Genomic DNA, 576,716 nt, shown 5'->3' on the forward strand with positions numbered 1-576,716 from the left:
CAAAGAATTAAATATAATTCTTTTTTGTCTTTCTTAATATAATATATTTTATAAGTTATAGAGTAATAATTTAAAATCTACTATCACAAACTATAAACTATATGTTATAGATAAAACCAATGGTTACTATACCGCTAAGAATATAAAAAGAGGCTGTCGACGAGTCAGCCACAGGAGGGGAGGGGATGTACATTACATGCTTGTCTTCAATTGCTTGTTCGTATTGTGTATTGTTTTGTTGTAGATTAATTGTCCTTTTTTATTGTCTATATGTAAATAAAAACTTTTTTAAAAAAATAAAGAAAACCATTATCTTACACTCAATCGTAATATACCAAGATAACCCTTCCCCCCCTCTTGTTTTGCCCCTGGTTTAATTTTCCCCCCTTCCTTACCGCTGTCACCCCCGCAACGTGCCTCCCTCTGTGCTCCCTCCATCAAGGGGGGAGGAGGACAAGAAAAACCCTTGTCCAATTATGAGGCACATTCTCTTGATTGCGTTCCCATCCTACTGATCTCCACTTTCAACCACTTTTATTTTTTATTTTCATTTTTTATAAAGTATCTTTATTGTTTTCCAGAAATAAAAAAGAAAAGAAAAAAGAAAAGAAATGTAAAAGAATAAGGAGTAAAAGCAGTATTTCTCACATGTTTTGTTCTAGTTTAACAGATCTTAATCCATTTCTCTTACCTTTCTGATACATTTCTTTATATTTTGTATATTTACATATAATTATCATAAGTAAATTTTACTAATTAATATAGAAAGAGATACATTGAGAAGAAAAAGAGTAATAAAAGTCCTACTTCCTAAGGTAATTATTATTATTCTTTTTTATACTGATACTTTGTATTGTTACATTTTCAGCCTTTGTTTCGAATCCATTCATGCCATTTTTCCCAAATTCGTTTAGATTTTTTACTTTCAATTTTTTACTTTTTTACTTAATTGAATTTGTCATTTCATCCATCTCAATACATTTATATATTTTATCAATAATTAAGCTCTCTGGTGGAGTTTGTTCATTTTTCCATGTTTGTGCCAATGAGATTCTGACTGCAGTGCTTATATGTGTTATGAGGAAGAGTGTTTGTTTGGTATAAGATCTTTTCCAAATTCCTAAGAGTAAACCTTCTGGTGTGTATTCTATCTTCTCTTTTATAATTTCGGTGAGCCAATTATGAGTTGTTTTCCATATTCTTTGAATTTTGGGGCAAGACCACCACATATGAAAAAAGGAACCTTTTTGTTTTTTACATTTCCAACAGGTGTCTTGTAATGTCGGATATATTTTCGCTAATCTTGATGGTGGCCATCTGTAGAAGAATTTGTAATAATTTTCTTTATATGCAGCTGACAATGTTATTTTAGATATTGTATTCCATTATTTTTCCCAATCTGCTAAATGAATATCATGTTGAACATTTTTAGCCCATGCTACCATAGGATTTTTAATTGTCTGCTTTTTTTTTCATGTTCTAAAAGTAGTTGATAAATTTTAGTAATCTGTTTGTCCTCATACCCTGTCAATATTTTGTCTAGAGGTTTTGTGGTGATTTCAATACGGGGTGTATGTTTATCTTTGTTGTATCTAGATTTTATTTGTGTATAGGTCCACCATTCTATTTTATGATTTTGTAGTTCTAGTTCTTGTCTGGTTTTTAGGTTCCCATTTGGATAAAGAATATCTGCGTATTTTAATGTTTTTGTTGGGTCTATCAAATTTGGGTAGCAGATAGCCTCCATGGTAGATAACCATCTAGGGATTTTAGAATAGAAACATAGAAACATAGAAACATAGAAGACTGACGGCAGAAAAAGACCTCTTGGTCCATCTAGTCTGCCCTTTTACTATTTCCTGTATTTTATCTTAGGATGGATATATGTTTATCCCAGGCATGTTTAAATTCAGTTACTGTGGATTTCCCAACCACGTCTGCTGGAAGTTTGTTCCAAGGATCTACTACTCTTTCAGTAAAATAATATTTTCTCATGTTGCCTTTGATCTTTCCCCCAACTAACTTCAGATTGTGTCCCCTTGTTCTTGTGTTCACTTTCCTGTTAAAAACACTTCCCTCCTGAACCCTATTTAACCCTTTAACATATTTAAATGTTTCGATCATGTCCCCCCTTTTCCTTCTGTCTTCCAGACTATACAGATTGAGTTCATTCAGTCTTTCCTGATACGTTTTATACTTAAGACCTTCCACCATTCTTGTAGCCCGTCTTTGGACCCGTTCAATTTTGTCAATATCTTTTTGTAGGTGAGGTCTCCAGAACTTAACACAGTACTCCAAATGTGGTCTCACCAGCGCTCTATATAAGGGGATCACAATCTCCCTCTTCCTGCTTGTTATACCCCTAGCTATGCAGCCAAGCATCCTACTTGCCTTTCCTACCGCCCGACCACACTGTTCACCCATTTTGAGACTGTCAGAAATCACTACCCCTAAATCCTTCTCTTCTGAAGTTTTTGCTAACACAGAACTGCCAATGCAATACTCAGATTTAGGATTCCTTTTCCCCAAGTGCATTATTTTACATTTGGAAACATTAAACTGCAGTTTCCATTGCTTTGACCATTTATCTAGTAACGCTAAATCATTTACCATATTACAGACCCCTCCAGGAATATCAACCCTATTGCACACTTTAGAGTCATCGGCAAATAGGCAAACCTTCCCTACCAAACCTTCCCCTATGTCACTCACAAACATATTAAAAAGAATAGGACCCAGAACAGACCCTTGTGGCACACCGCTTGTAACCTGACTCTGCTCAGAATACTCGCCATTAACAATAACTCTCTGATGTCTATGCTTCAGCCAGCTTGAAATCCACTGAACTATCCAGGGATTAAGTCCAATCTTCACTAATTTATCTATCAGCTCTTTATGTGGGACCGTATCAAAGGCTTTGCTAAAGTCCAGATAGGCAATATCCACGGCACCACCTTGATCCAACACCTTTGTGACATAGTCAAAGAACTCAATGAGATTAGTCTGACACGATTTGCCTTCAGTAAAGCCATGCTGATTTGGGTCCAATAAGTTATTGTTTTTTAGATGCTGATTTATCCTCTTTTTGAGTAGAGTCTCCATCATTTTAACTACGACTGATGTCAAGCTAACTGGCCTGTAGTTACCAGCTTCTTCTCTACTGCCCTTCTTGTGGATAGGCACAACACTGGCCATTCTCCAATCCTCAGGAACATCTCCTGTTAACAGGGATTTGTTAAACAAATCAGTCAGGGGGGTAGCAATGATAGATCTGAGTTCTTTAAGAACTCTGGGGTGGATGCCATCTGGACCCATTGCCTTATTTATCTTTAATCTTTCAAGTTCTTCTAAGACATCGGCTTCTAAGATCACTGGAGCTGAATCCGTACAGCTGGAAGCAATGCTATATCCCTCTATAGTATTATTATTATTTTGTAAGGTGTCTTTTGAGAAAACTGAACAGAAGTAGCTATTGAAATGGTCAGCGATCTCCTTATTCCCATCAATGTATGTATTATTCCCGGTACTAAGCTTTGTGATGCTGCAGTTTTTCTTCTTCCTATCACTAATATATCTGAAGAAGGTTTTATCCCCCTTCTTTACAGATTTTGCTATTTCTTCCTCTTTTGAGGCTTTAGCAGCATATATTATCTGTTTCGCCTCCTTCTGTCTCATTTTATACACCTCTCTATCAGCTATACTTCCAGACTCTTTATACCTCCTATAGGCAGCCTTTTTTTCATTGACTATAGCCCTTACATCATTGCTAAACCATAAGAATAATATTTCCTTTTAATTTCATTCCAGGTTTTTAATAAAGATTTTCTAATCAAGTGGTTATTGAAAGTGGTTTGTGTTTTCTTTTCCTCTTGCCAAAGGTGGGCGTGCCACCCCATTTATAAGTCATGACCCTCCAGTATCAAAGTTCTTTTATTGGAAAGATTAATCCATTCTTTTATCCACACTAGACTGGCAGCATTGTAATATAATTTTAAATCTGGGAGTCCCATGCCCCCCCCTAGTTTTACTGTCCTGAAGGTATGAACATTTAATTCTAGGTTTTTTATTTTGCCAAATGAATCTTGAAAAGTTTCTATTTATTTCTCTAAAAATTTTTTGATCTAAATTGATAGGGGCAGTTTGAAAAAGATAGAGAAATTTTGGGAGGATGTTCATTTTTATTATCGCAATTTTGCCTAATATTGATATTTGTAAGTCCTTCCACTTTTCCAGATTTATTTTAGTTTCCTGTGCTAATTTCTCATAGTTATCTTTTTTGAGTGATATTATCTTGTTGGATATTATTATTCCCAAATATTAAACCTTTTTTGTAGTTTTGAGGTTTGTGATCTCTTCTAAGTTTTTAATTTGTTTCTTTGTCATGCTTTTTGTCATAAGCATTGTTTTTTGTTTGTTAATTTTTAGTCCTGATAATTCGCCAAATCTTTCTATTTCTTTGAGTAATTCTGGGCCTGATTTTATGGGATCCTCCAAAAAAAACCCCACTATATCATCCGCATATGCTTTTAGTTTATATTCTTCATTTTTATTTTAATTCCTTCTATTTCTTTATTCTTTCGTATTTTATTTAACAATATTTCTTGTGTTAGTATGAATAGAAGGGGTGACATTGGGCAACCCTGACGCACCCCTTTTTCTATGGGAATTAGATTTGTCATGTCACTATTTATTATTGCTCTGGCTGTCTGAATAGTGTATATATTCCGAATGATATTTTCAAATTTATTACCAAATTTTAATTCTCTAATTGATTCTTGTAAGTATTGCCAATTAACATTGTCAAAAGCTTTTTGTGCATCCAGGAAGACAAGGGCTACTTGCCTCCCTGGATGTGCTTCATAGTACTCCAAAATATCAATCACCGTCCTTGTGCAACTTGAAATTTGTCTGGGTGGTAGAAAACCACTTTGATATGTATTAATAATTTTATTTAGAATTCTTTTAGTTCTCTGCTAGTATAGACATGAAGATCTTATAGTCCGCGTTCAACAATGATATTGGTTTGTAATTCTGTATTTTTTCTTTATCTAGTCCTTCTTTCCAAATTATTGTTATATATGATTCTCTCCATGATTCCGGTATTTTTGCCTGATCTAATATTCTATTGTATGTCTCTAATAGAATAGTTTCAAATATTTCTTTGTTCTTTTTGTAAAATTCCCCGGGGAAACCATCCGTGCCTGGGGATTTGTTACTTTTTTGTTTTTTCAGGGCTAATTGTATTTCCTGTATGGTTATTTCATCATTTAACATTTCTTTATCAGTTTCCTCGATTTGCAATATATTATTCTCTGTTATATATTTTATTATTTTTGGTTTTTCTATTAATTCTTGTTTATATAGATGTTTATGGTATTCGTGTATTATTTCTTTTTTCTGTTGTTCTGAGTGTTGAACTATTCCATTTTTGTCTTGTAGTTGGTAGATCAATTTATCACTTTTTTCTTTTTTAATCTTTCGGGAAAGCCATCTACCTGGTTTGTTGGCAATTTCAAAATAAATTTGTTTTGTTTGTTTTATATTTCTAATTAGCTCTTGTTGCTCGATAGCATTTATTTTATATTTGGCTTCCCTTAGTAATTTCAAGGTCTTATTATTTGTTGGGTCTTGTTGGAGATTCTTTTCTAAATTTATGATTTTAGTTTTATAATGATTGTATTCTTCCTTCTCTTCTTTTTGTTTTTTTGCTGTATATGCTATCGTTAATCCTCTGGTGTATGCTTTTAATGTATCCCAGAGTATTTGTGCTGAAGTAGGTTGTTTTTTTATTTTCTATAAGGAATAATTTTATTTCCTTGTTGATCATCTTCATATAATTTTCATCATGGGGCAAATTTGTATTCAGTGACCATCTTCTGTATTCTTTCTTTTCGCCCTGCCATATAATTTTTAGTGGATTGTGGTCTGCCCACATATTTGGCTCTATCTCGACCAATTTTATTTTATTGTGCATTCCTTTGTTTAGCCATGCCATATCTATTCTGGAAAAGGAGTTGTGTGGTGCTGAAAAAAAGGTAAATTGTTTCTCTTTTGGGTGTCTTAATCTCCAGATGTCTATAAGGTCTAACTCTTCTGTCATTTTATTAAATGTGGTGGGTAGGGTGGATCTTTTAAGTTTATTTTTATTTCCTGTCTTATGGTCCATATTTGAGTCCACAATTCCATTGTAGTCTCCAATAATACATATATTTTCTGAGTTGATTTGAAGTAATATTTCATGTATTTTTTAATAGAATTGTTTCAATTTCTCATTTGGGGCGTAAATGTTAACTATTATTAATTTCTCTCCTTTGATTTCAATTTCGGTTATTATATATGTTCCTTTTGGATCTGCTCTTATTTCTTTTGGTTTTAGTTCCTTTTTCACATAGGTGGCCACCCCTCTTTTTTTTTTTTTTCATCTAGTGATGTATGAAGTTCTCCCAGTTTGGGATATTCCAAATACTTTTTATGTGATGTTTTTATGTGTACTTCCTGCAGACATATTATTTGGGCTTTTTGGCTCAGAAGTTTGGAAAAGACCTTTCTTCTTTTGTAACTATTGTTAAGGCCATTAATGTTTATTGAAATAAGCTTGATTTCCGATGCCATTTAATTCAAAGTATTTTTCTCTTTAATGCTGTGTTTTTGTTATTTATTTGTTTGTTTAGATTAGTTTTGTTGGGTTTTTTGTTTATTTATTCCCTGCTGCTGCTGTTTGTGATCTAGTCTTGGTTCCCTCCTCTCTGTCTCTCTCCCCCCCCCCCTTCTCTTCTGAATTTATTTCTCCTTGTCTATATTCAGTTTGTCTACCTGTCTCTGTTTCTTCTTCTTTGCCTGAGTCTAACCTGTCTCCACTTTCTGTTTCTAAGTCCGGCCCAACTATTTGTTCAAACATTTCTTGCGCTCTTTCCAGAGTGTCAACTTTAACTTTTCTAACTTCTAGATTTATCATCATTCCTTCCGGGGTTATCCACCTAAACGTGATTTCCTTTTTATTTAACAATGAGGCAAGAGCCTTATAGTCTCTTCTTCGTTCCCTTATCCTTCTAGGGATTTGCTTTAGGACATTTAATTCTCTGCCTTTGTATGTCAATTTTCTCTCTCTTGATACTGCATATACTCTATCTCTTATATTCTTTCTGACAAATCTTAGATGAATTTCCCTTGGCAATTGGTGTCTACGTGTGTAGTTTGTATAAATTCTGTAAATTTCATCCATCTCGTTTACTACCTCTTCCTTACTAAGTTGTAACATCCCCGCCACAATAGTTGTCATTATTTCCCCTAGATTTTCGTTTTCTATTTCAATTACATTTTGAAACCTCAGATAATATGAGGATCTCTCTAATTCCATTTGGATCAAGGAGTTTTCCAATTCTCTGTGGGAGTCTTTTATTTTTTGGTCAACATATTCTATTTTTTTTCATTTTGTTCTATTTTTCCCCCCACCATTACTATTTTTTGTTCATTTTTTTGTGTTGCCATTTGGGTTGATTCCAGTCTATTTTCCAATCTTAATATATCAGTTTTCAACTCCTTGTGGTTGTTTGTAATAAGTTCTTGCAGTTTCATCATTGTCTCCTGCATTATGTTTAAAGTGCTGTTCATATTCTGCATTAATAGGGTTCCCTCCTTTTCTTTTTCTGCATTTAACATCTCATCTATTTGTCTCTGTGAGGCTGGAGACGCTGTATTCCCTGATGTTGTTGAGGTTGGTTTTTTGCTCCCTCTAGGTTGGTAGTTGGCCATTTCCTTTATGATTTGGTTTTGTTTTTTTAAAATGCTATAGATTCTGTTCCATATAATCATAAGAAATACTTATTAAAGTTAGGTTTGCAATTCATACAATAATATATAAATATTAAAGTACTAATATCAATCAAATACTATAAACAATATGTAACAATGTAAATACAGTTTTTCAATATTATAATTATATTATATTATAATTAATTGTGTCTACCAAAATTGCTATACTTTATAAAGTTGCTATAATATATAAGACTATATAAGAGTAAGTTATTCTAATTATTATGTATATCTTACTTATATCAAAATAAATCTATTAATATCTAATTTTGAGTAAAAGAAATGACAAAGGAGGGGTTCAGTAATAAATTCAAAATGAGAGTAAATCTTAAACACAACTTAATAAAGGTAGGTAAATATATACTATAATAATAACAATGTAAATGTTAATGTATAAACTTATTCTATATAATAAGACAAAGGAAGAAAAAGAGAAGAAATCAAAAGTGAAAAGGAGTAAATTACTTCTTCTTCTTTAGTACCAGTGAAATTTCAAAATTTCAAAGTTCAGAATTTCAATGTTTCAATGTTTCAAATTTTTCAATGTTTCAGGGTCTCTAAGTTTCAGAGTTCAAAGTTCCAAAGTTCCAAATTCCTTTCTCAGGGCAGTAACAAAGTTCCAATTTGTAGATTCTCCTTCTGCTAGTTTTATAGTTTGAAGCATTGCTTAGATGTTTCTTCCGTTAATCTAATGTCTCAGTTTTGGATCTCTTCCGCGGAGTGATCTATGTTAGTATGGTGCCTCTCAACAATTACCGCCACTTAGTTTCCAGTATAATTCTCCTGCAAAGTTCTTTCCTTTTTTAATTGTTTAGGATATTTTCTTCTAATTTCCTAAAGTCCTTACAGTCTCCTCCTAGTTCTTATGCAACACAACAAACTCAAAATCTTAAAGTTTCTTATATCAGCAGTTTAAAGCCTCCAGTTTGCTTTCTGTTCTTGGCCACTTCCGTTCACAGCTGCCTGTCAAACTGCACGGCTAAGATCGGAGAAAAGAGCAAACCCGATCTGATAGTTCAAACAAATCAAGCAGTTCAAATATTTCAGATTGAGATTTATATAGTTTATATAGTACAGTGTGATGATATGAAAAGCCCCTGGGGAGAGTTTTCAGCTCCACTTGGAGATCTGTATTTTTATTCCAGAGAAATCAGAGTTCTGAATACAGTAAAAAGTCAGTGCCTTTTCTCCCCGTCACCATCACCGCTTTTCATAACTTGTAAGGCAATTTTGCACGATCTCCTTATGAAGGTATCTCTTCCTTTTTCCCCCCCAAAGTTTATATTTTACTGTGCTGGAAAATGTTCTATTGAAAAATCACAGTATACAGCATACAATATCAGGTTACCGTGGGGTGGAAAGATCTGTGTGTCTCACTTGCTTCCCTCTGCCATGGCTCCCTGTGATTTCGGGCCCGCCATACTGGTGACAGCTGAGACGAGCGCTTTTGATCCCTGATAGAGAGGGTGTCCTTCGCACTGATTTTAAAATGCCTTCGCCAATCGGTGCCCGGATTGTTCCTCTTTGTCCACGTTGTCCTCCAAACGATCTGTACTTCGAAGGGTCTTAGGAAACAAAAGAAAAAGCCGCCACAGGGGGGAGAAATCCCTCCTGCAGCTGCTTCACCACATGAGACTGTGCAATTCAGTTTCCAAGTGGTCTTTGTCAGCTAGGCGTTTTGTTCTGGAAATGAGGGTCTTGGCTACAGAATATATCTGTGCAGGATGGTGGTGGGATTTTGCGTTCAAGTAGCGGTTGGTGTGTGTCTTCTTCTGGTAGACGGTGTGTCCTAGGGAGCCATTGGGCTTTTTGTAGAGTAGGACATCCAGGAAGGGAAGTTGGTTGTTGGTTTCTATTTCCATGGTGAATTGTATTTTGGGGTGTAGGCTGTTGAGATGTGTGAGGAAGCTGTCCAGTTTTTCTTTCCCATGTGGCCAAATTACAAAGGTATCATCTACATATCTAAGCCAGAGTTTGGGTTTGTGTTCAGATTTATCCAAGGCATTGGTTTCAAAGTATTCCATGTATAAGTTTGCGCTGATGTCTCACAAATGTATTAATTTCCAATGGATTCCAAAGAGAGGCAATCACCAACTTAATCCAAAAAGAGACACCCCCCAAGAACGAAGACACAGAACAGGACAATGGCATCACCCTCCTCCCTTACATCAAAAGCACCACAGATAAAATCAGCAAAATTCTCCACAAACACAACATCAAGACAGCCTTTGGTACAGATAAAAAAATAGCCAACATCCTAAGAAACCCCAAAGACAATATCCAGCTAGAAAACCAGGGAGTTTATCAAATACCATATAAAATCTGCCCAGCCACATATATTGGACAAACTAACAGGAGAGTAAATGCACGTGTTGCAGAACGTAAGAATGCATTAAGAAAAAAAGAAAAAACCTCCTCCCTTTTCCAACACTTCAAAACTACAGGATATGAAATTGATTTTGACAGTACTAAATTAATTTCCAAAACAGAACACTACAGCAAAAGAATAATCATGGAAGCCATCGAGATAGAAAAACATCCCCAAAATATGAACAAGCGGGATGATACCTCCCGCCTACCAGACATCTGAAACCAGCCCTCATTAACAAACGTATCCCAGCCATAGAAACTGAAACCAGACTCAGAACACACATTGCAAAACAACCAAGTAGCCTGCAAGCTCCAACTACTCAGGATATCACCCCTAATCCACAATCATTAACTAATCAGCATACCTCAGTTAAATCAACGACCCCAGGTGTTACCCCACTGACTCACCAGGAAGTTTCTACACAGCAGGCAATTGCTGAGCCATCAAACCACACCCAGCCACCAGTATTTATAGAAGGAAGGCAGCTCAGGTCTCGCTGTGTTCGCCCTAGAACAAGGACAGAAGCACCAGCCTGAAGATGACGAGTGGGACCTCGTCGAAACGTTGCCAGAAATTTCTAAATCCTACACGGGAAGAAACACGAATATACCAAGATCGTCATATATATACGAAAACAAATATATATATATATACAACAAACAAATATATATATACAACAAACAATACAAACATACACATTTAAGTTACAAAGAATAAAAATAAGAAATAAAGAATAGAAAGCGGGCGAGCGCGCGGCAAGTCTGTATAACGGTACTATGTACATTTTCTATTGCCTATTTTAATAATAATTAATAATTGCTGATTGACAAGAAAAAAAACTAATAAACTTAATTGGTATAAGTATCTTAATTTTCCAAATTTCCATTGTACATTATCACCAAGTAATTTTTCTTTATACTTTAATAATTTAGTATGTTGTGACGGTTTGATCTTTTCTCTAGCCAGCAACAGAATAAATCCCAACAGTTATATAATATAGATTCTTGTTTGTTTTGAGTTCTAGGGTTAGTTTGTCCATTTCTGCGCAGTATATAATTTTCTCCAGAATCTTCCCCCTCCTGTGGTGTTCATTTTTCCACATTTGTGCATAAGCTATTCTGGCTGCAGTTGTTATATGGATAACCAAATATAGCTGGTTTTATCCAGATATTGATGAAAAACTCCTAGAAGGAAGTATTCTGGAGTTTTTTCTAGTTTAATACCCAAAATTTCTTCGAGCCAATTTCCTATTTTCCCCCAATATGTTTTGATCTTTTCACACTCCCACCACAAGTGATAATACGTACCATATTCTTTTTTACATTTCCAACAATTAGAGAATTGCTTTTTGTCTATCTTGGCTAATTTGGCAGGTGTCATGTGCCATCTATAAAACATTTTTATCCAGTTTTCTTTGTAAGTTGTGGCTAACGTCAATTTATAGTTCCTGTCCCGGTGTCAACCTTCGCTATGCTGCTGCATTCTTTCGCTTGGTTGTCATAGAGACGGGGAGGGGTAGAGATCAGGGGGGATTGGGAAGTGTGCAGGAGGAGAGTAAGTTTTGATTTCCCAGGTGCCAGGCGGAGACCGTTAGCTGGAAAATTCCTGAAGAGTCCGGGAGGAATAACTTGTGCCACCTGATGCATCTGGACAATGGAGATTGGGCGGATGCCCAACAGGGGGTTGAAAAGGGGGTTGTGATATGTGTGTAACGTGCCATTTTTCTTCAGACTTTGCTTTTCTTTCTATGGTTCAAGTTCTGATTTTGATAAATTCACTTTTGAACTTTATAAAAGGACTCTGAGTTTTATTTGTCTGAATTCTGACTGGCAGCCTTGACATTAAGCAAAGTCTGCCCTAAACAGTCACACCTGGAGAGCATTCTACCAGGAACTGGCGAAAATGTCACGACATGAAAGTGAGGGAGAATCTTCCGAAGATGATATTGCCCTCAAAAGCCCTGCTCCTCCAATCCTGGAAAAAGAAGGAGCGTCAGACCCCAGCGGAGTCGAACCAGCCAGACGGGCCCCACAATGGTCGACCAGGGTAGGCGTAAGTGGTCTCCTTGGAGATATAATGAGGGATTCTGATGCTAATGTGACCCACCGTAAGAAACAAAGCAAAGAGAAGTGGGTGGTTAGCCAGGAGGGAAGCTTGCTGGCAGAATTGATGTCAGGGATTAAGGAAGCCCTGTCGGTGGTGGAAAAGAAAAGCCAGGGATCTCTAAAGGTCATTCTAAGCGAGGAAGAGGGGGAGGAGGACCAGATGCCGGGGCCCTCGAGGCAGGGACAACAGCAGCCAAGAGCAGTCGTCCAAAGCCTTCCCCCCGCAAGAGACCTGAACCCTTTGATCCCAAGACACACTCCACAAAGGGGGGGAGGCCCGCAGAAGTAAGGCCCCAACTGTCCCCCCTTCACCCAGCATTATGATGGAGCGCCGGCAGGATTGAGGTTTTTCCTGGCCCAAGTGAATCAATACATGGAAGATTATGAGGATGAGTTTCCTAATGACCCAGCCCGGGTCAGAGTGGTGACCCGGGCATTGGACGCAAAAGCTGAGGATTGGATGGTGTCATTGCATGAGATGAGACTCCATTCTTAGGGATTTTGATCAGTTTATGACTGCCCTCAGAGTGCACTTTGAAGATCTCCAGGCTGAGAGGAAAGCTAGATCAAAGCTGAAAACCCTGAAACAGGGAGGGAGATCAGTTACTGAATACACCCAGGAGTTCAGGAAACTGATGGCTTATGTTAGCTCATACCCAATGAATATCCTGATGGAATATTTTATGGATGGGTTGAATGATGAGGTCTACCGGCACTGCAGAGCCAGGGCAACCCCTAGAAACCTCAGTAGATGGTTTGAGTTGGCGGTGGAGATAGACCTCCTGAGAAGCCAACGGGAGAAACCCCCCCAGGGGAGAGATGGTCCTGAAGAAGGCACCCCGGCCTTCACCGAGCTGTGGAATGCTTGGCCAAGTCTGTGCCGAGGGTGACACCTACTGGCGGGAAAAAGTCGGAGCAACAGATCAAGAAATCCCCAGAGTTTGGTTGAGTGGGAAAGGAAACTGTAGAGGTCGCCCCCCCAAAAGGGGAGGAGTTGGGATCTCCGGGTTGCCCTAACATCCTGGAAAGCGAGCCGGAAGGTTTCTTGGTAAGTCCCCCCCGGCTGTGTGTACATTCCCCTAACTTTAAGGGACCCAACAGGTGGGACAAGGGGAAGCATATTAGCCCTCTTGGATTTGGGTTGTACCAGGAACCTAATGTCTCCTGAGGTGGCGGAGAGCTTGGGACTCAAACTCAGAAACCTGAGGGACCCCATTTCCTTTACCCAGCTGGATGGATCAATGGCATGTGGGAAGCCAGCCACCTATGAGACAGGAACTCTTATTATGACAATGGGCTCCCACCAAGAGACTATACAATTTATTGTGGGACTTTTGCCTGATAGTGCAGTTATCTTGAGACTGCCCTGGTTACAGAAATGGAACCTGGGGATTAACTGGGGTACCAAGGTTGTCACCATCTCCTACAAAGGAAAGGAGGAACTGGGATTTGTGCTAGCCGAGCTGGGGAGGAAAGCCCCCCCCCGGTGGAGGAAATTACAGGCGAGGAGAAAATCCGCAGGGAATATTGGGATCTTAAAGCAGATTTCAGTGAAAGGGAAGCTGACAAACTGCCACCCTATAGGACCACGGACTGTAGCATTGATATATCGCCTGGGGCGAAACTTCCCAAACCCAGGATGTATTCTTTAACCCCTGGGGAATTGGATGAGTTGTGCAGGTTCATTGACAAAAACCTGGAGAGGGGATTTATACAATCAGCGAGGCCTCAAATGGTGGCCCCCATCATGTTCAGAGAGAAGAAAAATGGCTCTTTGAGGATGGTAGTTTGAATGCAATTTGCATGCATAATGTGTACCCCCTGCCCCCAATGAAGGACATGCTAACCTACTTGGCGAAAGGGAAATTTTTCACCAAATAGGACCTACGTGAGGCATACTATAGGGTGCGCATAAAAAAGGGAGACAAATGGAAAACCGCTTTCTACATTCCTCTGGGATGTTTCTAATTCAGGGTGCTCCCTTTTGGCCTACAGGGGGCACCAGGAGTTTTCATGCAACTAATCAATGAGGTGCTGCATGAACATTTGTTTAAGGGGTGTTTGATCTACTTGGATGACATCTTAATATACTCAGAGTCACTAGAGGAACACGTGGAAACAAGAAAAAAACCCATCAATATTAGTAGTCATTACCAAAATTATGGAGTGTGCGGAGATGTCCAAAATAACAATGGAGATGCAAAACAAAAAAGACTCAGAGTCACCGTTCCCCGTAAGCTGCACGCGTGCGCCCGTGCACGCCCCCAAATACCCCCTGCGCGCCCTTTTCCATGGGCGCATGCTCCCCATCCCCCTGCCAGCCCGCGGGGGGCAGGGGCGGGGAGGTGTGGCAGTAGGAGGAAAGGGAGCTGCACCCACCCCTGCCTCCCCACGGTGCCTCCAGCCAAACGCGCCTCTGGCTTCTTGGGCTTGCCGCCCGATCTGCCCCCTCTCCTCCGCTGCCTCCTGCCTTGGGGCGTGACTTCTCTCTCTCTCTCCCCCCCCTCTTGCGGCGGTGGCGGCTGCAGCTTCTCCTTGAGATGAAAGCGCTGCCAGCCAGGGGGCTGCGAGAGAGGGCTTTCTCCGCGGGCTTTGGGAATGCCCGCTCCGCCCCTCTCGCAGCCCCTTCGCTGGGAGCGCTTTCGTCCCGGACTTCCAGCAAAGCAGTGTTCCCTCTAACATGAGTTGTGCGCTATAGTGCAGGAGATTTGAGATGTCTGCCCACGAGTTTCCAATTCCAGCGCGGAGGTGTGACCTGTGTGCTGGAATTGGCAATTAGAATAAAGTGAGCAGACCTTGATCATTTGTCCCGACTCCAAAATGCGGGGTGACTTTAAAACTGACTGGATTGGATTTCCACCATGGGGAAGGAGCAGGGAAGAAAGAAGGAGAGAAAAGTATGGCTTTTTCTAATTGGATATTGTATTTTTTAAATTCTCATTGAAGGCATTTGTAATTGCTTCTAAATGATGTTGGTTTTGCTTTTGCAAAAAAAAAAAATTAAAAACAGCCTCCTTAGGTGCAAGTCAGCTGAAAGTCCTAGAGCAGTGTTTCCCAACCTTTTTTGAGCCGCGGCACATTATTCACATTTACAAAATCCTGGGGAACGGTGAGTGGGGCGGGGGGGGGGGGCTAAAAAAAGTTTGGACAAAAACCTCCTCTTTTTCTCCCTTTCGCCCTATTTCTCTCTCTCTCCCTCTTTCTTTCCCCTTCTCTCTCCATCCCTCTTTCTTTCTTCCTTCCTCTCTTTTTTGCTCTTTCTCCTTCCTTTCCTCTTTCTCTCTTTCTTGCTTTCTCTCTCTCTCTTTCTCTGTCTCTCTTGCTATCTCTCTTTTATTCTCTCTTTCTCACTCTTGCTTTCTCTCTCTCTTGCTTTCCTTCTCTTTCTCTTTTGCGTTCTTTCTCTCTCTTGCTTTCTTTCTCTCTTTCTTTCTCTCTCTTTCTCTCTCTTTCTCTCTTCCTTGCTTTCTTTCTCTCTTGCTTTCTCTCTTGCTTTCCTTCTCTCTTTCTCTCTTGCTTTCTTTCTCTTTCTCTCTCTCTCTCTTCCTCCCTTTCTCTATTTCTTGCTTTCTTTATCTCTCCCTTGCTTTCTCTCTCTCTCTCTCTTACTTTCCTTCTCTCTTTCTCTCTCTCTTTCTTCCTTTCTTTCTCTTTCTTTCTCTCTCTCTTCCTCTCTTTCTTGCTCTCTCTCTCTCTTGCTTTCGCTCTCTTTCTCTTACTTTCCTTCTCTCTTTTTCTCTCTCTTTTGCTTTCTTTCTTTCTCTCTCTCTTCCTCTCTCTCTCACACACACTTTTTCTCTCTCCCTTGCTTTCTCTCTCTCTCTTGCTTTCCTTCTCTCTCTCTCTCTTACTCTCTCTCCTCCTTTTTCTCTCTCTCTTTCTCTCTCGTGCACCACGCTGGCAACAGAGAGAGAAAGAGAGAGGGAGAGCGGAGAGAGTGGAGGGCGGCTTGCCGGTCTGCGGCCCCCTGGATCAGCATCCCTGCATGGCCCCAGCGCAGACTCCGCCATCGCCTTCACCTCCGCCTAAGAGGCAGCAGCCACATTCACTCCTTCGCCCTCCCAGGTGTCCATGGAGCTCAGCGCCTGGCCACGCGCCGCCTCCGCCTCCCGGTAGCGTGCCAGACATCTACCTGAGGAACAGGTGGTTGGGCGCCACGAAGGGCGGCGCTTGAAGGTCACCATGGCGCCGTTGTTGTCATCACGGCACAAAGCCAGGCAGTCCCGGATCGCTCGCTTCTCCGGCCAGCAAGCCAGCTGCCTAGGAAAGCGGCGCGCTTTTTAAACGTGCGCTTTTCAAATGCGGCGCTTTCCTGGGCAGCCGACTTTGCTGGCCGGAGAAGGGAGCGATTCAGGACTGCGTGGCTTTGCGCCACTTCAAAAATTTCTGCCGGGGGAGGGGGTTCCTAATGGCTGTGCGGGCACACACTGGCCGGCTCCCTCCCACCGGGCCCCAAAAGCTCACTTGCCATCACCGTCAGGGAAGCTCCAGCCGGGCCGGGCTCGCGGCACCCCTGACCATGTCCCACGGCACACTAGTGTGCCGCAGCACACTGGTTGGGAAACACTGTCCTAGAGAGACTGAAGGTAGATAATTCATTAGCTGCAAAGCCAAAGGACACCTGAAATGCCCGAAAACACCGAGGCACTTGGGGCAGTGGCCAGTGGGAGTGGCTGCTGTCTTGGGGGGGGGCGCCCAGCAGAAGCTTTAAGAACATGCTGGAGGGAGCCTGCTGGTGTCAGCTGCAAAGCATAAGGACGCCCGAAACGCCCGAAAAAAGCGAGGTACTTGGGGCGGTGGCCAGTGGGAGTGGCTGCTGTCTTGGGGGGGGGCGCCCAGCAGAAGCTTTAAGAACGTGCTGGAGGGAGCTTGCTGGTGTCAGCTGCAAAGCGGTTCCGGTGGAGCAGCAGGAAGGAAGGAGGAGACTGCTGCTCCGCTGGACTACTGTAATAACATCAATAATATAGGTAGTTTTGAATTAGTTTAAAAGCCAGCGTGTGTGTTCAGTGAGGCGAAAGTTCCTCGTTTCGGTGTCCGGTTCCTGTGCGGTGTCCTTTCTTTGTTTTTTGCTGTGGGAGAGCTGAGAGCTGGGAGCCCCGATCAGCTGGGGCTCGGAAGATGGCAGCCGCTGTAGAACGAGCTAATTGCCCTGCCTCTGAGTTCTTTTCCTGAGTTTCTCTTTCGCTCCGGCAGCATTCCATGCTGAGACTGAGGCTGGGGTGGACGAACGAATGAGTTTTGGGCGAGTTTCTTGAGCGAGCAAGCCAGTGAGCCGAATGAGTTGGACTGCATTGGAGGAGGAAGTTCTTGAGAATAATGCGATCAGCCAGGCAGATCCGGGACACCGAGCAGCTATACGGTGGGTGCACTCGGCGCTGGAGGACCTGGTGGACGGAGGACCGACCATTGCGATAGGAGAGAGGAGGCTGAAAGGAGACCAAGAGAGGAGGACTGGTAGACCGAAGTCTGGTGGTGGGAGAGTCATGCAGAGGCTGTATTCTACGACTTGGGGCCAGGAGATTCAGAGATGCACCCCAATGCCAGCGGAAGCATTGACAGATATCCGGAGCGATTTATGAGAATGGAGAGGGGCCATGAAGATGGGGGAGGCAAAAAGAATGTGATACAGCTGGATGAACAGTATACCCTGGACATGGACACCCCCCTCCCTATTCTGGGGGGGGGAGATATTGAATGATCCTTGACTTTGAATAACCTTTGACTCTGCCCTCTGAGAACTTGGCACTTTGAGAAACTTGGCACTTTTGAGAAACCTGGCACTTTGAGAAACTTGGCACTTTGAGAAACTTGGCACTTTTGAGAACTTTAGCACTTTTATTAGTTGCTGCTGACCGGATTTTCTAAATGAATTGAACTGTTGCACTATTACCTATATTTGTATTTTCTATACTTTTATTTTTTATTCAGTTTTATTGGTGTTTTAATATTAATACTTTTAATTATTAATTATTTATTAATTATATATTAATTAAATTATTGGTTTTTTTTTTTTAAATGATGGATAGTTGGGGTGGGTCTAGGATGTAGGGAGTGAATGAATGGGATGGGTGGGATGGGTGGGGTTATAATGTGAGTGAGATGAATGGGAATGATGTAAATAATATATTTGGCCTACCTGGCGCAGGAGAGGCAGGAGGGGGGAGAGCACCTATCGCTGGGGTGACAGAGGGTCAGGATATTCTGGTGTTGCTGGGGAGAGGCAGATATGGTGGGAGCCACAGAGCTAGCCGTTCCAGGGGAACGAGGGATCGTTGCTTAATAACAATCCCTTGTTCTGGCTCCGTGAACCCAACCCTGGGCACTGGTGATGAGTGTAATTCTGGCCCTGGACTCAGGTTGCTGCTACTCAATGACAGGTCGGTTGTAAATAAAGCTCTCCTCATCCAGGATTTGATCCTGGATGAGGAGGCCGACCTAGCATGTGTAACTGAAACCTGGTTGGGCCCAGAGGGAGGAGTTCCTCTCTCTGAGATCTGCCCAACCGGGTTTCAGATATGGCATCAAACTCGACACCAGAGAAGGGGGGGAGGAGTGGCTATTATAGCCAGGGAGAGTCTTTGCCTGCGTAGACTCATTGCCCCGGAGATTGTGGGTTGCAAGTCCCTCCTGGTGCAGTTGGACTTAGGGGTTCAGGTGGGCTTGTTTCTCACGTACCTGCATCCCAACTGCATGGCACAAGCCCGGCCTCTGCTACTCAAGGAGGTAGCCGGGCTGGCGGTGGGGTTCCCCAGACTTATTGTCTTGGGGGACCTCAACCTGCCGTCGCTCGGCGAATCCTCTGGACTGGCACAGGAGTTCATGGCCACCATGTCAGCCATGGACCTGACCCAAGTAGTACAGGGTCTGACTCACGAGGGTGGGCACACACCCGACATAGTATTCCTCTCTGAGCAACTGAGTAATGGTCTGAGACATCTAGAGCAGTGTTTTTCAACCGGTGTGCCGCGGCACACTAGTGTGCCGTGAGACATGGCCAGGTGTGCCGCGAGGCGGCTCCTGCAAGTGGGAGCTCCAGGACCGAGACTTCCACTTCTGGCTGTCCCCGCCCGCCCGATCCGTCCTTCTCTTCGGCTTTCTTGGGGCGCGGCTCCTCCCACAGCGGTGGCTGCAGCGGCACTGGCGATCCGGCCGCTAGCCGCTCCGAGCGCTGTGGGAACGCCCACCCCTCTCACAGTCCGGTCCCGGGCTGACAGTAAAGGGGCTGCTTCCCATCCTCCTTCTCAGAAGGTTCCCTTCTGAGCAAGCTGGCAGGAGGATGGGAAGCAGCCCCTTTACATTAGCGGTGGCTGCAGCGGCGCTGGTGATCTGGCCGCTAGCCGCTCTGAACGCTGTGGGAACGCCCACCTCTCTCACAGTCCGGTCCCGGGCTGACAGTAAAGGGGCTGCTTCCCATCCTCCTGCCAGCTTGCTCAGAAGGAAACCTTCTGAGAAGGAGGATGGGAAGCAGCCCCTTTACTGTCAGCCCGGGACCGGACTGTGAGAGGGGTGGGCGTTCCGACAGCGCTCGGAGCGGCTAGCGGCTGGATCGCCAGCACCGCTGCAGCCACCGCTGTGGGAGGAGCCTCAGAAAGAAAATAAGAGAGAACGAGAGAGAGAGAGAGAACAAGAGAGAGAGAGAAAGAAAATAAGAGAGAACGAGAGAGCAACAGAGAGAGAGAAAGAACAAGAGAGAGAAAGCATGAGAGAGAGAGAGAAAATAAGAGAGAGAACGAGAGAGAGAAAGAACAAGAGAGAGAAAGCATGAGAGAGAGAACAAGAGAGAGAAAGAAAATAAGAGAGAGAACGAGTGAGAGAGAGAGAAGGAAAGCAAGAGAGAAAAAGATAGCAAGAGAGAGAGAAAGCAAGAGAGACAAGAGAGAGAGGGAAATGAGAACAAAAAGGGGAGAAAAAAGGAGAAATGAGAAAATGATTGAGGCAGAGAATGAGAGGAGAAACAAAAGAGAGAGAGAGAGGTGATTCTTGAAGCATATGGTAAAAAGCACCCAAATAATAAGAAACCCCCCCAGCCCACACCTGTTTTTGAAAAGAATAAAAGAGAAAAAAAACCCAGCCCTCAACTGGTTTTGGAAATGGTTCGAGTGTGTATACACACACACACACACACACACATAAGGGGGGGGAGAGAGACAGGGATGGAAAAAGAGGAGAAGTGAGAGGGAGAAGGAATGAGGGGAAAAGGGAGGAAGAGAGAGAAATGAGAAACATGAGAGAGAAAAGGGGGAAAGACAGGAGAAGTACCCAGAAATGAGACAGTGGTATAAATTTGAGGAGGGATGATTGATGAGTGACTGTATTTATAAGGGGATGTTACATGGGATTGTATATATGAGGGGGTTATTTATGTGTGTGTGTGTGTGTGTATGTATGTATGTATGTATGTATGTATGTTTTTATTTATTTATTTATTAGATTTGTGTCATTTTGGTTGGTGGTGTGCCCCAGGATTTTGTAAATGTAAAAAATGTGCCGCGGCACAAAAAAGGTTGAAAATCACTGATCTAGAGAAGCGATGGAGGAAGAGTAAGTCTGAATCCGATCGAACACTTGTAAGAGGTCATATTAAGACTTACAAAGTGGCGCTCAAGGCGGCAAGATGCGCGTATCATGCCGCCTTGATTGCATCAGTGGAATCCCGCCCAGCCGCTCTGTTTAGGGTGACCTGCTCCCTTCTTAACCAGGGGGGAGTTGGGGAGCCCTTACAGAGTAGTGCCGAGGACTTTAACACATTTTTCGCTGATAAAATTGCTCGGATCCAAGCAGACCTCGACTCCAATTGTAAAACAGAGTTGACTGACAACGAGTCAGTCGAGGTGACTGGGGCTAAACGTCTTTGTCCATCTGTCTGGGGGGAGTTTGACTTGGTGACACCTGATGAAGTGGACAAGGCCATTGGAGCTGTAAGCTCCGCCATCTGTTTACTGGATCCGTGTCCCTCTTGGTTGGTTTCGGCCAGTCGAGAGGTGACACGGAGCTGGGTCCAGGAGATTGTCAACGCCTCCTTGGGGAGGGGGTCCTTTCTGGCTCCTTATAAGGAGGCACTTGTGCGCCCCCTCCTCAAGAAGCCTTCCCTGGACCCAGCCGTGCTAAATAACTACCGTCCAGTCTCCAACCTTCCCTCTATGGGGAAGGTTGTTGAGAAGGTGGTGGTGCTTCAACTCCAGCGGTCCTTGGAAGAAGCCGATTATCTAGGTCCTCAACAGTCTGGATTCAGGCCCGGTTACAGCACGGAAACTGCTTTGGTCGCGTTGATGGATGATCTCTGGCGGGCCCGGGACAGGGGCTTGTCCTCTGTCCTGGTGCTTCTTGACCTCTCAGCGGCTTTCGATACCATCGACCATGGTATCCTTCTGCGCCGGCTGGAGGGGTTGGGAGTGGGAGGTACTGTTCTTCAGTGGTTCTCCTCCTACCTCTCCGGTCGGTCACAGTCGGTGTTAGTGGGGGGTCAGAGGTCGACCTCTAGGTCTCTCCCTTGTGGGGTACCTCAGGGGTTGGTCCTCTCCCCCCTGTTATTTAATATCTACATGAAACCGCTGGGTGAGATCATCCAAGGGCATGGGGTGAGGTATCATCAATATGCCGATGATACCCAGTTATACATCTCCACCCCATGTCCAGTCAACGAAGCAGTTGAAGTGATGTGCCAGTGCCTAGAGGCTGTTGGGGCCTGGATGGGTGTCAACAAACTCAGACTCAACCCAGACAAGACGGAGTGGCTGTGGATCCTGCCTCCCAAGGACAATTCTATCTGTTCGTCCATTACCCTGTGGGGAGAATTATTGACCCCCTCAGGGAGGGTTCGCAACTTGGCCGTCCTCCTTGATCCACAGCTCACATTAGAGAAACACATTTCAGCTGTGGGGAGGGAGGTGTTCGCCCAGTTCGCCTGGTGCACCAGTTGCGACCCTATTTGGACCGGGAGTCACTACTCACAGTCACTCATGCCCTCATCACCTCGAGGCTCGACTACTGTAACGCTCTCTACATGGGGCTACCATTGAAAAGTGTTCGGAAACTTCAGATCGTGCGAGAGCAATCATGGGCTTTCCCAAATATGCCCATGTTACACCAACACTCCGCAGTCTGCATTGGTTACCGATAAGTTTCCGGTCACAATTCAAAGTGTTGGTTATGACCAATAAAGCCCTTGATGGCACCGGGCCAGAATATCTGAGGGACCGCCTTCTGCCGCACGAATCCCAGCGACCAGTTAGGTCCCACAGAGTGGGTCTTCTCTGGGTCCCATCAGCGAAACAATGTCGCTTGGCGGGACCCAGAGGAAGAGCCTTCTCTGTGGCGGCCCCGACCCTCTGAAACCAACTCCCTCCAGAGTTTAGAATTGCCCCCACCCTCCTTGCCTTTCGTAACCTGCTTAAAACCCACCTCTGCCGCCAGACATAGGGGAACTAAGATACACTTTACCCCTAGGCCTTCACAATTTTATGTATGGTATGTTTGTATGTATGATTGGTTTTTATATAATGGGTTTTTAACTGTTTTTTAGTATTGGATTTTGTTGTACTGTTTTACTGCTGTTGTTAGCCGCCCCGAGTCTGCGGAGAGGGGCGGCATACAAATCCAATAAATAATAATAATAATAATAATAATAATAATAATAATAATAATAATTAACAATCAAGGCATGTCAAATTGATCTGTGTTTCCGGAACTAGATACTGGATATTGGATACTAGATGTAGAAGTTGTTTATGGTTATTCCCAGTTTCTGGAAGTATTGTCTACAAGGTGGGAAGATGTTCCTCTAAAGAGATGTCTCTCGTGGCTTGTATAGATATTTTAAAATGTGAAACATTTTCTAACAACCAAGATGGAAGGGACCTTGGAGGTCTTCTAGTCCAACCCCCTGCTTAGGCAGAAAACCCTACAGATAAGTGGGTATCCAACATCTTTAAAACTTCCAGTGTTTGAGCATTCACAACTTCTAGAGGCAAGTAGTTCCATGGATTAATTGTTCTCACATTCACTCCTTGCTTCTAAGTTGCTTCTCTCCTTGATTAGTTTCCACCCACTGCTTCTTGTCCTACAGGTGCTCTGGAGAATAACTTGACTCCCCCTTCTTTGTGGCAGCTTCTTATTTACATTGTAAATAAGCTGTCTCAGACAGTTCTCTTAAAACAGAACTCTTATAAAATTGAACATTAAGTAATATCCTAATATACATTTCGAAACTTTGAACTAGAGGAATCAGCAAATGTATGATAAATTAGTGACTGGACAGATATTTAGCAAGATATTTAATAAATTCCAATGCTGCATTTATAGCCAAAGAAACATGCAAACAATTGTAGCCTTCTCTTAAAATGAAGCCTTCTGTGAATATAATATATACTAGTTGGGAGCAAATATACCTTTGTATTTCCACTCATAAATTGGTTTGATTAACAAAGAAGATGAAAACAAGGTTTTATCATGGTTAACGTGGTTTCTTGATGGTAAAAGATATATTTAGGCAGGGGTCCCCAAACCTTTTATACAGGGGCCAGTTCACTGTTCCTCAGACTGCTGGAGGGCTGGACTATAAAAAAACTATGAACAAATCCCTATGCACACTGCACATACTTTATTTTAAAGTAAAAAACAAAATGGGAGTGTACTATTTAGAGGGGGGAAGAAGTCTGAAATTCATATATGTTTATGTTTTGTTTTTAATTTAATTTTGTTGTTTAATATTAGGATGTATTAATTTGTAAAATTGGATTAGAATTTTAGAACTATATAGAATTACATAGGTAAAATTAATGGAAGATACATAGGATAAATAAGGGGTGGTTTTATGAGTTTGCATTATGAATTTAAAATATACTTGGAAATATAGAGGATTGATGAAAGTTAATAATAGTAAATGCTAAGTGCCTGAAAAGTAATTGAGCTTGGAAATATTGAATGAAATTATAGAAAAGTAAATATGGAAATGTATTAATTGATGCATTGGTGTTTGTTCTGTCTGGGTCACTCCAGAAGCCAATACCAACCCAAAAAGAGAAGCCAGACACACTGGTAAAAGGCAAAGGCAGTTTATATAATTCAAGGAAAACACAGGTAACAGAAAATGTCCTTACAAACAGGAAAAACGCTGGAACTTCAAATATATACACGAAGGGAATAGTCCATGAAGCAATACCAGATTCTTGCTGCCAAGACGAAGCTGTAGATAGCAAACAGACGCCTCCCACGAGTCTTCCAGACTCCGAGGCCACAAGCCAAGATCAGAGACGCTGAGAATCAAAACAGGTCACCGCAACTCCAATTGATAATACTCCACATGGCTTCAAGGCCTTGCCTGCCTTTTAAACCCTGCTGATGAGGACCACACCCAAACCCAGCTGTTTCTAATTCAATGGTGAAAATATTTCTTTAACTGCTCCTTTCGTTGCTCTGAACGTCTCTGTCTCATGTCAATGACAGCTTGTGCGTCATCACCTAATGACTCCAAGCTACTGGCCCGGGAGAGCACCCCCCCCCCCCCCGGGGCTCTCATGCTGTTCTCCTTCATCCCATTCCTGACTCTCCTCTCCCCTGTCCGACTGTTCAGCCCCCTGCTCTGCGCTGTCATCCTCCTCTGGGCATGGAGCCAGCAGAGACACAGCTGGTCCCTGAGCAGCCTCAGGCTGAATCACAACAGTGTTCAGATAGATTTTCATAGTATTACTAGATTACTATAATACTATGATAAATATTTAAGAAATGAAGATTTTAAAGCATGGATTTATTAATAGTTGTGTTTTTAGTTTTGCTGGTTTTTTTAGTTTTAATAGTAATAAATTTTGGTATTGTTTTATTATTAATTTATTTTAATAAAAAAGAAGGGAATTTTTTAAATTTATATATATTATTTATTTATTTATTTTGGACTTCTATGCCGCCCAGTCTCGAAGGGACTGTCGCTCAGACGCTATACTTTTCCGCCCACACCGGAAAAAAAATTAGAGGGAACACTGTTCCAAAGTAAAGGCCGTAAGGCATAATCCCTCCACAGGTAATACAAGAAAGAAGTGCCTGGGGTTTTACGTTATCTTAAGCTTTTTAAAGTTTTGATTTTTTTTAACCCTCACCTCCTAGAATCCTCTTCAGAGATGAGAGTTTATATCCAATCCCGATCTTAAAAAATTTTCAAATTCAGTTTTTTATAGACTTAATTGTAATGCAAAAAGAAAAGTAGTTCCGGACGTATGATCTTTTCCGGCTCCAGGATATGACTTTTCCCTTACAAAATTTTCTTTTTCGCCTTATTATTTTAAAAGTTTATCTTGCTCGTTATTTCCAAACTTATCATATAACAAACTTGTACCTTGGAATCTTCTTTTCTATTTTGTCTTCCCTTTCTGCTTTACTGGCTTATTTTCAGAGTTTTGATTCTTCTTCTTATTATTTTCTTCACTTCCCACTCGTAAGGACGGACTGCAATGGCCAGATCCCCGAAGAGACAAGGATCAGTTCTCCCTTCTCCAAAGCTGCGGGGCGATCCCTTGCCTCTGGAGCTTCGGTGATAGCTCCTCGGGTTCAGGGAAGCCCCCTGTTCTGTGGTCGGGTCATCCGGGCCTGAACTGACCGCAAAAAGTGACCTTTGGAGGGGTAGAAGGAGTCTCGGGGACACAGCCCTGCCCCGGAGCCTCTGCTGCAGTCCCGGACCAAACCGGAAGTCAAGAATATCTGTTTCTTTTGGAATCTCAGTATCTTTCCATTTTTGCGCAAAAGCTATCCTAGCTGCTACTAATATGTGAACCATTAAATAATATATATCTTTTTTGTATTTATTATTTAATATACCTAGTAAAAAAAATTCTGGTGTTTTCTTGATTTCTTGTTGTGTTATTTCTCTCAACCATTTTTCTATTAAGTTCCAATATTCTTTTGCTTTTGGGCACGTCCACCAACTATGGTAGTAGGTACCTATTTCTGTTTTACATTTCCAACAATTAGGCGAGTTAGTTTGAAACATTTTTGAGATTCTACTTGGTGGTAAGTGCCATCTATAAAACATCTTAATCTGATTTTCTTTAAAAGCAGTTGACTTTGTTATTTTCCAGTTATATGTCCATACCTTTTCCAAGGTATTTAAATCTATCTCTTTATTTAAATTTCTACACCAACTGATCATATTGTCCTTTAATATCCATTCTATATTTTTACAATTAATTAAAAATGTGTATGTTTTTCCAATCAGTTTTCTTTTATTTGTTGTTAATAATTTACCTAATATATTGTTATCCTTTCTAAGTATATATGTTGTTTTATCTTTATGAAACCTTGACTGAATTTGTGTATATTGCCACCAGTCTATAACAAAGCCTGCCTCTAACAGGTCCTGATTTGTTTTTAAATTCCACTGATTATCTACTAAGTCTTTATATTTCCAAATCTTGCCTTCTTGTACTAAACTTGGGGGACTTACAGCCTCGATCGGATATATCCATTCGGGCATGACTAAGAAATGATATTTTTTTACGTCGTTCCAAATGTCTATAAGTGCCTTTCTGATAATATGTCTCTTAAAGTAAGAATGCGGTTTATACTTTTCATACCATACAGAGGCATGCCATCCCAGCATTAAGTCGTATCCTTCTAAATTCAATAATCTTCTATTTTGTAGGGTGAGCCATTCTTTAGTCCAAGTCAAAGTTGCAGCTTGGTAATATAACTTCCAATTTGGGCAGGCAAAGCCTCCTCTTTCTTTTATATCCTCTAATGCACATTGCTTTTTTCTAGTTTTTTTGTCTTGCCATATACATTTTTTTGTTATTCTAGTTAATTCTTTTAAAAAATCTTTCCCTTTTTATCGGAATTACTTTGGACAAGATATTCATCTTAATTGTAGAAATCCTGCCTAACAGTGACAATTGTAAGTTATTCTAGATCGCTAAGTCATTTTTGATTTGTTTTAAAAGTTTAGTATAATTATCTTCTTTTAATGTCATAGATTTTGCTGATATCCAGATGCCTAAATACTTTACTTTTTTGGTTATTTTCATGTTTGATTTTATTTCTAGTTGTTTTGTCTGAAAAACTGTCATGTTTTTAGTTAATATTCACGTCTTATTTTTATTAATTTTTAGGCTGGCCATTGTTCCGTATTCTTCTAGTAGGTCTATTAACTTTAAAATGGATTTTATTGGGTCCTTTAATATAAAAACAACGTCGTCCGCAAAGGCCTGTAATTTACAGTAGTACCTCGACATACGCGTTTAATTTGTTCTGGACCTGAGCTCGTAAGTCGATCAACTCGTATTTCGAACAACTTTTCCCCATAGGAATTAATGTAAATAATTCTAATTGGTTCCAGCCCTCAAAAAAGTCCCAAAGTTAGTCTAAATCAGCGTTTCCCAACCGGTGTGCCGCGGCACACTGGTGTGCCGCGAGACATGGTCAGGTGTGCTGTGACGCTCCCCGCCCGATCTGCCCCCTCTCCTCCTCTGCCGCCCCCTGCCTTGGGCCGCGACTTCTCTCGCGGCGGCTGCGGCTTCAGCTCCTCGGGACAAAAGCGCTCCCAGCCAGGGGGCTGCGAGAGGGATGGGGCGGGGAAGGGAAGAGCGGGAGACCCCCAGACAGAACGGCTGAGGGGAAGGAAAGACAGAAGGAGGGAGGGATTGAGAAGCGAAGCCAGGGAGGGCTGAGAGAAAAGGGGAGCGGCGCGCGCGCGAGAGGGGGGGCGGGCATTACTGAAACGAACGGAGAAAGCCCTCTCTCGCAGCGAAAGCGCTCCCAGCCAGGGGGCTGCGAGAGAGGGCTTTCTCCGTTCGTTTCAGTAATGCCCGCCCCCCCTCTCTCGCGCGCGCCGCTCCCCTTTTCTCTCAGCCCTCCCTGGCTTCGCTTCTCAATCCCTCCCTCCTTCTGTCTTTCCTTCCCCTCAGCTGTTCTGTCTGGGGGTCTCCCGCTCTTCCCTTCCCCGCCTCCCAGACTTTGCCTTTGCCACCCCCACCCCTTTTTGGGTTGGCAAGGAGTCCTTTGCCGCATCCCGCAGTTCGCTGCTCTTTCTCTCTCTCTCTTTCCCGTGAGGTGGGGGAAGGAAAAAAAAAGCAAAAAACCCCTCACGCTCGTCCCTTCAGCAGTGAGGGAGGGAAGTCAGAGGGCGAGGGAGCGAGCGAGCGCTGTTGTCCTCGGTGCCCTCTGCAGCGTGCCTTCCTTCTTCTTTGCCGCCGCTGAGGGACGGAGAGAAAGATAAAAAGGAAAGAGGGAGGGAGAGATAGAAAGAAAAGAGATAGAAAGGAAAGAGGGAGGGAGGAAAGAGGGAGGGATAGAAAGGAAAGAGGGAGGGAGAGATAGAAAGGAAAGAGGGAGGCAGACAGAGAGAGAAAGAGAGACATAGCAAGAAAGAGAGAGAAAAAGAAAGAGATAGCAAGAGAGAGAGAAAGAGATAGCAAGAGAGACAGAGAGACAGAGAAAGAGAGAGAAAGGGATAGAGAAAGAGAGAGAAAGAGACAGAGAGAGAGAAAGAAAGAGATAGCAGAGAGAGAGAAAGAGAGAGAGAGAAAGAGATAGAAAGAGAGACAGAGAGAGAGAGAAAGAGAGAGAGAGAGAGAAAGAAAGACATAGCAAGAGAGATAGAAAGAGAGAGAATGAAAGAGATAGCAAGAGAGGCAGAGAGAGTAAGGGAGAGAGAAAGACATAGAGGGAGGGAAGGAGGGAGAGAGAAAGAGCAAAAAAGAGAGAAAGAAAGAAAGAGGGATGGAGAGAGAGAAAGGAAGGAAGGAAGGAAGAGAGAAAGAGGGAGGGAGAAATAGAGTGAAATGGAGGAAGAGATTTTTTTTGTCCAAACTTTTCTTTAGCCCCCCCCCCGCGCGGCCCCCCCGCCCCCCCCCGTTCAGTGTTCCCCAGGATTTTGAAAATATGAATAATGTGCCGTGGCTCAAAAAAGGTTGGGAAACACTGGTCTAAATTATGAAAAAAGACATGTTTTTAATTAAGAAATGTACATGTACATATAAATGAACAATAAAGTTTCTTACACTTAACTTGTAAACTTTCTTAAACTTTAAAATTTACATATGTACACACAGTAGCCTAATCATCTGTTTTTGCCTTTTTGGCTGCACTTTCACTTGGAGCAGCTCTTTTCATAAGAAATTTATCCAATGACATCTGCTTTTGCCTGCTTTTCAAAATGTTGCGAAAGTGAGTCAACGAGTTGTCATTGAAAAGTGCTGCTGAACAACTCGTAGCTACTTTCTCTGGATGATTTTTTTCGATGAAACCAACAACATTCTCCCACTGCGCTAGCATCACTTTTATTTCATTGGTAGGAATGACTTCCTGTGGCTCCTGTACCTCTTCCTCACTACTGCTCATCTCTTGGCTCATCTCCGTCTGTTGCATCTCATGGAGCGCCTTCAGGTCCTCTGTAGAGAGCGGTTCTTCATGCTCCTCGACAAGCTCATTGATGTCACCCTCGTCTACCTCCAGACCCATACACTTACCTAGTGACACAATCTCCTCCAACGCGATGTCAGTCTCGGTGACATCCTCGGTCTCGCCCTCGGGCTCAGCAGAGTCCCTTGGTGCAACAGCAGCAGGCCACAACTTCTTCCACACCGAGTTCAAGTTTTGCCTTGACACTTGTTGCCAAGCAAGGTCAATGATGCTAAGGCAAGAAATGATATTAAAATGATCCTTCCAAAACTCGCGTAGTGTCAAGTTGGTGTTCTCTGTTACGTCGAAACATCGGCGGAACAGATGCTTCGTGTACAGCCTCTTGAAGTTAGCTATGACTTGCTGATCCATTGGTTGCAGGATTGAAGTCGTGTTGGGTGGGAGGAAGAAAACCTTTACAAACTGAAATTCTTGAAGGATGTCCTCTTGAAGAGCGGGCGGGTGGCCTGGAGCATTGTCGAGGAGCAGTAAGGCACGTAGGGGGAGTTTATTACTCAAAAGATATTTCTTCACTGTAGGACAAAAAGCAAGATTTACCCAGTCCATGAAGAACTGCCTCGTTACCCATGCCCTTGCATTGGAGCGCCACATGACATGGAGTTTTTCCTTTAGGATTTTGTGCGTCTTGAATGCACGAGAATTCTCAGAATGGTACACGAGAAGTGGCTTTACTTTACAGTCACCCGACGCGTTTGCACACAATGCAAGGGTTAGACGGTCCTTCATGGGCTTATGTCCTGGCATGCGCTTTTCCTTCGCAGTAATGAAAGTCCTACTGGGCATTTTCTTCCAAAGCAGGCCAGTCTCATCGCAGTTAAATATCTGTTGCGAGACATAGCCTTCTTTTTCAACCAGGATAGCGAAACGCATTATAAACCCGTCCGCTGCCTTGATGTCTGCACTCGCTGCCTCCCCATGCCTAACTACCGAGTGAATGCCACTTCTTTTTCTGAACTTGTCAAACCACCCTTGATTTGCCTTGAACTCGTCTGGATCTCCTGATGAGGATGCTTCATATTTTTTAGGTCGGAGAATATCACACGAGCCTTCTCCTGTTGATCGACTCTGTTATTGTATCTCCTGCCAGCTCCTTTTCTTTTATCCAAATTAACAATAACCTCTCCATCTCTTCATGAACAGACGTCCTAAGTTGGGAAATATTGTCGCACCTTTTGCTGCTTTAACACCTTTAAGGATGTCCTTCTGCTTAAGGATTGTACAAATGGTGGACGTATTGCGTTTGAACATCCTTGCAAGTTCAATAACATGAGTTCCTTTATCATGTAAATTAATTATCTCCTGCTTCGTTTCTATGGATATCGTCCTCTTCTTCACAGCGGCCTTTCCACTAGCGGACACTTTTTTGGAACCCATGATGCACACAAATATACACTCGCTCTAAACACTGACACCACCGAGATGAGACTTTTTTTTCCACGCCGAGATAATCGGAAGCCAACTAGCGGAAGTTCTGCTCATATCCCGAATTTGAGCTCGGGTGTCGAACAGAAATTTCGCTCTCGTTGCGGCTCGTATCTTGGAATACTCGCATGTGGAGCAGCTCGTATCTAGAGGTACTACTGTATATGTTTCTTTCTTGATTTGTAAACCTTTTATGTTTTTATCTTTCCTTACCTTTATCAATAAATCTTCTAATGTTAAAATAAATAATAGTGGAGAAATAGGACAGCCTTGTCTAACACCTTTTTGTATCGCAAATTTTTCTGTTTGATCATTATTAAGAATAATTTTAGCTGTTTGAGTAAAGTGTATTGCATCAATCGTGTGAAAAAATTTAGTTCCAAAATTCATTTTGTTAAGTTGTAGTTTCATAAAGGACCAATCAACATTAATAAATGCTTTTTTGTGCGTCTAAAAATATTAATGCCATTTGTTTTCCTGGATATTGTTCATAATATTCTAATGTATCTATAATTGTCCTCATATTATTTTTAATCTGCCTATCTGGTAGAAATCCATTTTGATCTTCATGTATTATTCCAGTCATAATATTTTTTAATCTGTAAGCATATACTGAAACAAAGATTTTATAATCCACGTTCAATAGTGAAATTGGTCTATAGTTTTGAATTTTTTCCTTTTCAGTGTCAGGTTTGTGTATTAAAGTTATTAGGGCTTCTGACCACGTTTTGCGGATTTTACCATCTAGAATTATATTATTAAATATCTCTAACATGTTTGTTATAAGTATGTTACTATTTAGTTTGTAAAATTCCGCAGGGATAGCATCAGGACCAGTGGCCTTGTTATTTTTTTGACTTTTAAGTGCTTGCTGTAATTCGGTCATAGTGTATGGGGTATTTAATTTCTGTTGTTGATCTTCTGTTAAAATAGGTAAATCTATTGAGCTTAAACAATCAAAGACTTTGTCTTCATTTTTATCTTCTTTTTGGTATAAATTTTTATAAAATTCTAACGCTATGTCCTTCTTTTCCTCGATTCTGTATTTGAGTATACCTTTACTGTCTTCTAATTTTTTTTATTATTCTTGCCTCTTTTTGGTTTCTTAATTTAAATGCTAACCAATGCCCTGGTTTGTTCAAAATATTCCTGTTTGGCCTGTTTAATTTTTTCTGCTAGCTGTTCTTGTTCTATTAAATTTATTTTGTGTTTAACTAACTCCCTTTTCTTTTTATTCACATCTTCGCCTTGGCTACTTTGTGATGCTACTTCTAAGTCTTTTAATTCTGCCTCCAATTTCTGAAGTTGGTATTTTTTCTCTTTATTCTTTTTTGCTGTGTAGGATATTGTTAAGCCGCGTATATATGTTTTAAGTATATCCCATAAATTTTGTGGTGTGGTGTCTATATTATTATTTAAATAAAAAATTTCCAATTCTTTTTCTATCCAGTCTTTATATTGGAGATCTCGCAGAATGTTTCTATTCATTCTCCAATATCTTGGTTTTTTATTTCCCTTCCAAGTAATTGTCAATGGGTTGTAGTCTGCCCAATTATTTGTTTCAATTTCAATGTTTGAAACTTATTCAGAAATCTGAGTTGAAATCCATGCCATATCTATTCTAGTCCAAATTTTGTATGGGTTTGAAAAAAAAGTATATTGTTTATCTGTGGGGTGGCGATCTCGCCATAAATCTTGTAGTGTTAATTCTGAAGTGAGTTTCCAAAAGGTTGTAGGTAGAATTGTTTTCATTTTCTTATCTTTCTTATTACCTGAATAATCCATTTGACTGTTGGCTATCGCATTAAAATCTCCAATTATAATCATGTTGTCAATGGATAACTCTAGTATTTTCTCATGTAATTCTTTATTAAAAAAATTTTGGTTTTCGTTTGGGGCATAGATCGATATAATGACAAGAGGTCCTGTTTCTAAATTTATTTGCAAGATTAAAATTCTACCTTCATTGTCACTATAGAGTTGCTTAACCTCAGTCATTTCATCGATATAAACAGCTATTCCTCTCCTTTTTTTCCAGCTAAACTAGTAAACAAATTACGTAATTTAGAGTTACATAGTAAGTTTCTGCTCGTATTTTTGATATGGACTTCTTGTAAAATTGTAATTTGCGCTCTTAATTTTTGAAGTTTAGAAAATATCTGTTTTCTTTTTCTTGGGTGATTCAATCCATTTACATTTACAGAATTTTTTTTTACATCTGAGTACATTTCTATTTGTAGTATTTTTTGTTTCTCTAGGTTCTTGAAGTCTAGTGCTTAGTACCAATTCTTATTGTGATTGTGGTTGTTTTTTCTTAGCATCTTGAGTCTCTTCCTCCTCCTTGGAGGCCACTCCCCGCTCCTCTCCTCCCGCTCCAATTTCTCTGTATGATACGTCATGTCTATACAGACCGGATTGCTCATAAAAGGTTCAACAGTCTCTAGTTTTATTCTGGATCTTTGCCAATAGAAAGATACACCTTCTGGAATCAGCCAACGGAAAATTATTTTTTCTTTGATTAAAATTATTGTTAAAAAGTAGAATGCCCTCCTGCTTTCTCGTACTCTTCTTGGCACTTGTTTTAGTATTATGACGTCTTTGTCTTTATATTTTAAACTTTCATCTCTTGACCAGTTCAAGATATGATTTCTTACGGTTTTTCTAATAAATTTAATGTGTACCTCTCTTGGTAGGTTATGTTTTCTGGCATAGCTAGTTTGGACTCTGTAAATTTCATCAATCTCCTTGATTACTTCCTGTGGGTCCATCTGTAAGGTCTCACCTACTATTTCTGCCATTTTCGATCCCAAGTTTTCATCCTTTACTTCATGTACATTTTGGAACCTCAACCCATGTGATGCTCGTAATTCTAAGTTGGTAATAGCTTCGTCAAATCCTCTATTTACCACTGTACTGTGGTCCTCAAGTTCATCCATTCTCTTTACAGCTTTGTCTATTTTATCTTCGACCTTTTTCATCCATTGTTCATTTTCCTTTAGTTTGTTGCATCACTTCGATTTTCCCATCCATTGCTTGTACACTTCCCTTCACGTTCCCTATCTCAGCCTTCAAATCACTCATTTCTGCTTTTATGTCTTTGTAATGTTTTTGGGCTTCTTCGCGTGCATCATCTCTGTTGGCATTCATAGAAATTTGGAGCAAGGCCAATGTATCTTGAATAGTCTGCACAGTTGGTTGTACCGGAGTTTTTTCTTTTTTCCATTTCTTTCTCCTTGCTCAACATACTTGTTATTGTTCTTTGTGGTAGAGGAGATGGCGATGGTGAAGGGGAGCTTTGTGTTGTAGCAGTTGGAGTTGTAGATTGTTTTTTTGAAGTTTTTATAATGGTGGACATCTTGGGTGCTTTTCTAGATCTTCTAAAACCTATAAATTTTAATTGTTTCCAAAATGGCATCAATTTAATAAACTTACAATTTCTAATAACACAAGGAAGAGAAAAGGGAAGAAAAAAAGGAAGAAGAGGTAAAAAAAAAAGCCTTAAAAAAGGAAAAAGAGGAAAAGATTTTAAAAATAATATTATTATTTTAAAGATGGGGAGGGGCAGATATGGCGGGAACCATGGAGCTAGCCATTCCAGGGGAAGGAGGGATCGCTGTTTAATAACGATCCCTTGTTCCAGCTCTGTGAGCTCAACCCAGAATACTGGTGATGGGTATAATTCTGGCCCTGGGCTCAAGCTGCTGCTACTCAATGCCAGGTCGGTGGTAAATAAAGCTCTCCTCATCTGGGACTTGATCCTGCATGAGGAGACCGACCTGGCATGTGTAACTGAAACCTGGCTGGGCCCGGAGGGAGGAGTTCCTCTCTCTTAAATTTGCCCAGCTGGGTTTCAGATATGGCATCAGACTCGACCCCAGGGAAGGGGGGGAGGAGTGGCTATTATAGCCAGGGAGAGCCTTGGCCTACATAGACTCGTTGCCCCAGAGATTGCGGGTTGCGAGTCCCTCCTGGTGAAGTTGGACTTAGGGGTTCAGGTGGGCTTGTTTCTCACGTACCTGCCTCCCAGCTGTGTGTCACAAGCCCTTCCTGTGCTACTCGAGGAGGTAGCCGGGTTGGCGGTGGGGTTCCCCAGACTTATTGCCTTGGGGGACTTTAACCTGCCGTCACTCGGTGAACCCTCTGAAGCACAGGAGTTCTTGGCCACCATGACAGCCATGGACCTGACCCAAGTAGTACAGGGTCAGACTCATGAGGGGTGCATGCACCCGACATGCTATTCCTCTCTGAGCAACTGAGTAATGGTCTGAGATTAAAGGGCTTAGAAGTGTTGCCTTTGTCATGGTCGGACCATTTTCTGCTGCGGCTTGATTTCCTGGCTTCAATCCTTCCCCGCAGGGAGGCGGAACCAATTAGGCTGCAGCGGAGGCCCTTGACTGAATTGCACCATTGCGACCTCTCCGCGGCACTAGAACCCATAAAGCTCCATGGTTCAACGAGGAGTTCCAGGAGTTGAAATGCCAGAAGAGACGTCTAGAGAAGCGATGGAGGAAGAGCAAGTCCGACTCCGATCGAACACTTGTAAGAGCTCATATTAAGACTTACAAAGTGGCGCTCAAGGCGGCAAGATCCACGTATCATGCTGCCTTGATTGCATCAGCGGAATCCCGCCCAGCCGCTCTGTTTAGGGTGACCCACTCCCTTCTTAACCAGGGGGGAGTTGGGGAGCCCTTACAGAGTAGTGCCGAGGATTTTAACACATTTTTCGCTGATAAAATCGCTCGGATTCGAGCGGACCTCGACTCCAATTGAAAAACAGAGTCGACTGACAACGAGTCAGTCGAGGTGACTGGGGCCCGTACTTGTCCACCTGTCTGGGAAGAGTTTGATCTGGTGACACCTGATGAAGTGGGCAAGGCCATTGGAGTTGTGAGTTCTGCCACCTGTTTGCTGGATCCATGTCCCTCCTGGCTGGTTTCGGCCAATAGGGAGGTGACGTGGAGCTGGGTCCAGGGGATTGTCAATGCTTCTTTGGAGAGGGGGTCCTTTCTGGATCCCTACAAGGAGGCACTTGTGCACCCGCTCCTCAAGAAGCCTTCCATGGACCCAGCCATTCTCAACAACTATTGCCCAGTCTCCAATCTTCCCTTTATGGGGAAGGTTGTGGAGAAAGTGGTGGCGCTCCAGTGGTCCTTGGAAGAAGCTGATTATCTAGGCCCTCAGCAGTCAGGATTCAGGCCCAGCTACAGGAAGGAAACTGCTTTGGTCGCGCTGATGGATGATCACTGGTGGGCCCGGGACAGGGGTTTTTCCTCTGTCCTGGTGCTTCTTGACCTCTCAGCGGCTTTCGATACCATTGACCATGGTATCCTTCTGCGCCGACTGGAGGGGCTGGGAGTGAGAGGTACTGTTCTTCAGTGGTTCTCCTTCTACCTCTCCGGTCAGTCGCAGTCGGTGTTAGTGGGGGGTCAGAGGTCGACCTCTAGGTTGCTCCCTTGTGGGGTACCTCAGGGGTCGGTCCTCTCCCCCCTGCTATTTAATATCTACATGAAACCACTGGGTGAGATCATCCAAGGGCATGGGGTGAGGTATCATCAGTATGCAGATGATACCCAGCTCTACATCCCCACCCCTTGTCCAGTCAGCGAAGGAGTGGAAGTGATGTGCCAGTGCCTGGAGGCTGTTGGGGTCTGGATGGGTGTCAACAGACTCAAACTGAACTCTGATAAGACGGAGTGGCTGTGGGTTTTGCCTCCCAAGGACAATTCCATCTGTCCGTCCATCACCCTGGGGGGGAATCATTGACCCCCTCAGAGAGGGTCCGCAACTGGGCATCCTCCTCAATCCACAGCTCACATTAGAGAAACATCTTTCAGCTGTGGCGGGGGGGGGGGCGTTTGCCCAGGTTTGCCTAGTGTACCAGTTGCGGCCCTATTTTGACCAGGAGTCACTGCTCACAGTCACTCATGCCGTCATCACCTCGAAGTTCGACTACTGTAATGCTCTCTACATAGGGCTACCTTTGAAAAGTGTTTGGAAACTTCAGATCGTGCAGAATGCAGCTGCGAGAGCAATCATGGGCTTTCCCAAATATGCCCATGTTACACCAACACTCCGCAGTCTGCATTGGTTGCCAATCAGTTTCCGGTCACAATTCAAAGTGTTGGTTATGACCTACAAAGCCCTTCATGGCACCGGACCAGATTATCTCAGGGACCGCCTTCTGCTGCACGAATCCCAGCGACCAGTTAGGTCCCACAGAGTGGGCCTTCTCTGGGTCCCATCAACTAAAGAGTGTCATTTGGTGGGACCCAGGGGAAGAGCCTTCTCTGTGGCGGCCCCGGCCCTCTGGAACCAATTCCCCCCAGAGATTAGAATTGCCCCCACCCTCCTTGCCTTTTGTAAGCTTCTTAAAACCCACCTCTGCCGCCAGGCATGGGGGATCTGAGATATTCTTTCCCCCTAGGCATTTACAATTTTATGCGTGGTATGTTTGGTTTTATAATAAGGGTTTTTTAGTTGTTTTAGTATTGGATTGTTACATGCTGTTTTTATTATTGTTGTTAGCTGCCCCAAGGCTGCGGAGAGGGGCGGCATACAGATCCAACAAATAAACAAACAAACAAACAAATAAATAAATGAATAAATAAATTAATTAATGAAAATTAAAAGGAGTTGAAAAAGATACAGCCAATAATTAATAAAGGCGAGAAAAGACAAAAATTGAAAAGAAAAAAAAAAAAAAAAAAGAAAGGATATGTCAACAATACTTGGGTAACTTTTATATATAAAAGGGTGCGTCCAACACTATGCAAACTTAATTTTCAATTGAAAAATATAGAAATATAATATCAAATACAGTACCAAATCGCTAAATCATTAAGTCAATTACTGTAATATAATTATTATTGTTAAACAGTCATTTAGAATTCATTAAAATAGGAATATTAAAAATAGGAAATGAAATGAAAAGGAGAATCAGAAGAAAAATACAATTATTTATAAATCTGCTTTGGCACCAAGTCTATTTATGCGCTAAAACTTTAGAAGAAGCGGCTTCCGGTTTGGTGGAGATCGCGGCAGGACGTGTCTGGCAGGGCTCTGCCAGGCGAATCCTTTCTACCCCCTCCGAAGGTCGCATTTGCGATCGGATCGGGCCCGGATGGCACGATCCATGAACAGGGGACTCTCCTCTGCCCGAGGACCCATCGCCAGGACTCCGGAGGCAGCGGTTCGTCCCGCAGCTTCGGAGACGGGAGAACCGCTCCTCTTTGATTAAGAGGACCGGCCAGCGCTTTCTCCCCTCACTCAGTGGGAAGAATAAAAATTAAAGAAGCGAAAGTACAAATATTTACATCTACATTGGAAAAGAATATAGCAGACAAAGGACCTAAGGTAAAAACCTCTATTCTGTTTCGTGTTTAAAGCCAGAAGATCGTAAAAGTTCCAAGTAAAAGTTTTTTTTCTCTAGGGCGAAAGTGAAAGTTTTCTCTTGTTTAAACCCATCCGCAAATAACAGCCGGATCTAATTCTTTTTTTCACTTTTACTTTTCCATCTTGAACGCGAACTTTGGAACCTATAAAATAATTTACTGACTTTATGGTTTAACAAAATAGTTTAAATTTGACATGACTATTTAGAAAACTTTAACTGCTAAAGGAAATTCCTAGTGATGATCAGAATTTGTTGTTGATAGATTTTTAAAATCATAATGTTCTGGACTTAACTTCTGAAGCGGAGGAATACAGTCTTGCTGCCTTTTTTTTTTCTGCTGCTCCTTTTTACAATATGAAATAACTTAATAATTATGAACTAAATGGAATCTAGAAGAGATTGAAATCACTTCTTTTTTGGATTACTTATTGTTGGATTAACCTATTTGGAATACTTGCTGAGCCTTTTGGATTATTTGCTGACACCTTTTGGATTATCTGCTGAGAATTCTTTGGTTTAACATCTGCCTGCTGCACCGAAATTAACTTGACTCCATCTTGGGATCTGTTTCTTTGTTCTTTGTTCCTGTCTTGAACTTGGAAAATAAACTGACTTCATTTTGAACACAAGCAAGCTTTGGATTTGTTTTACTCTTTGAATTTTGAATTGACATCAAATATAAATTTATCCTTTGAGATTTGGATTTTCATCTTCACTTCCTAGCAAAACTACAGGATTTATAAGAAGAATTTAAGTATACAATACTGTTATTGTGTCTTTGAATAATTATCTGCTTTTTTTCCCCTGATTTCTCTTTGACTTTCTTCCCTATTCTTGGATATCTTTATTACTAGAAGAAGCTTGGTTTGAACTATATGCATTGTTAAAAAACCTTGGGTTCTTGCTCTATTCTAAATAGTTGAATTAAAATACCACCCCCCTTCCTTTTCTTTTTGAACAACTCTTTTTACTTCATTTTTTTTCCTTTCTCTTTTTTCTTCCCTCCTCCTAAAGTTTCCTCTCCAATTTTTTTTCTTTTGTTTTCTATATATAGTTGATATTCCTTCCCTTTTTTTTTTTTTTACTTTTTGTCTTCCTTTTACTTGAAAAGGCACCTGTTCTTCTGTTCTGTGGCACTAAATAACAATATTTCTTTTTCCTTTTCTTTCTTCTTCTTTCTTTTTTTTTGAATTCTGTTATTAATTGAACTGTTATTGAATTGGTATAGCCATATTATAAGGAAAACAAAATATATTGAACAGATTTGGAATTTATAGTAATTTCTTTTCCTTTTCACTACATATAAAATTGAAACCAACCTTAAAATTTGAAATAGTGGATTCTAACTTGATAATGTCCCACACCTCAACCCTTGTTAAAACAACAAAAAAACAAACTACACCAACTACTTTATCTCCACAAGTCTCACCGCATTCTTCTCCTTCGCATCAAGTGTTAACTATGTCTACCAAAGACAAAGACAAAGACAAAACAATGCAGTCCAATCTTGCAACTATACATGAGACTTTGAATACTTTGAAGGACTTCATGGTCAAATCACAAGAAGACGCTACTCAACAAAGAGAGGCCATAAAGGAGGAGGCAACACAACAAAGAGAAGCCATAAAGGAGGAGGCAACACAACAAAGAGAAGCCATAAAAGCTGACTTGGCAGAATTTAAAGTGGAGATGGCCCAAATGAAAGCTGATATGGGGGAGATGAAAGACCAGATAAAGCAGATTCAACAAACACTTCAAGAAAGTGACGACCGAGTTAAAAAAGTTGAAGAACAATCTGATAAAAATGAGAAAAGAATGGAGTATCTTGAAGGGAGAGCCGATGAGAGATATAGAAGATATGATGAATCTATTATCCAGCTGGAGATGCAACGAGCTTCGTACGGACTTCGATTTCAGAATATAAAAGAGGAAAAAGATGAAGACTTAAAAGTGACTATGGCGGAAATTATTGGAGGTATACTTCAAGAGGACCCCATAGCTTTACAGAGAGAAATCGATGAAGTTTACAGAATCTCGAATAGCTATATCCGTCGGCACAATCTTCCAAGAGAGATACATATTAAATTTACAAGAAAGGCGTTGCGAGATGAGATACTTCACTATTCAAGAAACTCCCCGCCCCAACGTCAGGGAGTAGAAATAAAGATACTAAAGCAAGTTCCAAGAAGTGTCAGAGAAAACAGAAGAGATTATCACTTTCTAACTAAAATTTTGATCAAAGAAAACATTACTTACCGTTGGCTTATTCCACAAGGACTTTCTCTGACATGGCGTTCTACAAGGTACAAACTGGAAAACGTAGAACAAGCCATGTACTTTCTTGAACAGAGCGGTTTGGGCCACTCCGACTACGCAAGTAAGCAACAAGTGGTCCAACTACAACTAGTTCAACAGCAACCAGGGGAAAAATTACCAACCCAGCAAGAAGAAAACTTGGGGGCAACTGCCCAAGTAATAGAGCAGGACCAAGGTGCTAGAAGAGTTCAACCTCAGCGAGAAACCAAAAAACCCATTAAATGACAACGAATAAAGACTTAAAAATCTTTTCTGTAAACGTTAATGGACTTAACGAACCAAGAAAAAGGAAGCAAATTTTTTCTAAAATTAGAAACCAAAATGTTCAGATTGCAATACTACAAGAAGTTCATATTAAAAAAGATAACCAAAAATTATTGTTGAATCCCAAAATTGGAAAAATGTATGCTGCATTAGCAGACCAAAAAAAAAGAGGTGTAGTGATGTATGTCAAGAATTCTATAAATTCCAAACAAATATATAAGGATAAAGAGGGTAGGATATTGATTGTACAAGTAGATATTGAACCTAGACCTCTAGTGGTTGTTTCTATCTATGCTCCCAATGAAGACCAATTGACATTTTACAAAAATTTACACCAAACAATAATAGATTTAGCTATTGATAATTTATTGATAATAGGTGATTTCAATGCTATCGCGAATAGACAATTAGACCACTCAGGAGGGGGAGACAATAAAAAAAGGGGAAAAGGTAAAAAAGCAAGAAGAAATTTGTTACCTAGTACTTTTCAAAAAATGAAAGCGGAATTATTACTAAGCGACATTTGGAGGGAAAGACACCCTCATAAAAGGCAATTTACCTTTTACTCCAATCCTCACAAAATTTGGACGAGAATTGACATGCTATGGGCACCAAAAATGGTGGCAGAACAAATAAGAGAGGTCGACATAGACGTTAATACATGGGCTGATCATAACCCAATAGTGGTCTATATGACGATGAACAACAAACAGAATAACTGGCGGATGAATAGGTATATATTAAATGATAAGAAATATAAGGATTGGATTGAAAAGGAATTAAAAATATTTTTTGAAATTAATAAAACATCAGACACTACTCCACAGAACTTATGGGATACAGTTAAAGCGTATATAAGAGGTTTAACAATATCCTATACAGCAAAACACAATAAGGAAAAGAAATTAGAGTACCTACAATTAACAAATGAACTAAAACAATTAGAATCCTTATCGCAGCAACATATTAAGAACAGAGATCTAAAGACAGAAATAAATGTAATTAAACATAAAATTAGAGTTATAGAACAAAACCAACTAACTGAAAAGATCAAAAGAGCAAAGCAACATTATTTTGAACATGCAAATAAACCTGGCAGATGGCTAGCGTATAAACTTAGAAAACAGAGTCAATCAAAATTAATCCAAAAATTAGAGGATAAAGATGGTAAAATAAAATATGACACAGAAGGTAAGGCAGACATTGTGTATAATTTTTATAAAGAATTATATGCTAAAGATCATGTTATCGAAGATGAAGTTTTTAACTATTTAGAGGCTTCAAATTTACCACAAATAACAGAAGATCAACAGGCCACCATGGACGGACCAATAACAATGGAGGAACTCTTAATAACAATTAAAAAACAGAAAAGCAATAAGGCTACAGGCCCAGATGCCATACCTGCAGAATGGTACAAGATAGACAACGAAACAATAAGAAACCATATGTTAGAAACTTTTAATCTATGTAGACTTGAGGGAAAAATTCCCAAATCTTGGTCAGAATCACTGACAACCTTAATACATAAACAGGGTACAGAACCAGAAAAAATTAAAAATTATAGGCCTATATCACTATTAAATGTAGATTATAAGATCTTTATTGCCATTTATGCAGAGAGACTTAAAAGAGTTATAAATGGAATAATACACCAAGACCAAAATGGGTTTCTTCCAGGGAGACAAATTAAAAATAATATTAGAACTGTAATAAATATACTAGAGTACTATGAACAACACTCAGAAAAGACGGCATCTTTAATGTTTTTGGACGCTCAAAAAGCCTTTGACAACGTTAATTGGATATTTATAAAAATGCAATTAAATAAAATGAGATTTGGCCCAAAATTTGTTAACCTAATAGATACCATATATTCAAAACAAACAACGAATATAATATTGAATAACAGTCAATTACCAATACTTGATATAAATAAGGGAGTTCGCCAAGGATGTCCTATATCACCATTGTTATTTATTATGACCCTTGAAACCTTATTAATTAAAATAAGAGCGGACCCCAAAATAAAAGGTTTAACCGTAGGAGATGAAATCTACAAACTCCAGGCCTTTGCAGATGATCTAATGTTTATAATTGAAGAGCCGATTACAACAGTTCCTACCTTACTACAAACCATTGAACAATATGGAAACGTAGCAGGTCTAAAGATAAACAAAAACAAAACACATTACTTGACTAAAAATATTAATAAAACACTAGAAACTAAATTAGAAAGTATTTCTGGAATAAAGATCGTAAAAAAGGTAAAATATTTAGGAATAAATTTAACAGCGAAAACAATAACATTAAAAAATGATAATTATATGAAATTACTAGCAGAAATTAAAAATGACTTAGCAATGTGGAATAATTTGAAAATATCTTTCTTAGGAAGAATTGCAACAATCAAGATGAACATTTTACCCAAGGTCTTATTTCTTTTTCAGACAATACCAATAAACCCAGGGGGTATTTTTTTAAAAACTTTAACAAACTTAGTCAAAAAATTTATATGGCAAGGTAAAAAAGCAAGGATAAAAATGAATTGTTTAGAAGATATTAAAGAAAGAGGTGGATTTGGCCTTCCAAATTGGAAACTATATTATCAGGCCGCCGCATTAACATGGCTTAGAGATTGGATAATTTTAGATAACAAAAGAACACTTGACCTAGAAGGACATGATTTAATACTTGGATGGCACGCATTTTTATGGTATGATAAGGACAAAAACCATTCATATTTTAAAAGGCATACGTTGAGGAAATACTTATTAGAAGTATGGAAAGACATAAAGAAAAATCATTTTTTAAGTATCCCAGACTGGCTAGCTCCTTTAGAAGCAATAATACATCCAAAGTCTATAAAGGATAAGAAAATAACCTATAGATATAAAGAACTATTAAATGATCAGATGAAGCTTAAATCTAGAATTGAATTACAAGAAGAAGGGATAATAATAGATTGGTGGCACTACGCCCAGATCCGATCTAGATATCAGAAGGATAAAACTCTTTACATTTTTAATAAAAGTAAGAATCCTTTAACTACTTTAATTACCACTAATTCAACAAAAATGATAGGGAAAATATATAAACTACTTATCGCTCACAAAAATATAGAGTTGACTTTAAAAGATACTATGATAAGATGGTGTAGAAATATTGGCAAGGAAATAGATATAGACACATGGGAGAAAGTATGGATTAATAATTGGAAAATGACTAAATCAGTTTCCCTAAAAGAAAATCAAATCAAAATGTTTTATAGATGGCATCTCCCACCAAATAGGATAGCAAAAATGTTTCCCAAAACATCCCCAATATGCTGGAAATGTAAGAAGGATATAGGAACTTATTATCATCAATGGTGGACATGTGGTAAAGCAAAAATATATTGGAAAATGATTGAAAAAATATTAAAAGAAATAATAAAGCAAGATATAGATAATACCCCGGAATTTTACTTACTAGGTGTTACAAATCAGACCTATAAGAAAGAAATCTTTTATTTAATTATACACATATTAACTGCGGCTAGAATAATATATGCGCAAAATTGGAAAGGGGAGGAAATCCCCAAGGAAGAAGAGGTCATAGCTAAAATATTAGATTGCGCGGAAATGGATATGATGACAAGAAGATTAAGCGATCAAGAGGATACTAAATTTTATGAAACATGGAACAATGTCTATAAATGGATAGATAAGAAAAATAAGATATATCTTTAGTTGTTTTTTTTTTTTGTATTAGTTTTTACCTAGGTGATAATAATATTAATATTAGTTTAAAAGGACTTTTTGACGATTATGATATAGTAGTGTATGTATGTATAAGTATAAGCAACATACCAAGATGTATAATAGTTGAATTTAGCTCTATTGTTTGGATTGAAAGTTTGATACTATTTTACTATAGTAATTAAGATTATATTAAAGGTATTTTTTGGTAATTATGTTATACTAACCCTACTTAACACTCACATCAAGATCTGTAAAACTTTAACTCAAATTTATTAACTTTTTTTACTATAATAGTTAACATATATTTAATTATGTATTCTTTTTCTATATTTGAATGTATACTTTCATAAGAAGCGGGGGAAATATACCCCCACTTTATGTTTATTGTTTGTATGTATTTGTCTGTTTTTATGAAAAAAAATAATAAAAAAAATTGGAAAAAAAAAAAACTTTAGAAGAAGCCTAAAAAAGGAGAGAAAGGAGCACAACAAAGGAAAAACAAACTGAGAATATATTTAGAGCAATTTCTATATATCTTTAAACCTTGAACAATCCTGGAACATTAAAAAATATTTAATATCAAACTGTGTGTAAAAAGGGGATACAGAAGTGCAAGGAGCCACCAAACAAAGGTGAGGAAGAAAAAGAATTTCGTAATTCATTTATAGTAAGTAAAGTTAAGAAGAACTACGGTAATTATATAAAAAGAAAAAAATTAAAAAGGGGAGAAAAAGGAGAAAAGGTACTTAAACTGTTTCAAATAATATCCAGATCATTTTTCAGTTATTCTTCTCGTGTTTGGGGTGATGCAGTTCAATCTTATATTTCTTTTTTTCCCCTTGATTAAATCAAAATCCAAATTAAAAGTAAGTTAAAAATGAATCAGTGTTCAATGTTCAAATTTCATTTAGTATTTATAGGTACAGTATTTAAGTCACTAAAAAGTCCTTATTATTCCCCAAAAAAAGAGAAAGGGGAAAAAAAGCAGGTTTTAATCCAATAAGTCCAATGTAGAATCCATATAGTTCAAATAGTACTTCAGGCTAAAAAAACAAATATATCTTCATTGACAATGTTTTTTCCAAAAAAGGCAAAAAGAAATCAGAAACTAATAAACTATAATCTAAGCAGAATATGGTATTACAAAAAAAAAGTAGAAGTGGAAAATTCAACACGTCCGGATCGAATCAACGTCTTTGTTCTTGTAAAATATTAACTCTCCATCTTGTATTTTATTTTATTTTTTTAACTGCATTCCATGCTGCAAATATATCACGTGCAATCTACTCCCAAGGCAAATTGAAGAAAAAAGGATACCAGATATTTTAAATTTGAAATTCAATTTAAACAGTTCTTATCCCCTCGGTTTCAATGTGCTGAATAACCTTCCGGGAATAAAGTTTAAAAAAAAATTGGACTGATATTCCGTTTGCTGTCTTTAAAATTATGTGAGCTGAGGCCGTTTCCGCTTGCCAAAGTCCACTCACATTGGCAGGAATTCTTTTTTTTTTTTCTAATTCTTCTTTACCTTATTTTAACTTATTAGTTCTACGTATAAGTTTGTTTGTTGGGGTAATGATCACTTTACCTTCACTCTTCGTTCTTCTCAGTTTTCTTTATTTCTGAACGCTCTTTAGGACTTATCCAGTTTTTTAAATTTGTTCTTCCTCTATGTGGAGGTGCCGCTATGGCCAAGGGCGGGTGGAATCCGGTCCCCGGATCTTTGCACCTGACACTGGGGGGCAACCCTGCACCTGGGGGCAGCGGCAAAAACACTCTCCGATGCACGGAGACCCCCTGTTCTTGATCGGACTCTCCGGGTACGATCATACCGCTGAATCGCGACCACCAGGGCAAAAAATGGAGGTCTGAGGACGGAGCTCCATCTCCAGCCACCCGACTTGGCTCGGAGCCACCGGAAGTTCTCTTTTCTTTGACATATCTTGTTTTGATCTGGAGGTATTCCTGCCATTCTGATTTTATGCCTTCATTCTCTAATTCTATTCTCGTTTTTATATTTCCATTTTCTTTTACCATATCTTTGTATCTTATTATTTTACCCATTTTACCTAAGTTTGGGTGTACAAAGTAGTGCGAACCAAATTGGAATCCCCTTATAAGTCTGTTTTCTACTTTTTAACCAAATATTTAGGAGTGAATTTCTAATCAGATGATTTGTAAAATATTTGTGTATTTGGGGTCTTTTGTCCCACAAATATGAATGCCATCCTGACTGGAGATCGTGGCCTTTTAAATCAAGCAATCTAGTGTTGTCTAATTGTATCCATTCCTTAACCGTAGCTAAGACTGATGCATTATAATACTCCTTCCAGTTAGGTAGGCCCAATCCGCCATCTTCTTTGGTTTCTTGCAAATATTTTAGCCAAATTCTGGGTCTCTTGTTTTGCCATACGAATTTGTTAACAAGTCTATTGAAATTTGTAAAATAATCTTGATTTAATTTAATGGGCATTGTTTGAAATAGAAAGAGAATTTTAGGAAGAATGTTCATTTTAATCGTAGCAATCCTTTCCATAAAGGAGAGTTGTAGCTTCCCCCATTTCTATAAGTCTTTTTTAATTTTTTCATTTACCATATATACTCAAGTATAAGTCGCTCCGACTATAAGTCGAGGGCCTCGCCTACTTTTGCCACAAAAACTGGGAAAATTTATTGACTCCATTATAAGTCGAGGGTGGAAATTGAAGTGGCTACTGGTAACTTATAAAAATGGAAACCAATAAAATTACATCAATTGAGGAATCAGTAGATTAAATGTTTTAGAATATTTATTTCAAAGTAAACCAGTAAACTAGCTCTGTAAGTTTAAAAGAGGGTAAACAGGTATATGTCCCCCCAAGGCAGGTATAGGCCAAAAAAATGCAAGTACTGTACTTACCTCAATCCCCCACTGCTCCTTCTGGTTTGGATTAGGGTTAGGATACTTGGCCTCTCCTTGCCTCAAAGAGATACAATTTCCCTCTCTATTTACTATTACTGAACATCCAAAATATACTATTTAATTCTATGTATATATGCCACATGTATACATACATATTACACACAGGCACACAAAATTATACCATACATTGTTTACTATATAAACTGTATATGTATATTTACAGAGGGGGGGGGGCGCTCTTGTAAAATTATGGTTATATACGGTATATTCAACCTCACTTACTGTAATAGGAAAAACAAACCCAGAGTCTACTTTCTGCCACACATTTAACCATAACTAGAACATTACACATGCCTTCAGATGTACCAGTACTTCCCTAGTTTGCACATCACTGTTAGAGCTAGGAAATGTCATGGATTGAGTAAAATAGAGCCAGGGTGGCGCAGCAGGTAGAGTGCTGTACTGCAGGCCACTGAAGCTGACTGTAGATCTGAAGGTCAGCGGTTCAAATCTCATCACCGGCTCAAGGCTGACTCAGCCTTCCATCCTTCTGAGGTGGGTAAAATGAGGACCCGGATTGTGGGGGCAATATGCTGTCTCTGTTAAAAAGTGCTATTGCTAGCATGTTGTAAGCCGCCCTGAATCTAAGGAAAAGGGCGGCATAAAAATCGAATAAATAAAATAATAAATAATAAATAAATAAAATGTGGTGATTCTCAGTGAACAACGCTTTTGTTTAACAACCACAATTTTGGGCTCAATTGTGGTCATAGTTCTTCCTTTCTTTCTCTCCTTCCTTCTTCCCTCCCCCTTTCTTTTTCTGTCTGCCTATTTTCCTTCCTTTTTCTTTCCTTCTTCCATCCCTTCCCTCCCTCCTTTCCTTTTTTGTCTGTTTTCCTTCCTACCTACCATCTTTCTTTGTCTCTCTTCCTTCCTACCATCTTTTTTTCTTTCTGTCTTCTTTCTTTCCTAACTCCTTCCCTCCCTCCCTCCTTCCTTGCCGCCCAACTCCAACAGGACTCTGGGTGGCTCACAACAATCACAACAACTAAAAAGCAATATAAAATGTAACAACAATACAACAGCATATAGCATAAAATGCATAAATAACCCTTAAAATGCCTTGACACTGGCAAGTGTATAAGTCAGGGACTTTAAGACAGAGGTGGGGGTACCCCTGCTCAGGTGCAGAGCACAAAGCAGGGCTAAGTCTCCAAATGAAAGACGCAGAGAACTACCGTAATTTTCCTGGAAGGCTTGAGCGCCGGTGCTTTTCCTTCTAGGAAAACAACTCAGCCTCGCATCTCCCTTCCCCCTCCCCACCATGGAAATACCCATTGACAGGACGCCTGCTGGTGTCTCTTTTGGCTGCATCCACGGTTTGTCCCCCCAAGGCAGGTATAGGCCAAAAAAATGCAAGTACTGTACTTACCTCAATCCCCCACTGCTCCTTCTGGTTTGGATTAGGGTTAGGATACTTGGCCTCTCCTTGCCTCAAAGAGATACAATTTCCCTCTCTATTTACTCTTACTGAACATCCAAAATATACTATTTAATTCTATGTATATATGCCACATGTATACATACATATTACACACAGGCACACAAAATTATACCATACATTGTTTACTATATAAACTGTATATGTATATTTACAGAGGGGGGGGGGCGCTCTTGTAAAATTATGGTTATATACGGTATATTCAACCTCACTTACTGTAATAGGAAAAACAAACCCAGAGTCTACTTTCTGCCACACATTTAACCATAACTAGAACATTACACATGCCTTCAGATGTACCAGTACTTCCCTAGTTTGCACATCACTGTTAGAGCTAGGAAATGTCATGGATTGAGTAAAATAGAGCCAGGGTGGCGCAGCAGGTAGAGTGCTGTACTGCAGGCCACTGAAGCTGACTGTAGATCTGAAGGTCAGCGGTTCAAATCTCATCACCGGCTCAAGGCTGACTCAGCCTTCCATCCTTCTGAGGTGGGTAAAATGAGGACCCGGATTGTGGGGGCAATATGCTGTCTCTGTTAAAAAGTGCTATTGCTAGCATGTTGTAAGCCGCCCTGAATCTAAGGAAAAGGGCGGCATAAAAATCGAATAAATAAAATAATAAATAATAAATAAATAAAATGTGGTGATTCTCAGTGAACAACGCTTTTGTTTAACAACCACAATTTTGGGCTCAATTGTGGTCATAGTTCTTCCTTTCTTTCTCTCCTTCCTTCTTCCCTCCCCCTTTCTTTTTCTGTCTGCCTATTTTCCTTCCTTTTTCTTTCCTTCTTCCATCCCTTCCCTCCCTCCTTTCCTTTTTTGTCTGTTTTCCTTCCTACCTACCATCTTTCTTTGTCTCTCTTCCTTCCTACCATCTTTTTTTCTTTCTGTCTTCTTTCTTTCCTAACTCCTTCCCTCCCTCCCTCCTTCCTTGCCGCCCAACTCCAACAGGACTCTGGGTGGCTCACAACAATCACAACAACTAAAAAGCAATATAAAATGTAACAACAATACAACAGCATATAGCATAAAATGCATAAATAACCCTTAAAATGCCTTGACACTGGCAAGTGTATAAGTCAGGGACTTTAAGACAGAGGTGGGGGTACCCCTGCTCAGGTGCAGAGCACAAAGCAGGGCTAAGTCTCCAAATGAAAGACGCAGAGAACTACCGTAATTTTCCTGGAAGGCTTGAGCGCCGGTGCTTTTCCTTCTAGGAAAACAACTCAGCCTCGCATCTCCCTTCCCCCTCCCCACCATGGAAATACCCATTGACAGGACGCCTGCTGGTGTCTCTTTTGGCTGCATCCACGGTTTACGTCACGCTCCCTTTAGCCTTCTGGGAGCCGTAGTGTCTCTTCGGGCAGAGCAGCTGAGCCTGCCTCCTCGAAAAGACTACAACTCCCAAGAGGCACTGGGAAGGAAGTGTGGGCGAAGGGGGCGGGCGCCCGCGGAGTTGGTTGTGGGAATAGTAGTATGAAAAGGCAGCCGAGTCAGCAAAATAAAGGCGAGTGAGTGAGGGAAGGGAATGTCGGGAGGGAATGGCTCGCTGCTTTTCCACCCAGCCAGCCCCTTCCCACTGAGGGTGCGGAACAAGACGAGGCTTTTTTCCCCTCTTGCGCGGCGTTCGAGTGGTTGGCTGGGGGGAAAAGCCAGTGAGGTGGGGGGAGGGGTGGCGAGAATACAGAAGCAAGAATCCACTCCCCACACCTCACCAGCTTTCCCCCCCCTCTTGTGCTGCATTCGAGTGGTTGGCTGGCTCCTTTGCTTGCGCGCAAGAGGGGGGGAAAGCTGGTGAGGTGGGGGGGAGGGGTGGCGAGAATACAGAAGCAAGAAGCCACTCCCCACACCTCACCGGCTTTTCCCCCCTCTTGTGCGGCGTTCAAATGGTTGGCTGGCTCCTTTGCTTGCGCGCAAGAGGGGGGGGGGAAACGGTGAGGTGGGGGGGAGGGGGGGGAGAATACAGAAGCAAGAATCCACCCCCCACACCTCACTGGCTTTCCCCCCCTCTTGCGCTGCGTTCGAATGGTTGGCTGGCTCCTTTGCTTGCGCGCAAGAGTGGGGGAAAGCCGGTGAGGTGAGGGGGTGGCGAGAATACAGAAGCAAGCTACCTTGCTTCCCTCACCCGCCCAAGCCAGCAATGCCTGCCAGGCTCCCACAGGCGCCCTCTTGTGGTGACTTGTCAGTCACCTGAGTATAACCCGAGGTCGGGTTTTTCAGCCCATTTTTTGGGCTGAAAAACTCGACTTATACTCGAGTATATACGGTAATTTGTCATGATTGTCCTCTTTTAAATTTATGGATTTGGCTGTTAAATTAATCCCCAGATATTTTATCCTCTTTATTATTTGAATGTTTAATTTTTTAGTTAATCTTTCATTTTGTTCCTCGTTCATGTTTTGACTATCATTTTGGTTTTATGTTTATTAATTTTTAATCCTGCCACCTTTCCAAATTCCTCTAAAGTAACTAATAGTTTTAGGCCTGATTCTAGAGGTTCTTCAAGAATAAAAACAAGGTCATCGGCGAAGGCCTGTAGTTTATATGTTTCCTTTTTACTTTTCAGCCCCTTTATCTCTTTATTATTTCTTACTATTCTAGTAAGAATTTCTAAGGTCAGAATAAAAAGAAGGGGTGAGAGTGGGCAGGCTTGTTCCCTTTTTAATTTTAGATGTTACATCTCCATTTATTATAATATATGCAAATTGTTCAGTATAAATAGCTCTAATTGCTCTCAAAAAATTCTGTCCAAAATCCATAAAATCTAATTGTTTTAACATGAAGTCCCATATAACATTGTCGGATGCCTTTTGGGCATCTATGAAAATTTAAGCAGTTTGTTTTTCACTGTGACATTCATAATATTCTAAGGCATCGATTATAATTCTTAAATTGTATCTTAACTGTCTTCTAGGTAAGAACCCATTTTGGTCGGTATGTATAAATTTGTTTAGAATTGCCCCCACCCTCCTTGCCTTTCATAAACTCCTTAAAACCCACCTCTGCCGTCAAGCATGGGGAAACTGAAATAACTATATTATTTATGTATGGTGTGTTGTGTGCATGTTTTTAAATTATGGGTTTTTAGTTTAAATTATTAGATTTGTATTACATTGTTTTGCCACTATTGTTGTGAGCTGCCCCCGAGTCTACGGAGAGGGGCGGCATACAAATTTAATTAATAATAATAATAATAATAATAATAATAATAATAATAATAATAAATCTTATCCATTAAGTTACCATATACAATTTATTCAGTTTGGTAAATTTAAATTTTCTATAGTTTGTTTTTGTATCATTTGTACCACCAATTATATACTTTCTCCCAAGTTTTATAAAACTCTGTTTCCATTTGATTGTTTAACCGTCTCATCATCATATCTAATTCTGCACATTCCATAATTTTCTTAAAGATTTCTTCGTCTTTTGGGGTTTCCTTTTCTTTCCATTTTTGTGCAAAGGTAATTCTTGCCGCTACTAATATATGGATTATCAAATAATATATTTCTTTTTTGTATTTAATATCAGTAATACCTAATAAGAAGAATTCTGGGGTCTTCTTAATCTCCTTATTTGTGATTTCCTTTAACCATTTTTCTACCTTATTCCAATAGATCTTAACTTTTGGGCAAGTCCACCATGCATGAAAATATGTACCAATTTCTTTACATTTCCAGCAAATAGGAGAAGCATTTGGAAACATCTTTGAAATCCTATACAGTGGAAAGTGCCATCTATAAAACATCTTGATTTGATTTTCCTTGAAAGAGATTGATTTAGTTATTTTCCAATTACATACCCATACCTTTTCCCATGTGTCTAAATTTATTTCTTTTCCAAACTTTTTACACCAACTAATCATATTATCTTTCAATATCCAATTTATCGTTTTATAATTTATTAAATATTTATATAACTTCCCAATCAATTTCCCTTGGTTTTGAATTAGCAATTTCCCACGTATATTATTATCTTTCTTAAAGATGAACATTCTCACATCTTTTTGGTATCTAGAATTAATCTGAGCGTACTGCCACCAATTTATATCCACCCCTATCTCCTGCAATTCTTGTTTTGTTTTCAATTTTAGTTGATTATCAAGTAGATCTCTGTATTTCCATGTTTACATTCTTTTAACAAATTAAGGTGAGAGATAGCTTCTATTGATGAAATCCATTCTGGCATTTCTAAAAAGTGGTTTTTCCTTATCTCATTCCAAACGTCTATTAGTGCCTTCCTAATTATGTTACTTTTAAAATATGAGTGAGTTTTGGACTTTTCATACCATATGAAAGCATGCCAGCCTAGCATTAAATCATGGCCCTCTATGTTTAGTAGTCTTCTTTTTTCCAGGGTTAACCATTCTTTTATCCACGTTAATACAGTCGCTTGATAATATAATTTCCAATTAGGGAGGGCAAGCCCTCCTCTCTCTTTCCGGTCGTCTAATGAACTTTGTTTTATTCTTGGTTTCTTACCTGCCATATAAATTTTTTTGTGATTCTGTTTAGTTCTTTGAAAAAATTTGGTCCAGGGTTAATTGGGATAACTTGAAATAGAAATAATACTTTGGGAAGAGTATTCATTTTAATTGTGGAAATTCTTCCAACTAAAGATAACTGTAAATTATTCCATGTTTTCAGATCTTTTTTAATTTGTCCAAGGAGTTTTATATAATTATCATTTTTTAAAGACATAACTTTGGAAGTAATCTAAATACCTAAGTATTTAACATTTTTTGTTATTTTCATATTTGTTAATTTTTCAATATGTTTTATCTGTAGGTCTGTCATGTTTTTTGTAAGTATTTGTGTCTTTTCCTTATTAATTTTCAAACCTGCTACTTTCCTGTACTCTTCTATTAAGTCTATTAATTTTGATGTTGATGTCAAAGGATCTATTATGAAAACTACGTCATTGGCGAAAGCTTGAACTTATGTTTCTTTTTTAATTTTCAAACATTTTATTTCATTTTCTGTTCTTATTTTTATTAATAAAGTTTCTAATGTTAAAATAAATAATAGTGGTGATATAAGGCAGCCTTGTTTAACTCCTCTTTGTATTTCTAATCTTCCTGTTTGTTCTTTGTTTATTATAATTTTTGCTGATTGATTAGAATAAATCGCGTCTAGAAAATTTGGTTCCCACATTTATCTTATTTAATTGTATTTTCATGAAGGTCCAATCAACATTATCAAATGCTTTTGAAAAGGGAGCTGTAAATAAAATAGATGTAGTTGTTGATGATAAGGGGCAAACTAATAATGAAAATAATGTTCTTTGGGTAATGTGCACGAATGCTCGAAGCTTGAGCAACAAGCTCTGTGAGTTAATGGCCATAATATCTAGAGATAATTTGGATCTGGTTGCCATAATTGAGACATGGTTTAAGGATTCTAATGAATGGGAAATATCCATGCCAGGATATACACTGTATAGGAAGGATAGAATAGAGAGAAGGGGAGGAGGAGTAGCCATTTATGTTAAAGAAAGTCTAAAAACAACACTAATTCAAAATACATGTAAAGATCTGGAGACTCTCTGGATTTGCATGCAAAATAAAGACGGTTCTATCATTAGAATTGGGGTGATCTATAGGCCTCCAGGGCAATCTGAGGAATATGACAACAAGATGGTGGATGAAATTACCCAAATGGCAGTAAAGGGAGATATTGTGGTTATGGGTGATTTCAACATGCCTGATGTTGACTGGAATATCCCCAGTGCCCTTACATAAAAAAGTAAGAACATAGTAGAGGCCTTTACAGGAGCAGCTCTGGCATAGCTAGTTAAGTAGAGGGGAGAATATTCTAGATTTAGTTTTTACGAATGGGAATTGGGTTTCAGAGGTCAAGGTGGGAGAAAATTTAGGTTGCAGTGACCATCTATGTTTGTGGTTTGATGTAAAAACTGATTGTGAGCAATCCTATACTGCAACCAAAATATTGGATTTCAGAAAAACAAATTTTAATGCAATGGGGGAATATTTAAATAATGAATTAAAGGGGAGGGATAAAATGGCAGGAGCGAGCACCCAGTGGACTGTATTAAAAAAGGCCATCTTAAAAGCCACAGGACTGTATGTAAGGCAAATAACTAAAGGTAAAAGGAAGAAGAACCCGCTATGGTTTAGCAATGATGTAAGGGCTATAGTCAATGAAAAAAAGGCTACCTATAGGAGGTATAAAGAGTCTGGAAGTATAGCTGATAGGGAGGTGTATAAAATGAGACAGAAGGAGGTGAAACAGATAATATATGCTGCTAAAGCCTCAAAAGAAGAAGAAATTGCAAAATCTGTAAAGAAGGGGGATAAAACCTTCTTCAGATATATTAGTGATAGGAAGAAGAAAAACTGCAGCATCACAAAGCTTAGTAACGGGAATAATACATGCATTGATGGGAATAAGGAGATCGCTGACCATTTCAATAGCTACTTCTGTTCAGTTTTCTCAAAAGACCTTACAAAATAATACTATAGAGGGATATAGCATTGCTTCCAGCTGTACGGATTCAGCTCCAGTGATCTTAGAAACCGATGTCTTAGAAGAACTTGAACGATTAAAGATAAATAAGGCAATGGGTCCAGATGGCATCCACCCCAGAGTTCTTAAAGAACTCAGATCTGTCATTGCTACCCCCCCTGACTGATTTGTTTAACCAATCCCTGTTAACAGGAGATGTTCCTGAGGATTGGAGAATGGCCAGTGTTGTGCCTATCCACAAGAAGGGCAGTAGAGAAGAAGCTGGTAACTACAGGCCAGTTAGCTTGACATCAGTTATAGTTAAAATGATAGAGACTCTACTCAAAAAGAGGATAAATCAGCACCTAAAAAACAATAACTTATTGGACCCAAATCAGCATGGCTTTACTGAAGGCAAATCATGTCAGACTAATCTCATTTGACTATATCACAAAGGTGTTGGATCAAGGTGGTGCCGTGGATATTGCCTATCCGGACTTCAGCAAAGCCTTTGATACGGTTCCACATAAAGAGCTGATAGATAAATTAGTGAAGATTGGACTTAATCCCTGGATAGTTCAGTGGATTTCAAGCTGGCTGAAGTGTAGACATCAGAGAGTTATTGTTAATGGTGAGTATTCTGAACAGAGACAGGTTACAAGCGGTGTGCCACAAGGGTCTGTTCTGGGTCCTATTCTTTTTAATATGTTTGTGAGTGACATAGGGGAAGGTTTGGTAGGGAAGGTTTGCCTATTTGCTGATGACTCTAAAGTGTGCAATAGGGTTGATATTCCTGGAGGGGTCTGTAATATGGTAAATGATTTAGCTTTACTAGATAAATGGTCAAAGCAATGGAAACTGCAGTTTAATGTTTCCAAATGTAAAATAATGCACTTGGGGAAAAGGAATCCTCAATCTGAGTATTGCATTGGCAGTCTTACGTCCTGGACTTTATCTTCCATTGCTTTCATTCTTTTTTCATTTTCTTGTAAATTCTGTTGTGTAGCTTTCATATTTCCATCCATCTCCTTCATGCTCCCTTTTACTTCTCCGGTTTCAGTTTTGAGATTCCCAATCTCCGTCTTAAGATCAGCTTTCAGATCTCCCATCTCATTTTTCATTTCTTCTTTCATTCCTTCTAAATATTTTTTCACTTCCTCTTTATTTGTATCCATTTGAGTTTGTGTTTTCTGCATGAAGTCTTGAATAATAGCTAAAGTATCTTGAATAGTCTGAAAATTTGATTCTATCGGAGTTTTCTCCTTTTCTTTTTCTTTAGCTAGCATTGTTGTTATTGATCTTTGTTGTAACGGAGATGATGTGGGGGATACCTTTGGAGTAAGAGTTGGAGTTGGAGTGGATGTTTGTTTTCGAGTTGTTGTTGTAACAAAAGTCATGCTTTGGGCCCTAAAAGAACCTTTCATGTCTCAGAGATTTACAATCTATTATGCAATACCTTGAATTACTTTCTTATTTCAATTAATAATAAGATTTATATTCTTAAAAGCAACTAAAAGATTAAAATTATCAAGCTAAGTAATTATGTAATAAAAAGGCACAACAATCAAACAGGCAAAACAATCGAGCAAGGAATACCAATATTAATAGACAATAAAAAAAGTGAAAGGGAAAAGAAATAAAAAAGGAAAGAGATTAATTAAAAAAAGCTATAGCAATGATTTTTAAAATACACTTTGAAGTAAATATCAAGCAATGCACAACCATAAAATTATTATATATGTAAAAAAAGAAAGAAAAGAGAAAAGGGAGAGTGAATATAGAATATAATCTAGGATGTGTTATAAATTTGGGGGGTGTACCAAATCAAGAGGGAGGAAAATAATATTCTAGCACATTTTTAATATAAAAGAGAAAGAGAAAGGAAATAGAAAAGCCAAGGTAGTATATAACAAAAGAAGAAGAGAAAATTTAAAAAAACTATATGAAATATAAAATATTTAAATATGTAAATATAAAGAGGAAAGTTATAGCAAGAACAAAGAAAGATGTAGATATGCAAATATAAAAATGTAAAAATATAGTTGTAAAATTATAATACCGTATATACTCGAGTATAAGTCGGGTTTTTTTAGCCCAAAAATGGGCTGAAAAACCCGACCTCGACTTATAATCGGGTGACTGACATGTCACCACAAGAGGGCGCAAGCGGCTGAGGGAAAGACAGCCGTCTGCCTTTGCTTCAGCTAGAAAGAAGCGGCAACTGCCCGGTCAAGAAGCAAGAATCCACCTAGCCAAACGGCTTTTTTCTTGTTTAGCGCGGCGTTCAAGTGGTTGGCAGGTTCCTTTGCTTGCACGCAAGAGCCAACCACTCGAACGCCACGCTAAACAAGAAAAAAGCCGTTTGGCTAGGGGGTAGATTCTTGCTTCTTAACCGGGCAGTTGCCCCCTCTCCCAGAACTTCTTTGGAGCTGAAGCAAAGGCAGACGGCTGTCTTTCCCTAAGCCGCTTCCTGGAGACCGCTAAAGATATCGCTCTGGGAGAGGGGGCAACTGCCCGGTTAAGAAGCAAGAATTTCCCCCCCCCAGCCAAACGGCTTTTTTCTTGTTTAGCGCGGCGTTCGAGTGGTTGGCTCTTGCGTGCAAGCAAAGGAACCTGCCAACCACTCGAACGCCACGCTAAACAAGAAAAAAGCCGTTTCGCTGGGGGGGGGAAATTCTTGTTTCTTAAACCGGGAGCAGTTGCCCCCTCTCCCAAAGCGATGTCCCAAAGCGGTCTCCGGGAAGCGACCGAGGGAAAGGCAATCGTCTGCCTTTCCTTCAGCTCAAAAGAGAAGGCAAATGCCCTGCCTTCCCCCAGCCGGTTAACCGAGCGCTTCAAGTTAACCGGCTGGGGGAAGGCGGGGCATTTGCCTCCTCTTTCGGGCTGAAGGAAAGGCAGACGATTGCCTTTCCCTCGGTCGCTTCCCGGAGACCGCTTTGGGACATCGCTTTGGGAGAGGCGGCAACTCCTCCCAGTTAAGAAGCAAGAATTTCCCCCCCCCCCCAGCCAAACGGCTTTTTTCTTGTTTAGCGCTGCGTTCGAGTGGTTGGCTCTTGCGTGCAAGCAAAGGAACCTGCCAACCACTCGAACGCCACGCTAAACAAGAAAAAAGCCGTTTCGCTGGGGGGGGGGATTCTTGCTTCTTAAACCGGGAGCAGTTGCCGCCTCTCCCAAAGCGATGTCCCAAAGCGGTCTCCGGGAAGCGACCGAGGGAAAGGCAATCGTCTGCCTTTCCTTCAGCCCGAAAGAGGAGGCAAATGCCCCGCCTTCCCCCAGCCGGTTAACTTGAAGCGCTCGGTTAACCGGCTGGGGGAAGGCAGGGCATTTGCCTTCTCTTTTGAGCTGAAGGAAAGGCAGACGATTGCCTTTCCCTCGGTCGCTTCCCGGAGACCGCTTTGGAACGTTGCTTTGCTTGCGCCTGCCTCTCCTACAGCGGAGAGAGGCGGCAAATGGCCAGCCCTTCCCCCACCCGCTTAGCTGAGCCCTTCGGGAAGGTGCCGCCTGTCTTCGCTGTAGGAAAGGCAGGCACATCCGAAGCGCGTGGGGAAGTGGCTGTGGGAGGCAACGACATTCCTAAGCCGGTGAGGTGTGGGGGGGGGTGGCGAGAAGATAGAAGCAAGAATCCCCCCCCCAGCTTTTCCCCCCTCTCCCCGCAAGAAAAGGAGCCAGCCAAACACTCCAATGCCGCGCTAGAGGGGGGAAAAGCGGATGAGGTGTGTGTGGGGGGGTGGATTCTTGCTTGTCTTCTCAACACCCCCTCACCCCACCTCTCGGGAAGAGAGCAAAAGGAAAGGACGCGGTTTTCTTCTGCCGGGTCGAGGACAAAGCGGGTGTTGAGGGCGGCGGCCGAGCAACATTTCAGCGGGGAGAAAACCCCAAGCTGAGAGTGCCTTTTAAAATCACTCTCCTCTCAGCCTCGGCAAGCTGCCGAGAAGTGGGGTTTTCGGAGTGGGGAGGCAAAAACGCTCAGAATGTCACCAACGAGGCATTTCTCCAAGGGGCGGGGGTCCCTAAACTTTCCTTTAACCCCAGCGGACACAAAGATGGGAATGCGTGGTCCTTGCCAGCCACCCATCTGCGGGGGCTGCCCCGCGCCAAGGCAGAATTAAATTCAACAACCAAAATATTATATTTTTAAAAAACATACTTTTTTGACAGTTTGTTTGCCTTTTAAGACATCTCTCTGGCTGTGCCTAATGTCAACAATAAAATTTTTTGCCAGGTGAATTTTTTTTTGCCAGATTAGCTATGGATCTCACTGAAGAAATTTTAAAGAATACTCAAAATGATTCTTCATTTGCTTTGTAACCTTAAATAAAAAAACAATACAGTATTGACTCTGTAATTTACCCGGGGAGGGGACAGGAGGGGGGCGCAGACAGACAGGAAAGGAAGACAGACAGACAGACAGACAGACAGACAGAGACCTATGACCACAATTGAGCTCAAAATTTGTTGTTAAGCAAAAGCATTGTTAAGTGAAAATCACCACATTTTACTCAATCCATGACATTTCCTAGCTCTAACAGTGATGTGCAAGCTAGGGAAGTACCGGTACATCTGAAGACATGTGTAATGTTCTAGTTATGGTTAACTGTGTGGCAGAAAGTGGACTCTGGGTTTGTTTTCCTATTACAGTGAGGTTGAATGTACCATATATAATTTTACAAGAGCTCTCTCTCTTTCTCTCTCTGTATATACACATACAGTTTATATAGTAGATAATGTACAGTATATTTTTGTGTGCCTGTGTGTAATATTTATTTACACATATGGCATATATACATAGAATTAAGTATATTTTGGATGTTCAGTAATTGTAAATATAGAGGGAAATTGTATCTCTTTGAGGCAAGGAGAGGTCAAGTATCCTAACCCTAACCCAAACCAGCAGGAGCAGGGGATTAAGGTATGGTAAGTACCTAGGTACTTGCAATTTTTTTGCCTATACCTGCCTTGGGGGATATATACCTGTTTACCCTCTTTTAAACTTACAGAGCTAGTTTACTGGCTTTCTTTGAAATAAATATTCTAAAATATTTAATCTACTGATGCCTCAATTGATGTAATTTTATTGGTTTCCATTTTTATAAGTTACCAGTAGCCGCTGCAATTTCCACCCTCGACTTATACAGGGGTTTATAAATTTTCCCAGTTTTTGTGGCAAAAGTAGGCGCCTCGACTTATAGTCGGAGCGACTTATACTCGAGTATATACGGTATATGAAATAGGGAAAAATAGATAAATGTTTAAAGGTAAAAAGGATTTTCAAAATTATTTCAGAATTCAAGCTTTCTTAAAACAGTCTTGGGTCTTTGAAAATATGATATGATATGTCACATGACGATGCCATGATATGACACCCATGCTCTAGACCCTTTACTTTCTCTTCCAGTACAGATAGTCCTTGACTAATGACCACAATTGACCCCCAAATTTATGTTGTTAAGTGAGACATTTGTTAAGTGAGTTTTGTCCCATTTTACGACCTTTCTAGCAACACTGTGGTTGTTAAGTTAGTAACACAATTGTTATGTTAGTAACACAGTTGTTAAGTGTGTCCGGCTTCCCCATTGGTTTTGCTTGTCAAAAATTTGCAAAAGCTGTTCACGTGACCCCAGGACACTGCAACCATCATAAATATGAATGCCAAGATCCAAATTTTGATCACATGACTATAGGGATACTGCAATGGCCATAAGTGTTAAAAATGTTCATGTCACTTTTTTCAATCCTGTTGTAATTTTGAATTGTTACTTAATGAACTGTTGTAAATCGAGGACTACTTGTAATTCATTTAGTTTACATTGGTACATGTGTAATTTGGGTCTTGTATAGATACAAGTACTGTATATACATAGAACGTAAGCTTCAAATAATAGTGTAGTTTCTTTTTTTATGACTGTGTTTCTTTTTGCTAGTTCATTTAAGGATTAAAAATTTTAAAGGTTGTAAATATTCAAACTGTAAAAGATTTAACCACAGATTTAGAAGAAAATCTAATTTAAAAATTTTAAATTCTAAAAGTTCATTTAAAAATATAGCAATATGTAAAAGTGTGCAATTTGTTATGCACTTCTTTTTGCAGGAAATCTCTGACTGCTTTCTCGGATACAAATTAGTGGAGCACTTTCTGAGACAAGTTTCATTTTTTGTTCCAGCATGCAGGACAGAAGTTGTGAGCAGCCTATCCCTCTCTCTGTAATTATGAAAGAGTCTCATCCTTTTGAGAAAAGCACTTATGTTGGAAACTATGAAAACAATTTTGAGGATTCATCATGTTATGAACTCTTTTATGATTCCCTGTCAGATATACAAGATGGGGACTTTTCGCATGAACTATCTGACTTTCTCAGTGAAGATGAAATAAACAAAAGCCTTGAAGTGGCTCATCAATCCATTAATTCTGTTGAAGAAGAAGTTAAGCAAGAGTACTCTTACTTTAACACTTCTCCAAACTCACCAAAAAATACCTCTTCTGGGAAAACCAAAGCACATGGCAGTTATCCTTCCAAGAGAAATTGTGCAACCAGCTCCTCCTCTTTGTGGCCTTCATCTCAAACTCCCACCGAGCAGCAGGATCAGAATGTATATCCTCAAGGTAAACAAGCTGGTAAACAAGCAAGTGCTTTTCCCCTGCTGCATGCAAAACCCAGCTTTATCCGAACTCTCAAAAATGCTGAAAAGTGTCGTTTAAATGACCAAAAGGTGAGCCCTAAATCTAAATCAGTTTTGACAAGCAATGTCAAGAATAAGCTATGTGGTAAAGCTGCCACTTTGATTGAAGAACTGTCTGCTATTTTTCATGAAGCAGCCAAGATGAGAGTTGAGAGTCCAAATGGAAATTCTTCATCTCCAGATAGTGGATATCTTTCTCCTAAGAGCAAGCACGTTTTGTCAAATTCTTTAAATAATTCAGTACTTGAAACAAATTTAGAAATCACACCAAAAAATGAGATTCCAGAAGTCACTCAGGTTAAAGAATGTGTGCTCCAAAGGAAAGAAAACTCTCAGATTAGTGAGACTGTCTCTCAAAATGAAATTGCAAACGAAAGTCAGAATCAATTATCTCCTCCTCGATTTATCCAGAAACTAAGAAGCCAAGAAATTCTTGAAGGAAGCAAAGTTGTACTTCAGTGCAGGGTTGTTGGAAACCCAGTACCTCAGATCAGGTAAGTTTTGAGAGTTCATCTTTGAGTAAGTATTCATTGATATACTTTTTGTATGATATTCCACTTCCTTTCACTTGACATTTTCCATCTGGCACATTTATCAGTGGATTGGTAAGAAGAAAAACACACACATTCAACAATTTTATATTCCATTCTGTCAGTTAGCTTAGAAAGGAAACTTGCAAAATTCAGTTTTACCTGGTGGGAGAAAAGAAAACATATCCACCTGTGTTGTTATTATTATTATTTTGAAAGTGTTTTCCTAGTGAACTAATTAAAAAAACCAACATTTCAACAACCCATGATAGAAAAACAGACAACTTAGTAATTCAGGATGAAATGGCTGTGGAATATTGTGACTAATGCCTGGAGGAGATGGGATGGTAATCACCCAGTAGCCAGTTACAGCAGATTCATGTACATATTAATGAAATGTTGAGTAGGCAGACCATGAGGTACTGTTTATTTTAGCAGAGCAAAAAAAACTACCTCAGATATGAAGCAAGAAATTTGGGTGCCAGTTTGAGATTGCCATTGTTATTCCAGTTCTCATGAAATGATGGAGAGACTGTGCTGGTAATGAGGCAAGCAGGATGGCAGATGAGTTTACCTGAACCTTAATGCAATTACAGTATACTGTTGTTGAAAGAAATCAGGCTCTCTTACCCAGCTGGGAGAGTTAAAGCGGTGTCTCAATTAAATGAAGCTGCAAAGCCAGCTACTGGAAAGGAGGTCTTTATTTGGGGTTCAGAAATGATACAGACAGCAATGTCCTTACTTGGACTGCTGACAAAGTAGAGTGCAGGGATTTTTATATAATTCTAGAGCTTTGAAATATTTTGGGTTGTAAAATGTTTCTTGAATGTGTATGTGAAGATGTGTCAGATTGTCACTATCTCTTATATTGTGGCTAAGGTATTATGTCCTGTCTTTGAAGGCAGATGGGAATATAAATTTAAAAGGGTCTTTTATCTTTCTGTTTTAATTTGCTTTGTTAAACACTGTGGCTATCAGAAGTCGGTTTGTGGATTTCGATAGTCAGTTTCCTGAATGAAAACAAAGTACTGTATTAATTGCCGCCTGAGTTCACTAGAGATATGAATAATGCCTGAGGCTGTTTAAAACTTTTGCTGATAGAGGGGGGGCAGACATAAATTGTTTCTTATTTTAAGAAAGTTTTCCTCTTTGATAAAGACATTTTTTGAAAAATTATCTTTGATAAAGATGATTTTATGAAGGGTAAATTCTTTGGGGAGGGAATGCCTTCTTACACACTGCATTTACCAGACAGAAAGAAAATCCAGACTACCATATTTTAAGATCAGTCCTAGGCCCAGTACTCTTTAATATATTTATCAACAGCCTAGATGAGGGAATATAGGGGGAATTAACTAAATTTGTAGATGACATCAAGCTGGCAGGAGTGGCCAATACCCCAGACAATAGGCTCAGGATACAGAAAGATCTAGACAGACATGTACAGTGGGCCGAAACAAACAAAATGAAGTTCAATGTAGAGAAAAGTAAAATCCTGCACCTAAGTTAAAAAAAAACCCAAAACATACATACAAACTGGGCAAAACTACACTCACCATAAGTGACTGTGAAACGGATCTTGGAGTCTTGGTGGATAACCAACTAAACATGAGCCAGCAATGTGCAGCAGCGGCTAAAAAAGCCAACACAATCCTAAGCTGCATGAACAGGGGGATTTATTTATTTATTTATTTGATTTGTATGCCGCCCCTCTCCGCAGACTCGGGGTGGCTAACAACAGTGGTAAAACAACATGAACAATCCAATTAATAAAAACAACTAAAAAACCCTTATTATAAAAAACCAAACATACACACAAACATACCATGCATAACTTTTAATGGCTTAGGGGGAAAGAGTAACTTAACTCCCCCATGCCTGGCGACAAAGGTGGGTCTTAAGTAGTTTGCGAAAGACAAGGAGGGTGGGGGCCGTTCTAATCTCTGGGGGGAGTTGGTTCTAGGGATGCACTCCAAGTCTAGAGAAGTAATAATACCACTCTATAATGCCCTGGTCAGACCGCACCTGGAGTATTGCATCCCGTTCTGGTCACCACACTTCAAAAGAGACATAGAGACTCTGGAAAGGGTGCAGAAAAGAGCAACCAAAATTATAAGGGGACTAGAAACCAGGCCATATGAAGAGAGGTTCCTGGAACTGGGCATGGTATTACCGGACTACGGTAATAACATCAAAAATAAGGGGCTATTTTTAGTTAAATTCTGAAAGTCAGCATATAGTCCAGCGAGGTGAGAAACCCCCCCCCCCACCGTGAAAGACCTCGGTGCCCTGTCTTTCTGCAGTGGTTTTTGTATTTTTTGCCGCGGAAGAGTCGGGAACCCCGATCAGCTGGGGCTGGGAAAATGGCGACCGCTCTAATGACTGAGACCGAGATTGAACTAATTTAAACTGTTTGAGCAGAAGAAGACAGTTGTACTCAGCCAAACAGTGGTGGGGACGCCCAGCATCGGAAGGACTGCAAAACAGAGAACATGATGGGGAACTGGATTGGCCATTGCTGAGAGAGTAGAGGAGTGAAGGTCACTACGGAGGAGGAAGAGGGCTGGAGACTGCCCAGAGGCTGTCGAGGAGGCTTGTCGAGGGGAGCGCAGCGAGACTGGCACTTTCTGGAGACTGCTGAGGGGAAGGTGCCGAGGTGCAGAGGCTTCAAAGTGTTGGGAGCAAGAGACGTCGCCCGGTATAAAAGATAGACACTGGAGGTACTGGAGGGCGACTGGGGTGATTGATGGAGGCCCGGGACATTGTAGAGACGGAAGAAGTACACAGATAAAATTCGGGGATGCTGGCCGGTGGCAGCGGTTGGCATCAAAGAGACTGCTCTACTTAGAGACTCAGACATTTATTTTAGACCTTTTTAGAACACAGCCAGCTTAGGATCTGGCGCCATCTGCTGCCGACTGTTCAGAACTGCTGAATGCTTTTAAGAACTGCCGACTGACCGACTTTCCCCTTTATTGTATGTTTGTATATGTTTTTATGTTTTTTATTCTTTTTTAACTATTTTAGGGGTTAACCCATATTTTATGTGTGAATGGGATTTTTAATTGCTTCTAGTTAACTTACATTTTAAATTAATTATTAGGGTTACCCAACAATGGATGTCTATACCCATTGGAATGAATAGAATAGTATGAATGAATGGGAGGGGGGTGGCAGATAGAATGGGGTGGGTGGGTGGGATTATAATATGTATGAAATAAGTGAATATGATATGAATGAAATGTCTGGCACACCTGATGCTGGAAGGGCAGGAGGGGAGGGGACACTTATCTCTGGGGTGGCAGAGGGTCAAAATATCCCGGTTTTGCTGGGGAGAGGCAGATATGGTGGGGGCCATGGAGCTAGCCGTTCCAGGGGAAGGAGGGATTGCTGCTTAGTAGCGATCCCTTCTTCCGGCTCCATGAGCTCAACTCAAGGCACTGGGGATGAGTGTAATTCTGTCCCTGGGCTCAGGCTGCTGATACTCAATGCCAGGTCGGTGGTAAATAAAGCTCTCCTCATCCGGGACTTGATCCTGGAGGACCTGGCTTGTGTGACCGAAACATGGCTGGGCCCGGAGGGCGGAGTTCCTCTCTCTGAAATTTGCCCAGCCGGGTTTCGGATATGGCATCAGCCCCGACCCCAGGGAAGGGGGGGAGGAGTGGCTATTATAGCCAGGGAGAATCTTTGCCTGCATAGACTCGTTGCTCCAGAGATTGCGGGTTGCAAGTCCCTCCTGGTGAAGTTGGACTTAGGGGTTCAGGTGGGCTTGTTACTCACGTACCTGCCTCCCAGCTGCATGTCAACAGCCCTGCCTGTGCTGCTCGAGGAGGTAGCCGGGCTGGCGGAGGGGTTCCCCAGACTTATTGTCCTGGGGGACCTTAACCTACCATCGCTCGGTGAAACCTCTGGACTAGCACAGGAGTTCATGGCCACCATGACAGCCATGGATCTGACTCAAGTAATACAGGGTCCAACTCATGAGGGGGGGCACGCCCCCGACATGGTACTCCTCTCTGAGCAATTGAGTAATGATCTGTGACTAAGGGGCTTAGAAGTTTTGCCTTTGTCATGGTCAGATCATTTTCTACTGCGGCTTAATTTCCTGGCTCCAATCCTTCCCCGCAGGGAGGCGCAACCAATTAAGAGGTTATTCCAGATACACTCGTCCACAGTTCGGCAGGGTCAACCTCTTGCTGAGGCCTGGAAAAAGGCTGCAGCGGAGGCTCTTGACTGGATTGCGCTGTTGCGACCTCTCCGCGGCACTAGACCCCTTCGAGCTCCATGGTTCAACAAGGAGCTCCGGGAGTTGAAACGCCAGAAGAGACGTCTAGAGAAGTGATGGAGAAGAGTAAATCTGAATCCAATTGAACACTTGTAAGAGCTCATATTAAGACTTACAAAGTGGCGCTCAAGTCGGCAAGATGCGCGTACCAGCAGGGAGGTGACACGGAGCTGAGTCCAGGAGATTGTCAATACTTCCTTGGGGAGGGGGTCCTTCCCGGCTCCCTACAAGGAGGCACTTGTGCGCCCCCTCCTCAAGAAGCCTTCTCTGGACCCAGCCATACTTAATAACTATCGTCCAGTCTCCAACCTTCCCTTTATGGGGAAGGTTGTTGAGAAGGTGGTGGTGCTCCAGCTCCAGCGGTCCTTGGAAGAAGCCGATTATCTAGGTCCTCAGCAGTCGGGTTTCATGCCCGGTTACAGCAGGGAAACTGCTTTGGTTGTGTTGATGGATGATCTCTGATGGGCCCGGGACAGGGGCTTGTCCTCTGTCCTGGTGCTTCTTGACCTCTCAGCAGCTTTCGATACCATCGACCATGGTATCCTTCTGCACCGGCTGGAGGGGTTGGGAGTGGGAGGCACTGTTCTTCAGTGGTTCTCCTCCTACCTCTCCGGTCGGTCGCAGTTGGTGTTAGTGGGGGGGTCAGAGATTGACCCTGAGGTCTCTCCCTTGTGGGGTGCCTCAGAGGTCGGTCCTCTCCCCTCTGCTATTTAATATCTACATGAAACCACTGGGTGAGATCATCCAAGGGCATGGGGTGAGGGATCATCAGTACGCTGATGATACCCAGCTTTACATCTCCATCCCATGGCCAGTCAACGAAGCAGTGGATGTGATGTGCCGCTGTCTGGAGGCTGTTGGGGCCTGGATGGGTGTCAACAGACTCAAGCTCAACCCAGATAAGACGGAGTGGCTGTGGGTTTTGCCTCCCAAGGACAATTCCATCTGTCCGTCCATCACCCTGGGGGGGGAATTTTTGACTCCCTCAGAGAGGGTCCGCAACTTGGGCATCCTCCTCGATCCACAGCTCACATTAGAGAAACACCTTTCAGCTGTGGCGAGGGGGGCGTTTGCCCAGGTTTGCCTGGTGCACCAGCTGCGGCCGTATTTGGACTGGGAGTCACTGCTCACAGTCACTCATGCCCTCATCACCTCGAGGTTCGACTACTGTAATGCTCTCTACATGGGGCTACCTTTGAAGAGTATTCGGAAACTTCAGATAATGCAGAATGCAGCTGCCAGAGCAATCATGGGCTTCCCCAAATATGCCCATGTTACTCGAACACTCCGCAGTCTGCATTGGTTACCGATCAGTTTCCGGTCACAATTCAAAGTGTTGGTTATGACCTATAAAGCCCTGCATGGCACCGGACCAAGTTATCTGCGAGACCGCCTTCTGCCGCAGGAATCCCAGCGACCGGTTAGGTCCCACAGAGTTGGTCTTTTCCGGGTCCCGTTGACTAAACAATGCCATCTGGCGGAACCCAGGGGAAGAGCCTTCTCTGTGGCGGCTCCGACCCTCTGGAATCAGCTCCCCCCGGAGATTAGAACTGCCCCCATCCTCCTTGCCTTTCGTAAACTCCTCAAAACCCATCTCTGTCGTCAAGCTTGGGGGAACTGAGGCACTTTCCCCTTGCCTATGTAATCTCTGTGCATAATATGACTGTATGTATGTTTTATATACTGGAGTTTCTTTTTAGATTTTTATATGTATAATTGTTATTTTAGATTCTAATTATTAGATTTGTCATTATGTATTGTTTTTATCGCTGTTGTGAGCCGCCCCGAGTCTGCGGAGTGGGGCGGCATACAAATCTAATAAATAATAATAAATAATAATGGATAGTCTAGCAAAAAGAAGGGCCAGGGGGGGACATGATAACTGTATACAGGTACTTAAAGGGTTGCCATGGAGAGGAGGGGGGTCACACTATTTTCCAGGGCACCAGAGGGCCGGACGAGGAACAATGGTTGGAAGCTGACAAAGGAGAGATTCAACCTGGAGATAAGGAAGAACCTCCTGATGGTCAGAGCAATCAGCCAGTGGAACGACCTGCCAGTGGAGGTTTTGAATGCACCAACTCTGGAAGTTTTCAAGAGGAGACTGGACTGCCATCTGGCTAGGATTATGTGTGTGAGAGTGAGTGATAGGGACAGTATCTCATATATTCTGAATATTTCTGAAACACTGGGGCAAAATAAATAATTGGTTTGTCACCCATTATCATTTCTAGCTAATCTTTTTTACCATTTCAAGTCTTTATTGTTGTTTGGTTTTAATTAAGTTTAAGCTAGAAGTTCTGATTCAAGAAGCATTGCTTCTAACTTAGAATTTATCATGTTGCCTATTTTTCTTTTTTCATCTTTATCATGATTGGACTGAGAGGCTGAAAATAGTGGATACATTTTTAGAATACTAAATATGTTATTTACCATATCTAGTGAAAACTGTGCAGTGCAAATAATCAATCTTCGGCTTTTTACCAACCTAGAAAGCAGGCCGTATAACATTATTTAATTCAATAAATTTATGGAGATGGGAATAGACTAATAATGCTGTATTGAATTTTCATACTTATTCATAGATAAACGAAATATAATGCTAACTTTTTTGGTGTGTGTGGATAATACAGAAAACCTTACAGGAAATGAGAAAATGTCAAGATGGCAGCTATAGGTGCATGATTGAAGACCTGCCCCTTTTAACATGGGGAAAGTAGATGCCCTGGAATCATAAACAGGGACACCTGGGTAGAGTTCATAGAATACCCAAAATTAAACTGTGATTTGCTGGTCTGTAGTTCAGTATATTATGTAAATATAGTCATTGTTTTCTATCTAGATCAGAGGTGTCTAGTCTTGGCATCTTTTTTCTGGCCAGAGAATTCTGGAAGTTGGCGTTCACAAGTCTTAAAGTTGTCAAGATTTGATATCCCTGATCTAGACTCTCTCTGGGTCTTTCCATGTTGCTTTCCATTTAGAATCCCTTCATCTCAATCCTGAGAAATATTATCACTCCGCTCGCACATGTGCGTATGTCCACTCATGCAATTTTTCTCCCTCGCATGCTCAGCAATCAGTCATAAACACAGCTGAGGAGTATATAAGCTATGCTTCGGGTGAAGGAATAAAGGTAAGTATAAACTCGGGGGCAAGCGGAAGCTCTTTTCAAGTAGCAGCAGAGGAAAAAACTTCCAAGCAGGAAAAAATTAGGGGACAAAAAAAAAGATGGCAGCACCCACAGATTGGCACTGATTGAACTGCATCCATGACACCATCCTTACACCACCAGCGTGTTGCTACTGATTTGGGCAATCTGGTCCAAACTGGGAAGAACCCACACTTGGATTTGTAAGATAACTTTTTCTGTATTCTGATCAGGAAATAAAAATAGGGAGCCCGTGCAATATATTTTAGAATATATACAGCATCATATTTTTTTTTGCATCTACTGTACGGTAAAGACATACAAAGATGCAATTTATTACTAGTTTCTCATATGGCCAAAAGGAGGTGCTGTGTGATCAGAATAACATTAGCAAGGGTAAATGTTCTCACTTGAGCAGATCAGGGCATGCGGCCCGCCCGCTGTCTGTGGCTGGCCCGCGGGGTGGAATTGGAAGGCATCGCCACCTGCAAAAACCAAGCAAAATCCAAACACTGTGCGCCATTTCCAAACGCCACATGGTGGAGTCAGACGGCCTCGCCACCTGCGAAAATCCAGGCAATATCCAAACACTGCGCGCCGTTTCCAAACACTGTGCGGTAGAGTCGGACGGCCTCACCACGTGCGAGAGGGAAAAGGCGGTCGTGTCATGCCTGCCTGTTGCTCAGCTGACTGCCTACACCAGAGCTCTCGCCCCACCCTCTCCACCTTTCACGTAAGTTGACTTAACCTTCTTTGGGCATTCGCAACAGAGAGAGAGAGAAAGAAAGAAAAAGGAAAGAGAGGGAGAGGGAGAGAAAGAGAACAAGATATTATATAATGCAAAGAACAATAGTGCAGGCAAATTACATCAGGGAGTGGGGGTGTACCAGGGCAGGAGAGAGGAAGAAAGGGATTTAGCAATTCATTCTACTCTTCAAAGTGAATCAAATAGAAAAAGATACAATAACAGAAACCAAATATACTTAAGCTATATTTTTTGTCCAATCCTTGTTATGTTTGAAAATTCCGGTTCAGTCCTTTTTCTTTGTTTTCAAATAAGTCAAGAATTAAATAGTTTTGTAAAATCCAATTTAAGTTCCACTAAAAAGAAGAGAATCTTTTAATCAATGTAGAGACACAGTCCATTATAATCCAAATTGAAGTATAATCTAGTCCAATCCAGTCCAAATTTTATAAAATTAGTCCAATAGTCATATATTCGTATAATCCAAGATAATTCAGATGTAATTTTATTTCGCTTCAATTTAATCACTGCAGTCTGATTTTCGCTGGTTGCTCCAAAACATAAGTCCAATCACAATGTCAAATTAGAATCACAAAGCTTAATTCATAAAACCAATTTTCAAAATCAAATCTTTGGTTCTACTGTATTTTTCTAGCCCTTCATCTTCATTAAGCTTCTGCCTTGCAAAGTTTCTTTCAGGCTGTTACTTTAAATCCGTCTGCCATGTATATTCCAAAAAAAAACCCCCAGTCACGTTAAATTTTCTTTCTTTTTCCTTTTATAATTTATAGATTTATGGGAAAAAACTGAGTCCCTTCCTCTTCTTTGAAGTGCTGCTATCTTCTGCTGTCCTCTGGGTTTTCAAATTGCATTATCCAATATATTTTCAAACAGTTCAGTCAGTTCCATCTTGAATAGTTTCTTCCTTCCAGGCCATACTGACAACCTCCTTTTTCATAGTATGTATGTATGTAAAAGCCAAGCAGATAATATATGCTTCCAGACAATGTCAACATATTTACACAGGGTTTATACCTTCTTTATTATCTTCATTATATCTTGCCTGCAATTGTATATACATATACCAATCAAGGTTTATATCTTGTTTTTCTAATTCTGTCATTGTTTTCAACCTTTTTGACTGTCCTATTAAATCTTTATATCTTGAAATTTTATTCCACTGTACTCTGCTGGGTGTATCTGAGCTTCTAAAGGTGCAGTCCAATAAGATATTCTAGAGTAATGCTTGTTTTTAATTTCCCCCCAAGTTTCAATTAAAGAATTTCTAATGCTATGTCTTTGAAAGTATAGTCCGTTTTCCATACCATACAAATGAGTGCCATCCTATCTGTAAATTGTACCCTTCTAAAGTCAAAAGTTTTTTGTTTCTAAGCATTATCCATTCTTTAATCCACCTCATTGCCGCCGCTTGATAATACAAATGCCAGTTTGGAAATCCAAATCCTCCTCTTATTCGTATATCTTGTAGTCATTTTAAACTAATCCTTGGTCTTTTTCCTTGCCAAATAAATTTAGTTGTTATCTAATTCATATAATTAAAAAAGGTTTTATTCACTATAATTGGTATGTTTGAAAATAAGAAAAGCAATCATCTTAATTAGTGCAATCCTGCCCATGAATGACAACTACAAGTTTTTCCATGGTATAAATCTTGAAAAAAACTAAACTAGATGAAATTTTATTTGGCTCAGGTGAGCATATGATAAAAAAGTTTTATGGTTATTTTTTGTCTATTGATTTAGAATTTGAACAAGTTAAAGATACAATGATACAACTGGGGCTTCCGGTCTGGACCGGGACCGCTGCGGAGGCTCTGGGGCAGGGCTCTGTCCCCGAGACTCCTTTCACCCCTCCAGAGGTCATGGATTGCGGTTGGATCGGGTCCAGACGGCCCGATCCTAGAACAGGGGGCTTCCCTCTGTCCGAGGAGCTATCGCTGAAGCTCCGGAGGCAGCGGTCTGCCCTGCAGCTCTGGAAAAAGGGAGAACCGATCCTCGGCACCCAGAGGATATGGCCATTGCGATCCCCCCACACCAGTGGGAAGCGAGAAAGTGAAAGAAGAAAGTCGAGATTTCCGAAATTTAAAAGAGCGAAAAAGAATACCAAAAGAAAAGAAGAATCAAGGTAAAAATTTCATTGTTCCATGTTAAATATAGAAGATTGAAGTATAGTGAAAGTTACAAGTGAAAGTTTTCTTAACAAGGCGAAAGAGAAAGTTGTTAGAAAAATTCATATCCAGGAGCCAAACAACGGCCGGATCTATTTTCTCTCTTTTGTTTCTCGAGTTGAATCTGAACTTGAACTTTTAAATTTGGAAGAAACTTGACTATAAAATATAATCTGACATGAAAATATGAAGAGTTATAATTTGGCAAAGTTGAAATAAAGATTGGAATTCCGAAATCTTCAGAATAACATCGAATCCTGGGCACTACTTTTGATAGCGGAGGGATTATGTTTCTTTTGTTCTAACTTCTAATTTTAAAATGAAATAAACCTGCAATTTGCAATCAATTAAACAACTTAATAAATCGATGATTTGGTGACTGATGGACTAAAAAATTAAGAAGATTTCTACAGTTTGAGTGATCGTGTTTGGAATTGTTGTTATTGGATTATTGGCTGTCTCTTTGGACTTACAGTAAAAGAAGAGATCGTCTGCTTTCCTTGGACTGCTTTCGTAGGATTTATTTTAAAATTTGGAACTGATCTAAACTAAATAAATTTGGATTCGGAAAAATACCAAACTTTGGATTTTGGCATTGTGACTGAATAAAATTCAACAAGACTTGGATTTTCTTGCCATTATTTGGCATTTCGAGACTTTGGGAATTATTATAAAAGACTTTGGAAAATTAAATAGAACTTCAATCAACAAGGAAATTTACGTTTAAAAGAAGATTATAAGTATATTATTGTTGTATTTCTCGATATCTTTTTCTCTATTTCCTTGTTTTTCTTTTTCTTTATATTACTTCTGCTTTCTTTTCCTTGCTTTCCTTGTTTTATAGATATTAGTATTAATTTTAGAAAAGAAAAAATAGAAATACTTTGAAATAAATGAATTGCTAAATACTCCTTGGTTCCCTCTCTCTCCCTGTGGTGGTGTTCCTTTCTCTTCCTTCCATTTTATTTTATTTTTCTCTCCCCTTCTTCTTTTCTTCTTACTTCCTTATTTCTGCTTCTTTTCCCCTTTTTTGCTGCTTTTCTCCTCTTTTACTTTTCCTTTCTTTTCTCTCTTTTATTTTTAAGACTAGCAGATTTGTTAACTGAAATTGGTTTGTTATAATAACACATTACACATTATTGCTTTTTGAAATTGAAAGGATTTTTTTTTCTTAATTGAAAGAAACTTTAAAGGCTAATTTCTTTTTAAAAATTATCAAAATTCACATTTTTAAACATTGATAAGGTATACAATAAGGATAGACATATATAGATTTTAAAGTATTAAGATTACTGACACTTCTGCTGTGTTTGTTGTGTTTTTGTATTGTGACATTCAAATAACTAGCAAAGTTTAACTTAATAAGTTTGGAGTTTGCTGGAGTTTTCTTCCCCTCCTTTAAATCTTACAAATAAGAAATATTATAGAAAATTTTTGCAAAGCCAAGGATGTCTAGTATGTCTACATATACTAAGACTATTAAAAAACAAACATTAACGTCAGCTTCATCTCCCCAAGTGTCACCTCATCCATCTCCTGTACACCAAAGTACTACTGCAACCATGCTAGCTAAAGAGAAGGAGAAAGAGAAAGCACAACAGCCTACCTTTGTAACGATACAAGAGACATTAAACGCAATGAAAGAATTTATGCTTAAATCACAAGAAGATGCTAATCAACAACGAGAAGCCTTAAAAGCAGAAATGGGTGAATTAAAAGCGGATACAGGAGAGATGAAGGAGCAGATGAAGGAAATTCAACAAACTTTGAAAGAAAATGAAGATAGGGTGAAGGCGGTGGAAGAGAAAACTGAAAAAATGGAAAAGAGAATGGACTATTTTGAAGGCAGATCTGACGCACGTTATCGAAAATATTTATTTATTATTATTTGGATTTGTATGCCGCCCCTCTCCGAAGACTCGGGGCGGCTCACAACAAGTGTAAAACAAATCATAAATAATTCAATTAATTAAAATATTTAAAGATTAAAAAAACCCCATATACTAACAGATACACACACAGGCATACCATGTATAAATTAAATGTGCCCAGGGGGAGATGTTTAGTTCCCCCATGCCTGATGGCAAAGGTGGGTTTTGAGGAGTTTACGGAAGGCAGGAAGAGTAGGGGCAGTTCTGATCTCCGGAGGGAGTTGGTTCCAGAGAGTCGGTGCCGCCACAGAGAAGGCTCTACCCCTGGGGCCCGCCAACCGACATTGTTTAGTTGACGGGACCCGGAGGAGGCCCACTCTGTGGGACCTAATCGGTCGCTGGGATTCGTGCGGCAGAAGGCGGTCTCGGAGATATTCTGGTCCGATGCCATGAAAATATGATGAATCAATCACACATCTGGAAGTGTAACGAGCATCTTATGGTCTAAGATTTCAGAACCTAATAGAAGAAAAAGATGAAGATTTACAAGCAAGAATGGCAGAAATTATTGGAGGAATTCTCCAGATGGATCCCACAGAATTAACAAAAGAAATTGATGAAGTTTTCAGAGTACAAACTAGCTACGTTCGTCGGCACAACCTACCAAGAGAAGTCCATATCAAATTTGTTAGAAGAACCATAAGAGATGACATTTTGAAATGGACAAGAAATGAAAAATTACAAGACAAAGGAAAAGAATCACAAATCTGAAACAAGTTCCAAGAAGTGTAAGAGAAAGCAGAAAAGACTATCACTTTTTGACTAAAATTTTGATTAAAGAAAACATAACTTTCCGTTGGGTTATTCCAGAAGGACTATCACTTTATTGGCAAACTAAAAGATATAAAATAGAAAACCTGGATGAAGCAAAAGACTTTAATGAAACTAGTGGAATACGCCAACTGGAGCAACCAATGAAAGAACTGCCAGAAAGAAGGGAGGAGGACATGGGGAGCGCCGCACAGGGAGGTGAGGAGGACCTAGGTGCAAGAAGAAAACAACCTCAGCGCGAAAGTAAAGATACCAAAAAATACTACAAATGACTATGTTAAAAGATTTGAAAATCTTTTCTGTAAATGTGAATGGTTTAAATGAACCGAGAAAAAGAAAACAAATATTTACAAAAATTAAAAATCAAAAAGCTCAAATAGTAATATTACAAGACGTTCATATAGAAAAGACAAATCAAAAATTATTATTAAATCCAAAAATTGGAAATATATATGCTGCATTGGCAGACCAAAGAAAAAGAGGGATTGCGATGTATGTTGAGAACTCCACAAATTCCAAACAATTATACGCAGACAAAGAAGATAGAATATTAATTGTGCAGATTAACATAGAGCCGAAACCTCTTGTCATTGTTTCTATTTATGCCCCAAATGAAAATCAAACGACATTTTATAAACAATTGCATCAGAAAATAAATGAACTAAATATTGAAAACATGATTATAATTGGCGACTTCAATGCAATTTCAAATAGATTATTAGATCATTCAGGCGGGGAAAAACAGTAAGAAAAAGAAAAATATACTACCCACTACTTTTCAAAAGATGAAAATAGAACTATTATTAAATGATATTTGGAGGGAAAGACATCCCCAAACAAGACAGTATACTTTTTATTCAAACCCCCACAAAATTTGGACAAGAATAGACATGGTGTGGGCCTCAAAAATAACTGCAGAACAAATAAAAGAGGTTGAAATAGATGTTAATACTTGAGTCGATCATAATCCGGTAGTAGTTTATATGAAAAGTAATAAGAAACACTTAAATTGGCAGATGAATAGAAACATTTTAAAGGAAAAAAATATAAGGAATGGATAGAGAAGGAATTAAAGATTTTTTTTGAAATAAATAAAAATTTAGATACTACCCCACAAAACTTATGGGATACTGCCAAGGCATACATCAGAGGATTAACGATTGCCTATACAGCAAAGGTAAACAAAGAAAAAAAATACAATATGAACAATTAATTAATGAATTAAAACAAGTAGAATCTTTATCGCAACAAAATGCTAAGAACAGGGAGCTAAAGGGAAAGATAGAAGTAATTAAACATAGAATTAAACTTATAGAGCAAAACCAAATAGCAGAAAAGATAAAAAGAGCTAAACAACATTATTTGAACATGCCAATAAGCCAGGAAAATGGCTTGCGTATAAACTAAGGAAACATAGACAGTCAAAAATAATTAAAAAGTTAGAGGATGAAGATGGAATAATAAAATACAATATAGAGGAAAAAGCAAAAATAGTACAAAATTTTTTCAAAGAGTTATACAAAAAAGAAGATATCAGTGAAGATGAAGTTTTTAATTATTTAGAATCTACAAAGATACCGCAATTAACGGAAGAACAACAGGAAAGTCTAGATAGTTCAATAACAATTGAGGAACTTGTTACAACTATTAAAAAGCAAAAAAACAATAAAGCCACTGGACCTGACGCCATACCGGCAGAATAATACAAAATAGTGAAGTAATAACAATTAATATGTAGGAAATTTTTAATGAAAGTAGATTGGATGGTAAAATCCAAAAATCATGGTCAGAATCCTTAATAACTTTAATTCATAAACCAGGAACAGCAAAATAAAATATTAAAAATTATAGACCTATATCATTATTAAACGTTGATTATAAAATATTCACCACAATATATGCTGATAGATTAAAAAGGATTTTAAATGAAAAAAATCCATCATGACCAAAACGGTTTCTTACCAGGTAGACAGATTAAAAAGAATCTTAGAATGATTATCAACACATTAGAATATTATGAACAACATTCTGAAAAAACAGTATCATTAATGTTCCTTGATGCCAAAAAAGCTTTTGACAATGTTAATTGGACTTTCATAAAAATGCAACTAAACAAAATGAGATTTGGTACTAAAATTGTAAATTTAATAGACGCTATTTATTCAAAACAAACAACAAAAATTATATTAAATAATGAGCAACTGGAAACATTTGAAATAAGTAAAGGAGTTCGAAAAGGATGTCCGATATCACCTTTATTATTTATTTTATCTTTAGAAGTTTTATTGATAAAAGTAAGAGCAGATCCAAAAATAAAGGGCTTGACCATTGGAAAAGAAATATATAAAGTTCAAGCATTTGCGGATGATTTGACTTTTATAATAGAAGATCCGATAACAGCAGTCCCAATACTGATACAGACAATAGAACAATATGGAAAAGTTGCAGGGTTAAAAATAAATAAGAGTAAAACACAATTTATAGTGAAAAACATGAATAAAATTCAAGAAAGAAAACTTGAACATATCACAGATATGAAAATAGTTAAGAAAGTTAAATATTTGGGAATATGGATAACATCAAAAACAATATCATTAAAAAATGATAATTATATGAAATTAATTGCAGAAATTAAAAAAAGATTTAGAAATATGGAACAATCTAAAAATAACCTTTTTGGGGAGAATTGCCACAATTAAGATGAATATCTTACCTAAGATCTTGTTTTTATTTCAGGTCATTCCAATAAATCCTGGGGGAATTTTTTTCAAAAACTTAACAATGATAGTTAAAAAATTTTTTAAGTATTTGTTGGAAGTCTGGAAAGACATAAAAAAGAATCATTTTTTGACTATTCCCGAATGGATCTCCCCCCTAGAAGCACATCCAAATTCAATAAGGGAAATGAAAACAATAAGATATAAGGAATTACTGGATGATCAAATGAAATTAAAGTCAAGAAATAAATTACAAGAAGAAGGGATTACAATTGACTGGTGGCAATATGCTCAGATACAATCTAGATTTCAGAGAGATAGTATGACATACATTTTTAATAAGAATAAAAATTTCTTAGGTAACTTATTAATTACTAACCAGACAAAATCAATAGGGAAAGTTTATAAATACTTGATTGCCCACAAAAATATAGATTTGACCTTAAAGGATAATATGATAAGTTGGTGTAAAAATACTGGTAAAGAAATTGATATAGATACATAGGAAAAAGTTTGGATCTCAAATTGGAAAATGACAAAATCAGTTTCCCTAAAAGAAAATCAAATTAAAATGTTCTATGGGTGGCACCTTCCACCAAATAGGATAGCAAAAATGTTCCCAAAAATGTCTCCATTATGTTGGAAGTGTAAGAAGGAAATAGGGTCCTATTACCCTCAATGGTGGACTTGTAGCAAAGTTAAGCTTTATTGGAAAATGATAGAAATAATAATAAAAGAAATAGTAAAACAGGAGATAGAAATAACCCCGGAATTCTATTTACTGGGTATAACCAATCAGAAATATAAGAAAGAAATTTTACATTTAGTTATTCATATTTTGACCGCGGCCAGGATAATATATGCGCAAAATTGGAAAGGGGAAAATATCCCCAAAGAAGAGGAAGTTATTAAAAAAATATTAGATTGCGCTGAAATGGATATGATGACAAGACGGTTAAAAGATCAAGAAGAAAAAGAATTTTATGAGATATGGAACAAAGTGTATATATGGATAAATAAGAAGAAATATTAAAAGTAAAAATAAATAAATAAATAAGAGAATTGTATTAGTAGAGATATGATTTAAGTGCTATGTTAGAATTAGTAGGGATAAGATTTAAGAGTTATGCTAGAATTAGTTCATGTATGAAGATTTATTATAAAAAGTTAAATAAATTTCTTCTTTTCATTTAAAGTAATAAGTTGATTTTAAGCATTTTTTTAATGTATTCTTTTTTCTGTATTGAAATTTTACTTCTAGAATAAGCGGGGAAGATACAACCCCATTTCTATGTTAAATGTATGTTTGTCAGTTTTGTCTATTTTAAGAAAATTAATAAAATTTATTGGGAAAAAAAAAGATACAATGATAAACTGGATGAAGAATATAGGATATTCAATAGATATAGATAAATGGCAACAAATTTGGGAAAGAAATTATAAAATGTCAATGTCAACAGCATATAAAGAGAATATGAATAAGATGTTTTATAGATGGTATATGACACCAGAAAGATTAGCCAAAATGTTTAAGAATAGATCAATGAAATGTTGGAAATGTAATCAGTTATCAGGCTCTTTTTATCATATGTGGTGGACATGCACAGAAGCTAAGAAATTCTGGAAAGAAATTCAGCATTGGATACAGAAGATTTTGAAAAGGACTATTGAATTTAAACCAGAAATATTCTTATTAGATATTTTACCAGAAAATTTTAATAAAGAAGAAATATATTTGATTATACATATTTTAGCAGCAGCTAGAATAGCATATGCACAAAATTGGAAGCTGAATAAAATTTCAGACGAAAGAGAAATATTACGTAAGATTTTAGATTGTGCTGAAATGAATAGGCTTACTTTAAAACTTAGAGATAAAGAGGAGTGTGATTACTATAAGATCTGGGGAAAGTTTTATGAATGGTTGTAAACTAAAAATAATTGAGAAGTATTTTCTTTTAATTACTTTTGGAGAAATACATGATGATATAATTTTAATCTATTAAAGACCCAGATGACAAAATAAGGATTTATTTATTTATTTATTAGATTTGTATGCCGCCCCTCTCCAAAGACATGGGGTGGCTCACAACACAACATTGGTGGCAGCATTGGATAAGGAGTTAATCCAGAGATGAAAGGATCAAATTAGATATTGAGTTAAGATGTTAAGATGTTTATGTTTTTTTATAAATAGAAAAAGGGAATATAAGGGATTAGATTTCATAATATTGTTATCTGTGGATGATATATATCTCATGTGTAGTTAATTTTAATTAACTTAGCAAAGAAGAGGATAAAAAGAGCATTTTCTTTTTCTCTTAATGTTTAATGAATCAAAGAAATATCATTAATTATTATTTTAAGCATTGATTCTGTGTTTTTTATTGCTCACATTGTTTTATTGTATGTTGGAAGAAAAGAAAAAGAAAGAAAGAAAAAATTTATACCCCCTCAAAAAACAAAAACATATTTACAGAGATTAGCTGCTATGTTTCCTCCAACCACAAGATGGCGGTAAATAACAGGTTTGTTCAAATCTTCCAGTATTTATAGAATTCCTCTTCCTCTTTATTGTGTGTAAATGGGAGAAAAAAAGAAAAAAAATAGCCTTCACAGCGACAATTTAGGGAGTCCCAAAAGACAAGTTTAAAAATAGTTAATCCAATCTTGGGCAATTGCTACCTTCAAAAGCCTTCACATTTCACCTCATTGCAAGGACAGCTGCTTCCTTCCATTTCCAGCTGTTTTAGCTCCGCTGAAATCAAATTGAGGGGGGGGAAATCCAAAATCACTTTTGGCCACTTTAACTCACCAGCACCAGCTTTAAATCTCTTCTTCCTCTATAAGTACTCCTCCAGCTTTTTCCAGATGTTACCAATCATCTTTCCATCCCAGTGTTGTGTTGTCTCCACATCTTTCCATCCCAGTGTTGTATCGGTTCAGGCATGGCTGCCTGGCTGGCTTCACACCATAGTCAGTGCGAGACTGAGCTGGTTCATTTGGTGGGGCATGCCAACCCCTATCTGACCCCTGGTAGTGTCCCATGTGTCATCTTCCCTTCAGGAAGGATCCGGTCTGGTCCAAAAGGGCCAGAACCACTGTTCCCTCTAACCTGTGCTATGAGCTATAGCGCAGGTGATTTGAGATTTCAGCGCAGAAGATTCCCATTCTAGCACGGAGATCTCAAATCTCTGCCCCCCACTTCCCCAGCAGACTCTACCACTGGGAAAAACTTGTTAGCCGCGAAGAAGGAAGCTCAGCTTCCGGTCTCGCAACTTTTTGCTGAGGGCACAAAGAGCAAAAAGTTGCGAGACCGGAAGCTGAGCTTCTTTCTTCACGGCTTACAAGTATTTTATGGCCACCAGCGATGTCTGGGTCCGGCCGACACATGGGTCCTCCTTGTGCAAGCTTCCTGTCCAGGTTTCTCTCATCCCTTGGTCCTCCTCCTTCCCCTTGTCTCCTCGCTTTGGCGTCGGCGGCCCTATTGTCTGAGGCTGCCCTGGCTCTAATACCCACCCACGCAGCATCGGAGGAGGCTGAAGCACGGGGTGGAGTAGGCGGCAGCTGCTGCTCCGGGCCTGTCCACGAGCTTCGCCTCCTCCCCAGCTGCTGCGCTGGGACTGCCCCTTGGAGCCAGAGGACGACGGGCCTGGCCTCGATCTACTTGGCCCCGATGCAGCCAAAGCACGGCTCCTCCGGCTCCGTCCACGAGCTTAGCTTCCTCCCCTGCCGCTGCACTGGGAGCTGCCCTCATTTCTATGAGGTATTGGAGCTGGCGGCGAGGGGCCCGGCCTTGGCCTACTCGGCCCTGACCTTTGCCTTCTCCCCAGCCGCCACACTTGGGGCTGCCTGCCGCTGCCGGGTCCCCTCCGCCACCCAATCCTGGTACAAGACAAGTATGAGATGGCGGCAGACTGCATCAAGAGCATGGACCTGGCCACCGTTAAACAGATAGCAAGAGGGGAGAAGAGGAGGGGAGAGAGAAAGAGGGGGGAGAGAGAAAGAGGGGGCAAGAGGGGGGAGAGAGAAAGGGAGCAAGAGGGGGGAGAGAGAAAGAGAGAGAGAGAGAAAGAGAGAGAGAAAAAAGCAAGAGAGAGAAAAAGCGTGAGAGAGAAAGCAAGAGAGAGAAGAGAGAAAGCAAGAGAGAGAAGAGAGAAAGCAAGAGAGAGAGAGAGAGAGAAATGAGAGCAAAAAGGGAAGAAAAACGGAGAAATGAGAAAATGGTTGAGGCAGAGAATGAGAGGAAAGAGAGATAAACAAAAGAGAGAGAGAAGTGACTCTTGATTTAAAGCATATGGTAAAAAGCACCCAAATAATAACAGAGGGGGGAAAAACCCAGCCCTCACCTGTTTTTGGAAATGGTTCAAGAGTTCACATACACACACACACACACATAGAGAGACACACACACAAGGGGGGAAGAGACAGGAATGGAAAAAGAGAGAAGTGAGAGAGGGAAGGAATGAGAGAAAAAGTGACTCTTGATTTAAAGCATATGGTAAAAAGCACCCAAATAATAACAGAGGAAAACCCCCCAGCCCTCACCTGTTTTTGGAAATGGTTCAAGAGTTCACAGACAGAGAGAGAGACACACACACACACACACAAGGGGGGAAGAGACAGGGATGGAAAAAGAGAGAAGTGAGAGAGGGAAGGAATGAGAGAAAAAGGGAGGAAGAGGGAGAAATGAGAAGCAAATGAGAGAGAAAAGGGGGAGAGACAGGAGAGGTACCCAGAAATGAGAACAGTGGTAGAAATTTGAGGAGGGATGATTGATTATTAAATATGGATTGACTGTGGAATATTGGTAAAATATATATTTAGGTGGTGTTTAATATTAGGATGTATAAATTGGATTAGAATTTTAGAACTATATAGAATTACATAGGTAAAATTAATGGAAGATACATAGGATAAATAAGGGGTTTATGATATGTACTGTGTGATTTTATGAGTTTGCATTATGAATTTAAAATATACTTGGAAATGTAGAAGATTGATGAAAGTTAATAATAGTAAATGCTAAGTGCCTGAAAATTAATTAAGCTTGGAAATATTGAATGAAATTATAGAAAAGTATAATTTATGGAAATATATTAATCGATGCATTGGTGTTCAGATCGATTTTCATAGTATTACTAGATTACTATAATACTATGATAAATATTTAAGAAATGAAGGTTTTAAAGCATGGATTTATTAATAGTTGTGTTTTTGGTTTTGCTGGTTGTTTTAGTTTTAATAGTAATAGATTTTGGTTTTGTTTTAATTTCTTTTAATAAAAAATAAGGGAATTTTTTCCTTATTTATTTATTTATTTATTTATTTATTTATTTATGCATGCATGCATGCATGCATGCATGCATACATACATACTTCTATGCTGCCCAGTCCCAAAGAGACTGCCGCTAAGACACTATACTTTTCCGCCCACACCCAAAAAAAATTAGAGGGAACATTGGCCAGAACCCCCGGGCAGTGGGGATTCGGAGCCTTTCCAAGGGAGAGGAAAGGCTCCCCGCAGCTAAACCTGCTCAAGAGTGTAGGAAGATTAATGTATGAGTAGAACACATAATAGGTTTTTCAAGTTCATGTAGGAAGAAATGCTTAGGAAAACATTACTTAAATAATTGCTATCACATAGTGGGGATCGTAAGAATACAGAATTTCAGTAGATGACATTCTTCTATTCCAGGGGTATGATATTCATGTCATCCCCGTGGTGTCATGTGACATACTGGGACTCCCCCCACTTTGCTGTACTGGGCATGGGTGCAGCCAGCACGTGACACATCTGACTCACAGACCTGGAGTTTGACAGCCCTGCTCTACTCAGATCTGAAAGTAACTCTTGAATAGTATTGCATTTGGTTTTGGCTTTTGCATAGATTTAAAAGCAGATTTACAATTTTATGAGGTAGAAAATATACCCCTAAACTAAGCACTGGTGAATAAAATTACTTATCGTTCACAACTTTGTTGAATATGGACACTTTATATGGCATCAACCCTGGCTGGGTGGTGTTAGACAATGCTAATAAGTGATTATGGAGAAATAAGCCTAAATGCAGATTGCAAGCAATGTTAAGAATGGAAAAAAATATCACCAGGCCTGAGGATCTGAGGAAACTAGAAATCTGTTTTAATGACTCCACTATTAGAGTGGATATATTCATTCTCTCTTTGTCTGGGGTTTGCATATATTTTGCAATCTGCATTTAGGCCATTTTCCCTAGTCACTTATTAGTATCATCTAATACCACCCAGCCAGAGCTGATAGCATATAAATTTTGCCCTGCCCTCATTCCTGTTATATTGATAAACAACTCAGTACAACCAGTGGTATCCATGCATGCTTGGGAGCTGGAGGTAGGTGACTGGTGGCCAAGTTCCATGAGTAAAACCCATCTGATCAGAACCAGCCTTATGCAGCCATTTGTTCAAATGTCATATTTTGAACTACCTGCCTTTAAAACAAATTAAAGAAGGCCAGTTTTCTTCGCTGAGGGAACTGAAGAAGTTAAAAAGACCTAGGCTGATGTGTATTCATTTAATACAGTTGCAAGAAATCTCAAGTGACGGAAAAGGTAATAATAGGGAGAATATCACCGTCAGATGACAAAGGAAACGTTCGAACTTTACGTGGGGCGGGTAGACGCCTAGGTCAGGATAAACCCTGCTAATTAAGTATTAATTGACTCCGAACACTCCCTTTTCCCAACTTCCCCTGTAAAACAATCGTCCAATTTGAATATAGCGGGTTTGGGCTTCTACTCCCGTGGCGGGTGGAATGGAGTTAGCAAATCTCCCCCCCTCCCGGTAAGCATCTGTGGCATTTCCCACTCCCCCCACCCCTGTCTTCCCTGAAAGTTCCCAAAGAAGCACCCGAGGAAACAAACAAAGCATGCTCCTCTGCACCACCGCCAAGGAGAGGACGGGGCAAAGGGAGGCAGAGCGTGCGGGTGGTTTACTCCGGTGTGGGGGTTTTTGGACCTCCTCCACATTCCGCCTACGCACACCCTCGCTTTCCCACCCTCAGCTCCTGCCTGCTCTATGAGTGCACACACGCAAACGCCCGCTGCTCCGTGAGAGCAATAACGGGAGCGATAAGCTGACCGTCCACCACTTTCCTCGCTGCAAGCAGCCTTTGTTCTCGGGCCGGATTCCTTGCCGGCGAGTGGTTGCTTCGTTTGCAGCTGCTCCATGGAAGTAGCGTCTTTGCTGTTGGGGTTCCCTGCTTCCCCAGTCTGCAAAGTAGGCTGAATTTAGAGGAACGCGAATAGCCGAGAGCGAGCGAACTGTAGGTAGATAGCCGCCGAAGAAAGAGGCCCGAGGGGGCATTTTCTCATCACAACGTAAGTCCCACCAGTTATACTGTATATCAGTCTGAGCGAAGTGATACAGAGGTAGAGAACTCACGCGACGCATTTACTCGGCATTTACTTAAAGGGACAGCAGACTTGCACTACCAAGAAAGAAAAGTCTAGCTGTGTTGAGCTATGTTTAAAATTTCTACTTATTTTAATGATAGTTTCACCTCTGCTTGATTTTTTTCCCCTTGAAATTGCTAAGTCTTAACAATCTGTCTTATAAAATGTAGAGGCAAAATGAGTGTGTGTGTGTGTGAAGGAGAAACTAAATCTGCTAACTATATCTTTATGATTTGAACTGGTGTCATTTAAATGGTCTTCCAGTCAATGAAACTATTGTTCATACATTGCTTTTAATTATGCAGGGAAACATGTGTTTAAAGAAACATATGAAAGGAGCATTAGAAGCTGCCTTTAGCAACAAAGTTGGCTGTCTTGGGTTAATAAAGCTACATCTATGAAATAATTTTCCTTAAGACAGTTTTCTTCAATGTTTTCTTAATAAATGAAGTATTTTCTGATTTTGTATTAAGGCACATGCTGAATAATAATTATTCCATGTCTAATTAGCTGTTTGCTAATGAACATTATAAATTTTCTTCAGATGTGCCTAAGCTTAAAGTTTCATTTAGTTTTTTTCTACAATGCTTACTTTGTGTCATCTTTGTACTTAGAAAATCTGTCATTGTGCATGCTGTTTATTCTATTTATAAAAGAGAATTTGCTTAGATGGAACTGAAGACTAGGACCAAAGATTCTTCAGAGCTAAAATTGGAATGGTGCTTTGTGGAGTTGTGCTCCTCCTCCTAGTATAATGTTCAACATTATTTTAGGGTATTTTCATATCCAGAGCTGTAGCTTTGCTGCTAGAAATATACTTCTGCTCTTCAGGTTATAATCTAATCTAAACAATTGTTTATGATTACAGAATATCTTTTCTAGGTTGTATAAATGCTTAATTTCAATTAAAGACAACATAAATGTACTTAGAATTCCAGAAGAGGCTTAATTAGAAAGGAGCAATAACCTTGGCACCATGCAGCATCTCTCATGAATTGATTCCTTGCAAACTGTCAAATATACAGTGGTCCCTTGACTTTCGCAGGAGATAGGAAAGTCAAATTTCCGCGAAGTAGAGATGCTCCCTTCCTTCCTTCCTTTCTTCCTTCCTTCCTTCCTCCCCTTTCCTCCTCAATTTCTGGTTTTACTTACCCCCAGAACCCGCAAGGGCAACAGGGTGGCAAACTGGGGGCTTTGCTGCGCTTGCTGCCGGCATCTCTGATGGTGGCGGCGGCAGCACCGGTGCTCAGGGTCAGGGCAGGGGAAGGGGAAGCTCAAGGCAAGAGGGATCCAGGCCAAGACTTGAAGCCAGGATTCCAGGCCGGTCAGCTGGGAGGTCCGATGCTACCACTCAGGGAGATGATGTAGGTGGATGGGGGAAGAAGAGGCGGCAGCGGCGGCAAGTGGCAGTAAGGCTCGGCTTCAAGTGGAGCGTATCAACGCTCTGAGAATTAAAGGGGATCGGGAGGCTGGGGCAGAAGCGGAGCTTTTATTTAAAGAAGCAGGATGGCTAGGGTGTGGTGGGAGGAAAGTTAAAACGCACAGCATTGTACATTGGGTGGCCACAGGAAAACCTGTTTTGTTTAAAAAAAAACCCATGGAGTATTTTTTTAATTAATATTTTTTGAAAACTGGTGGTATAGCATTTCCGCAAAAGTCAGACCTGCGAAAGTCAAGGGACTACTGTATATCTGATATTGAATCATTGGACAATGTGTAACAAATTGAAAATGAACCAATGTGCAAAATTCAGCCCAGTTCAACCAGACCTAAGTTATAGGAAAAATGTCATAAAACTAAAATCTAAAATGGAACCATTTACAGAGATGAGACTTCATGCAAGTGCCTTCTTGTCTATGGAAGTCATGGGATGTCTTGGACCCCTGAACACAGTGTTTGTGAACCTATGGCATGGGTGTCACGGGTGGTACGTGGAGCCATACTTGCTGGTACGCAAACCGCTGCCCTAGCTCAGCTCCAACATGCATGTGTATCCAAGCCAGCTGATTTTTGGCTCACACAGAGGCTCTGAGAGGGTGTTTTCGACTTCCAGAGAGCCTCCGGGGTAAGCCTTTGGAACCTGGGGAGGACGAAACACGAGTCTACTGGGCCCACTAGAAGTTGGGAAACAGGCCTTTTCTGGTCTCCAGAGGGTGTCTAGGGGGGTGGGGGAAGCTGTTTTTGCCCTCCTCAGGCATTAAATTATGGGTGTGGGCACTTGGGTATATGCATTAGTGAGTGTGCAAACTCTTTTGGCACCTGAGGAAAAAAAGATTCACCATCACTGCCTTAACACATATCAGCTGTCCTTGTGACTTCCTGAAATCAAACAAGGTAAAGATATATTAAATGATTTAAAAATGTACTTTTTAGAAAGGAGCAATATGACACATTACCTAAATAACCTTGGCACCATGCAATATCTCTCATATGCTGTAGTAAAAGAAACCAAACATGTCTTTTCATGTCTCGAAAAGTTCATGAGACGAGGGGTTCGTATCACGAGGTACTACTGTATTTATATACTTTCCCAATCCATTTTCCTTGATTTTTAGTTAATAATTTCCCTAGGATATTATTATCTTTCTTAAATATATATGTTATTTCATCTTTTTGAAATCTGGATTTAATCTGCATGTATTGCCACCAATCTATTTCTATACCTACATCCTGTAATTCTTGTCTCGTTTTCAATTTCAATTGATTATTTAATACATCTCTGTACTTCCATGTTTTACCTTCTTGTATTAAGTTAGGGGGACATATAGCTTCAATTGGAGAGATCCATTCTGACATTAATAGAAAGTGGTTTTTTAAAATATCATTCCATACATCCAATAAAGTCTTTCTAATTGTATGTCTCTTGAAATATGAATGAGTTTTATACTTATCATACCATACAAAAGCATGCCAGCCTAACATTAGGTCGTGGCCTTCTAGATTTAATAATCTTCTATTTTCCAAAGTTAACCATTCTTTGATCCAAGATAGAGCTGCTGCATGATAATATAATTTCCAATTTGGGAGTGCTAGGCCGCCCCTCTCCTTCATATCTTCTAGTGCACTTTGTTTTATTCTTGGTTTTTTCCCTTGCCATATGAATTTTTTTGTGATCTTTGTTAATTCTCTAAAAAAAATTCCTCCCGGATTAATTGGAATCACTTGAAATAAGAACAATACTTTAGGAAGAATATTCATTTTAATTGTGGAAATTCTTCCAAGTAATGATCATTGTAAATTTCTAAATCTTTTTTGATTTGACCTAAAAGTTTTATATAATTATCATTTTATTAATGACATAGCTTTGGCTGAAATCCAAATATCCAGATATTTTACTTTCTTTGTTCATTTGTCAACTTTTCTAATTGTTTTATCTGTTTTTTGTTAATAATTGTGTCCTCTTATTAATTTTCAAACCTGCAACTCTCCCATATTCTTCTATTAAATCTATTGATTTTAATATCAACGTCAAGGGATCTTCTATAATGAAGACCATGTCGTCAGCAAATGCCTAGGCTTTATAAGATTCTTTTTTAATCTCTAATCCTTTAATGTCATTGTTACTTCTTATTTTTATTAATATTGTTTCTTCCAAGTAATGATAATTACTTGGAAGTAATTACTTGGATACTTCCCAGCAGCCTCCCGAACCCCGAACCCGGAAGTTCGGCAAAAGTTCGGGGTTCGGGAGGCTGCTGGGAAGCCCCCCAGCCCGGCTGTCACCTATTAAAACAGCTGGCCGGCTTCCCAGCAGCCTCCCGAAGCCGAACGCCAAACCCGAACTTCCGCGTTCAGCGTTCGGAGGCTGCTGGGAAGCCCCGCCGCCCGGCTGTCACCTTTTAAAACAGCCGGGGGGCTTCCCAGCAGTCTCCCGAACGCCGAACCCGGAAGTTCGGGTTTGGCGTTCGTAACACGAAAAAAGTTCGTAAGAAGAGGCAATTTTTTTCTGAACCCCGGGTTCGTATCTCGAGTTGTTCGTAAGACGAGGGGTTAGTATCTTGAGGTACCACTGTATTCCTGTTTAGCTCTTTTTATTTTTTCAGCTACTTGTTCTTGTTCTATCAAACTTATTTTATGTTTTAACAAATCCATCTTTCTTTTAACTTTATTATCATAGTCATTATGTTGTAGTTCCAATTCTAATTATTTCAATTCTTTCTCTAATTGTTGATATTGTTTCTTTTTCTCTTTATTTTTTTTGCCATAAAGGAAATTGCCAGGCCCCGAATATACACCTTAGTTGTTTTGTGGTTGGTTCTGGCCCAGCTCCTGCCCCAGGCAATGGGGAGGTGGATGCAGGGGAAACTTCAACGTGTCACAGGCCTGTGTTATTGCCGACAGAATCAGTTCAGAGTTTAGTTTCCTTGGACGAAGAAGAAGGTGGCAGTGACTCGGCAGAGGAGGGCTTGGCACACAGCCCAGGCAGTCAATCTCCCTTATCTTCCTTTGATTCAGATGATGATGTTTTGGACCCACGCAAGCGCAGAATTATGCATAGAAGAGACCAAATAAGAACATATTACAGGAAATAAGTGAGGCTACCTGTGTTTGGGTGGGGCTCCAGTAATTAGGGCTGCTGCTATAAAGAGAAGCATGTGGGTTTGGCCGTTGTGGAAGAATATCTGATTGGAGTTCATCAGGAATCTTGTGTTGCTGGACTTTGTTGCTTTTTCACGCCTTTGAAACCAAAGCAGAGCAACGTGTGTGTGTCTCACTTCATTGGAAGAAGAAGGGGTGTGAAGTTTCTTCACAGCTGCTAGCTAAGTACTTAATGACTTTCTTAAGGGAAATTGTACAGACTACCCGGTTGTTTTGGGAAGAGTGCTCTTTGCAATACAAAACGAGTGCTTTGTTTATTTAGAATTTTGTGATAAAGAACATTGTTTTGAATTTTCAAATGTGTGTGTGTCTGAAATTTGTACCCTTGAATTTTCGGGAGGCTCCTATCAGAGAGCCCGGCAGAACAAGTTGTATCCCAAAAATTTTGTGGTGTTGTTTCTGTGTTTTTGTTTATACTAAAGAAAATTTCTAATTCTCTTTCAATCCATTCTATGTATTGGGGATCTCGTAAAATGTTTCTATTCATTCGCCAATTATTAGATTTTTTCTTTCCTTTCCAAACAATTACTAATGGATTATGATCTGCCCAACGGTTTGATTCTATTTCAATGTCTGTAATAAATTCAAAGGTATGTGCTGAAGCCCAAGCCATATCTATCCCAGTCCAAATTTTATGAGGATTTGAATAAAAAGTATATTGTTTATTTCGTGGGTGACATTCACACCAAATATCTTTCAAAATTAATTCTGAACTCATTTCCCAAAAAGTTGTTGGCAAAATTGTTTTCTTTTTCTTATCTTTTTTTTTTACCTGAATAGTCCATTTGACTGTTAGAGATTGCGTTAAAATCATCCACTATTATCATGTTTTCAATTGATAATTCCATTATTTTATCATGTAATTCCTTGTAAAATTGTTTTTGGCTATTGTTTGGTGCATATATAAATACAATGAGAGGTTTTGGTTCTAATTTTAATTGTACAATTAAAATTCTATCCTCTTGATCACTATATAATTGTTTTGTGTCTATTGTATCATCAATATACCTCTTTTGTTTTGATCAGCTAGGCTTGTATAGATATTTCCTAATTTGGGGTTACATAATAATTTTCTATTTGATTTTTTAATATGCACTTCTTGTAAGATAATTATTCTCCAATGCACTTGCAAGGAGAGTCCAAGATGGGTTATTCTTCAGTCTGATTGGTAGGGACTGAGTTTAATTTGAATATTAGGTAGGCACCGCCCCCCCTTAGCCCTCCAGTCTAAAAAACTCAGTCGCAGTAAAGGGACTCTGAGTTTGTTCTCTTCCTTTAAAGCTTTGTTTTATTGTATTTTTCTCTGGTTGTAATGATCTGTTTTTTCTCCTTTTTCCCTAGGTACAGCTGGAGGGCAATTTCCTCTGGCAGCACAGGGTTCAAACTTCCAGCGGGTTTAACCCTGTTGGCTGCAGCTCCTCCTAATCAGAACCCACCTGCAGGGCTGTCATTGTGGGTTCTGGAGAGAGCTCCTGGGTAGCCTGCCTCCGCGGTAGCACCCGGCTGGAGAAGAGGTGGTTGACGCCTTGGGGGGGTCCACCCCCCCATGGCGGATGTACCAAAGGGCCGAGGCACCAAGGGATCGCAAGAGGCCCGAAAGCAGGGGCGCCAGCCAGCGCGACTCCCCCCCGGAACGGCAGCGACTTGCCGAGCAATGACATTACCTCAGATTCGCCCGGCACGGCAAAAGGGAGTGGCCATTTTTAAAAGGAAAAAAAAAGGCGAATTCGGAGGGTGGGAATGTAAAGAAGAGTTCCCGCCTGTTTCCATGGCAACGAATCAGCCAGGAACGCACAGGGCACAGAATCAGCCAGGAACGCTGCTACGCGCCCCAAACCAGGGGAGGTTGCCAGGGCAACCGGCCGGTGGCCATTTTTATGACACCAGCTCCCAGGGCTGCAGCGAAGTTCTAATCTGCCCTGGAGACACGCAGGCGCAGAAAGGACTTAGCTAAACCGTTGGGCTGTATTGCCTCAGCCATAGTGATCGGTGAGCAGCAGATCTGTTTGAGGACTTCTGATTGTGAGTTATTGAGGTCTTATTATGGCAGAACCTGCAGCTCAGGTGGGGGAAGAGGCCACTGTCACTGGGCCTAGTACCCCCAAGGAGAAGACCCAGAGGGCAAAGACTTCTCAGGGGGCCTCGCTCAGGGAGGCTGAGAAGCTAATTAAGGCTCTTGAGAAGCAGTTAGAAGCCTTTCAAAAGCTGATGGGGCCAACTTCTCTTTCAAATCAGCCCCTAGGACCCAACCCTCCATTAGCCTCCCCCATGTTCACCTCAGGGGTAGTAGGCTCGGCCACAGTGGATTGGTCCCCGGAGAGGATTGCACAGCCAATGCCATCACCTAGGCCTGTTCTAGCAGGACCCCCTCCGTTGAGGTTTAAAGACAGCTCCAGCTACTCATTCCTTGACAGGGTCTATGGATGAGGAGGGCTCTTCCAGAGGCAATTTCAGTGATGCGGAGGAGGACTTGTCAGGTGACGACCAGCCGCCGGATCAGCCTATTTTTACTGGTCTTTTTAAGACCTCCCTCTTCAAGGTCCTACTTAATAAGGCCAAACTGACCATAGACCAGGTGGGAGAAGGAGGACAGGCGGAGGCCTCGGCATCAGCCCCTCCTGTGGGAGGCCTGTTTGTTTTTCCCAAACAAGAGACGGTAAATATTCCATCGTCCCAGTTGTTCCTGGAAACGATCCAGCGCCCGTGGGAGAACCCTGCAGTGGTCTAAGACCCTTCTAATCTCGACCGCAGGTTCTATACCTTTGATCAACAGATGGAGGACTTGCTAGAATTCCCATCTGTTGACAAGCCCGTGACAAGCTTGGTTTCAAATGCCCTAGTCCCGTCCGAATCTCAGGAAGGACTGAGGGCTGAGGACAAGAGGACAGAAAATATGGTTCGCAAGACCCACCAGATGGTGGCCTGGGCCCTACGGGACCCCTCTGCGACCTCGTTTTTTAACAGAGCCACAATCCTCTGGATTCAAGAGATCCAATCGAGAGTCAATCCTGAGGATGGACAGCTTCGCCAGGACCTCAATAAACTACTGGCGGCCACAGAGTTCTCAGCGGACGCCACGGTAAATGCTGCCAAGTTTGCATCGAGAGCACTGGCCTCCTTGGTGGCCTCCCACAGACTTATTTGGCTCCACAATTGGCAAGCGGATGCCAAATCTAAATGGTCTCTTGCCTCTTCCCCATTCAAAGGCAAGAAACTATTTGGAGAGGTCCTAGATGATGTCCTGATTGAAAACAAGGATAAGAAAAAAGTAATGCCTAGATCAAAGACGCCAGCCCTTTCGTGCAGAGCCCTCCTCGACCAACACCCAGACGTTGAGGCCATACTTCCAGGGCTCATTTAACCAGGGGTCCTTCAGGTCAGACAGGTCTTCCCAGGCTGACCGCAATAAGTCGTATCACAGCCGCCGCCCCTTCAGAGGAGCCAACAGAGGGTTCAGGAAGACCAAGTGACTCTCTAGCAGACTTCCCCTTGGGTGGCAGGCTGATGCACTTCGCTGGCCTCTGGGAAACCACGTCCTCAGACACTTGGGCGGCAGCCACGGTGACCCAGGGGCTGAGGATCGAATTCTTTCGCCCTCCACCTCAACGTTTTCTGCCATGCCGCATTCCATCGGATCTTCAAAAGAGAAGGCTCCTATACCGAGAGTCTCACTAATTGGAGATTGGGGGCATAGAGCAGGTTCCCCTAGAGCAGTGATGGCGAACCTATGACACGTGTGTCAGCACTGACACGCGTAGCCATTTTCGGTGACTCGCAGCCGCCGGAGAAACAGGGAGCTAGAACACCGCCTCCCAGCTGGGCGCGCCTGCACAGAGCGCAGGCACGCCCACACGCTGCCTTTGGCAGCACAAGCATGCCTGTCCGGCCAGGGGAAGAATCGCCCTGGCCGGACGTCAGTTTCAGCTGGGGGGGGGGCGCCGCCTCCCAGCTGATTGGCGTGGCGCCAAGCGTCGGAGCCCACCACGAACGGTGGTTGGCTCGCAGGGGCCGCTGGGAGCGAGGGGAGGGGTTGCAGGCCTATTTCAGGGTCTGCACCCCTCGCCCTCGCCCCTCTGCTCCCTGCTCGCCTTCCAGAACGGTGTTATAAAGGGAGAGAGGAAGAAAGAGAGGGAGGGGAAGAGGGGAAGGAAGGAAAAGAGAGAGAGAAAGAGAAAAAAGTGGAAGGAAGAGAAAGGAAGGGAGAGAGAGAGAAAGAGAAAAAAGTGGAAGGAAGAGAGAAGGAAAGAAAGGAAGGGAGCGAGAGAGAGAGAGAGAAGATAGGAAGAGAGAGAGAAATGATAGAATAAAGGGGAGAAAAAAAGAGAAATGAGAAAATGATTGAGGCAGAGAATGACAGAAAAGAGAGAGAAAGAGAGAGAGAAGTGACTCTTGATTTAAAGCATATGGTAAAAGCACTTAAATAATAACAGAGAAAAAAAACCCCAACCCTCACCTGTTTTTATTAATAGTTATGTTTTTGAATTTGCTGGTTGTTTTAGTTTTAATAGTAATAAGAGTTTGGTTTTGTTTTATTATTAATTTCTTTTAATAAAAAAGGGATTTATTATTTATTTATATATTTTTTTTTATTTGTTTGTTTATCTACCTATCTACAAAATACCAACCTTCAATTGAAGATTTAGCCAATGAAATTCAGCAACAAAAAAGTCACTAAATCAGTGACGGCGAACCTGTGGCAGTCCAGCTGGACTGCCACAGGTTCGCCATCACTGGAAGAATTCCCCCTCTCCCTCACTTATCTTAGTTCATGGCACCACACACAAGTTAAATAACAGCAAGACCAACAAAAGAAACCAACTGACAGATTAACAAAGAAGTCACTAAGTAGGTAAGTTAAATAATTATGCATATTTGTTATTTAAACTATAAATATCACAAAATTATGTTTTTTTCTCAAGGTGACACACCACCCGAGTTATGCTCAGTTTTTTGGCAAATTTTGACACACCAAGCTCAAAAGGTTGCCCATCACTGCCCTAGAGCAACAAGGCAGATGCTTCTATTCAGTGATTTTTCTCGTCCCGAAGTCTTCGGGAGGAGTTCGACTAATCCTGAATTTACATCAATTGAACCTCTACGTCAAGTACAGGAGGTTCAAAATGCATTTGCTCAAATCCATCCTTGCATCCATAAGACACAGGGATTTTCTGACCTCCATAGATCTAAAGGAGGCCTATCTCCATGTCCCCATTTTTCCACCACACAGACAGTTCCTAAGATTCAGTCTGGATGGGGCCCATTTCCAGTACAGAGCGATGTCTTTCGGTCTCTCTTCGGCTCCAAGGACGTTCATGAAGCTACTGGACGTCCTCACAGCCAGCCTCAGACATCAGTTGGTACGCCTCATGGCGTACCTGGACGACATCGTCATTCTGTCAAAGACAAGGGACCAGGCATACAGAGACTTGCAGCTGACAATTCAGACTCTTCAGGATCATGGCTTTACAGTCAATAGGGACAAAAGCCACCTAACACCCACGACATGTCTTTCGCACCTGGGTACAACCATAGATTCTGGCTTGGGCTTGGGCTTTCTATCTATCCCAGGAGAGGCAGTCTTCCATCAGAAAGCTTTTACGCGACCTAGGCTATCAGCAGTAGCCCAGACTCTCCTTTCTGTCGAAGGTTCTGGGAACTCTGGTCTCATGCAGCGACATCATTCCATGGGCGAGATATCACTTACGCCCGCTTCAATGGTTCCTGTTGGCCTTTCAGAGGAAAAAGTCCAGCCATTCTCACAGGAGAGTGCTCCTCAACACCAAGATATGCAGCTCACTGCAATGGTGGGTGTCCCCTGCGTTGGGAAAGGGTTCCTTATTCCTGGAAAGGAACTCACTCACGGTGACAACAGACACCAGCTTGACTGGGTGGGGAGCACATCTCTCCTCACAGATGGCACAGGGCATATGGGAACCCCGGGATTTACAAGATTGCAATATCAATTTCTTGGAACTGAAGGTGGTCTCATTAGCCCTCCGCAGCTTTGCCCACTTAGTGAGAGGGAAACATGTCCTAATCCTGACCGACAATGTCTCTATGCGTTCCCATATCAACAGGCAAGGGGGAACACGGTCACGGAGACTAATGAAAGAGTCGGAGTCCTTACTCAGGTGGGCGGAGTCCAATCTAGCCTCCCTGTCAGCAGAACACATCTCGGGAGTGGACAACGTTTGCGTGGACTGGCTGAGTCGGGAGACTCTTGACCCTGGGGAATGGCGCCTGGAACCCAGGATTTTCCAGGAAATCATCCGGCGGTTCGGGAACCCAGTTGTGGACTTGTTCGCAACCTGTCACAACACTCAGCTTCTTCGTTTCATCTCTCGCTTTCCCTCCCCAGGAGCAGAGGGAGTGAACGCGCTTCGTCTTCGGTGGCCACAAGGTCTACTGTACGCATTTCCACCAGTCTCCATCATCCCCAAGGTGATTCGGAAGATCCTGAGAGAGGGAGCAGAGGTGCTGCTGCTGGCTCCCTACTGGCCACATTGCATCTGGTTTGCAGATCTGAAGGAGCTCTCGATTTCGCCCTGCTGGAGGATCCCAGACCATCGGGTCTCCCTCAGCCAGGGGACAATGTATCACCCGGAGCTACAGTGGTGGCAACTGACCGTGTGGCACTTGAGCGGGAGCATCTGAAAAGCCAGCTCTTGCCGGACACGGTCATTGACACTATACAAGCTGCTCGCAGACCTTCCACCAGACAGGTCTACCAGGCTACTTGGGCTGCCTTCTGTAGTTTCTGTGGACAGCGGGAGGTAGATCCTCAGAGGGCCTCACCTCTCACTGTTCTGACATTTCTGCAGGAGGGCCTAGAAAAAGGGCCTCGCCCCCAATACACTGCGTCGTCATGTTGCCGCCTTATCTACCATCATAGTAAAGGACAGCTACTGCCCCCTTACCAGACATCCATGGATCAGGGACTTCCTGAAAGGGGCTGCCAACATCAGACCACCGACGGTTCACCGTTTTCCTTCCTGGGACTTGTCATTGGTGCTACACGCCTTGACAGGTCCTCCCTTTGAACATATACATCAAGTTCCCGTAAGGTTAATGACTCTCAAGACTGCTTTCCTGGTTGCTATTGCCTCAGCAAGAAGGGTCTCCAAGATATCGGCCTTGTCAACAAGACAGGACCTCTGTCGTTTTCATCCAGATAGAGTAGTCTTGAGACTAGATCCAGCTTTCATTCCTAAGGTAAACTCTACCTTTCACAGAGCCCAGGAGATTGTGTTACCAGACTTCTGTGCTCATGGGACTCATCCCTCTGAATTGAGGTGGCATAAACTGGACGTGAGATGAGCCTTAAAGATCTATATCCGTATGACTCAGACATTCAGAGCTTCGGAGGCCTTGTTTGTGTCCTTTTCAACTAAGGCCATGGGCACCAAGGTTTCCTCTCAGACAATCAGCCGCTGGTTGCGGGAATGCATATCAGAGGCATACAGGGCAAAGGGCTCCCCTATTCCATAGGGGATAACCGGACATTCAACTCGCAGTGCGGCCACGTCAACGGCCTGGAGAACACAGGCTTCTTTGGAGGACATTTGTAGAGCAGCCACTTGGGCAGCTCCATCCACTTTTATCAAACACTATCGGATTGACTCCTTTGCTTCTGCGGAAGCAGCGATTGGGAGGAGGGTATTGCAAGGGGTGTGCTCTTTCTCAGCGCCCCTGGTCCAGCCTTCTCGCTCCCTTTGACTATAACTTGGGTATATCCCATCTTGGACTCTCCTTGCAAGTGCATTGGAGAAGGACCGTTGAACTTACCTGAACGGTCTTCTTGATGCACTGCAAGGAGAGTCCAAACCCTCCCGGCTCTGGGACCAGGGCCACTGTTTTGGTTTGGGGTCATAGTTTCCTTTAGCATGGTTGCATTGCATGTTTCAATAAATTGTGTTTAGCTTTACTGCTCCTTCGTTTTATTTTAGACTGGAGGGCTAAGGGGGATGGTGCCTACCTAATATTCAAATTAAACTCAGTCCCTACCAATCAGACTGAAGAATAACCCATCTTGAACTCTCCTTGCAGTACATCGAGAAGACCGTTCAGGTAAGTTCAATGGTCCTTTGCGCTCTTTGTTTTTTAAGTTTAGCAAATATTTGATTTCTTTTTCTTGGGTTGTTTAGTCCATTTACGTTGACCGAAAAGATTTTTATGTCAGACGACATATCTATTTGTAGTATTTCTTGGTATCTTTGGGTTCTCGTAATCAACTGCTTAGTACCAATTCTTGTTGTATTTGTGGTTGTTTTCTTCTAGCACCTTGTGTTTCCTCCCTCTCTTTGGAGGTAGCCTCCTGCTCCTCTTCTCTGTCATTTATTTCTTTGCGTGGTTGTTCGGACCTATTCAGGCCACTTTCTTCAAAGAAAACCCTAGCTTTGTCTACATTCTCCATCTTTATTCTGGCACCTTGCCAATATCAGGGATAAGCCATCGGAAGGTTATATTTTCTTTAATTAATATTCTAGTGAGAAAATAATATTCCCTCCTGCTTTCCCTAACTCTTTTTGGAACTTGTTTTAATATTATCATTTCTTTTCCTTTGTAGGTTAAATTTTGATTTCTTGACCATTTTAAGATGTCATCTCTAATAGTCTTTCTGATAAACTTAATATGAACCTCTCTTGATAGGTTATGTTTTCTAGCAAAACTGGTTTGTACTCTGTAAATTTCATCAATTTCTTTTATCAGTTCTTGAAGATCTATCTGTAAGATCTCTCCAATTATCTCTGCCATTTTTAAACCTAAATCTTCATCCTTTTCTTCAATCACGTTTTGAAATCTCAGTCCGTATGAAGCACGTTGTAATTTTAAATGGGTTATTGCTTCATCAAATCCTCTATTGATTATACTACTATGTTCTTCAAATTCTTCAATTTTCTGCTCTGCTTTCTCCATCTTATCTTCCACTATTTTAATCCTTTGTTCATTGTCTTTTAAGGTTTGTTGTACAACTTCAATTTTTCCATCCATTACTTACATGCTTTCTTTAATTTCTCCCATTTCGAGTTTCAAATCTCCCATTTCTGCTTTTATATCTTCATGGTGTTTTCTTGCTTCTTCTCTATTAGTTTCCATAGAGGTCTGGGTTTTCTGCATAAAATCTTGAATAACAGCTAAGGAATCTTGTATGGTCTGGAGTGTTGGTTGTATCGGAATTGTTATTGTTCTTTGTTGTAATGGAGATGGCGATGGGGATCCTTGTGGAGTTGAGGATGGAGTTTGTTCTGCTGGCGTGTCCCAATTACAGGGTAATTGGTCCAAAAAGACACACCCCATACGATAGAAGGAAAACCAAAAGTCTTTATCAACAGAAAAGCAGAAAAAACTCCCTTTTTAAATGTCAAAGGGATTTTCTGGAACACACAAAGCACAGGTTAAATGCAATCCAATTTCTCACCCAGGAATTGGGAAATTGAGTCCAATTCCAAAGTCCAGAAAGTCCACACACAGTCTTGAACAGGGAAACCGCAAAACCACAATCTTGAAGAAACTATGAATCAGATAAACTTCCATGAGGCTAAATCAGCACGCTGCTCTTTTTATCTGTAGCACTAATTACAGCAGCCCCACCCAACCACAGGTGGCCTCACTGATCTCCTGTAATAATCCTTCAGTTGTTGTCTCTTATGCATCACTCTACACATGCGTGGGTCTGTCATACGTTCTTGTTCAGAATCCAGGGATGATAAGGATGATTGATCTCCTCCTGGACTGACTGCTAAACTCCCCTCTTCCCTGCTACTCCCGCTTCCTTCGTCAGAGGAGCCTTCGTCGGGAGATTCTATCGGGAGCAAAACAGGCCTGTGGCATGTGGATGTTTCTCCCACCTCCACCTCCACATTCCTTGGGATAGGAGCTGGGCCAGAGCCAACCACAACAGAGTTGAAATCTGTTTTTTTGAGGTTTTTATTATAGTAGTCATACTTGACATCCTAAAAGAATTTCTCAAACCTCTAAAATTAAAAATTAGTAACTCAAAAATATAATAGATATCTTATCAGCTATTTTACTTAGTACTAAGAAAATTGATTATTATAGCTACTATTATTAAACTGAATGCAATAATATGATGAGTATAATACAGATAGTTAAGTAAAATATAAATGGAATAAAATACAATTCTAATTACTTTAACAAATTCTTAAAAATAAAAGAAGATGGAAAATATTTAAAAAGAAAGAACAACAGTTCATTTATCGATATAGTAAAATTGAATATGTAAAGTATAAAATATTAAAATATTATTCAGTTATATAAGCTATTATTCAAGTTATTATTATATAAACTAATTTTTCAAACCTTTTTTTCCAATTAAATTAAATTAAATTAAAAACAATTTAAGAATAATAGTAAATATTTCAGAATATTATGAACAGCACCCAGAAAAACAAATGTCACTTATATTCTTAGATGCGAAAAAAGCATTTGACAATGTAGATTGGAATTTCATGAAAATACAATTAAATAAGATGGAGGTCGGAACAAAGTTTTTTAATATAATAGATGCCATATATTCTGAACAATCAGCCAATATCATAATAAACAGTGAACAGACTGAAAAAGTAGTAATACAGCGAGGAGTAAGACAAGGTTGTCCAATATCACCATTATTATTTATCTTAACACTGGAAGCATTGTTGATAAAAATAAGAGCAGATAAGGAAATAAAAGGACTGAAGATTTAAAAAGAAATTTACAAAACACAAGCATTCGCTGACGACGTGGTCTTTATTTTAGAAGACCCAACAGAATCTATTTTAAAATTAATAGATCTAATCGAAGAATATGGGAATGTCGCAGGATTGAAAATAAATAAAGAAAAGACATAGATATTAACAAAAAATATGATAGAGACACAGAAAAAATATCTAGAAGATTTATCAAATATGAAAATTACAAAAAAGTTAAAATATTTAGGGATATGGATGACTTCCAAAGCCATATCCCTAAAAAAGGATAACTACTTAAAATTATTAGGTCAAATTAAAAAAGATTTAGATGTATGGGGCAATTTGCAATTATCATTGTTAGGAAGAATTTCTACAATTAAAATAAATATTCTCCCCAAAATTTTGTTCCTTTTTCAAGTTATTCCAATAAACCCAGGATCGAAATTTTTCGCAGAATTAAATAAAACATTAAAAAAAATTTATATGGCAAGGTAAAAAACCAAGAATAAAACAAAATTCATTAGAAGATCGTAAAGAAAGAGGAGGCCTCGGCCTTTCAAACTGGAAATTATATTATCACGCCACCGCACTAACATGGATAAAATAGTGGTTGACCTTAGAAAATCAAAGGTCATGATCTGATGGTGGGTTGGCATGCTTTTATATGGTATGAAAAGCTAAAAACACATTCATATTTTAAAACTAATGTTATTAGAAAAGCACTGATTGATGTATGGAATGAAATTTTAAAAAATCATTTCTTAGTAATACCAGAATGGGTTTCACCTATTGAAGCCATCACGCATCCGAATCTTATAAAAAAAGGTAAGATTTGGAAATATAGAGATCTATTGGATAACCAATTAAAACTAAGAACAAAACAAGAGTTACAAGAATTAGGTATTGACTTAGATTGGTGGCAATATACACAGATTAGTTCTAGATATCAAATGGACGTAAAAACTTATATTTTTAGAAAATAAAATAATGTATTAAGTAAATTACTACTTCAAAATCAAGTAAAGTTAATTGGAAATGTATATAAATATTTAATAAATCATAGAACGATAGGTTGGATATTGAAAGGCAACATGATTAGTTGGTGCAAAAATTTTGGCAAAGAGATAAATTTAGAAACATGGGAAAAGATATGGGTGTATAACTGGAAAATAACAAAATCAATTCCCTTTAAAGAAAATCAAATTAAGATGTTTTATAGATGGCACCTCCCACCATATAGAATTTCCAAAATGTTTCCGACAGTGTCACCTGTCTGTTGGAAATGTAAAAAAGAAACTGGCACATGCTACCCTAGATGGTGAACATGTCCTGAGGCTAAAAAATTTTGGAACAAAGTTGAGAAATGGATAAATGAAATAACAAAGGAGAAGATTAAAAAAATCTCCTGAATTCTTTTTATTGGGTATTTCAAATACAAAGTACAAAAAAGAAATTTACTATTTAATAATACGTATATTGGTTGCGGCACGAATTACATTTGCGCAGAAATGGAAAGGAAAGGAAATACCAAAGGATGTAGAGGTATTCAAAAAGATTATAGAATGTGCAGAACTAGACATGATGACAAAATGTTTGAACAATCAAGCTGAAACAGAATTTTATAAAGTATGGGATAAAGTATACGAATGGTGGAATTTTAAAAATAGTGTTAAAAATTAAATAAGTAAGAATTTATAACTATTTGAAGATATATAAGATAGAGTGAAATAATTTTAAAACAATATAAACATAGAATTTTTCTTTTTTGTTTTCTTTATAGTATGATAAAGTTAGAAGTGTTATTTTTTCTTACATTTTTATATTTTATCTTTTTTGAATAAGTACATGATATTTTATAGATAAAGAAACTTAATTAACACAATTAACATAAAGAATATAGAGTTAAATTTAACAAGAATGTAATGTACACGTGTGACATTTCTGTATTGATCTGATAATAGTTAGGGTTTTTTATTTCTGTATTAGTTAGACTTCTACGACAAGAGGAGCAATGATAGCTCCTTAAATGTTTAATGTTGCTTGTCTTTGTTTGTCTTTTTTGAAAAATAATTAAAAAAAAATTTTTTTTAAAAAAAGGAAAATGTTTAAAAAGAAAGAACAACAGTTCATTTATCGATATAGGTAAAATTGAATATGTAAAGTATAAAATATTAAAATATTATTCGGTTATATAAGCTATTATTCAAGCTATTATTATATAAACTAATTTTTCAAACTTTTTTTTCCCAATTACTGAAAATTAATCTATTCAAGTATACAAGAAAGGAAAAAGAGTGGAAAAATACTAAACAATGGAAATCAAAAAGAGGAAAAAAATAAATAAAACTTAATTATGAAGCTTATATATCAATTTATACAATTAATTGGTTGTTGCAACTTAATCTGTTTAAAACCACTCTAAATAAAAATCTAGAATTTATCAATGTATTTGTTATTTAATCAATTAATCTAAAAAGGAAAAGTATATATATGATGATATAGTAATATGATATAATATGTTCTAATATAAGACAACAATACCCCAAACAACTAGGTTAATAGGAATTGGGGGTATACCAAACCAAAAGAGAGGGAGTAAAAAAAAAATAGCACTTCATTTTGTACTTCAACAACCTACCAAAGAAAAAGTTTTTAAAAACCCATTAACTATAATAGGGAAAAATCACAATGATTATTCTTATACTATATTTCTTGTGGAGTCTTTATCAAGAATTTGTAATTTAATCTTTTTCAATTTTTCTTTTTTTTCCTTATTCCCTTTGTCCTTAATCCTTAATCCTTCTTTAGTCCTTAGATCTTACAATGTCAATGTCAATTCAGTCCTTCTTTTCTTTTTCTTTTGTATAGTCCTTAAGTTTCAAATTTATTCCAGTAGATAGACAAAGAGATAGACAGTCTCACACTGATGAAAGCAAAGATCTTCAATTGCAATTTATAGTCCAGTAGTAAAGTAGTAAAATAGTAAAGTTCTGTCCCAATTTTATGCTAATAATTCAATAGTCCAATATATTCCAAATATGATGCAATCCCTCTAAAATTAATCCTCGGTCTTCATGGTTATTCCAAATCAAAAATCCAATTGCAATGTCCAATTTATTTCACCATAAAATCAAAATATTCTGGATACAAATCAATCTCTCTCAATTTAATCCACCGCAGTATAGTCTTCACTTTTTACTCTAAATTCTATTGTGATCTCAATTCTAATTCATCATATGCTCAGTTCTTATAATCAAATCTATTGTTCCACACTTATTATTTATCCCCCCCCCTTTTTTTCTTTATATTTCACATTATAACTTCTTACACACTGTCTCTTTAAGACCACAAAAGTTTAACTGTGTAATGTCCCGGGAGAAAAGAAAACAACCAATCCAATTTAAGTTCATAAAACTAAGTTTTAGTTCATAAAAATTCATATGAATTCAAATCCTAATCCCCTATGTCCTAAATAGGATATATTCTTAGTTCTTTCCAGGGTTAGGATTATCAAAAAAAAGAGAAAAAATTAATGAAATTTGTACAATTCCTTTTTTCTTGTAGTGTGATCATGAGGAATCAAGTTCCGGTTAGTAATTTTCCACTCGTGCCGGCTCTAAAGTCTAATAACTTCTCTATGTTCGCCTTATTTTCAATGACTTTCCTTAAACAATTAGTCTTGTGGGGTCTGGAATCTTTACTTTTCCTCTTATTCTTTTAACTTGTCTGTTCTCTGTAGATCTTCTTCGATTGACTTCTTTTTGAAATGTTTTTCCATCCTTCTATGTGTGCGCGCTGCTATGGCCGGGAATCTGCCATGGCTGAGTCCCGGTTCTTCTTTGCAGGAGCTGCGGAGTGATCCTTCCCCATCAGGGCTGTGGCAAACAGCTCCTCGGGATCCAGGAGACCCCCTGTTCCAGGATCAGACCCTCTGAGTCTGTCCCCTCCCTCCCTCCGCAGCGTTGCCGCAACCCGGAAGGCTGGAAAACCTTTTTAATAGAATTTTTCTCTCTCTCTCTGAATATACATTGAACTGTTGGAGAAATTTCCCTTATATCAGAGTATATTAACATTTCATTTCACACTTTATCAATAATATGCCTTATCCATCTGGGAACAGATACCCTAACCCCTTGTTAAGTAGAGTTCAATTGTATAAATGATAAGCTTAATTATATACTAGTAAAAATTAAGTTAATCTATCTCATGTTAAAAGTATACTGTGCGTGTATTTACTAATATTTACTAATATCAAGTAAAGTTCATTTATTCATTTATCTTGAGAGAACATTAGCAATCTGGCTGTAAGATTGAGACTTTTTTGGTTTTTGGTCCAAGTTGTGATTTTACAGGCTAAACCTGCCTTTCATAATGCTGGGAATGAAAAGAAGTGTAATCCACCACTCTTTCACTAATCCACTGCCTTTCATAATGCTGTGAATGAAAAGAAGTGTTAATCCACCACTCTAAGAGGGCATTGATTTGGGAAAGTCTGGGCAAAATTACAGTATATGCCACCTAGCAAATTTTGTTTTCTCATTTGACTTGGAAGTGAGATAGTGCAGTTCACTATCCATTAAACAAAAAGAGCTTGCAAAATTAGGTAGGTATGCTGCAGAAATATTTTTGATTTGTAACTGAATGAATTCTAAAACTCCAATGATTGTGGGTAAATCAATTGTACTTTGTCATCTCTGATCCAAACAAACAGACATGTGCTTGAGTTATGATCACAATTGAGCCCAAAATTTATGCTGCTAAATGAAACTTTTGTTAAGTGAGTATTCCCAATTACAGTGGTACCTCGGTTCTCGAATGCCTTGGTTGTTGTACATTTCGGATACCGAACAAAATTTTCAGCAAAAATTCCCTTCGGTATCCGAACAAAAATTCGGATACCGAACAGCCAAAGAAAATTTTGTTAATTATCCGAAATGTTACCGCTCCAAGCTGCAGGAAGGGTGGGGGCGTCTGCAATCCCGGCAGCTTCGGGGGCTACTTTCCTCAATGCTTCATCTTATTACCTGTAGGCAGCTACACCAACTTTCTCCTTCCCGGTGGCGGCAACAGCGGCGGCTTCCCTTCGAGGAGCAACAGCGCCAGGAACATCATGTGATGAAGGGAAGCCGCTGGAGCCATCTCAGCAGTTGCCGCCGCTCCAGCAGCTTCTCTTCATTACGTGACATTCCCGGCGCTGCTGCTCCTCGAAGGGAAGCCGTCGCCATTGCCGCCGCCGGGAAGGAGAAAGTTGGTGCAGCTGCCTACAGGTAATAAGACGAAGCACTGAGGAAAGGAGCCCCCCAAAGCTGCCGGGATTGCAGCTGCCCTCACCCTTCCTGCAGCTTGGAGCGCTTATAGAGCTCCTCAGATCTTTTATCCCATAGGAAATAAAGAAAATAGATTTAATTGGTTCCCAGTGAGTCAACAGGGGCTGGGAACCAATTAAATCCATTTCCATTATTTCCTATGGGATAAATTAATTCGGTACTCGACCAAATCGGTTCTCGACCACACTTCTGGAACGAATTGTGGTCGAGAACCGAGGTACCACTATATATGACGTGTCACAGTTGTGTTTGTTAAGTTAATAACATGGTGGTTGAGTGAATCTGACTTTCCCATTGACTTGACTTGTCAGACGGTTACAGAATTGCTTGCATGACCTTGGAACACTGCAATCATCATAATTATGAACCAGTTGCCAAGTGTCTAAATTTTGATCATGTGACCATGGGAATTTATTTATTTTATTTTATTTATTTATTAAATTTGTATACCGCCCCTCTCCGTAGACTCGGGGCAGTTCATAACAGTAATAGAAAAAACAATGCACAATACAAATCTAATAATTAAAACTAAAAACCCATAATTTAAAAAAAAACATGCACACAACATGCCATACATAAACAATATAGGTCTGGGGGAGATGTTTCAATTCCCCCATGCCTGACGGCAGAGGTGGGTTTTAAGGAGTTTACGAAAGGCAAAGAGGGTGGGGGCAGTTCTAATCTCATGGGGGAGCTGGTTCCAGAGGGTCAGGGCCGCCACAGAGAAGGCTCTTCCCCTGTGACCCGCCAAATGACATTGTTTAGTCAACGGGACCTGGAGAAGGCCAACTCTGTGGGAGCTAATTGGTTGCTGGGATTCGTGCAGTAGAAGGCGGTCCCGGAGATATTCTGGTCCGATGCCATGAAGGGCTTTATAGGTCATAACCAACACTTTGAATTGTGACCGGAAATTGATTGGCAACCAATGCAGACTGCGGTGTGTTGGTGTAACATGGGCATACCTTGGGGAGCCCATGATTGCTCTCGCAGCTGCATTCTGCACAATCTGAAGTTTCCGAATACTTTTCAAAGGTAGCACCATGTAGAGAGCATTACAGTAGTCGAATCTTGAGGTGATGAGGGCATGAGTGACTGTGAGCACTGAGTCCCGATCTAGATAGGGCCGCAACTGGTGCACCAGGCGAACCCGGGCAAACGGCCCCCTCGCCACAGCTGAAAGATGGTTCTCTAATGTGAGCTGTGGATCGAGGAGGACGCCCAAGTTGCATACCCTCTATGAGGGGGTCAATAATCCCCCCCCAGGGTTATGGATGGACAGATGGAATTGTCCTTGGGAGGCAGAACCCACAGCCACTCCGTCTTATCCGGGTTGAGTTTGAGTCTGTTGACATTCATCCAGACCCCAACACTTCCACTGCTTCGTTGACTGGACATGGGGTGGAGATGTACAACTGGGTATCATCTGCGTACTGATGATACCTCACCCCATGCCTCTGGATGATCTCACCCAGCGGTTTCATGTAGATATTGAATAGCAGGGGGGAGAGGATCGACCCCTGAGGCACCACACAAGGGGTGACCTCTGACCCCCCACTAACACCGACTGCGACCGACCGGAGTAGTATGAGCAGAACCACTGAAGAACAGTGCCTCCCACTCCCAACCCCTCCAGCCAGCACAGAAGGATACCATGGTCGATGGTATCGAAAGCCGCTGAGAGGTCAAGAAGCACCAGGACAGAGGATAAACCCCTGTCCCGGGCCCTGCTGCAATGATTGTAAGTATGAAAAACTGTCAAGTCACTTTTTTCAGTGCTGTTGTAACTTTGAATAATCCCTAAATGAACTGTTGTAAGTAGAGGACTACTTGTTATTGTCAAGGAAGTTCATTGTCTAAATCAGGGGTGTCAAACTCAAGACCCATGGGCCAGATCTCGTGGGGTACTTAGATCTGACCCATGGGGCTGCTCTAGAAACAATGAAGGACCAGTCCACGATGCCTCTGTCAGTGAAAACAGAGCTCTATTTTCACTGGCAGAGGGTTGCAGCAGGCTGCTGCAGCCAAAAACGGAGGTTGTGAGGGTAGTTCGTGGCCCTCCGAGCTCTGTTTTTGCTGACAGAATGTTACAGGAGGTCATCACAACTAAAAACTGAGCTCGGGAGCCCGTTTTCACTGGAGCTCTTGGGCTTCCACAGGTGACCCTGACAAGAGTGACATCAAACTGGCCATGGCCACGTCTACCCCTGCCACCCCAGGTCAAACAGAACTATGATGCAGCCCTCAGTGAAATCGAGTTTGACACCTTTGGTCTAAATTATTTCATATTTGAAAGTATGTATACATGTTACATATGCAGGACATAATTTGAAGAGCACAACTTTTTGAAAATGCATCTATGTAATGACTTTATCTCTTTTTTTAAAATGGAGAAATCACTAGGGCCCATGTTCTTAACCAATTGGCTGTTTTATATATAACTGGGTTTAGGAATATAAAACTATTTTTGGTTAATGACATCATTCAGTATATTTGCCAAATAATTGTGGTATTTCAGTTTTAAAAATTTGTTCTGTCTGAGCGGTATTGAACAGCTGTGGTTTGTGTATCTTGTGATGATTTTACAACAGTTCAGATTCTTTCCACTCTGGAGTGAGTGAACAATGATGTCATTTCTGTCTTCAAAATTTTAACCTTTAAGGTATTCTTAACCCTGGGGAAGGGGAAGTTTCCCCAAAAGTCCATTCAAGCATGAAACTGTTGATTTAAGCACATTCCAGTGTTTAAAAAACTTAGCCACCAAAGGTCTTTTTGTGGTCAAACTAGCTAGAAACGATATTTTGAGGAATAGGGAAGAGACATGTTACAGAATATTATTTTTTCTGTTAATTTATTTTCCTTATTGAGACCACATGTTTCTGATATGGTGTATTTTAATACATACTATATTTGGCTAGAAAGCTTAAAATGCATTGTTTTTAATTCCTTAGATAGGTTTTTTTTAGAAGGTATGGGTCAGTTTTTGTACATTATAATAGTCCTTTTGAATTAACAATGATTTCTTACAATGGGCATGTATATGAACCAGAAGAGCTAATGACTTATATTGGTCTTTGTCCTAATCAGGCAACTTGAGATTTAGGGTACAGTATTCATATACACACATGCATGTTGGAATTGTGGCTGCTTAAGGGAAAGAGAACAATAATCTCTTTCTCACAAAAAATGATTAGCCTTTGCCAGGAGCAATATATGTACTGAATTGTGTTTTTTTTTAAAGAGAGTTGAACTATCATTCTTTATTGTAACTGATCTTTCTTTTGGACTTGGATTTTCATTTCTTTGCATATGTGTGTACAGTAGAAAACAGGAGAATGAAATATCACATTGCTGATGTCAATGCAAAAACATTTTGTATTCTTTCCCACTATATGATATTGAAAAGCAGAACATGTATAAGACTTCTGGAAAGAAATGGTGAACTGTAAATAACTCTGCTGAAAGTATGTAGGCTAGTCCTTTCTGACAGAGGATTTGAGATTGCCTCCTTTAGATGGTTACTCTTCCCAAGGAAAGCACAAAATTAGAGTTTGGGAGATAGCTATTTTGCTCAAATCAAGTTTTGCACCTTTACATTAGCTTGCCATGTTTACTTTTATAATTACTTTCAGAAATTGTTAATTGCTTTTTAGCTATTAGAAATCTTTGGATGGACAAGCTAAAAATGCTTTTTCAGGAGGTAGCAATGGGTTAGTGCGCATCTCTGCCCACTCCTTTTAAAATTTGTAGTCACCCCTCTCTTGACTATCCCCCAGTTCTGACTCAGTCTTAGCACAAGAAAGACATGTTTAAGAGAAGGTCTTCAGAGCAAAAAGGCATAGTTAAATTCTTTTGATTCTCAACAGTTTTTTCAACAGCGGCGAGGCTTACAATGCAGCAATCAGCTATTTGATATGAGAGTGGCACATATTTAGCTACAAATCCGCTGCTTTTTAGTGAGTGAGCAACACAGCGCAATTTTTGGGTGAGCATCACACCGCTCAAGCAATCAGCTGGGAGATGAGAGAATGGAGCAACTTCCATCAGCTGTGTTTTGGCAAACAGAATGGCTTTCCAGTGAGTGATACTGCCGCTGTAGAGATCAGCTGTTTTTGAGGAAAGGAGCCAGCCCAATGACTCAGCTGGCTACACCATTTGATTGGCATAACTGCTGCAATGAAGAATAGAATTTGTTATTGACCAAGTGTGATTGGACAAACAAGGAATTTGTCTTTGGTGCATATGCTGTCAGGGTACATAAAAAGAAAATATATATTTGTCAAGAATCATGAGGTAAAACACTTAATGAATCATATATATATATGCTTTGTATTCAGGTGCCTGGTCGTGCAGGTGGTGCTGAGATTATTAACACCTCTCCCTCGCTTCAGGGACTTGTGGCAGAATGTGCAAATGACCTTTGTCTTGTCATCTGTAAACTGTTTGAAAAAATGCCACGCTGGTGAGATTCTTTGTGGCACATGTGGTGCGCTCGGTCGCTGACCACAGTGGGCAGTAGTACCAGCAGACTGATCGCTGAGGGTTTGCACCCTTCTCCCTCTTCTGCTAGCTGCTTGGGGCTGTGGGACCACCACAGCTTCTTCCTCCTCTGAACTCTGCTGGCCTTCGGTCCACGTGGGATCTAGCACCTCGTCATCACCCCTGGCATCTTCTTCCACCCACTCCTCCCCACTAGCCTCCCTCTCAGCCTCAACATTGTGGTAAGCTGCAGGAGCGGGGATTAGGGTCTCACCTTTCTCTATCGTGGGCTTCCCCGATGATGCCCTGGACACCTCCTCATTCTCCAGCAGAAGCTCTTCGGCATCCGGAAGCCCAAGAACTGCAACTGAGGATGGAACAGGTGAACGGCCCATGGCATCCCAGTTAGAAGTGTCATTGAAGCACATTAAAGATTCCACTGATTATGGCTGAGACGGCCTTGCTACTTTGAAGGGTGGTGATAAGGAGGGCTCCGAACTCGCGGCTGAGGCGGAGTGGGTGGAAGGCAATCCCATGGAACTTCTAGCACTGTATGCCATATTATCTACAACTGCCTCGACTTCTTCTTGCCTCACCACTCTGGAAGCAGTTTTGGGGCCTGCCAATATAGGCCCCAAACCCAGGCGCCTGCTTGCACCACAGGAAGGCATATGAGGTGCAGATGTTACACGCCCTCTCTCTGCCCCTGCAGCACCATCTCCATCACCACTACCATCAGCAGCACAATGGCCATGCCCCTTTTTTGTGGCTTTCTTCATAGTTAAAGCCCTGTAGTGACACTGGCCCAATAAATTTTGGAACAGAAGAAGGTGTGGCGTTCAGGTGGACCTAGACTTCAAAAATTAAATGCCCTGTAAAAATTAAATGCTCAGACAGCACTAGTGGCCTTGTATTAGACAGAAAAAGTGAAATCACAGATAAAGGAAGTGGCCCTGTGTTTGAACCAAAATTAAATTGCCAGAGAGCAGTAGCAGCCAGCTAAAAATGACCCACCAGTTTTAATCTCTGGAATTAAATTAAATGCCCAGACAGCACTAGTGGCCTTGTATTAGACAGAAAAGGTGAAATCACAGATAAAGGAAGTGGCCCTCTATTTGACAGAAAATGTAAGTGCCCAGACAGCACTAGTGGCACTGTATTTCACAGAAAACGTAAATGCACAGATAAAGGTAGTGAAATATATCCGCCACATGCCAGAACTATGCAAGTTTGGTTCCCTTTTGCAGGGGAGATGCAGGGAGACAGCCCCCATCAAAATTTTTCCTTCTTTTTGTCTTGGATGCCTAGGTGATCTGCCCTTAGGAAGACAATGGCACAGTTGGGATATGTCCCCTTTCAGTGGCAGCCACCCCCAGATGCAGGGAGACAGCCCCCCCAAAAAATTTTTTTCCCTCTTTTTGTCTTGGATGCCTAGGTAATCTGTCCTTAGGAAGACAATGGCACAGTTGAGATATGTCCCCATTCAATGGCAGTCACCACCAGATGCAGCCTAGGTGATCTGCCCTTAGAAATCTCCCCAATCTATCTTTCCCTGTCAGCAGCAGCAGCACTATCCCTAGCTATTCCGATGCTCGTTTAATGGTGCTGGAGCACGTGGTCCTGCCTTTTATACAAGTAGGATTAGGTGTCCCGCCGAGCCAATCACAGCCATGCGTCTGGCTGGTGAATCACTGGCAAGTAGGACGCATGGCCAATCACAGCTGGTCCTTGCGCTTCCTGCCTGCATACAGCATGGCTTTGGCTTACAACGAGGCTGTTGATTGGCGTATCGTGGTGTTCGTTCAAATGTCGAACCTGAACACAGACTTTTGAAAAAGTTTGGGTTCGGGTTCAGTATGCTGAACACCGCAAAGCTCTGAATGGACTCGAACTATGCAAGTTCGGTTCGCCCAACACTATTAATGATTGTCATAGGGTTCAAATAAGCAATTGCGAAACAATCAATATTAATATAAATTGTAAGGATGTTACAGCCATAGAGTTATAAGTGGGAGGAGATGGGTGATAGGAAAGAGAAAAACTAGTAGTAATAGCTAGTAGATGGCATGCAGAGATGGCTAGTAGATGGCACATCTACTGGCATGTGAGCTGTTGCCCTAGCTCAGCTCTAATGTGCATGTGTGCACTGGCCAGCTGATTTTTGGCTCTCACAGAGGCTCTGAGAGGGCATTTTTTGCTTCCAGAGAACCTCCAGGAGGTTGGGAGAGGGTGTTTTTACCCTCCCCTGGCTCCAGGGAAGCCTTTGGAGCCTGGAGAGGGCAAAACACGAGCCTACTGGGCCCACCAGAAGTTGAGAAATAGTCAATTTCTGTCCTCCAGAGGACCTCTGGGGGCAAGGGAAGCTGTTTTTACCCTCCCCAGGCATTGAATTATAGGTGTGGACACTCACGCATGCGCGATAGCGCAGCACATGCTCTTTGGCACCTGAGGAAAAAAGGTTTGCCATCACTGACCTAGGGGTTCTACAGTCTCTGGTGGTCCCCCAGGCTCTCCAGGTTCTAACTCTCAGACTTAGTTTGCAAAAAAAATGGCCTAGGATACTTAGACGGTCCCGACTCATCCTCCTCAAAGTCCATGACCAGCTGAGCCAGCCGTGGGCCACTGACAACAATTACTATCTAATCATGGTACAAATATGCTTTGGCAATATCTTTGTTCTGCCATGTCATGTGGAAGGAGATTCCCAACTTCTATCTTTCCACATTGTTTCCTGATTGTTTGTGTCCCTGTCAGTTCTTGCTGCTAAACACCAGGTCTGCCTACAACAAATCTCATCTATGATCTAAAGTAGATGAGAGAGCAGACCTGATTTGTCTTACTGAGATCTGGATTGGAGGGTTATCTCCTCTCAGGAGTGAGTTCATGAGGGTTTGGATGGGTTTAGATTATTAGAGTTGGAAGAAACCTTGTAGGTTATTGTCCAACCCTCCTCAAGCGGGAGTCCCTACACCATTTTAGACAAATGGCTATCCAGTCTCCTCTTGAAAGTCTCAAGTATTGGCAAGCTGTTCCATTGGTTGATTGCTTTCACTGTCAGAAGGTTTCTCCTTATTTCCAGGTTGAATCTCTCCTGGTCAGTTTTCATTCATTATTCCTTGTCTGGTGTTGTGGAAAACAGTCTGACCCCCTCCTCTGTGTGGCAGATGCTTCAAGTACTAGAACACTGCTATCATGTCTCCCTGGTCCTTTTCTTCACCAGACTGGCCATGCCCAGTAACTGCAACTGTTCTTCATATTCACTCCAAGATTCACTCCAAGACCAGGGAGGTATTAATACCACACCTGGAATACTGCATTCAGTTCTAGTCACCACACTTCAAAAGAGACATAGAAATGCCCTGTAAATCGCAGCATAGCAAAAACACAGAAGTCCTCGAAACCCCACATCCGGACCTCTGTGGTTTTTTTATGCTGCGATTTCGCTGAGGGTCTCCTCGCTGGGAAACCCTACCTCCGGACTTCCGTTGCCAGCGAAGCGCCCATTTTTGCGCTGCTGGGATTCCCCTGCAGCATCGCAAAAACATGGAAGTCCGGAGGTGGTGTTTTCCATGGAGGGGAGCCTCAGGAGAATCCCAGTAGCACAAAAACGGGCGCTTCGCTGGCAACAGAAGTCCGGAGGCGGGGAATCCCAGTGGCGGTGGCTTGGGTTTGTAAGGTGAAAATAGTTTGGAAGAAGAGGCAAAAAAATCTCAAACCCCGGGTTTGTATCTCGAAAAGTTTGTATGATGAGGGGTTTGTAAGATGAGGTATCACTGTATCTTCCATTAATTTTACCTATGTAATTCTATATAGTTCTAAAATTCTAATCCAATTTTTTAAATTAATACATCCTAATATTAAACAACACCTAAATATATCTTTTACCAGTATTCCATAGTCAATCCATATCAATCATCCCTCCTCAAATTTCTACCACTGTTCTCATTTCTGGGTCTCTCTCCTATCTCTCCCCCTTTTCTGTCTCGTTTGTTTCTCATTTCTCCCTCTTCCTTTTTCTCCCATTCCTTCCCTTCTCATTTCTCCTCTTTTTCCATCCCAGCCTCCTCTCTCCTCTGTGTGTGTGTGTGTTTGTGTGTGAACTCTTGAATCATTTCAAAAAACAGGTGAGGGCTGGGGGGGTTTTCCCTCTGTTATTATTTAAGTGCTTTTTACCATATGCTTTAAATCAAGAGTCACTTCTCTCTCCGTTTCTCTCTTTCCTGTCACTCTCTGCCTCAATCATTTTCTCATTTCTTTCTCCCCTTTTTTCTATCATTTCTCTCTCTCTTCCTTCCTCTCTTCTCTCTCTCTCTCTTTCTTGCTCTCACTCTCTCTCTCTTCCTCCCTCTCTTCTCTCTCTTGCTATCTCTCTTTCTCTCTCCTCTATTGTTCTCTCTTTTTCTCACTTTCTCTCTCCCTCTCTCTCCTTTCTATCTTGCTGTCTGTTGCTCTCTCTTTCTCTCTCTTGTTCTCTCTGTTGCTTTTTCTCTCTCTCACTCTTTCTCTCTTGTTTTCTTTCTCTCACGCTTTCTCTCTCTTGTTCTCTCTCTCTTGCTATCTCTTTCTCTCCCCCCTCCTTCTTTCTCACTTTCTCTCTCTCTCTCTCCCTCTTGCTCTCTCTCTCTTTTTCTCCCTTTCTCTCTCCCTCTCTCCTTTCTATCTCACTCTATCTGTTGCTCTCTTGTTCTCTTTCTCTCTCTTGTTTTCTTTCTCTCTTGCTTTCTTGTTTTCTTTCTCACTCACTCTTTCTCTCTTGTTTTCTTTCTCTCTCTCTCTTGCTTTCTTTCTCTCTTGTTCTCTCTCTTGCTATCTCTCTTTCTCTCTCTCTCTTTCTCCCCCCTCTTTCTCTCTCTCTTTCTCACTTTCTATCTCGCTCTGTCTGTTGCTCTCTCTCTCTCTTGTTCTCTCTCTTCCTTTCTTTGCGGAGGCTGGCGAAGGTTTTTCTTAGTTTGAATGTTCCAGGCGGGCTGGCAGGGGGATGGGAAGCGCATGTGCATGTGCGCCCAACATTCAAAATCACCTTTGCTGGCCTCCGCTGTGAGCAGAACGCCTGCCCCGCCACTCATGCAGCCCCTTCGTTGACAGCTGGGATGAAAGTGCTCTTGGCGAAGGGACTGTGAGAGGGGTGGGGCGGGCATTCCCAAAGCGCTTGGAGCGGCTAGCGGCCGGATCGGAGGACGAGAAGCTGCAGCTGCCAGCGCCGCTGCAGCCACCACTGCGGGAGGAACCGCACCCCAAGAAAACGGAGAGAGGGGCAGATCGGGCGGGTGGGGGGCAGCAGTGAGAAGTCAGGGATGTGAGGGGGCTGGAGGAACTGGGAGGGTGGGGGCAGGGACGGCCAACATTTAAAGTAATCTTCACTGGCCTCCGCATTTTTGTCGCTTCCCGCCCCAACTCCAACGCCTGGCTCCTTGTGCGGCCTTGGAAAAGGGTGCATGGGGGTAATTTTGGGGTGTGCAGCCACGTGGTCGCGCACTTTAGAGTGAACATAGGTCAACATTAAAGAAAAAAAGTGCAACACAACAATTGGTGTGTACTACAGACCACCAAACCAAAAGAAACAATGGACAGCCTTTTAATCAACCAACTGACACACATATGCAAGAAAAACAACACAGTAATAATGGGAGACTTTAATTACCCGGACATTAATTGGAAAAATAATTCCGCACCAAGCGAAAAATCATACAAATTTCTGACATGCCTTGCAGACAACTTCATAGTCCAAAAAGTAGAGGAGGGAACTAGAGGGGTAGCCACACTGGACCTAATTCTCACAAATGGAAAAAAAGTGATAGGGATCGAAACAGATGGAATGCTGGGTGAAAGCAACCACGACATCCTCAAGTTCAATATAATAGCAACACAAACAATTGGACCCACAACACAAAATCCCAGATTTTTAAAAAAGCAGACTTCAGTAAAATCAGATATTTGCTGTTTTTCCTAACTATGCCATTGTGCTTCAGCCTCTTTCTAGCATTCTTAGAAAACACATTCCTACTTTCATTTTTTAAAAATCCCTCATTTTATCATAACTGCTCTTAACAATAGAAAATATCCAAATTTACGTCTCTTTAAAAGCCCAGGAAGGAAAGAAAAAAAATAAAGAAAGAATAAAAGAGAAAAGGAAAAGGAAGAGCAGAAAAGAATAAGAAAAGAAAAAACACTATTCATATAGTATCTTAATCTATACATAGGAGGAAGGGTTATTATTAGAAATTTTAAAATACATTTCCTACTCAATTCATTTCACTTCTTTCATTATATCAGTATGTCATTTCTACTTTAACAAATCAAAATAAATATAAAACATTATTACTCCATTATTTTATGCAAAAAGTATCCTCCATTTAAAAAAAAATTCTTCCCTAATCTAGATATTTTCCACTGCCTTTCTTACTGTGATAATCTTCCCTAATCTATAAATCCCGCTGCCAATCCCAGCATAATAATCTTCCCTAATCTATGTGTCACTGTCATATCAGTGCAATAATCTTCCCTATTCTTATTGTTTTAACGGCTAAATGCAATGTCATAATCTTCCCTAATCTATATATTTCCCTAATCTATATATTATCCCTAATTCTAAATGTCTTCCACTATCAAACTCAGTGATAATCTTCCCTAATCTATTGGTTTTAACTCGTTGTTGTTTCATCTGTCTTTCCTATATAATACCTAACATAATTAGTGCTAATTATTATCCCATATTAATCCTACTGTTATTGTAACTCTCCTCCCTTATCTTTTCCCATTCCTTCCACTTTATTTATCACCATAAATCAAATAAGCAATTTATAATTCAATGAATGAGACACCTGAGGGATCCAGATGGCTTCCAGAGGGCGCTTGGGGTTATTCCGGATGCACTCGTCCACAGTTCGGCGGAGTCTCTTGCTGAGGCCTGGAACAAGGCTGCAGCAGAGGCTCTTGACTGGATCGCGCCGTTGTGACCTCTCTGTGGCACTAGACCCTGTAGAGCTCCATGGTTCAACAAGGAGCTCCGGGAGTTGAAACGCCAGAGAGACGTCTAGAGAAGCGATGGAGAAAGAGTAAGTCTGAATCCAATCAAACACTTGTCAGAGCTTATATTAAGACTTACAAAGTGGCGCTCAATGCGGCAAGATGTGCGTATTATGCCGCCTTGATTGCATCAGCGGAATCCCGCCTGGCCGCTCTGTTTAGGGTGAACTGCTCCCTTCTTAATCAGGGGGGAGCTGGGGAGCCCTTACAAAGTAGTGCCGAGGATTTTAACATGTTTTTCGCTGATAAAATCGCTCAGATCCGGGCGGACTTTGACTCCGATTGGATAACAGAGTCGACTGACAACGAGTCAGTCGAGGTGACTGGGGCCCGTACTTGTCCACCTGTCTGGGAAGAGTTTGATCTGGTGACACCTGATGAAGTGGACAAGGCCATTGGAGCTGTGAGCTCCGCCACCTGCTTACTGGATCCGTGTCCCTCCTGGCTGGTTTCAGCCAGCAGGGAGGTGACACGGAGCTGGGTCCAGGAGATTGTCAACGTTTCTTTGGGGAGGGGTCCTTTCGGCTCCCTACAAGGAGGCACTTGTGCGCCCCCTCCTCAAGAAGCCTTCCATGGACCCAGCCATTCTTAACAACTATCAGCCAGTCTCCAACCTTCCCTTTATGAGGAAGGTTGTTGAGAAGGTGGTGGCACTCCAACTCCAGCGGTCCTTGGAAGAAGCCGATTATCTAGGCCCTCAGTAGTGAGGATTCAGGCCCGGCTTTAGCACGGAAACTGCTTTGGTCGCGTTGATGGATGATCTCTGGTGGGCCCAGGACAGGGATTTATCCTCTGTCCTGGTGCTTCTTGACCTCTCAGCGGCTTTCAATACCATCAACCATGGTATCCTTCTGCGCCAGCTGGAGGGGTTGGGAGTGGGAGGCACTGTTCTTCAGTGGTTCTCCTCCTACCTCTCCGGTCGGTCACAGTTGGTGTTAGTGAGGGGTCAGAGGCCGACCTCAAGGTTACTCCCTTGTGGGGTGCCTCAGGGGTCGGTCCTCTCCCCCCTGCTATTTAATATCTACACGAAACTGCTGGGTGAGATCATCCAGGGACATGGGGTGAGGTATCATCAGTATGCTGATGATACCCAGCTGTACATCTCCACCCCATGTCCAGTCAGCGAAGCAGTGGAAGTGATATGCCGGTGCCTGGAGGCTGTTGTGGTCTGGATGGGTGTCAACAGACTCAAACTCAACCCGGATAAGACGGAGTGGCTGTGTGTTCTGCCTCCCAGGGACAATTCCGTCTGTCCGTCCATAATCCTGGGGGGGGGGGTTATTGACCCCCTCAGAGAGGCTTCGCAACTTGGGAGTCCTCCTCGATCCACAGCTCACATTAGAGAACCATCTTTCAGCTGTGCCCAGGTTCGCCTGGTGCACCAGTTGCGGCCCTATCTGGACCGGGACGCACTGCTCACAGTCACTCATGGTTCGACTTGAGGTTCGACTACTGTAATGCTCTCTACATGGGGCTACCTTTGAAAAGTGTTCGGAAACTTCAGATCGTGCAGAATGCAGCAGCGAGAGCAATCATGGGCTTCCCTAGGTATGCCCATGTTACACCAACACTCCGCAGTCTGCATTGGTTGCCGATCAGTTTTCGGTCACAATTCAAAGTGTTGGTTATGACCTATAAAGTCCTTCATGGCATCGGGCCAGAATATCTCCGGGACCGCCTTCTGCTGCACGAATCCCAGCGACCGATTAGGTCCCACAGAGTTGGCCTTCTCTCGGTCCCGTCAACTAAACAATGCCGTTTGGCGGAACCCAGGGGAAGAGCCTTCTCTGTGGTGGCCCTGACCCTCTGGAACCAGCTCCCCCCAGAGATTAGAACTGCCCCCACCCTCCTCGCCTTTCGTAAACTCCTTAAAACCCACCTTTGCCGTCAGGCATGGGGGAATTGAAACATCTCCCCTGGGCCTATACAGTTTATGTATGGTATGTTTGTGTGTATGTTTGCTTTTAATAATGGGGTTTTTAGTGTTTCTCTTAAATTATTAGATTTGTTACATATTGTTTATTATTGCTGTGAGCCACCCTGAGTCTACGGAGAAGGGCGGCATACAAATCAAATCAAATCAAATCAATCAATCAATCAATAAGAGAAAGAAAAGCAAAGAATAAAATAGAAAAAAAGGTCATCCAAAGATAATCACAATCATCATAATCATTACTAAATATCTCATCTATATTATGCGCAATAATCAAAGCTATTTTCAATTTTTATATTTCTATATTTATAAGCCATTACATTTTCTCCTCTTATATAATTCTTCCATTTTACACTTTATATCACTTGTTTAGCTATTTGTATATATGTATAAGATCCCATAAGATTAAAATATTTTAAAAATCCAATTCATTAAGTATACTCAATTCTTTTTGTAATTTATAACTTTGTAAGAACAGAAAAGAGAAAAAAGGTGCTAATATCTTCTAGTAACTTTTAAATATTCTTACACATATTTTAATTTTAATTTTCTTAAAAACATTTAATTCTTAAAAGTATTTAATTTCAATTTATATTATTCAATGTAATTTCAGTCAAATAAATCAATCAATCCAATTAGATCAAATCTATTCAAATCAGTTTAATTCAATTCAAGTAATTTCATCTTAAACATTATCTTCCTTCCTTGGGTTTAGCTGGTCAGTCTTCCCACGGCAAGAATACTGTCTTTGAACCTATGACAAATGTAATTTCAGTCAAATCAATCAGTCCAATTAAATGGAATCAATTCAAATCAGTTAATTCAGTTCAAATAATTTCATCTTGAACATTGATTTCCTTAATGCATTGGCTGGACATTCTTCTGTAGCATACTGTATTTAAAACCAGTAGCAAACTGCTATATTTCCTCCGGCCACGTGATGTTGGTAGGTGATCAATTCTCCAAGTCTTTATGTAGTTTTTCTCTGAATAGCTCTAAATGACTCTTTTACTGTAGCTTCCTATTTCTTACTTCCTGTCGTACAATATTCTTTGTTTATAGAGGAAAGGAAAGATAAGGATTCCAAAACAAAAGTTAAAAATTTCAAATTCCAAAAGGCGAATTTCAAAGAGATCCAATTAGGTAGTTGAAAATAATCCAAATGATGGGCAATTTCGCTATTTGAAAAGCTTTCGCTGAAATGCCACCTTGCACAGTTAGTTGCCTTCTTCAATTTCAGGCCATTTTAACCTCGTCCAGCAACCAAGCGAGAAACAAAGGTCTAAAATTCCATTCAGGCACTCTCCACTTACCATCATAGACAGAAAAACTCTGGTCCCTCTCTGCAAGTAAGTCTTTCAATTCTCTTTCCAGATGGAATCATTCGGCTATCCTCCCGGCAATGGGTAGTCTCTGCAGCTGTGTCGGAACAGGCATGGCTGCCTATCTGGCTTCACCACAGCTGGTGTGAGACAAGCCAGTTCGCCCAGCGGGGCATACCGGCCCCTGCCAGGCCCCTGGCAGCGTCCCAAGTGTCACTCTCCCTGCAGGAGAGATCCGGTCTGGTCCAAAAGGACTAGAACCCTTGGGCAATGGGACTTGGGGACATTTCCCAGGAGAGAGGGAAATATCCCGGTGCTACAGTCACAAGACCCCGCCCCCCTCCAGCTTCAGCACATTGTTTTATCCCCTGGTTAGGGCTTTAAAAAAAAAGAGAGAGAGAGAGTAACAATGAAAGAGCTTGCAAGCCAGTAAGAGCTGGGAATATCATTAGCACATGGAAAGAAACATTTGGAGCAAGTAGAGCAATGAAAGAAAACCTGCAAAGACTTGGGGTTTAGAAAACATTCTTTGCAGAGAGTAACAACAAAAGTCCACTCTGCAAGGGAGGAATCCAGAGCGCTCTCCACTTGGGCAGTGTGGCTGGCTCTTTTTTCGGGTGGTGGTGGTGGGTCCCTGAATGCCAGTAGGGAACCGGGGGAGGCTCCTTTCCTTCCCCTTTGTTCACAGGGATCGAGCCGCCAAGCTCTGGTCCTCAGCAAAGCACAGGTGATGGCAATTTAGGGGGAGGTCAGTCAGTGTTCCCTCTAATTTTTTTTTGGGGGGGGGGCGGAAAAGTATAGTGTCTGAGCGGCAGTCCCTTCGGGACTGGGCAGCACAGAAATAATAAATAAATAAACAAACAAACAAACAAACAAATAACCCACCCTGTTTTGCCTCAGAGAATTTCAAAATAAAATACTGTACTGTGTGTCTATAACAGTGAGCTCATAATAGGGCAACTCTATCAATATCAAAATGCCACTTAAATAGTTGAGCTAGTTTCAAACTAGATTTTGATTTTCTTTCTCTCTTCCTTACTCCCATTCTTTTTCTTACTCTTTTTCTTCCTCTCTTTTTTCTATCTGTTTCTCTCTCTTCCTCTCTTCCTCTCTCTCTCCTTCCCTCTCACTCTTTCCCTCTCGGCTTCTGGGCAGGTTTGGAAAACTCTGAGTTGATGATGATTTTTAAGTGAGCGATTGCTCACTGCTCAGCTTAGAGGGAACTATGAGGTCAGTCTATCAACTAAAGAAAAGCAAAACTGGAGCGCTGCGGGCTCTGAGGATGGCGGAGGGCGCGTTTCTTCCATCTGGTTTGTTGCGGCATGATTGTTTAGTTTCTGCAGTGCTGAAAACTCTACAAGGAGATTTAGTTACCAGCTCTCCCAGCCTCCTCATTTTCTCTCCCCCCCACATTTCTTTACGGCTCTCTCTCCCACAAGGAACGGCGAGGGATAGCTGGCTCTCCTACCCTCCTCTTGGCTCTACTCTGTACATTTTCCCAGTAGTAGATCCAAGGGCTGGCGTGGAAAAATCAGTGACCCTTCCATGGGACCGTCCTCACAATGAAAACAGCCTTCCCCGCAGTTTATGCAAGCACTGGCCGGGAAGAAACAGCGACCCCCACCTGCTTCTTAACTGATTGAACGAGGAAAAAGTGGGCCAGAAGGGCCAGCATGAAGGCTGTTTTCATTGCAAGAGGACGGTCCCGTGTAGTGTCGGTGGTCAAAAAGGGATCCAACCAATCCAGATGGTGAAACTGAACAGATTGCAGAGTTTATATTTTAGTCAGGTGCACCTCAATTACCTACAAGACCCACGTCTTTCTAAGCAACTCAAAAACTAAACATATTCTCCACTAAGACATTTTGGCAGGTTGTTTGTCAACTAAATTAAAAGCCAGTCCATGGCAGCTGATCTCTTCCTAAAGCAGGTACTTTAATTTCTCCTCAAAGTTTCTCCTTCCCCATTGTTGATGGGGCCTTGGGACTGCCGGTGCAAGCAAAAGGAGGCAAGGTATCCCGGCGGGGGCGGCAAGCAAATGGGAAATCCTGACGGTGGCAATCACAAGGCAGGGAAATCACTGCGGCAGTAAAGGAGCGCACGCGCAATAAGAGAGGACACGTACCCAGGCTCAGGTTCATAAGATGAAAATGGTTCTTAAGACAAGGCAAACAAATCTTAAACCCCAGGTTCGTATCATGAAAAGTTCGTATGAAGAGGCATTTGTAAGACAAGGTATCACTGTATACGGTATCTAAGGGAGAATCACAATGAACAGTCCAAACTTGCAAAGATGAAGTCAGGAAAGCTAAGACTCAGAATGAAGTAAGACGTGCAACAAATGTCAAATATAATTTTTTAAAAAAGTTTCAACATACACAAAACAAGAAAAGCGTCAAGGAAGCAATTGGTTCACTATTGTGAGAAGATTGAAAGGAAATAATGGGCAGTAGAGAGAAAACAGAGCTGCTTAATTCATTCTTTGCATCTTCACACAAAAAGATAATACAGGTAATCCTTGACTTATGACGATAATGGAGCCGAAAATTTCTGTTGTGTTGTTAACTGAGATTTGTTCCATTTTACAATATTTTTTGCCAAAGTTGTTAAGTGAATCAATGCAATTGATAAGTTAGTAACTGATTGTTAAATTAATGTTTTCTCCATTGACTTTGTTTGTCAGGTCACAAAAGGTGATCACATGAGCCTGAGATGCAATATATAAATATGAACCAATTACCAAGCATCTAAATTTTGATCACTGATAATGGAGATGCTGCAAAGGTTGTACTTGTGAAAAACGGTTAACCACTACCATCAAAACGATGCTATAAGGTACTGCACACCAGAACAACTAGACATAAAGTCAGTTTTCCCCCAAATGTCATCACTCTGCTAAACAACTAATTCCCACAACATTGTCAAATTATTTACTAAAACTGAATTACTATTCTTCCTCTCATTGTTCCTAGTACCTATTTCTTCTCACTTAATGACTAGAACTATGTGGCTTGCATCTTTACAATTTATATTATTTGTTTCCTAGTACAATTTGATTGCTTAACCTATGACTATCACTAAGTGTTGCATTTTATGATTCTTGATTAATGTACAGTGGTCCCTCGACTTGCGCGTTCTCGATTAGCGCGAAACGCTGCAACGCGGTTTTTCAAAAAATATTATTTAAAAAAATAAAATATTAAAAAATAATTTTTTTTTAATTCTGTTCCCTGAATGGAGACCGCCGGCCGCTCAATCGGGCCGGCAGGGAACAGAATGGAGCCTTCCGCGGCGGGGCTGGTAAGGGGGGGAGCCGAGGGGGGAGCCGAGCCCAGCCCCGTGGCATTCGCTTTCCTCCCGCCGGCAGCCGACTGATCGTGGGCTCCTTCGCAACCTCGGAGAGCTTCCTGGGTTTCGTGAGCTTTCATGCCCCGGAAGCTCTCCGAGGTTGCGAAGGAGCCCACAATCAGTCTCGGCTGCGGGTGGGAGGAAGGCGAATCCCCCGTGGGCTCCGTTACATCTTCCGCTGCCAGCCAGGCCATGCTGGCGGCAGCGGAACAATCGCTGGCTGTCAACTTTTCTTTTTAAAACTGGGCAGGAGCTGACTTGCCTCCCCAGTGCTAAAAAGAAAAGTTGACAGCCAGCGCTACGACTGACGGAATGCTGAGCCTCCCGGTGGAAGGCTGCCGCTTGGCCGGGGAGGCTCGGCCGAAAGGGGCTGGAGTGGCAGAGCCGAGCACGCCTTCCGCCCGGGAAGTCCTGCCCCTTCATCCCCACCCCTCGCCCCTGTGGTCGGCGGGGATGAAAGGGCAGGACTCCCTGGGTGGAAGGCGTGCTCGGCTCTGCTGCTCCAGCCCCTTTCGGCCGAGCCTCCCCGGCCAAGCAGCCAGGGAAGTCGAGCCAGGCGTGGCGGCGGCAGCGCTGCTTCTCCGGTTGCCCGGTCCTCTCCTGCCTCCTGCGCCGATGTTCCCCGCTGCGACGGAAGGCAGTCGCTTGGCTAGGGAGGCTCGGCCGAAAGGGGCTGGAGCGGCAGAGCCGAGCACGCCTTCCACCCAGGGAGTCCTGCCCTTTCATCCCCGCCGACCACAGGGGCGAGGGGTGGGGATGAAGGGGCAGGACTTCCCGGGCGGAAGGCGTGCTCGGCTCTGCCGCTCCAGCCCCTTTCGGCCGAGCCTCCCTAGCCAAGCGACTGCCTTCCGTCGCAGCGGGGAACATCGGCGCAGGAGGCAGGAGAGGACCGGGCGACCGGAGAAGCAGCGCTGCCGCCGCCACGCCTGGCTCGACTTCCCTGGCTGCTTGGCCGGGGAGGCTCGGCCGAAAGGGGCTGGAGCGGCAGAGCCGAGCATGCCTTCCGCCCGGGAAGTCCTGCCCCTTCATCCCCACCCCTCGCCCCTGTGGCCGGCTCATCCAGGGGGGCGTGTGTGGACTGGCAAGCGGCAAGCGGGAAGACCAAGGGAAGGTTCCTTCAGCCGCCCAACACCTGATCCGCTCCGCAGCGCGGCAGCAGCGAGGAGCCGAAGATGGGGTTTCCCCTTTGCCTTTACCCCATCTTCGGTTCCTCGCTGCTTCCGCGCTGCGGAGCAGATCAGCTGTTGGGCGGCTGAAGGAATCTTCCCTTGGTCTTCCCCGCCGCCCACACGCAAACTCCACCATCTGCGCATGTGCGGCCATGAAAAAAATGGCGCACATGCGCAGATGGTGGTTTTACTTCCGCATCCAATATAACGCGGAAATCGGTTAGCGCGGGAGGTCTTGGAACGTAACCCCCGCGCTAACCGAGAGATCACTGTATTTCATTTTTCTTTATGTACACTGTGAGCATTTGCACCAAAGACAAATTCCTTGTGTGTCCAATCACACTTGATCAATTAAGAATTATCTTCTTTTCTCTGCCATGCCATGCCATGCCATGCCATATTTGCAGATGACACCAAACTGGCAGGAATAGTCAACACCCCAGAATATAAGCTCAAGAACCAGCTGGATCTCAACAGATTTAAGCATTGGTCCCAATAAAATGAATTCAATATAGAGAAAAGTAAAGTTTATTTTACTGTCATGTTTAGGAATGTTTCTCTTGCAAGTTGATATAGTTGGGCAGAAATAGCTTTCTTTTAATGCTGTTCTGTTGGGGTCTAAGTGACCTGGAAACGATGTTTGAGAACATGTAAAAAATTTTCCTTGGATATCTGAAACTTGAAATTTCATGAGTTCGCATCATTTTAGGGGTTCTTTCTATGATAATTGTTTTTTTGGGTGGCTGTTGGGGGGCTTAGTTTTTGCTGGGCAAAAAAACTCACACTTGTTCTGTTCCCAGGTCAATATGACCCAGACCGAAAATGATTTATTTTAGATACTTAAATTTGGTCTTTTTGAAAACATTTTTCACTGGGAAACTAGTTTGAAATTTCTGCACACAATGAAATGAAAATTGAAATGAAAAAAAATAATGCTTATATTTTTTATTTTGCTCATAAAATCCACCCCCTCCTGTTCTGCCAGACTCTCTGGTTGGAGCCTCCCAAAAATTCAAAGGTACAAATTTCAGACACACACACATTTGAAAATTCAAAACAACGTTCTTTATCACAAAATTGAAAATAAACTAAGCACTTTTTTTGTATTGCAAAGAGCACTTGTTCCAAAACAACCTAGTAGTTTGTACCAGTCCCTTATCAGTTCGTAAGTACTTAGCTTGCAGCTGTGAAAAAAGTCACAGCCCTTCTTCTTCCACAAAGTGAAACACACTTTGCTCTGCTTTGGTTTCAAAGTGGTGAAAAGTCAACAAACAAAGGCCAGAGTCAGTAGGACATTCATGAAACACAATAATTCTCCACAAGGGCCAAACCCACATGCTGCTATTTATAGCAGCAGCACTAATTACAGCAGCCCCACCCAACCACAGGTGGCCTCATTTTCTCTTGTAATAATCCTTTAGTTGTTGCTTCCTATGCATCACTCTACGCATGCGTGGATGTGTCATGAATTCTTGTTCAGAATCCAGAGATGATACAGATGATTGATCGCCTCCTGGGCTGTCTGCCAAACTCTCCTCCTCCCTATCACTTGTTGTGGTTCAGCCTGGGACCCCTCCGGGAATGGCTGATTTGCTGTCGGTGTCCGGCTCAGAGGCTGAGGACCAGGAGGGGCAGACTGATGAAGAAGCTGAATCCCAGGCTGAAGAGGAAGGACAGCCAGAGTTCCACCAGGGGGAGCTCTCCCCAGCAAGCAGCCTGGATTCCCTGGGGGAAGATGCTAGTGACTTCATAGATATGCGACAGAGGAGAGCTAACGAGAGAAGAACGCAATTGGCCAGATATTTCCAGCATTAGGGGTCGCAGCTGGGTTTGGGTGTGGTGCTTGGGAAAGGATAAAAGGCGGCCCCACCCTTCCTGGCTTGTGGAGTTTTATCTTGGAGATTCGTGAGACCTGTTTGTGAACTTTGGTGGCTACAATCCTGGTTTGTGCCTTGGACTCTTGAAACCTTGGGGGGGTGTGCCAGCAAGAAGCTTTTGGAATTGACTGGACATCAGGACCCTGTTGTAAAGTATTGTAACCTGTCTGCTGTGAAGACAGGTTTTCCTTTGTGCTTATTTTTTCCTGCTATAAATTACTTTTGGATTTTACCAGAGTGTCTGGCTATTTTTCAGTGGGTGTGGAGGTCTGGGAAAACCCAGACAGAACATCACTCAGGCCTCCTTTGTCAGAGGAGACTTCGTTGGCAGATTCCACTGGGAGCAAAACACACCTGCAGCATGTGGATGTCTCCCCCACATCCACCTGCACATTCCTTGGGCAGGAGCTGGGCCAGAGCTAACCACAACTCACCCCCCGTTTTTGTGATTTTTTTTTTCAATTTATAAATAGTTTAGTCTGGAAACAATTTTACTATATTGGTTGTTTGATTACTAGTTTGAACATCCCTGATCATTACAAAAATGGGAACGAATTGAAAAAAATGGTGCTTATTTCCCCCCCCCCCCTCAGAAATAAGGCCTCCCCCCCACCAGGCTGTGTGGAATCATTTTCACTTTACATTTTTTTTAGCCTGCCAGTTGCAACTTTTTAAAAAACCTTTTGCATTGAATTACTATTTTGAACATTTCTGAACATAATGATATGAAAATTGAACTAAAAATTGAGGAATAAAGGAAGAGAAGGTAACCGGAGAGGAGAGGGAGGAAAATGACGCGAAAGACACTTGAGTTGATCTCTGTAAACATCAACGGATTGAATTCTCCGATAAAAAGAAAACAGATAATGACAAAATTATTAAAACAAAATTCAGATATATCATGTCTTCAGGAAGTACATATTAGGAAGCAAGATTGTAAACTTTTAGAAAATAAAAAATTAGGTAAATTATTTACAGCCCTATCAGACTCAAAAAAGAGAGGGATCGCTTTGTACATTAAGGACATTTACCAACCGGAAAAAACTTATTCAGATGAAGATGGCAGAATTCTAATTGTAAAAATTAAAATAGGTCATAGAGAAATAGCGATAGTGGCGATTTATGCCACAAACACAAAACAGAAACAATTCTATCAAAAATTAGCTGAACAACTAGCACAGGTACAAAAAGGGGACATCTGTATTATTGGAGACTATAATGCAGTGAGCGACCCCAAAAAAGATTTTAAATCTGCAAAGAAAAAACTAAAAGACAGGAAAACACTACCACCAGAATTCCAAGAAATAGCAAGGGAATATAGACTGGCAGATATCTGGAGAGAAAGACACCCATCCGCACGGGAATACACCTTCTACTCATCACCGCAAAAGTCATGGTCACGAATTGATATGATTTGGACAGACCAAAATTTTGGGAAGTTAATCTATGAAATTGAAATAGGTCCAAATATTTGGGCAGACCACCAACCAATATTGATGAAAATTAAAATACCGACCGCAGGTCAACACCGGTGGTCCATAAACCAACTGTTATTTCAAGATCAGGATTATACTAAACATATCAAACAAGAATTAAAATTATTTTTAAGAGATAATTGGAATAATGATACCACTATTCAGAATATTTGGGACACAACAAAAGCATTTATGAGAGGCATAACAATAGCCTATTTAGCAAAAAAAAAGAAACAGAAAGACAGGAAATTAAACGAACTCAAGACCAAATTAAAACACGCAGAATTAGAAGCCCAAAAAGATCTCCAAAACGGAAAAATAAGAGAAGAGATAGATGCAATAAAACACAATATCAATTTAATAATACAAGATGAAATTGTCACAAAACTAAGGAAGGCCAATCAATATCAATTTGAAAATGCGAATAAAATAGGCAGATGGCTTGCTTATAAATTAAAAAAGCAAGAAGAAGAACGATATATACAAGCGTTAGAAGATAAAAATGGGGAACTACAACATACACTGGGGGAAAAAAAGAATATAGTAACTGAATATTATGCTCATTTATACCAAAAGGAAGAAACAAACCAATCCCAATTAAATAAATATCTTGAGGAAGCGGAAATACAAAAGATATCAGAATCAGATGAAACCATACTAAACAAAGAAATAACTAAACTAGAAGTGGAATACGCAATAACCAAACAAAAGAACAGCAAAACCCCAGGTACAGACGGGATACCGGCCGAATTCTATAAAGAACTAAAAGACTATCTATTAGAAATCCTAGTAATAATATTTAATGAAGTATTGGAAAAAGGCTTGCTACCAACATCCTGGACACAAGCCTTGATAAGTCTAATCCCGAAAGACCCGGAAAAAAAAAACATATACAAAACTATCGGCCCATATCCCTCCTCAATGTCGATTATAAAATATTCATGACAATAATAGCGGAAAGATTTAAACCAATTTTAAACAAAACAATAAAGGAAGATCAAAATGGCTTTCTCCCAGGCAGATACATAAGGAACAATACAAGAATAATTCTTAACACCCTAGAATACTATGAGACACACTCCGAAAAGCAATTAGCATTAATATTCTTGGACGCCCAAAAAGCTTTCGACAATTTAAGGTGGGAGTTTATTCTTGAACTAATTAAAAAAATGCAATTCGGCCCAAAAATGATAAACATGATTCAAACTATATACAATATGCAATCGGCTCAAATTATATTTAATGGGGAACTAACAAGATCTTTTCAAATTGCAAAAGGTGTTAGACAAGGATGTCCTTTATCTCCACTTCTATACATCTTGGCAGTAGAAACACTTCTTAATCAAATAAGATCCAACAAGGAAATTATAGGTCTTAGAACAAAAAAACACGAATTTAAAGTTCAGGCTTATGCAGATGACCTAGCATTCATTTTGGAGGATCCAATAGAAACAGGGGAGCACCTGCTGAGAGAGATACAACGGTATGGAGAAGTGGCCGGTTTAAAAATCAATAAACAAAAAACTAAAATTATAACTAAAAATATGTACACTAAACAAGAACATGAATTAGAGACATTATTAGGAATCCAAACTGTCAAAAAAGTTAAATACCTGGGCATAACACTAACAAACAGATGTGGTACAATACAAAAAGATAATTACGATCTCCTCATTAAAAAAACAGAACAACAGTTAATTAGGTGGAATAAAATTCATATCTCACTATCAGGGAGGATAGCTACAATTAAAATGTCTATATTACCGAAATTCTTATATTTATTCCAGACGATCCCAATAAAACTAAACCAAAAAATTTTCAGCAAAATAAATACAACCATTTCAAAATTTATCTGGGCGGGGAAAAAACCAAGGGTGAGATTTAAAGCCTTACAAGACAGAGTAACACAAGGTGGATTTGGACTACCAAACTTCCAAGCCTATTACGAAGCATCAGTCCTTTTATGGGTTAAAGAGTGGATAACCCTCCAAAATCAAAGACTTTTGGCCTTGGAGGGTCATAACATCCTCCAAGGATGGCATAGTTTCCTATGGAGCGAAAAAGGGAAAACGCCAGTATACTTCAGATGTCATATGATCAGGGACTCCTTAATAAATGTGTGGTTAAAAACTAAAAAAGAACATTACCACAAAATCCCAAAATGGTACTCCAGTCTTGAAGCGCTCAGACACCCAAACTTATTTCAATCAATAAAAATATTGAACTACAACCACATATTAGATGAGAAAGGAGATATAAAATCCAGACAGCAACTAAGAAATCAAAATATCGATATTGACTGGTGGTCCTACGCTCAAATTTTGACGAAATGGAATAGAGACAAAAAAAAAGAAGGGATCCAAGAAAAAGAAAGTATAATCGATAAAATATTATTAGGATATCCGAAAAAATTTATAACCAAAATGTATAATTATATAATGGGGTACTCTATGGAAACTGAATTAGTAAAAGAAAATATGATTACCTGGGCAAAAAACATAGGGCATCCCATTTACATTGAACAATGGGAACAAATGTGGAGAAACCTGAAAATTACTAAATCAGTTCCATACAAAGAGAACCTACAAAAAATGTTTTATAGATGGCATCTATCACCAACGAGACTGGCCAAGATCTATCCTACCATAAAACCAAATTGTTGGAGGTGCAATAGCAAAATTGGAACATTTTTTCACTTATGGTGGACCTGCCCCCTCATCAAAAAACTATGGAAAAAAATCCAAACATGGATTCAACAAATCACAACAGTCTCCTTAAAACTCACACCAGAAATATTCCTCTTGAGCATAACTGATTTGAAAAACAAGAAAGAAGACACGTACCTAATACATCATATAATCACAGCTACCAGAATAACAATAGCACAAAACTGGAAAAGAGATACTATACCAACTGAAAGAGAAATCATCAAAAAAATCTATGACTGTGCAGAAATGGATAGGCTTACTCAAAAACTCAAAAATAAAGAAGACTCTAAATTCTACAAAAACTGGGAAAAATTTTACAATTGGGTAAAAAGTAAGAAAAGAAATAAATGAAGAAAGGGGAAAAATATAACGAAATATTACAAAACATAGATATATTAAAATACTAAAATATTAAAATATTAGTGGAAAGCGTAGAAATGACTGTAGAAAAACTCTAGAATTCTGAAGGATGATATCGGACTACTAAGAATATCTTGATCAATCCAGCACGATTTCTTCTCAAATGTAAATATATATTGATATAAATACTACATTAACGAAACCGCGGATTCCATATGCCGCCCAAATAAACAATTTAGACCTTTTAGAACTATTACAGTTCAATGGGGGGGAGGGGTGGGGAGAAAGATCTAAAAGACCCAAAAGATAACGAACTATAGAGATGTACTTTATTAACCACAATAGGTTATGATATGTATTGGTTTAGTAAAATAACTGAATGGAGTAATCATGGCATAACAGCAAGTATATGTCAGGTTATCATAATGCTGTTAATCGATGTATCTTTCTCCCTTTGTACATAATCTCTTTTGTAAATCAATAAAAAATTATTTTTCAAAAAAAAGAAAAAAAAGAAAATTGAACTAAAAATTGATGTTTATCCTTTTATTTTGCTCATAAAAGTGTCCCCCCCCCGCTGTGTGCAGTTTTTTCAATTTGTATGTATTTCAGGCTCCAAATTCAAAATATTATTAAAACTATTTTGCATTGGATTACTAGTTTGAACATTTCTAAACATAATTATATGAAAATTGAACTGAAAAAAGTGATGCTTATTTGTTTATTTTGCTGAGAAATAGGGCCTCCCCCCCCCACGGCTGTGTGCAATCAATTTCACTTTACATTTGTTTTAGGCTCCAAATCCAAAATATTTTTAATACCCTAGGCATTAATTTACTAAATTGAACATTGCTGACCATCAGAAAAATATTCCATAAGGTTTCTAATTGCTGCTTATATTTTTATTTCACTCAGAAAGCCCAAACCATATTTTGCCTGTGTGCAATCATTGCCACTTTACATTTTTTTTAGCCTGCCAGTTCCAACTTTTTTGAAAGCTTTTTTTGCTGGGATACTAATTTGAACATTTCTGAACATGATGCTATGAAAATTGAACTGAAAGAAATTGATGCTTGTTTGTTTATTTTGCTCAGAAAATCCCCCCCCCCATGATTTGAAGCCTTTTTTTTCAGTTTATATTTTTTTTAGGCTCCAAATCTCAAAAAGATTTTCCCCCTTTGGTATTGATATAATAAATTGAACATTCCTGATCATAAGAAAAATAATTATAATCCAAGGTGGTTCAAAGAATCTGGAATGCAAACCAAATTCCAAATTTTAGTCTATGTCCAATTCATTATATCCAATTTATCGTTGAAATCCACGTAAAGCAATTATAGTCCAATAGTTTATAATTCAATTGTAATCCACATCAAAATTTAATTTCTTGTATCAATTGTAATTCATGATGGTTCCTTTCACACGATGCAAAGAATTCGAATGTTCAACTTTCCTTGAAGAAATGTATTCCTGTTATTTACCGGGGGGGGGGGGGAAATACATCCCAATTTTTGATAAAAACAAAGTTAATCCATCCAGGTCTCACTTTCGTTATCTGTTTATATCTTTTATTTTGCAATTTTTATTCTTTCTTTTCGTATTTTTATTTCCAAAACACTTTCGAAAAACAAAACAATCCTTCTGCAGCTGATGTAAGAAAAAGAGTTCCAAAGACTGCAGCCAATTTAGATTTTTCCTTTCGTCTTCAAAATTTTAAATTTTATTAACTTTCATCTCCTAGAATCCTCTTCAGAGATGGGAATTTATTATCATGCCGTTATATTTTACGATCTTTAATTCTATTCTTTTAATTCTTTTAATTTTAGACGTTATACTTGATGAGAGAGAAAAAAGATCCGGCTGCAAGTTCTTTTTGATCCAAGGATATGGTTTTTTCCCTTATAGCTTTCTTGTTCGCCTTCTATTTTTAAAAGTTAATACTACTAATCGTTTTCAAACTGTCAAAATAGACTGTACCTTATTTTCTTCTTTCTTTGCTTCTTGTGTTCTTTTTCTGCTTTGCTACATTGAATTTAGACTTCTTCTTCTGATCTTCCTCATGTCCACATGTGTGGTCGAGCTGCTTTGGCTGAGACCTCGAAGCCTCAAGACTCGATTCTCCTGTCCCCAAAACTGCGGGGCAAACCCTTCCTTTTGGAGCTTCGCCGTTAGCTCCTCGGGATCAGGGAAGCCCCCTGTTCTACGATCGGACCATCCGGGTCTGATCTAACTGCCAGATGCGACCTTTGGAAGGGAAAAGGGAATTTCAGGGACAGAGCCCTGTCCCGGAGCTCCTGCTGCAGCTCCGATTCAGACTGGAAGTCCTTCAGGAATATCCTTTTGAAAAGCAAGTACATGATAGCCAGACAACTACTTTTATGAAAGAAATCCATTTGACTGAAAACTAGTACTGTATGTAATTTTGAATTCACAAGCATAATTGTGAGCAAAATTCAGAGAGGGGTGGCATACAAATCTAATAAATAATGATGATGATGATGATGATGATAACAATAATAATTATTATTATTATTAAGTAAAAAGTTGTGCACAGGCTGGTGGGCTTTTCAGAGCAAAATAAACAAATAAGCATCAATGTTTTCAGTTCAATTTTCATTTGGTTGTGATCAGGAATGTTCCTTTTAGTATATCAATGCCAAAGTTATTGAAAATATTTGGAATTAGGAGCCTAAAAAACATAAAGTGAAATACTTGAAAAAAATGGGGGGGGGCATCCCTTTTATGAGCAAAATAAACAAATAAGCACCACTTTTTTCATTTCAATTTTCATTTCATTATGTTCAGAAATGTTCAAACTAGTAATCCCACACCAGATTTAGTAAAATTGTATGCAGTTTGCAGGCTAAACTATCTATAAATTGAAAAGAATTTCACAAAAATGGGGGGGGCCTTTTGTGAGCAAAATAAAAATATAAGCATTACTTTTTTTCATTTCAATTTTCCTTTCATTGTGTTCAGAAAAGTTCAAATTAGTATCCCAGTGAAAAAAGTATTCAAAAAGACCAAATTTAAGTCCCTAAAATAAACAATTTTTGGTCCGGGTCATATTGACCCAGGAACAGTACAAGTGTGAGTTTTTGCAACCAGAACCACAGGGTTAAGTAAATACCATTGAAAATTGGACAAGTTTCTGCTGGGCTTATGTAATCCTAAATTTCAGGAATAACCCTGGTGGGAAGGAAATAATTCCTGGTATTTGTTGATAAATAATTATTGGAATGTTTGCTGTCCTATATTGCGCTGACAAATATTTTGTTTTGGTTTCTGGAAATGACTCTATTGCAATAATAAATGAGTCACTAAATAAGAAACCTCCTTCTGCTACTCTATACTTCCTAACAAAGTACTCCACCCAATAGAATCTGGTCCTTTTTTATTTTTTATTTTGTCCAATACACAATGAGGGTTTTAGTGGGTATATATCTATATACACATAGTAAAATACATGATGAAGGTTGTAGAGGAGATACTCATAGTAAAATATATCTAAGAAATAATAGAAAAGAAGATATAGTAATAGAACATATCAATGAAAGAATAGAAGAAGAGATATAAGAATAGAAGAAAGGTATAGGAGATATAGGAGAGCAATAGGACAGGGGACGGAAGGCACTTGTACTCGCCCCTTACTGACCTCTTAGGAATCTGGATAGGTCAACCGTAGATAATCTAAGGGTAAAGTGTTGGGGATTTGGGGATGACACTATGGAGTCCGGTAATGAGTTCCACGCTTCAACAACTCGGTTACTGAAGTCATATTTTTTACAGTCAAGTTTGGAGCGGTTAATATTAAGTTTAAATCTTGTGTTGTTGTGGTTGAAACTGAAGTAGTCACCGACAGGCAGGACGTTGCAGCATATGATCTTGTGGGCAATACTTAGATCATGTTTAAGGCGTCTTAGTTCTAAACTTTCTAGGCCCAGGATTGAAAATCTAGTCTCATAGGGTATTCTATTTCGAGTGGAGGAGTGAAGGGCTCTTCTGGTGAAGTATCTTTGGACATTTTCAAGGGTGTTAATGTCTGAGATGCAATATGGGTTCCAAACAGATGAGCTGTATTCGAGGATGGGTCTGGAAAAAGTTTTGTAAGCTCTGGTAAGTAGTGTGAGATTGCCAGAGCAGAAGCTACGTAGGATTAGGTTTACAACTCTTGAAGCCTTCTTGGCTATATTGTTGCAGTGGGCTTTGGGACTTAAATCTTTTGTTATTAGTATACCAAGGTCTTTAACCGAGTGGGGATTATCTGTGATAATTTGATTATTCAGTTCGTATTTGGAGTTCAGATTCTTCTTCCCAATGTGTAGTACAGAGCATTTGCTAGTTGAGATTTGGAGTTGCCATGTGTTGGACCACTCAGAAACAGTGTCAAGGTCTTTTTGGAGAGTAGTTGTGTTATCGGTGGTGTTGAAGAGTTTTACATTGTCGGCGAAGAGAACACAGTTGCTTGTGATGTAATCGCAAAGGTCATTGATGTAGAGAATGAAGAGCATTGGTCCCAGTACACTACCTTGGGGAACACCACTTTTAACTGGGATGGGGGTGGATATGGTGCTTCCTATTTTGACCACTTGTTGTCTGTTTGACAGGAATGCTGTAATCCAGCTATGGAGGGATCCTGAGGTGCCATAGGATTTGAGTTTTAGGAGTAGTTTGTCGTGGGCCACTGAATTAAAGGCTTTGCAGAAGTTAATATAAATTGCATCTGTAGATTTCCCTTGATCTAGATGAATTGTCCATATATTTTTGCAGTGGAGGAGCTGCAAGTTGCAGGATAGTTTTTTCTGAAACCAAATTGTTTTTTAGAGAGCAAATTATTAGTTTCTAGATGGAGAGTAATTGATTTGTTTATAATTGATTCCATGACTTTGCATGGGATGCAGCATAGTGAAATTGGTCTGTAGTTATCTACAAGAGAGGGGTCTCCTTTTTTGAAGATGGGGATGACCATTGCTTTCGACCATAGCTTAGGAAGTGTGCTGGTTCTGAAGGATTTTTCGAAAATTATGCTTAGTGGTTCAGCTATGGCAGAAGAGAGCTTTTTTAGGAAGTAAGCACATAGACCATCTGGTCCGACTGATAGAGAAGGTTTAAGGTCATGTAATGCTTTTTCAACTCGGTCTTCAGTGAAGTCTACTTGGGTTAAGTCGTTGGGGGATGAGCCATTGCTGTTAACAAAGACAGAGCCACAGAAAGAGTTGAGGAGGTTGGCTTTGGATGAATCATCATGATATTCTTTGTTGTTGGGTCCTTTGAGAGATGGGATAGGTCTAGAGTCTTTGAGTTTATTGTTGACAAAGTTGTAGAAAGCTCTATTAGATTTGGTGCGTAGGAGGTTTTCCTCTTGTTTGCTGTAGTAGGAGGTTTTCTGTTTTTATTTGATTGCAAATGCTTTTACATCGGCTTTTGACGTTGGAAACTTGTCCTTTTTTGTTTTTCCTCCAGAGGTTTTTTTCTTGTTTGTAATTTTCTTATTGAGATGGGGAGGTTATTTTTTTTGTTTATGGTACATGTTAGAGGTATATGAAGTCTGATGATAATTTTCATTTCGAGTAGGAATGTGTTGTAGAGGTCATCAGTAGTGTAGCATTCAGAGAATAGAGTTTTCCAGTTTAATGTTGAGAGGTGGGCTTCAATGAGTTCGTAGTTCGCTTTTTTGAAATTGAATTTTGGTGTTATATTATTTTGGTGGTTCATAGTGTGGCTTAAGTTAAGACTGAAGTTTATCATGCTGTGGTCGCTGTTGAAAAATGGTTCTGTTATTTGTAAGCCATATATTGTACTTTTGCTGTTGCAGAAGATGAGATCCAGACAGTTATCAAGTCTGGTATTGTTAGTTACTAGTTGGTCAAGTCCCAGATAGGTGACGGTATTATATATAGTAGAATGGATGGGTTCCGTGCTGCATTCATTTAAGGACCAGTTAATGTGTGGTAGGTTGAGGTCTCCGATGAAGATAATGGGGTATGGGCAATTGGTTGCCCATGTTAGTAATTTGTTAGGATGTTCGATGTCGTAGTCTGGGGCTCTGTAGCAGAGTAAGAAGCGAATTGTGGTATTTAGGGATAAATCACACACAATAGTTTCAGGTACCAATAAATCCTGTGCAACTTTGAGGATTTTTAGGTTCAGCGATTTTTTGTACAATATAGCTACTCCGCCTCCTCTGCGGGATTCGCGGTCTGAGTGGAAAACATGGTAGTTTTTTGATGTGATAATGGAGTCTGAGTAGGAAGCATTTAGCCATGTTTCGCATATAAAAATTATATCAAAGTTGGAGGTGTCAGGTAGAAGGAGGAATTCAGATATCTTGTTGACTAAACTTCTAGCATTTAATAGTTTACATTTGAGATTGGTCTTGTGTTGGGGATTGGTTTTGGGGTGATTAGAGGAAGTAAGGGGTATGCTTTCCTATTCTTGGTTTGAGGTAGTAGGGTTGTCCATTTGTTGTTGTGGGATGGTGGTCTGGCAGGTGTCAGTTTGATGTTGTGAGATGGTAGGTTGAAAGTTAGACCGGAAGATGTGGGGAGAATTATGGGCTTTGGGTTTGATGCTTTCTGTGCGGTAATCTATGTAAAAGTTTGTTTCACCAAGTTCATAGCGTCTCTTGAGTTCTGCCCGTAGTTCGCAAGAGTGAATACGTTGGAGGAGAGAAAGATCTGGTCTGGATCTGAGTTTGTTGAAGGACTTGTTATTTCTGGCAATGTGGTTGATGGTCTTGATGAATTGCTGTTTTATTTGTTCATTTTTGCATACTACTTTGCAGAAGCGGGGAGCTATTGAGCCATCGTTATACTTGTGCTCAGGTCCAATTCTGGTAACTTCCAAAATGTCTTCTTGGGCGATTGTTTGTGCATGTGAGTGATGGAGGTGGATGATATTTCTTATTCTTGTTATATCTGATTCATGACTTTCATCAAGACCAAAGAGGATAGCATTCTGGCATTTTTGTTCATGTTCCATGACATCCTTGACTAGGGTAGAGATATCAGTGGTAGAATTAGTGGGTTTTTGAAGTATTGGAAGTGGTTGAGGTTGAGGTTGGGGTGGTGGAGTGGTGAGTGGTATTTTGTCGGGTGGATTCAGTATTTGGATATTTTTCTCCGTGGATGAGAGTCTTGATTCAATACTTTCTGTGAATTCTTGTTGGGTTTTGATGGCTTCTTTTAAGGTGTTAATCTCATCAGACAAACTGCTAAGTATATTTAGCTTGGGGGTGCAGGATGAGCACATATAAAGAAATGAAGAGTTTGCTTTTAGAAAGGTGGCAATATGTTTAGAAATATTGAGGCAGCTTTTGTGAGCAGACTGATTGCAAGTCTGGCATTTTATGAAACCATCATGATCATTGATAATGTCATTGCATTTAAAGCATTGATAGCTGTGATTATCAATTGTTGCTTGTTGTTCTTTTTGTTCTTGATGTATATTCTTTTTGATTGGCATTTCTGCTTTGATTTCAGCTGTTCTGTACCAGCGTCTGTCTCCCAGGATGTGGGCGGGGGGGGGGTGTTAGTGCTTCAGGAAAGTCTTTCGGTTACCCTGCCTGAGTTTCTGGCTTCCTGCTTAGTGGGCCTCTTTATGACTTTATAGTGTGTTGAGGGAGAGGCAATTAGGGTTGTAGAGGTATACTTAACAACTTCACTTCAGAACAATGGCTTTCAAATGTACAGTAAACCCCGCTCTTCCTTCACAACCAGCACCTGGTAGTTTAAGCTTGCCTTATTAGCCCAAATGGTGTTTGCGGAGGTGATTTAGAAGATTTTTCAGTCTCCCTTTAAATGGAGCGTTTACAGGTCCTTTTGTTGTTAACAGGACTCCTGGCGCTTGTTCAAACTAAGGGTTATTCACCTCGCTCCCTTGGCTTACAAGCTTCAGATGGCTCCAAGTCTTGGTTGATAGCTCGGCTGGTGGCAGGGTAAGCTGGGTTCTGCAGGGGGGTTCGGGCTAATGGGAAGAAGTTTGATGGTGCTAGGGTGCTGGAGGTCCTGGGGTGCGCTGGGCAGATTGAGGCTTTGTGGTGTTCAATGGGCAGTAGGGATCAATCACTTACGGTTTGATGTCTTGCCTTTGTCTTGCCTTGTTTCCTCGAGGAACTTTCTCTTTTCTGCTCTACTTTGCTCTCCCAGAAATGCTGATCGAAAATGTTTTTAAAATATTTATATTCAATAAAATTACTTTAAAAAAAAGAAAGAAAGAAAAGGAAGGCGAGGAGCTGGGTCTGCTCTGTAATCTTCCCTCAAGTGTAATCTTCCTTCCTTTATTGCAGGGGGAATTGTCCCGGGTGAGTTCCAATTCTTTTTACTGCTACTCTGTGGGTGTGGCTTATTTTGTGGGCATGGCTTGATGGTCATGTAACAGTGGGAGTGGTTTGGCAATCGTGACTGGGTGGGAGTGGCTTTGCAGTGTGACTAGGTGGGCATGGGCAACTTGATGTCACTCATGTCAAGGGTTAAGATTAGGATGCCTGGCCTCTCCTTGCCTCAATGAGATACATTTTCCCTGTCTATTTACTATTACTGAACATCCAAAATATAATATTTAATCCTATGTATATTTGCCATAGATATACATACATATTACACATAGGCACACAAAAAGATACATTATCTACTATGTATACTGTGTGTGTATGTATACACACACACACACACACACACATACACACACAGCTCTTCTAAAATTACACATTCAACCTCACTTACTGCATTTCGAAAAACACACCCAGAGTTTACTTTCTGCCACACATTAATCATAACTTCTGTACATTAGAACATTTCACATGCCTTCAGATGTTCTTCCCTAGCTTGCATATGACTGTTAGAGCCAGGAACTCTCTTGAATTGAGTAAAATGTGGTGAAAATCACTGAACAAGCCTCTTGCTTAGCAACAAAAATTTTGGGATCAATTGTGGTCATAAGTGAGCGACTGTCTCTGCCTTCGTCTGCATGGTAACCATGCCCTAGTAAACTCCTCCTTTCTGGCAATTTTCGTCTCTATTAGAGGCACCAAAATACAGTGATACCTTGTATTACGAACTTAATTGGTTCCAGGACGAGGTTCGTAAGGTGAAAAGTTCGTAAGACGAAACAATGTTTCCCATAGGAATCAGTGGAAAAGCGATTAATGCGTGCAAGCCCAAAATTCAGCCCTTTTGCCAGCCGAAGCACCCGTTTTCACGCTGGATGGATTCCCCTGAGGCTCCCCTCCATGGGAAACCCCACCTCCGGACTTCCGCGGGGAGCCTCAGGGGAATCCCACTAGCGCGAAAACAGGCACTTCGGCTGGCAACAAAAGTCCAGAGGCGGGGCATCCCAGTGGCAGGTTTGTAAAGTTTGGAAGAAGAGGCAAAAAAATCTTAAACCCCGGGTTCGTATCTCGAAAAGTTCGTATGACGAGGGATTCGTAAAATGAGGTATCACTCTAATCCAGGCATTGTAAGATTTCCTGCTGCAGCATGAGGTTCTACTAGATGACCTTTGAGATGTCTTCTAGACCTAAATTGCTGTGTTGTTTCAGAGTGTCTTCTGAGACCATGTGTGGTGGCTGGGTTTGTGGTGCTTCCTTCCTATTCTTTCCCCTCTCTTTCTCTCTCTTTCTCTTCCTCTGCTATAAGGAGTATGCCAGCAAAGTCTTAGATACCTTAACAATTGAATATTTAATATCATGGAGGTAATAAAAATGATGCAGGAGGCACATTAAATCATTAGTGGGAGGGGGTTGTTGTTCATTTAGGTTAGGAATCAGCAATCATAAACACTCAAAGAGCCATTTGGACCTATTTTCTTGTTTGACAAATAAACATAAATATAATAAATAAATAAATAAATAAATAAATTACTATTGTTTGTTTGTTTGTTTATTTATTTATTTATTTATTTATTGTTAGAGTTGAAATGGACCATGTAGGTCATCAAGTCTAACCCCCTGCCTGAGCAGGAATCCTAAAGCACCCCAGCCAAGTGGCAGTCTAATCTCCTCTTGAAAGTATCCAGAGTTGGGGAGTTCACAACCTCTGCAGGCAGGTTGTTTTGCAGGCAGGTTGTTCCAATGGTTGATCGCTCTCACCATCAGGAAGTTTTTCATTAGTTCTAGGTTGAATCTCTCCTTGGTCAGCTTCCAGCCGTTGTTCCTCGTCCAGCCCTCTGCTGCTCTGGAGAATAGAGTGACCCCCTTCTCTCTGTGGCAACCCCTCACATACCTGTATACAGCTATCATGTCCCCTCTGGCCCTCCTTTTCTCTAGGCTATCCATGCCCAGTTCCCACAATCTCTCTTCGTAAGTCTTGGTTTTGAGTCCCAAAATCATTTTGGTTGCTCTTTTCTGCACCTTCTCCAGAGTTTCAATGTCTCTTTTGAAGTGTGGTGACCAGAACTGGATCCAGTACTCCAGATGTGGTCTGACCAGGGCATAGTAGAGTGGTATTAATACTTCCCTGGTCTTGGAATGTATCCCTCTGTTGATGCAGCTTAGGATGGTGTTGGCTTTTTTGGCCGCTGCTGCACATTGCTGGCTCATGTTTAGTTGATTATCCACCAAGACTCCAAGATCTCTTTCGCAGTTACTGCTGCTAAGTGGGGTTTCTCCCAGGCTCTATGTGTGTCTAGTTTTTTTTTTACCAAGGTGAAGGACTTTGCTCTTGTCGACGTTGAACATCATGTTGTTAGTGTGGGCCCATAATGTTAATCTGTCTAGATCTTCCTGTATTTTGAGCCTGTCCTCTAGGGTGTTGGCTACCCCTGCCAGCTTGGTGTCGTCTGCAAATTTGATTAGTTCCCCTTCTACTCCCACGTTCAGGTCATTGGTGAAAATATTGAAGAGTACAGGGCCCAGGACAGAACCCTGTGGTACCCCCCTGCCTACCTTCTTCCATTTCAGATCACAGAGAAGGAGAGAGGAAGGTAGTGCTTTTTACATTTCTATTGTTTGAATTCAAGGAGGAGGGGCTGTAAGAGACAATTTTATTGGCAGTTTGTGTTCAATCAGATTAGGCTGGGGCAGGATTAGACTGGGAAGGATAAAAGGCAGGAAAAAGCCATTTTAAGTTGCACTTTCAGATCACAGAGAAGGAGAGAGGAAGGTAGTGCTTTTTACATTTCTATAGTTTGAATTCAAGGAGGAGGGGCTGTAAGAGACATATAACTATAAATCAAAATCAGCAAAGTTTGGTAGCAATAGGGGTTGTGGATTTTCTTGCTAAGTACAGTGATCCCTCGAGTTTCGCGATCTCGATCTTCGCGAAATGCTATATCGCGATTTTTCAGCAATTGATACCATCTCGATATTCGCGAAACGCTATATCGCGATTTTTCAAAAAAAAAAATAATTAAAAATACGTGCGTGGTTTTTCCCGCCCGATGACGTCACGCGTCATCACCAAACTGACGTGTAGCACTGCTGGTTGGCCGAAATCTCGGCCAATCAGCTTTGCCATTACAATAAGTTTGCCCGGCAATGGTGATACAGCAAAATTTCAGCCAATCAGCGTTGTCATTGCTGATGGACAGAAATCTCGGCCAATCAGTGTTGTTTGCTCAGCGTGGTTTGCTTTGAAACTTTTGCAACTTTTTGAGCGTTTGTAGGAGCTGTTGGTCGGAGCGGTTTCATCTGTTTCTTGGATCTGTTCTTTGGAGCTGTGTCTTGCATCTGTGTCTTGGAGTTGTTGTGTCTTGGATCTGTGTCTTGGATCTGTGGATCTGTCTTGGATCTGTGTCTTGGATCTGTTTCTTGGAGCTGTTTGTGAAGACTTCGTGGAAGATGGCACCTAAACGTTGCACCCGGAGTGGAGCCGGCGATGCTAAAAAGACCCGGAAGATGCTGACAATCAAGGAGAAGATTGAACTTTTGGACATGCTGAAAGCGGGACGTTCTAATGTAGAGGTTGGTCGGCATTATGGGATCAACGAATCGACTGTGCGATACATTAGGAAAGATGAGAAGAAGATAAGGCAAACTTCTCTGATATCATTCAACAAGGCTGCAAAAAGAATGGTGACGCCTAGAAACAAACGCCTTATGAAGATGGAAGCTGCTTTGTCTGTGTGGGTACAAGACTGCTGAAAAAAGAGCATTGCTTTGGATACGAACACTATACGAACCAAGGCGCAGCAATTGTACAACCGTCTTGCAGACACAGAAGGAGGCGATGCAGATGAGGGAAACCCAGGTAAGGGCTGGGGTTTTTTATTCTGTCATTACATACTGTATTTAAGTGTTTTTTAAGGAAGGAGGGAGGAAGGGAGAGAAGGGAAGGATGGAAGGAGGGAGGGATGGATGGAAGGAGGGAGGGATGGATGGAAGGAGGGAGGGATGGAAGGACTGTATGCTTTCATTCAAGTCACTTCTCTCTCCCTTTCCTGTCATTCTCTGTAGATGAAGGTGTTGTTGACTCTGATGACCCCCAGCCATCAACATCTTCTGCTTCTTCAGCCCCAGCCACATTCACAGCAAGCAAAGGGTGGTTTGACAAATTTCAACGGCGCTATGGCCTGAAGAGTGTGTCATTGCATGGAGAAGCTGCCTCAGCAGATACAGGTGCAGCCGAAAACTTTGTCCAGGGCACGTTTAAAGACCTAATTGCAGAAGGGGGCTACCTTCCAGAACAGGTGTTCAACATGGACGAAACAGGCCTGTTCTGGAAGAGGATGCCTTCAAGGACTTTCTTGATGCAAGATGAAGCCAAAGCCCCTGGCTTTAAGGCCATGAAAGATCGGGTGACTTTGGTCATGTGTGGGAATGCAGCAGGCTTTTTGCTGAAGCCAGGGCTAATCTATAAGTCACGAAATCCAAGAGCCCTCAAGAACAGAAATAAGAATGCATTGCCAGTGTACTGGATGCATAATCCTAAAGCATGGATTACAAAACCCCTCACGCGGGACTGGTTTCATCAGTGCTTCATCCCACAGGTGCAGGTGTATTTGGCTGGCAAAGGACTCAATTTCAAAGTGCTTCTCCTAATGGACAATGCTGGAGGTCATGATGACCTGGCACATGAACATGATGGGGTGCAAGTTGAATTCTTGCCACCAAACACCACATCACTTATCCAGCCGATGGATCAAGGTGTTATCCGCGCATTTAAGGCACTGTACACGCGCAATTCTCTTGGAAGCATCGTGGAAGCAATGGATGGTGATGAAAACTTCACATTGAAGGCCTACTGGCGTCAGTACACAATTGCATCTTGTCTGAAGAACATTCAGAGTGCCTTAATGGATATGAAGTCACAGACAATGAATGCCTGCTGGAGGAAATTGTGGCCAGAAGTGGTGCATGATCACAGGGGATTTGCTCCCGAAGAAATTCAAGATGCTGCAGTCCAGAACTCTGTGAAGCTGGCACAGGCACTGGGTGGAGAAGGCTTCGTTGACATGACACCAGAGGAAGTCAATGGTTTGCTTGATGAGCATGGCCTACCGCTGACAGACAGAGATCTGGAGGAGCTGACCAGGTCAGCGAGTGAAGAAGAGGAGGAAGAGGGAGCTGAAGAATCTGAGGAAGAAGAAGATGTTGGCCTAACGATTGAGCGGCTTGCAGAAATGAACAGAGCTGCTGCAAATCTCCAACGCATGGCGGAACTTTGGGATCCCAACATGACTCACTCTATACACTTTAAGGCCTCCCTTGACAACACCATTGCACCATACAGAGCCATGTTAGCCAAGCAAAAGAAAATGCGCCAACAACTGCCCATAACTATGTTTGTCATGAAAACCACAAGGTCTGTCACACCATCACCTGCAGCGTCCATTGTAGACATGGTGATAGAAGAAGATCCCGATTTATCCTAGTTATGCTAACCCCCCCCCAAAATGTAAAAATGTAAATAAATATTTTTATTATTTCTATCAGGATGACTAAGTGTTATTCAATGTGTACAGTACAGGTTACAGGTACAGGTAGAGGTACAGTACAGTACATTAAGGGGATGGGAAATGATAATTTGTGGGTTGAAAGTGTTGGGACTGAGTGGCATAGAGAAGAATGAATGAATGACTGAGTGAATGAAATTCAAACAGGTGAGGGCTGGGGGGGTTTATTCTGTCATTGTTTAAGTGCTTTTTACGAAAGGAAGGAGGGAGGGATGGAAGGAGGGAGGGATGGAGGGAGGGATGGAAGGAGGGAGGGATGGAAGGAGGACATGAGGGCCAAAAAACCTGGTTCAAATTGGACTTGGAAATCAGAAGTGGTAAGTGTTCTCACTGAGAGCTAGCAACTTGAGAGCACCAAAAAACCAGGTTCAAATTGGAGTGGGAAATCATAAAGTGTAGTGTTCTCACTGAGAGCTAGCAACTTGGGAGGGCCAAAAAACCAGGTTCAAATTGGACTTGGAAATCAGAAGTGGCAAGTGTCCTCACTGAGAGCTAGCAACTTGGGAGGGCCAAAAAACCAGGTTCAAATTGGACTTGGAAATCATAAAGTGTAGTGTTCTCACTGAGAGCTAGCAACTTGGGAGGGCCAAAAAACCAAGTTCAAATTGGACTTGGAAATCAGAAGTGGCAAGTGTCCTCACTGAGAGCTAGCAACTTGGGAGGGCCAAAAAACCAGGTTCAAATTGGACTTGGAAATCAGAAGTGGTAAGTGTTCTCACTGAGAGCTAGCAACTTGAGAGCACAAAAAAACCAGGTTAAAATTGGACTTGGAAATCATAAAGTGTAGTGTTCTCACTGAGAGCTAGCAACTTGGGAGGGCCAAAAAACCAGGTTCAAATTGGATTGGGAAATCAGAAGTGGCAAGTGTCCTCACTGAGAGCTAGCAACTTGGGAGGGCCAAAAAACCAGGTTCAAATTGGAGTGGGAAATCATAAAGTGTAGTGTTCTCACTGAGAGCTAGCAACTTGGGAGGGCCAGAAAACCAGGTTCAAATTGGAGTGGGAAATCATAAAGTGTAGTGTTCTCACTGAGAGCTAGCAACTTGGGAGGGCCAAAAAACCAGGTTCAAATTGGACTTGGAAACCAGAAGTGGCAAGTGTCCTCACTGAGAGCTAGCAACTTGAGAGCACAAAAAACCCAGGTTAAAATTGGACTTGGAAATCATAAAGTGTAGTGTTCTCACTGAGAGCTAGCAACTTGGGAGGGCCAAAAAACCAGGTTCAAATTGGAGTGGGAAATCATAAAGTGTAGTGTTCTCACTGAGAGCTAGCAACTTGGGAGGGCCAAAAAAACCAGGTTCAAATTGGACTTGGAAATCAGAAGTGGCAAGTGTCCTCACTGAGAGCTAGCAACTTGAGAGCACAAAAAACCCAGGTTAAAATTGGACTTGGAAATCATAAAGTGTAGTGTTCTCACTGAGAGCTAGCAACTTGGGAGGGCCAAAAAACCAGGTTCAAATTGGAGTGGGAAATCATAAAGTGTAGTGTTCTCACTGAGAGCTAGCAACTTGGGAGGGCCAAAAAACCAGGTTCAAATTGGACTTGGAAATCAGAAGTGGCAAGTGTCCTCACTGAGAGCTAGCAACTTGGGAGGGCCAAAAAACCAGGTTCAAATTGGACTTGGAAATCAGAAGTGGTAAGTGTTCTCACTGAGAGCTAGCAACTTGAGAGCACAAAAAAACAGGTTAAAATTGGACTTGGAAATCATAAAGTGTAGTGTTCTCACTGAGAGCTAGCAACTTGGGAGGGCCAAAAAACCAGGTTCAAATTGGACTGGGAAATCAGAAGTGGCAAGTGTCCTCACTGAGAGCTAGCAACTTGGGAGGGCCAAAAAACCAGGTTCAAATTGGACTTGGAAATCAGAAGTGGTAAGTGTTCTCACTGAGAGCTAGCAACTTGAGAGGACAAAAAAACCAGGTTAAAATTGGACTTGGAAATCATAAAGTGTAGTGTTCTCACTGAGAGCTAGCAACTTGGGACGGCCAAAAAACCAGGTTCAAATTGGAGTGGGAAATCATAAAGTGTAGTGTTCTCACTGAGAGCTAGCAACTTGGGAGGGCCAAAAAACCAGGTTCAAATTGGACTTGGAAATCAGAAGTGGCAAGTGTCCTCACTGAGAGCTAGCAACTTGGGAGGGCCAAAAAACTAGGTTCAAATTGGACTTGGAAATCAGAAGTGGCAAGTGTCCTCACTGAGAGCTAGCAACTTGGGAGGGTCAAAAAACCAGGTTCAAATTGGACTTGGAAATCAGAAGTGGCAAGTGTCCTCATTGAGAGCTAGCAACTTGGGAGGGCCAAAAAACCAGGTTCAAATTGGACTTGGAAATCAGAAGTTGTAAGTGTTCTCACTGAGAGCTAGCAACTTGAGAGCACAAAAAAACAGGTTAAAATTGGACTTGGAAATCATAAAGTGTAGTGTTCTCACTGAGAGCTAGCAACTTGGGAGGGCCAAAAAACCAGGTTCAAATTGGAGTGGGAAATCATAAAGTGTAGTGTTCTCACTGAGAGCTAGCAACTTGGGAGGGCCAAAAAAACCAGGTTCAAATTGGACTTGGAAATCAGAAGTGGCAAGTGTCCTCACTGAGAGCTAGCAACTTGAGAGCACAAAAAACCCAGGTTAAAATTGGACTTGGAAATCATAAAGTGTAGTGTTCTCACTGAGAGCTAGCAACTTGGGAGGGCCAAAAAACCAGGTTCAAATTGGAGTGGGAAATCATAAAGTGTAGTGTTCTCACTGAGAGCTAGCAACTTGGGAGGGCCAAAAAACCAGGTTCAAATTGGACTTGGAAATCAGAAGTGGCAAGTGTCCTCACTGAGAGCTAGCAACTTGGGAGGGCCAAAAAACCAGGTTCAAATTGGACTTGGAAATCAGAAGTGGTAAGTGTTCTCACTGAGAGCTAGCAACTTGAGAGCACAAAAAAACAGGTTAAAATTGGACTTGGAAATCATAAAGTGTAGTGTTCTCACTGAGAGCTAGCAACTTGGGAGGGCCAAAAAACCAGGTTCAAATTGGACTGGGAAATCAGAAGTGGCAAGTGTCCTCACTGAGAGCTAGCAACTTGGGAGGGCCAAAAAACCAGGTTCAAATTGGACTTGGAAATCAGAAGTGGTAAGTGTTCTCACTGAGAGCTAGCAACTTGAGAGGACAAAAAAACCAGGTTAAAATTGGACTTGGAAATCATAAAGTGTAGTGTTCTCACTGAGAGCTAGCAACTTGGGACGGCCAAAAAACCAGGTTCAAATTGGAGTGGGAAATCATAAAGTGTAGTGTTCTCACTGAGAGCTAGCAACTTGGGAGGGCCAAAAAACCAGGTTCAAATTGGACTTGGAAATCAGAAGTGGCAAGTGTCCTCACTGAGAGCTAGCAACTTGGGAGGGCCAAAAAACTAGGTTCAAATTGGACTTGGAAATCAGAAGTGGCAAGTGTCCTCACTGAGAGCTAGCAACTTGGGAGGGTCAAAAAACCAGGTTCAAATTGGACTTGGAAATCAGAAGTGGCAAGTGTCCTCATTGAGAGCTAGCAACTTGGGAGGGCCAAAAAACCAGGTTCAAATTGGACTTGGAAATCAGAAGTTGTAAGTGTTCTCACTGAGAGCTAGCAACTTGAGAGCACAAAAAAACAGGTTAAAATTGGACTTGGAAATCATAAAGTGTAGTGTTCTCACTGAGAGCTAGCAACTTGGGAGGGCCAAAAAACCAGGTTCAAATTGGAGTGGGAAATCATAAATTGTAGTGTTCTCACTGGGAGCTAGCAACTTGGGAGGGCCAAAAAACCAGGTTCAAATTGGACTTGGAAATCAGAAGTGGTAAGTGTTCTCACTGAGAGCTAGCAACTTGAGAGCACAAAAATCCAGGTTAAAATTGGACTTGGAAATCATAAAGTGTAGTGTTCTCACTGAGAGCTAGCAACTTGGGAGGGCCAAAAAACCAGGTTCAAATTGGACTGGGAAATCAGAAGTGGCAAGTGTCCTCACTGAGAGCTAGCAACTTGGGAGGGCCAAAAAACCAGGTTCAAATTGGACTTGGAAATCAGAAGTGGTAAGTGTTCTCACTGAGAGCTAGCAACTTGAGAGCACAAAAAACCAGGTTAAAATTGGACTTGGAAATCATAAAGTGTAGTGTTCTCACTGAGAGCTAGCAACTTGGGAGGGCCAAAAAACCAGGTTCAAATTGGAGTGGGAAATCATAAAGTGTAGTGTTCTCACTGAGAGCTAGCAACTTGGGAGGGCCAAAAAACCAGGTTCAAATTGGACTTGGAAATCAGAAGTGGCAAGTGTCCTCACTGAGAGCTAGCAACTTGGGAGGGCCAAAAAACCAGGTTCAAATTGGACTTGGAAATCAGAAGTGGTAAGTGTTCTCACTGAGAGCTAGCAACTTGAGAGCACAAAAAAACAGGTTAAAATTGGACTTGGAAATCATAAAGTGTAGTGTTCTCACTGAGAGCTAGCAACTTGGGAGGGCCAAAAAACCAGGTTCAAATTGGACTGGGAAATCAGAAGTGGCAAGTGTCCTCACTGAGAGCTAGCAACTTGGGAGGGCCAAAAAACCAGGTTCAAATTGGACTTGGAAATCAGAAGTGGTAAGTGTTCTCACTGAGAGCTAGCAACTTGAGAGGACAAAAAAACCAGGTTAAAATTGGACTTGGAAATCATAAAGTGTAGTGTTCTCACTGAGAGCTAGCAACTTGGGACGGCCAAAAAACCAGGTTCAAATTGGAGTGGGAAATCATAAAGTGTAGTGTTCTCACTGAGAGCTAGCAACTTGGGAGGGCCAAAAAACCAGGTTCAAATTGGACTTGGAAATCAGAAGTGGCAAGTGTCCTCACTGAGAGCTAGCAACTTGGGAGGGCCAAAAAACTAGGTTCAAATTGGACTTGGAAATCAGAAGTGGCAAGTGTCCTCACTGAGAGCTAGCAACTTGGGAGGGTCAAAAAACCAGGTTCAAATTGGACTTGGAAATCAGAAGTGGCAAGTGTCCTCATTGAGAGCTAGCAACTTGGGAGGGCCAAAAAACCAGGTTCAAATTGGACTTGGAAATCAGAAGTTGTAAGTGTTCTCACTGAGAGCTAGCAACTTGAGAGCACAAAAAAACAGGTTAAAATTGGACTTGGAAATCATAAAGTGTAGTGTTCTCACTGAGAGCTAGCAACTTGGGAGGGCCAAAAAACCAGGTTCAAATTGGAGTGGGAAATCATAAAGTGTAGTGTTCTCACTGGGAGCTAGCAACTTGGGAGGGCCAAAAAACCAGGTTCAAATTGGACTTGGAAATCAGAAGTGGTAAGTGTTCTCACTGAGAGCTAGCAACTTGAGAGCACAAAAATCCAGGTTAAAATTGGACTTGGAAATCATAAAGTGTAGTGTTCTCACTGAGAGCTAGCAACTTGGGAGGGCCAAAAAACCAGGTTCAAATTGGACTGGGAAATCAGAAGTGGCAAGTGTCCTCACTGAGAGCTAGCAACTTGGGAGGGCCAAAAAACCAGGTTCAAATTGGACTTGGAAATCAGAAGTGGTAAGTGTTCTCACTGAGAGCTAGCAACTTGAGAGCACAAAAAACCAGGTTAAAATTGGACTTGGAAATCATAAAGTGTAGTGTTCTCACTGAGAGCTAGCAACTTGGGAGGGCCAAAAAACCAGGTTCAAATTGGAGTGGGAAATCATAAAGTGTAGTGTTCTCACTGAGAGCTAGCAACTTGGGAGGGCCAAAAAACCAGGTTCAAATTGGACTTGGAAATCAAAAGTGGTAAGTGTTCTCACTGAGAGCTAGCAACTTGAGAGCACAAAAAACCCAGGTTAAAATTGGACTTGGAAATCATAAAGTGTAGTGTTCTCACTGAGAGCTAGCAACTTGGGAGGGCCAAAAAACCAGGTTCAAATTGGACTGGGAAATCAGAAGTGGCAAGTGTCCTCACTGAGAGCTAGCAACTTGGGAGGGCCAAAAAACCAGGTTCAAATTGGAGTTGGAAATCAGAAGTGGTAAGTGTTCTCACTGAGAGCTAGCAACTTGAGAGGGCCAAAAAACCAGGTTCAAATTGGACTTGGAAATCAGAAGTGGCAAGTGTCCTCACTGAGAGCTAGCAACTTGGGAGGGCCAAAAAACCAGGTTCAAATTGGAGTGGGAAATCATAAAGTGTAGTGTTCTCACTGAGAGCTAGCAACTTGGGAGGGCCAAAAAACCAGGTTCAAATTGGACTTGGAAATCAGAAGTGGCAAGTGTCCTCACTGAGAGCTAGCAACTTGGGAGGGCCAAAAAACCAGGTTCAAATTGGACTTGGAAATCAGAAGTGGTAAGTGTTCTCACTGAGACCTAGCAACTTGAGAGCACAAAAAAACCAGGTTAAAATTGGACTTGGAAATCATAAAGTGTAGTGTTCTCACTGAGAGCTAGCAACTTGGGAGGGCCAAAAAACCAGGTTCAAATTGGAGTGGGAAATCATAAAGTGTAGTGTCCTCACTGAGAGCTAGCAACTTGGGAGGGCCAAAAAACCAGGTTCAAATTGGACTTGGAAATCAGAAGTGGCAAGTGTCCTCACTGAGAGCTAGCAACTTGGGAGGGCCAAAAAACTAGGTTCAAATTGGACTTGGAAATCAGAAGTGGCAAGTGTCCTCACTGAGAGCTAGCAACTTGGGAGGGTCAAAAAACCAGGTTCAAATTGGACTTGGAAATCAGAAGTGGCAAGTGTCCTCATTGAGAGCTAGCAACTTGGGAGGGCCAAAAAACCAGGTTCAAATTGGACTTGGAAATCAGAAGTTGTAAGTGTTCTCACTGAGAGCTAGCAACTTGAGAGCACAAAAAAACAGGTTAAAATTGGACTTGGAAATCATAAAGTGTAGTGTTCTCACTGAGAGCTAGCAACTTGGGAGGGCCAAAAAACCAGGTTCAAATTGGAGTGGGAAATCATAAATTGTAGTGTTCTCACTGGGAGCTAGCAACTTGGGAGGGCCAAAAAACCAGGTTCAAATTGGACTTGGAAATCAGAAGTGGTAAGTGTTCTCACTGAGAGCTAGCAACTTGAGAGCACAAAAATCCAGGTTAAAATTGGACTTGGAAATCATAAAGTGTAGTGTTCTCACTGAGAGCTAGCAACTTGGGAGGGCCAAAAAACCAGGTTCAAATTGGACTGGGAAATCAGAAGTGGCAAGTGTCCTCACTGAGAGCTAGCAACTTGGGAGGGCCAAAAAACCAGGTTCAAATTGGACTTGGAAATCAGAAGTGGTAAGTGTTCTCACTGAGAGCTAGCAACTTGAGAGCACAAAAAACCAGGTTAAAATTGGACTTGGAAATCATAAAGTGTAGTGTTCTCACTGAGAGCTAGCAACTTGGGAGGGCCAAAAAACCAGGTTCAAATTGGAGTGGGAAATCATAAAGTGTAGTGTTCTCACTGAGAGCTAGCAACTTGGGAGGGCCAAAAAACCAGGTTCAAATTGGACTTGGAAATCAGAAGTGGCAAGTGTCCTCACTGAGAGCTAGCAACTTGGGAGGGCCAAAAAACCAGGTTCAAATTGGACTTGGAAATCAGAAGTGGTAAGTGTTCTCACTGAGAGCTAGCAACTTGAGAGCACAAAAAAACAGGTTAAAATTGGACTTGGAAATCATAAAGTGTAGTGTTCTCACTGAGAGCTAGCAACTTGGGAGGGCCAAAAAACCAGGTTCAAATTGGACTGGGAAATCAGAAGTGGCAAGTGTCCTCACTGAGAGCTAGCAACTTGGGAGGGCCAAAAAACCAGGTTCAAATTGGACTTGGAAATCAGAAGTGGTAAGTGTTCTCACTGAGAGCTAGCAACTTGAGAGGACAAAAAAACCAGGTTAAAATTGGACTTGGAAATCATAAAGTGTAGTGTTCTCACTGAGAGCTAGCAACTTGGGACGGCCAAAAAACCAGGTTCAAATTGGAGTGGGAAATCATAAAGTGTAGTGTTCTCACTGAGAGCTAGCAACTTGGGAGGGCCAAAAAACCAGGTTCAAATTGGACTTGGAAATCAGAAGTGGCAAGTGTCCTCACTGAGAGCTAGCAACTTGGGAGGGCCAAAAAACTAGGTTCAAATTGGACTTGGAAATCAGAAGTGGCAAGTGTCCTCACTGAGAGCTAGCAACTTGGGAGGGTCAAAAAACCAGGTTCAAATTGGACTTGGAAATCAGAAGTGGCAAGTGTCCTCATTGAGAGCTAGCAACTTGGGAGGGCCAAAAAACCAGGTTCAAATTGGACTTGGAAATCAGAAGTTGTAAGTGTTCTCACTGAGAGCTAGCAACTTGAGAGCACAAAAAAACAGGTTAAAATTGGACTTGGAAATCATAAAGTGTAGTGTTCTCACTGAGAGCTAGCAACTTGGGAGGGCCAAAAAACCAGGTTCAAATTGGAGTGGGAAATCATAAAGTGTAGTGTTCTCACTGGGAGCTAGCAACTTGGGAGGGCCAAAAAACCAGGTTCAAATTGGACTTGGAAATCAGAAGTGGTAAGTGTTCTCACTGAGAGCTAGCAACTTGAGAGCACAAAAATCCAGGTTAAAATTGGACTTGGAAATCATAAAGTGTAGTGTTCTCACTGAGAGCTAGCAACTTGGGAGGGCCAAAAAACCAGGTTCAAATTGGACTGGGAAATCAGAAGTGGCAAGTGTCCTCACTGAGAGCTAGCAACTTGGGAGGGCCAAAAAACCAGGTTCAAATTGGACTTGGAAATCAGAAGTGGTAAGTGTTCTCACTGAGAGCTAGCAACTTGAGAGCACAAAAAACCAGGTTAAAATTGGACTTGGAAATCATAAAGTGTAGTGTTCTCACTGAGAGCTAGCAACTTGGGAGGGCCAAAAAACCAGGTTCAAATTGGAGTGGGAAATCATAAAGTGTAGTGTTCTCACTGAGAGCTAGCAACTTGGGAGGGCCAAAAAACCAGGTTCAAATTGGACTTGGAAATCAAAAGTGGTAAGTGTTCTCACTGAGAGCTAGCAACTTGAGAGCACAAAAAACCCAGGTTAAAATTGGACTTGGAAATCATAAAGTGTAGTGTTCTCACTGAGAGCTAGCAACTTGGGAGGGCCAAAAAACCAGGTTCAAATTGGACTGGGAAATCAGAAGTGGCAAGTGTCCTCACTGAGAGCTAGCAACTTGGGAGGGCCAAAAAACCAGGTTCAAATTGGAGTTGGAAATCAGAAGTGGTAAGTGTTCTCACTGAGAGCTAGCAACTTGAGAGGGCCAAAAAACCAGGTTCAAATTGGACTTGGAAATCAGAAGTGGCAAGTGTCCTCACTGAGAGCTAGCAACTTGGGAGGGCCAAAAAACCAGGTTCAAATTGGAGTGGGAAATCATAAAGTGTAGTGTTCTCACTGAGAGCTAGCAACTTGGGAGGGCCAAAAAACCAGGTTCAAATTGGACTTGGAAATCAGAAGTGGCAAGTGTCCTCACTGAGAGCTAGCAACTTGGGAGGGCCAAAAAACCAGGTTCAAATTGGACTTGGAAATCAGAAGTGGTAAGTGTTCTCACTGAGACCTAGCAACTTGAGAGCACAAAAAAACCAGGTTAAAATTGGACTTGGAAATCATAAAGTGTAGTGTTCTCACTGAGAGCTAGCAACTTGGGAGGGCCAAAAAACCAGGTTCAAATTGGAGTGGGAAATCATAAAGTGTAGTGTCCTCACTGAGAGCTAGCAACTTGGGAGGGCCAAAAAACCAGGTTCAAATTGGACTTGGAAATCAGAAGTGGCAAGTGTCCTCACTGAGAGCTAGCAACTTGGGAGGGCCAAAAACCAGGTTCAAATTGGACTTGGAAATCAGAAGTGGCAAGTGTCCTCACTGAGAGCTAGCAACTTGGGAGGGCCAAAAAACCAGGTTCAAATTGGACTTGGAAATCAGAACTGGTAAGTGTTCTCACTGAGACCTAGCAACTTGAGAGCACAAAAAAACCAGGTTAAAATTGGACTTGGAAATCATAAAGTGTAGTGTTCTCACTGAGAGCTAGCAACTTGGGAGGGCCAAAAAACCAGGTTCAAATTGGAGTGGGAAATCATAAAGTGTAGTGTCCTCACTGAGAGCTAGCAACTTGGGAGGGCCAAAAAACCAGGTTCAAATTGGACTTGGAAATCAGAAGTGGCAAGTGTCCTCACTGAGAGCTAGCAACTTGGGAGGGCCAAAAAACCAGGTTCAAATTGGACTTGGAAATCAGAAGTGGCAAGTGTCCTCACTGAGAGCTAGCAACTTGGGAGGGCCAAAAAACCAGGTTCAAATTGGACTTGGAAATCAGAAGTGGCAAGTGTCCTCACTGAGAGCTAGCAACTTGGGAGGGCCAAAAAACCAGGTTCAAATTGGACTTGGAAATCAGAAGTGGCAAGTGTCCTCACTGAGAGCTAGCAACTTGGGAGGGCCAAAAAACCAGGTTCAAATTGGACTGGGAAATCAGAAGTGGCAAGTGTCCTCACTGAGAGCTAGCAACTTGGGAGGGCCAAAAAACCAGGTTCAAATTGGACTTGGAAATCAGAAGTGGTAAGTGTTCTCACTGAGAGCTAGCAACTTGAGAGCACAAAATAACCAGGTTAAAATTGGACTTTGAAATCATAAAGTGTAGTGTTCTCACTGAGAGCTAGCAACTTGGGAGGGCCAAAAAACCAGGTTCAAATTGGAGTGGGAAATCATAAAGTGTAGTGTTCTCACTGAGAGCTAGCAACTTGGGAGGGCCAAAAAACCAGGTTCAAATTGGACTTGGAAATCAGAAGTGGCAAGTGTCCTCACTGAGAGCTAGCAACTTGGGAGGGCCAAAAAACCAGGTTCAAATTTGTTCTGTCTGGGTTCCCCCAGACCTCAACACCAACTGGAAAAAACATCCAGACACTCTGGTAAAAGCAAAAGTACTTTATAGCTGCAAAAAATAAACACAGAGGAAAACCTGTTCTTCCCAACAGACAGGCTATAATACTTTACAGCAGAGTCCTGATGTCCAGACAATACAGCAAACTTCTTGCTGGCACACCCACCCCAAGGTTTCAGTAGTCAAAGGCACAAACCAGGATTCCAAGACGCCAAAGTTCACAGCCAGGTCCCAAGACTCTCAAAGATAAAACTCCACAAGCCAGGAAGGGTGGGTCTGCCTTTTAGCCTTTCCAAAGAGCACCACACCCAAACCCAGCTGTTGCCTCTTTAATGCTGAAAGTACCTAGCCAATTGGTCCCTTCACTGTGTAGCTCTTCTCTGTCGCAGATGAATTATGGCTTGTGCATTTTCCTCTAAGGAATCCAGGCTGCTTGCTGGGGAGAGCTCCCTCTGGGGGGACTCTGGCTGTCCTCCCTCTTCTTCAGCCTGGGATTCCTCCTCCTCGTCTGCCTGCACCTCCTGTTCCTCATCCTCTCCCTCTGAGCTGGAAACCGACAGAAGATCAGCCGTTCCGTGAGGGGCCTCAGACGGAACCACAACAAAATTGGACTTGGAAATCAGAAGTGGCAAGTGTCCTCACTGAGAGCTAGCAACTTGGGAGGGCCAAAAAACCAGGTTCAAATTGGACATGGAAATCAGAAGTGGCAAGTGTCCTCAGGGAGAGCTAGCAACTTGGGAGGGCCAAAAAACCAAGTTCAAATTGGACTTGGAAATCAGAAGTGGTAAGTGTCCTCACTGAGAGCTAGCAACTTGAGAGCACAAAAAAACCAGGTTAAAATTGGACTTGGAAATCATAAAGTGTAGTGTTCTCACTGAGAGCTAACAACTTGGGAGGGCCAAAAAACCAGGTTCAAATTGGACTTGGAAATCAGAAGTGGCAAGTGTCCTCACTGAGAGCTAGCAACTTGGGAGGGCCAAAAAACCAGGTTCAAATTGGAGTGGGAAATCATAAAGTGTAGTGTTCTCACTGAGAGCTAGCAACTTGGGAGGGCCAAAAAACCAGGTTCAAATTGGACTTGGAAATCAGAAGTGGCAAGTGTCCTCACTGAGAGCTAGCAACTTGGGAGGGCCAAAAAACCAGGTTCAAATTGGACTGGGAAATCAGAAGTGGCAAGTGTCCTCACAGAGAGCTAGCAACTTGGGAGGGCCAAAAAACCAGGTTCAAATTGGACTTGGAAATCAGAAGTGGTAAGTGTTCTCACTGAGAGCTAGCAACTTGAGAGCACAAAAAAACCAGGTTAAAATTGGACTTGGAAATCATAAAGTGTAGTGTTCTCACTGAGAGCTAGCAACTTGGGAGGGCCAAAAAACCAGGTTCAAATTGGAGTGGGAAATCATAAAGTGTAGTGTTCTCACTGAGAGCTAGCAACTTGGGAGGGCCAAAAAACCAGGTTCAAATTGGACTTGGAAATCAGAAGTGGCAAGTGTCCTCACTGAGAGCTAGCAACTTGGGAGGGCCAAAAAACCAGGTTCAAATTGGACTTGGAAATCAGAAGTGGCAAGTGTCCTCACTGAGAGCTAGCAACTTGGGAGGGCCAAAAAACCAGGTTCAAATTGGACTTGGAAATCAGAAGTGGTAAGTGTTCTCACTGAGAGCTAGCAACTTGAGAGCACAAAAAAACCAGGTTAAAATTGGACTTGGAAATCATAAAGTGTAGTGTTCTCACTGAGAGCTAGCAACTTGGGAGGGCCAAAAAACCAGGTTCAAATTGGACTTGGAAATCAGAAGTGGCAAGTGTCCTCACTGAGAGCTAGCAACTTGGGAGGGCCAAAAAACCAGGTTCAAATTGGACTTGGAAATCAGAAGTGGCAAGTGTCCTCACTGAGAGCTAGCAACTTGGGAGGGCCAAAAAACCAGGTTCAAATTGGACTTGGAAATCAGAAGTGGTAAGTGTTCTCACTGAGAGCTAGCAACTTGAGAGCACAAAAAAACCAGGTTAAAATTGGACTTGGAAATCATAAAGTGTAGTGTTCTCACTGAGAGCTAGCAACTTGGGAGGGCCAAAAAACCAGGTTCAAATTGGACTTGGTCAGAAGTGGCAAGTGTCCTCACTGAGAGCTAGCAACTTGGGAGGGCCAAAAAACCAGGTTGAAATTGGACTGGGGGGGGGTGGCCGGCATGAAAAATAACCATTGCCAGCCTCCGAACTGCCGTCGCCCCACCATCTGCGCATGCGCGGCCTTTAAAAAAAAAAAGATTGCGCATGTGCAGATGGTGTTTTTACTTCCGCGCCGCTACTTCGTGAAAAATCGATTATCGCGAGGGGTCCTGGAACGGAACCCTCGCGATAATCGAGGGACCACTGTACTTGTATTTCAATACATTGTTAAGATGACTGGCTTGGTGCAGTGTAACAGTTGTTTGGCTGTTGTCTTCGGTAGTACCTTGTGGAACTTGGGGTACTGCCCTCTTTGCATAAGGACGTCTAGGTTAGATGGCGAGATCTCTGGATTGCAGTCCTTAGTTTGTAGCTTGCAGTCTGAAGATTGTCCCAGCCACGTGCTGTAATGCAGCCATGTGCGCAGCCTCCACTTCCACAGCGCCCCCCCGAGGAGGAGGGCTGTGTGGACAACTGTTGGTTCAGGAAGATTGCGTGCAGTTGAGCAAAGACATAGCAATTTTGGTCTCTCTGTATCGAATTCCTATAATGTTCTTGCGGATTTAAATAGTAAGGATGTTGGAGATATTAGCAAGGTCCCTCAGGCAGAGAATGAGGGGATGTTCAAAGGGGAAGTTGTTCTTAGTGAGGTACATAGTGTCACCAAACCATCAAGTGCAGTTAGTAGAAATAAAAAGAGGACACATTTTCTTGTGGGTGATTCGACTGTTAGAGGTGTTGATTTGGGACAGAGTAAGGATGTGGTGAAGGAGATGAGGTGTCTCCCAGGGGCCACTGCCAGCAGGGACAGGAGGCGGATTACAAACATTGTCAAGGCTGTGAGTAAAGGTAATAACGTTGATGTGGTGGTGCATCTTGGCACAAATGATTTGTCCCAGAGAAATGTTAATGTAGTAAAAAGAGATTTTCAATGTCTAAGTGTGGAGCTGGGTAAAATAACTGATTCAGTGACTTTCTCAGAGGTTTTACCAGTTTGTGGCCAAGAGGATAAAACAACGTGTATCAGAGAGTTTAATGTATGGTTAAGGCAGTGGTGTAAAGCTGAAGGTTTTGGCTATGTAAGTCATGATGTCAGTAGGTGGTCTAATAGGGAGTTGTTTAAGAGGGATGGTTTGCATCCATCATACAGAGGTACCAAGGTGCTCGGTGAGGAATTCAGAACTTTCTTGGACAGGCATTTAAACTAGGTAAAGGGGACAGAGATGTAACTGATGTGGGTGATTTCTGTCCCTGACCAATGAGGATAAATCAGTTTTTGGAAGCTTATGAAAAGGGAGCTGCAAATAAAATAGATGTAGTTGTGGATGATAAGGGGCAAACTAATAATGAAAATAATGTTGTTCGGGTAATGTGCATAAATGCTCGAAGCTTGAGCAACAAGCTCTGTGAGTTAATGGCCATAATATCTAGAGATAATTTGGATCTGGTTGCCATAACTGAGACATGGTTTAAGGATTCTAATGAATGGGAAATATCCATACCAGGATATACACTGTATAGGAAGGATAGAATAGAGAGAAGGGGAGAGGGAGTAGCCATTTATGTTAAAGAAAGTCTAAAAACAACACTAATTCAAAATACATGTAAAGATCTGGAGACTCTCTGGATTTGCATGCAAAATAAAGAAGGTTCTGTCATTAGAATTGGGGTGATCTATAGGCCTCCAGGGCAATCTGAAGAATATGACAACAAGATGGTGGATGAAATTACCCAAATGGCACTAAAGGGAGATATTGTGGTTATGAGTGATTTCAACATGCCTGATGTTGACTGGAATATCCCCAGTGCCCTTACATGCAAAAGTAAGAATATAGTAGAGGCCTTTACAGGAGCAGCTCTGGCACAGCTGGTTAAGACACCAACTAGAGGGGAGAATATTCTAGATTTAGTTTTTACGAATGGGAATTGGGTTTCAGAGGTCAAGGTGGGAGAAAATTTAGGTTGCAGTGACCATCTATGTTTGTGGTTTGATGTAAAAACTCATTGTGAGCAATCCTATAATGCAACCAAAGTATTGGATTTCAGAAAAACAAATTTGAATGCAATGGGGGAATATTTAGATAATGAATTAAAGGGGAGGGATAAAATGGCAGGAGCGAGAACCCAGTGGACTGTATTAAAAAAGGCCATCTTAAAAGCCACTGGACTGTATGTAAGACAAATAACTAAAGGTAAAAGGAAGAAGAAACCGCTATGGTTTAGCAATGATGTAAGGGCTATAGTCAATAAAAAAAGGCTGCCTATAGGAGGTATAAAGAGTCTGGAAGTATAGCTGATAGGGAGGTGTATAAAATGAGACAGAAGGAGGCAAAACAGATAATATATGCTGCTAAAGCCTCAAAAGAGGAAGAAATTGCCAAATCTGTAAAGAAGGGGGATAAAACCTTCTTCAGATATATTAGTGATAAGAAGAAGAAAAACTGTGGCATCACAAAGCTTAGTACCGGGAATAATACATGCATTAATGGGAATAAGGAGATCGCTGACCATTTTAATAGCTACTTCTGTTCAGTTTTCTCAAAAGACACCTTACAAAATAATACTATAGAGGGATATAGCATTGCTTCCAGCTGTACGGATTCAGCTCCAGTGATCTTAGAAGCCGATGTCTTAGAAGAAGTTGAACGATTAAAGATAAATAAGGCGATGGGTCCAGATGGCATCCACCCCAGAGTTCTTAAAGAACTCAGATCTGTCATTGCTACCCCCCTGACTGATTTGTTTAACCAATCCTTGTTAACAGGAGAAGTTCCTGAGGATTGGAGAATGGCCAGTGTTGTGCCTATCCACAAGAAGGGCAGTAGAGAAGAAGCTGGTAACTACAGGCCAGTTAGCTTGACATCAGTGGTGGTTAAAATGATGGAGACTCTACTCAAAAAGAGGATAAATCAGCACCTAAAAAACAATAACTTATTAGACCCAAATCAGCATGGCTTTACTGAAGGCAAATCATGTCAGACTAATCTCATTGATTTCTTTGACTATGTCACAAAGGTGTTGGATGAAGGTGGTGCCGTGGATATTGCCTACCTGGACTTCAGCAAAGCCTTTGATACGGTTCCACATAAAGAGCTGATAGATAAATTAGTGAAGATTGGACTTAATCCCTGGATAGTTCAACGGATTTGCAGCTGGCTGAAGTGTAGACATCAGAGAGTTATTGTTAACGGCGAGTATTCTGAGCAGAGTCAGGTTACAAGCGGTGTGCCACAAGGGTCTGTTCTGGGTCCTATTCTTTTTAATATGTTTGTGAGTGACATAGGGGAAGGTTTGGTAGGGAAGGTTTGCCTATTTGCCGATGACTCTAAAGTGTGCAATAGGGTTGATATTCCTGGAGGCGTCTGTAATATGGTAAATGATTTAGCTTTACTAGATAAATGGTCAAAGCAATGGAAACTGCAGTTTAATGTTTCCAAATGTAAAATAATGCACTTGGGGAAAAGGAATCATCAATCTGAGTATTGTATTGGCAGTTCTGTGTTAGCAAATACTACAGAAGAAAAGGATTTAGGGGTAGTGATTTCTGACAGTCTCAAAATGGGTGAACAGTGCAGTCAGGCGGTAGGGAAAGCAAGTAGGATGCTTGGCTGCATAGCTAGAGGTATAACAAGCAGGAAGAGGGAGATTATGATCCCGCTATATAGAATGCTGGTGAGACCACATTTGGAATACTGTGTTCAGTTCTGGAGACCTCACCTACAAAAAGATATTGACAAAATTGAACGGGTCCAAAGACGGGCTACAAGAATGGTGGAAGGTCTTAAGCATAAAACGTATCAGGAAAGACTTAATGAACTCAATCTGTATAGTCTGGAGGACAGAAGAAAAAGGGGGCACATGATCGAAACATTTAAATATATTAAAGGGTTAAATAAGGTCCAGGAGGGAAGTGTTTTTAAAAGGAAAGTGAACACAAGAACAAGGGGACACAATCTGAAGTTAGTTGGGGGAAAGATCAAAAGCAACATGAGAAAATATTATTTTACTGAAAGAGTAGTAGATCCTTGGAACAAACTTCCAGCAGACGTGGTAGATAAATCCACAGTAACTGAATTTAAACATGCCTGGGATAAACATATATCCATCCTAAGATAAAATACAGAAAATAGTATAAGGGCAGACTAGATGGACCAGGAGGTCTTTTTCTGCCGTCAGACTTCTATGTTTCTATGTGGATTTGGAACCGTTGAGGACAACTCGTTGTATACTGTTTATCCATCTGCATGTGTTGTAACCTACCCTTTCCCCCCCTAATTTGTGGATTAGGAGATTGTGGTCAACTTTATCAAAAGCTTTGCTGAAGTCCAAGTATATGAGGTCTACTGCATTGTGTTGGTCCACTGATTTGGTTATGGTGTTGAAAAATGATATGAGGTTGGTTTGGCATGATTTGTTTCTGACAAACCCACGCTAGCTGTTGGATATAATGTTGTTTGTTTCTAGGAAGTGGCAAAGTTGTTTTTTAATTATTTTCTCCAGTATTTCTTCAGGTATAGAAGTCAGGCTGCTTGGTCTGTAGTTGCCTGGATCAGTCTTTTTACCTTTTTTGTGGATGGGGACTATGTCAGCTCATTTCCAGTCTTCCGGAAGGTCTCCAGTGGTCCAGGATTTTTGATAGATGAGGAGAAGTGGTTCCGCGATGGTGTCTGCCAGTTCTTTTAGAACTCTGGGGTGAAGTCCGTCTGGCCCTGGTGATTTGTACTCGTTGAGCTCCCACAAGTAGTCCCTTATTGTGTTTTTGTCTATGTTGAGTTCAGTTCTTGGGCTATTTGTTGCAGAATTGCAGGTTGGTTGGTAGGTGGTGTCATTTTGTGTGAACACTGATGCAAAGTAGGTGTTGATCAGCTGTGGTTTGTCTCTGTTTTCTGTGATTTCACTGTTAGTCTTCTTATCGTTCCTATCACCCGTCTCCTCCCACTTATAACTGCAGGACTGTTTGTTTGTTCATTCATTCATTCATTCATTTAAGTTGAAAGGGACCTTGCAGGTCATCAAGTCCAAAATCCTGCTTAGAGTGTATCCTCCTGTTGATACAGTTTAGGATTGTGTTGGCCTTTTTAGCCACTGCTGCACATTGCTGGCTCATATTTAGTTGATTATCCACCAAGACTCCGAGATCCCCTTCACAGTCACTACCGCTAAGTAGGGTTCCTCCAAGACTGTAGGCATGCCTAGGATTTTTTTTAACCTGGGTGAAGGACTTTACTGTTCTCGACGTTGAACATCATTTTGTTAGTTTGGGCCCACAGCATTAATCTATCTAGGTCTTTCTGTATTTTGAGCCTATCCTCTAGGGTGGTGGCTATCCCCACCAGTTTGGTGTCGTCTGCAAATTTTTTATCCATCTGCACTGCAGTCTACCCCGTTTTTTTCTAATTTGTGAATTAGGAGATTGTGATCTACTTTATCAAAAGCTTTGCTGAAGTCCACGTATATGAGGTCAACTACATTGCGTTGGTCTATTGATTTGGTTATGCTGTTGAAAAATGATATGAGATTGGTTTGGCATAATTTGTTTCTGACAAACCCATGTTGGCTGTTGGATATAATATTGTTTGTTTCTAGGTAGTGGCAAAGTCAGACTGATTGGTCTGTAGTTACCGGAGTCAGTCTTTTTACCTTTTTTGTGGATGGGGACTACATCAGCTCATTTCCAGTCTTCCAGTAGATCTCCTGTGGTCCAGGACTTTTGGTAGATGAGGAGAAGTGGTTTCGCGATGGTGTCTGCCAGTTCTTTTCGGACTCTGGGGTGTAGTCCATCTTGTCCTGGCAATTTATACTCGTTGAGCTCCCACAAGTGGTCCCTTATTGTGTTTTTATTTGAGTTCGGTTCCGGGGCTGTTTATTGCAGTTGAGTTGCAGGTTGGTTGGTTGGTGGTTCCTTTTTGTGTGAAGACTGATGCAAAATAGGCATTGAGCAGTTGTGCTTTATCTCTGTTGTTTGTGATTTCTTTACCATCTTCATTTTTTAGTGTAGTGACTGTTTCCTTGATTTTCTTCATGTTGTTTGTGTGCTGGAAGAAGCTTTTTTTGTTGTCATTGACTTTCATTGCTAGGTATTGTTGAGGCCTTCTTAGCAATGTTGTTGCAGTGGGCTTTGGCACTTATTTACTCATTCATTCATTCATTCATTCATTCATTCATTCATTTATTAGATTTGTATGCCGCCCCTCTCCGTAGACTCAGGGCGACTAAGAACAATAATGAAATAACATGTAACAAATCTAATATTTAAAATAATTTTTAAAACCCTTATTTTTTAAAAAAAATCAAACATACACACAAGCATATCATGCATAAATTGTATAGGCCTAGGGGGAAGGGAATATCTCATTTCCCCCATGACTGACGACAAAGGTGGGTTTTAAGGAGCTTACGAAAGGCGAGGAGGGTGGGGGCAATTCTGATCTCTGGGGGGAATTGGTTCCAGAGGGTCGGGGCTGCCACAGAAAAGGCTCCTCCCCTGAGTCCCTCCAAACAACATTGTTTAGTCAACGGGACCTGGAGAAAGCCAACTCTGTGGGACCTAACTGGTCGCTGGGATTCGTGCAGCAGAAGGTGGTCCCTGAGAAAATCTGGTCCGGTGCCATGAAGGGCTTTATAGGTCATAACCAACACTTTGAATTGTGACCGGAAACTGATCGGCAACCAATGCAGACTGTGGAGTGTTGGTGTAACATGGTTGGAGCCCATGATTGCTCTCGCAGCTGCATTCTGCACGATCTGAAGTTTCCGAACACTTTTCAAAGGTAGCCCCATGTAGAGAGCATTACAGTAGTCGAGCCTCGAGGTGATGAGGGCATGAATGATTGTGAGTAGTGACTCCTGGTCTAAATAGGGCCGCAACTGGTGCACCAGGTGAACCTGGGCAAACGCCCCCCTCGCCACAGCTGAAAGATGTTTCTCTAAATGTTAGCTGTGGATCGAGGAGGACGCCCAAGTTGCGAACCCTTTCTGAGGGGGTCAGTGATTCTCCCCCCAGGGAGAGGTCCGACCCCTGAGGTACCCCACAAGGGAGCAACCTAGAGGTCGACCTCTGGCCTCCCACTAACACCGACTGCGACCGACCGGAGAGGTAGGAGGAGAACCACTGAAGAACAGTGCCTCCCACTTCCAACCCCTCCAGCTGGCTCAGAAGGATACCATGGTCGATGGTATCGAAAGCTGCTGAGAGGTCAAGGAGCACCAGGACAGAGGATAAACCCCTGTCCCGGGTCCGCCAGAGATCATCCATCAGCGCGACCAAAGCAGTTTCCGTGCTGTAGTCGGGTCTGAAACCAGACTGCTGAGGGCCTAGATAATCGGCTTCTTCCAAGGACTGCTGGAGCTGGAGCGCCACCACCTTCTCAACAACCTTCCCCATAAAGGGGAAGCCTTTGGGAGAGCGATTTTTGGAGAGATTTGGGGCAAGATACGAAGCTTTTGGGGGAGCGATATTTGGAGAGGTTTCGGGAAAGATACGAAACTTTTGGGGGAGCGCTTTTTGGAGAGGTTTGGAGAAAGATACAAAGCTTTTGGGGGAGCGCTATTTGGAGAGATTTGGGGCAAGAATAGAAGCTTTTGCGGAACAATATTTGGAGAGATTTGGGGCAAGATAAAAAGCTTTTGGGGGAGCGATATTTGGAGAGGTTTGGGGAAAGAAATGAAGCTTTTGGGGGAGCGATTTTTGGAGAGATTTGGGGCAAGATACAAAGCTTTTGGGGGAGCAATTTGGGAGAGATTTGGGGTGGTGTTAGCCTTCGTTAGGACCTCCATTTCTCACTTCTCCTCACTGTCTGTCTCCACTCCGTTAGCCTTCACTTTGTCTGCTTGCCGCTTTTTTTAAGCCTTAAAGTGGGTTTGCACGCATTATTTGCTTTTGCATTGATTCCTATGGGGAAAAATGTTTCGTCTTACGAACCTTTCACCTTACGAACCTCATTTCAGAACCAATTAAGTTCGTAAGACAAGGTATTACTGTATTTGCAGTCTCTGAACGCTCTTCAAAGATAGCTCCATATAGAGAGCATTGTAGTAGTCGAATCTCAAGGTGATAAGGGCATGAGTGACTGTGAGAAGTGACTCCCTGTCCAAATAGGGCCACAATTGATGAATAAAGCGCACCCGCGCGAAGGCCTCCCCTAGCCACAGCCAAGAGATGGTCTTTTAAATTCAGCTGTACATATGTAGTTTTTCAGTAATATCAATGGTAATCACTTGGTATGGATAAGCTTTATTCAGAGGTGGGTTCCTCCGGGTTTGGACTGGCTCACCCAAATCAGTAACAGCCCGCTGGTGATGTCATAATGATGTCACAGAAACGATTTGGTCGGTGCCAGTCTGTGGGCTCAGCCATCTTTCTTTTGAGCTTAGCAGAATACCTGCTGAGCCCTGGTAAGTTTGTGGGGTTAGTTTCTTGTTTAGCTACTAATCCGGTGTGCAATATAATCCTAAAAGAAGTAGGAAAAAAATCCAAAAAGTAAAGTTTGGTAGTGACAGGGGGTTGTTGATTTTCTTGGTAAGTACTTGTTTTTCAATAAATTGTTAAAATGTCTGGCTTGGTGCAATGTAACACTTGTTTGGCTGTTGTGTTCCGTAGTACCTTGTGGAACCTGGGGTGCTGCCCTCTTTGCATAAGGACATCTAGTTTACATGGTGTGATCTCTAGGTTGCAGTCCTTAGTTTGTACAGTCAAAAGTGGAAAGATTGTCCCAGCCACATGCTGTAATGCAGCCATGTGTGCAACCTCCACTTCCTCAGCACCTACCAAGGAGAAGGACTGTGTGGACAACTGTTGGTTCAGGAAAATTACGTGCAGTGGAGCAAAGGTGCAATGTTCTTGCAGATTTAAATGATAAAGTTGTTACGGATATTAGTGAGGCCCCTCAGGCAGAGGATGAGGGGATGTTCCAAGGGGTAGTTTTTGTAAGTGTGATGGCAAATGGCAGTAAAGGGAGATATTGTGGTTATGGGTGATTTCAACATGCCTGACATTGACTGGAATGTGCCACATTTCTGGAGTGGCCAATGTCCAAGTGGATTGGCTCAACCAAGCATAGGGAAATTAGGCGGAGTGGCACCTTCATCTGTCACTGTTCAAGGAACTGACAGAACACTTCGGTCTTCCACTTGGGAAAACAGGCAACTCCCTCAATTCTTTGCCAGATTTGTGACATCAAGGACCAAGGGAACAGATCTTCTATACTGCCTTTGGCCCCCAGGGCTCCTGTATACCTTTCCGCCTCTTCCACACACCCCAAAGGTCATCAGAAAGTAGCTGGAGGAAGGGGCATAACTTCTCTTGCTAGTCCCCCATTGGCCCAGGAGACCTTGGTTCATGGAACTGATCGATTGTTTGGTGACCCATCCTGCAGACTCCCTCAACACAGGGTATCCCTCAGCCAGGAGGTGTCAATGTTCCCTCTATTTTTTGGGGGCTGTGTGCAGAAAAGTATAGTGATTGAGCGACACATTTTCATACCTGAGCACCTGAATTTTTTTCACAGATCTTTCCCAAGACAACACCGAAATAGGTTTTCATTGTGATGATCCTCCTGATGATTACAATGATCATGATAAGGATCATGCATAAGTGCACTGTGTGCCTATCGTCCTGTCTGTCCCTGTCCTGATGTTTCTCTATTATTAGTACCAACATCATGTATATAAACATTGTTATATCTTTGTATAGCACCAATGCGTACTTGACAAATAAATAAATAAAATTTAATTTTGGATGAAATGACAACATGATGGGATTTGACACAAAAGCCTTTTCTATCATCATACCTACCCTTTGGAACATCATTTCCCCAGTTGATTACCATTTGAAAGCTGTTCATTTTAAAATTGTTTTATAAGTATATGTCTAATTGTGATAGTGATGATTTTGGTACTCTTTTTTTTAGCAAAAGGTTTTTTTAATTTTTCTCCCCCTTCACAAAACAAATTACATGTATATACCTTCCAGTGTTTCAAAAAACATATATATAGATACACATTATTATCTATTATTCAGGAATCCCCATCTTTATCTATTCTTTTCATAACCTACCCCAATCTGCTCCTTTTATTCTTTCTCAGACTTCCCTCCTTCTTTCTTCATCTCCTTTCTTCATCTCCTTTCTAATTCCTCTTCGACCCCCTTTAACCTTTCCAGAATGTCTCCCATCTTATATTTACCAACTAGTGTTACATAATCAGATTTAAGGAATTTAACTCCCCCCCTCAAAGAGAATTCTTGTTGTTTATAACATTTCAGTCATAAAACTTAAAATAAATCTATTATACTAGGTATATAATGTTCTTTTACCGTCAGTAAAAGAAATATATAGTTTTTTCTTCTGGGTTCACTATCAAATTAATCCAGCAATAACTCCTACAGTTAATCACCATAGTTTATCATTCCAAAATAGTTGTTTATTTCTCATACCTTTTCCTTTCAGACCTGCTGTTTCCACCCCCCACCCCCAGATCATTTCCTCAATGTCTATTTTTCTGATTCCTTCATTTATCATAACCAAAAATCTCTACTCAGCCTTCAGACATATAATCAAGCATATTATATTGTATTAATTTTCATTATAAATATCAGATTTTCTTAATAATCAGGAGTTTATGTATTATCCAAAAACAATTAATTAGTTCAAACTTTCATATAATAAATCTTTAAATTTTCCATTTAAACATTATCTCATAGATTAAAATCATCATTCCAAATCAATTGATTAATTCAGACTTTCATATGGTAAATCTTCACATTTTCCATTTAAACATCATTTCATAAATTAGGATCATTACTAATTCAATAAATATCAAATCAGGAATTCATCCTTAATCATGTAATCTTTCCTCTATAAAATAATATTCACCTTGTACCAGAAAGAACCAATCTCTCTCTCAAAAAAATACCCATATTAATTAAGTAAATCAGATCATTAGCATCAAAATTCATACTATTATCATTTTGTCATAACCATTGTATCATTATTAAATCTATTAAACAGCATATAGAATATATTTGCTTATTTCAAACAGAACTTTTCCTTTTAATCAAATCTCTCTTATAGAGCTAACTGGTAAAATACAATTACTTATTTAGAAGAGGCAGAAGAAAGAGCATTCAATAGGAAAGTCTCTTATTGGAGTGACTACATGTTTTCTCCAGGATGACGTTCTCAACCTATTCCTTTAGATTTTCAAACAACTTACCTTCCATTGCTGCAACTGAGTCCATCCATTTGGCCGCTAATCATCCTGTTTTTCCTTCTTTTTTCCCTCATACTGTGTCAAAAATATTTAATTTGAGCCTGTCTAAGTAATGTCTAGCTGCAGGGAGTAAAATTATACAGTAGATGATAAAGAACTCTGCTTCTGGGTTGAAAGTGAAACTGAAAGTAACTAGTCTAAGGCAGGGTGTCTCCAACCTTGGCAACAGAATTCTGGGAGTTGAAGTCCACAAGTCTTAAATTTGCTAAGGTTGGAGACTCCTGATCTGAGTTTCTTTTCACTTTAATAATGAATCGGAACTCTTCATTCAAACATCCCCTTCTCTGGCAGACTGCCAATCTGGGGCCACTTCCTCTCTCATAACCCTCCAATGGAAGCGCTCAGGATAGATTAGATTAGATTAGATTTATTGGATTTATATGCCGCCCCTCTCCGAAAACTCGGGGCGGCTCACAGCAAGACAAAAACAATACATAATGACAATCCAATACCCACCAATCCAATGACAATTTTAAGCTAAAATTCATAAAAAAACAACCCCAGAATATTAAAACAAATAAACAAAACACGCATACAATCAATCTAATACCAAAACAACATGGGCAAGGGGGAGATGTTTCAGTTCCCCCATGCCTGACGGCAGAGGTGGGTTTTAAGAAGTTTGCAAAAGGCAAGGAGGGTGGGGGCAATCCTAATCTCAGGGGGGAGCTGGTTCCAGAGGGTCGGAGCCGCCACAGAGAAAGCTCTTCCCCTGGGTCCCGCCAGACGACATTGTTTAGTCGACGGGACCCGGAGAAGGCCAACTCTGTGGGACCGAACCGGTCGCTGGGATTTGTGCGGCAGAAGGCGGTCCCGAAGGTATTCTGGTCCGGTGCCATGAAGGGCTTTATAGGTCATAACCAACACTTTGAATTGTGACCGGAAACTGATTGGCAACCAATGCAGACTGCGGAGTGTTGGAGTGATATGGGCATACTTAGAGAAGCCCATAATTGCTCTCGCAGCTGCATTCTGCACGATCTGAAGTTTCCGAACACTTTTCAAAGGTAGCCCCATGTAGAGAGCGTTACAGTAGTCGAACCTCGAGGTGATGAGAGCATGAGTGACTGTGAGCAATGACTCCCGGTCCAAGTAGGGCCGCAACTGGCGCACCAGGCGAACCTGGGCAAACGCCCCCCTCGCCACAGCTGAAAGGTGTGTTAAGTGACAGAGTGGGCTGACCAATGGAGTACCAAAGTGATCCTATGGACGGAGCTTCCATGGCCCTCTGAATTAATGGGATAAAGAGTCTCAATATTAGAGGCGGGGTTTGTGCTAGGGAAAAAAGAGGTGAGTGCGTAGTAGCAGCAGCAGCAATCTGGAAGCGAATAAAGGGTAAAAGGCACTTGGACCCCTGGAGTTCTTTGCCCAGTGGGAGGGTGGGTAATGTGAGTTCAGGCTCACCAGTCTCTGTAAGGAGCCAGAGGGGAATCTCCTCCGCAGAGCCTTGGGCTGCTGCAGCTTCTATGTCGGGTGTCTGCACTGAAGTTGAAAATGCTGCGCAGCCGATAATTATTGTGTGTGATAGCGCGCGGGCGTGCACCTTAGCAGGAACAGTGGGAGGTGTTGGTTCACCCAGACCCCCAATGGTTCCAACTAACTGCCTGGTGCTTGAGTGGAACCTTCTGAGGGAAGACAATTTTCAAACAGAGTCATCAAGACAATACAAGCATCACGCAGGACTTCAACAATCACATCTACAATGCCACATGGAAAGACCTCTGTGAGTGGTATATAAAAAGGGCCTTGCCCTCCATGGATGTTTTCATTGCCCAAGTACTGGAGTTTCTACAAGAGAGTCTAGATAAAGCTTTATCACCAAACATAATCAGGAGATAGCTTACTGCTCTTTTGTTTATTTGACTTGTGAGACGTTGGCGTCCCTTTCACACCACCCAGTGATTCAACAGTTTCTCAAGGGGAACTTCTAACATCTGATCCCTTGTGGTGCAGATTCCCCACCTGGGACTTAACCAAAGTTCTCAACACCCTGACTAGGGACCCTTGGAATCTCTGAGGGAAGTGAGTCTTGGTTTTCTCACTTATAAAGACTCCTTTCTAATAGCCATAATGTTGGCCATGCAAATTGGCAGCATTTTCCAAACGACCGGACCTTTTTTGTGTTTCATTCTAACAGAGTGGTTTTGAGACTGGATCCTACTTTCATTCTAAAAGTTAACAGTTGGTTCCACAGAGTGCAGGAACTAGTCCTGCTTAATTTTTGTCCTGAGCCTTCTCATCGCTTGGAACATCAGTGGCATACTCTGGATGTGCATAGAGCTCTCCACATCTATGTTTGCACAACTTCTTCCATTAGACAATCGGAATCCTTATTTATCTCCCTCCAGCCAGTGACATTGGGTTCCAGAGTCACTTTATCTTACTATAGGCTGGTGGTTCAGAGCATGTATAGCCACAGCTTATGAGACTCAGGTATTACCTTGTCCAAGGAATATTACTGCTCACTCCACTAGAAGTAACCTAGGTGGCATGGGCTACTCAGGCTTCTATTGAAGAGGTCTGCTGTGCAGCCACTTGGTCCTTTCCATCTCCATTTATCCGCCACTATAAACTGGATTCTTATAGCTCTGCTGAGGTGACATTTGGCAGAAGTGTGCTTCAATGGGTCATCTTTGAACAGGGGAATTCAGACCAAAATGTGTCCTCCCAATAGGACTTCCTGCTTTGGTCTTACTTCATACACTCCTTCTCGTTCACATGGAAACAGCATACAGCCCCACCCGGAATATCATAACGTCCTAGGTCCACAAGGATTCTATATTTTTACATAGTGCAACACATCAGCCTGCATCACCTCATTCATCAAAAAAGCTGGAGGAGCAAGAGGAGGAAGTGTAGCATTTACTTTAGCAGATTCAGTCCAGTAGGATTACAGACATTCCTGGATGATGTCTTCATGTGAACTAGAAGGAGCAAACCAGTACCCCCTTTCCTACAAAATCAAAATTTGCAAGCCACTCAGAATTCATATTTCTGCCTGCCAGCACATCATGGGCAGTAGCCATAGGAGATTGCAAGCCAAAAGGGGGAAAGCGAAAGGTGAACAGTGGTGGCATGCAAACTTCTTGAACTTCTGATAGGCCCATTTTTCACCCTCCTTGAACCTGTGAGCATGCCCTGCACTTACCTGCATCCAAATTAGGCCACTTGGGGACAATGTTCCCTCTAATTTTTTTTCGGTGTGGGCGGAAAAGTATAGTGTCTGAGTGACAGTCCCTTTGGAACTGGGTGGCATAGAAGTATAAATAAATAAATGAATGAATGAATGAATGAATAAATACATAAATAAATAAGAAAAAAATTCCCTTTTTTATTAAAAGAAATTAATAATAAAACAAAACCAAAATCTATTACTATTATTTCTATCTTCTCTTTTTCCATCCCTGTCTCCTCCCCCCCGTGTGTGTGTGTGTGAACTCTTGAACCATTTCCAATAACAGGTGAGCTATTGGAAATGGTTCAAGAGTTCATACACACACACACAAACAAACGGCTGGGGTTTTTTTCTCTGTTATTATTTGGGTGCTTTTTACCATATGCTTTAAATCAAGAGTCATTTCTCTCTCTTTCTCTCTCCCCGTCTTGCTCTCTCTCTTTTTTTCTCACTTTCTCTCTCCCTCTCTTTCTCTCTCTCTCTTTCTCTCTCTCTCTTTCTCTCATTTTCTTTCTCTCTATTGCTTTCTTTCTTTCTCTCTTTCTATCTCTCTTGCTTTTTTTCTCTTCTCTCTCTTGCTATCTCTCCCCCCCTTTCTCTCTCTCTTTCTCACTTACTTTCTCTCTCTCCCTCTCTCTCTCTGTCAGCGAGGGGGCTGCGAGAGCGCTTTCTCCGAGCGCTTCAGGAACGCCTGCCCTGCCTCTACTGCAGCCTTCTTGCTGGAAGTCTGGGACAAAAGCGCTCCCAGCGAAGGGGCTGCGAGAGGGGTGGGGCGGGCATTCCCAAAGCGGATGGAGAAAGCCATCTCGTGCAGCCCCCTGGCTGGGAGCACTTTTGTCCCGAGAAGCCGAAGCTGCAGCCGCGAGAGAAGTCGCGCCCCAAGGCAGGAGGCGGCGGAGGAGGAGAGGGGGTTGATCGGGTGGGCGGGGGGCAGGGCCGAGAGGCCAGGGGTGCGAGAGGGCTGGTGGCACCGTGGGGAGGCAGGGGCGGCCACGGCTCCCTTTCCTCCTACTGCCGGCACCTCCCTGCCCCCGCACACACCCCCGCGGGCTGGCAGGGGGATGGGGAGCGCGGCCCGAGGAAAAGGGTGTGTGTGTGGGTATTTTGGGGCGTGCATGCGCGCATGCGCGCAGCTTACAAGAAACACTGCTTGGGGACTTGGGAGGGGTGGGTGGGCTGGGCCAGTCAGGAGTGGGATTTGAGGGTTCTGCAAACTACACAGAATCTAAACTAGAGGTTCTCCCAAACCTCTGCAAACCCCCAGCAGGCTACCCCTGCTTGGTCCCCATGGTAGACTGCTGTCTCCTGGTTGATCATTAAATCAGAGCTTGATTGATGTCAGGGTTGCTTCTGTTTAATAATTCCTTGGACAAAAAATTCTTAGCTTCATTGATTAGAGAAAAGTACTTTTACTAGTAGTATTACAAGTACTATTCTAATAATACCATTACAAACTGAATGCAAACCAAATGGTTTCAAGAGAGCTCTGAGGCCTAGAGAGGGATCAGCACAGATACAGATACAGTATACAGCGCAGCCGCCTTGTAGCTAGGCAACTGGAAGTCACTGCATACCAGAGCAAACTGATATGGCCTTGAAAGTAATCGCAGTTGCAAAGCTGCAGTGTAAATTAACATTGGCTGGGTGGGGGGCGCCCATGGATAGGCTGGACCTCGGGGTACCACCCTGAGCAGGCATTAAACTGGAGACAGGGAAGGGTCTGTCCGTTACCTAGTTGCCTGCCCTCTGCCATTTCTCATCGTGTGTGTGTGTGTGTGTGTGTTTGTGTGGATTTGTGTGTGACAGAGAAAAAGACACTGGGAGAGGAAAATCCTTCAAACAGTGTTATCTGCAATTCTTGCTACTCCCTCCCTTCTCTCCCCTTCCTTCTGTCTGTCTTATTTTCTCTCTCTCTCTCTCTCTCTCTCTCTCTCTCTCTCACACACACACACACACACACACACACACACACACACACACACACACGATTGCTTGAAAGGGACAGGCTGAGCTTTGCTTCTACTGTAAGCATGTGCTTCCCACAATCTTCCAGAATTGTCTGCCCTTTTAGCAGCAGCAAGGTAGTGGTGGGGGCAGGGAGCTGATTCTGACTGGCTGCATGGCTTTCTGCCTCATTGTAGCAGCAGCCTGAGCAACACTTGAGCTCCAGGCCTGGTCATTGCTTGCTCCAGAACGTCAAGGTAAGCTGCAGAAGAGGGGGCCCTTCAGCTGCAAGATTGCCTTGTGCATTGGCAGAGCTCGGGCTAGCAAGAGTGCACTGGAAAAATCTCCAGGCACCCCAAGAGACAGAGGTTCTGGCCCTCACTGGATCTGCTGGGGTTAAGGGGCTGGGCAGCTATGAAGTGACTGCGGAAGGGAAGGGCTGCATCCTGTGGTGGCCATATTCACCCAAAAAAATCAGGCTAGAACTTATTTTCGGAGTAGGTCGTATATTTGGGGAAACATGAACTGTTTCATTGAATGCATGTAGGCTACTAAAGCAGCAAACAATGTGTCTTAAAGATGTTTTGAATGTCCATTCATTCCCAGACCAGTGGCAAATTATTATGGGAACCAATGTTCCCTCTAATTTTTTTCAGTGTAGGCAGAAAAGTATAGTGTCTGAGCGGCAGTCCCTTCAGGACTGGGTGGCATAGAAGTCCAAAATAAATAAATAAATAAATAATATATATAAATAAATAAAAATTCCCTTCTTTTTTATTAAAAGAAATTAATAATAAAACAAAACCAAAATCTATTACTATTAAAACTAAAAAAACCAGCAAAACTAAAAACACAACTATTAATAAATCCATGCTTTAAAATCTTCATTTCTTAAATATTTATCATAGTATTATAGTAATCTAGTAATACTATGAAAATCTAACTGAACACCAATGCATCAAAAAGAGTCAGACTGCATACCTTCCTCTCAAATGTTCCGTGACAACATTAAAAGGCCATGGAATCACCCAGCAGCAGCTCTAGGCCCAATGGCCTCAGAGCGCAAATTCTATGCCTTCGATCCAGAAATGGAAAACTTACTGCAATTTCCTTCCATTGATGCCCCTGTCGCAGGCTTAGTGTCCAATGCGCTAGTACCATCGGAGATGGCAGGTGGCTTAAAACCAGATGACCGGAGAGCTGAGGGACTAATTAAAAAATCACACCAAATGGCGGCCTGGGCACTCAAGGCATTGACGGCCGCGTCATTTTTCAACAGAGCCTCAATCTTGTGGCTTCAAGAGATGCTCACAAAGCTAGGACCGGAGGATGGTCGGCTGAGGCAAGATATCAACAAACTATTAGCAGCAGCAGAATTCTTGGCTGATGCTACCTTATCTTCAGTGAGATTTTCCTTGCGGGCCTTGGAAGCGAACCTATCATCCCGTCGACTGCTTTGGCTCCGCACTTGGCAAGCAGATGCCAAATCCAAATCACGTCTAGCTTCAGCACCCTTTGATGGGGGGAAATTGTTTGGAGAGTCCCTTGACAAAGTCCTTATAGAGGACAAGGATAAAAAGAAGATTTTACCCAGAACCTATAGACGCCAGAACAGACGTCCCACCCCTTATTTCAGATGTTAGCCCTTTCGGGCAGAGACTTCCATGGCTACATCCGCAGTCAACGGGTCATAGGGTCTTTCACACAACCTGCCTATAGAACAGACAGGAACAACTACAGAGACAGAAATAGACAATTTCAGCAACCCAGGAAGCCCTTTAGAGGCTCCAACAGGGGTGGTTACCGTAGAAGTAAGTGACTCCAAAGACTCTTTTCCCATAGGAGGCCGGCTACAACATTTCACTGACTCCTGGGAGAATATCTCTACAGACACCTGGGCGTTAAATACACTTGCCCAAGGACTTACCATAGAATTCCTACAGCGGCCTCCAAACTGATTCCTCCAATGTCCAGTGATTCTCATCCAGCACAAAAGGGACCTTTTGCACCAGGAAATCTGCCATCTCCTCAAAATAGGTGCAATCGAGAAGGTTCCCCCACACCAAGAGGGTCAAGGATACTACTCAATAGTATTCATAGTACCCAAGGCTTCAGGCGGTTGCCGACTCATACTCAACCTAAAACAGTTGAACATATTCGTGAGATACCGCAGATTCAAAATGCATTCATTAAAGACAATCCTTGCAGCAATACGTCAAAACGATTGGCTGACATCGATAGATCTAAAAGAGGCGTACCTGCACATACCGGTACATCCGGAATACAGAAAGTTCCTTTGATTCTGCTTCGAGAATCACCATTTTCAGTACAAAGCCATGCCATTCGGCCTAACATCAGCCCCACGAACGTTCACAAAGATACTGGACATTTTAACAGCAGAACTCAGAACCCGACCTCTGCAAATCATGGCTTACCTGGACGATATCATAATATTGTCCAGCAGTCCCAGCAGAGCACGAGAGGACCTCAGGGAGACCATCAGAACACTAGAGAATCATGATTTCTTAGTCAACTACCAGAAAAGCCACTTGACCCCAACCAGACAATTGTCTCATTTAGGGACCAACATAGACACCACAACAGGCAGGGTCTACCTGTCTCCCGAGCGCCAGAACAAGATCAGAGACATGGTAGCAGAGCTACAAGGAAGGAAAACAGTTCCACTAGCCTTTCTGTCTCAACTGCTGGGATTATTCATCTCGTGCATAGACATTGTGCCTTGGACCAGACTACATGCCAGATCACTGCAGTGGTTTCTCCTCCCCTTCCAGAGGAACCGGACCAGTCACTCTTCCATAAAGGTAACAATTTCAACAAAAGTGCAGAGATCCCTTCCATGGTGGAGATCTCCAGCTCTCCAATAAGGGTCCCTCTTTCTTCCGCATCAGGAGGTGACGATAACAACAGATGTGAGCCTATCAGGCTGGGGTGCCCACTCCATCTCAGGGGTGGCCCAAGGGCTGTGAAACACAGAGGATCTCACAGACCCAAACATCAACCTCCTAGAACTTAAAGCGGTTCACTTAGCACTTCGACACTTTGCACTGCGAGTCAGACACCAACATGTGTTGATCCTGACGGACAATGTGGCTACACAGGCACATATCAATCACCAAGGGGGCACGAGGTCAGATCGCCTGATGCGAGAGGCACACTCCCTATTCAGGTGGGCAGAATAACACCTGGCATCCCTGAGAGCCGAACACATCTCTGGCATCTCGAATGTAAAAGCAGACTGGCTGAGCCGGACGACCATCGACCCAGCAGAATGGAGTCTGGAACCATCACTTTTTCAGGAAATAACTCACAGATATGGGACACCGGAGGTGGATCTATTCGCCACCCACCTCAACAATCAGCTCCCGAGATTCTTCTCCCGCTTCCCAACACCGGGAGCGGAACAAATCAATGCCCTGCTCTGTTCTTGGCTGGAAGGCCTCCTATACGCCTTCCCACCAGTATGCCTGATGCCGAGAGTGATAAACAAGCTCCTACGGGAAGAAGCAGAAATCCTCTTAATCGCACCATACTGGCCCAGATGCCCGTGGTTTGCGGATTTGAAGGAGTTGTCGATCTCCCCTCCTTGGCGCATACCGAATCACAGGATAGTACTAACACAGGGATCGGTGATGCACCCAGAACCACACTGGTGGAAACTTGCCGTGTGGCACTTGAGGGGGACAGATTAAGGAGACTTCAAGTGCCAGAAAATGTCATTAATACTATCCAGGCATCACGCCGTCCATCAACCACTCGGATTTACCAGGCCACGTGGACAGCATACTGCACCTTCTGCAGGAAACAGAACCTGGACCCACAGTCCCCATCTGTGATTCAACTTCTGGCTTTTCTGCAGACTGGTCTAGACAGAGGATTAACACCAAATACCCTACGCAGACAAGTAGCAGCCATAGCTACCATTCTCAAAACAGAATTTGCACAACCAATTTCACAACATCCATGGGTACGTGATTTCATTAGAGGAGCAGCAAACATTTGACCCCCACCGGTCCATAATTTCCCAACTTGGGACCTACCACTAGTACTGCAAGCCCTCACCAAACTTCCCTTTGAACCAATACGGGACATTCCATTATGACTGTTATCCATTAAGACAGCTTTTTTGACAGCTATTACATCAGCAAGAAGGGTCTCAGAACTGTCAGCACTCTCAGTCAGACAGGACTTACGTATCTTCCACCCAGACAGGGTGGTCCTACGATTAGACCCCTCCTTCCTGCCGAAGGTAAACACAATTTTTCATCGAGCACAAGAGATTATTCTGCCAGACTTCTGCACCCATGGGTCACACCCTCTGGAACTTAAATGGTATAAAATTGATGTAAGACGCGCATTGAAAATTTACATCAGACGCACAAGTACATTTCGAAAGACGGAATCCCTATTCGTGTCCTACTTTCCTGCCTCCATGGGGTCAAGGGTCTCATCTAAGACTATTAGTCGCTGGATACGTTCCTGCATAACCACAGCGTACAAGCTAGGCCCCACTCCAATACCAAAGGGCATTACGGCACATTCCACGCAAAGTGCGGCCACATCAGCGGCATGGGCAACTCAAGCACCCATTGAGGACATTTGCCGGGCAACAACCTGGGCTGCCCCCAACACATTTATCAAGCATTACCGCCTAGATACATATGCTTCAGCTGAAGCAGCGTTCGGACGTAGAGTGTTGCAAAGTATGTGCAATGCCCCTGCGCACCTGGTCCAGCCTCTTCCCGCCCTAGATAATTAAGCTTGGGTATATCCCACCTTGGACTCTCCGCAGCAGTGCAGTGGAGAAGAACCGTTGCACTTACCTGAACGGTCTTCTCGATGCACTGTAAGGAGAGTCCAAACCCAACCCAGCTAATTGGCCCAGGAGCACAGGTCTTAGAGCTACAGTTGATTTAAATTCTCATTTGTTCTCACTTAACAATAGTTAATAAAAGTTCTTGGTTGATTAACACTATGACTTCGTTTTTATTGAAGACTGACCCAGTAAGGGCAGTAAGGGGGCGGGACCTGTTATTTATGCTAATATTTAACTCAGTCCCTTCCAATAAGGCTGAAGTATAACCCACCTTGGACTCTCCTTGCAGTGCATCAAGAAGACCGTTCAGGTAAGTGCAACGGTTCTTTACCATCAAGAAACCACGTTAACCATGATAAAACCTTGTTTTTATCTTTGTTAATCAAACTAATTTATCAGTGGAAATACAAAGGTATATTTGCTCCCAACTAGTATATTATGTTCACAGAAGGCTTCATTTTAAGAGAAGGCTACAATTGTTTGCATGTTTTTTTGACTATAAATGCCAACCAGCAGTGGAATTTATTAAATATCCTGCTAAATATCTGTCCAGTCACTAAAGTATCATACATTTGCTGATTCCTCTAGTTCAAAGTTTTGAAATGTATATTAGGATATTACTTAATGTTCAATTTTATAGGAGTTCTGTTTTAAGAGAACTGTCTGAGACAGCTTATTTACAATGTAAATAAGAGGCTGCCACAAAGAAGGGGGAGTCAAGTTATTCTCCAGAGCACCTGTAGGACAAGAAGCTGGGTGGAAACTAATCAAGGAGAGAAGCAACTTAGAAGCAAGGAGTGAATGTGAGAACAATTAATCCATGGTACTACTTGCCTCTAGAAGTTGTGAATGCTCAAACACTGGAAGTTTTAAAGAATATGTTGGATACTCACTTGTCTGTAGGATTTTCTGCCTAAGCAGGGGGTTGGACTAGAAGACCTCCAAGGTCCTTCCATCTTGGTTGCTAGAAAATGTTTCACATTTTAAAATATCTGTACAAGCCACAAGAGACATCTCTTTAGAGGAACATCTTCCCACCTTGTAGACAATACTTCCAGAAACTGGGAATAATCATAAACAACTTCTACATCTAGTATCCAATATCCAGTATCTAGTTCAGGAAACACAGATCAATTTGACATGCCTTGATTGTTAATGAATTATCTACCTTCAGTCTCTCTAGGACTTTCAGCTGACTTGCACCTAAGGAGGTTGTTTTGAATTTATTTTTTTTGCAAAAGCAAAACCAACATCATTTAGAAGCAATTACAAATGCCTTCAATGAGAATAAAAAAAATACAATATCCAATTAGAAAAAGCCATACTTTTCTCTCTTTCTTTCTTCCACGCTCCTTCCCCATGGTGGAAATCCAATCCAGTCAGTTTTAAAATCATGCCGCATTTTGGAGTTGGAGGGAGGGGGGAAATTAGCCGACTGGGCTTTTTTCTCTTTCTCTTGTGGGTATAAATCCAATCCAGTCAGTTTTAAAGTCATGCCGCATTTTGGAGTCGGGACAAATGATCAAGGTCTGGTCACCTTATTCTAATTGCCAATTCCAGCGCATAGGTCAGACCTCCGTGCTGGAATTGGAAACTCGTGGGCAGACATCTCAAATCTCCTGCTCTATAACGCACAACTCACATTAGAGGGAGCACTGATGGGAACTATTCTGGAAATCATCTGGAGAACCCCTACATTCCCATTTCTGGATTAGAAAGGCTTCCTTCATGTTACTTTATCTGTTGTGGCCTGCCAGCAGCCCATGTAGCTGGTAGCTGATACCAACAGCAAAGAGGTTGATGTAGTGATACCCCAGTGGCCTGTGCAGCTGGCATCCGAGTCAGACAGGGAGGAGGCTGGGGAAGATATGTGCCAGAGGTGGAGATTCATCCAGGGCCTTCAGAACTTCCAGAAGCTCCCATCAGTGACGAGGAAGAAGAGGAGGAGCCTATTCTCAATGCATGGCCATGCAGAGCTGCCAGTAGGCAGGAATGGTTCCTTAGGAGGAAGTTTCCTCGGGAGTAAGGCTTGGGACTAATTGGCCACTCCCCTAGCCTATTTAAGGGATGAGGAGAAAGAAGCTAATTTGCAGAAACAACTTCGTTCATATCCCTTCATTACTTGACTTCAGAAATGTCTGTGAGCGGCTCTTGTTCTCTCTCTCTTGGCAATTTTCCTGCACATTGTTTCTGGGCATTTTGCTAACCACCATAAGATTGCTGTTATCTACAAGACTGTTTACTCAGAATTGAGTTATTATTTCATGGACTTGTGCTGGCTGTTAATGAAGTTGAATTTACAGTCAGTGTTCAGAAAAGACTGCTTTAAACTGTATTTATGTTTGCTAACCACTAAGAAAGCTCATTAGTAGTCTTTAATTAGTAAACTAAGGTTTGTAAAGACTTTGTGTGTGCTGTGTTCTTTGTGTCCATAGCTGGGACAGAACATTGTCAAAATGAAGCTAATGAACAATTCTTACAAACACGCTAAGTATTATTTCTGCCAACCCGCAAGTAATGCTCTAAATGCATATAAATATCTATTCCAAGGCATACCCATATTTCTCCAGAACTCCACAGACTGCATTGGCTGTCGATTGGTTTCCGGTGCAATTCTAAGTATTGGTTATGACCTATAAAGCCCTACATGGCATCGGACCAGATAACCTCTGGGACCGCCTTCTGCCGCATGAGTCCCAGTGACCAGTTAGGTCCCACAGAGTCGGCCTTCTCCAGGTCCCATCAACTAAACAATGTCATTTGGCAGGACTTAGGGGAAGAGCCTTCTCTATGGGGTCCCCGGCCCTCTGGAATCAGCTCCCCCCAGAGATTTGCACTGCCCCCATCCTCCTCATCTTCCATAAAAGTTTAAAGACCTATCTGTGCCACCAGATTTTGGGCCATTAGACCCTAGTCCCTTGGCCGATGAGTGTAGTATGTCTTGTTGAGTGAATGGGAATTAATGATTTTAAGTGTTATTGGAGTTTTAAAAGTTTTTTAGTTATATTTTTTTGATTTTTTAGATATGTATATTGTATTTTGTTTTGATATGCTGGGTCTGGCCAGAGTCCTTGGAGAGGGACGCCATACAAATCCAATTAATAATAATAATAATAATAATAATAATAATAATAATAATAATAACAACAACAACAACAACAACAACAGCAACAACAACCCCACTGATGGGTATGCCTTGTGGTAGTGAGGCTTGTGTGCTTCAATGAAGCTAAGAGCTGTGCTGGTGGTAGTGTAAACTACTGGTAGGTCTAACCTTGCCGGAGTGGTCAAAGCAGAGGAGCCAGACTAAACGTACCTATCCCATTTAAACTAATGGAGAGATAAAACAAAAAGAGGTCCATACTGGCTCAGTCGTCGCCCAGGATAAAAAAGACTGCGGTGGCTGCTGAGGAACCTTGGCGGCCATTGACAAATAAGCTACAGGAACAAAACAAACAAAGCTTACAAATCAAAAAGCGGCAGAAATTCTTAATGGCAGGGAATCTCACTAGAACTGAAAATCAAAAGCTTGAGATCAGATGTAAGTAACTTGAAGAACATTAAGGAGCAGAAACTGAACAATCAGAAGATTACTGGCTTAATACAAGAAAAATCAAGGAAGCTCTGGAAATTGTAAAGCAGCAGATAACAGTGACAGCCAGGAAAATTGAGCGATATGAAGCTAGGATCACCCACAGGCAGAATCAAACATTTCAATCCAATCAGAGACAGTTCTACCAGAACCTGCATCAGCAAACAGATAAGAAAATTGAAAAACCAGAGGTGAAAATAACAACAAAGTTCTGGAAAGGTCTCTGGGAGTTTGAAAAGGACTATAACAAAACTGCTGGATGGATAAAGGAGTTTGAGAAAAAATTCTCAAAGAGCAATATGCAGCAACTAGAAATAACATCTGAAATGATTGCAAAAAGAGTGAAGAAAGTAAAGAACTGGACATCCCCTGGCACTGATCAGCTGCATGGTTTCTGGCTGAAATACCTGACCAGCCTGCATGCAAAAATGGCCGAATTGTTCAACAAAATGCTGCAGACAGTGAATAGCTTACAACTGGCAGAACATATTTAATATTGAAAGACGCAGCAAAAGGAGCCATACCAGGAAACTATAGGCCAATAACATGTCTGCCGACCATGCTCAAGCTGCTGACAGGTATCATAGCTATCATACCTGGAAGAAAATGACATCATGCCAGTGGAGCAAAAGGGCAATAAAAGACGAAGCAGAGGTACGAAAGACCAGCTACGATTTTGGAGAACTGTAAGAACAGGAAAACAAACCTTTACATGACCTGGATTGACTACAAGAAAGCCTTTGACTAACTGCCACACAGCTGGATCATAAAATGCCTGGAAGTCATTGGAGTCAATGGAAACATCAGGAAATTCATAGAAAAGGCGATGAAATGTTGGAAGACTGAGCTTTTTGTTGGGAATGAAAGCTATGGATTGATCAATATCAGAAGGGGCATCTTCCAAGGGGACTCTCTGTCCCTATTGCTATTCATCATTGCTATAAACCCACTGTCACTCATCCTACAGAAAGAAAACCTAGGCTACCAAACTGCTAGGAATTCACTAAAAATTTCACACCTGCTGTAGATGGATGACCCGAAGTTGTATGGAAAATCAGAAACTGAGATGCAGTCACTAACCAACACTGTTTGAATCTTCAGCAATGACATCAGCATGGAGTTTGGCTTGGATAAGTGTGTGACAGTGGCACTTAAAAATGGGAAAATCACTTAAAGTGAGGGCATTGAAATGCCAAATGGTCAAACCATCAAGTGCCACCAGCCAGAAGCCTACAGATACTTGGGCATCTTGCAACTGTATAATATAAAGCATGGTCATGTGAAAATTGTGATCAGTAAAGGGTACATCCAGAGGACCAGAAAAATTCTGAGGAGCAAACTGAATGGTGGCAACACTATCAAGGCTATAAATACTTGAGCCATACCTGTCATTAGGTAACAGCTGGCATAGTGAACTGGACTCAAGCAGAGCTGGACAACTTGGACAGGAAAACCAGAAAATTAATGACAATCCATAATGTACTACACCCCCGCAGTGACATTGACAAGCTATATTTACCAAGGAAAATAGGCGGCAGAGGACTTTTGCAAGTGAGGCAGACAGTAGAAGAAGAGAAGCATGCATTATTTGATTGTGAAGGAGAGCAAAGAGTCAGCATTAAAAATAATAATAATAATTTATTAGATTTGTATGCCGCCCCTCTCCGAAGCATTGATAGTGTTCTGCCGGCATGTCTCAACCGCCTGTAATTACAGGGTAATTAGTCCAGGAAGACACACACCACACGATAAAAGGAAAACCCAAATGTTTTTATAAACAGAAAAATAGAAACAGCTCCCTTTTTAAATGTCAAAGGGATTTTCTGGTACACACAAGGCACAGTCCAAATGCAGTCCAATTGCTCACCCAATAACTGGGAAATTGAGTCCAATTCTAAAGTCCAGAGCGTCCACACACACAATCCTGAACAGCAAAAACCACGATCTTGACGAAACAATGAATCAGATAAACTGCCATGAGGCTAAAACACCAGGCTGCACTTTTATCTGTAGCACTAATTACAGCAGCCCCACCCAACCACAAGTGGCCTCATTTTCTCTTGTAATAATCCTTCAGTTGTTGTCTCCTATGCATCACTCTACACATGCGTGGATGTCTCATTAATTCTTGTTCAGAATCCAGGGATGATACAGATGACTGATCTCCTCCTGGGCTGTCTGCCAAACTCCCCTCTTCCCTGTCACTCACGCTTCCTTGGTAAGGGGAGACTTCGTCGGCAGATTCTCCTGGGAGCAAAACAGGCCTGCGGCATGTGGATGCCTCCCCCACCTCCACCTCCACATTCCTTGGGGCAGGAGCTGGGCCAGAGCTAACCACAACAGATAGAGGTCAACAATAGGAAGCTTCTCAAGGTAAAGCAAACTAAGGACCAGTACAGAAAAACTGTAACTCAATGTCGTATGGACAGATGGCGGAACAAAGCATTGCATGGCCAGTTCTTGGAGAAGATTGAAGGCAAAGTGGATAAAGAAAAAACCTGGTCATGGCTTACAAGAGGAACACTCAAAAAGGAGACGGAAGGACTAATTCTGGCTGCACAAGAACAGGCCATTAGAACGAATGCTATCAAAGCCAGAATTGAAAAATCAACAGATGATCCAAAATGCAGACTCTGTAAAGAAATAGATGAAACAATCGATCACATACTTAGCTGCTGCAAAAAGATCACACAGACTGACTACAAGCATAGATACGATGCTGTGACACAGATGATCCACTGGAACTTCTGCCAGAACTACCATCTACCAGTGGCAAAGAACTGGTGGGATCATAAGCCTGAAAAAGTGATCGAAAATGAGCAAGCAAAACTACTGTGGGACTTCCGACTTCAGACTGACCAAATTCTGAAGCATAACATGCCAGACATCCTGATTGTGGAGAAAAAGTATGGATCATCGACATCGCAATCCTAGGAGACAGCAGAATTGAGGAGGAGCAACTAGAGAAATTAGTGAAATATGAAGATCTAAAAATCGACTCTGGCATAGGCCAGTGAAAGTGGTCCTTGACATGTTAGGCTCAGTGCCAAGGGATCTCAGCGGACATTTGAAAACCATTGGAATTGACAAAATCTCCACCTGTCAATTGCAAAAGGCCGCTTTACTGGGATTGGCACACATAATTCACCACTACATCATGCAGCGCCCGACTGATGATGAAATATGAAATCCAGCATAGAGATCTCGTTTGCTGTGTTGTACTGACAATAATAATAATAACAATAACAATAATAATAACAACAACAACATTCCCAGAGAAGTCTGCAAAATTATTCTAACTTTGTAACAATTCAAATGCCAGTATCTAATGGTTAAACAGTTGGTTCTCATGTAAAGGTCTGTTGCTGTTTTGTATTGTTTTTATTATCAATATTGGTAATGACTCTTTTCTTTGTCTCTCACTGTCCAATTGAATGTTGTTCAAAGGTGGTTCTGTGAAGGTAAAGAACTACAAAATTCTCCTGATATTCTGATCTGTTCTGAAAGTGGAGGACTCCAGACATTAATTATAGCAGAAGCTTTTGAGGACGACACAGGGCGCTACAGTTGCCTGGCCTTCAATTCTCTTGGCTCTTCTTCTTCTTCAGCAGAATTATTTGTTGAAGGTAAGAAGACATGACAATAAAAATGTCACGCATTGGGTTCTGTTTTTACTACCGTATTTACTACCGTATTTAAAAGCATCTCTAACTTTCATAAGTCTATGAGTCTGCAGTCTGAATCTGCATGTCTAAAATGTCAATGTCTGCAATGATTAAAAAGCCTATATGTAGCAGTTCTTCTATTTTTAATTATACCTTTTCAACATTAGACTTTGGAAAATTCTTTTTTAAAAAAACTGAAATGTTATAAAACAGGACATACCTTTTTTTCCTCACAGAATGGTGCAAAATGCTAATTTTTTTGTGTATCTTAATATTAAAAACTGAATTAAATAAATTACAATAATTGGATCGGAGAAGATTGGTGAGCATCAAAGTGCCATGGAAATTTCAGCAATACTGAAATCATGGAGATTGTCTTAAATCAGGGATGTCAAATTCAAGCCACTCCGAGTCCTCGGAGAGGGGCGGCATACAAATCTAATAAATAATAATAATAATAATAATAAGAAGAAGAAGAAGAAGAAGAAGGCACGTGGGGAGGATTCAGTCCATGAGGTGTTTACATCTGGCCCAGAGGACAGGTATGGAAATAGCCAAAGACCAGCTCATGGTGCCTTTGGCAGTCAAAACAGGGCACAGCCCACCCCCCGCGTTTTGGCTGGCAAAGTGCTGTAGGAGGCCGTCCAGGCCGAAAATGGGGCAGGGGGTCCCTCTCATATCCCATTTTGGCCAGCAGGGTGCTGTAGGAGGCATTTGCCCCATCAACCCATGGTGGAGAACTACAATGCTGATCCAGCCCTCAAAGAAATTCAGTTTGACACCCCTGTCTTAAATATTTTGTTAATAAACTTGCGACTGTGTTAAACCTGATGTTATCACTAATAATTCTGTTTCCTACTTTTGTGCAGGTGCCAGTTCCTCTGATTCTGATAGTGTACATTTCAAAACAAAATCTGGAGCCATGCCCCAGTAAGTTTACAGAACAAAACCAACAATGTTTAATGTTTCTATAGCCTGCAAAGATAATTGCTAAGCTGTTCTACTGTACTTCACATCTTCCTCCTATAATCACTTTATGCAGGGAAATAATTAACTACTGTTAATCAACATTTAAGTGCTGTTGATGTGATGGATTGAATCTTGATTGTAGGATGACTATGCTAATATTGCTAATCATTTCATATTCCTAAAATGAATTCCAAGCATATCAGTAAAAATATCTGTTGTAATGTAAGAGTTCCAAAAATACAAATAATTTGATGAGGAAATATTGGCGTTAAGAGTTTCATTGCTGCATTGGAAACATAATAAGCTGCAGTTTTCTACTTATTGAAGACACAGACAATGGAAAATGTAGCTAATTAGTTATAGGTCCCTAATCAGAATGTCTTACAGTAAGTAATTCAGCTTATTTAAATAGCTTGGTATACAAATGTTATCACTTTTATCCACAAGAACAGTTTGAATACTACTTCTGGCATAGAAATAGGATACTGCGATGATGAGAATGTCTTCTTTAATTTGGAATTTTGACTGCAAATTTGCTAAGGAAAATATTTATATCCACAGCAATGTTCCCTCTAATTATTTTTTGGTGTGGGTGGAAAAGTATAGTGTCTGAGCGGCAGTCCCTTTGGGACTGGGCGGCATAGAAGACTAAATAAACAAACAAACAAACAAACAAATAAAAATAAATTTTTCATGCCTGATTTTTTTTTCACAGATGTCACCCAAGACCACCTATTGCGTAATTATTTGTGGCTGGGTGCTGGGACAGAATAAAGTCCCTTCCCACTATGTTATTCTGTTATTTTATATTTCAATTAATATCATTATCCCCTTATAAATCCAAATAGGCCATCATGCCTACTCTTCCTTCTTATACATTCTTCTTAAAAGAAACAAAAGACCCTTATACACCTTTTCCCTGATTCAGAAAAAAAAATCCCCTTCTTTTTTATTAAAAGAAATCAATAATACACAAAGCCAAAATCTTTTACTATTAAAACTAAAACAACCAGCAAAACCAAAAACACAACTGTTAATAAATCCGTGCTTTAAAATCTTTATTTCTTAAATATTTATCATAGTATTATGGTAATCTAATAGTACTATGAAAATCTATCTGGACACCAATGCATCAATTAATATATTTCCATATTTACTTTTCTATAATTTCATTCAATATCTCCAAGCTCAATTAATTTTCAGGCACTTCATTTACTATTATTAATTTTCATCAATCTTCTACATTTCCAAGTATATTTTAAATTCATAATGCAAAGTCATAAAATCATACAGTACATATCATAAACCCCTTATTTATCCTATGTATCTTCCATTAATTTTACCTATGTAATTCTATATAGTTCTAAACTTCTAATCAAATTTTATGAATTAATACATCCTAATATTAAACAACATCTAAATATATCTTATACCATCATTCCATAATCAATCCATATTTAATAATCAATCATCCCTCCTCAAATTCCCACCACTGTTTCATTTCTGAGTCCCTCTCCTGTCTCTCCCCCTTTTCTTTCTCATTTGTTTCTCATTTCTCCTTCTTCCTCCCTTTTTCTCTCATTCCTTCCCCCTCTCACTTCTCTCTTTTTCCATCCCTCTTCTCCTCCCCCCCGTGTGTGTGTGTATACACACTCTTGAACCATTTCCAAAAACAGGTGAGGGCTGGGGTTTTTTCTCTCTTATTCTTTGGGTGCTTTTTATCACATGCTTTAAATCAAGAGTCACTTCTCTCTCTCTTTAGTTTCTCTTTCCTTTCATTTTCTGCCTCAATCATTTTCTAATTTCTCTTTTTCTCTCCCCTTTTTGCTCTCATTTCTCTCTCACTTCCTCTCCTTTTCTCTATCTCTCTCTTTCTTTCTCTCCCTTTCTCATTCTTTCTCTCTCCCTCTTTCTTTCTCTCTCGCTCTCTGTCTCTTGCTTTGTCTGTTGCTCTCTCTCGCTCTTGCTTTCTCTCTCTCTCTCTTGTTCTCTCTTTCTCTCTCTTCCTTTCTTCTCTCCCTTCCTCCTCCTTTCTCTCCTTTTCTTTCTCTCTCTTGCTTTCTCTCTCTCTCTGACTCTTTCTCTTGCTTTCTTTCTCTTGCTTTCTTTCTCTCTCTCCTCTCTTTCTCTCTCTTTCTTTCTTACTTTCTCTCTCTTGCTATCTCTCTCTTTCTCTCTTACTTTCTCTCTGTTTATTGTACACCATGCTGGCAACTGGCATTGGGCAGTAGCCATGGGTCAGCGGCAGGATGGGAGCTCCAGGGCGGAGTCACGGATGGCGGCGGCTGGATGTGAGAGAGAAAGAAAGAGAGAGGGAGAGAGAAAGGAGAGAGCAAGAGGGGGGAGAGAGAAAGAGAGAGAAAAAGTGAGAGAGAAAGCGTGAGAAAGAGAGCAAGGGGGGAGAGAGAGAGATCGGAAAGAGAGAGAGCAGAGGGCGGCTTGCCAGTATGTGGCGCCATGGGGGAGTGGCAAAGCATGGCCCCAGCGCCGGACTCTGCCGTCACCTCTGTCCCTGGCCGGTTCCTCAGCTAAGAGGCAGTGGCCGCATCCACCCCTTCACCCTCCCTGGCATCGCCAGCCATGAGCGTGGCTCTCCAAGATCTCAGTGGCAACGTGAGTTAAGCAGCGGTGGCCGCTTTCGGCCCAGGGCGGGCTTGTGGGGGGCGGTTGGCCAAAGTGCAGCACAGTGCAACCGAGGCCGGGCAAAGAAATCACCCGATCCAAAGGCTGGAGGGGGATGCTTTATTTGGGGGGAGAAGGAACGCCACGGGCCCACGGCTGCAACTTTTATCCCTTGCGCACTCTTGCTTTCTCGTATACCACGGTGGCAACTGGTCATGTTGCTGGATGCTGTACATGCTGGCGCTGCACTGGGCATGGGCACAGGGCTGGCAGTGGCCCATTGACTGGGCTGGGACGGAGGTGCCAGCCACGCGCCCTTGCCCAGTGCAGCGCCATCATGTACGGCGTCCAGCAACATGACCAGCCGCCGCTGCCAGCGCCCTCCCTCTCCTACTTTGACCCCCACTTGGCACCGCGGCCTTCGCTGCCCACCCTGCTGCCCCACGCCCACCTTTGCTGCCCAGCCCCACTGCCCCTGCAGACCCACCTCAGGCCTGAGCCCTTCCTGTGCCTGAGAGCTGCAAAGCTCACCTGTTGCACCCAGGGAAGCTCCAGCCGGGCGGGGCGCTGCAGCTGTGGGAGATGCCACCTCAGGGCTGAAGCTCAGCGCCTCCATGGAAGGGCTGTGTGCGTATTTGCTCCAAACTTTGCCGGAAAAACTTGGAAGGCGCGAAGAAGGAAGCTCAGCTTCCGGTCTCGCAACTTTTTGCTCTTTGTGCCCTCAGCAAAAAGTTGTGAGACTGGAAGCTCAGCTTCCTTCTTCGTGCCTTCCAAATTTTTCCGGCCACGGGACCGGGGAAAAAAAGATTTGAGACCTCTGCGCCAGAATTGAAAATTTGTGCGCCGAGCTCTCAAATCTCCTGTGCTATAGCGCATAGCGCAGGTTAGAGGGAACAGTGATCCTCAGTCTTTGTATGATTGTTAGAACAAAACTGTAACTTATCAACCCAAATGTGGAATTCTGTTTAAAAACAAATTAACAAAAAGGTTAAAAAAAATAGAAATCAGCTTGACAGGAAAAAAACCCACTTGCTTTATTTTAAGATATGTATAATTACAGCTTGGAGCAATTATTAATATTAAAATGTTAGCTGATTAAAGAATGTGGATTCAAAGTATATGTTTCCCCCCCTTAAATTGCTAAGAGCAAGAATAGAATAAACTATTGAGGTTGGGTGTGTGCTCAGATAAAACAAGTTTTTAGAACTCGAAGGATGTTCCCCAAAGTTTCCTGATGTCGGTATGACTTAATTATACTTATGTAATTTCCTATTCCCTATCACTTAACTACCAATGAAATAACAGGGTGAAAAGTTAGTGTGGAACTTAGCAATTGAACTAATCATGAGAAAATGCTCTACAGTGTTCTATTTCATTAAATGGGAAGCATTTAATTAGTACACTAAATGACTTTCTGCATTTTGATTTGTTCATATATCCAGAGCTCAGAAGAAAAGCACTTCTGTTTCATTGACAATTGGATTGTCAGCTCCAAAGTCTGGAATTACCACGGCAGTAATACAGCCTATCTCTGTGCCTAATGAGCAGGTATATATTATGTGCTACTTTAGAACATTAAATGTTTATTACATTAATTAATATTTATTATTATTATTTAGCATATGAGAACATGACAGAAGAGAAGTAAACATATACACAATCCACATAATTATAAACATAACATCTATGGCAGTGTGGCAGTGATCTCATAACCGGATGTCCATCTATCCAGGCGATCAGCTCTGTCATTACTTCATGCAGATCTTCTATGGAACTGAAGATTCACCTTATTTTTTGGACTATAAGACCTGGAATGGGCCAAACACCACCACCCCCAAAAAAGTGGATGGAAATATCTGTGTGTCTTACAGGCAGAATTTTGCTAAAGCCCAGCCCACCCACCAGCCCCCCACCCTTCAGCCTTCTGCTTCCCAGAAATTTGGCTCCTTGCAGCAAACAGCAGACAACCTGATCAGCTTCAGCATAGCCTGATTTAGCACAAGCAGCTAATTGGCGATTGAATCTACTGCCTGGAATACCACTGATCAGCTACTTTAGATGCAGGGATCACTGTTGTCACCACCCATCACCACTGCCACCTATCACCGCCTCCAGCTTCCGCATTTTCAGTCTCCATGCATCCCATATTTGGTCTTCACATACCCCATTTTTGGCTTCTGTGTGTTTTGCTTTTGGTCCGTTCCAGGTGACAGCTGAAATGGGGCATGCAGAGGCCGAAAATGGGACATACAATGCCCAAAAAACGGGTGCATGGAAATGGCAATAGGTGACAATGGCAATAGGCGACAGTGATCCCCGCAGCCTGGAGCAGCTGATCAGTGATATTCCGGGGGGCAGATCCAAATACAAATCAGCTACTTGTGCTAAATCAGGCTGTGCTGAAGCCGACCAGGCTGTTGGCTATTTGCTGCAAGGATGCAAATTGCTGGGAGACTGAAAAATATGGTAATTAAATTATTATTAAATTAATAATAACATGTAGATATATCCTGCAACTACAAGACCTTTCCTTCTTTTCTGCCTTGGATTCTTCTATTCTTGGTGCATTTATTTTATGAAGAGTCCTTGCTCACCTTTCTATACAAAGTTCAGGTATGATAGCATTACGGTATTAATAAATATTAAGGGATATGGCGGGGGCCACAGAGTTAGCCGTTCCAGGGGAACGAGGGATCGTTGCTTAATAACAATCCCTTGTTCTGGCTCTGTGAGCTCAACCTTGGGTACTGGTGGTGAGTGTAATTCTGGCCCTGGGCTCAGGTTGCTGCTGCTTAATGCCAGGTCGGTGGTAAATAAAGCTCTCCTCATCCGGGACTTAATCCTGGATAGGGAGGCCGACCTGGCATGTATTACTGAAACCTGGCTGGGCCCAGAGGGAGGAGTTCCTCTCTCTGAAATTTGCCCAGCTGGGTTTCAGATATGGCATCAACCTCGACCCCAGGGAAGGGGGGGAGGAGTGGCTATTATAGCCAGGGAGAGCCTTTGCCTATGTAGACTCATTGCTCCAGAGATTGCGGGTTGCGAGTCTCTCTTGATGAAGTCGGACTTAGGGGTTCAGGTGGGCTTGTTTCTCACGTACCTGCCTCCCAGCTGCGTGTCTAAAGCCCTGCCTGTGCTGCTCGAGGAGGTAGCCGGGTTGGCGGTGAAGTTCCCCAGACTTATTGTCTTGGGGGACTTCAACCTGCCGTCACTCGGCGAATCCTCTGGACTGGCACAGGAGTTCATGGCCACCATGACAGCCATGGACCTGACTCAAGTAATACAGGGTCCAACGCACGAGGGAGGGCACGCACCCGACATGGTATTCCTCTCTGAGCAATTGAGTAATGGTCTGAGACTAAGGGGCTTAGAAGTATTGCCTTTGTCATGGTCAGACCATTTCCTACTACGGCTTGACTTCCTGGCTCCAATCCTTCCCCGCAGGGAGGCGGAACCAATTAAGATGTTACGCCCCAGACGCCTGATGGACCCAGAGGGCTTTCAGATGGCGCTTGGGGTTATTCCAGATGCACTCGTCCACAGTTCGGCGGAGTCTCTTGCAGAAGCCTGGAACAAGGCTGCAGCGGAGGCTCTTGATCGGATTGCGCCTTTGCGACCTCTCCGCGGCGCTAGACCCCGTAGAGCTCCATGGTTCAACGAGGAGCTCCGGGAGTTGAAACGCCAGAAGAGACGTCTAGAGAAGCGATGGAGGAAGAGTAAGTCTGAATCTGATCGAACACTTGTAAGAGCTTTTATTAAGACTTACAAAGTGGCACTCAAGGCGGCAAGATGCGCGTATCATGCCGCCTTGATTGCATCAGCGGAATCTCGCCCGGCCGCTCTGTTTAGGGTGACCCGCTCCCTTCTTAATCAGAGGGGAGTTGGGGAGCCCTTACAGAGTAGTGCTGAGGATTTTAACAAGTTTTTCGCTGATAAAATCGCTTAGATCCGGGCGGACCTAGACTCCAATTGGAAAACAGAGTCGGCTGACAACGAGTCAGTTGAGGTGACTGGGGCTCGTACTTGTCCATCTGTCTGGGAAGAGTTTGAGCTGGTGACACCTGATGAAGTGGACAAGGCCATTGGAGCTGTGAGTTCCGCCACCTGTTTATTGGATCCGTGTCCCTCCTGGCTGGTTTCGGCCAGCAGAGAGGTGACACGGAGCTGGGTCCAGGAGATTATCAACGCTTCCTTGGGGAGGGGATCCTTTCCATCATCCTATAAAGAGGCGCTCGTGCGCCCCCTCCTCAAGAAGCCTTACCTGGACCCAGCCGTACTTAACAACTACCGGCCAGTCTCCAACCTTCCCTTTATGGGGAAGGTTGTCGAGAAAGTGGTGGCACTCCAGCTCCAGCAATTCTTGGAAGAAGCCAATTATCTAGGTCCCCAGCAGTCGGGTTTCAGGCCCGGTTACAGCATGGAAACTGCTTTGGTCGCGTTGATGGATGATCTCTGGCGGGCCCGGGACAGGGGGTTATCCTCTGTCCTGGTGCTTCTTGACCTCTCAGCGGCTTTCGATACCATCGACCATGGTATCCTTCTGCACTGGCTGGAGGGGTTGGGGGTGGGGGGCACTGTTCTTCAGTGGTTCTCCTCCTACCTCTCCGGTCGGTCGCAGTCGGTGTTAGTGGGGGGTCAGAGGTCGACTCCGAGGTCTCTCCCTTGTGGGGTGCCTCAGGGGTCGGTCCTCTCCCCCCTGCTATTTAATATCTACATGAAACCGCTGGGTGAGATCATCCAAGGGCATGGGGTGAGGTATCATCAGTACGCTGATGATACCCAGCTTTACATCTCCACCCCATGTCCAGTCAATGAAGCAGTGGAAGTGATGTGCCAGTGCCTGGAGGCTGTTGGGGCCTGGATGGGTGTCAACAGACTCAAACTCAACCCGGATAAGATGGAGTGGCTGTGGGTTTTGCCTCCCAAGGACAATTCCATCTGTCCTTCCATTACCCTGGGGGGGGGAATTATTGACCCCCTCGGAGAGGGTCCACAACTTGGGCGTCCTCCTCGGTCCACAGCTCACATTAGAGAACCATCTTTCAGCTGTGGTGAGGGGGGCGTTTGCCCAGGTTCGCCTGGTGCACCAGTTGCGGCCCTATCAGGATCGGGACTCGCTACTCACAGTCACTCATGCCCTCATCACCTCGAGGTTCGACTACTGTAATGCTCTCTACATGGGGCTACCTTTGAAAAGTGTTCGGAAACTTCAGATCGTGCAGAATGCAGCTGCGAGAGCAGTCATGGGCCTACCTAGGTATGCCCATGTTTTACCAACACTCTGCAGTCTGCATTGGCTGCCGATCAACTTCCGGTCACAATTCAAAGTGTTGGTTATGACCTTTAAAGCCCTTCATGGCACTGGACCAGAATATCTCCGAGACCGCCTGCTGCCGCACGAATCCCAGCGACCAATTAGATCCCACAGAGTTGGCCTTCTCCGGGTCCCGTCAACTAAACAATGTCGGTTGGCGGGCCCCAGGGGAAGAGCCTTCTCTGTGGCGGCCCCGACCCTCTGGAACCAACTCCCCCCGGAGATTAGAACTGCCCCTACTCTCCTTGCCTTTCGCAAGCTCCTTAAGACCCATCTGTGTTGCCAGGCATGGGGGAACTGAGACATCTCCCCCGGGCATATACAATTTATGAATGGTATGTGTGTATGTATGTGTGTTTAGAAATGGGGTTTTAAATGTTTTAGTAGAAATTTAGATTTGTTATAAATTGTCTTTTTGCACTTTGTTGTGAGCCGCCCCGAGTCTGCGGAGAGGGGCGGCATACAAATCTAAATAAACAAACAAACAAACAACACTACAGGTAGTCTTCAATTTATAGCACTTCATTCGGTGACTGTTTGAATTACAACACTGAAAAAGTGACCATTTTTCACACCTGCAACTATTGCAACATCCCCATGGTGACATGACCAAATCCAGAGGTTTGGCAGATGACTCATATTTATGGATATTTTTCATGTGATAATCTTTTAGGGCCTTCTGCCATGCAAAGTCAATTGGGAAGAGAGATTTACTTAACAACCATATTGATAATTTAATAACTGCAGTGATTCACAATCTACAAACATCAACTCCAACAACTACAGTAATACCTCGTCTTACGAACTTAATTAGTTCCGGGACGAGTTTCGTAAGGTGAAAAGTTCGTAAGACGAAACAATGTTTCCCATAGGAATCAATGGAACAGCGAATAATGTGTTCAAGCCCAAAACTCACCCCTTTTGCCCATTACTGCCGGCATTTGGATCCTTGTTCAGGAGTGGGGTGCGGCGGGGGGGTGGATCAGATATTCCCAGCGCTGCTGCTGCTTCTCAAAGGGAAACCGCCGCCACTATCCCCTTGTCCTAGCGTGAGGGATGGAATCTGCCGGGATATGGCAGCCTCTCCCTTTGGGAGGGCAGGGCTGGAGCAGAGGGGCTGACTCGGCGAAAGCGCTCCCAGCGAAGGGGCTGTGAGAGGGTTTTCTCCGAGCACTTCGGGAACACCTGCCCCGCCCTCTCGCATCTTCTTCACTGGGAGCACTTTCATCCAGGGCTATCAGCGAAGGGGCTGCAGGAAAGGCGGGGCAGGCGTTCCCGAAGCATTTGAAGAAGGCGCTCCCAGCGAAGCTGCGCTCTGGATTCCCAAGACCGCAGTCCGAAATCCCTTCTGCCTTGGTGGTTTTTTTGCCTGACGCCGCGAGATTCCCCCAGCGGCAAGCAAGGCTCAATGTCCTGACTCCCGAGGAGCTCATTTGGCCACCTTTCCACTCCTGAAACCGCCTTGCAAAGAAAGGAGGCAACGACATCCCTGGCATTTCCCCGATTCTCCCAGTAATCTGTGTTTGAGGCGGTCTTGAGATTGAAGGCAGGTTGGGGGGTTTTGCGTTGGGAAGGTGGAAAAAAAATGCAGAGGTTTAAAACCACCGGCTCTCTTGTCTTTGCTGAAGAGAACAGGGCTCAGGACTCTACTCTCACGTCGGTTTGCTTTGGAATGGGTCGTTTTTTTGTCTCTGGGGTTTTTTTGCCTCTGCAGTTATCCAAAAAAAGCCGGGAGGCTGGAAAAAAGAGACACCAAGGACCCTGCACCCCGTCTGCCTGCCTGCGTTTCCCCGATTCTCCTGGCTTATTTTGGATAATGAGGGGAACACGTCAATCACAAATTGCTTTCCCCCTTTCGTACACACACACAAGGTGAAGCTGTTGGGTTTTTATTTATTTATTTTTAAATTTTCTTTTCCATAAATCTTCACAATCCTCTATTAGACACCTGTCAATGCAATCCTATAGTGGGAAGAGGCTCCACAGGCAGGCAGGCACAGCTCTTGGTCTTTCCCTCTACTTCTCATGAAGCTAATAACTAAACTACCCAGCGTTTCTTTCAGCCAGGCAGAAATAAGATTGCTCCCCTCCTTCAGCTAAACCAACACACACAGAGAGAAAGCGCCGAAAAAAGCCCCATTCTTTCTCCAAGTAGCAAAGCTGGGAGCTTGGCGGGCAGATGGGGGGGGGGGGTGGATGGTTCTCCTTGCCAGCTTCTCCAGCACATCCATCTCAGGTTCTCCCTCCGGGCGCACACATGCCTTGAACCTTTCCTCTCCGGGCCCACTTGAGATCCTGGGGGGGGGCCTCCCCACCAACCTTAAGTCCAAACAACTCCTTCCAGCCTCTCTCCTTTTTTCCCCACTGCCTCTCAGTCCAACTCGGGCTGCTCTTCGGCTCCTTTAGTGCAGCTCAGTTCTCTCACCCCCCCACCTCCTCTTCCAGCAGAGGAGAAAAGTGGCGGCAGCCCAAGTCACGGGCGGAGTAAATGCGTTATCATGGCAACTGGCAGAGCCAGCTCCCTCAGCTTTGACACTCTGTGTGGGTGAGAGAACTGAGCTGGCTCCTTTAGGGCAACTCAGTTCTCTCACACACAAACCGCCTCCCCTTCCAGCAGAGGAGAAAAGTGGCGGCGGCCCAAGCCACGGGCGGAGTGAATGTGTTGTCATAGCAACTGGCAGAGGCAGGCGGGCAGGCCAGCCTCAGCCCCCTCAGCTTTTGCACTGTGTGTGGGTGAGAGAACTGAGCTGACTCCTTTTGGAAAGCTCAGTTCTCTCACCCACACACAGTGCAAAAGCCACCACTGCTTTTCTCCTCTGCTGCAAGAGGAGGCGGTGTGTGTGAGAGAGAACTGAGCTGCCCTAAAGGAGCCAGCTCAGTTCTCTCACCCACACACAGTGCAAAAGCTGAGGGGCCTGGGGCTGGCCTGCCCGCCTGCCTCTGCCAATTGCATTCACTCCGCCCGTGGCTTGGGCCGCTGCCGCTTTTCTCCTCAGCTGGAAGGGAAGGCAGGGGGGTGAGAGAACTGAGCTGCCCTAAAGGAGCCGAACAGCAGCCCGAGTTGGACTGGGAGGCAGGTAGGGAAAAAAGGAGGGAGGCTGGAAGGAGTTGTTTGGACTTAAGGCTGGCGGGGAGGGCCCCCCCCGGGATCCCAAGTGGGCCCGGAGAGGGGCGCGAAACCACCTTCGGCATGATGGAGACCGGTTCTCTAGCTACAGCAGCCTCTATGACACTTCCTCGCTTCTGCAGTTCTGCAATGGCAAGGGGAGGAAAAATCCAAGGCATGCGTGCGCCCGGAGGGAGAACCCGAGAGCTATGCCGCTCCTCTCTGAAGACTCAGGGCATTTACACCATATTTTAATATTAATTTTAATATGTTTGTACTACAGTGGAACCTTGGTTAATGAATGCTTTGGATAGCGAACATTTCTGATAACAACCAAAAAATTTTGTTAAAACTTTGCACCGGATACCGAACTAAAATTTGGATACCAAACAGAAATTTTTGGTTTTACTCAAAATGTTACAGCCATTGTCCCTCACTCCCCCCTTATTTCTTTACCTCTTACCTCTGCCTTCATCTCCTTGCCAGGAGAGCAGCAAAGCATCGCTTTGGCTATGACGAGGCAGGCTCTGAGTTTGCTGGTCTGGGCGGCGGGTTCTCTTTGAGGACAGTGGCGGGTAGCTCCAGTGGCTTCTTTTCAAAGACAGCTGCGGCAGGGGCCTGCAAATGGACGTGATGTTCCCGGCACTACTGCTCCTTGAAAGGAAGCTGCTGGAGCTGCCTCAGCACTTGCCGTTGCCGCCACCACCAGCTGGTCCTGGCCGTGGCGGCGGCAACTTCTGAGGTGGCTCCGGCAGCTTCCTTTCGAGGAGCAGCAGCACTGGGAACATCATGTCCATGACCAGGCCCAAGTTCCCACTGCAGGCGCAGTGGCTGTCGTTGGCCGCAAAGAGAAGCCCCCCTGGGACCAGCAAACTCAGTGCCCGCCTGCCGAGGAGACGAAGGCAGAGAGACAAGAGGTAAAGAGGTGAGGGGGGGAGTGAGGGAGTGAGGGACAATGGATGTTGGAGGGGAGAAAAAAAACCTTTATCACGGGTGGTCCTGGAACAGAACACCCGCGATAAACGAGGGATCAATTTTCCCCCATAAGAAATAAAGGCTGGGAACCAATTAAATCTATTTCCTTTATTTCTTATGGGGAAAATTGTTTCGGATATCGAACATTTCAGCTAATGACCAACATTCCAGAACGGATTGTGGTCGTTAGCCAAAGTTCCACTGCATATTCAAGGCAAAAATAGAGAAAATGGGAATAGAAATATACCTTATATTATTGTTTAAATGGCAGTCTACATTATTAATAATGCAGATATGCTTTAACAATATTTGCATATGATATTTTTACAGGTTCAAAGTCCTACTTTACATCTCTGCAAATTATACGGATCAAAACCTAGCCATGCTACACCTATTTTTACAAAGGTCTGTTTTCTCAACCAATATTCTAGCCTGAAATCATGTAATTATAGAAAATTTAAAGCCTATAAGAGTGTTAACAAATAGTGATTTTTTGTGTGTGCCTATTTCCCCAATAGGGTACTAAGTGCATACTTAGTAATTATGGGGATTGGCAGATGGCACTTCTGATTTAGAAGGGTGATTTATACTTTGGAAAGAAATATTGGGATTTTTTTTCTGTAATCTTATCTTCTACTTGCACTTTATAAGTTGGAATAGGCTGATCTTGGACTGCATGCAGCTTTCTAGCATCTCAATCTTTGGAAACTGAATATGGTAAAATTTGATACATTTTGATACATGGTACATTGTTTGTTTGTTTTTCTACATAATTAAGAGCTGGAACAAAAGTGGAAGATAAAATGCCCTAAACCGCACCTTTAAATATTCCACAAATCTTGAAAAAAATCCCTAAATTAGGCTGCAAAATGATTTCTGGACCTTAAAAGATTGAGGTGAAAATGTGAAGGTCCATAACCACTTCTTGCCACCGTAAGATACCCCCTTTTTAACTAATTTTAACACATTTTAATCTTCCTTGACTCCTTCTAAATTTTTAATTTTTACATGCAGTTTTATTAACATTTTATTGTATAATTCCTCTCTGAGACAGGTAGGTGATTCAAAAATGTAAAAAATAAAATTTCCAAATTAGCATTTTTGCATGTTTTTTGAAAATATTGATAGTGCATAAGTACTTATACATAAAATAATTGCTACCAGTGGAAAAGGTGCTGTACAGATAATTTGGGGTTTTTTGGGGGGTGTTGCTTGATAAAGTCAAAGGTGAAAAATTGATATAAAACACATGCGGGTTCGGGTGATGGCTAATCTTTTCATCACCGAGTGGTGGAAGTGTACATGCATGTATAAAAGTGTGCATGCATATGCACACACCCATAATGTAATGTGCATGTTGTTAATACATGGTACTCACCTGTTTTGGGGTTGCCACGTATTAAACTACAAATGGTAGTTTATACTGTGATGTTGTAATATGTCTTTAAGAGCTTTGGCTGGTTTGCCCATAAGAGGGTGCCAGCACCTTTCCCTGTGGGGGGAGTTTACTTTGATATATTCTTAGCTGTGTGTGGCTTGTTCTCTTTTGCTACTTTGTGTTGTATATATGTAAATAATACTTTGTTAAATACTAAGTCTCTGTCTTTTATTGGTTGGATCACACAACTACACCACTGTAATAACTCTGCTGTGTGTATGTCAACGGTTTCGCATAAGGCTGCACCGAGACATACTAACATTGGTTATGGGCCACTGGTGGCAGAGTGGACTGTAGTTTGTTAATGTGTGGTTTAATTTAGCCAGCATTGTATTACAGTTAGTATTTGTTGTAACAGTATTATTAAGATGGCAACGTTCCAGTCCAGTAAGGCTTTCTCCATTGCTCAGTTGGATGGAAGCAACTAAAACACATGGTCTATTAAATGTGGTATGTTGTTGAAATGTGAGGGACTGTGGGACATTGTTGCTAACCCCCCCAACTTGACTGCCTTGGATCCTGATGTGGAGGAGGATGCCAAGAAGAAAAGAGACTTTGACCAGGACAATGATAAGGCTTGTAGCTTTATTGGCCTTACACTTGCTGACCAGCAACTAACTCACATTTGTGGTGAGAGTACGGCTGCGAAGTGTTGGGCCTTTTTCCGGAGGATATATGTGCGGGACAGTGTTGGAGCACATATACAGTTAACAAGGAAACTTTTTCGTACCCGCTTAGCCCGGAATGGAGACATGCTAGCTCATTTGACTGTGATGAAAGAGATTTTGGCAGAGCTGCATGAAAAAGAGCTTATTTTCTCAGAGATTCATCAAGTGTACATTATCTTATCTTCGCTTGATGACAGTTACGACGCCTATGTATCATCGTTAGGTTGACCAAAGATGAACTTTCTTTGACTGAGGTTACTGGGCGTCTGCTGGAGGAAGCAAATATGCGGAGTGACCATTTGATGTTAAGAGAAGAAAAGCCTCAGCAAGAAAAGAACTGTGAGAAAATGTTACAATTGCAAAAAGCAAGGACATTTGGCAAAATTTTGTGGACAGGAAGAAGTGCCTAGTGATATTTTTGTTGCTACCAGGAATGTAAAACAAACCAGGAATGTAAAATGTCGTTTGTGGGTTGTTGATAGTGGGTCAACACATTGTTTAATTAATGATAAGAAATGTTGGGAAAGCTAAATGCCAGTAAGGAAAATATCTGTTTAGCTAAAGGCTGGAAAATTAATGCTGCTGGGGAGGGGAACACACACTGTTTGTTTCTTAAAGAGACAATGTTCTCATTATATATTCCTCAGGCGAAGTATAACCTACTATCTGTCAATGTATTAACTAAGATGGGTTATACAGTATTGTTTAAGAATGACCATTGCATTATTGAGAAAGAGGGGTGTAAAATTGTTGCAGAGCTTAAAGATGGTTTATATGTAATTAATGTAGAGAAAACAAGCAAAAACAAATGCCATGTTTAGCAATGTAAAACCTCATAATAATTGTATTCATCTCATGCATAGAAGAATGGGGCATTTGAATTTTCAATTGGTGAAAAAATCAATTTGGGTTGTTAATGGCATAAACCTTAAGCCATGTTCTAGATTTGTAGATTGCAACATTTGCCATGAAGAGAAAAGCAAGGTTACCCCTGTAAACTGTTATGAACGTTTTAAAACTAAGGATATGTTGGAGCTAGTGTGATAGGTCCAATGAGGAAAATTAGCTATGATGGTTCACGATATATTCTGAGCATTGTAGATCATTTCTCAAGGTTTGGCTTTATTTAGACGAAGGCAGATACTTATAGGTTGTTTTGTAACTGGCTAAGATTTGTAGAGAGAAAAATGAATAGGAAGGTTGTTAGCGTGGTTACTGACAATGGTACAGAATTTACAAACAAGTGGTTTGTTGACTTGTTAAATAATTGTTGTATAGAGCATAGGCTGTCTGCGCCTTATAGGCCACAGCATAATGCATTTGTTAAGAGAAGAGACCAAACGCTACAAGCAATGATGAGAACAATGATAAGAGATTCTGGATTGTTGGGTCAGTTGTGGTCTGAGGCATTGCTATGTGTGAATGTGATCTTAAATAATGTTGTTCACTCAGCTACTGGAGAGATATCGTTCATGAGATGGTACGGTAGGAAGCCTGACTTGAGTTACCTTCATGTGTTTGGAGCACCAGCATGGGTGCACATTCCATCGCAGGTTAGGAGAAAAGGTCAACATAGAGCAAGGTTGTTGTATTTTGTTGGATATCACAATAACCACGGATCTTTTAAATTTTGGGATAAGAACACCGGTGCATGTTTCTGGCCAAGTGCCAAGTTTCTGGAAAACACTGGATGGAATAGGGTAGAACATCCTAAAGGGACAAGTAAGGAAGTTATGATTCAAATTCCATTATTTAAGGAGAAGAAGGATAGCTGCCAGAGACTGCATAGCAGTGTGAGAAATGAGTCAGAAGAGTCAGTTGATGAGGAGTTGTTGGATGAGGAAACTCCAGGTACTAGTGAGAGTGTTCCAGTAGTGGATGTAAAGAGTAAAGTGAAGGAAGAGCCAATGCCAAGCAGTAGCCATGTAGTTGTTCCCAGGAGAGGTTCTAGAATTAGGTGGGAACCTGATAGATATCAAGCTAATGTAGCTTGTAAAGCAGTTGTGGAACCATCACATTATGGCAAAATTAAGATGTATCCAGATAGAGAAAAGAAGCATTGGCATGATTCTATGCGAAAAGAATTGGCTGCAATGAAAGAGTTGGGTGTTTATGAGGAAGTTCAGTTGCCTCCTGGAGAGCATTTAGTGGGATCTTGCTGGGTCTATAAGATTAAGACCAGATCTGATGGTGCTATTAAGTAAAAGGCTAGATTGGTAGCAAGGGTTTCTCCCATACGGAGGGTGACTATGATGAGGTATTTGCTCCAAGTTTGAGAGCTGCAACTCTGAGGACAGCATTGGTTTGTGCTGCAAAGCACAAGTGCTGTGTGCACCACATTGATGTGGAAACTGTGTATTTGCATGCACCATTGCAAATAGAATAGTTATGAGGATTCCACCTGGTGTTACGCACGACAAAGGTAAATGTTGGAAGCTTAAGAAAAGCTTGTACAGATTGAAGCAATCTGGATTCGAGTGGAATTCAATGATTGTCAAAGAGTTAGAGAACATGGCATACAAATCTAATAAATACAAATACAAATTTTATGCAAGTAAGGCTGATCCCTGTAGGTTCATCAGAGAGAGGAAAGATTCCAAGGAAGTATTGTTGTTTTTTACAGATGACATAGCAATTATTGCTCGGTCTGTAGAGTCTGTGAATAAGATAGTGAAAGACTTAGAGAAGTACTTTAGGATACGGAATCTGGGTGAGATTAGCCAATATTTGGGCATTGATATTGTGAAAACTAAGAAAGGCTTTAGATTGTCACAGGCTGGAAAGATTAACAGTCTGTTAAAGAAGTAAAGCATGGACAGTTGCAAGATTGCTAGAACTCCGATGGAGAGTTGCTTCGTGCATAGCAATAAGGATGGAAAGGCTGTTTATAAGGGACTGTATTGTTCACTTATAGGAAGCTTGTCGTATTTGGGGAATTGGTCACGACTGGATATAGCGTATAGCGTGAATCATTTGGCACGGTACCATAGAGAGCCGACTGGATATCATTGGAAGGCAACAAAGAGGAATTTACGGTATTTGAAGGGTACCATGGAACCTGATGATAGTTTGACGGCATACGCAGATGCCAGTTTCACCTCTGATAATGTGACCAGGAAGTCTACGATTGGTTTAGCTATTCTTTTTGGTGGAGCCTTGGTAGGATGGAAATCAATGAGACAGCAACACCTTAGTCTGTCTACGATGGAGGCCGAATTTGCTAGTCTGTCGCAGTTATGTACAGATTTAGTGGTATATTGGCAGTTGCTTCTAGACTTAGTTATAGAGTGCCATAAGCCTATTATGGTACATGAAGACAATCAATCAGCTTTAAGTATGGCAAAAGGGAAAGCTGTCAAGACAAGATCAAAACACACAGACTTAAAGTACCTGAATGTAAGAGAGTGTGTTTAAGATGGGATGATCAAGATTCCAAGGAAGTATTGTTGTTTTTTACAGATGACATAGCAATTATTGCTCGGTCTGTAGAGTCTGTGAATAAGATAGTGAAAGACTTAGAGAAGTACTTTAGGATACGGAATCTGGGTGAGATTAGCCAATATTTGGGCATTGATATTGTGAAAACTAAGAAAGGCTTTAGATTGTCACAGGCTGGAAAGATTAACAGTCTGTTAAAGAAATAAAGCATGGACAGTTGCAAGATTGCTAGAACTCCGATGGAGAGTTGCTTCATGCATAGCAATAAGGATGGAAAGGCTGTTTATAAGGGACTGTATCGTTCACTTATAGGAAGCTTGTCGTATTTGGGGAATTGGTCACGACTGGATATAGCGTATAGCGTGAATCATTTGGCACGGTACCATAGAGAGCCGACTGGATATCATTGGAAGGCGACAAAGAGGATTTTACGGTATTTGAAGGGTACCATGGAACCTGATGATAGTTTGACGGCATACGCAGATGCCAGTTTCACCTCTGATAATGTGACCAGGAAGTCTACGATTGGTTTAGCTATTCTTTTTGGTGGAGCCTTGGTAGGATGGAAATCAATGAGACAGCAACACCTTAGTCTGTCTACGATGGAGGCCGAATTTGCTAGTCTGTCGCAGTTATGTACAGATTTAGTGGTATATTGGCAGTTGCTTCTAGACTTAGTTATAGAGTGCCATAAGCCTATTATGGTACATGAAGACAATCAATCAGCTTTAAGTATGGCAAAAGGGAAAGCTATCAAGACAAGATCAAAACACACAGACTTAAAGTACCTGAATGTAAGAGAGTGTGTTTAAGATGGGATGATCAAGCTTGAGTACTGCGAGAGTACAGATAACATAGCTGACAATTTCACCAAAGCACAAGGAGCTAAACTACATGTCGAGAATTGTACCAGGTACAACCTGGTAAATGTAAAACTGTATTAAATGTACATTACATTGTCAACCCCAAGGGCAGAGATTGTTAGTACATGGTACTCACCTGTTTTGGGGTTGCCATGTATTAAACTACAAATGGTAGCTTTCCCTGTGGGGGGAGTTTACTGTGATGTTGTAATATGTCTTTAAGAGCTTTGGCTGGTTTGGCCATAAGAGGGTGCCAGCACCTTTCCCTGTGGGGGGAGTTTACTTTGATATATTCTTAGCTGTGTGTGGCTGTGTGAGGCTTGTTCTCTTTTGCTACTTTGTGTTGTATATATGTAAATAATACTTTGTTAAATACTAAGTCTGTGTCTTTTACTGACTGGATCACACAACTACACCCACTGTAATAACTCTGCTGTGTGTATGTCGACGGTTTCACACAAGGCTGCACCGAGACATACTAACATATGTGACCTCCCCACCCCCCAGGTCATGTGCATATGACTCCTGTGTGCACCCCACACATGTGCACGCAATCCCGATGGATGCATGCACGATCACCACATGAGCCACACACCCATTGTGCATGCACACAAGATCCCCCATGTGCACCCCACCCCACCACATGTACAGCAGAGACCCAAAAACCAGCTGGCTGGTGGGAAGCATATAAACATGTGTGGTGAAGCTGAACTGGGGCAACAGCTAGCTTACTCACAGAGAGAGTTCTGTGTGCCACTTGTGACACACATGCCATAAATTAACCATCATGAGTCATGGGCAGGGTAACCAAGTTGGCTCTTCTGTGACTTGTGAAATTCAATTCTCAGAATTCCTGAGCCAATCATGTTAGCTCAAGAATTCTGGAAGTCCACATGCCATAGAAGTGCTAACTTTGCCTTCCTCTGATCTAGGGCAACCTGTATCTCTTTCCTTGCATCTTGTCTTGAACAAATTTCCCAGCCAGTTGAAGTTCATACATCTTAAAGTTGCTGAGGTTGAGAAACCTTGATCTCGGGCTTTGAAAAGAGGAATACTTTTTCTAAACAAAGTGTCAATTCTGGTATTTGCATAAACCTTATGATGATCAAGTTATGTTGTGATCAGATGCTTACAACTGGGGAAATTTCATCCACCTATCAACTTGCCTGTCTGCCTACCTCTATCTATTTATCTATCTATCTATCTATCTATCTATCTATCTATCTATCTATCTATCTATCTATCTATCTATCTATTCTATCTATTCTATCTATTCTATCTAATCTATCTATACCAGGACTGTTAAACTCCTGGCTTGCGAGTCAGATGTATCACACATTAACCAATCCCAATATGTCAGAGACATGTCAGGGCATGTAAACCATTGCCCCAGTTAAGCTTCACTGTGCATGCGTATGTGCCTCCTGCCGGCCAGCTGGTTTTCAGGTTGTGCATGCATGTGTGGAGTGCACATGGGGTCGTGCACGCATGTAATGGGGTGGGGGGAGGTCATATGCACATTGCATTATGGATGTGTGCACACATACTTCCGCTTTTGCACATGTGCGCACACTTAGGTCCTCAGCGACAAAAAAGTTAGCAATCACTGACCTAGATTTAAGACAATATTTCAGCAGTCCCCAACAGTTTGGGCACCAGAGACCAAATCTCTGGAGTGAGATTTTATCATGGACTGGAGGGGTGTGGTTTTGTGTACTGCCTGTATTCTTCAGGTGGAACTTCACTTTTTTGCATGGTATGGTTTCTGGTATGGTGTGCTAGTCCACAGACTGGGGGTTTGGGACATCTGGTCTAATTTACTTGGAAATAAACCCTGCACTATTCAAATAAATAATTGAAAAAATAATGTAATAAATAATAAACAAGTAAAAGATTTCAGTAGCTGCTGTTAATTGCCCATGTTGGTGTTATAGCTTTCCAGTGTTAATGTCACTTTTCCTGATAGTCATATTTGTCTGTATTTTCATTAACTTATTTGTATATCAAACTTTCAGGAACTTCAAAATTCAACAACAAATGAAGGACAAGTAACTGTACTTGAGTGTAGAGTAAGAGGAGCACCTCCCTTACATGTTCTCTGGTTTCGTCAAGGAGTTGAAATTCATGATTCTCCAGACTTCCGAATTCTTCAGAAAAGTAAGTGCCCATTATTTTCCCATTGAAGTACACATGCAGTAAAAAATATACAAATGTGAAATTATTATTGTTTTTAACTTTATTCTGAATATGAAGTTCTGATTCTATAAAGCTTGTTATCTTTTGCATAATAACATTTCTAATGCATTTTATTCTTCCTGCTTCTCTTCCCTATCCTGTGCTTTGCATGATGTCATAAACAGAACCACGTTCTACAGCAGAATCTGGTAAGCAACACATTTTAAAAAGTATTGATTTCTTGTTTTGTAGTTAAAATATTTTGTACTGGGCTAGTAATGGGCAACTTTTTTGGAGGCAGTATTTTCTTCATATGATCTGACAAATATTAATTTTTTTGGAGGGATGAGAGTTGGCACAACCCTGGAGCTCACTGTTACAAAATAATAACTTTACAGGAATTACAGAAAACTAAAATATATATTACAGCAATATTCAATTTTTAATATTGAATCCTTGAAGAGGGGCAGCATTAATTAATAAATATTGCAGTTCATGGGGTTTGTTAAATTGTCTGTTCCAATCCCCAAGGTGGGTCTAGAACAACTCGCTGTGGCCAACTTGCCGCTGCCAATTTGCCACAACCAACTTCCCATGGCCAGTTTGCTGCAAAACAACTTGTCACAGCCAATTCATGATTTGACAACTCATAACTGGGCAACAGTTACATTAGTATCAAAGAAATGATGGAATAAAATCATTAAAGAAAAGATGCAAAAGGAGGGGAAAAATGAAATGTGAATGTCAAAAATTGAATTTCTGACCTGTCCTATGGCGAATTGGTTGTGGTGAGTTGGCCATCGCCAGATAGTGGTTTTGAGTTGGCAGCGGTGAGTTGCCAACATAACTGACTGTATGTTTTAAAAACCTTAAGTAATAAATAGGAAACGACAATTATTATTTACTGTATTTTTCAGAGTATAAGACATACTTTTTTCCTCCCTAAAAGAGGCTGATAATTTGGGTGCATCTTATACTCTGAATGTAGCTTTTTTTCAGCCCTAACTAGCTGCTAATGATCTTCCCAGCTCTTACCTTGCAGGCTCTTTCATTGTTTCTCTCTGTGAAGAATTATTTTCCAAGCCCTAAGTCTTTGCAGAGTTTTTTCATTACTCTAACTTGCTCTAAGTAAGTTTCTTTCCAGCCCTAACTAGGTGCTAACGGTGTTCTTACAGCTTGCAAGCTCTTTCATTGTTTCTCTCTGCTAAGAATGTTTTCCAAGTCCTATCTTTGCTATTTTTTTCATTGCTCTAACTTGCTCCAAATGTTTCTTTCCAGCCCTAACCAGGTGCTAATGTTGTTCCCAGCTCTTTCACTGTTACTCTCTGTGAATAATGTTCTTCTTGCTCCAAATGTTTATTTCCAGCCTAACCAGGTGCTAACAATGTTTTCAGCTCTTATGGGCTTGTAAAGTCTTTCATTGTTATTCTCTGCAAATAATGTTTTCCAGGTCTAAGTCTTTGCAGGTTTTTTTCATGGCTCTACTTGCTTAGAAGTTTTATTTCCAGCCCTAACCAGGTTCTAACAATGTTTCCAGCTCTTACTGGCTTGCAAACTTTTTCATTGTTACTCTCTCCAAATAAGGTTTTTTTAAAGCCCTAACCAGAGGAAAAAATAATGTGCTGAAACTGACCAGATTAAGGATGCTAGCTAGATGAATATCTGGTAAACAGATTCTTTTCCCTATTTTTCTCCCCCAAAACTAAGGTGCATCTTATACTCCGGTGCATCTTATACTCCAAAAAATACGGTATACCTCTCTGATACATGACATTTGTAATTTATCTCCCCAAAATCTCAGTTGACTAAATGCTAATCTATATGAAATTAAAAGCAGAAGGTTGGGGGTAGGGAAGAAACTTTGGAGATTCAGGCAATTGAAAATCTATGAAATGGATCTCTCACCTCCTTTCTTTGTCTAGACCGAAATCAATCTGTAACACAAATCTCTTCAGTTTCAAAAATTAATAGTCACATTACTTAAGGCAGTGGTTCTCAACCTGGGGGTCAGGACCCCTTTGGGGGTCGATAGACCGTTTCACAGGGGTCGCCTAAGACCATGGGAAAAGACAAATTTTTCATGGTGTTAGGAACTAAAGCTTCTATTCTGGCACCTTGGAATACAGTATATGTTTACAATCTGACCAATCAGGTGTTTACAGTGGGGGTATCCCTCTGACCTTTCTGCCAATCAGCTTAAAGATCTGTGGGGAGAATTGGTGCTAGACTTATGGTTGGGGGTTACCACAACATGAGGAACAGTATTAAGGGGTCATGGCATTAGAAAGGTTGAGAACCACTGACTTAAGGCCAACAATACAGTTTGTCAAATGACCTGTTCAGTATTATGTTATTTTGACATTTTGACTTTATGTTGATTGACTCCTTCAAAGTAAAGTTCTTTTAAGGAATAGAATAGAATAAAATAGAATAGAATAGAATTTTCTTGGTCAAGTGTGATTGGACACACAAGGAATTTGTCTTTGGTGCATATGCTATCAATATACATAAAAAGACAAGATATATTCATCAAAAATCATAAGTTACCACACTTAATGATTGTCATAGATAAAAATAGGCAATCAGGAAACAATGTCAATATAAATCATAACGATACAAGAAACAAATTACGGTCCTGCAGTCATAAGTGGGAGGAGATGGGTGATAGGAATGATGAGAGGACTAATAGTAATATAGCCTTAGTGAATAGCTTGACAGTGGTGAGGGGATTATTTGTTTAGTTCTTGTATCTGTTGTCGTGGTGTGCAGTGCTCTATAGCGGCATTTCAAGGGTAGGAGTTGAAACAATTTATATCCAGGATGTGAGGGGTCAGTAAATATTTTCCCGGCCCTCTTTTTGATTCCTGCGTTATAGAGGTCCTCAATGGGAGGCAGATTGGCAGTAATTGTTTTTTCTGCACTTCAGATTATCTCTGAAGTCTGTGTCTGCATTGTTGGGTTTCAGAACCAAACCAGACAGTAATAGAGGTGCAGATGACAGATGAAGGAAAAAAAGAGACCTATAGAATCATTTGCCAGCTGCTGATGCTTTCACCATTACTCAGCTGTCTGGAAGCACCACAAACAATATTGAATTTCTTTAACACAACTGTATTTTGATATGTTAAAAAAATGATATTGCTTTATTTTTTTGGTCAATGATCAGGGACTTGTTAAATATGACAAGTTTTCAGAATACAGTGATACCTCGTCTTAGGAACGCCTCTTCATATGAACTTTTCGTGATATGAACCCGGAGTTTAAGACTTGTTTGCCTCGTCTTAAGGACCATTTTCACCTTATAAACCCGAGCCCGAGTGTGTGGGCTCTCTTACTGTGCCTGCACTCTCTTACTGCCGCAGGGATTTCCCATTTGCTTGCCACCCCTGCCAGGATTCCGTGCCTCCTTTTGCTTGCACCTGAAGTCCTGAGGCAGGGAATCCTGGCCCTGGCAAGGACCCGCACTTTGGCCTCAGCCCTGGGTCGCAGAATCGGAGAGATGCCGGAGGAGAGGAGAGCAGCAATGATGGTCCCCCTTCCCACTCTTCAAGAAAGGACAAAAAGACCCTGGAAATATTACCCTGGGAGCCAATAATAGCCAGATAAATGTCCGAGGAGATGTACTAAAGCAGGATATCTGTAACCAATGAGAAAACAACGCCGGGACTGCTAAATAGTCAGCACAACTCTCACGAAAGTTATCCCCATGAAGCAAATCTCATCTTGACAGTGTAAATTCTGCACACTGCGAATACAAGTTACGCACCAACAAAGGTGGAAGGAGGAAAAGCTAAAGGGGGGGTCCCTTCTTCTGGGAGGTTTGTTCGGCTGAGCTCCATCGAGAGGAGTGCTGCTCACTTCTAGTAGCTTTGGGCTATTGTGAAATCGCCCACAAGCGCTCCAAGGGCTGCTCCCTGCAGGGAGGGAGAGCTTTGCCCTCCGCTCTCCTGAAGGCGTTTGCTCTGTTCTGTGGCTTCTTCGCAGGCGCCGAAAGCTTAGGCTGACAGGTAGCTGCCGGGAAACCCCTGGGCTCCACTGAAGCCCCTGCTTCTTCCGGGAAGGCTCTGTGTTGCTCAGGACACCGTGGTGGCAACACGCTTTCTCTTCCAGGCGCCCAAATGCCTTGTCGCGCAGAAGCAAAAGAAGGCAGGGACCTTTTCCCCTCAGACGCAGCTCTTCTTCGGACCCTCAGGCCATGGTCGCCAGGCAAGTGGAGAAGCCTCCCCAAGCGCTGTTCTCTTGCTTTGGGTCTCTCAGCTAACAGTAAGGGCCGGGGAGGAAGGCAGCCTATTGGGCGTCCCTTGGCGGAGCACTGGCTTCCTTCACTGGCGCTGGGAAAAGTCTGAACTGCCTTGCTCCTGGCTTTGTGCAGGTCTCCGGGAAGGGCCATTTTACCCTTCCGCTCCTGGCTTGGTTCAGCCGCAGCTGCCCTCGCCAGTGGGCTGGCAGCATCTCCAGCCACTTAGCTCCTCTCGATGGAGCTCAGCCAAACAAAACCTCTCAGAAGAAAGGACCCGCCCTTTAGCTTTTCCTCCTTCCACCATCATTGGCGCGTAACTTGTGTTTGCGGCGTGAAGAATTGACACTGTCAAGATGAGATTTGCTTCATGGGGATAACTTTCATGAGAGTGGTGCTGACTATTTAGCAGTCCCAGCGTTGTTTTCTCATTGGTTACAGATATCCTGCTTTAGTACATCTCCTCAGAGATTTCTCCGGCTATTATTGGCTTCCCGGGTAATAATTCCAGGGTCGTTTTGTCCTTTCTTGAAGAGTGGGAAGGGGGACCATCATTGCTGTTCTCCCTTCCTCCAGCATCGCTCCAATTCTGTAGTTCCTCAAAGAAGTTCTGACTCTTTTTAAAAAAATATTCTGAGAATTATTTCCTCAGGGCCTGGGTACTGAAAGCATTCAAATTAGATTGAAGATCCCTTAGCATGTTTTTACTGACCTGCACCCTCCCGCTGCCACTTTTTTCTAGTCCTCTGCGGGTGGGAGAGCTTCTCCTGAACCTGGAACACGCTTGTTCCACCGCGTGGCTCGGCCGTGCAGCTGCCTCCTCCTTCTCCCTCCCTCCTGTTTTGGCTGGGATTGAGTTCTTAGCCCCTTGCTGGGATTTTCCTCTGTCTGGCTCTCTTTATTTTAAAAGAAAAACACGGGAGAGACAAGCCACCACCAGGATCCACAACCCTGAGCAGGCGAGGCTGTAAGACCCCCCACAGCTAGCTTCCAAAGGATCTCTTTTGTGGGATTCGATCAGGAATTCAAAGCCAAGCTGGATCGACCCCTCAAGGCTGGACTCACCCTTCTTCCTTCGGAAGGTGTCTGAGTCCAAGAGCCGGACGAAGTAAGTGTGGCCCCGAGAACTTTTCCTGCTGCAGAAAGAAGCTGAAGGGTGCTCTTCCTCTTTGCAGCCATGGGAAGCAGCCTGACTGCGGGGTCGTCTGCTTTTTTTTCCTCCTCTGCAGCTTTGGGCTGTGCAGTTGCATGCTCGTCCGGCAGCTGGCTCTTTTTCTTTTGCCGCAGCCGCTGCTGCTTGGAGGTCGCGCCTTGTTCCACAGCCAGCCCGGTTCCGAAGCACTCTACTCGGCTGTCCTTTGAAGGTGAGGGGCACGTCCCGAGTTCAAGACCAGGTATCCTTGTCCTCCCGAGGCACAGCTGGAGAAGGGTCGTCTCTCTCACTCACTCGCTTGCTCTCCTGCTGGCTACAAGGACAGGAAGATCAAGTGGAGGCTAACGGAATGGGGACATGGGCAGCGAGGGGATCCCGTCCTGGCAGCGGCAGCTCCCAGGTAGCCTCGGTGCCGGTCTTGGAGCAGGCGGGATGAACGCCTTTGGCAAGGGGGGGTGAATGGCGGGCGGGCGGGAAGGTGGTGGCTCTGGGCTCTCCTGTCCATCCAGAATCCGAAAGATTCACCCTTCCCCAGACCTGGCTTTTGCTCCTCGCGGGCTTCTGGTAGGAGGGGGTGGCGGGCGATGGATGATCGGGTCTCCCACAGACACATTTTGCCACCGCTTCCTTGGCTTGCCTTTGTCCCCACTCTGTCCGCCTCCATTTCGTCCGCCCCACCGCTTTTTTAAAAAAAGCTTTAATGTTTTGTATTTTCCTAATGGGCTTGCACGCATTATTTGCTTTTACATTGATTCCTATGGGAAACATTGTTTCATCTTATGAATTTTTCTACTTACGAACCTCATCACGGAATGAATTAAGTTCGTAAGATGAGGTATCACTGTACTTTATTTCATTGGATTTATATTTTGAACAAAGAAACCCTCTCCAACTTTTTATCAAACTATGACTCTTTCTGTTTCCATGCAATTTAGAAAAGACCTCTTAGCAAACAAAATCTATATATTAATTGCAAAAGATGTTTAACCAGCTCTCACTATAATTTTTATTGCCATATTAATATGACATTATTTATTGAGAATTCTGTAGTTGGTCATCAATATATTTTGGGGAAATAGTTGGAGAAAACTAGAGAAAGTCTTTCCAGTCTAAACAGCAAGTCAAGTTCCTACTATGTTGGCCAGCATTCCATATTGCAGGAGGGAGACATACTTACAGTGGAAGTCATTAAACTGAAGGATACTTATGGGGTAGATAACAACAAAAAAGGGGGAAACTGCAGAATAGGATAATACAATTGATTAGCAGTCTTGTAGGATTCGTAAAAAAGAAATGTTCTATTTCTGTATCTGGTTGAAAAATGAACTAAATCCTGATCCTAATAGATGACCATTTCAGGTTCATTTCATATATTGTACAGTGTTCCTTGGTCAAAATTTCTCCTTGGCTGTGGAGGCTACATTGCCAACAATAGTGTGTAGATGTTAATCAAAACAGTTTCATTCATTTTCTAATTAAGAATAATTCATGAAATTACTGTCCATCGTACAAATAAGTATACACATTTTGTTATGTTTATACCATGTTCAAAACTTGACACTTTTAAAACAGCCTGTGGATATTTTGAAATAAAAGTATTATAGTAACCTTGATTCCTTTGCTGCAGCATTTTCCATTGTGATATAAAAGCATATCTATGACTTATGTGAGTTAAATCTAGATCTAATTTTAAAAAGCTATCAGGTCAGGAAAGGAGGCTTACACTGCTAAAATTGTAATGCCATAATATAGAGTGTTTGGTATTTGTTTAGTATGTTGCATATATTGAGACAATTTGATTTGCTCAATGAATCAGGCTTAATAAAAATATGTGGCAACGTAGTAAAACTTAATAAATAGCTAATTGAAATGTGATAAATACAAATAATTTGCTGCTGATGTGTTCAGACAAAGTGGGAATTTTCACTTACTGTTTAATTCAGATTTTCTGCAGTTACAATAGAGTTAAAGGAGCTGTATTGTTTAGGTATGCATTAATCATACCAATTCTATGAGGGTTGCCCAGAAAGTAATGCACCACATTTTTTTTCTCAGGCTACAGTAATGGTATGAATGTGAAACTTTAGATATACATTATTTGAATTGTCAGGAGTGCGTGTGTAAATTTTGCATTTCTTCAGATAGAGAGTGTAGCTGCAGCAGTGTTTCAAAATAGCGTCTGTAAGGGATGTATGTTACAAGCAGCGTGTCAGGCCCAAAGTCATTATGTGAAGTCCAAGGTGGGCCTGACACAGCTTGAGAGTGAGAGTGAGAGAGAGATGCGACCACACATTCTTTTCTCCAGATGCCATAATAACAAACACAGGAAGGAATCAGGAATCCTGCATAGGATTGGCCCTCATGACTGCACTTGTGGGTGTGGGTATGTGACATGGGGTTTTGACCTGGATGTAATCTAAGGGACTCAGAGTTGGAATGATTCCAGTCGAATGCAGACATGGCCATTAATAAATCCTACCCGGTGAGAAGCACAGGCGTGGAATTGTTTTATTTCTCAGAATGCCGTTTTGGTTCGCTAACATCAATTCCAACTCTCCCCCATTCCGAAGAATGGAACAGAGGGAGTTAAACAAGAATCTGAATGTGGAAGGGATTTGAATATCCTACACACACACACCCTCTCTGCAGTAGGAACCAGACGGACAGTGATCTACATTGCAAGGTAAAGAGGGGAGGAGCAGGCTTGGAGCTGTATGAACAAGCCAGAAACAATCTATCTTCCTGAGTGGGGGTGGCTGAGATACCCATGGGTTTCTGAAGATCCCTGTGGCCCCCTGAAGTTGCCTCTCGACATGGCAAAAATAAATAATGTAGACTTCCCTCCCACCCCCCTCGCTGACTCCCTAAGTGAATTTCCAGATAAAGCCAAGCCACACGCATATCAAAGACATTCCTTTGTCAGGGAATTTCAAAACCTGCTCGCCCCCCCTTCTGCTCCTCTGATGGCAAATGGCAGAATGCTTCCTAAAGTGCATAAGGAGAGGGCTTATGAGCCAATTAGTGCATTCAGATATGGCATCAGCCTCGACCCCAGGGAATGGGGGGCGGAGTGGCTATTATAGCCAGGGAGAGCCTTGGCCTGCATAGACTCATTGCTCCAGAGATTGCAGGTTGCAAGTCCCTCCTTGTGAAGTTGGACTTAGGGGTTCAGGTGGGCCTGTTTCTCACGTACCTACCTCCCAGCTGCGTGTCACAGGCCCTGCCTGTGCTACTCGAGGAGGTAGCCGGGTTGGCGGTGGAGTTCCCCAGACTTATTGTTTTGGGGGACTTCAACCTGCCGTCACTCGGCGAAACCTCTGGACTGGCACAGGAGTTGATGGCCACCATGACAGCCATGGACCTGACCCAAGCAATACAGGGTCCGACTCACAAGGGAGGGCACGCACCTGACATGGTATTCCTCTCTGAGCAATTAAGTAATGGTCTGAGACTAAGGGGCTTAGAAGTATTGCCTTTGTCATGGTCGGACCATTTTCTACTGCGGCTTGACTTCCTGGCTCCAATCCTTCCCCGCAGGGAGGCAGAACCGATTAGGTTGTTCCGCCCCAGACGCCTGATGGATCCAGAAGGTTTTCAGAAGGTGCTTGGGGTTATTCCAGATACACTCGTCCACAGCTCGGGGGAGTCTCTGGCTGAGGCCTGGAACAAGGCTGCAGCAGAGGCTCTGGACCAGATTGCGCCATTGTGACCTCTCCATGGCACTAGACCCCTTAGAGCTCCATGGTTCAACGAGGAGCTCCAGGAGTTGAAACGCCAGAAGAGACGTCTAGAGAAGCGATGGAGGAAAAGTAAGTCCGCTCAAGGCGGCAAGATGTGCGTATCATGCCGCCTTGATTGCATCAGCGGAATCCTGCCCAGCCACTCTGTTTAGGGTGACCCGCTCCCTTCTTAACCATGGGGGAGTTGGGGAGCCCTTGCAGAGTAGTGCCGAGGATTTTAACACGTTTTTCGCTGATAAAATAGCTCGGATCTGGGCGAACCTCCACTCCAATTGGATAACAGAGTCGACTGACAACGAGTCAGTCGAAGTGACTGGGGCACATACTTGTCCAAATATCTGGGAAGAGTTTGATCTGGTGACACCTGATGAAGTGGACAAGGCCATTGTAGCTGTGAGTTCTGCCACCTGCTTACTGGATCCGTGTCCCTCCTGGCTGGTTTTGGCCAGCAGGGAGGTGACGCGGAGCTGGGTCCAGGAGATTGTCAACGCCTCCTTGGGGAGGGGGCCCTTTCTGGCTCCTTATAAGGAGGCACTTGTGCACCCCCTCCTCAGGAAGCCTTCCCTGGACCCAGCCGTGCTTAATAACTACCGTCCAGTCTCCAACCTTCCCTTTATGGGGAAGGTTGTCAAGAAGGTGGTGGTGCTCCAACTCCAGCGGTCCTTGGAAGAAGCCGATTATCTAGGTCCCCAGCAGTCTGGATTCAGGCCCAGCTACAGCACAGAAACTGCTTTGGTCGCATTGATGGATGATCTCTTGCGCGCCCGGGACAGGGGCTTGTCCTCTGTCCTGGTGCTTCTTGACCTCTCAGCGGCTTTCGATACCATCGACCATGGTATCCTTCTGCGCCGGCTGGAAGGGTTGGGAGTGGGAGGCACTGTTCTCCAGTGGTTCTCCTCCTACCTATCCGGTCGATCGCAGTTGGTGTTAGTGGGGGGGGGGGTCAGAGGTCGACCTTGAGGTTACTCCCTTGTGGGATGCCTCAGGGGTCGGTCCTCTCCCCCCTGCTGTTCAATATCTACATGAAACCGCTGGGTGAGATCATCCAGGGGCATGGGGTGAGGTATCATCAGTATGCGGATGATACCCAGTTATACATCTCCACTCCATGTCCAGTCAACTGTTCTGTCTGGGTCCCCCCAGACGCCAACACCAACCAAAAAGAGTATCCAGACACACTGGTAAAAAGCAAAGGCAGTTTATATAATTCAAAGCAAACACAGGTAACAAAAACTGTTCTTACAGACAGGAACACTATGAAGCTTCACAGAGGTTTCACGAAGGCCAGGCAATAAAACAGGATTCTTGCTGGCAAAAACAATGCTGGAGATAATAAAACCCACGCCTCCCCCAAGTCTTCCAGACTTCTAGGCCACAAGCCAAGATCAGAGACGCCGAGAATCGAAGCAAGGTCACAGGACTCCTAGTTGATAACTCTCCACAAGACTGTAAGGGCGGGCCTGCCTTTTCAACCCTGCTGAGGAGGACCACACCCAAACCCAGCTGTTGCCAATTCAGGGATGGAAATACCTTTCTTTTCTTTTTTTAAAAAATATTTTTTATTATTTTCAAAAGAAAACGAACAAAGACATACAACATTGAACATTTAAGGAGCTACCATTGCTCCGCTTATCATAGAAGTCTAACTAATACAGAATATAAAAAACCCTAACTATTACCAGAACTAAGCAGAAAAGCCACACTTGAAGATTACATTACCATTAAATTTAATTATAAATTTTTAAAATTAAGATTATTGATTAAGTTTCTTTATGTTTTTTAAAAATAATAATAATAATAATAATAATATACTTATATGTATATATATATATATCAAAAAGCAATAAACAAATTATTAGTAATACAAGAAGGAGATAATATAAACACTTCTAAGTTAGTTATAATATAAACTATATAATTCTATCTTATGGTTTTTAAATAGTCATTTATTCTTATATATTTAATTTTTAATACTGTTTTTAACATTCCACCAATCATATACTTTATCCCAAATTTTATAAATTCTGTTTCGGTTTGATTGTTCAAACGTTTAGTCATCATGTCTAGTTCTGCACACTCTATAATTTTTTTGAACACCTCAGTGTCTTTCGGTATCGTCTTTTCTTTCCATTCTGTGCGAATGTTATTCGTGCCGCCGTCAATATATGTATTATTAAATAGTAAATTTCTTTTTTATACTTTATATTTGAAATACCCAATAGAAAAAATTCAGGAGATTTTTTAATCTTCTCCTTTGTTATTTCATTTATCCAATTCTCTACTTTATTCCAAAATATTTTTGTCTCCGGACAGGTCCACCATGCATGGTAATATGTGCCAACTTCTTTTTTGCATTTCCAACAAATGGGCGATACCGAAGGAAACATTTTAGAGATTCTGTATGGTGGAAGGTGCCATCTATAAAACATCTTAATTTGATTTTCTTTGAAAGAGATTGATTTTGTTATTTTCCAATTATACATCCATATCTTTTCCCAAGTATCTAAATCAATCTCTTTGCCAAAACTTTTGCACCAACTAATCATATTATCTTTCAATATCCAACCTATCGTTCTATGATTTAGTAAATATTTATAAACATTTCCAATTGTCTTTGTTTGGTTTTGGAATAATAATTTGCCCAGTACATTATTTTCTTTTTTAAAAATATAAGTCTTTACGTCTATTTGATATCTAGAACTAATCTGCATATAATGCCACCAATCTAAATCTATACCTAACTCATATAACTCTTGTTTTGTTCTTAATTTTAATTGATTATTTAACAAGTCACTATATTTCCAAATCTTACCTTTTCCTTTAAGATAGGTCTCCTAAGTATTTTCTCTGTATTTCAGTCATATTTTTTGTTAATATCTGTGTCTTTTCCTTATTTATTTTCAATCCTGCAACTTTACCATATTCTTCAATCACATTTATTAGATTTAAAATAGATTCTATTGGGTCATCCAAAATAAACACTACGTCATCAGCAAATGCTTGTGTTTTATAGATTTCTTTTCTAATTTTCAATCCTTTTATTTTCTTATCTGCTCTTATTTTTATCAACAATGCTTCTAAAGTTAAAATAAATAACAATGGTGATATTGGACAACCTTGGACAATATTGGACAACTACTTTTTCTGTTTGTTCACTATTTATTATAATTTTAGCAGTTTGTTCAGAATATATAGCGTCTATTATATTAAAAAACTTTGTTCCTACTTCCATCTTATTTAATTGTATTTTCATAAAATTCCAATCCACGTTGTCAAATGCTTTTTGGGCATCTAGGAATACAAGTGCCATTTGCTTTTCAGGGTGCTGCTCATAGTATTCCAAAGTATTAACTATTGTTCTTAAATTATTTTTAATTTGTCTTCCTGGTAAAAATCCATTTTGATCACTATGTATCATATTATTTATAGTACTTTTAAGTCTATTGGCAAATATTGATATAAAGATTTTGTAGTCGACGTTCAACAATGAGATAGGTCTGTAATTTTCAATTTTTTCTTTCTTGGTATCAGCCTTATGTATTAAGGTTATTAAAGTTTCTGAAAAGGTTTTTGGTAATTTACCTGTTGTCAATATTTGATTATATATCTCAAGCATGTTGAAAAAGAATATTTCTAGTTCTAGTTTATAAAATTCAGCTGGTATTGCGTCCGGACCAGTCGCTTTATTATTTTTTTGATTCTTTATAGATTGTTTTAATTCTATATCTGTAACAGGTCTATTTAATCTTTGCTGTTGAGCTTCCGTTAAAACTGGACCTTAGATCCAGGGGTGGACTTGGACTTCCAGATTTTTATATGTATTATCAAGCTACCATTTTAACCATGATTAAAAATTGGATTACGCTCCAAAACACAAGACTCTTAACTCTGGAAGAATTCGATCTTCTTGCTGGGTGGCACACTTTCTTGACAGCAGACTACCACAAAATACCCAAATACTTCAAAAATCATTACTTACGCAAAACACTAATAACAATCTGGTTTACTATAAAAAAAAATTATTACACCTCAATACCAAAATGGATATCCCCCAATGAAATACTAACCTTTCCCAATCTTTTCTCGTACTCTAAAATTCTGAGATACCAACAACTACTCGACGAATCAGATGCTCTTATTCCTAAACAACAATTGAACAATCAAGGAATTAATATAGACTGGTTAACATATTTACATAGAAACATAGAAACATAGAAACATAGAAGACTGACGGCAGAAAAAGACCTCTTGGTCCATCTAGTCTGCCCTTTCACTATTTCCTGTATTTTATCTTAGGATGGATATATGTTTATCCCAGGCATGTTTAAATTCAGTTACTGTGGATTTCCCAACCACGTCTGCTGGAAGTTTGTTCCAAGGATCTACTACTCTTTCAGTAAAATAATATTTTCTCATGTTGCCTTTGATCTTTCCCCCAACTAACTTCAGATTGTGTCCCCTTGTTCTTGTGTTCACTTTCCTGTTAAAAACACTTCCCTCCTGAACCCTATTTAACCCTTTAACATATTTAAATGTTTCGATCATGTCCCCCCTTTTCCTTCTGTCTTCCAGACTATACAGATTGAGTTCATTCAGTCTTTCCTGATACGTTTTATACTTAAGACCTTCCACCATTCTTGTAGCCCGTCTTTGGACCCGTTCAATTTTGTCAATATCTTTTTGTAGGTGAGGTCTCCAGAACTGAACACAGTACTCCAAATGTGGTCTCACCAGCGCTCTATATAAGGAGATCACAATCTCCCTCTTCCTGCTTGTTATACCCCTAGCTATGCAGCCAAGCATCCTACTTGCCTTTCCTACCGCCCGACCACACTGTTCACCCATTTTGAGACTGTCAGAAATCACTACCCCTAAATCCTTCTCTTCTGAAGTTTTTGCTAACACAGAACTGCCAATGCAATACTCAGATTTAGGATTTCTTTTCCCCAAGTGCATTATTTTACATTTGGAAACATTAAACTGCAGTTTCCATTGCTTTGACCATTTATCTAGTAACGCTAAATCATTTACCATATTACAGACCCCTCCAGGAATATCAACCCTATTGCACACTTTAGAGTCATCGGCAAATAGGCAAACCTTCCCTACCAAACCTTCCCCTATGTCACTCACAAACATATTAAAAAGAATAGGACCCAGAACAGACCCTTGTGGCACACCGCTTGTAACCTGACTCTGCTCAGAATACTCGCCATTAACAATAACTCTCTGATGTCTATGCTTCAGCCAGCTTGAAATCCACTGAACTATCCAGGGATTAAGTCCAATCTTCACTAATTTATCTATCAGCTCTTTATGTGGAACCGTATCAAAGGCTTTGCTGAAGTCCAGATAGGCAATATCCACGGCACCACCTTGATCCAACACCTTTGTGACATAGTCAAAGAACTCAATGAGATTAGTCTGACACGATTTGCCTTCAGTAAAGCCATGCTGATTTGGGTCCAATAAGTTATTGTTTTTTAGATGCTGATTTATCCTCTTTTTGAGTAGAGTCTCCATCATTTTAACTACAACTGATGTCAAGCTAACTGGCCTGTAGTTACCAGCTTCTTCTCTACTGCCCTTCTTGTGGATAGGCACAACACTGGCCATTCTCCAATCCTCAGGAACATCTCCTGTTAACAGGGATTTGTTAAACAAATCAGTCAGGGGGGTAGCAATGACAGATCTGAGTTCTTTAAGAACTCTGGGGTGGATGCCATCTGGACCCATTGCCTTATTTATCTTTAATCTTTCAAGTTCTTCTAAGACATCGGCTTCTAAGATCACTGGAGCTGAATCCGTACAGCTGGAAGCAATGCTATATCCCTCTATAGTATTATTATTATTTTGTAAGGTGTCTTTTGAGAAAACTGAACAGAAGTAGCTATTGAAATGGTCAGCGATCTCCTTATTCCCATCAATGTATGTATTATTCCCGGTACTAAGCTTTGTGATGCTGCAGTTTTTCTTCTTCCTATCACTAATATATCTGAAGAAGGTTTTATCCCCCTTCTTTACAGATTTTGCTATTTCTTCCTCTTTTGAGGCTTTAGCAGCATATATTATCTGTTTCGCCTCCTTCTGTCTCATTTTATACACCTCTCTATCAGCTATACTTCCAGACTCTTTATACCTCCTATAGGCAGCCTTTTTTTCATTGACTATAGCCCTTACATCATTGCTAAACCATAGCGGTTTCTTCTTCCTTTTACCTTTAGTTACTTGCTTTACATAAAGTCTTGTGGCTTTTAAGATGGCCTTTTTTAATACAGTCCACTGGGTGCTTGCTCCTGCCATTTTATCCCTCCCCTTTAATTCATTATTTAAATATCCCCCCATTGCATTAAAATTTGTTTTTCTGAAATCCAATACTTTGGTTGCAGTATAGGATTGCTCACCATCAGTTTTTACATCAAACCACAAACATAGATGGTCACTGCAACCTAAATTTTCTCCCACCTTGACCTCTGAAACCCGATTCCCATTGGTAAAAACTAAATCTAGAATATTCTCCCCTCTAGTTGGTGTCTTAACTAGCTGTGCCATAGCTGCTCCTGTAAAGGCCTCTACTATATTCTTACTTTTGCATGTAAGGGCACTGGGGATATTCCAGTCAACATCAGGCATGTTGAAATCACCCATAACCACAATATCTCCCTTTACTGCCATTAGGGTAATCTCATCCACCATCTTGTTGTCATGTTCCTCAGATTGCCCTGGAGGCCTATAGATCACCCCAATTCTAATGACAGAACCGTCTTTATTTTGCATGCAAATCCAGAGGGTCTCCAGATCTTTACATGTATTTTGAATTAGTATTGTTTTTAGACTTTCTTTAACATAAATGGCTACTCCACCTCCCCTTCTCTCTATTCTATCCTTCCTATATAGTGTATATCCTGGTATGGATATTTCCCATTCATTAGAATCCCTAAACCATGTCTCAGTTATGGCAACCAGATCCAAATTATCTCTAGATATTATGGCCATTAACTCACAGAGCTTGTTGCTCAAGCTTCGAGCATTTGTGTACATTACCCGAAGAACATTATTTTCATTATTAGTTTGCCCCTTATCATCAGCAACTACATCTATTTTATTTACAGCTCCCTTTTCATAAGCTTCCAGAAACTGATTTATCCTCATTGCTCGGGGACAGAAATCCTCCACATCTGGTACATCTCTGTCCCCTTTACCTAGTTTAAATGCCTGTCCAAAAAAGTTCTGAATTCCTCACCGAGCACCTGGGCACCTCTGTATGATGGATGCAAACCATCCCTCTTAAACAACTCCCTATTAGACCACCTATTGACATCATGACTTACATAACCAAAACCTTCAGCTTTACACCACTGCCTTAACCACACATTAAACTCTCTGATACAACTTGTTTTACCCTCCTGGCCACAAACCGGTAACACCTCTGAGAAAGTCACTGAATCAGTTATTAAATTAAAATACGAACAACATAAAACTGGAAGTTCTATTTTTTCCAGATATTTAAAAATTAAATCCTCACTTATCTCTTCTTTCTTATATAATTGTTTATAGAATTCCGATGCTATTTCCTTTTTATCTTCTATTCTATGTTTTATTGTACCTTTTGAATCTGTCAGATTTTTTATAATTTTATTTTCTCTCTCTTTCTTAGTTTGTATGCCAGCCATCTTCCAGGTTTATTCGCATGTTCAAAATAATCTTGTTTTGCTCTCTTTATCTTTTCTGCAATTAATTCTTGTTCTATTAATCTCAATTTATGTCTTATTAATTCTCTCTGATTTTTTAATTTGTCGTCCTTATCCTCTTTTTGCATTAAAATTTCTAATTTTCTTAATTCTTCTACTAATGTTCCTTGGTATTCTTTCTTTTCTTTATTTTTTTTTGCTATGAATGATATCTTTGGTTGTATCCCATAAATTTTGAGGGGTGGTATCTCTATTTTTATTTATTTTTAAAAAAATCTCTAATTCCTTCTCTATCCATTTCTTATATTCAGGGTCTTTTATTATAGTTCTATTCATTGACCAATTCTTTATTATCCTTTTACCTTTCCAATATATGGATAGAGGGTTATGGTCCGCCCAAGTGTTTGTCTCTATTTCTATTTCACTTATTTGTTCCATTATGTGAATAGGGGCCCAAGCCATATCAATTCTAGACCATGTCTTATGTGGGTTGGAATAAAAAGTATACTGTTTATCTTTTAAATGCTGTTCTCGCCATACGTCTTTTAATGCTAATTCTGAACTCATTTTCCAGAATGACGCCGGTAATATTACCTTTTTTTTCTTTTCTTTTCTTTTCCCATTATAATCCATTTGGTCATCTGAGATTGCATTAAAGTCTCCTATTATTATCATATTTTCAATTGATAACTCATTAATTTTTTCATGTAGGTCTTTATAGAATTGTTTTTGATTATCATTTGGTGCATAAATTGAGACAATTGTTAAAGGTTTTATTTCTAAATCTAATTGTACTATCAAAATCCTTCCATCCCCATCATTGTATATTTCTTTGGATTCAATTAAATCATCAATATACATTGCTACACCTCTTTTCTTTTGATTGGCCAGACTTGTATATAATTTTCCCAATTTTGAGTTTTTAAGGAGACTTCTTTTTGATTTTTTGATATGGACTTCTTGCAGGATGTTTATCTGGGCTTTTTGTTTCGTAAGTTTAGTTAATACTTGGTTTCTCTTCCTTGGGTTATTCAATCCATTTACATTGACTGAAAATATTTTCAGATCATGTGTCATCTTTATTTATAGTACCTTTTGGGTTCTTTTGGTTCTTGGAGTCGGGTATCCAAAATTAAGTCCTGTGAGATCTATAGTTGTTTCTGCCTCACCACCAACGCTTCTTCCCCTCCACCACCTGTGGCCCCCATCATTTCGTCGCCAGGCTTTGGTTGAATCTGAATTTGTGCGGTACTGTCCAGTCCACTGCGTGCTAGAAAAGATCGTGCTTGTTCTACGCTTTCTATTTTCACTCTCGTTGATTGCCATGTTAGGGTCAAACCTTCTGGTATCAGCCATCTGAAAGCAATGCTCTTTCTGATTAAAATACTTGTGAGAAAATAATATTGTCTTCTAGCCTCTCGAACTCTCCTCGGAACTTGTTTCAGAATCGCAATTTCTTTTCCATTACGTTGGAAAGACTCATTTTTTGTGTATCTCAGTATCGCATCTTTGACAATTCTTCTTGTGAACTTAATGTGGACTTCTCTAGGTAAATTGTGGCGCCTAACATATCCAGTCTGAACTCGGTAGACTTCATCGATCTCTTTTACCAGTTCTGTTGGGTCTAACTGCAAAATAGCTCCCATAACTTCTGCCATTTTTGCAGGCAAGTCTTCGTCTTTTTCTTTCTTTTTTTTTTTAAATATTTTTATTAATTTTTCTTAAAATAAACAGACACACATACAAACATTAAACATAAAGTGGGGGTGCATTTCCTCCGCTTCTCTTGAAAGTATAGATTCAAATACAGAAAAAGAATACATAATTGAATATATATTGAATATTAAAAAGTCTAGTAAATTTGGGTTAGAATTTACATAAACTACTATACCCTAATCATCAAAGGATACATTTAAACTAATATTAACATTGTTATCACCCAGGTAAAAACAAATACAAAAGATTAACTAAAAATAAATTTGTGTATCTTATTTTTTCTTGTCTATCCATTTATAAACATTGTTCCATGTTTCATAGAATTTAGTATCTTCTTGATCATTTAATCGTCTTGTCATCATATCAATTTCAGCGCAATCTAATATTTTGACTATAACTTCTTCTTCCTTGGGGATTTCTTCCCCCTTCCAATTTTGCGCGTATATTATTCTAGCCGCAGTTAGTATGTGTATAATTAAATAAAGAATTTCTTTCTTATAAGTCTGATTGGTGATTCCTAATAGGTAAAATTCCGGGGTGTTTTCTATATCCTGCTTTACTATTTCTTTTATTATTTTCTCTATCATCTTCCAGTATATTTTAGCTTTACCACATGTCCACCATTGATGGTAGTAGGTTCCTATTTCATTCTTACATTTCCAACATAGTGGGGATGTTTTGGGAAACATTTTTGCTATCCTATTTGGTGGGAGATGCCACCTGTAGAACATTTTAATTTGATTTTCTTTTAATGAGACTGATTTAGTCATTTTCCAGTTATTAGTCCAAACTTTCTCCCATGTGTCTATGTCTATTTCCTTGCCAATATTTCTGCACCATCTTATCATAGTATCTTTTAAGGTCAACTCTATATTTTTGTGAGCAATGAGGAATTTATATATTTTACCTATCATTTTTGTTGGATTGGTAGTGATTAAATTACTTAGCAAATTTTTACTTTTATTAAAAATATAAAGAGTTTTATCCTTCTGATATCTAGATCGAATCTGGGCGTAATGCCACCAGTCTATTGTTATCCCTTCTTCTTGTAATTTAATCCTAGATTTTAACTTCATCTGGTCATTTAGTAATTCTTTGTATCTAAAAAATATTTTCTTGTCTTTTATAGACTTCGGATGTGTTATTGCTTCTAGGGGGGCAAGCCATTCTGGGATATTTAGAAAGTGATTTTTCCTTATGTCTTTCCAAACCTCTAATAGATACTTCCTTAATGTGTGTCTTTTAAAATATGAGTGGTTTTTTTCCTTGTCATACCATATAAATGCGTGCCATCCAAGCATAAGATCATGTCCTTCTAGATTTAATATTCTTTTATTCTCTAGAGTTATCCAATCTCTAATCCATGTTAATGTGGCAGCCTGATAGTATAATTTCCAATTTGGAAGGCCAAATCCTCCTCTTTCTTTAATATCTTCTAGACAATTTATTTTTATCCTTGCTTTTTTCCCTTGCCATATAAATTTTTTAACTAGATTTGTCAAAGTTTAAAAAAAGATTCCCCCTGGATTTATTGGAATTACCTGGAAGAGAAATAAGACCTTGGGTAAAATATTCATCTTAATTGTTGCAACTCTTCCTAGAAATGATATTTTCAGGTTATTCCACATTGCTAAATCTTTTTTAATTTCTGTTAGTAATTTTGTATAGTTATCATTTTTTAATGTTATTGTTTTCGCTGTTAGACTTATTCCTAGGTATTTTACTTTTTTAACAATCTTTATTCCGGAGATGCTTTCTAATTTGGTTTCTTGTGTTTTGCTCATATTTTTAGTTAGAAAATGTGTTTTACTTTTGTTTATCTTTAAACCTGCTACCTTTCCATATTGTTCAATGGCTTGCAGTAATGTGGGGACTGTTGTTATCGGTTCTTCAATTATAAACGTTAAGTCATCTGCAAAGGCTTGAACTTTATAAGTTTCATCTCCTACAGTTAGACCTTTTATTTTAGGATCTGTTCTTATTTTAATTAATAGAGTTTCAAGAATCATAATGAATAGCAATGGTGATATAGGGCAACCTTGACGAACTCCCCTATTTATCTCAAGTATTGGTAGTTGGTTATTGTTCAATATTATATTAGTTGTTTGTTTTGAATAGATAGTATCTATTAAATTAACAAATTTTGGGCCAAATCTCATTTTATTTAATTGCATTTTTATAAATATCCAATTGACGTTATCAAAGGCCTTTTGGGCATCTAAGAACATTAAGGATGCTGTCTTACCTGGATATTGTTCATAGTACTCTAGCGTGTTTATAACTGTTCTGAGGTTATTTTTAATTTGTCTCCCTGGTAGAAACCCATTTTGATCTTGGTGTATTATTCCATTTATGACTCTTTTAAGTCTGTCTGCATAAATAGCAATAAATATCTTGTAATCTACATTTAATAATGATATAGGCCTGTAATTTTTAATTTTTTCTGGCTCTGTGCCCGGTTTGTGTATTAAAGTTGTTAGTGATTCTGACCAAGATTTAGGAATTTTACCCTCGAGTCTACATTGATTGAAGATTTCTAACATGTTATTTCTTATTGTTTCATTTTCTATTTTATACCATTCTGCCGGTATGGCGTCTGGGCCCATGGCCTTATTATTTTTCTGTTTTTTGATTATTATTAGGAGTTCTTCCATTGTTATTGGTCCATCCATAGTGGCCTGTTCGTCCTCTGTTATTTGTGGTAATTTTGAAGATTGTAGATAGTTAAAAACTTCATCTTCACTAATATTATCTTTTGCATATAGATCTTTATAAAAATTATACACAATGGCTGCCTTTCCTTCTGTATCATATTTTATTATACCATCTTTGTCTTCTAGTTTTTTAATTAGTTTTGATTGCCTCTGTTTTCTAAGTTTATATGCTAGCCATCTGCCTGGTTTATTTGCATGTTCAAAATAGTGTTGCTTTGCTCTTTTAATTTTTTCAGTTATCTGATTTTGTTCTATGATTCTAATTTTATGTTTAATTACATTTATTTCTGTTTTTAAATCTCTATTCTTGATATGCTGCTGCGATAAAAATTCTAGTTGTTTTAATTCATTTATTAATTGTACATACTTTAATTTGTTTTCCTTGTTATATTTTGCTGTGTAGGATATTGTTAATCCTCTTATATAGGCTTTAACTGTATCCCATAAATTTTGTGGAGTGGTGTCTGAGTTTTTATTAATTTCAAAAAATATTTTTAATTCTTTTTCGATCCAATCCTTATATTTCTTATCATTTAAAATGTTTCTATTCATCCGCCAGTTGTTCTGTTTATTATTCATTCTCATAAAAACTACTATTGGATTGTGATCAACCCATGTATTGACATCTATCTCGACCTCTTTTATTTGTTCTGCAACCATTTTTGGTGCCCATACCATGTCTATTCTTGTCCAAATTTTGTGGGGGTTGGAGTAGAAGGTATATTGTCTCTTGTGAGGGTATCTTTCCCTCCAGATATCATTTAATAATAGTTCCGCTTTCATTTTTTGAAAAGTACTAGGTAGTAGATTCCTTCTTGTTTTTTTACTTTTTTTCCTTTTATTATTACCTCCCCCCCCCTGAATGGTCTAGTTGTCTATTCGCGATAGCATTAAAATCACCAATTATTAATACATTTTCAATAGCTAGTTCTATTATTGTTTGGTGTAGATTTTTGTAAAATGTCATTTGATCTTCATTAGGGGCATAGATAGAAACAATAACTAGAGGTCTGGGTTCAATATCAACTTGTACAATCAATATTCTACCCTCATTATCCTTAAATATTTGTTTGGAATTTATAGAATTCTCAACATACATCACTACTCTTTTTTTTTTGATCTGCTAATGCAGCATACATTTTTCCAATTTTGGGATTCAACAGTAATTTTTGGTTGTTTTTTTAATATGCACTTCTTGTAATATTGCAATTTGAGCATTTTGATTTCTGATTTTAGAAAAGATTTGTTTCCTTTTCCTTGGTTCATTAAGTCCATTAACATTTACAGAAAAGATTTTTAAGTCTTTACTTATTGTCATTTAGTAGGTTTTTTGGTTTCTCGCTGAGGTTGAACTCTTCTGGCACCTTGGTCCTGCTCAATTATCTGAGCAGTAGCCCCCAGGTCTTCTTCTTGTTGGATTGCTGGTTTTTCCCCTGGTTGCTGTTGTACTGGTTGTTGTTGGACCGCTTGTTGTTTAGCTGTATGGTCCAGATGGCTGATACCACTGTTTTCAAAGAAGTACATGGCTTGATCTATATTTTCCAGTTTGTATCTTGTAGAACGCCAAGTCAGAGATAGGCCTTGTGGGATGAGCCAACGGAAAGTTATATTTTCTTTAATCAGAATTCTGGTTAGGAAGTGATAGTCTCTTCTGCTTTCTCTGACACTTCTTGGAACTTGTTTTAATATTTTTATTTCAATTCCTTGATGTTGGAGTTTGGAGTTTCTTGACCAGTGGAGTATGTCATCTCGCAAAGCTTTTCTTGTGAACTTGATGTGTATCTCTCTCGGAAGATTGTGGCGACGAATGTAGCTATTCGAAGTTCTGTAAACTTCATCGATTTCTTTCAGTAGTGCTGTGGGATCCTCTTGGAGTATTCCTCCAATAGTTTCAGCCATAGTCATTTTTAAATCTTCATCTTTTTCCTCTTTTATATTCTGAAATCGTAGCCCATACGAAGCACGTTGCATCTCCAACTGAGTGATTGATTCATCATATCTTCTATATCTTGCATCAGCTCTACCTTCAAGGTAGTCCATTCTTTTTTCGGTTTTATCAGACTTCTCTTCAACTTTTTTAACTCGGTCATCACTTTCTTGTAGTGTTTGTTGCATCTGGTCTTTCATCTCTCCCATGTCAACTTTCAATTCAGCCATCTCCGTTTTAAATTCTGCCAACTCTGATTTTATAGCTTCTCTTTGTTGTGTTGCGTCCTCTTTTATAGCCTCTCGTTGTTGGGTTGCATCTTCTTGAGATTTAAACATAAAGTCTTTCAATGTATTTAAAGTTTCTTGTATTGTTGCAAAGTTGGACTGCATTGTTTTGTCTTTGTCTTTCTCCTTGGTAGACATAGTTAACACCTGGTGCGACGGGGAAGGAAGCGGTGACCCTTGTGGGGAAGGAATTGCTGCTGTAGTTTGTTTTTTAACCATTTTAACAAAGGTTGAGGTACTTGACATTATCAAATTTGAATCCACTATTTAAAATTTAAAATTACTTTCAATTTATATGTAGTAAAAGGAAAAGAATTCCTATAAATTCCAAACCTGTTCAATTTACCTTGTTAACAATTTTCCCTTTAAATATAGCTATATATATCAATCCAATTACTAACAAAATTCAAAATATATTGTTATTTTTAAAACTTTAGATAGGCAATACCAAAAAAACCAGGTGTAAAACTTTTAAAAATAAGAAAGAAATAAGAGCTAGAAAGAAGTAGTCTGAAAAGAGGACAGAATAAATGAAAAAAGAATAAAAGGTAGAAGGGAACATAGAAAGAGAAAATTATGGGAGAGAAAAAGGAGGGGGAGAGAGGGAAGAAAAGAAAATTAGGAAAAAGAGTGGAGGAAATTATTCTAGGGGAGAGAAAAAGGAAGGAGGTGGTATTTTAATTCCACTGAAAAAGAGCAGGAAACCAAGGTTTATTAACAACGCATATGTTTCAAATCAATTTTCTTTTAAGAATAACAGTGCACAAAAGAAAAAATAGAAAGGAATCTAAAAGAGACCAGGGAGGAAAATAGTTATTCTAAAAGACAAAATATCAGTATTATATACTTATGGTCTTCTTATAAGTCAAATACTTGTGGGGGCAAGTAAGGGTTGTAAATCCAAGTGTCAAGGGATAAAGTTGTATTTAGTTCCAATTTCAAATTCAAAGGCAAAGTCAAGTTAAAGGTTTTCGTTTGCTTAGAATAAAGTAAGTTTATTTTCCAAGTTCAAGACAGAAGTAAAGAGGCAAATCCTAAGATGGAGTCAGGTTAAGTTTCGTACAGCAAGGCAGATGTTGGGAAATTCTCAGCAAATAATCCAAAAACGATTAGCAAGTAATCCAAATACGTTAATCCAGAAGTAAATAATCCAAAAGAAAGGCTGAATAGACTCTTTGTGATTTAATATTTCAGTTCCTTTTATTTTCCATTTATTTTCTAATTATTGCGTTATTTCGTTATTGTATTAAAAAAAATCAGCAAGGTGAGAAGAAAGGCAGCAAGGCTGTGTTCCTCCGCTGTCAAAGTTTAAGCCCGGAACACTATGATTTTAACGATCTAAAAAATACGAATTCCAATCATCATTGCAGATTTCCTTTAGCAATTTAGATTTTCTATAAAGTCATATCAAATTTAAATTATTTTATTAATCCATAGAGTAAGGAAAATATTTTTTAAGTTTCAAAGTTCAAGTTCAAGATGGAAAAAACGAAAGTGAAAAGTCTTCGTCTTTTTCTTCTTCGATGTTTTGAAACCTCAAGCCATGTTGTGCGGAGTAGAGTTCTAGATTGGTTATTGCTATATCAAAGTCTCTGCGGGCTGCGTAGTTACGGTCTTCGTATTCTTCTACTCTCTGTCCCACATCTTGGATTTTTCCTTCTGTCACTTGTATTCTCTTTTCGCTGTCTTGTAGTTTTTGTTGAATAACTTTTATATTTCCGTCCATTTCGACAACATTCCCTTTTACTTCAATTAATTCAGTTCGGAGTTCTGCAATTTCTTTTTTAATTTCGTCTTTCATCTCCTTCATCTCTTGCCTCAATTCTTGTAGGTAGGTTTTCATTTCTTCTTTGTTTGTGTCACTTTGAGTTTTTGCCTGGGTTTGTAATGCCTTGATGTCTGCTAGTGCTTCTTGGATGGTCTGAAGACCAGGGTCCATCGTAGGCTTGTCTTTTTCTTTCTCTTTAGCCAACATTGTGGGTATGGTCCTTTGTTGTAACGGTGATGAGGTTGGGGAGGTCCTGGGTGTAGAAGTTGGGGCAGGAGTAGTTGGTTGTTTTCGCGTTGTTATTGTAGTCACTGAGGTCACACTCTGTGCCCTGTGGGAACCTTTCATAATCCAAAATTTACTGTTATTTATTTTATGTTAAAAAATATTTTAATCTAAATCTTATGTATTCTTAATAGAAAAATGGAGCAGAAAAAGGAAAAGAGAAAGATTGAATATATTAATTCAATTCAATTGATGCTATAATTAATTGTTGAGTTTAATTAAAAGGAAAATAGAAAAGAAAAAGAAAGTAAAAGGGTAAAGGTAGAAAGAAAAATATTTCAGTGAGTTCCTAAATTCCTTAAAAGGGGATCAGGTGGGGGAAAGGAAGAAACCAATATTCTAGCACATAGCTATTTAATAATGAAAAAAAGAAAAAATATAAAAGAGAAAAAAGGGAGAGAGAGAAGGAAGAAAAGAAAAAAGGAAAGAAGTAAAAAGAAAGAAAGATACAAAGGGTTTCTTCAAAGAAAGGCAAATAGAAAGAAAAAACAACAACTAGAGAGAATTTCTTTTAAGAGGACAGAAAAGAGAGAGGGGAAGAAAATATTTTATATATTTAAAAAATATAGAAAAATATATTTAAAATTATTTCTAATATTCAAAAAATATACTTATATGTGTAAGAATGAAAAAATAAAAATTAATCCAAAGGTAGTGGTAATGAACAGACTTTTTGTTAGAAAAGAGAAATATATCAAAAGTTCTAAAGAAAAAGGGGTCCAAAAATTTCTAATGAGTCCCAATAAAGTGAGCCTAACTTATGCTCTAATAAAATTGTCCAGAAAAAAAAAGGAGAAAAAAGAAAAATGAATCCAAAACCAATGTCCAGAGTAATTTCCAAATTCAAATACTAGTAAGATAGTCCAAGTTTCTATATTATATATTTTTAAAAAAGGAAAGAACAACGAGGAATAAAAAAATAAAAATACGAAAAATATCCTCACGCCTCTAAAATCACACAAAAAAATAGTCCCAGCAAGTCCAAGGGAAAGATTAATAAAGGAATAAAAATAATGTCAAAAATTTTTAAAATAGAAAAATAAGATGGATAGTCCAAAATTCATTTCAAATATTTATAACTTCAGTAAAATTCCATTGAAATAGCGTAAATTGGATTAGTTCAGTTCATTGGTTCTACAGTATTCAATTGATTAATATATTTTACTTCATTCACTCCATGATTTCCAAGTCAAACTTTAGTTTTGTAGAAAAAAAAGAAAAAATTTATGTATCAAAATTGTAACAAGAAAAAATAAAAGAAGAAAAGGGAAAGTAGACACACCACACTATAATCTTAAAGTAGCAAAAAAAGAAAGAAAGTTATACTCAATTATAACAAAGGCAAGTAGTTCCGGCTAATCTTCTCCTCCGCGGATGGATATCACTTACAGTTTTTTTTCTTTTGTTGTATTCGCCTTAGAATTTAAAATCTTCTTTTTCCCAAACTTGTAAAGATACCAAAGGAATTCCGTGTGGTGCTGTGAATCTCCTTTATCTGCTGATCAGTTATTTGTAGACTACTTCTTCTATTTTTTGACCTTCCGCTTTCGGCGATCGCTATGGCTGTGTCCAGGCAGCCGCCTGGGCACAGCTCTCCATGTCTGCAGCTGCGGGGTTATCCCTAACCCCTGTGACCGCGGCGATCCGTCCCAGGGTGTCCAGGAGACCCCCTGTCCTGAGCCGACCCCTCCGGAGTCGGCACAACGCGAAACCGCGTCCTGCAAGCTGGAAAGGAGGACTGCGGGGCCAGAGCTCAGCCTCCGCTCCTCCGGCGCGATCGGGCTCCACCCGGAAGTCCTGGAAATACCTTTCTAATTGGCCCCGTCTTTGAGCTGCATGTCGCTGCCTCATGTCTATTATAGCCTGTGCGTCTTCATCCAATGAATCCAGGCTACTAGCTGGGGAGAGGCCCCCCCGGGGGTCTCAGGCTGCTCTCCCTCCTCCTCTTCCTGATGTTCCTCTCCCCCGTCTGCCTGGTCCTCCCCCTCCTGTTCATTGTCCTCCTCCTCTGGGCATGGATCCGGCAGAAATCCAGCCGGTCCCTGGGGAGCCTCAGGCTGAATCACAACAGTCAACAAAGCAGTGGAAGTGATGTGCCAGTGCCTGGAAGCTGTTGGGGTCTGGATGGGTGTCAACAGACTCAAACTCAACCCGGATAAGACGGAGTGGCTTTGGGTTCTGCCTCCCAAGGACAATTCCATCTGTCCGTCCATAATCCTGGGGGTGGGGAATTACTGACCCCCTCAGAGAGGGTCCGCAACTTGGGCATCCTCCTCGATCCACAGCTCACATTAGAGAAACATCTTTCAGCTGTGGCGAGGGGGGCATTTGCCCAGGTTCTCCTGGTGTACCAATTATGGCCCTATCTGGACCGGGACTCACTGCTCACAGTCACTCATGCCCTCATCACCTCGAGGTTCGACTACTGTAATGCTCTCTACATGGGGCTACCTTTGAAAAGTGTTCGGAAACTTCAGATCATGCAGAATGCAGCTGTGAGAGCAATCATGGGCTTCCCAAGAAATGCCCATGTTACACCAACACTCCGCAGTCTGCATTGGTTGCTGATCAATTTCCGGTCACAATTCAAAGTGTTGGTTATGACCTATAAAGCCCTTCATGGCATCAGACCAGAATATCTCCAGGACCGCCTTCTGCCGCACGAATCCCAGCGACCGGTTAGGTCCCACAGAGTTGGCCTTCTCCGGGTCCCGTCGACTAAGCAATGTCATTTGGCGGGACCCAGGAGAACAGCCTTCTCTGTGGCGGCTCTGACCCTCTGGAACCAGCTCCCCCCAGATATCAGAGTTGCCCCCACCCTTCTTGCCTTTTGCAAGCTCCTTAAAACCCACCTCTGTTGTCAGGCATGGGGGAATTGAATTTATACATGGTATGCTTGTATGTATGAGTGGTTCTTTAAATTGGGGTTTTTTAGATTATTTTTAATATTAGATTTGTTTACATTGTCTTTTTATATTGTTGTTAGCCGCCCCGAGTCTTCGGAGAGGGGCGGCATACAAATCTAATAAATAAATAAATAAATAAATAAATAAATAAATAAATAAATAAGTAAGTAAGTAAGTAAGTAAGTAAATAAGTAAATAAGTAAATAAGTAAATAAGTAAATAAGTAAATAAGTAAATAAGTAAATAAGTAAATCAAGTCATTTAAAAAGTGAGAACAGAATTTTCCAATTAAAACAGGCTGGCAAGCCTGTGAAGAATTTTATAGAAGAATTTCAAATGATTTCCTATAGCCTGGAAAGGTGGCCAGAGGACTGTTTGGTCCATATTTTCAAAAGTGTCCTTGATCGAAAGTTAAGAGCTGCGTGTGAACTGCAGGTGGGGGAGACCTGGACCATTCAAGACAGCAGTCACTTTGGGTGATGTAATTCTTGCTGAGAAGGGACCTCCCCCGCCCCATGCAACAAAGGATTTTTCAAGAGGCTGCCTTTTCCCTTGTCAGCTGGGCTCCCCTTGATCAGGGGTTATGAGGGGAATAAATTGCTACGGATGTGACCAGATTGGCCATAAGGGGACAAACCGTTTGACGCCCCTCTCTCCCACAAAACCCAAGCCATGCCTGGTAGCAGAAAGAGTATCTGAAGAAGGCCCTCTGCAGAGTCTCTGGGCCTTTCAAACTACAGAGCTATGCCCTCCTGAGGATTTTGCTAAAGGTAAAAACCCTATTCCTTCAGGAACTGGGCCCAATTGGAATGAGAAGCCCAGTAGAGAGGACAACCCAATGGTGAGTGAGCCCATCCAACCATTCATCATTAAAGCAAGGGTTAAAGCAATGACCACAGGGGAAGAGGAAGAAATACGGGCTCTGATAGATACAGACCATGCCTTTAGTGAAACCCATCCGGTTCCAGCAAGTGGATGGCTCTCTAGTGGGTGGAGTTCCTGCTATGCTCCTGACTGAGTTAGTGGAGCTGCGGATAGGCCGGCACCGTGAACACTTGAGATTCATAGTCGCCCCCAAGATGTCAGAACCAATTATATTGGGCCTGACCTGGATGGACAAATGGACTCCCACCTTTCAGTGGGAGGGTGGGCATCATAAGCTTTTCATCCCTTTAGGTTCTAACCCTTTTCTAAATATTGACAGAGGAAAACCTCCTCCCCGGGAGGAGCCAGATGGGTCCTTAGCAGCAGTCGCAATGAAGGGAAGAACACTTTCAGATCTCCTGAAGGTGCCCTTGGAATACAGGGACTTGGGAAGAGTTTTCAGTGAGGAAGATTGCAATGAACTGCCCCCTCACCAACCTACAGACTGTGCAAAAAATTTGAACTAGGGGCAACTCTCCCCAAACCTAGGATGTATGCAATGTCACAGAAAGAATTGGGAGAGCTGAGAAACTACATAGACACCAATTTAAAGAGGGGATTCATCCAGCCCGCAAATTCCAGGACAGCAGCCCCCATTCTCTTTAAAGAGAAGAAGGATGGAGGGGTTCACTTAGTCGTTGACTTCAGGAAAATTAATGTGGTATGTGTGCAGAACACTTATCCCCTCCCCCTCATGAAGGACTTACTAAATCATCTAGCCAAGGGGAAATACTTTACCAAGTTGGACTTAAGGGAGGCTTATTACCGCATGAGAATAAAGGAAGGGGATGAGTGGAAAACTGCTTTCAACTGCCCAATTTCGGGTGATGCCATTTGGCCTGAAAGGGGCCCCTGCCGTGTTCATGCAGTACATAAATTAAGTTCTACATGCCCACCTCTACAACGGGGTTCTTGTGTACTTAGATGACATCCTTATCTACAGCCAGAACCTCCCTGACCACATCAAGTTGGTGAGGCAAGTTTTGAAGAAGCTTTTGTCTGCTAAACTCTATGTGAAACTTTCCAAGTGCGGATTTCACCAGATGTCAGTAGACTATTTGGGATATCGCATATCTAGCTAAGGCATAGAGATGCACCCAACCAGGGTGAAGGCAGTGCTTGATTCGCAAGCTCCCCGCACACGCCGCAAGCAATTACAGAGTTTCTTAGAATTTGCAAATTTCTACCGGCAATTCATTCCAGCTTTCACAGAAGTTGCCTTGCCCTTAACCGAGTTACTAAAGACTGGGTCAGCCCCTACTAAGCCCAGACCCTCTCAGCCAATCAGGTGGACGATAGAATGCCGAAAGGCATTTGAAAGGCTCAAAAGACTTTTTGTAAAGGAGCCCATCCTGCAACATCCTGACCCCGAGCAGAAGTTTGTGATCCAGTCCAATGCCAGTGATGTGGCGATAGCTGCGGTGTTATTAAAAGGCAATGGAAGGGGACAGTTGCTGCCTTGTGCATACCTTTCCAATAAGCTGACCCCCACTGAGAGTAGGTGGGCTATTTGGGAGAAAGAAGCATTTGCTGTACGTGTAGCGCTGGGGACATGGAGGCATTTTCTGGAAGGCCATTCCTTTCAAAGTGTGGACTGACCATAAGAACCTGGAAGCATTAAAGATGCCTCGGAGGCTTTCCCCTAAGCAAGTATGATGGGCCCAATATTTCAGATGGTTCAATTTTACACTGAAACATATCCCAGCTGGGAAGAACCTCATTGTCATGAAAGCCACAATACAATAGCAAGAGAGAGGAAGAAGTACATCCAATCATCCCATGTATTTTCCCCCCTCCTGAAAGTAAGAAGAAAGCTGCACTTGTCCTCACCCAAGACCAGACCAGGACACAGGTTCCACAAGGGAAGGGGGAATGGGAAAACAAATTGAAGTCAGCATTGCCCACTGACCCGTGGTTCAATGAACATAAGGAAATCCTAACACTGAGGGAAGGGTTGGCTTGGAAGGGAACCAAGCTGTATGTGCCTGCCAGCCTGCAACTAACGGAGTCATGACTCCACACTAGGGGGCCACTTTGGGTTCCTGAAAACATTGCATCTGGCACGGAGACAGTTCTGGTGGCCCACAATGAGAGGGGAAGTTGAAGCTAAATTATTCTTAAAACACATTTACAGATTGCATGGAGTCCCCCACAGAATCATATCAGATCGAGGGGTCCAATTCACAGCCAGATTCTTGAGAGAATTCGTCCGCACCATTGGATCCACCCAAGGACTCAGTTCTGCATTTCACCCTTCCACAAATGGAGCAGTAGAAAGAGCTAACGCCCTAGTGGAACAGTGCTTTAGATGTTATGTGAGTTACCAGCAGAACAATTGGGCTGAATTGCTGCCTTTTGCAGAAGTAGCGTACAATAATTCTATACACAGCAGTACAGGACTAACCCCTTTCCAGGTTACCAGTGGTCAAGATTTTGTTCCCATGCCGGAACTACCTACAGGGCCTCCCTCGTCTATCACGTTGGTGGAGTGGATGGAGAAGCTGAAGAGAGGATGGGAGAATACCAAGAAGGCGCTGATGGAGGCAGCGCAAGCCTACAAGAAACAAGCAGATAAGCACTGATCTCCCCAAACCACTTTTCGAGTGGGAGATAAAGTTTTCCTGTCTACCAAATACATTCGGTTAAGGCTGCCTAGCAAAAAGCTAGGCCCAAAATTCCTAGGCCCTTTCCCAACAGTGAAAGTAATCAACCCGGTCGCTTGCACTGCCTAGAATCCTAGGGAGGATCTACCCTGTATTTCACTGCAGCCTGCTTAAGCTGGTGATCCGGTCCAACATAAGGTCACACGCACAGCCGCCCTCTTCTCCTGTAGTGATTCGGGGGGAACCCTACTATGAAGTGAAAAACAATTTGGACTCCTGCATTTTCTGGGGAAATTTGCATTACCTAAATTCATTGGAAGGGGTACCCTCTGTCGGAGGCTACTTGGGTAAAGAATCAGGATGTCAGTGCTGATAGGTTAGTCAATCAGTTCCATGAGAATTATCCGAACAAGCCAAAGGGTTCCGGAGAAGGAAGATAGGATGGTTTGGAACAGTACTAACCTCTATACTTATTCATCGTTCCAGGAGACGGGTTTTGCAGGATGGGAGGCCATCTGTCAGGCCCAAAGTCATTATGTGAAGTCCAAGGTGGGCCTGACACAGCTTGGGAATGAGAGAGAGAGAGAGAGATGCCACCACACATTCTTTTCTCCAGATGCCATAGTAACAAACACAGGAAGGAATCAGGAATCCTGCATAGGATTGGCCCTCATGACTGCACTTGTGGGTGTGGGGATGTGACATGGTGTTTTGACCTGGATGTAATCTAAGGGACTCAGAGTTGGAATGATTCCAGTTGAATGCAGACATGGCCGTTAATAAATCCTACCCGGTGAGAAGCACAGGCGTGGAATTGTTTTATTTCTCGGAATGCCGTTTTGGTTTGCTAGCACAGTGTGTCATTGAATTTCTCACTGCAGAGAAAGAACTTGTTGAGAACATTCACAAACGTTTGTGTACAGTTTATGGAGAATCTTCAGTCAACAGAAGTACAGTTAGTTGCTGGGCACAGAGATTGAGGCCATTACAGTGCACAAATGGCTTCGTGACCAAAACAAGGAGTGGTACTGACAGGGCAAACACGCTCTTGTGTCTCGCTGGAGAAAGGCCATAGAACGGGATGTAGAGTATGTGAAAAAAATAGGGAGTGTAGAAGAAACATCATTCTTTCTTGTGTGTAAGTTTCATTGTGTTCAATAAATAGTTGCATTACTTTCTGTGGTGCATTACTTTGTCAGCAAAGATCACAAAAAGTAAGAGAATTGTTCCGTGTTTTTTAAAAAGTTTTTTATTTATAAAACACATAAAAAAAAGAGACTTCCGGTTTTGGTGTCACACTGACACCAGGCAGCCTTCGGTTTCTCCGGGGTTGTCCTGGCTTTTCGTGTGTTTCTTGGTGGCTTAACGGCAATCACCAACCCGGAGAGACAGTGATTTAATAGAGGAATTCCCAGTGCACCTGAGGGAGGTCGGCGGACCCACCGGGAAGCGGGGAAACCCTTTTTGCCAGCGCACAAAGAACCAATCTGCAGATCGGCCTGAAGCTGTGACGCTCCAACTCCATTAAGGAAGCTGTGAGAAGACGGGGGTGAAAAGCCTTTGGAGTGAAAAAAGTGAAGGATTTCTGTTTGATCGATCATTGTTTGTGGATAATAGCAGATGAAAGACCCCCTGTTGTGTGCTTTGCATTGATTAAAGAAGAGTGCCAAAACCTCAGAAAAGCAGCTGCGATTTTGTTTAACTGGCTGATGGCGGGAGAGAACAAACAAGATTAGGCAAATCGAGTGGATGTGTGAGTGAAAACTATATACCTTCTGGACTTTTCCTCTGGACTGCATTTGTGATTAATGCAGTGATAGATTGGAAACAACATGTGATATACAACAGTTGGGGAGAGAAGGTTTTTGGATGTCTTGATGGTAAAACTTCCTTTTTGGACATATTTGAATGGATTAGAATGAATCGAGTCGGTGACAAGCTACAAAATTGGAGGTCTTTATATGCTCCTTATTTTTTTTACCTTCCCTTTCACCTCCTCCGCTTTGTTTACTCCCTTTTCTCTACCTCGTTTTTGACTTTGTATTGACTTTGCATTGTTGCTCCAGTTGTTAAAAAACAAAAAACTACGAACTCTGAACTTTGATTTCCTATTGAACCTACAACATTGTTCCCTTACTGAGAGAGACTGAACTGTGACTCAGCACTATTGCATAAGCCCAAGGAGAAAGAAAAAGAAAAAGGAAGAAAACATCTTCCCGATAATATCTGCTTCTTACTGTTTTTCTTCCCACTCCTGAATAATCCTGTCCCTTGCTGCTCTCTCTTTCAATCATTTTTTAATACTTCATATGCGATTTGCTGCAACATTGAGAATAACCTTTTAATTGGTTTTTGATAATATTCTATACTGATATACTGCCATTATACTGTTATACTGCCATTGATTACTGTTATACTGCCATTGATAATATTCTATACTGTCATTACTATTAGAGATTTATTGAACCTATGAATTAATTGAACTACTGAGCTAGATTTACTTACTGATTTATATCTAAACTAATAATTTATTTATTGACCTATATATATATATGCTCATGTGTTGATTTATCTATTAATACAAATACTAAAACTTGCTAATCAATTGTAATTAATTATTATAAATTAATTGAAAATTACCTTTTACTACTTATTAACTACTTAATTATTCTGTCCTTAATTTACTCCAACTTACTTGAATACTTGAATACTCATATTTAGAACCTTGAAGACATTAATAATACTTATGAGATATTGATATAGAATTGTATATTGACAATTTTGACTCCTAAGACTTGGACTGTAGAGTTTATTATTGTCACGGTTTGAGTGATTAATGTCCGTTTGAACATTAACCCACCGCGGAGGTGATGGACTGAGAGCCCAATCATTTGTTTTCAAAGCAATATTTCTTTTATTATAAAAGTACAAAAATAAACATGTCCTGGTGGACAAAATAACTAACACGTCTTCACATGATGGAGGTTAGAATAGGAATGGAGAATGAAACAACAGAACATGAAGGAGAAGGCTATGAGGTATGATGATGTGGCAGGATATTACATCGTAATAGGAGGATCTTAATAAAACACACACAGTTAACTATTTAATTACTGAATGTCTCTGGGGCTGTCAATATTCAGCGTGACAATTATAAGTTATCTTACTAAGATTAATATAAATCAACATCTTTGATCCTTTTCAGTACAAGCTAAAACTAATATCTCCGTATCTTTTACTATACTCTATTTTATTTTCTTATATTCATAATACAAAACTTCTAGCTAGTTACTTTTACCTTTCATCACTTTAATCATTTTAATGCAATTACTTTGAACTACGACAGATGTTCAAATTTGAGATCCCCATAACTAATTATACACGACTAAACTGGAAATTATTTGTAAAATATTCAAAATGTCATCTACTAATACAAATAAAATTACTAAAGCTTGGAGGAAGGCAACACCTCAACCCTGAACCCCAGTCATCCAGCGTAACTCAAAAAACCCTTCTAATGACAAAACATCAGTTGTACAATCAGACCAAGTTGCACCTATCACCTTAACCTCTTTACAAGAGATAATGATTAAAATGCAGCAATCAATAGATCAGAATTATGAAGTAATAATGGGAAACATGGGTGCGATGAAGGAAGATATCAAGGAAGATATTAAGAAAATTGACGACCGTGTTGGGCATCAATGAGAAAATAGAAATAATGCATGGAACCCTCACACAGAATGATGAAAAAATTAAAAAAATTGAGGAACTAAATGATAGAATGGAAACCAGACTGCAATACACAGAAAGTAGAACAGAATATATTAATAAAAATCTGGAAGAGGCCATAATAAACCTCGAATTTGAAAAATCAGCATTCTTCTTGAGGTTCCAGAATATTACTGAATCAAACGAAGATGACCTGCCCCAGATTATGTCGGAAATTCTCACATCCATTACTAACAAAACCTCAGAGGAAATGTATTAGCAAATAGATGAAACTTACAGATTATCCACAAGCTATGAAAAAGAAATTGCTTATCCAGGGAAGTACATATCATAAAGCGTATTATAAGAGATGAAATTTATAATATGTCAAAGGAAAACTCTGTATCACCTTACCAGAGCTGGAAAGAACCTCATTGGAAATCGACTAGCCCAACTTATCAGGAGGGCTTTAAACTAGAACTGAGAGGGGTGGGTGACCAAAGTAAGAGACTGAATAATGAACAAAACAAGAAAGGGGTACAAGTTCAGCCCACAAATAAACCAGAGGATAAAAAATGTCCACCCAGAATCAGACACAAACACCTAAAATGCCTGTACACTAATGCACAAAGCCTGGGGAAAAAACAAGACGAACTAGAATTACGAATACATGAGGGCCAATACGATCTAATTGGTATTACAGAAACATGGCGGGATGAATCACACGACTGGAACACACAGATAAAGGGCTACAATCTCTTCAAGAAAAACAGGTCAAACAAGAAAGGAGGTGGAGTTGCACTATACATAAAAGATCACTACACCGCCACTGAGGTATATCAATCCAAAGAAGATAACCCCCTAGAAATCATATGGGTTAACATAAAAGAAAAAAAGGGCAATGTTACAATTGGAGTATACTACAGGCCACCAAACCAAACAGATACAATGGATAACCTCTTTACAACCCAACTATCAGCAATATGCAACAAGCACAGTACAACAATGGGGGACTTTAACTACCCCGACATTAACTGGAAAACGAACTCAGCACCAAGTGGAAAATCTGACAGATTTCTCACCAGCCTCGCCAACAACTTTCTAACTCAAAAAGTGGAAACAGCAACCAGAGGGATTGCCATACTAGACCTAATTCTAACAAACAGGGAAGAAATGATAGAGGGAATAGAAGGAGAAGGGACGCTAGGTGAGAGTGACCGCATCATCCTAAAATTCAACATTGTGCAATCACTAACTACAATACCCAACTCCATTACAGTCCCAGACTTCAGAAAAGTGGACTTTAACAAGCTCAGAGTGAACCTGAAAAATAAACCCTGGAAAGAACTTCTAAAGAGTAAATCCACACAGGAAGCCTGGGAAGCCCTAAAAAAACCTATCATTGAGGCCCAAAACAATTCAATCCCCATGAAAAAGAAAAGCAGAAAAACTAAAATGAAACCAGCATGGCTAAACAAGGACCTCATAGACAACGTAAAAGAAAAAAAAGGCCAAATACAATAAATGGAAAGAAGGACTCATAACCAAGGTGGAATATCAGCAAACAGCCAGAACCTGCAAACAAAAAATAAGAACAGCAAAAGCTCAACACGAACAATACCTCGCAATGAAAGTTAATGACAACAAAAAAAGTTTCTTCCATCACATAAACAACAAGAAGAAAATCAAGGAAACAGTCACTATACTAAAAAATAAAGGTGGTAATGAAATCACAGACAACAGAGATAAAGCACAGCTGCTCAATGCCTACTTTACATCAGTCTTCACACATAAAGGAACCAACCAACCAAGCTACAACTTAACTGCAATAAACAGCCCCGGAATCAAACTCAATGCAGATAAAGCTACTATCAGGGACTACTTGTGGGAGCTCAATGAGTACAAATCACCGGGACCTGACGGACTTTACCCCAGAGTCCTAAAAGAACTGGCAGACACCATAGCAGAACCTCTTCTCCTCATCTAACAAAAATCTTGGGCCACTGGAGACCTACCAGATGACTGGAAATGAGCTGATGTAGTTCCCATCCACAAAAAAGGTAAAAAGACGGATCCAGACAACTACAGACCTATTAGTCTAACTTCAATACCTGGAAAAATACTGGAGAAAATAATAAAAAAAACAGCTTTGCCACTACCTGGAAACAAACAGGATAATATCCAACAGCCAACACGGGTTTGTCAGAAATAAATCATGCCAAACCAATCTCATATCCTTTTTCAACACCATAATCAAATCAGTAGACCAGCGCAACATAGTGGACCTCAAAGCTTTCGATAAAGTTGACCACAATCCCCTAATCAACAAATTAGAAAAAAGCGGGGTAGATTACAACACATGCAGATGGATTAACAGTTGGCTGACCGACCGCACCCAACGAGTTGTCCTCAACGGTTCCAAATCCACATGGAAGAAAGTAGGCAGTGGGGTACCACAAGGTTCTGTCCTGGGCCCTGTGCTCTTCAACATTTTCATCAATGACCTGGACAAGGGAATAGAAGGGCAACTAATCAAATTCGCAGACGACACCAAGCTGGCGGGGGTAGCCAACACCCTTGAAGACAGGCTCAAATTACAGAAAGTCCTGGACAGACTAACACAGTGGGCCTACACCAACAAAATGATGTTCAACATCGACAAGAGCAAAGTCCTTCACCTAGGTAAAAAAAAAACTGGAGACACACACAGTCTGGGAGAAACCCCTCTCAGCAGTAGCGATGGCGAAAGAGATCTCGGAGTCTTAGTGGATAATCAACTAAACATGAGCCAACAATGTGCAGCAGCAGCCAAATAAGCCAATACAATCCTAAGCTGCATCAATGGGAATACACTCCAAGACCAGGGAAGTCTTAATACCACTCTACTACGCCCTGGTCCGACCACACCTGGAGTACTGTGTTCAGTTCTGGTCACCACACTTCAAAAGAGACATTGAAACACTGGAGAAAGTGCAAAAAGGAGCAACCAAGATGATTAAGGGATTGGAAACCAAGACTTACAAAGAGAGACTGAGGGAACTGGGCATGGATAGCCTAGAGGAAAGGAGGGCCAGAGCGGACATGATAGCAGTCTACAAGTATACGAGGGGATGTCACAGAGAAGAGGGGATCACTTTATTCTCCAGGGCACTGGAGGGCCGGACGAGGAATAACGGCTGGAACCTGACCAAGGAGAGATTCAACATGGAGATAAGGAGGAACCTTCCCTTCCAACTCGATAGATAGATAGATAGATAGATAGATAGATAGATAGATAGGAAAAGAGATAATAGTTTATCAAGTTTATTTATTATTTATTTATTAGTTGGACTTGTATGCCGCCCCTCTCCGAAGACGAGTTCCCAGACGAGTTCGAGAAATGCGGAAGCCTTATCAAACCCTAGCTACTAAACTTAACAGAAACAAGATACCGTTTAGATGGCTGACACCTGAGGGCATGCTTATCTCCCTGATCGATAAAAAATACAAAATAACTTTGATAGATGATGCAAGGGTCTTCTATGACCAAGTCATCAAAAAGGTGGATGAGAAATGTATTAGGGAACAAGAATAAAAAGATAAACCTAGTCTGGATGAACTTAGCTCTGAAGACATTCTCTCAGACAAGGAAACTGGATTTAAATCAATGGAAGAATATGGCAGAGATGGTCCAACAACAAGTTCTAAAGCGGAGACAAGAAAGGAGAAAAGAAAAGAACCAGCAAATTAACCTACAACATAAAAAAACCCTTACCTAACAATGAAATAAGATTATTTTCCATTAATATCAATGGCCTCAATTCTCCTATTAAAAGGGGGGGGGGATTCATAAAATCCAACAACAAAATGCAGATATACTATGTCTCCAAGAGTATGTAAGAAAACAAGATCAATTAATTTTGAACCATCCCAGGCTTGGAGAAATCTTCTCATCCCTTGCTCAAGTTAAGAAGAGAGGAGTAGTGCTATACAGGGAAGGTTCCTTCGGCCGCCCACCAGCTGATCTGCTCGGCAGCGCAGTAGCAGCGAGGAGCCGAAGATGGGGTTTCCCCTTTGTGTGGGCAACGGGGAAACCCCATCTTCGGCTCCTCACTGCTACTGTGCTGCTGAGCAGATCAGCTGGTGGGCGGCCGAAGGAACCTTCCCTGGGTCTTCAACTCCCAGAGCGGTGGACAAGCGGCAGCCGGACAAGCGGACAAGCGGCCGGACAAGCGGACAAGCGGCAGACAAGCGGCGGGCGGAAAAGCAGCGGCCGGACAAGCGGCGGACAAGCTGGAAAAAGGGGCGCGCATGCGCAGATGGTGTTTTTACTTCCGCACCACTACATCGCGAAAAATCGATTATCGCGAGGGGTCTTGGAACGGAACCCTCGCGATAATCGGGGGATCACTGTACATTAAATCCAAATTCCTCCCCAAATTAATCTATACAGATGGACAGATATTAATAGTACAAATTACATCAGGACCAAAGAAAATACACATAATTGCAATTTATGCTCTCATAATAAATCAATCTATTTTCTACGCAAAACTACATCTAAAAATTACCGAACTAAACTTGACAAATATAATAATAGTTGGCGACTTCAATGCAACCTTAGTTAGGAAAAAGGATCATAAAAACACTAAACAAATGAAAAAGAGAAAACAACTACCAACAACCTTTGAAAAACTCGCAACTGAATTAAAAAACATATGGCATTACTTCAATCCAAACAATAGACAATATGCTTTCTTCTCCTTTCCCCATAAGTCATGGTCCCGCATTGATATGGCCTGGGCTGATTTAGAATTTATCAATGAAGTAACAGACATACAAATACTTCCGAATTCCTGGACAGACCATAACCCCATATTGTTGAAATGGAGAGATTCAACCAATAATTATGCAAGGCGATGGACTATGAACCAAACAATACTTAAAGAAGAAAATTTTCAAAAAACTTTAAAACAAGAGATGTGAATTTCTCCAAATCAACAATGATGGTAATACCTCTATACAAAATTTATGGGACACAATGAAAGCATATGTGCTTTTTACCAAAGTAAAAAGAAAAAACAGAAACAAAACAGCCTATGTACACTAAAAATAAAATTTCAGAACCTTGAAAAAACCTTACAAACCAAACCAAACAACACTGAAATTTTAGGAGAACTGAACATTGCAAAACATTACATAAACTTACAAACCCAAGAAGAACTTTCACACAAACTAAGGATTGCCAAACAAAAGCATTTTGAATTTGCAAACAAACCCGGGCGATGGTTAGCCGCAAAACTCGCTAATCAAAAAGCAGACAAAACCATAGAGGCAATATATGACCACACAGGTATTTTAAAACCAACAATTAGTGATAAAAAACAAATAATTAAATCCTTCTTTGAGGAATTGTATAAAAAAGATGACGTAAATAAACAATGAATAAAGAAACTATTCTAGAGTTTAAAAGATACAAAAATAAATAAGGAAGATCAGGATATACTAAATGACAAAATAACATCAATAGAATTAATTAATGCAATTATGAAACAAAAAAACAAAAAAAACGGGCACAGATGGTATACCCGCTGAATTCTACAAACAATTTCAAGAAATATTGGAACCTATAATGTTACCTCTCTTTAATGAAAATTTTGAAGGTTCAAAACTTCCTTCCTCTTGGAATGAGGCCTATATAACATTAATACCTAAAGACACCTAAACTAGAGCCTACATTCAAAATTATCGCCCAATATCCCTTCTTACTTCAGACTACAAAATCTTTGCATCAATCATAGCTGAAAGATTTAAAAAATACTTACTGTTAGAATACATACAGACCAAAATGGCTTCTTTGCAGCAAGAAATATAGCAACAAATACAAGGATTATTTTGGACTCTCTAGAATATTATAATAAAAACATAGACAAACCAGTAGCATTCCTATTCGTAGACTTACAGAAAGCATTTGATAGTTTATACTGACAATTCTTCACAACCCAAATGGCATAAATGCAACTTGGTATTAAATTTACAGAACTCATTAAAACTATTTATTCAATACAAACCGCCAAGATACTGATAAACAATGATATGACAGAAACAATAAATATAAAAAAGGAGTAAGGCAGGGCTGCCCCTTAGCCCCCCTGATTTTTATTTTCGCACTAGAAGTTCTACTTAATAAAATAAGGCACAACAAGGAAATCCAAGGACTAAAAATTAAAAGTGAACACTATAAACTTCAAGCATTTGCTGATGACATGGTGTTCATTGTACAAGACCCCTTAGAATCTGCACCTATTCTGATTAATGAAATAAATAAATTTGGAGAGATTGCCGGACTAAAAATCAACAGGGAAAAAACTAAGATGATACCAAAAAAATGACACAGCAGCAGATATCGAAACTAGAGGAATCTATTAAAATCAAAACCGCCAAGAAATTTAAATACCTAGGACTATGGATCACCGCTAACTGTAGCACTATTAAGAAAGACAACTATGACAAATTAATTAACGAAATGGACAAAGATTTTTCCAGATGGTCAAAGCTCCCACTTTCTATAATGGGGAAAATTGCTGTAATTAAAAGTAATATACTTCCCAGATTTCTATACCTTTTTCAAACTGCACCCATTAAATTAAACAGGACCTTTTTCAATAACCTTCACCAAAAAAATTCGCAAATTTATATGGACAAAAAAAAAAGGCCAGAATAAAACTCAAAAACCTACAAAACCATAGATCAAGAGGTGGATTCGGGTTACCTAACATGGAATTATATTACTATGCCTCAATTGAAAATTTACTGAAAGAATAGATAACATTAAAACATTCTAGAATATTAACACTTGAAGGTTACGACCTTCAATCAGGATGGCACACCTTTTTGATGGCAGACATAGGTAAAATACCAACATATTTTAGGTCACATTATATACGAAAAACTTTAATTAACACCTGGCACTTTATTTAAAAAAACCATTATCTCTGTATCCCGAAATGGATATCCCCAACAGAAACAATTATATACCCAAACACATTAACCCTTGACAAAATCATAACATATGATCAACTGTTAAATGAAAATAATGATCTAATTACTAACCAAAAATTTGTGGAAAAAGCTATTAAAGTGGATTGGCTACAGTACCTAAAAATTAAATCAAAATATAATGAAGATAAGAACAAATTCAGCTTCCAAAAAAACAGCCTCCTTGACAAGATCATTTTTAGCCCACAAAAAAACCCCAAATATCAAACATATATAATCTCCTCCTTCAACACGATATGGTAGAAGAAATAGTTAAAGGACCCATGATAGCTTGGTCATAAAACTTTGGATATACAGTTAACTTAAATGAATGGGGAAAAATTTGGACTGTCAACTACAAACTAATGATGGCAACTACATATAAGGAAAATCATTACAAAATGTTTTGCAGATGGCACCTGCCACCGGCTAGACTTGCAAAAATATATCCAAATTTATCACCTCTATGTTGGAAGTGCAGGGAAAAACCAGGCACATATTACCACATCTGGTGGACATGTGAAACCACTCAAAAATATTGCCATAAAATTAAAATTAAAACTATACTAGATCAGATCACCTCCCAGATCATCCGAGTAAAACCCAAACTATTTTTATTAGGAATCATAAGACAAAATATTAATAAAGAAAACAGATATATTATATTTCACATTATTATAGCTGCGAGGATTCTATATGCACAATACTGGAAACAGGAAAAAAACCCAACCGTTTTATCTCTTTTGATTAAAATAATGGAATGTGCAGAAATGTCCAATGGGACTGCAAAATAGGGATGAGACAGATTTCTACAAGGCCTGGGACAAATGGTACCACTAGTTAAAAAAAAGAAATTACTAAAAAATTATTCACCAAGAAAAATATCCAACAAAAACAACTTGTAAAATCAGCAATCCACGACACGAATCATAACATCAAATTGATACGACAAACTGTAAACATCGATCAACACAAATTTTGAGCTATGAATGAACAAACCCTTAAATCACTGATATGTATTGGCACTAGCAACTACGTCAAACACATATGGAGAAAACTTTAGGGAAATCTACACCACCTATATGTTTAAACCACAGGCCGCAAAGCATTGAAGCCCAAGCTCTAACGCTGGCCCTCTACACTCCTCTTCTTACTACTCTTTTTTGCTCTAATTTTCTATCCTTCCTCCTCTCGTATCTCTTCCCCTTCTTCCCCAATCCCTGTCCCCTTCTTCTTCCCTCCTTCCCCACCTATGCATACTAGATAAGTAAATTATAATTGCTAGAATGTACATTATATATATTCCCTTTGCTTTTCTGTACACTGTTTTTAATGTATATATTCAATAAACATATTATTTTAAAAGCACATTAAAAAGGACAACACATACATAACACTCAAAGACAAGTATATGATGGATCTTCTAGTATGTACACTCAAATACCCTTAATTATTACATCAATATTCACCTTAAAACTCCAGTACCCCCAAATTTTATATATATACATACATTTTACATCTCTACCAGGTTCCCTTGATTCAAAATCCTGGTTCTCCTTTTCTTCCTACCAATGATATTATTTGTTCCAGTTTTTATATTTTTTCTTCCATAAAAAGGCATGCCAGCTAGCTTATAAGTCATGTCCTTCTAATTTTAGTAATTTTCATTTTTCATTTGTCATTTACCCATATTAGTTTGGTGGCCTGCTCATATTTTTCCCAATTTGGAAGTCCAGATCCCCTTTTTTTCTTTGAATCTTGCATCAGTTTTAATTTAATCCTTGCTTTTCTTTTTTGCCAAACAAATTTACATGTGATCTTATTTAAATTTTGAAAACAAAATTCCAATTTAATCAATATACACTGCAACAAAAAAAGTATTTTTGGTAGAATGTTCATTTTTATTAGTGCTGTTCTACCCAAAAAGGAAAGTTGGAGATTTGTCTATCTATCTCAATCTAGCTTTATTTGATCTATCATAATTATCTATTTTCAATGTGGTATACCCTGATGTAATTTGCATTTCCAAATATCTTATCTTTTTTATAACTTGAATATCCAATTTCCCTACTAATTCCTATTCTTATCCTTTAGTCAGGTTTTTAACTATCATTTTGTTTTTTTCCCCTATTAATTTTGAAGCTGGTCAATTCTCCATTTTCCATCAACCAGTACATCCATCAAAGTAATTGTAGCAGTTCTTCAATTATAAATGCTAGGTCATCCGCAAATGGTTGCAGTTTAAATATCTTTTTTTTTACTCCAAGGCCTTTAATAAGTCCATCTGACCTAATGTTACTTATTAAAACTTCCAATGATAATACGAATAATAAAAAGATAATGGGCAGCCTTGTTGTGTGCCTTTTTTAATTTGGAAGCTATCAGTTGTTTCCCCGTTAATTTCCTTGGCCTTCTGTCTTAAATATATCATTTTAAACATTCTTATGAAATTCTCCCCGTATATAAGAGTGAATGGACAAAGAACGCAGAGTATTAAAATATTAAACAGCACCAAGCAGGGATGTCCTTTATCTCCAAAACTATTTGTAATAGCAATAGAGATCTTAGCTAATAAGATAAGACAAGATAAAACCTGGGCAGGATATAGAATAGGGGAATTAGAAATGAAAATAAATTTATTTGCAGATGATGCAATTATATTGACCCAGACCCCGATGGAGATGATTAAAGGTATAACAAATACTTTACAAGAGTTTAAACAGGAATCGGGACTGTCCGTTAATATGAAAAAATCAGAGATTATGTCTTTAAATATAGGTCCGAGAGAGCAGATAGAAATTAGGAAAGAATCAAGGTTGAAATTAGGACTAAAAAAATTAAATATTTGGGAATTTGGTTATTGAAAAACTCAGCGAAAATTGAGGAGGTGAATTATAGATTAATATGGAGGAAAATGTTGAAACAGATGAGGAGCTGGAAAGAGAAAAAGTTAAGGAGACTCTAAAATAAGAGCTGTAAAAATGATGATAGCTTCCAAAATGATGTACCTATTTCAGGTGCTGTGGGGGGGCGCTATCAGCATTTAAGTTTAAAGAGTGGGACAAAAAACTTAATTATTGGGTTGAAGAAGATAAGAGACCAAGAATAAGGAAAAAGTGGTTAATTGCGAACGAAAAAGAGGGGAAATAGGGAGTTCCTTGTTTGGAGCTGTATAGGGAAGCTTTTCAAATGGAAAGGTTAATGGAGTTGCAATTATGTGAAAACAAATGGGTGAAGTTGGAAAAACAGATAAACGGGATGAAGAATAGAGAATTAATTTTTACAAAGTGGAACAGGAGCGACAGGTAAATTAATAGGTCCCATGAAAGGGACTATGGAAATTTGGAAAAAATGGCAAGGGAAAATAGGATTATATAAATCTAAACTGTCATCGCTTTATGTAATAAATAGAGATAATGAAACAAATTTAAATAGGGTTATAGGAGAGTTGAAGGGAAGAGGGATAATTAAGATAGAAAAGTTATATGAGAAGGATGGCAGGCCAAGTAGAAACCGTATAGAATGGTGGTTAGGTAAGGGAAGATGGCTACAAATAAATGCAATGTGTAAATATCTTAATGAAAGGGAGAATAAAGAAGTACTATTGAGGAAGGAGACAGGGTTAGAGAAAATAATAAGAGAAAAAAGTGAGGGTATAAAGGCGCAAGCAACCAATATATATAAGTTGCTAGTGCAGTCAGACGGGGACACGATTGAAGGACTGACTAAATGGTGGCAAAATGAGATACAAGTAGAGGTACAAGAAATGGAAAATATAGTAGAAAATATAAGGAAAATTAAAAATACAAGAATTAGGGAAATGAGAAGGAAAATATTACATAAGTGGTATTATACTTCCGTTCAACTCGCACACTTTCAGCAGAATGTCAGTGGTATTTGGGTGTCAAGATAAAGGAGTGTTTATGCATATGTTTTGGGAATGCCCGATAGTGCAGGAATTTTGGCAAAAAGTGCAAGAGGATATTAATAAATGCTAAACATACAATGGACAATCACTAAGAAATGGCAGTACTAGTTAAAACCAATGCGATGGGAGAATTTAGAGAAATAAAACAAGCAGCAATAGAAAGCGCTCAGGCGGTAATAGTTTTGGGTTGGAAGGATGCAACAAAATGGACAATGCAAAATTGGTATAGGAACATGGTGGACCATATTCAATTTGAAATTATGGATAAAAGGATACATTTGGATAATGAAACTGAATTGAGACAACTGATGGGACGGTGGGACAAGGTAAGACGATATATGATGAGTAGAATCCGAGACCAAGCTACAAGAAATAAATTGGAATCACTCTATAATATGTAAATATATATATTGCTCTTGGGTCAAAGTGGATTATATAAGAAACACCCCCGATTGGTGGTGGGGTATGTGTGTGTGTCGGGGTGGTGGGCACATTTCACTATGTACTGTTTTATGTTGTGTGTATATTAAACTTGTTAAAAATTAACAAGTACCTGTAGACTGCTGTCATGTCCCCCCTAGCCCTTCTTTTCTCTAGGCTATCCATGTCCAGCTCCAGCAATCTCTCTTCATAAGTCTTGGTTTCTAGTCCCCTAATCATTTTGGTTGCTCTTTTTTGCACCTTCTCCAGAGTTTCTATGTCTCTTTTGAAGTGCAGTGACCAGAACTGAATGCACTACTCCAGATGTGATCTGACCAGGGTGTTATAGAGTGGTATTAATACCTCTCTGGTCTCAGAGTGTATCCCCCTGTTGATACAGTTTAGGATTGTGTTGGCCTTGACTTCCAGTTGTGATGTTGCGCTGGTGTCACGCTTCTCTTGGCAGTTCCGAGGAAACTTTGGCTTTTGAAAGTTTTCGGCCGCCTATGAGGGCGATCGTGGAACCGTAGAGCCTACGATCCAATAGGAGAATCTCCAGAGTACCTGGGGGTGGCTGATGGCGGGGAAATCCCCTTTGCCGACTTTCAAAGAGATCATCTTGCTAGACCGTTCCTGACTCTTTTATGGAAGCCGCGAGGATGACTGAAGCATTGGTGGACTAGAAAGTAAGAGCAAGACTGTGAGTGTTTGGTATTTGGAATGGACAGGAAAGTAGCCCTTTTGTAGACCTGAAATTAAACGGCGGCGACTTCAAGCTTCCTACTGGCGTGGCGGCAGTAGCCACTGAGATGGAAAGAAACTGGATTCTCTACAAAAGGTGAAAGACACCCGGAATGTGTAGAAGGAAAGTGTAAGGTGTTGCTTTGTTAAATCTGCTATGTCGTTTTGAATGACCAAGAAGTGAATTGAGTCGGAGGTGCCTGAGATTATCAACCGGAATAAATTTTATTTCCCCTCTGTTTCCCTTCCCTCGATCTTCACATTGCCTACTGTTTTTCTTTTTTTCTTTCACTTTGCTCTTTCTTTGACGGTGTGATTTTTTTTCCCCTGGACCTGTGGATTTTTTTTCTGAACCTGTGGATACTCCCTTTTTTTTCTTTTTGCTACTGTTGTCCTGTTGGTTCTTTGCAATTGCCATGTTCCCTATTCCTCCTTCCTACATTAACTATGGATTTAACTCATACACAGCCATATTATAAACTTGGAATAATCATTAACCTACTGGTCGACTGATTGATTGACTGAATGAATTGAATTAATTTCCTTCTTTATATTTGACACATTGAATCTGACCTCGGACTTTGGACTCCATATTCTTCTTTCATAAAAGACTAAAGAAAGGACAATATACAATATACATATACAAGTACATCGAAGAGATTGCAGCGGAAAATCTAACATAAACATTTGCTCTTTTATTCCTGATTATTACATAAAGGACTTAGACATTTATAATTTTGATATGGTATCTCTCTATACTGTGACCTTTTTCTATACTTAATTTTAATTTAAACTAAAAGATCAATTTATTACATCTGTTTGACACTATATATAACATTTGCATGTTATTTAATTGTTGATTGGTTTCTTCTTCATAATTCTAATTAATACAAATTAAGACTAAGTGACATTCTTAACTATTATTGCTATTAATTGGGGGATAAAAACAATGCTAGTATGATACTGTGGACACACAGTTGGTATATAAAAGATTGATTAAGTATATATACATATATTTTTTCTATATAATTTTTTAATTTACTCATTTACTTTTTTCTCCTTTCTCTTTCTTTCTCCCCTTTGTTTAGAAACATTATTAGATTTGAATTATTAATTTATCATTAGATTGAATTAATTACTTTTATTACTGATTGTTTAATACATTGATTTTCTACTATTGACAGGATTGACAGAATTGATTATAGAATTATAGATTATAATATATAGATTGAACATAGACTTAATATTGCTTGTATATATTTTCCCTCTTGAATACATCCCCTATTAATTCATTACTACAGTTCTACTATTTCGGACAACTAACATACTCTTTAAGATAACCTAACCTATTATTACCATTCTATCTGTTACGTTTATTCAAACATTTCTATTAACTTAAAAAATGAATTTTATTTCAAGACCACTTGTGGAAAACATTTAAAATGTCCTCAACAAACCAGACAACACTAACGAAAACCTGGAAAAAGAATGTCACACAACTGACTACATCGTCTTCCCAATGCTCATCGGAAACTAATCCCATTGATAAAACAACAACGGCTTATTCCTCACAACCACCCCAGACCATCACATTGGCCTCATTATTCGACATGATGCTAAAAATGCAGGAATCCATTGACCGCAACTATGAAGCCATGTCCGGAAATATGGGAGAGGACATCAGAAAAATACAGGACCACGTTGGCAACCTGGATGACCCAATGGAAAAATTAGACGATAAAATGGAAAACGTCCAGGGAATTTTGATGAATAATGATCAAAAAATTAAAAAAATAGAAGAGACCAACGAACGAATGGAGACACGACTGCAATTTACCAAAGCCAGAACAGAATATATCAATAAAAATCTTGAAGAAGCGGTGATGAACTTGGAATTGGAGAAATCGGCTTTCTTCCTCCGATTTCAAAACATAATGGAATCAGATGATCAAGACCTCCCTCAAACTATGGCTGAAATTCTGGGGAAAATGACAGGAAAAACAAAGCAAGAAATGATAGATCAAATGGATGAAATCTACCGAATCTCAACTTCATTTGCACGATGCTACAGACTGCCAAGAGAAGTACACATTAGATTTACTAAAAGAAACACCCGAGATGAAATATATCGAGTATCGAAAGAAAATGTAATTTCCCATAGGGGAAAAGAGATCATAGTACTTAGGCAGATCCCTAGATGTGCAAGAGAAAAACGCAAACCATAGCAATCTTTGGCAAACAAACTAAATAAAAACAAAGTTATATTTAAATGGTTGGTGCCCGAAGGAATGTTGGTGACCCTATTTGACAAAAAATATAAAATTAACACCCCAGAAGATGCAAAAGAGTTCTATGAAGAACTCCTAAAACCCCTGGAAGACAGATTTACAAAAGAAAAAGACAGTAAAGATAAAATGAGCACAGAAGAGCTAAGCTCAGAGGACAATCTCCCACATAAAGAAGGCGATTTGAGACAAGCCCCTGAAGGTGATTTGCAACAAACACAAGACAAATACCAAAGACGGGCCGATTACAAGAGCAAAGGCTGAAGCAAGAAAATAAAACTACAACAATTCATCTATTTCAACACAAGAAAATGACATTACAATATTCTCAACCAATATAAATGGATTAAATTCAGACAGGAAAAGGGAAAAAAATGTCATAAACTTTTAAACCACAATTTTCATATAACATGTCTACAGGAGACACAAATTACCAAAAAAGATACCATGGTGCTAGTTCTTCCAAGCGAACTCTTTACCACCTCAGCACTAGTTAAAAGAAGAGGGATAGCTATGTATATTAAAGCCCAGTACACACCAAAACTCATTTACGAGGACTCAGATGGTCAAATATTAATGGTACAGATAACTATTTGGAAAGAACAATTAACAATAATAGGAATTTATGCACCCTCTATTAAACAATCTATATTCTTTACAAAACTACATGAAAAAGTATTGGAAATGAATCTATCTAACTTTATTATTATAGGCAATTTTAATGCCGTACAAGACAAAAGAAAAGACTACAAGAGCAATAAACACCACTTAAGAAAAAAATCTCCCAACTACATTTGATGATTTAGCATATGAATTTGCACTTAAAGACATATGGAGAACACACCATCCAGAGAAGACACAATACACCTTTTTTTCACATCCACACAAATCCTGGTCCCGTATTGATATGGCTTGGTTTAATTCCTACATTATAAATCAATCCTATACTTCTAATTCTTAAAAATTTTAATACCACAATATGGCAAAAATGGACTATGAACCAATCCATCATAAATGAAAAACAATTTAAAACCCGCATAGAATATGAATTACCAATTTTTTTCAAGATCAACGGTAAAGGAGATACATCCCTACAGATTGTTTGGGATACAATGAAAGCCTACATTTATGGAATACAGTGTTCCCTCGATTTCCGCGGAGGTTGCGTTCCGAGATCGCCCGCGAAAGTCGAATTTCCGCGAAGTAGAGATGTGGAAGTAAATACACCATTTTTGGCTATGGACAGTATCACAAGCCATCTCTTAACACTTTAAACCCCTAAATTACCATTTCCCATTCCCTTAACAACCATTTACTCACCATTATTACTGGTACTCACCATTGAATATTTAAAAACATAATTATTTATTAACAATAATTATTTTTTTTGTTATTTATTTGCAAAAATTATTAGTTTGCCGATGACATATGACGTCATCGGGTGGGAAAAACCATGGTATGGAAAAAAAACTGCAAAGTATTTTTTAATTAATATTTTTTGAAAAACTGTGGTATAGGCTATTCGCGAAGTTTGAACCCGCGAAAATCGAGGGAACACTGTATACATTTCCTATTCAGCAAATGCTAGAAAACAAAAAAAAGAGAAACTTAATTAACACAAAACTTCAGATTGCAGAAATGACTCTCCAACAATATCCAGATGACACAACGACTCTAATTGAAACTAAATCTATAAGACACGAAATAAATCTAGAAACTCAACATCAACTTACTGTTAAAATTAAAACACTAAAACAGATAAATTTCAAATCAGCAAACAAACCGGGCCATTGGCTTGCTTTCAAACTGACGCAACAAAAGGCTGAAAAAACTATAGAATCTCTTTATGACAATTTAGGCACATTAAAATCAAACACAGAAGAAAAAAAAAGATAATAAAACAATTCTATCAGGAACTATATGAAACAGACACAATAGACAATTGTGCAATTAGGGAATACTTACTCCAAAATGAAACCTTAGTGATAATGGATGAAGAAAATATCAAACTAAACAAGAGTATTACTCCAACAGAAATTAAATTTGCTATTAGAAAACAACATAATAACAAAACTCTGGGACCCGACGGTATTCCCACAGAATTTTATAAATACCATCAGGATCTGTTAGAACCTATCATGTTAGATATTTATAATGAAGCCCTAACACAAGGCAAACTCCCCAAAACTTAGTCTGAAGCCTACATAACTATTATTCCGAAAGAAAATAAAGACAAAAAATACCTTGAAAATTACAGACCTATCTCTCTATTAAACACTGATTATAAAATATTTTCTACAATAACTGCAGAACGTCTCAAAAAGATTTTGAATAACATTATCAATTCAGACCAAAATGGATTGCTACCAGCAAGAACTATCAGTAATAACACAAGGACCATACTTAATACTCTTGATTACTACGATAAAAACTCTGATAAACCAATGGCCCTTATATTCATAGATCTAAGAAAGGCTTTAGACTCTCTATACTGGGAATATTTCATAGCATAAATAGAACACATGAAATTTGGAGATAATTTTCTTAACTTAATTAAATCTATCTATTCACAACAGTCAGCCAAAATGCTCTTCAATAAATGCATTACTGAAAAAATAGTAATAATGAGAGGTGTCCGCCAGGGCTGCTCCCTAGCACCCCTAATTTTTATACTTGCAATAGAAATGCTATTAAAGAATATAAGAAACAATCCACAAATTCACGGAATCAAAATAAAAAAGGAACATTTTAAATTACAAGCCTTCGCAGATGATATTGTATTCATAATTCAAGACCCACTCGAATCAGCTCATATTTTACTGGAAGAACTTCATAAATTCGGAGAAATAACCAGTCTTAAAATCAATGTAGACAAAACTAAAATTATAACTAAAAACATGACAAAAGAACAAAATTCCCTATTAGAACAAATCCTTAATATAAAAATAGTCAACAAAATTAAATATCTAGGTATCTGGATTTCAGCAAATTGTAGTAGCTTAAAAAAAGACAACTTTGATAAACTTACACAAGATATACAAAAAGACTTAGTGAGATGGACAAAGCTACCTTTGATAGGGAAGATTGCCGCAATCAAATCAAACATCCTCCCTAGATACCTATATCTATTCCAGGTAGCCCCAATCAAACTAAACAAATTATTTTTGAACATTTGCATAAGATAATTCAAAATTTTATTTGGTCAAAAAAAAAGGCAAGAATAAAATTAAAAAATTTACAGGATCATCAGTCTAGAGGAGGCTTTGGCCTCCCTAACTTTCATCCTGGCTAAAATAAAAGACTGGATAACCCTCCAAAACACACGATTACTTACTTTAGAGGGATTTGACTTGTAGTCGGGGTGGCACTCATTTTTAACAATGGAACTGAGCAAAATTCCAAACTATTTTAAAAATCACTACATAAGAAACGCTTTAATATCAACATGGCACCAGATTAAAAAAAAATACTATCTAGCAATTCCGAAATGGATATCTCCTAACAAATCCCTCACCTACCCGACCATCTTTTCTTCATCGAAAATCATAACTTACTCAAAACTACTTGACCTTAATGACAATATCCTTACAAAGCAACAACTAGAAGAAAATGGAATAACCTTAGATTGGTTTACTTACATGCAGATAAACACCAAATGTAAACAACATAAGAACACTCTTGGCTTTCAAAATACTAATCCCCTTGATGTAATTTTATTTGGATCTAATTTAAAAATGATTTCAAAAATATATAGCTACTTACTAAGACAAAAAACTATAGAGGAACAAGTTAAGGGATGTATGATTGCATGGGTACAAAATTTTGGATATATAATAAATCTCTCGGAATGGGAAAAAATATGCACAATTAATTATAAAGCGACGCTCGTGACATCTTATAAAGAAAATGTATTCAAAATGATTTATAGGTGGCATCTTCCACCGGCTAGACTTTCAAAGATGTACCCTAATATATCTCCTTTCTGTTGGAAATTTAAAAAAAAAACAAGGAACCTACTATCATTTATGGTGGACATGTATATATGCTAAGAAAAATTGGGCAGATGTTAAAAAAATTATAGACCAAGCCATATCGATAAAGATTATACTTAAACCTGAATTATTCTTGTTAGGCATCTTCCGACAGAAAGTCACAAAAGAAGATAAATATCTTATTATACAAATATTGACTGCTGCTAGAATAACTTATACCCAACAGTGGAAACAGGAAAACATCCTGACTACTCTAAATATCATCACCAAAATTATGGAATGTGCTGAATTATCTAAACTGATGATGGAGATACAAAATAAAAATGACTCAGAGTTTTACAAGGCTTGGGAGAAGTGGTATCGATGGTTATCCAACACTAACAATAATAAAAAAGAAAGCAACTGCTAAATCATCTAAACACAAGTTTCCATTTCACACTAGAACATATGATAATCAAAAATTAAAATAAAAAAAATTAATTAAAAAAACAAAAACAAAAACTAATACCATTCACAATTCAAAATACTAAAGACATTAGTCGCATATACTGTCTGAATTCAATTCGTTTGATATTCACTCATAAATACTAACAATTTAATTTTCATTCATCTTTAACATATACACCTACCATACATCACAAACTAATAAGTTGTCAAATTACTAACGCCTGCTATATTGCAGGTATTCCCTCCCCTTCACCTTTCCACATATCTTCCAATACTTACACTATTTTATAATATAATAAAATTAACTAGCCCACTTTTGAATCCGCATACGTAATCGATATGAATCTGTATAACCTAAACCTCGAACAGAAATGTTATTCTATTATTCTATTTAAAAGAATTGATATATAATAAGTTATATATGTTATTTACGCTATTCAGATATGTGTTTATGTCTCTCTCTCTCTTCCTCTGTATCCCTTTTTTTATGTCCCTTTTTAATAAATTAATAAATTATTTTTTTTAAAAAGGATTGTGTTGGCCTTTTTAGCCGCTGCTGCACATTGCTGGCTCATATTTAGTTGATTATCCACCAAGACTCCGAGAGTCACAATCACTATTGCTAAGTAGGGTTCCTCCCAGTCTATATGCGTGTCTAGGTTTTTTTTATCTAGGTGAAGGACTTTACTCTTCTCGATGTTGAATATCATTTTGTTAGTTTGGGCCCACAGCGTTAATCTATCTAGGTCTTTTTGTATTTTGAGCCTATCCTGTAGGGCAGTGGTCCCCAACGTTTTTTCCACCAGGGACCAGTTTCAGCAAGACAATTTTTCTATGGCCCGGTGGGGGCGGAAAGGGGTGTGGTTGGGGGCGGGATTAAGCATGGGGGTGCTGGTCCTCCCCGCCCCTCTTTCCCGCCATTGCACTGTGGCCGGCAGAACCTGCCTCCCAAGCCCTCTTGCCCAGCGGGAGGCTAAGCGCTGGAGAGAGGGGGTCAGGCTGGCCCTCCTGCCTCCCCCCAGCCAAAAACGCAAAAGCGCCCCGCGGCAGAAGCCAAAAGAGGCTTGAGCCTCTCGGTCCTTCCCGCCCCTCTGTCCCGTCCATCGTCCTGTGGCCAGCAGAACCTGCCTCCCAAGGCCTCTTGCCCGGCGGGAGGCGAAGCGCTGGAGGGAGGGGGTGGCGGCATGAGGGCCGGCAGCTGCTGACTCCACGGACCGGTGCAACATGCCCCGCGGCCCGTTACTGGTCCGCGGCCCGGTGGTTGGGGACCCCTGCTCTAGGGATTTGGCTATCCCCGCCACCTTGGTGTTGTCTGCAAATTTGATTAGTTCCCCCTCTATTCCCTCATCTAGGTCATTGATGAAAATGTTGAAGAGCACAGGGCCCAGGACAGAACCCTGTGGTACCTCACTGCCTACCTTCTTTCATGTGGATTTGGAGCCATTGAGGACAACTCATTGGGTGTAGCTGGTCAACCAACTGTTTATCCATCTGCATATGTTGTAGTCTACCCCATTTTTTTCTAATTTGTGGATTAGGAGATTGTGATCTATTTTATCAAAAGCTTTGCTGAAGTTCAAGTATATGAGGTCAACTATATTGCATTGGTCTACTGATTTGGTTATTGTTGTGGTTGGCTCTGGCCCAGCTCCTGCCCCAGGGAATGGGGAGGTGGATGAAGGGGAAAATTCAACATGTCACAGGCCTGTGTTATTGCTGACAGAATCAGTTCAGAGTTTAGTTTCCTCGGATGAAAAAGAAGGTGGGAGTGACTCGGCAGAGGAGGGCTTGGCACACAGCCCAGGCAGTCAATCTCCCTTATCTTCCCTTGATTCAGATGATGACATTTTAGATCCACGCAAGCGCAGAATTATGCGTAGAAGAGACCAAGTAAGAACATATTACAGGAAATAAGTAAGGCCACCTGTGTTTGGGTGGGGCTCCAGTAATTAGGGCTGCTGCTATAAATAGCAGCATGTGGGTTTGGCCATTGTGGAAGAATATCTGATCGGAGTTCGTCAGGAATCCTGTGTTTTCTGGACTTTGTTGCTTTTTCATGCCTTGGAAAACAAAGCAGAGCAATGTGTGTGTGTGTGTCTCACTTCGTTGGAAGAAGAAGGGGTGTGAAGTTTCTTCACAGCTGCTAGCTAAGTACTTAATGACTGCTTAAGGGAAATTGTACAGACTACCCGGTTGTTTTGGGAAGAGTGCTCTTCGCAATACAAAAAGAGTGCTTAGTTTATTTTGAATTTTGTGATAAAGAACATTGTTTTGAATTTTCAAATGTGTGTGTTTGTGAAATTTGTACCCTTGAATTTTTGGGAGGCTCCTATCAAAGAGCCCGGCAGAACAGTTATGGTGTTGAAAAATGATCTGAGATTGATTTGGCATGATTTGTTTCTGACAAGCCCATGTTAACTGTTGGATATAATATTGTTTGTTTCTAGGTAGTGGCAAAGTTGTTTTTTGATTATTTTCTCCAGTATTTTCCCAGGTGTAGAAGTCAGACTGATTGGTCTGTAGTTACCTGGGTTAGTCTTTTTACCTTTTTTGTGGATGGGGACTACATCAGCTCGTTTCCAGTCTTCTGATAGATCTCCTGTGGTCCAGGATTTTTGGTAGATGAGGAGAAATGGTTCTGCAATGGTGTCTGCCAGTTCTTTTAGGACTCTGGGGTGTAGTCCATCTGGTCCTGGCAATTTGTACTTGTTGGGCTCCCACAAGTGGTCCCTTATTGTGTTTTTATTTATGTTGAGCTCAGTTCTGGGGCTGTTGAGTTGCAGGTTGGTTGGTGGTTCCTTTTTGTGTGAAGACTGATGCAAAATAGGCGTTGAGCAGCTGTGCTTTATCTCTGTTGTTTGTGATTTCTTTACCATCTTCATTTTTTTAGTGTAGTGACTGTTTCCTTGATTTTCTTCTTGTTGTTTATGTGATGGAAGAAGTTTTTTTTGTTGTCATTGACTTTCATTGCTAGGTATTGTTCATATTGGGCCTTTGCTGTTCTTATTTTTTGTTTGCAGATTCTTGCTGTTTGTTGAAATTCCGCCTTGGTTATGTGTCTTTCTTTCCATTTTTTCTATTTGACTTTTTCTACTTTTAGGTTGTCTGCGAGGTCTTTGTTTAGCCATGCTGGTTTCTTTTCAGTTTTCCTGTTTTTCTTTTTCATAGGGATTGTATTGTGTTGGGCATCTATGATTGTGTTTTTGAGGGCCTCCCACGCTTCCTGTGTGGATTTACCCTTTTAGAACTTCCTTCCAGAGGATATTTTCCAGGTTGTCTCTGAGCTTGTTGAAGTCCGCTTTTCTGAAGTCTAGGACTGTAGTGGTGTTGGGTTCAGCAGTTAGTGATTGTTTTATATTGAATTTTAAGATGACATGGTCACTCTTACACAATGTCCCTTCTACTTCGATTCCCTCTATCATTTCTTCCCTATTTGTTAGTATTAGGTATAGTATTGCAGTCCCTCTGGTTCCTGGTTCCACTTTTTGGGCTAGAAAGTTATCTGCGAGACTGGTGAGAAATCTATTAGACTTTCTGCTTGGTGCTGAGTTGGTAGTTAAAGTCCCCCATTATTGTTGTGTTGTGCTTATTGCATATTTCTGTTAGTTGGCTTGTAAAGAGGTTGTCCATTGTATCAGTTTGGTTTGATGGCCTGTACTATACTCCTATTGTAGTGTTGCACTTTTTTTCTTTTATGTTAACCCATATGCTTTCTAGGGGGTTATCTTCTTTGATTGGATGTTGCTCTGTGACAGTGTAGTGGTCTTTTATGTATAGTGAGACTCCACCTCCTTTCTTGTTTGACCTATTTTTCTTGAAGAGATTGTAACACTTTATTTGCATATTCCAGTCGTGTGTTTCATCCCACCAGGTTTCTGTTATTCCAATTGGATTGCATTCACCCCCATGCATTAGTAATTCCAGTTCATCCTGTTTGTTCCCCAGGCTTTGTGCGTTTGTGTACAGGCAGTTTAGTTGTTTGTGTCTGATTCTGGGTGGACATTTTTTGTCCTCTGATTGATTTGTAGGCTTGACTTGTTCCCCTTCCTTATTTTATTCGTTGTTCAGTCTCTTAGTTTGGTCACCCGCCCCTCTTGGATCTAGTTTAAAGCCCTCCTGATAAGATGGGCTAGTCGATTTCCTAGGAGAGGTTCTTCCCAGCTCTGGTGAGGTGTAGCCCGTCTCTTGCTACAAGCCCTTCTTAGAGATATTGTAGGCTGTGGTCGAGGAAAACAAAGTTCTTTTGGCAACACCATCTCCTTAGCTAGTAGTTTATTTGTGGAATTTTGTGTTCTCTGGCCGGATGTCATCCTCTTGTGGGTAGAATGGAAGAAAAAACAACAACATTTGCACCTATCTTTTTGACTGTGTTGCCCAAGTGGTCATAGTCTTTCATTATTTGATTCATGCCTTTCCCTGTGTCATTTGTTCCTCCATGGATCACCAGTAGGGGGTAGTAGTCAGTGGGCTTTAATATTTTGGTAAGGTTTTGCATTATGTCAGAGATTTTGGCTCCAGGGAGGCAGCACACCTCTCTGGTTTGATTGTCCAGTCTGCAGATGGTAGGTTCAGTCCCCCTGAGAATTGAGTCACCAATCACCAGCACTCTCCTTTTACTTTTGATTGGGTTGGTGTGGGGGGTCTTTTTCTTTGTTGCGGTGGTGTCAGTTGGCGCTATTTTATTGTGCTTTCTTTCTGGTGATTCTTTGTCAATTATCGGTGTGTTCTCTTCTGTTAGGAGTCCTAAGTATTTGTTGCTTGTAGACAGTGGGTTGAAATTGGTAGCGATTTTGTATTTGGTTTGTATTTCCTTCTTTGGGTGACATGTGTCCAGCCGTTTTCATCCTCTGAGGGATTGATTCTGTTTTGCTCCTCTGAGGTGTTGGTACTGCTAGGAGTTTTTTGGTCTTTCCCTCCTTTCTCCTTCTCTTCTTATTCAAACTCACAGCCCACTGACAGTTGCTCTTTCCCCACCCTCTGTAAATTCAAATTAATTGGAGGATTGCAATTTCCCTCCTTTCTCCTCCTCTTATTCAAACTCTTCTCTTCTTATTCAAATGTTATTAAACACTTTTTGGGAGTCTAAAAATATTAATGCCATTTGTTTTTCATTATAGACCTTGTAATCCTCTAGAGCAGGGGTGGGCAATTAATTTTGCCAGGGGGCCACATGAAAAGCTGGGATGGTTTTAGAGGGCTGGACTAATATAATTAACTCAGTTCTACCCAATACTGTATATTATTGGGTAGAACTGAGTTAAGTATATTATAATTATAAATTATAATTATATATTATATTATATATTATATACAGTGATAACTCATCTTACGAACCCCTCTTCATACGAACTATTTGTGATCCGAACCCGGTGTTTAAGATTTTTTTGCCTCTTCTTCTGAACTATTTTCACCTTATGAACCCGAGCCACCTCCGCTGGGATGTCCTGAAGCGCTGGGATTTCCCTGGGAATCCCCGCCTCCAAACTTCCGTTGCCAGTGAAAGCGCCCGTTCTTGTATTGCTGGGATTTCCCTGAGGCTCCCCTTGCTGGAATTCCGTTCATTTTTGCCAGTGCTCCTTTGAATCCTCCTCAAACTTTGCGCCCCAGACCTTTGTGGAGTGTGTGAGTGCACAGGGCAGGGAGATACAACCACCCCTTCAGTCTTCCTGAGGCGGCTTCTCAAAGAGCCTTCCTCGCCTCCCGCCCACCGCCCGCTTGAAGCTGCCGGTCGGGATCCTGAATAACCGTCCGGCAGAACCTGCCTCCTGAGTCCTCTTGCCTGGTGGGAGGTGAAGTGCTGGGGGGGGGAAGTCAGGCTCTGGGTCTGGAGTCGCCCATCCTGTCCTCCCAAACCGATTCACCCACTTGATTCAACCTCCTTAATTTCTTATTTTTCCTCAGAACCGAAAGGGTTGGGAGCCAGCAGGAGGGCTGGGGGGGAGGCAGGAGGGCTGGTCTGACACCCCCCACTGCAGCGCTTTACCTCCTGCCGGGCAGGAGCGTTCGAGAGGCAGTTCTGCAGGCCACAGGCGAGAGGCGGGGAGGATCGGGAGGCCTAAGCCTCCTGTGGTGGCGGCTGCAGCGGCAATGCTTTGGGGTTTTGGCTGGGGGGAGGCAGGAGGGCGAGCCTGACACCCCCCCTCCACTTTTCGCCTCCCGCTGTGCAGATGGATGAGGAAGGGGAGGCATCTGGACCAGGTGCTTCGGCTGGCAGTTGGGAGGTGGGGAATCCCGGCGGGCGCAGAAACGAATGGAAAATCCCATCGGGGCAGTCACAAAGCAGGGGAATCCCTCCATCAGTAAGAGCACATGCGCAGTAAGAGAGCCCACGAACCCGGGCTGAGGTTCGTGAAACGGAAAGGGGTTTTAGGATGAGGCAAAGAAATCTTAAACCCTGGGTTCGTATCTCGAAAAGTTCGTATGACGAGGGATTTGTAAGACAAGGTATCACTGTACCTTGAAAGGGCCATAACGGCTTGGGGGGGCTGCATTTTGCATTTTGTTCCTTCTGGCATAGTTCATGTGTATGCAATAAATCTGATCTATTTCATTAGCCATTTCGTCTTCTCCGGTTCCCAGAGCGCCCGCTAACATTTCAGCTCTCATATCTGGAAGACCTTCTCCCTTTTTCCCTCTTAACATTTTGAAAACTCAAGAAAAAAGTAGCCTTTTCTAATTCAAAATAGTTATTGTCCCTTCAAGATCCCTATTGGCCTATGTCAATATTTCATTTATCTCATCAACTCTTTAACACAGACTTTTTGCTTGATCTTCATAATCCATTGCTGGAATAGTTCAAGTTTCCCATCCATATCCTGAAATCTTTCTTTAAGCTACCCAGTATCATTTTGAACTTCCCCAATTTCCCTACTTATGTCTTTATAGTTTTTGTGCATTATTTCCTGAATAACCTGTAATATTGCTTGTAAGTCTCTGAAAGAGCCCAACCTTTCTCTCTGGGTTACCTCTTCCAAAGGCCTTTGTCTTGTAGAGCCGGGGTTTAATGTTAAAGTTTGTGTCTGTTTTCCCCCCCACCTTTGTTAAATTAGGAATGCTTGCCATTTTTCTAATTTCCCACCGCCTATTTACAAAATTCTGATTTCTCTCCAGTATAACTGAATGAGTTGCAAACTAAATATTAATTTGTTCACTATCTTATACAAGTATCCCTAAATATTTATAAAAATATTTATAAAAATATACAGTCAAATGATGTTATGATAATATCTAAAAAAATAGTCCAAAAATGTAGAATGGAAGAGTACTTGTTTAAATATACACTAAATATCAATTATTAGAAGGGAAGTATTGTAAGTAAATAGGTTGTACTTTAATATTAGGTTCACTCTTTAGAGAATCAAAGGATCCAACAATTGTCCAAAGGCTATATTTGTTTTCACTTTACCGTATGCTCTGTTAAACTTTAATTTATCAGTATTTTTTTTCATCTGAACCTTTTAGTCTAAAAAAGATTATTAGAATGTCCAAGATGCCTTTTAAGCTGCAAATTCAAACTTCAGTTTCAAAGATCTAATTAATAGTTATATCCTTTTCTTTCATTCTTTTGATCACAATGTCTCTCAGATCTTCTTTGCATTCATTCAGCTTACCGCTATTAATCAGATGTCTGTGCTCAAGATACCTACTTTCTCCACTTAATTAACACTTTCCCTTCCTGACCTTCTGCTCCATTAGCAGTCAATGTGCCAGCAGTTCTCTTAGAAGTGATCTAAAATAGGGAGAAAGAAAAGGAACAACAAACCTCACAGACTTTTTTTTTTGCTTTGCACCGTTCTTTCTAATATTGAAGGCTTTGTAGTACCAATGCTTTCTTTCTCTGCCACAACTTTTACTTCCTTTTGGGCCACTTTCCTTCCCTTCTCAGAAACCTCCGGTTCGATCTTCCATCAGATTCACTCTCCCAGGATCACCAAGATTGATCTTGACTAGATTTGATCCGTCTCTATACCACTATTTCCCCACTTTGTTTCTGCCAGCTGTCAGCTGTCATTTCCTCTCGGTCACCATTATGCACCATTGCCTTTTCCCGATCAACTTCTCCAAAGTTTTCCTGAGTTTGCTGACCTCGACCACTGCTGCAGATCGCTCCTCTGGACGCTTCTTTTCTCCTGGTCCCCCTCCAAGGGACCCATGGACCCCTAGGAGTCTGTCAAGTAGTGGAATATGAGGAAAGAACAGAATTCCAAAATGGAGATTCATTTTTGTATCTCCGTTCTTCTCGGTAGCTTGCCCTGCCCCTCCTAAAATTGTGCCGTGTTTAGTAGATTTGGTTAATATGTATTTTATTATTATTTATTAAGTTTGTACAGCCACCTGCAATATACAATGGCTCAGCGGTTAAAGATACGGAGTTTGTCAACTAGAAAGTTAGGTTACCATCTTGATTCAGCAATTAACAATTGAAAGTATGGTCTTTTTAAAGGATATTAATTTATTTTTATATTGTCTTTTCATTGTTGTTAATTTGGAGTGTGGAGGCATATAAATTTTACAAATAAATAAATAAAGTTGATAGCATAACAGGGTGAATTCTTCTCCATGCCCCTAGCTCCTCCCTACCTAGCAGTTTGAAAGCATGCACATGGGAGTATATAAGTGGATACTACTTCTGTGGGAAACTAACAGTGTTCTATATACCCTGGCATATAATCAGGCTGGCCATATGATCATATAAATGTCTGCAGACAATGTTGATTTTGTCAGCTAAGAAATGGAGGTGAGCATTGTCCCCTATAGTGAGACATGATTGGACAAGCACACCAGAAACATGGATGAGAAACAGGCAATGGCACATGTGCCAGGTGCCATGGCTCTATGTGTCACTTGGGGCATTCAGGCCATAAGTTCACCATCACAGGTGTAGGATCTGCTTCTTCCGTGGAGGATTCAATTAGATGACCTAAAAGGTCTTTTCCAACTTGGCAAATAATTTTTTTTCACTCCAATCACAAATAAGTAAGTAAATAAGAAGTGAATTTTTTTTTTCAGAAAGGAAAGAAAAGAAAATAGAAAAAAGAGGAAGAGAAAAGAAAAAAGAAAAGAAGAAAGAAAAGAAAAAAACCTTTTCCCTTTTCTTTCATATATCCCTTTTCACTATAAACCCAATTAAGTAATATCCCATTTATCACTGTAAGCCATGTGGAATCATCATGCCCTACTCTAATAATATCACTGCAAACCCAGTGGAATCATCGTGTCCTATTATAAAAAAGTCACTGTAAGCCCAGTGGAATCATCATGCCCTACTGTAATTATATCACTGTAAACCCAGTGGAATCATTGTGCCCTAGTTTAAAAAACCACTGTAAATCCAGTGGAATCAGCATACCCTATTCTAGGGGTCCCCAAACTACGGCCCATGGGCCACATGCAGCCCGCTGAGTCCATTTATCCAGCCCGCGGGTGAGTGACACAAGAACACAAAAAACCCCCAACCCCCCGCACAGTCTTTTCCAAAGCCACACTGGGGAGCTGGGTGTTGGAGTTGGGGCGGGGAGTGGCAAGGAAAGTGTGGGGAAGTCTTGAACCAGCGAAGGTTTGTGCGCGCCTGTGCGTGCAAGTTCCCCGTTCCACTGCCAGCCCGCCATGCGCCTGGGGGAGAGGCTGAGCACTCCGCCACGAACTTCAAAGAGGCTTGGCACCGGCCTATCCGCGGCTGGCAGTGCCGGGGTGGCAGCGGCTCCCTCTCCTTCCCCACTGCCTGTGTCTATCGCCAGCGCCTACCGCCAAAGCGGGGATTGCACCTGGAGGAGCCGGTGAGTCTCTATGCCCGCTCGCTGAGGCACCTCCGCATCCAAAGCCGGAGCAACAATGGTGAGAACATCCCCCTCGATCTCATCTCACCCAAGGAAAAGGAAAGCCTGCCAAAAGCTGAGCCGAGCACAACACATACACATATCGCCACACACCCACCTCCTCCTTCTCCTCTTTGAGTTTCCGGCTCCCATTTTCTGAATGGGGATTGAATGGGAGTCCGGGGTCGGAGGGTGGAGGCTTGTTGGGGGAGTCCTCCTTAGGGAGAGAAGAGGAAGGCTGAAAAAGGGAAAAAAGAGAGAGAGAGAAGTGGAGAGAAAGAAAGAAAAGGGAAAGAGAAAGGAAAAAGAGGGAGGGAAAGAGAAGTGGAAAGGAAGGAGGAAGGGAAGGAAGGAAGGGGGAGAAAGAGAGGGAGAGAGAAAGGGAGGGAGGAAGAGAGATAACAGAGAGAGAGAGTGAGAATGAGAGAGAGAAAGAGAAAGAAAGCAAGAGAGAGAGAGAGCAAGAGAGAGAAAGAAAGCAAGAGAGAGAAAGAAAGCAAGAGAGGGAGAGAGAGAGAGAGAAAGAGAGTGAAAGAAAGCAAGAGAGAGGGAGAAAAGGAAAGGAAGGAAGGAGGGAGGGAAGGAAGGAAGGAAAAATGGAGGAAAAAGAAGGAAGGAAAGAAGGAAGGAATAAGAAATGGAGGGAACAAGGAAGGAAGGAAGGAAGAATGAAATGAATGGAGGGACGAAGGAAGGAAGGACTTTTTGGGGTGTGTGTAATTTTATTTAAATTTTTATCTCAACATACATTCAAGTAACACAATGTACCATCTAATTTTCCATGAATAAAATGCGGTATTTTGTTAGTAACTAATATCAATCATCAAAAAAGTTGCAAAAAAAATTCCCCCCCTAATGTTGTCATCCAGGTACATACTTTTCTTTTAATTAAATTCTCTCCTTAATGTTCCTTCAAAAAGTACAACACTAATTGTATTTCTAACTTATTAACCATTATGCCAAAGTGCTTCCTTCTTTTTTTATACATTTTAAATAAACCAATAAAACCTTGTATAGCCAATCAGATGTTAACAAAAGAAAATTAAAAACAAAACATAAACATATATGAGTTTTAGACTTCTTTCCCCCTCTAAATAGTACATTCCCATTTTGTTTTTTACTTTAAAATAAGGTATGTGCAGTGTGCATAGGGATTTGTTTATAGTTTTTTTTAATAGTCCGGCCATCCAATAGTCTAAGGGACAGGGAACTGCCCCCCTGTGTAAAAGGTTTGGGGACCCCTGTCCTATTCTATAAAAATCTGTAAACCCAATGTGATCATCAATAAAGCCTACTCCATTTTGTGAGACAATAAAGCCAATAAAAACCTCGTACCCTAATATAATATAGATCACTGTAACCCCAGTAGAGATGTTGTGCCCTCTCTCTTTGTATCAGTTTAGTTTATAACCTTTTATAAATATATAAAAAGTTATAAATATAAATTATAGTCCACTTATCTTGCTTAAATTCTATAATTCTATAACTTTTAAAATCAATATTTCAAACAGCAATATTTTGAACATGCTAATAAGCCAGGAAGCTGGCTCGCATATAAATTAAGAAAACATAGACAATCAGATAGTAGACAATAATGATATGTAGACAATAATGTAGTAGACAATAAAGATAGTAGTCAATAATGATATGATAAAATTTATAACTGATGAAAAATTAAAAATAGTATAGGATTTTTACAAAGAGCTATATAAAAAAGAGGTAACAAAAGAAGATGAGATTTTTAAATATTTAGACCCCTTAGAGTTACCTCAATTATCAGAAGAACAACAGACAAGTTTAAATAGCCAACTTACAATGACTGAACTACAGATAACATTAAAAAAAATAAAAAAATAACCAAGCCACTGGGCCAGATGCAATATCGGCAGAATGGTATAAAATAGAAAGTAATGTTGTAATGACGAACATGTTAGAAACTTTTAATTGGATCATAATGGATGGTAAAATTCCCAAATCTTGGTCAGAGGCTTTAATAACATTAATACACAAAACAGGTTCAGACAAAGATAAGATACAAAACTATAGACCTATATCTTTATTAAATGTCGATTATAAAATCTTTACCTCTATTTATGCATCAAGACTTTAAAAGATTTTGGATGAGAAGATACATGAAGATCAGAATGGGTTTCTACCAGGCAGACAAATAAAAAATAATTTAAGAACCATTATTAACACTTTAGAATTTTATGAACAATACCCAGGAAGACAAATGTCACTAATGTTCCTAGATGCAAAAAAAGCTTTCAACAATGTAGATTGGACATTTATTAAAATGCAATTAAATAAAATGAGATTTGGAATAAAATTTGTTAATGTAATAAACGCAATATATTCAAATCAAACAGCAAAAATTATACTAAATAATGAACAACTTGAAAAGTTTGAAATTTTTAAAGGTGTGAGGCAGGGTTGCCCTCTCTCACCCTTACTGTTTATATTAATTTTGGAAGTTTTATTGATAAAGATAAGAGCAAATAATAAAATCAAAGGATTAACTAAAGGAAAAGAAACTTATAAAGTGCAAGGTTTGCAGATGACTTGACTTTTATAATTGAAAATCCTATAACATCAATACCTAATTTAATTGAAATGATAGTAGAATACGGTAAAGTAGCAGGTTTAAAAATAAATAGAAACAAGACACAATTAGTATTCAATAATATGACAGAAACACAGAAAAGACAACTAGAATACATTACAGGTATGAAGATAGTTAAGAAAGTGAAGTATTTAGGAATCTGGATTACATCCAAAACTATATCTTTAAAAAACGATAACCATATCAACTTATCGGTGAAATTAAAAAAGACTTAGAAATTTGGAATAACTTGAAATTATCTTTCATAGGGAGAATTTCAAAAATTAAGATGAATATATTACCTAAGGTATTGTTTTTATTTCAGGTGTTACCTATAAACCCAGGAGGGAAATTCTTTAAGGAATTAACAATAGTTAGGAAATTCCTATGGCAAGGAAAGAAGGCGAGAATAAAATTAAGTGCATTAGAAGATACAAAAGAAAGAGGAGGATTTGCATTACCTAATTGGAAGCTATACTACTGGGCTGCAGCTTTATCCTGAATTAAAGATAGGATAACATTAGAAAATAGAAGAACACTAAACTTGGAAGGTTATGATCTCATGCTCGGCTGGCATGCCTTTATTTAATATGAGAAGGACAAAACACATTCATATTTTAAAAAAACATATAATAAGAAAACATCTATTAGAAGTTTGGAAAGACATAAAGAAAGACCACTTTTTAACTATTCCAGATTGGATCTCTCCATTAGAAGCAATTTGCCACCCTAACTTAATGCAGGAAAGGAAGTTACCAAAATACAAAGAATTAATAGATGACTAAATGAAATTAAAAACAAGACAAAAACTACAGGAAGAGGGAATAACAATATCCAGATACAATCTAGATATCAAAAATATATTAAAATACATTTATTTAGGAAGAGCAAAAAATTCTTAGGAAATCTGTTAATTACAAATCAGAGTAAATTAATAGGGAAAGCATATAAATACATGATAGGATATAAAAATATAGACCAGACTTTGAAAGACAATATGATAAGTTGGTGTAAAAACCTAGGAAAAGAAATCGATTTAGAAACTTGGGAAAAAGTTTGGATATCCAACTGGAAAATGACAAAATCTGTTTCATTAAAAGAAAATCGAATTAAGATGTTCTATAGGTGGCACTTGCCGCCAAACAGAATTGCCAAGATGTTTCCTAATATGTCCCCAAACTGTTGGAAATGTAAGCGTGAAATAGGCTCCTATTACCACCAGTGGTGGACTTGCCATAAAACTAAATTATATTGGAATATAATAGAAAAGTGGATAAAAGAAATTACTTCACAGGATATAAAGAAAACTCCAGAATTTTTTTAATTAGGTATAATGAAACAAAAATATAAAAAGGATATTTTCTTCTTAATTACTCATATTCTGACAGTGGCTAGGATAGTATACATACAAAATTGGAAGGGAGAAGACATCCCCAAGGAAGATGACGTAATAAGGAAAATTATAGAATGTGCTGAAATGGACATGATGACAAGGCGGTTAAATAATCAAGAAAAATCAGATGTTTACAATATTTGGAATAAAGTTTATGTATGGTTAAACAAAAAAAAAGATCTGAAACTATGTAAATGTATTAAAATTGTTTATTTTTCTATAATTATAAGTATTAATGGTTAAATTACATAAAAACAAAAATTCTTTTCATTTAAATTACTAAGTTGATTTTACAAATTATTAGTATATTCTTTTTCTGTATTAGAAAGACTTCTACAATAAGTGGGGTAATTGTAGCCCCAAATATATGCTGAATATGTGTATGTCCCGTTTGCCCGTTTTATGAAAAAATTAATAAAGATACTTTAAAAAATAAAATAAAATAAATATTTCACACTATTATTAATAACTTTTCTTTAAAAAGTAAAAAGCATCCAATATAATCATCCTTGTATTCTATTTTCTTAATTCTATTACTCCAATATAACATAATTCATCCATATATATAATTCTCATAATCTTTGCTTATTTTATAGTTAAACCTTCATACGTATAAAATTCCTTCTCAAGATTTTTCCACCTCTCTCCTTCTAATATTAAAAATAGTAAGAATATTAATCATTCAAAATAAACATAACCATTTTCTATTTTCGTTATTATCCATTTTTCATTATTTACCCCAAGAATAATTTTAAAAGATCATAACATATCTCAATAAAGCATTGTTACACATACAACTCAATTATTACTCTTTCATCTTGCTCATTAATTCCCTTCCATATTTCCAACTCAAATCCCCCAATCTATATTCAATCTCTTTCCCAATATAATTTCCCTATAATAAATTCCAATTAAATTTAAAATTCATCATTTAATTCCCATAGATCCAGTCCATCGTTTAAAAAAAGTTTATAATAATCTCAATCTTCTTACTGTTGCCATCCATATCTTCCTGTTTGCATATTCCATATTTCCATATTCCAAAGACTCTTTCTGGTAGTAACATCCAATATATTATAGTCCTCAGTCTTTTCACATATTTAATTTGTTCTAATGTTCTTTTGCCAGATCTGTAGCCATATTTCCACCAGCCAGTTCACATGTCTCTTCTCACAAAAGTTCTTATTGCAAAGGTTGATAACTTTCTTTCTTCTCAAGAATAAACACATAAAAAACACATTCCATCCTCATGACCAAAATAGATAAAGTCCACCGCCAAGGCCAGCATCTGGTGAACACATGAAACAAGCTTTAGTCTCTTTCATTATTCTATTGTTTTTTAGTTCCATATTTTATCCTCTTCATTACACCCAAAAAAGCAACAAGGGAAAAAAAATAATACTTTAATAATCCAAATTTAAAGTCCTTAAATGTCCTTTCTTTTAAAATCCAATCTTGGGCAATTTGCTGCAGCCTGAAGCCTTTTGCTATTCGCCTCACCGCTGAATAGTCACTTCCTCTCCAATTCCTGGCATTTTTAGTTTCATTGTGGAAAAAAAATCAGAAAAATAGAGTTCCAAGTCACTTTTCGGCTGAAATCACTCACCAGCACACCGCTTTATTTTCCTTCACCAAGCCATTGCTTAAATTATCCTCTTCCCAGGTGTTACCGCTCATCTTTCAATCCCTGCTTTGCGTGTTGTCTCCGTGGCTACTGTCGGCATAGGCATGGCAGCCTAGCCAACTTGACCCCACTGCCGGTGCGAGACTGGGCCGGTACGTCTGGTGGGGTATGCCAACCCCAAACCAGACCCCTGGCAGGGTCGCCTGCATCACCTCTCCCTCAGGGAGGATCTGGTCTGGTTCAAAAAAACCAGAACCCCCAGATGGTGGGGATTTGGAGCCTCTCCCAACGACATGGGGGAACTCCCTGCTGCTGCGGCCATTTGACCCCGCCCCTCCTCTGTCTCTTCCAACTTGAATTACACAGTTTTGTAATAATTCAAGCAATACTTAGCATGTTATTTCATGCACACTCACATTCTGCAATCATTTTATGAAATCAATGTGGTTAACCTATGCATTTACATTAAGCAAATAGGTAAATTAATTTAAATATAATTTTAGTTGCAAACCTGTATCATCTCAGCTTAGAAAGCCTTCCTTGGAACTGATATGAATTCATTGATTGTTGTGCATATGTAGGCTTTGTTTCTACAGAGAGTCACTAAATATTGAAATCATTGTCACTTGAGTAATGTTGGCAGGAATCTTGATATTGATCTAATTTTTTATCTGTTTGTTCCTCTTTTAATTCCACTGCTTGTAATTTTTATTGAGTTTTTTTGTATTGCTTCTTGGATCATGCCTACTCTATTGTCTAGGTCAGTGATGATGAACCTTTTTTTCCTCAGGTGCCAAAAGAGTTTGGGCACGCACTATCGTGCATGCGCAAGTGCCCGTACCCATAATTCAATGTCTTGGGAGGGCGAAAACAGTTTTCCCCGCCCCTTGGAGGCTGGAAACAACCTGTTTCCCAATTTCTGGTAGGTTCATGTTTTGCCCTCCCCAGGCTCCAAAGGCTTCTCTGGAGCCAGGGATGATAAACCCCTCCCCCCAGAGCCTCTGTGGAAGCCAAAAATCAGCTGGCCGGCACACACATGCACATTGGAGCTAAGCTAGGGCAACAGCTCGCATCCCAGCAGATATGGCTCTACATGCCATTTGTGGCATCTGTGCCATAGGTTCACCATCACTGGTCACAGCATTCCTCCTTCATGGCTGTGCATTTGCTGTTGCTGCCTTAATGACCTGCCCCCTTCATAGCACAGTGAAATTTAATGCACTTTACAATGGGGGAGACTGGTCCTCTCTTCCTCCTGGAGTCCATGTTGTAAAGCCACAATGCAACCCTGTGTTGGCGTGGGCTCACTCCTGCCTCCCAGTTGCATTTTCTGCACAGCTGCCTGTGTTGAGATGCCTCGCCTTCCCACCAGTCATCTGGGCTTTGGTTCTCAGCCGACCAGCTGGACATGGGCGCACTGTTCCTGAGATGTCAGATTCCCAGCACCCAGTACCAGTTCGGAGGAGTGAGACAGGGAAAGAGAGGGGGGGAAAGGGAGAGAGAAACAGAGAGATGAAGGGAGTGAAAGAGAGAGAAAGAAGAGAGACAGAGACAGAGAGAAAGGGAAGGAGGGAGGGAAAGACAGAAACAAAGGTACAGGGAGGGAAATTGAGAAGGAGGAAAAGAGAAAGAAACAAAAGCAGAGAGAGGAAGGGAGAAAGAAAGAGAGGGAGGGAAACAGAGAAAGAGGGAAGAGAGAAGGAAAGGGGGAAAAGAAAAGAGGGAGGGAAAGAGAGAGAGAGAAACAGACAGGGGGGAAAGGGCGGAGGGAAAAAGGGTGGGAAAGGGAAAGAGAGGAAGAAATCGGGAGGGAAAGAGAGGGAGAGAAAGATAAATGATATTACAAAAGTTTTTTTTATTGTTGCCAAACATAATATTTCAAAAGCAGAAAAAATAATGGGCATAAAAGTGTTTTTCTTAAAACAATTAGCTGAAGTTTGCCTTGTTTATCATTATTTAGGTAGTACAACCTCAATATTCAGGTTAAATTGCTGTGTTGGCACTTTGCGATAAATAAGTGGGTTGCAGTTTGAGCACTTGTCTCTAAAAGGTTCACCATCACTGTCCTGGAGCCAAGATTGAGGCTAAATATCATGAATTCTAAAGCTAATTATGTGAAGCCTAATGCAAAATTATTTCTCTTTTGATTGCCTTTTAGAGGAGATATGTACTTTAGTGATTGCAGAGACGTTTCTGGAAGATGCAGGGATCTTTGCATGCACAGCAAACAATGATTATGGATCAGTCACAAGCACTGTCAAACTGACTGTGCTGTCAGGTATTCAGCAGTTTTTTGGTGGGATGTGTTGTCTACAATATAAGTGAAACAGTGTGGTATTTGGGCCCAGCTGCACCAGATACATTTAGAATACATTGTATGTTATATTTCCAGGTATTTTACTGATGACATATTGCTTTACACCAGGGTAAAAAGAATGTATAAAGTTGACATACCTAAGAGTACAGTGAAGGGCCGCCTATCACTGGCACTCCCGGAATGTTCCTGGTGCGAGTGCATGCGGGTATGCTCCCGGCACAAGATTCGGCTTCCTGTGCATGCACAGAAGTCGAATCACATGCGAGGATGCTCGTGCACGTGAGATTTCAACTATTTCCAGCTTTTTTTGCCTCCACATATGTGCAGAAGCAAAAAAAAGGCCAAAAACCAGCAAAAAATTGGCTGCTGCTGCTTGGAAGGGGAGACAGAGGAGCAGAAGAGCCCCTCTATTGAGCGAGATCTTCCCTCCTCCTCCCCTCCAGGTCCCCACCTGCACAGGTAAGAGAACTCCGGCCACCCCTCCCACCCCATTCTGAAATATTCCCCTCCACATCCCCGCTGCTCACAAGAGAGACCTTCATCCACCCCCACCTCCACCCCCATTCTGAAAGGTTCCGCTCCATGTCCTCTGGTCTCTAAACCTTTTCCCCCTACCTTTAGGAAGAGGCCACTGCTGCTTGCTTGCTCCTTCGCCGTCTTCTTTCTGCCTCACCGGTACAGGGAGCAGGCCGGGTGGCTGGAGTTCAGCACTGCTGCTGCTGCTGTGGCTCTAGGCTCACAGGCGTGTGGTGAGATTTGGTTGCTTTGCATGCACAGCAACCGAAATCTTGCACAAGCATTCTCATGTGAGTGAGATTTTGTCAGAAAATTGCCGGAATCTCGCCGGTAACTGGTTGTGTGCATGCATGGCTGCCAGTCAGCTGGAGCTGCGCGTACAGCTCCATTTTCACTACCAGAACGGCAAACACCCCCCCCTCACATTCTGGGGGCTGCCTACCTGTGTAAGAGTATTCTACACAGTCCCGTTAAACAAGGTTCCCCAATCTTGACAAATTTAAGATGCGTGGCTGGGGAATTCTGGGAACTGATTTCTGGGAGTTGAAGTCCACATCTTAAAAGTTGCCAAAATTGGAAACCCTTGCTCTAAATCTTACTCACTAATTTGATTTCTATTCCATCTATCTCGCCTAGAAGTGGCATTAGTAAATACAGTAAAATAAACTCTTGACAGTGAATCCAACTACCAGAAATACAGCTGCTAATTATAAAGGATAGATTTGGCCTCTGTTTCAATTGGACTACAAACTACAAAAATAAAACTCTGCAAGAATTGTATTGATGTTGTAAAAACCTAAGTTATGCATTAGAGTATAAACCGTGGAAGGAACTTCTAAAGAGTAAATCCACACAGGATGTCTGGGAAGCCCTAAAAAACACTATCATTGAGGCCCAAAACAATTAAATCCCCACGAAAAAGAAAAGCAGAAAAACTAAAATGAAACCAGCATGGCTAAACAAGGACCTCACAGACAACGTAAAAGAAAAAAAAAAGCCAAATACAACAAATGGAAAGAAGGACTCATAACCAAGATGGAATATCAGCAAACAGCCAGAACCTACAAGCAAAACATAAGAACAGCAAAAGCTTAACACGAACAGCACCTCGCAACGAAAATTAACGACAACAAAAAAAGCTTCTTCCACCACATAAACAAGAAAAAATTCAAGGAAACAGTCACCATACTAAAAAACAAAGATGGTAACGAAATCACCGACAACAGAGACAAAGCACAGCTGCTCAATACCTACTTTACATCAGTCTTCACACATAAAGGAACCAACCAACCTACAACCAACCAACCTACAACCTAACTGCAAATAACAGTCCCGGAACTGAACTCAACATAGACAAAGCTACCATTAGGGACTACTTGAGGGAGATTAACGAGTACAAATCACCGGGACCTGACGGACTCCACCCAAGAGTCCTAAAAGAACTGGCAGACACCATAGCGGAACCTCTTCTCCTCATCTACTAAAAATCTTGGGCCACTGGAGACCTACCAGAAGACTGGAAACGAGCGGACGTAGTTCCCATCCACAAAAAAGGGGAAAAGACAGATCCAAGCAACTACAGACCTATTAGCCTGACTTCAATACCTGGAAAAATACTGGAGAAAATAATAAAAAAACAGCTTTGCCACTACCTGGAAACAAACAAGATAATATCCAACAGCCAACACAGGTTTGTCAGAAACAAACCATGTCAAACCAATCTCATATCCTTTTTCAACACCATAACCAAATCAGTAGACCAGCGCAACACAGTGGACCTCATACACTTAGACTTCAGCAAAGCTTTCGACAAAGTCGACCACTATCTCCAAATCAACAAATTAGAAAAAAGCGGAGTAGAGTACAACACATGCAGATGGATCAATAGCTGGCTGACCAACCGCACCCAACGAGTTAGCCTTAGCGGTTCCAAATCCACATGGAAGAACGTAGGCAGTGGGGTACCACAGGGTTCAGTCCTGGGCCCTGTGCTCTTCAACATTTTCATCAACGACTTGGACGAGGGAATAGAAGGGAAAGTGATCAAATTCGCAGACGACACCAAGCTGGCGGGGGTAGCCAATACCCTAGAAGACAGGCTCAAATTACAGAAAGACCTAGACAGATTAACACAGTGGACCCACACCAACAAAATGATGTTTAACATCGACAAGAGCAAAGTCCTTCACCTAGGCAGAAAAAATCCTGGACACACATACAACCTGGGAGAAACCCCTCTTAGCAGTAGCGACTGCGAAAGAGACCTCGAAGTCTTGGTGGACAATCAACTAAACATGAGCCAACAATGTGCAGCAGCAGCTAAAAAAGCCAACACAATGCTAAGCTGCATCAACAGGGGAATACACTCCAAGACCAGAGAAGTCTTAATACCATTCTACTACGCCCTGGTCCGACCACACCTGGAGTACTGTATTCAGTTCTGGTCCCCACACTTCAAAAGAGACATTGAAACTCTGGAGAAAGTGCAAAAAGGAGCAACCAAGATGATTAAGGGATTGGAAACCAAGACTTACAAAGAGAGACTGAGGGAACTGGGCATGGATAGCCTAGAGGAAAGGAGGGCCAGAGCGGACATGATAGCAGTCTACAAGTATACGAGGGGATGTCACAGAGAGGAGGGGATCACTTTATTCTTCAGGGCACCAGAGGGCCGAACGATGAACAACGGCTGGAAGCTGACCAAGGAGAGATTCAACATGGAGATAAGGAGGAACTTCCTGATGGTCAGAGCGATCAACCAATGGAACAACCTATCAGCGGATGTTGTGAACTCCAACACTCTGGACATTTTTAAGAGAAGATTGAACTGCCACTTGACTGGTGTACTATAGGGTTCCTGCTTGGGCACGGGGTTGAACTCGATGGCCTTCTTGGTCCCTTTCAACTCTAAAATTAATTAATTAATTAATCAAGCAAGCAAGCAAGCAAGCAAGCAAGCAAGCAAGCAAGCAAGCAAGCAAGCAAGCAAGCAAGCAAGCAAGCAAGCAAGCAAGCAAGCAAGCAAGCAAGCAAGCCATTATGAATGTACAATTACTGAGTATATCAAAAAATGGTTCAGGATGAAACCATAGTTTCTATCTAGTACAAAATAGTTCTGATTTTTAAAAAATCTAGTTTGGTTCATATCTTTTAAATTATGAAGAAATTAATAAGAATAATTTTATGTATTAACGATAAAACATGTAGTTAGTAGTATAAACGATAAAACATGTAGTTAGTAATATATTTAATTATAATGACTAGTTAAGAATATATTCCGATAACTGCCAGTAAGAAATGTGCACTATGAATATTTTATCCCTATTTTATATCTTGGCACCATGTAAATTCCACAATAATTATCCACATCTACTACAAAGAAGGAGAAGTTACTTATAAGTTCAAATTTTAACATTAAGATTTTGAGACTAGATGGCAGCAGAGGCAACATGGAAAAAATGAGTAATTTATATTAAAAACAAAAGCCAACAAATCCCCAGTAATTTTCCTGTGAGTATTAAATATAAACCAGAAATATATGCAGACGTCTTGGAATAAGTTGGTGTTTTTCATGCACAGTGGTATTATACATCTTTAATTCAAATAAGATTGATACACACAATTCATTCATTTAGCCAATATTGAGCATAGATCACTTACTGTTCTCAACTCAATTTCCACTTGTAATATGAATAATAGCAGTAAATAAATATTTATTTATGATCTTTAAGTTCAAATACTCATGAGAATTTGAAAATGACTTTCTTTCCTGGATGTAACTGACTAAAGTTATGATCTCATTTTCAATTAACTAAAATGTGAGGATAATTCAAAAAAATGTGTTATGATGATGTGCTATTTTTTTCCTTTCTATTTTAGCCAGTTGTGAAAGCTCCAGCCATGATTTGTCAATGAGAGTACAGAATAAGGATAACTTCCAACATTTCTCACCTCCACCTTCACATTTTGAGATTAATTCTGTGAAGCTTCCTCCAAATTATTCAGAGCACTCTATCAGCCATCCCAGCTCAGGTGTGGCAGCTTTTGAATTACAGCTTAATTCTGTGGAGAAGAAAACTAATGGAATTCATCCTACCCATGGAGTCAATGGGATCATTAATGGCAACACCAACATTGACAAATCCCACCCTGGTGAATTGTTTTCACCCACAAAAACACCACCACCTGTGCTTGCTAAGCCAAAGCTGTGAGTAATTCTTTGTCATTATATATTCTAATATTATGAAAAGGTATTTTATCTTTGTCTCACAGGGGCCAGAAGTTTAGCAGATAAAATTTCCAGACATCTAGTTAGACAAGTCATATTAGCTAACTAACAGCATACATAAGGTCATGAAGTATGAAAAATGTTTCTGAAGAGTTGCTTCACATTTTCTTCCATATAGGGCTACATTGATGTAATGGGAATGAAAACTTATCTTCAAATCATTACTTGGCCACAAAACCTATAGGTGGCTTTTAGTTATTATCTCTCATCCAAATATGAAATGCTTGGGGTTGAGAATTAGAAATATGCTTGCTCACATCGTTCAGTTCCTTATTGCATAATATAAATCTACTATCTGTTAGCAATGTGTTTATATCACAAGTCTAAGGTTCTTGTTAAAATGGATACATTAATATATGTATATCTACTCTTTGGGCCTTCCAGAAAAATATTAAAGGCTAATTTTGCTGGTTGGCTTGGGAACCCAAGGAGAGCACTCATCATTGGGCATAGTTGATGGGGTAAGAAGATCTCATCCTCATGCCATCCATATCCTAGGTTCTAATTTTCATATACTTTAAAAAAAAATTAATTCTTTTATATTGTGTATTGTTCGTAAATAGACCAAAGTCTCCTTACTGTTGAGAGGCATATAATAAATGAATCTTTAGGACAATGGCTTCAATTTTAACTTTTTAAATTTAGGCACCACTTAACTTATATAAAACCAGCAACAAAACTGCAATAAAACCAGCCAAATTCTAGTGTAAGCATTTGTATGCTTCCCCACTGTTCATGCAATTCTGAGTGGATAACATTAATCATACAACTGATTTTTTTATGTGTGCAATCTCAATTGATAATATATATAATTCAGATTTCTCCATCCGATATCTTGCAGGTGTGGGAATGATTTTAGAATTGATTAGGATAATTACTGACATTGAAATACAAGCCATTTAAAGGACAATAATTTGGGAAGATTAGTTTATATGTGGCTAAAGATATACCGGTATATGAAAAAAGTCACCTACATATGTGTTGTGATTGGCTCTGGCCCAGCTCCTGCCCCAGGGAATGGGGAGGTGGATGCAGGGGAAAATTCAAAATGTCACAGGCCTCTGTTATTGCCGACAGAATCAGTTCAGAGTTTAGTTTCCTCGGACAAAGAAGAAGGTGGAGGAGGGCTTGGCACACAGCTGAGGCAGTCAATCTCCCTTATGTTCCCTTGATTCAGATGATGACATTTTGGACCCACGCAAGCGCAGGATTATGCGTAGAAGAGACCAAGTAAGAACATATTACAGGAAATAAGTGAGGCCACCTGTGTTTGGGTGGGGCTCCAGTAATTAGGGCTGCTGCTATAAATAGCAGCATGTAGGTTTGGCCGTTGTGGAAGAATATCTGATCAGAGTTCGTCAGGAATCTTGTGTTGCTGGACTTTGTTGCTTTTTCACGCCTTTGAAATCAAAGCAGAGCAATGTGTGTGTGTGTGTCTCACTTCGTTGGAAGAAGAAGGGGTGTGAAGTTTCTTCATAGCTGCTGGCTAAGTACTTAATGACTGCTTAAGGGAAACTGTACAGACTACCCGGTTGTTTTAGGAAGAGTGCTCTTTGCAATACAAAAAGAGTGCTTTGTTTATTTAGAATTTTGTGATAAAGAACATTGTTTTGAATTTTCAAACGTGTGTGTGTCTCAAATTTGTACCCTTGAATTTTCGGAGGCTCCTATCAGACAGCCCGGCAGAACAGTATATTCTTTCACCCCAGACACACACCGTTCCAAAGGGAAGTGTTTTGGATTGTTTGCTTCTTCTTTTTCTGGCATTTATCTGATCATGGCTGCTGCTTTGGCAGAAATCCAAGCAGTCTTCAAAGTTCTGAAGTTGGAAATCCAAGGGTTGACGCAGATAGTGCAGCAATTACAGAACCAGGTGGATTTATTATCTCAGCAGCCTGTCATTCCACCGGTGCAGCCAGCAGCTCCTGCCCCACAGCCCCTACCAAGGAGGAAATTCTGGGGTGACAGACGCATGTTTGCAGCTTTCGTCAGTCAGGCGCAGTTGTTTATTAATGCACAACTGCCCCATTTTCCAAGAGATGCAGAGAAGGTGGCGTTCCTCTGCAGTTTGTTGGCCGGCCTTGCTGCTTCCTGGGTGTCTCCATTGCTGGACAGAGATGATCCGATACTGCATGATTACACCACCTTTTGCGGCCATTTGCTCTGGCAGTTTTCGGATCCGGTGTGGGAGCAGACGGCCACGAGGACGTTGAAACATCTGAAACAAGGTTCGCGCCCCTTAGTGGAATATTTAAGTGACTTTCGTAGCCTCAGTGGACAGTGGACAGGTGCAGTGGAATGAGGCTGCCTTGATGGAGGCGTTTCAGGAAGGCTTGTCAGAGACTATGCTTGATGAGCTGGTGCACGAGGCCCTGCCGAGCTGGAGCAGAAAACCGTAGCAAAACCCGGTGCAAATGTCCCAAATGACTAGCCATGGAGGGGGAGTAAACTAAAATGTCATCCAAATATATGACCACAAAATGGTCTAACATGTCCCTGAATACATCGTTCATCAAATGCTGGAAAACAGCCAGGGCATTGGTGAGTCCAAAGGGCATCACTGTATACACAAAATGCCCGTATCAGGTGCCAAACGCTGTTTTCCACTCATCCCCTGGCCTTATATGAACCAAATTGTAAGCGCTGCATAGGTCTATGTTGGAAAAAACAGTGGCAGCTCGTAAACATTCCATTAATTCCGGAATCAGTGGCAAGGGATAGCGATTGTGCACCGTAATGGCGTTCAGGTGCTGGTAATCACAACACAGATGTAAGTCCCCAGTCTTTTTTTTTCACAAACAAGATGGGCGCCGACAATGGGGAGGTCGATGGCCTGATGAACCCTTTGGCCAGATTTTTATCTATGAACTCCTTGAGGGCGACTAGTTCAGGTTCCGACATAGAGTACAAACGACCAGCCGGCAACTTGGCATCGGGGAACAGGTCTATGGCACAATCATAAGGGCGATGCGGCAAAATGAGATCTGCCTCTTTTTCATTAAAGAAATCCGCAAACTCAGCGAGGCGAGGCCCTCAGGTAATACTGCTGTGGGGATAACGGGCCCTTGTGTGGCACACACGTGACGATGGTGGTCTACACATTGTAAACTGGGAAACATGACAATGTTTTGCGACCACACCACCTGAGGATCATGCGCCCGTAACCAGTTAGGTCCCACAGAGTGGGTCTTCTCCGGGTCCCGTCAACTAAACAATGCCGCTTGGTGGGACCCAGGGGAAGAGCCTTCTCTGTTGTGGCCCTGGCCCTCTGGAACCAACTCCCCCCAGAGATTAGAATTGCCACCACCCTCCTTGCCTTTCGTAAGCTACTTAAAACCCACCTCTACCGCCAGGCGTGGGGGAATTGAGATACCCTTTTCCCCTAGGCCTTTACAATTTTATGCATGGTATGTCTGTATGTCTGTTTGGTTTTTATTATAATGGGTTTTTAATTGTTTTTAGTATTGGATTATTATTATATGCTGTCTTATTATTGCTGTTAGCCGCCCCGAGCCTCCGGAGAGGGGCGGCATACAAATACAATAAATAAACAAATGACAACCCCAAGACAAGAGGGAAATGGAGGCCCTGCATGACATAAAATTGTAATGCCTCCACATGAGTCCCAATGCTGATCCGCACCGGCAAGGTCTGAAAATGGATGGGCCCAGACAACAATACCCGCCCATCAATAGTTTCTACAGTCAACGGAGGGTCCACAGGACACAAGGGCAACGAATGTCTCTGTGCAAACTCCTCATCCAGGAAAGTCGTGGTGGCCCCCTGAATCCACGAGAGCAAGAGCAGGAATCAATTGAGTACGCTGATCCACCAGGAGCTTGACATTAATTGTGAGGTGACGGTACATTCCGGGGTCGTTAGCCAAAGAATCTTTAACCGATGAAATGCCAGCCCAACCTAGCATTGCCACCAAGCCGGGCCGCCCTCGTTTCCCGAGTGCACCTCTGGCGGGGAAACCAGGGGCATGGGGACAGACATCGAGGAATCCGGAGCCATGGTGGGAACATGAGTTGAGGATTCTGGGAGCTGTCCTGCAAGAGTCAGCATGGCAACAGGAAGACTGGGAGGAGTCGACACTGTGGCAGCAACTGTGCTCTTTTGTTTGTTGGGACAGGCATGCGCAAAATGACCTGCCCCCCCACTATAGAAGCACCGGCCTGTTGCACATCGCTGCGCTCTCTCCTCCAGGGACAAACGGGGTTGCACGAAGCTCACCTCCATGGGCTCCCTGGCAGGGGCACGATCCACTAGATGAGGAGGCAGGGCAGGCAGGAAGCGACGGGATACAGGAACCGGGGTCAGCACGGGCATAGCAGGCACTGGCGTGACACCTGAAACGTGGAGGGAGGACCAGCCAGCCCGGCGCACCTCTTGAGCCAGCAGCCGAGCCTCAATGGCCGTTTATATGCTAAGCTGGAGAAATATCAGTTTCTGCAGACCACCATAGAATTTTTAGGTCATGTCATTTCTCCAGGGGGCATGGCCATGGACCCGGGCAAGGTGTCAGCACTAAAAACCTGGCAACCCCCAAAGAGAGTTAAGGATGTGCAGAGGTTGTTGGGGTTTGCAAACTACTATCTCACATTCATACCAGGGTTTGTCCAGTTGACCGTGCCTCTCACCCGGCTGTTGCAAAAACAGGTCTCATTACATTGGGGTGAGGAGGAGCAGAGGGCTTTTGTAGCTCTTAAGGATGCGTTCATGAAAGAGCCCTTGTTGCAGCATCCAGATCCGTGTCGGCCGTTTGTCATTGAGACTGACACCTCTGATGTTGCTGTTGGAGCTGTACTTCTCCAGGCCCATCCCGAAGGTGGTACCTTGTTTCTGTGTGCCTACCACTTCAGAAAACTCATGCCCTCAGAAAGGAACTACACGATCTGGGAAAAGGAACTTTTGGCAGTCAAGTCAGCGTTCGAGACATGGAGACATCATCTCGAGGGCGCCCGGCATCAGGTAGAGGTCAGGACCGACAATAAAAACTTGGAGTATCTGCAAATGGCCCGAAAGTTGAATCAACGACAGATACGTTGGTCATTCTTTTCGCAAGGTTCAACTTTCGGATCCGGTACACACCCAGCTTCCAGAATCCCAGAGCGGATGCTTTGTCTAGGAAACCCGAGTTTCTGCATCCGAAAGAGCCGGCCCCATTATATACCATCTTGCCAGTAGAAGCGCTGGCTGCTACCCAGGACCCTGTCGACTTGAGGAGGCGTATCCATGAGATGCAGCAAGGGGATGGTATGGTGGCACAGTGGGTGAGGGAGATGGTGCCCAATTCTCCCTGGACATTTGCTGAGGGACTGCTCCGGTACCGGGGGCAGTTGTACATTCCAGCAGGGCCGCTTCGCGGATTGATTCTGTTCCAATGCCATGACAATCCTGCGGCGGGTCATTTTGGCTTGTTTAAAACCTTGGACTTAGTGACTCGAACATTTTGGTGGCCGCGAATCCAAGATGACGTTCACTCGTATGTTGCCACATGTGAACGGTGTCATGTGGCCAAGTCAGCCAGAGGGGCCTTGCCAGGATTATTACAGTCATTGCCAATGCCCATGAGTCTGTGGGGAGCTGTGTCCATGGACTTTGTCACACACTTGCCCCCCTCGTCATGGTTCACCACAGTAATGGTGGTGATGGACATGTTGACAAAAATGGTCCATTTCATCCCCTGTTACAAGGTACCCACATCCGATGACACCTCTAAATTGTTTTTGCAACATGTCTTCCGGATCCATGGACTTCCAGATCGAGTTATGTCGGACCGAGGAACTCAGTTCACGGCATGGTTCTGGAAAGAGCTTATGTCTGCTTTACAGGCCCAAGTGTGTGTTGCTTTGACCCAGCACCCTCAGACTGATGGGGGAACAGAAGAAACCATTGGAATTTTGGAACAATACTTGTGGTGCTTTGTGTCAGACCGGCAGGCTGATTAGTCACGTTTCCTCCCGGTAGCGGAGTTTGCATTTAATAACTCCCGGCATACCTCCATAAGACTCACGCCATTCTATGCAAACTATGGCTTCCATCCCCGGTTTTTCCCATTAACCCTGTTAGATTCCCCGGTCCCCGCAGCAGAGGACTTCTTATCGGAACTGCACGCGATTCATGAGATGGTGAAGCGGTATTTGATTAAGGCCAAAGAGGACTACAAACGGGTGGCGGACCGGTCCCGGCGAGACGTCCCCCCATTGGCTGTTGGTGACCAGGTGTGGTTATCCACCAAACACATCACTTCGGAATTACCTTGACGTAAATTGGATCCATGCTTCATGGGCCCTTTCCTGATTGAGAAGGTCATCAATCCGGTGGACTATCGGCTTATGTTGCCTGCCAACCTGCGTGTTCACCCCGTTTTCCACTGTTCCCTTTTGGTACCTGTTCTCCACTGCACTGCTCAGAGAGTCCAACGTGGGTAGTACTTCAGTCTTATTGGTAGGAACTGAGTTAGAAATTAGCATAATTAACATGTCCCGCCCACCACTGCCCCCTCTTAGCCAGTTTTAAAAACTCAGTTCATAGAGTAGGGACATATGAGTTTTGTTCTCCTTGTAAAATAAAATTTTTACACTAATAATTGTTTCTCCTTTTTTTCTCCTTTTCTACAGGAAGAAGACAGAGTTCCTGGGAATGAGAGCCTCTGCCCTCTGGGGTATAGTTCTCCAACTTGTTAATCCCTGAGAGGCCTCTGCTCTCCGGAGTATTGCCTTGCTGACAGGGTTCGCTGGTATGGGGTCCCTGACGCCCGCGATCATAACCCCCTTGTCCAATTGCCCTCCTGGACACCCAGCGCAAACCGACACCTCCAGGATCGGCTCCGGCCGTCAGAGAGGAGCCGCGGCCCCCCAGCTTATGGCGAGGAGCTTCATCAGCTGTGAGGCGGCTTTAGCAGCGGCGGCTAGCGCCGCGGCGGCAAGAAAAAGCCCCAAATTGCTGCGGGGATCCTAACCAGCTGTAGAGCGGCTTTGGAAGCAGCGCGGCGGCAAGGGAAGCCCTGGATTGCCGTGGGGAACCTAGACAGCTGTAGGGCGGCCTCGGAAGCGGCGCAGCGGCAAGGGAAGCTCCGGATTGCCGTGGGGACCCTAATCAGCTGTGAGGCGGCTCTTGGGAGCGGCGTTCAAGCGGCTAGCGCCAGGCAGCCCTAAACGGCCGATCGAGCCCCAAAAAAGGGGAAAAAGAGAGCGGCAGAGGAAAGAAGCCGTTTTTACAAACCAGAGAGTCTTCTTACCTCCTAAACCGGCACTGGGCTGGCTATTGGACTGGAGTGTCCTTTCCCGCCATAATTCGTTCCCCGGGCTATGTCACGGCCGCCATCTTGGGACAGTGAGAAGGCAAATTCAGCCTCTCCCGGGCGGCCATTTTGGAAGGGCATGACCAGGAGCTAAGGGCCTAGACCATGCCCTCCTGAACCAATCAGGGCTCCAGACAGCTATGATGCTATATTTGGGCGACACTAAGCTGAATCATTCACAGAGAGGGTTTGCATTGGAAGGCTGCCCAACTGCAATTATTGTGAGTAATTACTGACTCAGAAATGTTGCAGTTACCCCAGAGCAATACCGGTGAACCGGCTGCCCCCTCAATTAGTAAGGGGAAGGAGAAATCTCACAGTAGCAAATCTAAAAGCAAATCATCACAATCAGCAACAGCCCTCAAGGAGGCTGAGAAAAAGATCAAGGCCCTAGAGGCCCAACTGGAAATGAGTAAGTCCAGGCAAGGACCTAGCCCCTCCAGTATGTTTCCCACTCAGCACCTGAGCCCCTCGGTCACTGAAGCACCATTAGAGGGCATGCTACTCTCTGGGACAGGGGGATTGTCACCAGATCGCCCTTTGAGCGCCCCCCCATCACAAGGGGGTCAAGAGACAGAGTGGTCTAGACAGGCTATTCAACCAAGGCCACAAACCACTCAGGCTGCAACATTTACTCCAACTGCAGCGGGCCTTAGAGGACCCACAGACAATTGGCAAACAATGTCTCCATCCTTGCAAGACATGATTGCCTCAGCATATTCGCAAGGCATTGCAGTGGGCGCCCAACAGAGGCCTTCACCACTTCCTAGGCCTAACAGACAGAACCCTTGGACTGTGCCAGAGGTAGCCACATCTGTTCAGGACTCCTTCCAGGAGGAACAGGACCTGGGGGAGATGCCCATGGATCAGGAGGATGAACTCTCAGGAGATGAGGCCACCTTACCTGAGCAACCTCCACTGGCAGGCCTTTTCAAGCAGTCTCTTTTCAGAGTTTTGCTGAGTAAGGCTAAGGCCACCTTGACTCCTGACAACTCAGCAAAGCCAGCAGCCCAGGAGGTGGGCATCATGCCAGCAGCTAGGCTCATCAACGAGCCCCAGAGGGAGTCTGAGCACCTTCCTGCAATTCCTATATTTGCAGAAAACATCAAAAAGCCCTGGCAGCAGCCAACTGCAGCCCTAGGACCATCAGCCTGGGACAGGAAATTCTATACTTTCGACACGGAGGTGGAGGATTTGCTCCAGTATCCTACGGTGGATACCCCGGTGACGTCCTTGATGTCCAATGCTGTCGTGCCATCAGACATGGCAGATGGGCTGAAACCGGATGATAGGAAAGCAGAGAATATGACCAGAAGAATGCATTTGTTGACAGCCTGGTCCCTCAGAGCGGCATCGGCCGCATCTTTCTTTAACAGGGCCTCCATCCTATGGTTAAAGGACATGCTAACCAGACTAGGCCCGGAGGATGCCAGGCTCCGCCAAGATGTGAATAAATTGATTGCCACTACAGAATTCTCCGCGGATGCCACCTTAGCGGCTGCAAGGTTCTCCTCCCGCGCCTTGGCATCAAACCTATCAGCCCGACGCCTGCTTTGGCTTCGTTCGTGGCAGGCAGACGCCAAGTCGAAATGGCGTCTCGCTGCGGCCCCGTATCAGGGCTCCAAACTCTTCAGGGAATCCCTGGACTCGGTTCTTGTTGAGGACCGGGATAAGAAGAAGGTCTTACCACGATCTGCGAGGCGTCAGGACAGGCGGGGAGCACCTTATTACCGAAGGCAGTCCTTTCGTTCAGACACCACCTCGGCTGCATCCCCGGCCTCAAGACCCTATGGACAAGGGACTTATAATCCCACCTATCGTACTGATCGAGGAGGCTATGGGAGCAGGGGCCAACAGTTCCAGCAATCCCGTAGGCCATTTCAAGGAGGTAACCGGGGAGGCTACCGCAAACAGAGATGACTCCTCCCAGGACACTCCAATAGGTGGGCGCCTGCAGTGCTTCACCGACTTTTGGGAGTCCATCTCCACAGACGTTTGGGCTTTGGACTCCATAGCTCAGGGTCTGCAACTAAGATTTCTCCACCGCCCTCCCGGCAGATTTATAGAAACCTCATTGCGGCAACCACAAAAGAGATCCATCATCCTGCAGGAGGTCCAACACCTCCTAGACATAGGAGCAATAGAGCAGGTGCCAGTGCATCAGCAGATGCTAGGGTTCTATTCCATCGTGTTTGTGGTCCCCAAGTCTTCCGGCGGCTGCCGTCTCATTTTGAACCTGAAGCAACTGAACCTTTACATCAGGTACCAACGCTTCAAGATGCATTCCCTGCACACTATACTGGCATCTATCCGACACCGGGACTGGATGACCTCCATCGACCTCAAGGAGGCATACCTCCATGTCCCGGTCCATCCACAACATCGACAGTTTCTCCGCTTCTCTCTTCTCAACCAGCATTTCCAGTACAGAGCCATGCCCTTCGGTTTGTCCTCCGCCCCGAGGACATTCACCAAGATTTTGGACACTTTAACAGCGAGTCTCAGGGCTCAATCCATCCGTCTTCTAGCATACCTAGACGACATTATCATTCTCTCCAGAAGCCCTCAGCAAGCCAGACAAGACCTGGCCAGGACAATAGATGCACTAGAGAGGGCAGGTTTCACCATCAACCGAGCCAAGAGTCATCTAGAGCCGACTATGCGTTTGCTCCATCTGGGCGCCATAATAGATTCCTCAACAGGCCTCGTCTTCCTCTTATCAGAGAGGAGGCAGAAGATACGGGCACTAGTTCGTTCCGTCTCACGTCACAGCAGGACCTCCCTAGCACAGCTGTCACAACTACTAGGGATGTTCATCTCCTGCATCAACATCGTTCCTTGGGCTCGGCTTCACGCTCGCCCCCTCCAATGGTACCTCCTTCCCTTCCAAAAGGCTCGTCTCAGCAATTCAAAAAGAAAAGTGCACCTGACCACGACAGTTCGACTTTCCCTCCCGTGGTGGACCTCACCAGCCATCTCCAAGGGCTCCCCCTTCTTGCCTCACCAGGAGGTAACGATAACCACCGACGCAAGTCTTTCTGGCTGGGGGGCACACTCAAGGGGACAAGTGGCCCAGGGCAGGTGGTCCCCAGAGGACTTGGGGGACCCCAATATCAACAGGCTGGAGTTACGAGCAGTATTCAATGCTCTACAGGCATTCACGGAGATGGTAAGGAACCAACATGTCCTAATCCTAACGGACAACGTAGCGACAAGAGCACATGTGAACCACCAAGGTGGCACTCGCTCAGGTCGCCTGATGCAGGAGGCCCACGGGCTAATGTCATGGGCAGAGAGTCACCTAGCGTCGATCCGAGCGGAGCATATTTCAGGGATAGACAACACCCAGGCGGATTGGTTGAGCAGCACGACTATCGACCCCGGGGAATGGACATTGAACCCGGAGGCGTTTCAACTGATAGTCCAGAGGTACGGTGTACCGGTAGCGGACCTCTTTGCCACACAACACAACCGGCAGTTACCACGGTTTTTCTCCCGATTTCCGACACCAGAGGCCGAGCAGGTCAATGCACTGCTGTCACCATGGCCCAAGGGGCTTCTGTACGCTTTCCCTCCAGTCTGCCTATTGCACAAGGTGGTGGCCAAGATTCTTTCCGAGGAGGCGGACATCCTCCTCGTAGCCCCATACTGGCCCAGGCGCCCTTGGTTTGCCGACCTCATGGGACTGTCAACCTTACCACCATGGAGAATCCCGCTCCAGCACCTAGTCATAACACAGGGATCCATCGTGCATCCAGACCCACAGTGGTGGAAACTTGCCGTGTGGAGATTGAAGGGAACCGCCTGAGGGAGAGACAGCTTCCAGAAAGTGTCATTACCACCATTCAGGCAGCACGGCGACCATCAACGACACGTATTTATCAGGCTACCTGGGCGGCATACTGCACCTTTTGCAGGGCCCAGCGCATCACACCCTCGTCATCCTCAGTACGGCATCTTCTGGAATTTCTCCAGAAAGGACTAGACCAGGGGTTGGCGCCCAACACACTCCGCCGACAGGTGGCGGCTATAGCGACAATCCTTCGTCCAGACCCGTTTTCCCCAATCTCTCATCACCCTTGGGTGAAGGACTTCCTACGAGGAGCGGCAAACCTGTCTCCTCCTGTCATACACCACTTTCCATCCTGGGACTTACCGTTGGTTCTAAGGGCACTAACAGCACCACCCTTTGAACCTTTGAGAGAGGTCTCACTTCGTTTTCTTTCCGTCAAGGTGGCTTTCCTAGTCGCCATCACCTCCGCCCGCAGGGTGTCGGAGCTTGCAGCACTATCGGTTCGGCCGGACCTTTGTGTGTTTCATCCGGATAAAGTTACTCTAAGACTGGACCCCTGTTTTCTCCCCAAGGTTAACACCAGGTTTCACAGGGCCCAGGACATTATCCTCCCAGATTTCTGCACCCATGGCTCTCACCCATCAGAGCTGCGGTGGCATAAGGTGGACGTTAGAAGAGCAGTTAAGATTTATATCCGCCGCACTAGCACCTTTCGGAAGTCGGAGGCCCTCTTCGTATCCTTTCTCCCACCTTCAATGGGGGGAAAAGTTTCATCTAAGACCATCAGCAGATGGATCAGGACTTGTATCATCGAGGCTTATCGAACCACAGCGACGCCATTACCAGGTAGAATTACAGCCCACTCTACCAGAAGCGCGGCTGCCTCAGCCGCTTGGACTACTCAAGCGCCATTAGAGGACATTTGCAGGGCAGCGACCTGGGCTGCCCCTACAACATTCATCAGGCATTACCGTATAGACTCCTTTGCTTCAACGGAGGCAGCCTTCGGCAGAAGAGTGCTACAGGGAGTTTGTGTTCCTGCGCCCCTGGTCCAGCCGATCCCTCCCTGAAGTGTGGCTTGGGTATATCCCACGTTGGACTCTCTGAGCAGTGCAGTGGAGAAGAACCATTGAACTTACCTGAACGGTCTTCTCGCTGCACTGCGAAGAGAGTCCAAACCCGCCCAGCCTTTTTTGGCCCAGGTGCACAGTTTCTTTGAGGTTACATTTGTTAAATAAAGTTTTTGTTCCTTTACTATTCCTTCGTTTTTATCACTGGCTAAGAGGGGGCAGTGGTGGGCGGGACATGTTAATTGTGCTAATTTCTAACTCAGTTCCTACCAATAAGACTGAAGTACTACCCACGTTGGACTCTCTTCGCAGTGCAGCGAGAAGACCGTTCAGGTAAGTTCAACGGTTCTTTCTCCTGAGTGCCACTTTCGTCTCAGTGTCCCTTTGTTGCCTACCCCCTGTGTTCAGGATCATCTGCCCGAGGTCATGATCCATGCCATCCGGGACTCCCATTGGGTGGACGATTGTTTTCAATATCTTGTGCAATGGGTGGAGGGTGAACCTGGCGGTTGTTCGTGGGTGGAGGCTGCCCTGGTTGATGTTCCCATCCTTATCCAGGCGTTTCATGCCCAATTTCCACAGAAACCTCATCCCTTGTGATGGAGTCAGGGGAGGGCCTTCCGGGAGGGGATGGTGTTGTGGTTGGCTCTGACCCAGCTCCTGCCCCAGGGAATGGGGAGGTGGATGCAGGGGAAAACTCAACATGTCACAGGCCTGTGTTATTGCCGACAGAATCAGTTCAGAGTTTAGTTTCCTCGGACGAAGAAGAAGGTGAGAGTGACTCAGCAGAAGAGGGCTTGGCACACAGCCCAGGCAGTCAATCTCCCTTATCTTCCCTTGATTCAGATGATGACATTTTGGGCCCACGCAAGTGCAGAATTATGCGTAGAAGAGACCAAGCAAGAACATATTACAGGAAATAAGTGAGGCCACCTGTGTTTGGGTGGGGCTCCAGTAATTAGGGCTGCTGCTATAAATAGCAGCATGTGGGTTTGGCCGTTGTGGAAGAATATCTGATCGGAGTTCGTCAGGAATCTTGTGTTGCTGGACTTTGTTGCTTTTTCACGCCTTTGAAATCAAAGCAGAGCAACGTGTGTGTGTGTGTCTCACTTCGTTGGAAGAAGAAGGGGTGTGAAGTTTCTTCATAGCTGCTAGCTAAGTACTTAATGACTGCTTAAGGGAAACTGTACAGACTACCCGGTTGTTTTAGGAAGAGTGCTCTTTGCAATACAAAAAGAGTGCTTTGTTTATTTAGAATTTTGTGATAAAGAACATTGTTTTGAATTTTCAAACGTGTGTGTGTCTCAAATTTGTACCCTTGAATTTTCGGAGGCTCCTATCAGAGAGCCCGGCAGAACAGTATATTCTTTCACCCCAGACACACACCGTTCCAAAGGGAAGTGTTTTGGATTGTTTGCTTCTTTTTTTTCTGGCATTTATCTGATCATGGCTGCTGCTTTGGCAGAAATCCAAGCAGTCTTCAAAGTTCTGAAGTTGGAAATCCAAGGGTTGACGCAGATAGTGCAGCAATTACAGAACCAGGTGGATTTATTATCTCAGCAGCCTGTCATTCCACCGGTGCAGCCAGCAGCTCCTGCCCCACAGCCCCTACCAAGGAGGAAATTCTGGGGTGACAGACGCATGTTTGCAGCTTTCGTCAGTCAGGTGCAGTTGTTTATTAATGCTAAGTACTTAATGACTGCTTAAGGGAAACTGTACAGACTACCCGGTTGTTTTGGGAAGAGTGCTCTTTGTAATACAAAAAGAGCGCTTTGTTTATTTTGAATTTTGTAATAAAGAACTTAGTTTTGAATTTTCAAACGTATGTGTGTCTGAAATTTGTACCCTTGAATTTTCAGGAGGCTCCTATCAGAGAGCCCGGCAGAACACACATTAAGTAAAATTACAGACATACATTTCATTTTTAATTTTTTTATATTTCTTTTTATTCTGTAGTTATATGTAATGAATGCGCCGTTTCTGACCTCCAGAGGGCCTCAGGGAAGGAGGGATTGGGGAGGCTGTTATCGCCCTTTCCAGGCTCCAAGAAAAGCCTCTGAAGTTGGAGAGGGTGAAAAATGGGCCTACCAGAAGTCTGGAGATGTGTTGCTTCCGGCCTCTGGAGGCTTCAGGGAGGTCTGCTAGGCCAAAACAGGGAGCGGGGGGCTTGTGCATGCATGCACAGGAGCATGATGCAGGGGTGTTGCATGCACATGCAGGGGGCATGGAGGGCATTAAATTATGGGTGTGGGCACTCGTGCACGTGCAATAGAGCACTTGAATCATACAAGGAAAAAAAGATTCACCATCACTGGTACAGGCATTCATAAACCTTAAAACAAAGACAAAAAAATTGAATTTGGAGCAATAGATTCCTTTGAGCAAATGCTAGGTACCTCTGTTTATTGATTTTGATACAAAATATTGAATTCTTGCCTGAGAAACATATACTATAGTTAGGGATGGGCTCTACTTACCTTCCCCACTGGTTCGCATCGCGATAGAAGTGCTTGTTTTGCACGCCCACAACACATTCTGGAAATGACCCTCTATGTATGCGCAACACTATAAAAAAACCTTCTGCACATGCACAGAAGCAAAAAACAAGATGGTGGCAGCTATGGTGCCTCTGAGAGAACCAGCTTGGGACATGGCAAGTCTGGGTTGCTACCAGTTCCAGCGACCCAAGCCACCAAGTCATTACCGGTTTTGTAGAACTGTTCCGAACTCGGAGGAACCCGCCTCTGGTTATAACTCAATCATGAACTCAGAATCTGTTGCTTAAGTAATAGAATTACTACTTTGAAAATGAGAAATGTGTTAAAACCTGGGGAAAGAATATGTAATATAGCCACTGTATAGCCAACCAGTGTAACCATATTCAGTGCTGAACATGGGAATTGTAATTTACTGTGCTCTATACTCAGTTCACTATATAGGTTTTTGGAGGCGATGATGGTTTGAGGGGGGGAGCTGGATTTTTGAAAAACGTTAAGTAAAAATTATATATATTTATATAATTTTCCTAAAATGCGAGTTCCAGGTGTATTTATAAATGAAGGGGCAACAGCCATTATGATCTCCAGAACGTTTAAAATTTATTAAAAACTACTAAATTACTAAGCTTTCGTTAATCCTGATTGAAGACATAGTTGGTTTATATAATGCTGCTCAATTTGCTCACTGCCCACGTCACAGGCCCACACCTTACAGGAGGGAAGGAAGGGTGTGAGCCTGTGACATGGGCAATGAGCAGTATGTATGTATGTATGTATGTATGTATATATCTATATATCTATATCTATATATCTATATATCTATATATCTATATCTATATCTATATCTATATCTATATCTATATCTATATCTATATCTATATCTATATCTATATCTATATCTATATCTATCTATCTATCTATCTATCTATCTATCTATCTATCTATCTATCTATGTTGTTTTGTTTTTTGCTGAATTTGAAAATTAAGGGAGACTAGGATAGATCTATTTCGGCCTTATTTTGGCCTCATCAACTAGCCATACCCTCACTGGGACTTGAACCTGCAACCTTTGCCTTGTAATGCAGAGAATTAACCTCTAGGCTACAGTATCCAATCCTTTCAGCTCTGTACCAGGGAAGGGTTACATTTTGTGTCGAATCACCCTGGTATATTGAAGGAACATCACAGGTCCTTTTTTGCCTCTCGGCCCAGCCCAACTTTTCTACTTAGAAAACCTGGTCACAAACAAATTAAGTTCGTAAGTAGAGGTACTACTGTATATGTATATGTATACGTAGGTGTGTGTGTGTGTGTATATATATATATATCTGATCTTATAGCTCAACTGCTAATTCTCTGCCTTACAAGGCAGAGTCCACCGGATCAAATCCCAGTAAGGAAGGGTGTGGCTAGCTGATGAGGCCAGAACAATGCCGAAATGGGACCATCCTAGTCTCCCTTAATTTTAAAATTCCAGCTAAAAAAACATTTGACACATACAGAATATAGTTGTCGGCTATAAATTAATTAACTGCCTTGAAGTGGCCCTGGGTTGGGCCTAGAGGCAAAAAGGAGCTGTGACGTTCCTTCAAATATACCAGGGTGATCCGACATAAAAAAACCCCATAAAGCCCCTCCCTGGTACACAGCTGGAAGGGATCTGATCTGATAGCTCAACTGCTAATTCTCTGCCTTAGAAGGCAGAGTCCACCAGATCAAATCCCAGTAAGGAAGGGTGTGGCTAGCTGATGAGGCCAGAACAAAGCCGAAATGGGACCATCCTAGTCTCCCTTAATTTTAAAATTCTAGCTAAAAAAACATTTGACATATGTATGTATATATATATATATATATATATATATATATGTGTGTGTGTGTGTGTGTGTGTGTGTGTGTGTGTGTGTGTGTGTGTTTTTGTAGATTTTCACGGGTATATGTATGTAGATTGTTCTGAGTTCGGGTTTTGCCCCGTGTAATATTTTGAGTGTCTATGCGACGTTTCGGTGAAATCACATTCACCATCATCAGGCTGAAGTTTTAAGCTTCGTGTTGCTGTAAATATGGAATGTTTGTAACTGCCATTTCTTCTTTATATATCTCCACCCCCAACACTATATATAAGGAAGAAATGGCAGTTACAAACATTCCATATTTACAGCAACACGAAGCTTAAAACTTCAGCCTGATGATGGTGAATGTGATTTCACCGAAACGTCGCATAGACACTCAAAATATTACACGGGGCAAAACCTGAACTCAGAACAATCTACATATATATATATATATATTTATATATATATATTTGTTTTCATAGATTTTCACGGGTATATATATATATATATATATGTAGATTGTTCTGAGTTCGGGTTTTGCCCTGTGTAATGTTTTGCATGTCTATGCGACGTTTCGGTGAAATCACATTCACCATCATCAGGCTGGAGTTTTGCAAAAACACAAAGATTGGAACTCCAGCCTGATGATGGTGAATGTGATTTCACCGAAACGTCGCATAGACATGCAAAACATTACACAGGGCAAAACCCGAACTCAGAACAATCTACATACATATACCCGTGAAAATTTACGAAAACAAATATATATATATATATATATATATATATATATATATATATATATATATATTCGTAGATTTTCACGGGTACAGGTATGACGGTCTTGGTATATTCGGGTTTCTTCCCGTGTAGGATTTGGAAATTTCTGGTGACGTTTCGATGAGGTCCCACTCATGTCCCACTCAGTGTTCGCCTTAGAACAAGGACAGAAACACCAGCCTGAAGATGATGAGTGGGACCTCATTGAAACGTCGCCAGAAATTTCCAAATCCTACACGGGAAGAAACCCAAAGATACCAAGACCGTCATATATATATGTATATATACATATACATATATAGTAGTACCTCAACTTACGAACCTAATTTGTTTTGTGACCAGGTTTGTAAGTAGAAAAGTTTGTAAGAAGAGGAATCAATGTAAAAGCAAATAATGCATGCAAACCAATTAGGAAAATCCAAAACTTTAAGGCTTAAAAAAAAAGCGGTGACCGAAGGAAGCGGTGGGCGAGAGGTAATTTTGGAAGCGAGATCGGGCGGGGAGTGTAGCAGTGGACGAGGGGCATTTTGAAACGAGATCAGGCGGAGAACATAGCAGCAGGCGAAGGGCATTTTGAAGGGAGATCAGTTGGAGAACATAGCAGCAGGCGAGGGGCATTTTAAAGGGAGATCAGGCAGATAGCAGGGAGCTCCTCGCCCTTCATCTACTGCTACGTTCTCTGCCTGATATCACCTCAAAATGCCACTCATCTGCTGCTACATTCTCTGCCTGAAATTGCTTCCAAATGCCCTTCACCTGCTGTTATGTTCTCTGCCTGATATCACTTCAAAAGGCCCCTCACCTGCTTCTACATTCTCTGCCTGATATCACTTCAAAATGCCCCTTGCCTGCTGCTATGTTCTCTGCCTGATATCACTTCAAAATGCCCTTCACCTGCTGCTACGTTCTCTGCCTGATATCACTTCAAAATGCCTTTCGCCTGCTGCTACATTCTCAGCAGAAGGGATGGGGAGGTGGAGATCCTGCACGGCAAAGCCTGGCTCCAATTCCCTTGCGATCATCAGAGCCTGCAAACTTAAAAGCGCTTGTTTTGCCCGCTGCTTACAGCAGCAGCCGAGAGAAAAGCAAGGGTTTGTAAGTTGAAAATGGCTTGTGAGAAGAGTCAAAAAAACCTTGAACACACGGTTCATATCTTGAAAAGTTCATAGATAGAGGCGTTCGTAAGTAGAGGTACTACTGTACATATACATATATGCCAAATACCATTCACACATCATCACGAAATTTCAAGCTGTAGAAACCAAGAAGAGAGTTAGACAGACAAAGGGGGAGAGAAAGAGGGAGGAGAGAGATGAGAGAAAGATATGAAAGACAGACAAAAGGGGGGGGAGGGGGGGAGAAAAGGGGAAGAGAGAAATGAGAGGGGGAAAGATGAGAAAGAGAAAAAGGGGGAGAGAGATGAGAGAGAAAGGGGGAGAGAGAGGGAGAGAGATGTGGAAGAGAGGGAGGAGAGAGAGAAATGGGGGAAGAAGAGGAGAGAAAGTGATAAATGAGAGGGAGGGAGAGAAAAAGAAAGGAGGAGAGGGATGAGAAAGAAAGTGAGGGTGTGAGGAGAGAGAGATGAGAGATCCCGGTGGGGTTTTTTTTCTGTGGGAAACCAGTCCAAATGGCTCTTTGAGTGTTTAAAGTTGCAGAAACACACGACCAAGCTAAGTGCCTGAAGGACCCCATCCAGGCACTTCAGCAAGAGGCACTCTGGATTTGTATTAGTGGTCCATGGGATTTAAAATTATGAATTTAGTGGTCCCTGAAGTCCAAAAGGTTGGTGACCCCTAGGCTGCAGTATCAATTTTGCAACTTCCCATTGGTCAGTGGAGGCAGCATTTGTCAGTTTCTGGGGGATACTGAATGTGTCGGAAGGTTTTATAAAGTCCTAGATGTTTCCCTGGGCCACTGAGAGGCCAAAGAAAGTGAGACTTGAAATGAGGTTTGCAAAAAATAAATAATTTTTGCCAAAGCTAAAAGAACTGGGTGATTACTGTTAGATCTGAATAACTAGAAGACACGTGGCTGTGAATTCGTCTTTATTAAGAATTGGCCCGTGTAACAAAGTAACAAGCAACAGTATATATATTGAAATTTGCGGTAAAAAGCAAGGTGCACAGAACGGGTATCCGAATTTAAAGGGTTTATTTTCTGTAGGTGCGGCTTTGACAGCCATTTGGATTTTCCTGCCCGCGGCTTGGCCAATCTGTGGGTGGCTATGCAGATGAGCGGATTTAAATGGATATTTACATAACTTATTTACATAGTCCTATTTACATGGATACATAACACCCCTCCCCTCATAGGTCGCCACAACTGTCACTCATTTAAGCAGGTGACATAGTCCTCCAACCACTGTTCCCTGAAAGCTGCGCACGCGCGTGCACGCATGCCCCAAAATACACCCCCACGCAGCCTTTTTCACAGCCGCGCGCTCCCCATCCCCATGCCAGCCCGCGGGGGGGGGCGGGGAGGCGCCGGCAGCAGAAGGGAAGGGAGCCGCGGCCGCCCCTGCCTCCCCACAGTTCCTCCGGCCCCTCGGCCTTTCGGCGCTGCCCCCCGCCCGCCCCCTCTGCTCCTCCGCCGCCTCCTGCCTTTCGGCGCAGCTCCTCCGCAGCCGGAACACACCCCCTGCCCGTCTCACCTTTGCCGAGAGCACTTTCGTCCCGGGCTCTCGGCAAGGGGATTGCAGGAGAGGCGGAGCAGGCATTCTCTCAGCGGAGGCCGGCGAAGGTGATATTCAATGTCGGGGGCGCGCGAGCGGTTGCGCGCGCTCCCTATCCCCCTGCTAGCCCGCTCGGAATATTCAAAATAAGAAAAGCCTTCGCCGGTGAAGGCTTTTCTTATTTTGAATGTTCCGGGGGGCTAGCAGGGGGATTTAGAGCACGCGCAAACGCCCGCGCCCCCCCGACATTGAATATCACCTTCGCCGGCCTCCGCTGAGAAGAACGGAGAGAGAACGAGAGACAGTGAGAGCAACAGACAGCAAGATAGAAAGTGAGAAAGAGAGAGAGAGAGAGAAAGGGGGAGAGAAAGAGATAGCAAGAGAGAGAGAACAAGAGAGAGAAAGAGTGTGAGAAAGAAAACAAGAGAGAAAGAGTGAGTGAGAGAGAAAGAAAACGAGAGGGAAAGTGAGAAAAAGAGAGAGAAAGGGGGGGGAGAGGGAAAGAGAGAGAGAGAAAGCAAGAGAGAGATGAGAGGAAGGAAGAGAGAGAGAGAAGAGTGGAAGGAAGAGATAGAGCGAAATGATAGAAAAAGGGGAGAAAAGAGAAATGAGAAAATGATTGAGGCAGAGAATGACAGGAAAGAGAGAAAAACAGAGAGAGAAGTGACTTGATTTAAAGCATATGGTAAAAGCACTTAAATAATAACAGAAAAAAAACCCAGCCCTCACCTGTTTTTATTAATAGTTATGTTTTTGGTTTTGCTGGTTGATTTAGTTTTAATAGTAATGGATTTTGGTTTTTTTAAATTATTAATTTCTTTTAATAAAAAAGAAGGGATTTTTTTTCTTATTTATTTATTTGTTTGTTTGTTTGTTTGTTTATTTATTTATTCTTTTATGCCGCCCAGTCCCAAAGGGACTGTCACTCAGACACTATACTTTTCCGCCCACACCGAAAAAAAATTAGAGGGTACATTGCCTCCAACCTGGTTGGACATAGCCGATCCCAACTGGACCTGCGCAGTTCAGTTGAGTGTTTGTCACCTGAAGAGGAGGTTGGCTCGCTATCTTCTCCGTGGGCCTTGGCAGGCCTAGCTGGCCTGGCCTGTGCCACAATGTCCTGCATTGAACTGACTAAACCAACGCCAGCCTCCTGGAGCTCGCAGCTCCTCCTGCTGGAGTCCTGAAGGTTTGCAGGTAAGAAGTCTCTAATGTCTTGGGATGGGTGTCGCCGGGTGTCGCTGCTTCCTGCAGGAAGCGAAGGGTAAGAGTCTTTATTCGGTGGCGTTTGGATGTTTGCTGTTTCCAGTCTGCTCCGGAGGTGATCTATGTGTCTCCTCCATTTGCGCCCATCATCCATTTTTGGTCCTGGTTTATTTATAATTGTTCCCCGTTCTCATTTCAGCCCCCCCAAAATTCCTCGCGTATACAGTTTCCTCTATTTCAAAAGACCTTTCTAGGGTGCTTCTTATTTTCTCTGGTTAGGCTGTGTAAAGTGGGTGCAGTCGGTCTAGACTAGACCTTAGTCTCCTGCCCATGAGGAGCTCTGCTGGGCTTTTATTAGTAGAGCTGCTGGGCGTGATATGTTGAATTAATAGAAACTGATCAATTTTTGATTGCCAGTCTCCTGATGGGGAATGACTGAGAGCTTCTTTGGTTACTCTCACCATCCATTCAGTGTTCCCTCTAATTTTTTTTGGGGGGGGGCGGAAAAGTATAGTGTCTGAGCGGCAGTCCCTTCGGGACTGGGCGGCACAGAAATATTAAATAAATAGATAAATAGATAAATAGATAAATAGATAAATAGATAAATAGATAAATAATAGATAAATAATAGATAAATAATAGATAAATAGATAAATAGATAAATAAATAAATAGTTTCAAACTAGATTTTGATTTTCTTTCTCTCTTCCTTACTCCCATTCTTTTTCTTTCTCTTTTCCTTCCTCTCTTTTTTCTATCTGTTTCTCTCTCTTCCTCTCTTCCTCTCTCTCTCCTTCCCTCTCACTCTTTCCCTCTCGATTTCTGGGCAGGTTTGGAAAACTCTGAGTTGATGATGATTTTTAAGGGAGCGATTGCTCACTGCTCAGCTTAGAGGGAACTATGCATCCGTTCTGCCTGTCCATTCGAGCTCAGGGAGTTAGGCGATACCAGGGCATGTCTGATCCCCAACTCTGCAACTTTGTCTTGCCGTGACTTGGGGCCCATTGTCAGGTCAGGGTACCCATATGTGGCAAACAACTTTTACAACGCTTTTACGGTTGCACCGGTGGTTGTTGCATTCATCAGGACTATCTCCAACCATTTGGAGTAAGCATCTACCACAATGAGGAATGTTTTTGCATGGAATGGTACTGCGAAGTCTATGTGTAGCCTAGACCATGGTCCCCTGGGTGCTTCCCATTCTATGGGTTATGTCTTGGGAGGGGTTGGTCTGGATTGTTGGCACGGTGTGCAGGTGGGCACCCATTGTTCAATATCTGAGTCTAACCCTGGCCACCACAAGTAGCTTCTGGCCAGGCTCTTCATTTTCAGTATTCTTGGGTGCCCCATGTGAAGTGTGTGCATTACTCTTTCCCTTAGTGTTGGAGGTATTACTACTCTCTCTTCCCACAATGTGCAACCCTTCAGTGTGGACAGTTCCAGTTGCTTTCTCTTGTACTGCTTCAGTTCTTCCTGATGTGTGAAATCCCCCCACCCCTTCAGTATGTAGTTTGTTAATGTTCGGAGTGTCTGGTCTTTTTGTGTCTCCCTGGCTACTTCTTCCGCTGTAACTATAGGACTATTGTCTAGCTCAATTAGCAACACCTCAGCCGCTGGAGCTGGGTCCACCCCCCACCCCCGGTGTTTCAGGGAATAGTTGTAGCCGGCTAGGAAGATTGCCCACCTGGTCATTCTGGGGGACATAAATACAGGTGTGTGGCTTTATTTTCTGTGAATAGCCCTAAGAGGGGTTTATGGTCAGTAATTAGTTCAAATGGCCAACCATACAAGTAATCGTGAAATTTTTTCACACCGGCTACTGCTGCTAATGCTTCCTTATCAATTTGGCTATAGTTTCATTCAGTGTTAGACAGGGTTCGAGGGAAAAACACTATGGGGGCTTCAGAGCCATCAGGGAAAATGTGGGCAAGAACTGCGCCTACCTCATATGGTGAGGCGTTGCAAGTCAGCCTAACTGGCAGGATGGCATTGTATTATACAATAATGCTGTTGGAAGATAAATGGTTTTTTATTTGGTTAAAGGCAAACCTTTCTTGATCTCCCCACAGCCAGTTTGATCCTTTTTGCAGCAATTTATGTAGGGGCTCCACTGCCGTGGCTTTCTGTTTCAAAAAAACAGAATGCCTGTAATTCAGTTTTGTTCTGAGGCTCTGGTGCTTCTTAATTTTAAAAAAATAGTTTATTGAGTTTTAAATATGGGGGAAGTGGGGGACGGAAGAGAAAAAATGTGAGGGAGAGGTATACATAAAAAATAAAAATCTCTATATAAACATAAGTTCAATTGATACACATCATATTAAATCTTTTATAAATTCAAGTATCTATTACAGTTATAGGAAGAAAAAAACATGTTAGGAAATGAGAAGATGAAAGCTGATAGCAGAGTATAGAGGATAAAATGAGAAGTTGGTAGGTGATGAGGGGGTTAAGATCAGGACAGAGGGGAAAGGGAAAGGGAGAGCCTGCAAGGTAGCAGGCAGTTTGGAGTTTATGACTTATTCATTTTGATTTTGTAATAGGTATCAGGGGTCCCCAAAATTTTTACACAGGGGGCCAGTTCACTGTCCCTCAGACTGTTGGAGGGCCGGACTATAAAAAAAACTATGAACAAATCCCTATGCACACTGCACATACCTTATTTTAAAGTAAAATACAAAATGGGAATGTACTATTTAGAGGGGGGAAAGAAGTCTGAAATTCATATAAGTTTATGTTTTGTTTTTAATTTTCTTTTGTTAACATCTGATTGGCTATACAAGGTTTTCTTGGTTTATAGAAAAATGTATAAAATGTTTATAGAAAAATATATAAATAAAACAGGAAGCACTTTGGCATAATGGTTAATAAGTTAGAAATATAATTGGTGTTGTACTTTTTGAAGGAACATTAAGGAGGGAATTTAATTAAAAGAGAAGTATGTACCTGCATGACAACATTAGAAAAAAAACATTTGCAACTCTTTTGATGATTGATATTAGTTACTGACAAAATACCACATTTTATTCAGGGAAAATTAGATGGTACATTGTATTGTTTAATGTATGCTGAGAGAAAAATTTTAAAAAATTTACACCACCACCCCAAAAAAGTCCTTCCTTCCTCCACCCCTCCATTCATTTCATTATTCCTTCCTTCCTTCTTTCCCTCCTTCTTTCCTTCCTTTTCCCTCCATTTCTCCTTCCTCCTTCCCTCCCTCCTTCCCTCCTTTCCACTTCTCTCTTCCCTCTCCCTTTTTTCCTTCTCTCTCATTTGTTTCATTTTCCTCTCCCTCGTTCTTTCCCTCCATCATTTTCTCATTTTTCTCTTGTTATCTCTCACATTCCCTCCCCCTCTCACTTCTTTTTTTCTCTCCCTCTCTCTCTCTTGCTTTCTTTCTCTCTCTCTCTCTCTCTCCTTTGCTTCTCTCTTCCATCCTCTCTTTTTTCTCTCTTCTTTTTTTTCTGCCCTGCAACACCACTCACGCGCACAAATACATTTTGTGCGCCACGGGGCAGTCAGTTGTAAGCAGGAGCTCCAAGACGGTGGCACCGATGTCGGGTCGCAGTACATTGCTGGCGCTGCGCTGGGTATGGGCACGGGGCTGGCACTGGCCCGCTGGCTGGGCTGGGACGGAGGTGCCAGCCCCATGCCCAGTGTAGCACCAGCATGTATGGCATCCTGCAACAAATCCAGCCGCCGCCGTCAGTGCCTTGCAGCCAACTGCCCCGCCGCCGCCCCGTGGCTACTACTCAGTGCCGCTGCTGCTAGTGTCCTCCCGCTCGACCCACACTTGGAGGCGCCACCTTCGCTGCTTGCCCTGCTGCCCTGCGCCTGCCAGAGCTGCCCAGTGTGGCCGAAGCGCAGGGCGGAGTAGGTGGCGGCGATGGCTGCTGCTCCAAGCCTGCCCCTGAGCTGAGCTTCCTTTGGCTTCCTTCGAGGCAGCAGGTGAGCTTTGCAGCTTTGCCCTCAAGGAAGCCAAAGGAAGCTCAGTTCGGGGTCGGGCCCGGAGCAGCAGTCGCCACCGCTGCCTACTCCGCCCTGTGCTTCGGCCGCACCAGGGCCAAGTAAGCCGAGGCTAGGCCCATCACCCCCGGCTCCAAGGGTCAGCCCCCAGTGCGGCCTAGCGGGTGAGCATCGGGAGGGCCTCGTCGTCACCTGGCTGGGGAAGAGCTCCCCTCCCCGTGATCCGGGATGACGTGGCTTTGCGCGCCGTGAACAAGTTAGTGCGCAGGGGGGTTCTGCTTGCTTGCTTACGGCCCTGGAGGTAATGGCCCTGCAGCACCTTCAGCACCTCCAGCCGCTCCTGCAAGGCTTCCAGGCTAAGGGCAGAGGCCAGTGCCCTCCCCGCAGGGTGGCGAAGAAGCAAAAAAGCGGCACTCTCCTGCTCTCTCTCTTCCTCTCTTTCTTGCTTTATTTCTCTCTCACTTACTCACTCCCTTTCTATCTCTCCCTCTTTCTCTCTCCCTCTCCACAGCAGATCCCCCCCCCAACACCAAAAGTGCCCAAACGCACGCAAACCTCACCAGTGCAAAATCCCTGAAGAGAGAAAAAAGGCAAAAAAGCGGCACTGGAGGGACCAAGACAGTCTGCAGCTGAACGTCTGGAGGAGGAGGAGGAGGAAAGCCAGGGGGCGGGGAGGAAAGCGGACCTGCAATTAGCTCCTCTCTTTCTCGCCTTTAGGGAGAGGAACTGTTGCTGCTCAGCCATAGGGCAGCAACAGTTTCTCTCCCTAAAGGCGGCAAAGAAAGGGGCCAATTGCAGGCCCACTTTCCTCCCCACCCCTGGCTTTCCTCCTCTTCCTTGCCCGCCACCAGACTCTCAGCAGTAGAGTGGACGGGAGATTCGGGAGCTTATTATATAGATCAGTAAAATCTCGTACGCTGCTGCGGGCTGGATAAATGGCCACAGCATGCCGCATCTGTCCCGCGGGCCGTAGTTTGGGGACCGCTGGTGTATATGATAAGAAAGGGAAGTGGTTCTATAATTGTTTGGAATAGGAGATGATAATTATTTACATGTCAATATAAATAGGAATAGATTCAGATAATTTATATACATCATGTAACCAATGTCTGCTTTAAAATTTGAGTTGTATGCAAACGATATTGAATTTTATTAAGTTTTTGTTGTCTATTGTCAAATGGAGTCGTGAAGAGACTTAAGACATTTCTTTTTTCTTTTCAATGATTGTCTTGTACTTTTTATGAAATAATCATTGGTACCATTTCTCCCAAACCTTGTAGAAGTCTGAGTCATTTTTGTTTTGTAGTTCCATTGTCATTTTAGACATTTCAGCACACTCCATAATTTTTGTAATAATATTTATAGTGGTAGGGATTTTCCCTGTTTCCAGAATTGTGCATATATGATTCTAGCAGCTGTTAATATTTGTATGGTGAGGTATCTGTCTTCCTGTGTGATTTTTTTGCCTGAAAATGCCTAAAAGAAATAATTCTGGTTTGGGTAATATTGTTATAAATATGACTGGGTCAATATTTTTTTTTATCTCCTGCCAGAATTTTTTGACATATGTGCAATTTCACCATAAATGATAGTAAGTTCCTTGTAATTTTTTGCATTTCCAGCAGATAGAAGATGAACTAGGGTACATTTTTGAGAGTGTGGCTGGGGGTAAGTGCCACCTGTATGTCATTTTAAATAAGTTTTCTTTATAAGATGTTGCAAGTGTCATTTTGTAGTTAATTGTCCAGATTTTTTCCAATTCTATCAGATTTATTGTGTACCCAAAGTTCTGGACCCAAGCGACCATACAACCCTTAACTTGTTCGTCGATGGTGTCTTGCATTAACAGATAGTTATATATTTTGGAAATCATTTTTAGGTTTGGGCCAAATAAGATTGAATCTAAGGGATTTTTATTTTGAAAGCCAAATTTATTTTTATGTTCTTTGTATTTGGAATTTATCTGTACGTAAGTTAACCATTCTAGTATTCGGAGAGGGGCGGCATACAAATCTAATAAATAATAATAATAATAATAATAATAATAATAATAATAATAATAATAATTATTATTATTATTATTATTATTATTATTCTGTTTGGGTGTTGTTGTTTTGAAAGTATATTGTCGTTGTCATCCAATAGTTGTGAATAGGTTAATGTTTTCAATGGGGAGAAGAAATTAGGGTAAGTAAATGATTCATTGGGTGATATCCATTTCGAGGTGGAAATGTAGTGATTTTTTTTAATGCTATGCCATATTGTTATTACGGCCTTTCTTACGTGGTGATGTTTGAAGTAATTTGGGGTTTTGTTTAAATCCATCATTAGAAATGAATGCCATCCTGACAGTAGGTCATGGCCCTCTAGAGTCAGTAATCTTGTGTTTTCAAGGGTTATCCAGTCTTTAATCTTTCCTAGAATAGCGGCTTGGTAATACAAATAGAAGTTCGGGAGTCCGAAGCCTCCTCTAGATCGATGATCTTGTAAATTCTTTAGTTTTATTCTTGCCTTTTTTTTTGGACCAAACGAATTTGCGAATTGCCTTGTGTAGATTTTAAAAAAAGGATTTCTTTAGATTTATGGGAACTACTTGAAATAAGTATAAGAACCATGGGAGAATGTTCAGTTGGATCGCCGCAATCCTTCCCATCAGGGATAAATTTAGTTTTGACCATCTTGTTAAGTCTTTTTGTGTTAGTTTATCAAAATTATCTTTTTTTATAGTATTACAATTTGAGGAAATCCAAATACCTTAATATTTGATTTTTTAAAACTATTTTTAAACAAAGAATTTGTTCTAATAAGATGTTTTGTTTCTGTGTCATGTTTTTGGTTATAATTTTGGTTTTTTCTGTATTGATTTTAAGACCAGTTACATCTCCAAATCTGTGTAATTCTTAGAAACATAGAAACATAGAAGACTGATGGCAGAAAAAGACCTCATGGTCCATCTAGTCTGCCCTTATACTATTTCCTGTGTTTTATCTTAGGATGGATATATGTTTATTGCTGTTTTTGCTCGACTGCACGTAATCTTCCGGAACCGACAGTTGTCCACACAGCCCTCCTCCTTGGGGGGCGCTGTGGAAGTGGAGGCTGCACACATGGCTGCATTACAGCACGTGGCTGGGACAAACTTTCCACTTCTGCCTGCAAGCTACAAACTAAGGACTGCAATCTAGAGATCTCGCCATATAAATTAGATGTCCTTATGCAAAGAGGGCAGCACCCCAAGTTCCACAAGGTACTACGGAACACAACAGCCAAACAAGTGTTACACTGGACCAAGCCAGTCATCTTAATTCTTCTAATAGAATGTGTGCTGATTCTAATGGATCTTGGATTATAAATACAATATCATCTGTGAACGCTTGTAATTTAAAATGTTCTCTTTTTATTTTAATTCCTTGGATTTGTGGATTGTTTCTTATTTTTTTTAGTAAGGTTTCTATTGTGAGTATGAAGATTAATGGTGCTAGAGGGCAACCCTGACGGACACCTTTCATTATTGTTATTTTTCCAGTACCATCATTATTGAAAAGTATTTTGGTGGTCTGATGGGTGTAGATTGATTTAATTATATTGGCAAAGTCATCCCCAAATTTCATGTGAGCTGTTTGAGTTATGAAGTAAATCGATAGAAATAAGCACCATTTGTTTGTCAGAGTGTTTTTTGTAATATTCGAGAGTATTGAGTATGGTCCTTGTATTGTAACTAATATTTCTTGTGGATAGGAATTCGTTTTGGTCAGAGTGAATAGTATTATTTAAAGTTTTTTAAAGGCGTTCTGCTATTATTGTGGAAAATATTTTGTAATGAGAATTAAGTAGGGAAATAGGTCTATAGTTTTCGATGTGTTTTTTGTCCTTATTTTCTTTTGGAATTACAGTTATGTAAGCTTCTGACCAGGATTTAGGTAATTTGCTCTGAAGCAAGGCTTCATTATAAATCTCTAACATAATGGGTTCTAATAACTCATGGCGGTATTTATAAAATTCTGCCAGAATGCCGTCCAGTCCCAGGGTTTTATTATTCTGTTGTTTTGTGATAGCAGTTTTAAGTTCCATTAGACTGATTTTCTTGTTTAGTTTGTTACTGTCTTTGTCAGATATTAATTGCCCTCACTTTCTCTTCTGTGGGGTGAATTCCGGTTCCATCTATTTTAAATCCCAAGAATTCAACGTTTGGAACTCCCCAAGAACATTTATCGGCTTTTAGGTGGAGTCCCTTTTTTTGAAAAATTTTAAGCACAGCCCTGATTCTTTCATTTAATTGTGTCTGTGACTCCCCCGATATTAACATGTCATTGAAGTAGGGGACGATGCCTGGAAGCCCACTAAGTAATCTTTCCATGAGGCTTTGAAAAATTACGGGGGCCACACTTACTCTGAATCGTAGCCTCATACATTTAAAGGCACCCCTATGGATGACAATTGTTTGAGCTAGGGCAGTGATTTCATCTATGGGTAATTGCTGGTATGCTTGAGCCAGGTCCAATTTGGCAAATATTTTTCCATCTCCCAAAGAGTGTAGCAAGTGCTGAACTACTGGAATTGGATATGCATTGAGCTGGAGGGCTTTGTTCAGCGTTGATTTGTAATCTGCACACACCCTTATTGACTGTCGGGCTTAAGCGGGATCACTATTGGGGTCTCCCATGGAGCATAATCTATTGGAACTAGGATTCCTTGTGCAATGAGTTTGTCTAATTGTGCATCTAATTTGGGGAGGAGCGGTAGGGGAACTCTGCGGGGCTAGAGGCACGATTGCTGGTTCTAATGTGAAGGAGATTGGGGGTCCTTTATATGTTCCCAGCCCCTCTGCGAAAACGTCGGGAAATTCCTTAATAAAGTCAGTGTGTTGGTGGACTTGAACCTTATGGATGCCTGTTACCTCAATCCCCAATGGATCCATCCATTCCCTTCCCAGCAATGTGTGCCTTGGTCCATCTATGACAATTAATGGCAACGTGAGCCCCACATTCTTAAACTTTACAGGTACCCTCACCCACCCCAAAATTGGAACTCCCTTTCCTTGAAACTCCCGCACAGTTGTTGACATAGGTTCGAGGTTTTGCCTGGTTAGGTTAGGCATGTAAATCTTTACCTTGTGCCAAGGTATAATGGTATATTTTGAACCTGTGTCCAGTTCCATCTTACAAGGGTGGCCATTTAGTGAGAGGGAACTGAGATGTTACTGTTCGCATTTGGCCCTGTAAAGTTTACTGCAGGGTAACAGTTACCTCGGTTATGTTCTCTTCTGTTTCTCTCACTTCTTCGCAGGTAGATTCTCGCTGGATAGGTCATGGGGCGATTGGGTCTGTAGTTGCCACTGCCGGAGGTTTGTTGGTACCTGGGCTGTGGTGTGAAGTCATCTTGGAGGACGGCTCGGCAGGCTATGGCGATGTGGCCTCTCTTGTTGCAACTTCGGCAGATGGTATCTCTGAAAGGGCATCTTGCTCTTGGATGGTGTTCTGCTGGGCTCTATGGTATGAGTCTCCTGAAAATTCAAGGGTACAAATTTCAGACACACACACACACACACACACACGAAAGTTCAAAAACAGACGCTCGATCGCGCCAGGTGGGCGAAGACATCACTCCATCTTCGCTTCTCCTTTTCCTTGCTAGAGGGCACGTTTTGTGCTCTGTCTGAGCCTGGAGGGCTCGGCACAGAACAGGGGGTCTCCCAGGTCCCTAGGGGCAGATCGCCACTGCCCTGAAGGGTAGGGAAAGCCCCGCAGTTGTAGTATGGAGAACCGCGCCCCAGCGGCTGCAGGGACGCAGCCATAGCGATCGGTCTACGGAGGAAGCCAAGAAAATACAACAGAAGTCTACAAAAAAGCAGATCTACAGAAAGAAGAAAATGAAAGCACTTACAAGGTAAAATTTTGGTAACTAATATTTGAAAAGTGAAGATCCTGAAATTAAAAGGCGAAGTTAAAAAAAGTTTGCAACTCGGAGTGAAATCCATCCACAAAAATAAGAATGGCCGGACCTACTTTCCTTTGTTAGATAGCTTGTCTTGGAAAGAAAAAAGTGATTCTTTTACATCTTAGTTACTATATACTGACTTTGGATTTTAAAACTTTTAAATATTTGGATTGATAACTCCAATATACTATCTATATTACATAAATGATTGGAATGAATTTTTAAATTGGATTAATTCAGAAGAAATCGTGATAAATTGTGGCAAATGACTTAAACTCTCTTTTAATGAATTTTATCTTGTTGGATTATTTTTGAACCTTTTTTTTTCCTTTTTGAAATCGGATTGCATTACACATCTATAATCAAGAAAATAAAGAACAAGATTTGTATTAATTTGGAGATATCTATTGAAGGACTATTTTACTGACAGCAAGAGCATAAGGATCAAATTAAATAAGACGGATTAGGATTCTTTTCACCTTAATTACATAACTACTTTAATACATTTTTTTATATTTCTTTGTGGACTGTGGACTTATTTTTATTATTATTATTATTATTATTATTTATTCGATTTGTATGCCGCCCCTCTCCGAAGACTCGGGGCGGATCACAACATGTAACAACAAATCATAAATAATCCAACAGTTTTTAAAATGTTTAAAGATTTAAAAGACCCCATATACTAACAGACATACACACACACATACCATATATAAATTAAACATGCCCAGGGGGAGATGTTTCAATTCCCCCATGCCTGACGACAAAGGTGGGTTTTAAGGAGTTTACGGAAGGCAGGAAGAGTAGGGGCAATCCTAATCTCCGGGGGGAGTTGGTTCCATAGGGCCGGTGCCGCCACAGAGAAGGCTCTTCCCCTGGGGCCCGCCAACCGACATTGTTTAGTTGATGGGACCCGGAGAAGGCCCACTCTGTAGGACCTAATCGGTCGCTGGGATTCGTGCGGCAGTAGGCGGTCTCGGAGATATTCTGGTCCAGTGCCATGAAGGCCTTTAAAGGTCATAACCAACACTTTGAATTGTGACCGGAAATTGATCGGCAGCCAATGCAGACTGCGGAGTGATGGAGAAACATGGGCATACCTAGGTAAGCCCATGACTGCTCTCGCAGCTGCATTCTGCACGATCTGAAGTTTCCGAACACTTTTCAAAGGTAGCCCCATGTAGAGAGCATTACAGTAGTCGAACCGCGAGGTGATGAGGGCATGAGTGACTGTGAGCAGTGAGTCCCGGTCCATATAGGGCCGCAACTGGTGCACCAGGCGAACCTGGGCAAACGCCCCCCTCGCCACAGCTGAGAGATGTTTTTCTAATGTGAGCTGTGGATCGAGGAGGACGCCCAAGTTGCGGACCCTCTCTGAGGGGGTCAATAATTCCCCCCCCAGGGTAATGGACGGACAGATGGAATTGTCCTTGGGAGGCAAAACCCACAGCCACTCCGTCTTATCTGGGTTGAGCTTGAGTCTGTTGACACCCATCCAGGCCCCAACAGCCTCCAGGCACCGGCACATCACTTCCGCCGCTTCATTGACTGGGCATGGGGTGGAGATGTAGAGCTGGGTATCATCCGCATATTGATGATACCTCACCCCATGTCCTTGGATGATCTCGCCCAGCGGTTTCATGTAGATGTTGAATAGCAGGGGGGAGAGGACCGACCCCTGAGGCACCCCACAAGGGAGAAACCTAGGAGTCGACCTCTGGCCCCCCACTAACACCGACTGCGACCGGCCAGAGAGGTAGGAGGAGAACCACTGAAGCACAGTGCCTCCCACCCCCAACCCCTCCAACCGGTGCAGAAGGATACCATGGTCGATGGTATCGAAAGCCGCTGAGAGGTCAAGGAGCACCAGGACAGAGGATAAACCCCTGTCCCGGGCCCGCCAGAGATCATCCATTTTGGATCTATTTTTCTTTCCTTTTTTGCTTAATAAAAGATTGAGAACTGAGACACAACATCTGGGGGGGAAAACCTGGTTTTTTTTCTTTTTTCCATTTTTTTCCATTTAGAAAACATTGTTTTAATGAATTTTTAGCAGGTTGTAACTTTTGAATCTTAACTTTATTCTACTTTTTAATTTTACCTGGACTTCATTTCAAAACTCTTAAGAGAAAATTTTCCTCTCATATCGGTATTTTGATAATTTTTTTATCCTCTGCATTTTTTCTCTAGTAATATTGGTTAAAATATATTTTTATTTTTCATATTCTTTTTACATTTTTACGTATATATTTTTGAGATTAAATAACTGTATAGGTTTTTATTTCATTATTTTTGAAATTTTTCTTTGCTTCTTTCCTTTTTCTTTATTAATTAAATTAGAAATATAATATGTGCTAGAAATACTATTTATTCCCTTCCTTTATCTGGTCCCCCTCTATAATTTTAGGATTTAATATTTAAGAAATCGATCTTACTTTTCCCCCCCTTACATATCCCTATTTTCTTTTTGTTCCAGCATCAGTAAAATTACACTATTATTAACCTTTATTTTTTCCTTTACTCATTATTATTATTATTATTATCATTGTGTTCCTTTCTTTTTGTTTTGTGCCTCTCTCTTTCTCCCCTCCCACTCTCATTTTTCTCAACAAAGTTAAATTGATATTTTTCACATTTCCTTTTATATATATTTTGTGCTAGGCATAATAACTCTAAATTTATGTACTGGCAATAAGTGATTGTATTAAGGAGTTCTATAACAAAGTTTAAATCTTTAGAGATATGAAAGGTTCATACAGGGCACAAAGTGTGACTTCGGTGACAACAACAACAACATCTTGAAAACAAACAGCTACTCTAACTCCAACCCCCACACCTAAGGTTTCCCCAACATCATCTCCATTACAACAAAGGACAATAACTACAATGTTGGCCAAGGAGAAAGAAAAAGAGAAAGAAAAGTTACCTGCAGAGCTAAATTTTCAGTCTATTCAAGATACATTAGCAGGTATCCAAGATTTTATGCAGAAGACACAAACTCAGACAAAAACTCAACTTGAAACTAACAAAGAAGAAGTGAAAAAGTACTTGGAAGAAATGAAGCAAGAGATGAAAGAGATGAAAAACGAGATCAAAAAAGAAATTGGTGAACTGAAAACTGAAATAGCAGAAGTAAAAGGGAGCATGACTGAAATGCATGGGAACATGAAAGTTATACAACAAAATCTACAAGAGAGTGAAAAAAGAATAAAAGCAACAGAATAAAAAATTCAAATAATGGGACAAAAGGTAGAAGAATATGAAGATCACAACTACAAAGCCTGCAGAGGCTTCGACATAGCAATAACCAACCTTGAACTCCAATCTGCATCACATGGTCTGAGATTTCAAAATATTGAAGAAGAAAGAGATGAAGATTTATCGGCAAAAATGGCGGAAGTAATAGGAGAAATCTTACAAGCAGATCCAGCAGAACTGATAAGAGAAATAGACGAAGTTTACAGAGTCCAAACTGATATGTAAGACGCCACAATTTACCAAGAGAAGTACACATTAAGTTTGCAAGAAGAATAATTAAAGATGATATATTGAGATAGACAAGAAACCAGTCTTTTCAACATAATGGAAAAGAAATCATGATTTTGAAACAAGTTCCCAAAAGGGTAAGAGAAAGCAGAAGAGAATATTACTTTCTTACAAGTGTTTTAATCAAAAAGAATATTGTTTTCAGATAGCTAGTACCAGAAGGCCTTACCCTAACTTGGCAAGCAACGAAAGTGAAGATAGAAAGTGTGGAACAAGCAAGATCTTTTCTAGCACAAAGCGGATTGGACAGGATTGATCAACTCCAGATAGAACTCAAGAGCAGAGATGACATGATGGGGGCCACCGGTGGAGAAGGGGGAGAAATTCAGGAAGGGAAGAAGAAACAACCACAGGTTTCACAAGAACTGGTCTTAGAAACGAGACTTCGAGAACCGAAAGAAACTAAAAGATACTACAAATAAAGATGACACATGATTTGAAAATCTTTTCAGTTAACGTAAACGGATTGAACAATCCAAAGAAAAGAAATAAAATATTAACCAAACCTAAGAAGCAAAAAGCGGAGATAAATATTCTACAAGAAGTTCACATTAAAAAATCAAAAAGAAGTCTTCTCAACAATTCAAAATTAGGGAAATTATATAGTAGCTTGGCAAATCAAAAGAAAAGGGGAGTGGCAATGTACATAGATGAATTAATTGAATCTAAACAAATATACAATGATAGCGATGGAAGGATTTTAATGGTACAATTAGACTTAGAAACAAAACTTCTTGTAATTGTCTCAATTTATGCACCAAATGACAACCAAAAACAATTTTATAAAGATTTACATGAAAAAATAAATGAATTATCAATTGAAAATATGATGATAATAATAATAATAGGAGATTTCAATGCAATCTCAGATGATCAAATGGACTATACAGGGAAAAGAAAAGAAAAGGAAAAAAAGGTAATTTTACCCGTGACATTTTGGAAAATGCGTACAGAATTATTATTAAAAGATTTATGGCGAGAACACCATTTAAAAGATAAACAATATACTTTTTATTCTAACCCACACAAGACTTGGTCCAGGATTGACATGGCTTGGGCCCCGGTACATATAATGGAACAAATCAGTGAAATAGAAATAGAGACAAATACCTGGGCGGATCATAATCCTTTACTTATACATTGTAAAGGTAAAAGGAAAAAAAATAATTGGTCAATGAATAGAAATATAACAAAAGATCCAGAGTATAAAAAATGGATAGAGAAAGAATTAGATATATTTTTCAAAATAAATAAAAACAGTGATACTACCCCTCAAAACTTATGGGATACAACAAAGGTATATATACGTGGGTTAACAATTTCTTTTATAGCAAAAATAAATAAATAAAAGAAAATATATTATGAAAAATTAGAAGAAGAACTGAAAAAACTAGAATTGTTAATGCAAAAAGAGGATAATGACGATAAAGTTAAAAACCAGAGAGAATTAATAAAACACAAATTGAGATTGATAGAACAAGAACCAATAGTAGAAAAGATAAAGAGAGCAAAACAAGAATATTTTGAATACGCGAACAAACCAGGAAGATGGTTGTCATATAAACTTAGAAAAGAGAGGGAAAACAAGATTATTAAAAATTTTATGGACTGTAAAGGTAAAATAAAACAGAACACAGGGGAAAAAGGGAATAGTATTAGAATTTTATAGACAATTATATAAGAGAGAAGAAATAAACAAGGATTTAATTTTTGAATATTTGAGAGATATAGACTTACCAGTGTTAACTGAAACACAACAGCAAAGATTAAACAAACCTATCACAGAAATGGAATTAAGATAATCTATAAAGAATCAGAAAAACAATAAAGTGACGGGCCCAGATACGATACCAGCAGAATTTTATAAGCTAGATATAGAAATACTTTTTTCAAACATTTTGGAGATATATAACCAAATAATGACAGAAGGTAAATTACCCATAACATGGTCATAAACTTTAATAACTTTAATACATAAAGTGGGCACAGAAAAAGAAAAAATTGAGAATTACAGACCAATTTCATTGTTAAATGTAGATTATAAAATTTTTATATCAATTTTTGCTTATAGGTTTAAAAGTATTATAAATGATATGATACATAATGATCAAAATGGATTTTTACCAGGAAGACAAATTAAAAATAATTTAAGAACAATAGTAAATACATTAGAATATTATGAACAGTATCCAGAAAAACAAATGTCACTTATATTCCTAGATGCGAAAAAAGCATTCAATAACGTAGATTGGAATTTTATGAAAATACAACTAAATAAGATGGAGGTTGAAACAATTTTTTTTAACATAATAGACGCCATATAATCTGAACAATCAGCTAGAATTATAATAAATAGTGAGCAGATGGAAAAAGTAGCAATACAACGAGGAGTAAGACAAGTTTGCCCAATATCACCATTATTATTTATTTTAACATTAGAAGCATTGTTGATAAAAATAAGAGCTGATAGGGAAATAAAAGGATTGAAGATTAAAAAAGTACAAAGTACAAGCGTTTGCCGATGATGTGGTTTTTATTTTAGAAGACCCTACAGCATCAATCTCAAGGTTAATAAAATCAATTGAAGAATATGGGAACGTCGCAGGTTTGAAAATAAAGAAAGAAAAGACACAGATACTAACAAAAAATATGACAGAGACACAGAGAAAACATTTAGAGGATCTATCAAATATGGAAATTACAAAAAAGGTGAAATATTTAGGTATATGGATGACTTCTAAAGCTACCGTGTTTCCCCGAAAGTAAGACAGTGTCTTACTTTCATTTTACCCCCCAAAGCCCCACTACGTCTTACTTTCGGGGTATGTCTTACATTGGAAAAAAATTGAAAGGGTCGCGTTCCCGAAGGCATCTCCCCAGAGTCCAGAAGGGCAGCCGCGGGACGGGAGCCTCGTGAGCCCTTTTCCAAGTTCAACCTCAGGGCTCCAAGCGGCGTGCACGCGTGGAGCCACAGACGCGTGTCGGGGAAGCGTGTGTCTGGAGGGGAGGAGCCGCTCTGCGCAGTTGGGCAGCCCCACCTGCCTGCCGGAAAGGAGGCGGGTGAAGGAGGGCGCAGCTCCGGCCGCTCGCCTCGGAGCTGGTCAGCCTCACTGGCCGCTTGCAGCCGAGCCTCGGCAGGACTCGGTTGCTGGGACGAGCGCCTTCGCTGCAAGCCGCCGCCCGCTCAGCTCGCTTCGGACCAGCGCCATCCTTCGCTTTGCCAAGCCGGGGAAGAGGCGGTGGCGCCGCGGCGAGGCAAAGGCGAGGGGCGCGCGGGGAGCTTGGAAGCGACGTCATCGGGCTCCCCCCCGGCAATACCCCCATGTTTCCCCGAAAGTAAGACATATGTCTTACTTTCGGGGTATGGCTTATATTAGCCGACCCCCCTGAAACCTCCCGATACGTCTTACAATCGGGGGTGTCTTACTATCGGGGAAACAGGGTATATCCTTAAAAAATGACAATTATTTAAAATTATTAGGTCAGATCAAAAAAGATTTGGAAGTGTGGAGTAATTTACAATTATCACTAGTGGGAAGAATTTCTACAATCAAAATGAATATTCTCCGCAAAATTTTATTCCTTTTTCAAGTTATCCCAATTAATCCTGGACCGAAATTTTTCATAGAATTAAATAGAATAACGAAAAAATTTATATGGCAAGGTAAGAAACCAAGAATAAAACAAAATTCACTAGAAGATCGCAAAGAAAGAGGAGGCATTGGCCTCCCAAATTGGAAATTATATTACCAAGCCACCGCCCTAACATGGATAAAAGAGTGGTTGATTTTGGAAAATCAAAGGTTACTTAATTTAGAAGGTCATGACTTAATGTTAGGTTGGCATGCTTTTATATAGTATGAAAAGTTAAAAACACACTCATATTGTAAAAATAATATCATTAGGAAAGCATTGATTGATGTATGGAAGGAAATAAAGAAAAATCATTTTTTAGTAATGCCAGAATGGATTTCACCTATTGAAGCCATCTCCCATCTGAATTTCATAAAAGAAGGTAAGATTTGAAAATACAGGGACTTACTGGATAATCAATTAAAACTAAGAACAAAACAAGAATTACAAGAATTAGGTATTGATTTAGATTGGTGGCAATATATACAGATTAGTTCCAGATATCAAATGGATATAAAAATTTATATTTTTAGAAAAGAAAATAATGTATTAAGTAAATTATTACTTCAAAACCAAGTGAAGTTAATTGGAAATGTATATAAATATTTAATAAATCATAGAACGATAGGTTGGATACTGAAAGACAATATGATCAGCTGGTGCAAAAATTTTGGCAAAGAGATAAATTTAGAAACATGGGAAAAGATATGGGTGTATAATTGGAAAATAACAAAATCAATTTCTTTCAAAGAAAATCAAATTAAGATGTTTTATAGATGGCACCTTCCACCATATAGGATTTCCAAAATGTTTCCGACTGCTTCACCTGTTTGTTGGAAATGTAAAAAAGAAACTGGCACATATTTTCACGCATGGTGGACATGCTCTGAAGCCAAGAAATATTGGAATAAAGTAGACAAATGGATAAATGAAATAACAAAGGAGAAGATTAAAAAATCTCCCGAATTATTCCTACTGGGTATTTCAAATACGAAGTATAAAAAAGAAATTTATTATTTAATAATATATATATTAGTTGCAGCAAGAATTACATTTGCACAGAAATGGAAAGAAAAGGAAATACCAAAAGATGTAGAAGTATTTTTTAAAAAAATGGAATGTGCAGAACTAGACATAATGACAAAACGTTTAAATAACCAATTTGAAACAGAATTTTATAAAATATGGGATAAAGTATATAAATGGTGGAATTTTAAAAATAGTTTTAAAAATTAAATAAGTAAGAATGTATAATTATTTGAACTTATTAACCTGAAGGCTAATAGATAGAATGTAATAGTTTAAAAACAATATAAATATAGAATATTTTTACAAAATGATAAATTTAGAAGTGTTATTTTTTATATTTTATTATTTGAATAAGTATTTAATATCTTATAGATAAGAAAATTAATTAATATAAAGAATATAGAGTTAAATTTAATAAGAACATAGAGTGCGTGTGTTATACTTCTGTATTGATCTGATTATAGTTAGGCTTTTTTCTTTTCTGTATTAGTTAGACTTCTACGACAAGTGGAGCAGTGGTAGCTCCTTGAATGTTGAAAGTTGTTTGTTTTTGTTTGTCCTTTGAAAAACAATTAAAAAATATTTTTAAAAAAAAGAAAATTCAGAAACAATGTTCTTTATCACAAAAATTCAAAAGAAACAAAGCACCCTTATTTGTATTGCAAAGAGCAACCTGGTAGTCCCAAAACAACCTGGTAGTCTGTACAACCCCCTTAATCAGTCCTTAAGTACTTAGCTAGAAGCTGTGAAAGAACGTCACAGACCCTCCTTCTTCCACAAAGTGAAACACACACACTTTGCGCTGCCTTGGTTTCAAAGTCGTGAAAAATCAACAAAGTCCGGAAACAGCAAGGCATGGTCCTGAAGAACAACGATCAGATAATCTTCCACAACAGCCAAGCCAGCACGCTGCTATTTATATCAGCAGCTCTAATTACTGGAGCCCCACCCAAACACAGGTGGCCTCTCTTATCTCCTGTAATATTTCTTCAATTGGTCTCTTCTATGCATAATTCTACGCATGTCTGGGTCTAACACTTCCTCATCCGAATTGACCGAAGATAATGGAGATTGGCTTCCTGGGCTGTGTGCCAAGCCCCCCTCTTCCAAGTCACCCCCACCTTCTTCGTCCAAGGAAACTGCTCTACCTGACTCTGTCGGCAATAAAACAGGCCTATGACATGTTGATGTTTCCCCTGCATCTACCTCCACATTCCTTGGGGCAGGAGCTGGGCCAGAGCCAACCGCAACGGATGGGGACCTCTGCTGTCTTGGCACTGGGTTGTGCTCGTGTGATCTCTTGGGTTGCCAGATGTTACTTGCAAGCACGTCTGTTCCACTTGGTCGGTGAGTTCTTCCTTTGGATCTGCTAGCTCCGACATACTTTTACTGTCGGCCTTTATGCAGTTCACAGATGTGGTGCTTCCTTTGAGCTCTACAGTGGCTTGTTGAGAAATTTCCACCGCCTGTGCTTGTTTGAGGACATCTTGTAGCATTGTGTCCTCTTTGGTGATCAGTTTACTACAGAGTGCTTCATTCCGCATTCCGATTATCACTCTGTCCAGAAACCGGGGTTCTGGGCTCTCATAATTGCATTTGGCAAGCAATTCCCTGAGTCGGGTGGCGAATTCATTTATTGTCTCACCCTCTGCTTGCCTCGAGCACTCAAATTTGTGTCTGTAGACTCTTGATGGTTTCGTCGGTTTGAAATGGGCTTTTAGTTTGGCTGTTAGCATGGTCCATGGTACCGACCTCACCGAGTCTGGATTCGTGAGCGTTTTGGAAAGCGCGTAGATGAAGGGGCCGCAGCGATTTAGGAAAATTGCCCACTTCATATTGTCACTGGCATCTTTGTGGCCTGAAGCTTCTAGGAAGTTTTCAAAGTTCTCCCAAGTGATTTTCTCTGGGTCAAATAATTCTGGTGCTTGGGCTACCGAAGATGCTTCCATGACTTCTGTGCTGCTTTTGGTTTGAGTTTCCTTCGCCCCCAATGTTAGATCTGAATAACTAGAAGACACATGGCTGCCGAATTCGTCTTTATTAGGAGTCAGCCCGTGTAACAAAGTAACAAGAAACAGTATCTATACTGAAGTTTGTGGTAAAAACCAAGGCGTGCGGCATGGGTATCTTTTCTGTAGGCATAGCTTTGACAGCCATTTGGATTTTCCCGCCCACGGCTTGGCCAATCTGCGGGCGGCTATGCAGATGAGCAGATTTAAATGGGTATTTACATAACTTATTTACATAGTCCTATTTACATGGATACATAACAATTACTATATCCAAAAGATACAGATAAATACATGTAAGGAATAGCCACACCTTTACGAGAGTGGCTCAGAGTATTATATTCAATTTATTATTCAATTTATTAAATTTGTATGTCGCCCCTCTCCGAAGATATATTTTATCCTGTTAGAGACAAAGTTTACCCAATCAGAGACAAAGGTTTGTTACCAGTGTGGGTCTATCTTCAACGGTTTCTGGTTCAGGCCCTTGTCTCTATCCCTAATGCCAACAAGTATCAAGGTTACAATTTACTAAGCTAGAATTAGTTCATAACCACTAATTTCTGACAGTATACAATAATATGAGCAGAAGCTATTTATAAAGCTTCATTCCTAATAAATGATTTCTAGCAGGTATATCATATCATAAGCAAAAAGCATATACAGTCATACCTCGTCTTACGAACCCCTGATCACACGAACTTTTCAAGATACGAACCCGGGGTTTAAGATTTCTTTGCCTCGTCTTAAAAACTCTTTCCATCTTACGAACCCGAACCCGGGTGTGTGGGCTCTCTTACTGCGCATGCGCTCGCTTACTGCTGCAGGGATTCCCTTGCCTTGTGACTGTCACCCCCGGGATTTCCCATTTGCTTCCCACCCTGCCGGGATTTCCCACCTCCGGACGTGCATAAGAAGACAAGCCAGCTGGGTGGGGAGGGGAGCTGAGAGAGAGGGATGCCACCGCTGAGGAAGCCCTTGGGGGATGTCTAGCTGGGAGAGGGAGTCACCCCTCTCGGCAGCCCCAAGCCCAGGAGGGCGGCTCCCTGCTTTTCTGATCCTCCCCTGAGAAACCGGGGCTCTCAGAACGAAATAAACCTCAGAAGGAAAGACAAGGCAGCTGGGGGGAGCTGAAAGAGAGGGAAGCCACTGCAGACGAAGCCCTTGGGGGGATGTCCAGCTGGGGGAGGGAGTCACCCTTCTCGGCACCCCCAAGCCCAGGAGTGCGGCTCCCTGTTTCTCTGACCCTCCCATGAGAAACCCAGGATTTCAGAACGAAATAAACCTGATTCTGAGGTTTATTTCGTTCTGGGGTTTCTCAGGGGAGGGTCAGAGAAGCAGGGAGCCGCCCTCCTGAGCTTGGGGGTGCCAAGGGGTGACTCCCTCCCCCAGCTGGACATCCCCCAAGGGCTTCCTCTGCGGTGGTTTCCCTCTTTTTCAGCCACCCCCCCATCCCGGCTGCCTTGTCTTTCCTTCTGAGTTTTCTTTCATTCTGAGAGCCAGGGTTTTTGAAGGGAGGGTCAGAGAAGCAGGGATCCGCCCTCCTGGGCTTGGGGGTTCCGAGGAGGGGGGACTCCAGACCCCCAGCTGGACATCCCTCCAAGCGCTTCATCTGTGGTGGCTTCCCTCTCTCTCAGCTCCCCTCCCACCCAACCCGGCTGGCTTGAATTTCCTTCAGAGAGCTAGCAGCCGTGAACGGAGCACAGGTCCCGGCTTCGGAGTTTCTGAGGGGTGGGTTCACCCACGAGGCTCCCTCTAGGCAGCCTGCACTGTCTCCCCCCACTCCTCCACCCACAAGGATCTGAATGCCAGCAGTAATGAGGCAAAAGATTGAGTTTTAGAATTGCACGCATTATTCGCTTTTATATTGATTCCTATGGGTTACAATGTTTCATCTTACAAATTTTTCACCTTACGAACCTCGTCCCGGAACCAATTAAGTTTGTAAGACAATGTATCACTGTATTGGCTTGATCACTGTGCTCGGGTGAGCTGCTATCCGGACTGGGGGGGGCAGTGGGGTAGCAAAAATGGAGCTCCATCCCAGAGTACCCAATTTGCACTGAAACATGAAAGAAAATGCAGGGCATCCTGCATAAGCCACACCCATAGTTGTAGAGATGTGAAAATCACAGACACAGACACATGGTTTCTAGAATGCTTTGTCCCGGTTGCAAATATATCTCTGGGCTGAACAGAGCTGTCTCATGTTGAGAAGCAAGTTCTCTCTCTCTCTCTGGGATCATGCTGTGTATTCTTTTATAACCAGTTTCTTGAGTGTACAAATATAAAACAGTAATTCTTAACTTAACATAGTTACAATGTATTCTTTGACCAATAATATATGGATCATTCCTTACTTCATAAAAATTCTTGCTTCTACATGTGCTTCTACTTTATTAAAAGTAAAATAAAACATTTGGACAGGGAGTCAAAGCTCACAGTCATTCATGCCCTCATCACCTCAAGGTTGGACTACTGCAACGCTCTCTACGTGGGGCTACCTTTGAAGAGTGTTTGGAAACTTTAGATCGTGCAGAATGCAGCCGCGAGAGCAATCATGGTCCTCCCCAGATATGCCCATGTCTCATCAACACTCTGTGGCCTGCACTGGCTGCCAATCAATTTCCGGTCACAATTCAAAATGTTGGTTATGACCTATAAAGCCCTTCATGGCATTGGACCAGAATACCTCCAGGACTGCCTTCTGCCGTACGAATCCCAGCGGCCGATTAGGTCCCACAGGGTTGGCCTTCTCTGGGTCCCGTCGACTAAACAATGTTGTCTGGCGGGACTCAGGGGAAGAGCCTTCTCTGTGGCGGCCCCAGCCCTCCGGAACCAACTCCCCCCTGAGATTAGGACTGCCCCCACCCTCCTCGCCTTTCGTAAGTCATTAAAAACTCATCTTTGCCACCAGGCATGGGGAAATTGACCCCCCCCCCAATTGTCAAGGTTGGTGTATGGTTTGATTGGATTGTGTGATTATTTTATTATAAGGGTTTTAAATTGTATCTTTTAAAAATTGGATTTGTACACTGTTTATGTTGTTGTGAGCCGTCCCGAGTCTTCGGAGATGGGCGGCATACAAATCTAATAAATTATTATTGTTATTGTTTTGTTATTCTGAGCTTTTATAACAATGATAAATATTATTAAACATGTTCTGATTTCTAACTTCTTGTCTCAGCAGTATCATTACCATAGAATTAAACACAAGGGATACATTCCATCAGGATCAATTTTTCATGAAAATTCTATTTTTTAATTGAATTTGTATAGTTCTTATTTATTTAGTGGAGCGTCTTTGGAAGTCAAATTTTCTGCATTATGCATTAGTGATTTCTGAGGATTAATGGAGTCTTCTGTTGCACTAAAACTGAAGACATACTGCTTTGTGAAGGAAAGAATTGTGATTGACAGACAACTACGAAATCCTAATATTTCAGAAGGCGAAGTAAAAGTATATTTGCACCCTTTGTTTAGGCACCATGGTGGTGAAAAGAATGTTTTTTGTCTGTCTGTAAGTCTTGCTAATGAAAAGCACATCTTTGAGAATGGACCTGAAGTTGGGAATGGATGTGGGGTTTTATGCCAAGATGGTTTATGGTAAATTAACTCATAAGCTGTGAATTGGAATGCAGAAGGACTCATGCAGAACTGCATATAATATTGTACAAATACAATCATTTTAGCTTATAGAGAATTGTCAAAATGTTAGAAATGTTTTTCTTTTTTATAAGGAAAAGAGGCAGATCCTTTATGAATGATGTGGCATAGATAAAAATAACTGGAAAGATGTAACATTATATCTTTTGATGTAGCTGGAACCTTTTCATATTACAGTAAGGTTTTTTTTGCCAGTTCCCACAAAAAGAATGTATCAGGTCAGTTTCCAAACAGGTTTTACTGATTCTATCAGGGAAGTTTTGCTCGTTGGAGCAGTCAGTATATTATTTTATTTTATAGCAACTTTATATAAACCATATATTGTTTTAAATATTTGAGACTTGCTAAAATGCGACACATATATATCGATTAAATGTACTGGGTTGTGCTAGGAACTGTACCAGCTATAACTTTTTTCTTCTTTCTAGAGAGCAGGGATGTATTTATTAATATTTGGTATTAATTGCTGAATTTCATTAATTAAATTTCATTAATTAAAAATTGCCGACCCACACTCCATGTGGTTACTCTCCCTCTAATACATCTGTTAATATTCGTAAATAGCATCTTAACACAGCTGTACATTTGCACCAATAGTCATTTTGTTACTGTATAACTATTTTTTAAACATATTGTAGGAAAGAGGCTAGCTGAGCCAAGGGAAGGGATCAAATGGAGACTTAGGCTAGAACGGGGGTCTCAAACTCAATTTTCTCAGGGGCCGCTGGAGGTAGAGGCTGGGTGAGGCTGGGCCACATCAGGTTTTCCGCAAGAAAAGCTCTTACAAAAGCATTCAAATGTTATCAAATGTCTTTATTGTTTTCATCTTATTTTGTGTTAAAAATAAAAATAAATTAACAAATTCATAAGAAAAAAATTAATCAATCAGTAATAAATAAAAAAATGATGATGATGATGATAATAATAATAATAATAATAATACAGCAGATATAGGACTGAAGAAATCACATATAGTTGCTGACTAGAGAAATGTAATTATTATTATTATTATTCAGATTCAAATGTCTGTATTAACAGTTCTTTAACATTTAACTTTCTGAACATGAATGGAACATTGAACATAAACTGTTTTGAACATACCTTCTTCTGCCTACTTCTTGCTGCTAGACATATGGCAACGCTTACTCTCGTATTTGGCTTAAGGGAGGAAGCCCTGCTGAGGGTCTCAACTGCTTCCTCCCGCAAATCTGCAAATCTGTGCTTTAAGCCCCTGGATCTGATTTGGTTGATGAATTTCACAACAAAAGACATCACATTATCAAACTGCAGGCATTTGCTGCAAAGGGCCTGCTGATGGATAATGCAATGCAGAGCAATCTAATAAATAAATAATGGCCTCCTCCACATCGTCCTCTTCCAGTTTTTTTTTAACAAGTGCCATCAGTCCATTTTTCCTCCCTGTCATTGATGGCACTCCATCAGTTGTTATTCCAACAAACCTCCTCCAAGGCAAACTGACATTCTCAATGGCATCACACAGCTAGTAAAATATCTCCTGAGCGGTAGTCTGGTTATGCGTTGCAATCACTGTGAGCAACTCCTCTATGACTTCAAAATTGTCATCAACACCACGGACATAGATTGCAAGCTGGGCAATGTTGATGATGTCTGTAGTCTCATCAATAGCGAGTGAGTATACACTGAAACATTTTGCTCTCTCACACAGTTGATCATGTCACTTGACAGGTCAGAAATGTCACTTGACAGGTCAGAAATGCGCTCTGCTACAGTGTTGGCAGAAAGGCTGATGTTGCTAAACTGACCTTTCTTTTCTGGACAGACAATACTTGCAGCCTGCAATATGCACTTTTTTACAAATTCACCTTCTTTGAATAGCTTTCCTGCATTAGCAATCATCTCAATAACGACGTAGCTAGCTTCGACTGCTGCATCATTCTCTTTGGTTGCTTTCTTAAATAAATCTTGTTGCCTCAATAGATATGTTTTAAGATTAGCACCTGGTTTGCTCTCTCATCTCCCTGGTATTTTGCATACTCCTCAGCATGTCTAGTTGTGTAATGACATTTCAAATTGTTTTATTCTTTGTGCACCACAACTTTCTCTGTGCAAATAAGACACGTCGGGATGCCCCTGTGCTCAACAAAAAAATATTGCACTTCCCACTTTCCTGAAATTGTCTGTGCTCATCACCAACCTTTCTCTTCACTGCAGGCTTTGAAAAAGACATGTTTGGGGCTGTGTAATATATAATTCCACTTGGCGTCACTGTTTCAGTGTTTAGCCGATGCGTCTTTCCCGCTTTTTTTCTGTCCTACTGAGTAGAAATTTCCACGACCACCTCTGCTTCTGAGCCTGGGGTAATGGCGCAAGTTCACAATAAGCCCGGCTGATGTCCCGCCTCCGAGAGTAAAATACCCCACCATAATTGGTAGGCTCATTCAGCTCCACACACAACACTGAAAAGTGCTATTCGTATTAATAATAATAATAATAATAATAATAATAATAATAACAACAACAACAACAATTTATTGGATTTGTATGCTGCCCCTCTCCATAGACTCGGGACGGCTAACAACAATGATAAAAACAGCATGTGACAATCCAATAATAAAACAGCTAAAACCCCTTATTTATAAAAACCAAACATACACACAAACATACAATGCATAACTTGTAATGGCCTAGGGGGAAGGAATATCTCAACTCCCCCATGCCTGGCGGTATAAATGAGTCTTGAGTAGTTTATGAAAGACAGGGAGGGTGGGGGTAATTCTAATCTCCGGGGGGAGTTGGTTCCAGAGGGTCGGGGCTGCCACAGAGAAGGCTCTTCCCCTGGGGCCCGCCAAACGACATTGTTTAGTCGACGGGACCCAGAGAAGGCCAACTCTGTGGGACCTTATCGGTCGCTGGGATTCATGCGGCAGAAGGCGGTTCCGGAGGTAATCTGGTCCAATACCATGTAGGGCTTTAAAGGTCATAACCAACACTTTGAATTGTGACCGGAAACTGATTGGCAGCCAATGCAAGCCACGGAATGTTGAAGAAACATGGGTGAATCTTGGAAGCCCCACGATGGCTCTCGCGACTGCGTTCTGCACGATCTGAAGTTTCCGAACACTTTTCAAAGGTAGCCCCATGTAGAGAGCATTGCAGTAATCAAACCTCGAGGTGATGAGGGCATGAGTGACTGTGAGCAGTGACTCCCTGTCCAAATAGGGCCGCAACTGGTGCACCAGGCGAACCTGGGCAAACGCCCTCCTTGCCACAGCCGAAAGATGAGGTTCCAATGTCAGCTGTGGATTGAGGAGGACACCCAAGTTGCGAACCCTCTCTGAGGGGGTCAACATTTTCCCCCCCCAGGGTAATGGACAGACAGATAGAATTGTCCTTGGGAGGCAAGTCCCACAGCCACTCTGTCTTGTCTGGGTTGAGTTTGAGTTTGTTGACACCCATCCAGGCCCCAACAACCTCCAGGCACCGGCACATCACTTCCACTGCTTCGCTGACTGGACATGGGGTGGAGATGTATAGCTGGGTATCATCTGCGTATTGATGATACCTCACCCCATGCCCTTGGATGATCTCAGCCAGCGGTTTCATGTAGATATTAAATAACAGGGGGGAGAGGACCGACCCCTGAGGCACCCCATAAGCGAGAGACCTAGAGGTCGACCTCTGACCCCCCACTAACACCGACTGCAACCGACCGGAGAGGTAGGAGGAGAACCAGTGAAGAACAGTGCCTACCACTCCCAACCCCTCCAGCCGGTGCAGAAGGATACCATGGTCGATGGTATCAAAAGCCGCTGAGAGGTCAAGAAGCACCAGGACAGAGGACAAGCCCCTGTCCCAGGCCCACCAGAGATCATCCATCAATACGACCAAAGCAGTTTCCGTGCTGTAGCCGGGCCTGAATCCAGACTGCTGAGGACCTAGATAATCGGCTTCTTCCAAGGACCGCTGGAGTTGGAGCGCCACCACCTTCTCAACAACCTTCCCCATAAAGGAGACTGGACGGTTGTTATTAAACATGGCTGGGTCCAGGGAAGGCCTCTTGAGGAGGGGGCGCACAAGTGCCTCCTTATAAGGGGCCGGAAAGGACCCCCTCCCCAAGGAGACGTTGACAATCTCCTGGGCCCAGCTCCATGTCACCTCTCGGCTGGCCGAAACCAACCAAGAGGGACACGGATCCGGTAGACAGGTGGTGGATCTCACAGCTCCAATGGCCTTGTCCACTTCATCAGGTGTCACCAAGTCAAACTCCTCCCAGACTGATGGACAAAGACGTTTAGCCCCAGTCACCTCGACAGACTCATTGTCAGCCGATACTGCAATGCATTTGGAGTTGAGATCAGCCCGGATCCAAGCGACTTTATCAGCGAAAAACGAGTTAAATTCCTCGGCACTACCCTGCAAGGGCTCCCCAACTCCCCTCTGAGTTAGAAGGGAGTGGGTCACCCTAAACAGGGCGGCCAGGCGGGATTCCGCTGATGCAATCAAGGCCGCCTTGAGCACCACTTTGTAGGTCTTAATAAAAGCTCTTACAAGCGTTTGGTCAGATTCAGACTTACTCTTCCTCCATCACTTCTCTAGACGTCTCTTCTGGCGTTTCAACTCCCGGAGCTCCTCGTTGAACCATGGAGCTCTATGGGGTCTAGTGTCATAGAGAGGTTGCAATGGCGCAATTCGGTCAAGAGCCTCCGCTGCAGCCTTGTTCCAGGCCTCAGCAAGAGACTCTGCCAAGCTGTGGACATGTGAATCTGGTAAAACCCCAAGCACCCTCTGAAAGCCCTCAGGGTCCATCAGGCGTCTGGGGCGGAACCTCCTAATCCAGTGATGGCGAACCTATGACACGCGTGTCAGCACTGACACGCGTAGCCATTTTTGGTGACACACGGCTGGAGAAACGGGGAGCTTTAGGGCAGCGGTCCCCATACTACGGCCCGCTGAGGCCATTTACCCGGCCCCTGGCAACGTAAGAGATTTTACCATAAGCTCCCGAATCTCCCCTCCACTCTGCTGCTGAGCGTCTGGCGGCGGCAAGGAAGAAAGCCAGGGGGCGGGGAGGAAAGCACTCTATGGCAGAGCAACAGCAGTTCCACACCCTGAAGGCGAGAAAGAAATTGGCCAATTGCAGGCCCGCTTTCCTCCCCGCCCCCTGGCTTTCCTCCTCCTCCTCCTCCAGACGCTCAGCTGCAGACCGTCTTGGTCCCTCCAGTGCCGCTTTTTTGCTTCTTCGCCGCCCCGCGGGAAGCCTGGAAGCCCTGCAAGAGCGGCTGGAGGGGGCCGTAAGCAAGCCATCAGGACCCCCGCGCACTAACTTGTTGACGGCCATGCCATCCCGGATCGCGGGGAGGGGAGCTCTTCTCCCGCCAAGCAACGGCGAGGCCCTCCCAATGCTTGCCCGCCCAGGCCCCGCACTTGGAGCCGGGGCGACAGGCCTAGCCTCAGCTTACTTGGCCCCGGCGCGGCCGAAGCGTGGGGCGGAGTAGGCGGCGGCTGCTTCAGGCCCGCCCCCGAGCTGAGCTTCCTTTGGCTTCCTTCGAGGCAAAACTGCAAAGCTCACCTGCTGCCTCGAAGGAAGCCAAAGGAAACTCAGCTCAATGAGGATCGGCTGTTGGTCTCTTCAAGCTGCTGCTGCCCACTGCGGAGATCCCTTCGCCCGAACAGAGGCGGCGGCGGGTTCAAGGGACCAACAGCCGGTCCTTTTCGGGACTGCGTTGTTGCAGCGTCTGAGGCCGCCTCCGCCTCCAGGCGAAGGGATGTCCGCAGTGGGCAACAGCGGCAGCTTTAAGGGACCAACAGCCGGTCCTTTTCGGGGCTGCGTTGTTGCAGCCTCCGAGGCCGCCCACCAAGGAGATCCCTTCGCCTGGAGGTGGAGGCAGCGGCGGCCTCAGACGCTGCAACAACGCAGCCCCGAAAAGGACCGGCTGTTAGTCCCTTGAACCCGCCGCCGCCACCACCTCTGTTCGGGCGCCCCCCCCCTGCCCAGGAAAGAGTTGCAGCAGGAAAGCAGCGCATTTGAAAAGTGCGCTGCTTTCCCGTAAAGCCGGCTTTCCTGGCTGGCACAGGGCTTTCCCGGGCAGCTGGCTTGAGCCTTGTGCCGGTTAGCAAAGCCGTCTGTCCGCCGGAGACGTGGAGAGAAAGAAGGGAAAAAGAGGAAAGGAAAGAGGAGAGGAAAGAAGGAGATAGGGAGGGAAGGGAGAGAAAAGTGAATGAGAGGGAGAGAGAAAGGGAGGAAGAGAGGAAGGAAGGAAGAGATAAAGGAGAAGAGGAAGAGGAAAAATGAGAGGAGGTGGAAGAGGAGGAAAAGGAGAGGAAGAGGAGGAAAAGGAGAGGAGGAGAAAGCGGAAGAGGAGAAGGAGAAGGAAGAGCAGGAGAAGGAGAACCAGAAGGAAATGGAGGAGATGAAGAGAAAAAGGAGAGGAGGAGGAAGAGGAGGAAGAGGAGGAAGAGGAGGAAAAGGAGAGGAAGAGGAGGAGAAAAAGGAGAGGAGGAGGAAGAGGAGGAAAAGGAGATGAAGAGGAGGAAAAGGAGATGAAGAGGAGGAGAAAAAGGAGAGGAGGAGGAAGAGGAGGAAAAGGAGAGGAAGAGGAGGAGAAAAAGGAGAGGAGGAGGAAGAGAAGGAGGAGGAGAAAGAAAAGGAGAAGAGGAAGAGGAAAAATGAGAGGAGGAGGAAGAGGAGGAAAAGGAGAGGAAGAGGAGGAGAAAAAGGAGAGGAGGAGGAAGAGGAGGAAGAGGAGGAAAAGGAGATGAAGAGGAGGAGAAAAAGGAGAGGAGGAGAAAAAGGAGAGGAAGAGGAGGAAAAGGAGAGGAAGAGGAGAGGAGGAGGAAGAGAAGGAGGAGGAGAAAGAAAAGGAGAAGAGGAAGAGGAAAAATGAGAGGAGAAGGAAAAGGAGAGGAAGAGGAGGAGAAAAAGGAGAGGAGGAGGAAGAGGAAAAGGAGATGAAGAGGAAGAGGAAAAGGAGAGGAGGAGGAGGAGAAAGAAAAGGAGAAGAGGAAGAGGAAAAGGAGAGGAAGAGGAGGAGGAAGAGAAGGAGGAGGAGAAAGAAAAGCAGGAGATGAAGAGTAGGAGAAAAAGGAGAGGAGGAGGAAGAGGAGGAGAAAAAAGAGGAGGAGGAAGAGAAGGAGGAGGAGAAAGAAAAGCAGGAGAGGAAGAGTAGGAGAAGAGTAGGAGAGAGTGAGAGGGAGGGGAAGAGGGGAAGGAAGGAATAGAGAGAAAGAGAAAAAAGTGGAAGGAAGAGAGAAGGAAAGAAAGAAAGGAGAGAGAGTGAGAGAGAGCAAGAAAGAAAGAGTGAGAGAGGAAGGAAGAGAGTGAGAGAGAGTAAGAGTGTTTTTTTCTCAAGGTGACACACCACCCGAGTTATGCTCGGTTTTTTGGCGAATTTTGACACACCAAGCTCAAAAGGTTGCCCATCACTGTCCTAATCGGTTCCGCCTCCCTGCGGGGGAGGATTGGAGCCAGGAAATCAAGCCGCAGTAGAAAATGGTCTGACCATGACAAAGGCAATGCTTCTAAGCCCCTTAGTCTCAGACCATTATTCAATTGCTCCGAGAGGAATATCATATTGGGTGTGTGTCCACCCTCGTGAGTCGGACCCTGTACTACTTGAGTCAGGTCCATGGCTGTCATGGTGGCCATGAACTCCTGTGCTAATCCAGAGGAACCGCCGAGTGACGGCAGATTGAAGTCCCCCAGGACAATGAGTCCAGGGAACTCCATCGCCAACCCGGCCACCTCCTCGAGCAGCACAGGCAGGGCTGTTGACACGCAGCTGGGAGGCAGGTATGTGAGTAACAAGCCCACCTGAACCCCTGAATCCAACTTCACAAGGAGTGACTCACAATCCGCAATCTCAGGGGCAACGAGTCTACGCAGGCGAAGGTTCTCCCTGGCTACAATAGTCACTCCCCCCCTTCCCTGGGGTCGAGGCTGATGCCATATCTGAAACCCAGCTTGGCATAATTCCGAGAGAGGAACTCCTCCCTCTGGGCCCAGCCAGGTTTCAGTCACACATGCCAGATCAGCCTCCTCATCCAGGATTAAATCCCGGATGAGGAGAGCTTTGTTTACTACCAATCTGGCATTGAGCAGCAGCAGTTGAGCCCAGGGCCCGGATTACACTCGTCACCAGAACCCCGGGTTGAGCTCACGGAACCAGAACAAGGGATCGCTTAATAGCAGCGATCTCTTTTTCCTCCAGAATGGCTAGCCCCGTGACTCCCGCCATATGTACCTCTCCCCAGCAGGACCGGAATATTTTGGCCCTCTGTCACCCTGGAGAAAGATGCCCCCATCCCTCCTGTCTCTCTACCGCCAGGTAGGCTAAATTCTGCATTCAAACTATCCCCATTGTACCCATTGTACCCATACATAGCATCCCACCCACTCCGCTCATTCATCTCATATAAATTACAATTACCATTAAACTCAGGCCGCACTAATATTAAATTTTAATATTGAGGTTGGGGCCGCAAACTATTGTCCTGAGGGCCACAGTTGGCCTGCGGGCTGCAAGCTTGAGACCCCTGGTCTAGAATGCTTATGTGGGCAAAGTTCAACTTATTTAAATGCCATTGAACTTTATCCAATCTCACCTTATCTAGTCTCACATAGGTGTAAAATGTTAGTCTGAGGAGATCTCTGTGTATAGCAGAGGTCCTCAAAATATGGTCCAGCAACTCAGTGTATCTGACCCACACAGTGGTGGGATTCAGCCCTGCCCTTCGCCCCACTCTTCTCCTCCCAGCCACTCCTCATGTGGCTGGTTTTTCCAGGCTGACAGGGGCCAGGGGAGGAGGTACCTTGCCGACTACAAGGCTTTGCTGCCCCCCATCCTCCTCCTCCAGCCATTAGCCTTATCTGTTCCAGAATCCAACCACACTTCTGCTTATTTCAAACGTATTGCAGCTGCCTGCAAAGGTAAAGCTGAAGGGGGCGGTCTGGCAAGTGGGTGGGAGAGGGCTGGATGGTGGAGGTGATGCTTGTGGCACAGCCATGTGCTCTTGGGTCAGCGGGTGTGCAGAGGGATGATGCCAGTGGGGGAGAGGTAGACTGACGCACATGGGGGAAGGGGAATGCCCAGGAGAGGTGGCATGAGAACCATATCTGGCTCTCCCCCAAAGCATCTTGCACTAGCTGAATTCCATGTTCTGAATGCTGCCATGGCTCCCCGCCTTGTTCAGGATGCTCACCCTTTGCTGCCCAGTTCCAATGAGGCGGGCAGAGTTTAATATCTGCCCCGGGGAAGCTCATCAAGGGAGAGCTGGAGTGGCAAGATCCCTTCTAGGAGGCCCTCACAATAAAGAGGGCCCTTTGCCCCTACTTCGCCTGTCAGGTGGCAGAGAGGCAGGGAACATCCCCCCCCAAACTCTGGCCCTGTGGATGGACTTGCACAGAGGTGGCAGGAGCCCTGCATTAAGAGTAGTTTTCCTTCTCTCAACTCAAGAAAAGGGTTTTGAAACAGCATTCTGAAAATGCTGTGAACATGGCATTGCAGATTTTAAGTTTTTGTAATTAGAAAATGCTAGCACATCTCCCATGCTCCCCTATCCCTCTTTGTAGGTTTCAGATTGAGGCTATGGGCTCCCTGATTAAAAGTGAGGCTGAGGGGAAGCCAGCCTTAATTTTAATAGTCAAATTGGGGGGGGGGGGGGGGCGGGGATGGGAAAGAGACATAGCACCTTCTGGGAAAGTTTTTTTAAAAAATGTTTTACTCAGGCAATTTTAGTGTGATTATCACTAAAATTGCCTGGGTAAAACTTAAAAGAAATTTGATTAACATCAATTACTTAATGTTTTTTATTAAATATTTTAAAAGTGTATACATTTTAGAGAAATTTTAGTTGTTTTTTAAAAATAAAATTGATTTTTAGTGTTTACTCCTAAGAAAGTTACAAATCCCCAAATAATAGCACTAGGTTGTTGTTGTTGTTTTTGTTCTTAAAATTTATATGCCACCCAACTCCCAAAGGACTCCAGGCGGTTTAACAACATAATAAAATCTTTAAAACATCTTAAGCATTAAAACAATTAAAACACATACTGTACACATCTGCTTTGGAGATAACATTTGCCTGATGCTAATCAGAGACTGAAACTGAGAAATACCATGGTAACATATACATAGGTAAACTAGAAAAGAGGCAATACAGTGGGAGAGAATGGAAGAATGGAATAGAAAACATATATAGGAAAGTATCAAATTCCTCTCCAACTGTGGTTCTAAGGATTTGAGAATTTGAAGTGCCAGTTTGTGGTGGTTCCTTCCTCTTCTCTCTCTCTCTCCTTCCCTCCCTCCCTCTCTCCCTCCCTCCCTTCCTCTTTCTTTTTCTTTCTTTTTCTTCTCTCTCTCCCCCTCTGCCTCTCTCTCCCCTCTTTTTCTTTCATCCCAGTCACAGTCATTAAAAATCATAGGAGCCTAATTTTGTTAAACCTTTCTTCCATACTATTTCATAAGATAACCGCTCCGGGTCTCCGGAGAGGGGCGGCATACAAATCTAATAAATAAATAATTTATTACCAGCTAGAAAACACCTTGGTTAACCAGAGGGAAACAACCTGCTGCTTTAATTTCAGGAGAGGTTTGGTGGGGGAATAAGCTATTGGGAAAAGTGAAGTAACAAGTTCTGATTCTACACCAGGAGGAAAATCTCTACCATTCTCATTTGAATGGGAAGAGCTGGCTCAGCTCACAAATGGATAGACCAAGGGTCAACTGCCCTCCTTTCTGCCAGCAGTCTATGCATGCTCAGGGTTGCTCTTTGGATTAAAACGTTTTAGCGCAGGAACTCTCTTCAAGGCCTGCAGCTGTCTTTTCTTCCCCTTCCCCAAATTCTGCATCAAGCTGGGTTTTGGTCTCCTGCTAGCCACAAAGCCGGAACAGCTGTGTAAGAGCCTCCTTCAGTGCTCTCTCTCGCTCTCTTTCTGTCTCTCATTCTCCCCCCTCTTTCATTCTCTGTAATTCTCTCTCCCTCTCTTTCTCCCTTCCTCTTCCCCACTCCCCAACCCCACTTTCCAATCCTCATATCCAGAGAATAACTAAAGAAATTTGGCCACGTTCTTTCTGTCTCTAGAGAGAGCTAAAAATAACACACCAGCTGGGGCACATCTCCCCATTTTCCTCTGTCTGTCTCCATGTATATATACTTTCTGCTTTTGCACTAAACTTAGTATGGAGAAAAGTGGCTTTTTCTTCTCTTTACATGCCTCTTTTTCCAGCCAACAAAAGGAGACTTTTCACTGTACTATGTTTAGAAACATAGAAACATAGAAGATTGATGGAAGAAAAAGACCTCATGGTCCATCTAGTCTGCCCTTATAATATTTCCTGTATTTTATCTTAGGATGGATATATGTTTATCCCAGAAATGTTTAAATTCAGTTACTGTGGATTTACCAACCACGTCTGCTGGAAGTTTGTTCCAAGCATCTACTACTCTTTCAGTAAAATAATATTTTCTCACGTTGCTTCTGATCTTTCCCCCAACTAACCTCAGATTGTGCCCCCTTGTTCTTGTGTTCACATTCCTATTAAAAACACTTCCCTCATGAACCTTATTTAACCTTTTAACATATTTAAATGTTTTGATCATGTCCCCCCCCTTTCCCTTCTATCCTCCAGACTATACAGATTGAGTTCATTAAGTCTTTCCTGATAAGTTTTATGCTTAAGACCTTCCACCATTTTTGTAGCCCGTCTTTTGCACTTAACCTATGTTTAAGTGCAAAAGCAGCAAGCACGCACTCATGGAGACAGCGAGAGCTGCAGGTTTTTTGCATGGGACCTCACCACTACTTCGTCCCATGCCACATGGCTATTTGTAGTTCTCACAGATGCTTGTGCATGCACAGTGCTGAAAACCTGTCTTCTGCACATGCACAGAAGCAAAAACAAACCAAAAATTCCCTCTCCAAAAAAAATTGGAAAAAGAAATAACTGACTTTTAATCAATCAAACTTGTCCTCTCTTTCACTTTTTTCTGCCCATTGAAATATACATGGTTAATGGGTTTCTATGCTGATTTCACTTTAAACATAACACAAAATGCCATTGACTTTTTAAAAAATATAGGTTTACTTTCAACTAAGGTATATTTTAAAACTGTTCCTCCTAACAAAGGACCTAAGAGCTATTAAGGTAATGCCTGAGTATATAGGCAGTTCCGAATAAGGTGGGTTTTCTTTTTGCAAAGTCAAAATATTCAGGTCTGATAAGTTCCACATTTCCATGTATCTAGGCAACTCTTTTGATATTGTTCCAAGAGCTCCTATTAATATTGGTACAACCATTGATTTCTTCTTTCACAATCACTCAACTTCAATTTGTAGATCACCATATTTCGTTATTTTTTCTGTTTTCTCTTCTATTCATGCATCACCTGATATTGCAATATCAATGAACCAGACATTTTTCTTTTCCACAATAGTGATCTCAGGCATGTTGTGGGTCAGATGTCTATCTGTTTGTATTCAAATTTCCCACAAAATCTTGACCTGTTCATTGTCAATTTGGTGTTCCCAGTAATTTTTGCTGCATTCAAACCCAAATTTCTGGCAAAGCTTCTAATGCAGTGGTCCCCAAACTATGGCCTGGAGGCCAAATGCGGCCCACTGAGGCCATTTATCCGGCCCGTGGGTGAGTGACAAGAGCAACAAACTCTGTGCAGGTTTTTCAAACCTCGCACGGTAGAGCTGGTGCCATTTTTCCCGCCTGACAGCTGATCTGCTGGTGGGCAGCTTTGGGGACATCCCCCATTTCATCCTGTGCTCCAAAAGTGCTTTTCTCTCCATTTAGTACCAGTGCTCTTCTCTTGGGGTGGGGAGAACAGAGGTGCTTCCAGCATCCTTCGCCCAGGCAAAAGACATGGCGGTGGAGGAGGACGCCTGAGAACCTCCGCTGCCGCGTCTTTTGCCTGGCCAGATTGTGGCCAGCAGTGGCGGTAGCTGCTTTCCTGTAGTCCAGTGGTGGCAAGCCGCCTCTCTGCAATCCCTTATTAGAGACCCCTGGACCTGCTTGCAGGCTCCTCTCCCCAGGGATACAAATAAAAAAAGATCCACGCTGAATTCAGCAAGGAATTCAGTAGCGATTCCTCCCAGCGAGCTGTGGGCTAGTTAGGGCTGCAGGTCAGTCTTTCACCACAACCACCACCCTCCCAAAAGACTCAAAAACCAGCACTCGCTGAGCTGACCTAGGCGCCAACTCGTTCTCGCGGTAACGTTTGGCGCGAGGCTCCCAATCTTACAGCTGCCGCTTCCTCGGATCCTGCCTTCTGTGCGGTGTGGGCCAGCAGCAGTGGCTTTTCTGAGCATGTGAGGCTCCCAATGGGGAGGGCAACCAAGATGGCTCTCATTGCAAGCGCGGCCGGTAGGGGGAAGGAAAGGTGGGCGCTCTCGATCTCTACATGTGAGACAAACCTACCAAAGGAGAGAGGTGTCCACACGATGGAGGACAGAAGCTGGGCTTTCCCCTATGACTGCTTTCACGGCAAGGGGGAAAGCTGAGCTTCTATCTTCCGTCATGTGGGTGCCTCTCTCCCTTGGTAGGTTTGTCTCACGTATAGAAATCGAGAGCACCCACCTTTCCTTCCCCGGCTTGCAAAATAGGAAAGCTGCTACCGCCGCTGCTGACCACTCAGAAAAACTTCCGCTGGCCGCCGCTGGAAAAAGCCTTTATCTGAGGAGCCGCCACCGCTTCCCCTGCCTAAAGCAAGCTGCCTGACAAGTTTGAAGACCAACTTCCAAGTTGGAAAACCCCCTGATTTAGGAGTGCAAGGGTCTTCAAACCTGGCAAGTTTAAGGCTTGTGGAGTTAAACCTGGCAAGTTTAAGGCTTGTGATTGAAGGAGGAATTCTGGGAGTTGAATTCCACAAGTCTTAAAGCTGTCAAGTTTGAAAACCTGAATTAGGGGTTAGGAGTGTAAGTGTCTTCAAAACTGGCATGTTTAAGGCTTGTGGACTTCAACTCGTGTTTCTGAGTTAGCATGATTGAAGGAGGAATTCTAGGAGTTGAAGTCCATAAGTCTTGAAGCTGTCAAGTTTGAAGTTTGTAAAAAGTGTACATGGTTTTAAAAAGTACACATGGTTTTAAAAAGTGTACATGGTTTTAAACAGCATACATGGTTGTAAAAAGTATTTTGCTACACTGGTATTTTATTAAATAATATAATATTGCACAGTAGATATCCGTAGTATCATCCACAACCATCATCCTCAATCAATCGCCCCTGACGATATCTTAGCGGTTTCTAGAAGCGGCCCTGTACTAAAGTACAGTGATGGAACAATGGCTCCCCGGCTGTGCAGAATAGTCTGCAAAAACGAAACTACCAAACAACAGTTCATCAGGACCATGAACTCCATCACCAGAAATAACGCAAATTACAACAAACTCAGATCCAGACCAGACCTAACACTACTCCAATGCATCCACTCTCGTGAACTACGGGCCGAACTCCGGAAACGTTGTGGCCAAGGGGAAACTAACCTCTACATTGACTACCGCTCTGATTGCATCAGGACCAAATCTCATAATCCTCCCTTCTTCCCCAAACCCATTGTCCCTCCTCAGCCATCTTCTCCGCCCATCATCCCTCATCTTCAAACGGCCCCCCCCAGCACTTCAAGCAACAAATAGGATAGTGCGCCTCTTACTACCTCATTCCAGTCCAGTTTCTACGCAACTCAACCCAATCCCACCCTTGACCACAAACTCAATCTCAAATGTAAACTAATCAATGCAAGAAGCATAATCAACAATTATCTGAATTCCTCATCCTACTTGACACAAACATATTTGACTTAATATTTGTTTGTGAAACATGGCTGAACTCTTCATATCCTGACTCCATCATCACACGAAGTAACTACCTGGTCTTCCGGTCTGACCGCGACTCCCGCAAAGGGGGTGGTGTAGCCATATTCTACAAAAGCTCACTCAACCTAAAAAACATTCAAGTTACACAAGATCTCATCCTCCCCGAAAGCCTAGTTTGCGACATTTCCCTCAACACTACACTCCGTTTCCTTCTGTGCTACAGAGCTCCAAACTACAACATTACCCATGCAACTAAACTAACCTCCCTCCTAACTTGGGCAACCTCCTACCCCCATCCCATTATCTTCCTTGGTGACCTCAACCTACCACACATCAACTGGTCACTAAATGAATGCTCCACTGAACCTATACATACCGCCATCTATAACGCCGTCACCAGCCTAGGACTAGAACAATTAGTATCAAACAACACCAGACTCAACAACTGTCTCGATCTCATATTCTGCAACAGCAAAAGTGCTATCTATGGACTGCACACAAAAGAACCTTTTTCCAACAGCGACCACAGCACGATCAACTTCAACCTCAACCTACGTCATCTAAACACTCACATGAAGTATGCGGCGCCTAAGTACAATTTCAGGAAAGCCAACTATGAACTCATAGACGCCAATCTCTCATTTATTAATTGGCAATCCTTGTTCTCTAACTGCATCACCATTGATGACCTCTACAACACGTTCTTACACCAAATTAATAGACTTATAGATCTGCATGTTCCACTCACCACTCCTAGAAGAAAACGAAAAAAATAACGTACCAGTCTCGATAAAGAAACTACAAACCAAAAAAAGATCCCTCTGGCGTAGAAATAAAAAAAGCCGCTACAGAAGCATATGCCAACAAATAAAAGTAGAATGTCTCAACTATCACAGTAAACAAGAGGAAAACCTCCTACATACCAAATCTAACCGTGCCTTCTACAACTTCGTCAACAACAAACTTAATGACTCCAGACCTATTCCACCTCTCGTAGGACCCAACAACAAAGAATACCACGATGACCCATCCAAAGCTAACCTCTTCAACTCCTTTTTTGGCTCCGTTTTTGTTAACAGTAATGGCTCATCCCCCCTCTTCGCAAATCGCATTCCAAACTCATTAAAAAACCTAACCCAAATCATCTACGTTGAAAAAGCAATCCGTGACCTCAAACCTTCCCTATCTGTCGGACCAGACGGTCTTTGTGCATACTTCCTAAGAAAACATTATTCTGCCATAGCTGAACCCCTAAGCATTATCTTCCAAAAATCCTTCAGGACCAGCACTCTCCCCAAGCTGTGGTCAAAAGCAGTAGTCATCCCCATTTTCAAAAAAGGAGACCCATCACTAGTTGACAACTACAGACCAATATCACTATGCTGCGTCCCTTGTAAAATCATGGAATCAATCATAAATTGATCAATCACCCTTTACTTAGAATCTAATAACCTACTATCAAAAAAACAATTTGGATTCAGAAAGAAACTATCCTGCAACCTACAACTACTTCACTGCAAAAACATCTGGACTACCCACCTTGATCAAGGAAAATCCATCGATGCAATGTATATCGACTTCTGCAAAGCCTTTGATTCAGTGGTTCACAACAAACTTCTCCTAAAACTCAAATCCTATGGCATCTCAGGACTCCTCCACAACTGGATTACTGCATTCCTGTCAAACAGGCAACAAGTTGTCAAAATCGGAAGTGCCATTTCCACCCCCGTCCCTGTCAAAAGCGGCGTTCCCCAAGGCAGCGTACTAGGTCCTACTCTTTTCATCCTATACATCAATGACCTCTGTGATAATATCGCAAGCAACTGTGTGCTTTTTGCCGACGATGTGAAACTTTTCAACACCACTGACAACACACTCACTCTCCAAAAAGACCTTGACTTTGTTTCAGATTGGTCTAACACCTGGCAACTTCAAATATCAACCAACAAATGCTCTACCCTCCACATCGGCAAAAAGAATCCAAACCTCGCATATGAACTGAATAAACAAATTCTCGCAGCCAACCCACACTCAGTAAAAGACCTTGGAATACTAATATCAAACGACCTAAGTGCTAAAGCCCACTGCAACAATATCGCCAAAAAGGCTTCCAGAGTTGTTAACCTGATCCTATGTAGCTTCTGCTCTGGCAATCTTACACTACTGACTAGAGCCTAAAAAACCTCTATGCCAGACCCATTCTCGAATACAGCTCATCTGTCTGGAACCTACACCACATCTCAGACATCAACACTATTGAAAACGTCCAAAGATATTCCACCAGAAGAGCCCTTCACTCCTCCACTCGAAACAGAATACCCTACGAAAATAGACTATCTATCCTGGGTCTTGAAAGCTTAGAACTGCAGCGCCTAAAACACGATTTAAGTATTGCCCACAAGATCATATGCTGCAACGTCCTTCCGGTCAATGACTACTTCAGCTTCAACCGCAACAACACAAGAGCACACAACAGATTCAAACTTAATATTAACCGCTCCAAACTTGACTGCAAAAAATATGACTTTAACAATCGAGTTGTCGAAGCGTGGAACTCATTACTCAATTAAAAAAAAAATAATAATAAAAAGAACGCTACCTTGAGGGACACTGCTTTTAACAGGGACAGGGGTAGATATGGTGTTTCCTATCTTAACCACTTGTTGTCTGTTTGACAGGAATGCTGTAATCCAGCAGTGGAGGGATCCTGAGATGCCATAGGATTTGAGTTTTAGTAGTAGTTTGTCGTGGACCACTGAATCAAAGGCTTTGCAGAAGTCAATATAGATTGCATCTATAGATTTTCCTTGATCAAGATGAGTTGTCCATATGTTTTTGCAGTGGAGGAGCTGTAGGTTGGAGGATAGTTTTTTTCTGAATCCAAATTGTTTGTTAGAGAGCAGATTATTAGTTTCAAGGTAGAGGGTAATTGATTGGTTTATAATTGATTCCATGACTTTGCATGGGACGCAGCATAGTAATATTGGTCTGTAGTTATCTACAAGAGAGGGGTCTCCTTTTTGGAATGACCATTGCTTTCGACCATAGCTTAGGAAGCGTACTGCTGCTGAAGGATTTTTCAAAAATTATGTTCAGAGGTTCAGCTATAGCAGAAGAGTTGTAGAGGTCATCAGTAGAGTTGCAGTTAGAGAATATAGTTCACCAGTTTAATGTTGAGAGATGGGCATCAATGAGTTCATAGTTACCTTTTTTGAAGTTGAATTTCAGTGTCGCATTGTTTGGATGGATCTTGGTGTGGCTTAGGTTGAGATTGAAGTTGATCATGCAGTGGTCACTGTTGGAAAATGGTTCTTTTATTTGTAGGTCATATATTGCACTCTGCTGTTGCAGAAAATGAGATCCAGACAGTTATCTAATCTAGTATTGTTAGTTACTAGTTGGTTGAGTCCCAGACTAATGACGGTGTTATATATAGTAGAGTGGCTAGGTTCCTTCAGTTTGTTTCTTTAGCTTCTCTCAGTTTCTTTATTATATATATATATATATATCTCCAGATGATAAATATAATATTTAGCATTCCTTAGACAACAAAAAACGTTTCACATAGTTTTTAGCTATGCTACATCTTATTTATTATTTTATTATCATCATCATCATCACAGTAAGATGTTCAGATTGGATTTGGCTTTTTTTTCCTCCCTATTAAATCCCTACCAAAGACGTGGGATAAGCAGTTCTGGATATTGGATGGTGTTACAGATAACATTGCAAGATGGAAGCTGTTCCCAATTAAGCTGTCTTTTGTTACTCACTGATGGTGAATTTGTCAATGCCAATAGTGTTCAAGTGGTGCTCCAGTTGTTTTGGAATTGCACCCCAGGGGGTCTATTAATGCTATTAGTACTAACTTTGCTTGCCTTTTCCACAGTCCTTCTATTTCTGTTTCTATTTGTAGATCTTTGTATTTTGCTATCTTCTCCAGTTCTTTCTCTTATATTCTGCTTTCTCCAGGCATCATAGAAATCATCATCCTCATTATCATCCTAATTATTAAAAAACACAAAACTTTATTTTTTAATTAAAAAATTATTTTTCTCCACATTCAACATACAATTTCATGTACCTTCAGTACAACTTAATATGCATACATCATTTTTCAAGTACAATAAACCGCCGTATTTCTCAGAGTACAAGACACACCGGAGTATAAGACACACCTTAGTTTTTGAGGAGGAAAATAGGAAAAAGTATCTGCTTACCAGATATTCATCTGGCTAGCATCCTTACTCTGGTCAGCTTCAGCACATTATTTTATCCCCTGGTTAGGGCTTTAAAAAAAAACCTTATTCAGAGAGAGTAACAATGAAAGAGCTTGCCAATAAAGAGCTGGGAACATTGTTAGCACCTGGTTAGGGCTAGAAAGAAACATTTGAAGCAAGTTAGAGCAATAAACAAAAAAAACCCTGCAAAGATTTGGAAACATTCTTTGCAAAGAGGAACAATGAAAGAGCTTGCAGGTAAGAACTGGGAAGATCGTTAGCACCTAGTTAGGAATGGGGGAAAAAGCTTTGGAAAAAAGCTATATTCAGAGTATAAGACACACCTGAATTTTCAGTCTCTTAGGGAGGAAACTCTGTCTTATACTCTGAAAAATACAGTAGCTCATATCCCAATTTTGCTTTATATCATTTCATCTGTATCCATCTTTCTTCTTTCCACTTGTCTCTTTCTATTGCAGGTGGCTGTTCCGCCTCTACTACCTACTTTCTTACTCTTTCTCCCTCCTTCTCCAACCATTCCCTTTTCCTTCCTATTTATTTATTTATTTATTTATTTATTTATTTATTTATTTATTTATTTATTTATTTATTTATTTATTTATTTATTTATTTATTGTTAGAGTTGAAAGGGACCATGAAGGCCATCGAGTTCAACCCCCAACACAATCCTAAGCTGCATCAACAGGGGAATACACTCCAAGATCAGGGAAGTCTTATTACCACTCTACTACACCCTGGTCCAACCACACCTGGAGTACTGTATTCAGTTCTGGTCACCACACTTCAAAAGAGACCTTGAAACTCGAGAAGGTGCAAAAAAGAGCAACCAAGATGATTAAGGAATTGGAAACCAAGATTTACAAAGAGAGACTGAGGGAACTGGGCATGAATAGCCTAGAGCAGTGTTTTTCAACCAGTGTGCTGCAGCACACTAGTGTGCCGCGAGACATGGTCAGCTGTGCCGCGAAGCTCAGCTTCCAAGATCGAAAGCTGAGCTTCATTCTTCCCGGCTCCTTTTTCGCGCCTTTGGGGCCCAGCAGGAGAGTGCTGGCAGCAGCGGCATTGGACAGTAGCCGGGGCAGCGTCTGCGAGCCGGAGCTCCAGGTCAGAGGCACCGACAGTGCCCCGCCCAGCTGGGGATTCCCTGGCGGCACCAGGTAATAGCCGGCAATGTAGCACCCTTTGTCGGAAAGAGGAATCTTACCGGCAGAGTGCTTAGTCTGTTAAAACTGAAGTAAGGCTTTCTGGAGGTCGATGGATATTAAAGCACAAGCATTCATTTTTAAAATGAATCAAACTTTTTTATTAGAAAAGTAGAAAAATGTTTTAGCCAGAGAGGCTCAAACATGCGTCTTACATCTTTAATAGAGAAGACTAGAATGGCTGCTAATAGCTTCTCTTCCTGCAAGCAGGAGGAAGTGAGCGAAGCAGGGTTAGGTCACAGAAAAGGGAGGAGCTACATTAACAAACAGAGTTAACCATTTAACTACAGGATGTTTCTTAATGTCTTTTGGAGGCTGTCAATCCACAGCGTGACACCCTTTTCCAGGGCTACTCAAGGAGCCGGGTGTTGGAGTTTGGGGTGGGGAACAACAAAAGTGCGGAGGCCGGCGCCGTGACTGCCCCCACCCCACAGTGCCTCCGGCCCCCTCGCGCCCTTGGCTTCTCGCCACTTACGCCCGCCCGCGCGCTCTGCCCTTTTCTCCAGCTCCACCCGCAGCGGTGGCTTGCAACAGCGGCGAGCACTTGGAGAAAACCTCACTGCGGAGGTCGGTGAAGGTTCTTTAGAATGTCGGGGGCGCGTGCACGCGCACTCCCCATCACCCTGCCAGTCCACCTGGAACATTTAAAATAAGAAAAAGCTTTGCCGGCCTCCGCAGAGAAGAAAGGAAGAGAGAGAACAAGAGAGAGAAAGAAAGGAAGAGAGAGAAAGAGAGATAGCAAGAGACAGAATGAGAGATAGAGAAAAAGAGAAAGAAAGAGACAGCAAGAGGGGGAAGGAGGGAGAGAGAAAGAGCAAAAGAGAGAGGAAGGAAGGAAGAGAGAAAGAAAGAGATAGCAAGAGAGACAGAATGAGAGAGACAGAGAAAGAGAAAGAAAGAAAGAGAGAGAGAGAGAGAATGACAGCAAGAGGGGGGAAGGAGGGAGAGAGAGAGAAAGAGAGCAAAAGAGATAGGAAGGGAGAAAGAGAGCAAAGAGAGAGGAAGGAAGGAAGAGAGAAAGAATGAGAGAGAGAAAGAGACAGCAAGAGGGGGGGAAGGAGGGAGAGAGAAAGAGCAAAAGAGAGAGGAAGGAAGGAAGAGAGAAAGAAAGAGATAGCAAGAGAGACAGAATGAGAGAGAGAGAGAAAGAGAAAGAAAGAAAGAAAGAAAGACAGAGACAGCAAGGAGGGAGGGAGAAAGAGAGCAAAAGAGAGAGGAAAGAAAGGAGAAAGAAAGAGGGATAGAGAGAGATAGAGAAAGGACGGGAGAAAAAGCGGGAGGGAGAGAGAAATAGAGCGAAAGGGAGGAAGAGAGATTTTTTTGTCCAAACTCCCCCCCCCCCGCTCAATGTTCCCCAGGATTTTGAAAATGTGAATAATGTGCCGCGGCTCAAAAAAAGTTGGGAAACACTGGCCTAGAGGAAAGGAGGGCCAGAGTGGACATGATAGCAGTCTACAAGTATACGAGGGGATGTCACAGAGAGGAGGGGATCACTTTATTCTCCAGGGCACCAGAGGCCCAGACGAGGAACAACAGCTGGAAGCTGACCATGGAGAGATTGAACATGGAGATAAGAAGGAACTTCCTGACGGTCAGAGCGATCAACCAATGGAACAACCTACCAGCGGACGTTGTGAACTCCAACACTCTGGACATTTTTAAGAGAAGATTGAACTGCCACTTGACTGGTGTGCTATAGGGTTCCTGCTTGGGCAGGGGGTTGAACTTGATGGCCTTCATGGTCCCTTTCAACTCTAACAATAAATAAATAAATAAATAAATAAATAAATAAATAAATAAATAAATAAATAAATAAATAAATAAATATCAAGAATCATTGCAACAGTGAAGTTAATGAGAAAGAAATTTACAAAACTTTAACTCAATAAAAAAGGAAAAATAAACATAAAACCTAAGCTTAATCCTATTTAAGTGAAGTTTAGTGAAACTAACTAAAGAAAACTAACTAGTTAGGCAGGAAACTAATTTCCAACAAGTCACTATTTTCAGCCATCTGATCCCATTTCTTCGCAAAAAATAGGTAACAATATCACATAAAAATAAAAGTTCAGATATTATACTTTCTCAATTTTATTCTTATATTTTATATTCTTATAAAATTATAAATTTTTTATATTCTTATAAAATTGAGTTCATTAAAATAAATTAGGTCATATAATGAATTTTGACTGTAGCAACTAAATAATTGGCTGAATAGTGTCTGATCTGTATAATGTGGCTTCATGTGATTTTAGATTTCTGTTTATTATGTGAGAAAGAGTCATACTGAAATAATTGAGGGATACTTTGGAGTAGAGACTAAAATACTTTTGCTACTACTTTGGTAGTATTTGGTAAGCTTGCATATTGCAGTCTGTTCGAAATCTCTTTCACTGTTTTTGTTGGCTCAGTTTTCTAGTCCATATGTGGGAATTTTTCTGAACTGACATGATGGACAGTTGGTTTATTATATTCAAGCTGTGATGGAATTTAAGAAGAATTGTGACTGTATTTTTGAGATGATAAAAAATGCAGCTCCAGATGATAAATATACTATTTAGCATTCTTTAGACAATAAATAATGTTTTGAACAATTTTAGCTATGCAACATCTTGTGCTGTCAAAAGGTTGTCAGACTAGAAGGAATATTAAAAGGTTTTGATTTCTGTCATGTCCTTGGGAATCAGATTGGAGTGGCACACAACCATCACAAAACAGAGATTAGCTGTGAGAAATTGATCACTCCATTAAATTTACCATATTCCTAGCTTTTAACAAGCCCCTTATTATAGATTTGTAGGTATTTGTGGTTGATTTTATAGCTGTCTGACCAGAGGTGGGTTTGCACCGGTTCTATAGAACTGGTAATAAAATGGTGATGATGTCACAGAGCTGGTTCTATCTGTACCAGTCCATGGATGCCACCATCTTTTTTGGGAATATTTTTTGGGGGTTTTGTTTGTTTGTTTGTTTGTTTGTTTGTCAGTTGGTTGATCTGAAAAAAGTGGATGGATCCTGCACTTGGCAAGAAAATAAGAAAATAAAAGTAACTCTGCAACTGGGTTCATACTACACCTAAGGCTCTACTATATTATTGCTTTCTAATTTAAGATCTGCTTTGCTAGATGAAGTAGCATCGCTTCTCCTTAATCCATATTTTTTCCTCCTTTTCTTTGGATGGACCCACCTGGCCTTTGTAAATGTTGTGATGCTCTACATCTTCCAGTTTCTTGGCATCATCAACTTTAATACTACTGTACTATATAGTAACTGGAGCTTGTAAGTTTGGGATTAAAAAGTATATTTTTCTTCTGTGGGCATCTATGTTTTTGTTTGTTTATATGTTGGCTTAGAAACAGCAAAAACTACAGCATTTCTGTTTTAAAGGAATGTTGGAACTCTTGGTTTTCAACATAAGGAAGGCTATATCTGTGTTTTAAAGTGGAAAGAGGCCCTATTTTTGCCTTATGTATATAAATTACGAACTATTCTTCTTTTTCCTAGATGAAATCCAGACCTCTTTTTACTGACAATTTTTAAACTATTTGACTCAAATCTCAATTCTCTGATGAGAAGAAATAAAGGAAACCTAAAGTCTGTTATAATGTTTGCTATGGCACCTTTGCATAACCTTTGTGACCATGTATTCCATGGGTAATCATGATGACACATTTTGTCTTAAAGGGCAAAAAGTAGAATATTTAAAAAGAGCTAAATGGGGAGTTTTAAAAAACAAGAAGATTGCTCTATTACAATCCTCGCAATTCTTGTCAAAAAAAATGTACATACATATGAAGCACATGAATAGAGGAATCAAAGAGGGTCTTATTTGAGAAGACAGATAACTTTTCAAACTTTCAGTAGACACCGCCATCTTTTTTTTGCTTCTGCATATGCACAGAAGCCAAGCATATGCTGCCATCTTGTTTTTCGTTTTTTCCAGCCACTAGCCACTATACATATGCTGCCATCCTGTTTTGGGTTTGTTTTTGTTTTTTTTGCTATATTTTCCTTGTTTTTTTGGCACTGAGCGCGCAAAGCGCGTACTCCACACAGAATGGCCATGAAGCATGCAACGTGTGTGCAGCCATGTGATGTGGGAAGAAGTGAACTTAGAACCCACCCCTGATATGTTTCCCATTGGAATAGATTCCATAATGTTAGATTTCTTTTTTTTTTAATATATATTTTTATTGTATTTTTTAAAAAGACAAACAAAGACGTACAACATTAAACACTCAAGGAGCTGCCATTGCTCCGCTTATCTTAGAAGTCTAACTACTACAAAAAGTAAAAACCTAACTGTAATTAGATCAATACAGAAATAGCACACATTTATATTAGATACTTGTTGAATTTAACTCTATATTCTTATGTTAATTAAATTTCTTTATCTATAAAATACTTATTCAAAAAATATAATATAATGAATAGCACATCTAACTTTCTCATACTATAAACATTTTTAAACTGTTTTACTCTATCTTATAAAATTTCAAAACAATAAGTTCAAAAAGTTCTAAATTCTTATTACTTTAACTTTTAATATTATTTTTAAAGTCCCACCATTCGTATACTTTATCCCATATTTAATAAAATTCTGTTTCTACTTGATTATTCAAGCGTTTTGTCATCATGTCTAATTCTGAACATTCCATAATTTTTTTATAAACTTCTGCATCCTTTGGTATTTCCTTTTTTTCCATTTCTGCGCAAATGTAATTCTTGCCGCAACCAGTATATGTATTATTAAGTAATAAATTTCTTTTTTATACTTAATGTTTGAAATACCCAATAAGAAAAATTCAGGAGATTTTTTAATCTTCTCCTTTGTTATTTCATTTATCCATTTCTCTTCTATATTCCAATATTATTTTGCCTCTGAACATGTCCACCATGCATGGTAATATGTACCAATTTCTTTTTTACATTTCCAACATACAGGTGAGACGGTTGGAAACATTTTGGAGATTCTATATGGTGGAAGGTGCCATCTATAAAATATCTTAATTTGATTTTCTTTGAAGGAAGTTGATTTTGTTATTTTCCAATTATACACCCAAATCTTTTCCCATGTTTCTAAGTCTATCTCTTTGCCAAAATTTTTGCACCAGCTGATCATGTTATCTTTCAATATCCACCCTATCGTTTTATGATTTATTAAGTACAGTGATCCCTCGAGTATTGCGAGGGTTACGTTCCAAGACCCCTCGCGATACTCGATTTTTCGCAATATAGTGGTGCGGAAGTAAAAACACCATCTGCGCATGCGCACCCTTTTTCCATGGCCGCGCATGCGCAGATGGTGTTTTTACTTCCGCACCTGGGAAGACCCAGGGAAGGTTCCTTCCGCCGCCCAGCAGCTGATCTGCTCGGCAGCACCGCAGCAGCGAGGAGCCGAAGATCGGGGTTTCCCCGCCGCCCACGCAAAGGGGAAACCCCGATCTTCGGCTCCTCGCTGCTGCCGCGCCCGCCGCTTGTCCGCCCGCCGCTTGTCCGCCTGCCGCTTGTCCGCCCGCTGCTTGTCCGCCGCTTGTCCGCCCGCCGCTTGTCCGCCACCTGCCTGCTCGCCCGCCCGCCGCTTGTCCGCCCGCTGCTTGTCCGCCGCCTGCCTGCCCGCCCGCCCGCCGCTTGTCCGCCCGCCGCTTGTCCGCCGCCTGCCTGCCCGCCCGCCGCTTGTCTGCCCGCCGCTTGTCCGCCGCCTGCCTGCCCGCCCGCCCGCCGCTTGTCCGCCCGCCGCTTGTCCGCCGCCTGCCCGCCCGCCTGCCCGCCGCTTGTCCGCCCGCCGCTTGTCCGCCCGCCGCCCGCCCGCCCGCCCGCCGCTTGTCCGCCCGCCGCTTGTCCGCCGCCTGCCTGCCCACCCGCCGCTTGTCCGCCCGCCGCTTGTCCGCCCGCCGCTTGTCCGCCCGCCGCTTGTCCGCCGCCTGCCTGCCCGCCCGCCGGCCGCTTGTCTGCCCGCCGCTTGTCCGCCGCCTGCCTGCCCGCCTGCCCACCGCTCGGTGCACGAGAGAGGGAAAGTGAGAAAAAGAGGGAGAGCAAGAGGGGGAGAGATAGAGAAAGAGAGAGAAGGAAAGAAAGAAAGAGATGAGAAAGGAAGGAAGAGAGTGAGAGAGAGGAAGAAAGAGAGAGAGAGAAGAGTGGAGTATTTTTTAATTAATATTTTCTGAAAAATCGCGATATAGCGTTTCGCGAAGATCGAGATCGCGAAAATCGAGGGATCACTGTATTTATATACATTTCCAATTACCTTTACTTGATTTTGGAGTAATAATTTACTTAATACATTGTTTTCTTTTCTAAAAATATAAGTTTTTATATCCATTTGATATCTGGAACTAATCTGTATGTATTGCCACCAATCCAAATCAATATTTAATTCTTGTAACTCTTGTTTTGTTCTAAGTTTTAATTTGTTGTCCAGTAAATCCCTATATTTCCAGATCTTACCTTCCTTTGCTAAGTTCGGATGTGTAATGGCGTCTATGGGTGAGATCCATTCTGGCATTACTAAGAAATGATTTTTCTTTATTTCAATCCATACATCAATCAGTGCTTTTCTAATTATATTATTTTTAAAATATGAATGTGTTTTAATCTTATCATACCATATAAAGGAATGCCAGCCCACCATTAAATCATGGCCTTCTAAGTTAAGTAACATTTGATTATCTAAGGTCAACCACTCTTTTATCCATGTTAGGGCGGTGGCATAATAATATAATTTCCAATTTGGGAGCCCAAGTCCTCCTCTTTCTTTACGATCTTCTAACGCATTTTGGTTTCTTGCCTTGCCATATGAATTTTATTATCTTATTTAATTCTATAAAAAAATTCGATCCAGGGTTTATTGGAATAACTTGGAAAAGAAACAAAATTTTAGGGAGGATATTCATCTTAATTGTAGATAGCCTTCCCACCAATGTTAATTGCAAATTGTTCCAAACTTCTAAGTCTTTTTTAATCTGACCTAATAATTTTAAATAATTATCATTTTTTTAAGGATATGGCTTTAGAGGTCATCCATATCCCTAAATATTTCACCTTTTTTGTAATTTTCATATTTGATAGATCTTCTAAATGTTTTCTTTGTGTCTCTGTCATATTTTTTGTTAGAATCTGCGTCTTTTCTTTATTTTTAATCCTGCGACTTTCCCATATTCTTCAATTAAATTTATTAACCTTGAAATAGATTTTATGGGATCTTCTAAAATTAAGACCACATCATTTGCAAATGCTTGTACTTTATAAGTCTCTTTTTTTTATCTTCAGTCCTTTTATCTCCCTGTCTGCTCTTATTTTTATCAACAGTGCTTCCAGGGTTAAGATAAATAACAATGGTGATATTGGACAACCTTGTCTTACTCTTCGTTGTATTGCCACTTTTTCGGTCAACTCGCAATGTATTATCATTTTAGCTGTTTGTTCAGAATATATTGCATCTATTATATTAAAAAACTTAGTTCCAACCATAGTTTTCTCTAAGCTGAGCAGTGAGCAATTGCTCACTTAAAAATCATCCTCAACTCAGAGTTTTCCAAACCTGCCCAGAAGCCGAGAGGGAAAGAGTGAGAGGGAAGGAGAGAGAGAGGAAGAGAGGAAGAGAGAGAAACAGATAAAAAAAGAGAGGAAGGAAAAGAGAAAGAAAAAGAATGGGAGTAAGGAAGAGAGAAAGAAAATCAAAATATAGTTTGAAACTAGCTCAACTAATTAAGTGGCATTTTGATATTGATAGAGTTGCCCTATTATGAGCTCACTGTTATAGACACACAGTACAGTATTTTATTTTGAAATTCTCTGAGGCAAAACAGGGTGGGTTTTTTATTTGTTTGTTTGTTTGTTTATTTATTTATTATTTCTGTGCCACCCAGTCCCAAAGGGACTGCCGCTCAGACACTATACTTTTCCGCCCCCCCCCCCAAAAAAATTAGAGGGAACACTGGTTCCAACCTCCATCTTATTTAATTGTATTTTCATAAAATTCCAGTCTACGCTGTCAAATGCTTTTTTCGCATCTAAGAATATAAGCGTCATTTGTTTTTCTGGATGTTGTTCATAATATTCTAATGTGTTTATTATTGTTCTTAAATTATTTTTAATTTGTCTTCCTGGTAAAAAACCATTTTGGTCACTATGTATCATATCATTTATTATATTTTTAAACCTGTTAGCAAAGATTGATATAAAAATTTTATAATCTACGTTTAACAATGAAATTGGTCTATAGTTCTCAATTTTTTCTTTTTCTGTACCCACTTTATGTATTAAGGTTATTAATGTTTCTGACCATGTTTTAGGTAATATACCTTCTGCCATTATTTGATTATATGTCTCAAACATATTTTAAAAAAGTATTTCTATATCTAACTTATAAAATTCTACTGGTATTGCATCTGGGCCCGTCGCTTTATTATTTTTCTGGTTCTTTATAGATTGTTTTAATTCCATTTCTGTAATAGGTTTATTTAGTCTTTGTTGTTGTGTTTCGGTTAATACCGGTAAATCTATATTTTTCAAATATTCAAAAATTAAGTCCTCATTTATTTCTTCTCTCGTATATAATTTTCTGTAAAATTCTAATACTATTTCCTTCTTTTCTTCTATTCTGTTTCATTTTACCTTTTGAGTCTATCAGATTTTTTATAATTTTGTTTTCCCTCTCTTTTCTTAATTTATACGACAACCATCTTCCTGGTTTATTTGCATGTTCAAAATATTCTTGCTTTGCTCTCTTTATCTTTTCTACTATTGGTTCTTGTTCTATCAATCTCAATTTATGCTTTATTAATTCTCTCTGATTTTTATCACCATTATCAACTTTTTGCATTGACGTTTCTACTTTTTTGAGATCTTCTACTAATTTTTCATAACGTGTTTTCTTTTCTTTATTTTTTTTTGCTATATAAGAGATTGTTGGCCTACGTATATATGCCTTTGTTGTATCCCATATGTTTTGAGAGGTAGTATCACTATTTTTATTTATTTTTTTAAAAAATCTCTAATTCTCTCAATCCATTTTTTGTACTCTGGGTCTTTTATTATGTTTATATTCATTGACCAGTTATTTATTTTCTTTTTACCTTTCCACTGTATTGCTAAAGGATTGTGGTCTGCCCAGGTATTTGTTTCTATTTCTATTTTACTAATTTGTTCCATTATATGTGCTGAGGCCCAAGCCATATCAATCCTGGATCAGGTCTTATGTGGGTTAGAATAGAAAGTATATTGTTTATCTTTTAAACGGTATTTTCTCCATATATCCTTCACTAATAGTTCTGTACTCATTTTCCAAAATGTCACAGGTAAAATTACCTTTTTTTTCTTTCCTTTCCTTTTTCCAGTATAATACATTTGGTCATCTGAGATTGCATTAACATCTCCTTTTATTATCATATTTTCAATTGCCAATTCACTTATTTTTTCATGTAAATCTTTATAGAATTGTTTTTGGTTGTCATTTGGTGCATAAATTGAGACAATTACAAAAGGTTTTGTTTCTAGATCCAATTGTACCATCAGAATCCTTCCATCGGTATCATTGTATATTTCTTTAGATTCAATTGATTCATCTATATACATTGCTACGCCCTTTTTCTTTTGGTTTGCCAGACTAGTGTATAATTTTCCCAATTTTGAGTTATTAAAAAGACTCCATTTTGTTTTTTTAATATGAACTTCTTGTAAAATATTTATCTGCGCTTTTTGTTTTTTAAGTTTAGTAAATATTTGGTTTCTTTTCTTTGGATTGTTCAATCCATTTACGTTGACTGAGAAAATTTTCAAGTCATATGTCATCTCTATTTGTAGTATTTTTTTGCTTCCTTTGGTTCTCAGAGTCTAGTTTCTAAAATTAATTATTGTGATGCCTGTGGTTGTTTCTTCTTTACTTCTGGTATTTCTTCCCCGCCTCTGCCTGTGGCCCCCATCATGTCATCACTACTCTTTGGTTCTATCTGAGGCTGATCAATCCTGTCCAATCCGGTACGTGCTAAAAAAGATCTTGCAAGTTCCAAACTGTCTATTATTACTTTTGTTGATTGCCAAGTTAGGGTAAGGCCCTCTGGTACCAACCATCTGAACACAATATTTTTCTTGATTAAAATACTTGTAAGGAAGTAATATTCTCTTCTGCTTTCTCTCACCCTTTTCGGAACTTGTTTCAGAATTGTAATTCTTTTTCCATTAAGTTGAAATTTCTGGTTTCTTGTCAATCTCATGATCTCATCTTTAATTACTCTTCTTGAGAACTTAATATGTACTTCTCTTGGTAGATTGTGATGTCTTGTATATCCAGTTTGGACTTGGTAAACTTCGTCTATTTCTCTTTTCAATTCTGCTGGGTCTTCTTGCATAATTCCTCCTATCACTTCTGCCATTTTTGTAGTTAAATCTTCATCTCTTTCTTCTTCAATGTTTTGAAATCTCAGGCCATGCGATGCGGATTGGAGTTCAAGGTTAGTTATTGCAATATCAAAGCCTCTACGAGCATTGCAGTTATGATCTTCACATTCTTTCACTTTCTGCCCCATAGCTTGGATTTTTTCCTCTGTTACTTTTATTCTTTTTTCATTCTCTTGTAGATTTTGTTGTATGACTTTTATGTTCCCATCCATTTCCGCCATGTTTCCTTTTACTTCTGTTAGTTCTTTTTTGATCTCATCTTTCATCTCTTGTCTCATATCTTCCAGGTACTTCTTCATTTCTTCTTTGTTAGTCTCGTTGAATTAGTGTCTGAGTTTATGTCTTCTGCATAAGATCTTGAATGCCTACTAATGCATCCTGAATAGACTGGAAATTTGGATCTGCAGGTGACTTTTCTTTCTCTTTTTCTTTCTCCTTGGCCAGCATTGACCTTTGTTGTTGCGGAGGTGATGTTGGAGAGACTTTAGGTGTAGGGGTTGAAGTTGGAGTTGTGGTAGTTGCTTGTTTTCGGGTTGTTGTTGTTGTCACCGAAGTCACACTTTGTGCCCTGTAAGAACCTTTCATATTCCAAAATTTTTACTTTGTTTAGCAATTACTTAAATCAATCTCTTATTTATTCTCAATTACAGAAGAAAAAAGTTTTAAATCTATAATACTAGTAATGAAAAATAATATTTAAAAAAGGGAAAGAAATATCAATTCAATTCAATTAATGCAATAATTAATTAAAGAAAAAGAAAAGAGAAAAAAAATAGTTCAATCTTTTAAAAACCAGAGCTCATGGGGGGGGGGGGGACCAGGTGGAAAAGGGAAAAAAACAGAGCTTCTAACACATAATTAATTAATAATAACAACAAAAAAAGGAAGACTATAATTCTAGTGGAGAAGGGTAAGGAGAAAAGAGGAAAACTTTTAAGAATTATTTAAGAAAAATTGAGAATTATTTATATTGTTTTAAAAGAGTAAAAAAAGTGAGGAAATAATAATAACAATAAAAAATAAAAAAAGAAATTAGAAAAGAAAAAAAAGAAGATCAAAGTCCAAAAAAAGGGGTCCAAAAAACCCCCCTAATAAGTCCAAATAGGCCAGATATGAATTATGCTTTAATGCAAATGTCCAAAAAGCAAAACTCCAAAGCCAATATCCAACATAATATCTATAATATGCAAGTTAAAATAAAAATAATAATAAAATCCACGTCTTTTTTATTATATAAAAAGAAAAAATACTGGGGGGAGGGGGAAATCCTTGCGCCTCCGATGTCTGGTTAGAAAAAAAATAGTCCCACAGATTCTGAGAAAAAAAGAAGAAAAAAATAGAAAAATAGAATAAACAGTCCAAAATTTATTCCAAATAGTTAAAGTTTCAGTGAAATTTCATTCAAATGAAATGATTTAAGTTCAGTTCACTTTATTCAGTTCATTTATTCGTGTATTCAATTCATTTAAAAATTCCTACTTCATCCAATTTGACTAATTAGCAATTCAGTCTTTTTATTACTATTAAAAAAATAATATAATTATAAAAATATGAATAATTAAAAAAAAACCCCACTATAGTCTTAAAATTCAAAAGAGAAAAATATACTATTAGAGTTAAGAAAGACAAGTAGTTCCGGCTGTTTTTCTTCTGAGCGTATGGATATCACTTACAGGTTTTTTTTACTTTGTTTATGTTCGCCTTTCAATCTGGTATCTTCTCTTTTCAAGCTTGATCGTTAAAATACCGAAGGATTGTCTCGTAGTGCTGTCGATCTTCTTTATCTGTTGATCTGCTTCTTGGTAGACTTCTTTATTCTATCTTTAGACTTCCTTCTTTTGGAAACCGCTATGGCTGCACCCAGGCAGTCGCCTGAACGCAGCTCTCCATTAATGCAGCTGCGGGGCTTTCCCTAGCCCCCGGGGCTGCGGCGATCCATCCCGGGGGATCCAGGAGACCCCCTGTCCTGGGCCGACCCCTCCAGGTGTCGGCATAGCGCAAATTGCGCCCTGCAATCCTGGAAAGGTAGGATGCGGAGATGGAGCTATGCTTCCGCACCCCCGACACGGTCGTGCTCCAGCTGGAAGTTCCAATGTTAGATTTCTTGTATGTTTTGTACTTGCCTTATTGTGAGCCGGCCTGAGTCTCAGAAGGGCAGTATAGAAATCAAATCAGATCAAATCAAATCAAACAAACAAACAAACAAACAAACTTACTTTATGTGTAGTTCAATACACTCTTATTTATTCTATATGGCATTTTATAGTCATCAAGTGAAGGATTCTTATCATTTGTATTGCAGCTCTAAATCTAATCTAATCTTATTTTATATTGCAAGTAATAACGTCATGTATTTGATTCTGTTTTCTAGTGCATCATTGAAACAAAATCTCCATGAGATATCTGCAATAATTATCAAAACAAATAGTTCTAAACAGTAATTGAATTCATTGATTATTACCTCTGATTCTAGTTTTTCTAGGTATCATGGTAATAATAATTTTTTTTTCAAAATACAGTGATAACTCATCTTACAAACCCCTCGTCATACAGACTTTTTGAGATACAAACCCGGGGTTTAAGATTTTTTTGCCTCTTCTTCCAAACTATTTTCACCTTAGAAATCCAAGCCGCCGCCACTGGGATGCCCCGCCTCCGGACTTTGTTGCCAGCGAAGCGCCCATTTTTGCGCTGCTGGGATTCCCCTGAGGCTCCCCTCCATGGGAAACACCACCTCCGGACTTCCATGTTTTTGCGAAATCTCAGCAGCGCAAAAACGGGCGCTTGGCTGGCAACAGAAGTCCGGAGGTGGGGTTTCCCAGCAAGAGGAGCCACAGCGAAATCGCAGCATCACCAAAACATGGAAGTCCAGAGGTGGGGTTTCGAGGACTTCTGTGTTTTTGCGATGCTGCAATTTTGCTGAGGCTCCCCTCGCTGGGAAACCCCACCTCCAGACTTCCATTGCCAGTGAAGCACCCGTTTTTGTGCTGCTGGGATTCCTTGCCTGGGAATCCCCTGAAGCATCACAAAAACACGGAAATCCGGAGGTGGGGTATCCCATGGAGGGGAGCCTCAGGGGAATCCCAGCAGCGCAAAAATGGGCGCGTCGGCTGGCAAAAGGGGTGAGATTTGGGCTTGCACACATTAATCGCTTTTCCTATGGGAAACATTGTTTCGTCTTACAAACTTTTCATCTATCAACCTTTGCTATGCTGCTGCAATCTTTCGCTTGGTTGTCATGGATTTACAGGATGGGTTAGAGAAGGAGGGGGGTTGGGAAGAGCATAGGAGGAGAGTTAAGTTTCGGTTTCCTAGGTACCAGGAGGAGACCCTTAAAATGGAAAATTCCTGAAGAGTGACGTGAGGGCTAACATGTCCCACCTGATGAATATGGTCAATGAGGATTGAGTTAATCCCAAGAGGGGGTGGAAAAGGGATTTTCATATATGCTTGTATCACGCCATTTTCACAGACTTTGCTTTTCCTTCAATGCATCTAGTTCTGATTTTGATAAATTCACTTTTGAACTTTAAAACAAGGACTCTGAGTTTTATTTATCTTACATTCTGACTGGCAGCTTGACATCACCTTACAAACCTCATCCCAGAATCAATTAAGTTCGTAAGACAAGGTATCACTGTATTTGAAATCCTTCATTGTTGCTCTCAAAAAAAATTAATTAAAACTCTTGTGGGTTTTTTTTTCAATTACAATCTCAGATTGCACTAAAACTAAATATTCTTGCTCTTGCTATCAAACAAATATATACCAATTTCTTTTGTTGCAGTTGGATCTGGGCTAGCTCCTGCTCCGAGGACTGGGTGTTGGTTTGGGAGAATCCTCACATTCTCAGAGACCGGTTTTACTGCCAACAGCTTTGGACAGTGAAGATTCTGTGTCAAGGGCAGACTCCGGGAGTGAAGCAGGATCGGATGATGAGGTAGTTACAGGCAGCCCATTAGCTAATGACCCCATTAGTGAGTCATCATCATTAGACTCGGAGAAAGAGGGATTCATAGATGCTCGCAGGTGCAGGTTTATGACAAGAAGGGAACAACTGCGCAAGTATTATAGAAGATAAGGGAGAACACCTGTGGCTGGGGCAATTAGGCTAATGGGGCTGCTGATAAATTGCCAGCATCACTGAGAGCGTGTGTGGGAGATTATCCGTTTGAAGAGGGATAAGTGTTGTTTGATTTTTGGACTGCTCCAGGATTTACAAAGACTTTTTGGATATTTCACAGTTAAGTACAGTTTCTGGACTCTTGAAGGGGGGTGGCTGTGACGTCTTTACAGCTGCCTTTATCTGCTCTGCTTTTGTTTTTGCTTTTCACAGCATTCCAGGCTTGTGGTTTGTGGGAGAGCACTTTTGTTTGATTAAAGTGCGTGTGTACAATACTTTTGTTTTGATAAACCGACTCTTTGTTTACTTTACAACAGCGTGTGTGTTTGAATTTACACTTCTGACTTAATTGGGGCTCATAACATGAAGCCCAGCATAACAGAATAATCTCCCACCTTTCAAACACACACCAATCAAGTTTTGTGGTCTTTTCCTGTTTGTTTTTGTTTTCCTGCATTTGTTTTTGCAATGGCTGCTGGCATGGCTGAGATGCAGGCTGTTTTTGAGGCCCTCCATTTGGAAATACAAAACCAGACGCAGACGATGGCTTTTCTGCAGAACCAGGTGGATGTGTTATCACAGCATCCAGCCCCACCCCTGGTGCAGTCGATGGTTCCTGCTCTACAGCCCCTGCCACGGGAGAAGTGTTTTGTGGCTATGCCTGAGAGGTTTTGGGGCAAACATAGCATGTTTCCTGCCTTCCTCAGTTGCAGCTGTTTATCAATACACAAATGATACATTTTCCCAGGGATGCAGAGAAGGTGGCTTTCTTCTGCAGCTTGTTGGCTGGCCCCACTGCAGCATGGGTGTCACCATTGCCAGACCGCGATGATCCACTGCTGCAGGACTACACCATTTTTTGCAACCAATTGTACGTCATCGAAGGCCTCCATTTTCCTGTAGTTTTGGGATTGTCTTGGTTACGTGCGCACGATCCTCACGTGGTGCGGTCCCAGAACATAGTCACCTTTTCAAGTCTGCAGTGTGTGGACCATAATCATCATGTTTGTGCTGCTCAAAGGCCCGGGAACCCCGAGAAGGTTTTACCTGAGAGCTTCCCAGAATTCGCTGATGTTTTCGATGAAAAGGAGGTGGATTGGCTACCAGCCCATCGGCCATATGATTGTGCCATTGAACTCTTTCCTGATTCCAAGCTTCCTGCCAGTCAGTTATATTCCATGTCTGAACCCAAACTAGTGGCCCTCAAGGACTTCATTGAAAAGAATCTTGCTAAAGGGTTCACCAGGCCCTCAACCTTGCCTTTGTCCGTGCTCATTTTGTTTGTTAAGAAAAGGACTGGGGACTTGTGTTTGTGCTGTGATTACCGACGCCTGAATGCTATCACTGTGCGCAACTGGTACCCATTGCCATTGATTCCCAAGTTAATGGAACGGCTGCAAGCTGCCAAGGTGTTTTCCAAGATCAATCTACGCAGTGCATATAATTTGGTGCAGATATGACCGGGGGATGAGTGGAAAACAGCGTTCGGCACCAGGTATGGGCATTTTGAGTACACCGTTATGCCCTTCAATCTCACCAACGCCCCAGCGGTCTTCCAGCACCTGATGAACGATGTGTTCAGGGATATGCTAGACCATTTTGTGGTCATTTACCTTGACAACATTCTTGTGTACTCCCCAACACAATTCAGTCATTTGTGGCATTTACGCTGGGTTCTGCACCATTTGTGTGAACAGAGTTTATATGCAAAGTTGGAGAAATGCCATTTTTTTCAGACCACCATTGAATTTCTGGAGCACGTCATTTCTCCAGGGGGCATAGTCATGGACCCGGGCAAGGTGTCAGCTCTCAAAACCTGGCAACCCCCGCGGAAGGTGAAGGACATGCAAAGATTGTTGGGGTTTGCGAATTATTATTGCACGTTCATCCCAGGTTTTGCCTCCCTGACCGCGCCACTCACTCACCTGTTGCAGAAGCACGGGCTGTTTCAATGGGGTGAGGTTGAGCAGCAGGCATTTGTGGCTCTCAAGGACGCTTTTATGAAGGAACCCCTGCTGCAGCATCCAGACCCGCATCGGCCGTTTGTCGTGGAGACCGATGCTTCTGATGTCGCCGTCGATGTGTACTTCTTCAGGCCAATCCGGATGCTGGCACTCTGTTACCATGTGCCTACCACTCCCACAAACTCACGCCCTTGGAATGGAATTACACGATCTGGAAAAAAGAATTATTGGCTGTCAAGTTTGTGTTCGAGACGTGGAGGCATCATCTCGAAGGAGCTTGGCACCAGGTGGAGGTCCGGATGGACCATCAGAATCTGGAGTCCCTGCAAATGGCCTGAAAGTTGAAACATGACAGATACGTGGGTTGTTTTTCTTTGCACGGTTCAACTTTCGGATCCAGTACATGCCAAATTATCAAATCTCTCGAGCGGATGCTTTATCTCGAAAACCTGAGTTCATGCATTCCAAAGAACCGGACCCATTACAAACTATCCCGCCTGTGGAAGCTTTGGCTGCCACTCATGACCCCGTCGATTTGTGGAGGCGTATTCGAGAGATGCAGCGACGGATGGTTTTGTGGCACAGCGGGTGCGGGAGATGGACATTTGCAGATGGACTGCTCCGGTACCTGTTCTGGATTCTGGTTAGAACTTTGGTTAAATTGGAAATAACGCTTACTGAATGAAGGGTTTTATAAACAAAAACTCCATCTTTATTCCTCCTCTCCTCCGTATTCAAAAAATGCATTACAGGCAGTCAAATTCTTTCATCTCATTTCTTCATGATCAGAGCACACAAGCCTTTCTCCAGCTCTCCTCCCTTATCTTAAGATTTATGGCTGGGCTGCGTTAGTTCAAAGCAATAAAAACAGTTGTTAAATAACAGAGAAAAGACTAGCTTACTTTGTAGCCACATCGTGAAAAATCCATGATGGATTTTCAACATTGAAAACTCCACCCTTCTTCTCCGCTGGCACCCGAATGTGACGAATAAATCACTTAAGTAATTAACCCGTTCCTCCCCTTAATATTCTTCCCTAACACTTGTTCTCTGCATCTCTGCACCTGCCTGAAATGCGAATTTAACCATCTATTATCTGTCTCTTCACTGGAGTCTGGGCTCATAGCAACGTCCTGTGGCTGGCCTCCCACCTGTTCTGACACCTGTAACCCAGAACCTGCCACTAATTCATAAACACTATCTGTATCAGAATCTGCAAACTCTTCAACATCTTCTAACTGACCAGGAGTATATACAACAGTACCGGGGGCAGTTGTATGTGCCAGCAGGGCCGCTTCGTGGTTTAATCATGTCCCAATGTCATGACAATCCCGCCGCTGGTCATTTTGGATTGTTCAAGGCATTGGACTTAGTGTCCCAAACATTTTGGTGGCCGCGGCTCCATGTACAATCCTATGTCAACACTTGTGAACGTTGTTGTGCAGCCAAATCCGCTACAGGAGCCTCGCCAGGATTGCTCCAGCCATTGCCAACGCCCACAAGGCTGTGGGGAGTTGTGTCCATGGACTTTGTAACCCATTTGCCAGTGTCTTCGGGGTTCACCACGGTGATGGTGGTTGTGGACATGCTGACTAAAATGGCACACTTTATTCCATGCTGCCGAGTGCCCACAGTTCATGTCACTGCCCAACTATTCCTACAGAACATTTTCCGGCTCCATGGGCTTCCGGATCGGGTGGTGCTGGACCGGGGGACTCAATTCATGGCCTGGTTCTGGAGGGAACATGTCCGCTTTACAGGTGCAGATTTGTCTCACATCGACACAGCACCCTCATATTGAAGGTCATCGGCATTCTTGAGCAATACTTGCGGTGTTTGGTGTCAGACCAGCAGTCCAACTCATCATGCTGTCTCCCGATGGCCAAGTTTGCTTTCAATAACTCCCATCATACATCCATAAGAATCACGCCCTTCTATGCCAATTATGGGTTCCATCCTCGGTTCTTTCCACTAACCCTGTTAGATTCCCCAGTCCCGGCGGCGGAGGACTTTCTCTCTGAACTTCACGCAGTGTATGAGATGATGAAACAATATCTGCTTAAGGCCAAGGAGGATTACAAGCAATTTGCTGATCGGTCCTGGCGAGGCATCCCGCTGTTGGCTGTCAGAGATCAGGTGTGGCTGTCCACGAAGTACATCGCCTCCAAGTTGCCCCGTCAAAAGTTAGATCCACGGTTCATGGACCCTTTCCCCATTAAGCAGGTCATCAATCCTGTGGCATATCGTCTAACCCTGCCTGCCAACATGCGAGTTCACCCTGTGTTTCATCATTCCCTATAAGTTCCTGTTTGTCCTGACTGCCCGCTCTGTCCTAGTGTACCCACCCTGCCTGGACCCTGTGTTCGGGATCACCTGCCCGATGTCATGATCCACGCCATTCAGGATTCACATTGGGTGGACGATTGCTTCCAGTATTTAGTGCAATGGGTTGAAGGCGAGCCAGATGATTGCTCTTGGGTAGAGCCAAACGTGTGGATGCTCCCGCACTCATTCAGGCATTTCCGCAAAAGCTTCGTCCCTTGCGCAGCAATCTCAGGTTGCACTAAAACTAAATATTTGTTCTTGCTCTTACTATCAAACAAATTGCTTTTGTTGTGGTTGGCTCTGGGCCAGCTCCTGCTCCAAGGACTGTGGGTGTTGGTTTGGGAGAATCCTCACGTTCTCAGAGACCGGTTTTACTGCCAACAGCTTTGGACAGTGAAGATTCTGTGTCAAGGACAGACTTTGGGAGTGAAGCAGGATCGGATGATGAGGTAGTTACAGGCAGCCCATTAGCTAATGACCCCATTAGTGAGTCATCATCATTAGACTCAGAGGAAGAGGGATTCATAGATACTCACAGGCGCAGGTTTATGACGAGAAGGGAGCAACTGTATAAGTATTATAGAAGATAAGGTAGAACACTTGTGGCTGGGGCAATTAGGCTAATGGGGCTGCTGATAAATTGCCAGCATCACTGAGAGCATGTGTGGGAGATTATCCGTTTGAAGAGGGATAAGTGTTGTTTGATTTTTGGACTGCTCCAGAATTTACAAAGACTTTTTGGATATTTCACAGTTAAGTATAGTTTGTGGACTCTTGAAGGGGGGTGGCTGTGACGTCTTTACAGCTGCCTTTATCTGCTCTGCTTTTGTTTTTGCTTTTCACAGCAAACCACAGGCTTGTGGTTTGTGGGAGAGCACTTTGGCTGATTAAAGTGCATGTGTACAATACTTTTGTTTTGATAAACTGACTCTTTGTTTACTTTACAACAGCATGTGTGTTTGAATTTACACTTCTGACTTAATTGGGGCTCGTAACATGAAGCCCGGCATAACAGCTTTCCTCAATTAAAGTACTGTTTAAACTTGCCATCCTATATCCAATCCTAAGGCCTTGTGTAGTGATAAAGTTTGTGATTAGAGCCAGATCTATCTTTTCAGATATTTATCTGAAAAGGGTGGCTAACAACATTAATAAAACAACATATGACAAATCTAATATTTAAAATAACTAAAAACCCTTATTAAAAGCCAAACATACACACAAATATACCATGCATAAATTGTATAGGCCTGGGGGGAAAGGAATATCTCAATTCCCCCATGCCTGACGACAGAGGTGGGGTTTAAGGAGCTTACGAAAGGCAAGGAGGGTGGGGGCAATTCTGATTTCTGTGGGGAGCTGGTTCCAGAGGGTCTGGGCCGCCACAGAGAAGACTCTTCCCCTGGGTTCCACCAAATGACATTGTTTAGTTGACGGGACCCGGAGAAGGCCAACTCTGTGGGACCTAACTGATCGCTGGGATTCGTGCGGCAGAAGGCGGTCCTGGAGATATAGATATGACATCTATATTTTGACTTCTCTGATATTTTAACCAAGATAAAGAGACATTGCAACCAAGATAAAGAGACAGAATATTTACAGTATTGGTCAACCATCACTAAAAAGACTATTCTGTATTTATACCCTGAGACTCAGATATTTATATTTAACTTTTTTAGAACTTCTACAACTTCAAGAACTAACGAGCTTAATAAGCTTGGAGCTTGGCACCCTCCTGCTGCTGCTGCTGTTTTATACTCTCCCTTTTAAGAACTACTAGTAAATTAATTATGTCTAGGCTATTTTTGTATTTTTATATTTTTATATATGTATTATATATTTTTACTCTTTTAACTATTTTTAGGGGGTTAATTTATATATGCTATGAGTGAATGGAACTATCTTAGTAACTGGAATGAATGGAATCGTATGAATGGGAATGAAGGGGAGGGGGGTGATTGCTGGAATGGGGTGGACGGGTGGGATTATAATATGTATGAAATGAATGTATATGATATGAATGAAATTTCTGGCACATTTGACACTGGAGAGGCAGGAGGAGGGGGGACGCTTATCTCTGGGGTGACAGAGGGTCAAAAGATTCCGGCCTTGCTGTGGAGAGGCAGGTATGGCGGAAGCTATGGAGCTATACCTGCCATGGAGCCATGGAGCTATACCTTCCCCGTTCCAGGGGAAGGAGGGATCGCTGCTTAGTAGCGATCCCTTCTTCCGGCTCCATGAGCTTAACTCAAAGCACTGGTGATGAGTGTAATTCTGGCCCTGGGCTCAGGCTGCTGCTACTCAATGCCAGGTCGGTGGTAAATAAAGCTCTCCTCATCCGGGATTTGATCCTGGAAGAGGAGGCCGACCTGGCTTGTGTGACCGAAACCTGGCTGGGCCCAGAGGTGAGGAGTTCCTCTCTCTGAAATCTGCCCAGCCGGGTTTCAGATTTGGCATCAGCCTCGACCCCAGGGAATGGGGGGAGGAGTGGCTATTATAGCCAGGGAGGGTCTTTGCCTGCATAGACTTATTGCTCCAGAGATTGCGGGTTGCGAGTCCCTCCCGATGAAGTTGGACTTAGGGGTTCAGGTGGGCCTGTTACTCATGTACCTGCCTCTCAGCTGCGTGTCAACAGCCCTGCCTGTGCTGCTCGAGGAGGTAGCCGGGTTGGCGGTGGGGCTCCCCAGACTTATTGTCTTGGGGGACCTCAACCTGCCATCACTCAGTGAAACCTCTAGATTACCACAGGAGTTCATGGCCACCATGACAGCCATGGACCTGACTTTAAGTAGTACAGGGTCCAACTCATGAGGGGGGGCACGCACCCGACATGGTATTCCTCTCTGGACAATTGAGTAATGATCTGAGACTAAGGGGCTTAGAAGTGTTGCCTTTGTCATGGTCAGACCATTTTCTACTGCGGCTTAACTTCCTGGCTCCAATCCTTCCCTGCAGGGAGGCGGAACCGATTAGAAGGTTCCGCCCCAGACGCCTGATGATCCAGAGGGCTTTCAGAGGGCGCTTGGGGTTATTCCAGATACACTCGTCCACAGTTCGGCAGAGTCTCTTGCTGAGGCCTGGAACAAGGCGGCAGCGGTGGCTCTTGACCGGATTGCGCCGTTGCGACCTCTCCGCGGCACTAGACCCTGTAGAGCTCCATGGTTCAACGAGGAGCTCCGGAAGTTGAAATGCCAGAAGAGACTTCTAGAGAAGCACTGGAGGAACGGTAAGTCTGAATCCGATCGAACACTTGTAAGAGCTCATATTAAGACTTACAAAGTGGCGCTCAAGGCGGCAAGATGCGCGTACCATGCCCCTTTGATTGCATCAGCGGAATCTCGCCCGGCCGCTCTGTTTAGGGTGACCCGCTCCCTTCTTAACCATGGGGGAGTTGGGGAGCCCTTGCAGAGTAGTGCCGAGGACTTCAGCATATTTTTCGCTGATAAAATCGCTTGGATCCGGGCAGACCTCGACTCCGATTGGATAGCAGAATCGACTGACAATGAGTCAGTCGAGGTGACTGGGGCCCGTACTTGTCCACTTGTCTGGGAAGAGTTTGATCTGGTGATACCTGATGAAGTAGACAAGGCCATTGGAGCTGTGAGTTCCGCCACCTGTTTGCTGGATCTGTGTCCCTCATGGCTGGTTTCGGCCAGCAGGGAGGTGACACGGAGCTGGGTCCAGGAGATTGTCAATGCTTCTCTGAGGAGGGGGCCCTTTCTGGATCCCTACAAGGAGGCACTTGTGTGCCCCCTCCTCAAGAAGCCTTCCCTGGACCCAGCCGTACTTAATAACTATCGTCCAGTCTCCAACCTTCCCTTTATGGGCAAGGTTGTCAAGAAGGTGATGGTGCTCCTGCTCCAGCGGTCCTTGGAAGAAGCCGATTATCTAGGTCCTCAAGAGTCGGGTTTCAGGCCCGGTTACAGCACAGAAACTGCTTTGGTCACATTGATGGTTGATCTCTGGTGGGCCCGGGACAGGGGCTTGTCCTCTGTCCTGGTGCTCCTTGACCTCTCAGCAGCTTTCGATACCATCGACCATGGTATCCTTCTGCCCCGGCTGGAGGGATTGGGAGTGGGAGGCACTGTTCTTCAGTGGTTCTCCTCCTACCTCTCCGGTCAGTCGCAGTCGGTGTTAGTGGGGGGTCAGAGGTCGACCCCGAGGCCTCTCCCTTGTGGGGTACCTCAGGGGCCGGTCCTCTCCCCCCTACTATTTAATATCTACATGAAACCGCTGGGTGAGATCATCCAAGGGCATGGGGTGAGGTATCATCAGTACGCTGATGATACCCAGCTTTACATCTCCACCCCATGTCCAGTCAACGAAGCAGTGGAAGTGATGTGCCGGTGTCTGGAGGCTGGATGGGTGTCAACAGACTCAAACTCAACCCTGATAAGACGGAGTGGCTGTGGGTTTTGCTTCCCAAGGACAATTCCATCTATCCGTCCATCACCCTGGGGGGAGAATTACTGACCCCCTCAGAGAGGGTACGCAACTTGGGCGTCCTCCTCGATCCACAGCTCATATTAGAGAACCATCTTTCAGCTGTGGCGAGGGGGGCATTTGCCCAGGTCCGCTTGGTGCATCAGTTGCGGCCCTATTTGGACCAGGAGTCATTGCTGACAGTCACTCATGCCCTCATCACCTCGAGGTTCGACTACTGTAATGCTCTCTACATGGGGCTACCTTTGAAGAGTATTCAGAAACTTCAGATCGTGCAGAATGCAGCTACGAGAGCAATTATGGGCTTTCCTAAATATGCCCATATTACACCAACACTCCGCAGTCTGCATTGGTTGCCGATCAGTTTCCGGTCACAATTCAAAGTGTTGGTCATTACTTATAAAGCCCTTCATGGCACCGGACCAGGATATCTGTGAGACCGCCTTCTGCTGCACGAATCCCAGCGACCGGTTAGGTCCCACAGAGTTGGTCTTCTCTGGGTCCCGTCGACTAAACAATGCCATCTGATGGGACCCAGGGGAAGAGCCTTCTCTGTGGCGGCTCTGACCCTCTGGAATCAGCTCCCTGCAGAGATCAGGGCTGCCCCCACCCTCCTTGCCTTTCGTAAACTCCTCAAAACCCACCTCTGTCATCGTGTGGGGGAAATGAGACATCTCCCTCTGCCTATGTAGTATTTGTGTATGATAGGATTGTATGTATGTATTCATATATTGGGGTTCCTTGTTTTTAGATTTTTTTAATGCACTATTGTTATTTCTTAGATTTTAATTATTAGATTTGTTATTATGTATTGCCTTCATCACTGTTGTGAGCCGCCCCGAGTCTACGGAGAGGTGCGGCATACAAGTCTAATAAATAATAATAATAATAATATTTTTTTTACTTCTACCAGAACTGCTTTTTCTGGCACCTGCTGGAAAGTTACTTATTTTCCCAAATGCTTTAGATGAGCATGGGTCAGCAACCTGGTGGCTCGTGGAACACTGGTGGTCCGCGAGAAAATGTTGGTGGTTCGTGGAGAAATCTTGGCCCCTTTAAAATTTTTGTTATGATTAAATAAGCATTTATGATTTTGTTAGGATAAATAGGTGCATTTCATATTAATAAAATGGAAGTTCTCTTATCATTATTTTACAAATGTTTTTATCTTTTTTAAATTGTATGAGCAGTCTGTGGGACTTAAATTTGTGAATTTGGTGGTCCACGGGATTTAAAAGTGTGACCTTGGTGATCGCTGAAGTCCAAAAATTTGTGGACCCCAAATTTGTGGACCCCAAAAAGAATTAACCTTTATTCTGATATTATTGTCTTTTTCTTGCAAGTTTCATTACTTTCACTTTTTTTATTCAAATATTGTATTTTCACTTTTACAGTATTTCCTTGTTTACGTTTCTTTGAGCACTTAGGCTGAGCACAGATAGTGAACAAGAAACATAATTACTGAAATAATTGAAATAAAGTTTAGAGATGGGGGAAAATCCTGGAAAACCTGAAAATTAAATTTGATAAGTATTCATTCATTCATTCATTCATTTATAGTACTTATTGGTAGTATTCAAAGATATAACAATATTTATATACATGATGCTAGTAAGAGAGAAATGTAAGGACAGAGGATGGTAGGCACGCTAGTGCACTTATGCATTCCCCTTACTGACCTCTTAGGAATCAGGTGAGGTCAACAGTGGATAGTCTGAGGGTAAAGTTTTGGGGATTAGGTGATGATACTACAATGTCAGATGAGTTCCATGCATTAACTACTCGGTTACTGAACTCGTATTTCCTGCAGTCAAGTTTGGAGCGGTTTACTTTAAGTTTGTATCTGTTGTGTGCATGTGTGTTGTGGTTGAAGCTGAAGTAGTTGTTTACAGGAAGGATGTTTTAGCAGATGATTTTATGGACTATGCTTAGGTTGTGTTTAAGGTGATATACAGTAGTTCTAAGTTTTGTAAACCTAAGATTGTAAGTCTAGTTGCATAGGATATTCTGTTGCGAGTGGAGGAATGGAGGTTTCTTCTAGTAAAATATCTCTGGACATTTTCTAAAATATATATGTTGAAAATGTGGTGTGGGTTCCATACAGATGAGCTATATTCAAGGATTGTTCTGGCGAAAGTTTTGTATGCTCTGGTGAGTAGTGTGAGATTACCGGAGCAGAAGCTACGTAGAATTAGGTTAACAGTTCTTTAAGCATTTTTGGTGATGTTGTGACAGTGGCACTTAGGTTATTTGATATGAGTATTCCAAGGTCTTTTACAGAGTGAGGGTTGTATGTAAGGTCTTGTTTATTCAGTTTGTGTTTGGTGTTCTGATTCTTTTTGCCAATGTTTAGGACAAAGCATTTTTTGGTTGAGATTTGGAGTTGCCAGATATTTGACCTTTCAGACACAAAGTCAAGGTCTTTTTGGAGAGTAGCTGTGTTATCGGTGATGTTGAAAAGTTTTACATCGTTGGTGAAAAGAATGCAGTTGCTTGTAATGTGATTGCAAAGGTCATTTATATAGAGGATGAAGAGTGTTGGTCCTAGTACGCTGCCTTGGGGTACACCATTGTTAACCAGAACAGGATTAGATATGGCACTCCCTATTTTGACAACTTGTTGTCTGTTTGATAGGAACACAGCCATGTAGGGATCCTGGGATGCCATATGATTTCAGTTTTAGAAGTAGTTTATCATGAATCACTGAGTCAAAGGCTTTACAGAAGGCAATGTAATTTATTGACTAGTATTTTATTGATATTTTTAAAGTGTTTGTTTTCAATTATTGCTAACAGAAGCTCCTGTGTTCAAGTGTTTCCCATGTCTCTCATGGCCCCTGATCTCACTAAAAGGGACTCTGTGCAGCATATAACAGCTTGTGACTGATTCTATTGAACATGAATATTCCTTGATTATAACATAAGATGGCAAAAGTAACAAAGTAGACTTGAGGGAGGGTTCCAAGTCAAAATAGGTTATACAGAGCTGTAAGGAAGTTAAATTAAGTTTCTTCATGAAATAGAAATAAGTGTCCATGAGACGTTTTTGTTTTAAGATTATACTGATGATGCCAGTCATTTGGATGTAAACCTACTAAAGGCAACAAGTTAGAAACCAGGAGGCTGAGAGTTCTAGTCCTACCGTAGGCATATAGCCAACTATGACCTTAGATTAGACTCTCTCTATCAGCTCTACAAAGGAAGTAATGGCAAACACAGTCTAAAAAAATCTTCCAAGAAAAAAGAAAAACTTGTTTGAAAGACAATTTAATTTTATTTAATATTTAATATTTAATATTTAATATTTAATATTTAATATTTAATATTTAATATTTAATATTTAATATTTAATATTTAATATTTAATATTTAATATTTAATATTTAATATTTAATATTTAATATTTAATATTTAATATTTAATATTTAATATTTAATATTTAATATTTAATATTTAATATTTAATATTTAATATTTAATATTTAATATTTAATATTTAATATTTAATATTTAATATTTAATATTTAATATTTAATATTTAATATTTAATATTTAATATTTAATATTTAATATTTAATATTTAATATTTAATATTTAATATTTAATATTTAATATTTAATATTTAATATTTAATATTTAATATTTAATATTTAATATTTAATATTTAATATTTAATATTTAATATTTAATATTTAATATTTAATATTTAATATTTAATATTTAATATTTAATATTTAATATTTAATATTTAATATTTAATATTTAATATTTAATATTTAATATTTAATATTTAATATTTAATATTTAATATTTAATATTTAATATTTAATATTTAATATTTAATATTTAATATTTAATTTATTAGACTTATATGCCACCCCTTTCCGCAGACTCGGGGCGGCTCACAACAAAATAGTAACAGTGTAGCAAATCTAATATTTTGATTCCAAATTTTAAAAAGCTCTAGAGCAGTGGTTCTCAACCTTTCTAATGCCGTGACCCCGCAATACTGTTCCCCATGTTGCGGTGACCCCAATCCAAAAAATAATTTTGGTGGCTACTTCAAAACTGTAATTTTGCTACAATTATGATTCAAAATATAAATACCTGATTTGCATTATCTATTCGCATTGTTAAAAATACAACATAATTTAAACATAGTGATTAATCACAAAAATTCTTGAACCATTTCAAAACACAGGTGAGAGCTGGAGTTTTTCTCTCTTTTACTCTTTCCAAAAACAGGTGAGGGCTGGGGGTTTTCACTCTTATTCTTTGGGTGCTTTTTATCATATGCTTTTTCTCTCTCTCTTTCTTCTCATTCTCTGCCTCATTTTCTCATTTCTCTTTTTTCTCCCTTTTTCTCTCATTTCTCTCTCTCTCTCTCTTCCTCTCCTTTTATTTAGCAAAAGTTAATAATGAATAGGTAACTGGAAAGGAAAGAAAAATTAACATCAGAGATGCTCACTTTTGTAATAAATGTTGGGCTTAGTCAGATTTACTGATATTGCTTTTGGGCAGTAAAGATAGTTTCCTGAACAAAATGGTAGATAAGCTGTCTCAGACAGTTCTCTTAAAACAGAGCTCTTATAAAATTGAACATTAAATAATATTCTAATTTACATTTCCAAACTTTGAACTGGAGGAATCAGAAAATGTATGATACTTTAGTGACTAGACCAGTGGTTCTCAATCTTTCTAATGCCGTGATGCTGCAATACAGTTCCCCATGTTGCGGTGACCCCAATCCAAAAAATAATTTTGGTGGCTATTTCAAAACTGTAATTTTGCTACAATTATGATTCAAAATGTAAATACTGTATCTGATTTGCATTATCTATTTGCATTGCTACAAATCCAGCATAATTTAAACATAGTGATTAATCACAAAAACTCTTGAACTATTTCCAAACACAGGTGAGGGCTGGGGGGTTCTCTCTTATTCTTTGGGTGCTTTTTATCATATGATTTAAGTTTAAATCAAGAGTCACTTCTCTCTCTTTTTTTTCTAACTCTCTTTCCTCTCATTCTCTGCCTCAATCATTTTCTCATTTCTCTTTTTTCTCCCCTTTTTTCTCATTTCTCTCTCTCTCTCCCTCTTCCATTCCTTTTCTCTCTTTCTCTCTTGCTTGCTTTCTCCCTCTTTCTCTTTCTCTTGCTTTCCTTCTCTTTCTTTCTTTCTCTCTCTTTTTCTCTTGCTTTCTCTCTCTTTTGCTTTTTCTCTCTCTCCCCCTCTTTCTCTCTGTCTCTCTCTTGTTCTTTCTCTTGCTCTCTCTCTCTCTCTCTCTTGCTATCTCTCTCTCTCTCTCTTGCTTGCTTTCTCTTTCTCTCTCCCCCTTTCGCTCTCTCTCTTGCTTTCTCTCTCTCTCTTGCTTTCTCTCTTTCACACTCTTTCTCTCTCTCTTGCTTTCTCTCTCTCTTTCTCTCTTGCTTTCTTTCCTTCTCTCTTCCTTCCACTTTTTTCTCTTTCTCTCTCTCTTTTCCTTCCTTCCCCTCTTCCACTCCCTCTCTCCCTTTATATTTATCTCTTCCTTCCTTCCTCTCTTCCTCCCTTTCTCTCTCCCTCTCGCTCACTTTTCTCTCCCTTCCCTCCCTCCCTCCTTTCCTCTCCTCTTTCCCTCCCTCTCTTTCCTTTCTCTCCACGTCTCCAGCTTTGCTGACCAGCACAAGGCTCAAGTCAGCTGCCCGGGAAAGCCAGGAAGGTCCTCCTGCCCCCCCCCCAGCCGAAAACACAACGGAGGTCTTCCGCCACCAGCTTGAGCCTCGCGTTGCTCCACCCCGCTTCGCCTGTCAACCTGGACCTCCGTTGTGTTTTCGGGGGAGAGCGGCAGGAAAGCCCTGTGCCGGCCAGGAAAGCCGGGTTTGCTTTCTGTGAAAGCAGCACGCCTTTTAAACACACTGCTTTCTTGCAACACTTTCCTGGGTGGGAGGGAGGAGGCCACTCCCCCCCACCAGGAAAGAGGTGCAGGAAAGCAACGTGTTTAAAAGGCGCGCTGCTTTCACGAAAAGCAAACCCGGCTTTCCTGGCCGGCACAGGGCTTTCCCGCCGCTCCCTCCCGAAAACATAATGGAGGATGACAGGCAGGACGAAGCGGGGTGGAACAACACGAGGCTCAAGCAGGTAGCTTCCGCGCATTTCTTTCGGCGGAAGAGGAGGAGAGGGAGCGGATCGGGTGGGGACAGCGCCTTCTACTGCCGGCGCCTCCCCGCCCCCGCCCCCCACGGGCTGGCAGGGGAATGGGGGCTGCGCGCCCATGGAAAAGGGCGTGTGGGGCGGTATTTTGGGGTGCACTCGCGCTCATGAGCGCAGCCTATGAAGAACGGTGGTCTGTTCTAGGTCCTATTCTTTTTAATATCTTTGTGAGTGACATAGGGGAAGGTTTGGTAGGGAAGTGTGCAATAGGGTTGATATGGAAGTGATGTGCCAGTGCCTGGAGGCTGTTGGGGTCTGGATGGGTGTCAACAAACTCAAACTCAACCCAGACAAGACGGAGTGGCTCTGGGTCTTGCCTCCCAAGGACAATTCCATCTGTCCATCCATTACCCTGGGGGGAGAATCACTGACCCCCTCAGAGAGGGTTCACAACTTGGGCATCCTCCTCGAGCCACAGCTCACATTAGAGAAACATCTTTCAGCTGTGGCAAAGGGGGCGTTCGCCCAGGTTCGCCTTGTGCACCAGTTGCGACCCTACTTGGACCGGGAGTCACTGCTCACAGTCACTCATGCCCTCATCACCTCGAGGCTCGACTACTGTAACGCTCTCTACATGAGGCTACCTTTGAAAAATGTTTGGAAACTTCAGATCGTGCAGAATGCAGCTGCGAGAGCAATCATGGGCTTTCCCAAATATGCCCATGTTACACCAACACTCCACAGTCTGCATTGGTTGCCGATCAGTTTCCGGTCACAAATCAAAGTGTTGGTTATGACCTATAAAGCCCTTCATGGCACCGGACCAGATTATCTCAGGGACCGCCTTCTGCCGCATGAATCCCAGTGACCAGTTAGGTCCCACAGAGGGGGTCTTCTCCGGGTCCCGTCAACTAAACAATGTCGCTTGGTGGGACCCAGGGGAAGAGCCTTCTCTGTGGCGGCCCTGGCCCTCTGGAACCAACTCCCCCCAGAGATTAGAATTGCCCCCACCCTCCTTGCCTTTCGTAAGCTACTTAAAACCCACCTCTGCCGTCAGGCATGGGGGAACTGAGATCCTCTTTCCCCATAGGCCTTTACAATTCTATGCATGGTATGTCTGTATGTATGTTTGGTTTTATATTAATGGGTTTTTAATCATTTTTAGTATTAGATTACTATTGTAGACTGTTTTATTGTTGCTGTTAGCCGCCCCGAGTCTCCGGAGAGGGGCGGCATACAAATCCAATTAATAATAATAATAATAATAATAATAATAATAATAATAATAATAATATTCCTGGAGGCTTCTGTAATATGGCAAATGATTTAGCTTTACTAGATAAGTGGTCAAAACAATGGAAACTGCAGCTTAATGTTTCCAAATGTAAAATAATGCGCTTGGCAAAATGAATCCTCAATCTGAGTATTGTATTGGCAGTTCTGCGCTTACAAAAACGTCAGAAGAGAAGGATTTAGGGGTAGTGACTTCTGACAGTCTCAAAATGGGTGAACAGTGCAGTCAGGCAGTAGGGAAAGCAAGTAGAATGCTTGGCTGCATAGCTAGAGGTATAACAAGCAGGAAGAGAGAAACTGTGATCCCGCTGTATAGAGCACTGGTGAGACCACATTTGGAATACTGTGTTCAGTTCTGGAGACCTCACCTACAAAAAGATATTGATAAAATTGAACAGGTCCAAAGACAGGCTACAAAAATGGTGGAATGTCTTAAGCATAAAACTTATCAGGAAAGACTTAATGAGCTCAATCTGTATAGTCTGGAGGACAGAAGGGAAATTGGGGACATGATCGAAACATTTAAATATGTTAAAGGGTTAAATAAGATTCAGGAGAGAAGTGTTTTTAATAGTAAAGTGAACACAAGAACAAGGGGGCACAATCTGAGGTTAGTTGGGGAAAAGATTAGAAGTAATGTGAGAAAATATTATTTTATTAAAAGAGTAGTAGATGCTTGGAACAAACTTCCAGCAGACGTGGTTGGTAAATCCACAGTAACTGAATTTAAACATGCATGGGATAAACATATATCCATCCTAAGGTAAAGTCCAGGAAATCATATAAGGGCAGACTAGATGGACCAGGAGGTCTTCTTCTGCCGCCAATCTTCTATGTTTCTATGATATATTTTCTGGATAATTAAGAGAGTTCAGAATATTTATTTTGAGCAAATATGCTAGATATCATACCATAAACTATGGGCACAGATATGGCTAAACTACAAAGAAATAAGTAAAACATGATCCCAAATTAGTATGTATTTAATCTCTGCTCCCCCTTCTTACGTACATATTGCCCTGATTTCTCAGCAAAAAGACAGGAATGTGTAAAATAGAAATCTGTGGTTTATGCTCACTTCAGACTTTTCAGCAGAGCAAACACTTTTCCAAACAACCGAAAAAATCCCTTTTGCCTTGCAGATTTCCAAAAGGAAAGGTACTCCATAAATGGGCATAACCAGTGTGTGATTGGTTTGTAAGCTACAAAGGAGGTTGAGTCAGAGTGACCTGCTTGAAGCCAGACTGAAAGGGAGGGGGAATGGAAAGGCTGTGACTGAGAGAACGCAAGCAGCTTCATCAGAATGTTTGAACAAGACAAAGAACAGCTTCAGCAACCAAATAAGGAAGTTGGAACACTGGTATTTCAAAGTGGGGGCAACTTGAGAATTTGAGGAAAGCTCTGGGAGAGATAAATAAATGTATTGGAAAGAGCAGAAAATGTTTCCATTCTTATCCTTATTAATAAACTCTGACAAACTTAAAATGGTGTTATTTTTAATTTTTGAAAATACATTAATTGACAGCTTTTGTATAAAACATCATCTGAGAAATTTTATTGAAGACTGAATCTTGTTTCTTTTTACATCTGCGGAATAATGGGCATATTCACAATACATTTTTCTCAATATAACTTACTTTCAAGTGTGAAGTGCTTGGAAAGGATGAACATTTTAAAAATCAGGAATCCCAACAATATTTTAAGAAACGAATTTTCAGATATTTGTGTGAGAAAGTGGGGGGGGGGAGCAGTCCCATGGCTTTTGCTTGGTTTAATTGTCAGTGTAGCCATTATGTACAGTGCAGTAATGTTTTGAGTTATCCTGTAGATACTGTATCCATGAGATTAGCATTTAGTGTATATCAAAAGATGGAAGTCATATATTAAATATGTTAGTCCCTTATGGGAGTTGCTTGTTTATTCCTATATGAAGAAATAATTGGTGATTTTTTATTTCTGAAAATAGAAAAGCTAGCTGAATACAAAATTTATCTCCTTTCTGGCAGAGAACAAAAATAAATGACTGCTTAATTTCTGTACAGCTGAAAATTATTTTAGGTGGCAAACTACTAGGTTTAAAAAACATTATCTTTTAATTTTAACATATTAAGCATATGTATTTCATTGCTGGGATATTAATATATTCAAGGAGAATTATTTAAATGAATGTTTAAACCACTGGTTTAAGGGGAGAATGTTTTCATGGTGGGAGGGATCATGAGGTTAGTTCCCTCACAATTTTTTTGAAACTTTCAGAACATCACATTAGATAAGTACCATGCTTCCCTGAAAATAAGACCCTGTCTTATTTTTTTAACCTTGAAATAAGCGCTTTGCCTTATTACCATGCATTCAGAAGCCCAATTGGGCTTATTATCAGAGGATGTCTTATTTATAGGATATGTACTTATGACTGAAACAATTATACATTCTTTTCAAATGTATTTAATTCTTTTAACTGGATTATTTTTTATTTTATTTACATGTTGTTGTTTCTTGGATAAGAGCCTATCATTTATGTCTTGTTATATACCCTGGGCACTGATTATATTAAACTATGAATAACACTAGTTTTTCTCAACTTGATGGTCTTCAGATGTGTGTGGGAGCAACAGAAAGATTATCCTAGCTTTCTACTTGCAGGATGGATGATAGAATAATTTCTATGAGTCTGAAAGCAAATCAATGTGCAGCTGCTACAGTTGTTCTTGCTGTTGTTGTTTAATGTCACCAAGTTTAGTGCAAATCAGAACAATGAAGTAAAGATATACCATTAATTGTCAAATTTTTTTTGGGATATTTCTGAATTAATTATGTAACTACCTACATAACTTAAGACTGATTATTTGAATCCTGTTTAAGTAATATATACCATGTTTCCATATACCATGTTTCCCTGTAAATATCTACCATGAAAGCAAGCCATAGTCTGATTTTTTATGCCCTGTGAGAAATACACTGCTCAAAAAAATAAAAGGAACAACTCAAAGTACACATCCTAGATATGAATGAATGAAATATTAGCATTGAATACTTTGTTCTGTTACAAAGTGATGAATGTGCTGACAACATGTGAAATTTATTGTCAATCAGCGTTGCTTTCCTAAGTAGACAGTTTGATTTCACAGACATTTGATTTACTTGATTTACTTTACAAACTTAAGATGGTGTTATATTGTGTTGTTTAAGTGTTCCCTTTATTTTTTTGAGCAGTATATAAACCCCTAAATAAGCCCTTCTCGCTGTCTGGTTGTATGAGGTGGCATGAAGTGCATGCATAAAAATCTAGTTAGGGTGGATGTTTGGAGCTGCCCCATGTGCCACACACTTGCTTACTTTAGGACTGCCACAACCAGGCCTGCCATGCCTTGATACATATTGTGCTGCTGCCTGACTCCTTCTGTGGCTGGATACCATGTGGACACATCATGCCGGTGCCCACTGCTCATGGGAAGTCACCATGAGGCTCTTTGCACCAGTGCCACCACTCGCTAAAAGATACTGTGTTGCTCATAGTGCCCAGTGTCATCGCTCACATCATGCCGGTCCTACCGCTCACACACAGAAAAGCACAATACAACACACCACACAGCCTCCTAATGCAAGTGGTGATACCAACATTATGAGCCATGCGGCGTCTGGCAGCTTGCAGCCACGTGCAGCCACAGAAGTCAGCCAGTGGCACAACAAATGTTGATGGTCCTAAGGTCAGTGGGGTAAGACATCTCATGAAAATAAGACCTGGCGCTTATTTGGGGGGCCAAAACAAAATAATTTTCAAGAAAACATGGTATTTTCAACATTGCCTACTCTGAACTGAAGCAATTTGATTAGCATTTCCAGGTAAAATAAATTGATTCAGGACTGGCAGCCACTTCGTTCCTGCAGAAATAAAATTAAAAAGCACTTGTGCAGAAACTTCTTTTAGCATTTTGACTGAATCAGTGTGATTGCTCCTAATCTAACACTTTAAAGAAAAGTGCTCCTTTGAACAGATGCTTCAGTTAACAATTTGGTAAATTAAAGCATCCATTTAATGTTCAGGCACCATTCTTGAAAAATGTTCTCTTTCTGCAAAGAATCCAGGAACACTGTAAGTTTTGCACAATCCTGGCTCAGATATTTTAATAATACCGGGTAATTGTTTTCCTGTAGTGTAACATGAAGGAAGAAATAAAATACTTGTTCATGTTGTAATGCTAGAAAATTATTCAGATATCATTGCTGTGTTCCTATTTCCCCAAACAATAACAGAAATATGAGAATAAAACTATGGGCATATAGCAAGCAAGTTTTTTGCTTCAAATTATTAATTTTTTTAGGCTTGGCTCTTACGTAATGTTGTCGTAGTGTCAGTACAACAAACCATGTTTGTGGTGCATGTCTGCAGGCAGGAAGTACAAGTAATCCTCAGGTTATGACCATAATGGAACCTGTCCATCACAGTTGTCACTTGGGATCAATCTGATTTTCTTACCTTTTATGTGGCTCACCATAGGCATGGTTTTGTCAAAAACCAAAGCAAATGCTAGGTTTTCAGAAAACCTTATAAAATGTAGTCACATGACCCCAAAATGCTGCAAATGGCCATAAAATGCAGCCAGGTTGACAAATTCGTGGAGAGGGGCGGCATACAAATCTAAATAATAAATTAATAAAATAAATAAATATCACAAGTACAGTCAGATAGGGTTTGGGGGTGGTGGATCAGAATTTCAAATCTGGGTTGTAGGCATCCCCCAGAGAGAGCCATCTAAATTGCTAATCTATCAGTTGAGGATTACCTGTATTGCTTGCTTAAATTTCCATACAGGAATTATAAAGTTAAATTGTTTTATTATTACATTAGATTTTTATCTTGGCTTTAAGTAGCTTAAGTGGTGAACATAAATAATATTCCTGCCTATTTGCTCTACACAAACAACCTGTGAGGTAGGTTAAGCTGAAAGAAAGTGAGTGGCCCAAAGTTACCCAATTGGCTTCTATCCTGAAACAAGACTAGAAATCACAGTCCCCTGATTTCTCAGCCAGCATTTTCACCACTAAATCAAACTGGCTCTCCTTAAATCAAGTTGTGAAACTTTCATTGGTTTAAGTATTCACAAGTGTTCTTGCTTTAAGTATTCACAAGTGTGACGAAGTAAAACAAAATTCTTTTTTGGTCTTGAGTATTGTTGGCTATGTCATTTTTATTACATGGCTGCTAGGTAGGTACAGTGATACCTTGTCTTACAAACTTAATTGGTTCTGGGATGAGGTTCTTAAGGGTGAAAAGTTTGTAAGACGAAACAATAGGAATCAATGGAAAGCGATTAATGCATGCAAGCCCAAAATTCACCCCTTTTGCCAGCCGAAGAGCCCGATTTTGTGCTGCTGGGATTCCCCTGAGGCTCCCCTCCGATGGGGAAACTCCACCTCCGGACTTCTGTGTTTTTGCGATGCTGCAGGGGAATCCAGCAGGGAAACCCAGCATTGCAAAAATGAGCGCTTTGCTGGCAACGGAAGTCTGGAGGTGGGATTTCCCAGCAAAGGGAGCATCAGTGAAATTGCAGCATCGCAAAAAACACCAAAGTCCTCAAAACCCCACCTCCGGACCTCTGTGTTTTTGTGATGCTGTGATTTCACTGAGGCTCCCCTTGCTGGTGGAAACCCCACCTCTGGACTTCCGTTGCCAGCGAAGCGCCCATTTTTGCACTGCTGGGATTCCCCCTGCTGGGATTCCCCTGCAGCATCACAAAAATACGGAAGTCCGGAGGTGGGGTTTCCCATAGAGGGGGAGTCCTCAGGGGAATCCCAGCAGTGCAAAAACAAGTGCTTCACTGGCAACGGAAGTCTGGAGGTGGCATCCCAGCGGGGCAGTGGGTTAGGTAATGTGAAAATAGTTTGTAAGAAGAGGCAAAAAAATCTTAAACCCCAGGTTTGTAGGTATCACTGTATATTATGATGAAATAAATGATTACGATGCAGTGAGTTGTTCAAACTTAGGTAATTTTATTATTTCACACTGTGGTGATATAAACCATGAATTAATACATGTGAACATCAGGGGCGGATTGCTCCTGGTTTCGGACTAGTTCTAAGAACCGGTAGCGCCAGCAGCAGCAGTAGTTACGCAAGCACACACACAAACTGGTAGTAAAGGATTTTAGTACCCACTATGTGTGAGCATACCTTGTGTGAAAGATCAATCTGTGTGGTTCTAACATGCTCTTCATAGAATGATGCTTTATAATATAGGGCTGGGATGTCAAACCTATGGCATGCATGCCAGAGGTGGCACACAGAGCTGTGCTCTGCTGGCACGCATACCATTGGCATACAAATCTAATAAAGAATAATAATAATATTTATTTATTTATTACTTGGATTTGTATGCCGCCCCTCTCCGAAGACTCGGGGGCGGCTCACAACATGTAAAAGACAAATCATAAGTAATCAACAATTTAAAATAATAATAATAATAATAATAATAATAATAATAATAATAATAATTGCCACAGGTCAGATCTCTGTGGCATTTGTTTCATGATCTTCTGTTTCCCCGCACTGATGAAACAGAAGCTCACAAAGGAAAAAGATCTTACATCTTGCAGTGCTGTCAGAGTTTGGATGCCCAGACTTCCACTGGTCAGCTGGTCTTCATGTCTCTGCTGCGCATGCATGCATGTCCATGTATGTGTGGCTGCATGAGCACATTTGTAGGAAAGTACAAGATTACTTGTACTTCCTGCCTGCAGACATGCAGGTAAGTGCAACCTGCCACTGGTGCGCCGCACATGCATCTTCATCCTTTGAGAGGACCTACGGGTGATTTTGTTTCTGTGCATGCACAGAAAGCAAAAATGCACCAAAATCTTATGAGAGGCCACTCGCATGTGCTTGCATTTTCTCATATGTGCGAGCCTCCCCTCACAAGATTTTGCTTCTGCACATGCGCAGGAAGCATAAAATCTGAAAAATTCAAGAAGAAAGATGGCACCACCACGAATTGGCATCAGAGCAGTTGCATGCAAATTGCATAGTTTGGCGACCGCTACCAATATGGAATTGCCTACTGCACTGGTAGGAACCCACTACTAATGTCCACTCATTCACATGCATGTTCACACATGCACGTATTTGCATGGTATGCACACATCTTTCCGTTTGGGGCATGCACATGCACACAGTTGGGCACTCGGTATTTAAAATGTTCACCATCACTGATATAGGACGTTGTTATCACTAGAATATACCTTATAAGGCTTTTGCAGAATATGGACCTGATACTGTTTCTAGTCAATTTTTGGGAAGTTGTGCAATCTAAAAGAATTGCTACAGTATTTCCTGCAGTCTGGAGATGCCTTTGTTCTTCCCTGAAAAGCTCTTAAAAGCTGCTAGAATTCAGAAGACAGTTTATTGTAACTGCTCTGCCTGGCTCTATGGTAAGAGTCTCCGTAAAAATTCAAGGGTACAAATTTCAGACACACACGCTTGAAAGTTCAATAACAATGTTCTTTATCACAAAAATTCAAAAGAAACAAGGCACCCTTTTTCTTTGCAAAGAGCACTCATCCCAAAACAACTTGTTAGTCTGTACAATCCCCTTAATCAGTCTTTAAGTACTTAGCTAGCAGCCTGTGAAGAACCGTCACAGCCCTTCTTCTTCCACGAAGTGAAACACAAACACGCTTTGCTCTGCTTTGTTTTAAAGTCATGAAAAATCAACAAAGTCCGGAAGCAGCAAGGCACGGTCCTGAAGAACAACGGTCAGATAATCTTCCACAAAGGCCAACCAACACGCTGCTATTTATATCAGCAGCTCTAATTACTGGAGCCCCACCCAAACACAGGTGGCCTCTCTTATCTCCTGTAATATTTCTGCAATTGGTCTCTTCTATGCATAATTCTGCACATGCCATGGTACAACAAGGAGCTCCGGGAGTTGAAACGCCAGAATGAGACGTCTAGAGAAGTGATGGAGGAAGAATAAATCCGAATCCGATCAAACACTTGTAAGAGCTCATATTAAGACTTACAAAGTGGCGCTCAAGGCGGCAAAGATGCGCATATCATGCCGCCTTGATGGCATCAGTGGAATCCCGCCTGGCCGCTCTGTTTAGGGTGACCCACTCCCTTCTTAACCAGGGGGGAGTTGGGGAGCCCTTGCAGAGAGTGCAAGGATTTTAACATGTTTTTCGCTGATAAAATCGCTCGGATCCGGTTGGACCTCGACTCCAATTGTAAAACAGAGTCGACTGACAATGAGTCAGTCGAGGTGACTGGGGCACGTACTTGTCCACCTGTCTGGGAAGAGTTTTGATCTGGTGACACCTGATGAAGTGGACAAGGCCATTGGAGCTGTGAGTTCTGCCATCTGCTTACTGGATCCGTGTCCCTTCTGGCTGGTTTTGGCCAGCAGGGAGGTGACACGGAGCTGGGTCCAGGAGATTGTCACCGCCTCCTTGGGGAGGGGGTCCTTCCCCGGCTCCTTATAAGGAGGCACTTGTGCGCCCCCCTCCTCAAGAAGCCTTCCCTGGACCCAGCCATGCTTAAATAACTACCGTCCAGTCCTCCAACCTTCCCTTTATGGGGAAGGTTGTTGAGAAAGTGGTGGCACTCCAACTCCAGCGGTCCTTGCAAGAAGCCGATTATCTAGGTCCCCAGCAGGTCCGGTTTCAGGCCCGGCTACAGCATGGAAACTGCTTTGGTCGCGTTGATGGATGATCTCTGGCGGGCCCGGGACAGGGCCTTGTCCTCTGTCCTGGTGCTTCTTGACCTCTCAGCGGCTTTTGATACCATCGACCATGGTATCCTTCTGCACCGGCTGGAGGGGTTGGGAGTGGGAGCACTGTTCTTCACTGGTTCTCCTCCTACCTCTCCGGTCGGTCGTAGTCGGTGTTAGTGGGAGGTCAGAGGTCAACCTCTAGGTCTCTCCCTTGTGGGGTGCCTCAGGGGTCGGTCCTCTCCCCCCTGCTATTTAATATCTACATGAAACCACTGGGTGAGATCATCCAAGGGCATGGGGTGAGGTATCATCCGTATGCGGATGATACCCAGTTGTACATCTCCACCCCACGTCCAGTCCACGAAGCAGTGGAAGTGATGTGCCGGTGCCTGGAGGCTGTTGGGGTCTGGATGGGTGTCAACAGACTCAAACTTTAACCCGGATAAGACAGAGTGGCTGTGGGTCCTGCCTCCCAGGGACAATTCCATCTGTCAGTCCATAACCTTGGGGGGGGGAATCACTGACCCCCTCAGAGAGGGTCCCGCAACTCGGGCGTCCTCCTCGATCCACAGCTCACATTAGACAAACATCTTTCAGCTGTGGCAAGGGGGGCATTTGCTTAGGTTCGCCTGGTTGCACCAGTTGCAGCCCTATCTGGACCGGGACTCACTGCTCACACGTCACTCATGCCCTCATCACCTCGAGGTTCGACTACTGTAATGCTCTCTACATGGGACTACCTTTGAAAAGTGTTCGGAAACTTCAGATCGTGCAGAATGCAGCTGCGAGAGCAATCATGGGCTTCCCAAAGTATGCCCATGTTACACCAACACTCCGCAGTCTGCATTGGTTGCCGATCAGTTTCCGGTCACATTCAATCAAGTGTTGGTTATGACCTATAAAGCCCCTTCATGGCATTGGACCAGAATACCTCTGGGACCGCCTTCTGCTGCACGAATCCCAGCGACCAGTTAGGTCCCACAGAGTTAGCCTTCTCTGGGTCTCGTCGACCTAAACAATGTTGTTTGGCAGGACCCAGGAGAAGAGCCTTCTCTGTGGCAGCCCCGACCCTTTGAAACCAGCTCCCCCCAGAGATTAGAACTGCCCCCACCCTTGCCTTTCGTAAAGCTCTTAAGACCCATCTCTGCCGTTAGGCATGGGGGAACTGAGACATCTCCCCCGGGCCTATACAGTTTATACATGGTATGTTTGTGTGTATGTTTGCTTTTAATAATGGGGTTTTAGCATTTTTTAAATTATTAGATTTGTTCTTACGTTGTTCTTGTTATTGTTGTGAGCCGCCCCAAGTCTACGGAGAGGGGCGGCATACAAATCTAATAAATAAATAAATATTAAATAAAAAAACATGCGTGGGTCTAATACCTCCTCATCCGAATCAACCGAAGATAATGGAGATTGGCTTCCTGGGCTGTGCGCCAAGCCCCCCTCTTTCAAGTCACCCCCACCTTCTTCTTCGTCCAAGGAAACTGCACAACCTGCCTATGTCGGCATAAAACAGGCCTATGACATGTTGATGTTTCCCCTGCATCCACCTCCACATTCTTTGAGGCAGGAGCTGGGCCAGAGCCAACCACAACAGTAACGTTATTGGCTTATTTCACCATTTTCAGTATTCACTGGTGTTAGGTGTAAAAGAGTAAGCTGTGCTATCCCCTGCACAGAGGAAAACGTGGGATGTAGCAGATATCCAGCTAATATCCTAGAGATATGAGCAGTACTTCAAATAACCAGACCATATATACTAAATGTATAAATATTATTTACATTAGGCAAAATATCGTAGTCAGTAATAGTCCTAGTCGTTCACAAATACAGCAATCAATATTCTCAATACATATACGATACAAACCTTAATACATATACAGGACCAAAATTAGAACACGGGTTCGGAAATTTTTTGCCTCTTCTTCCAAACTTTTTCCATCTTACGAACCCGCCGCCCGAACGCCGAACCCGGAAGTTCAGCAAAAGTTCGGGTTCGGGGTGGCCACCGAGATGCCCCCGCCACCCGGCTGTCACCTTTTGAAACAGCTGGGGGGCTTCTTGGTGTCCTCCCGAACCCAAACCCGAACTTTTGCCAAACTTCCACGTTCAGCATTGGGGGAGAACGCTGAGAAGCGCCCGGCTGTTTCAAAAGGTGACAGCTGGGCGGCAGCGTTTTTTTGCGGTTTTTTCCCCCCTTGCACGCATTAATTCATTTACATTGTTTCCTATGGGAAACAATGTTTCGTCTTACAAACTTTTCACCTTACGAACCTCCTCCGGGAACCAATTAACTTTGTAAGATGAGGTATTACTGTATATCTTTTAAAACCCTGCTGTTCTGTTCGGGTCGTATGTGACCCGAAGCCATGTTTGAGACCCTGTAAAAAATATTTTCCTGCATATCTGAAACTTGAAATTTTATGACTTTGTATCATTTGAGGGGTTCTTTCTTTGAGAATTTTTTTGGGGGATGGGGGTGTGGGGGGCTTAGTTTTTGCTTGGCAAAAAAAGTCATACTTGTTCTGTTTGGGTTGTATACGATCTGGACCAAAAAAGGTTTAATTTAGGTACTTAAATTTTGTCTTTTTGAAAACTTTTTTGCTGGGATACTAATTTGAACTTTTCTGAATACAATGAAAGTAAAATTGAGATTGAAAAAAGAATGCTTATTTGTTTATTTTGTTCTTAAAAGCCCGCCCTAGCGTTTTTGTGAAATTTTGTTCATTTTTATCTAGCTCAGGCTGCCAGTTCAAACTCCCCCCCACCCGTTTTGCATTGGATCACTATTTTGCATTGGATCACTATTTTGAACAATTCCTGATCATTAGAAAAATAGAAATGAACTGAAATATGTTTATTGGGGTTTTTTGCTCAGAAACAGGGCCTCCTCCCCCACGGCTGTGTGCAATCATTTTCACTTTACATTTTTTTTAGTCCGCCAGTTCCAACTTTTTTGAAAGCTTTTTTAACTGGGATACTAATTTGAACTTTTCTGAACATAATGATATGAAAATTGAACTGAAAAAATTGATGCTTATTTGTTTATTTTGTTCAGAAATAGGGCCTCAGTGTGCAATCAGGGTTTTTCACTTTACCCTTTTTTAGGCTCCAAATCCAAAATATTTTTAATACCCTAGGCATTGATTTACTAAATTGAACATTGCTGATCATCAGAAAAAACTTCCCTGAGGTTTCTAATTGCTGCTTATATTTTTATTTCACTCAGAAAGTCCAAACCACATTTCGGCTGTGTGCAATCGGTACCACTTTTACTTTTTTTTGCCTGCCAGTTCCAACTTTTTTGAAAACATTTTTTGCTGGGATACTAATTTGAACAGTTCTGAACATAATGATATGAAAATTGAACTGAAAAAAATTGATGCTTATTTGTTTATTTTGCTCAGAAAAGCCCCCACCCATGATTTGGAGCACTTTTTTCAGTTTATATATTTTTAGGTTCCAAATCTCAAAAAAATATTCCCCCTTTGGTATTGATATAATAAAGTGAACATTCCTGATCATAAGAAAAATAGAAATGAACTGAAAAAAATGAGGCTTATTTGTTTATATTGCTCAGAAAATGGCCACCACCCCCTGGCCCTTGCTGTGTGCCATTATTTTCACTTTTTATATAGATTTGGCTGAAAATATTAGGAATATTCTTTTGAAAAATATAGCAAAATTGTATGCCCGTTTGCAGGCTAAACTATCTATAAATTGAAAAACTTTTGCAAAAACGCTAAGGGCAGGCCTTTATGATCAAAATAAAAATATAAGCATTAATTTTTTCATCTCAACTTTACTTTCATTGTGTTCAGAAAAGTTCAAATTAGTATTCCAGTGAAAAAAGCTTTCAAAAAGACCAAATTTAAGTACCAAAATAATACGACCCGAACAGTACAAGTGTGACCTTTTACTAACAGAACAGCAGGGTCTAATTCAAATCAAATGGTTTGAATACCAATAGAATTATGATCCCGATTGCAATATCACATTGAGGCCACAATCACATGATGATTATTTTCAACATTCCATGGCAGCTTCCCACAAGTGAAATCAAATGGGGGAAGCCAACAGGGAAGTTGGAAGTCTTCTAGTTGAGGATAGGAAGTACTACAAAGAAGCAATCAGGTCAGGGGATAGAATAAGTTAGGCTCATAACTACAAAACAGGCCCTTCCTAGCCCTCCAGGTGCACTCTAGGTTGTACTTTAGAATACTGTATATAGCACATAAAACATGAAGCACAATTATATCCTTTGAATCCTTTTCCTCCACTGGGACTGGAATAGCACTTGTAGTTCAGATTGAATATTAGGGAGCATAGTGGGTACAGTAATATCCAGATTTATCAAATTTCTATACCTTTAATCTGACTTGTCTATCCAATCTTACAAAAATCTATAATGCTTAGGGCTTTGATGGCAAACCTATGTCACCTTTGCCACAGGTGGCACACAGAGCGATATCAGGGAGCATGCAAGGTGTTGCCTTATGTCAGCTCCAGTGCACATATGCATGCTGCCCAGCTGATTTTCAGCCTTTTGGGCCATTTTTGTTGGCAAAAAAAATGGTTCAATGGGCCAACCAGAACTTTGTTTTCACTCTCCCGAGGCGTCAGGGAAACCTCCTGAAGGTGTGGGGATGGTGAAAAATAGCCAAATGGAAGTTCAGAAACTAACTTCTGGTTGGCCCGTTGGGTTGTTTTTATTGACTTCAGGAGTCCCTTGTGAAACCGATGCACATATGGGAGGCAGTGTAGGGGGTGTGCGCATGTGCAGAGGGAGGGCATGGGTGTGGACACACACTAGTGCACACGCATGCCCTTTTGCCATGCAAGGGAAAAAAGGTTCACCATCATTGGCTTAGGGTATTCATTCATACTTTAATCAATCCTGTATAATTTTTTTTCTGTAATGTGTTTCACGCTAACTCAGAGACTATTTGGAAAATTATAGGAACTGAAATTCAATCTATTTTATGAATAAAAAAGCCTGCTTTAAACTTTTATGATTTATACTAGGGAAAGCATTGTAACAATTGTTGCACCATTTTATAAAGTTTTTGGATGCTTAAAGTTGTTGTAACACTGGAAATAGACTTTATATTTTTAAAATATGGATCAGTTATTAGTCTATTCCAGGGAAATCTAAAATGAATATCTATGTCATCTATCACATTTTGTTTAAATTCTACTCAAAGATTTTGTGACTTCAATATTGGTAAACTTCCCCCAGTAAACTAATTTTGTTTGATGAAGTAATATGGTTTCTATATTTAATACGTTTCTGACTTTGCCTAATAAAGTAAGAGATTAATTTTGAACTATTTTGAAAAGAAGACTAGAAGCAATAAAACAAGACAACATATGCCTCCATTCCCACTTCAAATGCTGTATTTTGCTTTTAGCAACCAACAGTTTGAATTCCCAGGAACTTTAAGGGACTTTTATTGTGAAAGCATTAGAGTAGAAAGCTTTAGTGAAGAAACCACTGAGTCATGAAGTACAGCTCTTTCTCTGACTAATCTGTCTACAGTATATTATTGAGTACCTGCACAGCTCCACTTCAGTTCCCAAAGTGCTGGTTTTACAGCTATTGTGCTTACTTCTGCATGTCGAAAAGTTGTCCTCTGGTGTGAATGAGATACAAAAAAGGTAAGGATAGGATTATGTGCCCATTTTCTAGATTCAAAGAATTCTTTTGGTGTATATTAAGTAAATGTGTCTAAATGTGGGTGGAGGATGGCAGACGAAAACAATTCTATGGAAGCAGAAATTGTGTGATGTGGTCAAAAATGTAGCTAATAACACTGTGCTTGTTACTGATTCTTAAAGCTTTCAGTAATTTGAGCTATGCTTTCCAACTCATGTTATTTGCATTCTCTCAGCCTTTTTTTTAGTTTATTCAGGATGTTAGCATGACAATAGCTGTTTAAGTCTGAGGTGTGATTTTTCCCCCCACATATAATCTAGGATTTGGTAATTTAAAAAAAAAACAGTTCGTTGTATTATACTTAGAAGAAATAGCATGTAGGCTATTTTTCCTGTGTCCAGCGTGGGAATACAAATACTGTACTATGAGATTTGGGAAGAGGAAGATTAGGGAAAATATATCTAGGGTTTTCTGAGAGGGAAAAAGAAAGAAAGATTTCCAAACAAATAGATAGTTAACTAATAATACAGAAAAATGTTGGATATTTTATCAGGGTTATTTCCTAAGATACTAGGGCTCATTAACCTGAACATTATGAGACTTTTGAAATACAGTGTTCCCTCAATTTTCGCGGGTTTCAACTTCGCAAAAAGTCTATACCACGGTTTTTCAAAAATATTAATTAAAAATACTTAGTGGTTTTTTCCCCTATACCACAGTCCCACCCTTAATAAATATTTTTTTAATAAACTTTAATAAATAAACATGGTGAGTAATAATCTAAATGGTTGCTAAGGGAATGGGAAATTATAATTTAGGGGTTTAAAGTGTTAAGGGAAGGCTTGTAATACGTACTGTTCATAGCCAAAAATAATGTATTTACTTCCGCATCTCTACTTTGCGGAAATTCGACTTTCGCGGGCTGTCTCGGAATGCATCCCCCTGCGAAAATTGAGGAAATACTGTAAAGCTTTCAGAATGCTTTGGGGAAAATATTGTTTGTATTCTCTGATATTATTGGTTTATTTTTGTCCAGCTGAGTGTTGGGAGAAATTTATGTAAATAGTCTTCCTATAAGTGTTGTGAATTACAGAGTATTTATACCCAGTTATTCTAGCTGTCCATCTCACTAGCTCTAGTGGACAATTTTTTTAAAGGCCAGAATTAGATACAAAGTATGAGAACATTTTCTCACAGCTAGCACACTTCGTTACAAAGAATGCTGAGAAAAGTCATCTTTGCTTCATTGTTTTTCTTTTTTCCTCCTTTTTCTTTTAAAAAAAATGCATTTACAAAAGTTTAAAGAAAAACGCAGCGGCTTTCACAAATATACCAATGTCTGTTTTTGAAGCATTTAAATCCACATTAAATGAAGAAACACTAAGAGCCTTAGTCTAAAAATAGGAATGGGCGGGTTTTGTATTTTGGAAGGCATCTGGATGAAGAAATAAACCACTTTCCTGAATACTTCATGCTTTGTGTTACAAAAAAAACCCTTTCAAACTTAAAACACTTAAAAAACAAGTTTTTTTCTCCATTACAAATATTATAGGAGTGAATCAGAATGTCTAGGAGTACATTTATCTACACATGACTGCATGTTTTATGGATGTGGAAAGGGATTATGATGCATGTCTCACTTGTGTTTGGTCTTTTCTGATGGTCTCTGAGAAGATGAAAGCAGCCTGTGATGTTAAGCATGAGATAGTTGGGATGAGTAAGTGATAATGTCTGTAATGGGCAATTCATGAGGAAATGTTTATCTTTTGACATATCTTTTGACCTCAAGAAATTTGACTAACAGGTTGGCCTCAGGATATTGTGTGATTCATAGGCTTTTCTTCAGAGCAACAAATGGCTAAAAGGATGAACTAAAAAAAAAGACTTAAATAAAATATCTCATATTTTCATACCCCAGATTTTTCGCACAAGGATTGAATTAAGGTGGAAGATACAGAACAGAGCTATCAGACTCATGGCCTGTGGGCTGGATGCGTTAAGCGCTGGCCTTGCCCACAACCAGTTTGGTGAAGGGAAAAGTCCCAATAATATCACACAACAACGCCATGATGCCACAAGTTTAACACCCCTGATATAGAATGTTTACATTAACTATTGACAGTGATTTTACTATGGGGAAGTTTGTTAGATAAAGATATAAACCAACTGAATTATATCTAATTAGGTTATATAAGATTTAGAGTCATTGGTGTTGGTACTACTTAGCCATGATTCATTTACTTTATAATTGTTTTAGCAGATCTTAAATATAGCTCTCTCTAACATACAGATAGTTATTCAGAAGTATAGGAAAAGTTGGTGACCAGTACTCATATAGTAGCCATTCTCAGATGTGTTAGAAATAATTTAAAAATGCATTTGTTGTATGCTGTACAGTCCTAACTTACATAGTGACTTATTTAGTGACCAAAATTAAACCATTGTTTTAAAGATGTGACCAATCCTTGCAATTATGATCTTCATAGGGTCTTACTGCTCTTATTTTTACTTTCTTATTTACTCCATATCACGATATCCACAAAGGGACAAAGAACTTCAAGCAAAGGAAAACTGAGATAGAACTGTAAGCATAGTTCTGGTCTCATTTATTTTACAAATTTATATAGCCCATTCATCTCACGAAACAAGTGATGCTGGGCAGTGAAAAACAAAGTTTAAAAAATATAGCTCAGAAATAACAATTATAATAATTTAAAATATTAAAAACTATAAAATGCAAGTAAATATAATGGGCAAAAGAGATGTTAATAATACTGGGAAATTATTAATTTATTTTGCCAATTCCATAGGATCTCTAGACCTGATGGCAAAACCACCAGGTCTTGAGGGATCTTCAGAAAGTTAAGATTTTCACTTAGTGGTTGCTTTATTTAACAACCAGCTTGCTGGTCCAAGTTGTAGTTGCTAAACAAGAACTACCTGTATGCTTTTTCATTTGGAGTTGTTTAATTGTTGGGTGGCTATCTGACATTTTTATTACATTGTGCACTGCCACAGGCTTTTCTCTGAAGAGAAGAGCAAGTAGTCTATATGTACTAACTTAAAATGTTTAGTAAATGCATTACAATGTTGAATAGACACATTATTAGATGAATATAATGCAGTGGTTCTCAACCTTTCTAATGCCGTGATGGTGCAATACCGTTCCCCATGTTGCAGTGACATCAATCCAAAAAATAATTTTGGTGGCTACTTCAAAACTGTAATTTTGCTACAATTATGATTAAAAATGTAAATACTGTACCTGATTTGCATTATCTATTCGCATTGCTACAAATCCAACATAATTTAAACATAGTGATTAATCACAAAAACTCTTGAACCATTTCCAAAAACAGGTGAGGGCTGGGTTTTTTTTCTCTCTTATTCTTTGGGTGATTTTTATCATATGATTGAAGTTTAAATCAAGAGTCAATTCTCTCTCTCTCTTTTCTCTCTCTCTCTTTCCTCTCATTCTCTGCCTCAATCATTTTCTCATTTCTCTTTTTTCTCCCCTTTTTTCTCTCATTTCTCTCTCTCCCTCCCTTCTCTCCTTTTCTCTCTCTCCCTCTCTTGTTTTCTCCCTCTCTTGCTTTCTCTCTCTCTTGCTTTCTTTCTCTCTCTCTTGCTTTCTCTCTCTCTCCTGCTTTCTCTCTCTCTCTCTCTTTCTCTTGCTTTCTTTCTGTCTCTCCCCTATCTTTCTCTCTGTCTCTCTCTTGTTCTCTCTCTTGCTCTCTCTCTCTCTCTTGCTTTCTCTCTCTCTCTTGCTTTCTCTTTCTCTCTCCCCCCTCTCTCTCTTGCTATCTTTCTCTCTCTCTTGCTTTCTCTCTCTCTCTCTCACTCTCTTTCTCTCTTGCTTTCTTTCTTGCTCACACACACTTTCTCTCTCCCTCTTGCTTGCTTTCTCTCTCACACACTCTTTCTCTCTCTCTTGCTTTCTCTCTCACACACACTTTCTCTCTCTCTTGCTTTCTTTCCCTCTCTTGCTTTCTTTCTCTCTCTTTCTCTCTCCCTCCTCTTTCTCTCTCTTTCTCACTCTGTCTTTTTCTCTTTCTTTCTTCCTCTTTTTCTTTCTCTCGCTCTCTGTTGCTCTGTCTGTTGCTCTTTCTCTCTTGCGGGCCGGCGCTGACAGCTTGCGGGGTGTGGATCCATGCTCCCCCCAGATGGTCATTGGGCCAGCGCCGGCAGTTCGCGGGGTGTGAATCCGTGCTCTCCCCAGATGGTCATCAGGCCGGTGCTGGCAGCTCACGGGGCATGGATCTGCGCTCCCCCCAGATGGTCATCGGGCAGGTGCCAAAAGCTTGCGGGGCGTGGATCCGCGCTCCCCCCAGACAGTCATCGGGTGGGTGCCAAAAGCTTGCAGGGCGTGAATCCATGCCCCCCCCCTAGACGGTCATTGGGCTGGTGCCGGCAGCTGGCAGGGGAATGGGGAGCGCGTGCAGATACGCACGTGACATTTAAAGTAAGAAAAATCTTTGCCGGCCTCCATTTTCGTCGCTCCCCTCCCCCAACCCCAACGCCCAGCTCTGTTGTGCACGGCCTTTGAAAAGGCTGCGCTGGGGGTTGGTTGTTGGCGTGCGGCCTGCCGCTGCCCCATGGCTACTGCTGGCACCCTCCCGCTGAGCCCCAAAGCTCACCTGCTGTCGCCTCCAGGGAAGCTCCAGCCAGACAGGGCGCTGCAGCTGCCGGAAAACTTGGAAGGCACAAAGAAGGAAGCTCAGCTTCCGGTCTCGCAACTTTTTTTTTAACAATTTTATTTAACATACAAACAATTAAACACCATACAGACAACATTAAACATTTACAATTTATATGTTTACAAAGTTTATCTTTTACAATTCTATTTACTATGCATTTTTCTTAATTTCCACCCAGTTGTATAATTTCTCCCACACTCTGTAACAGTCCTCATTTTGTTGGTTTTGTATCTCATATGTTAATTTGCTAAATTTGGCGCAGTCTAATTTTTTTTTAATCACCATTTCTTCGTTTGGGGTCTTTTCTTGTTTCCATACTTGTGCAAATGCTAATCTTGCAGCTGTGAGTATATGATTTATTAAGTAATAATTTTCTTTACTATGTTTGCCTCTAATTATTCCTAATAAGTACATTTCTGGTTTCCTCTCAAGTTTATAATCCAATATTTCTTCCATCCATGTCTGAATTTGGGTCCAAATTTTTTTTGCTTCCTTACATCGCCACCAAATGTGGTAGTATATTCCTATCTCTTTTTTGCACTTCCAACATTTGTTGCTTACATTCACATTTATTTTGGCTAAGCGCGCTGGCGCATAGTGCCATCGGAAAAACATTTTATAGAGATTTTCTTTTTAAGGTGTTGATAGCATCATCTTGTAATTTACTGACCATAGTTTTTCCCAGTCTTCCAGTTGGATCGCATAGTCAAAGTTGGTCATCCAAGCTATCATATTAGGTTTAACTATTTCTTTGATATTTTCGTAGTTTAGTAGATAGTTATACATTTTGGTTATGAATTTTTTGTCAGGACCTGTTAATATTTTATCTATTTCATTTTGTTTTTTACATATTCCGAATTTCACCAGGTCTTTTTTGTATCTACTTTGAATTTGGTAATATGGTAGCCAGTCTATTACTATGCCTTCAGCTTTAAGTCTTTCTCTAGTTTTTAGACTTCCTTTGGTATTCAGGAGGACTTCATAGGTTATAATTTGTTCTTGGCTAATTATATTTGGATGGAATGATTTGTCTAATTGTGTTGGCGCTGTTTGGAAGAGGTAGAGCCACCTTGGGAGTATATTAGATTTTATGGTATTGATCCTTCCCATTAAGGATAAGTTTAAATTTGTCCATTTTTCTAAATCTTCTTTTGTTTTGTTTAGTAGTTTCATATAGTTTAATTCTTTTAGTGAAGAGTACCTTGCCGTAAACCAAATTCCTAAGTATTTAATTTTTTTTCTATTTGAAAACCTGTTTCCTTTATTAATAATTTATTTAAATCTTGATTACAATTCTTGGTTAATATTTTAGTTTTATTCCTATTTATTTTTAATCCGGCCACTTTTCCATAATTCTCTAATTCTTTTACTAAATATATCAATGAGCTGACTGGATTTTCTAAAAAGAAGACCAGATCATCGGCAAAAGCCTGTGCTTTATATATTTGCTGTTTAATTTTAGTGCCTTGTATTAGTGATTTTCCCCTGATTTGATCTAGTAGGATTTCTATAGACATTATGTATATTAAGGGAGATAATGGGCAGCCTTGTCTCACTCCTTTTTTAATATCGAATGAATTTGTTAAATCTCCGTTTATAATTATCCTTGCCTTTTGTTTGGAATATATTTTATTTATCGTATTTTCAAAATTTCCTCCTAAATCCATAATATTTATTAATTTTTAAAAAAAATTCCAATTGAGGTTATCGAAGGTTTTCTCAGCATCTAGAAACAGCATTGCAAACTCCTTATCATTGTGACTTTCATAGTATTCTAACATATTTAATGTAATTCTTATATTATTTCTAATTTGTCTATTAGGCAGAAAACCATTCTGATCAGGATGTATTATTTTGTTTAATATTTTTTTAAATCTATCTGCTATGATTGACATATAAATTTTGTAATCTACGTTTAATAAGGATATTGGTCTGTAGTTCTTAATATATTTTGCGTCTGTTTCTTCTTTGTGTATCAATGTTATATTAGCTTCTTGCCATGATGCCAGACATTCACCGTTTGTTAACATTTTTTGTAGATTTCTAATAATAATTCTCCCGTTATGTGAAGTGTTGCTTTATAGAATTCAATTGGGAAACCATCTGGGCCTGGTGTTTTATTATTATTCTGTTTCATAATTATTTTTTCCAGTTCTTCTTTAGTTATTTCTTTATTCAACATTTCTTTATCTTCTTTACTTATCAATTTAATTTGGCATGTCTCCAGGGAAGCTCCAGCCAGGCAGGGCACTGCAGCTGCCAGAAAACTTGGAAGGCGCAAAGAAGGAAGCTCAGCTTTCGGTCTCACAACTTTTTGCTCTTCGCGCCCTCAGCAAAAAGTTGTGAGACCGGAACTTAAGCTTCCTTCTTCGCGGCACACCTGACCTTGTCTCCACTGTTTGAAAAACACTGCTACCCTGTGTTTTGGTCATTCGACCCCCGCCGGGGTCGCGACTCACAGGTTGAGAACCGCTGATATAATGAATAGTTGCTGCACTATATAAGTAGAAAATGTGAAATGATTGTAGTGTCATGAAATTGAATAAGATTTCTGTGAATTATAGAAAGTAACTACATAGTTAATTGAAAGTTTTTTGAAAAAACCTATTTGTTACATGGTGGAATGTGTATCCCTAAACATCAAACACAAATTATGGGGGTATAAATTAAGGGTGCAGTAAAAATATAAATCAAATTTGGGGCAAAATTATTAAGAAAAATTGAAATATAAATTTGTTCTGACCCAAATGTCTCCAGCTGCTCTAGACCTCTCCTCTTTATTTGACCACCTAACTACGCCTGCTGTGATACATTGGATAATCAGGAAACAAGAAACAGCTATTTACCAGAAAGTGAACTAAGTTGAGATGTGAGTGTGACCAAATAGCACAATCCCTTTAAATGATATAGAATTGAATTGAATTTGTTATTGGCCAAGTGTCATTGGACACATGAGGAATTTTTCTTGGTGGAGATGTTCTCTGTGTACATAAAAGATATGTTCATCAAGAATTCTCAAGATGGCGATCTGAGTGAGATGCATGGTCACTTCACTAGGTAGGGTAAAGTCTTTTAAAAAGTTATAAAACCCAATTCAGAGACAGGAAAAATCTGAAAGGAAGTAAATGAATTCCCTTACTATCAAGCGACGATTCTGAAATCCCAGGAGGCTCAACAAACAACCGCTAGACTACAAAGCAATCACAAGGCTACAGGACATAACAAAGGTGCGTTCCCACTTCTCAACTGTTTAATTCATCTCACCGTAGCCCGATTCCAGCTTCCCAGCTGATTTAAAAAATATCAGAAGCTTGATTCAAACCTCTGAAGCCTAATTCATAAACATCTGAAGCCCTATTCCACCCAGGCATTCCCCAGTGCTTCCCAGCTGATTTTAAAAGCCAGATTCCCATCTGATTCTTAAAGTCCTGCAGAGTTCCCAGGCACAGCCGATTCCCCAGCCCTGTGATTTAATTTGGGTGGGTGAAAGGTGAACCGCCAAGAGCCCTATTCCCTATCCAGTGCTGCACAACTGATTCCAATAAGCCCAACAAAGTTACCTGGGAGCTTGCAAAGAAGTACAGACGAGTCTCCAGCTCTGAGATCTCCGAAGAGCCATCAGCCTCCTGCAGCTCATTTCAACAGCATTAGGAGCCAACTGACTCTGCAAACGCCCGAGCCTTCCCAAAAGCTGATTCAGGATTCTGAAACTGTCCTGCTTCAGTAGCAGCATTAGGAGTTCTCCATTACCATGTGGTTCATCAATTTAACAAAGACCAAGAGACTTCCTGTGCTCTGGGAAGTGAAAGCTTCTATCAACTTGAAAAGTCACTTAATCTGACAGCAACGCTCCATCTCCCCCTAGTGGTTGTGAAGGATCCTAGCAATCACATTCTCAGATATATCTATACTCTACCCAATTGCTATATAACAATAAAAGCTATATCAGCAAACAATAATCCTGTGCCCAGATATGCCAGCTAAAAAAAGGTCCCAAAACTCCCAGGAAAATAATCCTGATAACTCCAGCAACCTTTGCTTTAAATGCAATGACTCAATTAATATACAAAAAGGATCTAAAAAATGTCACTCCTGCTACAAAGCAGCTCACCATACCTGCCTTAACATAAATAAACATATTGCGGCTTTTCTTCAAGATAATTCCTCGTTCTACTATTTCTGCCCATCTTGTATTCCAAAACCTGACTCCTTCAGCAACTCATCTGATGAAATCCTCACCCTAATAGCATTCTCTAAAACACAACAAGCATACATAGAAAACATCGAACCTCAGCTTGCCTCCATAGAACAAAACCATCCAAGATTTGATAAATGCTAAACCACCAAAACAAATACCCTACACCAGAGGTCCCCAACCTTTTTTGCACCAGGGACCGGCTTTAAGCTAGACCAATTTTCCACGGCCCGGGGGGGGGGGGCTTTGGTCATATGGGGGTGGGGTTATGGAGGGGTGGAGCTTAGTGACGCAGCCCTCCACACTTCTCCACAGGGCGGGGAGAATCAGGAGGCTCCTTTGGCAGCTGGGGGCTGCCTGGCTTTGTGATTTTGGCTGGGGGGGGAGTTAGGAAGGTCCTACTTCTCCACCCCCCAGCCAAAAATTCAAAGCCTATAAGCTGGATACGGGCGATGAGTGGGACAGAGCGGCGCGGAAGCCTCTTGCAGCAGCTGCTACAGCCACCGGCTTCCGCGCCGCTCATCCAACCCATCGCCCGTATCCAGCAGAAGCTGCTGCCTGAGTGCTCTTGGCCAGCGGGATTCAAAGTGCTGGGGTGGGGGGTGTCCCGACAGCCCCCCCGCCGCAGTGCTTCGCCTCCCGCTGGGACACCCCCCACCCCAGCACTTTGAATCCCACTGGCCAAGAGCACTCGGGCAGCAGCTTCTGCTGGATACGGGCAATGGGTGGGACGAGCGGCGCGGAAGCCTCTTGCAGCAGCTGCCACAGCCACCGGCTTCGGCGCCGCTCGTCCCGCTCATTGTCTGTGTCTGACAGAAGCTGCTGCCCGAGTGCTCTTGGCCGGCGGGATTCAAAGTTCTGGGGTGGGGGGTGTCCCAGCGGGAGGCGAAGCACTGGGGTGGGGGGGCTGTCAGGACACCCCCCACCCCAGCACTTTGAATCCCGCCAGCCAAGAGCACTCGGGCAGCAGCTTCTGCCAGACACGGGGAATGAGCGGGACGAGCGGCGCCGAAGCCGGTGGCTGTGGCAGCTGCTGCAAGAGGCTTCCGCGCCGCTCTGTCCCACTCATCGCCCGTATCCAGCAGATAGGCTTTGAGTTTTTGGCTGGGGGGGGAGAAGTAGGACCTTCCTAAGTCCCCCCCCAGCCAAAAACTCAAAGCCTATCTGCTGGATACGGGCGATGAGTGGGACAGAGCGGCGCGGAAGCCTCTTGCAGCAGCTGCCACAGCCACCGGCTTCGGTGCCGCTCGTCCCGCTCATCGCCCGTATCCAGCAGATAGGCTTTGAGTTTTTGGCTGGGGGGGGGAGAAGTAGGACCTTCCTAACTCCCCCCCAGCCAAAATCACGAAGCCAGGCAGCCCCCAGCCGCCAAAGGAGCCTCCTGATTCTCCCCGCCCTGCCCGACGCCCCACCCTGTCCTGCATAATGTCCTCTGCTGGGAGGGCAGCGCCGCCGCGGACCGGCTGGAAAACCCCAACGGCCCGGTCCCGGTCCGCGGACCAGCGGTTGGGGACCTCTGCCCTACACCACTCCACCACCACCAGTTTATTCTCCACCACCAGTTTATTCTCCATCCGCTACCTCCAAACCCAACTGCCGACATCTCTACCCTCGTTAAAAATGCCATGGAGCGTGAACAAAAGCGACAGAATGCAATCCTATTTGGCCTCTAGGAAAATGGGGAATCTGATCTAGCAAGTGTATGTAACATCATTCGCAGCCAACATCCTTGAACAATTGTCCCTGATGACATCTTAGAGGTCACTAGAAACGGCCCTGTACTTAGGTACAGTGATGGATCAACGGCTCCCCAATTCTGTAGAGTTGTTTGTAAAAGTGAAACTACCAAACAACAGTTCACCAAGACTATGAACTCCATCACCAGAAATAACACCAACTACAGCAAACTTAGATCCAGACCAGATCTATCTCTACTTCAACGCATCCGTTCTCGTGAACTTTGGGCCGAACTTAAGAGACGTCAAGGTCTTGGTGAAACTAACCTATACATAGATTACCGCACTGAATGCATCAAAACCAAGACCCACAACCCTCCCTTCATCTTTCAGCCATCCCACACTTCTATCCTTACCATCCCTCACCAGCAAACGGACATCCCTAACACTTCCAGCCATGAATAGGGAAGCGCCCCCTTACTACTTTAAGACAATCCAATTTCAATCCAACTCAACCCTATTTCAATCCAGAACCCAAAATCAATCTTAAATGTAAATTAATCAATGCAAGAAGTATAACCAACAAGTTGTCTGAATTCCTCCTATTACTAAACACCAACATATTTGACATAATCTTTGTCTGTGAAACATGGCTAAATTCATCCTATCCTGACTCCGTCATCACATCAAATAACTACCTTGTTTTTCGATCTGACCGAGAATCCCGCAGAGGAGGCAGTGTAGCTATATTCTATTAAAAAAACACTCAATCTAAAAAACATCCAAATTGCACATGATCTTATCCTCCCTGAAACCATTATATGTGATCTTTCCCTGAATAACACACTCCGCTTCCTACTATGCTACCGAGCTCCTGACTACAACATCACACATGCAACCAAATTAGCTTCACTACTAACGTGGGCAGCCTTCTGCTCCTACCCTACTATCTTCCTTGGTGATCTCAACCTACCACACATCAACTGGACCCTAAATGAATGCAGCACGGAACCAATCCATACTACTTTATTCAATGCCATAACCAGCCTGGGACTTGACCAATTAGTATCAAACAATACTAGACTCAACAACTGTCTTGCTCTATAGCTGTGATGGCAAACCTATGGCACACATGCTACAGGTGGCACGCCGAGTCATATCAGAGGGCACACAAGACTATGTCCTGTTTCAGCTCCAGCGCACTGGCCAGCTGATTTTCAGCCTTGGGAAAGGCCGTTTTGCTCTTCGGATACTTCAGGAAAACTTACCTGAAGCCCTGGAAACAAAACAAATGCTTCTGGTTTGCTGTTGTGCTGTTTTTTGCACTCTGGAGGGTTCAGGGAAGCTTCCTGGAGCCCCGGAGTGCAAAAAACAGCACAATGGGCCAATAGGAAGTGCATTTTCCAAACTTCCGTTTTGCCTGATGTGCTGCTTTTTGTGCTCCGGAGTTTGAAGAAGTTTCCTGAAGGGGAAGGGGGAGGGAAGGGATGTGGGCACGTGCACACCCACACAAACCCTTTTGGTACGTAAACCAAAAAAAGTTCACCATCACTTCTCTATAGCGTCATTTTGAGGGTAGGAACTGAAACAGTTTGTGTCCAGGATGAGAGGTGTCTGTAAATATTTTCACAGCCCTCTTTTTGACTCATGTAGTATACAGGTCCTCAATGGAAGGCAGGTTGGTAGCAAATGTTTTCCTACAGTTCTTCTAATGATCCTCTGAAGTCTGTTTTTGTCTTGTTGGTTTGCAGAATCAAACCAATCAATTATAGAGGTGCAGATGATAGACTCAGTAATTCCTCTGTGGAACTGTATCAGCAGCTTCTTGGGCAGTTTGAGCTTTCTGAGTTGTTGCACAAAGAACATTCATTGTTGTGCTTTTTTTGATGACATTTTTGATGTTAGGTGTCCATTTTAGATCTTGTGATATGGTAGAACCTAAAAATTTGAAGGTCTCTCCTGTTAATATTGTGTTCTCTAGCATTGTAAGAAGTGAAAGTTTGGGAGGGTTTCTCCTAAACGGTTTTGAGTGTGTTCAGTTCCAGATTGTTTTAGTCACACCACAAGGTTAGTTGTTCAACCTCCCATGTGTATGTGGATTCATCCGTATCATCTGTGATACTAAAAATATGGATATTGTGTGCACAATTAGTTTTTCTTTTAAAATAATATTTTTAAATAAATCCTCTAAAATTTGTCAACAAATAAACGTTCACAGGATTGAACCATGTATACTTAATAATATGATCTATCTATCTACCTATGATCACATGAACTTGCTTTCACAAATATTGAAATCTGAAATCTATCCTCATTTTATCACATGACATAAAGCACCATAAAGCACCATCACTATTTATAAATAAGAATTTGCTATTTGTTTTATTATATATTTTATTATATATTAAAAATATGAAGTCCTATCTGGACTTCAGCAAAACCTTTGATACGGTTCCACATAAAGAGCTGATGATAGCTTAGTAAAATAATGCACTTGGGGAAAAGGAATCCTCAATCTGAGTATTGAATTGGCACTTCTGTATTAGCAAAAACATCAGAAGAGAAGGATTTAGGGGTAGTAATTTCTGACAGTCTCAAAATGGGTGAACAATGTGATCAGGCAGTAGGGAAAGCAAGTAGAATGTTTGGCTGCATAGCTAGAGGTATAACAGGCAGGAAAAGGGAGGTTGTGATCCCGCTGTATAGAGCGCTGGTGAGACTACATTTGGAATACTGTGTTCAGTTCTGGAGACCTCACCTAAAAAAAGATATTGATAAAATTGAACGGGTCTAAAGATGGGCTCAAAAATGATGGAAGGTCTTAATGATAAAACTTATCAGGAAAGACCATGAACTCAATCTGTATAGTCTGGAGGACAGAAGGGAAAGGGGGGATGTAAATGATCGACACATTTAAATATGTTAAAAGGTTAAATAAGGTTCAGGAGGGAAGTGTTTTTAATAGGAAAGTGAACACAAGAACAAGGGGGCACAATCTGAGGTTAGTTGGGCGAAAGATCAGAAGCAACATGAGAAAATATTTTACTGAAAGAGTTGTAGATGCTTGAAACAAACTTCCAGTAGATGTGGTTGGTAAATCCACAGTAACTGAATTTAAACATGCCTGGGATAAATATATATTCATCCTTAGATAAAATACAGGAAATAGTATAAGGGCAGACTAGATGGACCATGAGGTCTTTTTCTGCCATCAGTCTTCTATGTTTATATATATATATGTTTATATATATGTGTGTGTCTTCGTAGATTTTCACGGGTATATGTATGTAGATTGTTCTGAGTTCGGGTTTTGCCTCATGTAATATTTTGAATGTCTATGCGACGTTTCGGTGAAATCACATTCACCATCATCAGGCTGAAGTGCTGCTGTAAAAAGAGCCGGATGGGGGCAGAGGCAACAGCAGATTCCAGCACTGGGGCCCTGTGGGGCCACTCATCCAGGGGGCCGCAGACCAGCAAGCCACCCTCCGCTCTCTCTCCGCTCTCTCTCTTTCTCTTTCTCTCTCTGTTGCTGGCATGGTGTACGAGAGAGCAAGAGAGAGAGAAAAGGGAGGGGAGAGAGAAATAGAGAAAGAAAGAAAGCAAGAGAGAGAGAGAAAAGGAGAGGAAGAGAGCGAAAGCAAGAGAGACAGAGAAAGAGAGAAAGAGAGGGAGACAGAAAGTGTTAGAAAAAGAGAAAGAGTGAGAAAGAGAGAGCAAGAGGGGGGAGAGAGAGAGAAAGAGAGAGAAAGAGAGTGAGTGTGAGAGAGAGAGAAAAGGAGAGGAAGGGAGAGAGAGAGAGAGAAAGAAATGAAAGCAAAAAGGGGAGAAAAAAGAGAAATTAGAAATATTTATTTATTTATTTATATTTATATATTGACTTCTGTGCCGCCCAGTCCCAAAGGGACTGCTGCTCAAACACTATACCTTTCCGCCCATACCGAAAAAAAATTAGAGGGAACATTGCTCCCAACCGTCAAACATGGCGGGGGTTCAGTGATGATCTGGGGTGCTATTTCTTGGAAATCCATCGGGCCAATGATTTCCCTTCATGGAAGAATTAACAGACATCACTATTTAAGAATTTTGGCCGACCAAATTCATCCTATGGTTCAAGAACTGTTTCCAGAGGCTGATGCCATCTTTCAAGATGATAATGCACCAATCCATAGAGCAAGAATTATTAAAGAATGGCACGAGGAACATTCTAATGAAGTTCAGCATCTCATCTGGCCACCACAATTGCCAGACCTCAACATTATTGAGCATTTATGGTCGCTTTTAGAGATTCAAGTAAGAAGACGATTTCTACCACCATCATCTCTAAAAGAACTGGAGGCTGCTTTAACTGAAGAATGGGCAAAAATTCCTTTGGAAAAAATTTACAATTTGTATGAATCAATACCTCAGAGAATTGAGGATGTATTTGCCACAAAAAGTGGACCAACACCATATTAAAATATATATTTTGATGATTTTTCAAGGTGTTTTCATCTTTTCGTCCACCCCCTGTATATAATTCAGGTACTGCCAGGTGTTTTACCTGGGGCAAAATTAAGGGAATGAGACAGAAGATTAAATTATTGGTTAGAAGAAGATAAAAGGCCAAGAGTAAGGAAAAAATGGCTAATAGCAAATGAAAAAGATGGAGGATGAGGCAAACTTAGTTTAGAGTTGTATAGAAATGCATTCCAAATGGAAAGATTAATGGAAGTGCAAGTACAGTGATACCTCGTCATATGAACCTTTCGAGATACGAACCCGGGGTTTAAGGTTTCTTTGCCTCATCTTAAAAACCCTTTCTGTCTTATGAACCTGAGCCCGGGTCCGTGGGCTCTCTTACTGCGCCTGCGCTCTCTGACTGCCGAAGGGATTCCCCTGCCTTGTGACTGTCACCGCTGGGATTTCCCATTTGCTTGCATGAGAATTCCCTGCCCCCTTTTGTTTGCACCTGAGGCGGGGAATGCCAGAGCTGCCCCATTTCCTTGCCACTTTCCCCTCTAGCCCTCCGCCTCCTCTGCTCCCCGCATCCCCCATCCTTCTGCCAAAATCCCCCCTAGCCTGCCTCTTCCTTCGCCCCATCGTGCTGCTAAAATGACACCTCCAAAAGCTTCCTATCTTGCTCTAAATTCCCCAAAAATCACCATTCCAAAAGCTTCCTATCTTGCTCTAAATTCCCCCCAAAATCACCACTTCAAAAGCTTCTTATCTTGCTCTAAATTCCCCAAAAATCACCATTCCAAAAGCTTCCTATCTTGCTCTAAATTCCCCCCAAAATCGCCACTTCAAAAGCTTCCTTTAAAAAAAATATTTTTATTGATTTTTAAAAATATAACACAAAACAAGACAAACAACATTTAACATGTAAAGGAGCTACCATTGCTCCACTAAGCATAGAAGTCTTCCTAATACAAGAAAGAAGGACTAATTATAGTTTAGATCAATACAGAAAAGTAAAATTTGTTAGTAAAATATCTCTTGGTATACTATAATAATGCATAAATCTAGACATTCAAACAATTTCATTATATAATTGTAATTAAGGTAATTATAATCAAGTAATAAAACTAAACTAATCCATTAAATATCACTATAAAATATATTCAACCTAGTAACTTTAACTATTCCATACATTATCTTAATATCTTTAATAGTCCTTTTTTACATTCCCCCAGTTGTATACTTTCTCCCAAGTTTTATAAAACTCCATTTCCACTTGATTGCTCAACCGTCTCGTCATCATATCTAATTCTGCACATACCATAATCTTTCTAAAGATATGCAGTATATTTCTTTTTTATATTTAACATCAGTAATACCTAATTAAAAAAATTCTGGGGTCTTCTTGATTTCTTGCTTTGTAATTTCCTTTAACCAATTTTCTACCTTATTCCAATAGATCTTAGATTTTGGGCATGTCCACCACGCATGAAAATATGTGCCAATTTCTTTTTTACATTTCCAGCAAATAGGTGAGGCACTTGGAAACATCTTTGAAATCCTATTTGGTGGGAGATGCCATCTATAAAACATCTTAATTTGATTTTCTTTAAAAGGAAATTGATTTAGTTATTTTCCAGTTATATAGCCAACCTTTTCCCCTGTATCTGAATTTATTTCCTTTGCAAAATTTTTACACCAACTAATCATATTATCTTTCAATATCCAACCTATCGTCTTATAATTTATATGAAATTATATTTATATAATTTCCCAATCAATTTTCCTTGGTTTTGGATTAATAATTTACCGAGTGTATTATTATCCTTCTTGAAAATGAATATTCGCATGTCTTTTTGATATCTAGAATTAATCTGGGCGTACTGCCACCAATCTATTTCCACCCCTGACTCCTGTAATTCTTGTTTTGTTTTCAGTTTTAATTGATTATCAAGTAAATTTCTATATTTCCATATTTTCCCTTCTTTTAATAAATTAGAATGGGAGATGGCTTTTATTGGTGAGATCCATTCTGGCATTACTAAAAAGTGATTTTTTAAAAATCTCATTCCAAACTTCTATTAATGTCTTCCTAATTATATTACTGTTAAAGTATGAATGGGCTTGGGACTTTTCATACCATACGAAGGCATGCCAGCCTAACATTAAATCGTGGCCCTCTAGGTTTAATAATCTTCTATTTTCCAGGGTTAGCCATTCTTTTATCCACGATAATGTGGATGCTTGGTAATATAACTTCCAATTTGGGAGGCTAACCCACCTCTCTCTTTCCGATCTTCTAATGAACTTTGTTTTATTCTTGGTTTCTTACCCTGCCATATAAATTTTTTAGTAATCTTGTTTAATTTTTTTAAAAAAAATTCCCACCTGGATTGATTGGGATTGCCTGAAATAGAAATAATACTTTGGGCAGAATATTCATTTTAATTGTGGAAATTCTTCCCACTAAAGATAGCTGTAAGTTGTTCCATATTTCCAAGTCTTTTTAAATTTGTCCTAAAAGCTTTATATAGTTATCATTTTTAAAGACATAACTTTGGAAGAAATCCAAATAGCTAGGTATTTTACTTTTTTTGTTATTTTCATATTTGTTAATTTTTCTAGATGTTTTATCTGTGTCTCTGTCATGTTTTTTATAAGTATTTGTGTCTTTTCCTTATTAATTTTCAAACCTGCTACTTTCCCATATTCTTCTATTAGATCTATTAATTTTGATGTTGATGTCAAAGGATCTTCTATTATGAAGGCCACATCATCAGCAAAAGCTTGGACTTTATATGTTTCTTTTTTAATCTTCAAACCTTTTATTTCCTTTTCTGTTCTTATTTTTATTAATAAAGTTTCTAATGTTAAAATACATAATAATGGTGATATAGGGCAGCCTTGTCTAACTCCTCTTTGTATTTCTAATCTTCCTGTTTGTTCTTTGTTTATTATAATTTTTGCAGATTGGTTGGAATAAATCGCAACGAATTATATTAAAAAAATTAGTTCCCACATTCATCTTTAGTTGTATTTTCATAAAAGTCCAGTCTACGTTGTCAAATGCTTTTTTAGCATCGAGAAATATAAGTGCCATTTGTTTTTCGGGGTGTTGCTCATAATATTCTAAGGTATTTATAATTGTCCTCAAATTATTTTTAATTTGTCTACCTGGTAAAAATCCATTCTGGTCTTCATGTATTATTTCATTTATAATGTTTTTAAACCTAAATTCATATATTGATATAAAGATTTTATAATCTACATTTAATAATGAAATTGGTCTGTAGTTTTCAATTTTTTCTTTTTCTGTTCCCGATTTATGTATTAATGTTATTAAAGTTTCTGTCCATGTTTTAGGTAATTTACCGTCCGCTATTATATCATTAAATATATCCAACATATTTGAAAAAAGTATTTCACTGTCTAGCTTATAAAATTCTGTGGGTATTGCATCAGGGCTGGTAGCTGCCACTTCAAAAGCTTCCTATCTTGCTCTAAATTCCCCCAAAAATCGCCACTTCAAAAGCTTCCTAAGCCACCCCAAATCCCTTCCAAAGTCTTCCAAACTCACCTCTCCTTTCAAAATGCCTTGTTTCTCCTTGCTGCCTTTCTTTACTCTATTTGCCTTCATTAGGACCTCGATTTGGGTGGCATAGGAAGTGGCTGGAGAGGCGATTTTGGGGGGAATTTAGGGCAAGATAGGAAGCTTTTGGAATGGTGATTTTTGGAGGAATTTAGGGCAAGATAGGAAGCTTTTGAAGTGGTGATTTTGGGGGGAATTTGGGGCAAGATAGGAAGCTTTTGGAATGGTGATTTTGGGGGGAATTTAGGGCAAGATAGGAAGCTTTTGGAATGGCAATTTTGGGGGGAATTTAGAGCAAGATAGGAAGCTTTTGGAATGGCGATTTTTGGGGGAATTTGGGATGGCATTAGCCTTCGTTAGGAACTCCATTCCTTGCTTCTCCTCGCTATCTGTCTCCACTCCGTTAGCCTTCACTTTGTCCTCCTGCCGCTTTTTCTTTAAGCCTTAAAGTTTGGATTTTCCTAATGGGTTGGCAGGCATTATTTGCTTTTACATTGATTCCTATGGGAAACAATGTTTCGTCTTATGAACTTTTCACCTTACGAACCTCGTCCTGGAACCAATTAAGTTCGTAAGACAAGGTATCACTGTATTTGAAAATAAATGGGTTAAGTTGGAAAAAGAGATTAATGGGATAAGGAATAGAGAGCTAATATTTACAAGGTGAAATAAAAGTGATTTAGATAAATTAATAGGCCCTTTGAAAGGGACTTTAGAAATTTGGAAAAAGTGGCAGGGGAAATTAAGATTAAATAAATCAAAGTTGTCAACATTGTATGTTATAAATAAAAAATAAACCTAAACAAGGTAATAGGTGAGTTAAAGGGCAGGGGAATAAACAGGATAGAACAGTTATATGAGAACGATGGAAGGGTTAGTAGAAATCAAATAGAATGGTGGTTGGGCCAGCAGAGATGGTTGCAAATAAATGCAATATGCACATATTTGAATGAAAGAGAAAATAACGAAGCACTACTAAGGAAAGAGACACAATTAGAGAAAATTCTAAGAGAAAAAAGTGATGGTACAAAAGCAAAGGCAGGCAATATATACAGGATGTTAATGCAGGCAGATGGGTGTGTGATAGAGGGATTAACTAGATGGTGGCAAAATTAATTACAAATAGACATACAAGAGGTGAAGAATATAGTGGAGAATATAAGGAAAGCTAAGAATAAAAGGGTTAGAGAAATGAGGAGGAAATTTGACATAAGTGGTATCATACACCCAACTTTTGTCAGAATATCAACAGTGTATATTGGTATGTATGCCAGGAGAGAGGGGTATTTATCCACATGTTTTGGGAGTGTTTGGTAGTGCAGAAATTCTGGAAAGAGGTGCAAGAGGAAATTAATAGGATATTAAATATAAAGTGGGTGATTGCAAAGGAGATGGCAGTACAGTGATACCTCATCTTATGAACTTAATTGGTCCCAGGGCGAGGTTTGTAAGGTGAAAAGTTTGTAAGACGCAACAATGTTTCCCATAGGAATCAATGGAAAAGCGATTAATGCGTGCAAGCCCAAAATTCACTCCTTTTGCCAGCCAAAGCGCCCGTTTTTACGCTGCTAGGTTTCCCCTGAGGCTCCCCTCCATGGGAAACCCCACCTCCGGACATGTGTTTTTGTGATGCTGCAGGGGAATCCCAGCAGCGCAAAAATGGGTGCTTCACTGGCAACAGAAGTCCGGAGGTGGGGTTTCCAGCGAGGGGAGCCTCAGCGAAATTGCAACATCGCAAAAACACGGAAGTCCTTGAAACCTCACCTCCAGACTGCCGTGTTTTTCTGATGCTGTGATTTTGCTGAGGCTCCCCTTGCTGGGAAAACCCACCTCCAGACTTCTGTTGCCAGTGAAGCACCCATTTTTGCACTGCTGGGATTCCCCTGCAGCCTCGCAAAAACACGGAAGTCCGGAGGTGGTGTTTCCCATGGAGGGAAGCCTCAGGGAAATCCCAGCAGCACAAAAACGGGTGCTTCGCTGGCAACAGAAGTCTGGAGGCAGGGCATCCCAGTGGCAGCGGCTTGGGTTTGTAAGGTAAAAATAGTTTGGAAGAAGAGGCAAAAAAATCTTAAACCCTGGGTTTGTATCTCAAAAAGTTTGTATGATGAGGGGTTTGTAAGATGAGGTATCACTGTATTAGTAATAAGGCATTCCATCAAATCTCCCCTCGCCCTCTTCGAAGGAGGGTGGGGGTGGACAGGAGGAAAGCCGGGAGAGCCCAGCAGAGAGGAGGAGGCGGGAGGGGGCGTTATCTCCACACCCAGGAAAGAAGACAGCGGGCCACCCTCGGAAGAAACGACCTAAGCGAAGCTCTTGCCAGTGGACCCGGGCTGCGCTTGGGAGGCAGCTGGAGGCTGGCCCCCCTGGCAGTGGGGCCCCCCTGGCCAGGCCCCCTGGCAGCGTCCCCACAGCCAGGCCCCCTGGCAGCGCCCACCCAGCCAGGCGCCCCTGGCAGCGGCTTGAATCCCCACCCTGCCCCGCCAAACCGTCCTGGCAGCGGGGGATCCCAGGCGGCCTCAGTGTGACTTTTGGAGCAGGCGGGGCAGGCACCGTTGGCCAATAGTATTGGGGGGGAAATGGGCAAGGCAGCCAGGTGGGAAGGCAGTGGCTCTGGGCTCTCCTGCCTGTCCAGGAGCCGAAAGTTCCGCCCTTCCCCACACCCGGCTTTGGCTCCCCTGTGGACTTCTGGCAAGGGGGTAGGGTGGGTCACGGACACATTTTGGCATGAGATGGAAGAAATCCCCTCTAGTTCCTCAGCTTGCCACTTTTTTTTTTAAAGCCTTAAAGTTTTGGATTTTCCTAATGGGTTTGGACGCATTATTCGCTTTTACATTGATTCCTATGGGGGAAATTGCTTTTACTTACGAACTTTTCTGCTTATGAACCTGGTCACAGAACGAATTAAGTTCGTAAGTCGAGGTACCACTGTACTGTTTTTTGAGATTTCCTAGTTAAAAAAATATAGATACAGTGGTACCCCATCTTACGAACGCCTCTTCATATGAACTTATCTCTTCTCACAAACCATTGTCATCTTATGATCCCTCGCTTCTCTCCCAGCTGCTACTGCGAGCAGTGGCCAAACCAAGTGCTTTTAAGTTTGCAGGCTCTGATGATCTTAAGGGAACAGAGCCAGGCTTTGCCATGCGGGGTCTCCCCCCCATCCCTTCTGCCAGAAAACGGCGCATCCAAAGAACTCTCCGCAGCCGCCTCAGGGTGGCGGCTGGATAAAGAAAGGCTAGCGAAGTCCTTGGAAGTCCTTGGAAGGCAGCGAAAGAGGGGGGGAGAAGGCAAGCGTACGGCGTCCTTTGGAGCCAATGGGGAGAGATGAGAGTCCCTCGCAGTCAGTGTGGTGCAGCGTTTCCTGTGCCAGAGCCCTCCCAGAACGGGCCTCAATCCCTACCTACTCGCACAGAGAGAGAGTGCACGATTCACCTCACCCCCGCACCCCCCCTTCGCGGTTGCTTACAGGGTGGCGGCATCGCGTGGGCGGCAGGGATTCCCTGCCGAATGTATGAGCGCCTGGAGCCTCCCCAAGCTTCCTGCCTGCTTCCTCATAGTCAGGGACGCTGCAACGAGCTGTAGCTTCGGGGTGGGCAGCGGGGATTCCCTGCCTATCATATGAGTGTTGGGAGGCTTCCCAGGGCTTCCCAGACTGCCGCTGGACCTTTTTGGAGTCAGTCGCTCCGAGGATTCAGCCCTTGGACAGGCGCCTGCCATTTGGGGGCAGTTCAAAGAGAAAGGGAGGCACACGCCCTCCCAGAATGGGCCTCGATCCCTTCAGGGAGAGAATGTGTGATTCACCGCCCCCCCCATGGTCACTTCTGCTGCAGTCTCCAAAAGAGAGAGGTGCCAATGGAGTCCTTAGGCAGCTGTGCCTTCAGAGCTGCTACCTGCCCACTGTGCCCCACAGATGGCTCAAGGCAGCGACTGCCATGGGTGCTTGACTCTACTGCCAAAGGCCGGAGAGGGAGGGAGCCTCCTCCCTTTCTCTCCTCCCTCCTGGCATGAGGGCAGCATTCGGCAGGCTACCTGACGTTTTTACCGGCTGGAAAACAGGCAAGGCGAGATTGCAGACGGGTTCTTCCTTTCCAAGGACTTGGCAAAAGACTTTAGCTTCGCCAAGGCTTCCTCTCCCCATCCGCTTGCTCCCGAGTAAAGGGTTTTGGCTCTTTCTCTCTCCCTCCCTATCCCATACGGCAGCCCTCCTCCTGCCCTGGCGTTTCAAATAACTCCTCTTTTAAACGTCTGGGTGGCCCAGCCAGACCTGGACAGGCTACCTGGCTTTTAAGGATAAGGACAATGCTTCAACAGTCCAATTCAGAAACCTGAAGGGGCCCCAACTCAAACCACAGCCTCCCACAACTCATCTCCTCTCCAGCCCTGTCCCTGTACAGTCTGGGTAAAAAACCCGGGTAGCCCACCGAATGCCGCTGCGACGCCACGGGTGGGCTGCTGTTTGGGATGGGGAGGGAGAGAGAAAGAGCCTTTACTCAGGAGCACTGGAGAAATGAGCAGAAGGTGTCTGTCTCCGCTCTGCTCTCAACTAGAAGCGTCCTAGGCAGCCTGGTTGATGCACCGGGATTTACGAAATGCGAGGCGGCCTCATTGTCTCCTTTTTTCTTTCTTGTGAACGACTTTAAGTGACAGCTGCACTAATTCCTGGCCCCGACCTCTCCAGTGGCTCCCTTCCCTAGTTTTCCTGGTATGACCCTACCCTGAGTTCCCCTGCCTCCTTTTCCCCTCCCTCCTTCCCCAAATCCCCAATGGCTACTGCGTGTTCTGCCCGTCATTCCTTCCCACTTCGGCCATGGCACATTCCAACAGATGGGGGAGGGAAGATGGGTATAAGGGAGGAGAGATATTTGTTGCCATGTGTATTCCTTTCAGTTTGCGGGGTGTATGCGTGTGTTTGTGTGCATGCACGCGCGTGCGTGTGGATTCAGCCCGGTGACTAAAAAAAAAGAAAAGTAGTTTGGCATGTTCGTTGCTATAATGAACTGCTGAGCAGCTGGTTGGTTCTGTTGTTGATTGGTTTAGAATGGTTCAGTTTCTTATGTATCCATTTGCTGGATCTAAATCAATATGCTTTTTAATTGACACTTTTGTAAAATTATTATTATTATTAATAATAATAATAATAATAATAATAATAATAATAATAATAATAATAATAATAATAATAATAATATTTGTATGCCGCCCCTCTCCGGAGACTCAGAGCAGCATACAAATCTAATTAATAATAATAAAGTAAAGGAATACACATGGCAACAAATCTCTCTCTTCCCTTATACCCAACTCCCCTCCCCCATCTGTTGGAACATGCCATGGCCGAAGTGGGAAGGAATGATGGGCAGAACACACAGCAGCCATTGGGGGTTTGGGGAAGGAGGGAGGGGGAAAGGAGAGAGGGGAACTCAGGGTAGGGTGGTACCAGAAAACGGAGAAGGGAGCCATTGGAGAGGTCGGGGCCGGGAATTATTATTAAGGGATAGCCAGGACACAACACAAAAAGCCAAGGAAAACTTTTTAACCCACTCAAATCTACAGAAAATAGCAAGAGAATTTTGCAGCCAAGGCAGTCGCCGCCTTGAGCCACCTGCGGGACACCGTGGGCAGGCAGCAGCTCTGGAGGCACAGCCACCTAAGGACTCCATGGGCACAGTTCTCTTTTGGCTGCCTCAGCAGAAGCGACCGCGGGAGGAGGCAGGTGAATCACGCGGTCTCTCCCTGAAGGGAAACTACTGCAGCTGTCACTTAAAGGACCCGTCTGCAATCTCGCCTTGCCTGTTTCCCAGCTGGTAAAAATGCCGGGTAGCCTGCCGAATGCCGCCCCCATGCCAGGGGGAGGAGAGAAAGGGAGGAGGCTCCCTCCCTCTCCAGCCTCGGCTCTTCTTTCCCACTGTCGGCCATGCAGTTAGGAAGGGTTTGGAGAATTGGGTCTGGGGGACAGCACCATGGTCCTGGCTGCCAGCATTCATTCTGTCTCCTCCTTCTGCTCCCCACCTGCTCACGTGTGCCCTCACCCCCAGCAGCTGTGCTCACCAATCAAGAAGCCTTTTCACTTTTTTTGGTCTCTTATTTGTTCTGTGCGGAGCGGAATCAATAGGAGAAGGAGGAGGAGGGCACTCTCCTCCTCACTTTTGCTTCTCCTTCCCCCGCTCCTTCTAATAAAAACAATAAAAACAATTATTGAGCCTGCAGGGGATTTAAAGCCAGCTGCTCTGGGCACCTTGAAGAGACTCCCCCGGAAGAAGCGGGTGCCAGGCACTGAGTGTGAGCTAGGGAGCCTTGTCTGAGGCTGAAGCACCAGTCCTTGCCATGGCCGGGTTTCCCCTCTGCCTGCCGCCACCACTGAAAACAGAGAGAAATCTAGAAGCCTGCCTCAGAGACTTTGGAGGACAGAATCTATTTATTTAGAACTTTGCCATTCCCTTTTGAACTGTGCCAAACAGAACACTGAACGTTTTTTGAGCTCACCTTTGAGAGCTGGTGCTACATACTTCTGACTTTTTGATTAATGAATTTTAATCTATCTCCTATTTTCTTAATCTTTTTTAATAATTAATTTTTAGATTTTTAGTATTAATATTAGTATTAATATTTTTAATTTTGTTTTAACTTTCTTTTTAATTAAATTATTGGGGGGCTTCTTAAAATGATGGATAATTGGGGTGGGTGTAGTATGTATGGAATGAATGATTGGTATGGATGGGATGGGTGGAGTGGGTGGGGTTATAATATGGGTGAGGTGAATGGGAATGATGTAAATGATATATTTGGCCTACCTGGCCTGGAGAGACAGGACGGGGGGGCACCTATGTCTGGGGGGGCAGAGGGTCAGAATATTCTGGTGTTGCTGGGGAGAGGCAGATATGACGGGAGCCACGGAGCTAGCCGTTCCAGGGGAAGGAGGGATCGCTGCTTAATAATGATCCCTTGTTCCGGCTCCGTGAGCTCAACCCAGAATACTGGTGACGAGTGTAATTCTGGCCCTGGGCTCAAGCTGCTGCTACTCAATGCCAAGTCGATGGTAAATAAAGCTGTCCTCATCCAGGATTTGATTCTGGATGAGGAGGCTGACCTGGCATGTGTAACTCAAACCTGGCTGGGCCCAGAGGGAGGAGTTCCTCTCTCTGAAATCTGCTCAGCCAGGTTTCAGATATGGCATCAGCCTCGACCCCAGGGAAGTGGGGGAGGAGTGGCTATTATAGCCAGGGAGAGCCTTTGCCTGCGTAGACTCGTTGCTCGAGAGATTGCGGGTTGTGAGTCCCTCCTGGTGATGTTGGACTTAGGGGTTCAGGTGGGCTTGTTTCTCACGTACCTGCCTCCCAGATGCGTGTCACAAGCCCTGCCTGTGCTACTCGAGGAGGTAGCCGGGTTGGCGGTAGGATTCCCCAGACTTATTGTCTTGGGGGACTTTAACCTGCCGTCACTCGGCAAAACTTCTGGACTGGCAAAGGAGTTCATGGCCACCATGGCAGCCATGAACCTGACCCAAGTAGTACAGGGTCCGACTCACGAGGGGGGGCATGCACCCAACATGGTATTCCTCTCTGAGCAATTGAGTAATGATCTGAGACTAAGGGGCTTAGAAGTGTTGCCTTTGTCATGGTCAGACCATTTCCTATTGCGGCTTCACTTCCTGGCTCCAATCCTTCCCCGCAGGGAGGCAGAACTGATTAGGTTGTTCCGCGCCAGACACCTGATGGATCCAGAGGGTTTTCAGAAGGCGCTTGGGGTTATTCCAGATACACTCGTCCACAGTTCGGCAGAGTCTCTGGCTGAGGCCTGGAACAAGGCTGCAGCAGAGGCTCTTGACCGAATTGCGCTGTTGCAACCTCTCCGCAGCACTAGACCCTGTAGAGCTGCATGGTTCAACGAGGAGCTCCGGGAGTTGAAATGCCAGAAGAGATGTCTAGAGAAGTGATGGAGGAAGAGTAAGTCCGAATCCGATCGAACACTTGTAAGAGCTCACATTAAGACTTACAAAGTGGCACTCAAGGCGGCAAGATGCGCGTATCATGCCACCTTGATTGCATCAGCGGAATCCCACCCGGCTGCTCTGTTTAGGGTGACCCGCTCCCTTCTTAACCAGTGGGGAGTTGGGGAGCCCTTGCAGAGTAGTGTCGAGGATTTTAACACGTTTTTCACTGATAAAATTGCTCGAATCCGGGCGGACCTTGACTCCAATTGGGAAACAGAGTCGACTGACAACGAGTCAGTCAAGGTGACTGGGGCCCATACTTGTCCATCTGTCTGGGAAGAGTTTGATCTGGTGACACCTGATGAAGTGGACAATGCCATTGGAGCTATGAGTTCCGCCATCTGTTTGCTGGATCTGGGTCCCTCCTGGCTGGTTTCGGCCAGCAAGAAGGTGACACGGAGCTGGGTCCAATAGATTGTCTACGCTTCTCTGGGGAGGGGGTCCTTCCCGGATCCCTACAAGGAGGCACTTGTACACCCCCTCCTCAGGAAGCCTTCCCTGGACCCAGCCATTCTCAACAACTACCAACCAGTCTCCAACCTTTCCTTCATGGGGAAGGTTGTTGAGAAGGTGGTGGCTCTCCAGCTCCAGCGGTCCTTGGAAGAAGCTGATTATCTAGGCCCTTAACAGTCAGCATATATTTTCTGAAATGCAGCTGCAATTTATTCATGAATATCATACTGTATTTTTATATTTTTCATTGGAAAAATGGGATAGTAGCTCCAATCATACTGGTAAGTTTCTGATATATAATCTGGTTTGGCCATAAAATAGACTTCAAAGATATCTTTAGCATCAGAATAGTATGTATGCAAAGATTTTCCTTAAATAATGATCCATAAGTGCTAATTTAATTCCAAACTTCAAATAAGTGTGGCAAATATTTGTTTTCGTTTAACTATTTACATCCCAGAAAATACCACTTCCAAAGTGTTGGACTTATTTATTATACTTATCTACAATCTTTTTATAGCATAGCAGCCTTAAAAATGTAACTTTAGAGAAGCTAGATTTTAAAAAAAGATAGACTGGACTTCTGAAATAATATATATGACCTAATGACCTTTCTGCTTTCAGCTGATTTGGGAATTGTGTATCAGTTTATTGCAGACTCCTTTTCTTTGAAATATACAAAACCCAAGTTCCTTATAGCAGTGTTTTTCAACCAGTGTGCCATGGCACACTAGTGTGCCATGAGACATGGTCCGGTGTGCCGTGGGGAAATTAATCATGGGTCCCCAAACTACGGCCTGCTGAGGCCATTTATCCAGCCCGCTGCCAGCCGCCTCCATCCAAACATAAACATTCCCCTCACAATCCCTCCAGCTATCAGCAACAGGAAGAATGGAGGCACGCTCACTGACCAATCACCTTCTAGGATTCATCCCGACCACTAGCGATGAACCAATAGCAGGCCGCCTCTCGTCCACACCCACGAAGGTCCCCGCTCGGGCTTCCGTGCACGTGTAGCTGTGGCGAGTAGTTGAAGCTGCTACTCCTCCCCGTTTTCCTGATTTCTAATCGTGGTTTAAAGCTAAAGTTTGCTTAAATTTTTTTTTGGACAGTTTTTGGTTATCTGTCGCCAAGGAGTTCCCTATTCTGGCCAACAAAGATTGCTCCCGTTTTCAACCACATATCTATGTGAGCTGAGCTTCTCAAGCTTGACTGTGATAAAAACTAAAAACAGAGAGAGACTGAGAACTGTTGAGGAAGAGCTTTCGTATGTGTCTTTCTACCATTCTTGCCCTTTTGTGTTCATCAAAAGAGGCCCAGGTTTCATACTGAGTATAAATACATTTAGAAACTATATTATTAACTATATGTATAATATGTACTGTGTTAGATAGTCATTTTGGGTCATTTTGGTTAGTGATGTGCCTCAGGATTTTGTAAATTTAAAAAATGTGCCGCGGCTCAAAAAAGGTTGAAAATCACAGCCTTATAGTACTCAGAAAGTTTCTGAGCTTTGCTAGAAATTTTCAGGGTGATATTATTTAAACAGTTGCAGTGCTAAGGAAAATACAAAACATTTCTCCTTTAGTTGCTCTACTATCTTAGATGGTGCATGTTAAATTGCATATCTATTTGTAATATGGTATAGTTTAATTAAATAATAAATTATAGAACGTGACTATTTCTTGTATTTACTACTAGTCTTCAGTTTTGTTGTAAAATGCTAAAGGCCTGAAGCACTTTTTCTTTTATTACAGTAAGAGATGCAGTAATTTAGACAGTTACATTTATAAGCCAAATTACTGATATGTTTTAAAGTGCTGTTCTTGATTAAAACATCAGCCTTATAAGATGATTCTGTCAAGTGTAGGAATCAGAAAACTCAGGCAGTTGAAATGAATGTAAGGATTTATTGCAAGCTTAAGCTCTCCACTAGAATCTGAACTATTAATGATCAAAGCAAATTGGCAGTAAATAAGAGTCAGTGGGATTCAAGGTGGGCTGGACTTAGATGTCTTATGAGTGTGAAGGGACAGGAGACTGATGATGCATTTGACTCCTCCCTCTAGCTCAGCCTGATCAGCTCTTTCAGATCCTCTCTGAGAACTTACATGGACACATTGAAGCAAATGGTTAAGCTGGAAAGTTTCCTATTAAGGAAGAGTGATGTAATGCCAATGGAATACAGCCAGTTTCATTCTACTAATTTTATTTATATTAGCTGCATACCGAAGAAAAGCTATGCCCAACAGAACAAGTTATTTTCCTTATACAGCATTTAGTCAGGGTACTTACTTCAGTAATTCCGGGAGAATATATTTATTTGTGATTAAAATAATTATTAAAGTATATTTTGAGTTTTCTAATCAACCAGTTTTTAGAAGAATGTTTTAAAGGAAATGTTTTGATATTAATAAAATATATCTTGAATTGTCTAAAAAGCAATTGTTTTAATTATAATGTTTATGACGTCTGTTATTTTTATACAATTTCTTTCTGTTGGGCATGTGCTTAAAATATTAGTCATCTACTGGCTTTGGTCCACTGTGGTTCATTAAGTCCGGGGTCAACACAGCCGTCTGCCGGGAGAGTTTGGAGCACTTCATCCCACAGACGACCTTTATGGGGAATCTCTCTCATATGTTGTGTTTCACCTTTTGAGTTGCATTACTGAAATAAATGAACTTTTGCACGGTATTCTAATTTTTTGAGTTTCACTTGTATAGAAAAAAAAAATATTAGTGTTGCTTGTTAAAGGCTCTGACTATGCTGTAGAAAAGACCAGTATAGCTTCATACTGTGTGTGTGTGTATGTGTAATTTTGCTGAATTTGAAAATGAATGGAGATTAGTATAGATCTATTTTGGCCTTGTTATGGCCTCATCAACTAGCCATACCCTCACTGTGATTTGATACTCTGCCTTGTAAGGCAGAAAATTAACCTGTAGGCCAGTGATTTTCAACCTTTTTTGAGCCACGGCACATTTTTTACATTTAAGAACATAAGAAGAGCCATGCTGTATCAGACCAAAGCCCATAGAGTCCAGCATTCTATGTCACACAGTGGCCCACTAATTGTCCATGGGGATCTTGAGCAGAAAGAGAAGGCAAGACCCTCCCTTTCCCTTGACCCCCAACAATTGGTACTCAAGGGAATCCTGCCTGCCTCAACCAACATAGAGGCAGCACTTGGACATCCATTTTAATAACCATCTATATGCTTGGCATCCATGAATCTGTCTAATCCTGCCTTGAAGCTATCAAGGCTGACAGCTGTCACGACCTTTTCTGGAAGTGAATTCCATAAACCAACGACCCTCTGGGTGAAGAAATATTTCCCTTAATTTGTCCTCACTTTCTTACCTATGAGCTTTAGGGAGTGTCCACTTGTCCTAGTATTATATGATAGAGAAAAGAATTTTTCTCTATCCACCTTTTCTATCCCATGCATGATTTTATACACTTTGATCAAGTCATACCTTAAACGCTGTCTTTCAAGGCTGAAGAGACCAAGGCGTTGTAACTTGGTATCATAAGGGAGGTGCTCCATTTCCTTTATCATTCTTGTTGCCCTTTTTTGCATCTTTTCCAGTTCCATTATATCCTTCTTGAGATGTGGTACACAGTACTCCAAGTGTGGTCTCACCATCGATTTGTACAGAGGCAATACAACGCTTGCTGATCTATTTTCTTTTTTTTCTTTTTTTTAATTAAATTTTTTTTATTATACAAATAATACAAAATACAACATAGTATACAAAACATCAAAATAGTGGTCGTAACAATAGAGAGCAATCAAATAACATAACAATTAACAAAGTACAAACTTAAAAGCTAGAAAAAGGGAGGGAAAGAAGTAGGTAGGGTAGAGAGGAGGAGGGAAAAAGATAGAAAGGACAGAGAATGTAGAAAGGATAGAAAGGATAAAAGATTGGCGAATGTCCGGGGGAGCTGTACTGAAAACGAGAACTGATTCCTATTTCATTAGCTCGTTACCATGGTTCAGTTTGTTTATCTAGATTGGTAGATGCAAGTATTGAGTTAATCAAGTTATAGAGATTTTAGGGAGTAGTAGTAAAGATACTATCAGTATATATATAAAGTCTCTTAATACTATATAAAATATAAAATGGCTATATACCAGATTTGTAACTGGTCGTGTTTATATCCAACGTATCAATCTTATGACGTGTTATTCTCACTCTTTTTTCCTAACCAGGTGTAGAAAGGATCCCAACAGTTATTGAATGTAGCCATAGTTTCGTTTCTTACTAATATAGTTAATTTCGTCATCTCTGCGCAGTATGTAATTTTTTTTATTATTGCGTCATTTGGAGATATCTCCTCATTCTTCCACCACTGCTCAAAGGTTAAGCTGGCTGCTGTTGTTAAATGGACAATTAGATGTATTTGGGATTTAGGTAGTTTTTGTCTAATAATGCCCAGAAGAAAACATTCAGGGTTTTTTTCTATTGTCAGATTAAGTATTTCGTCAATCCAGGTTCCGATTTTATTCCAATAGATTTTAGCTTTTGTGCATTGCCACCATAAATGGAAATAGGTGCCTATTTCTTGGTGACACTTCCAACAATAAGGTGAAAGTTTGTTATTTAGTTTTGTTAATTTAATTGAGGTAATATGCCACCTGTAAAAAGTTTTACAGCTTGCTGATCTATTTTCGATTCCCTTCCTAATCATGCCAAGCATGGAGTTTGCTTTTTTTACTGCTGCTGCGTACTGGGTTGACATCTTCATTGAGCTGTCCACCAAAACTCGAAGATCCCTTTCTTGGGTTGGCTTGGAAAGTGTTGTCCCCATCAGTTAGTAGGTATAATTGGGGTTCTTTGCCCTGATGTGCATAACTTTGCACTTGTTTACATTAAAATGCATTTGCCACTTTGTTGCCCACTCACTCAATTTCGAGAGATCCTTCTGGAGCTCCCGACAATCAGTTTCACTTTTCACTACCTGGAACAATTTAGTGTCGTCAGCAAACCTCACTATTTACTTCTACATCCTGATCATTAATGAATAAATTAAAAAATAAAGGTCCCAAAACTGAACTTTGGGGTACACCACTTCTTACTTCTTTCCATCCAGAGAATTGTCCATTTATTGCCACCCTTTGCTTCCTACAATTTAGCCAGTTACCATTCTCCACTGCATCTGGATGGAGAGTCCAACATGGGTAATTTACCAATCCTATTGGTAGAGACTGAGTTAATTTAAATATTTAAATATGAGTTAGTCACCGCCCCTTAGCAGCCCCCAATACCTCAGTTTTAAAAACTCAGTCCAAGAGTAGAGACTGTTGAGTTTTTTTTTCTTCTGTGTAGTAGTAATGTATATTAATAAACCTGATTTAATTCTTGTTCCTTTCTGTTTTTCTCTTTCTACAGATTAAGAAGAATGAAGAGGAAATCCTGGAAGGGGTCTCTGCCCTCCGCGGGCACCAGCCCCACCGTATTCCTCCTCGGGTTTCCCTTCCCTCAGCAGGTACCATTCCTATCGAGGAGCGACTCAGCCTGGGGTCACTGGCCTCCGTGGCCAAACTCGGCTGCCAGCCGAAGGTGAGGGGGTCCGTCCCCCTCACTGGGAGGCTTGAGGATTGCTTTCTCCGAATAAGGAAAAGACTTGGCACACGGCCAGCGCCTCTCAGCTGTTCGGAGCGAAAGAATAAAAGCTGCCGCAGCCGCCGCCATGGCCGCAGCAGCCCCCGCCGCTTTGAAAGCCGCTTAGATCGGCGAAGAAGGGCATTATAAGGCAGGACGGTGGCACTGGCTTCTTCCAGGGGGGGGAGATAACCCCGAGGAAGGCGGCAAGATCGCGGAGGCGCCATTTTGGGCGAATATTTCCCGCGCCCGCCATTCCTGAAGCGGGAGACAGTTGGTCTCCGCCCAATCAGTGGGCGCGATCAACGGCTACGGGGTGCAGGCGTAAGCCCTGAGGTTATTACACGCCATTTTGTTGGGAACTTATTGCGAGCAGCATATGTTCTCATCGTGTCTCTTCAGACTTTCGCTGGGCAATTTAACATCGTTTAAATTGTAAGTAGCCATGGAAAATAAGGCTCCTGAGAAAATATCTTCCCCCAGCTTGCCTAAGGATAAAGGCAAGCTGAAGCCCAAAGACAAGTCTAAGGCTCTGTCCTCCTCTTCCCTCAAAGAGGCAGAGAAGCGCATTAAAGCTTTAGAGCAGAGGTTAGAGGCAGCCTTTCTGACTCCAAGAAACGCCTCTCTACTACCTGCACAATTGTTAGTACAGGCCAGGGATCAACCAGTCCCTCAATCTGTTTTGAGACCTGCAGAGACTCTATCAGAAAGAGATTGGTCTCCAGATAGGCAGAATCCATTTATGCCTCAAGTTGTTCCTCCATCTGGCCTTCATCAAGTGAGGCCAGGATCTGCTAGCCATTCAGTGAGGAGTGCTCCTTCAGCCACTTTCACGCCCACTGCAGCTGGCCTTAGGGTGCAACTTGGCAGCAGATGTCCCCGGCCTTGCAGGAAATCATCTCTGATGCATATTCTCAGGGGATGGCAGCCAGGGCACACCAGAGCATTCAACACCCCCGCCCAACACAGCCCAGAAACCTATGGGCTGCACCGCCCCTATCAGGTGTGGGATCTTGGATGGAGGAGCCATCACCGTTAGAGGACACTGAAAAGGAATATGAGTTTTAAATAAACATGACCAGTTACAAATCTGGTATATAGCCATTTTATATTTTAGATAGTATTAAGAGACTTTATATATATACTGATAGTATCCTTACTACTGCTCCCTAAAATCTCTATAACTTGAGTAACTCAACACTTGCATCTACCAATCTAGATAAACAAACCGAACCATGGTAACGAGCTAATGAAATAGGAATCAGTTCTCGTTTTCAGTACAGCTCCCCCGGACATTCGCCAATCTTTTATCCTTTCTATTCTTTTTTCGTTCTCTGTCCTTTCTATCTTTTTCCCTCCTCCTCTCTACCCCTTCCCTACCTACTTCCTTCCCTCCCTCTTTCTAGCTTTTAAGTTTGTACTTTGTTAATTGATTGATATGTTATTTGACTGCTCTCTATTGTTACGACCTTTATTTCATGTCTTGTATATTATGTTGTATTTTGTATTATATGTATAATAAAAATTTTATAATAAAAAAAAAAGAAAAAGAAAAGGAATATGAGTTTTCCGACGATGAGACAGCTCCTGAACCACTAGTGGCAGCTGGTCTCTTTAAGGCTCCTCTTTTCAAGATTCTGCTCCATAACGCCAAACAAGTGGTGGACTTGCCAGGTCCCACCAAAGCAACAGAGGCCACGGATGATCCTAAGCCGTCTGCGGTGTTATTTAAGGAGCCCCAGCCCGAGACTGATCATGTTCCATCTTCGGAGGTATTTCGGCAAAGCATTAAGCGCCCCTGGCAGCAGCCTGCAGCAACTCAAGGACCTTCGGTCATGGAGAGAAAATTCTATACCCTGGATGATGAGATGGAAAAGCTGCTGGACTCTGATTTCAAAGGCCCTAGTGCCTTCAGAGACTGGCGATAGTTTAAAGCCAGAAGATAGGAAGGCAGAGATATTGCTGCGTAAATCCCACCAGATGGCTAGCTGGGGGTTTCGAGCGGCAGCCGCAGCTTCATTTTTTAATAGGGCTTTGATTATGTGGCTGCAGGAAGTGCAAGGCCGCCTAGGTCCAGACGAAGGTCGACTGCGTCAGGACCTCAGTAAATTGTTAGCGGCGGCAGAATTTTCGGCAGATGCCACTCTCCACGCCGCAAAATTTTCAGCTCGAGGGATGGCAGCCTCGCTGGCCTCCAGGCGGCTTCTTTGGTTAAGGAGCTGGCCAGCTGACCTAAAGTTGAAGTGGAACCTAGCGTCTTCACCATACCAAGGTGATAAGCTCTTTGGAGAAGCCTTCGATCCGGCCTTAATTGAAGACAAGGACAAATGTAAGACCCTTCCCAGAGCATACCGACGCCAGGAACGCCGTGCCAATCCCTTCCACTCGCCGTCAGCCATTTAGCTGGGCCTCCGCCTCATTGGGGGGACAAAATACTAGGTCATACCCGCAGACCCAGTATGATCAGTCCACCTTTAAAGGTGAGAGGCTGGCCTTTCAAGACAGGCCAAGAGGTTACCAACAGGTGAGGCGGCCTTTCCAAGGGAATCAAAGGGGCTTCAAACGCACCAAATGACTTGGCTTCACTACCGCCCATAGGAGGCAAACTCCAACGTTTCAGTGCCTCCTGGAGGAATACATCCACCGACAAATGGGCAATAGCAACAATATCTCAAGGGTTGCGTCTGGAGTTCCTTCAGCCCCCACCAAACCGGTTTGTACATTGTCCAACGACTCGAGATCCACAAAAAAGACATCATTTACAGTTGGAGATAACACATCTACTAAACATACAGGCAATAGAGGAAGTACCCGAGCATGCCAAGGGCACGGGATTCTACTCCATCGTTTTTCTTGTGCCAAAGTCATCAGGAGGGTTCAGGATGATCTTAAACCTGAAACTCCTGAATACCTTCATTCGATATCGCAGGTTTCGGATGCACTCCCTTCAGTCCATTCTTGCATCTGTTCGGCATCACGATTTCCTTACGTCTATCAACCTAAAGGAAGCCTACCTGCATGTACCTGTATGGCCAGCTCATCATCGATTCCTCAGATTTTGCCTCAACGGTGTCCACTATCAGTACCGGGCCACGCCATTCGGCCTGTCATTGGCGCCTCGTACGTTCACGAAACTGATGGATATCCTGACGTCTCATCTCAGGTCTCAGTCCGTACGTGTCACGGCATACTTGGATGACATCATCGTTCTGTCCAAGTCACTGCCCCAGGCGCAACAAGATCTAGCGCTCACAAGGCATACTCTAGAATGGCACGGATATACGGTCAACGAGGAAAAGAGTCATCTCCATCCTACCACGAGGATTCAGCATCTGGGGTCTATCATAGATACCGACAGAGACACTGTGTCCTTAACACCAGAAAGACTGACCAACATTCGGTGACTGGTCATCAATCTCCGTCAGCAATGTCAAGTGTCATTGGCAATGTTGTCCAAAGTGCTTGGGACTCTAGTCTCATCCATAGGCATTGTGCCATGGGCTCGACACCACATCAGAGGCCTCCAATGGTTCCTCCTTCCATCACAGAGGGACAGGGTGAGCCATTCCCACCGGAAGGTAAGAATTCCAACATCCGTCAGACAATCGCTGAGATGGTGGTTGTCCCCGACGTTGCTCCGAGGTTCTCCTCTTCACTGCCACAAACGGGTGATTCTCACGACAGATGCAAGCCTGTCTGGCTGGGGGGCTCACATGGGTCCTCACATGGCTCAAGGCCTGTGGTCACAGGAGGACTTGAGCCCAATCAATATCAATTTCCTTGAACTCAGGGCAGTGTTCCTAGCTCTTCAGACCTTCGCTCACTGGGTTCAAGGCAAGCACGTCCTAGTTTTGACGGACAACGTGGCGACCAGGGCCCACCTGAACCATCAGGGGGGTACGAAATCACATCGTCTCATGGTCGAAACCTCAGCTCTTTTCGATTGGGCCGAAAATCATCTGGCTTCATTAACGGCAGAACACATTGCGGGGACCAGCAATGTACAGGCGGACTGGCTGAGCAGAGCCACTCTGGATCCTTCGGAGTGGCGGCTGGACCCAGCGCTTTTCGACCAAATAGTTCTCCGCTTTGGATCTCCAATGGTGGACCTCTTCACAACCCCAGGCAACACCCAATTAGTCAGGTTTTATTCCCGGTTTCCAGCGCCAGGAACAGAAGGGGTCAATGCTCTGTTGTCAACCTGGCCCCCAGGTCTGCTTTACACCTTTCCCCCAACGTGTCTCATTCAGAGAATATTGGACAAAATAATTCGGGAGGGGGCAGAGGTGATAATGGTGGCTCCCCATTGGCCGAGACGTCCCTGGTTTGCAGACCTGATAGCCCTGTCGGTGTCTCCTCCGTGGAAGATTCCAGACCACGAAATATCGCTGAGTCAGGGGTCAGTTTGTCTTCTGCTTTATCTTCTGCTTTAAAATGTTTCTGAGACAACCAAAAAATAAACTGCTTTCGCAAAGAAAATAACTGTAATCTGTGTTTTAAAGTAGCTTTCCCCAGGCTGATGGATTGATTGTTAAGCAACCTTTTCACCACAGTATTTGATTGGAGGAAGTCGAGCACAAAACACTACAATGGTTCAGTGTTCCCTCTAATTTTTTGGGGGGTGGGCGGAAAAGTATAGTGTCTGAGCGGCAGTCCCTTCGGGACTGGGCGGCACAGAAATAATAAATAAACAAACAAACAAACAAACAAACAAAAAACCCACCCTGTTTTGCCTCAGAGAATTTCAAAATAAAATACTGTACTGTGTGTCTATAACAGTGAGTTCATAATAGGGCAACTCTATCAATATCAAAATGCCACTTAAATAGTTGAGCTAGTTTCAAACTAGATTTTGATTTTCTTTCTCTCTTCCTTACTCCCAATCTTTTTCTTTCTCTTTTCCTTCCTCTCTTTTTTCTATCTGTTTCTCTCTCTTTCTCTCTTCCTCTCTCTCTCCTTCCCTCTCACTCTTTCCCTCTCGGCTTCTGGGCAGGTTTGGAAAACTCTGAGTTGATGATGATTTTTAAGTGAGCGATTGCTCACTGCTCAGCTTAGAGGGAATTATGCAATGGTTCCTTTGTAAGGAATTGTTCTTAGAAATCTAAAGAAATATTGGAAGCACTTATGTGAGTTCTTCATTAATTTTGGGATGACCCTTGGCTGAATTTTTTTCTCAACATTTACTATCATGCTTCTTCTGTTCAGTCATTATAAATTAAGGTGACCAGATTTTTACATCAGCAGGGGTGGGGAGGTTCTTGATTAAAAATTGAAGCTTCCTCCTCCCAGCACCCAGAGAAAGGAAGCGCTTTATTACTCTGAGACTGACTTAATCTTTCAAATATTAATTATTTCTGTTTTCTCAGAGATAGATTTTACTCTCTCCAGCAAGGCTTCCCTTTGGGAAAGGGACACAGACGCAGCATGTTGCTCCATTCAGACATCCACAGAATCTGAGTTACACTTTCTGTATGTTTTTACCTTCATCTTCCCAAGGTTCAACCCACTAAATTTGCCACAACCCAATCAAGGCCAGCAAAACCCACGTCCCTCAGTTTCCTCAGTGAAAACCTGAAGCTTTGCCTGGCCTTTCTGACCTAGGAACACATCCCCGAATAGCCAGGGGGTAGAGGTCTGCTCATGCGCTGACGTTTCTGTAAAAGTGGGATGTTGCGTGTGGCCTGGAAAACTTGCTGTTTGCCCCACTTTCTTCTGCAATAACCGCTCCATGCAGCCATCGTTTTGCCCTCATGATGGTCTTTCAAAAAATCCCCAATCGTGCTTTCTATTTTCTGCTCCCATCACTTCCGATCCTAAAGAGGCAAAATAGGCTGTTCATGAGTGATAAAAAGCACCTTTGGGACATGTCAAATGCCGTGCACGCATTCCTTTCTCTGGGTGGTGGGAGAAGCTTCCTCCTTCCAGCACCCAGAGAAAGGAAGCGCTTTATTCACTCTGAGCCATCCAGAGCAAATAAAGTGCTTCCTTTCTCTGGGCCCTGGGAGAAGTTTATTCCCTCTGCCAGCACCCAGAGAAGGGAAGTGCTTTATTCGCTCTGGGCAGTCCAGAGAAAGGAAAATCGGGAGTTTTTAAAAACCCCACAGGATGCGGAACAAATTATTAAAAATCAGGACTGTCCCGCCATAGTGGGACATCTGGTCACCTTATTGTAAATGTAACCAATAGGAATTTATATACATCCCAACTTCCAGCAACTCTGCTAATACAGTGATCCCTCGATTAGTGCGGTCTCGATTAGTGCGAAACGCTATACCACGGTTTTTCAAAAAATAATACATTTAAAAATAGTCCACGGGTTTTTTTCTACACCACGGTTTTTCCCGCCCGATGACGTCATACGTCATCACCAAACTGACATCGGCAGGTAGGGGTACAGTACAGTAATTAAGGGGATGGGAAATGGTAATTTGTGGGTTAAAAGTGTTGGGACTGAATGGCATACAGAAGAATGAATGAATGACTGAGTGAATGAAATTCAAACACAGGTGAGGGCTGGGGTTTTTTATTCTGTCATTGTTTAAGTGCTTTTTAAGAAAGGAAGGAGGGAGGGAAGGAGGGAGGGAAGGAAGGAGGGAGGGAAGGAGGGAGGGAAGGAAGGAGGGAGGGAAGGAGGGAGGGAAGGAAGGAGGGAAGGAAGGTGGGAGGGAAGGAAGGAGGGAGGGAAGGAAGGAGGGAGGGAAGGAGGGAGGGAAGGAAGGAGGGAGGGAAGGAAGGAAGGAGGGAGGGAAGGAGGGAGGGAAGGAAGGAGGGAGGGAAGGAGGGAGGGAAGGAGGGAGGGAAGGAGGGAGGGAAGGAAGGAAGGAGGGAAGGAAGGAGGGAGGGAAGGAAGGAGGGAAGGAGGCAGGCATTCTAAACTCCGAGAAGCTGTTGCTGCCAGCGCTGCTGCAAGAGGACTCGTGCCCCAAGAAAGCCGGTGAGAGGGGCGAATCAGGCGGACGGGGGGTGGCAGCGAGGAGGCTGGAGACGCTGGGTGGGTGGCCGACATTAAAAACAACCATTGCCAGCCTCCGCACTTTCGTCGCTTCCCGGCTCCACCATCTGCGTATTCCTTCTTGAGGGAAAGTTTCTACCCCACCCTCACCCACTCTCTAGCTCTGCTTTCTAGAAGCAGCAGAGATTTTTCTATTTTGAGATCGAGAACACAGAAAATAAATTAAGTTGCGCTGCAATCAGATGATATAGGCAAATGAGTTCTCAACCATAAGCACCATGTAATATGGTGAAGGCAAGGCCTTAACTAGCAAATCTGTGGAGGGGACAGATATCTGGGGTGTTTTAAAAAAACACACAAATCCCATCTCACCCTCAGTTTGCAAACAATTGCAATTGATAATAAATGGAAACTCTATTTTAACCATTCTTTTGGGAAGCTAACCCAATACAGTTTTATGTATCCAAGATAAGAATTTAATAAGGACATTTTCTACTGACACAGAACCATTTGAAATCGCTCTTGATTTTCTTCCCATCTAGAAAGAAGGCAACAGGCCAGAATTTATTTTTAAACCATACAGATTCTAAGACTACTTAATGTAAACTGCTAGGTTTTTTAAATACATGTAATGATTAATGTTCTGAAATGCATCATAACTTGGAATATATTTTCATATTAGATCTAAGAAGTCCAAATGATAGCCAGAGACTACAATACAGTACTTCCAAATTTTAGATAATTTCACACATTTGTTTGGAGCAGTTCACTTTGGACACAATCTATGTTGTTGTGCAATTATGAAAAAAAATAGGAATCAAAATAACAGTTTAAAAGTAAAATATACTAAATAAACTGTTTTCCTTCTTTTAGAAGAATTTCCTATCCAAAATTAACACTAGTAAATATAATATTTTAACACTAATATTAACTTCCCAAGGACTAAACTTTAGTGGAAGACATAAGGTTTTGCCTACATGTATTATAGATGTAGTATGATAATTATATTTGCAAAAAAAAATCAATTTGAACTAAAAAACAAATAACCTATAGTTCTGTTAAATTGCTTCAACATTTAGTGAAAACACAGTGCAGTACTTTCAATTGTATTTCAGTGTGAGAACTAAGCATATGAGAAGCAATAAAACTTCAGAATACCTAATTACATTACACACTGTTCTGCGCATGGCAATTTTTGAAGGCACAGAAATAAGAGAGATAATGTCCTATATGTATAAAAATAGCAACTACCTTTGGGCATCACGCTGATTCGGGGATCAGCATCCCTTCTAGCCACCTAGTGCTACAGTTTATAACACATTCAGTTGTTGATGGTTTAACCACCTCCCCATTAAAAGCTGAAATCTTGCAAAAATTTGTGTGACTGCCAAATTGTTAGGAGTTTTTGGCATTCCTATGATAAATTTAGTAATTTTTATTATGCATTTTTATATATAATGCTAAGCAGAAAATAAATAAAGGACATTGACATGATGTGTTCCAGATATTAAGAATGTGATGCTTAAAATAGGTAAAGCTCCAGGCACGGATGGTTTGACAGCAGTGTATTATAAGAGCCTTCAGGATGAGATAGTGGAACCACTTAAAGAATTATTCAATAAAATACTAGAAGAAAATAGGGTCCCTCCATCATGGAAAACAACTTTTATTTCTCTAATTCCAAAAGAAGATCAAGATCACACTCAGCCTAAGAATTATAGACCTATATCACTGCTTAATATAGATTATAAAATTTTTACAAAAATTTTAGCTAACAGACTGATGCCAATCATGCAACAGATAATACATAAAGATCAAACAGGTTTTATACAAGGTAGACAGATGAGAGACAATGTTAGACAAATTGTGAATATATTGGAGTATCTTAGGAGAGATATTCAGACTCCGGCGGTGCTAATGTTTTTAGATGCCGAGAAAGCGTTTGACAGATTGAATTGGCAATTTTTGGAAAAGATACTTCAAAAAATGCAAATGGGAGAACATTTTACTCAGTCTATTAAAGCAATATATAGAGAACAAACTGCACGGATAATAATTAATGGGAATTTAACAGAATCTTTTCAAATTGGTAAAGGTACAAGGCAGGGTTGCCCATTATCACCATTATTATTTATATTGTCTTTGGAAATGTTGTTAAATAAAATACGTAAAGTAGAGGAAATAATGGGGGTTAAAGTTAAGCATCATGATTATAGAGTGCGTGCATTTGCAGACGATGTGGTGGTAACATTAACACAGCTTCTACAATCTACTAAGGTATTAATGGAAATTATCAAGGAGTATGGAAAAGTATCGGGTTTTAAAATTAATGTGGGGAAAACCAAGATGATAACAATAAATATGACAGGGAATCAAAAAGATGGTTTGGTAAAGGCAACTGGATGTGAGATTGTGAAAAAAGTAAAATACCTGGGGGTTTATATTTCAGCAGAGAATGGAAAATTATATAAGCATAACTATGAAACTTTATGGTCCAAGATACAGATAGAGATGGATAAATGGAAAAAATTGCAATTATCACTGTTGGGGAGGATAGCGGTAATCAAAATGAATGTTTTACCTAAATTTTTGTTTTTGTTTCAAATGATTCCAATACTTAAAAATGATTCAAAATTGTTGGAATGGCAGAGAGGAATTAATAAATATGTATGGCAAGGGAAAAAACCAAGAGTAAAAATGAAAATAATGCAGGATATAAGAGAAAGAGGTGGTTTAAAATTGCCTAATTTGAAATTGTATTATGATGCAACAGTTTTGGTAACTATAAGTGATTGGGTAAACTTAACTAATGAAATGATATTGAATATAGAAGGGTATGAATTGTTATATGGCTGGCATGCATATTTGGTTTATAATCAAAAGGTGGACAGGACTTTCAAGAGCCATGTACTAAGGAATGCTCTGTTGCGTGTCTGGAGAAAATATCAAGGGATAATGGATTATAAAGTACCTATATGGGTGGCGCCCAGACATGCAATAGAGAATACTAGTACAGAACAAAGGCAAGATGTTGTAACATATAAGGAATTACTGAAATTAAACGAAGGAGTATTACAATTAAAATCTTTGAATGATTTAAAAGAAGAAGGATTAGTGCAAACATGGTTTCAATACGCACAGTTGAATGATAGATGGAAAAAGGATCAAAGACTTGGTATGGAACAACAGGAAGGACAATTAATAAAACAAATTAAGGACCAAGGTCCAATGCACATAAAAAGAATATATAACATACTTATAGAAAAAGACTCTGAAACAGAACTAATTAAGGATTGTATGATAAAATGGTCACAGAATTTTGAGGAAACGATTACATTAGATACATGGGAAGTAATTTGGGTAAGAAATGTTAAATTCACACAAGCTCAAAATTTGAGAGAAAACTTTTATAAAATGCTTTATAGATGGCACTTGGACCCTAAAAAGTTGGCTAGTATGTATCCTGATATACAGCCTAAATGCTGGTGATGTGATTGTATGGACGCTACTTATTTTCATGTGTGGTGGACATGTGTAAAAGTAAAAGCATTTTGGATAAAAATATGGTGGATTATGCAAAATGTTCTTAAGAAAAAACTGAAGTTTATACCACAGTTGTTCTTATTAGGTATTACCACAGACTGTACAAGTATAGAGACTAAATTGATACTGAATCTAATAACAGCAGCGAGACTCTTGATCGCCCAATATTGGAAGAAGGAAGAGTTACCCACAATTCAAGAATGGACATTAAAGGTCATGAATCTAGCAGAGATGGCGAAGATATCGGCCTACATGAAGGATCACTCGAATGAAAAATATATATTGGACTGGAAAAAATGGATTGATTATATTCAAATTAAATATCACTCAAAAAAACTTCAAATAGTATATGAATAGTTTAGGATTTTTTAGTAGTATAAAGATCCTAAATGGATTTGGGTGTGAAAGTAGTAGAGTTAGGGAGAGATAATAGTTAATATAGAATTTAAGTATGTATGATTTTGATTTTGAGGGAATTGAAAATTTGATTTCACTCTGGGAAGTTCGAGGAGGGGGGAAGGTTGGGGGGGAAAGAGATTAGTGTAATTGTTATGGGGGAAAACTTTTATACATATCTTTTCGACTTATTTTATGTTTCTTATATAACCTTGAGTGGTCGTGGTTTGTAATATGAGAAATAATGTTTGAAAAGTTTCCCATTATTTCAGTTTGTATAACTTTGATAAAAACTAATAAAACTTTTTTTCAAAAAAAAAAAAAAGAATGTGATGCTTGTGATGCTATGTTATTGTTATTGGAACTCAAATAAATTCTCCGTACTGAAAGAGCGGGTCCAGCAGTCACGTGGGTTGCTTGCTGTCCAATCCGCATAGGACCGAGCCTTGCCTTTTAAAAGCATACTGGATCCGCCCCTTCCCAGAATTTGCTTGGTCCTCCATCCGGTCCTCAATAACACCTTCCCTCCTCGTTCTTCTTCAATCAGCAGATAAGTAATTTTCTCAATTTGCCTTTATTTAGAAGCTTGCCTTTTTGCGCCAGCTTTACTGGGCTCGGTGCTAAGGGGAGAAGCCGTGGCGTGGCTATTACCGCAATTTCCACAAGCACCCTGCTCATGCCACAACCGGATTCTATTTCCTTGGAAATCTAATCGGCTCAGAGGTTTTTACTGGCAAGCTAAATAAGAGAAAAAGGGCTGTTTTTTCCCTCCGGCAGTGTGGGACACTTTAACAAGCTCTCTTGTTTATCATCTGGACTTTAGTCTCAACTCCCTTTTGTAAGATCGGTGGAGCATTTATTATTGGCATGAAGGCCCTCAGCACCCACTAATTTCGGCACTTGCAGCTCGCCCACGTGTGAGACGCTTGACGCCATTAAGTCCACCGCATGGCCTGGAGTAGGCTGTGAGACCCTCAGGCTATTTCTCCCTGGCTAGGCCTCAAAACTAGTGTGCCTTGGTTTATTAAATTTAAACAGTGAGGCCTGGCCTCTTCTATACTCATTAGCACGAACTCTGGTTTTGTCCATATTGCCTTTGAATTGCAGATGTTCCTGGGCCTAGGAGCTTGGGCCCCCTTCCTCTTGGGAATTTTTTTTGACTAATCATAGCTTCTGCCACCCTTTTGACTCAAGTCTTGTACCTGTAATTTGTTCAGGCCATGACTTCCTTTCCCAAGAGAGGCACTTCTTCCAAGGGTCCCATGGATAGTAGGCCTACTGGTGATGAAATTGAAACCATCCCCCAGGCCTCTTCCTCCTCTTCATTGGTACAACCCCCAATGGCTAGGGCCACCAGGGCGGAGAAGAGGTGGGACCAAGCCCTCCAAAAAATCCATGAGAGATCTGCTAAACATTTAAGAATGCAGGCCCAAGTGCCCGTTAGCCCTTCTGACCCTCCAGAGGCTTCTAAAATTGCCTCCCTCAGGTGTCCCTGTGCTTTCCCTGGATGAGCCAAACCTAAACAGACCCCAACCTAATCTATGGGGTTTAGGTCCAGAGGAGCCAGATATTATTATGGAAGATCCCCTCAAGCCAAACCCAACTCAGGCCTTCAGGGTATCTCCTTTGCTACCTGCTCCCATTACTAACCTTCTTCCAGAGTTCCAAACTATGTATTCTGCTTTATCTCAAGCCATCGATGCCAAACTCTCAGCTATCAATGCGCCCTCCTACTCTCGTCCTTCTCAACCTACAGAATTCCAGAATTCCAGTCCAAAAACTAGACTCGGATTCATCACAGGATGAGAATGAAGATGAGGACATAAAGGACAGGGATGATCCTTTCCAATGCCTGTCAGAGGATGAGGAATCCCAAACCAAGATTCCCGCTCCTGGTGCCATCTTTCCATTTCAACTGTTCAAATCCCTTTTATTCAAGGCCTAGCTGGTCAGGACAAACCTTCTGATCCCTCAACAGCTCCACCAGAGGAGAACCTTCCACATTTCATGTAGGAGCAGGAAGATATTGAAGTTATTCCCATGCCTAAACTGTTCAAGGATACTCTGCTCAAACAGTGGGACCATCCATCTTACGGATTTAACCTCACTTTTAAAGACAAGAAATTATATAAGCTTTCTCCATCTTATGAGGACCTTCTTGTCTGTCCCAAGGCTGATGAACCAGTACAGATTTTGCACTCTGCGGCAGCTATGCCTGGCGAAGCAGAGGAAGTATTAAAACCCAAAGATAAACACTTAGAGAAAATGCTCAAGAGAAGTTTCTTCACTGATACCTGGGCTATAAAAAGTGCAGCAGCAGCAGCATTCTTTTCCAGAGCCATTCTTTTGTGGCTCCAACAGCTTCAACAGCACATACCTCCTGATGACGTATGGGGCCAACAGGACTTCAATAAGGTATTTGCACTGGCCCAATATATAGCAGACGCCACCTTGCAATCATCAAGATTTGCAGCTAAGTCAGTGGCTGCCTCAATAACCGCCAGAAGACTCTTATGGCTTCGTCCCTGGCATGGGCCCATTGAAGCGCGATCTGTTATTCGGTGACCTCTTGGATCCCCTACTTACAGAGACCGCTGATAAAAAGAAGGTTCTGGGGCCCACTACCAAGAAGGCCCTCAAGACACATCAACCTTTTCAACATCCCAATCATCAACAAAATAAAGGGTTCGCGTTCCAGAGGAATTCAGGTCAGTATTCCTCCCATTTTTGCTCCCAAACAGACAGGAATACCAGGGGCAGAGGATCTCGCTTTCAGAGAGGCTCCTCCTCTTCCAGGGCCTCTAGAAAGTCCAGATGGTAATTCCCATCTTATTCCCATTGGGGGGTGTCTGGCCTGGTTTGCTTCCAGCTGGCGCCATTCCTGTAAGGACCCCTGGGTTATCCCCACAGTGGAATGGGGACTTCAGTTAGAGTTCATCTCCATGCCCCCTAAGCACTTCATATCCTGCCCATCCCCTAGAACTCTTTCTCGTCTTAGGATGGAAGAAGTAATTCAGCACCTGTTAGCCATCAGGGCTATTCAACCGGTTCCTTCCTCTCAAAGAGGTCTTGGCTTCTACGCCATCCTCTTCATGGTCTCTAAGACATCTGGAGGATGGAGGGCCATTTTAGACCTTAAGAAATTAAATCAATATAGAAAATATAGAAAATTTAAGATGCATTCTTTATCATCCATCCTAGCCTCCATTCATCCTGGAGACTTCGTGTCTTCCTTGGACCTTACAGATGCTTATCTTCACATTCCTATCATAAAAGGCCACAGACAATTTCTTCGCTTTGCCTTCCAGGACAAGCATTATCAGTATAGGGCCATGCCCTTTGGCCTGTCCTCGGCTCCTCGAGTCTTTACTAAGCTCTTGGGCACCCTGGTGGCCCATATTCGGGCCACTCCCATCCACATTTTGTGCTATTTGGATGACATATTAATTCACAGCCCCTCTAAACTTTACTTGCAACAAGTGCATACTAATCCAATTACTTGAAGAAAAAATTGAAAACTTAGAGAAAAACCTAAGAACCCTGAAACACCAACATCAAAATGAGAAAGACCAACACACTCCCAACAAAACCAACACCCCAGTCGAGCAAAGCCGAATCAACCCCCCCGAGATAGTAAATGACTGGACACACATAATCCAAAGAAGAAAAAACAAACCAAATACAAAACCTCTACCAATTCCAACCCACTTCCTCCCAACCCCACTGCCTACAAGCAATAAGTATTCAGTACTCCTGGCAGAAGAAAATCAGCAATCACCTGACAAGGAACCACCAAGAATCAAGCACAACACAACACCACCAAATGCCTCCACAACAAAAGCTAATTATGCTCTCCCCAACCCAACCAAAAAGAAAAGAAGAGTGCTGGTAATTGGAGACTCAATTCTCAGGAGAACTGAACCTGCCATCTGCAGACCAGACAATTAATCCAGAGAGGTATGCTGCCTTCCTGGAGCCGAAATCTCTGACATAATGCAAAACCTTACCAAAATATTAAAGCCCTCTGACTTCTACCCTCTACTGGTGATCCATGCGGGAACAAATGACACAGGAAAAGATATGAATCAAATAATGAAAGACTATGACCATTTGGGCAACACAGCCAAAAGGATAGGTGCACAGGTTGTTTTTTCTTCCATTCTACCCACAAGAGGACCACATCGAGCCAGGGAACACAAAATCCCACAAATAAACTATTGGCTAAGGAGATGGTGTCGCCAAAAGTGGAAAGTCTGAAAGATTTCTCACCAGTCTCGCTGATAACTTTCCAACCCAAAAAATGGAAACAGGAACCAGAGGGACTGCAATACTCGAACTAATAATAACAAACAGGGAAGAAAGAGGTAATTGAAGAAGGGACACTGGGTGAGAGTGACCATGTCATCCTCAAATTCAACATATTACAATCACCAACTGCTGTACCCAACAACACTAGAGTCCCAGACTTCAGAAAAGTGGACTTTAACAAGCTCAGAGTGAACCTGGGGAAAAAAACCCCTGGAAGGAACTTCTAAAGGGTAAAACCACACAGGAAGCCTGGGAGGCCCTAAAAAACAGTATCATTGATTCCCAAAACAATACGATCCCCATGAAAAAGAAAAACAGGAAAACCAAAATGAAACCAGTTTGGCAAAACAAAGAACTTGCAGACAACATAAAAGAAAAAATGGAAAGAAGGACTCATAACCAAAGCGGAATATCAGCAAACAGCCAAAACCTGCAAACAAAAAATAAAAACAGCAAAGGCCCAACACGAACAATACCTTGCAACGAAAGTCAAAGACAACAAAAAAAGTTTCTTCCAGCACATAAACAACAAGAAGAAAATCAAGGAAACAGTCACTACACTAAAAAACGAAGACGTTAATGAAATCACAGACAACAGAGATAAAGCACAGCTGCTCAACACTTACTTTGCATCAGTGTTCACACAAAATGCGACCACCTACCAACCAACCTGCAAGTCTGCAACAAATAGCCCCGGAACCAAACACAACATAGACAAAAACACAATAAGGGACTACTTGTGGGAGCTCAACGAGTACAAATCACCAGGGCCAGTTGGACTTCATGCCAGAGTCCTAAAAGAACTGGCAGACACCATTGTAGAACCACTTCTCCTCATCTATCAAAAATCCTGGACCACTGGAGACCTTCCGGAAGACTGGAAACGAGCTGACGTAGTCCCCATACACAAAAAAGGTAAAAAGACTGACCCAGGCACCTACAGACCAATCAGTCTGACTTCTATACCTAGAAAAATACTGGAGAAAATAACTAAAAAACAACTTTACCACTACCTAGAAACAAACAACATTATATACAACAGCCAGCACGGGTTTGTCAGAAATAAATCATGCCAAACCAACCTCATATCATTTTTCAACACCATAACCAAATCAGTGGACCAACACAAAGAAGTAGACCTCATATACTTGGACCTCAGCAAAGCTTTTGATAAAGTTGACCACAACCTCCTAATCCACAAATTTGAAAAAAAAAACGGGGTAGGTTACAACACATGCAGATGGATAAACAGTTGGCTGTCCAACCGCACGCAACGAGTTGTCCTCAACGGTTCCAAATCCACATGGAAGAAGGTAGGCAGTGGGGTACCACAGGGTTCCGTCCTGGGCCCTGTCCTCTTCAATATTTTCATCAATGACCTGGACAATGGAGTAGAAGGGGAACTAATCAAATTCGCAGACAACACCAAGCAGGAGTTGCCAACACCCTAGAGGACAGGCTCAAAATATAGAAAGATCTAGACAGATTAACACTATGGGCCCACACTAACAACATGATGTTCAACGATGACAAGAACAAAGTCCTTCAGCTTGGTAACAAAAAAAATCTATACACACATAAAGCCTGGGAGAAACCCCACTTAGCAGTAGTGACTGCAAAAGAGATCTTGGAGTCTTGGTGGATAATCAATTAAACATGAGCCAGCAATGTGCAGCAGCGGCCAAAAAAGCCAACACTATCCTAAGCTGCATCAACAAGGGGATACACTCCAAGACCAGGGAAGTATTAATACCACTCTACTATGCCCTGGTCAGACCACATCTGGAGTAATGCATCCAGTTCTGGTCACCACACTTCAAATGAGACATTGAAACTCTGGAGAAGATGCAGAAAAGAGCAACCAAAATGATTAGGGGACTTGAAACCAAGACTTACGAAGAGAGATTGCAGGAATTTGGCATGGATAGCATAGAGAAAAGGGGGGCCAGAGGGGACATGATAGCTGTATACAGGTATATGAGGGGTTGCCACAGAGAGGAGGGGGGCACTCTATTCTCCAGAGCACCAGAGGGCCAGACGAGGAACAACGGCTGGAAGGTGACCAAGGAGAGATTCAACCTAGAAGTAAGGAAGAACTTCCTGATGGTCAGAGCAATCAACCAGTGGAACAACCTGCCTGCGGAGGTTGTGAACTCTCCAGCTCTGGACACTTTCAAGAGGAGATTGGACTGCCACTTGGCTGGGTTGCTTTAGGATTCCTGCTCAGACAGGGGGTTGGACTCGATGACCTGCATGGTCCCTTTCAACTCTAACAATGAATGAATGAATGAATGAATGAATGAATGAATGAATGAATGAATGAATAAATAGGCATCCTCAACTGTATTAGGCCGTTGGATTCGAGGCGCAATCTCAAAGGCATATGAGTCAGCTTCCCTCAGCGTACCAAGAGGTATCACAGCGCATTCCACAAGAAGCGCAGCCACATCAGCCACATGGGCAACTCAAGCTCCATTGGAGGAAGTCTGCAAAGCAATCACTTGGGCCTCTCCAAATTCCTTTATAAGGCACTACAAAATTGACTCTTATGCTTCAACGGATGCTGCCTTTGGCAGAAGAGTCCTCCAATCCATTATCTCTCATGATAGCAAACTAATTCCTCCCTAGGGACACATGTATTGGGTATGTCCCACGTGACTGCTGGACCCACTCTTTCAGTACGGAGAATAGGCGTTGATTGCTTACCTGAATGCCTCTTCTCGTACGCTGAGCGGGTACAGCAGTCACCTCCCTCCCTATGTCTTTCTTCTAACTATGGTTACACCTTTTAACCTGATATTTTACTAATAAGAGAGTAGAGCATCATTTGAGCCACCACCTTTCGAGCCTAAGTCTACGGATTCGTGAATTCTGGGGAAGGGGCGGATCCAGCAAGCTTTTAAAAGACAAGGCTCGGTCCTATGCAGATTGGACAGCGAGCAACCCACGTGACTGCTGTACCCATTCAGCGTACGAGAAGAGGCGTTCAGGTAAGCAATCAACACCTATTTTATATACTGTACAGTATGTCATCTTTGAAAATAGATACTATCAACAAAATAGTCATATCCTTGTGAATCTCTTTGGCTTTCACTATTATGTTGAGAATAGTGATATGTGCAACAAAACCATAGGATTCTGAAAGAACTCTTTCTTAATCAACTTAATAGATTTATTGTCATTTCTGTTAAAGATATCCTGCTCCAGTAAAACATTAGCTACTAGACTCTTGCTGCAGAGCAGTGTCTTAATTTTGTTTTTAATTCTTTAATATAACATTCCTTTTCCTCTCCAAGAGAGACTGGGATATATTTGTGACTATAATATTTACTCTGAAATTATATATTTTTAAAAAAACACCCTCCTTCTCTTGATCATTACACAGAAAGAGTGTCAGGTAATTCTAATCCAGCAGAGTTATAATAAAGATCCATATGTCACAAGTCCTTCATCTCCTCCATCATGGACCATCTCATAGATTGGGTCTACATTAAATGACAAGCTATATTTTAGTGTAATGTTCCATACTTGAAAAATTAGGCATAGGCTCCAATAGATAGCCTGAAATAATGGCATCAAATTCTGTATCTCTATCTTTTCCCATTGTTATTAATGATATGGCTGGGGAGGTGGCTGGGAAGGTGTAGGATTTCCTGCTTGAGTAGGGGGTTGGACTTGATGATCTGCAGGGTCCCTTTCAACTCTAATAAAATAAATAAATAAATAAATATTATTTCTGTCTGATTTATTTTCTAAATATTTTTACAGAAATGTGGATACGTAGCATTCAGAAGAGTAAAATGTCAGAGGTCATCTTTATTTCTAAGAATGCTTGCTGGGAAAGGGGGGCATACCAATGGGATCACTAACATTCTTAGAATATAAAAATGGTGGGTAGCTAGTGCATCCTAGTGTTCTGTTCCTGCTAGCCTAGAGGAACAAATAAGCTAGAGCTTGTAGAAAGTTTGCCAGAGAAGATGACAGGCAATTTCTGGTAAACAGTAATTTTATACCTGCCTAACATCCACCACGCAAAGGCAATTAAAATACTGTTAAAATTGTTGATATTCCCATTGATTTATGAAAGTGTCAACATCCAATTTGAGTACATTTTGCCCCATAAGTTATGCTCATGGGTGCTCATGTTTTATATACCTATCTCATTTCCAAGCCTTGATTTAAAAAATGTTAAGTTTAGAAATAAATTTCCTGGTTGTGTTAAGAAAGTAAATTTGTGCAGTCTTCTAATTAGTTTTCCTGAGAGCAGCATTTTTAGATTACTACATAAATCAGTGAAGCTCTAGGTGGTAATGAAGTGATTAAAACAACAGCCTGTCTTCTCACTTTTTTACAATGTTTTTAATGGATGATCTTGCCCAGCTACAATTTTATCTACCAGTTGAAATCATACTGTATGAAGTTGTTTATTGCTATGGTCCACAGTGAAACTATGATGATGGCAGCTGTCACATCAGGGAAAACTTGAGTCTAGATGCCTGAACTAGATTGAAGCATTAAGTAGGGGGAGAATTGGCTCCTGATATTAGCAAAGAGACAATCCAGCAATTTGCACTGAAGCATCTATCTAGGAGTGGTACCCATCAGTTGTTTCCTAGGTATCTTATTAGCTCCTGAAGTATATCTTGCTTGCTGTAAGTCTTCAGAAACAATTCACCATTTTGTTTATTTGAAATATCAGACAGGTTGGGCAGCACATAAGAAAGCTTGCATTTACTGAGTAACACTTCACTTGTTCTGGAAATTATTGGCTTTTTATTAATTTTAAGCATTGCTTCCAGAATGGATTAAACCCAGTTGTTTTCTGTTAAATGTTCTTATAGAAGAAATATTTTCTTTAGACCTGCCAAGATTTGTGATGAACAATTGTAACTGCTGCTTGCTATTCATCACTAAATTAGAACCATTGATTGCCTCCAGCCATGGGCTGGTTCAACGCCATCACAGATTATACCAACTGGTTAATAAATTGTGAGCTTATTTGATCCATATTGTCATACATCCCATGTTCCATTAGTCTGTTTTTAATAAGGCTTTTTTCCTCCTGAGCCTGATTTATGAAGTGTGGCCTGCTTATAAGCCCGGTTTGCATCATTGGAACTGTCTTCCAGATTTGAAGCAGCATCACGCAAAATTTTTTGGATGAATGATAAAAGGATACCTGATATACTTGTCCTTGGTGGTTCATTCAAATGAGGTTCTTGTGTCCCGCTGGTTCCTGGAGTGCATTTGGGACTTTGGCTTCCTGTAGCCCAATCATAATTAGCTGGATCTTTGTGAGTGTAGTTAGGTGTCCTGGCATTTATCTTGCAAGAAGCTTCCCTTGTTTTTTCTAGTATGTGCTGCTGCATCATTTTCAAAGCCATTCCAAAAATGTCTTTTGCATGCAAGTCTAGAAACCGGGGCTTTTCTGAACCACTATCAGACCCTGAAGTTGCAGTCTTGTTCTCACCACTGATGGGCGTATGTACATTGTTGTTGCTACCTTCCAATTTGTCCTTAATCTCCTGGCATGCCTTTTGAACAAGTAGGGAGCAAAATTTATTGACATAAGAAGGATTTTCTGAGTTTCCTTTGTGGCTGGAATTCAACCTATCAGCTGATATGGTATAAGCCTGATTTTTACAAGTTCCACTTGCTGGTGTCAATCCATACTGAAATCCAGTTGCATATTTTTGAAGATCATTGCTTATCCAGCTCACAACATTGAGTTGTTCAGAAGAACCTTGTTTGAAAAGGCAAACTGCACCTTCTACATTGTTGGGATTGCTCTTGTCATTATTTTTTATTACAATAACTTCTCTTTCCTCCAGACTACCCAAGTCAAGTTGGTTGTATCCTGTTTGATTTTTATCCTTTATATTTAAACTGGGCACATCGATAAAACTGACCATTTTACAGTGTAGCTCTTTGTGTCCTTTAGGGTTGTAGTGACTTACTTTACAGACCTCTGCCTTACTGTGTAACCAGTCGATGTTTTGAGCCATCTTTGATGTGTTAAGATGGAGCTGCACTCAGAGCCATAGAGTGGTAGTGTTCTTGTTAAGCAGCTTTGATCTTGCCAGACTCAAGGTGTTGCCTTCTCTCTTAGCTTCCCATGCTTTTGTACTGGTAAATGAGTTGTTCAATTGTGTGGACAAAAGGGTTTCTATGGGAACAGTGACATCATAAAGTGTAAGTTATCAGCAAGCAAATGTACATTTGTATGGTACTTTTGAGTTCTTGAAAAAGGAAAGGTATATTTTTCCTATAGACAAATAGTAAATTGCTTTGGGAGGATTATTTATCATTCCACAATTCAGAACCACAACCATGATTAGAACCATATATTTGGGTAATTCAGAAGATTTTTAATTCTGCCATAGGTTTATCCTGCAGAAAAGCCTGTTCAAAACTGTTGGGATGGAGGTGGTCTCCACTATAAAGCTGAAGATTACAAACTTCTATTCTGAATTCATTATTTAGCCAGACCTGTCATCACAGATTCTTTATTGGGAAAACTGGATTACATGTAAAGATGATGGATTGTTTGACTGATCCTGTTTTAGTTCCCAGGGTAGCAATTCTTTGGAAAGCAGGTAGAAAGGTCCTATGTAATTATAATGATTGCAACATGTAATGAAATTTAAATGATCATCATTAATGTTTGTAAACATTGTTATATGAAACTGATGAAAGAATATTATTAAATAGTCTTTGCTAAGTAAACTACAATATTTCCTAAAACATTGGTTCCTTAAGCTAAAATTTTGCCTAAAAGGGAACATCTGTTAGGTGTGTCGGCTTCCATCTCAAGAAAATTGCTGTTTCTCCCGTTCTCCTTTCTTCCACTTGTTACAGCAGCATAAATCTATTACCCCTTTCTCATTAATTTGACCATTTCTGTAGTAATCCTAATGAACTGGATGTCCTTCCAATATATTAAGAGTACAATTTCTATATTTGATCTTTGGCTGTGATGATAGAAAATAAGGAAATATGAAATTTGTAGCCCAAACCACCTGAAATTGCCTAAAATATTGTAACATAGCCCTATGATTAAAATTGTCCTAATGTACATGTTTTAAGACAGCAGTGTCCAGCCTTTGCAGCTTGGTAGCCCAGCTGAGGGGGAGAGGGGAAATGGGCCACACAAGCAGCAGGCCAGCATGCATGCATGTGGGTCAACTTGTGCAAGTCAAGCTGCATGTGTGTATGTACCGGCCCACCAATTGTGTCGCCCAGTTCTGAATAGACTATGGTCTCATAGTGGACCACAGTCCAGGAGTTGAGAACCCCTGTTTTAACATATATTTACAGTTCTTTATTTTAGAAAGCTCTTGTTTAGGGGCTGTTGTCAGTTTGTTCTTTATTGTGGTTATTTAAGTTTATCATACAAATGATACTACTAAATGCAGAATCTTTTGCATTCACATCAAAAATATTGAAATTAAATTGTCCTTTTAAAATAAATTGATATGTACTGTTTACTTTAGAATTTTATTAGAATATATATTTTTGTACAATTTTTCTTGGGTTTGCTGTTTAATTTTCCTTTGTAAAGCAAGTTATAAATAAACTTTTTACCTTTATAAACCACTTTGATTGCCCTTTTTAAAATTTATCCTTTCCCGCCCCCGCGAAAATATGGTAATTGTAGTTACATTATTATTAAGTATAGATGATTGAAAGTATAGAGTTAGAGTTGAAAAGGAGTTTAAAGGTCATAGTCCAATCTTGTTTGGTTCCACTAGACTAGAAATTCTCTGACAGATGATTATGAAGACTTGTTTTGCAACAGAGTCTGCATAATCATCTGTCAGAGAATCTCCAGTCTAACTCCTTTAACTCTAGTCAAAGAAACCTCATTGCTTCACATAGTAGCTTGCTAGACTGTCTTGACAGCTCATACCAAAGAAATTTCTCTATATGTCTAGTCTGAAGCTGTTTCCTTGTAATTTTAATCTGTTGGTTCTGGTCCTACCCACTGAATATAAATCCTTTCCCTCTTCTATGTGAAAGAAACGTATTTGAAGATGGCTTTCTTCTCTCTCCTCTAGGCAAATTATAAGTGAATTCTGTCATCATTCCGCAAAGGTGTTGTTTTTTAAATTTCTTAACAATTCTCATAACACTCCTCTAAACACTCCAATTTGTCACTTCCACACTGTTCGCAAGGTCTGACCAAAGATCTAACAAAGTAGAACAGCTACTACTCACCCACCTGCCCTTTTTTGGACTTTGTCAGTCAAAAATAACATTTGCCCTTTTAGCAACTGCTAAACATGACCATACTGCCAGATCATGTTTGGCATGGTTGATAACATCAGGGTAGATATATATATCACTTGCATATGTGATACTACCAACTTCCCATCCTCTAATTATTTTCTATGCAGAAAAATGGTACATTTCTACTTTTCTCCCTGTTAATTTCCACCCCCATTCTTTTCAATTTATAGTTCCTCTATATCTTTTTTCATCCTTTCTCTTCACAAAAATACTTTGTCTTCCCCCACTCCTATTTTCTTATCCGCCCTCCCCAGCTCCCTTAGCTTTCTTCCTTTGTTACACATGTTTTGAAAAAAATATCCTCAGCATTATTGCAATATGACAAATACTTCCTGTAAGTGGAAAAATTGCTTGGAGATACCAGTGAATTCTTACAAGTTCCTGTCTTATCACTGCTTCTGGTTTCCTTAGTACAAATGTTAATTGGAAGCCTCACTGGCAGATGACCAAAAAAATGGAAAGCAGCATGAATACAGTTATAAGGCAGGAAAATTGGTATCAGAAATAGCATTGGAGCAGAATATTCTTATAATGACTGTTCACTGGCTGAAGTGCCATTCTGACTTGATTAAAAATATAGCTCACTTTCAAAACATTATAATAAATTCTTCCCTATGTTCACAGCCTACCACAGAACAAAATGAACCTAGACATGTGATGGCAAACCTATGGCCCTCTCTGTGACATGCTGTTGCCAACTGTTGTTCCAGGTTCCATCATGTGTGCCAATCAGCTGCTCCAACATGCATGCGCACTGGCCAACTGTTCTCTTCCATTGCGCATATGCACGCTGGCCATCTTGTCTTCACATCAAGACCAGCTGTCTTCTGGAACCTGGAAGAGAGCAGTGGGTCCATGCACATGCACGTCAGTTCAGCTGGTTGGCATACTTGTGCATGATGGAACCCAGAAGATGAGCTGGCCAGCATATGCACGTTCCAGTTTCGACACTTGGTAGTGAAAAGGTTTTCCATCACTGACCTGGAATATTGAAATGGGTGGTTGGTGACACTAACTTGGTTTTAGATTGTATATATAATGTGTTATTGATGGTGTAATAAAAATTATAACAATAATATTATTGAAATAGGAAGGTTTGGAAGAAAAATTCTACTATAACACCAGTAATAATGAACACTTTTGGAGTCAAAGCACTTTACTGGACTTGACAATGATTAAGTTTATTTTTTAAAAACCCTACCTTGCTTGATAAGATGTAAAGTATGAATAGAAGTCAAAGCTTCTGTTTGTTCTCTTCTGTTTATAGCTTAGCATTCTATTAGAGATAGGGGTGGGATTCAGCCGGTTCGGACCGGTTTAGCCGAACTGGATGCTAATTTTACATCTGGTTTGCCAAACCAGTATTTGCAAGGACTAGCTGCCCCACCCATCCTACCGCTGCCAGGAGTGAAAAACCAATCCCTTTTTTAAATGGCAGTAATAACTGTTCTTTAAAGAAAAAAAACTTTATATGGAAAGATATTAGTACATTCTATGGATAGGTTGACATTTTACTTTTGACATGTAATTTCTCAGCGTCTGCTGGAACAAATGTGGAAGAACTTATGAAAAAGCAGCCCAAAAAAAGTATACTGGAATCTGTGTTCCAGTATACTAATTATACTTATGCATTGGATAAATGATGTTTTTGTGTAAGACAAAAATGGCATATCTATTCCTTAACCTCTTGCCAGAATTTTTTAACATACTCTCTGTTTTTTTTCTTTTATTAATATAGAGATCCTTTAAGAATTCAGCAGTTACAGAACCAAATCCGGCTGGAAAAAGAAGCAGACCAGTGGTGTCATCAGAAACAAGCTAGTTTCCTCCAGAATCTTCCATTGTCCCCAATATCTCTCCCTCCATCTTCATTCCAAGAACTTGAATCCAGCCACTGTGCTTCTCCTGTGCAAATGAGTGTTCTCAATTCTCATTCTGCTCCTGCCATGGAAACATCCAGTTCTTTCAACTATGCCCGTCCTAAACAATTTATTGCTGCACAAAATATTAGCCCTGCTTCAAGCTACATAACACAACCATCTGGATCTTCCACAACTAGTCTTTCATCCCCAATATCTCCAAATGCTTCTCAGAAGCAGTTTGGTAAAACATCTGCCCCCACTTTTTCTCAAACATTTGCTCCTGAGGAAGAGTATACATGGTCTCCTTCCCTACCTCCTCCCCCTCCCCCAGTTTTTAGTCCTATATCTACTTTTTCAGTGGCAGATTCCTTTCCACTGCCACCACCTCCACCTCCTCTCCCAGCTTCTGTCCCCTCGCCTTCCCACAGTTTTTCTCCAACATCCGGATTATCCAGTTCCAGTCAGTCTCCAGCAGCCTTTCTCAGCTCCATGCTACCATCTCAGCCACCTCCAGTGTCAGTTAATGCACTAGGACTTCCCAAAAGTGTTACACCATCGTAAGTATGAACATTTAGTGAATTTCTCAAAAATAGTTTTTCTTACTTATTCATTTTGAAATGCACAAATTTGTTGTATGTATAAAATCTAAATAATTGTATATTTTACAGTAGAAAAATGGGAAATGCTTCTCTGTACTGGAAGAGCAGGTCCAGCAGTCAGGTGGGTTGCTCGCTGTCCAATCCACATAGGACCGAGCCTTGTCTTTTAAAAGATTGCTGGATCCACCCCTTCCCAGAATTCGCTCGGTCCTACTACAGGCAGGAAGCGTGGTGGCTCAGCTCCTCTCCAAATACCTTCTGTTCTTCATTCTTTCTCTCTGCAATTCAAACAAAGATAAGTGGGAGTGGGGGGCACTGTTCTTCAGTGGTTCTCCTCCTACCTCTCCAGTCGGTCGCAGTCGGTGTTAGTGGGGGGTCAGAGGTCGACCTCTAGGTCTCTCCCTTGTGGGGTGCCTCAGGGGTTGGTCCTCTCCCCCCTGCTATTTAATATCTACATGAAACCGCTGGGTGAGATCATCCAAGGGCATGGGGTGAGGTATCATCAATATGCCAATGATACCCAGTTATACATCTCCACCCCATGTCCAGCCAACGAAGCAGTGGAAGTGATGTGCTGGTGCCTGGAGGATGTTGGGGCCTGGATGAGTGTCAACAAACTCAAACTCAACCTAGACAAGACGGAGTGGCTGTGGGTCTTGCCTCCCAAAGACAATTCCATCTGTCCATCCATTACCTTGGGGGGAGAATCACTGACCCCCTCAGAGAAGGTTCGCAACTTGGGCGTCCTCCTTGATCCACAGCTCACATTAGAGAAACATCTTTCAGCTGTGGTGAGGGGGGCATTCGCCTTGTGCACCAATTGCGACCCTACTTGGACCGGGAGTCACTGCTCACAGTCACTCATGCCCTCATCACCTTGAGGCTCGACTACTGTAACGCTCTCTACATGAGGCTACCTTTGAAAAATGTTCGGAAACTTCAGATTATGCAGAATGCAGCTGCGAGAGCAATCATGGGCTTTCCCAAATATGCCCATGTTACACCAACACTCCTCAGTCTGCATTGGTTGCCGATCAGTTTCCAGTCACAATTCAAAGTGTTGGTTATGACCTATAAAGCCCTTCATGGCACTGGACCAGATTATCTCAGGGACCGCCTTCTGCTGCACAAATCCCAGTGACCAGTTAGGTCCCACAGAGTGGGCCTTCTCCGGGTCCTGTCAACTAAACAATGTCGCTTGGCGGGACCCAGGGGAAGAGCCTTCTCTGTGGCGGCCCTGGCCCTCTGGAACCAACTCCCCCCAGAATTGCCCCCACCCTCCTTGCCTTTCGTGAGCTACTTAAAACCCACCTCTGCCGTCAGGCATGGGGGAATTGAGATCCTCTTTCCCTCTAGGCCTTTACAATTCTATGCATGGTATGTATGTATGTTTGGTTTTTATATTAATGGGTTTTTAATCATTTTTAGTATTAGATTACTATTGTACACTGTTTTATTGTTGCTGTTAGCCGCCCCGAGTCTCCGGAGAGGGGCGGCATACAAATCCAATAAATTAAATAAATAAATAAATAAATAAATAAATAAATAAATAAGTAATTCAGTTTGTCATTATTTCCTTCGCTCCTGCTCTACTGGTTTTGGCGCCAAAAGGAGAAGCCATAGCACGGCTAAAGTCACAAATTTTGCAATCGCCCTGCTTGCGCTGCTGCTGGATTGCATTTACCAGTAAATCTACTCGGCTGGGAGGTTACTGATTTTGGCTTTTCTTTTTCCTCCTACAGTGTGGGACGCTTAACAAACTCTCTTGTTCTGTCTCCTGGACTTTAGTCAATTCTCCATTTTAAAAAGATTGGGGGGTTTTTTGCTTTGGTGTGAAGGCCCTCAGTGCCCAGTAATCCGGCACTTGCAGCTTGCCCACGCGCAAGCCGCTTGGCGCCATAAAATCCACCACGTGGCTCGGAGTAGGCTGTGAGACTCTCAGGCTATTACTCACTTGCTAGGCCTGTTAACCAGTGTGCCTTGGTTGTTTATTTAGGGAGGCCTATCTCATCTGTACTCATTGGCATGAACTTTGGATTTGTCCAGATTGTCTTTGAACTGCCTAGGAGCTTGGGCCTTATCCTTATCCTCTTGGGAATCTTTTTGCCTATTCATAGTAGCTTCTCCACCCTTGGCTCAGACCTTGTTCCTGTAGTTTGTTCAGGCCATGGCTTCTTCTATTCCCAAGAGAGGCACTTCTTCTTCTAAGGGTCCCCAGGATGGTAGGCCTACTGGTGATGAAATTGAAACCATCCCCCAGGCCTCCTCCTCCTCTTCCTTAGTAGCTCCCCCCATGGCTAGGGCCACTAGAGCTTAGAAGAGGCAGGACAAAGCTCTTCAAAAAATCCATGAGCAATCTGCTAAACGATTGAGAGTGCAGGCCCAAGCGCGTATTAATCCACCTGACCCTCCAGAGGCCTCTGATCTGCCTCCTTCAGATGTCCCTGTGCTTTCCCTAGATGAGCCAAACCTAAATAGACCCCAACCTAATTTATGGGGCTTAGGTCCAGGTGAGCCAGAAATTTTTATGGCAGATCCCCCTGAGCCAGGCCCAGCCCAGACCCATAGGGTATCTCCTCAGCTGCATCTATTACTAACCTCTCTCCAGAGCTACAACCTATGTATTCTGCTTTATCTCAAGCCATTGATGCCAAGCTCTCGGCTCTCTAGATGAATATCTACCAACAGGATCTACAACGATACCTGGTCTAAATTTCCCCAGTGGTGTACACAGGAAGTTCTCTCCCCCTTGTGTATTCCCATTCACAGGATTGTGTCCTTCCTCATGAGAGGTTTTCATCAAGGTTTCTCAGCCAACACCATTCGGCGTCACTTCCTCTTTGGCCTTATCCTCAGTCCTGGCAGGACCCCGCAGACAACCACTATGTATTTTCACTAAAATACAAGAGTTGTTAAGAGGCATTTCAAACCTCAGGCCTCCCACTGTCCACAGATATCTGTCCTGGGACTTACCTCGAGTTCTGCATTCTCTTACTAAAGCTCCATACGAACCATTAATGTCAGCTTCCTTCAGGCACCTATCTTACAAGGTAGCCTTCCTTGTGGCAATTACCTCTACCAAGCGCATCTCCGAACTGGCGTCTCTTTCCATCCGACAAGACCTATGCCAGTTCCACTCGGACAAAGTAGTCCTCCGTTTGGATCCCACCTTTCTGCCCAAGGTCAGTTCCATGTTCCATAGATCCCAGGACATTGTGTTTCTTGGTCAGAAGCCTTATTCGTAGCCTACTACCCCAGATCCCTGGGGACCAAGGTCTCGTCAACCATATTAGGCCGTTGGATTCAAGGGGCAATCTCAAAAGCTTACGAGTCAACCTCTCTCAGTGTACCAAGAGGAATCACGGCACATTCTACAAGAAGTGCAGCCACAATAGCGGCTTGGGCAACTCAAGCCCCCTTGGAAAAAGTCTACAAGGCGGCCACTTGGACCTCACCTAACTCCTTCATAAGGCATTATAAAAATTGACTCTTACACTTCAGCGGATGCTGCCTTCAGCAGAAGAGTCTTCCAATCCATTATCTCTCATGATAGCCAACTAATCCCTCCCTAGGGGCACATCTATTGGGTATGTCTCACATGACTGCTGGACCCACACTTTCAGTACGGAGAATAGGTGTTGATTGCTTACTTGAACACCTCTTCTTGTACACTGAGCAGGTACAGCAGTCACTTCCCTCCCTATGTCTTTCTGACTATGGTTGTACCTTTCTAATACCTTTCTTAATCACGAGAGTAGAGTACCATTTGAGCCACCACTTTCGAGCCTATATCTATGGATTCGCAAATTCTGGGAAGGGGTGGATCCAGCAATCTTTTAAAAGACAAGGCTCAGTCCTATACAGTTGGACAGCGAGCAACCCACGGGACTGCTGTACCCACTCAGCATACAAGAATAGGCATTCAGGTAAGCACTCAACGCCTGTTTTCATAATTTTTCATTAGGAAAATTCTTCTATTGTTTCTTTGATTTACAAGATTGATAAAAATTGATACTTTTCTTATACAGGCCTTATTGTATCTCATTCTCAATTATCCAAAATACAATAGTCAAGATTTCTAATAATTTATATGCAAGTTTCATTTGAAGGGACAGAAACGTTTATTATTTGAATTCTTTGATGATAAATTCAACCTCATTCCTTAAAATCCCTCTTTTCAAAAAGTCTTTACCTCTATGATAACCATAATTGGAATACTATACCATATATAACATATATTCTTTGCAAATTCTTTGGCAGAATAGATCTATATGGAAACATTTGCCCTAGTTTGTTATATTTCTCAACTGTTAAATTTATTCCTAAATCTGTCTTATCACCTTAAAGATCCTCATGTCAATACTGACTAACATGATTTATTCATTTTAAGGCGACTTTGGTTGTTAGTTACCTCATTTTAATTATTTAAAATTTGTTTAAAGTTTTGGTTTCTGCTCCTATTTTATTTTATTTTTTAATGAAAAGGGAGCAAGAAAAGTGATTTCTTGTAGTATGATCAAAAAGTATATTTTATCTGATAGTTCTGAAAGGATTTTTTAAAAAAAAAACCTTTATATACTTCCATTAATTTTATGGTCTTCTCCATAATTACTAAGATTCAAAAAGATAACTACAATGGGGCATGAGGAAAGGAATACATTTTGTGCAATTTTTGAACAAGATATTTTTATGCCTAATATGCTCTTGTTTGTGTGTATGCACGCATTCACCTATGTGTGTACCTGCAAGTCAGTGTTTAACTTCTAGCAACTTTTAGTCTCTGCATTTTTCTTGGAAAGATTTCAGAGGTGGTTTGTGATTGTTTTCTTCCTAGTGTTAAGAGAAAGAGCTACTGGCTCAAGATCACCCAGCAGAAACACTGGGTTGCTCCTGGTTCAGACTGGCTCTTAGAATGGGTAGCACTGGCAGCGGGAGGCTCCGCCCACCCACTTGGGACATCGTGCAAGCCGGTAGTAACGGGGTTCAGAATCTGCTGTTGCCCAGCAAGCTTTGTGCCTATTTCAGAACTAGAATTTATGATCTGCTGTTTACTAGTGCCTTGACCACTGTATCAAACTGGGTCTCCTGCGCATATATCTTAAATTTCCTTTTAAAGTCCACTTTTATTAAATATACTGTACAAAACTATCGCTGTATGGTCTATCTCCATATTACATTTTGTAAGAACAGATCTTATAATAGATTTTATTCTTATATTTTCCATTTGTCTTGAGATATATTCATATGGCTATGATTTAATCAAGAGGACAGCATATTACAAAGTGAAGCTTTGAAAGATTTATCATTTTTCATCACTGCTATTCTACTATTACACTTCAATACAATATACATTTTTTTCACCATTTGGCAGTCCTATACAATAACATTCCAAACTGGAATGTAGCTAGTTTGAAACAATTTAATCAGGTTCTTTGTACTTATATTTTTATTTCATTTTAATTTGTATTGTTTTATATTTTGAATGACCATCTAGTTTACATGATGTACATTTCAATTTTATTCTATATATTTCATTCAAATTATATCTTATTTTAAACCACTCATAAAACTTTGCTTACTTTTCAAAATAAATTTCTATTAAATTAGAATTAAAAATTCAAGAATATATGATATTAAAGATAATTTTTGAATTGTAGATAAGAAAGATACCATAATCCCCACAGAGACATCCAGGAATATTACCTAGAAAAAAAAGTCCAGGACAAAGTAACTTTCAGAAGAAGCTTAGGCTGACTAGAATATAAGAAGGGGCAGGAGGCAGAATGAAGATTGGGCCTGTCCCTTTTTGCTTGAAGAATAGAGGTTGTCCTTTGGCCTATGGCAAGATGCCATGGGAAACATAAATGTTCACCCAGATGGCTTGAAATAAGCCTTATTTCAAAAAAAGTGTTAAAGAGGAAAAAATGTTAAAATGCTTTCTTTCTAAAATTAAAAAGGAGACTATAATATTCTTCATGACAACCATTTTCTTTCTTAAGAGCTACATGTAATTCTCAATTTATGACCACAATTGAACCCAATATTTCTGTTGCTAAGTGAGAAATGTGTTAAATGAGTTTTGCCTTATGTCTTTATTGAACACATTTGTTAAACAAATCACTGCAGTTCTTAGCTTAGTAACCCATTTGTTAAGTGAATCTGGCTTCCCCATTGGCTTTGCTTGCCAGAAGGTCGCAAAAGAGGATCACATGACTCCAAGACACTGCAATTGTCATAAATATGAGACAATTCTCAAGCATCTGAATATAAATCACATGACCATGAGGATACTGCAACAGTCATAAGTGTGAAAACAGTCATAACTTTTAATCACTTATAATAAGTAATTATTATTATTATTAAAAGTTGTTACAGTCAGTTTGTCCTTTGAATAAACAGGTGATACAATATAGTAACTCTTAAATTATGTCCAAATCTATCACCAAAGGCGGTGTGTGTGTGTGTCACAGATATGAAAGGCAACATTATCAGTGTAAAAACTTTGGAGTATGGAGTTTAACTTGATACCGTTTGGGATGGTAGTTGCAGCAATTTAAAAATATTTATACTGAAAATAAACTTGCATTCAATTATTCCATATCTGTCTAAATATTTATTTATTTATTTACTTATTAGGTTTTATCCTGCATTTATTACTATGTAACTAACTCAAAGCAACAAACATACCTAATACTACTTCCTCCTTTTCTGTTCCCCACAACAACAGTCTTGTGAGATGGGTTGAGAGAGAATACCTGGCTCAAGGTCACCCAGCTGGCTTACATGCTTAAAGTGGGATTAGAACTCACAACTTTCTTGTTTCTTGGCCAACATCTTAACCACTACAGAAGACTGGTTCTTGAATATAATATTAATACAATCAAATATTGATTTCCGTCCATTCCAAATCCTGCATTGAAGATGTTATTGTTCCTTTCTTCCCTTTTTTCCTCATATATGAGAGCATGCACTGAGGGATGAGAAATGTTATCATATAGGTAATTGCTACTGAAATTAAACAGCTGCCAAATCATAACAATAACAACAACAACAATAATGCTGACTCCTACAGACTGGGCGGCTTACCATACAAATATAAAACAATAAAAGCAGTTAAGGACATAAAACCCCACAGGCAGTCTGGGTTAAAATAATAATAGCAAACTAAACACAGGTCCCAGTCCTTGGGACCAAAGCCTTAAATCCTTTGGAACCCCAAGAAAGAGGCTGTTTTCTGTATCTCTGGGGGTGGAGTGAGGGTGGCGAATGCTGTTCTAGAGAGCAGAAGCTGCAGTAGAGAAGGTGTAACCCCTCAGTTCCATCAGATGACAAAATTTAATGGAAAGAACCTGGAACATACCTATTTTGCCAAAATTGCACAGGCCTTGGCACACAACTGCATTGTCTGAGCAGGGGGCAGACACAGACCTTATAGGCTGTAGTAGATCTACAGATCACAAACTATCCAGACAGACAAATGGGCAAATTTTCTCCAGGAAGGCTCCCATACATTTTTTTAAAATCCAGAAACAGCCTGCACAGAACTTGAGTGATTTAATCAATCGCTTTGAGTATATTTTAAAAGAGAGAGGGTTTGGATTACTTCTGTTTCAGATTGTTTCTCTTACAACCAGGATATTCTTAATTACATTTCTGGATTATTTCTCTTTCCTTAAAGCTAATAATTAGCCAATAATTTAATTTGCATTGAAGTTTTTATTTTTTGTTTCACAGTTAACAGCTTAGTGAATCTGGATATACCTCATTAGAAATTACAGTGATCCCTCGATTTTCACGGCTTCAAACTTCGCGAAATGCTATACCACGGTTTTTAAAAAAATATTAATTAAAAAATACTCCACGGTTTTTTTGCTATACCATGGTTTTTCCCACCCGATCACGTCATACGTCATCACCAAGAGTCACTTCTCTGTCTCTCTTTCCTGTCATTCTCTGCTTCAATCATTTTCTCATTTCTCTTTCCCCCCCCCTTTTTTCTATCATTTCTCTCTCTCTTCCTTCCACTCTTCTCTCTCTCTCTTTCTTCCTCTCTCTCACTCTCTTCCTTCCTTTCTCATCTTTCTTTCTCTCTCTCTTTCTCTATCTTGCTTCTTCCTCTCTCACACTCTCTTCCTCCCTCTCTCATCTCTTTCTTTCTTTTCTTCTCTCTCTTTCTCTATCTCTCCCCCTCTTGCTCTCGAGTGGTGAGCGGCCGGGCGAACGGCGGGCGAAATGTGAGCGGCCGGGCGAACGGCGAGCGAGCGGGCGAGCGGCGGGCGGGCGGGTGGGTGGGTGGGCAAATGGGCAAGCGGCGAGCGAGCGGCCGGGCGAACGGCAGGTGGCCGGGCGAACGGCGGGCGAACGGCGGGCAGGCGAACGGCGGGCGGGCGGGTGCTGGGGGGCCGGGGGCAGCCGACATTCAAAGCAATCTTTGTCGGCTTCCGCACTTTCGTCGCTCCCTGCCCTAATTTCAAGCCCGGCTCCTTGTGCTGCCTTGAAAAAGGGTGCGTGGGGGTAGTTTTTGGCTGTCCATAGCCAAAAATGGTGTTTTTACTTCCGCGCCGCTATATTGCGGAAAATAGATTTTCGCGGGAGGTCTTGGAACGTAACCCCCGCAAAAATCGAGGGATCACTGTATAACATGTTTTTTAAAGATTACCTCCAAATATAACATATTTATTATCAGCCTATAATTTTGCCAGATTTCAAGCTTTTATAATTACCCTTTCCCTTTTAAGTTATGTCTATTTTAGTTTTAGTTATTACTTAGTTAAATTCAAATAATTAAAAACCTTGAAAGCAAAATGACAGCTAGCAGATTTCAGCTACAAAAATTCAGATGACTACAGGATAGGAGTAAAGAATTAGAAATGTTCAGCTTGAAACTAAAACTGAAGTCAGTTTTATTATTGTATATACAGTATATTTCATTGTTTATAATCACTTTGTGTATTCACAAAGTATATGATCTACTGTTTCTTCTAATTCTTTACACAATCTCACTGAATAATGTTTCAATTCTGACCTAGATTGCATTAGTTTGACTAACTTGGTCTTGAGCAGCCAAAATATAATACCGATTAAAATAAAACGTTAGCACTCATAAAACTTAAGATTCTCCATCCTGGGGACGGAGACTGTAGTCATGTGAGTAGTCATCAGTTCTCAGATTGAAGGGCAGAGCTAAATCTTTTAGTACATAGCCTGATCCACCTTGCTTCCCCAGATTTTGCTCGGTCCTTCGACTAGAAGGACATGTGTTGGCTCATCTCCCAGGAAGGCAGTGACTTGTAGGATATTTTCCTTTCTGCTTTTTCCCCATTAATTTGGTTTACCTCCAAAATTCTTCTATTCTCAACCAGGTGGCTCTAGTGAACTTTGCTTCTTATTTCAAACAGTCTTCAACACGGAAAATCCCCTGCAATGAACAAGGCAAGCAATAAACGCAGATTCTTCTCTGGTCTCCCTTGTTTATTGTTTATTGTTAGAGTTGAAAGGGACCATGCAAGTCATCAAGTCCAACCCCCTGCCTGAGCAGGAATCCTACAGCACCCCAGCCAAGTGGCAGTCCAATCTCCTCTTGAAAGTGTCCAGAGTTGGGGAGTTCAAAACCTCCGCACGCATGTTGTTCCACTGGTTGGTCGCTCTGACCGTCAGGAAGTTCTTCCTTATTTCTAGGTTGAATCTCTCCTTGGTCAGCTTCCAGCAATTGTTCCTCGTCCGGCCCTCTGGTGCTCTGGAGAATAGAGTGATCCCCTCCTCTCTGTGGCAACCCCTCATATACCTGTATACTGCTATCATGTCCCCTCTGGCCCTCCTTTTCTCTATGCTATCTGTTAAATCCCTATGTAAATAGCTGTCTCTAAGTAAAAATGGTTAAAAATAGTAGTCGCGCCTGATTGGCTAAGGCGCTGACAGTTCAGTTTTGGCGGGAGCCTGAAATGTATATAAGGAGCATCTTTTCTCTGTAAAGCTCAGACGCGTTCCAGCTGAAGTCACTTTCACTAGAGCTGAAATAAAGGAACCGTCAGTTAACCTGCTGTCTCTGGACTCTTCACTGGCGACGTCAGACGGACAAACCTACGCTCTCCACCATGGACAACTTGCCTGTCGGAAGAGCTCCTGAATTTTTCGACCCGAAGAAGTCCACCTGGGACGGCTACATCTCAAAATTCGAGATCTTCCTCGAAGCTGCCGGGATGAGAGACGCCAACAACGACCGGAAGAGAGCGATCTTCCTGAACTACTGTGGTTCGGAGATGTACGATCTCGCCCAGACTTTGACAGATCCGCTGCCGGCAAATTCCGTCACTTGGGACGCCTTGAAAACCAAGCTCGCTGCCCATTTCAAGCCGACGAAACCAGCCATCGTTTTTTGACATCAATTCTCGCGAATGGGCCAGCTCGACACCGAATCGATCAACCAGTATGCCACGCGTCTTCGAACGGTGCTGTCAAAATGTAAATTTGACAACCCAGAAGCTCGCCTGATAGATGCACTCATTTTCGGCATGAAAAATGCGACTGTCAGAAATAAACTCCTCACGGAAGATGAGCCTTCTCTGCAAACTGTCATCAAACTGGCACAGACAGCAGAAGTCGCCGAAGCCGCTGCCAAGGAACTAAAGAAGAATGACAAGCAGGAAGTCGTCGCTCAGATCGACTCTCAAACTTCCCGCGCCGAGTCTCCAGATGACCTTGGTCAACCTGCCACCTCCGAAGACAGCTGTTTCCTGCTCCAACAGGACCACTCAAGACCAATGAGGCAACCTCGCCCCGTCGTCCTTTGCTCGGGCTGCCGAGGAAACCATCCGCGCCAATGGTGCCCCTTCCGAGACGCAATTTGCCGCCGCTGCAACCGCCGGGGGCACATCGCCGAAGCCTGCAGAGCCCCCATGCCAGAAGAATCGTTCTCTGCACAGCGTCCTCTGCATTTCCAGAACCAACCAGCCCAGCTGTGCGATAACAGAAGTTCTCAGTTTTTCGGCCGAAAGAACTACTCCAACTTCAACCGCGACTACGCAAGAGGTAACTTAAACTATTCCATCAATAGCATGGATGGGTGGGCATTGGATTTGGTATTGTGTACTGTACTGTTTTTTTTTTATTATTGTTGTGAGCCGCCCCGAGTTTGCGGAGAGGGGCGGCATATAAATCCAATAAACCTAAACCTAACAAATGACAGGAGCAAAATTGTAATTTCTCTGCTCCTTAACAAACAGCCGTGCAAGATGGAATTAGACACTGGTTCTAGATATACAATCATGCCATGGGACAAATTAAAATTGTATATGCCTCATCTCACAAAAGCTGCTCTTAAACCTACTGCCTTAATTATTAAGGATTTTCAAGGGGGTATTATTCCTGTATTGGGAAAAGTTGATGTACCAATTTTGTTCAAAACTTTGCAATGTAACCTTCCTGTAATTGTGGTCTCAGGAGCGAGGCACTCCCTTTTGGGATTAGAATGGATAGCTCCCCTGGGTATTGAAATCTCTGGTATTTGCAATGTCAGAACAAAGGGTATTCCAAACTTCTTACAAGAGTTCCCTGATGTATTTAGCTCCACTTTGGGTTCTTACAATGAACCGCCGATCTCTTTCTCTATTGATCCTAATGTTCCCCCTGTACGGCTCAAACCTAGGAGGGTTCCCCTGCCGCTCCTTCCTAAGCTAGATCTCCAACTAGACAAGCTTATAAGTCAGGGCATTTTGGTCCCCGTGGATCAAGCCCCTTGAGAGACGCCCATTGTTACTCCCTTGAAGCCTGATGGCTCACTGCGAGTCTGCGCTGACTACAAGTCGATGCTCAATAAGGCCTTACAACACCATCCATACCCTATTCCAGTTGTTCAACAACTGCTTCATTCCCTGGGGGAAGGGAAAGTATTCGCCAAGATCGATTTGGCGCAAGCTTATCAACAGCTACCTGTCGATGGGCCAACCGCCCTCGCACAGACTATAGTCACCCATAGAGGTGCATTTAAATGCACATGGCTACAGTTCGGGGTAAGCGTAGCCCCTGGGATTTTTCAAAGCCTTATGGAAAGATTATTAGCAGGAATAGAGGGCACCATTCCCTACTTTGATGACATTTGAATTTCAGGGGAACATCAATCCCAGTTAAACCAAAGAATAAGGGAAGTGTTAACTAGACTACAAAATAAAGGTCTCAGAATTAAACCAGACAAGTGCATTTGGGGAACCAGCACTGTAGAATTTTTGGGTTATAGGATCGATGGAGAAGGCATCCATCCAACTCCTGAGAAGATAAAGGCCATCAAAGAAGCCCCAGAGCCACAAAATAAGACAGAATTACAGGCATTTTTAGGCCTTCTAAATTTCTATTCTGTTTTTTTAAAGCAGAAAGCAACAGCAGCAGAGCCTCTACACCGGCTGCTTCAGAAAGGAACTCCTTGGACATGGGGGAAAACTGAGCGTGAAGCCTTCTCACAAATAAAAAACTTATTAACTTCTAAAAGTGTAGTAGTACAGTATAGCGCTTTGCTACCCGTACGGCTTACGTGCGATGCGTCCCCATATGGGGTCGGGGGTGTCTTGGCACATGTCTTGCCTAATGACACAGAAGCCCCAATTGCATTCTTTTCTAGAACATTGTCCAGCACCGAGAGGAATTATAGCCAATTAGATAAAGAGGCCTTAGCCTTGGTGGCTGGAGTTAAAAAATTCCACAATTATATATTTGGCAGAAAATTTGAACTAATAACTGACCACAAACCTTTGCTAGGCCTTCTAGCCCCAAACAAACCCACACCTCCTTTTATGTCACCACGACTAATTAGATGGGCTACATTCCTATCAGGTTACAATTATGATCTTAAGCATAGAGGAGGGACAGCAATCAATCACGCAGATGGGTTGAGTAGGTGCCCCATAGCAGAAACAGTAGAGGACCCAGCCCCATCTGCAGATGTGTTGATTCTAGAACTTGAAGACAACCCACTAACAACCGCAAAAGAAGTAGCTGAACACACTCAGTGAGACCCAGTTTTACAAAAAGTGATTAATTGTGTATTAAGGGGTTGGCATAACGAGTCCCTAGGAGAAGACTTGACTGATTTTAAAAGTAAGAGACTTGAACTGTCATATGTAAAAGGGTGTCTTTTGTGGGGAGACAGGGTCATAATTCCTGTAAACCTGAGAACCGAAGTCTTAACTCTGTTACATGTGGGGCATCCAGGCATCGTGAGGATGAAAAGTTTAGCTAGGGGGCACTTATGGTGGCCTGGTCTGGATGCAGACATTGAAAAGTGGGTAGCCAAGTGTGACCCATGCCAAGAGTCAAGGCCAAATCCCCCCAAGATCACGCCAATGGATTGGGAGCAACCTAAGGGGCCTTGGTCCAGAGTCCATATTGATTTTGCAGGCCCAGTCAGGTCCCAATACTTCTTGATAGTTGTTGATGCATATTCTAAGTGGGTCGAGATTATTGTCATGAATAACATCACCACGAGTGCTACTATTAAGGCCCTGCGCCATCTTTTTGCCACCCATGGTTGTCCTGACATATTAGTGTCAGACAATGGGCCCCAATTGACAGCCAGGCAATTTGAATTGTTCTTAGATCAGTTGGGAGTCAGGCATGCCCTCATCTCGCCTTACTCCCCATGGGCTAACGGGTTGGCAGAGAGGTACGTACGCGTGGCAAAAGAGGCCTTGCGCAGATCAGGTCCTGGGGAGGTGCAAGAACACCTTGACCAATTCTTGTTGACCCAACATATCACCCCTAACGCTACCACCCACAAAAGTCCTGCTGAAATTCTAATGGGGAGAAAACTTAGATCCCCACTTGATAGACTGCATCCTATGTATTGTACTAATGATTATATGTCTGTAAATCCTGAAAGACACTTATATTTAAGACAAAGTATTTTTGCTAAAAATTTTGATGGGGGAATGAACTGGTTAAAGGGAACAATTGTGCAACAGACAGCGCCAAAGACTTATATTGTACGTTTGGACAATGGCCGAGTGTGGAAAAGGCACATCGACCATTTACGAAGGCGCCAAGAGGCCACTTCGTTACAAAACTCTAATACGGATTCTTCCCCCCCCCCCCGCTAGACGGCAACACGCAACCAATTTTTATGGACTTTAAAATCGACTCACCTAGACGGGGGTCTTTCTCCAGCGAAGCCGAGCCATCTTCCTCTTCGGAGGTCGGTGTTGTGCCTGCCGACTCAACACTGGGGGCCGGAGCACAGCCTCGGCCCTGGACGGCCAGTGGAGGTACTGGCGAACCGACCTCCTCTTCTGCCGACTGCAAAGACTCAACTGATCTGCGCAGGTCCGAAAGGACTGTACGCAGACCAAGCCAATTGGAGGACTTTGTCACATGGCTTGCTGAATAACTTTATTTTTTTTGACTAAGGAGGGAGGGGTGTTAAATCCCTATGTAAATAGCTGTCTCTAAGTAAAAATGGTTAAAAATAGTAGTCGCGCCTGATTGGCTAAGGCGCTGACAATTCAGTTTTGGCGGGAGCCTGAAATGTATATAAGGAGCGTCTTTTCTCTGTAAAGCTCAGATGCGTTCCAGCTGAAGTCACTTTCACTAGAGCTGAAATAAAGGAACCGTCAGTTAACCTGCTGTCTCTGGACTCTTCACTATCCATGCCCAGTTCCCGCAATCTCTCTTCGTAATTCTTGGTTTCAAGTCCCCTAATCATTTTGGTTGCTCTTTTCTGCATCTTCTCCAGAGTTTCAATGTCTCTTTTGAAGTGTGGTGACCAGAACTGGATGCAGTACTCCAGATGTGGTCTGACCAGGGTGTAGTAGAGTGGTATTAATACTTCCCTGGTCTTGGAGTGTATCCCCCGTTGATGCAGCTTAGGATAGTGTTGGCTTTTTTGGCCGCTGCTGCGCATTGCTGGCTCATGTTTAGTTGATTGTCCACCAAGACTCCAAGATCTCTTTCGCAGTCACTACTGTTAAGTGGGGTTTCTCCCAGGCTGTATGTGTGTCTAGGGTTTTTTTTACCTAGGGGAAGGACTTTGCTCTTGTTGACGTTGAACATCATGTTGTTATTATGGGCACATAGTGTTAATCTGTCTATATCTTTCTGTATTTTGAGCCTGTCCTCTAGGATGTTGTCTACCCCCGCCAGCTTGGTGTCGTCTGCAAATTTGATTAGTTCCCCTTCTACTCCCTTGTCCAGGTCATTGATGAAAATATTGAAGAGTACAGGGCCCAGGACGGAACCCTGTGGTACCCCACTGCCCACCTTCTTCCATGTGGATTTGGAGCCATTGAGGACAACTTGTTGCGTGTGGTTGGTCAGTCAACTGTTTATCCACCTGTGTGTGTTGTAATCTACCCTGTTTTTTTCTAATTTGTTGATTAGGAGGTTGTAGTCCACATTATCAAAAGCTTGCTGAAGTCCAAGTATATGAGGTCTACTGCGTTGTGTTGGTCCACTGATTTGGTTATGGTGTTGAAAAATGATATGAGGTTGTTGTGGCATGATTTGTTTCTGACAAACCCGTGCTGGCTTTTGGATCTAATGCTGTTTGTTTCTAGGTAGTGGCAAAGTTGTTTTTTAATTATTTTCTCCAGTATTTTTCCAGGTATGGAAGTCAGATTGATTGGTCTATAGTTGCCTTTTTTGTGGATGGGGACTATGTCAGCTCGTTTCCAGTCTTCCAGAAGAATTCCAGAGTTCCAGGATCTTTGATAGATGAGGAGAAGTGGTTCCACAATGGTGTCTGCCAGTTCTTTTAGGACTCTGGGGTGAAGTCTGTCTGGCCCTGGTGATTTGTACTCGTTGAGCTCCCACAAGTAGTCCCTTATTGTGTTTTTGTCTATGTTGAGTTCGGTTCCGGGGCTATTTGTTGTAGACTTGCAGGTTGGTTGGTTGGTAGGTGGTCCCACTTTGTGTGAGCACTGATGCAAAGTAGGTGTTGAGCAGCTGTGCTTTGTCTCTGTTGTCTGTGATTTTATTACCATCTTCATTTTTTAGTGTAATGACTGTTTCCTTGATTTTCTTCTTGTTGTTTATGTGCTGCAAGAAACTTTTTTTGTTTTCTTTGACTTTTGTTGCAAGGTATTGTTCGTGTTGGGCCTTTGCTGTTTTTATTTTTGGTTTGCAGGTTTTGGCTGTTTGCTGATATTCCGCTTTGGTTATGAGTCCTTCTTCCTATTTTTTGTACGTATTTGCCTTTTTTTTCTTTTATGTTGTCTGCGAGTTCTTTGTTTAGTCAAGCTGGTTTCATTTTGGTTTTCCTGTTTTTCTTTTTCATAGGGATTGTATTGTTTGGGGCATCTATGATACTATTTTTAGGGCCTCCCAGGCTTCCTGTGTGATTTTATCCTTTAGGAGTTCCTTCCAGGGTTTTTTTCCCCCCATGTTCGCTCTGAGCTTGTTAAAGTCCGCTTTTCTGAAGTCTGGGACTCTAGTGGTGTTGGTTACAGCAGTTGGTGATTGTAATATGTTGAATTTGAGGATGACATGGTCACTCTCACCCATTGTCCCTTCTTCTTCAATTCCCTCTTTCATGTGCATGAGACTTTCATGTTCAAAAAATGTGAATCTTATGTGACAAAGTATAGGCAACTGAACCCAAAACTCACCTGGAGCAACCATGTTGACTTGAATGTTCTTCCGTGCTACTTCTTTAGCAAAAGAACGTGAAAATCCAACTAATCCTGCTTTGCTAGCACTATATGCACTTTGACCTGCATTGCCTTTTAAGCCAAGAATGCTTCCTAAAATAAACATAAAAACAATAAAGCTTTTTAGAAGTTCAAAATTTGTAATTGTACATATTCAATTTACAATAACAGTATTGAATGTTGATAGCTTTTAATTTTAAAAATTGCTCATTTAATTCAATTTGTTAGGACTTACAATGAAAATTCAAGCTGTCATTTGTATAAAATAACTTACATATACCCAATGTCTACTGGAAGATTTAAAGCAATATGCCAACAGTAACTGTGGTGAATTAACAGTTGAATTAAATATATGTAATGATGTACTCTATAATTTTTGTTTTTATACATACTTGAAAAAATATAAAGCTATAAATTAAATAAATAAAATCAATCTGTACAGAAAAAATAAAATTATCTAAGTCTCTACTACATTTTCTCTTTTAAAACTGAATAAAAAATATGCTTAACCACAATCATTTTTAAAAGCAACAACCATACCTTTCGGTCTCTATATCAGCTCCCAGAGTTTTTACTAAATTATTGGCCACCCTCACGGCTCACATTAGGTCCATTCCCATCAATATACAATGTTACATAGATGACATTATGGTACACACCCCATTCAGGGAACAGGCTCTGGCCCATCTTCATACTACCATGCCTATCCTATGATGCCACAGTTTCTCCATCAATCTGACAAAGGCTAGCTACTTCTCTCAACTTTCATTTTGCCTTTGGGTGCCCAGATTGACTCTGCTTAGTGCAGAGTTTTTCTTTCTCAAGACAGGCAGGACAGCATTAGACAACTACAGGGGTGGGCTGCTGAAGGGATGGCATGCATCTCCATTGCCACCCACCGTGCGCATGCCATGCACACGAGATTCGGCTTCTGCGCATGTGCAGAAGCTGAAACTTGCTGCCCAAGCCAGCAGCAACAGCGCTCCCCAAGTTCCAGCCACATGGCCTGCTGTGCTTTCCCGCATCACAGGCATCTCTTGGAGCAGCTATGGCGGCTGCCCTGAGCGAGTTGTGGCCTTCAGGAGCACAGCCTTAGAGCCCTGGCCGAATCTACTGAGGGCGAGGGGAACAGACAGAGCGCCCCTTCGCTGAGTGAGGTCCTCCCTCCTCCTCGCCCACTTCTGCACAGGTAAGACATTGTGGACCACAAGGGAACGAGGGAGGGGTCTTGTGCAGAAGTGTTGGAGAGAGGATGTCGCTGGGCGGCGAGGCACTCTGTCTGTTCCCCTCACACTTTGCTGCAGCCGATTCGCTGGGTCCGGCCTCCCGGAGCTCAGAAAAGTCCAAATCCAGCAGGCCAGCACAGCTGGTGAGGAGGAGGCAGGGCGGCTGGCACATCTCCTGGCTGAGCAGCAGATGGCCAGGTGCAGCATTTCATTCTTGGTCAGGCGCCGGCTGGCTGGCGCCACCGAGGCAGGCAGGTAGCAGTGCAGCATGTGTAGGCCTGCGCCAGGTGCCGCATACAGAGCTTCTCACGCTGGCTGGTGCTTTTCTGCTGCCCGCTGCCCAGCCATGCCCCACCCACCCATCAGACCCTGCCAAGGAGCTGCAGGAGTCCAGGAAGGAGACTGGCGAGGCGATGGCTGGAGCGCTTTGGAGGCTTGGTAGAGAGCACATCTGCACGGCTGGAGCTGGGGGGGAGGCGCTGCTTTTGAGTTGCTTTCTCTTGTCACCGTCCCACATTGTCACCTGCCGCTCCATAGCAACCTGGCTTGGCTGCCAGGCCGCGCAAACTAGGCTGAGCACCCAAAGCGCAAACTCTTGGCAAAGCCCTCCTCTGCATTCAAAAAGTCGACTTCAAAGCTCCCCGCAAGGCAGCCGCTCCCGCGGCCCCAGCTGGAAGAAGGTCATTCTTTTCCCCACCCCTTTCCACCCACAATTGCAGGAGAAGAATGAGACTTTAACTCAAAATGGGGGACGTGGGCAGGTGGGAGACAATGACAGGGCTTCTCCAGAGCCTGGGCGTGCATCCTCACTATGCGAGAGAAGAAGCTCATCACCGTTAGGTGCCCAAATTGAGAGACTGCCCAAGGCTATGCTGCCCCGTGATCTGGAGAGGGTGGGAAAGAAGCAGATGCTGGAAAAACATCGATTGTCACCCCCATTCCCCCCCATTCCCTCCAGTGTCATCTCACTGTTCTAAGTAAAGGGCACAGTCAGAAATGAAAGTAATCAGAAATAAACTTAAACAGCACACCATTGGCAAAATAGTGTGCACACGCTTCAGTCTTTGTGCATGTGCAGGAAGCCAAAGGATCACACCTCACCCCCCCCCAGACCATTCCAGTAGGGCCGCAAATGGCTGCCCTTTACTGGACAACAATTTAGGCAATCAAACAGGTCCCCATTTCTCAACTATCTGTCTCTCATGGAAAATGATTTGCTGCATAGGGATCACACCTTGGGCTGTCTCTACGCTAGAGATCGTCAGTGGTTACTATTTATTATTATTATTATTATTATTATTATTATTATTATTATTATTATTAATTAATCAAATTTGTGTGCCGCCCCTCCCCGCAGACTCGGGACGGCTAACAACAGTAATAAAACAATATAAACAAATCTAATATTTAAGTTAATTTTAAAAAGAAACCCCAATTTAAGAGACCAATCATACATACAGACATACCATGCATAAATTTTTTATAAGGCAAGGAGGGTGGGGGCAACTGATATCTGGGGGGAGTTGGTTCCAGAGGGCCGGGGCCACCAGAGAGAAGGCTCTTCCCCTGGGTCCAGCCAAACGACATTGTTTAGTCGACGGGACCCGGAGAAGGCCAACTCTGTGGGACCTAAGTGGTCGCTGGGATTCGTGCGTCAGAAGGCGGTCCCGGAGGTATTCTGGTCCGATGCCATAAAGGGCTTTATAGGTCATAACCAACACTTTGAATTGTGACCAGAAACCGATCGGCAACCAATGCGGACTGCAGAGTGTTGGTGTGACATGGGCATATTTAGGAAAGCCCATGATAGTCTTGCAGCTGCATTCTGCACGATCTGAAGTTTCCAAACACTTTTCAAAGGTAGCCCCATGTAGAGAGCATTACAGTAGTCGAGCCTCAAGGTGATGAGGGCATGAGTGACTGTGAGCAGTGACTCCCGGTCCAAATAGGGCCGCAACTGGTGCACCAGGCAGACCTGGGCAAACGCCCCCCTCGCCACAGCTGAATGGTGTTTCTCTAATGTGCGCTGTGGATCGAGGAGGACGGCCAAGTTGCGGACCCTCTTCGAGAGGGTCGGTAATGGATGGACAGATGGCATTGTCTTTGGGAGGCAAAACCCACAGCCACTCTGTCTTATCAGGGTTGAGTTTGAGTCTGTTGACACCCATCCAGACCCCAACATCCTCCAGACACCGGCACATCACTTCCACTGCTTCACTGACTGGACAAGGGGTGGAGATGTAAAGCTGGGTATCATCTGCATACTGATGATACCTCACCCCATGCCCTTGGATGATCTCACCTAGTGGTTTCATGTAGATATTAAATAGTAGGGGGGAGAGGACCAACCCCTGAGGTACCCCACAAGGGAGCAACCTAGAGGTCGACCTCTGACCCCCCACTAACTGCGACCGACCGGATAGGTAAGAGGAGAACCACTGAAGAACAGTGCCTCCCACTCCCAACCCCTCCAGCCGGCGCAGAAGGATACCATGGTCGATGGTATCAAAAGCTGCTGAGAGGTCAAGAAGCACCAGGACAGAGGATAAACCCCTGTCCCAGGCCCACCAGAGATCATCCATCGGAGCAATCAGAGCAGTTTCCGTGCTGTAACCGGGCCTGAATCCTGACTGCTGAGGGCCTAGATAATCGGCTTCTTCCAAGGACCGCTGGAGCGCCACCACCTTCTCAACAACCTTCCCCATAAAGGGAAGGTTGGAGACTGGGCAATAGTTATTGAGAATGGCTGGGTCCAGGGAAGGCTTCTTGAGGAGGGGGCGCACAAGTGCTTCCTTGTAGGGAGCTGGGAAGGACCCTCTCCCCAGAGAAGCATTGACAATCTCCTGGACCCAGCTCCGTGGCACCTCCCTGCTGGCCGAAACCAGCCAGGAGAGACACGGATCCAGTAAACAGGTGGTGGAACTCACAGCTCCAATGGCCTTGTCATCAGGTGTCACGAGATCAAAGTCTTCCCAGACAGGTGGACAAGTACGGGCCCCAGTCACCTCAACTGACTCGTTGTCAGTTGACTCTGTTTTCCAATTGGAGTCGAGGTCCGCCCGAATCCGAGCGATTTTATCAGCGAAAAATGTGTTAAAATCCTTGACACTACTCTGTAAGGGCTCCCCAACTCCCCCCTGGTTAAGAAGGGAGCGGGTCACCCTAAACAGAGCAGCCGGGCGGGATTCCGCTGATGCAATCAAGGTGGCATGATACACGCATCTTGCTGCCTTGAGTGCCACTTTGTAAGTCTTAATATGAGCTCTTACAAGTGTTCGATCGGATTCGGACTTACTCTTCCTCCATCGCTTCTCTAGACGTCTTTTCTGGTGTTTCAACTCCCAGAGCTCCTCATTGAACCATGGAGCTCTACGGGGTCCAGTATGGGAGCTCACAGCTGGCAACTGACTGCGGGTTACTCACGAATCCAATGTAAGAGAAAAAACCTCGGACAAGAAACTTAAAAACAACTTTTTCTCTTTGGTGAGGCAACCTAGATTAAATCCAGGATGACCCTTTTATTGAAAGCAAACAAAGAAAGGCAGGCTTCTGTGATGCTACATTTCACATGGGTCTGTTACACCAATTCAAACTTATAACGTATTAAGCATACAAAATATAACCAATAAAAATCACACAACTTGTGCTACATTTCAAAGTGCTGATTCAAGAGAAAAAGAAAGCAAGAGCGAGAGAAGGGCCCCATCAGCCCACCTCATGATATATAATGTTGCACTTTTCTTAGGCTAGCAACAAGGAAAGCAAGATAAGAGTGCAGGGAAGGGGAATGTTGCTAGAGAAACTGGGTCATCATACGTGTCATGCTCAAGGTCTATCCTTTTCGCACGCACATTCCAAGACACTAGTTCCCGTGTTCCCACAGTCCAGTGCCGTGGAGAGGTCGCAATGGCGCAATTTGGTCAAGAGCCTCCACTGCAGCCTTGTTCCAGGCCTCAGCCAGAGACTCTGCCGAGCTGTGGACAAGTGTATCTGGAATAACCCCAAGCGCCTTCTGAAAACCCTCTGGATCCATCAGGCATCTGGGGTGGAACAACCTAATCGGTTCCACCTACCTGCGGGGAAGGATTGGAGCCAGGAAGTCAAGCCGCAGTAGAAAATGGTCCGACCATGACAAAGGCAACACTTCTAAGCCCCTTAGTCTCAGACCATTACTCAATTGCTCAGAGAGGAATACCATGTCGGGTGCGTGCCCCCCCTCGTGAGTGCCCCCCTGTACTACTTGGGTCAGGTCCATGGTTGTCATGGTGGCCATGAACTCCTGTGCCAGTCCAGAGGTTTCGCCGAGTGAAGGCAGGTTAAAGTCCCCCAAGACAATAAGTCTGGGGAACCTCACCCCATGCCCCACTGCCAACCCGGCTACCTCCTTGAGTAGCACAGGCAGGGCTTGTGACACGCATCTGGGAGGCAGGTACATGAGAAACAAGCCCACCTGAACCCCTAAGTCCAACTTCACCAGGAGGGAGTCGCAACCCGCAATCTCTGGAGCAATGAGTCTATGTAGGCCAAGGCTCTCCCTGGCTATAATAGCCACTCCTCCCCCCCTTCCCTGGGGTCGAGGCTGATGCCATATCTGAAACCCGGCTGAGCAGATTTCAGAGAGAGGAACTCCTCCCTCTGGGCCCAGCCAGGTTTGAGTTACACATGCCAGGTCAGCCTCCTCATCCAGGATCAGATCCCGGATGAGGAGAGCTTTATTTACCACCGACCTGGCATTGAGTAGCAGCAGCCTGAGCCCAGGGCCAGAATTACACTCATCACCAGTGCCCAGGGTTGGGTTCACGGAGCCGGAACATGTGATCGTTATTAAGCAGCGATCCCTCATTCCCCTGGAATGGCTAGCTCTGTGGCCCCTGTCATATCTGCCTCTCCCCAGCAAGACCGGGATATTCCGACCCTCCGCCACCCCAGTCATTGGTGGCCCCTCCCCTCCCGCCTCTCCAGTGTCAGGTAGGCTAATTAAATCATTCATACCATTTTCATTTGTTTCATCCATACTAAAATCCCACCCAGCCCACCCATAACAATCACTCATTTCATACATCTTATCACAACCACTCCAATAGCCTGGCTCTGTTAAGAAGTGCTATTGCTAACATGTTGTAAGCCGCCTTGAGTCTAAGGAGAAGGGCGGCATAAAAATTGAATGAATGAATAAATAAATGAATGAATAAATAAATAAATAAATAATCCATCTAATTTAAATCCCCCCTCCAATAAATTAGCTAAAATGTTAATAACTAAAAACTCTATATAAAATATTATTAATAATTAATATAAACATCAAATTAGCCTAAAACTAGAATACAAAATTACACTAAGTTATTCTTAAAGTCTTAAAAGAATAACATATTAATTATCAAAAATTGGTAAATTTATATAGTGCAAGATTATAAAGTGCTGAAAATATAGGAAATAATTAAAATCAATTGTCCATCAAGTCAGCAATACTGCACCAGATCTAAAAGGTGAGTTCTGGGAAAAAGGATCAATGTTCAGGGAGAAGTCCTAGCATATTGTTCTTCAGGGTCTTTGGTGCCAGCCACTGCTACTGGCTGGCACGCTCAGGTCTTTCTCTGGGTCCAGAATCACTTTCACTCCTCTGCTCTTACAGTATTTCCAAGTCTCCAGCCCCTCTGCAGTCTTTTTTTTTTTTTTTGAAAATATACTTTATTTATTTACAAATATAATTAAAAACAAGGAAAGGGATTGGGGGGAAGGGGGACAGAACGAAGGGTTGGGGGTGGGGTAGAGTAGGAAGGGGAGGGAGAATTCAAAAACAAAACATTTATGATAGAATTGTAATACATGTGAGTTGTAATACACAGGTGTCTTAAAGGGAATGTAATAACTCTTACTTTCCTAATCTTAATATGTATATATGTTTATAACTCAAATGTCGTATTTCTTAGTATATATAGGCATTAAAGTTCTAGCGGTGAAAAGGAGGAGGAAAGGGAAAAAAAGGAAAGAAAGAGAGAGAAGACTCTGCATTTAGTGCAGACGTTTTTATGGACGACTTTTGTTTAGTTGTAGTGTGGGGAGTATATAGGTGATATAATGGGTGTATATAAAGATTAGTTATTCTAAAGATAGTTAATACGTTTATAGTGTGTATTGGGTTGGTTAGAAGACAGATAAAAAGAGATTTAATATATTTTCTTGTTGCAAATTTAATTAGTTTTTGGTGCTTCTTTTCTAATTTATTTTAATATTAATTTGAGTGTTGAAGGTACTTTTGGGTGTGATAGAGTATGAATTTTACAGTAAAAGTTTTTTGTATTTTTTCTGAGAAACCCATTTATGCCAATTTTCCCATACTTCGTAGTATTCTGAATCTTTTTTGTTTTGTGCTTCCATTGCTATTTTAGACATTTCAGCACATTCATTAATTTTCGTAATTATTGTAAAGAAAGAGGGTACTTGATCAGATTTCCAAAGGGAGGCATATGATATTCTGGCTGCAGTTATAATTTGTAGTATAAGATATTTTTGTGTCTTGGTAAGGTTTTGTCTAAATATACCTAAAAGATAAAGCTCGGGTTTGAGTGGTAATTTGATTGACATGACTTGGTCAATTAGGGATTGAATTGTTGTCCAATATTTTTGTGCAATTGGGCATGTCCACCATGTGTGGTAGTAAGTTCCAGGTTTGGTCTTGCACTTCCAGCAGATTGGTGAAAAGTTGGGAAACATTTTGGATATTGTTGCTGGGGGCAGATGCCAACGATAAAACATTTTAATTTGGTTCTCCTTGTAAGACATTGCCGTTGTCATTTTATAATTTGATGTCCATGTTTTCTCCCACTCAATTAGGTTAATCGTATATCCAAAATTCTGAGCCCAGGCTATCATACAGCATTTCACTTGCTCTTCGGGTTTTTCTTGGATTAGTAAGTAGTTGTACAATTTTGAGATCATTTTTGTAGAGGGGCCGAAAAGAATCGTGTCTATTACATTATTATTTTGAAATCCAAATTGTTTTTTGTGTTGTTCATATTTTAATTTAATTTGTAAATATGTTAACCAGTCTATATTAATTCCTTGATTGTTCAGTTGTTGTTTAGGGATAAGAGCATCTGATTCGTCGAGTAGTTGTTGGTATCTCAGAATTTTAGAGTGCGAGAAAAGATTGGGAAAAATTAGTATTTCATTGGGGGATATCCATTTTGGTATTGAGGTGTAATAATTTTTTTTAATAGTAAACCAGATTGTTATTAGTGTTTTGCGTCGGTAATGATTTTTGAAGTATTTAGGTATTTTGTGGTAGTGTGCTGTCAAGAAAGTATGCCACCCAGCAAGAAGATCGAATCCTTCCAGAGTTAGGAGTCTTGTATTTTGGAGCGTAATCCAATTTTTAATCATGGTTAAGATGGTAGCTTGATAATACATATAAAAATCTGGAAGTCCAAGTCCACCCCTGGATCTAAGGTCTTGAAGGTTTTTCAATTTTATTCTGGCCTTCTTCTTGGTCCAAATAAACTTCTTTACTTGTTTGTGAAGAGTATTGAAAAAAGTTTTATTCAAATTTATTGGAGCAACTTGAAATAAATAAAGAAACCTTGGAAGAATGTTTGATTTTATGGCAGCTATTTTCCCCATAATAGATAGGTTTAATTTTGACCATCTGTTAAGATCTTGTTGTATTTCTTTAATTAATCGTTCGTAATTGTCCTTTTTGATCGTAGCATAATTCGAAGTCATCCAAATTCCTAAGTATTTAATTTTTTTTGTGGTCTTTATTTTAATTAATTCTTCCAAGGTAAGTATCTCTTTTGGTATCATATTTTTTGTCAAAATTTGAGTTTTATTTTTATTAATTTGCAGGCCAGATATTTCACCAAATTTGTAAATTTCGTCAAATAGAATGGGTGCTGTTCGAATTGGATCTTGTAGGATGAATACAATGTCATCCGCAAAGGCCTGCAATTTGTAATGTTCTTTTTTAATCATAATACCGTGAATTTGTGAGTTGTTTCTTATAGTTTTGAAAAAGGTCTCGATGGCCAGAATAAAAATAAGTGGGGACAGAGGGCATCCTTGACGTACACCCTTAGTTATAGTAATTGTATTGGTAATATCATTGTTAAAGAGAATTTTGACCGATTGGGTAGAATAAATAGTTTTGATTAGATTGAAAAATTTGGAGCCGAAATTCATGTATTTAATTTGATTTATAAGGTAGTGCCATTGAAGACTGTCAAAAGCTTTTTTGAGATCCATAAATACTAATGCAGCTGTTTTGTCATAGTTTTTGTCATAGTATTCCAAGGCATTTAGTATGGTTCTTGTGTTTGTGGAAATGTTTCTTCCCGGAAGGAATCCGTTTTGGTCAGAGTGGATAATTTTGTTTAATATATTTTTTAGTCTGTCCGCAATTATTGATGCAAATATTTTATAGTCAGTATTAAGTAATGCAATCGGTCTGTAATTCTCCAAATGATGTCTATTTTCAATGTCTTTAGGGATAAGGGTTATATAGGATTCAAACCAGGACGTGGGCAGTTTTGCATGTGAGAGTGCATTGTTATAGATGTCTAAGAGTATGGGTGCAATTATATCAATATGATATTTATAAAATTCAGATGGGATTCCGTCTGGTCCTGGAGTTTTATTGTTTTTTTGTTTGTTTATTGCAGCCTCAATATCTTATATGATTTTAATACAGACTCCATGTGGTCTCAATAGGGCGAGCCTCAATCTCCGTCCCGGCCTCCTCCTTCCTCTTTCTTCTCCTTCCTCCCACTAGTTTATTCTTCCACAGGCCCTCCGGCGCTGGGTGCTGCCACCATACAGCTCCTCAGCGTCTCGGGTCCATCTAGTGGGGACAGGGCAATCTCGGGTGTCATTCTTATCTCGCCCCTCTCCTTTGTTGTTCCTCTCTTGCCCCTCTCCCCCGGCACACACTCTCTCCTCATGTTATCTGCCCTTCATCGCGCGCTTGAGGCTTCTCCAGGGGGTCCTCAATTCCAGGAGACCTTCTCCGAAAACCTCCCCCAAAATCTAGGTCGTTCAGGCCAGTTGTTTTTGGCTGGCTCGGCTGGCTCCCTCTCTGCGGCTGTCAGGGTCTTTCATTCTTCCATTCTCCGATTCACCCCCAGCAGCGCAACTCAGCTGTAAATGGCGGCCGCCCATTCTACCGCGTCTCAGCTGATCCGACTCCAGGCGTGTTCGTGGCCAAACAGCTCTCCACCGCCACGAACACCGCTGAATCAAGGATCTCCTGGAGCAGGGACACTTTGCCTCCCCAAACCTCCAAAACAGGTTTGCTGACTCAGACAGAAATTTCCTATATTTTCGGTGTTAAACCATAGTCCGGTGGAGCGATAATTCCACCCCTCCTTCCTGCTTCCCCACCGGAACCTCTACAGAAATCTGGGCAAAGCACCTCGTCTCTCAGGAACCTTGTCCTGAGCCAGGTTCTTTGATCCCTCTTATGGTGGCATTCTTCAGTCATCTCCAGAGAAGCACTCTTCAAAACCACTCAGCAAAGCTGGTGGAGGCTTGCTACTCCATCAGTCAGCTGGAGCTCTGCACAGTCTACCTGGCCCTTTGACAATTTTGTCACCAAGTCACTGGGCAACACATACTCATTTTAAGTGATAATATGTCCACCATGGCCTACATTTGCCATCAAGGAAGGACTCCTTCCATCAAGGAAGGACTTAGATTATGACCAGGATGCGATTGTCATCATGCCGGCCACCCATCGCCCTTCGACGAACTGCATCTATTTGCACAGCTGGTCAAAGTTTTATTTTTATTTTATTAATAGAGATGAAAGGGACCGTTAGGTCATCGAGTCCAACCCCCTGCCTGAGCAGGAAACCCTACAGCACCCCAGCCAAATGGAAGTCCAATCTCCTCTTGAAGGTGTCCAGAGTTGGGGAGTTCACCACCTCCCCTGGCAGGCAGTTCCATTGGTTGATCGCTCTGACCGTCAGGAAGTTCTTCCTTATTTCCAGGTTGAATCTCTCCTTGGTCAGCTTCCAACCATTGTTCCTCGTCCGGCCCTCTGGTGCCCTGGGGAATAAAGAGACCCCCTCCTCACCGTGGCAACCCCTCAAGTATCTGTAAACTGCTATCATGTCCCCTCTAGACCTTCTTTTTTCTAGGCTGTCCATGCCCAGTTCTCTCAATCTCTCTTCGTAAGTCTTGGTTTCGAGTCCCCTAATCATTTTGGTTGCTCTTTTTTGCACCTTCTCCAGAGTTTCGATGTCTTTTTTGTAGTGAGGTGACCAAAATTGGATGCAGTACTCCAGGTGGGGTCTGACCAGGGCATAGTAGAGTGGTATTAGTACTTCCCTGGTCTTGGAGCGTATTCCTCTGTTGATGCAGCTTAGGATTGAGTTGGCTTTTTTGGCTGCTGCTGCACATTGCTGACTCATGTTTAGTTGATTGTCCACCAAGACTCCAAGATCTCTTTCGCAGTCACTACTGCTGAGTGGGGTATCTCCCAGGCTGTATGTATGTCTAGGGTTCTTTTTGCCGAGGTGGAGGACTCTGCATTTGTCGGTGTTGAACCTCATTTTGTTGGTATGGGCCCATTGTGATAGTCTGTCTAGGTCTTCTTGTACTCTGAGCCTGTCCTCAAGGGTGTTGGCTACCCCCGCCAGCTTGGTGTCATCTGCAAATTTTATTAGTTCCCCTTTTATTCCCTCGTCCAGGTCGTTGATGAAGATGTTAAAGAGTACAGGACCCAGGACAGAGCCCTGTGGTACTCCACTGTCTACTTTTTTCCATGTGGATTTGGTGCCGTTGAGGACAACTCGTTGGGTGCGGTTGGTCAGCCAACTGTTTATCCATCTACATGTGTAGTAATCTACTCCATTTTTTTCTAGTTTGTGGATTAGGAGATTGTGGTCGACTTTATCGAAAGCCTTACTGAAGTCCAAGTATATGAGGTCCACTGAGTTGCGTTGGTCAACTGACTTGGTTATGGTGTTGAAAAATGATATGAGATTGGTTTGGCATGATTTGTTTCTGATGAATCCGTGCTGGCTATTGGATATGATCTTGTTTGTTTCTAGGAAGTGGGTAAGTTGTTTTTTGATTATTTTCTCCAGTATTTTTCCAGGTATAGAGGTCAGACTGATTGGTCTGTAGTTACCTGGGTCGGTCTTTTTGCCTTTTTTGTGGATGGGGACTACGTCAGCTCGCTTCCAGTCTTCCGGTAGGTCTCCAGTGATCCAGGATATTTGGTAGATGAGGAGGAGTGGTTCCGCTATGGTGTCTGCCAATTCTTTTAGGACTTTGGGGTGAAGTCCGTCTGGCCCTGGTGATTTGTATTCGTTGAGTTCCCTCAGGTAGTCCCTCACTGTGCTTTTGTCTATGTTGAGTTCGGTTCTGGGGCAGTTTGTTGCAGTTAAATTGCAGATTGGTTGGAGGGAGGTTCCCTTTTGTGTGAAGACTGATGCAAAGTAGGCGTTGAGTAGCTGTGCTTGGTCATTGCTGTCTGTGATTTCTCTACCCTCTTCGTTTTTTAGTGTGACGATTGTTTCTTTGATTTTCTTCTTATTGTTGATGTGTTGGAAGAATCTTTTTTTGTTGTCTTTGACTTCCGCTGCAAGGTGTTGTTCATATTGTGCCTTTGCTGTTTTTATTTTTTGTTTGCAGGAACTGGCTGTTTGCTGATATTCCGCTTTGGTTATGAGTCCTTCTTTCCATTGTTTGTACTTAGCTTTTTCTCCTTTTATGTCATCTGCGAGGGCTTTGTTTAGCCATGCAGGTTTAGTTTTGGTTTTCCTGTTTTTCCTTTTCATGGGGATTGCATTGTTTTGGGCGTCTATGATGCTGTTTTTTAGGATCACCCAGGCTTCCTGAGTGGTTTTTCCTTCTAAGAGTTCGTTCCAGGGGCATTGTTCAAGGTTCACTCTGAGCTTGTTAAAGTCCGCTTTTCTGAAGTCTATGTTGAATTTGAGGATGACGTGGTCGCTCTCTCCCAGTTTCCCTTCTTCTTCTGTTCCCTCTATTGTTTCTTCCCTGTTTGTTAGTATTAGGTCTAATATAGCATTCCCTCTGGTTCCTGTTTCAACTTTTTGGGTTAGAAAGTTGTCAGCTAGACTGGAAAGAAATTTGGCAGACTTTCCGCTTGGTGCTGAGTTAGTTTTCCAGTTGATGTCTGGGTAGTTGAAGTCCCCCATTATTGTCGTGCTGTGTTTGTTGCATATGTCTGTTAGTTGGCATGTGAAGAGGTCGTCCATTGTGTCTGTTTGATTGGGTGGTCTGTAGTATACTCCAATTGTGGTGTTGCTCTTTTTTTCTTTTATGTTGACCCATATGATTTCTAGGGGGTTATCATCTTTGGTTGGATGTAGTTCTGTGGCAGTGTAGTGGTCTTTGATGTATAGTGCAACACCTCCTCCTTTCTTGTTTGACCTGTTCTTCTTGAAGAGGTTGTAACCCATTATCTGTGTGTTCCAGGCGTGTGTTTCGTCCCACCAGGTTTCTGTGATTCCAATTAGATCGTATTGGCCCTCGTGTATTAATAATTCCAGTTCATCCTGTTTGTTTTCCAAGCTTTGTGCGTTCGTGTACAGGCATTTTAGATGTTTGTGTTTGTTTGCAGGTAGAAATTTTTTATTCTCAGGTTTGTTTGTAGGCTTGTCCCGTTCCCCTTCCTTGTTTTGTTCAGTGTTTTGTCGTATAGTTTGGTCACCCTCCCCTCTCAGAGCTAGTTTAAAGTCCTCCTGATGAGTTGGGCTAGTCGGTTGCCTAGGAGGTTCTTCCCCGCTCTAGTGTAGCTGATGCCAGGCAGAGGGGCTATCGCTGATTCATATTCCCCTTTCAAAAATCATCAGGTTCCTAGTACAAGGGGCTGACTGCCAGCACGTTGCACAGACAGGTAGCAGTCCTATCCTCTGTTATTGCAGGTCCATGTGGCGAACCCCTCAGACAGTTTCCCACAATTCAACAGTGCATCTTCCATTCGGACAAAATTGTCCTACGTTTGAACCCCACCTTCTTACCAAAGGTGAATCCCACTTTCCACCTGCCATAGGAACTAGTACTACCATCATTCTGTTCATGTCCCTTGGAGCCTGGATCAGAGATGGCATACTTCAGATGTGAGGAGGGCCCTTCGAATCTACATTTACTGCACTTTCTCATTCCGCAGATCAGAGGCTCTTTTTGTGACTTTTCACTCTTGCTCACTCAGAACAAAGGTTTCTTACACCACAATTGGAAGTACGATCTCCAAAACCTACGAGCTCGCAGCTTTACAACCTCCAGCAGGCATAATGGCACACTCTAGCCACAATACTGCTACTTTGGCAGCTTGGGCCATCCAGGCACTATTGGATGAAGTGTCAGTGTTCCAAATAGCATCTGAGAAATAAACTAAGTCCCAGTCCAATTCTCTCAATCAGAGCTTGATTTATTAACAGAACCATGTTAGCTATGCCATTGTCATTCCGATTCTGAATACTTCCCAGAATCACACCTAGGTTAAGGTTCATCTTACATTCCCCACACCCACAAGTTCATCACGAGAGCCAGTCTGTGTGCAGGGGCTTATCAACTTCCTCTTCTCTTCAGTTGAGGCAGAACAAACGGTGGCCTTGGCTTGGAGAAAGGAATCTTTGGTTGTGTCTAGTAACTTTCCCCTCTGACTACTCACTACCCCTCCCATCCCCCCTTGTGTTGTGTCAGGCTGAACTCTCTAACTCCAGATGAAAACTTCGGCCTGACAGGTGGCCTCCCTTCACAAAGAACCATCTCCTGGAAAATTAGAATAAACACATAGGGGTTAGTATCAGTTAAATCAATTAAGACATTTTGGTTTAGTTGGGTAAGTTTCATGAAACCGCTTAATTAATCTATCAGCTTTGACATCCCGGCTCTTAACCCAGTTACTTCTGACTGGGGGTATCCTTTCCAATGAATCAGGTACTGCAGTCTGCCTCGGAAAATGCAGGAATCTAAATTTTTTTTTACTTCATAGTGAGTCTCCCCCTGAACCACCGGGGGGGGGGGGGAGGCGGCTGTGCACATGGCCTAATGTTGGACCCAATCACAGGCTTTAGCAGGCTGCAATGAAATAGGGGGTGAATCCTCCCTGGGATTCTAGGCAATGTGAGCTGCACCGTGACCGGGTTGATTACTTTCACAATTGAGAAAGGGCCTAAAAATTTTGGACCTAGGGTTTTTGCTAGGCAGCCTTAGCTGGGTGTATTTTGTTGACAGGAAAACTTTATCTCCCACTTTTAAATGGGGTTGAGGAGATCGGTGTTTGTTCGCTTGATTCTTGTAAGCTTTTGTGGCCTCTTTTAGCACCTTCTTGGTGTCCTCCCATCCTCTCTTCAGTTTCTCCATCCACTCCGCCAACGTGATGGACGAAGGAGGTTCAATAGTTAGTTCCGGCATGGGAACTAAATCTTATCCACTGGTGACCTGGAAAGGAGTTAGTCCCGTACTGCTGTGTACAGAGTTGTTGTACACTACTTCTGCAAAAGGCAGTAGTTCAGCCCAATTGGTTTGTTGGTAACTCACATAACATCTAAGGTACTGTTCCACTAGGGCATTAGCTCTTTCTGTTGCTCCATTTGTGGAAGGGTAGAACACAAAACTGAGTCCTTGGGTGGACGGGATGTGTTTCAGTGTGAAGTCGAATCGTTTGAAGTATTGAGCCCATCGTAGTTGCCTAGGAGAAAGCTTTCGGGTTCTTTTTAACGCCTCAAGGATCAGTCCACACCTCGAAAGGAATTGGTCCACCCTCTAAGAAATGTCTCCATGCCTCCAATGCCACTCGAATAGCAAAAGCTTCCTTCTCCCATATGGCCCATCTCCTTTCTGTGGGGTTCAGCTTTTTGGAAAGGTATGCACATGGCAACAGCTGTCCTTCGCCATTCTCTTGTAGCAACACAGCTGCTACTGCTACATCACTGGCATCTGACTGAATCACAAACTTTCATGTTGGGTCCGGATGTTGCAGGATTGGTTCCTTTGCAAAAAGTCTTTTTAGACCTTCAAAAGCCTTTTGGCATTCTATTGTCCACCTAATTGGCTGAGAAGGTTTGGGCTTAGTAGGAGTGGAACCGGTTTTTAGGAATTCAGTTAAAGGCAAAGCAACTTCAGCAAAAACTGGAATGAACTGTCGATAGAAGTTTGCGAATCCTAAGAAACTCTGCAGTTGTTTGCACGTGCAGGGAGCTTGCCAGTCAAGCACAGCCCTCACCTTGGCTGGGTCCATCTCTATGCCTTTGTTTGAGATGCGATATCCTACATAGTCTACTGAAGTTTTGTGAAATTCGCATTTGGAAAGTTTCACATAGAGCTTAGCAGCCAAACGTTTTTTCAAGACTTGCCTCACCAATTTTTTTAAATTTTTTAAAAATATATTTTATTGGTTTTGCACATAAGGTTACATAAAAGAAACATAAAACAGTGCACAGTGCATGTGCCCATTACCCGACTGACAATAACCGTCACCACCACCACCAATTGCGGGGGGTTCAAATATTTACTAGATTATGTTCTTTTTCCCCCCCCTTAGCTCTAATTTGCATTTGTTTACTATCCAGAGTGATTGGAGTTTATTTTTCACATTTTCGTCACAAATTCTACTCAACATATAATCTTTCACCTTATTCCACCATACCATCAGCTTCTCCAATTTATTTTCATCAAACTTGTTTAATCTTATTTCCATGATTTCAAAATGAATGTGATCAACCATGTACCAATACCAGTTCTGTAATGTCCGTTTTATAGACTCTTTCCAACCCAATACCACTACCGCTTGAGCGCTTTCCAATGCTGCAGTTTTTATTTCTTTAAAATCTCTTAGTTCTCCAATGCACTTGCAAGGAGAGTCCAATGTGGGTAATACTCCAGTCTGATTGGTCGGAACTGAGTTTAATTATAATATTATAATATTAGGCAGGCACCGCCCCTCAACCCCCCAGTCTTAAAAACTCAGTTGCAGTAAAAGGGACTTTGAGTTTCTGTTCTTGGAAATTCTTTAAATTTACCAAGAATTTTGGTAAATTAGGGATTTTAACTGTTGCTTTCTCTTTTTCTTTTTCTTTTAGGAAGAAGAGGAACCATCGAGGTCCCCTCCTTGCAGCTTCCCCTTTAAGGGGACTAGCTCAGAGCTGCTGCTCCCCCCCTCCCCCTCTCCAACTCGGGAGAGGAAGGGAAGCAATTATTTTTATCTGGGGAGCTACCAGGTCCCTAACCTTCGCGGTCATACCTGGGAATAAGGAGGCAGGTGACACTGGGGAAGGTCCGCCGCCCCCAGCGAATATCCCGGACCACCAGGAGTATCGAGGCCACCTCGACTGGGGGGAAAATACTTCAGCTCGGCGCCAAATTGTGGCGGGAAGCACAAGGAGCCCGTTGCCATGACAATGGAGCGGCGGCCATTTTAAAGTCCCTGGAGCAGCCAATTAAGCAGAAGCTCTGCCGAAGCGTCGGAGGGTTCCCAAGGCAACAGGGGAACGCCGGCCGTTTAAAAAAAACCCAAAAAAAAATGAAAAGAGAGGGAAGGGCGAAAGACCAGGCAACCTTTGGGGCAGACGTCATGGAAGCGACGTTTTAAGTCTGCCCAGATACACGCAGGCGTGGTTTAACATTTGACCTGCTTACTACGTGCTTGGAAGGAGTAGACCAGTGCAAGCTGCCCTTTATCTCTTCTACCGTGAGTGTTTTAAGGGGACAGAGATTATGGCTGATCAAGTGGGAGAGGAACCAACAACGGCTCCTAGACCCCATACCCCCAGAGAAAAGATTAAAGGGGATAAGCCTAAGACCAAGACATCTCAGGGCTCCTCCCTCAGGGAGGCAGAGAAAAAAATCAAGGCCCTTGAGAAGCAGCTTGAAGCAACACAGAGGCAGTTATTACCAGCAGCCTCTCCTTTGCAGAGCCTTCCTTTGGCCACTGCACCACCGCCCTTCCCCATGAACATTACAGGGGTAGCAGGCTCGGCAACAGATAGAGACTGGTCCCCAGACCGCCCTCAAATTCCACCTCTCTCAGCAACCCCTCTTAGTCAAACTTCCAGTTGGCCTAACATCCCACCACCTCCACAATCAGCTTATGTGACACAGTATGGTCAGATACCAACTGCTACATTCACACCAACGACAGCAGGACTGAGATCCTCGCAGGACACTTGGCAGCACATGCCCCCAGCCTTGCAGGACATCATAGCTCAAGCCTACTCCCACGGTTTGGCAACAGGGGCCCAGCAATATACGGCAGCTGCCCCTTCCATAAGGGATAGGGATCCTTGGATAGTTCAGGTGCCTCCATCTCTGCCTGAATCTATGAAGGAGGAATTCTTACCGGGAAGGAAGCACAGCGATGGGGAGGCAGAACTTTTCGGGGAGGAGGAGATCCCAGAACCACCGGCCTTCACGGGCCTATTTAAGCAATCACTTTTCCGTGTATTGTTGAGCAAGGCCAAACAAACTATTGATGCCGCAGGTGAGGGAAAAGAGGCAGGGGCACCAACACCTGTTACAACAGGGGGTTTGTTCAAGGTGCGCCAGAAAGAGACGGAGAACATTCCCTCATCTGAACTGTTTATAGAAAACGCGAAAAGGGCATGGAAGCATCCATCAGCAGTGCACGGGCCTTCTGTGGTGGAAAGAAAGTTTTATACTTTCGACCAAGAAATGGAGGACTTACTGGCTCCCCCAACAGTGGATGATCCAGTGGCCAGCCTTGTGTCTAACGCATTGGTTCCCTCGGAATTGGCGGATGGCCTAAAACCTGAGGATAGAAGGACAGAGTCGCTAGTGAGGAAGACTCATCAGATGACGGCATGGGCGTTCCGCGCAGCATCCACACCTTCGTTTTTTAATCGAGCTACTACCCTATGGATCCAAGAGATGCAGACCAGGGTTAACCCAGAGGATGCACGTTTAAGGCAGGACCTAAACAAGTTATTAGCTGCCACAGAGTTCTCGGCAGATGCCACAGTTGACGCAGCGAAGTTTGCTTCCAGAGCCATGGCGGCCTCGATATCCTCTCGAAGGATGATTTGGCTCCGAAGTTGGCAAGCAGATGCCAAGTCTAAATGGAACTTAGCAGCTGCACCCTTTCAGGGAGAAAAACTGTTTGGACAGTCCTTAGATAAGGTACTTATTGAGGACAAAGACAAGAAAAAGGTGCTGCCAAAAGCAAATAAGAGATCTGAGATACGGTTCACTCCTTTCAACCATAGACAGCCCTTTCGGGCAGAGCCCTCTTCAACCCCTTCCCAAGGTTTGAGGCCATATTTTCAGGGCTCTTACACCTAGGGAGTGTACCGCTCGGACAGATACTTCAATGATTGCGGCAGAGGCGCACAGCAGGGAAGACGCCCCTCCAGAGGCTCAAACAACAGGGGATATAGACGTAACAAATGACTGGACAGACCGTTATCCCCTCGGTGGCAAACTGCAGAACTTTGCAAGCACCTGGGAGACCACATCCTCAGATGCATGGGCAATAGCCACCGTTGCTCAGGGGCTGAAAATCAATTTTCTTCACTTACCCCCAAATTGATTTCTACAATGTCCATTCACCACAGACCCCCAGAAGAGGGAATTACTACGTCAGGAGGTCAACCACCTGCTGGAGACAGAGGCAATAGAAGAGGTCCCCTTTCAACAACGGGGCAGGGGATACTACTCAATCATCTTTGTGGTGCCCAAATCCTCAGGAGGTTGCAGGTTAATTCTAAACCTGTGCAACTTGAACCTCTACGTGAGATACAAGAGGTTCAAGATGCATTCACTCCGTTCAATTCTGGCTTCCATACGTCACAAGGACTATCTTACCTCAATCGACCTAAGGGAAGCATACCTACATGTGCCCATACATCCATCTCACAGACAATTCCTAAGGTTTTGTCTGGAAGGTGTATATTACCAGTACAAGGCTATGCCCTTCGGCCTGTCCTCAGCACCCAGGACATTTACAAAATTGCTGGACATCCTCACCGCCAGACTCAGACAACAACCACTAAGGATCATGGCGTATCTCGACTATATCGTCATCCTCTCAAAGTCTCCGAAACAGGCACACAGGGATTTGACTTTAACCATCCAGACACTTCGGTCACATGGATTCACCATAAACTTCAACAAGAGCCACTTGTCCCCAACAAGACGTCTTCTACACCTGGGCTCAGTTATAGACACGAACCTTTGCATCGTATACCTATCACCAGAACGGCAGACCAACATAAGATCTTTGGTAAATTCCGCTCAAAAATACACGAGGGTCCCGCTCTCATTCCTGTCAAAACTGCTGGGCACACAGTTTTGTGCCCAGCAGACATAGTACCATGGGCAAGACATCATTTACGCCCCCTCCAGTGGTTCTTGCTACCCTTTCAAAGGAGAAAGACAAGTCATACACACTGGAGAGTGACCCTCAGCCCACGTCTAAAAAGGTCTCTGACCTGGTGGGCATCTACAGCAATATAACAGGGTTCGTCCTTCAGGGGTCAAATCCCAATCGTAATAACAACAGATGCCAGCCTGACAGGCTGGGGGGGCCCACTCATCCGGACAGATGGCACAGGGCCTCTGGTCATCATGGGATCTGCAAGAGGTGAATATCAACTACTTGGAGCTCAGGGCAGTATCCTTAGCTCTACACAGCTTTTCCCACCTGGTTCAAGGTCAGGATGTACTAATCCTCACAGACAACGTGGCGACGCGGTCGCACATCAACCACCAGGGGGGCACGAGGTCCCGAAGATTAATGCAGGAGTCAGAGACACTATTCAGTTGGGCCGAGACTCACTTAATTTCCCTCTCAGCGGAGCATATCTCTGGCCAGACGAATACTCAGGCGGATTGGCTCAGCCGCACGACTATAGATCCGGCAGAATGGCAACTAGAGCCCAAAATTTTTCAGGAAATCACCTGCAGGTTCGGCCACCCAGCGGTCGATCTCTTTGCTACAAGGCAGAACACACAACTGCCACGCTTCTTCTCCTGCTTCCCATCATGGGGTGCAGAGGGAGTGAACGCACTCAGACACCCGTGGCCTCGGGAACTCCTCTATGCATTTCCTCCAACATGCATAATACCGAAGGTAATCAGGAAGATAATTGCGGAGCGGGCAGAAATCATTCTAATAGCCCCATATTGGCCAAGACGAGCGGGGTTTGCTGACCTAGCGGACTTGTTCATCGTTCCCTACTGGAGGATCCTGAATCACCTGATCTCCCTCAAGCAGGGGTGCATAGTACATAGTACACCGTCTGAAGGATCAGAACTTGCCAGACTCCGTCATCTCTACCATACAGGCAGCTCGAAGACCATCGACAAAACGCATTTACCAGGCCACCTGGTCAACCTTTTGCAAATTCTGCCAGCAACAAGGGGTGGAGCCGCAAACAGCTTCTCCACTTCACGTGCTAATTTTCTTACAGGCAGGCTTAGATAAAGGACTTGCCCCAAATACCTTACGTAGGCACGTGGCAGCACTATCCACCATTCTTGTGCAGGATGGACAACGCCCTTTAACACGGCATCCTTGGATTAAAGATTTTCTGCGGGGGGCCACCAACGTAAGGCCTCCGACAGTGCATAGGTATCCAACATGGGACTTAACACTTGTATTACAAGCTTTGACGGGTCCCCCATTTGAACCAATTAGGACAATTGCCATGAGATTTCTGACTATCAAGACTGCCTTCCTGGTAGCGATTACTTCGGCCAGGAGGGTGTCAGAGATATCAGCCTTGTCGGTCAGGTCAGACCTTTGCCAATTTCACCCGGATTGGGTTGTACTCAGGTTGGACCCAGCCTTTGTACCAAAGATTAATTCCTGGTTCCATAGGGCACAGGAGGTGGTGCTACCAGACTTTTGCTCTCATGGTACCCATCCGTCTGAACTAAGGTGCCACAAATTAGATGTCCGGCGTGCCTTAAAAATCTATGTCCGAAGGACTCAATCATTCCGAATTTCTGAGGCGCTCTTTGTGTCATTTGCACAGAATTCCAAGGGTAACAGGGTTTCATCACAGACGGTCAGCCGCTGGATACGTGACTGCATCGCGGATGCCTATAAAGCAAGAGGTCAACCGATCCCAGAGGGAATAACGGGACACTCTACACGCAGTGCAGCGGCCTCGGCGGCCTGGACCACTCAGGCATCTCTTGAAGATATTTGTAGGGCAGCTACTTGGGCAAAGCCTTCTACGTTTATTAAATATCGCATAGACACGTTTGCCTCGTCAGAAGCAGCCTTTGGGAGGCGGGTGCTGCAGGGGGTATGTTCTACTACAGCGCCCCTGGTCAAGCCGAGCCCTCCCTCTAACTAATTAAACTCAGTCCCGACCAATCAGACTGGAGTATTACCCATGTTGGACTCTCCTTGCAGTGCATCGAGAAGACCGTTCAGGTAAGTTCAATTGTCTTTCTCTTTGTTTAATTAATATCGCTATTTCTTTTGTAATTATCCAATTAATGTTTAGCATTTTATTTATTTCGTTCTGCACTTCCTTCCAAAATTTCTGAACTTCAACACACTCCCAGAACATATGCATGAAAATTTCTTTCCTTTGGCAACCATGCCAACAATTACCTTTCCCTTGCCCCTGGAAGTGTGCAAGTTGTGCCGGTGTATAATACCATTTATGTAAAATTTTTCTTCTCATCTCTTTAACTCTTATATTCTTAATCTTATATATATTTTCTACTATTTCTTTCATTTCACTTTGGTCTATTTGTAAATCATTTTGCCAGCATCTTGTCAAGCCTTTTATTACACCCTCTTCCGCTTGCGATAACATTCTTTATATATTACTAGCTTGTGCCTTGGTATCGTTAATATTTTCTTTTAATATTTTCTCTAAGCTATTTTCTTCTCTCAAGAAAGCTTCTTTATTCTCACTTTTATTTAAATATTTACATATTGCATTGATCTGCAGCCATTTCTGTTGACCCAGCCACCATTCCAGCCAAGTTCTGCTAACTCTTCCGTCCTTCTCATATAATTGTTCAATTCTCATTATCCCTTTACTATCTAATTCTTTTATGATTCTGCTAAAGTTCACATCATTACCTGTATTCAATACATGTAACGTTGATAATTTTGAGTTTCTAGTTCCCAATTTCCCCTGTCATTTAAACCATATTTCTAAAACTGCTTTCAGAGGGTCAGTTAAATTCTTAATTTCAATTTTACTCCATTTTTAAAATAATAACTCCTTATTATTTATATTATTTATTTCCTTTTCCAGTTTTACCCACTTCTTTTCCCCCCATAACTGTAATTCCATTAATCTTTCTATTTGAAATGCTTCTCTATATAACTCTAAGCTCAGGCTTCCCCATCCCCCCTCTTTTTCGTGGGCAAACAGCCATCTTTTCCTTATTCTAGGTCTTTTGTTTCCTTCAATCCAAAAGTTTAGTTTACTGTCCCATTCCCTCAATTTTGCCCCTGGAAAGGTACCTGGTAAAACCTGAAATAAATACATCATTTTTGGAATAATCATAATTTTAAGGGTTCTAATCTTTGCCATTCTTCTCAACCTTTTTTTCTTCCAGTTTTTTAACTGCTTTGGAAGTCTCTTCCATATTGAGTTATAATTAACCATCACAATTTTATTAGGATTTTTTAATAACCAAACTCCTAAATATTTCATTTTTTTACATCCTAATTTCAATCCTGACACTTTTCGTATCTTAATTTGCCCTTTAGGGCCTGTATTTCAACAAATTATCTCTGATTTCTCTATATTAACTGTAAGACCTGACTGATCTTTAAATTCCTGGAGTAAAAGCTTTATTCTTTTCATCATTTCAATTGGGGTTTCAGTCAATACTATAGCATCATCTGTGAAAAGATTTAGTTTTAATTCAAGTTTTCCTATTTGGAAACTCCTTATCGTTTCTAATTTTATTTGCTAAGTCCTCAATTGCCAATGCAAATAGCATTGGGGAAAGGACTTGCCTCACCAATTTGACATGGTCAGGGAGGTTCTGACTATAGATAAGAATATCATCTAAATATACGAGGACGCTCTCGTAAAGGTGGACGTGTAATACTTCATTGATATACTGCATGAATACTGCGGGGGCTCCTTTTAGGCCAAATGGCATGACACAGAATTGGAAACTCTCCAATGGGCAGTTAAAAGCTGTCTTCCACTCATCCCCCTTCCTTTATTCTGATGCGATAATAAGCCTCTCTTAAATCCAGCTTGGTGAATATTTTCCCCTTTGCTAGATGATTGAGTAGATCCTTCATAAGGGGGAGCGGATAAGTGTTCTGTACCCACACTGCATTTAGATTGCAAAAATCTGCTACCAGACGAATGCCGCCATCTTTTTTCTCCTTAAAGAGAATGGGGGCTGCTATCTTGGAATTTGCAGGCTGAATGAATCCCCTTCTCAGGTTGGTGTCTATGTACTTTCTCAGCTCTTCCATCTCCCTTGGTGACATTGCATACATTCTAGGTCTTGGGAGAGCTGGCCCTGGCTCAAGTTCTATTGCACAGTCTGTGGATCTGTGAGGTGGCAATTCATTGTAATCTTCCTCACTGAAAACTCTCTCCAAGTCTCTGTATTCAAGGGGTACCTTTTGGAGACCTGGAGTGTCCTTTCCTTCATCGTTGCTGCTACTAAGGGCCCATCTGCTCTCTCTTGGGGGAAAGGACTTTTCCTGTCATTTTCTGTGGGAGGAGTAGGCCCTATGCGGAAGAAAAGCTTGTGATATCCATCCTCCCACTTTATAGTGGGGGTCAAATTATCCAACCAAATCAAACTCGGGATGATGGCTTCTGACATTTGGGGGACGACTATGAACCGCAGGAGCTCACGGTGTTGACCTATTTGTAACTCAACTAGTTCTGTCAGGAGTGTGGCCGTGGTTCCGCCTACGAGGGAACCATCCACTTGTTGGAAATGCATGGGTTTGGCTAAATGTTTGGTTTGGATTTTTAATCTTTGCACTACTGCTTTGTTGATTAGACTTCTGGAGCATCCTGTGTCTAGCAGGGCCTTTACTCCCCCCTCCTCCCCCGTGGTGATTACTTTAATCTTTGCCTTAAGGAGGAATGGGGGAATAGGTTCACTCACCATTGGGTGATCTTCTCCAGCCGGTTCCTCATTCCAGTTGGGGCTGGGTCCTGAAGGGATGGCTTCTTCGGCCCCAGGATTATCCTCAGGAAGGAATAGCTCTGTTATTTGAAAATCCCAATGCCCTGGTTCAGAGGGTCTTCCAGGTCTTCTCCTTGCCGTTGCACAAGGCTTGGCTCTTGAGAGAGAGAGGAGGGCTGGTGCCTGGCACGCAGATGCTCTGTGCCATTGTTTACCGCACCGGTAGCAATTTATTCCCCTCATGGACTCTGAACGAGAAGGCCCCAGCTGGCGAAAGAAAGGGCGGTGTCCTGGAGGTTTGTTAGAAGCCCGGGGTGGTGGTGTTTCTTTTCAGTGCAAACCACCTCATCCAAAGTAATTGCCGTGGTGTACCAATTCTGAATGGCCCAAGCGATTCCCCAGATTTCACATGCCCTTCTTAATTCTGGGTCAAGAGCATTTTTAAAAGTATGGATTAATAATCTTTCAGGCCAGTCCCTTAATTTACCAGCAGCTCTTCTGAATTCCCACACCAATTCCTTCACTGGTAGGCCTGCTTATTTTAGCAAACCAATCTGTTTTTCTGCATCTACCTGGCTTGCAATATCTTGAAATCTCAATCTCATAAACTCAATCAACTCCACCACATCGTGTAGCTCAGGAGCAGCTTCATCAAATAGTACAGCTATAAACTGAGCTGCTTCTCCTTCATTTAAAGCCTCAGAAATGGCCTCAACCAGCTCGCGATCTGATGGAAATAAATGGCCATGTTGCCTTACAAATGCTGCAACTGGGTAGAGAAAGTAATTAAGTTTCTTCGGATCCCCATCATATTTTGCCTGGAAGGAAGGTGGGCTGGGCAATCCAGGGTGGGCTGCAGCAGGCAAAGGGGTGTTAACCAATGGATGCATCCTCCTCACTGGTATACACCCCCCCCCCCGCTGAGAAGGGGGCTCCTGTCTCAGTCTTATTCCGCTGGCAGGGGGAGGCACAGGGGGAGGAGGCTGGGCAGGAAAAGAAACAGCAGTCATTTTCACAGTTTCCCTCAAAAGGCTTGGCTACTGGAATTCCTGAGCAGGGGGGAGGTAAGGACCCCACTGGCACTGGGCCCATCTTATCCCTGGAATATACACAGTCGAATGCGTCTTCATCTCAGGGCATTCCCCAGGCTCTTGTCTCCCCTGCTTGGGGCCTCCCCCATCAGATCTGGGTGCCAGCCTGGGCTCAGAAGGAAGGGTCACCCAGGAAGTTTTCAATTCTGTTGCAGCACCTTTAGGGGTTTCACTCGCAGCCATATGGAAAGAAAGGGTTTCTTCACTTTGCCGGGTCTCCTTCCCTAACCCAGCATTAAAATCCCCTGGGGCTTTCAAGACCCATCCGCGGGTCTGGAGGCTCTGTTTAGGGGTTGTTCCACTTACAGTCAGACGTCCAAAATAGTCAGGGAGATCTGCCAAGGACTCCCAATTGCAGGCTCCCAAATTCAGGCTGGTCGACAACTTGGCTTCTCAGTGATCTCCAATCTGCGGGGGGCGAACAGTTGGCACTGAATTGTGTCTCAGTTCTCTTGGTCAGAGGGTCCTGGCCTCCCACGGCTCCAAGAAGAGACAAATCCTGAGGGGGTGTTGTTTCATCAGCAGCTCTCTTCCGCCATGCTCCTCCCGTGCTTTAATCTCTTTTTGCTCCATCTGGAGGAGGGGTTCTGGAAATTCTAAGCCCCCCTTCCTTAGGGACTTCGGTTAACCCCTTCTTTTGCATTTCTCCTGAGTTTACTCCTCCGCTAGTAGCTGGTAGTGGAGGGAGGGGGGCTCAGGCCCCTGAAGAAGATGAGAATCGGAATTTAAATGTCAGCATTCCAAATAGCATCTGAGAAATAAACCAAGTCCCAGTCCAATTCTCTCAATCAGAACTTGATTTATTAACAGAACCATGTTAGCTACACCATTGTCATTCCGATTTTGAATACTTCCCAGAATCACACCTAGGTTAAGGTTCATCTTACATCCCCCACACCCACAAGTTCATCACGAGAGCCAGTCTGTGTGCAGGGGCATATCAACTTCCTCTTCTCTTCAGTTGAGGCAGAACAAATGATGGCCTTGGCTTGAAGAAATGAATCTTTGGTTGTATCTAGTAACTCCCCTCTTGACTACTCACTACCCCTCCCATCCCCCCTTGTGTTGTGTCAGGCTGAACTCTCTAACTCCACATGAAGACTTTGGCCTGACAGGAAGTTTGTCAAGCAGCCACCTGATCCTCTCCTAATGCTTTCATTAAATATTATAGAATTGATACCTATGCATCTGTTGATCCAGTGTTTTGCTGGAGGGTTCTTCAGAGGGTGGTTGACCATAATTTGTGACCTTCCAATATTACATTCCCACCCTATCGAGACACCTAACTTTGGTATGTCCCACATCACTACAGTCTCCATCCCCAGGATGGAGAATAGGAGTTGGAAACATACCTGAATGCTTCTTCTCATCTGTGGTGGAGACTGTAGTCACTTCCCTCCCCATTCTTTTCGACTATCCTTTTTTCTCTGTTTCTTCTTCCTATCCTGGCTGAAAATCAGAGTTCTAGCCAACACAAGCCAAATCTTCTGATCTGCAAAATCTGGGGAAGCAAGGCAGATACCTGAATGCTTCTTCTCATCTGTGCTAAAAGATTTGGCTTGGTCCTTCAATCTGAAAGGCCAAGGACTACCCATGTGACTACAGTCTCCGCCATGGATGAGAAGAGGTGTTCAGGTATGTTTCCAATACCTAATTTCTCTATACATACCTGTCATGTTTGTAAACTATTAATGATTTATTTACAGGGGTTTTCCAAAGAAATCGGGCAGAACTGCCAGGATTGCATCTGATGAAGAAATTCAGGGCACAAAAGATGCTGTTATCCAGGACCTGGAAAGAAAACTTCGCTTCAAGGAAGATCTCTTGAACAATGGCCAACCAGTATGTAAATAGTTTTCTTACTTTATGTATATTTGTATATACTTTATGTATAGTTTTCTTACTTTATGTATATTTGCATTCATGTGAATTTCAATTTTATATGATCCTGTGTTCAATTATAGCTGGTCTTGCATAGTAGGAGACAGATTTTCAAATACAGAAATGAGTTGCAAATCCAAACTGAAATATTCTCTATTATGGTTTTCCATCTTGCACTGAGATTCGGTGTAGAAGATATATGGGGTCCCAATCCTTATTTTGCACTCGGATGTTTCTTCCAATTACGTGATGGAATTTTTCCTTCCAACTTATAATTACTAGATTCTGTAAATGTTGCCTCTGGTTGATGTATTTATTATTTCTTTGAATACAGTATGGATCTGATATATCTTTTTATATTACCATAAGATATTTACATGATGTTTATCATTTTTATTTAATCTATTTATATTACATTATTACTTTTCAGTATAAAGATATAGACTAATAAGGAACTTTTGCTCTTAGCAAGATAAGGTAGGAAAAAGATAAATAAGTACCAAGGAACATTTAGTTTCAGGTCCATTCCTACTTTCTTAAAAATGAAAGATTACTACATGGACTTTCAACAAAAGACAATAAATATATTTAACATCTATGGAGACTGCAGGAGTCAGGCATCAATTTTCCCCTAAGCTGCGCTGTGCACTATAGCGCAGAAGGTTTGAAACCTCCGTGCATCAGTTTCCAATTTCAGTGCAGATCCATAACCATCTGTGGTATGGTAGGTAGACGGGGGGGAGTTGGGGGGGAGCTGCAATGGTTTTTCTCTGGCAAATGGCATGCGTGCGCAAGCTCTTCGTTCTGCTGCCGGTCCTCTCCAGCTTCTAAATCAGCAGTGGCAGAGTCTGCGTCCCTGGCAGGCAAAAAGCCATTTCCTTCTGGGAGGGGCCAGCCCCCTCCGCCACCCTCTCTTAGCGCCAGTCAATCGCCCTCCAGCAGAAAGGAGGAGGAGGAAAAAAGGCAACCTCGCAGAGGGGAGCCAAGGAGGAGTGATCCGCACTTTCATAAGCTGGATGGTCAATCTTTCCCTGCTGGATGGCAATTGACCATCCAGCAGGGAAAGCTTACGAAAGCACAGATCGCTCCTCCTCAGCTACCCTCTATGAGGTCGCCTTTCTTCCTCTTCCTCCTTTGCCTGCCGAGCTCTATCGATGCCACCACAGCCACACACACCACCGGAAGAGAGCCTGCCTCTTCCTGCGCCTCCTTCCCGGTCCTGAAGCCCTTGCTTCTGGATTACGTCGAGAGATAGAAAATGGGAGAGGAAAGAGAAAAAAACAGAAATGGTGAGAGAAATGAGAGCAAAAAGGGAGGAGAAACAAATGAGAGAGAGAAAGGGGGAAGAGGGAGAAGTACACAGAAATGAGAGAGACCTGGAGGGAAAGAATGAGAGAGAGGGAAAAGAGGAAAAAGAGAGAAAGAAAAGTGGAGAGAAAGAAAGAAAGGGGAAAGAGAGGGAGGGAAACAGAGAAGTGGAGAGGAAGGAAGGAGGAAAGGAAAGAAGAAGAAATGGAGGGTACAAGAAAGAAAGGAAAGGAAAGAAGGAAGGAAGGAAGGAAAAATGGATGGAACAAGGAAGGAAAGAGGGAAGGAAGGAAAATGAAGAGAACAAGGAAGGAAGGAGGAAGAATGAAATGAATGGAGGGACGGAAGGAAAGACTTTGGGTGGGGGGTGATTTTTTTTCTCTCAACATACCTTCAAACAATACAGTGTACCATCTAATTTTGAAGGAATAAAATGCAGTATTTTGTTAGTAACTAATATCAATCATCCAAAAAGTTGCAAAAGTTTTTTTTCTAATTTTGTCATCCAGTTAGATACCGTATATATACTCGAGTATAAGTCGAGTTTTCCAGCCCAAAAAATGGGCTGAAAAACCCGACCTCGGGTTATACTCGGGTGAGTGAAAAGTCACCACAAGAGGGCTGAGGTAGCTTGTGCACGAGACGGGAAAAAAGCCAGTGAGGTGGGGTGGGGTGGATTCTTGCTTCTGTCTTCTCGACACCCCCCACCCCACCCCACCTCACCGGCTTTTCCCCCTCTAGCACGGCGTTGGAGTTCTTGGCTGCCTCCTTTGCTTACAGTTTTTTTCCCTCTCTCGTGTGCAAGAAAAGGAGCCAGCCAACAACTCCAACGCCGCACTAGAGGGGGGAAAAGCCAATGAGGTGGGGTGGGGGGATGTCGAGAAGACAGAAGCAAGAATCCACACACACCTACCCTCACCAGCTTTTCCCCCCTCTAGTGTGGCGTTGGAGTTGTTGGCTGGCTCCTTTGCTTGTGCGCGAGAGTAGAAAAAAGCCGGTGAGGTGGGGTGGATTCTTGCTTCAGTCTTCTCAACACCCCCCCCACTTCACCTCACCAGCTTTCCCCCCTCTAGCGCGGCCTTGGAGTTGTTGGCTGCCTCCTTTGCTTACAGTTTTTTCCCCCTCTCGCGCGCAAGAAAAGGAGCCAGCCAACCACTCCAACGCCGCGCTAGAGGGAAAAAAAGCCGGTGAGGTGGGGTGGGGGTGGATTCTTGCTTCTGTCTTCTCGAGACCCCCCCCCCACCCCACCTCACCGGCTTTTTCCCCCCTCTAGCACGGCGTTGGAGTGGTTAGCTAGCTCCTTTGCTTATAGATTTTTATCCCTCTCACACGCAAGAAAAGGAGCCAGCCAACAACTCCCAACGCTGCGCGAGAGGAGAAAAAAGCTGGTGAGGTGGGGTGGGGTGGGGTGTCAAGAAGACAGAAGCAAGAATCTACACCCCCCCACCTCACCAGCTTTTTTCCCCTCTAGCTCGGCCTTGGAGTTGTTGGCTGGCTCCTTTTCTTGTGCGTGAGAGGAAAAAAAAGCTGGTGAGGTGGGGTGGGGGTGGATTCTTGTTTCTATCTTCTCGACACCACCCCACCCCACCTCACTGGCTTTTTTCTCCTCTAGCACGGTGTTGGAGTTGTTGGCTGCCTCCTTTGCTTACAGGTTTTTTCCCCCTCTCGTGCGCAGGAAAAGGAGCCAGCCAACAACTCCAACACCGCGCTAGAGGGAGGGAAAGCCGGTGAGGTGAGGTGGGGGTGTGTCAGGAACACAGAAGCAAGAATCCACCCTCACCTCACCGGCTTTTTTCTCCTCTCGCACGCAAGCAAGGGAGCCAGCCAACAACTCCAACGCCGAGCTAGAGGGGAAAAAAGCTGGTGAGGTATGGTGTTTGCGTGGATTCTTGCTTCTGCCTTCTAGACACCCTCCCCACACCTCACCAGCTTATTTCTCCTCTCGTGCGGCGTTGGAGTTGTTGGATGGCTCCTTTTTTGCGTGCAAGAGGGGGAAAAAACCTGTAAGCAAAGGAGGCAGCCAACAACTCCAACGCCGTGCGAAAAAAAAGAGGGAAAAAAAAGCCGGTGAGGTGGGGTGGGGGGGGGTGTCGAGAAGACAGAAGCAAGAATCCACCCCCACCCCACCTCACCGCCTTTTTTCTCCTCTCACGCACAAGCAAAGGAGCCAGCCAACAACTCCAACACTGAGCTAGAGGGGAAAAAAGCTGGTGAGGTGGGTGTGTGTGGATTCTTGCTTCTGTCTTCTCGACACCCCCCCACCCCACCTCACCGGCTTTTTTCTCCTCTCACGCGGTGTTGGAGTTGTTGGCTGCCTCCTTTTCTTGCGTGCGAAAGGGGAAAAAAGCCGGTGAGGTAGGGTGGGGGTGGATTCTTGCTTCTGTCTTCTCGACACCCCCCCCACCCCACCTCACCGGCTTTTTTCTCCTCTCGCGCGGTGTTGGAGTTGTTGGCTGGCTCCTTTTCTTGCGTGCGAAAGCGGGAAAAACCTGTAAGCAAAGGAGGCAGCCAACAACTCCAACGCCGCGCTAGAGGGGGGAAAAGCCAGTGAGGTGGGGTGGGGTGGGGGGATGTCAAGAAGACAGAAGCAAGAATCCACCCCACCTCACCGGCTTTTTTCCCCTCTAGCGCGGTATTGGAGTTGTTGGCTGCCTCCTTTGCTTGCGCGCGAGAGGGGGGAAAAGCCGGTGAGGTGGGGGGGGTGGATTCTTGCTTCTGTCTTCTCGATACCCCCCCACCCAACCTCACTGGCTTTTCCCCCTCTCCCTCTCGCGCGTCGTTGAAGTGGTTGGCTGTTAAACAAAATTACCATGCGCTCTGGTAATTTTGTTTAGACGCAGGAGAAAACGAGGGCTTTTAATTTCACTTTTCGATTTGCAGGGAAGAGAGCGACAGGTAAGAACGCGGTTTTCTTCTTCTACCAGTCGAGGGCAAAGCGGGTGTTGAGGGTGGTGGGCGAGCAACTTGTCAGCGGCGAGAGAAACATTTCAGCGGGGAGATAACCCCAAGCTGAGAGTGCCTTTTTAAATCACTCTCCTCTCAGCCTCGGCAAGGTGCTGAGAAGCGGGGTTTTCGGAGTGGGGAGGCAAAAACTCTCAGAATGTCACCGCCGAGGCATTTCTCAAAGGGGCAGAGGTCCCTAAACTTTCCTTTAACCCCGGCGGACATGAAGATGGGAGTGCATGGTCCTCGCCAGCCACCCATCTGCGGGGGCTGCCCCTCGCCAAGGCAGAATTAAATTCAACAACCAAGATATTATATTTTTAAAAAACATACTTTTTTTGACAGTTTTTTTGCCTTTTAAGACCTCTGTCTGGCTGTGCCTAATGTCAACACTAAAAAGTTTTCCCCAGTGAAAAATCTTTTGCCAAATAAGCTATGGATCCCACTGAAGAAATTTTAGACAAATACTCAAAATGATTCTTCATTTGCTTTGTAACCTTAAATAAAAAAACAGTACAGTATTGACTCTGTAATTTCCCCGGGGAGGGGAGAGGAGGGGGGGACAGACAGACAGAAAAGGAAGGAAGACAGACAGACAAAGACCCATAACCACAATTGAGCTCAAAATTTGTTGTTAAGCAAAAGCGTTGTTAAGTGAGAATCACCACATTTTACTCAATCCATGACATTTCCTAGCTCTAACGGTGATGTGCAAGCTAGGGAAGTACCGGTACATCTGAAGACATGTGTAATGTTCTAGTTATGGTTAACTGTGTGGCAGAAAGTGGACTTTAGGTTTGTTTTTTCTATTACAGTAAATGAGGTTGAATGTACCATATATAATTTTACAAGAGCTCTCTCTCTCTCTCGCTCTCTCTCTCTGTATATACACATGCAGTTTATATAGTAGATAATGTACGGTATATTTTTGTGTGCCTGTGTGTAATATTTATGTACACATATGGCATATATACATAGAATTAAATAGTATATTTGGGATGTTCAGTAATACCGTGTTTCCCCGATAGTAAGACCCCCCTGATTGTAAGACATATGTGGGGTTTCAGGGGGGTCGGCTAATATAAGCCATACCCCGAAAGTAAGACGTATGTCTTACTTTCGGGGAAACACGGGGGGTATTGCCGCCGGGCCGATTGCCGAGCGGGGACGGGGCGCGGGAGGAGGCAGCGCTGCACCGGACCCCTCAGGGTGCTCCGCCCGGGATGGGGCTCCTCCCGAGCCCCCGTGCGCCCCTCCGGAGGAGCCCCATCCCGGGCGGAGCAGCCTGAGGGGTCCGGTGTGGCGCTGCTTCCTCCCGCGCCCCGTCCTTGCTCGGCAATCGGCCCGGCGGCATTGCTGGTGTTCCAGGTGGGCCGCCCGGCATAAGCAGCGGTTTCGTGCCTCTCTTGCTGAGCGGGGACGGGGCGCGGGAGGAGGCAGCGCTGCACCGGACCCCTCAGGCTGCTCCGCCCGGGATGGGGCTCCTCCCGAGCCCCCGTGCGCCCCTCCGGAGGAGCCCCATCCCAGGCGGAGCAGCCTGAGGGGTCCGGTGCGGCGCTGCCTCCTCCCGCGCCCCGTCCCCGCTTGGCAATCGGCCCTGCGGCATTGCTGGCGTTCCAGGCGGGCCGCCCGGCATAAGCAGCGGTTTCGTGCCTCTCTTGCCGAACGGGGACGGGGCGCGGGAGGAGGCAGCGCTGCACCGGACCCCTCAGGCTGCTCCGCCCGGGATGGGGCTCCTCCCGAGCCCCCGTGCGCCCCTCCGGAGGAGCCCCATCCCGGGCGGAGCAGCCTGAGGGGTCCGGTGCGGCGCTGCCTCCTCCCGCGCCCCGTCCCCTCTCGGCAATCAGCCCAGCGGCATTGCTGGCGTTCCAGGCGGGCCGCCCGGCAGTCCAGGTTTCATCATTCATTTATCTCGGCTCGGAAATTATGCGGGTCTTTCAATCCTGCTGCTTCTTTTTAGCTCCTTTCCTCCTTTTTTTCGGTGCCTTTCATCAGCTGATGGACCCCAAACATTGCAGACCCTGTGCTTTTCTGACTTACCCTCGTTAAGGATGGAAGGCTGAGTCAACTTTGAGCCTTCAATTTTTTCCAATATAAGACATACCCCGAAAGAAAGACATAGGGGGGCTTTTGGGGGTAAAAAGAAAGTAAGACACTGCCTTACTATCGGGGAAACACGGTAGTAAATATAGAGGGAAATTGTATCTCTTTGAGGCAAGGAGAGGCCAAATATCCTAACCCTAACCCAAACCAGCAGGAGCAGGGGATTGAGGTAAGTACCTAGGTACTTGCATATTTTTTGCCTATACCTGCCTGGGGGGGGGACATATACCTGTTTACCCTCTTTTAAACTTACAGAGCTAGTTTACTGGCTTTCTTTGAAATAAATATTCTAAAACATTTAATCTACTGATGCCTCAATTGATGTAATTTTATTGGTTTCTATTTTTATAAGTTACCAGTAGCCGCTGCAATTTCCATCCTCGACTTATACTGGAGTCAATAAATTTTCCCCGTTTTTGTGGCAAAAGTAGGCGCCTCGACTTATAACCGGAGCGACTTATACTCGAGTATATATGGGTACATTTTCTTTTAATTAAATTCCATCCTTAACATTCCTTCAAACAGGACAACACCAAATATATTGCTAACTTATTAACCATTATGCCAAAGTGCTTCCTTCTTTATTTATACATTTTTTTATAATTCAAGAACATCTTTTGGGATCTTCTGACAAGCAGCTTCAGGGATTCACTTAACAACTATGGCAAGTGGTAAAGTGAGGCAGAACTCACTTAATAACCATCTTACTCAGATAGAAACGTTGGCTTCCATTGGGGTCAGAACAGAAGTTGAGGATTATCTGTCTGACCAGTGCATTCTTTTAGCAGCGGATCAGCAGATCAGGAGTCCATTTTGAAGCTCCACAGAAAACATCTAGGGGGGAAAGCAGGTTGTCCTTGACTTACAACGGTTCATTTACTGATTGTTCAAAGTCACAACGGCCCTGAAAAAAGTGACTTATGCATCTTTTTCACACTTAGGACCTTCGTAGCAGCCCGATGATCGCAGGATCAAAATTTGGCTGCCGTTTCATATTTATGACCGTTGCTGTGTGTCCTGAGGTCACATGACCCCCTATTGTTTCTAATCGATCCACATCCAGGCATGAAAATGTGCCGCTCATACATTATACTTTTCTGCCCACGCCAAAAAAAAATTAGAGGGACATTGTCAGGCATGCCTGTTGTGTAAGAGGAAAGAACAGTAAATTATATAGCCAGGACATTGCTGGAATCCCTGTATGGTTCACAGGTAAGTATTGTTGAATGAATTTCAAGAATCACTGCCAGCAATTAGAATTTCATGTTCTAAATTATAATTGTAAATTTTGATTGTATTTATTTATTTTATTTTATTTTATTTATATGCTGCTCATTCTAAAATGCACTCAGAGAGGCTAACAAGGGGCATAAATACAACAATAGTAAAAGGTAATCAAAACATATTGCTCAATAAAATAAAGGGAACACTCAAATAACACATCCTAGATCTGAATGAATGAAATGTACCATCCTGGATGAGCTGCACTACCTGAGCCACTTGTGTGGGTTGTAGAATCCGTCTCATGCTATTACGAGTGTGAAAGCACAACCAACATTCAAAAGTGACCAAAACATCAGACAGAAAGCATTGGTGCTGAGATGTGGTCTGTGGTCCCCACGTGGAGAACCACTCCTTTATTGAGTGTGTCTTGATAATTGCCAATAATTTCCATCTGTGGTCTATTCCGTGGACACAACAGCATGTGAAATTGATTGTCAATCAGTGTTGCTTCCTAAGTGGACAGTTTGATTTCACAGATGTTTGATTTATTTGGAGTTATATTATGTTGTTTAAGTGTTCCCTTTATTTTTTTGAGCAGTGTACAATAATAAAATCAATATTATAATAGAACAATAATAGCATAAAAAACGAACCATACATACATTACAGTCAATTTAATTCCAGGCCTGCTGGAAAAGCCAGGTCTTAACAGCTTTCCAGAAGACTGGTATGGAGGAGCTCTTACCCAAGGTCCTGCCAACTGACATTGCTTGACGGACTGGATCTGGAGAAGGCCTACTCTGTGGGCCTTTACTGGCCACAGTGAAGTATGAGGGCAGAGACGGTCCCATAAATAGTCTGGCCCTGAGCCATTTAGGGCTTTAAAACTAATAACCAACACTGTAGATTGCATTCAGAGACCGACTGGCAACCAATGCAGCTTGCGTAAAGATGCAGTAATACGGGCATACCTTGGTACACCTGTTATTGCACACACCACTGCATTTTGCACCAGCTGAAGTCTCTAAACACTCTTCAAGGGTAGCCCCATGTAGAGCGCATTGCAATAGTCAAGACGAGAGGTGAGAAGGGCATGAGTGTGGAGCGCCTCCTGATCGAGGTAGGGCCGGTGCGGCGGCGCCTTCGCCTCCTCCCGCGCCCCGCCCCCGCTCGGCAATTGGCTCGGCGGCATTGCTGGCGTTCCAGGCGGGCCACCCGGCTTGAGCACCGTTTTCATGCCTCTCAGGCCGGGCAGATAACAGGTGCGCCGCTCTGCCCGGGATGGGGCTCCTCTGGAGCCCCCGTGCGTCCCTCCTCTCAGGCCAGGCAGATAAGAGGTGCGGCGCTCCCACGGGGAAAGGAGAAGGCGGCGGCTCAAGCCCTTCCCCGTGCGCCCCTCCGGAGGAGCCCCTCTGGCGGTTGTCCGGGCGGGTGAAGGGGGCTGGGGCTGGGACACTGACAGGGACAGACGGTGAGCGCCGCAGTGCTTGGCGAACGGAGAGGCGGTCGCCTCGCCTGCCGCCCCGCTCTGCTTCCCTCCCTCCCTCCGCAGCCTTTGTGTTTTTGGCTGGGGGGGGTAGCAGGATGACCTTCCTGACTGCATGGCATCCTGCATGCAGGATGACATGCATGGCAAAGGGGCGGGGAGGATCGGGAGGCTCAAGCCTCCTTCGGTGGTGGCGGCTGGTTTCTTATTTTTGGGCTTGCACGCATTAATTGCTTTTCCATTGATTCCTATGGGAAACAATGTTTCATCATACGAGCTTTTTGACTTACGAGCCTCCTTCCCGCACCAATTAAATTCGTAAGTCGAGGTACTACTGTATTATATTTTCAAACTTCTATAAAGGGGAAATAAGACTTACCATATGTTTCTTTCTGTCCTGCATTCCTCTTTTGGTGTGAATTCTTTTGCAAAATTTAGACTTTGTCAGTAAAAATCACTAACCAAGGGAATTGTTTTTATGGTATACTTGTATTACTGCTCATACTATATAAAGCAATATTGAATTATTAAACTAGAGTTTTATGTTTATCTTGAACAATAGCAATAGCACTCAGACTCACCATGTTTTCCCAAAAATAAAACCCTGCCTTATATTTTTTTGAACCATGAAATAAGCACTTGGCCTTATTGCTATTCACCCAATTGGGCTTATTATCAGGGGTTATCTTATTTTGGGGGAAACAGTATATATACTTCACAGTGCTTTATAGCCTTCTCTAAAGCAGTTTACAGAGTCAGCATATTGCAGCAACAATCTGGGTCCTCATTTTACCAACCTTGAAAGGATGTAAGGCTGAATCAACCTTGAGCCAATAAAACTCACTGCTGAATTGCTGGCAGTTGGCAGTCAGCAGAGTTAGCCTGAATTCTAATCACTATGCCACCACGGTTCTTTAGTTTGTAGTAAGAAGGCAAAAAACAAATATCTTCAATATATATGTAAAATATAAATATATAAAGCAAATATAAACCAACAAAATGAGACTTCATTGCAGGATCTGGAACAATAAGTATTGTTCAGATCTGCAGATTACAACTGTCATGATTCCAACCAGCATAGACAAAGCCTGCAATAAAGCCTGCCTCAACTTGTAATCCTCTAGGTATGTTGAATTTCTAGCCAGTATGGCCAAAGGCAACACTGGATATGGCCAGGTTAAGGAAAGTTGTAACAAATCAGCGCCTTTGTCTAGGCTTAAAACTAATTTGATCCAAAGGTTTCATTCCTCAGATAGAGACCCTTTCTCTAGCAAAAGAGTCTTGAGGATTTAGTAAATTGTCAATTTGGGGTTTAGTTGTACAGCTAGCTCTGGAATCATTGAATATGTGCTGATTTGACATAAATGGATTTTCCTATTTGCTCTTGACTGTAGGAATAAACTCCGCCTCTTTCTTTATTACAAAAAGAAATCCTGCAGATTTCCAAGAAACATTATTTTAAGACTGGTGGCTCTAGAATCTCCTTTTTGTCCCATGATCTTTCTCTAAGGTAACTGTAAAAATCGACACTATTTCCAGTGAATAGAATATAATTTTTTATTGGCCAAGTGTGATTGGACACTTAAAGAATTTGCCTTGGTGCATATGTTCTCAGTGTTCATAAAAGAAAAGATACCTTCATCAAAAATCATAAAGTACAACACTTAATGATAGTCCGGGTATGCTCACAAAACTCATGAAATTCATCAAAATTGTATTAGATGTTCTAAAATAACAACAGATCCACTCTTCAAAGAAGTCATAGAGATACTGGTCCCATGCCATTTATGTTTTTACTCCACCCACTTTATATCATCATTGTGAGGTGTGTGTTTTTTTGGCAACCTGCAAAAATGGTGACTGACTCATGACTAATAAAATTTTGTCTGACAGAAATGTATTGGTTATATTTATTGGTAGGTGATGCAAATGTCTCATTCTTCTGATTTAGAAATTAACATATGAGGAAAAAATGGCTCGTCGATTGCTGGGGGCTGACAATGCTGCAACAGTCTTCGATATTCAAGAACCAGAAGAGGAACTTGCAGAGCAGGTATTGCAACGTAGAAGTAATAATTGTATTGCAATTAAATAAAATAGCAATTTTCTTGTTAAAATAGATTGGGTTATTTCGGGTTTTTTGTTTTTGTTTTTGAGGAGTGATGACAACATTGCTCACTTTTAGACTTAATTTTTAATCCAGGTAAATTGAGAAGCTTTTCTTATGGTCATTGACCAGTATGTAATCTGGTATTTGTAAACAATGATCCAAACAAGCTAATGTGGGATTAGTTTAACCCTAGACCAGTGATGGCAAACCATTTTTCCCTTGACTGCCAAAAGTGCATGTGCACACACTATTGCGCCTGTATGAGTGCCCACACCCATAATTCAATGCCTGGGGGGAGCGAAAATTGCTGGAGGCCCTCTGGAGGCCAGAAACAGCTCATTTCCTAACTTCTGGTGGGCCCGATAGGCCTGTTTTTCACCCTCCCCAGGTTACAGAGGCTTTCCTGGAGCCTGGGGAGGGCAAAAATGTCCTCCCCATGCCTCCAGAGGCCCTCCAGAAGCAAAAAATGCCCTCCCAGAATCTCTGCGCGAGCCGAAAATCAGCTGGCTGGTGCATACGTGCATGCTGGAGCTGAACTAGGACAACGGCTCGCGTGCCAGCAGATATGGTTCCGTGTGCCACCTGTGGCATCTGTGCCATAGGTTCACCATCACTGCCCTAGACTATAATGACTATAATGACACATCAATTACCATACAACTTACATTGGCAGTGGAGTTCCCCAGACTTATTGTCTTGGGGGACTTTAACCTGTCGTCACTCGGCGAAACCTCTGGACAGGCACAGGAGTTCATGGCCACCATGACAGCCATGGACCTGACTCAAGTAATACAGGGTCCGACTCACGAGGGGGGACACGCAGCCGACATGGTATTCCTCTCTGAGTAATTGAGTAATGGTCTGAGACTAAGGGACTTAGAAGCGTTGCCTTTGTCATGGTCAGACCATTTTCTACTACGGCTTGACTGTCTGGCTCCAATTCTTACCCGCAGGGAGGCAGAACCAATTAGGTTGTTCCATCCCAGACGCCTGATGGACCCAGAGGGCTTTCAAAAGGCGCTTGGGGTTATTCCACTCATCCACAGTTCAGTGAAGTCTCTTGCTGAGGCCTGGAACAAGGCTGCAGCGGGGGCTCTTGACCGGATTGCGCCGCTGCGACCTCTCCGTGGCACTAGACCCCGTAAAGCTCCATGGTTCAACGAGGAGCTCCGGGAGTTGAAATGCTAGAAGAGATGTCTAGAGAAGTGATGGAGGAAGAGTAAGTCTGAATCCGATCGAACACTTGTAAGAGCTTTTATTAAGACTTACAAAGTGGCGCTCAAGGTGGCAAGATGCACGTATCATGCTGCCTTAATTGCATCAGCGGAATCCCGCCTGGCCGCTCTGTTTAGGGTGACCCACTCCCTTTTTAACCAGAGGGGAGTTGGGGAGCCCTTAAAGAGTAGTGCCGAGGATTTTAACAAGTTTTTCGCTGATAAAATAGCTCGGATCCGGGCAGACCTTGACTCAGTTTTTTTGTGGGGGGGGGGAATAGGCTTTATTAGACCTGCTTAATTTGACTCTGCTTTTTAATAACACTCCAGCCTTAGAGAATTTAATTTAATTTATTAGATTTGTATGCTGCCCCTCTCTGGAGAAATATTAGCCTGGTTACACTTAGCTAAATGTTGCATGCCCAATTGCATTGGTATCCAGTCTCAAAAGACCATGATATCATGCTCTGGATTCCCCAGAGTATGAAGCCTGGGTAGGTTGGAATGGAGGTCTATCCTCCATACTAACCTGAATGCCCAATAGCTCTTCAGTAAGTGAAGTGCTAGCAACCCATCCAAATTGAGTTTGTATAGCCTGAAATATGTTGTCCAAATGCAGAAATGGGCTTTTTGCCAAAAACTATCCAAGAACATAGTTGTGCCTTCTTTTATATTTGCTTATGCTTGTATTCTGCATATTCTTCTGATCAAATAAAGAGTGAATCCCTGAATTTGTAAAACATATTTAATGAAACATGGTAGCTACATTTGTAGCTGTACCAAGTTACAAAATAGTCAACACTAAGCCTTAAATTTGATTACAATGTTACATTATATTGCCCTGTGTGTTTATCAACCGAACTGGTATATTAATGTAAGAGTTTTGAAATAAAGAATTGCTTATATTCACCATGTTTTTAGTACTGTATGATGCTTTTCATCTCTGCAAATTCCCCTTTCTACCTTTAGCCGGGAAATGAACTGCCTATATGTCAGAGACTAGGGAATAAATAAGGGATCCCATTATATTAGATGTAAATTGGCCTTCTTCAGTTACTAATGGCCTGCTTTTTGGGTAAACAATCAGCATTCCTTGTGCTAGATTCAGGTCTGTAAAACAATGGTGGATTGCTCCCAGTTTTGCCCGGTTCTAAGAACCAGTAGCATCGGCGGCAGAAGGCTCCACCCAACCGCCTGGGACATTTCTGTGAGTACGCAAACCAGTAGTAAAGGGTTTTAGAACCCACTACTACTGCAAAGTGCACTGAAAGATTCCACACTTGCTCTGAGGCATTTTTTTTTGAAAAACCCCAAAACAGTAAGTGTTTTAATTGTATAGTAGATTGATGTAAACAGCCATAAAGAATGAAGCAATGGAAGAAATATGGATGAAGGTTAATTTGAAGCAGAAATGAAAGGTTTTATGGGCCAGCCAGATAGTTTTGCTGGCAGAATTTTGCAGGCCTGGGCATTTATAATTGCATAGCCAAATATTTGATTATTTTTATAACTAGAAAAAGATAAAAACTGAATTTTGCTTGAACAGAGAACAGAATACTATAAAATCAAAATGATTTTGTTCAAACTCTTGCATGATTGTAGGCAATTGTAATGCAGAATATAGCGCTTCTTCCTTAGCTGATACATGAAATAATAATTTTAAGATTTCTTTCAGTTCTCATGCTTTTCTCATTTCTTTCAATTCTATCCTGCTTTTTTATTCCATTTCATTTTAACATCTAATATAGTCTGCATATTGAGGCCACTTTTTGTGTAGAAGAACAAGAAATTTCTACACTTTAATGAAATGACTGGTCAACATCATTTATAATAAATCCTGAGAAACAATTAGTCTGAAATTATTACAAGTTCTCCTACAGTTCTTTTAGTGTCCATATTTTTTCTGCCCTTACAGGCAACTGATTCTGTTGATACTTCTGTAGCGACTCATGAGGCTGTGCAAAAGGTTCTACTTTCCTTTTTTCTTGCTTTCCTGTCTGTTGATCTTTTGCTACTTCCTCTGTTGATGTTGCAATGCTGTTTGCAGAATTTAATCTTGCTTCCTTCCCTTTGCATAAATCACTAATACTGAGATTTAAACCTATTCTTTATTATGTAATAAACAGTTCCACTTCACATTTTTTGGAAATACAGCTCCATTCAAAATATGTTCAATATTTAAAATGATCCAAAGGATCCTTTTTCATTTTACTTAAGTAGTTAAATGTAATCTAAGGGGCTATTTCAATATTTCCAGTCCTTAAAACAAAAACATTATAATCTAATCCATATATCCTATTATGCATGCCCATTGCTCAACTAATGTATTCCTTTATGTTTTGCATCATAGAATATTACTTAAAATGTCCTGTATACCTACATTTTAATTAAAATCTGGAAAATTGAACTAATTATAATCTCATCAAATAATCTGCCTGGTAAAGTGACTTTAAAGACCTAACTAACTTGAGTTTTCTGTTATTTATAGGAATATAAAGTCTCCAGTTTTGAGCAGAGGCTGATCAGTGAGATTGAATTTAGATTGGAGAGAACTCCAGTAGAAGAATCTGATGATGAAGTGGAGCATGGGAAAGATGTTCTTGATAACAGCTTGACACCATATTTTGAGACAAAACTTAAACACTATAAAATATTTGAAGGAATGACAGTCACTTTCATATGCAGAGTGTCTGGAAATCCAAACCCAAAGGTGAGCAGGGGTGGGTGGGGAGGTGAGGACGTTTTGGACAAATCACACTGTTCTGCCGACGTGTCCCAACAGGGTAATTAGTCCAGAAAGACACACACCACACAATAGAAGGAAAACCAAAAGTCTTTATCAACAGAAAAGCAGAAAAAACTCCCTTTTAAAATTTATTTATTTATTTATTTATTTATTAGATTTGTTTGCCGCCCCTCTCCGAAGACTCGGGGCAGCTCACAATAGCAATAAAAACAATATAACAGTGGAACAAATCTAATATTAAAAACATATAAAACCCTATCATTACTTAAAAACCAAACAGCAACATTCATACCAAACATAAAACAAAGTATAAAAAATAGCCTGGGGGAAAAGTGTCTCTCTACTATGGCTCGACTTCCTGGCTCCAATCCTAGAGAAGCGATGGAGGAAGAGTAAGTCTGAATCTGATCGAACACTTGTAAGAGCTTTTATTAAGACTTACAAAGTGGCGCTCAAGGTGGCAAGATGCGCGTATCATGCCGACTTGATTGCATCAGCGGAATCCCGCCCGGCCACTCTGTTTAGGGTGACCCGCTCCCTTCTTAACCAGGGGGGAGTTGGGGAGCCCTTACAGAGTAGTGCCGAGGATTTTAATACGTTTTTCACTGATAAAATTGCTCAGATCCGGGCAGACCTCGACTCCAATTGGAAAACAGAGTCGACTGACAATGAGTCAGTCGAGGTGACTGGGGCCCATACTTGTCCACCTGTCTAGGAAGAGTTTGATCTGGTGACACCTGATGAAGTGGACAAGGCCATTGGAGTTGTGAGTTCCGCCACCTGTTTACTGGATCCGTGTCCCTCCTGGCTGGTTTCGGCCAGCAGGGAGGTGACACGGAGCTGGGTCCAGGAGATTGTCAACGCTTCCTTGGGGATGGGATCCTTTCCATCATCCTATAAAGAGGTGCTTGTGCGCCCCCTCCTCAAGAAGCCTTCCCTGGACCCAGCCGTACTCAATAACTACCGTCCAGTCTCCAACTTTCCCTTTATGGGGAAGGTTGTTGAGAAGGTGGTGGCACTCCAGCTCCAATGGTCCTTGGAAGAAGCCGATTATCTAGGTCCCCAGCAGTCGGGTTTCAGGCCCGGTTACAGCACAGAAACTGCTTGGGTCGCGTTGATGGATGATCTCTGGCGGGCCCGGGACAGGGGTTTATCCTCTGTCCTGGTGCTTCTTGACCTCTCAGCGGCTTTCGATACCATCGACCATGGTATCCTTCTGCACCGGCTGGAGGGGTTGGGGGTGGGAGGCACTGTTCTCCAGTGGTTCTCCTCCTACCTCTCCGGTCGGTCGCAGTCGGTGTTAATGGGGGGTCAGAGGTCGACCCCGAGGTCTCTCCCTTGTGGGGTGCCTCAAGGGTCGGTCCTCTCCCCCCTGCTATTTAATATCTACATGAAACCGCTGGGTGAGATCATTCAAGGGCATGGGGTGAGGTATCATCAGTACGCTGATGATACCTAGCTTTACATCTCCACCCCATGTCCAATCAACGAAGCAGTGGAAGTGATGTGCCGGTGCCTGGAGGCTGTTGGGGCCTGGATAGGTGTCAACAGACTCAAACTCAACCCGGATAAGACGGAGTGGCTGTGGGTTTTGCCTCCCAAGGACAATTCCATCTGTCCTTCCATTATGGTCCGCAACTTGGGCGTCCTCAATCCACAGCTCACACTAGAGAACCATCTTTCAGCTGTGGCGAGGGGGGCATTTGCCCAGGTTCGCCTGGTGCACCAGTTGTGGCCCTATTTGGACCGGGACTCACTGCTCACAGTCACTCAGGCCCTCATCACCTCGAGGTTCGACTACTGTAATGCTCTCTACATGGGGCTACCTTTGAAAAGTGTTCGGAAACTTCAGATCGTGCAGAATGCAGCTGCGAGAGCAGTCATGGGCATACCTAGGTATGCCCATGTTTCACCAACACTCCGCAGTCTGCATTGGTTGCCGATCAATTTCCGGTCACAATTCAAAGTGTTGGTTATGACCTTTAAAGCCCTTCATGGCACTGGACCAGAATATCTCCGAGACCGCCTGCTGCCGCACGAATCCCAGCGACCGATTTGGTCCCACAGAGTGGGCCTTCTCCGGGTCCCGTCAACTAAACAATGTCGGTTGGCGGGTCCCAGGGGAAGAGCTTTCTCTGTGGCGGCCCCGACGTTCTGGAACCAACTCCCCCCGGAGATTAGAACTGCCCCTACTCTCCTTGCCTTTCGTAAGCTCCTTAAGACCCACCTTTGTCGTCAGGCATGGGGGAACTGAGACATCTCCCCCGGGCATACACAATTTATGAATGGTATGTCTGTCTGTATGTATGTTTGTTTAGAAAATGGGTTTTTAAAAATATTTTTAAACTGTAATTTAGATTTGTTGTAAATTGTTTCACTTTGTCTGCGGAGAGGGGCAGCATACAAATCTAAATAATAAATAAAATAAATAAACTCCGCCATGCCTGGCGGTATAAGTGAGTCTTAAATAGTTTATGAAAGACAGGAATGTCAAAGGGATTTTCTGGTACACACAAGCACAGGTTAAATGAAATCCAATTTCTCACCCAGTAACCGGGAAATTGAGTCCAAATTCCAAAGTCCAGAAAGTCCACACACAGTCTTGAACAGGGAAACAGCAAAGCCACGATCTTGACGAACTATGAATCAGATAAACTTCCACAAGGCTAAATCAGCACGATGCTCTTTTTATCTGTAGCACTAATTACAGAAGCCCCACCCAACCACAGGTGGCCTCACTTATCTCCTGTAATAATCCTTCAGTTGTTCTCTCATATGCATCACTCTCCGCATGCATGGGTCTCTCATAAGTTCTTGTTCAGAATCCAGGGATGATAAGGAAGATTAATCTCCTTCTGTGCTGTCTGCCAAACTCCCCTCTTCCCTGTCACTCACACATCTTTGGTCAGAGGAGACTTCATCAGCAGATTCTATCGGGAGAAAAACAGGCCTGTGGCATGTGGATGTTTCCCCCACATCCAGCTCCACATTCCTTGGGGCAGGAGCTGGGCCTGAGCTAACCACAACACACACAAAATATCAAAGAAATATTTCACAGAGATTTTAAAAAATGTACTCTTTGGGCTTTTCTAATTTTCTTAAAATGTAACAATTTACATTTCTGCTGGTTGAAACTAATAACCTAAAGGCTATTTTCCTTAATAATAAACATATAAACGGTACAGTGCTCCTTTTCTAATCTGTAAGAGACTTGACATGCCATCAGCCATGAGTTGTAGCCCATGTAGCAAAAGCAAATAAGTTTAGTATTTTCCAGATTTCAATTCATGATCTCATTGGCTGAGACAGAACAGGAATTAGAAATGAGGCTTTCCTGTAAGAACCCAAAGCCAACACAACCAATAAAGAAGCATACCAGAGCTATAATGTTTTCTCTAAAATGTTTGTTGGTGATGGTTACCAAAGAGTAGTAAACCCTCCTCTATGTATGTATAATCTTGATATTTTTTAGATAAGTGGGTTTTATAAATTCTAGCAATCTTTTTGAGGTGACATTTTGTTGGACTTAATGGAGCTAGAGTGGAAGGTGAACAGAGTTACCCATTCTTAAAAGCTATTTTGCCTCAATGTGCCATTATTCTCTGCCACCTCTTGTCTCTCTGCCAAGCATCAGGATGCCAGTAACTTCACTATACTGAATCCTTGGGAAAAGCTGTTAAAATTACGGGTCGTGCTACATTTTGCCATAGGGATGTTATAAGATCACAAGACATTGCAATTTTATATAGGATGTTATTTATTTATTATTATTTATTAGATTTGTATGCCGCCCCTCTCCGAAGACTCGGGGTGGCTCACAACAACAGAAACAGTACAAATCCAAAATTAAAACAATTTAAAACCCATTAATATAAAAACAATCATACATCTCATACAAACAATACATAAAGCGGAAACGGCCCAGGGGAATCAATTTCCCCATGCCTGATGACAGGTGAGTTTTAAGTAGTTTGCGAAAGGCAAGGAGGGTAGGGGCAGTCCTAATCTCCAGGGGGAGTTGATTCCAGAGGGTCGGGGCCGCCACAGAGTAGGCTCTTCCCCTGGGTCCCGCCAGATGACATTGTTTTGTCGATGGGACCCGGAGAAGGCCAACTCTGTGCAACCTAACCCGTCACTGGGATTTGTGCTGCAGAAGGCGGTACCGGAGATATTCTGGTCCGATGCCATGAAGGGCTTTATAAGTCATGTGCATGTTAATTTATCTTTTTTCCTGTAATTGCTTTATTAGAAGCCTGGGGTTATACTGCAACATAATGTTTTGGTATAGTATTGATCATAGTGATCTAGTGCAGTGTTTCTTAACCTTGGCAACTTTAAGTCATGTGGACTTCAGTTCCCAGAATTCCCCAGCCAGCTTTACAGTGAGAAACAGTGATCTAGTAAATAACATTTTTGCTTCTTCTTGCATTTTCCTCCCAGGTTCTGTTTGTGATTAACCAGTACAAAGCTTATTTCTTGTACATATGCATTCATTAAAAAAAACATGTTTATTGTGTTCTATATGATTCATGAGTTCTAAGGGACTTTGGGGGTTTTGGAATTTAAAAAGAGGAGAAATGTTTCAATACTGTTATATTTGAAATTATGTTGTCTTTGTCATTGTTAAATTCCTAGGTATAAAATGGAACATAAATGTATATGTGCATGTGTGTTTACATTGATACTTTTACTATGTATCAGTGAACAAAAGGACCCTTTGCATTAAGTCTGGTAGTGAAATACTATATATCTGACGGTGATATAGGGCGGCAGGTGATATGTAGGGTGTCCGATTGTTTTAATAATAAGGTAGGGGTCAAATACTTCTTCTATTAAATATAGAGATCGGACTGAAGGTAGGGCTGTCAGAATTAAGATTATGATGGGGGCGGCAGTTCAAGCCGCTTCTAGTTGTTCTGCTTCTTCTGTGGGGTCGTTGTGTGTTAAAGCTGGGGATCCATTATGTAGCTTTTCTGTTTGAATTATGAACTGCCTTAAAGGTGAACTTCAAAATTTTGAGATTCTGACATTTATATGATTCTACATTTTATATTGATAATTTTACCACCCCCACCCCCAAATTTACTTCAGCTCAGTTAAACAGCATGTGGTTGATTTAAAAAAATGCCATTTAACTTGACAAAGGCAACATGTAAACAGCAATATGAAATAATGCCTTCAGAAGTTGTGAATGCTCCAACACTGGACGTTTTTAAGAAGATGTTGGATAACGATCTGTCTGAAGTAGTATAGGTTTTCTGCCTAAGCAGGTGGTTGGACTAGAAGACCTCCAAGGTCCCTTCTAACTCTGTTGTTGTTGTTGTTGTTGTTGTTGTTGTTGTTGTTGTTATTATTATTATTATTATTATAACTGTAATTTTCTAAAAGGAAAAACATTTGACTATGTATAGAATATTGCTGTGGGGCAAACGGAAGGAATTATATATCAATTATTATAAAACTAAATTAACAATAAAATGCCACAGTCAGTCATGTTAATCTAGGACACCAGGCATGAACTCCTTTATGTATCTTAATATTCTTGGCAAATTTCCAGATTCTATAATGAAAGAAGTGTATGATAAAATAATTACTGGTTCTTACACGACCAACATTTATGAAATAACACTAGAAATTTGTGTAGTGTGCAAGTTTAAACTTATTTTTGCACCTAAGCCTTTGCTTAGACTTTACAAACAATAGCACAAGGGTTTTTTTGAAACATAAAACTGTCATCACATAGCTCTGTTGTTTGTTGGCAGTGTCAGTATTTTGCAATCCAGCACATATGATTAGGAAGGGACAGACCAGGAAAAAGAATTCTCTTTGCAATAACGCAGTTCTTGTCAGTATTTGGTAACCTTATATGGAAGTGTAAAACTCAATCTGTATTCCTCCTTTAAAAACTATTGTTAAAATTTAATAATAGCTTTATCTCATGCATTGAAATAAATAGATGGTGGTCAACCATCAGAAAAACAAAGAACTTGGCCGAATTAATCGTTGTAGCATATAACAGTTTAGGATCATTCTGCTTTTTATTTTCCCTTGGAAATGAAAATGATACAATGATGATGCCTTCAGGGGACTGACTGCATTAAAATTGTTTGCAGTTGTCATGAAAATTGGCACAGTCTCTTAATCATTCCTCCTGTGCCAGTTCTTCAAAAGCCTTTGTCCACCAACATCTGACACAACCAGTGATACAGATACCCTCATTTATTCACTCAGAGAAAGAACTGATGGTGTAGATGTGGAGGATCACCAGTTCAGTTTGAATAACTGGGGGCCACATATATCTGAAATGATAGGAAACTTTCTTTTGATTCCTAATACCTATAGTAAACAACACAGTACTGAACATAAGGTAGTCCTCAACTAATAACATTTAGTGACCGTTCAAAGTTACAATAGCACTGAAAAAAGTGACTTAGGACTGTTTTTCACACTTGCAATTCTGACTGCATCTGCATGGTCGCATGATCAAAAAACTGACACATATTTTAGGACACCTGCAATGTCCCAGGGTCATGTGATCAATATTTGCAAGCTTCTGACAAGCAAAATCAATGAGGAAGCCAGATTCAGTTGTTATTAACTTAACTACAGTGATTCACTTAAAGATCTATGGCAAGAAAGGTTGTAAAAGAAAGGTCCCACTTAGCAACAGAAATTTAAGACTCAGTTGTGACCATAAATCATGACTAAGTGTACATGATACTGCTGCTTTTTTTGTATATAGCATCACATCCCAAAATATCAAGCTAACTATTTTTGATGAACTTATTAGTACAAATTAGAAAGCAGTAAAAAAGAATTAAATTTCACAGTCGGATAATAATTTTATTAGCCCCAGTGAAAATGATGCACAAGTAGGGCTTCCAGTGGCAACGCGACTGCGCTAGGAAGTGTCAAAGCGGAGCTCCGCTGACACTTTCCCTTTTTTCATTTGAAGTACCGCTTTTTCTGGTGCGATCAGGCTCGGAGGGTCCAGATTGTTGAAGGGGTTTATCTGAAGCTCACAGGGCAACCCGCCATTGCCCGGGGGGCGAGGAATATACCCCAAAACTTCACTTGAAAAGAACTGGCGCTTCAGCAGCCGGCCGAAGCAGCAGCGCCCACACAGCAGGAAGACGAAGAGTGATTGGAATTAGACCAGAGAAAACAAGATACATTCAAAACAACTAAGAAATCATAAAGATCAAATAACCCCAGGTACTATTTAAATCTTTAACATAAAAGGCGAAAAAGAATAGGGTAATTGAAAGGACCGCAAGTTTTAAAACCCCGAAAGACGGTAGAATTTAAAATCACACGCTGCAAAACTGTCAGCTAACTAAAAACTAAACTTTTCACTATATTTTTCTTTTTTGATGGACTATAAGTAAAGAATAATTAGTAGATTTATTTGGAAGAGATTGAAAATTTTTAGTGAGAAGAGGAGATTGAAAAGAAGAAAGGGAAAGTTTCTAGGAAGTTGTTGATTGCGGATGCCATTGCAACATAATTACAGCAAGAGAGTGACTGAGCAGAAAACAAAAGTTATCAGTACAAGTGGAAGAAAGTGAGATTGGGTTTCGGAAAAAAATATATATAGAAACTCTTTTCTTTTGATTTTGCTTTGACAGAAGAAGATATTACAAATCCAATTTTTTCCTTTACTTTTTATTTTCCATCCCTTGACCCCCTGATTGGAAAATTAAATTTTTGTTTTTCCTCCAATTAATTATTTATCCTTTTTTATTTCGCAGTGGAAACTCTTTTTGAAATGTTATTGGACTAATTAAACAAAGAAATTTTTTTTTCCTTATTGTTTTTTCTTAGTCTTTTTCATTTTATCATTTTTTTATTATTATTAATAATTACTTTTTCTTTTTTTCTATCTTTTTTGAAATAATTTTTACAGATACAAAAATCTCTTTACTTTAATTCCTATTTTTGAAATAGTTATACTCTATTTTCCAAATTTTTTACTGTTCTATATTCTTTATTTCTATTTATTATTACTTCTTCTTTTTCCCTTCCCCTCCTTCTATTCTTTCTTTGATTTTTTACTCTTTGTAGTTTTGATATGAATAGCAATTAAATAACTCCTCTTTCCTCCTGGCTTGAATTAAAATTCATTAGAGTCCCTTAATTAGATTAATTTAGTTTTGAAATTGTTTGTGAATTGTCTTTATAAATATACTCATTATATTTAGTAAAAACTTATATTAGTTTAAAGGAATTAGTATTTTAAATAAGTAAATAAGTAAATAGTGAAATAAATTAAAATTGTTTATTGTATAATAGTGTTTATAGTACTTATTAATATTAATTAATACTAGAATACTATGAGGAACATCCTGGAAAACAGATGGCGCTGGTTTTTCTTGATGCACAAAAGGCTTTCGACAATGTAAATTGGAAATTTATGATAACACAATTAGAAATGATGAATTTTGGACAACATTTTATAAATTTAATAAAAACAATATATTCAGAACAAAACACTAAAATTATAATTAATGGAGAGCAAACGGAAAAATTTAAAATCGAGAAAGGAGTAAGACAGGGATGCTCTATATCTCCACTTCTGTTTATATTAACGATGGAAACATTATTAATCAAAATAAGAAAAAATGAAGATGTAAAAGGCCTAAAAATAAGAAAAGAAATCTATAAAGCCTTCGCAGATGATTTGGTATTCATAATTGAAGAACCACTGACAACCGCACCAAAATTGATTAAACAAATTGAAGATTTTGGCAAAGTAGCAGCACTCAAAAAAAACAAATAAAGCATTTGGAACAAATTACTAACATGCAAGTAGTAAAAAAAGTGAAATATCTAGGAATATGGCTCACAGCTAAAATGGCAACATTAAAAGAAGACAATTATACAAGTTTAATAAATCAAATTAAAGTAGACCTAAAAAATTGGCTAAATTTACAACTTTCATTAATAGGTAGAATAAATTTGATCAAAATGAGTGTCCTGCCCAAGCTCCTCTTCCTTTTTCAGACAATTCCAATAAATCCAGGAATATTTTTTTTTTAAGAATTGGATAAAGTAATATTAAAGTATATATGGTTAGGTAAAAAATCAAGAATCAAAGGCACTGCAAGATGTGAAGGAAAGAGGAGGTTTGGGTCTACCAAATTTTAAATTATATTACTATGCAACATCACTGGTATGGATTAAAGAGTGGATCACATTAGAAAATAAACATATATTGACAATAGAAGGGCACGATTTATTATTAGGCTGGCATGCCTATCTCTGGTACGGACGAGATAAAACTCATACATACTTTAAAAAGCATATACTAATAAATTCTCTCATCCAAACATGGAAAATAATAAAAAAGCAACAATATACTAAGGTACCAGAATGGGTTTTGCCAATAGAATTAACATACCATCCAAATTTAATCGGGCCCCACAATACAATTAGATATAAAGAATTATTGGATCAGCAAATGAATATAAAAACAAAGGAAGAATTGGAACAAAATGGCAAGAAATTGGATTGATGGACATACCTACAATTAAAAGATGCATATCAAAAAGATAAAATGGAATATGGTTTTCAGACAGGGAGGGGTGAATTGGACAGGACACTATTAAAAAATGACGAAAATTAATTGGTAAAATATATAAATTTTTGATTCGTTATGAGACAGAAGTGGAAATCGTAAAAGAGAGTATGATAAGCTGGGGAATGAATTTTGGCTACACGAATTAGAAAAATGGGAAAAATTATGGACTAATAATTGGCAGATGACAAAATCAACTGCATTCAAGGAAAACAAATTAAAAATGTTTTCCAGGTGGCACCTATCATCGGAAAGACTATCAAAAATGTTCCCAAAAACCTCCCCATTATGCTGGAAGTGCAAACAAAAAAGAGGCACATTCTACCACCAATGGTGGACATGCGTACAAGCAAAAAATTTCTGGAATAAAATAACAAACTGGTTAAAAGAAATAGTAAAAGAAGAAATTGAAAAAAAACCCAGAATTGTATTTATTGAGTATTTTTAATAAAAAAATAGAAAAAGAGGCAAGATATTTAGTTATACACATACTAACAGCTGCCAGGATAGTATATGCCCAACAATGGAAAATAGACAAACCACCGGAAGAAAATATAGTAATTAAAAAAATATTGGACTGTGCAGAGATGGACAGGTTATCTAAAAGATTAGAGGGAAAAGAAGATTCAGATTACTATAAAATATGGGCAAAATTTTATGATTGGTTAAAGAAAAGAGCAACAAAGAAATAAAAATTTACGCAAAGCAACACGTCAAATAAAATAATTGAAAAATTAATACTATGTGCAAGAAGTAAAATTCTCTCATCGAACATCTAAAAAGTGGGGAAACTTTCATTTCCCAAATGTTGTATGTGTATGTTTCTGTGTATGTTTTTTCTTTTTTATGTTATATTTGAAAAAAACAAACAAATAAAATTAAATTAAAAAAAAGAAAATGATGCACAAGTGAATGCACATTTGGGAGGTTCTCCAAAACCATTCATCAGATGAGTTCTACTGAATGCAGGAAGGAAGAAGAAACATGCAGACTAAAAAAATTAAACCAGAAGTTTAGATTAAAACTGATGAACACTATAGTTTGCATTTGTGTAAGGGAAGGGACAACATTTTCTTGTCTAATGAAAAGTTCTGGACAGTAGGGGTCCTTTCCAGCTCCCTACAAGGAGGCAATTGTGTGCCCCCCTACTCAAAAAGTGCTCCCTGGATCCAGCTGTATTTAACAACTATCATGTCTCAAACCTTCCCTTCTTTGGGAAGGTTGTTGAGAAGGTGGTGTTGCTCCAGCTCCAATGGTCCTTGGACGAAGCCGATTATCTGGGCCCTCAACAGTCAGGATTCAGGCCTGTCTCCAGCATGGAAACTGCTTTGGTTGCGCTGACGGATGATCTCTGGTGGGTCCAGGATAAGGGTTTAGCCTCTATTCTGGTGCTTCTTGACCTCTCAGTGGCTTTTGATACCATTGACCATGGTGTCCTTCTGCGCCAGCTGGAGGGATTGGGAGTACGAGGCACTGTTTTATGGTGGTTCACTTCCTACTTCTCCGGTCGGTTGCAGTCAGTGTTAGCAGGGGGTCAGAGGTTGACTCCTAGGTCCCTACCTTGTGGGGTTCCTCAGGGGTTGGTCCTCTCCCCCCTGCTGTTCAATATCTACATGAAACCGGGCATGGGATGAGCTACCATCAGTATGCTGATGATACTCAGCTATACATCTTCACCCTGGGTCCACTCAGTGAAGCAGTGAAAGTAATTTCGGCTGTGACGAGGGGGACGTTTGCCCAGGTTCGCCTGGTATACCAGTTGTGGCCCTATTTAGTTCGACTACTGCAATGCTGTCTACATGCGCCTTTGAAGAGTGTTTGGAAACTGCAAATTGTGCAAAATGCAGTTGTCTGAGTGGTCCTGGGCCTCCCTAGGTATGCCCATGTTTCTCCAGCACTCCACAGACTGCATTGGTTGCCAGTTGGTTTCCAGACACAATTCAAAGTATTGGTTATGATCTATAAAGTAGTATGGCATCGGACCATATTACTTGTGGTACCGCCTCCTGCCGCATGCGTCCCAGTGACCAATTAGGTGCCAGGGAGTTGGCTTTCTCCAGGTCCCATCAACTAGACAATGTTGTTTGGTGGGACCCAGGGGAAGAGCCTTCTCTGTGGGGGATCTGGCCTTTTGGAATCAGCTCCCTCCAGAAATTCATACTGCCCCCACCCTCCTTGCCTTCTGTAAGAGTCTGAAGACTCATTTATGCTGCCAGGCTTGGGGCCATTACACCCTAGCCCCCTGGCTGACAAATGTACTGTATGTCAGTTGATTGAATGGGAATGAGTGTTTTTTAATGGTCCTGGGGGGTTTGATTAATTAATTTTAAACTACTTGGATTTAGGATGTCATATTTTTCTTTGTATATGTTGTAAGCTGCCTCGAGTCCTCCGCAAGGGGTGGCATATAAATCCCAAAAAATAAAAATAAAATAAAAAATAAATAGTTCAAAAGTTTCTGCATTTCTTGGGTTACTTTGCTTGGTCCAAATAAAAATATTACATTATTGATTGGGGTGGTGGTGAGAATTCAAGTCCTAAATATTTATTGACTGTTTGGTATGGTTTCTGATTGAACCAAAGAAGCCTAATTGGACATTACGTTCCTGGCAAGCAGTATAATGTTATGAGAAAAAAATGTACATAGAAAAATATCACTATTACTTTTGGGAATGATGAAAGAAAGTGGAAATTGTAACTAATTTCTCCATCATCTTACACCATCTCAATCTGGAATTTTGCTTCAAACACAAATACATGCATTACTTGCTGTTAAGCCAATGAAGTGAAATAGCTGTTTATGTTTCAAGTATTTGTTCCAAGTAACAGAAGGAAAGGCAGGAATTTATTCATCCTTTTTATTTTGATTTTTTTTCTGAAATCATTACTTGGATTCATTCTTCATTCACAGATGATAACTTATTATGTTTCCCTTTCATTGTTTATGTTTTGGTTTTGATTTCTCTGAATATAGATATATTGGTTCAAAGATGGAAAGCAAATTTCTAAAAGGAATGAGCATTACCGGATGCAAAGAGAACCTGATGGGACCTGTTCTCTCCATACTGCTGCCTCCACCCTTGATGATGATGGGAATTATACTGTCATGGCTGCCAATCCACAGGTAAATCATGTCTTAGCTATAAAATCAGTGTGCTCCTGGGCACAGATTCACAGTCTGAGTTAAAGATTTAATTGAAAAATGATGTCATTCTAGGTCAAGTAATAATTAAGCCTTCTCAACTCATTTCATACTCATGATGCCAAGTTGAGAATACAGAGTCGTTGAGGAACGATTAAAAACTGTTTCTTTAAGCAACTGTCCTTAAATAGATGTTACTAGGTAAACAAGCTACATTTGCAATCCGGTATGCCTCTCTGGTTGAACTACAATATTTTTTGGTGTATAAGACACACTTTTTTCCTCCCTAAAATAGGCTGATAATTAGGGGGCGTCTTATACACTGAATGTAGCTTTTTCCCCCCAGCCCTAACTAGCTGCTAACGATCTTCCCAGCTCTTTCCTTGCAGGCTCTTTCATTGTTTCTCTCTGTGAATAATGTTTTCCAAGGCCTAAGTCTTTGCAGGGTTTGTTTCATTACTCTAATTTGCTTTGAGTAAGTTTCTTTCTAGCCGTAACCAGGTGCTAACAATGTTCCCAGCTCTTACCGCTTGCAAACTCTTTCATTGTTAATCTCTGCCAAGAATGTATTCCAAACCTGTCTTTGTAGGGTTTTTTAAATTGCTTTACTTGCTCTAGATATTTCTTTCCAGCCCTAACCAGGTGCTGTTAATGTACCCAAGCTCTTTCATTGTTACTTTCTGTGAAGAATGTTTTCAAGCCCTAAGTCTTTGCAGGGTTTGTTTCATTACACTAACTTGCTCTGAGTAAGTTTCTTTCAGCCCTAACCAGGTGCTAACAATGTTCCCAGGTTTTACCTGCTTGCAAGCTCTTTCATTGTTAGTGTCTGCAAACAAGAATGTTTCACAAGCTCTAAGTTTTTGCAGGGTTTTCTCCATTGCTCTACTTGCAATGTAAGGAAGATCTGAGGAAGGTTACACACCTGGGATCAGCTGGGGTGTGAGTTCAGATGGGGCGGCTAGCTTTCCACCAGGTTCTTTTCTTTTAAAGAGAGAGAGAGAAAAAGGGGGGGGTGTGAACCAATAACAAGCTTCTCTAGAAAAAGAAATGTGTATCTCCCATCAATTGCAGTGTAAAGACAGAAAGACAGAATTACACTGCAATTGATGGGAGATACACATTTTTTCTCTAGAGAAGCTGGTTATTTGCCCACCCCCTTTTCTCTCTCTGTTTAGAAGAAAAGAACCTGGTGGAAAGCTAGCCACCCCCAGCTGAACTCACTCCAGCCGATCCCAGGTGCGTAGCCTTCCTCAGATTTTCCTCAGCTGGGCTTGGCTTCCCACTCGAGGCTGCTATGTCTTCAGAGCCTGGAGCTATCATGCAGTTGCAGAGTGATGCCAACTCTAAGTCTAGCTAGAGCAAAAGGGTGTGGGAATCTGAACTGTGGGCTGGGTAGGTATGGGAGGGGGGAGAGAACCAGGAGGAGAGCCGAGTCTGGCATGACTGGTGGAGGAATTCTGGGAGTTGAAGTCCACAAGTCTTAAAGCTGTCAAGTTTCAAGACACCTGAGTTAGAGGTTAGGAGTGCAAGGGTCTTCAAACCTGGCAAGTTTAAGGCTTGTGGACTTCAACTCCCATTTCTGAGCTAGCATGACTGGTGGAGGAATTCTGGGAGTTGAAGTCCACAAGTCTTAAAGCTGTCAAGTTTGAAGACACCTGAGTTAGAGGTTAGGAGTGCAAGGATCTTCAAACCTGGCAAGTTTAAGGCTTGTGGACTTCAACTCCCACTTCTGAGCTAGCATGACTGGTGGAGGAATTCTGAGAATTGAAGTCCACAAGTCTTGAAGTTGGCAAATTTGAAGATTGAAAAAGGTGTACATGGTTTAAAAAGTATTTTATTTTTATTTATTTATTTTGTCCAATACACAATCATACACAATGAAGGTTATAGAGGATATAGTAGAGAAGACATATGAGATATAGGAGATATAGCACAGGGGACGGAAGACACTCTAGTGCGCTTATATATGCCCCTTATTGACCTCTTAGGAATCTGGAGAGGTCAACCGTGGATAGTCTAAGGGTAAAATGTTGGAGGTTAGGGGATGATACTATGGAGTCCGGTAATGAGTTCCACGCTTCAACAACCCGTTTACTAAAGTCATATTTTTTACAGTCAAGTTTGGAGCGGTTAATATTAAGCTTGAATCTGTTGTGTGCTCTTGTGTTGTTGTGGTTGAAGCTGAAGTAGTCTTTGACAGGCAGGACATTGCAACATATGATCTTGTGGGCAATACTTAGATTATGTTTAAGGCGTCGTAATTCTAAGCTTTCAAGACCCAGGATTGTGAGTCTAGTTTCGTAGGGTATTCTGTTTCGAGTGGAGGAATGAAGGGCTCTTCTTGTGAGGTATCTTTGAACATTTTCAAGGGTGTTAATGTCTGAGATGTGATATGGGTTCCAAACAGATGAGCTGTATTCGAGGGTGGGTCTGGCGAAAGTTTTGTATGCTCTGATAAGTAGTGTGAGATTTCCAGAGCAGAAGCTACGTAGGATTAGATTAGATTGAGGATTAGATTGAGGCCTTCTTAGCGATGTTGTTGCAGTGGGCTTTGGCACTTAGATCTTTAGTTATTAGTATCCCGAGGTCCTTGACCAAGTGGGGATTATCTGTGATAATTTGTTTATTAAGTTTGTATTTGAAGTTTTGATTCTTTTTGCCGATGTGTAGAACAGAGCATTTGCTGGTTGAGATTTGGAGTTGCCATGTGTTGGACCAGTCAGAAACTGAGTCTAGGTCTTTTTGTAGAGTAGTTGTGTTATCAGTGGTGTTGAAGATATAGTATACATGGTTTTAAAAAGTATACATGGTTTTAAAAAGTATATATGGTTGTAAAAAGTATTCTGCTACATGGGTATTTTATTAAACAATATAATACTATACCATTTGGTTCAGAATGCTTTTTTCCTTATTTTCGTCCTCTAAAATCTAGGTGCGTCTTATAAACCGATGCGGCTTATACACCGAAAAATACGGTAATCACTGATAATTCCAAACTCTTCTACTTCTAATTATGTCTGAGTAGAACTGCAATATTTTTTGGAGTATAAGATACACTTTTTCACCCCTCTCGGATCGCGCTGGGAGGACGGAGACATCGCTCTGTCTCCGTTCTTCTCTTTTGTTTGTTGCAGGGCGCAATTTGTGCTTTGTTTGAGCCCGGAGGGCTCAGCATAGAACAGTGGGTCTCCTGGATCCATAGGGGCAGAACGCCACTGCCCCGAAGGGTAAGGAAAGCCCCGTGGCTGCAACATGAAGAACCACGCCCCAGCATTGGCAGGGGCGCGGCCATAGTGATCCGTTCACGGAGGAAGCAAAAGAATCGAAATAGAAGTCTACAATAAGAAGAGCAACAGAAAGAAGAAAGATATAAGCACAAACGAGGTAAAATTTTGGAACCTAATACCTAAAAAGTGAAGAACTTGAGTCTAAAAGGCGAACAGATAAAAAGTTTATTCTTCAGAGTTAAATCCTTCTGCAAAAGTAAGATACGGCCGGATCTACTTCTCTTTGTTTAACTGTCTAATTTTTTTTTTTTAAAAAGATACGTTTTTATATTTTAATCATTGTATATTAGATTTTGGATTCTGATTTTTCAAACTTTTGAATTGAAATCTCCTAATATAAATTACCCACATTTTATAAAATGAATTTTTATGAACTCATCTGAGATTCTATAAATTTTCAAGTGGACTAAATTAAAAGTAATTGTGGCGTATGGATTAAACCTTCTTAATGAACTCATATATCAATGGATAAAATTTTAACTTTTCAACCTCTAACCAGATTGAATTCTAACTTCTTGTATAAAAAGGATTTTGGTGACTTGGAGGTATTTACAGAGGGACTACTTTACAAATGGCAACAGCGTAAGGATCAAATCAAACGAGATGGACTAAAGCTTTCCCCCCCTTTTTTTCTCATTCTTTATTTTTTATATTTGCAATACATCTGTTTTTACGTTTTCCCCTTTGTTTTCTCTCGTGGACTGCGGATTTTGGGTTCCCTTTTTGTTCAATGGAAGACTGAGGAATTTGGACAGAGGAGTTCGGTAAAATTTTAAATAAACTTTTAAAATAAATTTCCCTTGAGAATAAATTAAAAAAATATAATTAAAGACCCAAGACTGTTTTAAGAAAGTTTGAATTTCGAAAAATCTTGAAAATCTTTTTTCTATTAAGCATTTGTCTATTTTTCCCTATTTTATACATTATAATTTTATAAATATATTTTTACGCTTTTTATATTTTTATATTTGCATATCTACATTTTTTCTTTGTTTTTACTATAACTTTGCTCTTTATATTCACATATTTACATATTTTATAATTTTAAATAGCATTTTTAAATTCCCTTTTTTTCTCCTTCCTTTGTCATATTCTATCTTGGCGTCTCTATTTCTTTCTCTTTATTTTTGATATTAAAAATGTGCTAGAATATTACTTTCCCCCTCTTGATCTGGTATACCCCCCAAACTTATAATATATTTTAGATTATATTTCATATTTACTCTCTATTTTTTCTTTCCCTTTTCTTCTTTTATTTACATAATAAGTACCGTATTTTTTGCTCCATAAGACGCAGTTTTTTTCCTCCCAAAGTAGGATGAAAAATCAGCCACGTCTTATGGAGCGAAGATGCAGGCAGGGAGGGGGGGAGGCGCTGGAGCAGAGGGGGGGCGGCGATATACTCATCTGGAGTCCGCCGCCTCTGTCGCCGCCTCTCCTCTTCCCAACCCCGAAGAGAGCCGCGCCTTTCGGCCTCCGGAAGTGCTGGGCCGGGGGACGCCTCCACCGCGCAGGTTTAGGAGGCGGAGCGGCACCGGAGGAGCGTTGGCGGTTCCGAGCCTTTGGGAAGGCTACGGGAATCGCTTCAGGAGGCGGGGAGGTCTCGAAGCACCGTTCACCGTGTCTTCGCCTCCGCGCGCCGCCTCCGCCCGGCTGAAAACAAAACGGCTCCAAAAGTCGGCCGGGCTCCTGGGAGGTGGTGCGCGACTGTTTCCTCTTCGCTGCAGAGCCACACGGAGGCGAAGACACGGTGCCCGGCCACGCTCCACCTCCCGGGAGCCCAGCCGATTTTTGGAGCCGTTTTGTTTTCAGCTGGGCTCCCGGGAGGCGGAGCGTGGGCGGGCACCGTGTCTTCGCCTCCGCGCGCCGCCTCCGCCCGGCCGAAAACAAAACGGCTCCAAAAGTCGGCCAGGCTCCCGGGAGGCGGTGCGCGACTGTTTCCTCTTCGCTGCAGAGCTGCCGGGCAGAGGCGAAGACAACGGCGCCCTCCACTCTCTCTCCCTCTCTCTCTCTCTCTTTCTCTCTGTTGCCGGCATGGTGAACGAGAGAGAGAGAGAGAGAGAGAGAAAGGAGGGGAGAGAGAATGAGAAAGAAAGCGAGAAAGTAAGCAAGAGAGAAAGACAGGGAAAGAAAGCAAGAGAAAGAGAAAGAGAGGGGGGAAGAAGGGGGAGGGAAAGACATAGAGGGAGGGAAGGAGGGAGAGAGAAAGAACAAAAAAGAGGGAGGAAGGAAGAGAGAAAGGAAGAGGGATGGAGAGAGAGGGAATGAAAGATGAAGGAAGGGAGAGAGAAAGGGGGAGGGAAAGATAGAAAGGAGGGAGAAGGGGGTAGTTAGGGAGAGGGAAAAGGAAGGGCTTGGAGAAAGGGGGAAAGAAAGATAGAAAGGAAAGAGGGAGGGAGAGATAGAAAGGAAAAAGGGAGGGAGGAAAGAGGGAGGGAGAGATAGAAAGGAAAGAGGGAGGGAAAGATAGAAAGAAAAGAGGGAGGGAGAGATAGAAAGGAAAGTGGGAGGGAGGAAAGAGGGAGGAAGACATAGAAAGGATAGAATTATGGATGCAAGAACTTGCTCATGTGTGATAGCTACTTTTTGGCTCAAAATATTTTTGTTCTATTTTCCTCCTCTAAAATCTAGGTGCGTCTTATCAGCAGGTGCGTCTTTTAGAGCGAAAAATACGGTACATGGCTAAGTGTATTGTTTGATATTTGATTTAGAGTGTATTTTAAAAATTATTGTTATAGCCTTTCTGTTATTAACTCTTTTCTTTTCTTATTTCTTTCCCTTTCATTTCTTTATCATTTATTAATATTGGTATTCCTTGCTGGATTGTTTTGCCTGTTTGATTGTGGTATCTTTTTATTGCATAATTACTAAGTTTGATCACTTTTATAGGTTTTTTTAAAAGAATATAAATCATATTATTAACTGAAAAAGAAAGTTAATTAAGGTATTGTATAATAGACTGTAAACCTCTGAGACATGAAAGGTTCTTTTAGGACTCAAAGTGTGACTTCTGTTACAAGAACAACTCGAAAACAAACATCCACTCCAACTCCAACTCCTTCCCCAAAGGTATCCCCCATATCATCCCCCATCTCTGTTACAACAATGATCAATAATAACAATGCTAGCTAAAAAAAAGAAAAAGAGGAGAAAACTCCAATAGAATCAAATTTCCAGACCATCCAAGATACCCTAGCTGTTATTCAAGACTTTATGCAGAAAACACAAACTCAAATGGATACAAATAAAGAAGAAATGAAAAAATATCTAGAAGGAATGAAAGAAGAAATGAAAAATGAAATGGGAGATTTGAAAGCTGATCTCAAGATGGAGATTGGAGATCTCAAAACTGAAATTGGTGAAGTAAAAGGGAGCATGAAGGTGATGGATGGAAATATGAAAGCTATACAACAGAATTTACAAGAAAATGAAAAAAAAATGAAAGCAATGGAAGATAAAGTTCAGGATATAGGACAAAAGGTGGAAGAATATGAAGAACAAACCTATGCAATCAATAGAGGCTTTGACGAAGCAATAATCAATCTTGAACTCCAATCCGCATCACATGGCTTGAGATTTCAAAACATAAATGAGGAGAAAGACGAAGACCTATCAGCAAAGATGGCAGAGATAATAGGAGAAAGTTTACAAATGGACCCACAAGAACTTATAAGAGAGATAGATGAAATTTACAGAGTCCAAACTGGCTATGCACGGAGACACAACCTACCAAGAGAAGTTCACATCAAGTTTTCTAGAAGAGTAATTAGAGATGATATCCTAAAACAGGTGAGAAATCAGACTTGGAAGTACATTACAATTCTGAAACAAGTTCCAAAGAGGGTAAGAGAAAGCAGAAGAAAGTACTATTTCCTTACAAGTGTCTTAATTAAAATAATAATAATTTTCCGATGGTCAGTACCAGAAGGACTTTCTTTGACTTGGCATGGAATGAAAATTAAGATTGAGAGTGTGGAAGATGCAAGAGCTTTCTTTGCACAAAGCAGATTGAATAGAACAGACCAACCACAGAAAGAACTTAAAGATAAAGAAGAAGAAAAGGGGGCTACCGGTAAAGAGAGGGAGGAAATACAAGATGTTAAAAGGAAACAACCAGAAATTCAACAAGAATTGGTGTTAGACAGCAGATTGCGTGAACCAAAAGAAATAAAAAAATACTATAAATAGAAATGTCACATGATTTGAAAATCTTTTCAGTTAACATAAATGGACTGAACAACCTCAGGAAAAGAAATCAAATATTGACTAAACTCAAGAAACAAAGAGCACAAATAACTATTCTACAGGAAGTCCATATTAAGAAAACAAATAGAAAATTACTCAATAAACCAAAATTAGGGAAACTTTATACCAGTTTAGCAAATAAAAAAAAGAGGTGTAGAAATGTATATTGATGAAACAATAGAGTCAAAACAAATATATAATGATAGTGAAGGCAGAATTTTAATAGTACAATTGGAGTTAGAATCAAAACCTCTCATTATTATATCAATATACGCACCAAATGACAATCAAAAACAATTCTATAAGGAATTACACGACAAAATAATTGAAAACATGATAATAGTAGGTGATTTTAATGCAATCTCAAATAGTCAAATGGACTATACAGGGAAAAAGAAAGAAAAGGAAAAAAAGGTAATTTTACCAACAACATTTTGGAAAATGAGTACAGAATTATTATTAAAAGATATATGGCACGAATGTCACCCACAAAATAAACCCATATACTTTTTATTCAAACCCTCATAAAATTTGGACTAGGATAGATATGTCGTGGGCACCAGCACACATAATTGAAAAGATTAGAGACATCGAGATAGAAACTAATAGCTGGGCAGATCTTAATCCTTTAGTTATATATTGGAAAGGCAAGGAAAAATCTAATAATTGGTTCATGAATAGAAATGTATTACATGATCCTGAATATAAAGACTGGATAGGGAAAGAATTAGAATTTTTCTTTAAAACAAATAAAAATAATGATAACAATTTCTTACATGGCAAAAAAGAATAAAGAGAAGAAGATGCAATATCAAAAATTAGAGGATGAATTAAAAAAAATAGAACTAGGAATTCAACAAAATGAACATGATGATAAAGTTAAAATCCAGAGAGATTTACTAAAGCATAAAATAAGGTTGATAGAACAAGAACAAATAGTAGAAAAAATAAAAAGAGCAAAACAAGAATATTTTGAACATGCAAATAAACCAGGAAGATGAGCCATCTTATAAACTTAGGAAAGAAAGAGAAACTAAAATTATTTAAAAAACTAACAGATAGTAAAGGTGTAAATAAGAGATAGAATAGATGAAAAGAAGGAAATAGTGTTAGAGTTTTATAGGAAATTATAAGAAAAAGAAGAAATAAAAGAAGACGTAATTTTGGATTATTTAAGCTCTATAGATTTACCTGTATTAACTGAAGACCAACAACAAAAATTAAATAAACCCTTTACAGAAATAGAGTTAGAACAATCTATTAAAAACCAGAAAAATAACAAAGCTACTAGCCCAGACGCAATACCAACAGAATTTTATAAGTTAGATAGTGAAATACTTTTTTCAAATATGTTAGAGATATTCAATAAAATAATAGCAGATGGCAAATTACCCAAAACATGGACAGAAACTTTAATAACATTAATACATAAAGTGGGAACTGAGAAGGAAAAAATTAAAAATTATAGATTGATTTCACTATAAAGGCTGGATAAAAAATCAAATAAATACTAAATAATTATATGGCATATGTTTAATTAATTGTATCATTTTAGATATACAGGTAGTTCTATTCTGTTTCCCCCAAAATAAGATCTAACCAAAAAATAAGTCTTAGCCTGATTTTTTTAGCATGCCCCTAATATAAACCCTACCCCCAAAATAAGCTCCAGTTAAGATTATGATAAGTTCTCTGTGTGGGTGGGTGGGCATGGGCACCAGAGGAAGCAAGGGCACAGGGGCCAATGGTGTCCAGCCACAGCCCGCATATCACAGATGAGTTGATTACCTCAGCAGGCAGAGGTGGGGAGGCACATAATTCAGACGTGCCACATGTGTTGCAGAAAAGCCAAGAATCAATTATCTGGGTGGGTGCCTGTGGGAGGCTCATCTTGCATAATGGCACCAGCAGCAGACAGAGGCAGAGGTATGGTGGGGGGAAGGCAGGCAATCTGGATGTGTCGCACGAGATGCAGGAAAGCCAAGAGATGTTGAGATGGAGTGGGTGGGTGGGTGGCTGCAGGAGGGTCATTTTCGTATCTCTCAGCTTGCCTGCAACTCACACTGGGTATCACGATCGCCTCTCTTCTTCCTGTGCATCTGCCTCCCATCTGCCAGCGCCACCACGCAAATACAAGACTCCCGCGACTCCCCACTCGCTTCAGCCTACCAACTCTTGGCTCTCCCATGGCCTGTGTGGTATGTTCAGATTGCCTACCTTTCTCCTCCCGCCACGTGTCTCTTCCTCCATCTGCTGCTTGGACAGGTAATCAACTCATTTGTGCAGTTTAAGCTGCGCAGTCTCAAAGTACACTGTCAGCTCCCATAAGCTCATCGCCTCTTATGTGCATACCAAGGCAGTGGTAGGATTCAAAAAAATTTACTGCCAGTTCTGTGGGTGTTGTTTGGTGGGCATGGCATGGCTTGGGGTGTGTGGCTTGGTAACATGGCAGGGGAAGGTTACTGCAAAATCCCTATTTCCTCCTGATCAGCTGGGACTTGGGAAGCAGAGAATAGATGGGGGCAAAGCCAGTCAGCGGTGGTATTTACCGGTTTTCCAAACTATTCTAAATTTCTGCTACCAGTTGTCCAGAACTGGTCAGAACCCGCAGAATCCCACCTCAGTACCAGAGAATGAGACACCCAGCCAGGCTCACCCTGATATCATATTTCCCTAAAAAGAAGCCCTAATGCTTATTTTGAAAACCTTCCATGTTTTCCCGGTCTTATTTGGGGGGAAACACAGTAATATGTTTTAGTATTGTTTAATAAATTAGTCCTTGAGCCCAAAATTTCTGTTGCTAAGCGAGATATTTGCTAAGTGAATTTTGTCCCATTTTACAATCTTTCTTGCAACAGTTCAAGTGAATCTATATCCCATTGACTTTGCTTATCAGAAGGTAATAAAATGACCCTAGGACACTGCAACCATCATAGATACGAACCAATTGTGATGTGTCTGCATTTTTACCACATGATCATGAGGATGCTGCAGTGGTTGTAAGTGTGATTTTAAGTGGTTTTGTCACTTTTTTTCAGTGCTGTTGTAACTTCAAACAGTTGCTAAATGAACTTTGTAAGTCAAGGAACTACGCTGCATCCCCATTAATTTGCATCATTTCTTCAGCAGAAATTATTGTAAGGCACCTAGGGCTGCTTAAGATGAGCAGCCACATAAAGCTTAAAACTAAATAAATAAAAATTAATAGATATGCCATTTTCGAAGGAAATTCAGTTATATTTATTTACACAGTAAACTACAAAATATAAATCCCGATATCTATCAATACTGTTAAAATGAAGATAAAAATTATTTCTCTGTGAACTACATTGAAAAGGTTTTTTAAAATGTGATAGGATGTAGTTACTTTTTCATATGGTTGTAAATAATTTCTGTCCTCATACTTTCCCAGTTTCTCTACAGTGGTTTTACTTTCCAACATGTCAAGTGTTGCCACAAAGAAGAGGGAGTCAAACTATTCTCCAAAGCACCTGAGGGTAGAACAAGAAGCAATGGGTAGAAACTAAAAAGGAGAGCAGCAACTTCGAACTAAGGAGAAATTTTCTGACAGAACAATTAATTAGTGGAATAGTTTGCCTCCAGAATTTGTGAATGCTCCAACACTGGAAATTTTTAAGATGTTGGATAACCATTTGACTGAAGTAGTGTAGGGTTTCCTGCACAAGCAGGGAGTTGGACTAGAAGACCTCCAAGGTCCTTTCCAATTCTGTTGTTGTTGTTGTTACTATTGAGAAGTTAAGCAGAAGTTCAATTAAAATGTCAGAGTCTCAGGATATAGCAGTTGTTAATGCCTTATTTAGGGCTATTTAGTTGCAATTGTTAGGCAGCCTTTAAATACAATCATTCATCTTAACTATGAAACTCATCCTGTTAAGAAATACTGTCAGAATCATGAGTGAACTTGGCTGTATCAAGTGACTGCAGTAAGTTCTTCTGATCATGTGGATCATTTTTCAGCCTTACAAAATTCCATTTCAGATGTTGTTTTTAGCCTTGAAAAGCTCCATTTAGGAGGCTGCTTTCTCAGCCTTACAAAGATCCATTTGAGAGTCTGGACAGGGCTACATTCTGTGTATAAGATGCACCCAGATTTTGACCCTATTATTGGTGAAAAAGATGCATCTTATACTCCAAAAAATACGATAGATAGATAGATAGATAGATAGATAGATAGATAGATGGATGGATGGATGGATGGATGGATGGATGGATGGATGGATGGATGGATGGATGGATGGATGGATAGGTAGGTAGGTAGATAGATAGATGATAGATAGATAGATAGATAGATAGATAGATAGATAGATAGATAGATAGATACAAAGATAGATACAAAGATAGATAGATAGATAGATAGATAGATAGATAGATAGATAGATAGATAGATAGAAAGATAGACAGACAGACAGACAGACAGACAGACAGACAAATTGACAGATCTATGAATCTTAATTATTTGTGTTGTGCCATCTAGTGGTTATTTAGCTACATTTTGATATAGTAATTGCAAAAAATCTAATAGAAAAGGAACAATAGTTGCTATTTAGTAAATTTGGTCTGTGAGCTAAAAATGAGGGAACAAATTAAATAGATAACAGCTATGATAGGGAAGAAAAATAATTTAACTGAGGCTATCATATTTAAAGGTCAGCTAAAACAAGGAGTTGTCATATGCCATTGATGCATATCCTATGTTCTGTTTTATACAGCTGCTTGCATTTCTAAATTTCTATTTATTGACCACCTCATTTCTTGTTGGGCTGTTCCTTTGAAATAGGTGATTACACTACAATGGAAATAACTCCAAAACCAAATATTTTTAATCTTTAAAAACAAACATTTTGTAGAAATACATAAGTAACAATCTAACAGATGGTTAGAAGATTTAATCGTTAAAAGAAGGGTATTCAATAAAACTGTTTTACATCTATATAATTTTTTTCTTTTTAAATTTCAAATGCTAGGGGAGAATAAGTTGTACAGGACGATTGATGGTCCAAGCTGTCAACCAGAGAGGACGTAGCCCTAGGACACCACCTAGCCAGCCTCATGTCAGAAGGTATTATTATTAATTATGAACTTAGGAAAAATGTATAGATATAATAAAGGTAGTCCTTGACTTACAACAACAATTGAGCCCAAAATTTCTGTCGATACGGAAGACATTAGTTGTGTGTTTTGCCTCCACTTTGTGATCTCTTTGCCAAATTTGTTACATAAATCACTGCAGTTGTTAAGTTAGTAACACAGTTGTTAAGTGAATCTGGCTTTTCCATTAACTTTGTATGTCAGAAGGTCACAAAATGTGATCACATGACCCCAGGACATTGCAACTCTCCTATAATATGAGTCATTTGCTAAGCATCTGAATTTTGATTGATCATGTAACCATGGGGATGTTGCAATGGTTTTAAGTGTGAAAAGTGGTCGTAAATCACTTTTTTCAGTACCATTGAAACTTTGAACAGAAAAAAGAACAATATTATCTGACCCAACACTTAATAACAGCAACGAGAATAACCATAGTCTAGTTTTGGAAAAACGAATCAATGCCTAACGATCGAAATTTAATTAAAAAAAATGCTAGACTGCGCAGAAGCAGACAAACTAACATTGGAGCTAAAAGAGCAAGAAAATACAAAATACTACCAGATCTGGAAAGATTTCTATATATGGCTGAATAAAAGAACAAATACTAGTAGTGCTGCGCGATAAGGAAACAAATTAAATTAAAAATTGTTAAAGACTTAAATATAACCTTTTCTTTACCTACTGTATAAGTTATAGAGTAAGAAATTAAAATCTAGTATTATAGGTCATATATTACAGATTAAACAATTGGTAACAATACCGTAAAAGAATATAAAAGGAGGCTGTTGATGAGTCAGCCAAAGGGGGGGGAGGGGATGTACATTGTATCTCTGTCTTTTTCTGTGTGTTTGTATTGTCTATATGTAAACAAAAAAAATTTTTTTTAAAAAAGAAACTTTGAACAGTCACTAAATGAACTATTTTAGGTTAAGGACTACCTGTATAAATATTTTTTATTTTTTATCATTATTACTTTATTTATTGATATTATTGACTGATGACATATATAATTAGCTGGATCTCTCCTCTGCATTTATCTGACGCTTTAAAAGTTGACTTTTCAAACTGAACCCATTTTTGGAGATGAAACCTTATACAAATTTTAGATTGCAGGAAAAATTAAGTAAAAAAATATTGTATTTATATAACTGAAAATCTTCTGAGTCTGAACTGAGCTAATGCTTTAGTTCTTATGATATTTTTAGTATTTATATGAGATAGTTAATTAAGCTTTTAATTGTACTCTTCAATAAAAAGAATAAATAAAACAATTATTTAGGGATTTTTAGTTAGCAATTTCATTTGTTGGTCTGTCTCCTGGACTATTATAATCCATTTTGTTATTCTGTTATTGACGTGACTGATGTTTATTGTACAGACCCAAAAAAGATGCAGAATCTCAACAGGGAATATACTGATAGTTGATGTGTAAATTATGAAACAGCTCTTGGCAGATTGCAATTCATTAGGTAAAATATTATAGTTCTGCTTGTCTGTCAATGAAGTAAATTAAATTGGAGTGGAGAAATGAAAATCTTTTTCATAATATGCTTGAACCTAGAAAGCAATTTGCATTGTCTTTGCATCCTTTTTTATAATGATGTGGCAGAGGTGATTATTTGAGAAGGAGAAATTGAGAGATTTACATAGAGATAAGTAGCAGTAACCATGAATAGTTTTCATTGAAAGAGTTAACTAAATCTGCAATAATATCTGTTTGAGATGTATCAATGTGAATAAATTTCAAAATATACTATATTTCTGGGATAACTTACATATCTATAGACCACGCTCTCGATCAAGGGATAGTGGAGATGAAAATGAACCCATCCAGGAACGCTTCTTCCGGCCACATTTCCTGCAGGCTCCAGGAGATCTGATAGTTCAAGAAGGAAAACTTTGTAGAATGGATTGCAAGGTACATTTAAAATTTTATTTTTAATATTGAACAAATAGGTACCTTGATTTATGACCACTATTGGGACCAGAACAGAAATTCTAAAAAATTGCTAAGAAAGGGAGTTTGTGCCTGATTTGATGACTTTTTGCCACCTTTTTAAGCAAATCACTGCAATTCAATGAATTAGATGGTCATTAAGTGGATCTGGCTTCTTCAATTGGCTTTGTCTGGCAGAAGCCATCTAGGATGATTGCAAATGGCAGTCATGTGGCCTCAGGATTCTGTGACCAACGTAAATACAGGCTGGTTACCAAGCACATGAATTGAGACTGCTGCAAGGGTTGTAAGTGCGAGAACTAGTGATAAGTCACTTTTTCCAATACTGTTGTAACTTTAAACAACTGCTAAATAAGTCAAGGTCTACTTGTATATTGACTGAATTTTATGTGTATTATATTTATATTTTTATTTTTACAAATACACAAAAATGTTTTAGATAGTAAAGGATTGAGTTATACTTAAGTAAACATTATGTATTTTTTATTATCCTTGTTGGAGTAAGATGTCATATTATTATCCCATCCAAGGTCTGTATGAGGAGGTTGTCTGGTAGGAAAATGATATATATAATGGAATATACTGTGTCTGTACATTAACACTTTGTAAATATTAAACAAAATTTATTTGCTCTGTATATTCTTTTAAATAACATTTTTAAATCTTCCATAAGTAAAAACTAGTGAATTTCAATTGTATTTAGGTAACTCAGAATGTTTTTGGAGGGAGAGGGGGTAGTGTCAATGCCGGCGGCGGCATGGAGTTCCCCTTCGCCGGTGGGGGGACTCTAAATCCCCATTTCCGAGAGGCTCTGGTTCCAATGGAACTAGGCCGGGTCCTCTCTGAAGGGGAGGTGAAGCTGAGGACACTGCTAGGAGTCTGATTTGGGGTTGGCATACCCCACCAGATGAATCGGCTTGTCTCGCACTGGCGGCGGTATGAAATCGGCTAAGATGTCATGCCTAAGGCAATGAAGCTGAGCCAACAATTGAATGAAAGGATTTTTAAATGTTTGAGGTCATCTGGAGAGAGGAACCAAGGAACGTGCTGGAGCATGAGGAACAGAACTAAGAATGGTGCTGGTGTTTGATTCGGCCGACTGGAGCTTGGATTTTTTTTTTTCTTCTCAACTTTAAATGGGAACAAAAGATTTTTAAAAATGGAGAGGAAGGGATTAATTAGCAAGGAATACAATAGTGGAAAGCTTCTGAAAGGACAGTAAAAGCCCAATGAACTATTTTCATGAATTTTTACATTACTGAAATGATTTATATCAGATGAGAAAATTAAGTTTTAATATATAAACAAGTAAAAATATATTTCTGGGAATAACAAAACTGCCACCTGAAGGTTGGTGGAATAAATTGCAGGAGAAGATCTGATTGGACATATAATATAAACTGTTTACTGACCTTGGCTTTTGGAACGTCTTATCTATGGTGATTGTGACTGTGAACATTTCTAATTATTTGCATGTGGAGATTACAACACTTTAAAGAGGAGGATTTATATTGCCTTAGAAGGATTATTCTACAGAATTGCAGAGACATAAAGTTACTGTCATCCAACTTTGTGGACATTACAGACTTTATTTGTAGCACAAAAACCGAATAGAAAATGATCTGACCATGACAAAGGCAATGTCTCTAAGCCCCTTAATATCAGATTATTACTCAACTGCCAGGTCGAGAGTGTGCCCCCTTTCATGGGTTGGGCCCTGAATTACTTGAGTCAGGTCCATGGTTGCCATAGATTTAAGACATGAGATAGCTGATATGAATTGCTATTCTTTGTTATTTTGAAGAGAAATAGATTTGGAATTTTCCTCTTAAAGGGCAGTTATATTAAAATGAAGGTTTAAAAACATGAATGAGATAAATAAGTATATAAGAAATGGATTAATGCACTGTGGCATGAATTTACTAGTAAAAAAGCAAATATCTAAAAGAAAATGTTGATAGCTAATAGCGTTGGAATTTGAATGAGAACCGAAAACAATTTTAGAATCCAGATGACAAAGTTAGAAAAGGAGATAGCATAAGATAAATAATAATACCGAAACAAAATTTAATTAAGAATTTATTTATTGATATTATATTGTATTGTATTGAAATTTGAAGGTATGGGATTTTGTATGTTTGTAAGGTTGAGAAAAAAAAATTATACCCAGAAGAATGTTATTGGAGTGCTTTTAAAGTCTTTCTCATAACATGGCTGCTAAAGCAACTTTGCCAAGCAGGAATAGTTATTTGTTTATATTTATCATTCAATAAGCTGAAATTTGATTTATAGGATTCTGAATGTGGAGTTTAATTTCCTGAATAGTGTATAGTTGAAAAGAAATTTTGTTCAATGAAACTTTTCAATGCATTCCTCTTTGAACATAACAATCAAGATATAATTAAATGTAAAAAAGATCACAAGGCATAAAATCTCTTCATTCTGTGAATTGTGATATTTAATTTTGTTAATGGAACCTTGAAATAGAATTGATTGCCTCGATGAAATCTATGAATACTAAAAAGTTTGCTCATGTATGCAGAAAGAGTTTATGAAATTTTATCCATCGGTCTTTTGGGATAAGAGAATACAGTGCACTGAATCAAATTGTCACAGCTTTTCGACAGTATTTGTATACTTTTGCTTTCCTAAGACTGTGGTGTATTTTATTTAAGGTCAGTGGCTTGCCAACTCCTGACATCAACTGGCAACTTAATGGAAGATTAATACGTTCTGATAATTCCCACAAAATGCTTGTACGTGAAAATGGTATACACTCCTTAATTATAGAGCCAGTCACAGCAAGGGATGCTGGCATCTATACATGTATTGCCACTAATCGAGCTGGCCAAAACACTTTCAGCCTGGAACTGATTGTGACAGGTAGGACACTTGCATAATTTGAAAAAAATGGATTTGAGTCCCTGAACATAACAATCAACTGTGGCTGCTTTCTCTATAATTCTTTTAAGCACACATTTTGCCATTTTACAAAAGTTTCCTGATTATTTTTAAGTCTAATCAATAGTATGCTATCCATTCCCTTTGTACTTTATAACAGTTCTTTAACAGGCTAGTTTTAAAAACCGACATTACAGAAGATGGTAGATGACTATTTTGAAGGTGCCTAAGGTGTATTTTGGAATGTGTTGACAGTTTATGAACGAGTTGTAGTCTGGCACATTGGAGCTTCCAGCTGAGACCTCATTTTATAAAGCACTGTCATACAGGAAGCAAGAAACAAGAAAATTAGCCTCACTCTCATAATTGAATGAATATAGAACACCAAAAGGCATGAATATAATCTATGCTGCTATCATAATTTTGGAACTATATAACATGTTTAGGAGATCTAGATGGATTGTGTTCCAGCTGATGATTTGAATTCATTACAGTGTTATTCCAGTTGTAAACAGCAAATGACTTGTCTGAAATGCAAATACATTTATTTATGGAGATCTTTAAAACTAGCTTTCATGTGAACAGAATCCATATTGCTATGTGATTATGTAAATGAACCAACAGCAAGCATCTGAGTCATGTCCATCAAGCTGACACTTGGAGATATTTGATCTCACTTTTATAGATTAAAAAAGCCTTGAAGAGCTTTGCCCTTTGTCTGCAATGATTAGAATATCTGTTATGTGGCAGCCATTCATGTAAAACTAGCTCCAAAATCAGAATATTTTAAAAGGCCTTATGTGAAAGAAATACATTCAATAGTTCTATATCCTGCAGAAGAAGGTATGAAAAACTTTTCTTGGCCTGTTTCCTTGTCTGTAGGTTTCTATTAGAAAGCATTTATAAATAAATTTTGATAAGAGGAAAAAAATCTCTGCTTTTTTTAATGAAATCCTGACTATATTCAGGAATAACAGAAAGGAAAAAAATTAATTCAACAGTTAATAGATAAGAATAAAATAACACACCATCAACTAGGAAAAAAGAAAGAAATAGCATTAGAATACTATAAAAAACTATATGATAAAGATAATATTAGTGAAGAAGATATATTAAAATACTTAGAAAAATCTAAAATTAAGTCTATAAGTAAAGAAGATAAAGAAATGCTAAATAAAGAAATAAATAAATAAAGAAGAGTTAGAAAAAGTAATCATGAAACAGAATAATAATAAAACCCCTGGACCAGATGGACTTCCAATTGAATTTTACAAAGCAACACTACATATAACAGGAGACTTATTACTAGAAATTTATAATAATATGTTAAAAGATGCCATATATCCTCTATCATGGCAAGAAGCCAACATAACATTGATACATAAAGAAGGTACAGATGCAGATCAGATTAAAAATTATAGACCAATATCTTTGCTGAATGTAGATTACAAACTATACATGTCAATTATAGCAGAGAGACTGAAAAAAATATTAAACAAAACAATACATCCAGATCAGAACGGTTTTCTGCTTAACAGACAAATAAGATACAATACTAGAATAACTCTAAATATGTTAGAATACTACGAAACCCATAGAGATAAAGAATTTGCAATGCTACTTTTGGATGCTGAAAAAGCCTTCGATAATTTAAATTGGGACTTCTTTAAAAAATTAATAAAAATTATGGAATTTGGATCAAATTTTGAAAATAGGATAAACAAAATATACTCTAAACAAAAGGCAAGGATCCTAATCAATGGAAATTTGACAGATACATTTGACATTAGGAAGGGAGTAAGACAAGGGTGTCCGCTCTCTCCTTTAATTTTTATAATGTCAATTGAAATCTTATTAAATCAAATCAGGGCGAATTCTCAAATACAAGGTACTAAGATTAAACAACAAATTTATAAAATGCAGGCATTTGCAGATGATCTAGTTTTTTTCCTAGAAGAGCCAACCAACTCAATGTTACACCTATTAAAAGAACTGGAAACATATGGAAATGTAGCTGGTCTTAAAATAAACAGGAATAAAACTAAAATACTAACCAAATTGCAAACAAGACCAAACTACAATATTAATAGAAAAAACTGGATTTCAAATAGAAAAAAAAATTAAATACCTAGGACTTTGGTTCACATCGAGATATTCATCTTTAAAAGAATTAAATTATATGAAACTTCTAAATAAAACTAAAGAAGACTTAGAAAAATGGTCCAATTTAAATTTATCTTTAATGGGAAGGATTAATACTATAAAATCTAACATACTTCCAAGATGGCTATATCTTTTTCAAACGAGACCAATTCAATTAGATTAAAAAAATTATCAAATATAAACAGAATAATCTCCAAATTTATTTGGCACAACAAAAAACCAAGGATAAGTATTAAAAGTATTGCAGTTCAATATTGAGAGGAGGATTTGGCCTTCCAAATTTAGAATTATACTATCAGGCAGCAAAATTATTATGGATTAAAGAATGGATCAATTTGGACAATACCAAAATTTTAGCAATAGAAGGACATAATATTAATGAGGGATGGCATGCACATTTGTGGGAAAGGGAACATATCAAACATTCACATTTCAGACAACACCAGATTCAGAATACCCTACTTGAATACTGGAGGAAAGTAAGGAAAAAACATTATAGAGAAGTGCCTAGATGGCTATCTACATTGGAAGCCCAAATACATCCGAACATAATAAATAAAAACCAAATGAAAACATATGAAGAACTTCTGGACCCCAAGGGAAGTACAAAATCTAGAGAAAAACTTAAAAATGAAGGCCTAGAACTAGATTGGTTACCATATTTTCAGGTACAAAGCAGATATAAAAAAGACTTAATTGAATTTGGAATATGTAAAAAACCTAATGAAATAGATAAAATCTTAACAGGACCAGATAAAAAATTTACCTCCAAAATGTATAATTATTTATTAAATTATGAAAATATAGATGAAATAGTTAAACATAACATGATAGCATGGATGACAAATTTTGGTTATTCTATTCAACTAGGTGATTGGGAAAAATTATGGAAAATAAATTATAAGATGACACTGTCTATACCATATAAAGAAAACCTACACAAGATGTTTTACTGATGGCATTATGCCCCAGCACGATTAGCTAAAATCCACCCAAGTATAAGCAATAAATGCTGGAAATGCAAAACAGCTATAGGAACATACTATCACATTTGGTGGTTATGCCCAGAAGCAAAAAAAAATTGGATCAGAACTCAAAACTGGCTGGAAGAAATACTAAAATATAAACTAGAAACAAAACCAGAAATGTACCTACTAGGAATAATCAGAGGACAACATAGCAAAGAAAATTATTATTTAATAACTCACATACTAACATCAGCAATATTGGTGTTCGCACAAACTTGGAAACCAGAAAAGATACCAAATGAAGAGATGGTGATTAGGAAAATGTTAGACTGCGCTAAATTAAGTAAATTAACTTATGAATTACAGAATAAACAAAATAAGGACTACTATAGAGTGTGGGGGAAACTGTATAATTGGATAGGAAAAAAATAATAAGAAAATGAATTAATATTAAAGGGGCAAAATGGAGTAACAAAAACAGAATTGTAAAGTATTAATCATTAAGTAAACTAATATGTATATATATAGGTATGTATAAACGTTTTAATGTTGTATGTTTGTTGGTATTATAATCAAAATAAAAAACTTTTTTTTAAAGGAATAACAGAAAGCTCAAATTTCTAAGAAGTCTAGTTCCCTTGTTCCATGAGCAGTGCAAACTGAATGATTGCTTTCTTATTAGTAGAACTGCAGTCTATAGAGATCTTTTTGCCTTCACAAAAGAATCAGAAAGCAAAGTTTGAAGTTGATTGGGAAGTGAGAAATTGGGTCTGCCTGCTGATATAATTAAAAGTTTTGACTTCTACATCAGCTTTTGCTTAATCACTTCCAGTGGTAAAACAGCCAAACTGAAATATTTGGATGGTGTGCTTCATAATAGGAGAACCATCAGCAGTTCTGGCAAAGTATTACATTTCAACATAGCCATTTGGCTAGATTACCACAGGCCTTCATTTTTTCCCCTAATGCAAGTTGAGAACCTTGCATCTTCCTCAGCCCATTAGGTAGCAGCAAATAAAGTGACATTTTCATTTTCCAAATACTTATCTCTATCAGGTCCCCCTAGTGCTAAGAAATGTTAAGATAACACACTATAAAATATATACTGATACATGAGGTGGGGGAATCTCTGTCTTTTCAGCTAAGGAAGCACATAAGCCACCTGTATTTATAGAGAAATTACAGAATACAGGAGTGGCTGAGAGGTTTCCTGTGCGACTGGAATGCCGGGTTTCAGGTGTGCCTCCACCTCAGATTTTCTGGAAGAAGGAAAATGAATCACTCATATACAACACTGACAGAGTGAGGTTAGTGTCATATTCTGTTTATTAACTGTCACTTGTCTATGTTGAACATTTAAAGGCTTGAGCAACAGCATACATAACTAATACCTCAACAGTTTGAACCAATGTTGCTGGCCATTGCCTGAAGTAAGTCATTTTATGTTGTGATTCAGCCTGAGGCTCCTCAGGGAACGGCTGGAACTCTGCCGGCTCCATGCTCAGAGGGGGAGGACGAGGAACAGGAGGAGGAGGAGGACCAGGCAGACGGGGAAGAGGAATGTCAGGACGAGGAGGAGGGAGAACAGCCTGAGACCCCCGGGGGGGGAGCTCTCCCCAGCGAGTAGCCTGGAGTCATTAGATGAGAACGCACAAGCCATCATAGATATGAGGCAGAGAAGGGCAGCACAACGAAGGGGACAATTAGCCAGGTATTTCCATCCCTAATAGGCAACAGCTGGGTTTGGGTGTAGTTCTCCTCAGAAAGGTTGAAAAGGCAGGCCCACCCTTCCTGTATTGTGGAGAGTTATCTTTTGGGAGTCCTGTGACCTTGCTTTGATCCTTGGCGTCTCTGATTCTGGCTTGTGGCCTCGAAGGCTGAAAACTTGGGAGAGGCGTGGGTTTTATTATCTACAGTGGTGTGTGTGCCAGCAAGAAGCCTGTTGTATTGTCTGGCCGTCGTGACTTTTCTGTGAAGCTTCATAGCATTCCAGTTTGTAAGAACAGTTTTTGTTATCTGTGTTTGTTTTCAAAGATATAAAATGACTTTGCTTTTTACCAGCGTGTCTGGCTACTCTTTTTAGTTGGTGTTGACGTCTGGGGGAACCCAGACAGAACATTTTATAGACAAATCAAGATCTAAGGGAATTATATATGTCTGATAATTTTAAAAATAACATTCAGATGCTGAGAAAGGTTTTGTACAAAGGAATTCATGTAGGTGGGGATTATATAATAACACTACATAGGTTACATTTCTGCACCAGATGATAATATGGAGCAGGAATCCACATTGTCCCTACTGCAGTTGAACATTTATTTTAGTTCTGTAGTTGAAACCTTCCAATGATCCACTTTTCTATCTTCTGAACATAACCAAAAATCTCTTATTTACTCTTAAATACAGATTATCTCATAGTACACTCAATTACCATACTTGATTTGAGAAGAGATTATACCTGTTTAATATTTTTGCAAAATGAAGCTTCTTATTATCATAAACTGAAAGTTCTAGTCTTTGTAAACAGATCACATGCAAGTTGACTAGTGTGGTTTAACAATGAAATGCTAGAGTAGACCCTTAAAGTTATTGTATATACCAGTGGTGGCGAACCTATGGCACGGGTGCCATAGGTGGCACGCAGAGCCATATCTGCTAGCACAGTGTTTCCCAACCTTTTTTGAGCCGCGGCACATTATTCATATTTTCAAAATTCTGGGGAACACTGAAGGGGGGGGCGGGGGCGGGGCTAAAGAAAAGTTTGGACAAAAAAAATCTCTTCCTCCATTTCACTCTATTTCTCCCTCCCTCTTTCTCTCTCTTCCTTCCCTTCTTTCTCTCTCTCCATCCCTCTTTCTTTCTTCCTCTTTTTTGCTCTTTCTCTCTCCCTCCTTCCCTCCCTCCATGTCTTTCCCTCTCCCTCCTTCCCCCCTCTCTTTCTCTCTCTTGCTTTCTTTCCCTCTCTTTCTCTTTCTCTCTTTCTCTCATTCTCTCTCCCCTCCTTTTTCTCTCTCTCTCTTTCTCTCTCGTTCACCATGCCGGCAACAGAGAGAAAAAGAAAGAGAGAGAGAGAGCTGGAGAGAGAATGGAGGGCGCCGTTGTCTTCGCCTCCGCCCGCCGGCTCTGCAGCTAAGAGGCAACAGCAGCCATCAGCCTCCTCGCCCTCCCAGACGTTCCCAGCGCCCGGCCACGCGCCGCCTCCCGTTAGCCCAGCTGACCTTTCCCTGCTGCCGTTTTCTCTTCATGGCGCAAAGCCACACAGTCCTGGACTCCCGGATCGCTCGCTTTTCCGGCCAGCAAGCGCGGTGCGGCGCTTTCCTGGGCAGATGGCTTTGCTGACCGGAGAAGCGAGTGAGCGCCATGAAAACGGCAGCAGGGAAAGGTCGGCCGGGCTAACGGGAGGCGGCGCGCGGCCGGTCGCTGGGGACGTCTGGGAGGGCGAGGGGAGCCGGCGGGCGGAGGCAAAGACAACGGCGCCCTCCATTCTCTCTCCGGCAGCGAAGGAGAGGGGGCGGATCATGCCCCAATACAGGAGGCGGCGGCGTAGGAGGAGGAGGAGAGTGGGTGGATCGGACGGGCAATGGGGCAGGGCAGAGAAGCCAGGGGCGCATTTGGCCAGAGGCACCGTGGGGAGGCAGGGGCGGCCGCGGCTCCCTTTACTCCTACTGCCGGACCTCCCCGCCCCTGCCTCCTTTTTCCCGCCTTCCTTCTTTGGGGCCCAGCTGGAAACAGCTGCATCGGGCAGTAGCCGGGGGACAGTTGCGAGTGGGAGCTCCAGGTTGGAGGCACTGGCGGTCTGGCACTGGCAGTGCCCCGCCCACCTGGAGCTTCCTGCGGCACACCTGACCGTGTCTCGCGGCACACTACTGTGCCGCGGCACACCGGTTGGGAAACGCTGTGCTAGCACATGAGCCATTGCCCTAGCTCAGCTCCAATGTGCATGTGTGTGTCAGCCAGCTGATTTTTGGCTCACACAGAGGCTCTGGGAGGGCATTTTTGGCTTCTAGAGAGCCTCTGGGGGGATGGGGGAGGGCGTTTTTACCCTCCTACAGCTCCAGGGAAGCCTTTGTAGTCTGGGAAGGGCAAAACACGAGCCTACTAGACCCACCAGAAATTGGGAAACAGGCAGTTTCCGGCTTCCAGAAGCTGTTTTTGCCCTTCCCAAGCATTGAATAATTATAGGTGTGGGCACTCGTGCATGCTTGACAGCACGCACACATGCTCTTTCTGCACTCTAGGAAAAAAAGGTTCGCCATCACTGGTATATACTGTTCTGACTTAAATCACAGACGCTCACTAGATGACTTTGGACCAGTCACACTCCATCAGCTCAGTCTGTATTATAAGATTCTGATTGTTTTAAAAAAAGAAATTGGAGGAAGAGGTGCTATATTTCGAATCAACTCCCCCAGGAGATTCGTACCACCTCCACCCTCCTAGTCTTCTGTAAGGCCTTAAAAATGCACCTTTGCAGACAGGCCTGGGGCCACTGAAATTTCAACATCTACCCCAGCCTATGACTGAATATGATAGTATGAAGGTGGCTGATTGGTTTTTTAAATATATTTGAGGTTTTAGAATATAAATTAAGTTATATGTTGTTGTTGTTGTTGTTGTTGTTATTATTATTATTATTATTATTATTATTATTATTATTATTATTAATTAGATTTGTATGCTGCCCCTCTCCGTAGAAACGGGACAGCTCACAGCAATAATAAAAACAATGTACAACAAATCTAATATTTTAAAATATCTAAAAACCCCTTATTTAAAAAGCAAGACATACACAGAAACATACCATGCATAAACTATATAGGCCTGGGGGAGATGTCTCAATTCCCCCATGCCTGACAGCAGAGGTGGGTTTTAAGGAGTTTACAAAAGGCAAGGACAGTGGGGGCAATCCTAATCTCTGGGGGGAGCTGGTTCCAGAGGGTCGGGGCTGCCACAGATAAGGCTCTTCCCCTGGGCCCCATCAGATGACATGTTTAATCGACGGGACCTGGAGAAGGCCAACTTTGTGGGGCCTAACCGGTCGCTGGGATTCGTGCGGCAGAAGGTGGTCCCGGAGATATTCTGGTCCAATGCCATGAAGGGCTTTATAGGTCATAACCAACACTTTGAATTGTGACTGGAAACTGGTCGGCAACCAATGCAGACTGCGGAGTGTTGATGTAACATGGATTTACCTAGGGAAGCGCATGATTGCTCTCGCAGCTGCATTCTGCACAATCTGAAGTTTCCGAACACTTTTCAAAGATACCCCCATGTAGAGAGCGTTACAGTAGTCGAACCTCGAGGTGATGAGGGCATGAGTGACTGTGAGCAGTGACTCCCGGTCCAGATAGGGCCGTAACTGATGCACCAGGTGAACCTGGGCAAACGCCCCCCCTCGCCAAAGCTGAAAGATGGTTCCCTAATGTAAGCTGTGGATCAAGGAGGATGTCCAAGTTGCAGACCCTCTCTGAGGGGGTCAATAATTCCCCCCCAGGGTAATGGACAGACAGTTGGAATTGTCCTTGGGAGACAAAACCCACAGCCACTCCATCTTATCAGGGTTGAGTTTGAGTCTGTTGACACCCATCCAGACCCTAACAGCCTCCAGGCACTGGCACATCAGTTCCACTGCTTTGTTGACTGGACATGGGGTGGAGATGTGCAGCTGGGTATCATCAGCATACTGATGATACCTCACCCCATGCCCCTGAATGATCTCGCCCAGTGGTTTCATGTAGATATTAAATAGCAAGGGGGAGAGGACGGACCCCTGAGGCATCCCACAAGGGAGAAGCCTAGAGGTCGACCTCTGACCCCCCACTAACACCGACTGTGAACGACCAGAGAGGTAGGAGGAGAACCACTGAAGGACAGTGCCTCCCACTCCCAGCCCCTCCAGCCGGTGCAGAAGGATACCATGGTCGATGGTATTGAAAGCCGCTGAGAGGTTGAGAAGCACCAGGACAGAGGATAAACCCAAGTCCCGGACCCGCCAGAGATCATCCATCAACGTGACCAAAGCAGTTTCCATGCTGTAGCCGGGCCTGAATCCTCACTGTTGAGGGCCTAGATAATCGGTTTCTACCAAGGACCGCTGGAGCTGGAGCGCCACCACCTTCTCAACAACTTTCCCCATAAAGGGAAGGTTGGAGACTAGACAATAGTTGTTAAGAATGGCTGGGTCCAGGGAAGGTTTCTTGAGGAGGGGGGCACACAAGTGCCTCCTTGTAGGGAGCCGGGAAGGACCCCCTCTCCAAAGAAGCATTGACAATCTTCTGGACCCAGCTCCATTTCACCTCCCTGCTGGCTGAAGCCAGCCAGGAGGGACACGGATCCAGTAAACAGGTGGCAGAACTCACAGCTCCAGTGGCCTTGTCCACTTCATCAGGTGTCACCATATCAAACTCTTCCCAAAGAGATGGACAAGTACGGGCCCCAGTCACCTCGACTGACTCGTTGTAATTCAACTCTGTTATCCCATCGGAGTTGAGGTCCGCTTAGATCCGAGCGACTTTATCAGCGAAAAATGTGTTAAAATCCTTGGCACTACTCTGCAAGGGCTCCCCAACTCCCCCCTGGTTAAGAAGGGAGCGGGTCACCCTAAGCAATCAAGGTGGCATGATACGCACATCTTGCTGCCTTGAGCGCCACTTTGTAAGTCTTAATATGAGCTCTTAAAAGTGTTCGGTCGGATTCGGACATACTCTTCCTCCATCGCTTCTCTAGACATCTCTTCTGGTGTTTCAACTCCCGGAGCTCCTCATTGAACCATGGAGCTCTATGGGGTCTAGTGCCGCGGAGAGGTCGCAACGGCACAATCGAGTCAAGGGGTTCCACTGCAGCCTTGTTCCAGGCCTCAGCCAGAGACTCTGCGGAACTGTGGATGAGTGCATCTGGAATAACCCCAAGCGCCCTCTGAAAGCCCTCTGGGTCCATCAGGCGTCTGAGGCGGAAGCACCTAGTTGGTTCCGCCTCCCTGTGGGGAAGGATTGGAGCCAAGAAGTCAAGCCACAATAGAAAATGGTCTGACCATGACAAAGGTAACACTTCTAAGCCCCTTAGTCTCAGACCATTGCTCAATTGCTCAGAGAGGAAAACCATGTCGGGTGCGTGCCCCCCTCATGAGTCGGACCCTGTAATACTTGAGTCAGGTCCATGGCTGTCATGGTGGCCATGAACTCCTGCCCTAGCCCAAAGGTTTCACCAAGCAACAGTAGGTTAAAGTCCCCCAAGACAATAAGTCTGGGAAACCCTACCACCAGCCTGGCTACCTCCTCGAGCAGCACAGGCAGGGCTATTGACACGCAGCTGGGAGGCAGGTATGTGAGCAACAAACCCACCTGAACCCCTAAGTCCAACTTCACCAGGAGGGACTCACAACCCACAATCTCTGGAGCAACGAGTCTACGCAGGCAAAGGCTCTCCCTGACTATAATAGCCACTCCTACCCCCTTCCCTGGGGTCGAGGCTGATACCAAACCTGAAACCCGGCTGGGCAAATTTCAGAGAGAGGAACTCCTCCCTCTGGGCCCAGCCAGGTTTCAGTCACACATGCCAGGTCGGCCTCCTCCTCCAGGATCAAATCCTGGATGAGGAGAGCTTTATTTACCACCAACCTGGCATTGAGTAGCAGCAGCCTGAGCCCAGGGCCAGGATTACACTCATCACTAGTACCCTGGGTTGAGCTCATGGAGCCGGAACATGGGATCGCTATTAAGCAGTGGTCTCTCATTCCCCTGGAACAGCTAGCTCTGTGGCTCCCACCATATCTGCTCTCACCAGCAGTACCGGAATATTCTGACCATCTGCCACCCCAGAGATAGGTGCCCCCTCCCCTCCTGCCTCTCTAGCGTCAGATGGGCCAAATTTATCATTCATACCATTTCCATTTACCTCATCCGTACCATAACCCCACCCACCCCAACTATCCCACTCATACCAATCATTCATTCCATACACATTATTGCACCCACCCCAGCTATCCATCAGTTAAAAAGCTCCCCCCCCAATAATTTAATTAAAATATAGATTAAATTAGCAATGATTAAAACACTAATAAAAATGCGTAAAATATATATAAAATATAAAATTCATAATAAGTTAGTATGGATGAATATAAAATCAGATCTTAGTCACTAAATCATCAGTCAATCAATCAATCCAGGTATAATGTCCTCTATAGATCTTCCATAAAGTCTTAGAGAGTCTAGGGGCGCAGTTCTTCTATGGTCTTGCGTAGTAAATAGGAAGATGGAGGGGGGGAGATGACAAAAGATGACAAGCAAGAATTAAATGTTGATTAATACTCCCCAGTCTAATTGGCCTTGATGTTCCTAGGCAATTAATTCTATCATTCTCACCCCCGACATTAGTCACTCTGGTCGTTCTAGCCTGTTGTTCTAATATCAGCCGACACCTTCTACTCCACGGGGCAGCCCCAACTCACCTCAGCCATCTCTCTGCTCATACTGGCTGGCTGTCTCCTTCGTCCAACTTTATCGCCCCCTCGGCACCAGCAGCTTTCACCCACTGGTGCCATGTGGGGAGCTGGGTCATTGTTCCTAGTTGTTCCTCGCTCACCATATCTCTGCAGACATCCTCTGACGCCAACAGCAGGTCGCTCCCACTGGCTAGGACCCTCGGCGTCTTTGGTCTCACAATGCAGGCGAGTTCGCCTCAATCTCGGTGCTGGTCTCCGCTCCTTTCCGTCTCCCCTTCACCTCCAATGCCTCGGCACCAGTCACTCTCACTCACCGGCGCCGAGCCAGGAGGCTCGGTTCGGTCGTGGCTAAATTCTTTTGGTTCTTTCGGCTCTCCCAATTTCTTCTCCTTCGGCACTTGACATCCAGGGGTGGCCACCATCTTCTGCGCCCCAGCTTATCGCCCTGACTCTTGGTGCCGCAAAACCCTGATGCCCCACAAACAGGATGACACCATTCAATTTCAAACCCCCAAAATGAGGGACACAGCAGCAGATAGACCTCGGACCATATCCAGCCTGGGTTGATTTATTTCTGACAATTTTTCACCGTAGTCTCAGAGGAGCAGCAGATCCTCCATCTCCTTGCCGCTCGCACCGGAACCGGAAAGCATACATAAACAAGGCATCCTAATTGAACTGGATAACTGTTTTCCCAGTTTTGTGGGAAAATACTGATTCTGTAACAGTAGTGAAGCTTAATGCCTTATCCTTGGGTGTTGATGGAGAGAAAATTTAATAATGTGGAGTATTTTGGTGTTTGTTCAGGTGCTGTTATTGAGTCAGTAGCACACATCTTATTTTGCTACCTCCTTTATTGTGCTTGGGGTATTAAATCATATCTCTGTTTCTCATCCAGCTGCATGAATTGATCAGAAATGGAAGCTTCTCACTTGCTACGCCCATATTTTTTTTGGCAAGCAATTTCAAGAATGCAATGAAGTTTGACAGTCACTATTATTATTAGGCAGATCTGGGTGAAAAATATCTAATTTTTATAGCATTTCTTATAAATTGATCTTCTCCTGCTCCTTCTCCTTCTCCTTCCTCTCCTTTTCCTCCTCTAACCAAGAATCAGGAGAGAAATTCTGAGTATTGAGGTTTTTAGAGCATTTTAATATTAGATTTCTTATATGTTTTGTATTTGCTTGTTGTGAGCTGCCCTGAGTCCCAGGAGAAGGGCAGTATAGAAACAAACAAACATACCAATTAGACCTTCTAAAGGAAAAATGTAATATACTATAATTGTCATGAATATTTGTATAAGTAGCCCTCAAAAGCTTATGAACACTTGAAAGTGTTACAGGTGAGAATGGATACCTCACTATGCTTTGGATGCTTCTGGATTGAAAGGATTAGCTAGCTGTAAACTATTGCCCAGAGGACATCCAAATGTGTTAACAGCACATTCTTCAGGGATCTACATTCTTCAGAGAGGCTCTTTTTATGAGCATAGTGAGGTCCTCATTCCCATCTGTGATAGTATGTGTGTCCCACAAAAGACCTTTTTAGATCCATAGATGACTATTTCAATAAACATTGAGAGTCTATCTGAATGTAAGGAAGAACTGTTGCGGGACCAGTGCCAAAAATATAGCTGTGATATCCTATGTATACAGGAGATCCACAGAAACAGTAATCCCAAAAGACCTAAAATACAGATCATTTAATTTGTGATTTCTTAATCCCAGTGATAAGCTTAATATCACTTTGCATTTAAGAACTACTACTACTATTACTACTACTTCCTCCTCCTCTTCCTTCTTTACCGTATCAAATGTGAATGTCGAGGAAGATGCAAAGTTCTAGCTGTTACTCTTCTGGTGACCTCAACCATTATTAATTTATGTTGTGTAGTATGTCTTTGATGTTGTCTCTCTATCTTCTTCTGGGTCTACCTCATATTCTTTGAACTTCTCTTTTTTATATGCTTTGTATGACAGGGAATCCTATGACATCCTCTCCAGGTGAACAAACCAATTTGCTGTTTTTATATGTTTTGATCTTATGCCAATTTTCCTCCTTTGGTCTCATTTCTGATTTTATCTCTTCTGGTCCACCAGCTTTCCTCAAAATTTCATATCCATGGTGACTACATTTTGTTTTATCCATTTAAGAACTTGAGTTTTAAAATACTTCATCTGACTGGGTTTTAAGAGAAGCTGTTTATTTGTCGTATAGCATCATACCAAATGATAGTGAGTTTTTTATTCGACCACACTTAAAATGCTATTACAACTACTAAATTTAGCAAGCAGATTCAAAAATCCCATGTCAGCACATTTTTCCTGGGGAAAAACCCATAATGTGTCTATATAGTCACTTCACTGCTCATTTTATAGAAAAATTGTCATGTCTAATATTAGAAATTTGCTAAACTGAAATGAATAATTCATTATTTTACTATTTATATTAATAATATGTTATTCATTATTCATTGTTTTATTTTAATAATAATAATTCGTTATTATTTATGAGTGAATACTAATAAAGTAGTCCAATATTATATAGCTACAGTATTTAGCCAAACTCTTGAAGATCTGTTTAAGTCCACTATAACTGCTGGGAACTGAAGAGTGGTAACTTTAATAGGGCAGATTTTATATTTTGAGTTATGGAAACATAAATATGCATCTTAAATACACTATTGCAGTGATTTTCAACCTTTTTTTGAGCCGCAGCACATTTTTTACATTTACAAAATCCTGGGGCACACCATCAACCAAAATAAGACTCTGAAACACTCTCTTCTCTTTTTCCATCCCTGTCTCCTCCTCCCCTTGTGTGTGTGTTTGTGTGTGTGTGTGCGTGTATACACTCTTGAACCATTTCCAAAAACAGGTGAGGGCTGGGGGTTTTTTCTCTCTTATTCTTTGGGTGCTTTTTATCATATGCTTTAAATCAAGAGTCACTTCTCCCTCTTGTTTCTCTCTCTTTCCTCATTCTCTGCCTCAATCATTTTCTCATTTCTCTTTTTTTCTCCCCCTTTTGCTCTCATCTCTCTCTCTTGCTTGCTTTCTCTCTCTTGCTTTCTTTCTCTCTTGCTTTCTCTCTCTCTCTTTCTCTTTCTTGCTTTCTCTCTCTTTCTCTCTTGCTTTCTTTCTCTCTCTCTCTCTTGCTTTCTCTCTTTCTCTCTCTTTTTCTCTCTCTCTCTCTTGTTCTCTTTCTTGCTCTCTCTCTCTTGCTATCTCTCTTTTTCTCTCTTGTACACCACACCGGCAACAGCAGCATCGGGTAGTAACCGCGGGGCAGCAGCAGGGCAGTCTGCTGCGAGCGGGAGCTCCAGGGCGGAGGCACCAACAGTGGCGGTTGGATGTGTTGTTGGACGCCGTAAATGCTACGCTGGGCATGGGGATGGGGCTGGCACCTCTGTCCCAGCTTAGCCAGCAGGCCAGTGCCAGCCCCGCAGTACCAGCATGTATGGCGTCCAGCAACACATCCAGCTGCCGCCGCCGGTTACTGCCCGATGCCACTGTTGCCGGCGTGGTGTACTGCTGCCGACGCCCTCTTGCCAGGCCCCAAAGTTCACCTGCCGCGCCGCCAGGGAAGCTCCAGCTGGGCGAGGCACTGCAGCTGCCTGAAAACCTGGAAGGCATGAAGAAGGAAGCTCAGCAAAAAGTTGTGAGACCAGAACTTGAGCTTCCTTCTTCGCGGCACACTGGTTGAAAAACATTGCAGTATTGTGATTCTGTAGCCAAAACTCTAATAAAATCAATGTTATATTATTACATTTAACATGATTTATTTTAAAATATATAACTTTTAAAAAACCCATGAAACCAGTTATAATTTAGTTAATGTCTATTAATTTCAAGGCAAGCTAAAGAAACATCAGTTGAGAAAACATGTTGTTTCTTCACATATTGAATAGGGAAGTCCTCAACATATAAACTAGTGGTTCATATGACTGGAACCTGGTTTACAATTTTTTTTGTAATGGTTGTTAAGCAAATATGTTAATCATAAAGTGAATGTGGAGGTTGTAAAGTGAATCCATTGTTTGTTGTAAGGTGGATTGTGCCAGAAGTAAACACTGGTTTCTGGCAAAAAGCATAATAAACTACAATCATATGACTGCAGATCTTTGCAAATGGCTATAAATGTGGGCTGCTGCTAAATGCTCAAAATGACCAGGGGACAGATGTTGGAACTTTGAATCTGGTCATAGGTTTTATTTTTGGAGTATCTTGTAACTTCTAGCAGTTCCTAAGCGGCCAGTAATAAGTCAAGGACTACACATGTTCACTTGATCTACGTGCTGAAACATTGTTGTTTATCGTTCAGAGTTATTTTAAAGTAATGTATACATTTATGCCAGTTATTTAGTTATATGTTTACATGTATATCTTTATTCTTTTAAGCATGCACCAAGATAATCATGGATACATCTGCCTGCTTGTTCAGAGAGCTACAAAAGAAGATGCTGGTTGGTACACTGCATCAGCAAAAAATGAAGCTGGAATTGTTTCCTGCACAGCAAGACTGGATGTCTATAGTAAGATGTTGTATTGATGTTGACAGTATTTGGAAAAATTGTCCTAAACCTATAGCTATTCCCTATATCAGTGATGGCGAACCTTTTTTGGCTCGGGTGCTGAAAGGGTGCATGCACGTGCATCTGCCCATATCCATAATGCAAGGCATTCCCCTCCCCATGTGTACAGACTTCACTGAAGCCTCCAGACTTTTGGTAGGCCCTATGGGCTGTTTTTTGCCATCCACAGGCTTCAGAGAAGCCTCCTGAGGCTTGAGGATGGGAAAAACAGCCAAATGGCCCAACCGGAAGTTCATTTCCCAACTTCCGGTTGGGCTCTTGGACCGTTTTTCACCGCCCATGGCCTTTAGGAGGCTTTCCTAAAGCCTGGGGAGCATGAAAAAGGCTGAAAGGAAGGCCGGAAATGAGCTGGTCAGTGCACGCATGGGTGCTAGAGCTGACATAGGGCAATGTGTTGCACGGCCTCCGATATGGTTCTGCATGCCACCTGTGGCACGCATGCTATAAGTTCACCCTCACTGCCCTATATAATAACAATATTAGAGTCAGGTTTGTTGAACTTTAGATCAAGCCAGCTTATAAAACATAATCGTTCTTTTTAATATCTGTGCTTTACATTCTGTACTGCTTGTTTTGTCATAGAATTGTAATACATTCCATTCTACAGGGAAGTAGAATTATTATCTATTTGGTATGCCGTTTACCGTATATACTTGAGTATAAGTTGAGTTTTTCAGCCCAAAAAATGGGCTGAAAAACCCGACCTCGGGTTATACTCGGGTCACAGAAAAGTCACCACAAGAGGGCGCTCGCGGGAACCTGGCAGGCATTGCTGGCTTGAGCGGGTGAGGGAGCTATGCCAGGTGCTGCCTCTTCCCGGCTGAGGTAGCTTACGCGTGAGAGGGAAAAAAAGCCAGTGAGGTGGAGGGGGGCGGTGGCAAGAAGATAAAAGCAGGAATCCACCCCCTCCAACCTCACCGGCTTCCCATGGCCTTTCCCCCCCCTCGCGCGCCATTGGAGTGGCTGGTTGTCTCCTTTGCTTGCACGCGAGAGGGGAAAAAAGCCGCTGAGGTGGGGGGGGCGGTGACGAGAAAAAAACAGCAGGAGCAGCAGGGTAAGTACCAATGTTCCCTCTAAGGTGCGCATGCATGGAAAAATACCCCCACCCCCCCGCAGCCTTTTCCAAGACTGCCCAGCCGAGCCAGGCGTCAGAGCTGGGGCCAGGGAGTGACAAGGTTTTTCTTCATTTGAAAAACTGTGTGCTCCCCATTCCACTTTGGCCCCGCCCGTTTAGGAAAAGATGCCGGCGCCCATCAGGCACTGGGACGGAACGGGGGAGGCGGCGGTGGCAGCTCTGTGGGGCTTTGAGCTGACGTCTCTCCCCCTCTCTTGCCCCCTTTCTCTCTCCCCCCTCTTGCCCCCTCTTTCTCTTTCCCCTCTCTTCCTACCTTTCTCTTTCTCTTTCCCCTCTCTTCCTACCTTTTTAACGGTGGCCGGCTCCGTCTTGATGCAGATTGGGTGGCGGAGGGGACCCGGCGGCGGCAGGCAGCCCCCAGCAGAGCGGCGGGAGAGGAAGCGAAGCTTGTGCTCCAGCCACACTGGGGCAGAGTGGGCTGAGGCTGGGCCCATCATCCCCGGCTACAGGGGGCAGCCCCAGCGCGGCAGCGGGGGAGGAGGAGGCAAAGCCGGCTGCCTGGGAAAGTGACGCATTTGAAGTGGTGCGCTTTTCAAACGTGTCACTTCCCCGGGCAGCCGGCTTTGCCTCCTCCTCCCCCGCTGCCGCGCTGGGGCTGCCCCCTGCAGCTGGGGTCGACGGGCCTGGCCTCGGCCCACTCTGTCCCGGTGTAGGCGAAGCACAAGCTTCGCTTCCTCTCCCACCGCCGCGCTGGGGACTGCCCGCCACCACCGGGTCCCCTCCGCCACCCAATCCCAGTACAAGACTTCCCTGGGCGTGCTTTTCAAACTCATCACTTCCCCGGGCAGCACGCTTTGCCTCCTCCTCCCCTGCTGCCGCGCTGGGGCTGCCCCCTGCAGCTGGGGACGACGGGCCCAGCCTCGGCCCACTCTGCCCCAGTGTGGCTGAAGCACAAGCTTCACTTCCTCTCCCACCGCCGTGCTGGGGGCTGCCTGCCGCCGGGTCCTGTCCGCCACCCAATCCCAGTATAAGACGGCGGCAGCCCGCATCAAGACGGAGCCGGCCACTTTTAAACAGGTAGGAAGAGGGTGGAGAGAGAAAGGTGGGAGAGAGAGAAAGGGGGCAAGAGTGGGGAGAGAGAAAGGGGGCAAGAGTGAGAGAAAGAGGGGGCAAGAGGGGGGAGAGAGAGAAAGGGGGCAAGAGGGTGGAGAGAGAAAGAGGTGGAAAGAGAGGGGAGAAAGAGGGTGGAGAGAGAAAGAGGGGGCAAGAGAGGAGAAAGAGGGGGAGAGAGAGAGTGAGAGAGAGAGAAAGCAAGAGAGAGAGAGAGAAGAGAGGAAGGAAGAGAGGCAGAGAAATGAGAGCAAAAAGGGAAGAAAAAAAAGAGAAATGAGAAAATGATTGAGGCAGAGAATTAGAGGAGAGAGAAACAAAAGAGAGAGAGAGAAGTTACTCTTGATTTACCGGTAAAGCATATGGTAAAAAGCACCCAAACAATAACAGAGGAAAAAAAAACCCAGCCCTCACCTGTTTTTGAAAATGGTTCAAGAGTTCTATCTCTCTCTCTCTCCCCCTCCCTCCCTCCCTCCCTCCCTCCATCTATCTAATCTATCTATCTATGCCGCCCAGTCCCAAAGGGAATGCCGTTCAGACACTATACTTTTCTATCCACACCGAAAAAAAATTAGAGGGAACATTGGTAAGTACTTGCATTTTTTTTTTGCCTATACCTGCCTTGGGGGGACATATATCTGTTTACCCTCTTTTAAACTTACAGAGCTAGTTTACTGGTTCTCTTTGAAATAAATATTCTAAAACATTTAATCTACTGATGCCTCAATTGATGTAATTTTATTGTTTTCCATTTTTATAAGTTACCAGTAGCCGCTGCAATTTCCACCCTCGACTTATACTGGCTCAATAAATTTTCCCAGTTTTTTGGCAAAAGTAGGTGCCTCGACTTACAATTGGAGCGACTTATAGTCGAGTATATACGGTATATTTTCCCTACATTCAAGGATGATCAGTAGAATTGATACCAATTGTTCTGTAATAATCATCCATGCATGGTTCAAGCATCTGAAAACGGCCTTCCTCATGTTGTGGTGCATATATTGAAAGGGTATTCTAAATGTAGATTTGATGAGTCCATGTCATGTCAGCGAGGTTATCATGCCCATCTAAGTGTATTACGGTATTTCCCAGGGATTTGTAGTCAATCCACTTTAAGTTCCACATTGCTGTCATGTTGTGTGTGAAAAGATCTTTTGGTCTCTAAACAGCTGAGAGAGAGAAAAGTTATTTATACTGTTACTAAGCAGTATAAAGACAAAAAGGGCAAGAAAATTACACAGAAACAAGGTGGGGAATATAGATGAAAATTGGAGAGTTAAGAACGGTACGGGAGAGGAAAAAGGATATAGTGAAACCTGCTGCTACTGCATGATAATCAGAAAACAAAAACATTTTGTATATTTTTTTCTGTATATAAAAATGTTTTAGGAAACGCTGATACAAGTCATGTTTTAGATGGAATAATCCTTTGTCGGTTTTGTAATGTTAAAAAGTTTCAGTTTTATGTTATTATTCTTACCTGAATTTGTTAAGATCACAGGATGGCACAGCAGGTACAGTGCTATACTGCAGGACACTGTAGCTGACTGTATATCTGTAGGTCAGCGGTTCAAATGTCATCTCTGGCTTAAGGTTGACTTAGCCTTCCATCCTTCCGAGGTGGGTAAAATGAGGACCCGGATTGTGGGGGCAATAGGCTGGCTTTGTTAAAAATGCTATTGCTAACATGTTGTAAGCCGCCCTGAGTTTAAGGAGAAGGGTGGCATAAAAATCGAATAAATAAATAAATAAATAAAATCACATTCTTCTTTTATTTAGAAGTTCCACTTGATAGCCTTCTAGCATTTGTATAGAAACCAATCGCATAGGAGAGCGCTGGGTCAAAGGAATATTTGTTCTTAACTTTTCTCTGTGTATTTGTGTGTACACTGTAATAGGTTATTTTAAACACACTGCCAGTTAGGAATGGATTTGGATAAAGCCAAAGTCAGTTCCATATACTTTCAGGAGTTTATATTGTTTCTCATATCCATTATCTTTAGAAATTAGCAGAAACTAATCAAGTGAATATGAAACAAAGAAGGGGAATAGATCTCACTGTAAAAGAGGACAAAAGAACAAATTATGATAGTGACTATATGTAAGGCAGCACGTCTCCCTACATTTCTTATATTAACAAGCAACTCCAAGAGATTTGGTAATTGCTAATACATCTTCAGCAATATGATTTTAAAGCCCTACATGGCATTGGGCCAGAATACATCCGGAACCGCCTTCTACCGCACGAATCCCGGTGGCCGATAAGGTCCCACAGAGTTGGCCATCTCCGGGTCCCGTTGACCAAACAATGTCATTTGGCGGGCCCCGGGGGAAGAGGCTTCTCTGTGGCAACTCTGGCCCTCTGGAATCAACTCCCCCCAGAGATTAGAACGGCCCCCACCCTCCTTGTCTTTCGCAAATTACTCGACCCACCTTTATCACCAGGCATGGGGGAGTTAAGATATTCCTTCCCCCTAGGCCATTACAAGTTATGCATGGTATGTTTGTGTGTATGTTTGGTTTTTATAATAAGGGTTTTTAGTTGTTTTATTAATTGGATTGTACATGCTGTTTTTATCATTATTGTTAGCCGCCCCGAGTCTGCGGAGAGGGGTGGCATACAAATCCAATTAATAATAATAATAATAATAATAATAATAATAATAATAATAATTTTAGATAGTTTTGTGATAATTCTTTAATTAAATTGAATGATTGGTCCTTTTCCCCTCAAAGAAGATAAAATGGGTCAGTAATTTTCACAATTTTTGTGTTTTGAGGCATTGGTAAACTGATTCTCTTTTTCTTTCTTTTTCCAGCTCAGTGGCAACAACAATCCCAAACCACTAAGCCAAAGAAGGTGCGTCCCTCAGCTAGTAGGTATGCAGCACTTTCTGACCAAGGACTAGACATCAAAGCTGCATTTCAGCCAGAAGCAAACCTGGGACATCTGACTTTGCAATCTGGATTAGTAGAAAGTGATGATCTTTAAGTATTAACTGTTAGATATACCATTTCCTTTCAAATTGAAAACACTGAATGCCATTGTATGGATCAATGATAATCTATGTACACAAGACAGACACTTCTGTGTGCAAAAGAATCTAGCCACATCTTTTTTGTTCAGTATAACAAATTAGGAGTTAGTAGAGAGAAATGCAGTCTGCATATATGAATCACCTTCACTATAATCATTTATTATATTGTAGATAATACTGTTTTGAATCATCCTATTCACAAGTGTTAAATTGAGTGAAATTTTGCAAAAATAAATATGCTGCACACTTATCGCTCAGTGCCTTTGCAGTTTGTAGGTGCTATTAATATGTAATGAATATGTAATTTTTTCAGTGCACTGAAAAAATATGTTAGGAGTGCATTATAATGATAGTTCAGATGTGCAATACTGAATGAGTAAAGCAAGATGGAAAAGGGAAGAGAAATAAGTGATGTTTTTGTGTTTAAAATTGACTTTCTAGTCTCAAAGGAAGTAGGATATGTTAGTTTTGCCTTAACTGCATTAGGATAGGTAAGGTAGCCTTATATCAGAAGGCTTTTGACTTTTGCTTGTCGATATGATTCTTAGATTCATCTTACTTTTATAGCAGTGAGATAAGAGAAAAGGCTAAAATGATACCTTTCTCAAAAAATGATATGTGAATGAAACCTCAGTGCTTTTTAAAACAATATTGGAGATCTGATTGAGTAGAATATGTGATAGAAAGGAAGGTAAATAGGAATATAGAGTAAGTGGAACATGGGTTGAGTTTGCAATAAGGGTTTAAATAATTTGCATACCATAGAGTATAGATAAGTAAATGTTAGGGAATACAAGGAAATGTTACATTTTAAACACTGCTTGCATGTATACTAGAGGTTACATTTTTGTGTTCTTGGTTACTGCAGTGTGAAATAGGAACCCTGCCTATGGCTGAGAACTTGTAAGAACTGAAAATAGTCAACTGGCCAGAAACCTAGCTGTTTTTTTCCAGTTAATGGATTTTACTTAGATTATATTAAGCAATTTTGATTCAAAATGAACTCAGCTGAGAGGGAGTAGAAACCTATTCTCCGTACTGTAGGAGCGGGTCCAGCAGTCAAGTGGGTTGCTCACTGTCCAATCCGCATAGGACTGAGCCTGTCTTTAAAAAGATTGCTGGATCTGCCCCTTCCCCAGAATTCGCTCAGTCCTCCTACCGGCAGGACGTGTGGTGGCTCAGCTCCTCTCTAAGCAAACACCTTCCCTTCTTCTTCTACTAAATCCAGCAAAATAAGATAAGTAATTAGTCCTTCTATTGAATCGAAGCAATTCGGCTTCCAGCCAGCCCTCTCAGGCTCGGTTCCGAGTGGAGAAGCTGCGATAAGGCTTCCAGTTAATTGCGAATTGCCTTGCCTTATCACTTCAGTCGGTCGTACTTCTTCTGCTAAATCTGCCTGGCTGGGAGGTTTTTATTACTTGGCTGTGTTTATTTTCGCACCTCCTGCTTTACAAGGGTGCTTGTTCTGTCCCCCAGACTTAGTTTAACTCTTTAGTGAGTTTTCTTGACGCGAAGACCCCCAGCGTCCAGTAATACTGGCACCAACGGCCTGCCCACGCACAGGCCGTCTGGCACCATAAAGTCTGCCGTGGTGAGAGGCTGTGAGAGTCTCAGGCTTGTACTCCCATGCTAGGCCTCTCGACCAGTGTGCCTTGGTTGCTTAATCATTGAGGCCTAGCCCTGCTGGTCTCACTGGCACAAAGTCTGGATTGATCTAGGCTTGTCTTTGAGGGAAGACGCTCCTAGGAGCTTGGGCCCCCTTCCTCTTGGGATTTAAATTGTTCAGCCTATTGCTTCTCCCAAATTTTTGGCGCCAGACCTTGTCCCCATAAATTGTTCAGGACATGGCTTCTGCTATTCCCAAGAGAGGCACTTCTTCCAGAAATAATCAGGCCTACTGGTGATGAGATTTCAAACCATCCCCCAGGCCTCGTCCTCCTCTTTTGCAGATCCTCCACTGGCTAGGCCCACCAGAGCTGAAAAGAGAAGAAATAAAGCACTCAAAAAAATTCATGAACAATCAGCTAAATGCTTAAGAGTGTAGGCCCAAGTGCATGTAAGCTCACCTGAACCCCCAGACTCCTTTGAGCTGCCTCCCTCAGGTGGACCTGTCTTGTCTCTGGATGAACCAAACCTAAATAGACCCCAGCCTAACTTAAGGGGCTTAGGTCCAGAGATACCAGACCATTTGAATCAGGGCCCTTCAGAACCTGAATCTTCCAGGGCCAACAGGGTTCCTTCTGAATTTCCTGCTTCTATTACTAACCTTCCTCCTGAAATGCAATCTATGTTTTCTACCTTATCTCAAGTCATTGATGCCAAATTCAAGGCCATCAATGTGCAGCCCCATCCTCATAGTCAAACCCGTCTTAGACACCTGACTTCCTTCTCAGCCTACAGAGTCCCTCAAGAACCAGACTCTGATTCCTCTGAGCAGGAGTGTGAGGATGATGATGATCCTGAAGACAGTGATGACCCCTTCCAAGGCCTCTCTGAGGATGAAGAATCTCAAATCAAGATCCCTCCAACCTCTACTATTTTTCCCTTTCAGCTGTTTAAGTCTCTACTACTTAAGGCAAGAGCAGCCACAGGCCTTTCAGGTCAGGACAAGCCTGCACCTACTTCTGATACTCCACAGGAGGAGAATCTCCCCTTCTTCATGCAGGAGCAGGAAGATACCCATGCCTAAACTATTTAAGGACGCTTTACTGAAACAGTGGGATCATCCAACTCTAGGTTCCAATCCCTCCTCTAAAGATAAGAAACTTTATAAAGTCTCACCTTCTTATGAGGATCTTCTTATTGGTCCCAAAGCAGATGAACCGGTCAAGACGTCTTAAAGCCAGAGAACAAACATCTGGAGCAAGTGCTCAAGAAATGTTTCCTGGCAGACACCTGGGCAATCAAATGCGAGCGTCAGCATCATTCTTTACTAGAGCCATGCTTCTGTGGTTGCAGCAACTTCAACAGCATATCCCTCCCAATGACTTAAGGGGCAAACAAGACTTCAACAAGGTATTTGTAGCAGCCCAGTCTACAGAGAGGGGCGGCATACAAATCCAATAAATAATAATAATAATAATAATAATAGTAATAATAGTAATAATAACAATAATGTTGTGGATGCCACCCTACAGTCCTCAAGATTTGCGGCAAAGTCGGTGGCTGCTTCGACAGCCACCCTTGGCAAGCGGAAGTGAGGCTGAAGTGGCAGCTTTCCTTGGGCCCTCTAAACCATAAGCTATTATTTGGTGATTTACTTGATCCTCTACTTACAGAAACAACTGATGCTACCAAGAAGTCTGTTAAAACGCTTCAGTCCTTTCGGCAGTCCAATCGCCAACAAGATCAGGGGTTCACGTTTCAAAGAAACTCAGGTCAGTATAATTCCCGGTTTCGTTCCCAATCAGATAGAATCCTCAGGGGCAGAGGGCCTTGATATCAAAGAAGCTCCTCCACCTCAAGGGCCTCAAAAAGGTCCAGGTGGTAATGACCACTCTATCCTCATTGGGGGGCACCTGGCCTGGTTCGTTTCCAGCTGGCGCCACTCCTGTAAGGACCCCTGGGTTATTTCCACAGTGGCACGGGGACTTCAATTGGAGTTTATCTCCATTCCCCCCAAACATTTCATTTCATGCCCTTCTCCTAGATCCCCTTCCTCCTATCTCCATATGGAGGAAGCGATCCATCATCTGCTTTCCATTAGGGCTATTCAGCCACTTCCTTCCTCGCAAAGAGGACTTGGTTTCTATTCCATCCTCTTTATGGTCCCTAAGACCTCTGGAGGATGGAGAGCCATTTTGGATCTTAAAAGATTAAACCAGTATATCAAATACAGAAAGTTTAAGATGCATTCCTTGTCCTCTACCCTGGCATCTATTCACCCCGGGGACTTCATGTCCTCCTTAGATCTTACGGAGACCTATCTCCACATTCCCATTTTAAAAGGCCACAGACAATTTCTCCGCTTTGCCTTTCAGGGCAAACACTATCAGTACAGGGCCATGCCCTTCGATCTGTCCTCGGCCCCTCGAGTCTTTACTAAGCTCCTGGGCACCCTGGCAGCTCATATCCGGGCTACCCCCATTCATATTTTGTGCTATTTGGATGACATTTTAGTTCATGGTCCCTCCAAAGAGGGAACCCATACAGATCTTCAGTTATCCATGTCTCTCCTACTGGAGCATGGTTTCTCCATTAATTTTAAAAGAAGTCAGTTTCATCCTTCCACCTCCCTTCAGCACCTGGGGGCAGTCATAGATTCCAACCTATCTCAGGTTTTCCTTTCTCCTGAAAGTATCAAAGAACTTATCACTCAAGTCAGATCCCAAAGAAAGGTCTCCATTTCCACGCTGTCTTCCCTACTGGGGAAGATGGTGTCCCGTATTGGTTTCATTCCCTGGGAATGCCAATGGCTTTTATTGCCATTCCAGAGATCAGGAACCAGCATCTCAGCACACTCCATTCTGATCCCTTCTGTTGTCCTGAGATCCCTCTCATGGTGGACTTCCTCCACTCTGGACAAAGGATTCCCTTTCAGGATTCCAGACCAGTTTACCATCACCATGGATGCCAGTCTCCTGGGCTGGGAAGCGCACACTCCGGGCCTGATAGCCCAAGGCATGTGGTCACCGGAGGAGTCAACCAAACCAATCAATTGGCTGGAACTGAGAGCAGTGTCACGAGCCCTCGAGGTTCAAACCACATATCCTCAACCGACATGTCCTAATCCTAACAGACAATATGGCTACGAAGAGCCACATCTGCAGACAAGGAGGCACCCGGTCCAAGGCCCTGATGCAGGAAGCCTTGAAGCTGGGCGTTTGGGCGGAGAGACACCTGCAGTCTCTGTCAGCCGACCACATATCGGGAATCCTCAATGTGCAGGCAGACTGCTCTCCCAATCAACGCTGGATCCAGGGGAGTGGAGTCTCCATCCAGACTTATTCCAGTAGATCTGCCTCAGATTCGGTCACCCATCACTAGCCCTGTTTGCAACCACGACTAACGCTGAGCTCCCTCGGTTCTATTCCAGATTCCCATCCCCGGGAGCAGAAGCAATCAACACACTCAGAACCCCTTGGCCTCCAGGCCTCCTATACACCTTCCCACCAATTCTAATCCTGCCAGACATGATCCACAAGATGCTCCTCGAGCAGGCCCAGGTAATACTGATAGCCCCTCACTGGCCTCAATGACCCTGGTTCGTGGACCTCCAGTGGCTATCCGTCCAGGCCCCCTGGCGACTCCCCACTTCGGAGGATATGTTGCAGCAGGGGGTCTCTCACCATACAGACCCGGAGTGGTTCCACTTCACTGCTTGGCTGTTGTCCGGCGCAACCTAGACCTTCGAGGTTATGATCCAGACACCGTGGAATTGATCCTAAAGTCTAGAAGAATATCTATCGACAGGATCTACGACCATACCTGGTCCAAATTTCACCAGTGGTGTTCCCAGGAAGGACTCTCTCCCTTGTGTATTCCCATTCACAGAATCGTTTCGTTCCTCATGAAAGACTTCCACCTAGGTCTCTCAGCCAACACTATCTGGCGACACCTAGCAGCCTTATCCTCAGTCCTGGCAGGACCCCGAAGACAACCGCTTCGCAGTTTCCCTGAAATACAAGAACTGTTAAGAGGCATCTCAAACCTCAGGCCTCCCACTGTTCACAGATATCCATCCTGGGACTTACCTCGAGTTCTGCATTCTCTTACCCAAGCTCCGTACGAACCGCTAAATTCTGCCTCCTTCAGAAACCTGTCCTGCAAAGTAGCATTCCTGGTAGCAATCACCTCCACCAGACGCATTTCTGAGCTGGTGGCACTCTCTATTCGCCAGGACTTATGCCAATTTAATCCAGACAAAGTAGTCCTTTGATTGGACCCCACCTTTCTACCATGTTTCACAGATCCCAGGACATTGTATTGCCTTCTTTCTGCTCTAACCAAAACCACCATTTCTCCATCAGATGGCACACTTTGGACCTTACTAGAGCTCTGTGAATTTATCTCCAAAGTACTAGGACCTTTCGTAGGTCAGAAGCCCTATTTGTAGTTTTCCGCCCCAGGTCTCTGGGATCCAAAGTCTCATCCACTGTATTAGGCCGTTGGATTCGAGGGACAATCTCCAAAGCTTACGAGTCAGCATCCCTCAATGTCCCACAAGGCATCACAGCACATTCTACAAGAAGTGCAGACACATCAGCAGCCTGGGCAACTCAAGTGCCCTTGGAGGAAGTTTGCAAGGTGGCCACATGGGCCTCTCCCAATTCTTTTATAAGGCACTATAAAATTGACTATTGGGTTTGTCCCACATGACTGCTGGACCCGCTCCTACAGTATGGAGAATAGGTGTTGATTGCTTACCTGAACGCCTCTTCTCATACGCTGAGCGGGTACAGCAGTCACTTCCCTCCCTATGTCATTCTGACTATGCTTGTGCTTTTATTATCTATGAGAGTAGAGCACTATTTGAGCCACCACTTTTCGAGCCTAAGTCTATGGATTCGCGAATTCTGGGGAAGGGGCGGATCCAGCACTCTTTTTAAAGACAGGCTCGAGTAGAGCACTATTGGAGCCACCACGTTTCGAGCCTAAGTCTATGGATTCGCGAATTCTGGGGAAGGGGTGGATACAGCACTCTTTTTAAAGACAGGCTCAGTCCTATGCAGATTGGACAGTGAGCAAGCCACGTGACTGCTGTACCCGCTCAGCATATCAGAAGAGGTGTTCAGGTAAGCAATCAATGCCTATTTCAGTTAAATCTGCTGAAAATAATGTAGTCTGATGGTACAATAATACTCTGCTACAAAAGGAAAACACTGTATTCCTTATATGAAGAATATTTATAGTACTTCATTTATAATTAAAAATCTGAATTTTTTTCTCAACTCAGTTATTCAAATACATACTTTTTCATAAAAATAGGGGGGGGGAGTTGTGTAATATGCTGTGCCATTTATTTTGCATTAACTGCTATTCCTGTATTGCCTTTGCCCTTTTTATTAAGTACACTATTCAGATTTTTAGTGACTAATAACAACTTCTGTCACAAAAAATAATTACTTCTCTATGGAAGCTTGTGCAGATGGTAACAATTCAGCAATAGGAATTTGGCTTATTTTTGTTGTTATATGTGACTGTCTTGATGCTCTGGATCTAAGCAATTGAATTCTTGCCCAATTGTCAATGTGACTTGTTTAGCTTAATTACTATCTTTTTTTAGCTTAACTAGTGGCGATTTGCTTAGTTTTATTTGTATTTATAAATCTGTACAAGCATACTATTTTGGATTGTTGAGCTAGTATCATAAGGGTTTAACAGCAATAAATATTGCACAAATTTCAGAAACAAATGTATTTTCTTTATTAAAATGCTAATAGTTCTTAATGAGACCTCAAAGAATAAAACAGCCTACTAGAGGCTTGTTTCATGGAACGTGGTGAGATTTGCTTCTAAGTTGTAGTTTCAGATCGTACTGCAGATAGTACTTGTTTAATGACCACATTGGGACCAACAACTCAATTGTTAAGTGAAGCACTCATTCAGTGAAACATCATTATTTTTATTTAGGTTTCTTTTGCTTCACAGATCTGCAAAAATAGTAAATATGAGTAGAGTTTATACAGTTATTTTTAAAATCATCACATAACTGCAAATAGTCACTGAGTTATCAGTCTCTAAACAAAGAACAAGTGAGAATTCAGTCTAAAAATACATTTGCAATTACAAGATGTCAGTATTACATTTTATATTTGTGCATGTTGGAAAAGAGGGCAGTTTCTATTCTAGGCAAAGATAAAGCAAAGAACTAATACAGACGTTCTAGCACAGTAATCACTCTGTAAACACTGAAAATAAGTTACAAAAGACATTTTTCATTTTAATATGTTATTTTCTACCTTGAGTGACACTTAAAGCAGTTTTATATTAATTCAGAGCCTTGGCATATTTATGAAGGTTATTCTGACTTGTGGGTACTCTAGATTCCCAGATGAAGATGTATTTTGCAATATTTAATGTTTGGACCCATTACTGGCTACCACTGACCTGATGTTTCTGATAACTTAAGGCAACCATGCCTTAGATCAGTGTTTTTCAACCAGGAGTCCATGGAACCCAAGGGTTGTGCAAGGGCCAGCCAGGGGTTCTGCGACTGCAGCAGCCACCAAGCAGGAGGAGGAGTGGCAGCGGCATTGGCGTTGGCGCCGACAGCAGCAGCAGCACCCCTCTAGCCCCTCGCTGCAGCAGCAGGGCCAAAGCGCGGGCTGCAGTGGCAGGAGGAGGAGGAAGCAGAGGAGGTGGGAGCAGTTGCCTCTCCAGCATCTCCGACATGGAGCTTCCCAGTCCAGGGCCGAGGCGTGCCAGGTGACTCAAGGTTCTCTCCTGCTCCTCCTCACGCCTCCTTCCTGTTGTACATACTCCTTGTCAGTTGCAGGATGATGAAAAACTTGAAGACTCTGATACAGATAGTATTTATGAATTAGTGGTAGGCCCTGGGTTACAGGTAGTAGAACAGGTGGGAGGCCAGCCACAGGATGTTGCTATGAGTCCAGAATCTAGTGAGGAAGAAACAGACGTTTGCTGGGTCAATCCTAAATTCAGAAGGGTCCAAAAACATAAGGAACAGGTGTTTGGAAGAAGTTATTAAGGGGAGGAATGGGAACCAATTCTCCTCATCTATCAAAAATCCTGGACCACGGGAGACCTTCTAGAAGACTGGAAACGAGCTGACGTAGTCCCCATCCACAGAAAAGGTAAAAAGACTGACCCAGGCAACTACAGACCAATCAGCCTGACTTCTATACCTGGAAAAATACTGGAGAAAATAATTAAAAAACAACTTTGCCACTACATAGAAACAAACAACATTATATCCAACAGCCAGCATGGGTTTGTCAGAAACAAGTCATGCCAAACTAACCTCATATCATTTTTCAACACCATAACCAAATCAGTGGACCAACACAGCACAGTAGACCTCATATACTTAGACTTCAGCAAAGCTTTTGACAAAGTTGACTACAACCTCCTAATCCACAAATTAGAAAAAAAATGGGGTAGGTTACAACACATGCAGATGGATAAACAGTTAGCTGTCCAACCACACGCAACGAGTTGTCCTCAACGGTTCCAAATCCACATGGAAGAAGGTAGACAGTGAGGTACCACAGGGTTCCGTCCTGGGCCCTGTACTCTTCAACATTTTCATCAATGACCTGGATGAGGGACTACAAGGGGAACTAATCAAATTCGCAGATGACACCAAGCTGGCAGGGGTAGCCAACATCCTAGAGGACAGGCTCAAAATACAGAAAGACCTAGACAGATTAACACTATGGGCCCATACTAACAACATGAAGTTCAATGTCGACAAGAGCAAAGTCCTTCACCTTGGTAAAAAAAACCCTAGACACACGTACAGCCTGGGAGAAACCCCACTTAGCAGTAGTGACTGCGAAAGAGATCTTGGAGCCTTGGTGGATAATCAACTAAACATGAGCCAGCAAAGTGCAGCAGCAGCCAAAAAAGCCAACACCATCCTAAGCTGCATCAACAGGGGGATACACTCCAAGACCAGGGAAGTATTAATACTACTCTACTACGCCCTGGTCAGGCCACATCTGGAGTACTGCATCCAGTTCTGGTCACCATACTTCAAAAGAGACACTGAAACTCTGGAGAAGGTGCAGAAAAGAGCAACCAAAATGATTAGGGGACTCAAAACCAAGACTTACGAAGAGAGATTGCGGGAACTGGGCATGGATAGCCTAGAGAAAAAGAGGGGACATGATAGCTGTATACAGCTATATGAGGGGTTGCCATAGAGAGGAGGGGGCCACTCTATTCTCCAGAGCACCAGAGGGTCAGACGAGGAACAA

General features: G+C 41.8%; 3 protein-coding genes across 3 annotated transcripts; all 3 read left to right on the forward strand.

Annotated features, from left to right (window-relative positions):
- Window positions 1–61,903: 61,903 nt before the first annotated feature.
- LOC139170652 (palladin-like) lies at window positions 61,904–383,656 on the forward strand. Its single transcript, XM_070758143.1, has 10 exons — window positions 61,904–62,868; window positions 187,531–187,709; window positions 188,618–188,678; window positions 192,782–192,887; window positions 201,065–201,139; window positions 209,157–209,298; window positions 209,502–209,525; window positions 281,401–281,520; window positions 285,955–286,282; window positions 383,370–383,656. Exons 1-10 carry the CDS (start codon window positions 61,904–61,906, stop codon window positions 383,404–383,406), a joined length of 2,037 nt encoding a protein of 678 aa, XP_070614244.1. The 3' UTR covers window positions 383,407–383,656.
- Window positions 144,175–146,258, forward strand: LOC139169922 (tigger transposable element-derived protein 1-like). The gene is made up of 2 exons (XM_070756596.1): window positions 144,175–144,618; window positions 144,825–146,258. Exon 2 carries the CDS (start codon window positions 145,067–145,069, stop codon window positions 146,240–146,242), a length of 1,176 nt encoding a protein of 391 aa, XP_070612697.1. The 5' UTR covers window positions 144,175–144,618; window positions 144,825–145,066; the 3' UTR covers window positions 146,243–146,258.
- A 12,747-nt stretch (window positions 383,657–396,403) lies between the features above and the next one.
- Window positions 396,404–567,085, forward strand: PALLD (palladin, cytoskeletal associated protein). The gene is made up of 12 exons (XM_070757400.1): window positions 396,404–396,595; window positions 454,472–455,152; window positions 499,918–500,053; window positions 511,108–511,209; window positions 514,969–515,190; window positions 527,778–527,927; window positions 540,463–540,557; window positions 542,375–542,507; window positions 545,222–545,429; window positions 549,720–549,885; window positions 561,419–561,552; window positions 566,617–567,085. The coding sequence occupies exons 2-12, from the start codon at window positions 454,647–454,649 to the stop codon at window positions 566,787–566,789; spliced, it is 2,025 nt and encodes a 674-aa protein (XP_070613501.1). The 5' UTR covers window positions 396,404–396,595; window positions 454,472–454,646; the 3' UTR covers window positions 566,790–567,085.
- Window positions 567,086–576,716: the final 9,631 nt, after the last annotated feature.

This window comes from Erythrolamprus reginae, chromosome 7, assembly GCF_031021105.1.
Source record: "Erythrolamprus reginae isolate rEryReg1 chromosome 7, rEryReg1.hap1, whole genome shotgun sequence".
Classification (NCBI taxonomy): Eukaryota; Metazoa; Chordata; class Lepidosauria; order Squamata; family Dipsadidae; genus Erythrolamprus; species Erythrolamprus reginae.

What these genes read in the sequence shown, in the direction of transcription:
- LOC139170652 (XM_070758143.1), top strand. Translation starts at nt 61,904, where the DNA reads ATGAAAGAGTCTCATCCTTTTGAGAAAAGCACTTATGTTGGAAACTAT. An exon ending in TCTCTGTGCCTAATGAGCAG is followed by an intron (nt 192,888 to 201,064) that starts GTATATATTATG and finishes ATATTTTTACAG; the next exon opens with GTTCAAAGTCCTACTTTACA. An exon ending in CAAACTGACTGTGCTGTCAG is followed by an intron (nt 281,521 to 285,954) that starts GTATTCAGCAGT and finishes TTTCTATTTTAG; the next exon opens with CCAGTTGTGAAAGCTCCAGC.
- LOC139169922 (XM_070756596.1), top strand. Translation starts at nt 145,067, where the DNA reads ATGGACGAAACAGGCCTGTTCTGGAAGAGGATGCCTTCAAGGACTTTC.
- PALLD (XM_070757400.1), top strand. Translation starts at nt 454,647, where the DNA reads ATGAGTGTTCTCAATTCTCATTCTGCTCCTGCCATGGAAACATCCAGT. An exon ending in AAGAGGAACTTGCAGAGCAG is followed by an intron (nt 511,210 to 514,968) that starts GTATTGCAACGT and finishes TGTTATTTATAG; the next exon opens with GAATATAAAGTCTCCAGTTT. An exon ending in AGCAAGACTGGATGTCTATA is followed by an intron (nt 561,553 to 566,616) that starts GTAAGATGTTGT and finishes TTCTTTTTCCAG; the next exon opens with CTCAGTGGCAACAACAATCC.